The 570,300-nt window shown below is 36.9% G+C and overlaps 57 protein-coding genes, 7 long non-coding RNA genes and 7 other non-coding genes across 103 annotated transcripts in view; 34 read left to right on the top strand and 37 right to left on the bottom strand.

Moving 5' to 3' along the window:
- Positions 1-377, top strand: part of LOC149727384 (mRNA-capping enzyme-like) — a 5,682-nt gene extending 5,305 nt beyond the window's left edge. For both annotated transcript variants that reach the window (XM_089890327.1, XM_089890326.1), the window contains one exon: positions 143-377. In XM_089890327.1, the coding sequence (XP_089746453.1) occupies positions 143-240 (98 nt within the window). In that variant the 3' untranslated portion in view covers positions 241-377. The remainder of the gene's footprint in view (positions 1-142) is intronic.
- Positions 378-511: 134 nt separating this feature from the next.
- Positions 512-19,799, bottom strand: LOC149727383 (uncharacterized). 6 transcript variants are annotated; one of them, XM_089890313.1, is made up of 39 exons: positions 18,900-19,799; positions 18,348-18,461; positions 17,994-18,008; positions 17,117-17,171; positions 15,145-15,285; positions 14,750-14,903; positions 14,319-14,451; positions 13,760-13,935; positions 13,480-13,554; positions 13,274-13,400; positions 12,850-13,014; positions 12,458-12,536; positions 12,048-12,217; positions 11,816-11,889; positions 11,538-11,754; positions 11,122-11,249; positions 10,625-10,842; positions 10,187-10,371; positions 9,826-9,914; positions 9,551-9,662; positions 7,631-7,702; positions 7,176-7,248; positions 6,727-6,819; positions 6,352-6,483; positions 5,874-6,001; positions 5,668-5,764; positions 5,362-5,449; positions 4,985-5,099; positions 4,307-4,879; positions 3,906-4,021; positions 3,543-3,628; positions 3,228-3,339; positions 2,880-2,960; positions 2,465-2,631; positions 2,109-2,222; positions 1,656-1,843; positions 1,328-1,466; positions 895-1,031; positions 512-640 (listed from the first exon to the last, which is right to left on the bottom strand). In XM_089890313.1, the coding sequence occupies exons 2-39, from the start codon at positions 18,441-18,443 to the stop codon at positions 617-619; spliced, it is 4,944 nt and encodes a 1,647-aa protein (XP_089746439.1). In that variant the 5' UTR covers positions 18,444-18,461; positions 18,900-19,799; the 3' UTR covers positions 512-616. The 6 variants fall into 6 exon arrangements, with proteins under 6 accessions (XP_089746439.1, XP_089746440.1, XP_089746441.1 ...); XM_089890314.1 differs by having other exon boundaries at positions 4,307-4,876; XM_089890315.1 differs by having other exon boundaries at positions 5,362-5,443.
- Positions 19,800-19,942: 143 nt separating this feature from the next.
- LOC149727382 (T-complex protein 1 subunit zeta-like) lies at positions 19,943-25,819 on the bottom strand. The gene is made up of 14 exons (XM_089890328.1): positions 25,612-25,819; positions 25,179-25,278; positions 23,993-24,091; positions 23,529-23,806; positions 23,159-23,269; positions 22,798-22,912; positions 22,466-22,519; positions 22,057-22,236; positions 21,783-21,930; positions 21,444-21,544; positions 21,109-21,244; positions 20,713-20,785; positions 20,411-20,478; positions 19,943-20,094 (listed from the first exon to the last, which is right to left on the bottom strand). Exons 1-14 carry the CDS (start codon positions 25,746-25,748, stop codon positions 20,090-20,092), a joined length of 1,605 nt encoding a protein of 534 aa, XP_089746454.1. The 5' UTR covers positions 25,749-25,819; the 3' UTR covers positions 19,943-20,089.
- LOC149727381 (uncharacterized) lies at positions 25,787-28,454 on the bottom strand. Its single transcript, XR_016386252.1, has 5 exons — positions 28,450-28,454; positions 28,200-28,298; positions 28,072-28,130; positions 27,970-28,007; positions 25,787-27,757 (listed from the first exon to the last, which is right to left on the bottom strand). It is a non-coding gene; the product is annotated as an uncharacterized LOC149727381 (long non-coding RNA).
- An 885-nt stretch (positions 28,455-29,339) lies between these two features.
- On the bottom strand, positions 29,340-29,412 carry Trnaf-gaa (transfer RNA phenylalanine (anticodon GAA)). The gene has a single exon. It is a non-coding gene; the product is annotated as a tRNA-Phe (tRNA).
- A 5-nt stretch (positions 29,413-29,417) lies between these two features.
- On the bottom strand, positions 29,418-29,491 carry Trnai-aau (transfer RNA isoleucine (anticodon AAU)). The gene has a single exon. It is a non-coding gene; the product is annotated as a tRNA-Ile (tRNA).
- Positions 29,492-29,961: 470 nt separating this feature from the next.
- LOC149727378 (uncharacterized) lies at positions 29,962-31,624 on the top strand. Its single transcript, XM_089890329.1, has 2 exons — positions 29,962-30,406; positions 30,591-31,624. The coding sequence occupies exons 1-2, from the start codon at positions 29,998-30,000 to the stop codon at positions 31,205-31,207; spliced, it is 1,026 nt and encodes a 341-aa protein (XP_089746455.1). The 5' UTR covers positions 29,962-29,997; the 3' UTR covers positions 31,208-31,624.
- Positions 31,615-35,009, bottom strand: LOC149727377 (lipid transport auxiliary protein 1-like). Of its 2 annotated transcripts, none has more exons than XM_089890332.1 (6): positions 34,758-35,009; positions 34,370-34,468; positions 33,900-34,065; positions 33,104-33,273; positions 32,731-32,807; positions 31,615-32,485 (listed from the first exon to the last, which is right to left on the bottom strand). In XM_089890332.1, the coding sequence occupies exons 1-6, from the start codon at positions 34,860-34,862 to the stop codon at positions 32,287-32,289; spliced, it is 816 nt and encodes a 271-aa protein (XP_089746458.1). In that variant the 5' UTR covers positions 34,863-35,009; the 3' UTR covers positions 31,615-32,286. The 2 variants fall into 2 exon arrangements, with proteins under 2 accessions (XP_089746458.1, XP_089746459.1); XM_089890333.1 differs by having other exon boundaries at positions 32,731-32,789; positions 34,758-35,006.
- Positions 35,010-35,648: 639 nt separating this feature from the next.
- LOC149727376 (uncharacterized) lies at positions 35,649-56,458 on the bottom strand. Of its 4 annotated transcripts, XM_089890312.1 has the most exons (41): positions 56,184-56,458; positions 55,825-55,938; positions 55,010-55,185; positions 54,461-54,636; positions 53,688-53,870; positions 53,205-53,390; positions 52,684-52,939; positions 52,432-52,551; positions 52,049-52,128; positions 51,914-51,954; positions 51,371-51,493; positions 50,915-51,072; positions 50,375-50,679; positions 50,049-50,244; positions 49,582-49,780; positions 48,843-48,981; positions 48,139-48,638; positions 46,691-47,894; positions 46,164-46,422; positions 45,638-45,860; positions 45,374-45,469; positions 45,266-45,319; positions 43,922-44,973; positions 43,477-43,651; positions 42,901-43,061; positions 42,324-42,478; positions 41,804-41,903; positions 41,394-41,507; positions 41,031-41,144; positions 40,474-40,544; positions 40,190-40,264; positions 39,610-39,778; positions 39,501-39,579; positions 39,134-39,295; positions 38,759-38,840; positions 38,184-38,366; positions 37,891-37,989; positions 37,492-37,547; positions 37,131-37,186; positions 36,714-36,777; positions 35,649-36,314 (listed from the first exon to the last, which is right to left on the bottom strand). In XM_089890312.1, the coding sequence occupies exons 1-41, from the start codon at positions 56,398-56,400 to the stop codon at positions 36,007-36,009; spliced, it is 8,280 nt and encodes a 2,759-aa protein (XP_089746438.1). In that variant the 5' UTR covers positions 56,401-56,458; the 3' UTR covers positions 35,649-36,006. The 4 variants fall into 4 exon arrangements, with proteins under 4 accessions (XP_089746438.1, XP_089746435.1, XP_089746436.1 ...); XM_089890309.1 differs by having other exon boundaries at positions 39,501-39,778; XM_089890310.1 differs by having other exon boundaries at positions 39,501-39,778; positions 42,901-43,058.
- A 637-nt stretch (positions 56,459-57,095) lies between these two features.
- Positions 57,096-57,167, top strand: Trnat-agu (transfer RNA threonine (anticodon AGU)). The gene has a single exon. It is a non-coding gene; the product is annotated as a tRNA-Thr (tRNA).
- A 2,582-nt stretch (positions 57,168-59,749) lies between these two features.
- Positions 59,750-69,386, top strand: LOC149727374 (E3 ubiquitin-protein ligase XIAP-like). 2 transcript variants are annotated; one of them, XM_089890324.1, is made up of 19 exons: positions 59,750-59,902; positions 60,362-60,407; positions 61,823-62,353; positions 62,643-62,770; positions 62,981-63,033; positions 63,251-63,427; positions 63,704-63,819; positions 64,301-64,344; positions 64,421-64,466; positions 64,863-64,933; positions 65,399-65,481; positions 65,935-66,120; positions 66,419-66,527; positions 66,749-66,902; positions 67,073-67,172; positions 67,429-67,591; positions 67,864-67,976; positions 68,218-68,357; positions 68,774-69,386. In XM_089890324.1, exons 1-19 carry the CDS (start codon positions 59,825-59,827, stop codon positions 68,971-68,973), a joined length of 2,538 nt encoding a protein of 845 aa, XP_089746450.1. In that variant the 5' UTR covers positions 59,750-59,824; the 3' UTR covers positions 68,974-69,386. The 2 variants fall into 2 exon arrangements, with proteins under 2 accessions (XP_089746450.1, XP_089746451.1); XM_089890325.1 differs by having other exon boundaries at positions 59,827-59,902; positions 60,923-62,353.
- A 751-nt stretch (positions 69,387-70,137) lies between these two features.
- LOC149727373 (uncharacterized) lies at positions 70,138-72,156 on the top strand. The gene is made up of 4 exons (XM_089890334.1): positions 70,138-70,389; positions 70,789-70,933; positions 71,324-71,439; positions 71,661-72,156. Exons 1-4 carry the CDS (start codon positions 70,138-70,140, stop codon positions 71,940-71,942), a joined length of 795 nt encoding a protein of 264 aa, XP_089746460.1. The 3' UTR covers positions 71,943-72,156.
- On the bottom strand, positions 70,778-72,512 carry LOC149727372 (uncharacterized). Its single transcript, XR_016386248.1, has 4 exons — positions 72,381-72,512; positions 72,150-72,235; positions 71,321-71,426; positions 70,778-70,916 (listed from the first exon to the last, which is right to left on the bottom strand). It is a non-coding gene; the product is annotated as an uncharacterized LOC149727372 (long non-coding RNA).
- A 217-nt stretch (positions 72,513-72,729) lies between these two features.
- Trnas-uga (transfer RNA serine (anticodon UGA)) lies at positions 72,730-72,811 on the top strand. The gene has a single exon. It is a non-coding gene; the product is annotated as a tRNA-Ser (tRNA).
- A 108-nt stretch (positions 72,812-72,919) lies between these two features.
- On the bottom strand, positions 72,920-74,177 carry LOC149727370 (uncharacterized). Its single transcript, XM_089890378.1, has 2 exons — positions 74,123-74,177; positions 72,920-73,756 (listed from the first exon to the last, which is right to left on the bottom strand). The coding sequence occupies exons 1-2, from the start codon at positions 74,175-74,177 to the stop codon at positions 73,266-73,268; spliced, it is 546 nt and encodes a 181-aa protein (XP_089746504.1). The 3' UTR covers positions 72,920-73,265.
- Trnas-cga (transfer RNA serine (anticodon CGA)) lies at positions 74,102-74,183 on the bottom strand. The gene has a single exon. It is a non-coding gene; the product is annotated as a tRNA-Ser (tRNA).
- A 4,596-nt stretch (positions 74,184-78,779) lies between these two features.
- LOC149727368 (c-Myc-binding protein-like) lies at positions 78,780-83,446 on the bottom strand. Its single transcript, XM_089890270.1, has 5 exons — positions 83,240-83,446; positions 83,107-83,179; positions 82,634-82,682; positions 82,150-82,279; positions 78,780-79,265 (listed from the first exon to the last, which is right to left on the bottom strand). Exons 1-5 carry the CDS (start codon positions 83,252-83,254, stop codon positions 79,218-79,220), a joined length of 315 nt encoding a protein of 104 aa, XP_089746396.1. The 5' UTR covers positions 83,255-83,446; the 3' UTR covers positions 78,780-79,217.
- A 190-nt stretch (positions 83,447-83,636) lies between these two features.
- LOC149727367 (protein Hikeshi-like) lies at positions 83,637-86,331 on the bottom strand. Its single transcript, XM_089890268.1, has 5 exons — positions 86,126-86,331; positions 85,522-85,636; positions 85,142-85,264; positions 84,697-84,767; positions 83,637-84,332 (listed from the first exon to the last, which is right to left on the bottom strand). The coding sequence occupies exons 1-5, from the start codon at positions 86,153-86,155 to the stop codon at positions 84,033-84,035; spliced, it is 639 nt and encodes a 212-aa protein (XP_089746394.1). The 5' UTR covers positions 86,156-86,331; the 3' UTR covers positions 83,637-84,032.
- Positions 86,332-87,342: 1,011 nt separating this feature from the next.
- On the bottom strand, positions 87,343-88,924 carry LOC149727366 (mitochondrial transcription rescue factor 1-like). The gene is made up of 3 exons (XM_089890269.1): positions 88,730-88,924; positions 88,202-88,441; positions 87,343-87,774 (listed from the first exon to the last, which is right to left on the bottom strand). Exons 1-3 carry the CDS (start codon positions 88,919-88,921, stop codon positions 87,616-87,618), a joined length of 591 nt encoding a protein of 196 aa, XP_089746395.1. The 5' UTR covers positions 88,922-88,924; the 3' UTR covers positions 87,343-87,615.
- Positions 88,925-88,955: 31 nt separating this feature from the next.
- LOC149727365 (ribonuclease H1-like) lies at positions 88,956-91,619 on the bottom strand. Of its 2 annotated transcripts, none has more exons than XM_089890267.1 (4): positions 91,183-91,619; positions 90,815-90,893; positions 90,158-90,299; positions 88,956-89,754 (listed from the first exon to the last, which is right to left on the bottom strand). In XM_089890267.1, exons 1-4 carry the CDS (start codon positions 91,550-91,552, stop codon positions 89,515-89,517), a joined length of 831 nt encoding a protein of 276 aa, XP_089746393.1. In that variant the 5' UTR covers positions 91,553-91,619; the 3' UTR covers positions 88,956-89,514. The 2 variants fall into 2 exon arrangements, with proteins under 2 accessions (XP_089746393.1, XP_089746392.1); XM_089890266.1 differs by having other exon boundaries at positions 90,815-90,896; positions 91,183-91,618.
- A 49-nt stretch (positions 91,620-91,668) lies between these two features.
- On the bottom strand, positions 91,669-95,212 carry LOC149727364 (SH3 and PX domain-containing protein 2A-like). Its single transcript, XM_089890265.1, has 5 exons — positions 93,933-95,212; positions 93,561-93,672; positions 93,145-93,242; positions 92,725-92,827; positions 91,669-92,356 (listed from the first exon to the last, which is right to left on the bottom strand). Exons 1-5 carry the CDS (start codon positions 94,086-94,088, stop codon positions 91,965-91,967), a joined length of 861 nt encoding a protein of 286 aa, XP_089746391.1. The 5' UTR covers positions 94,089-95,212; the 3' UTR covers positions 91,669-91,964.
- Positions 95,213-97,537: 2,325 nt separating this feature from the next.
- LOC149727363 (uncharacterized) lies at positions 97,538-112,228 on the bottom strand. Its single transcript, XM_089890263.1, has 14 exons — positions 112,071-112,228; positions 110,615-111,676; positions 109,232-109,415; positions 108,073-108,221; positions 107,554-107,729; positions 107,013-107,262; positions 106,224-106,370; positions 103,563-103,649; positions 101,925-102,078; positions 101,364-101,580; positions 100,834-101,027; positions 100,360-100,499; positions 99,635-99,898; positions 97,538-98,920 (listed from the first exon to the last, which is right to left on the bottom strand). Exons 2-14 carry the CDS (start codon positions 111,606-111,608, stop codon positions 98,169-98,171), a joined length of 3,708 nt encoding a protein of 1,235 aa, XP_089746389.1. The 5' UTR covers positions 111,609-111,676; positions 112,071-112,228; the 3' UTR covers positions 97,538-98,168.
- A 445-nt stretch (positions 112,229-112,673) lies between these two features.
- Positions 112,674-116,973, bottom strand: LOC149727362 (uncharacterized). The gene is made up of 6 exons (XM_089890264.1): positions 115,548-116,973; positions 115,011-115,091; positions 114,613-114,672; positions 114,105-114,416; positions 113,978-114,031; positions 112,674-113,772 (listed from the first exon to the last, which is right to left on the bottom strand). The coding sequence occupies exons 1-6, from the start codon at positions 115,594-115,596 to the stop codon at positions 112,970-112,972; spliced, it is 1,359 nt and encodes a 452-aa protein (XP_089746390.1). The 5' UTR covers positions 115,597-116,973; the 3' UTR covers positions 112,674-112,969.
- A 688-nt stretch (positions 116,974-117,661) lies between these two features.
- Positions 117,662-160,198, top strand: LOC149727360 (dynein axonemal heavy chain 8-like). The gene is made up of 90 exons (XM_089890261.1): positions 117,662-117,802; positions 117,975-118,037; positions 118,383-118,521; positions 118,641-118,744; positions 119,093-119,269; positions 119,718-119,904; positions 120,174-120,241; positions 120,587-120,778; positions 121,179-121,290; positions 121,497-121,665; positions 121,812-121,952; positions 122,370-122,460; positions 122,677-122,862; positions 123,242-123,322; positions 123,656-123,748; positions 123,885-124,040; positions 124,296-124,528; positions 124,749-124,900; positions 125,211-125,364; positions 125,647-125,788; positions 125,921-126,047; positions 126,363-126,550; positions 126,816-126,953; positions 127,469-127,684; positions 128,120-128,278; positions 128,812-128,978; positions 129,475-129,672; positions 129,972-130,179; positions 130,321-130,440; positions 130,959-131,042; positions 131,391-131,519; positions 131,976-132,175; positions 132,472-132,625; positions 133,108-133,270; positions 133,588-133,691; positions 134,047-134,175; positions 134,395-134,514; positions 134,734-134,829; positions 135,141-135,287; positions 135,406-135,578; positions 135,868-136,046; positions 136,268-136,455; positions 136,701-136,895; positions 137,198-137,440; positions 137,863-138,026; positions 138,558-138,693; positions 138,820-139,012; positions 139,400-139,519; positions 139,822-139,966; positions 140,182-140,312; positions 140,655-140,833; positions 141,108-141,251; positions 141,608-141,780; positions 142,100-142,292; positions 142,564-142,716; positions 143,040-143,180; positions 143,399-143,492; positions 143,907-144,055; positions 144,352-144,506; positions 145,118-145,271; positions 145,576-145,740; positions 146,018-146,206; positions 146,483-146,639; positions 147,115-147,272; positions 147,665-147,883; positions 148,474-148,593; positions 149,005-149,172; positions 149,521-149,658; positions 149,864-149,980; positions 150,331-150,471; positions 150,758-150,817; positions 151,066-151,200; positions 151,372-151,527; positions 151,853-152,035; positions 152,280-152,426; positions 152,803-153,014; positions 153,407-153,597; positions 153,953-154,091; positions 154,562-154,730; positions 155,059-155,194; positions 155,480-155,619; positions 155,907-156,080; positions 156,320-156,508; positions 156,755-156,908; positions 157,200-157,339; positions 157,484-157,678; positions 157,974-158,123; positions 158,342-158,470; positions 158,731-158,937; positions 159,288-160,198. Exons 1-90 carry the CDS (start codon positions 117,752-117,754, stop codon positions 159,516-159,518), a joined length of 13,749 nt encoding a protein of 4,582 aa, XP_089746387.1. The 5' UTR covers positions 117,662-117,751; the 3' UTR covers positions 159,519-160,198.
- Positions 121,951-159,980, bottom strand: LOC149727361 (uncharacterized). 2 transcript variants are annotated; one of them, XR_016386230.1, is made up of 15 exons: positions 159,826-159,980; positions 154,545-154,718; positions 147,842-147,890; positions 147,102-147,249; positions 146,466-146,586; positions 145,993-146,269; positions 145,533-145,663; positions 140,681-140,875; positions 139,395-139,558; positions 138,565-138,663; positions 129,962-130,119; positions 128,799-128,907; positions 123,209-123,301; positions 122,746-122,860; positions 121,951-122,659 (listed from the first exon to the last, which is right to left on the bottom strand). It is a non-coding gene; the product is annotated as an uncharacterized LOC149727361 (long non-coding RNA). The 2 variants fall into 2 exon arrangements; XR_016386231.1 differs by having other exon boundaries at positions 145,993-146,162.
- A 136-nt stretch (positions 160,199-160,334) lies between the features above and the next one.
- On the bottom strand, positions 160,335-162,174 carry LOC149727359 (ADP-ribosylation factor-like protein 6). The gene is made up of 4 exons (XM_089890262.1): positions 162,029-162,174; positions 161,480-161,662; positions 161,069-161,200; positions 160,335-160,895 (listed from the first exon to the last, which is right to left on the bottom strand). Exons 1-4 carry the CDS (start codon positions 162,062-162,064, stop codon positions 160,629-160,631), a joined length of 618 nt encoding a protein of 205 aa, XP_089746388.1. The 5' UTR covers positions 162,065-162,174; the 3' UTR covers positions 160,335-160,628.
- Positions 162,175-168,358: 6,184 nt separating this feature from the next.
- LOC149727358 (uncharacterized) lies at positions 168,359-181,467 on the top strand. The gene is made up of 3 exons (XR_016386229.1): positions 168,359-176,916; positions 177,135-177,264; positions 177,911-181,467. It is a non-coding gene; the product is annotated as an uncharacterized LOC149727358 (long non-coding RNA).
- Positions 181,468-182,945: 1,478 nt separating this feature from the next.
- Positions 182,946-191,981, top strand: LOC149727357 (netrin-3-like). Of its 2 annotated transcripts, XM_089890259.1 has the most exons (7): positions 182,947-184,262; positions 187,039-187,230; positions 189,127-189,276; positions 189,633-189,671; positions 190,044-190,115; positions 190,646-190,805; positions 191,147-191,981. In XM_089890259.1, the coding sequence occupies exons 1-7, from the start codon at positions 183,038-183,040 to the stop codon at positions 191,310-191,312; spliced, it is 2,004 nt and encodes a 667-aa protein (XP_089746385.1). In that variant the 5' UTR covers positions 182,947-183,037; the 3' UTR covers positions 191,313-191,981. The 2 variants fall into 2 exon arrangements, with proteins under 2 accessions (XP_089746386.1, XP_089746385.1); XM_089890260.1 differs by lacking the exon at positions 189,127-189,276 and having other exon boundaries at positions 182,946-184,262.
- A 2,641-nt stretch (positions 191,982-194,622) lies between these two features.
- Positions 194,623-199,330, bottom strand: LOC149727356 (syntaxin-8-like). The gene is made up of 8 exons (XM_089890430.1): positions 199,214-199,330; positions 198,747-198,846; positions 198,323-198,417; positions 197,936-198,049; positions 197,315-197,445; positions 196,802-196,894; positions 196,227-196,328; positions 194,623-195,864 (listed from the first exon to the last, which is right to left on the bottom strand). The coding sequence occupies exons 1-8, from the start codon at positions 199,216-199,218 to the stop codon at positions 195,791-195,793; spliced, it is 714 nt and encodes a 237-aa protein (XP_089746556.1). The 5' UTR covers positions 199,219-199,330; the 3' UTR covers positions 194,623-195,790.
- Positions 199,279-201,509, bottom strand: LOC149727355 (tRNA ligase complex-associated NAD(P)H dehydrogenase PYROXD1-like). Its single transcript, XM_089890426.1, has one exon. The coding sequence runs from the start codon at positions 201,045-201,047 to the stop codon at positions 199,581-199,583; it is 1,467 nt and encodes a 488-aa protein (XP_089746552.1). The 5' UTR covers positions 201,048-201,509; the 3' UTR covers positions 199,279-199,580.
- A 308-nt stretch (positions 201,510-201,817) lies between these two features.
- Positions 201,818-209,500, bottom strand: LOC149727354 (AT-rich interactive domain-containing protein 1A-like). Of its 2 annotated transcripts, none has more exons than XM_089890418.1 (13): positions 209,055-209,500; positions 208,776-208,917; positions 208,342-208,443; positions 207,785-208,065; positions 207,303-207,412; positions 206,732-206,903; positions 206,117-206,277; positions 205,689-205,801; positions 204,036-205,507; positions 203,635-203,761; positions 203,203-203,349; positions 202,832-202,968; positions 201,818-202,555 (listed from the first exon to the last, which is right to left on the bottom strand). In XM_089890418.1, exons 1-13 carry the CDS (start codon positions 209,498-209,500, stop codon positions 202,435-202,437), a joined length of 3,531 nt encoding a protein of 1,176 aa, XP_089746544.1. In that variant the 3' UTR covers positions 201,818-202,434. The 2 variants fall into 2 exon arrangements, with proteins under 2 accessions (XP_089746544.1, XP_089746543.1); XM_089890417.1 differs by having other exon boundaries at positions 208,342-208,440; positions 209,055-209,499.
- Positions 209,391-222,825, bottom strand: LOC149727353 (uncharacterized). 5 transcript variants are annotated; one of them, XM_089890419.1, is made up of 14 exons: positions 221,906-222,825; positions 216,903-217,058; positions 216,445-216,588; positions 215,460-215,519; positions 214,724-214,850; positions 214,139-214,357; positions 213,765-213,929; positions 213,258-213,338; positions 212,523-212,564; positions 212,048-212,204; positions 211,188-211,587; positions 210,537-210,740; positions 210,033-210,193; positions 209,391-209,793 (listed from the first exon to the last, which is right to left on the bottom strand). In XM_089890419.1, exons 1-14 carry the CDS (start codon positions 222,467-222,469, stop codon positions 209,595-209,597), a joined length of 2,679 nt encoding a protein of 892 aa, XP_089746545.1. In that variant the 5' UTR covers positions 222,470-222,825; the 3' UTR covers positions 209,391-209,594. The 5 variants fall into 5 exon arrangements, with proteins under 5 accessions (XP_089746545.1, XP_089746546.1, XP_089746548.1 ...); XM_089890420.1 differs by having other exon boundaries at positions 212,048-212,201; XM_089890422.1 differs by lacking the exon at positions 212,523-212,564 and having other exon boundaries at positions 212,048-212,201.
- A 2,986-nt stretch (positions 222,826-225,811) lies between these two features.
- Positions 225,812-237,755, bottom strand: LOC149727352 (chloride intracellular channel protein 5-like). Of its 2 annotated transcripts, none has more exons than XM_089890428.1 (7): positions 237,645-237,755; positions 234,693-234,923; positions 234,252-234,323; positions 227,992-228,101; positions 227,456-227,697; positions 226,913-227,097; positions 225,812-226,599 (listed from the first exon to the last, which is right to left on the bottom strand). In XM_089890428.1, exons 1-7 carry the CDS (start codon positions 237,666-237,668, stop codon positions 226,426-226,428), a joined length of 1,038 nt encoding a protein of 345 aa, XP_089746554.1. In that variant the 5' UTR covers positions 237,669-237,755; the 3' UTR covers positions 225,812-226,425. The 2 variants fall into 2 exon arrangements, with proteins under 2 accessions (XP_089746554.1, XP_089746553.1); XM_089890427.1 differs by lacking the exon at positions 234,252-234,323 and adding an exon at positions 233,555-233,650.
- Positions 237,756-237,903: 148 nt separating this feature from the next.
- On the top strand, positions 237,904-242,325 carry LOC149727351 (methyltransferase-like protein 27). The gene is made up of 4 exons (XM_089890431.1): positions 237,904-240,334; positions 240,725-240,836; positions 241,120-241,240; positions 241,730-242,325. Exons 1-4 carry the CDS (start codon positions 240,127-240,129, stop codon positions 241,961-241,963), a joined length of 675 nt encoding a protein of 224 aa, XP_089746557.1. The 5' UTR covers positions 237,904-240,126; the 3' UTR covers positions 241,964-242,325.
- Positions 242,326-242,933: 608 nt separating this feature from the next.
- Positions 242,934-250,335, top strand: LOC149727350 (fibronectin-like). The gene is made up of 14 exons (XM_089890424.1): positions 242,934-243,090; positions 243,550-243,668; positions 244,178-244,334; positions 244,724-244,864; positions 245,389-245,505; positions 245,849-245,938; positions 246,202-246,295; positions 246,592-246,773; positions 247,447-247,574; positions 248,075-248,237; positions 248,455-248,615; positions 249,004-249,253; positions 249,621-249,737; positions 250,041-250,335. The coding sequence occupies exons 1-14, from the start codon at positions 243,045-243,047 to the stop codon at positions 250,139-250,141; spliced, it is 1,866 nt and encodes a 621-aa protein (XP_089746550.1). The 5' UTR covers positions 242,934-243,044; the 3' UTR covers positions 250,142-250,335.
- Positions 250,336-252,925: 2,590 nt separating this feature from the next.
- On the top strand, positions 252,926-263,126 carry LOC149727349 (fibronectin-like). The gene is made up of 14 exons (XM_089890425.1): positions 252,926-253,090; positions 253,570-253,685; positions 254,777-254,933; positions 256,278-256,418; positions 256,758-256,874; positions 257,411-257,500; positions 257,759-257,858; positions 258,260-258,441; positions 258,787-258,917; positions 259,348-259,516; positions 259,883-260,043; positions 261,437-261,602; positions 261,843-261,956; positions 262,904-263,126. The coding sequence occupies exons 1-14, from the start codon at positions 253,042-253,044 to the stop codon at positions 262,999-263,001; spliced, it is 1,791 nt and encodes a 596-aa protein (XP_089746551.1). The 5' UTR covers positions 252,926-253,041; the 3' UTR covers positions 263,002-263,126.
- A 6,276-nt stretch (positions 263,127-269,402) lies between these two features.
- LOC149727348 (uncharacterized) lies at positions 269,403-272,400 on the bottom strand. The gene is made up of 6 exons (XM_089889414.1): positions 271,272-272,400; positions 271,065-271,203; positions 270,522-270,672; positions 270,139-270,329; positions 269,809-270,059; positions 269,403-269,511 (listed from the first exon to the last, which is right to left on the bottom strand). The coding sequence occupies exons 1-5, from the start codon at positions 272,248-272,250 to the stop codon at positions 269,945-269,947; spliced, it is 1,575 nt and encodes a 524-aa protein (XP_089745540.1). The 5' UTR covers positions 272,251-272,400; the 3' UTR covers positions 269,403-269,511; positions 269,809-269,944.
- A 17,504-nt stretch (positions 272,401-289,904) lies between these two features.
- Positions 289,905-293,416, top strand: LOC149727347 (uncharacterized). The gene is made up of 5 exons (XM_089889403.1): positions 289,905-291,296; positions 291,707-291,914; positions 292,212-292,362; positions 292,550-292,740; positions 292,820-293,416. Exons 1-5 carry the CDS (start codon positions 290,159-290,161, stop codon positions 292,932-292,934), a joined length of 1,803 nt encoding a protein of 600 aa, XP_089745529.1. The 5' UTR covers positions 289,905-290,158; the 3' UTR covers positions 292,935-293,416.
- A 5,531-nt stretch (positions 293,417-298,947) lies between these two features.
- Positions 298,948-301,489, top strand: LOC149727346 (uncharacterized). The gene is made up of 5 exons (XM_089889404.1): positions 298,948-299,489; positions 299,772-299,877; positions 300,208-300,337; positions 300,575-300,765; positions 301,017-301,489. Exons 1-5 carry the CDS (start codon positions 299,063-299,065, stop codon positions 301,420-301,422), a joined length of 1,260 nt encoding a protein of 419 aa, XP_089745530.1. The 5' UTR covers positions 298,948-299,062; the 3' UTR covers positions 301,423-301,489.
- A 3,033-nt stretch (positions 301,490-304,522) lies between these two features.
- On the bottom strand, positions 304,523-317,450 carry LOC149727345 (transcription factor RFX4-like). The gene is made up of 22 exons (XM_089889411.1): positions 317,272-317,450; positions 316,166-316,346; positions 315,649-315,772; positions 315,154-315,215; positions 313,395-313,472; positions 313,054-313,084; positions 312,690-312,800; positions 312,321-312,398; positions 311,855-311,968; positions 311,592-311,641; positions 311,258-311,417; positions 310,759-310,903; positions 310,375-310,460; positions 309,945-310,071; positions 309,531-309,644; positions 309,126-309,269; positions 308,712-308,803; positions 308,296-308,372; positions 307,151-307,257; positions 306,126-306,456; positions 305,618-305,784; positions 304,523-305,112 (listed from the first exon to the last, which is right to left on the bottom strand). The coding sequence occupies exons 1-22, from the start codon at positions 317,429-317,431 to the stop codon at positions 304,967-304,969; spliced, it is 2,685 nt and encodes an 894-aa protein (XP_089745537.1). The 5' UTR covers positions 317,432-317,450; the 3' UTR covers positions 304,523-304,966.
- Positions 317,451-320,295: 2,845 nt separating this feature from the next.
- On the bottom strand, positions 320,296-327,416 carry LOC149727344 (proline-serine-threonine phosphatase-interacting protein 2-like). 2 transcript variants are annotated; one of them, XM_089890054.1, is made up of 5 exons: positions 327,078-327,416; positions 324,786-324,935; positions 323,881-323,970; positions 323,123-323,315; positions 320,296-321,783 (listed from the first exon to the last, which is right to left on the bottom strand). In XM_089890054.1, exons 1-5 carry the CDS (start codon positions 327,263-327,265, stop codon positions 321,247-321,249), a joined length of 1,158 nt encoding a protein of 385 aa, XP_089746180.1. In that variant the 5' UTR covers positions 327,266-327,416; the 3' UTR covers positions 320,296-321,246. The 2 variants fall into 2 exon arrangements, with proteins under 2 accessions (XP_089746180.1, XP_089746181.1); XM_089890055.1 differs by lacking the exon at positions 327,078-327,416 and adding an exon at positions 324,993-325,569.
- A 3,337-nt stretch (positions 327,417-330,753) lies between these two features.
- On the top strand, positions 330,754-339,764 carry LOC149727343 (cholinesterase-like). The gene is made up of 10 exons (XM_089890049.1): positions 330,754-330,927; positions 331,162-331,376; positions 331,584-331,803; positions 332,453-332,662; positions 332,876-333,134; positions 335,018-335,142; positions 335,828-336,007; positions 338,055-338,285; positions 338,606-338,790; positions 339,156-339,764. The coding sequence occupies exons 1-10, from the start codon at positions 330,824-330,826 to the stop codon at positions 339,281-339,283; spliced, it is 1,857 nt and encodes a 618-aa protein (XP_089746175.1). The 5' UTR covers positions 330,754-330,823; the 3' UTR covers positions 339,284-339,764.
- Positions 339,765-340,294: 530 nt separating this feature from the next.
- On the bottom strand, positions 340,295-350,814 carry LOC149727342 (uncharacterized). The gene is made up of 3 exons (XM_089890064.1): positions 350,504-350,814; positions 341,531-341,677; positions 340,295-341,243 (listed from the first exon to the last, which is right to left on the bottom strand). Exons 1-3 carry the CDS (start codon positions 350,638-350,640, stop codon positions 340,931-340,933), a joined length of 597 nt encoding a protein of 198 aa, XP_089746190.1. The 5' UTR covers positions 350,641-350,814; the 3' UTR covers positions 340,295-340,930.
- Positions 350,815-352,347: 1,533 nt separating this feature from the next.
- On the bottom strand, positions 352,348-363,732 carry LOC149727340 (phosphate-regulating neutral endopeptidase PHEX-like). Of its 3 annotated transcripts, none has more exons than XR_016386208.1 (21): positions 363,556-363,732; positions 361,874-362,207; positions 361,449-361,584; positions 360,437-360,543; positions 359,998-360,051; positions 359,328-359,489; positions 358,892-358,975; positions 358,511-358,707; positions 358,266-358,325; positions 357,834-358,019; positions 357,244-357,371; positions 356,525-356,747; positions 355,990-356,172; positions 355,591-355,759; positions 355,133-355,187; positions 354,691-354,889; positions 354,372-354,437; positions 353,953-354,054; positions 353,781-353,899; positions 353,250-353,328; positions 352,348-352,761 (listed from the first exon to the last, which is right to left on the bottom strand). XR_016386208.1 is itself a non-coding variant. In XM_089890046.1 (21 exons), the coding sequence occupies exons 1-20, from the start codon at positions 363,697-363,699 to the stop codon at positions 353,284-353,286; spliced, it is 2,727 nt and encodes a 908-aa protein (XP_089746172.1). In that variant the 5' UTR covers positions 363,700-363,732; the 3' UTR covers positions 352,348-352,761; positions 353,250-353,283. The 3 variants fall into 3 exon arrangements, 2 of the variants coding, with proteins under 2 accessions (XP_089746172.1, XP_089746171.1); XM_089890046.1 differs by having other exon boundaries at positions 353,781-353,873; XM_089890045.1 differs by lacking the exon at positions 353,781-353,899 and having other exon boundaries at positions 353,250-353,326.
- Positions 359,366-363,335, top strand: LOC149727341 (uncharacterized). Its single transcript, XR_016386211.1, has 3 exons — positions 359,366-359,500; positions 361,459-361,576; positions 362,448-363,335. It is a non-coding gene; the product is annotated as an uncharacterized LOC149727341 (long non-coding RNA).
- Positions 363,733-363,872: 140 nt separating the features above from the next.
- Positions 363,873-365,745, top strand: LOC149727339 (uncharacterized). Its single transcript, XR_016386212.1, has 2 exons — positions 363,873-363,973; positions 364,375-365,745. It is a non-coding gene; the product is annotated as an uncharacterized LOC149727339 (long non-coding RNA).
- Positions 365,746-365,948: 203 nt separating this feature from the next.
- Positions 365,949-374,649, bottom strand: LOC149727338 (phosphate-regulating neutral endopeptidase PHEX-like). The gene is made up of 20 exons (XM_089890047.1): positions 374,488-374,649; positions 374,012-374,186; positions 373,572-373,695; positions 373,278-373,384; positions 372,946-372,999; positions 372,313-372,474; positions 371,876-371,959; positions 371,351-371,547; positions 370,941-371,000; positions 370,430-370,618; positions 369,897-370,024; positions 369,454-369,676; positions 368,943-369,125; positions 368,495-368,663; positions 368,106-368,160; positions 367,670-367,868; positions 367,426-367,491; positions 367,022-367,123; positions 366,445-366,521; positions 365,949-366,195 (listed from the first exon to the last, which is right to left on the bottom strand). Exons 1-20 carry the CDS (start codon positions 374,626-374,628, stop codon positions 366,096-366,098), a joined length of 2,595 nt encoding a protein of 864 aa, XP_089746173.1. The 5' UTR covers positions 374,629-374,649; the 3' UTR covers positions 365,949-366,095.
- Positions 374,650-381,782: 7,133 nt separating this feature from the next.
- On the top strand, positions 381,783-386,025 carry LOC149727337 (uncharacterized). The gene is made up of 2 exons (XR_016386210.1): positions 381,783-381,998; positions 385,428-386,025. It is a non-coding gene; the product is annotated as an uncharacterized LOC149727337 (long non-coding RNA).
- Positions 386,026-386,695: 670 nt separating this feature from the next.
- Positions 386,696-388,552, bottom strand: LOC149727336 (uncharacterized). The gene has a single exon (XM_089890059.1). The coding sequence runs from the start codon at positions 388,251-388,253 to the stop codon at positions 387,186-387,188; it is 1,068 nt and encodes a 355-aa protein (XP_089746185.1). The 5' UTR covers positions 388,254-388,552; the 3' UTR covers positions 386,696-387,185.
- A 235-nt stretch (positions 388,553-388,787) lies between these two features.
- Positions 388,788-394,665, top strand: LOC149727335 (tryptophan 2,3-dioxygenase-like). 3 transcript variants are annotated; one of them, XM_089890057.1, is made up of 11 exons: positions 388,788-390,178; positions 390,354-390,402; positions 390,919-391,012; positions 391,289-391,422; positions 391,683-391,744; positions 392,010-392,085; positions 392,447-392,659; positions 392,899-393,006; positions 393,400-393,505; positions 393,807-393,897; positions 393,954-394,665. In XM_089890057.1, the coding sequence occupies exons 1-11, from the start codon at positions 390,138-390,140 to the stop codon at positions 394,036-394,038; spliced, it is 1,059 nt and encodes a 352-aa protein (XP_089746183.1). In that variant the 5' UTR covers positions 388,788-390,137; the 3' UTR covers positions 394,039-394,665. The 3 variants fall into 3 exon arrangements, with proteins under 3 accessions (XP_089746183.1, XP_089746184.1, XP_089746182.1); XM_089890056.1 differs by having other exon boundaries at positions 389,626-390,178; positions 392,863-393,006; XM_089890058.1 differs by lacking the exon at positions 393,807-393,897 and having other exon boundaries at positions 388,789-390,178; positions 392,863-393,006.
- On the bottom strand, positions 394,481-395,834 carry LOC149727334 (V-type proton ATPase subunit F-like). The gene is made up of 3 exons (XM_089890065.1): positions 395,581-395,834; positions 395,193-395,340; positions 394,481-394,729 (listed from the first exon to the last, which is right to left on the bottom strand). Exons 1-3 carry the CDS (start codon positions 395,742-395,744, stop codon positions 394,676-394,678), a joined length of 366 nt encoding a protein of 121 aa, XP_089746191.1. The 5' UTR covers positions 395,745-395,834; the 3' UTR covers positions 394,481-394,675.
- Positions 395,835-395,938: 104 nt separating this feature from the next.
- Positions 395,939-399,398, top strand: LOC149727331 (large ribosomal subunit protein uL16-like). Its single transcript, XM_089890061.1, has 6 exons — positions 395,939-396,068; positions 396,190-396,217; positions 396,625-396,822; positions 397,912-398,019; positions 398,645-398,807; positions 399,213-399,398. Exons 2-6 carry the CDS (start codon positions 396,195-396,197, stop codon positions 399,360-399,362), a joined length of 642 nt encoding a protein of 213 aa, XP_089746187.1. The 5' UTR covers positions 395,939-396,068; positions 396,190-396,194; the 3' UTR covers positions 399,363-399,398.
- Positions 397,484-397,548, top strand: LOC149727333 (small nucleolar RNA SNORD36). Its single transcript, XR_016386315.1, has one exon. It is a non-coding gene; the product is annotated as a small nucleolar RNA SNORD36 (small nucleolar RNA).
- LOC149727332 (small nucleolar RNA SNORD36) lies at positions 398,298-398,364 on the top strand. The gene has a single exon (XR_016386310.1). It is a non-coding gene; the product is annotated as a small nucleolar RNA SNORD36 (small nucleolar RNA).
- A 150-nt stretch (positions 399,399-399,548) lies between the features above and the next one.
- Positions 399,549-401,867, top strand: LOC149727330 (uncharacterized). The gene has a single exon (XM_089890062.1). It carries the CDS (start codon positions 401,116-401,118, stop codon positions 401,749-401,751), a length of 636 nt encoding a protein of 211 aa, XP_089746188.1. The 5' UTR covers positions 399,549-401,115; the 3' UTR covers positions 401,752-401,867.
- Positions 401,868-407,769: 5,902 nt separating this feature from the next.
- On the bottom strand, positions 407,770-413,277 carry LOC149727329 (uncharacterized). The gene is made up of 7 exons (XM_089890051.1): positions 412,966-413,277; positions 412,614-412,686; positions 411,022-412,036; positions 410,168-410,315; positions 409,422-409,475; positions 409,267-409,365; positions 407,770-408,606 (listed from the first exon to the last, which is right to left on the bottom strand). The coding sequence occupies exons 1-7, from the start codon at positions 413,053-413,055 to the stop codon at positions 408,388-408,390; spliced, it is 1,698 nt and encodes a 565-aa protein (XP_089746177.1). The 5' UTR covers positions 413,056-413,277; the 3' UTR covers positions 407,770-408,387.
- Positions 413,278-416,281: 3,004 nt separating this feature from the next.
- On the top strand, positions 416,282-428,339 carry LOC149727328 (uncharacterized). Its single transcript, XM_089890048.1, has 21 exons — positions 416,282-416,451; positions 417,189-417,382; positions 417,816-417,963; positions 418,296-418,441; positions 419,024-419,110; positions 419,543-419,656; positions 420,210-420,365; positions 420,789-420,871; positions 422,129-422,262; positions 422,592-422,737; positions 423,079-423,177; positions 423,495-423,626; positions 423,974-424,143; positions 424,558-424,726; positions 424,992-425,081; positions 425,393-425,494; positions 425,849-425,983; positions 426,170-426,303; positions 426,703-426,829; positions 427,065-427,158; positions 427,835-428,339. Exons 1-21 carry the CDS (start codon positions 416,445-416,447, stop codon positions 428,047-428,049), a joined length of 2,682 nt encoding a protein of 893 aa, XP_089746174.1. The 5' UTR covers positions 416,282-416,444; the 3' UTR covers positions 428,050-428,339.
- A 3,105-nt stretch (positions 428,340-431,444) lies between these two features.
- Positions 431,445-438,468, bottom strand: LOC149727327 (solute carrier family 41 member 1-like). Its single transcript, XM_089890050.1, has 8 exons — positions 437,751-438,468; positions 437,236-437,343; positions 436,592-436,808; positions 436,080-436,207; positions 435,006-435,178; positions 434,268-434,479; positions 433,684-433,835; positions 431,445-433,050 (listed from the first exon to the last, which is right to left on the bottom strand). Exons 1-8 carry the CDS (start codon positions 438,324-438,326, stop codon positions 432,862-432,864), a joined length of 1,755 nt encoding a protein of 584 aa, XP_089746176.1. The 5' UTR covers positions 438,327-438,468; the 3' UTR covers positions 431,445-432,861.
- Positions 438,469-438,787: 319 nt separating this feature from the next.
- Positions 438,788-440,901, top strand: LOC149727326 (putative RNA-binding protein 18). Its single transcript, XM_089890063.1, has 4 exons — positions 438,788-439,014; positions 439,257-439,383; positions 439,494-439,669; positions 440,074-440,901. The coding sequence occupies exons 1-4, from the start codon at positions 438,893-438,895 to the stop codon at positions 440,261-440,263; spliced, it is 615 nt and encodes a 204-aa protein (XP_089746189.1). The 5' UTR covers positions 438,788-438,892; the 3' UTR covers positions 440,264-440,901.
- Positions 440,902-440,945: 44 nt separating this feature from the next.
- On the top strand, positions 440,946-446,397 carry LOC149727325 (uncharacterized). 2 transcript variants are annotated; one of them, XM_089890053.1, is made up of 11 exons: positions 440,946-441,082; positions 441,336-441,439; positions 441,742-441,981; positions 442,276-442,324; positions 442,620-442,736; positions 442,998-443,116; positions 443,318-443,428; positions 444,157-444,413; positions 444,768-444,947; positions 445,235-445,409; positions 445,945-446,397. In XM_089890053.1, the coding sequence occupies exons 1-11, from the start codon at positions 440,950-440,952 to the stop codon at positions 446,083-446,085; spliced, it is 1,626 nt and encodes a 541-aa protein (XP_089746179.1). In that variant the 5' UTR covers positions 440,946-440,949; the 3' UTR covers positions 446,086-446,397. The 2 variants fall into 2 exon arrangements, with proteins under 2 accessions (XP_089746179.1, XP_089746178.1); XM_089890052.1 differs by having other exon boundaries at positions 442,581-442,736.
- Positions 446,398-446,562: 165 nt separating this feature from the next.
- Positions 446,563-453,836, top strand: LOC149727324 (solute carrier family 2, facilitated glucose transporter member 5-like). Of its 2 annotated transcripts, XM_089890040.1 has the most exons (12): positions 446,563-446,768; positions 447,242-447,373; positions 447,948-448,076; positions 448,737-448,872; positions 449,320-449,441; positions 449,810-449,910; positions 450,298-450,445; positions 450,789-450,983; positions 451,319-451,466; positions 451,905-452,062; positions 453,260-453,324; positions 453,388-453,836. In XM_089890040.1, exons 1-12 carry the CDS (start codon positions 446,637-446,639, stop codon positions 453,395-453,397), a joined length of 1,476 nt encoding a protein of 491 aa, XP_089746166.1. In that variant the 5' UTR covers positions 446,563-446,636; the 3' UTR covers positions 453,398-453,836. The 2 variants fall into 2 exon arrangements, with proteins under 2 accessions (XP_089746166.1, XP_089746165.1); XM_089890039.1 differs by lacking the exons at positions 453,260-453,324; positions 453,388-453,836 and adding an exon at positions 452,479-453,030.
- Positions 453,230-471,970, bottom strand: LOC149727323 (complement C3-like). Of its 2 annotated transcripts, none has more exons than XM_089890036.1 (39): positions 471,549-471,970; positions 469,971-470,121; positions 469,169-469,421; positions 468,762-468,832; positions 468,203-468,345; positions 467,788-467,931; positions 467,368-467,512; positions 466,905-467,102; positions 466,405-466,518; positions 465,473-465,613; positions 464,787-464,897; positions 464,404-464,560; positions 464,111-464,229; positions 463,585-463,795; positions 463,211-463,339; positions 462,687-462,894; positions 462,155-462,292; positions 461,874-461,976; positions 461,389-461,538; positions 460,855-461,013; positions 460,340-460,561; positions 459,937-460,058; positions 459,491-459,615; positions 459,068-459,192; positions 458,716-458,861; positions 458,504-458,578; positions 458,210-458,303; positions 458,016-458,119; positions 457,626-457,713; positions 457,227-457,373; positions 456,777-456,897; positions 456,399-456,553; positions 455,989-456,126; positions 455,640-455,781; positions 455,179-455,342; positions 454,892-455,057; positions 454,334-454,543; positions 453,863-454,082; positions 453,230-453,480 (listed from the first exon to the last, which is right to left on the bottom strand). In XM_089890036.1, exons 1-39 carry the CDS (start codon positions 471,611-471,613, stop codon positions 453,333-453,335), a joined length of 5,622 nt encoding a protein of 1,873 aa, XP_089746162.1. In that variant the 5' UTR covers positions 471,614-471,970; the 3' UTR covers positions 453,230-453,332. The 2 variants fall into 2 exon arrangements, with proteins under 2 accessions (XP_089746162.1, XP_089746164.1); XM_089890038.1 differs by having other exon boundaries at positions 456,777-456,882; positions 471,549-471,969.
- Positions 471,971-474,275: 2,305 nt separating this feature from the next.
- LOC149727322 (SET domain-containing protein 4-like) lies at positions 474,276-477,934 on the top strand. Of its 2 annotated transcripts, XM_089890041.1 has the most exons (8): positions 474,276-474,416; positions 474,702-474,839; positions 475,300-475,410; positions 475,643-475,967; positions 476,349-476,544; positions 476,724-476,848; positions 477,083-477,320; positions 477,529-477,934. In XM_089890041.1, exons 1-8 carry the CDS (start codon positions 474,350-474,352, stop codon positions 477,742-477,744), a joined length of 1,416 nt encoding a protein of 471 aa, XP_089746167.1. In that variant the 5' UTR covers positions 474,276-474,349; the 3' UTR covers positions 477,745-477,934. The 2 variants fall into 2 exon arrangements, with proteins under 2 accessions (XP_089746167.1, XP_089746169.1); XM_089890043.1 differs by lacking the exon at positions 477,083-477,320 and having other exon boundaries at positions 477,529-477,662.
- On the bottom strand, positions 477,621-479,079 carry LOC149727321 (KICSTOR complex protein kaptin-like). The gene has a single exon (XM_089890044.1). The coding sequence runs from the start codon at positions 479,077-479,079 to the stop codon at positions 477,871-477,873; it is 1,209 nt and encodes a 402-aa protein (XP_089746170.1). The 3' UTR covers positions 477,621-477,870.
- A 1,683-nt stretch (positions 479,080-480,762) lies between these two features.
- Positions 480,763-483,557, top strand: LOC149727320 (uncharacterized). Its single transcript, XM_089890631.1, has 7 exons — positions 480,763-481,118; positions 481,202-481,249; positions 481,469-481,611; positions 481,850-481,918; positions 482,239-482,305; positions 482,560-482,731; positions 483,241-483,557. Exons 1-7 carry the CDS (start codon positions 480,810-480,812, stop codon positions 483,498-483,500), a joined length of 1,068 nt encoding a protein of 355 aa, XP_089746757.1. The 5' UTR covers positions 480,763-480,809; the 3' UTR covers positions 483,501-483,557.
- A 380-nt stretch (positions 483,558-483,937) lies between these two features.
- Positions 483,938-490,477, top strand: LOC149727319 (kelch-like protein 20). Its single transcript, XM_089890630.1, has 11 exons — positions 483,938-484,300; positions 484,562-484,742; positions 485,070-485,203; positions 485,536-485,694; positions 486,488-486,701; positions 487,094-487,271; positions 487,439-487,582; positions 487,982-488,204; positions 488,525-488,644; positions 489,054-489,184; positions 489,524-490,477. The coding sequence occupies exons 1-11, from the start codon at positions 484,040-484,042 to the stop codon at positions 489,567-489,569; spliced, it is 1,791 nt and encodes a 596-aa protein (XP_089746756.1). The 5' UTR covers positions 483,938-484,039; the 3' UTR covers positions 489,570-490,477.
- A 2,771-nt stretch (positions 490,478-493,248) lies between these two features.
- LOC149727318 (moesin-like) lies at positions 493,249-511,815 on the top strand. 2 transcript variants are annotated; one of them, XM_089890629.1, is made up of 15 exons: positions 493,249-493,391; positions 502,618-502,701; positions 503,787-503,882; positions 504,419-504,523; positions 505,345-505,514; positions 505,852-505,972; positions 506,285-506,394; positions 506,915-507,011; positions 507,521-507,684; positions 508,109-508,239; positions 508,598-508,722; positions 509,342-509,470; positions 509,672-509,800; positions 510,098-510,214; positions 510,991-511,815. In XM_089890629.1, exons 1-15 carry the CDS (start codon positions 493,380-493,382, stop codon positions 511,156-511,158), a joined length of 1,758 nt encoding a protein of 585 aa, XP_089746755.1. In that variant the 5' UTR covers positions 493,249-493,379; the 3' UTR covers positions 511,159-511,815. The 2 variants fall into 2 exon arrangements, with proteins under 2 accessions (XP_089746755.1, XP_089746754.1); XM_089890628.1 differs by lacking the exon at positions 493,249-493,391 and adding an exon at positions 497,333-498,898.
- Positions 511,816-520,195: 8,380 nt separating this feature from the next.
- On the top strand, positions 520,196-531,105 carry LOC149727317 (uncharacterized). Its single transcript, XM_089890627.1, has 15 exons — positions 520,196-520,364; positions 522,627-522,779; positions 523,157-523,293; positions 523,537-523,628; positions 524,071-524,149; positions 524,220-524,320; positions 524,951-525,116; positions 525,316-525,410; positions 525,768-525,929; positions 526,308-526,437; positions 526,867-527,017; positions 527,278-527,437; positions 527,761-527,958; positions 528,591-528,696; positions 530,322-531,105. The coding sequence occupies exons 1-15, from the start codon at positions 520,296-520,298 to the stop codon at positions 530,479-530,481; spliced, it is 1,959 nt and encodes a 652-aa protein (XP_089746753.1). The 5' UTR covers positions 520,196-520,295; the 3' UTR covers positions 530,482-531,105.
- A 405-nt stretch (positions 531,106-531,510) lies between these two features.
- On the top strand, positions 531,511-534,445 carry LOC149727316 (cornifelin homolog B-like). 3 transcript variants are annotated; one of them, XM_089890908.1, is made up of 5 exons: positions 531,511-531,757; positions 532,952-533,039; positions 533,316-533,507; positions 533,875-534,014; positions 534,277-534,445. In XM_089890908.1, the coding sequence occupies exons 2-5, from the start codon at positions 532,952-532,954 to the stop codon at positions 534,370-534,372; spliced, it is 516 nt and encodes a 171-aa protein (XP_089747034.1). In that variant the 5' UTR covers positions 531,511-531,757; the 3' UTR covers positions 534,373-534,445. The 3 variants fall into 3 exon arrangements, with proteins under 3 accessions (XP_089747034.1, XP_089747035.1, XP_089747036.1); XM_089890909.1 differs by having other exon boundaries at positions 531,511-531,761; XM_089890910.1 differs by lacking the exon at positions 531,511-531,757 and adding an exon at positions 531,794-532,003.
- Positions 534,446-541,692: 7,247 nt separating this feature from the next.
- LOC149727315 (uncharacterized) lies at positions 541,693-559,184 on the top strand. Its single transcript, XM_089890911.1, has 26 exons — positions 541,693-541,792; positions 543,618-543,727; positions 544,091-544,234; positions 544,340-544,487; positions 544,771-544,877; positions 545,047-545,176; positions 545,561-545,666; positions 546,105-546,368; positions 546,575-547,940; positions 548,898-550,012; positions 550,296-550,490; positions 550,837-550,947; positions 551,533-551,658; positions 552,176-552,388; positions 552,620-552,823; positions 553,433-553,599; positions 554,140-554,222; positions 554,703-554,841; positions 555,446-555,599; positions 555,966-556,096; positions 556,484-556,562; positions 556,873-557,007; positions 557,284-557,404; positions 557,895-557,948; positions 558,347-558,454; positions 559,059-559,184. Exons 2-26 carry the CDS (start codon positions 543,640-543,642, stop codon positions 559,127-559,129), a joined length of 5,559 nt encoding a protein of 1,852 aa, XP_089747037.1. The 5' UTR covers positions 541,693-541,792; positions 543,618-543,639; the 3' UTR covers positions 559,130-559,184.
- Positions 559,185-559,397: 213 nt separating this feature from the next.
- On the bottom strand, positions 559,398-566,663 carry LOC149727314 (formimidoyltransferase-cyclodeaminase-like). The gene is made up of 12 exons (XM_089890907.1): positions 565,725-566,663; positions 565,140-565,323; positions 564,683-564,811; positions 564,195-564,289; positions 563,837-564,010; positions 563,369-563,506; positions 562,693-562,886; positions 562,212-562,341; positions 561,638-561,843; positions 561,206-561,344; positions 560,903-560,998; positions 559,398-560,443 (listed from the first exon to the last, which is right to left on the bottom strand). The coding sequence occupies exons 1-12, from the start codon at positions 565,773-565,775 to the stop codon at positions 560,342-560,344; spliced, it is 1,638 nt and encodes a 545-aa protein (XP_089747033.1). The 5' UTR covers positions 565,776-566,663; the 3' UTR covers positions 559,398-560,341.
- Positions 566,664-570,300: the final 3,637 nt, after the last annotated feature.

Genomic DNA, 570,300 nt, shown 5'->3' with positions numbered 1-570,300 from the left:
TGCAGCTCAGCATATTATAAATCTAAAGTTCACTTCTATCAGAGTGACCTAAGACAACTTGAATAACATTTAAATGCCTGTTGAAAGGCCATATGCAACACATTAATAAATTGGCTTTCTTAATCTACATCTTCTCCCCCAGGATCATCGAACCACCATCCACCCCCCGCATCCAGGAAGAGGACGAGGACCGGGGAACCGGTGATGCCTCCTCCAGCGGGATTCCCTCCGAGGAAATAACATCAAAAAATTGCAAATTAAAAAAATATTCAAAATTTTTTATCCTCGAAACTCAAATCCTTTTTTGTGCGAAGTTCGAAATCTTATTTGCGCGTCAATTTTTTTTCTTTGTTTTAATAAAAAGAAACTTCTTTTGAGATTCTGTTTCTATTTGGCTTGCATAGGTAAAATGGGAAAGTCACTGAAACTGGAATCCTCCAACCTGTAACCTAATGACTACAGAATTACTATAACTAGTCACTGCACAGATAGTGCTGGGTTGAACAATAACTTGTCATATGTAAAAATAAATTTACTTTTCGAAATATAAATGCAACACAGTGATGATGATGTCATAACACGGTAGGTATGATGTCATAACTCATTATGTATGATGTCATGACTTCTTCTTATTCTGACCCTGGGAAAGATATGTTTAAGTTGGTGTTGTAGATGATATGTTTTAGTTAATTTAGCACCAACTTAACAGATGAAAACATTATTTATACCAGCATCAAGCCTTGTACCCTGTATGCTCTGGTTGCGATGCAAGGAACTAACCTAATCCTATATTCTCCTGTGTTATGTTACAACATGGTATCCTAGATCTTAAAATCTGTTTAGCTAGGAGTTAAACACCTGTAAAAAAATATTAGTCTGTCCTTATATACCGACCTGTTTAGCGCTGAGGTATCGTAGCATTGTTGGCACAGGTCGTCGTGCAAGGGCGGGCGTCGTTACGCATGATCGCTCATCCTTATCGCCCTCCATGTTCAACGAAACCGAAGTCACGACTTGTTTCTCGGATTTCCCTGGAATATAAACAACAACGTGAATGGAAATTATTTATTTCAGTGGGGTAGGCAGTAGCCCAATCAAATTACTTAAACAACAGAGAGAAGGGAATTAGCAACAAAACGACAGTCGTTAAAACATGCTACAGGTAAAAACTACTTGAGGAAAAGTGTAAAAGCGCGCCCACTACAAGTTTCCACAAATATCACTTAAATACACATATTCTCGCATTGGTAGCAGCATCAAACCCCCAATATAATATATAAATACAAATTCACCCCAGGGCTAGATTTGAACCCCAACACCCCCTAACCTGAGTTTGCGTTATCCCTCTTGTGGTAAACATCAACCCATGACTTCTCGCTGAAACGTAACGAGAACTCGTTGGTGCGCGACCCAATCCGAATATTTGTCATTGAGGTGTCCGTTACTCTCTCGATTGTTGCGTTGCCCTGAAACAATTAGAGTATGATGTCATACAATAGCTTTACATAGTTGGTTCTTTATCCTTACAAGAAACATTAGACAATGTGACATTACCACATACCCTATCAATTTCAATCTTATAATGTTTTCAACATTGTAAATTTACCTCACAACATCGAGCCTTGAACCCGCTACCCCCAGTTCCCACAACCCACCTTAGAATAACTCCTCATCTCTCCATCTTGATCCTTGCCATCGATTGGATGTTGATTTAGCTCCGGGGACTCGTTTAAATGATCATGTGTCCTCCTTCTACCTCCTGGATGTTGGTGTCCTCTCCTCCTGCTCACCATGTTGGCAACCGTGCTTAGATTATCAACATCCTCGTCAGGATCAAGCTCATCTGAAGAAGGCAATTATAAAGAACAAACAAAGAACTTATCCAAAAGGGTATAATAAAGAACAACCAGACTGCCACCATTGTGGACGTATGTGTCCTTGGGCAAGACACTAATGGCAATTGCTTCAACCCAGTGGTCACTAATAGATTTTCTAAACTATCTGTCATACAGACATGACAACTATAACCCACAAAGTTATAAACCTTAACCCAAGGCGCACCATGTATAGCATTAAGTTTATTCACGAATATATAATCAGCCACCAACCTTCATTGAATAGTTTACGGAATCGACTTTTCGTGTCTTCCTTCAATTTCTCTTCGATATTTAATGGGGATTCCCCTCTTTGGTTACTGAGGGGCTTCGAGGAAAGAAGATAATCTGAACATAGAAAGAATATAAACTTAAAAATATATTAAAATATATAAAATCATTAACTACTTATGTTTTTCATTTATTTCAAAAAAAAATTTTAAACTTAAAATACCACAAACAATATGTTACTCTATCATCTCCGAAATTACGATGTCATACATTACCATTATGATGTCATACATTACCATTACGATGTCATACATTACCATTATGATGTCATAGATTACAATTATGATGTCATACATTACCATTATGATGTCGTTTTCTCGGTTCACTTCTTGAAGTTTCAACTTCATCAAAATGTTTTGGACTTCCAAAACTTTCCCGATAGTTGTTGTCGTTGTGATGTAATGCGTCGTCACGGGAACGAAGTCTTCCCCCTAGTGGCTGTTTGCGTTTTGGACGCTGGCTGAAACTGAAACATCAATCAAAACATTGGAACAACCATGAATTTGAGATTAAAATAAGCTAAATGGTGATTCCGTGCTCGCTTACAAGTTACTACGTATGTAACTTGTATATTTTCTCATGGCGGGGCAATGACAGCTGTTATAACACGGCTGTTCTGTTGCATACACCTCGTGCCTGCTTACAAGTTACCCTGTATGTAATTTTATTGGTGAATATAAATCTATGGTTACGAAAATAAAAGTTATAACTCACGGGATTCCGTTATCGAGACGCGATTCTTCACTTGGTTGATTGGTGGAGTTGGTTGGGACTCTGCGTGGTGGAACATCTGATCTGTAGGATATTCATATTTATAGGGGGTTTGTGCTATATATATATGTATGTGTGGGTCTTCAGGTGACTCAATAGGGGGCACAAAGTGTATGAAACAAAACAGCCACTTTATAAGTTAAAGTTACATTCATTCATTCATTACTTAAATAAATTTGATTTTTAAGTTGGCCACCTGTTAAGTTGCGCAACCACCAAACTTTTTTTGTTTTATAAATAAAACCAAGATCCTTATCTGATATAAAAGAAATAAATCCAAACTCTACCCACCCCTCCCTTCCCTGCCCCATCAACGACCTTCGTAACTCTGCAATGTTTGCCACCACTGGAGGGACATTCCCACCTCTAGGGGGCAGACTTGGCCCAACTCTGTCCGACATTCCTACATAGAAATAATATTTTGAAACTTTATGTCTATTACATTTTTTTACCTTTTAAAATATGTTAAACTTTTTCTCTAAGGGTGATCTCTACAGTGAGGCACACCTGAGACCTGGGATGTAGGTCTATTACCCCAACACCCAAAGTGCTACCATCTAGACCCCACTGAGGTAGTTTATAGACACTCAATAATATAGAACCCACCAAAGAATGAATCTTCCCCACTTTGATAATTCTTTGCTCTATAATGTGAACTATGGATGTCAGATATTGAACCAGGCCGTAAGTATCTGTAAAGTATGAGATGAAATAAAAAACTGAAGAACTGTTAAAGCAGCTTTTTTGGATCCTAACCTTACAGAATTGCAGATTAAGAATGTTGGCCCAATGCCCCAACACCCAGGGTGCTACAACACATTAATGAACACTGGGTTGGAGCAATGTCTGCTAAGGTCTTGCTCAAGGACACATATATGCCACGATGGTATCAGTATCGAGCATTGAACCCAGTACCTACCTAACCACTGGCACTGACCAACAACACACACTTCCAAACCACAACCTGACCTGTTGCTTTGTACGGACAGTTTATCCGGTTCCGATTCCATGATTACTGACGTTGTTTTCTTGATTCCACTTGGAATGTTGGATGTTTCAGGAGATTTTGTTAAAGCCATTTCACCCTGTGTTGTAAATGGTGATTGTATGATTGAATGTAACTTATCTATTCTTTGGAAGACAGGGCATCGATAGTCCTTATAACACAGGTGGTCTGTTTCATACACCTTGTGCTTTCCACCTATGTAACTTTGTGTATGATTGTTATTTTTTCGGACATTCCATAATTGAATTGAGTAATTACCATTAAGTGTCTTGCTCATTCTGAAAGTTAGATCTTACAAAGAGGTTAGATCTTACACCGTTAAGTTGAGACTGATCTCCACCATACCCTGCACACTGGTACTCACTTTAACCAATCCATGCATTGAAGCTCGGTTAATAGTTGGAACCTTCTTATGACCCAACCCATCTCCCCTACGTAGGTGTGTGGATGTTTTTCCATCCTTTCCAGTTTCAGGAACATTTCCAGAAACTTTTTCGTCTTTTCCAGCGAAAATTGGCTCAGAGCTAAACAGAAAGCTGTTTTCATTTTGTTCTGGCTGGGTTGCAGGTTTCGATTTTGCTTTTTCTGTTGTAGATTTTTCATTTTTCTCCCAGGGTAACTTCTGTGGTTTTTGTTTCGTTTGGAAACTATTTGCAGACTCATTCTTGACTTGTTGTGAGTCATGTTTCACACTGATTGAAGTTTCATTCACATTGGTTGATGTTTCATCTTGTTTTAGGGGAGTTTTGTCATGAATAGGTTTCCCATCACTCAGGGTTTTAGAAGTTTTTATATTTTCGCTTTGATTTGTGAAATAATGAGTTTTTTGTTTTGTTGAAATAGTTGTTAGTTTATCATCTTGTTGTTTTGTAACAATCAGGTTGTTTGGGTCGGTGGTTACTGTAGTTTCGGTAGACAGAGGGGTGGTCCCCGACTTCTGGAGAAAATAAATTCAATAACTGGTGTTTTAATAATGAATTTAATAATGTTATTAATAACAGTGATATCTCAAACATATATTTCTATGACATCACAAACTTACTTTGAAACCTTTTTGATCTCCAGTGACCGTCCCTCTAGTGGCGGAAGTTTCTCGGACATTCGAGTTTCGGCTTTTCCCGAATGTGGCTGACCTGCTCCCTCCTGTGGCCATTTCTCTAAAATATTTGAGAACCGGATTATTTAATTTTAATTTATTTTGTTGAGTTCTTCGCTAAAGAATTTCGGACTTAAGACAGATTTGGTGCATCACCCTAACCCGCAGACTTTTCATGCTGACAATTTAGACAAGAGCGACCACTACATTGGAGTTACTGGTGTTAAGCTGTTTGCATATGCCAATCTATATATTAGGAAAATACTTAAAATTTCATGATTATGGTGTGATGTCATAATTAGTATCATGATGTCACAATGTACCTTTCTTGCGAAGCAATTGTTGCCGAAGCACTACGAGAGTTAGGGGCGTTCATTTGTGATGTCATAAAGAAAGTGTCCGAAGCTGAAACTATGATTATGATGTCATATATTGCATTGTGATAAAAATGAGTGAATTGTTAATGAATAATGAAAATTATAAACACAAACATGACAACCCAGATAAATGATACTATATTCATCTCAATTCAGCTTAAAAAAACTAAAACTATCTTCAGTGGTGTAGAAAGTTATAATAAAGAAAAAGCTGTGAAAGCGAACCACTATATATTAGTAACATAGACACACCATTGGTATCTTTTTGCTTTCCCTCCTCAAATGGGTTTGGGTGTTGTCGAATTAGGGAATTCCCTGTTGCTCTGTCACTTGTGGCAGAAGAGATTCTCTAAAACAAAGAATTTAATGAAACTTTTTCATGTGGCCGGACGTTACAATGTTGTAACTCAAAAAATGTTTAGAAAGCCTAATCAGATTTATAATATTTCCATGTTCACCTTTCCGTCTTTCCTCTGTTGCATCGCAGCTACGGCCACTAGATGTTTTTGAGCGAGCATTCGTTGTTGCCCGGCACTTAACTGACGACGCAACGCAGCTTGACGAAGAAGTTCATATTGTTCCTCAGCTGCGTGGGGTGGTAGGTGAATAAATGTAAGTTGTTTAATCTGGTATGGCTCGCTTACAAGTTACCACGTATGAAAAACCCATTCGTAAACACTTGGTTAGGGCAATTACTGTTAAACGCTTTACACAAGGACACACACCAACAAAAGCAGAAGAGCCAACCCTCAAACCAGTTTTCTCTTGGTTAGAATGAGATGCACTTACCACTGCACCAGACAAAGTTCTGCTTGGTTAGTATGTTAATACAAACCCTCACACATGGTGTATTCATACACCTCATGCTCACTGTAAAGTTACACACCACACACAGTGTAAGCCACACTCCTGTTAAACCACTGCACCCAATTAAACCTATAATAGCTTCCTTGTCTATTTCTTCAGTACTTCCACTATCTGAACCTTGTGTATCAGGTTGGGGCGACCACTGACAGGAGGCATTCCTCATTAAAGGGGAACTCGATTTTGAATCGTTAGAACCATCCGCTAATTAATTTATTAATTATGATAAACAAGCAGAGAGTTCCAAAATATAAAATAAGGGAGATTAGAGTAAATATATCAAGAATATAATTCTTTACTTTACAAGAAATAACATACTGCTTTAATTCTTATTAAAACTACATTTTTAATCTTAATGAACATGTAATCTCTCTGCAATGGACAAATATTATTACACAAACAACAACTAAGTATTTTTGAGGATTATATCTCATTATTTCAACTTACGAGACAAACTCCCCAAATGGTTGGCCAAATATTTGACAGCAAAGTTCCCATCATTGGGGTTTCCCCCATTGTTTGTGTAACGCAATGGATAATCTGAAAGTTTAAGTTAAGTTTTAGTGAAGTTTGTTTGTGTTTAAATGACTGTCTTTTGTTGTTGTGCCCTGTCTTGGACAACACTCCACCAAACACATCAATCTTTCACAAAGAAAAAATACCAAAAAATGATATTAAGTACCTAATGAACAACTTTTTTCATTTGCCCATATTATAGACTATACCTATAGGCACCAAACCTGGGGTGGTAGGGTGGGGAGGCCGCTTAAGAATTTTTTGCATTGCATTAATCAGTAAACATTACAACTAATAAGTTAGATTTGTTTCAAATGATGTCTCACTATCCCTCCACTTTAAAAAGTACATACAAGAGTAAATTTTAATTAGTTCTTCACCTTTTGCTGGATCAGGAATCATTAGAACACCACTTCGTAAATATGCTGACGTCAGCACTTCTAAGTAATCCGTCTGTATGTAATTATCTTATGAATGTTATGTTGGATTTGTAGTTTCTCACGTATATGCAGGAGAAAAGGGAAAGAGGGAAAAGAAAAAGGTTAAAAGAAAGGATTTAAAAATAATTTTTAATGTATTTAGTTATAAACTATGTTATGTTTATACATTTATTAAACGGAAGAAGAAATTATTTAGTTTGTTAGATATTTCATGCAAGGTTTTTGTTAAGACATTTTTCTAGACCCCACTGAGGCAGTTTAGACACTTAATAATACATATTATGTTCTATAAGGGTGAGGTTAGGCACACACGCATATATTGTTTAACAATCCACCATAACTATTACACCACACATACTAGTGTTACATAACATGCAATTAATAATTCACTCAACTCTTTTCCTTTTTAACCCGGAGATAAAAATCCCCAACATTGGATCTCCGTACTTGAGAGAAACAGTTGCTAGCTGGCAATGAATGAAGTGATGTAACTTATTTATCCTCATGGCGGGACAACAGTAGTCGTCATAACACGGGTGTTCTGTTTCATACACCTCATGCCTGCTTACGAGTTACCACGTATGTAACTTTGTGGTTGATTTTTTAGGATTTTGTCATTTTATCCGGTATGGCTGACCACAGTTCCATGTTACTGACTGGTAATGTATTTCTATGTTAGAGCTAACAGGTTTAAACTTGTAAAAACTAAATGAAACTTTGTTAATATTTTACGCAACAAAATATGTTTGTAAGTAAACACAAACAAAATAAACGGTTTTGTTAAATATAAAGTAGAGCATAACAACAAATGAAATCACATACCTCAGTTACTTATTCTATTAGAGCTCATATAAACAGAAATACTGTGACTATGCTGCATATAGGCGAAGTCTTGAGGTGAGTTTACCCCAAACCTATTCTATCTCGGCAAGGTCCTACAACCAAGCTTGTCTTTGATTTAGACCAGAGTTGGCCCATTACCCTAAACACTGCATAAATGTCTGGTTTATTTAACACAACTTTTCACTGAAGCTCGGAAACTTTTCGTTGATTTTTGTTTTTGTTGAAGCTTTGATGGTGAGATATCTTGCGAACTTCGGAGTGGAAGCCACTTGTGTTTGCGGGTGTCAAACACGTGGCTTGGAATCGATGTCTTGTGGAATAACTTCTTCGTAGAATCGCCGTTGCTTTGTTGGTTGTCGGGCAACGGTGGCCTCGTGTGGAGAACAAGGCTAGATGTGTAACGGAACCCACTGACAGAAAACTTCTTCTCTTTACTTCCCCCCACTGGGCTGCTTTTCGTGAGACGAGGAGGAATGAATTTGTCTTGAATTTTTGTTCCGGATGTTGGAGATTTGAACAAGGAGGATGTGGGTGGAGCAGAGGAGCGTGGATCCTTCTTCCTTGTCATCTTATGGGAGGATGGGAGTAAAGATCCTGTTGCTAGGATGGAGGGAAGATTCTGGTAAGCTCCTGTGATGTTCTGTGCAGTGATGATGGACTTTGTCTCCTGGGGATCAGTCTTCCCAATGTATTCAAGTATCTCCTTTGTAACTACGGGTGATGAAGCCACTGTAGCCGCTGCTAGAGATGTCCCAATATCACCTGGGTAGTTTGTATTGTAAAACAACATTTCCCATATATTGACAGGTGTTGATGGGGCTTGCTGAGTTTTAGTGACGGGTGTTGGCCGTGGGGCCGTTTTCTGTTGTGACAACTTCTTCTCACCAAGAGTGGCGTTGGTAAGTGGTATGGTTAAAGATGTCTGAGGTTTCTGTTCTGCTTTATGCACCAACAGCGCGACGGGCTGGTCTTCATTACTTTGCTTTGTGACCGCTTTGACGTAATTCTCGATCTTAAAGTTTGAGCAATCACCGGACCTCATCCTTATACAAGTTGGAGTCGGGCCTAATGACGCGCAACTGCTGAAACTTCTCTGTGTCACGATACACGACTCTTTACGCGATGGCACAGATGAGGGGGTGATAACTTTATGTGGTGGGGTGAATTGAACGAAAGTTGCTTTGTTCGTACGAAGAGGAACGACAGTTCTGCATTCCTGGGTTCAAAGTTTAAACTTCTAATTATCTTAATATAAACTTAATACTCCTGGCTTCTATGCTTATACTGTTAACTAAACTTGTATTTTTATCATACCTTCTGTATTTATAGTGTTTTATAACACCATGCACTAACTTTAGTTTTTTCTAAACTTTATAATATCTGTTGTCCCTTTCTTTTCTAATTTGTCAGAAAACTGGATTTATGATAATAACTGTTGATATAATCTCAATCTTTTACAACTTTATTCAAACCTTTTTCGTTGACCTGTCACCACTTCGGTCATCGTTTGACGCTTGATGCTGATTGGCTGGTGTAGTCACATGATGTTCTGACCTCCTGCGAGCGCTCGAATTTTGAGAATATCTGAAAATATTGAAAAAATTAATAAGGTTAAGTTAAAACATTTGCTAAAAATATACCATGAGTAGTAAGCGTAAAAGTAGTCTATCTTTTCTAATACGATAACGAAGATCATATTAATTAAACAACAAGAGAAGGGAATGGGAAACAATATTTATCAAATTACCTCAGAGTTTTAGTTTTATCTGATGTAGTTTTTGCGCTGTGTGTCGTAACAACTTGTTTACTGCTGTCTGCAGCTGAAGGTATCACTGTCTGTAAGTGAAATAATAACTGTTATAATAGAAACATTATAAAGATCACAATAAAAAAGATCTATGTGATGCGGTTAGAACACCTGCCTTCAGTTGCTCTGTTAATGTTAAAAATATAAAATTTTGTGTTGTTTCTATATATAACTTGTTTAACTTTGCATGACAGAGCAACTGAAGGCAGGTGTGCTAACCGTTTTTTATGTTTAAACCAACTTTAATAGCAGAGACAAATAAGCTATATTAATCCCTATAAAGAAAAAAACATGAACTGACCTTCGTTGCCGGAACTTTCGATCTTTCCCGTCGGGATCTCATCTTCTTCTTCCTCTGCAACTTGGGGGCGATAGCAAGCAGATGCACGGGGAGTCCGTCGTCGCACGAGGAATCGGACCCTGATGTATCGGACTCCATCTCGCTCATGTAGTCGTCGATGTTGAAGTCGTCGGATAACGGGAGACCTGGGGCGGTGGGTTTACTTGGTTGCTTATATCATGCCTGTAGTCATTATGCTTAGTGGGCAACGGCAGTCGTTATAACACGAGTGTTCTGTTTCATACAACTTGTGTCCGCTTACGAGTTACCATGTATGTATTTGTGGTTATTTACCCAAATGACTGACAATTTATACAACCTATTAGTGACCACTGGGTTGAAACATATACTAAGTTATCAAAAACCGCACTCTGTGGATTGTTTGTATTTTCCACAAACCTGCGTTCTGCATTTGAAGTCTTCTCATTATCTGCTTCCTCATTCTATCTTGCAACTCCTTGAGGCAAGCATTGACTTTTGAAGGATCAGGATCACAATAATCCAGCAAGGTATCACAGAAGTAATATCCCATCATCTCCAAATCCCTTGTACTAAGGTGAGTGTCTTTACGTTTACCGGGGAGTGAAGCTCCGCCAAATGTGGCTTCCATTGTATAACTGTGGGGGGGCGGGGTTTATATGGGTAGGTATAGGCAGCAACAATATGTAGTTACATGTTTATGTTTTACACACAGTAAAAGACCTTTGAAAGCCCTAACATTGACTCTACCCAAAATAACATCTTCACATTACTTTATAGCTAATAAAAATCTGAAAGAGATCTTTTGGATTTTTTTCAATTATCACTTTAAAACAAGTGTTGGTCCTCCAAAATACAATTGAAGCAATTGCTAAACAATCTCGGTTTAACTTATGCCGATACTGTTATGTTGTCACCTGTTAGGAATCCCCATATACCACATAACAATCCTTCCTGTTCCCTCCTTGCTCTTCTGGACTTTATATTTGCAGCTGTTGAAGCAGAAGAAGGAGGAAGCGTTCTTGTTGAGCATAAGTGGGAAGATCTGTGGAAATAGATTATGAGTTGATAATTATGTTGTTAAATTGTAGATTATGTTTATCTTGCATGACGGGGCAACGACAGTTGTTATTACATGGGTTTCATACATCTCATGTCCAGTTACCAGCTATGTAATATTTTGAGTGTTTTTGACCATACGAGACCTCTGGGTTGCAGTAATTGCAGTTAAATGTCTTGCCCAAGCCAAATACACCCACAAGGGTAGCAGCATCGAGCATTGAACCTATATCTTCTAGCTAACGCATGATAAACCTATAATAAACCAACTTACCCTTTCATGCAACCGCTTCTGTGGGTTATGTTTATTTTCACAACCGTAGATGAAAATATTATTCTTTCTTGAATGTCCATGAAGATCACAATACAAGACAATCTCCCTCTCACTGTTCAACCTTTTGATCATCATCTTGGTATGCCAGATGGAAGGAAACGAATCCTTCAACACAGATTTGTAATTCCGGTTCAAATCGCGACCAGCGAGGGAACATCTGGGATAGAAATGTTAGGTTTTAATATATGTTTTCCATAGACATCCATGTTATATTTCACCTGTAGTTTCCCACAATAACACCATCAGGGTTTAGCATCGGAACAATCTTAAAGATGAAGGTGTCTCTCAAAAGCTGGAAATACAAACTAGTTAATAATATGACTAACAAAGTTTTCCAAAAAATTAGAAAAATGTTTTGTACAAAATTGGTATGGAGTTATAGAGTTCGACATCGTCATACAAGACTGGATTATGAATCGTACAACCCCAGTTTAGAAACCAAATACCAACCTTAGCATCTGCTGAGTTCCCCGTCAAATAATCCAAGAACCCTTTCATCATCCAAGATGCGTTTGTCTCCCCTGGGTGTACACGCGCAGTGAGCACAACGGCACGTTTGGCCCGAGATATCTCGGGGTTTCGCGAAGGTGAAGTGATGGTGAGAATGTAAACAAGGTTGCCTGTGAGTGTAAAGGTGTGAGACCTGGGTTGTAAGCCAATTACCCCAACACCCAGGGTGCTACCATCTAGACCCTACTGAGGCAGTTTAGACACTCAATAATAGAGATTTTTTCTATAAAGGTAAGGTTTTCCAGTGAGACCTGGGATGAAGGTCTATTACCTCCAGTAAAAAAAATGACCGCAGTAATATTGCATCTATCACCCAGCCCGGGACTTGATGTGCGAACCGTCTGACTTACCTGCAAGTGTTCGACACAAAACCCGTTGTTTACAAATCCTTGATCGAACTGGATCATTGGCAACCTCCAATAAATATTCCTGGAAATTAATCCACAGTTTAAGAAGTGTGAGTTATTGTAATTTATTGATATGAGTGAGGTCCTTTATTGATGCAGCCCAGGGGCCCAAATTCACAAGAGTTGGCCCATTACCCCAACATTGTACATGTAGATCGTACTTTATAAAGATACGTCCTAGAACGAAGCACGTCATCTAAGCCAGGGAGTTTCCCTACATTTGTCTATACAACAGCAATATTACTATACATGACGAGGCAGGTCATCTAAGATTTAGGCCAAAGTTGCCGTACACCCGTCTGTACATCAACATTATCTATAACATCCCAACCTACCTGTAGATCTGTGTAAGTATACGGGAAACAATGCGCAAAGTAACAACAATCGTCTTTAAAAGGGAACTCGCACGTCCATGTTAACCCGTAGTAAGTGCGACCATCTCTACCACCTAAGTTATTTCGATAATATCGGATGTTACTTCCTCCTCGTACCCAACCAATCTGTGAGGAATAAACTGTGAATACTAAAGTATTAGAAGATGGAAACATAAATTGTCAGCGGTGTAGAAAAACATTTCTTCACAAAGTTGCATATTTTCATAGAAACATGCATATGCATACTTCATAAACTGGAACAGATGAGTATGAAACAGAACATTCATATTATATTGACTGTAGTTGCTGCCATGCAAGGATAAATAAGTTACGTTCTATTACCATCTCTTTTTTAACGATGCAAAACCTAAACCACAACCATCACCTTATTTTTCTTTGCGTTCATCTCTGAGTAAAACACAGGTCTCATCCCGTGATTGTAGAGACTCGATGGTTTCATGAGATTCACGATCGTGAAGCGGTACGTTTGCTCTGGTCTCATGTTTCGAACCCTGTGTGATGTAATAAGCGTGATTATGATGTAATAATAGACAAACACTATCCACCAAGTTACTGAGACATTCAAGTTACCTGAAGAAGAACCACTGTGTGTGTTTGTTGGTGTAGAGATCGGTCCTTAGTGTGAGTTCATACTCGAAATCTGACCTGTAATGATTGCATATTAAATATTATACACCGGGGCCATAGCATAGATGAGTGAGGCTAGGACTGGCACCATTGTGGATGAAAAAACAATCACTAACAAATCACTAACAAAGTCACATGCTTGGTAAATTGTAAGCGAGCACGAGGTGTTATAACATCATGAGGATAAATAAGTGACAAAAAATTTCATTCCAATGCAACTTACAGCTTATCCACTTTAAGCAAGTTTCCGCTCTCAAATCTCGATTCAAACTCCAGGGTTAAGTTGTCTTCAGGATATTCCCTAGGTGTCAGTGTTGTGCTCACCATCGCTAAACGACAACCAGCCACACGAGAGCGCATGAAGTAAAGGTCACGACCCGGGTCGTTATAGTATATCATCTGTGTAGGAATAGGGGTGCATGTTAGGTGAAGTCTGGGTAACGAACCAACACTGTATGATGGAGGCTTACTGCACTATATGGTCATATTGGTTATTCTAGTAAAGGGGTTTGTTTTGTGAAGTTTGGGTAAAAAGGATTGGTTTCAGATATTGACTTTCTCAGACTCACAGCAAATTAGGATAATAGTGTCGGAAATTGGGGCTTAAAAACTTAATTACCAAGCTCCTGCCATTGCAGTGGGGTTGCCAGAATCCAGTCTGATTATAATATGTTTACTACAAGTTGTGCATGCATGTAAACAATAAGCATGATTGTTATTGTTATACACAAAGTTACAATGTTAATACGTGTACAATGGCCATTGTTTGCAAGATAACTCACTTCACCCAACTGCGGCCCCCTCACAGCAGGGGTTGGTTCTTTCCCTGTATGTTTGTACAAAGGATCGGGGAAAGGAGGATTGTATTCAAGGAATCGAATAGCTGGGCAGACTACTTGCATATGGGAAGGCCACCTGTTGGAAGCATATGGGGCTTCATAGTTACATATATATTTGTTTCTCCTTCCTTTTAAATACAGTAATGAAGTTAAGTTTATTAAAAACTAGCAGCAAAAAACAGTTGTTAAAACATGCTAAGGGATAAACTATGGATGCTAAACCAACAATATTAAATGAAGTGGTTACTTGGTGTATTTTAAAGTTTTCATAGTTAAAACCATGTCTGCTTATCCACACACTGTAATGGCTTCAGCAACTCGACTGTGGGCATGGGAGTGGCAACCATGGATAAGTCACTCAAGTAGCCACATACCTTGTAGCTTGTTGAGGGCCAGCTTCTTTAGTTAATGCATAGAGGTTCCTTGGTTCTCTTAACTTTGGTATCTTCCTACCAGCTTGGTAGTGAAACACAAGCTGGGTGGTTCGATGTAAAAGGTCATCGGGTAATTGGCCCTCACTTGAAAACACTGGGAAAAGGTGAAATTATACAAAGCATGGGCCAAGTCTGAGTTTCAGATATATCGAAATAGTCTGGGTGATGAGGTGGAAATAATAGTTGATATACCATGATAATATAAACAAAGCATTGGTAAAAAGGGTGGCTGTTAAACCCTATAGAAAACAACATGCAAAATGTTGCAAATATTTGAAAAAATAATATACTTTAAACACAAAGATATCATTAAATATTATCAATGTATCGCTCACAAGGTCCTTCAATAATTTGTCCATTCTTTCCAAACTGTTCATCGGGAACAGACAGATCATGATAACCACTCAAGCGTGCGTCGTAGTTTCGTCGCCATTCTTGCAAACTACGGAAGTTATCTCGAAACGATGCATTACGACCTAATAATGAAAGACAATGGTTTAAGTTTCACAACAATGGTATATACTGAATTGGAATAAAACTGCACTTATGTTACCTAATAATACTGTATGCCTGTTGATCATAGTTAAAACAATTATTATTATAAATCTAAGATCTGAAGTTTAAAAATCTACTGACAATTGTTTATTTTATGATACCACATATAAAGTATACAACATGGTTAAAAGCTGCCAAATCAAACAGACAGAAATTAAGTTGCATGTAACTAATTAAACAGACAGACATTACAAGTTATATACAAGCACAACTTAATCTAAGTAAGGAATACCTGCAACATAATCATTAATCAATAATCATTTATGTAATGTTCAAACAAATATAAATTAGAACAATAAACCGTACAATTAATTACTAAATACTTAAGTGGCAAACACCATGTTGGAACAAATAATAACCAACAAACACACAAAAGAGTTAACTCGACAGCTATTTCTAAAACAACTCAGAATACATTGCCAATAAAGTGTACACTTATTGCCAAAGTAGTTTCACCATAAAAACAAACATTCTTTACCTTTAGCAGCGTCGGTGGGGGACATTATACACCGCAGTCTAACTAAACATTACTGTTGTGACTCTAATTAACTTCCCTTCAATTTAATTTAAAACAACCACAGTAGCTTGAGGGGTAAGTCTCCTCCAGTGAGAAATATTAACTGAACAATTGAAAGAAGAGATGTGACCGGCACCCAACAAAAGCCACTCCACGCACACCATTGTTCTCATAAGTGCTCAGTAAACATTGAATGAAAGTGGTTCAAATGGACTCAGATATCAGGAATTAAACGCAAGTGTCTGACTAATGTAATGCTGAAATAACAAACAGAAATTTCGCTGTAACAGATTTTAAACTTTCCTGATGTTTTAGCATATTCCTAGTAAGCTTTTGTTGGTATTTTGTTGGAAACCGCTGATATAATAAAGATATCAACCAAATGTATATTTGTCCAATTCTGGCCTATACCCTAGGTCACATGACAGCCTACAGGACTTAACCCATATAGCATAAAACAAAGGGTAAGCAATCGATGTAAAAACCTGACAATAACTTATAACAAAGCGTTAAGACAGAGTATAGTTAGGAAAGTTTGAGTACGTTTCTTCAACAACTTGTGTTTCACTTTATAGTGGTTTTACAAAATTAAAGTTAAGTAAATATTTTAAACGCATATCATTATGTAGGACAGTTGGAATTGTTAGGTACTTTATTTAAACAATGCACTTGTTTTAAAAGGGAATTTCCAGTGACGGATTTATAACCGTCGAGTGGCAATCATTTTCCACAAGTGACAAGTCCCACTTATGGTTACAACTTCAAGTGAGACCTTAATCATTAATCCTCAATGTCAATTAACGGGGCGACTCGACACTTTGTTGCGTTAATGACCTCTTGTGACTCAAAACAAGCAGCATGACTCGTTATTTAAGTGATGACTCGTAACTTCTCCCTTTCTCGGAACTCAATACTGCCACCGTTATGGGCGTATTTCTCTATACAAAACACCTAATGGTAAACCCTGAAGATGTTTCACCGTGTGGCAGACGAAACAACGGCCTTTAAAATCACACAACCAATAATTGCCAGAAGATCTATTTAACACTTATAATACACCTTAACAACAACATACAACAGAAACAACTATTAAAGAGCTTTTACTTGTTCCTTGGCATTCAGACAAATATAGAGGTAACCACAATATGTAAATATGCAAGCATGCTTTAAACTTCAACATACAAACATACAGTTACCGAGGTGGGTATTGAACCCTGTACCTTCAACACACATACCTGTGTAATATCCATAATGCTGAAGATGTCTTTTCATGAAGTTATCATATGGATCCTGGGGTGAATAATATCAACATGTAACAGGATTTTATTAGGTTTTTGTTGTCAACTTTTACCTAACTAATTTTACATTTATCAACTAAGCATTATATCTGACTGCATAATGAATGAATGAAACTGTTTATCCTCGCATAACAGGGCAATGACAGTCATTATAGCATGTGTGTTCTGTTTCATACACCTTGTGCCTGCTTAGGAGTTACCGCGTATGTAACTTATTTATCCTTGTATGGCGGGGCAATGTCAGCCGTTATAACACAAGTGTTCTGCCATGTATGTAATTTTGTAGGTCATTTCTTTTTTCAGGAGTTTAAAATATAACTGACACTTGACTATTACTTAATCATCATAACCTACTACAGTCCTGTCTATGCTCGATTTCTTCTTCTTAATTTTCTTTCTTGACTTTGGAGACTTTGAGGTTGGATACCAACTAAACTTTGGCCCAAATATCCAAAGAGGTTTCTGGTTAAATACTTTATACAAATGTTGAGTAACTGAATGTAGCATGGGTATTGTAAACTCTATTATAACTGCCAACCTAATCTGTATGTCTTGTTTACTTGTTATACATGATATAACTAAATCTAAAAAAATGAGATCTAAAGACAATTGTTTGTTTTGTAATCTTAAAAGACCAAACTCTCTTCTGCCATAAAATATATGTGTGCCTCAACAAGACAGACACCCTGTTAATGTCTCACTGAATGGCAGAGTATTTGGTTCTTTAAGATCACAAAACAAAAATGTGCTATCTTTTCCATACTTATACACCTGATGATATATAACACATATAACAATACAACAAACCACTTACCGGCACAGCTGCTGCCTGTAAAACAAGAAAAAGTTTTAAAAAGCGACATTACCAAATTTTAGTCAAACAGTAAATCATATTTAATTTAGACAAATTAAATCTTCTTGTTATATTGCCCGTACCTGTAAACACTTGTGTTATAACGACTGTCGTTGCCCCTCTATGCGAGGATAAATAAGTTACATACGTGGTAACTCCTAAGCAGGCACGAGGTGTATGAAGCAGAACACCTGTGTTATAACAACTGTCATTGCCCCGTCATGCCAGAATAAATTAGTTACATTTCTTCCATTATTTTAAGTTTAAACTATTCCTTTTATTGAAAACAATTATTCACAAAAATAAACAACTCACCAAATCTTCGTTTGACTTTTCTTCAAATATTTCTCCCTCATTTAAATCTGTAACATCCCCTGTACTATCAAACTCTGTGTGGAGGATATTGTCCATTGCTCTCTTGTTGTTGTGCTGTAATAAATACAAGTTGACATAACATGGGGGTGAAATGCTACAATTAAAATATTATTGAGGTACAGTATAATATGTCATAAAACATGAAGGTATTAGTTTATAAGAAAATTTATATTAAACATGGGTATACAGGTTTTTGATACGTATGTACGGACGCCTGTTTTGGTATTTTTACACCATAATCTCACTATTAAGTTAATACTTTATTAATATTAATTATTGCAAAGGTAACATTATAGGTCAGAAGACTGGGTAATTATCAACAGTTTAAATAATTTAGAATAAAACTAATTGAACATTTGATTAAATAGATATTTGTTAGAAAAATTAAACGAAAATTACAGATTTTGTTACAGAATTACGATTTAAAAATAGACAAGTAAAAATCAATGAAAACAATTTTTTCGTGAACAATAGTGCTTGGAAATCACTTACGCACGAGTGCTGTCACGTCTTTATTTGTTTCAAACCCTCGACATACAAGCAAACAACCGTGGTCAATGGAAAACCGCCCGCCCACCGTGTTTACATACCAAACATATATCGAACCCTTGTCCAAAACATTTTGGAATTCCAAGGCTGCTTTGAGTCTCAAGTGAAGCTAAAGTTTCTTAGCAACAACAATCACTTAGCGCCAACTGACGGATGGAAAATTTCGAGTAATCAGAAAACTAGAAGTCTGCAGTTAATCAAAAAATATGGCGAATTTTAGTAACAATTATAGTTCTTGGTACGATAACTGGTATGGCAGAAAGTTGGAGCGCAGTCAGTTGCAACCGAATGTTTTGAAATGCACGAATTCGAACTCTGAAAATTCCCCCGAAGTTGTATGGGTGTCAAAATCCCATGACCCTCTCGATCTACGAAGTACTGCGCCAGTTCCACGCAGAAAATTTGTCGAAAGCAAGAATTTAAACGCGGCGGGCAAATCATTTCACGAGCCTTCGATCACCTTACAGAAGTGGGGGAAGAAATGGGCGGGAAAATCTGTCCCGTCAATGCAAAGCACAAGATGCGAAGAATGGTCGACTTTACGCCGTATGTTGCCATCAGAAGGCCACCCAATTAATAAATCGCCGCCTAACTGGGGTAGCGGGGTGTCCCCCGCCCCCACGATGACTACGAACCGAGTTACCAGGTTCCCGTATATTAACAGCCCCATGACCCGATACGTGGACGACATGCATAAAACTAACGGACTCTTCAGATTACATTAAACAAGACTTGGGTGCAAGGAAAGATTACCTAATGTTTAACAATATGCAAACCGTATTATAATAAATTCTCATACATAACCGCGTATACACCATGCGTAGTTTAACCGTTAAGACTGGAGTTCACAAAAAAACCATAAAGTATTGAGAAAAAATTGCAAATATGTAAGTAAGACACCCATGGTATACCTCAACGACGAGCATGAGGTACCTATTATACCTCAACAGTGAGCATGGGGTATATGTTATAGCGAGCATGAGGAGTCTTCTACATTCACTTTATTTGAGTAATAATTTTAATACAAAACAAACACGAGACGCCAAACTTAAAGGAACATGCGGTCATGCTTGTTACATCATAATAAGGTTCGTTACGAGACAATAGCTGCAACCGATGGTTAATCTCAATTCTCAACCTGGAGGTAAAATATATAAGATGTTTATGTTATTGCTGTCGGGTATTAATTAAATTAGAAACCATGTTTTTGCAATTATGTGACCATAAAGATCAATGTTTTGTCTGCTATACAACGAGACATGACCAGGGTTTGCAGTTAAGTCTTTTCCATATGGCACAAAGACATTGGCCATTTCACATCATGAACAAACAATACAAAATTACTTTCTGGCTCTAAATATTGAAAGTTGATTGTTTATGTCAACAATAAAAGCAAACAGTGTACCAAAGTTGCGACCCCAGACATAAATTTAAAAAAAATTGAAATAATTTACCTTTCAGTGTTGCCATACCAGCTCTCATCATTTCATCGACCAACAATAAGTTGGAAGCAATAACAGTGCTGCCAGATAGAAACATTATTAGTTTGCGAGTACATTTTTACATGGGTTACAGTGGACCTTACGAGTAACCTAGGATTAAGCTAGAATTGGATCATTATAAGAAACTTATATATTCTGTTGTAAAAGGGTGAGGTCCTACAGCAAGGCATGCTATAGGACCTGAGATTTAGACCAGTGTTGGCCCATTACCCCATAACACATATACCCGATGTACTTGCATATAAACTGCTTACCATGAGTTAAGTAATTGTTTAGTAACGCAATGATTATCCAACACACCGGCATCTACGGGATTCATGGGTTCACCTGCAAGTTAGAACAATTTACATTATTTCCATCAAGACTTAAGATACAAACTGTCTAGGTTTAAAAAAAATGGTAATACAACATTGTCAGTATACTAATGTGGAGAATGCAATATACTTTGGCTCAGCTTGTTTGCTGTAAAATCTGGTTTGGGTTTAAAAGTGGGGAGCTAAAACATATGGTGTCAATGTCATATCTATTTTAAAAGTTAGCATTGCATGTCACCCAGGCATTGCATGTCCGAACACCATATCTTCGACTGTGTAGCGTATGTAGATATGAATTCTCACAAATCAATGCAATGGTTGGTTTGTATAAATTACCTGATTGCAGATCAATCCCAACCGGCAAGTTACTCCCAGCGTATTCTTGTTGTAACTTAACGATTGTTTCTTGTGGATCGAGACCCGCATTCTGGGCAAGAACTTTGGGAATAACTAGCAACGCATCGGCAAACGCCTGCGTAAGATTGAGAATTAAATTTCAGTGTTCTGAGAGTTGCTTAATCTTGAATGTAAAAGTATATTTTCGACACTAACATAGAAACAACATTATTACCCCCACATAGAAACAACATTATTACCCCCACATAGACACAACATTATTACCCCCACATAGAAACAACATTATTACCACCACATAGAAACAACCCCATTACCTGCACCCCCAATTGTGCGCGACCTTTAACCTCTGGTTTGAAACGCATGAGCGCATCGTAAGCAGCGATCTGAAAACCACCGGCACCAGGTACCACACAATCTGTAATATAAGTTGACTAAGTTCAATTGAGGTTGGTAGTGTGTTAACATAGACTGCTGATGTGTGTTTGAAAGAAATGTTGGTAAGTTGTATTTTACTGACACTTCAATATTTTTGAAGCTAGTTTTACAAAGTGTCAACAAAACAAAAACATTCAATTGGTCATACATTCGGATGCAGATACTGAAATACATACATCCAACACATATATTTATTGACACCCATACAATACACCCACCATCTTCAATAGCATTTTTCACGGCACGCAAACCATCCCTCACAGCATCCTTGATCTGTGTAATGGTGTGTTTGTTTGGCCCCTTGATAAGGATGGTCACACTATGGGGGTTGTTGCATTTCTCTACAAACGTGAACTTTGCTTCACCCTGGTTATAATGAAAAAGTTATAATGGGGAATACGAGGTGTTTAATTATAAAGGTAAGGTCTTCAGTGAGGCACAACTGATATCTGGAATGTAGGTCTATTAATAACCAAATAAACCCCCACCCACCAACACATGTTCATACACAAGGCCAGCTTTGCCGAGACAATCCACGGACAATTCATCAACGGAGTTCATGGCTGTACCCCCGCAGGCGAGGACGAGACGTTCCATGTTACGACGCTTAGCTCGACGCAGAGCAACGATGCCGTTCTTAGCGAGCATGTCAAGTGATAATGGATCGATGCCCTGTGGAGTAAAAGGTGGTATAGTTTGGTACAATCAGGTGTGAAACTTTCACTAATTAATGCTAACTCTAATTCAATAGGTTTGGCATGTTTTGTCATCTAAAAGTAATTAGGTGCACTCTGCACTGCAAACAGATTTAGATAAGAGAGCTCCCAATAACAATACAGTGCTAACAAATGTTTGCCTATTTTAAGCACTACTAGCTACAGTAGTTAATATAAGTTGTTACCTTTTGGTTGATGAGCACGAACCCCATCTCATTGTCACCACTTGCGTCGCATACCTGGGTTTATATATATGTTAATGATAATGATAAACACAACTTAATAAACACAACCAAGATACAGATACTACAGGACTTTTATTATGACTACTATATGCAGGCACCAAGCCACATAGACATAAACTAATGGGTAGCCTGGGGTGGGCAGGCCAACCTTAGACTTTCTTCACTGCATTAATCAGTAAACATTACAACAATTTAAGTCTCGTCAGTGTATCCATGTATGTAAATCTAATCCTCACTGCATTCATTTAATATCCATATATAAACAGAATTACCTCTTTCTTAAGTTGAATAACTTTATTAACTTTATCGTTGGTAAAACGACGTTCAGCCTCAACAAGTTTTTCTCGTTCGCTCGCAGACTTGTAGAAGAAACCCGCGTTCACCTCACTGGGGGGTAGGGGTGGGGGTTAGTTGGTGGGGTAAATAAGCTACATGTTCAGACTTTATTAGCCACAATTTTACACTGTTCCTCAGGTTTTGTTTTTAGAGTGTTTCAACAACTGTAGTTTTGATGCTATTTCCTTTATTTAATTTTGATTAAATTGATTTCTGCCACCATATTTATAAAAAAATGTTATATAATGGGCAAATAAAAAAACATAAACTTAGTTATAAACCACCATACTACTTCACCTCTTCTCATATTCCATTGAAACATTACACGTTAATATATAAGCATTCTCAACCCGCTTCTTCATGTCAGGATGTCGTGCACCATGGTCCATCACTATACCTTGGATTAAACTGGGGAATAATTACATATGTGTTAAATGTGATGTGACTTCAATAGTTGAGCAGTGTAACTGTAATCACTGGGCTACAGTACGCACACCAGGGGTGACTGCAGTCCTTTTGATACACACCATCACAAGTAGTAATGGAAAGTTATCTTGGCAACATTGTGGCCACTAGGAAACATTAAGGACCAAAAGCTGACAAACGTAAGCAGTAATATTCAAATTCCAAATTACTGCTGGAAAATTAATTACACCGTAACAATCACCTTGTATCACAGTCAAGTTTATGTTGCATCTCCATGATCTCGACCATGTGGAGGTTGATTGGTTCATCTTCCCTCTTCACTGAGAGGACCGCATCCACCACAATCTCTGTGAGTTGATCCGCGAGTTTACGATGGACCTTTGTTACCAACGATGTCTTCGCGACGTCAATCAATCGATCGCGTGTAATCTTGACGTCACATTTGATCGATTCTAAAACCTCAAGCGCTTTGTCCTTCGCGAGTTCGAACCCCTCGGTTATAATACGTGGATGCACGCCCTGTTTGAACAATAATGTTATGTTTTTGGCTTATTATTTTACAGTTATGTTTTTTAACCCCATATTACATAAGCAGATATACCTATTATTACTACTTTTTAAACTATGAGACTCTAGCATATCTATAATTAATATAAGGTTCCAAATTTGCACAGCATGAGAAACAGCCATTGTAGACACTCGTACCTCTTGTACATAGTTGTCTGCTTGTTTTAACAATTCTCCGATAATTAAAACATTTGATGTCGTTCCATCTCCAGTGATGTCATCTTGTGCTGTTGCCACCTATTAGTATGTGGGGTTATTTCTAGAGACCGACCGATATCACTTTTTTCCACCGATACCGATATTTTTAGCTTTTACCGATACCGATACCGATATTTTACCGATATTTGTCACTATAGCGAAACATATGAAATGATCAGTTTTAATCAAAAGTAATGCCTGTATTCAAGATATTGCAAGTTATAGAGAAAAATTGGTTGGTCTACATGTTCTTAGTGGGAAACATGCATGTTCTTAGGAAGGTGTTGCTTTTGTACGAAACTAGGACGCACATGAACGCTAAACTACAACGCACGTGGACGTTAAACTACGACGCACGTAAAGGTCAAACTACGACGCACGTAAAGGTCAAACTACGACGCACGTAAAGGTCAAACTACGACGCACGTAAAGGTCAAACTACGACGCACGTAAAGGTCAAACTACGACGCACGTAAAGGTCAAACTACGACGCACGTAAAGGTCAAACTCCGACGCACGTAAAGGTCAAACTCCGACGCACGTAAAGGTCAAACTACCACGCATAAATACGACGCACGTAAAGGTCAAACTATGACGCACGTGGACGTTAAACTAGCACGCACGTGAAGGCTAAAGTACGAGGCACGTGGACGTTAAACTACGAACACACGTAAAGGTCAAGTAGGACGCACGTCGCTTCGCACGAACTATTAATATATCGGTGAAATATCGGCGCTTTTTTACCGATACCGATTATCGGTGGAACGTAAATATCGGCCGATAATATCGGTGAACCGATATATCGGTCGACCTCTAGTTATTTCTGGTAGTTGAGGTAACTATATCTGTACACCAGGTATGTTTAACACAAGAACCCATATTGCGCATGTGTGTTGTGGCTTTATACCTCGTGGCCACTTAAATGAATAAGTGGATGTATGCAACTTATTTATCCTTACATGGCAGGGCAATGACAGTTGGTATTATGTACCTTTGTGGGTAACTTTTTTTGTGTATGGCTGACAACCCATTATTGACCCCTAGGTTAGAGCAATTGCCGTTAGTGTCCCCAAAGACACATACGCCCACAATGGCAGCAGCATCAGATATATAAAACCAAACCAACCTTAGCGATCAAACTTGCTGTTGGATGTTGGATTTGCATTTCATGAAGAAGAACATTTCCATCTTTGGTTAATTTGATATCACCAGCACCAGATACTAACCTGTGACATTACAACATGGATTAAATTAGATCTCATAATGAATCCAACTATCAATTCATTTTACAATTTAAAGAATTTTCGTAGACAGTAATTGGAACTAACATGGGCATCAGTTAATGTAAAATAACCACCAGAGCGTGATAAACTGTTACAGTAATGTTTGGGGGTTTGGGACAGTAATGTTTGGGGGTTTGGGACATTCTAATAAGAGTTTTTTACAAACTTTAACAATATATGGGCGCGCCAATATATCTAAATACGATTTTAAAGGATACTTTTAGCAAAATATTAATAATTTTCGTTGTTAATCGTTTAATAAACACAAACACTCACATTTTCATGGTTCCTTTCGGCCCAAGATTAGTTCTGAGCACATCTTGAAGACCTCTAGCAGCGCTTATGTTAATAGCTAATGCTTGTGTAGATCTTGCAACTTCTGCTTTAGCGTTTAACGATTTGATTGCGGCCATTTTTAATCGACAGATAAATTAACAAAACCTAAATCAACCTAAATTAAACAAGAATAAAGTTTGAAACCATTCAATTGAATTTGGAATCAACCGTTTCTTTAAATTTCCGTCCATACAATGTCCCGTATTTTAACAACGGTTGGGAACACGCACATTACAAATGCGATTTTAATAAAATAAACCAACATGAAAATTTTGTAAGTGTCAAAAACCTGATACAACAGAATTTATTGCAAATATGGGTAAAAATTGTGACCAAATTTTCATTAATTATGGTTGTAAAAATGTTTATATACACCAATACGTGTGAGCCGTATACATTCGAGAAGCATCGAGAAAATAGCAACGCACGTGCTTCAATTGCGTTTTTTCTCTTCTCTCGTTCGCTGTTCTTCTGAAATTGCTTAAACGGGAGAATCCTCTCCGTTGTCAAGGTAACCGTGAAGTCATCGCAAAATAGTGACGTCACGGTTTTTTACGGCGTCAAAGCAAGAGTTGTGCTACCGGTATCCATATTACTCCACACAGTACTATCCAATTATGCCGTGTGACGTCGACGCCAGAGTTATTGACGTCACAACAACGTTTACATGCGTTTTTGAGTGTTAGGATCAAAACGAATAGGTAAGTTTCCAATATAGTTTATTGCTAAAACAAATTTTTCCAATACAGTTTATTGCTAAAACAAATTAATGAAAATCACACATTAAAATATTAGAAAAAAAATATTTCTTTTGTTGGTTGCTCTGAAAAATAAAAACAGGATTAAAATACCTTCATAGTTTATATGGCTGGCGTTGGTGGAAAGCCACTACGGCACGACAAGCCCCCAGCCAATGGTAGTGGGTTTCTACTCTGGTGAGAAACCCTTGCGGGATGTTACTGTCCACGCAGGTTAAAGAAACCCCATAGACAAATTGACAAAAATAGTACTGCGCAACAATGAACACAATAACAAAACCTGCAATGATTGGTTATAAGACCCAACCAGACAGAGAACACACCTAACAAAACTAACAGGCAGTAACAGATACACCGTCCTCCCTCCCCACCCTTGAAACAGACATTACATGATCATTGAAACACCGGCAACGAAATGGTGCAAAAATCTTACAGAAAGGTTTTTGGTGTGCACGTCACCAAGCGCCCACCTGCAAGGAGTCAAAGCCAACAACGGCCCTGCATCACCCAACCGCTTATTGAGAAAACATCTTGGTACCGCGATACTCTCGTCGTATTTTCACACAATATAATATCGTCCGGCTGTTACGCACCGCATCGACCGTTACGACATACTGTGGCTGTTACGAACCGCGAAGCGGCGACGTCCACGTAACAAACCGCAGCTGTAACGTAACTAAGCCGACCGTGACGTAACCGCACCGAACGCAGGGTCATGACGTTGCTGACCCACCGCATCGACGTAAAGCGTAATTGTGACGTGGCCATCGTCCAAATTACGCCATACGCGATGTTGTGTTAATTAACTGTGGGGACATTAGTTAAATTTATCAAGTGTTAGGTGGAATTCGGTGTTTCATGTTATATTGCGCGTTGATATTACTCGAGTATGTGTGTACCAAGACAAGAGTTCTCGCAAAGCAAACCGAGACAATACAAAACCGCTGTAAGATTCAAGTCCCGACAGATAAACCAGTTGATAGGAATGAACACTACAGTATATGCTATAATCATTATCAAGTAAGATTAATGCAACAATTTCTTTGAATTTATTTCAAAGACATGTAGAAGCACCGAGAAGTGGCAGGGGACATAGCTGGCAAACTTAGGTCCAGCCAAAATAGCTGGCAACACTGTAAGAGTGCACAAGCCAAACCAGACCAGATTGCCCAATAATGCAGCTGGCAACACTGTAAGACTACACACCAGCCAAACCAGACCAGACTGCCCAACATTGTAGCTGGCAGCAACCAAGATAGACATGCAACAATGTAGCTCAAACCTCAAACCATTTATCCTTTATCGGCGTCTTCGTCTTTGTTCTTCTTCTGCAAAACAAATAAGTTATTTTGTCCTTATATATATTGTTAAAACTTACAAAGGTTGTATCAAAAGTCGAAATTAAATGAAAGTATCCTTAAATTTCAGTTAGAATAAATATTTTGACGTTATATATCTTGTTAAGACTTACAAAGGTTGTATCAAAAGTCAAAGTATCCTTAAATTTCAGTTAGAATAAATGTTTTTATGGTAATAATACCTTGCGCTTTTCTTCGGCAGCTTTATTCGCTGACTTTTCTGCATCAATATATTCGTTTAACGAAGCTATATAAACGCTTACATATTGTTACGTCATAATTACCTTCATTCTTGCTTTGTGCCACGGTCCGCTTGATCCTCTGTGACGTCACATACCATGTTCTGGAATAAAAGTATAATTAAATAAGCCAGGTGTGTGCAACAGAAATTGTGACCAAACAATGAACTTACGAAGTGGGTTCTTCTGTTGCGTCATCACCACTTCGTGACGTCACATTGATGTTTCTAGAAAAGAGCTTATGTACGTAATAATGCCAATTGTGATTTATACTTTACCAGTTCTTTGATATTCTTGCTTCGCGCTCGTGGTGCCCAATAATTAGATTAAATTTAAAATATACAAGTAATGTGCCTTGTGTCGACGCAAAACGCGCATGGGGCCCCATGGAAACAAATCGCGAAACGAAAGCGTAGAACAAACCGCATTGTGACGTCACATGCGTGTGTGGTCGAGCGATGACCGAACTATGACGTAACTATTCGAGCAAAAGCGATTATGACGCGATGTCAATTAAACTTATGACGTAACAAGTTAAAGAAGCGGTTGTGACGTAACGAACACAGCGAATGTGCGTATAGTGACGTAATAAAGAACGCAATTCCTGAAAACTAGTAAGATAAGATTAAATTATTGTTAAAAGAAGATATTTTCTACGCACGGCACAAAACTTGGCTAGAATATAATATAATTAACATATTAAGAATATTAAAAGATCTAGTTTATATCAACTAAGTTATAGTAGGCTTATTCTATAATAAGCAATACAACACTGAGTTACTGAAAGAAATACTTAACTTCTAATCTTGTGTTCTTCCAGTCTGGTACAGAACCGTCTTCGTATAAAACGCTGGTGATGCAAATAGAACGAGCGCTGCAAGGTTTGTGTTATAAAGGCGAGAAAAGCGCGGCCAATCAACGAAAAGCGGGGATAATCAACGAAAAGCGGGGATAATCAACGAAAAGCGGGGCCAATCAACGTAGTTGCTGATATTCGGTATTCGGATTCTGGTCTAACATAGGCTACCTTTTTACACAAATCCTGAAACGATGCCATGGCTGAGTGGGTAGAGTGCCTGACACCAGAACTGATGAAAAGCTGGGTTCGAGGTTCGCCGGTGCCACTTGTGAGGATTTATTTGTCGTATGCAAGACGTTAAACGCAATTGCTATGTCTTAGTAATCCACTTTTTGGCTATAGAACACTTTTTTTATGTCATTGTCTCACAGTTAATAATATTAATTAAAAACTTCAATCACCCGTATAAAAGAAAACATTTCAAAAATACTTGAAAAAATATTTAGGGAAAAACTGCCCCGACCCGGGATTGAACCAGGGACCTTTAGATCTTCAGTCTAACGCTCTCCCAACTGAGCTATCGAGGCAGAAGTGGCCAGTACGGGGATCGAACCCGCGACATTCGCGTTATTAGCACGACGCTCTAACCAACTGAGCTAACCGGCCGACGAGAACAAGCGACTGAATATAGCATAACGACACTCTGGTCTCCATGTATTACATGCAGTCTGTGTGTGTGTGCTTATGAGTTTTGTTTACCAATAGAACGCTATAAGCAGCCAAGTAGCGATTAGATTACGTATTAATATATGACGGTAGTTTTCTAGTGATCACACAAACGTAAATTTCAGTATTTAAACAGTCTGTATGAATGTAAACATGAATGAATGTAACAAATATGTTTTTATAATAAGTTATAAACAGACAGCTATAGACTTTATTTAAATAAAGTTAAATGTTAGAACATATTACAGTTTAACTAGGTGTTTAATTTTTAGATTATAACGTAAATTTATGTCATATAACCTAAATACATTAAAACTAATTTAAAACTGTGTGTTAACCTATATCTTAAAGTACTTTTCTAAAGTTAAATAAAATAACAAACTGTTAAATTACAATAGTGCATATTATATTTCTCATTTTTAATTTGTTTTCAGACATTAAAGAGAATGTTTAATTTTAAACATATTGTCATTATTTGGACAAATTGTTTAATTTTTTTTACCCAAGCAAAAATTATTGAGTTGCCATCGTATAATGTCGATAGAAATGCTATTTCTATGAGTGGGTTCTCCTCTGGTGGTTTTATGACATCACAATTCCATTTCTCCATGTCAAAGATAATTATGGGATCAGGGATCATAGCGGGTGGTCCTTACCACTGTGCATCCAGTATAACTTTGGATCCACCCAACAGATATATACACTACATGAACCAGCCTGATACAATGGATGTGAACTTGTTGATAAACATAACAAAGGAAAATGAAAAACAAGGACTCATTGACCCTTTATCATATCTTGCCGACGATAAAGTTTATATAATAGCGGGCTCACAAGACACACTAATAGCACCAGGTAAAAGCAATCACCCACAAAGTTGCATACTCATATACAACTGTCGTTGCCCCGCCATGCGAGGAGAATTAAGTTACATTCCTTTATCTTAACTTCTAGGTTGGCCTTATCACTCGCCTGGTCAATGATAAACAAGATAACATTTCCTCCGTATTAAAAGTAACCTTCACATTCATTCACTCAGGTACTGTGGAAAAGACTTTACAAGTTTACCAAAACTTCACCAAAGCTGGGAACATTAAGTTTGAATATGTTGGGAGCGAACATGGCTTCCCTACAGTTAACTATGGTGGGGAATGTGCCCAAGTCAACGATGTTCTAATGAACAGTTGTAACTTTTCCACAGCGCATAAAATACTTAACCATATTTATGGAGACTTACAATCCAGTGGAAATTCAGATGGTACTCTGTTTAAATTTAATGCCACAAAATTTTCAAACGGCACCGAAAAATCTATGCATGATTTAGGTTTAGATGATACAGCATATGTGTATGTGCCTAGTGAATGCGAGAACGAGTATATTGTATGTCGCTTGCATGTAGTTTTACATGGGTGCACGCAAGATGCTAGTACTATAGATGATGTATTTGTATCTAATGCTGGTTATAATGAAATAGGGGCGGCCAATAACATTATAATGCTTTACCCACAAGCTAAAATAATGGAAGATATAAACCCAAATGGTTGTTGGGATTGGATCGGAGACACTGGGCCTTATTACGCAACAAACAAAGGGCCTCATATCGTAACAATATATAATATGATGAAACAATTAACGGGAGATGACTTGGTTTTTTAACTTTTTAAAGCAGAATATTGGGGCATGCGTTTGTAGTGCTATGGTTGTGTTTTCCTATCATGTGTGTTATGTCACTGTAATTGTTGTATAGTATGTTATTACTGTACCATGTGTTTACTGTTATAAACCCAGGGGTTATGCCTAATGGGCCAACTCTGGCCTAAATCTCTGGTTAAATTGCATGTCTCACTGTAAGACCGCAACCATATGAAATAGAATGTGTTGTAACATTCTATAGCGCTGTATGTTATACTATTGTAGTGTGTATGTGATAATATGATGATATGTGTTGCTATATTATGGGTTCTTCTATGTGCTGTAGATCAAATATGTTTTGTTAAACCTTAAAATTGCAATGTTTCCCAATGTGTTTGAAATTAACCTGCAATAAATTGAATACACATTGATCTAAGTGGACATGTTTGTTTATTGCATAGATAATGATATGTAGTAACAATGGAAGGGATGATAAACAATTATATGCAATATATGGTGAAATATATGAATAAGATGATTACAATATACACCACATACATAGATAGGCATACGACTTATACATGGATATAGTTTGATTATATAAACTATTGCTGGTATACTTAGAATTGAAATAAATCCCCCAAAGTTTGTGGAAGTTACAGTTATGCTGGTTTGATGAGGTGTAATGTGCTTTTGGGTAAAGTGGGGACAGAAATGGAGTAGATTTGACTTTTGGTAACTTTGTACAAATTCTGCTGTGGTTGCAGATATATATTAAGATGGTTAGCTTTTAAAACATTGAACTATGTATATATATATATATAATTACAAATTATAAGAGGTTGTTCCATTACCATACCTTAAAACACCTTTAAAAATGCTGAAGTGTATATATACGCATGTTAGTTTTAAAGGTTGTTTCAGTACTTAAGGACACCTTAAACATTGAACTGTATACTCGTATGTATTGCTTGGCGGTGAGCAGTGTATAAATATCATATAGTAGTGACAATCTACAAATTAAACGACAACCCACACTTGCCACATAAATGTGACAACCCATACAAGCCACAAACGGTGCCAACCTAAACTTGCCACATAAATCACACAACCTCGGACGACGCTCCCTCCTCCAACAAAGGTTGATCATCGTTGCCCTCTAGTGGAAGTATTTCATCTTCATCGGGTTTTAATGTTATTTCTATGTCTTCATTAGACGAAGGGTCACTAACAGAAGCGTTTTGTCTATGTAAGTCTCGCCTTTTTTCCTTCGTTCGTTTACGATGTGTTCGTTGTCGTAATCTAAAAAATAAAGACAACATATTGTATATCGTTGTTGCTGCCAGATGTATCAAAGTGTGAAACATTTTTTGACAGTGAATTCTACAGCAATGAAGAATTCACCATCAAGTTTTTACCTTACCTGGGGTCCTATTATCTATACCCCACTGAGGCAGTTTATAAACACTTAATAACAATAATACATTGACCTATTTTATAAGTTAGTTTCTAACAGAATACACAAGTAACACAACACATAAACTTACGTAGCGATTATCTCAGCTTCTGTGTCAAGAAACTTTTGGTGATCTTCAGGGTGATATGACTGGGAAGGAAAGGCCACCTTATTATAAATAACCATATATACAACTTTAACAAACAGATAAAAAACATTAATTTTACGACCGATGTTTTGTCCAGCATCTGGTTAGACCTGTTAATTTTACAACCGATATTGTTAATTTTACGACCGATATTTTGTCCAGCATCTGGCTAGACCTGGTCAGGGTATAAAAGTGCACAACACTTTATTGTTTAACCATATGTGAAAATAAAACCTGTTTACCAAATTACTTCCCCATCTTTATACGGTAGAACTTACAAAAAAACAATTTCATCAAAATGTTTTCGGTCACTTACCTCGGCCCCATATCTCGCTTGAACATAAAAATCTGCTAAAGTTTGCAGTTGATTGGTTCGTATTGATCGCAGACACCCACTACTGTGAGACTTGGCGTCGAATAAATGTTGGCGAATATTTTTCCCCTTTGGTCGACGAAGGTCGTCGTTTAAATCACCAAGGACCTGGTCTGGGGGTATTATGGTAATATTAGATATAAACTATTGATTTAACGCATGTTTCAAGGGGTTTATTTATGCATAGAGTGCAATGGATGATTAATATGAGAAAAAACTTATGATAATAAGTCAGATTGTTCCAGATAAGTTCCTTAAATGAATTTTGGTTGGCAGGGAAATAGTAAACAAAGCAGGTCAAAAGATTTTGAACTTTTACATTTACTGGTTTCAAATTTACAAGCTTTGTGCACTTTTAATACAGTTCTATTATTTTCCAATGTGAAAGATATTTCACATTGGTGAGGTCCTACAGTAAGGCATGCCATGGGACCTGGGATTTAGACCAGAGTTGTCCCATTACCCCAACATTGTATATGCACATTCTACTCTATATGGGTGGGGTCCTATACAGTGAAGTATGGGTCCTAGGGTTTAGGTTAGAGTTGGCCCATTACCCCAACATTGTATATGCACATTCTATTCTATATGGGTGAGGTCCTACAGTGAGGTACGACATGGGACCTTGGATTTAGGCCAGAGTTGGCCCAGATTGGATTGTATACGCCCAACAAAACAAGCTCTGTAATGTTCATACAACCGGTATAACAAGGTTTAGATACCAACAACAATCTCCAACCTATATTCCTAAACCCATCTACTGTCTTCATCCTTGTTATGTAAGAATATTTCACTTTCTGTTTAAACTCAGCGTGAAGTCTTTCATCACCAGGTTGTAATAACGTGGGTTCGTAGCTAAAGTTGACGGCAACTTCCATTAGGTTGTGGATCTCATGTTTCAATGACTGGAAAAGAAACATTATGACATTATGGTGTGTTTATCCCCGCGTGGCGGAACTACGACATTTGTTTTTATAACCCCAGTGCCAATTAGTGACTACTGGGTTGGAGAATTTGTTTTTAAGTGTCTTGTCTAAGAACGTATATGTTTTTAAGTGTCTTGTCTAAGAACGTATACGCCCACAATGGCAGCATCTAGGCCAGTATATCCTCTAATCACATGGAAACCAATAAACCCACTGTGCCAAGAATATTATAATGATATTAAATTGATGTTGGGCAGCAAAGCTTAATGTTAGGAATCCGAACCTTTTCAGCTCCAGCTCCCTCTGGCTCCGCCCGGTGTGAGAACTTCAAACTTACTCGGTGGATTGTTCGTTTGGCGAAGATTGCAACCAATAAAACTGTCTGTAAGTTAATTGGTTAGTTAGAATTAGAAGTTATATCCTCTTAAGTGACTTATCCACTCCATGCCCAAAGTCGAGTTGCTGAAGCTATTACAGTGTGTGGATAAGCAGACATGACTTTTAACTGGTTTGGTCATTTATATCCTCGTCGGTTGGAACTTGAGTGGCTTATCCATGGTTGCCACTCCCATGCCCACGGTCAAGTTGCTGAAGCTATTGCAGTGTGTGGATAAGCAGACGACTTTTAGTTGGCTACAGCAGTACTGTGCAGTACATCACACACTACTTACGATAAATCCATAAATTAAAACCAGCAGAAGATTAATTCCCGTCCATTTCCAACTAAAAATCGTTGTCGTTGAGTTTACCGTGATATTTGAATCTACTCCTGACATTACACCCAATATTTTGCGACTCCCCGCTAAATCAAGTAATTACACGGGTGTTTGTGTAGTTTATTTATATAAACAACTTACATGGTTTATATAAACATTTATTAAAAATCACTAAAATCCTGTCAAAATTCTGCTGGTCCTTTAAACCGTAGTTTTGTCAATAAAACAAATTGTAAACAAAATGTGTTGCCAAATTTACAAGGGTCTAAAACGAGCAAAAAAATACATGCAAGAATATAAAGTTTAAATAATGATAAAACTTTAAATTAATCAAAATCAAGCCAAAAAAACGTATAGCAACATTTTCTTTTGGTTTTGTATTGTTAAAATTCTTTTAGCTTTTGTATTGTTAAACTTTGTTTATTTTATTTTGGTAACACTGCTTAGATGACGTCATTTTATGATTAGCGTATATTTTGTCAGAATTTAGTAATTATCTAGAGAAAGTGTTGCACAACAGAAAAGTAAAATGTTATTTTATAAAATTTCTGTGCAACACTACAATAACAAGAGAGCTACGCAATTTTGACTGATCATGAATTCTAGAAGCTTAAAAATCCAGTATTTATCAATAGGTTATCCAAATTTATATTTTTCAGTTATAAAGTTATAGTTATATACGTGGTAAAGTATGGCGTTGAAACGAGTCATCTACGTCCTTGCTTCCGTCTCACAGATAACAAGGCTGGGTGTTGCAACTATTGTGAGCATATGTGTACACCCTTAAGCACTGAACAAACTGTCTGTGTTACACTTGCATGTAATAACTGGTTTAGTACTACTAACCAGAGCTACGAACATGTTTTATTAAACAAAACGTATACAAGGTGAAATCGTATATAATTTGCATGTAACAACGCCACTAAAACAAATTCTCAGTAAAACACAATTTAACTTATTTGTATTCTAAGTAAACATTAATAGGTTTGCAAGCAGACGCCTACCATAGGTTAGGAACCGTTGTAAGAAATCAACAATAATGTATAGGTTGTGTGGGCCAGGTGTATTATAGTTTCAAAAAAGTGTTTTGTCCAAGGACACATACACCCACAATGATAAGCTTCTTGTTTTCGAATACATATACCAGTTACAACATATACGTTATTATTGACTTAATCAAATTGCCAGAAAAAAGTCAAACTTATTAATGATAACTTTGCACAAGCTCGTCGATCTCATTCCAATCGAAATCTGCCAACAAACTTCCAGTATCACGTGATGATGCGTCATCTGCTGTCATGAGTAGGTCTTGTGATCTCATGTTTACGTTTTGTGATGTCATATTTTCATCTTGTGATGTCATAAAAGAGTTCCCCCCCACATTACTGGTCATATCAAATGTGACATGAGGTTTCACTTTCTTACGACTCGTTGCTCCTCCGTACAAAATACGCTTCACATCTTCACTAACTTTCCACGTGCTCATGATGCTCAAATTATCGCTGGTGTCGTCTAAACAAACCAACTTTAAGTCTTGATTCTTAATTTTATATATATTCATTAATTTTTGTAACTTTATATATTAAAAAAAAGATAATATGATCCAAAGTCTACAAACAGTAAATGGACAAAAAACAAAATTGATTCCAACAAATGACATCTTCAGTTTCTTATTCACACACGGTCTATTTTTATCCTAGCAACAATATCCTGCCCCTAGCAACAATATCCTGCCCCCTAGCAACAATATTCCGCCCCCTAGCAACAATATCTCGCCCCCTTGCAACAATATTCCGCCCCCTAGCAACAATATTCTGCCCCTAGCAACAATATTCTGCCCCCAGCAACAATATTCCGCCCCCTAGCAACAACATTTTGTTCCCAAAATAACCTCAATCAGACCCAAACTACCTTCGCTAGGCGGAGATTGTGATGTCTTTCTTGATGATGTCATCGATGATGTCATAGCCTTCCTCTGTAAGTCAAATAAATGTAAAAAATGAAGAAAACCAATAAGATTTAAAAACTAAAACTCTAAAACTTAAAAAAATGGTTGTAAAAATCTAAAAATCTGTTTGAAAACAAGGTTTCATAGAAAACAAAAACTTGAAGAGTTCATTAATTCTAGGAATTCTAACTTTAAAAATTATAACTAATGAATATTTACAATGGTGTACTATAATATGGTTGATTTCATACAGCGAGGCACACTAAAAGATCGGGCAAATAAAACAGAGTTGGCCTATTAGCTATTACTTCAAGGTAAAACGGTATAAATGTTAACGATGTGTTTTTATAACAGGATTCAAAACATAGAAAACAAAATACCTTATAAGGGGTTGTACGTGGTGTGACTCGATATGTTGAATTCAATCGACCGTTTGCTAAAACAAGTGATTATGATGAAATATTTGTTTTATTACATCATACAGTTTACAATGACATCATAATATTTATTAGAAATTAAAAAAAATATTATTTTTATATCCCTAAACACAGTGGCAAAGATCAAATAACTAAAACAACAATAAGAAGGGAGTTAGCAGCAATGGAACACTCGTCAAAATCATGCTATGTGTAAAAAAATACTTCAGTTAAATAGACAAAGAGCTGCTGCTGTTTCGATGAAAAAACATAATTTATTTATCATTTTCTTTGAAAAATAGGGTTGATTATGACATCATAATACCTTCTTTCAAAGGTGAACGACGGGATTTGTTGTCCAGTTTGATCGGAGATCGTTTTCTATGTTTAACATAATTATGAAAAGTAAAAGCAAAATTTTAAAACTGAGCATATGCTTAAAAATAAGATTCTGAATTCTATTCTTTGGTCTTATTAAAAGGTATGCCAGGGGACCTGGGGGTTTAGGTCAGAGTTAGCCCATCCCCCCCCCATCTCAAAAAGCATGCAATTTAGACTAAGTTTTTAAGTTGGCTAATTATTCCATAGGTTAAATCATTTTTGTCAAACATCGACAAATCATAAAAGTATATTTTGTTTGACACAGATGAAACTCTTGGTTTAATAAGATTGAAGTGAACTTTAATCCCATCAGTTGTTGTTTCAAACAAAATGAATTTCTTACTTTTTCAAATCTTTGACCTTGCTGTCATCTGATTTAATTTCCTCGATTAATTTCTGACTTTCTTTCATTCGAAGTTGATTGTGATGTAACAACATCTCCCTGTGATGTCATAAGGATATAAATTTAACAATCGAATGGAAGTAACTTATTTATCTTTCGGGTCAATGATGGTAGTAAATAACACGGGTGTTCTGTTTCATACACCTCATGCCCGCTTAAGTTACCACACATGTAACTTTGTGGGTGATTGTAACAATTCATGACATCATACACTTTACTATTACATCACAAACCTTTTCCTTTCTTCCATTTTCTTCATCTTAATTTTAATCTCTTTGTTCCCGACACTTGAGCTTCGAACAAATGGTTTCTTCTCGTTCCCTCGCAACATCCGGACTTTTTCATTATACTCCGATGATCGTAACTTTCTCTTTTTCAACATCCAACGACGGACGTCATCTCGCTCTTCTTCTGACCTGGAGGAACAAATTTAATCATCTATTGCGTAAGGGGTAGGAACAAATTTAAACATCTACTGTGTAAGGGGTAGGAACAAAATTAAACATCTACTGTGTAAGGGGTAGGAACAAAATTAAACATCTATTGCGTAAGGGGTAGGAACAAAATTAAACATCTACTGTGTAAGGGGTAGGAACAAATTTAAACATCTACTGTGTAAGGGGTAGGAACAAAATTAAACATCTACTGTGTAAGGGGTAGGAACAAATTTAAACATCTACTGTGTAAGGGTAAGCTGTGGAGAATTCCGTTAACATTGATCTTTTTAGTGTTTCATTTGTTTGTGTTCAATGTTGGTATATAGCAGATACCACAACAATAGGATTATAAAGCAAGAACAGATATTTACCTTTTCACCCAAGGTTTAACTGGTAGGTTGGAATTTTCATCATCCATGTTAATTAGATCTTCAATTTGAATGCTTTCCTCAACTGGAGAAGGAATTAAAATGAAAAAACTTAATTATCCCCATGTAGCCGGAAAACGGATCGTTATAACACGGGTGTTCTGTTTCATACACCTTGTGCTCGCTTACGAGTTGCCACGTATGTAACTTTGTCGGTTAATTTTGAACAACCCATTAGTGACCATTGGGTTAGAGCAATTGTCATTAAGTACCTTGACCAAGAACACATACGCGCACAATGGTGGCAGCAACAAAAGGCAGATAAACTAACTACTTTTTCAGAAATAATAGCAAATATTAGCAACGAATTCAAGTTACCTTCATATTGCTCTTTACCAGCACCATGTGGTCGTTCTGTTGGAGTTTCGAAATCATCCACAATCGAGTCACATGACAAGTCACTTATGACATCATCATTGCTTCTCTGTGATGTCATAACCGGCTCTGTTGATGAATGACTTGACCTCGTTCCAAACGATTCTGTATCAAGAAGAATAAAAACAAAAACAATTAAAACAAGCTTACTAAGGACTAGGAAGAAAACAAAACTTAACATAAGTAAAAACAAATACAATTGCTTAAAAAAAACTAAATAAAGTTTCCAAAAATAGAAAGAGTTTTAAACTCAACTCTTATGCTGTGCTAGAATAAAACGAGTAAACCCAAAATATTAAATAAAACTGACCTGGTTTGCCAGATAGTTGGTAAGCTTCGTTAAGCCTTGATTTGTAAATATCATTCAGTCTAGGGTGGCCTGGAGTAACCTCATTGTATGCTGTGTGACCTGGAGTAACCCCAGTGTATGTTGTGTGACCTGGAGTAACCGATGTATATGAAAGTTGACCTAAAGTAACCCCTTGATATGCTGGTTGACTTGGTATAACATCTCGGTACATAGAGTGACCTTGAGTAACCTCGGTATATGGGGTCACTGTGGGTTGAGCATATGAAGTGGGGTGAGGTCTGTAGAATATATTTGGTGGGTTATGGGTTTATTATCCTGTGCTTGATGTCAAATATAGAATCACAAGGTGTTTATTTATTGTAAGATTGAGATCTCTACTATATTGTATATGGGTGAGGTTCCATATATATTTTATATGGGTGAGGTTCTACATATATTTTATATGGGTGAGGTTCTATATATATTTTATATGGGTGAGGTTCTTGCCAAGGATCTTGGATTTAGACCATTACCCCAACACCCAAGAACCTCTGCTTTGGTTTGTTTAGATGTTGATTGCTACAAAGAGGTGAGTAAAGTAATTTTAAACAAATGTAGGTTATTTAATTGATGGAGCAGGGGGCCTGAGTGTTTGGAGCAGGGGGCCTGACACAAGGATAACTACATTAGATTACAACAAACCAACTAACCTGCTGGTGATGACAGGTTTATATGAAGGGAAGGGAAGTAATGAATTCTCACTTTCTTCCACTATACGAGGCTCACTATGTGGTAATGGTGGAACATATTACTTAATGTTTATTTTGGGAATCTCAACCTTTTTTGTTAACTTGCAAAACACTGGTTAATTTCAGTAAAGAGAAAATATGCAGCACACTAATTCCAAAAACGGTTACTTTAAATGTATTTGGCAAGTTTTAATTTCTCTGGCACACAGACAAAGTTTAGAACAGTTTATACAAATTCAGCTTACCTTATTCCCACACTGGTTGGTGCAATCATTTCACCCATGTTATCAATTGCCTGCACCAGTCTGTGTGAACTCTGCAAGATATATAAACTGTGAGATAAGATGGATGCTGTTCACACGCAATATCTTACATTTCTTAACCCTGCTTTTAACAATTAATAACGCTCATTTAGAGTGCTGAGGATATGGTTATATAATTGTGTAAACATTCTTTACTTGCTACCAAGTTGGACGATAATTATCTACCCAACCAACCAATGTAATCCTACTTTAGTACACTCTGATTAAACCATTGCATAAAAAAGTTTTAAATCGCAAGCACTAAATCTATAGCTACTATGTATGACCACATATATAGTAGGGTGGAAAAGATGGGGCACCTTTCGCACGTAATATCTAAATATCCTGATCGTTTTTAAACATTTAACAGCGGTCTATGGGAGTCATGAGGATATACGGTTTTATAAATCTTTGAATGTTCTTTGTTTATTACCAAATGAGAAGGGAAATTTAAATGAAAAGGTGTCCCATCCTCCCCCACCCTACTATATCATATAAACCTTAAAATCATCGTTCATCCTCCGAGCCATTTGATCTATAGCATGCAGTTGAGCGTCCATATGGTGCATGGATGATCGCCATCTGGTGTGAGTTATCTCACGTACATTGTTTATCTGGGACATGAAATAACAATTGTTTAAAAATTAAACCCATCTTTGCGTATGTATAGGAGTTTACTATATTTACACCATTATGTTATTAGCACAAATGACTGCTTGGAGGAAAAGCGCCAACAAAGGGGGCAAAAAATGAAGACCTTTAGGAATGTTGTAAATATAATAAACTCGCAATGACTTGTCAAATATTAGTTTTTAAAATTGCCGCTACAATGTAATGAACCAACCACATCCAACCCTACTCACCTTTGTAACAGAAGCGATGTGTTGTGATAATAAATCATGCGTATCAAGGTCATTGAACCCGGGGTTATTAGGGGTCAAATCATGAGTGGCCTTGTAATGTAATTCAGCTATGCTCTGAAAATAATAAACATATTAAATGCCAATGGGGATATGTTATTATGAAGTAACGGGCTAATAGACCTACATCCCAGGTCTTAGGTGTGTCTCACTGAAGACCTTACCCTTATAGAATAGAATCCCTATTATTGAGTGTATATAAACTGCCTCAATAGGGTCTAGATGGTAGCACCCTTGGTTTTTGGATAATGTGGTTATAAGTCTACATCCCAGGTCTCAGGTGTGTGTGTATTGAGGTAATGGAGCAATACACTTCCATTCCACGCAACATATCAACCAACGCAACAACCCACCGGTCTTTCAATTCCTTTCTTCACACTTTCCGCACTCACTTCACCAATATGAAGAAAACCTGTTCTCTCTACTGCTTCTTGTGGCTTCTTATATTCAAGTCTGATAACATAAAGTGCCTTATGATGCAATAATCGAACAAAAATATTACATACATAAAAAAACGCAATTAAAAAGAGCAACACAATGTCAGAAATTTTGAAATGAAACCGGTGTCAAGGCCATGAACAGCTATTATTGCATTTAAAATATATATGAAATTGTGAAATTTATAGTAAAAATATACTTCAATCAACTGCATATATGGTAACACTAAAGGGCCCAAGCTGTATAAAACAGAACATTCATGTTATACTGCTTCTGTTTCTCTGGTCCACGCTGTGAGGATATATAAGTCACATACGTGGTAACTTGTAAGTTAACACGAGGTGTATGAAACAGAACATGCGTGTTATAATGCTGTCGTTTCTCTGGTCCACCCCGCAAGGATAAACTCACATTCAATTCCATCATACCACTCACCTTAGTTTAAGGAAGATATCAGGTGGAGGTTGAAGTGGTTTGGTCGTCATTTGGTCTCGGTAATCCACAAGTTCATCATCATCATCATGTTGGTGTGGTTGTTCCTCAACCTCCATCTGTGTGTCCGCATCTTTCATACGAGGTTTATGGGGTTTCTATGGAGAGTGATATGTTATATGTGAGAGTGTATAATCATATTGTTTTTATTTTTATTATTTGGAGATATATTTACAACTAAATGTTTGCTAAAGGACACACGCGACCACAATGGTGAAAGTGTTGAACACCAATGTGCTAAAGCGTCAGGCAATGATGACATCACAATCTATGACATCACAATCTATGACGTCACAATCTATGACGTCCCAATCTATGACGTCACAATATATGACATCCCCAATCTATGACGTCACAATCTATGACATCACAATCTATGACGTCCAATCTATGAAATCACAATATATGACATCACAATCTATGACGTGCCAATCTATGACATCGCAATATATGACGTCGCAATCTATGACATCCCAATCTATGACGTCACAATCTATGACTTCACAACCTATGACATCACCTCATGCTTGCCCACTGTAGCCACATAATGAGCATCAGCTCCCGTCATCTTTTCATCCGATCCCAACATCTTCATCTCAACTTCTCTCCTCACTTCATCTTGATCAATGAAGCCATGGAACTCTTCATGGGGTTGGGTAACTTTGTGGAGGGGAGGGGCGGCTGGGTGGAAATATATATATATAGTCATATAATATAATCATATAAATGTATTAGAAACATATATTCTGTTACTTCTCGTCGTTTTTATACCAGATGAGCCACTAATATATTAAGTGTTAGATTACAATTTTATAAAGGGCATTTATTTAGGAAAGATAGTTTAATTTTTCCAATTTCTAGTGACAGATTTTCCATTCCTAGTAATACAGATAACTACATAATATATGGTGCTAAGTTAACATTAAGTTGGATTTATAAGACTAGAGCTTCCATAAGTACAAGCTAATTTAGGTAAGAAAACGATGTTGGTCCAAATAAAATCGATTTTCACTAGAAGTTTAGTACGTAAAGTGTATCAAAACTAGCTACAGCAGAATAATTTCATTATCATCAAAAATCGATATATTTAACTTACGTTGTGTTGGTTTAGTTTGTGGGGTGACTTGGGTGGGGTTAACGTTCTCCTTGTTGATCATGGGAGGGGTAACTTGGGGAGGTTCCTGGGGTTTATGATAACCCCCTGTATGTTCAAAGGGTGGGGCCGATACTTTCATAAGGGGTACACGGGGCTGGGTGGGTCCCGAGGATTTCTATAAATAAAATATTGAGTTAGAATGTATACTGCAATGTAGCAGTTATAGAAAACACAGACTCGTTCACTCGATATCTGGCCTTCTGCTTTATTTATTCAATAATTTCCAAGTATTGTTCATAGTGTGAAACAATTGTTCAACAATAACCAAGCTGACAACTTATTTTACTTTGATTATTTACTTACAAACATAGACAGACTAATTTACTGATGGTTAAGTAGCATTGTGTGTTTGTATGAAGTATTATAGCAAAGATAATTAGTTCACCTTAATATTGGTGAATCCATGTTTGCGACTTTCGTACTCTAGCACCTCTTGTGGATTTATTAACCTTGGTATAAGATCTCTATGCGTCTGTTGTCGTGGATACTGTTGTGATTGACAGTTGATGAAGATCGGTTTGGGGGCTTTCCCTTCAACCCATGCTTCTCTGGGTGGGTTAAGAACAGGGGGTTGGGTGTATGGGTGAGGTGGGGCATGATGGGACTCTTGTCTTGGGACTGGTTGTGGGGCTGAGTTAAAAGATGGGGCTTTAGGGTGTTGGGGGTTTATTTGTAAAATCGGGTATTGAGTTTTGTAAGTTTGTTTTGCAGCCGGGCCGGGTTGTTGAGTTGTATATGATGATGGTATGTGCTGTGGAGTGGGTGGCTTCATTAATACAGGTTGTGTAGGGTTAGGGGGGTCAATAGGGGTTTCATACGGGAGGTTGGTGGGTAAGGTATGGCGAATTGGGTGTTGTAAGTTCGTGTCTTGAATGACAAGGGGTTTCTTTCTGTCTTTGAGGTTTATCAGTTTAGGTGGTTTTTTGGGGGAATTCTCGGCATCGTAAGTTTTTTTTGCTGCCAGTGAAGCACGCCAACTAGTGGCTGAGTTTGGGGTGGAAATTAACTTAGCTGACTTCGGGTCATGGGATTTAGTGATCCCAGGCACATGGAAGAGAGGGATGCCAAAGTCTTTCTTGGGTTGTGGAGGTTTCATGTGATAAACATGATCATGAACTTTTTTATGTGATTCCTCATGGACTTCCTGTTTTTCGACCTTTGGTTCGTTCGCAACACTAGGTGGAGCTGTAGGGAGCAACGATTGGAGGATGTTCCCTACTAAGGGGTTTCCCCCACGTTGGGAACCACCGGTTAAAGTTTGTCCGAGAAGGATCTGGCTCAACAGCGACACCTGCTGGGCGAGGAGAACGTTATTGATCTCCGAACGAACAACGTCGGCCACGTTTTCATCTTTGTTTGGCTTCTTGTTCTTATTGTTGACTCTGTAAGTTCCCCCACCATCAGCTAACTCACTGGAGAAATCTTCAACTGATGATCCTTGAAAACCAAAAGTAATAAAAAATTGCCAAAGAAATGCCAAATATATTGAATGAACGTAACTTAATATATAGTAGAGTGGGGGAAGATGAGACACATAATATCCAAATATCCTGCTCATGTTTTAAACAATTAACAACGGTTTATGGGAGTCGTGAGGATAAGATTTTATAATTCTTTGTATGTTCTTTGTTTAAATGGGGCGAGAAAATAGGGTCAAAGGTGTCCCATTTTACCCACCCTACTGTATAACCTCTTAGGCAGAACAGAGACAATCAATATAAACATTTACCTTCAATGTTTTCAACTTTCTCATCTTTCAAATCATCAAGGACTAATGTTGTATCTGGAGAATAATTATTGTTATAAATTAAACATCATTATGATGTCATAATATTACCTTTCTTTCCCCCCTTCTCCTCCTCTTCCTCTTGCTCCTCCTTCTTATTCTCTTCTTTATCTTTCACTTCAATTACAGTAACTTCTTCAGAGGTTTCTGTAAAATATAAACATTAAAGCCGGATATTTCCAATTCTAAGTTTTTATTTACAATTATTTCAGAAACATGCTGTTTCCATTTTTATACAAATAATAAAATCTAACAAACACATAAAAATATAACAATTAAAGTCATTTTTAAAGAAGATTATGTAAAAATTGTAACCTGTTTCCATTGGCCCTTGACTTTGTATTGGTTGGCCAACCTGAGGTTCTGATTGGTCGGTTGAGATCAGCTGATCAACTACTGTTTGTGATATTGCAGCATCACTTTGATTGACAGATTCAGTTTGATTGACAGGTTCGGTTTCATTGACAGGTTCAACTTGATTGACAGTTTGATCTTCATTTTGATTGACAGTTTGATCTTCATTTTGATTGACATCCACCTGACGAAGCATTAAGTGTTGATAACGAAGGAAGCAATGTAATACACTGTTAACATGGGGATTTACTGTTGTAAATACATGTGATTTTGGCAAAAGTTGTCACATTATATTTACATAATTGGCAAGATTAGATAACCCCAAATAATGTTGTTACAATACAAGTATCCGTATATTCATTCGCCATGTTTATTTGGGTAGGTGCTTTTAAGTAACAAAATGTGAACCGTATACAAGTATATGTTCATATATTGCAACTACTTCTACCACAAAGTTCCATTCAAAGTTAATTATGACATCACTCACGCTTGCTATGGAGCTCACAGTTGTGACATCATCATCCGTTAACACGGTTACGCAACTTTCGATTTTCAACGGTGGAAGAAATATTTGCTTCTTCGTCGATATCGGTTTAGGGAAATCCCCGAACCTCAGCTCAGCCACAGTAAGTCCTTGTAGCATCTGGTGTTTGGTGAGGTTGATCCTTATAGAGGGTTGGTGGGTATGGGAGGTAGGAACTTGGCTGTTTATCCAGAGTTCAAGCCAACCAAGGTAAGGGGATAACCTGGTGTGGTGGGGAGGTTATGTGGGGTTATATATATAGGTTTATTAAAGTAAAAAAATGAAAACAGTATTGAAATATATCTGTTCGGGCGCTTTTAAAATTGACGTATTTCTATTCTATTCTATGTCGGTGAGGTCCCGTAGCGTGGCACGTCATGGGGCCTGAGGTTTAGGCCAGGATTGGCTTATTATCAAGAAATTCTATACACACCCAGCTATTAAATTAGAATAAACCACAGCACTTGGCAAAGATAAAAGTAACAAATAACCTGAGAAGACGTTTTTTCATCCATTGTGGGATCTTTGATTTATCGAAAGTTGGAATTTGAAGAGATTTGTCGAAAGTTTCATCAAGAATTGAACCATTAAGATCTGGTTCGCTGAAGTATCGGTGAAGGTTGTTGTGGTTGGGAAGTTGAAAGGTAATATTGCGCCTTTTAGTGGTGGGTTTCTCATTGAAACTTGTCGATTTTCGTATCTTCGGGGTTGATGTTGCATCTGGTGTGTTGTGGCTTAAGTTTTCGATCTTTGTGAACTGTTTCTGACGAGAACGGACTTTAAATGCGGCGTCGAGCTCGTTGGTTGCAACTTGGTGACGATTACAAAGCAACAGAATGTTTCGATTGTTCTTTTCCGACTTTTTCATTTTACCGGAACGTTGTATAGTACTTGCTTTGTTTAGAACTACATCGAATAGCTGTGAAATAAATTCATGGAAACACTGGTCTTTTTCGAATGGAAACACTGCACATAAAGAAGCCTTGTAAGACTCTGTGAACTTTGGCACATACCATTCTCCATCAGGGTGGGATGATTCATGCTTATCCATAAACATATGCTGTACTTGTGTATTATGATGCTTCTGTGTATCTAGCTCACTACATAGGCGTTGGTACAACACAGTCATAGGTTGTAAGGTACCATCTACATTATAAAAAGTCTGTCGCATTCTTTGCATTAAAATTTTCATCTTGGGATCAACTTTGGCAGATATGATGCTAGGATCATGGAAATGCTCAGCGATGATATGAATGAGGTCCTCATCCACAGGGAGCTCTGATGCAAGGCAGAGGACCAGATCTTGTATTTCCTCGTCCCAATCATAAAACTTTGCGAACACTTTAGCCCTACTCAACCAAGCGTAACAGTCATGCACCACCGCTTCTAACACTTCCTCATTTTCCCGCGCTCTCTGGTACGCCCTAGTGGCCTCTGTGAGCTTCTCACGAACATGTAGCGACCACAGCATGCCACAAATCTCCCGCAACGAGGCTACCACCATCCTCCCTTCTTCCGAGGAAAAAAGATTTTCCGATTTATCTTCAGATAGCGAGGACATGGGTGATTCCCCTGACCTGAGAAGTTTGACATACCACGAAGCAGCGAGGTGTGTTATCCCCATCGAGTGGAAGGTAACGAACAAAAGGCGAATCAACGAGGATAATTGGTGACGAATCAAAACAAGATTTTCATCTGAAATTTAGTAAAGTATATTAGTTCTACAAAGTTAAATACGTGGTAACTCGTAAGCGGACACGAGGTGTATGAAACAAAACATCTGTGTTATAACGACTGTTGTTGACCCGCCATAAAAGGATAAACAAGTTACATACGTAATAACATTAAACCAAAACAACAACCTTAGGCCCTACATTCACTTATATAGGTATACAAATGTCGTTCATTCATACAAACAAAATATTCACATATTAATTACCTTCATCCTCACCCATATTTAGTTGTGGTAGATGCATGGGAGGGGTTGGGATATGAACATCATCATTAAGCAACAAATCCAACTTTCTAAGTTTTGTCTTCAACTTATTCATCAGGAGGTCAATGACCCACGACGAAAGGTCACTACCGGTCATGACCCCTACCGTGAAAAAGTCAACGACCTCTGGGTAAAGTAACTCTGGGTCAAAGTCAAAAAGTTCCTCAGTATTTTTTACAACTTCGCTTTTAATTGATTCCGGCAAAAACATCATGAATTTATCTTTTAAGATATCTATGACAGCAACAGCGCAACCGGAGCCGTGAAACTGTCGATAATCGTTCGTAAACGCCCGGACTTTTGTTGCTACAGCGGAGAGTGCCACGCCCACCCGCCACGCCCCCACAGCAACAGCAAATTCGCTCGCTTCATGTAACCGCCCAGCACAAAGTAGAATCGACACCACGTGTTCAGCTGACCAGTGTGCGGATAATCTTTGTGAACTGTGAATATTTAAACAAAAACTAATGTAATGTTATTGTTATCATAAAATATATATTCTTCAATTATTTCCACAAAACAATTGAATTTTTAAATGCATTTTCTATACAATGACCAGTATAATGATATTTTAAATACAAACTGGCACTTTATGCAACATAATGGAACATGAATATAAAATATGTTAACATTTTCATGGCACCCACCTGACAGCAGAAGTTAGAACCCCTCTATCCAGAACAATCATACGACCTCCATACTCGTTTGTTTGGAAAACAATTGGTTTGTCTTTGTAATAATCGATCATTACTTTGCATAATAATTCCACCGATGCCCAGTTGGTATCTGAGTGCAAGTAATGTTTATTATTTGTGATGGTACTGGTAGTATCTGTGTTAAACAAAGGTTATATTTTTACATGTGATGAGCAGACACTGCCATTGTCTTGCCATGAAAGATAAATAAGTTACATTCACACTTAAATGTTTAAGCAGTGTGGGTGTTGGGGTGATGGGCCGACTGTGGCCTACGTCCCAGGTCTTCTGACAAAGACCAATATAGAAAGATTTAACTATTACCCGATCCGTGCCAATGAACTTATATTATTGCATCTCTTAGGACATGAAAGGGCCTTTGGTTATCAGTTAGAAACTGCAGTGTAAAATATAATAACCTGTAAATAATACACCTTTCATACACCCTGTTATTTTTTGAACACTCCCTCCCACAAATACAATGGGGTGGGGGAAGATGGGACACCTTTTCATTCTATTTTCTTGTCTTATTTAGTAGTAAACAAAGAACATTCAAAGAATTATGAAACCTTATCTTCACAACTTCCATAAACCATTGTTATTGTTTAAAACACGATCAGGATATTTGGATATTATGTGCTAAAGGTGTTCCAGCTTCCCCCACAGTACTATATAATAACACCCCACATACCGCTCCATTTACTCCCGGTAACAAGATGGTCGTCCAATATTCTCGCTACGAGTCGTAACGCTTGGTTGAGTTTATATTCACACAGGTTCAACCTCATGCTACTCAAGGTCGTTGACCTCTCGATGATGTCACGGTCACATGACCTCGGTAGAACGATCTTCTGCACGGTTGAGTAAACACGGGAGAGAGACGGAAGAATCTGTGTTGGCGTGGGAAAATAAATAGGCGGCAACTTTTATAAAAAGCAGGGAAGGCACGGATAGTTAGACACACAGTCAATTTGCACAGAAGCTGATTATTGAGGGGTAATAGTGTGATATATTTTTGTTTATTTTACATAAGTATGGATGATATATACACTCTTCCAAAATACCAAGTCCCACACCCCACTATAGGACTTCAAACTATACCCATATATAAACAATACAATGTAGATAGTAGTTATACATAGAAGGTGAAGTTTCAACCTGTTTGCATTGTTCTAGGTTCCACATTTTCGTCAAAAAAAAATAAAATTTCCTCCAAGCTTGCCACAACATCAATCTTTGTGAAGATAATACTTCACTGTGATTGGTCGGTTTAAAATCTTCAACATCCAATGAATGGAAGAAGCAGTCGGTCATGTGACGATTATTAACCAATCGTAATGGAGAGAGATGGAAGCTGGAATGAAAGAGGTTTGGAATCATATAGTTTAACAACCCCGATATTTTTAAGGTTTTACTGAAATAATATTTACCTATAAAGCTTGTATTTGACTTCCATACACATTAGTCGCATACATACAACTCACCTGTACACCAAGTTAAGATGCTTCTCACATTGTTTCAACGAATAAAAAGCAACGAAAATATTCCTTGATAAATCCTTGATGGACAAACAACCTTCAGTTGACGATCGACTCGATGTTAATATTGTTTCTATGGCTGTGGTGATGCTTTTCACCACTACAGGGTGATAGTGAGCATCCCATGAAGCAATGATACACAACCTTTTTGGAATCGTGTCTAACAGTTCACTGAGTGTTCTCTGGACAGGGGAAGTCCCATGTTCATCTGATCCAATCCTCCAAACCAAACACGAAGCAATTTGTTGAGCCTGAAGTGTGCAGTATTTTGTGTTTAACATTGTGTAAAACATGTTAAGTTGTTCCATTACCCTAACAGCTACCATCTATACCCCACTGTTTAAAGACAGTTAAACATAAGGGTTTCGTTCTATAAACTTCAGTGAGGATTATGGAAGGATTAGGAAAAAATATCACAAACTCTCGCCCATTTACACATTCACCAACTAAACTACCACACCCACAGCAGCTAATTAATCCACCCACCTGCAGCACAGTAGAACAGATACAACGTAGTGTTTGTAGGAAGAACTGATGTAATTCATCATTGGCATGGTTGGTATTATGATGCGATTCTGATGTCATAATACCCCATGTTGATAATAACTTAAGCAAACATTGGGAGATGAGTTTGTGCAAGGATTCTGTGGGGAAGAGTGGAAAGATTGAGTGAATGAATGTAACTTGTTTATCCTCGCGTGGCGGGGCAATGATAGCCATTAACACGGGTGTTCTGTTTCATGCACCTTGTGCCTGCTTACCACTAAATAAGCGTGTAACTTTTTATCTTCAAGTGGTGGGGCAATGGCGGTCATTTTAACACGGGTGGTCCGTTTCATGCACCTCGTGCCCGGATATGAGTTACCACACATGTAAAACTGTAACATAGCGCCAAAAATGAAATATTTACTTATCATAGAAACAATATTAACTACTCTATACCTCCATCTGATGGTAAATTTTCATCCAAAGTTTGCTCGGTTTCGTCCAAATCAACGAAACTTAACTTTCCTGAATCTGCGTCAAGTATGACACCGGGTGGAGCTCTAGAGTCATCATCGTTGTCTATGAATAATGGGTGTTATTGGTTGATGTTGTAGATATATAGTAGGGTGGGGTAAGATGGGACACCTTTAACACATAATATCCGAATACCCTGATGCAGTTTTAAACAATTTTTTCAATGGAAGTTGTAAGGATACGGTTTTATATTTCTTTGAATGTTCTTTGGTTACTATCAATTGGGACAGGAAAATAGAAAGAAAAGGTGTCTCATCTTTCCCCTACCCTGCTATATATTATGTATGACAGCAACAGTATATATTAGTTTGGTTCTATTGTAAAAGTGAGATCTTGTCACAGGAATTTATGTTCAACCACCCCCAACACTCTAGACTAAGGATGTATAAGTTTGTCGATTTTTAAAATATAAATTCTTTCCAAGAATAATTTTCACGCAACAATAGTTTTAAATAATATACCAACCAGTCTCATCTTGTGTTGCTTCATTCTCATCTTCTTCAAATCTGGAACATAAATATTGGTTATTATGTAACAATTCATTATAGTCTATATTATGACATCATAATGCATTATAATCTATATTATGACATCACCAACCTGTAAGCAAGCATTTCGACTTCTTCGTTTTTGCTAAAACTTTGTTCGTGCAAATTCTCTTCAGATTTGTTGCGCTTGTTCTGAAAGTTTAGGGTATTGGGTTCAAAACAGGCTTGAGGTGTTTATCTTTTATAAAGATATAAGTCACCAAACCAACCAGAAATCATATCTGCTTTTCCACACACTGCAATAGCTTCAGCAACTCGACTGTGGGCATGGGAGTGGCAACCATGGATAAGTCACTCAAGTTCCCACCCACGAGGATATAAATGACCAAACCAACCAAAAATCATGCCTGCTTATCCACACACTACAATAGCCTCAGCAATTCGACTGTGGGCATGGGAGTGGCAACCATGGATAAGTCATTATATGAAACCCACCTTGCGTGAAACCCTCTTAACAAAACTCTCGTACAGCAGGGTAAACTTGTTTTCCTTAAACTTTGCAGTCTCGGTGATGAGGGGTGGGGGTTCAAACCTTGGCGTGGTGTGTCGTGTTACCTTTAGATTGACCACTGTATTATAATCATAAAAATATATTCTATAATCATATTTGGATGTAATCCTACAGTGGGCTTAAGAGTTGCCAATTAATTAAGCTTGTTTATCTAAACAATAAACCCACCCTCTCACCTCCAAGTTAAACTTCTTGCTGATAGACTTCAGGTCCCTGTTGATTTCCACCAATGATATCGTAGCTAGGTCACGTGACCTCACCCACTCGGACATCTGTAGCGCCGTCACTGAATACCCGTCGCTGCAAAGGATTATTGGTAACCTGGGGTGGGTGGAAACCGAGAATTTTTGCCGAGTCGATTTTTCGGAGATAACGGTAGAAGCAAGTGACTCGTCGTCTTTATTGTGACTCAGCGGATTGTCGTGTTTGTTCCTGGGAAAATATGGGAAATATTTTATAGTGGTAAATTAATTTATAGACAACTAAATCTAAATTTTTGTGTTTAATTTTAATTATAATATATGCTTCTGTAAAATAAGAGGTAAAAAAGTTATTAAAGTTCCAACACAGGTGTTCTGTTTCATACACATATCTAACTTTGTGGGGATACAATTTTACAGGCACAATTATTAAGTCCTACACAGCATTAAATTGTTAATGTAAGTGTTAGGTACACAGCAACAAACACAAGCCACACCTCCCGTGTTCGACCAATGGGTGAAGAGGTAGAAAGTGGGCGGGGCCGAAGTCGACCCTTGACCCCTCACAAGCGATCATGATTGGTTGGCCAAGTTTTGAAAGTAGAAGCAGCGAACCACGACGAGTTATACAAGCGAGATATACGTCGTCGGATGTCCATGACATTTGCGCGATCCAGTATGTTCTGTTGGAATGATGTTGTTGTTGATAAATTTAAATGGACTAATTGTTGTGAGATTAAAGATAAAATATATATAGTAGTGGTTTTATAAATGATTTGACCCAGGTATTAAGTTATTCGAAATAAAATATGAAAAATAACAGAAAGCTACTTAAGTGTTTGGGAAAAAAATTGTTGCATTTACTCCAGTTATGGTTGCACTTCTTTTTTACATTTATTTAAGACAAATACCAATATTTTTATAAACATTACATGGTAGGCCTGCATACCCTGTATAACCTATCACCCAAGCATTCTTACTTTGCGAATTGCTTGAGTACGTTGTCGCTTTTCGATCCTAGATGTTTAAGATCCACAACCACAGTAGCTGCTGTATATGGATGGATGAACATCAACTTTGATTGATGAGGTTGACGTTGATTGACAGCTGTCGCTACCGTTTGTCCATCATGGGAAATACACGTGATGTATGACCCTCGTAATCTAATGATGGTGTGTTGGTTAGGCAATAGGGCAATAATTGGGAAAATAAGCCAACCCTGGCCCAAATTCCAGGTTTGGTTCCACAACGTGCCTCGCTGTACAACTTCATCAATATAGAACAAAACCCATGTTTTTTAATAGTAATTTCGCCAATATTTAATCGTAATAATACAATATAGATTGCAATTTTACCAATGTAGAACAAAACCCTTGTAAACTATGGTTGGTGTGTTGGTTATATAATGGCCATCCTGCAAGGCATCTGGGGTTAGATTCAAAAACTTATACCTGATGATGTCTTGTTTGATGGCAGGTGGTACATTGGTGTAATATAATAAATATCTTTTACCAGAAAAGTTAACTATAGTCCATGCACATTCTATTCTATGAAAGTGAGGTCCTACAGTGTGGTAAGCCATGATACCAGAGGTTAACGTCAGATATGGCATATCAACAAAACACACAGGGTGCTACTACATGCCCCAAAGTAGGTGTCAACGGTTTTAATTATAATGAATAGGAGATGTATCACTGACAGCTCAGCCAAGGTTGGATGCTACCTTGGAACATTTAATGTAAACACAACTTACCTTATAGGTTTACATTGTGGGTGAATATGTTGCAGTGGGAACGTATGAGTGGATACAGTAGATACGAAACCAACATCATTACATGCGTGATCCAACCAACGTAGAAATAAACAAAACATTGACATTTTGTTGCCAGTGTTGAATACGAATGTACATAAGCAGCATTCACCTTGGTCCTGTTGTAATAATGGGCTTTATGAATAAACAATGCAATAAAACAAACCTGCATAGCCTATGATGCAATAGTCAATAAACAGATTATTAGATTGTCCAGTAGTTTTATATATCGCCTTCTTTAAATGCCAACAATACCATAAGTGCTCAGTCAGAATACTACTGTGATAGAATACTAATAGTATGTCTAAGAACATCATCATATATAACATACCATGCTGATGCGTGGTTGGCTGTGTTTAATTGCCAGAAAAGCTCTATTAGGGTTATAACATGCATAAGAACAAGTTATATACATAGCATACCATGTTACTGAAAACTACTTGAGGAAAAGTGTTAAAAAAGCCCCAAATGCAAACCCTATTCACAACATACCATGTTATTGAAGAACATTGCGTCAATAGAAACTTCTTTAGTAAGAGGGGAACTCCCAAACTGCCCCAACCCCACCCCCACCCATCGACCCCTGTCCCATACATTTACTTTGTTCCCGATAACCAACAAAACCTTGTCACCCTTGTTGTTGATGTATATGTGGATTTTAGAAGAATCTAAAAAAGGAGACAATATATATATGTGATGTAATTTTTTCAAGATAGTGATGCATATTTGATAAAGTTGACGTATATGTGGATTTTAAATGAATCTGGAAATAATATTGTTGGTGATTTAATAATGTTACTATGAATGCATCACCTAGTGTTGAATATAGACACAGCATAATAATATTTATTATGAGATAGCTCATACAAGTTTAGGAAATAATGACATCATATTTGATGATTGTAAACTGACAATATTTAACACGACTCACTTCAACAATATTTTTGTGATTAAAACGATATTACTTGTGATGTAACACAACACACATGTGTGGACAATATTTAAAATCTATATAAGTCAGTTCATGTGAGTAATAGTAATTCACATGATCCCCATGTCACTGTACATACATGTATTTCACCAACACACATTGACACAGAGTGATTCACTTAAAGTTTAAAAGGGGATTTTAAGGCTTACTGCCCCACCAAACATACCTATACATTTATCACCGTTCATCTAAACAATGAATCACACACATATCTTGCCTTTTTCAGTTTGTATTTCACCAACACCATTACACAGAGCGATTCCCATAAAGTATCTTTATCACAGTTTCAACAAACAATGATTCACACAACGCATACCTTTGCCAGTTTGTACAATAACACCCGGTGATGATTCGATTCTCAAAACATGGCTGCTATCTTTCTCCCAACGTATGATCCCACCATTGGTTAATACAGCAACAATATATTCACCTGTTCGTAAAGGTTATTATTGAATTGACTTGTTTGTTAATTGATTACATACTTAAAGATACTTCAACAATAAAATCCAAAACTATATAGTAATTCAGATAAAAAGGCAAATAAATGGATAGCAAAAAGCTTTCGCATATGGTATAATAACAAATTGCACCAAAAATTATTATTTTTCATAGTATTGAGCTTTCTTCAAATTTGTTTTATATAAATTTTCTATATAAATAAGTTGCATTTCTCACCAGATGATGAAGTATTGAAACAAACGATCTCTTTCTTAAACGGCTGAAGACACGAAATTGATTTCTTGGTCTTCCCCGAAGGAAGATACAATATCGAAACCCGACTTTTATCAAACAAACAAACACTTTCCTTTAAGTTTCCAATCCAAGCAACTTTACTCCATGGTTTCTTGCGTTTGATGTTGCTCGAAACCAGGGTTTTAAAATGAATAATCATCTTAACACTTTAAATCTGTCTAACACATTCTAATTGCACTACAAAAAATTAGTTTTAAAAAGTAAATTCTGTTAATTTGAATATACAAATAAACAAGCGACAAAATAGAGAGACCTTGAAGCCTATATTGGTCTAAAACATTCCAATTAAGGTAAAACAGTTAGATCTTAAAGGTAAATTATGTTAGTTTTGAATATATAAATGAGAGACAAATTGGTCTTTTTGGTCAGAGTAAGAAAGTTTTAAGTTTATAAGAATAAAAATACAAATCGTTAAAATATGCTTATGAAAAAACAGAAGTACAAAAAGTTTAAATTACTAAATTACCAAAAATTTATTACTGCTTAATCCCACACTGTAATAGCTTTAGAAACTCGACTGTAAACATATATTTAACTTCTGTAAATAATGTAAACAAACAAAATTCTTAATACAAACATTAAAGTTGTAACTCCCGCTTACGTTTTAAATCCAGCTGTTCAAAAATTCCAAAGTATTTTGTCCCCGAAACATCGCGAAATTATTTTTTTGTTTGATTTTAAACTAATGCATAACTATTTTAAAAATATGATAAATTACTGTTTTTGTTATAACTTTACTTACTGAAATGTAATTTCGCCTATTACTCTACTTTGTCATATAAACGTATACGTCGCATACGAACAAGACACTACATTCAGAAGCAAATGTTCGTCGGCGCTATGGCTTAGTGGTAAAGCGCCTGTCTAGTAAACAGGAGATCCTGGGTTCGATCCCCAGTAGTGCCTCTTTTGCATTTTTAATCACATGTAAAATATTATTTTTTAACTGTAAACGTTTTTATCAAATAGTTATCCGGTATTTATAACATAGACTTATAAATGAATATAAATGGGGGTTAAACTAAACCTCTTTAAAAATCAACCATATTTTTATTCATTAAATTCTATACCTATATACTTTTAAATGTCAAATGTTATTACGTAGTTGTCAGAAATATTCGCTTATTTCAACACAACAAACGTTTTAGAACATCCTGGTTGCGTAATAAGGGTTTCCCGTGTTTTCCAAGCGGGGAAGGTGAAGTATAACTATATGTCCTTGTTGCTATGAAAGTATCACTGGATTAATCGTATCAAAACTTGAATGGAACTTTTCTATCCACACAAAAGGCATGACAATGCTATAGTTGTTGTAACACAAACGAAAGGTATTTCATACAACACAATAGATTCTGAGAAGTGTTTTATAAACCAAAGTGTTTTAAAACCGAGAAGTGTTTTATTAAAAGCAAATAACCCCCATTTTAAGAAGAAGAAGAAGAAGTAAAACACAAATTACATTCTTATTTTGCCATAGGTAATCTCCCCAATTTATTTGGTAGCGAAAGTGATTGAATAAGTCTCGAATACCAAACGATTACGCCATTGTTAACAATAAAGGAACTATTACGTAATTTCGTATTCATGTTGCACCAGAATAAAGAACAAAAACTTAGGTAACCTTATTTTTCTCAAGTTACAGCATCTAAGGTTAGCAGGAAAAGTCAGAAAATAAATAGTAGGATGGGGGAACATGGGACACCTTTTTATGCTATTTTTTCGTCCCGTTTGGTAGTAAACAATGAACTTTCAATTAATTATAAAACCGCACCCTCACGAGTCTCATAAACCGTTATTAATTGTTTAAAATACGATCAAGATATTTAGATATTATGTGCAAAAAGTGTCCCGTCTTCCCCCACCCTACTATACAAAAAACGAAGAATGAAAGCAACGACATTATTATAGAGAATCATTATTATAGAGTAATACAATGTATTAATGTATTGAATGGGCCATGATAGAATTAATGGTCAAACGACAAGGCAGTTTAAATATGTAATGTAACTTATATTGTATCCTCGCGTGGCCGGAAAACGACAGTCGAAATACCACGAGTGTTCATACACCTCGTGCCAGCCTACGAGTTACCATGTGATGCATGTTACTGCTTTAATTTTTGGATGTAACGATCACCCATATGTCCGGCGCTGTGGCAAAGTGGTTATAAATACCATAGTACATTTCAATTTAGAGTTCCATCTTCCCCCACATTGTAGTTTTGTATGTTTTTAACATCCTGTGTGTTTTTCGAAATATATTTTAATTTAGAGTTCCATCTTCCCCCACATATTGCCAAATATTTCCAAAATCAAAATAGATGACGATTTTTGGGTAATACCACGAAATAGCACTATCATTTCTTTATAATTGACAATAATTTAATAAAATGTAATAAAACACACGAGGAGTTATTTAGCGATCCTCCACACAACAGGTAAAATTTTACAAATTCGAAAACACACAGGATAAGATGGGACATTAAAAGCAAATCTTTTAAAGTTTGGCAATGAAAACATACAAAACTACAATGTGGGGGAAGATGGAACTCTAAATTGAAATATATTTACATTAGCAGTATTCCGCAACTTGTAGTTAACCTACCGAGTTTTACAGGCTGTGCTAGTTTCTTTGCCATGTAAACTTCACATATATAACGTTAAAGCAATATTTTTTCGTTATTTTTATCTTAAATTAAAGTCATATTGACCCCTGCCTATTTTCTTCATGCTTATATCTTATAGTGTTTTTTTTTACAAAACGAAAACTAGTTTTATGTGACAAAACCAAACTGTACGAAATATTCAAGGTTGTTTTATGAGTCTATGAAACTAGATTAATCGTTCGCACACGCAATCTAAAAAAATTCTTCGGCTTTACTATGGTTTAGCGAGCATTAAAAAATAGCACCTTATACTGTTTCTTATAAAGTATACTGTTCCTATTTTACATACTTTTTTTTGAATATTTAAAAACAGTAATCAGCTTTGACGTGCGTTTTATAAAGTCGTAATAATACTGTCGAAAAGTTCTGTAACCTTATTTTCCTGATTATCATTAAATGGGGGTCCGTAAAAGGAAAATTAAAAAAAAAGTCCTGTCTGACAAAGTGTCCCATTTTCCCCTACCCTATATATTTTATATTATACAATGCGTGAAGAATATGTAATATACTATAAAGCGCGACATTACTGTTTCAGTTAGTTTAAAAAATATGCTAGGTGTTTAGCGTAGGTTGCAACAACGTCTATATTAACTTTGGGTTGCAACGGTTCAAGACAAGGGAAATACCCCGGTTTTTAACCAAAAAAAGTACTTACTCGGTACCCTATATATATTGCCACTGGCAACTAAAGCTTAACTTAGTTAAAGAAATTTCAATCAGTTACAGCAAGTAGTTTCAGTAGAAAAGAGTTAAGTAAATGGTTTTATTAAAAGTAAAACTTTTTTTTACGAAAAAAATGACTAAAAGTTCATCTTTTAGATTGTATTGAGAAATCTTTTTAGTTAAAAGCTGTGTGTGGTTGGGTGTGATTGTGTGTGGCTGTCTGCGAAAAGCACAAATGACAAAATGGAAGAACCAGCAGCTGGTTGAGTTCAACAACACTCCGCTGCATGATGTAACAATAAAGTGTTTCCTGGTAAGTTAGAACTGCAATTGATTATAAGATTAATGCAACTTATGCATACCCTAGTGGCTGTGCAGTGTCAGTAGTTATAACTCGGGTGTTCTGTTTTAAACACCTTATGCCCGCTTACGAGTTACTACGAATATATTTTTCTGGGTGGTTGTTTTTTTGTTTCTTTTTAGATTTTTTTTATGTTTTTTTGCCTACAAATTGTAAAATTCAGTCAACCCAAAGGAATCATTGGGTTGAAGCAATTGGAGATAAGTGTCGTTTCCAAAAACACTTAGGCCCACAATGGTAACAGCAACTAGCCTTGAACCCACAACCTCTGGGTGCTATAACCACTGGGCCACAGCACCTGTGACATCATTCCACAATAATAGCAACATCAAGCCTCGAACCTGTATCCTCTGGTGTTGCTGGTTATTAACAATTCGTTAATATATTTAAGACATGAAGATTATTTTCCAGATTAACTGTTTAAAAGGGAAAGTCAATATTGAACAGATCACAGAAGGTAATTATGCATGTATTTGTAAACTGATAATGTCTGATATACTTGTATTTAAGCTTGGCTGTAGCTATATCCAAAATTCATTAGTTACCACTGGGTTGGAGAAATTAACACTGACAATGCTTTCCCCACCAAGTGTGGCTAAAAGTTAAACAGAATAAACCAATCTGAACAAACGTGGTCCTATTTACACCAGAGCCATACAAATAACGAGTTTTCCAATCCATTGTTACGTAAAAGACAAATTGAACACCAATTTGTGCCCAAAATAACACAACACACGTAGGGAAAATGCATGTTTTTCTGTAATTTGAAGGGAAATTTGGGCTTATTAAAATTTAAAGGTTGGGAAGTCTAAAAAATGCATAATTTGTTTTCTGTATCAAAAAAGGTCAAAAACAGGATTTAGAAGCGGTGAATTTGTTACATTTTAGTCATAATATGGCTTAATTTATATATTTTTTGCAAAGAATGTTTGATAAGGTAAAAATAAGCTATTTTACCCCTTCCCACAAAAGGAATTCGCAAACAAGATCTACTCGGTGTTTCACAGTTGGCCACTTGGTGTTTCACTGAGCCTGATTGACACAAGGGGTCATCTATGTTAACATAACCTTTTTGTTTGTTTGATCTGTTATATTGGCAAATAAAATGTGGTGCAATGTTTGGGTATAAACTTTGATCATGGGTGAAACACCTATGAATAACTGTGTGGGTGGATGAAATAGAACAAAGTATTTCATGAGTCATTGGGTGTAAGCACTTTATAAGTCAAGCATGACATGTGACTAACAATAGGTTTTGTTATAATAATTGAAGTGATATAGAGTTATAAACAACCATATGAACTATTATTTTGGAACCAAATTTGGACAAGCTCATATAATTACAATGTTTGCCGCATATTTGCTGTATAAGTAATAAATGTGTTGCAACACTATACATAGTTAAACTATTTTATAAGTAATTGCAACACTGTTTAACCAAGCATGTGACTACTGACTAACACTAAAAATATGTTAATGCGATTACACGAGCTGGTGAAATACATTCCTCGAAACCCGACCATATCGGGTTCAATGCTCGTCACTGCCATGTCTGTAGATATTACCGGCGCCGTAGCACAGTTGGTTAGCGCGCCTGCTTGTAACCCAGAGGTAATGGGTTCAAGGCTCCAAATTGGCAAAACATAAAGGAATAGCCACTTAGTTGAATAAACGGATTTTATTGTTAATTTCAATACACTGGCAACAGTCCTTATTTATGCCATACAAACTCGTTTTACAATGTATCATATATATAAAAATGTATCATATTTAATAAATGTATCATATACATAGACTGTCATGTTTATGTTGTAATAACACCACATTAAAACAATCACACCTTATTTAACAATAATGGATCCTTTGTTGCAGATGATGACACAACAAACACTTGTTCAAGTAACAATCCAAAAGTTAAAAGTTTTAAACAAATTCAAAACCAAATCAAAGTTTTTTTGAGTGAATGTAGTGTGCATGGTGATTGTGACGTCATAATGCATGTTGTTACATCATATTACACTGTGTTGCAAACCGCCTGTGAAAGATGGGGAAATGTTAATTATGACATCATAAGGGAACTTGTTAGCAAAGAAATGTCAACTGTATGCAAAGAAGCATTCATTGAAATTATGACGACAGAATTACCTTTATCTCCAATCAAGTCAGCTTTGGTCGCTTTCTCTGCGATAACAAACCTAACAACCGAAGGGTTTACCAAGTTTCTGCAATATTGCTCTATAAGAACCGAGTTCAACTTGCCTTATAAGTTTTGTTGTTTCCTACTTAACCCTGACAACTTTACTTTATTGACTTCAATGCAACAAGAAGTCAATGGAAGCCGTAAAGATAAGGTGGAGAACAATAGAAGGAAATTGCTACGGACTCTCAGGAATATGCTAAAGAGTAAGAGTGTTCTCCTCAATATGCAGTCCCATGGCAAGTTACGCCACGAAACCTAAGATTTAGCATTTTAGCCCCAAGTTGCCCATTACCCGAACACACACAACTTACAAGGCCACCTAAAATTTAAGTCGGAGTTGCCCCATTTTCCCAATAGTATAGCATAAGCAATTATTGGTTTATTTTTTAACTATAGGGAACTTGTTAAGAAACTTAGTTTTCTGTTGGGGCACCAATAAGTCAATTGTTAAAAATCTCTGTCAGCGTTAACTTCAAATGTTTTTTTATACAGATCAAAATGGTTCAAAAAGTCAACAATTTTTGGCTGAATGTGTTGAACTCAGTGGTAACGCTGTGTTAAAAACTAAAACAAATGATGAATTAAAAGGAAAACGTCCGAAATGTCGGGCTTTTACACCAGTAAGTTTGAAATAGTTTACTCACTTCACTGTTGGAGGTATATTACTGTGTACTTTGTGTACCCTTGAACCAATGTTTCAATGTCCCACCTAGATGTTCTGGTTGCAACCCTAATAAAATACATTAAATCTTTTTGATCGAAAGACTTCATCACACTTTTATAACTTGCATGTCAGCAACAGCCAATAACAGCAGGGTGATGTTTTACAGATGAAAGTAAACGTTGTACCAGATATTGAAGCAGACGGACAAGTGTATGACAGGTGAGTCAACACCGAGCATGTTCGGGGTGCCTAGGGGTTCCCTCAATAGCTTTTACCCTGCTGTTAGGCGTTTATACAAACAAGCAGGGCCAAAGTATATTGCATTCACCACATTAATCAATGAGGTTCACTATGTTTGCGACAACACATTTTAACTTTGCATATATGTAAGTATTTTGTCTATATGATGTTTATGTTAATTATGACATCACAACAGACCCCGGGACCCCCCCGGACAACGCAGCTTCTACATTCCACCGGGTGATGCTGCGATGGAATCTTACAGACTGAGCACGTTCATGAAATATCCACAAGATACTCCAGTAAACCCACGACATCTGGCAGCTGCTGGCTTCCATTATACTGGCTACAAGGACAGGGTCAAGTGCTTCTGGTAAATTAAAAATCAGCGAAGTTTTCAACCATTTTTAGACTTTATTTCTTATAACGCTATACGAACCAGATAACTATTAAAACAAGGCTGTTTAACCTGCAACCTGTTGGCCCGAAAAACCCTTCAAAATTGCCGGCAATAAAAACCATTAATGGTTTTTGTTCCTGCAGTATTGTAGCAAAGAAATTGGTTGAATAAAAGGCAGGGGTATCTATTAGAACTATACAAGTGATTATAGCGAAAGTATTGATGACATTTGGCTCGCCTTATCAACAGTTGCGGACTTTGTGTTGAGAACTGGGTTTCGGGGGATGAAATAAAATCCAAGAATTGGCATCGTAACAACTGCGAGTTGGTGAATGGAAATGGGGGTGGGAATCAACCAATAGCAGGTGAGTTGTGTGAGGGTTATGTGGGGTTGCTCTTGGTTAGAAAAAAAAATTATTTTCTATATGGAAGAGATTTAAGCCCAATAGAGTTAGCTCATCACCCCAACATTATATATTCACATTCCATTGAATATGGGCCAGGTCTTACAGTGTGAGAAGCAGGTGAGCGGTGTGGGGGTTATGTTGGGTTACTTGTATAAAAGGGGGTTCCATTCTACTTGGGTGAAGTTCTACAGCTTGGCATGCCACGGAATTTTCTTGCAAAAAAGATCAATTTGTAAGATACCTTGGCTTATATGAAAGGATATGTACTGGTAGTGCTGGAGCAATAAGCTAACTCTAACTGTAACCTAAATCTTCCAAAATAGCCTAAAAGCTGTGACTTGCTGTATGACCCAACCCATCTGTAATAGAAATAGAAAGGACTAATACCAATTGGTTTAATAGTGAACCACAAACATATATTCAACACAACTTTTTTCAGGCATTTTTTTCCCATTCCAAAATGGAACTAAAAGATACATGGAGGTAAGGTTCAATTATACTTTATCATTCAATAGTTAATACATGTACCATACATTACTAGCAATACTTTATTCCACAGCATGCAGCAGACCCCACACATGCAAACCAAACAAGTACCAGCATTGGTGAGTTACTGGGTTTGTAGTATGCAGTTTGAAACTTTGAAATACAATAATCGTAAGGGGAAACATTGAATCAGTGAAACGACAACGAATGAATGAATGTAACTTACTTTATCCTTGCGTTGCCGTAAAGTGACAACTTTTATAACTCGGGTGTTCATACACCTAGGGATGCACATTACAGAATTTTAGAATCCTTTTGTATTCGAATCTAATTACGGGATTCGGAATTCTGTTTAATGACGTCATCTCATCATTGATATTAACACTGTTTGGAAAACCAATGCATTGATATTAATACTGTTTGGAAAACCAATGCATTGATATTAATACTGTTTGGAAAACCAATGCATTGATATTAATACTGTTTGGAATATAAACACCAATGTATTAATACAGGCAGTGGCAACAATGTACCAATGCAAACTGCTAAATATGTGGAGCCTGTTAAAAGTGCAACATCATATCAGGTAAGATTAACTGTCAGAAAATGTGTCAGTCAAATACAACTTGATGCATGTTAGCACCTGTAAGTGATTCGATTAACCCAAGATTGTTGGTTTGGAAACCCTTTGTAAAACTAGCTGTCAAAAGTAATAAAGTGTTGGTCAAAAGCAATTTAATATGTACAGCACTAAAGAGTGGTGCAACCAACGAGGTTGTGTCGGCCAAACACAACTTGACTTGTATGAGCATCTTTAAAAAGTGGTGCAACCAATTCAAGGGTATTGATTTTTATCTTTAATACAACAAAGTCAGCTAATATAAAAACACTTCTTATTCAAGTGAATTTAAAAGTACCATCTCACCCCTCTGTGAATGTAAAGCATTGTCAATGGTTTTAAAAACACCCAAGATCCAAGGATGTAGGAAGTTTTCAATGCCTCTTTCATTCTTTGTTGTAGTAACAGTAACAAAACTTTATTACAACACAGAGAATAGAGCTGGCAACAATAGCTTCACCCCATCATGAACAACTCGTAAGATCACTTGATTTGAGGAAAGAAAGTGACAGAAGGTAAGGTGGTAATAATATAGCGGGGTGGGGTAAAATGGGACATTTTTTGCTCCTATTTGGTGGCAAACAAAGAGGAATATTTACAAAGTTATTGATATTTAATTTCAAGTAAAAATGAGTAAACGCAAACATTTCACATTCTGTTGAAATCCTTTCTTAAGAGTGAAAGTGAAAGAACTTATGGAAACACTTAAACATAAGTATTGAGCTTTACAAAACATAAAATGAAGCAGAGGTTTTGGTCCAATGCCAATGAAAAAGTAGTCATATTTAATATTGGCTTATGGCCAAGTCAGCAAACTATTTCGAAATACATTAACCTTTGTGCTTAAATAGAATGACACACATTGCACCAGCGACATTGAACTAATATAAATCTGGTTGTAGGAGGAAATTAATTAATATTAACTTACATTTTTGCTTTGAAAAAATAACTTTCATTCTTTTTTTCAGTAAAACGTATGAGAACTGGCCTGCGCAGAATCGAACAGTATACGCAAGTGATTTGGCTCGTTCCGGCTTTTTTTACCTCGGTAATTTGGATCGAGTCCAGTGTTTCTCATGTGGAGGAGTGTTGCGCAACTGGAATTATGGGGATAATATTACAGCTGAACACAGGAGACACTTCCCTCATTGCAGGTGAAAAATAAATCACTATCTCAACATAAATTGTATTATGGTTGGGCCTAACAGCGATGCTTTTAACTTTGAAATTCTTTGAACATCATCGTATAACCAATAACTAGTGTCAGAAGTATGTTGGTTAGGTCAGGACATTTGTTCAATAATTTCCAACCCTTTATAACTAAAAGCAGTTAGTAATTGCCACCAAATTATAATTGTTCCCTTATATTGCTACTATTTAAACTTTATAATAAAAAACAAAATAGATAATAAAGGCACGTTTCGAACTAAACCTATAAATTAAACCCAACAGAATGGTGCAAGGCACAGAAACAAGGAACGTAGCTTCACCTGCACAACCCAACCCACAAACAACGAGAACATCAACCCAGGAACCTCCCGATCCAACTGAAAGCGAGAAGGTGAGGAAAAAATAACAAGACACCTCATTTGAATAAAATGCATATTCGAACGAATAAGTGTAACTTGCTTTATCCTTGAGTGGCCGGACAAAAATTTTCGTTATAACATGTTTGTTCTGTTTTAAACACCTTGTATCAGCTTACGAGTTACCATGTCTGTTACTTTTAAATTGTGGGTAGCTTTTTTAACCATTTTCACCTAAAGTTTATTCTACGCACAGTTGGAACTGAGTGAAATGTTCCCATGCCAGTACCCGGTGAATCCCCATATGCGAAACCAAGATATGAGACTTGCAACTTTTGACCAGCGGTGGCAGCAAAGAGCATTACAAGCAAAACCAGCTCAAATATCAAAAGCGGGATTTTTCTTCTTGGGTAAGTACTATGATGTCATAACACTTCCATTTTGCTGGGTTTACATTCTGATCATAGACAATGCTCAGAAAGTATTTGAAAGAAAAATGTTTAAGAACCACTGATATAACAAACCAACAAATACTGTTTAAGTTGTTGCATTGTGTCTTATATATGTGTCAATCATCCAGGTGACCGAGATCGTGTAAAGTGCTGGTATTGTAACGGAGGTTTACAGAACTGGGATCCAAATGATGAACCATGGACTGAACACGCAAAGTGGTTTCCAACGTGAGTTAATGAAAGTAAAAGACAACAGCTTTTTTGAAGCCCTACTTAGATATATTTATGATCCCTCATTGTAGTATGTTGTGGGGTATGTATGGGCTTGAATGTTGCCTTGTGCCTTTGCTTTAGTTGTCTAGGGCAATCTCAGGAAAATTGTGAGACCCATAATACTGGGACTGACATTATAGACATATACCACAATAAAACAGAAATTTTAGAATTAATTTTCCACAAAATTAAAGACAACTTTTTCCCACAGATGTGAATTCCTAATTCGTAGCAAAGGACCAGACTTTGTTCACGCTATGGTTTCAAAATATCCCAACCTCCCACGACCGATATTACGTGGTCCATTTGATGTTCCACCAAGCATAAGAAGAAACAGTGAAACTACGGCACCACCACCAATAATGGACCATAAGGTAAGAAACAAATCTGGCATAAATCCCAGCTAGGTTTGGGGTAGTTAGGAAAATTAGAGCTCATCGACAAGGACATTATCCATAAAGTAACACTAGAGATTCCAGTTTAAGGCAAATTTAACACTGGTTTTAAGTGCAAAAAAGGCACCCAAAACGGTGGGTTTGGGGTAGTAAGGAAATCTGGAAGCTCCCAGGTTGAAGGCTCACTATGATGGCCTGTAAACAGGACGACCTTAAACACAACAAGTTTAAATCAATAATAATCCCGGCAGAAAGAGATGGCTGAAATGAAAACCAAGGTCAAGAAACACATGGAAAGTGAAGAAGCTAAGTCAGTGTTGGAGATGGGGTTTGGAAGGAAGGAACTCGAAAAAGTTATCAAGAAGTAAATTGCTTGCAACTTATTGTTGCTATGTTTTACTGCTGTTGTTTGAATGTGAATATTAGACAAACATGTATTTTTTTTATTTTTTTAACTGTTTAAATTTGATTGCATTTTACATAAACAAACATTCTCTTGAACAAATTCATATACAAACATAAGTATCTTGAATTGCTCAAAGTAATGTGAACTGTTTGGATCCATTAAACAAACACTAATTATTGTATTCAACTTTAAATTTCAGAAAACTAAAAAAAGATGGTAAAATGTTCACATCAGTTGTTAGCGTTATTGATGCAATGAATGACGGCACAGATTCATCTGATGATGAAATGGAAGCGGATGAACCACAAACACAAACTCCAATGTCTATAAGTGACTTAGGTAGGAAAGGATTATTGTATATTTCTTTACAGATGGGATTCAGGGTGATGTCCCAGTTCTGGCTTAAATCCCAGGTCCCATGGCGTGCCTCACTGTAGGACCTCACCAATATAGAATAGAATGTGCATATACAATGTTGGGGTAATGAGTCAACTTTGGTCTAAATCCCAGGTCCCATGGCATGCCTCACTGTAGGACCTCACCGGTCACCCATATAGAATAGAATGTGCATTTTAAATGTTGGGGTAATGGGTGAACTCCGGGCGTAATCCCAAGTCCTATATACAATATATTAGTCCTTGCATTGGCTGTATATTAAAAATAGTTATAAGGTTTAAAAATCTCACATAAACACAAAGTATAAAACTACCACAAAGTCCACACCCCACAAATAAAAATCAAATATTACCCAACAGATTTATCGCCTTCTATGCTGGCAAGGGTGGCTGAGTTGGAAGAAGAAAGAAAATGTAAAGTTTGTTTAGACAAGATGGCCGACATTGTATTTATACCGTGTGGTCACCTATGCACGTGTATTGAATGTGCATCAGCATTGAATAAATGCCCAATTTGTAGGAAGAGGATTGAAAAATCAATCAGAACGTATTTAAATTAACAAATATAAAGTTATTTTTTTAGAAATTTAGGCAATTTATATATGGGTAGGTTAGTAGCTTACACGGTTACACCTATGCTATGAATATAGCATTGAGCATATGATCAAGTCCGACTTTTAAATCTAATACTAATTTCTATGATTGGTTCTTTTATTTATATATTTATCATTAACTTTTCTGGACATGATTTTGTTTTTTTATTTATTTACTATTAACGTGGACGAACAAACGCCGATACAACCTTTTATTAAGATTACCATTACTTTTTTATTGTTATTGTGTTATTTTTATAATGTATCATTAGATAATATATGCATCACTTGTATCGCTTCTCTATTACATTACAATGATAATTGATAATGCACTTAAGAACGTAACTTTAGCTCTAATACATTTCTTTAAATATTAACAAGTATTCCTGTTGTTGCTATTTAAAAGTATCATCAGCATAGATGCCCGATTAAAAAGCAAAGGAGGCAGGGATAGTTAGATACAATTGTATGAAACAAATCCAACTCATTGGTTGTAAGCGTTTACTGATTAATCTTATATGCCACCCCAGACTTGGCGCATATATTGACCCTAGTTCAGGTCCATAGTCCATCGGCATAAGTTAATGTTTCACCAGAAAATACATCAATGTGATAAGCAAACACAATACTCAGGCTCACTGCCTAAGGCAAAGTGGTTAGAAGCTTAAACCTAACCAACAAACCACACAAATAACTTGAGGGGAGATTTGTTGCTGGTAAGTTAAGCTAGTATAGAAAAACTTGTGAGATATTGCAAATAATAAGCCTAATATATTAGAGCAGTAGTTACAATGTAATGAATAAACAGAAATTAAACCACAGATTTTGCTTAGCAATAATAAGCCTTGATATAATAAAGCAGTACAAAGAAGTGCATCATAGGAATTAAACTAGGTTTAACATTTATTTAAACAATACAGATAAATAGATAATATGTTGTAATTATCCAGGACAGGGGGATAATAGGCCAACTCTGGCCCCTACTTCATGACCTCACGCCCTCATCAATATAGAATAGGGAAGCCGTATATAGATAGTTTAACAGGTGCTTGTAAAACTGCTGCAGAACTTTACAGCCTGTCATTTAGAAATACTTAACTCGTACTCATTCAACAGAACACTATAGCAAATATGAAAGTAATTTTAGTAGGGTTGCCTAAAACAGGCACAAAGACAATGCATGCCGCATTTGATATGCTTGGATATGGTGTGTATGACATCATGGAACATTTCTGGTATCATGGGAACTATTGGATGAAGTTTTGGAATGGGAAAGGTACAATAGATGATTTGAAAGAGATGTACAAGGATGTAGATGCATGCGTAGATGGGCCTATCTTTTATTATTGGGAGGAAATACTACAAGCTTATCCAGATGTAAAGGTGAATCCATATGTAGATATTAATGCGGTGAATGCAACATGCATATGGCTCAGTTTGTTTGTATAGACACCTTAACAGCAGGGTAAAAGCTGGGGTGACATTGTTAAAATACAGTTACACTCATAGTTGTCAAACATAGGAACTTCATGGATTAATCTGACGAATGCAATATATTTTGGCTCTGCTTGTTTGTATAGACACATAGCAGCAGGGTAGACTGTAAACCCTATTTTAAGGTTAAAACTGGGGTGCTTAGCCTAAAACACATAAAATTCCCCGTTTTTCTCCAAGATTACACCTATGCTTATTCTATTAGTTCAACTATATTCACAACACAAAAACCTTAAAGTTACGACAACCAAACCAAAATTTCTTGAGTTAATTACAATGCTAAAACAGATTGTTCTCACATTGCGAGATGAAGACAAATGGTGGAAAAGTTTAAAACAACAAGTGGATAATATTAAAGGTAGCAAAATGTACAGAGCAATGATGATATTCTCACCAACCGGTCGAAAGTTCGATGCCTTTGTACAACGTTTAAGTAAGTAACCATTTGTGCATGATTATATATTGACATATGTTTAAGATTTTTACCACTAAACTTGGTATCCAAGCATAGCAAAGTATGCTCGGATTTATATTTTATTCGATGTGAATAAAGCCCTGCACAGTGGCATGGGATGAGATTTAGGCCAGTTAACCAATTATTCCTACACCAACGGTGGTATAACCTATTAGTGACCACTTGGTTTAGAGTTAAAGCAATGTCTGGTTAGTTTTTTGCAAAAGACATAAATGCTATAAATGAGAGCAATATCTCATATCAAATCTGATATTCTTACAATAGTTGGTTGGATAACTATGTTAACTATTTTCTAATTAATACAAAACATACAGTATATGATATCAAACAAACAGTATTACTTACCAGCAATGGTGGAGTTTGGATCGATGTTCGATTATTCCAGATGTTTTAATACCAATGTTGATTTAAATGAGATGATATGTAGAAGAACATTCAGACAAAGCAACTCCTATATAATGCAGGTTGGTAAACATATATTGCAACAAAGGCTTAATGTACAGACTAATAGAAAGAGCTGGTAATCAAAATCATTATATGAAAAAATAGGTCTTCTTAATACACATGGTATGTATTCATACACCTCATGCTCATTGTTGATTTATAACACAGGTGTCTTCTTATACACTAGACACATATCCACACATGGTGTATTCATACACCATATTTATACATTTTTTTACAGAAAGCACCCAAAGAGAACTTATTAGTGTATAAAGTAAGTGAGGGTTGGGAACCACTTTGTAAATTCCTTGGTGTGCCAATCCCTGATACTCCATTCCCCCATAAGAATGCTAGGGGAGGTTTATTGCAAACTTTGGAAGTTCACCCAGTATTTGTGAGAATGCAACGTGAAACTATGGTGTCTTTGGGACTTATTTTTACCCTTGGTGCTTTTGGGTTGTACAAAGCATGTACAAAGGTGTCATTGGATAAGATAACACAGTTTATTGGGAAAATATATTAATAGATGTTCTATTAAAAATACAGCTAAAAAAATTATTTTAAAAGTTCTAGAGCATGTAACATTCTTTTCTCTCTTTGTAGCAACATCAATAGAATGTAGCATATTAGCAGGGTAATAATGGCTTATGCATGTTGTATGGATAACAGCTTTTGCTCTTGTAATTATTATAGTAAATTAGTACATAATAAATAAATTAAATATACTCACCGAAAAATGACTTTTCCTATTTCATGATTTAGACAGTTCAAAAAAATGAGTTTATTCTACACAGTCCCAGTTGCACACATGCTGTTCTGAGAAAAATAGAACATTATTTGAACAGGAGACTAATGATGCCAATATATGTTATTATAATTTATATATATCTTATTTTACACTATTTGTTGCAAGTTAACATTTCATATACTGCTAAATATTCATTATTACAAAAAAACTCACCGATAAAAACACAAGGTCGTTTCCATACCTTCATCTTGTTTTAAATTGCAAAAAATGTTTAATATGTTTATTATAAACAAAAAATATTAAAAAATACAAAATATTGCGCAATTTTAGTTTAAATTTTCCCGCCATTTTTTCAGTAAAACAGATGTTCGGAAAAACGTAAAATTTGCGCAATAAAATATAAAATCATTTAAAATAAATAGAACGTAACAATAAAATCAAGTATATGGCTTATAAAATTATGATAAACTAAAGAAATAAATTTAAATCACACTAGTTTTAAATTTTCCGGTAAACGCTCATACCAGAACATAATGCGCTTTTCGACACTGGGTTTTCGTCAGCTGCGATGGCCGAGTGGTTAAGGCGTTAGACTTGAAATCTAATGGGATCTTCCCGCGTAGGTTCGAACCCTACTCGCAGCGTTTAAATTTTTCATTTTTTTAATCTTTCATTATAAAGTTTATAACCTTATAACCTTTTGATCTGGTGCTACGAAAACGTAACCAACAAAAATCAAGTCCAACCACTAGTAGTAAAAGAGAAATATATTTCGCCTAAAGGGCATCGTCAGTCTCTGCAAAAGAAGCGTATAAAAATATAGCAAAGTAATGGAATGGAGAAAACCAAGGAACACAAACACCTGCATCTACGAACAATAAAAACAACAGAACGGGAGAGGCACGCTGGACAAACAGAGGAAAGCAGAAAGGTGTAAGCTGGGTGTAAAAGGCGACAAGGAAGCGAGATAACTAAGGAGCGTGCGTTGGATAAAGTAATAAGGCGAACGGCAAGTAAAATAGACAAGATGGAAAGTAAAACGCGACCAAAAGCAAAAAGCAACCAAAAGCGAAAAACAAAAGGCAAAATAGTGGAAAACTATTTGATACGAGGTAGTATCATCTTCTTGATATTAATGTTGGCCAAAATTTTGTGGTACCACTTGTCCTCGCAAACATCTAGCAGATTCGCCGGTGGCTGTTCCACGAAGGTGACATTATAGCATTTTGCTATAGGCGGTTTTCTAACGAATATGTTAGGGTGCTTTAACACATAATGATGAAGGAGTGCCGTCCCGTCATTGACCTCTGTAGCTTCAAACGATCTCCACACGCTCCTGTGCGCCGTCCAACGGGTAGAGAATTTGTTCTTGGTTTGGCCTACATATTGACTGTCGCAAAGTTTGCAAGTGGCCACGTATATGCCGTAGCATTTGCAGTTGAGGGTTTGTGTGAGGCGTACCATACCTCGTGGCGTAGAAAGTTGCGTGTTGGGGGTGACCATGCTCGTTTTGTGCTGGCCGTGCATGCCACAAAGGGCACAGTGGCCACATGGAAACGAACCGGGAGATTTAAAGTTATCCTTATAACCTTTTAGTTTAAATTTTATAAATAACTTTTAAGCAGACACTTTAATCGTTTTGTTTGTTTTAAACGTGCTCTTTTTAAAGTTTAAATTGTAAAATAAAGCTGCAAATAAAAATTAAACAGAACCTAAGCATTTGACTATTATTAATACGTTTAAATTTAAATTATAGTTTTCTAAGCGAAAGCTTCGTAGATTTTCTCAGATTTTAAAAGTTCTTTATTTGAAGTTTGAATTGTAAACGTAATAAATATGTTTTTCACTGAAGTTTTATCATTAGTAATGCAGCTATAACACGATCAACTAAACTAATAAATAATAAAAAGCAAAAACAAAATTTAAAAAATAACCGCTGCGAGCAGGATTCGAACCTGCGCGGGAATATCCCATTGGATTTCGAGTCCAACGCCTTAACCACTCGGCCATCGCAGCGCGCCGTTAACAGAACGCGAAAACGCGGTTACAAACAACGCGGTACAGCTATTATGTTGTGTTGGCCAATAGAATGAGTTTCATAAAACCGCAATAGAATATAAGCTGTAAACAACATAAATGCCCTCATTATAACCACACAATAACGAGTTATACACTGCTACCATTGTGGGCGTATGTGTCCTTGGGCAAGACACTTAAGAGCAATTGTTTTAACCCAGTGGTCACTAATAGGTTGTCCCAACGTCTCACTAACTTTGGGTTGTCAAAGTTGTCAGCCATACGAACACAATCACCCACAATTTATCTTTGTTATCGCATTAAAAAAATATAAACAAAATTTACGTAAGGTTAAAAACATATTAATTGTAAAACGGAACACAATTTAATTTATTTTAAAACGCGGCGCATCTGTCTTGTTAAAATACCTGCATAATAAATGTTAAGCCCAAATTAATCTCTTCAGGATCCCTATTGATTGTACTAAGCTAAGCGAATCTTTGAAGCGGTGCTTGGGACATTCTATGCAACGTAAAACCAAGAATTAGATTCAAATACATTGAACTGGAGACTTACATATAAGGTTATGTTTCTAACTTACGAAATGTGGATAGCAATATGAGGTTACTAGGTATAACATACAGGCATTTTAAGGCATGGCGCAACGTTTTAGTAGTACAGTCATGTACGACGAAAAATACTACAGAATAGGTCTCAACTTCAGTAATACTGTGATGGGGGAAAGATTCGTTAGCACATAATATTCCGTTTCCTACTCTATAGGCCTGTGTTTTAGTCGTGACGACGAGTCTGACGACGCGGTTATATATAGTTCTGTAAATATTTCGTTTACTACCAAACGGGATAATAAAATAGAATGATAGTCCATAGACCCTACTGGAACGGCGTTACGGTGGTTCTGAAACACTTTAAACCCAGATTGCAAAAAATTGAATTGTTTTGTTTGCCTAAATTTTACTTATAGTTTCAAAAGCTCTGGGCTAACGCGTCCAGGCGTTCCCAAAGCATATACCACATAACGCGTCGCTAATACATTTCCACTAATTTCTCCTAAACGTTAAGTATTTATTAACCTAGATAACTTGTGAGTCGTATTTTGTGGCACAGGTTGTATCTTATGCTTTGCGTGTTTATTTGTCTTTGCTTTCAAGTGATATCGGGGCATGTTTGCTGAGTAAATGCTTTCTTGGATCCGCAAATATAGGAAAGCGGGTTGTAACACAGGAGTAACGGTTTTATGGCATCTGGTCGACAGTAGAATTTTACCGTTGGAGGTATATACTGTTCGTACAGCTACGTATAGTAGGTTGAAGTATGTTTTCGTTGTTATTTATCTTCATATTTGGTAGCAAACAAATAATATTTACAGGATTATAATATACCCGTAGCGCCCGCTATACTTTATAATAGCGTTGATAATTGTTAAAAACACGACCAGAAAATATGGGTTGTAGTACTATGGGGTAAGATGGATACCGTAAGCACATAATATCCATGCTTCCCAATCTTGTTCTAAAAATTTAACAAAGCTCTTTTAGAGTTGTGAGGACGCGGTTATACAATTCTATAAATATTCTTTGTTAACCAAATGGGAAAATAAAAGAGAATGAAAACATGGGCCATTTTACCCCAACCTAGTAAACATAGACAGCATATGACGTAACTTTGCCTAAATTTTAGTTATTTATAACACTATATATTGTAGACGTGTGTGTCGTATTGATTTTGAGGTGTTTGGTATCGAAATGTGGTTTGTATTGTAGCTGTTGTGTGAGAGGCGAATGCACACGGACGAATAGTTCTTTGTAAAACGTAAGGTCCATGTGTATTTAACCGTATGTATATTAAACATAAAGGTGGACTATATAGGTACGTTTATAAAATGTGCAGTACTTCGAGTTGGATGCTTTTAAAGACGCACTTAGCAGTAAAACTAGTCAGCTTTTCTAGTTAACTTTAGAACCAGACATTCTTACATAAAAAAAAACATTTAAGAATTTCCACATATATAGGGGCTGGTGGAAACGAAATACAGGAACTTATCACATGTTGGCGCGGTTTAAATCATGTATAGTGGGGGGGGGGGGCTTGATAAGACACCAAGTTAATTCCTAAAATGGCGATATAACAGGTTATACGTTTTGGCGTAAACACGAAAATTATTTAATTATAAACAAAGAAGTTTGAACTACAACACAAGTGCACAAATATCACAATGTAACAGCGGGGGTTCTTTATGTTTAGGAGCAAAAACGTTGAGACCAAAATTGGCCGTGAAGCAAAAACAGCTGGGATTTTACGAGTGGGAGTGTTGTTGTTCTGTTAACAGCTTTGTCTACGTGCTAAGTTTAATTTATTATAGTAAAGGAAGAATGCATTCTATACATAACTGAGTGCAGACAGTTCAACCAAACATAGGGTTTTAAATGCAGAGAAGTTACTTTTACCGTAGAGGTTAGGACATTAAGAATCAAAAATCTTTATTGCGATGTAGTAGGGTGGGGGACGATGGGACATCTTTTTAATCTATTTTCTCTTTCTTTTTGGTAGTAAACAGAGAACATTCAAATAAATATAAAACCGTATCCTCAAGACTCCTATAGACCGCTGTTAATTGTTTAAACCACGATCAGGATATTTGATTATACGTTCCCATCTTCCTCCACCCTACTATATAATTATGAATTTATAATGCTGCTGCTATAGTTGTAGTGGTTCTAGGACATGAGAACTTCGAAGTATGAGCGTGACCAAAATCGCTTTTGAATACTTTACAACATTGTGACGTCATAAGTTACAACAATGTGATGATGCGACTGAACTATGACAACTTTTTGCTTTACGTTGCAGATTTATTTTCTTACTAAGTGACGTCATGGTAGCGGAATATACCGACGTACCTGTTACGTCACGAGCGAATAGCGTCTTAAAAGCGTTGATCGCGCGTATTTACAAACCGGATATTACGATTGAGGATGACGTGGAACGACTGAGCAACGAGAGATTCGAGACACCTCCGCTAAGAAGGAAGAATGACAAGAAACCGGCGGAAAAAAGGCTCCACGTTATATTGCAGAAGAAGACAGTGTCCTGGAACGAAAAACAAGTTTTCCGGGGAACCCCCGCTATCATTGTGACGGATACAAGCCGTGTCGATGACGTCATAATCGAGGAAGAATGCGACGCGAAAAAGTCGAATTTTTACGACGATATCGACGAAGAGGAAGATAGCGAGAACGAATGCTCCGACTTCGCCTACAAATGTGTCGTCCTTGGTACCGCAGTTGCAGTTATGCTACTCGTGGTATTCTACTTTCTAATTCTCGCCTTTAATCCTGAGCTTGTGACGTCACAAGGGAATTCCACGAGTGACGTCACGACTCAGATCAGCAAGACCCAATCGGAACTGAACACGCAGTTTTACGCGGTTTAAAACTTGTAAAAATTGAACATTTTTTAAATATTGTAGCTTGGGGTAAGATGGGACATGTTTTTATTCTGTATTATCGTCCCACTTGGTAGTAAACAAAAAATATGTACAGAATTACAGATCCGTATCTTTACAACTATATTAGAGCGTTAATAGATAACACACGATTAGGAAATCTGGGATAATACGTGCCAAAGGTATATCCATCTTACCCCACACTACGATATCAATTATTTTTCTATTGTAATAATATTGTTGCTTTTATATTCGCTACTTGTAAAATATTCTTGTAAAACCAGAACTTTTAAGAGTGAGATATTATGGGACAGATTTCGATAGGGATTTGAAAAGTGCCTACGCTGCTTACAACGTGTGTTAAGTTTTATACGGTTAAGGGGTCCACATAAAGAGTAGAGTGGATTGAGGGAAAATGGGACACCTTTAGTTATAATTCTTTGAATGTTCTATGTTTACTACCAAACGGGACGATGAAATAGAAAGAAAAGTTGTCCCATCTTCCCCCACCCTACTATACCAGAGTTGGCTAACATAGAATCGTATGTACGTCACGTATTGACCTATAACTCTCTGGTACCACCTAGCGGCTTTACCACACAAGAAGTTAAGTTCTTTAGCGAGAGAGCTGGGATTCAACCGAAAGTTCGCCCGTTACAGCCAGATCCGAACCTGTTCTATAATATTTGTCAGCCATATAGATTCATTTACCTTATGCTCGCTGTCGGGTTATAGCACTTATAACATAGGCGCATTAGACACATTACCACACGCGTTTCCAAACCAAGAAAACACCAACGAAGTCATGATTTGCACAAATTCGTATCTAATAAAATAGTTTACGCGCAGGTGTTTAATTAGTTTTCGTGTTTTAAATTAAGAAAACTAGAAACGATTTAATTCAATCGATGAAAGCGCTTTCCACGAAGTCAACGAATCGATAAGACAGCGAAAGCAATTCGGATGAAGAACGTAAATTAAAATATCTGGCTTCGAAACCGCCGCACCAGCACTCAAAGATTTAACTGCAAGAGTTGTAATTTAGGAATCAGCGGCCTCACGACGCAGCTAAAATTAAATCTGGATTGAATTGATCCGACCATCATTGAAACTCTGCCTCAGGCTGGAGGTTAAACTTTACCAGTTTATTTAAAAAATGACGATAACGTAAGAACACCACACACGAAACAATAAACCAATTCCCATTTATATAAACTATAGAAACTTTGCGTATCTTCAAATTTTGGAAGCCAATTTACAAACGCAATAAAATTGTCCATTAAAATTGACAGCAGTAAAACGGCCGTCGAAATATAAAATTCATTTTTAACATGGGCCTCTTAAAATTTAAATCAAAGCAATTTTTAACATTGGTTTGAAACAAAAGGTAGAAAAACAATAAGTGTATGTACAATCACTTATACAGTAATGCATTTACCTTTCCTATCAGAATTGTAAAAGATATTCGAATTTTAAGTTTCATAAAACCGCAATAGAATATAAGTAGTGACGTAAAAATTGACTTCATTTGAAAGACTTTACATAAACATAAAACTCGCAGAAACATTTTACTCCGCTGTGTCATCCTGTGCAACTGAAGGCTCGTATTTCTCAAGCTGAAAATATAAAACAAAAGATTAAAATTAACAAAACAATATGTTATATAAAGTGAAGTCTAAATCTAAAGCTGCACTTCTTATTTATATTCATCCAGGTAATTGCTGTAAAGAATAAACAACACTTATAAATAGATATCTGAATGAATGTAACCTATTTATCCTTGCATAGCAGGGCAAAGACATCTTAACACGGATGGTTTATTAATTTAAACACAACTTTGGGTATTTGACAAACAGCAAACACTACAAAACAAAGTAAATGCATTCAAACAAGAAACACAAGTTACTACCAACACTTTGAAACATTTGCAACAATAAGAACGAAACATCTATTGACAATTACACAAGCTTTAAGTTAATTACTCCTTCATTGGTCCATAAGACCAGAGGATAAGTGGTTCAAGACTTGACGCTGCCACCACTGGGGGCATGTGTCTTTGGCCAGGACACTTAACAGCAATTGCTCCAACCAAGTGGTCAAATAAAGGTTTGACCAAATTGTTGGCAATGCAGAAAAACAACCAATGTAGCAAACAGCCAAGCCAAAACAAATAGCGAACAACTTAAATGTTAAAAAGCACGTTTAAAAGATAAGAAGTTTAAACCTTCAATATTTACGACAATTTACTGAAAAACAATTCCACCAAGCACGCAACTATATTGGTTTCCAGTAAGTCTATGATTTATGAAGCGAATAAACGTTAAGTATTAATAAGACTTTGAGCCAGACAGCTCAAACCACTTGACCACAAGTTAGTCAGTATATGTTGTAACCTTATTTACCCAACACACCATAGCTGATTATCTCACTTTAATCGCTTGTACCTATGTATGCATAACATGGTTGCCATGTGTTAGTATATTAGCGATTGTTGTATGTATTGTTACACCAACATTGACCTTGCTGTGACACCAGTAATCATATTAACCAAAACTCGTAAAATTTACAATCGGGGACTTTTTCAAGCCAATATTAAACAACAACAATTAATCATACATTGGTAAAAAACTACTCTAACAAAAGGAAGCATTTATTATATATAATATAAGTTATTTAACTTTTTTTTAAACCAATATTAAACGCAACAATTAATTGTACGTTGGTACCAAAAATAGTAACAGCTAATTTTTACAAATATCTTGGAAAACAAACACGATTGAAATCTTAATGTTTAGCCAGGAGTTTTAATCAAAAAGATAAAATGAGATTTAAATTACTATATTGTAGTCGACAAACTAATAGTTTAAACACCCAAGGTGGCAATCACACAGAAGTAAGGGATATTGATTTAAATAAACATTCTAATTCTGCTTTACGCTCTTGACTATTTACATACACAAGTATTTAAATACAAAATGTGGGCGGACACAAATATATAAGCCACTAATTTAAAGATAACAATTATAATACTTTTATCACGCTTCAAAATCATGTAATTTGAAGAGTCAAGTGTTTATGTCTTATTTATTCTGATCAAAGAAAAAGATGTCAGAAACAAAATATGACAATTTTTACACCTATTTTTAGTTTACTTGAAAATAGCTGTATATATAAATATAAAATATAATAAAAACTATTTATATAAAATAGTTTTTATTATATTTTCCATATTTATTTATCCTGATAAAAGCAGCCTTAATCAGAGGCCGAAAGATAGGTTTAAAATAAAGTTGTAACAGCTTTGTTTTGTTAGGACTTTGGTTTAACAAAACTAGATTAAGATAACGAAAAGCTGCTATCAATATTTACAAAGATAGAGTGAAGTAAATAAGTTAGATAGGTGAGTAAAAGACCAGACTACAATTTCAATAGTTACGAACATTAAGCGAAAGACTAAGTGAAACCTACGACAGACTTTCATTGGGAAATAATATTTACGACGTCAATATTTATTCATCTGCTGTTGTTTGCTCTACATAAACAAGCCTTGTTTTTATGACTGCATCACTATTTTTGTATTTATGGGAATTTGGTGTTATAAGAATAGAAAGATCAAAGCTATTCATCATATATAGGCCCTTTGTCATATATATTTGTCACAACTTGTAGGAGTATTTTATATTCAGGAAATCACGTCATTTGTTTGTTCAACACCCATATAGTAAAGCATAGGTTACAGTTTAACTTAACATTTCTGTTTTTACACATTCTACAATATTTTACAAAATACTAATCTTACAAAACCCTGCATTCCTAATTGTTATTTTTCTGTGATTATTTTTTATCAAAGCGTATTTTAAAGAAAAGTTATTGTTTATTTTTTAGTTTTGGATAATGGGCCAACTCTGGTCTAAAACCCAGGTCCCATGGAGCGTCCTAGAATCCCACCCACACGGATAAAAATTAATTAATCTAGACTTTTCTAACAAGGGTGACATCATACGTTTTACCACCCCAGTTATAAAGCTAAAACAGATTTTACCCTGCTGTTAGGTGTCTATACAAACAAGCAGAGCAAAGGAAATTGCATTTACCACATTAATCAATGAGGTTCCCTATGTTTGACAACTATGAGTGTAACTGTATATTAACAATGTCACCCCAGATTTTACCCTGCTGTTAGGTGTCTATACAAACAAGCAGAGCCAAAGTATATTGCATACACCACATTAATCAATGAGGTTCCCTATGTTTGACAACTATGAGTGTAACTGTATTTTAATAATGTCACCCTAGATTTTACCCTGCTGTTAGGTATCTATACAAAGAAGCAGAGGCTGCAGAGCCAAAGCATATTGCATACACCACATTAATCAATGAGGTTCCCTATGTTTGACAACTATGAGTGTAACTGTATTTTAACAATGTCACCTCCTATTTTAATTTTTAAAACCTGACGCCTACTCCATTATAAAACAACATAACCTCCCACCCACTCACCCTGGTCTTCAGTTCAATATTTTCATCTGTGAGTTGCGACACCTTTGCCTTCAGTTCAATCACATCTACTTTCAAAGCTTCAACATCCGGTGTTTCAGGTCCGTCTCCACTCAGATGGTGGTTTAGGAACCTTTAATATTCAAGCTAAGGAACTTTAACAGGGGGGGGGTGTACAAAAAATTATTAGGAAAGCTGCGGTGTCTTTTTTTCTATGTATGTTGTGCGCTTTGCACATTTAAAATCTTAATTTTTATCTTACAAAGAAAAATAAACTTATTGCAAGTTTGGTTTACATTGTCAAACAAAATTTAGAATATTTATTACAATTGGTGAAAAAAACTGAGTGATTTTAGCATAATATAAACCTATTATTTATATTGAGTAATTTGTGTATTAAATAAAAAAACATTTCTTATGAGTGAAAGAAAACCACTATTGTAATGTTAACATTACAGATTACATTGATTAATATTAGAAAGGATACTCCAAAGCATTATTTGGTTTTTCTGGTTCTTCATACAGATTCACCAACACTGTAATGCAATAAATATTGTTTATAACATAATTAGCAAAGGTATAAAACAGTAAACCTACTATATACAATGGTTTAAAACCAAATGTATTCTGGTAAGTGAGCAAAACATAGCGAAAAGTTCTCGGCAAAATGTTATTTATTAAAGTCTCCAAAACAAAAATCATTCACAACCAATATACTCGTGCATATTATATGGGTTGTCATGCCGTGTGGTAATTAGGTCAGTGGTCACATAATATACCATTTTAGACTCAGTTAATCACTAATTACAACTTTTAGAAGAGGTTGAACTATTTCTAATTTAGCATCAAACACACACGTTAAAGGTATAATTATTTATTCAAAGGCAAAATACTTTAACTACACATTTAAACATAACTAATAACATTATTGAGGCATTACTAAATGTTCACATTCTTTACCTTTAGTCAATGCATCAATCACGCCGGCTTTTTCCAAATATTTTCGGAACTCCTCACGTTTTGAATCAGCGGCCTAAAATTATAATTACAAACATTAATTATCATTTAATTAGTAATTAACATAATTACTTACTCTATATGAAGTCATTCTATATTAATCGACTTTAATTCTTCTAAAAATTAAATTAAAAAACAATTTCTTTAGCAGCTGCACTGCCCAGAACAGGAACTAAAACTAAATATCTGCAAGAAAAATCGAGCCTTAAGTCGTGCCGCGCGTAACGCGATTTAATTATCAAAGAACGCTGGAATTTTGAGCGAACTTTACGTTCGTAACCCCGGGAACAGAATTTGCGTAGCGGCGCTTCAATGATTACTTTTGAACTCACTCACGCGTGGATAAAGCGTCGGGGAGCGTTTTTAAAACGATATCAACGTTTGATTTTAAAAACTTGGGAAAAATTCTTAACTTTTCGTGTTACAGCACTATTTAAATTAAAACGACATTAAAAATGAATAAAAATAACATGCTAACTGCATAAAATGTACTGTGTTTACAATATGGTATGAAATTTGATAATGGTATAAACGCATGAAAATATATTTGCTTGCTTAAAATATAAAACTGCAATAACTGTACAATAACACACAATTTAGCATGAAAAAACTTTTTGTTCACTTTTTGGCTTCGAATTTGGTTTACAGAAAATGCAATTTTAAACAAATAACTAATGAACTCTCTATGGTTCCATACACTAGTGCTTAGTAATGCATCATGGAACTTCTCTTAAGCATGATTAATAGTTCTTTATTCTACAAGGTTGAGGCCCTACAGCAGGACACGCCTGATATTTAGGCCAGAGTTGGCACATTACCCCAATGGTTACAGGTTACACTAATCAAAAATGTAAACAAGCAGAAATAATTCACTTTTTCCAAAAGTTAACATCTCTTGAAAGTTTGTTCTGAAATTGTTTCAACCAGTTTTCAAGCACTGATACCGGGATAAAGTTCTGTTCCGTTACGGTGCTTCTAGCATTCACTCCTGTGACCACAGCTTCTGCAATCTCTTGTTTTGAGGTCGAGAATGAAGAAGCAAAGTTGTAAAAACTGAGAATCATTTTGTTGGCAAAGTCATTAAAGGTGTGGCCCTCTTCAACAGAGGATCCAGAGGTGGCTGGTACTTGTTGGGCTAGCTGAGTGATAGGCTCAAGGGAGATTCCAAGCTGATGGGAATGTTGTTAGCATTAGTGGAATGTAATGTTGTGTTTCAATGACCCAACTTTGGTCTATTGCTCTGTAGCTTAAAGTCCCTAAACACCATGATGGCAGGATAGGCAGGTTTACACTAGAGATTCTACACTGCATTAATCAGTAAATATTACAACCAATAAGTTTGATTTGATTTACACGAATGTGTGTCTAACTATTTCTGAAATTTAAAAAAGTTTGGTTCTTATTGTAACTAAGTAATGTACAAATAGTCTGTGTACTGTCTTATAAACTTATTATTGCCTAATGATGTTTAAAATTCATCAAACGCCACATAGTACCACCATATTAATACTCTTACAATGATATATTATTCACCTGTGCATGATGTGGTTGCTCAGGAGAAGGGAACGACGACATGTCAGAAAATATATTTTCATTTGAAGCGCCTGTAAAAACAAGAAAGCTAAAATAAAGTGTAAAAAAATTGGCTGTTTTACTTTATGTAGGCTATATGACTATTGATGTGTTATCCAACATAAGTGAACAAATAAACAGAGAGGGATGTCTTAGAGCTGGAACTATCAGTTAATTTGGACAACAAATCGAACAAACTGATGTCGCAAAACTTTTTTATAATTTTTTCAAAATGACTTTAGCGGCAAAATAAACCATCTTAATCTGCCCACTACCTTAACAGTATTGTAGATTAAAAACTAAAATTCTATGAAAAATAATCAATATTGTCTGAAAAAAATACTTTTACACAACAGATTAAATAAACTAAATCATTACTTAAGTAAACCTATTTGTTATCGAGGACCTTTCTGGAATCCAGATATTTTGAATATGGACGATGGTTTCTGGTTTGTGATGTGCCCAATAAGTTGCCACCCCGATTCCCCATTCTTTGATGGCCAGTTCATGTACACAGCTCCTCCAACACCTGTGTTATGTTTGATCATATTATGTTAAATGGGTGTCAACTAAGCTTTAAGGTAATATAAACTGCATTTCCCTCAGGTTAGCTTTAATATAAATGAACAGAATAAAAATATAGCTGGGACTATGACTAGTAATGCAGCAAGGAAATGGAACCCAAGAAATTTTACTCTGTCTCTGTTTTTATTTTCTCAATTTCTTACCATGAAAAGAAGATACTTAACTCGTACCAATTATTCCCCACAAATAATAAGTTTTTACCTTCTGGAAAAGCTTGTTGTCCCGTCATGAACACCACAATATGATTAACATTGTCGAGATCCATCAACGTGAACATAAACTTTGTTTCGTCAATTACGTTTAAATCAGTTTGAACCTGCAAATAGTATAATTATATATAAACCATAAATCCGAAAGAGCTTTTGGCAATTTATTTCTAAGTGGGCAAGGTATTTTTCGAGGACCTGGGATTCAAGCCAGATTTGCCAATAAAGGTCTTTTGGAAATTGTTTGTTTTGTAATCTTAAAGAACTGAAGTTTCATCTGCCATTTGAGAGAAATCATCAACACTGAGTTAAGTATCTTGTCCGAAAGACAAATAACGTTTACAATAAAAGCAACGCTGCACCAGAAGCTTGATAAATAGTTTAAGTTTACTGGAACAGTGTTATGGTTTTTAATAGCTTTGTTATCTGAATTCACTTATAGTTACTTCAGTTCAGCTCTCAGAACCCAGACGTGCATTAAACATAGAACTAAAACATCTAGCATACACATTGAACAGTTTAATTAAAACAGGGTATATTCTGTTACATACAACTCAAAAGTTATTAAAACGAAAAACAAACATCGTTAAGCAACTTACCAAACGACCGGCAATTATAACAGCAAACATCGTGGCCCTCTGATAAAAACGTTCTCTGCAGTACTTAAGTAATACACGCTCTTTTTGCTGGTTAACTGCCAATCAGACCCGTTATTTTAAAGACTTTTTACACACTTTGCAGCAAGCTAGAAACACATGTGCACTTGTTGTTCTATTTCAACCAAGGGGTATTTAAACTACAGTACAAAACTTGTAGCACCACGCGCTTTGTTACGATCTATAACTTACTCCATGGTCCCGCGAAACAATATCAAAGTTAATTTATTTGGTTTTGTGAATTTTTATTGTGAATTGATTATACGTCAAGTTTAAGCATTTTAAAATCTTTCCGAATAAGATCAAATATATCAGCGTACACGTTGTCCAGGTCGTCGTTCTTCATGTTGTAACTTCTTTGACTGGTTTAAAGTTAATGCAAGAATTAAAACACAGAACAGGTAACTAAACAGATCAAATAGTTTATCAAGTATTGAACATATTTTTTTGAATAAATTAATTGTAAACTGTGGAGGAGGTGGTTTTTGAACCGTGGTAACTTGTAAGCAGACATGATAAGAATGAAACGGAACACCCGCGTTATAACGACTGATGTCTCCCCGCAACGAGATGACATTTAAGTTACAATAGGGCTATGTAGTTGTAGTAGGATGGGACGTGTTCTCATTCTCTTTACACGTCTGATTTGGTAGTAAACAAAGAATATTTACAGAATATATAACCGTATCCTCACGACTATAAAATAACGTTGTTAATTGTTAAAAACACCACTAGGAAATGTAGATTTTAAGAGACATAGGTATCCCATCTTACCCCACACTATTATAGATTCATCAATTGGATGCGTGGCATCAACAGCATACACACATAACAATAACACACCTTGCTGTATTCCGTGTTCGTGCAATCGAACAACCTTCACGTACGACGAAAAACAGAACAAGAACGAAGACTGTTAACTTTGCAAACATTGTAGGCGTTTAACGAACAAAACGAACCGCTGCGATGACAATCGTTTATAAAGAGCTAGAACTACGTAGCTACTTTTCCAATAAATGCACTTGTTTTGCTTATTTGTCTTGATAATTCTGGATAATCAACTGTTATTTCCAATAATTAGTTCTGTTTCCCATGCAATGATGTGTTGCCAAAACATTCTTGTTGAAATTATTGTCTCAAAATCGATAATGTAATTATAATTATAATAACAATAACAACAACTTTTATTTGTCTCTTCGATTACGGTAGCGAAGGTTTTAGAATATTAAAATAGCAGAAAAAACAATTACGACAAAACGACATTGGTTAAAACATGCCTTAACAGTTAAAAACACATGGTGGGTGGGGAAATATGGGACACCTTTAGCACATAATACACAAGCATCCTTAGAAGGTGTCCCATCCTTCCCCACCCTAATGTACCTACATTTTATTAAAAGTAAGAATGCAACAACCTATTTAGAAACCATTATTCACTTTTTTCTTTCAAGTTTTAAAAACCTCCATTTTCGAACCCAAATGTCAAACCTGGCATCGTCAGTTTTCTCAACGTCCATGATTTCAATTCTTTTAACTTTTACTTCACCTTCAGTGACTTCTAGCACAATATCAACCAAGTCTCCTGTTTTCACCTGGTGGGAATATGGTTGTTTAGAATAGGAATGTGTATAGTAGGGCGGGGGTAATATGGGACATCTTTAGCGGATAATATTTAAATATGTTTTAAACAATTAACAACGGTCTATTAGGGTCGGGACGAAACGGTTTTATAATTCTGTGAATGTTCTTTGTTTGCTGAGAAATTGGACAAGCAAATAATATGAAAAGGTGTCCCCCCACCCTATTATATAACACTTGGTTACAAATCAAAAGGGTAGATTTAGTTATAATGATTCTGTGCATTGATTTTAAATAAAAACATGAATAAATAAAATCCTCATTTTTATCTGTATGGTTGTCGGTTGATAATTTTAACAATCCATAATGAACCATTTGGTTGAAACGATTACGGTTTGTTGTCCAAAGTCACATATTGGTAGCAACTTTGTCACATCATACCTTGGTAGACCTCTTTATCACCCTTTCATGATTCAACCTCAAACTTGTCGAGAAAAACAAATTTTTCGCTTCCTGTGCGCTCAGCTGGAACGCTTGTCGTAAAACTTTCAATAAACGCGCTGAGTCGACCATGATGCGGTGATCCTTGTAACCACGGTGATGAAGATTCGGGGGAAAGGTGGGTTGTTTGTTGATTATGACATCATCATTGTCATTGTCATCTGTGTTCCAGAAGCTTGCCTGGAATATATGATGTCATAGTTTGTTGTTAATGAAGATTATTTGAATGCATGATGGTTTGATTTATTCAAGTACCACTGGAGTAAAATATATAATTGTAAGTGCATTAGCTGAATGAATATAACTTACATTCTCACATGGCGTGACATTCGTTATAACACAGCCTATACAGGTATTCTGTTTCATACACCTAGTATTCCCCAATAAATATAAAACATTTGTTTTGGCCTTTAAAACCCCACCATGCCATTCATTAAAACTTAATAACAAGATAACAGCAGAAATTACCTTTCGCAAGCTTTGTACGCGCTGTGCATCAAACCAGCTAATACATTGTGTTGTAGTTTTGGATAAGGAATAAAAGCTTCTTGTTTTTATTCTTTGCAGATGCAGTAATGTTGTTGTTGTTGTTGTTGTTGTTGGGATAAATGTAACAGAATGAATTACAAATTTACTTTTACAAAGAAACCTAACCAACATAGCATGTAACCTACTATATATTACTGTGGTAACCCTGTAAGAATTTAGTTAAATAAAGCAGTGACATGTCATAGTATTTCAACAAAATATGAGAACACGATGTAACATTATATCAGTGCTTATAAACCCCTGGGTCATCATTTGATTGCGTAATACAGTGGTTCACAAACTATTTTGATTATTTTTGTAACAATCATTTTAGGTAAAGAAAAGTGTTTGAAATGTAGTTTTTTGAAATGAAAAAGCCAAAACTTGGTTATTCATTTATGCTTTCCAAAAAAAATTAATTTAATTTCAAATGTTTAAAGTTAAGAAGCACTGAATAGGAATTGTGTGATTGCAGCATCAACATTAGCAGCAAAATACGGCACAGTAGAAATACGATAACAGAGTTGTGAAAAATTCACCAAACAGCAAAACATTTCACTTAACAAAGCAAATTGAAAAATTGAAAATAAGTATTGTAGAAAAAAGTAAAAAATAAATCGCCAGAAGCTTAATCACACTTACTTTTAACATTGTAAGAACAAAACAATATTTCAACAGAAAAGACAATTTCTAAAGTATCAAACATACCAAAGTTTACCCAATGTTCAGTACGGCATTGTCGCTCCCTGCACGGCCAACTTATCCGCCATTTCGTTTCCATAGTTACCACGATGGCCAAAAACATGCTCAAATTTAACGTTTATTTTTTTCATGTTTTTTAACATTTCTTGAAACTCAACCTTATGAATTACAGGTTTCCCGTCAGCCTTAACCCAACCTTTCCTAATCCAACCTTGCACCCACTTCGTTATACAATCGATCACAAATTTGGAATCCGTTCGAATCTGTGGTTAAATGGGGGTTAACACACATGGTTATAAAGTGTAATAACATATTCTATAAGGGTGCGGGCTGTAGCATGTCCGGAGACCTGTAGGCTGGGATGTAGGTTTATTTTCCCAACACCCAAGGAGCTAGCAGAACATAGATTCATTCTATAGTTTTAGTGTCTTGTTATCCCTGGGCTATAGGTCTATTACCAATTGATTGCTATACCATTACTCCAACAGCCAGGGTGATACTATCTAGACCGAGGGACAGGGGTTAATAATATTAGGCTAATTTCACAGCCTAATAAATGTTTTTGTTTAGTTAAACCAAAGAATGTTTACTTTATTGGTCCAATTATTATGTCATCAATTTACCGGACACCTAACATTACATTATGCATAGCAACAGCAAAATTACCAATAGTTGTTTATGCCCAACATCAATGGCTTGTTTTATAGCTTTGTTCACGGCTGCTATTTCAGCTCTTTGGTTCGTAGGGATACCAGGGAGTCTGGCTGAGAAGTTCAGTTTATGGTTATCACCCCACCACACACCATATCTATGGAACATGGGTGTTTGAAGGTTAGTGCAAAATATTTGTATTTTGAAAAGAGGGGTAATAATTTATAAAATTAAACCAAGAAGTTTTGAGGCTTCTCCATGTACTTTGTTTGAAATTCAAGTATTTCACATTTATGATATAAAGCTAAGACTGCATTTTAAACCAGTCAACTGGTGGCTTTAGTTTACCTTACACATGCAAATATAGTCTACTAATAAGCTTGACCACTAATTTCTAATATACTTATGTAGAGTATTTGAGTCACACTAACCAAGGGTATTATAGTAGGGTGTGGCCGTGTGGGAAGATGAGACACCTTTAGCACATAATATCCAAATATCCTGAACTTGGTTTAAACAATTAACAACGGTCTATGGAAGTTGTGAGGATATGGTTTTATATTTCATTTAATGTTCTTTGTTTACTACAAAATGGTACAAGAAAATAGAGTAAAAAGTTGTCCCATTTCTCCCACCCTGCTACACATAGTTATTATCAAAGCTCCCTCTTACCCAGCTCTGCTTCCTTTCCTTCCATTTTTAGAGCAAGCACCATCAGTGTAAACAACAGGGCAACTACCATCAGATGAATCTGCTACAAGATACAACAAGGTTTACAACATGAGTGGGTGATAAAATTGTATAAATACTGAGTGGGGGAGGGGGAAGCAATAGTGTGATACACAAACCCCGAAAACAAATTTATCTTGGTAGGCTATAAAATATTTACAAACTGCAAAGTGTAAATTTATACAAGGAAAGTATTTTTCTGCTGTATTCAATATTAATGCTACTTGGGTTCATAAACTAGATGAATTGGTCGAGTATATACTTTCCATATAGATTTTACAAATATTTGTTTATTTATAACTTAAACTTACCATTAGTTCGCTGATCGTTCGTTTTTTGAACTTTCCCAAAACGAGCGTTTGAATCGGGTTTTACTTTTCGTTTGCGCGATACAATTGAGCTTTGTGGAATATTATTTGGCTTTGATACCTTTGCAGAAGTGTCGGCCAATTCATCTTTAAAAATGTCCAAAATATCGGATTTGTCTTTGCTTAGTTCGGTTCCTGTATGCGCGAAGTAAGACGCTTCGTCTTTGCTGGAAAACTTTTTATATTTTGCGCCTTTAAACTTAGAAACTTGCGCCAGGCATTCAGGCCACGTATCGTAAACACCTGGCGATTTCCCGATGTGTACAGCATAAAATGATTTCATGATTGCAGTTCTTATACAGCAGCGTAGCATAACACTGTATACGCATGTGGTGAAACACCCACGGTGAATAATGCAGAATGAAGGCAAAAATTGCGAGCCTAAGTTTATATACCCGACATAGAAACCTTATAAATAAAGGGGACGAATAGTTTAAATGTACTCACGTTTGTATTCATAGCGCAATTTTTAATCCACTAAACAAAGAAATGGATAAAAAAGCAAAAGGAAAAGTAAATTTTCTAATATTCACAGTGAAAATAAATATATTGCTTCAAATTTTCCGAAGAATTTTTAAATTTCTAGATTTTGGTCAGCAGCATAATATTGCACTATGTGACGTCACAAAATAATATCGCGGTAATGGAACATAGAGTTAAAGAGTTGAACATATGACGTCACAATCTTATATAAGACGTGAATATGCAATAGATGACGTAACATTCTAAAATATGACGTCACAATCTTGGTTTTCTAGAGCGTGCACCAATCGGAAATAAGCTTTGTTCGGAGAATAAGGAGAAATAATTTCCTCACACTCCCTCCTCCATCGCTCCTCCTCCGTTTGTTTTTTTATTATATTCTCGGAGGCAAAAATATCTTCACAAAAGTAGTCGGACATCGGCGTGACGTAGAAACCACGTTTTTCGTAATTCTCGTAAAGTTCGAACGGTGTGACGTCTTCTAACATTATCTGGTACCCGCTTGATGGTATGACGTCATCAGGTTCGAAGCAAGATTTAACTGGAAGGAAAGTGGGCGGGGCAACTCTGCGAAGATTCTGATTGGATGGCTCTTCAAAACACGAATCAACAGCGACCTCTCGCGGCGGAGTTTCTGAAAATACAAGAATAAAATTATGTATGTGAATGAATGTAACTTATTTATCCTCGCGTGGCCGGAAAACGACAGTCGTTATAACACGGGTGTTCTGTTTCAAACATCTCATGCCACTTACGAGTTACTATGTACGTTACTTTGTTAGTGAACAATAACAAAAAACGTGGCTGCTAAAAATCCGATTTTCTTTTATATTGGCTATAACTTTGTCGTAACAGTGACCGAAGAGACAAAATAAAAAAAAACAAATATCGAACGGTTGTGATTTTTTAAATTACGTCCTGACATTTAAGTCACTTGTTTTTGTCTAAACAAATGAATTTAAATTAAAGTAATAATAAGTAATTATAACGTAATAATCTCACCAGGAACCGTCTTCGATTTATAATTGTTCAGTTTTGTGACGTCATTTAAGGCGTCGGAATCGTGGAGCTCGAAAAAGTCAAGGACGCTCTGATGACGTGATACCTGGGGTTGACGAATCAATGCAACTTATCCTCGCATGACGGGGTAACGACAGTCGTTATACCACGGGTGTTACGTTTCATAAACCTCGTGCCTGTTTACTAGTTACCACGTATGGAAGTTGTGATAGTTAGTCTGGGTTGGGGCAATTGTTGTGTCTTACCCACGGATACAGTTTCTCACAATGGTAGCAGCGTACTAAATATACGCATGCGCTACTGTTTTATGTTCTGGGTATAACGTAAACGTATTTATTTAAACCTAAAGTAAAGGCTTGACTTAACACCTAAGGTTACATAACGTTTGCAATCTAACCAAACCTGTGCAGGCAGTTTGATGAGAACTCGTAGAAAGGAATCAACGGTTGCTTGGTTTCGAACCATTAGTTTGAATGAACTCCAATCAAAGAAACCACGCGCTGTAAAAGGTTTTGATTGAAAAACGTCTCTTAGAGAAATGGGCACAACTTTTAAAGTTAAATACATAATAGTCTTCTTCTGATGTTGCTATCAGACGTGGTATAACTTTGAAACTACTATTGTGGCTAAATCTCAGGTCCCAGCATGGTGTGTCTTGCTGTAAGACCTCACCCTTATAGAATAGAAATGTTATATATTATAAAAGAGACAGAGAAATTGCTGGTTTTAATTTTATGCCAAAGGAGAAGTTTTCTCAATTATATCATGCCTGGCCCCAACAGCATCAGGATAATATGTATTTAAAAGTCACAACCAACCTGGGACTTTCGGCAAATCTTTCAGAAACCTTAGCTTTGCGTTTTTATCGCTGGCAATCAAACGGTAGATCAAGTTGTATAACTGAGTTATTTCGTTGTAGTTTCGTTGAATCTGTAAAACACGGGTGAAAGTTAGGTGTTTATATTCAAGTTGTTGTATTTATTTCATTGTTGACTGGGCAATGAAGTTGGGCGCATGTTCAATACATTTCTATATTGGCGAGGTCTTAGAGCGAGGTACGTCATGAAACCTGAAATTTAGGTCAGAGTTGGCCTGTTATACCCTAGCATTTCCCTAACAAAGGAGACTTCTAAAACGTCCCGGAACCCCCGACAAAAAGCACTAAACATTCAGCAAAACTTTTAACGAACCTTGTGCTCTCTTGTATCTGACCACGTGACCCCGATGACGTATGTCCATGTATTGTGACGTGTCTCTGACGTAATAACCTCCGTAATATCGAGAACCGTCACTCGTTGAACGAACACGTTTGTCAGTGACGTACTCATGCATAACGATGACGCCATGACGTCACTGTTACGTCAGTATGACGTCACTTCTTCGTCAGTATGACGTCATTAGCCCATTATATCTCAAATATAAGTCACGTACTGCAGAAACTAGCAAGAAATGCTCAACGAAGCTTATATCTAATACGACACCTATATGTATGTTATGCTTATCAATAGAGCTGAGTTAACATAAAGGCGTCTTATTTATTCTGTGAAAGTGAGGTTCTATACAGCTCGGCAATGAATCTGAATATATATATACTAGTCCAAAAGGTGTCTAAGTAAAACAATATATTACAATACACCAGCAGCCTATATTTAATGCAATGTGTAGTTACTGTATATACTTAAATACAGCTTCAGCATATATAGCACCCAAGTTTTACTACTATTAGAAAACCCTATCTTCACGATTCCCATAGACCGTTGTTAATTGTTTAAAACGCGATCAAAATATTTAGATAATATGTGCTAAAAGTGTCCCGTTTTCTCCCACCCCACTATATCTAAGTACACGTCTATAATAACAGCATATACAGCACCGTCCACACCAGCCTTATCTAACCAATACAAAGTTACTCCGGCACCCGACTGCAGGTTCAATATTGATCCGAATCCCTGGAGCCCAGACCACGTGACAACTAACATGGCCGGTGATCGAAATTCGCCCAATACGTCACAATTATCAATTATTACGAAGTGCTGTGACGTAGTTGATCAAAATGAATTTGTTGAATGTGAAAAACGCGACGTAAAGTTTAATTAAACAATTCGCATCGACTGCTTGTACAAGAATGTTAAGTCTAACTAATATTCTGTCTGTATGTTACTGTGGGGCAAGATGGATAGCGTTGGCATATATGTCCCAAACTTCCAAATCATGTTTTTAACAATTGACAACGCTACCTTAGAGTCGTGAGGATATGGTTATACAATTCTATTAATAGTTTTTGCTTGCTACCAAATCAGACAAGAAAATATAATAAATACATGGACCACCTTACCTCATCCTACCTGTGCCATCTTACCCCAACCATAAAATAAGAGCGATAAATGGTAAACTGCATTAAACTAATTCTGGCTTGAAAGTTTCTTATATGTCTTGTCTTTGCTGCAAACGCATTATTATGCAATAGTGACGTAACAATACAAGATTGTTTGTTACGTTTACAGACAATGGGCCAACACATGTGTCTGTGACGTGTCAATGGATCAATAAAGTGAATGTTTCAAAGCGAAACTCGCCCGAAACGTGGTGGTTGAATTAGAATCGTAAGAAATGCTGAGATTTAAGTAAAATGTTAAGCTGTTGTGTTTTAGTGCGTGATATTACTGTGGGACAAGATGATTAAGGTTAACACAGAATATCCTATATTTCCTAATCGCGTTTTGAACAATTAACAACGCTCTTTTACAGTCGTGAGGATGCGGTTATATAATTCTATAAATATTCTTTACTTGCGACCAAATGGGACGATACAAGAGAACATATCCCATCTTACCCCACCTCACTGTTTGAATGAATGTAACTTTTTTAAATAGCGGTTAAAGTTATTTGTCCTTCTCAAAGACATACGCAGTAACTGTATCATATATTTACCAAATTCCACTTGAAAACAAAACCCTTGCCACATTTAAACCTTCACATAACTATTGCATTTATGGATGTCAAACGAATGCACAATGCTTTGGTTAATAAAGTGTTATTGATGTATATTTAATGTCACTTTATATTTAAAATGATTGAAGTTTAATTATATTCGACGGCCACGTTACCTCAACGTAGTTAGCCATCCACGAATAAATCCATACGGGATCGATGAAGCTTTAAAACGCGATCAATAGTTTAACTAATGAGATTCCAACTAGGGGGACTTAGAAGGGAATGAACTTTGTCTGATCTAAAGCTAAGGTTTCCTTATGGGGCAGTTTAAGCCAAAAGGTACCAAAGCTTATACAGTAGGGTGGGGGAACATGATACACCTTTTAACTCTATTTTCTCGTCCCATTTGGTAGTAAACACAGAACATTCGAAGAATTATAAAACTTTATTCTCACGACTAACGATTTTAATTATTTAAAACACGATTAGGATATCTAGGTATTATGTGCTAAAGGTGCCCCATTCCTCATCCTTCTATATGAGTAAATGTAACTTGTTTATCCTCGCGTGTTTTGAATTCACAAATCAATAAAGTAACGTCTGGCACAAGTCGCTATTTTCATTCAACTTTCACTAAGCAGCTAAATATATGTGAGTTTGGATTCGTAACCTTTGTAATGAAGAGATTTATGACAAAGTCGAACCTCCAGCTTCGGGTTAATAATTGTCGAACTATTTGCGCAACACTCAATTCGTGTCTCGATAATAATTAATATGTAAACATTCAGACCTAAACTACGTAATCACTGCGTGGGGACTTATGCGTATTACACTGGGCAAGACACTTTTTTACGGCAATTGCTCCAACCCAGTGGTCACTACTGAGTTGCCCAAATTGTCAGCCGTACATAAATAACAATCACCCATAAAGTTATATACATAGTAACTCGTTAGCGGGCACAAGGTGTATGAAACAGAACACCTGTGTTATAACGACTGTCGTTGTCCCGCCACACAAGAATAAATCAATGTCATGAATTCATTCAATTAGGTTCATATTTTGTCCTCTCTAAATCTCGCATTCAAGTTTAAACTTCTTCTGTTGATATAATTTTGGTTCAAAAAGTTAGAAAACTAATGATAAACAACAGTTTTAAATAATTTACGACTAAACACAGAGAACTTATGTTACATACAACCTGCCAATCAACTTGGTTGTTAAAAAAAAGAATTACAAAACCGTAAATGGGACTTATTTTCATTCAATTTTATCGTCCCATCTGAAAGTAAACAAAAAACTTTCAAAGAATTGTAAAACCATATCCTTACGACTCTCATAGACCGTTGTTAATTGTTTAAAACACGATAAGGATGTTTGGATATTATGTGTCCCATCTTCCCCCAACCCTACTATAAATCAAGGCCCTGAAACATTTCATTGGTTACCTAACTATGATACATCTATTTGAAAGCAACAAAACGCCAGTCTTTGGGCTACTGGTTTATAAGCTACAGATAAATTTAGGCGCAAAAATGATTAAAAAACCTATGACTAATATAACACCTAAGTCCACATAAATATAAGACACGGCATTCTAGCCCTAATATTCTAAAACTTTGATTGAATTAAAAATTAACAAAATCTTGAATCGAACCCTGCAACACAACAGACACCTGTGTTCAAACAATCACCATTATGAATGAACAATCGGTTTCTTTCTCCAAACATTACGTCATAATCGCGCCACACGTGACTATCGCGATGCTGTATGACGTCTTCAATTAGTGTGACGTCATAAATTTACATGTCATCATGTTGTGTGACGTCATAAAAAGTGAGATTCTATATAGTAATGTCAAATTTTATAATTAACAGTAAATTTTATTTCGCAAACATCGCAAATATGTTTTATAACCATTCTATGTTTGGTGAAAAAAAAAATGGAATACTCGAGTAAGTATGAGCCAATCAGAAAGGTGTATTATATCTCTAGCAGCTTAAATGGGCCAATCAAAAGCGTTTAAAAATTGCTAACATAAACATCATATATAATTGAAAATTTGAGCAATTGAATGTGAAACGTCACAAACACTTTTGTTCCGTCATAAAATCACGTGATCACGACACAAATACATTCACTTGAAGTATTATGACAGAATAGTTTGCACCATAGAACGAACAAAATTTGACATAAAATTGCCGGAAATATTATCAGATTTCTATGACATTGCACATAAAGAAGCAGCCAACTGCGTGACCAACATAGATATCCTATTTTATATAAAACAGGAAATAGAAATGTTATATTTTCTTAAAGTTGAATTGTAATTGTACTGTTGTGGTAGAAATGTACTAATTATTAAAACAAGAGAAAAATAAACTTTCGGCAGATAAGTAGATTACAGTGTTGCAAGATGCAAAGTTTTGAACCTTGCATTAAAGTAATTCCCTATTCCCCATGGCTTTGTATGAAACATTGGTCAACACTTTGTCATTGCAGGAATTCACGTTCTAATTCGTTGTAATCGAATATTTTGGTGCCTGTTGTTTGGTCCGTGGCTCTAACAGGGGGTGTTTCAGTTTTAGGAGTGTATTGAACCAGGGGGTGGTGTATATCTTGCTCCTCACCCATGTTCTCGTCTAATAAACTGCGTTGGGAAAGCAGCGAAGGGGTGAAACGAACTGTTTTCTTGGGTAAGGGTGGGGCCTCCTGGGGTTCATGGTGTGTGGAAGGTTTTGGAGGGAATTTAACGTCAAATAATCCCGGAGACCCTGGGGGTTCATTTAAGGGGTTAGGAGAGGGTTGGAGGGGGTTATTCTGGGGTAAAGCGAGACTCGAAATCGGGGTCTGGTAATGACCATTAGTGGGTGGGGTGTAGGTTGGGTAGTTTTGGTTATAACGACCAACGTAACCGACGGTTCCCATAAGAGCAGGTGAGGATGATGACTTCACAGTGGGCTGTATTGTGATGGCTGTGAAATTAGTTGGGGTGGGAGCAGAGTCGGGCCCGATGTCTGTGAACCTTCTCGTCCCACTAGGTGAGTCCGAACCACTAGAGGGAGATGAGAACGAACGCAGGTCGACGCCTCGGCCACCTAGTGGTCTCGGACGTGGTAAAATAGCGAGTGTGCTCGGTCGTTCCACACCAGCGGGGTCGATTCCTTGGTCACTTTTACGACGGTTGGTTGGAACATTGGGAGCGGGGAGACGACATAATTCGGGGTTCTTGCCCGCTTCAATTGCTGTGGATGGGTGGTGTTAATATATGGGTGTTTAACAAGCTTGATATAAGAAGTTACATGCATGTTATAAGTCTGATTGAGCTCTTCTTGTAACTTGTGGGTTTTAGCAGCCACCATTTTATCTGACTCATTTTCCTGTCTTAGTTTTTACCCGTAACGTGTTTTGTGGCTTTCTTGCTAATTCCTTTTTCTTTGTTGTTTTAATTAATTTGATTTTCACTACTGTATTCTAAGTGATAATCTATAAATATAAATACCATACAATATTCACAAATATAAACTGTTGCTGATACGCTTAAGTTGGACTAAGCTCTTTAGGCAACTTATTCTTTCGTTTCGAGTAACAACATTTTAACGTCATCATCAGAGTAATACCCAAAACGCATGCGTGTTTTGATTGTTATTACAGTGACACCAGGGAACATTGGATTTAGAGCCAATTGACCCTTGTATAGTTTTAAACTTATGGTAATGAGTCAAGTCGGCCCAAGCCCCGCATTTCTAAAGTTACACTGCAAGGTTATAGCATTTTAGTTTTTAACTATACTTTGTTTTATATAATTTTGTCGTCAAAAAAGTTATTTTTGGTTTTGTTTATTTAAAATAGTCGGCTAAGTTCCTACACTTGCTATAGAACTGTAGTATACCCCTATACATACTGCCCTGGTATATATACACATATAAATATAATAAAGCACATAATAGCAGTCTTACCTTTCTCTGCAGGTGTTTTATGATGTTGCAGAACCATCACCGCGTTATCCAATGAAGGCATCGGTAACCTGCCATCGGAGGGGGTACGCTTATGACCCCTGTTCCGATTTACCCCGCTTGTTTGGCCCCCTGGCTCCGTTACCTCCATTGGCCCCCATGAGGATCGCTTCTTTGGTAACTGGGGTGGGTGGGTCGGGGCACGATGGGTGACGGTAGGGGGGTTGGTAGAAGAGGATGATTCAGGGGAGGGGGAAGGTATGGCAGCTGTGGTGGAAGGTGGGGGTTAAGTTGTCATTGTTTTAGTTCCTCTGCTATCTAAGTGGTCCCCAAACATGCATTCATGTTCTGCCTAAGTCCTTCTCCCTTTTTCTATCTGGCCTCCCTGTCCGACCTTGTTGGTCATTCATTCATGTGCTTGTGATGTGAGGTTAATAAACCCCACTACAAACTTTACAGTGGGGTTTAGGTGTGTTGATGTATATGGGTGAGATATTATGGTGGGCCATGCCAGGAGTGGGGGGTTTACGCCAGATTTGCCTAATTACCCCAACATTGTATATGCACATTCTAATCTACTTTCTACAGCAAAACCCCAATGTCTAAGAATCTGGGATTTAGCCCAAAACTTGAAGGCAAACAACTTGGCAACCTAACCGCTTCATATTTTACTTTATAACCATTTAAATTTTGGCCAAGTTTAACTTTATAACACAAAGCCTTTTTACCTGGGTTTGACTCAAGCGATATCTGCGCCCCGTAATTTACTCGTCCGTAAACATTTCCATCGTCGCCATGGAAACCCTGGTTGGTGGATGCTGATTGGTCCATTTTGGTCGGGAGGGTTTCAAGGGAAAAGAAAGGATTTCTGTGAATGAGGGTTATTATGTAAGAATAGACAACAAGTTGTATTGTTATGTAATAAGTAACTGTTTGTTGCGCCTCAGTGAAGATTTCATCTTTATGGAATCTTTATTATTGAGTGTCAATATGCTGCCTCAGTGAGGTCTAGTTGGTGGCACCCTGGGTGTTGGGGTAATAAACCAACTCTGGCCTAAATCCCAGTTCCCTTGGCATGCCTCACTGTAGGACCTCACCCACATAGAATATAATGTGCATATACAATGTTGGGGTAATGGGCCAACTCCCGCCCCCTAATCCCAGCTCCTCCAACAAAGACTTCACCCACACACATTACTCACGATGCAGGAGGAGCAGGAACGAGATCTCCCGTCTTCCTATACACGGCAACAGCAGATGTTGCGTTGTCGGCGGCAACGATGGAGTCCATTGAGGAGACAGATAGGAGAGTCGCTGACGTCGACGGATCGCTTTCGATCGAAGCTCCTGACATCCTGTTCGTGGGATCGATGCTGCTTCTCATCTTATGGGAGGACTTTAGAGAAGAGAAGATGTATTAAGGTGAGTAAAACACACATTTTCCGGCCAGTTTTATTCTAAACATCGTTTAATTAAAAAAATTAATTACTTTAACTTCTGACAACACTGAAGATAAATATATATTAAGTAAAGTTCTCTATGTTTTAGACCATGGGGAGATCTAAAAAGGGACACATGGGTAATGCTTTATTTAGATAGATGTTGCATAACAGTACAAGTTATACAGTAACATATGTGTTGCATAAGAATACACATGTGTCTCAAAAAATATAAAACAAAAAAAACACTATAATAGAACACTACTGCATTCATTCATATATTGTGGACTTACTTGTACTTTAGGCGAGCCATCCCTGCTGGATGAAGAGGTAGCTCTTATCCTCACATCCCCTGATCCCGTGCTCCCGGAGTCATCGGAGACGGGAGGCAGGGGAAGATGGGACACGAGTTGCGCGGACGAACGAACATCACGACCAATAGCGACAGCGGTGAGAATCACAGCGGCTTCAAGCAACGCGCGGTTCATGCTACGTTGGACTCGCTTTAAACTGAAATGAATGTTGTATATTAGTTGGTTATTTAGGTCATGTTAGGCATAGGTGTATTGATCTCTAGAAGTGGCACTATGGGTGTTAGGGTGATGGGCCAGTTCTGACCTAAATCCATGGCATCACACCATGAATTATATGTTGGTCAGGGTAAAGTGTTAGGCATACGTGTAATGATTGTTGAGTCCCATCACCCCAATCATAGCTTTGTTAAAGATGAGATATAAGATGGCATGTCACACCTGTTTTTGAAACAGAAATGATATAAACCTCAGTTTTAAGCTCGACAAAGTATTGCTATTACACAAGTAATGCTGCTATACAAGTACCACCCCATAACCCACCTATTTTCCCTGCTACTCTGTGGTGTGGGTCTGGGTGTTGCATATTCATCACTATCGCAGCTTCCTTTGTTGGTGCTTTCCCCCGTGTTATTAACAGATAAATCCGTTGGTCTTTTTATTTCATCAGATTCTTGTTTATCTGTGCTTTCAGGATCTGTCAATCAAAAAAAGCTGTCAATCAAAGAACTTAAAATATTGCTAAGAATATTATGTGTATGCTTTATAATATTGAGTGACATGGGTTTATTATTGTAATTCCCACGCATATAAACCAGTAATTTGCAATGAGACACATTATAAAGATTAATTTGCATAAATACTATTTGACTGTTACCAAGCCTTTTGTATAAAATCTCATGCATTTAAACCAATAATTTGCATAGAGAATAAAAGCTAAAATTATTACAAAGATTGATATAAGTTCGTTGCAACAATAATAATTTGCACTTCACAAGCATATTATCGTAAACTGTCAATTAACCCAAGCAAATATAAAACAGCAGTTAGGACATGAAACACCAAGTATTAACTATCAGTTATACCACAAGGTAAATATTAAGTAAAGCAATAATTGAACGTTTTATTATTTATCCTCGCATGGCAATGACAGTCAGTAGAACCTGGGTGTTCTGTTTCATACACCTCGTGCCTGCTTACAAGTTACCACGCATGTAACTTATTTATCCTCGCATGGCAATGACAGTCAGTATAACCTGGGTGTTTTGTTTCATACACCTCGTGCCTGCTTACAAGTTACCATGTATGTAGCTTATTTATCCTCGTATGACGGGGCAACAACAGTCGTTATAACACGGGTGTTCTGTTTCATACACCTCGTGCCCGCTTACAAGTTACCACGTATGTAACTTATTTATCCTCGCATGGCGGGGCAACAACAGTCGCTATAACACGGGTGTTCTGTTTCATACACCTCGTGCCCGCTTACCAGTTACCACGTATGTAACTTAATTATCCTCGCATGACAGGGCAACGACAGTCGTTATAACACGGGTGTTCTGTTTCATACACCTCCTGCTCGCTTACAAGATACCACGTATGTAACTTAATTATCCTCGCATGGCGGGGCAACAACAGTCATTATAACATGGGTGTTCTGTTTCATACACTTTGTGCCTGCTTACAAGTTACCACGTATGTAACTTATTTATTCTCGCATGGTGGGGCAACGGCAACGACAGTCGTTATAACACGGGTGTTCTGTTTCATACACCTCCTGCTTGCTTACAAGTTACTACATATGTAACTTATTTATCCCTGCATGGTGGAGCAGTGACAGTCGTTATAACACGGGTGTTCTGTTTCATACACCTGCTCGCTTACAAGTTACAGCATATGTAACTTATTTATCCTCGCATGGTGGGGCAACAACAGTCATTATAATACGGGTGTTCCGTTCCATACACCTCGTGCCCAATTAGTTTTGGCACGACTTTAAGTTTCGCAGCGACGCTTTTTAATGAATGTTAATTTAAAGTATTTTTACACATAGCAGGTTATTAATGTATGTTGCTACTTTCAATCTATTTATTGTTTCAATCAATTTGATCTTTGCTATTATATTTGAGATATATGAAGAATATTTAATATTTATGCTACCACAACTAAAATGAGACTCACCATTTCCCTTAAGAGCCACAGCTTGTTTAGCGTCAAGTAATTGTCGTGCCGCGGCAAGTGTCATGGCTTCGTTCTGGTTGTCAGGATCTGCAAATAATTTTGGGATAAATATGGTTGATTACTGCAAGGGTCAATTAGCATTGTAATATAGCTTATAGTTTCCATGTTTGTATAAATGTATGACCACTTATGTATTCACCCACAATCAACTAATTTACTCTGAAGTAAAAGAATTTGTAAAATCACGCAATCAACCACTAAATGACACCTCGCAAAACACATGAATGCTACAATGCGAAAGACAAGGAATGTGCCAATGGCTATTAACACACGCTGTGTAACTTAACATAGAATAAAACACGCTTTGAATAAAAAGTATGAATTGTAACTGAACAGTTCATTAGTATATTGCATTCACCACATTAATCAATGAGGTTCCCTATGTTTGACAACTATGAGTGTAACTGTATTTTAACAATGTCACCCCAGATTTTACCCTGCTGTTAGGTGTCTATACAAACACGCAGAGCCAAAGTATATTGCATTCACCACATTAATCAATGAAGTTCCCTATGTTTGACAACTATGAGTGTAACTGTATTTTAACAATGTCACCCCAGATTTTACCCTGTTGTTAGGTGTCTATACAAACAAGCAGGGCCAAAGTATATTGCAATCACCACATTCATCAATGAGGTTCCCTATGTTTGACAACTATGAGTGTAACTGTATTTTAACAATGTCACCCCAGATTTTACCCTGTTGTTAGGTGTCTATACAAACAAGCAGGGCCAAAGTATATTGCATTCACCTCATTAATCAATGAGGTTCCCTATGTTTGACAACTATGAGTGTAACTGTATTTTACCCATGACAAACGTTACCTCAGGTTTTATTAAAAATTCAAAAATCATGACGGCCATTTTATGTGAGATATTGAAATAATATCAGAATGTTTATTGAAATGTGAAATTAAAGAGAATAAAAAGGAGCGTTTGGTTTACATTGGGTGGCTGATATAAATATAATGAGTCACACCACCAAACAAGTTCATTAAAACTCAAATTTATTACTTTTGGTTTAAAAAGAAACATAGCTTTGTGAATGAGCGTTATGAGTCATGAAACAAGTTCATTGTTTAATAATGATGTCATAATGGTAACTTTGTACAGCTGATAATAGAAATAACAATAATGAATGAAAGAAACTACAGACATCTTATAGAACCTCGACACGAAACAAATATGTTTGCTAATATTTACTTTGCTGATAGCGAAAGACAAATAACTATATAATGGGGGAAAAAAACAATTCATAATTCTACTTCAAGTTTTAATAATTTCCGTTTTTTAAATTAATATTTTTTTAAGTGATACATACATATGCACACTGTATGCATACGTAGCACAAAACACATAAACATATACTACACATTCGAACAGACATAGCCAGACACATACACGTGATAAATCCCAATATATACAAGCAAAGTTATAAATAGCATCATTCATCACCAGTTCTACTCGATCTACCACAAGCGTGGGCGTATAGGTCAACCATGTTTATTACAAACGAAACGCAGACCTCGCTTAAATGTCATGATTTTAATTGATTATGTGTGATTACAAATTTGATGACACTTAGGTATATTTGAAGGTAGTTTTACAGAAAAAAAACAATAACCTTGAATCGGTTGCACCACTTTTCACAGGTTTTTATAAGTTAAGTTGTATTTGACCAACACTTCAGTATTTTTGACAGCTAGTTTTACAAATTGTCAACAAAACAATAACCTTAAATTGGTTGCACCACTTTTTTTTGAAGTTGAATTAATATTTTTTTAAAACCATTTTCACACAGTAACAGTTACTGGTTGCCCACTTTCAATACCTAACTCTTTAAACACAAACCAATCACCCATGGAAGCAAAGTTACAATTCTACATGTTGTTAGTGCATTAAGAATCCAATACATCATGTTACAGTTGACAAACTAAGTTTGTGAAATCAGCTGCTTTGTAAAGGTTAAGTATCTCATACACCACAGGAACACATGGTAAATGGCAGGGTATGATAGCAGGTTACATCTCAACATAGTTTAACTCTTATATCATTGGGTTTGGCATTTGAAAGTTCAAACCCACACACTGGTATTCGGTTGGCAGACAACATACAAATAGCAGTTTAGACGAAAACAAATTGGTAATTTATTATTATTAAGTCACAATGCAGGTTATTATGATGTCATCAAGCAAATTGTTAATGTAATTCAATAACAACCCTTCCAGAAAAGAAACTTTTTACTCTGATGTCCACATTGGAACATCGAAACATTGTGAGTTGTTACACAAAATAATCAACAGAACAACCTTATTAGCATATATCATGCTCACATTGCCGCATTGCACACATAGTTGGGTTGTTCTGCTGTACTTAGATATTACTAAATGACTCTGTTCCTACAGTAAGACATGCTATGGAAACTAGGATTTAGTTTAGTTGGCCCATTACCCCAACATTGTATATGCACATTCTATTCTATATGGGTGAGGTTCTATAGTGAGGCGTGCCATGGGACCTGGGATGTAGACCAGGTTTGGCCCATTACCCGAGGACGAAGCTAAATACCTAACAAATCCACATGTAGTAAACCTCCACTTACTATGTATAGTTTGTAGTTGTGGAATAGCTGGTGCAGGACTTGGAGGGATGAATGGGTTAGCTGAATCGTGTTCAATCATGCTTTGTAGAGCACTCGTGTGCGTTTCATTCACCATGGAGGCTTTCACTGATAATTTGTGCTGAAAGTCTAGTATTAAAAGTACTGTGGTTAAAACTTGGTATTAAAAGTACTGTGGTTACAACTTGGTATTAGATTTAAATTGGTTACAGCTTAGTACAAACACAATACCTCGTTGATATGCAAGGATACACCCCTAATATATTCTTACATATTACAAAGCATTCCTACAAACAGCCATTACATACACATAATACATTACAAGACATCATATTAAACAATGCTCCCACGCTTCACGTTACAACACATACATTATATAACAAGACATTGCATAGTAACATGTGACTGTATATACACAAGTATACATACACACCCACATTATATTACATAACACTACTCCCACGCTTTCTATACTACAATACATTATAACAAGCAATATGCTGCAAGACATAGCACCACGTATGTACGTATAGACCCCAATATAGATTCCACACCAACAAACACCAAGAAATTACACTAAATTCCACCCCTATATTCTATTCTATTCTTTGAGGGTGAGGGCCTTGTCAAGGACCCGGGATTTAGGCCAGATTTGGCCCATTACCCAAACACCCAGAAAGTCCATTTAAGTTATCATGCGATGGTTGCGGCTACATCTCGAACTCCATCGACAACATAGTCCCTACATTACTTTACAAAGCCTTAACTTACGCGTAGGTTCGCTTATCCCACCATGCTTGGCAACTCTGCTTCGTTTAAATTTTCCCTTCCGTTTAGCGGGGTTCGGCTTTCCCTGTACTGGGGAATCCCCGGGTTTCTTGGAAAGATAGATATTCAGTTCACGTTCAACCACGATAAGTTCCCGCTCGTGTAATTCACGCTCTCTTTCTTTTAAATATTCCTCATGTAGTTTATGCTGCAGTGTGGCACGCGTTAATGCTTCTTCCCTGCTACACAACTCCTGCGGAAGTTACAATGGTTAGGATAGGGAATATACATACTTTTCCTTCAGTGAAAAGTTATATAGTACTGTGAGAGAAGACGTGGCACGTTTAGCACATAATATTCTAATATCCTGGATTCCTGATCATGTTTTAAACAATTAATAACGGTTTATTGGAGTGGTGAAGATACAGTTTTATAATTCTTTGAATGCTCTTTGTTTACTACTAAATGTGACGAGAAAATAGAATAAAAAGGTGTCCCATCTTTTCCCACCCTACTATATAATTATATATCTTACAAACCCTACCTTTTCTTTTGCCCTTAAATCATCGAACATTGCTTGGATCTCCATCCTCCAGTCATCTTGCATGCTTTGGAATGAATCATCAGGAACCGAGGTAAAGTTGGACTCGGCTATGGTTTGTAGATCGGTGAGGATCATTTTAAACGAAGGTCGCATCTGTGAGTTGGACGACCAACATCCTGTGTGAGTGGTTTGGTCAGTTGGTTTGTTATATATAATGTTAGGCTAAGGCTTACTAAACCTTTTGCCCATGACCCCTTTTAATCTTTAAAAATAATTTTTATTTAACAGCACCCAACACTTTTGACTTTTTTATTAACAGCCTCCAACTCTTTTGTATTTTTGAAAGGTAGTTTTTACAAAGTATATGTATATATATATATCTTTCAAACATATATTCGCAACCATTGTTTAAAAGGCAAGAAGAAGAAACTATTTATCATATTTATATTCACAAATATTCAGCCAATTAGTATTTGAACTGTGGTCACAAAATATAATTCCAAAAAATAAATAACTCACGTTCTAACAAATCTTTAAATTCCTTGGGACAAGTAGAAGGTATAGGAAGTGTTAGTTTATTCACTGCAACCCCATATGCAACAGCAAGTCCATCTATTCCTCTGTATGGTTGCTCACCAGTCAACAACTCCCATAGCAAGATACCATAACTGTGGAAACAGGTGGCATGCGCGCCTTCATTACACATGCATGTGATAAAGTATTCTATGTGGTTTGTTTGCAGAATACAAGATTAGGGGAATGAATGAACGGAGTCTCTCATGTCACACATGGATACATTTAAAGACACTCAATCAATGGTGAAGTTATATTAAGCAAAATAATGTTTCATACAAAAAGGTCCAAATACTATTGTGGTAAAGTTATATAAAGAAGCCAAAAGACTTGAAACCTTTAATATTTTGCTGTATATATTGTGTGTGATATTAATAGACCACACTATAACAGGAATACCAATCAAGTCTCATCTCAAGACAACATGTTTATACAAAGCTTTTATACATTGTTTACCCAAAACATCTGCATAATATGAATAATAACAACATAGACATAGCAATAATTTTGCATAAATCAATAAGCAATGTCCTAACTTGGATGTGTGTCAGCTAGGTTGTAATGACCACTTCTTTTCAACCATTAAAGCTGTTTATACATTTTTAAATTTAAGTGTGTTTTAACAACTTATCTATTATGTTGAACTATTTTTTATCTCTGTGACTGTAATCAAAATAATAAAAAAGACATTGTGTGAATAATATTACAAAATCAGTTTAGATAACTTGTTAATTAAATTAATCAACTATAGCTATCTTTAATCCTTCCAAATGTGTAGCAGTTGTTTAATTATTTTGATTTATACTTAGTCCTAATTTTAGTGTGAATCCAAATCAATATTCCTTTTAATTAAAAAGAACAAGCACCATGTGTTTTGTAACAGATGAAATATCCCACGGGCATTATGATGTCACAAAGATTATTTACAACAATTCCTGGATCATTGAAATCTAAATTTGTTGGCCCTTAACAAGAGACAAAGCTTAAGAAACCACAATTTAAACAAGTAGCAAGGCTTCCATAAAACATACAAGCCATAAACTAAGCAAGTGAAATGCAAGAGCCATCTTACCCCTGTAGTTAAAATACAAGGGAGTCATCTTACCTCCAAACATCACTTGACTTGGAATAAGTAGAAGACTTGATGACTTCCGGAGCCATCCATGCGTAAGTACCAGCAGCACTCATCTTGGTCGTCTTATACATTTCTCGTGCGAGACCAAAGTCTGATATCTTCATAGTTTTGTTCAAGATGTCCTCAGCATCACCAATTGGTTCTTTTATAAGAACTAACAACAAACATAGGTGTTAAAGTATTGAACCAACTATGGTCTACATCTCAAGTCCAATTTTATTGGGACAAACAACAAAAGATTGTTAAAGTAATGGGTCAACTCTAGTTTATATTATATAAGACATAACATAAACCATTATATCTTAAAACATACAAAACATCCTAAACCAATATCTCTTAACCTTTTCATGATTTGTGGCCCCTTTAGAAACACTTAACACCTGTGGTCGACTGCTACATCAATAAAATAACCTACATTTGTTTTAACATATTTATGCCTGTTATGTTGTTCACCACAAAGGTGTCAAAACGAAACAAGGCAATGGCCATAGGTTTTCCTTGGCCACTAAAAAAACAGTGGCCTTATTATGATCACACACTGTGTTAATAAACTAAGGAACAGAGAAAATACACCAAGCCGCGATGAGCATGTATAGTAAGTTACAATGCATTCCCCAGCCATAATATACAGGCAATAATCAATCATTTGTTTACACTTAAAATGTTTATGGTTTAACAACAAGACAATAACCATGAACTGTAGGCACAACTGTTAAGTTGTAATTCACTTACACTTAAAATAGCAACAACAAGCTTAATCATGGCTACAATTTTGACCCATTACAATCTGACTCACAGCCTCAATCTATTGAAATGCAATTTCTAGTGTTATACATTAAAAATTAATGGATAAAATTTCCCAACACAGGTTATTCCAAAAAGTGTGTGAGTCAACGCCCATGATAATATTTGTATATTGCGTCAGTGTTTCCATAATTAACATGTTTGCACTAAGTCGATTCAGAAAGTTTGGTAATAGGAAACACTGTAAATATCAATCATATATATATATGGGCTGTTGCGTTGAGGAAACTTTTGACAAAAGTTGACAAATGCACTTTGTACTAAGTTGTACTAAGTTGTTATACTGAAACAAGACACGACAAACAGGGATCAGAATATGATCCTTGCATGGCGTCACATTTTTAAAAATACAGGGGAGGCAGGGATAGTTAGACACACAATCCTGTGAAACAAATTTAACTTATTAGTTTTAATATTGACAGATTAATGCAGAAAATTAAAAGGTAGGCCTGCCTACCCTGGTTTGGTTTCATTGAACTCTGCTGTTTTGTTTTCAAGGTATAGGGCGTATACCATATAATAATAAAACAAACACAATCTTTCACTTACCATTACTTGATTTTAGATCTCTATGAATAAGTGGTACAGGTGCATCATAGTGGAGATATTGCATTCCTTCAGCTATTTGTAAAGCCCAATCCACTAACACATGAGGTGGAAGCTTCCTACCCACCAGACACCTGTTCAAGGCCCCACCTTGAGCGTATTCCAACACAATACATAGATTTGGTTGCTGCAAACAAACCCCAACTAATGCGAGAATATTTTTATGGGATAGCAATGAGAAAAGTCTTGCTTCTGATCTGACGTTTTCGAGCGTGATACTTGCGTCTTCATCTGGATCGACTTTAGCAGCTTTGATCGCGACTTCTCTATCCGACCAGAAACCATGGTAAACCTTCCCGAACCCCCCGACTCCGATGATTTCTTGTAGAGCGAGTTCCGAAAAATCAATCTCGGGAACGGTGATCGTTATTTTTTGCTCCACCACGCCATCGTGTGCCGCAACATCCGCAGGATCAAGCGGGGAGTCCTCGTCACTTAGTTTATGATAAACACGATTCCTTTGTTGGGCAAGATGGGACGTCATGTTATGTTTAGGCTGGACATAATTACTCGGGAAAATACCGAGTTTGTTTGCGATCTTCCCCGTCCACCACCCCTCATCCCCTGATACTCCAACATCCTTAGATATCACCTCAATAGGTTGCCCTGACCTGATTGTAAGCTCATCATCAGCTCTTGCATCGTAGTCGAACATAGCAACCCAGCATGCAGGGTTCGAATAATTCCCATGACCAAGTTTCCAGGGGATTGAGTTCTGATTAGCGTGCCCTCCTTGTTGGGCCCACTGCATTTCTTCATTACCAAGTTTTTCTTCCATTTCTTCGTGCGAAACCTCTGCATGATGAACCAGGGACCTATGGACACTGACTGGGCCAGGGTATACCGTTCCTTGGTGTTGATTCTGGTGTACTCCAGTTGCATTGTTGCTTTGATTTTGATATAATGGCCGACTCCCTACCTGTTGCGGCTGTATCATCTTACATCAATAGAACATATTATGCAATATTTTTACACCAAGCATTCATTATCTAAAAACCATATAAACTGAAAAAAAAGGAAAATAAATAAATATAACATTGTATATTATGCTACTAAATAATTCCTAATGTCATAACAAAAAAAAAACACGGAAAAGGCAATATGTTTAAGGTTAATGGTTGGCAAACGACATATTAAGAGAAATCTTTATTAACTTTATAAAATGATTTTGTTTTTTACTTACATAACATTATTTCAATTAAAGTTATAAGTACACTTTATAATCTTAGAATTTTACCATATTTTTATCAGTACATACTGGTAACAAATGCGGGTTCAGTATCAAACACAGACCGTAGTTATTAACTTTAAAATAAAAGTTTAAAATACAACTGTAAAACAAGTTTTACAATTTACATTTAAATTACAACTAATTTTCTACTGTTTTAACAAAACTTACCCCAAAAGGTATTTAATCCTGTTCTAATAACTACACAAACACAAAAATTTAAATATATAAAGTCCAGTTCTGTATAAAAAAACTAAGTTTTCGACGTCATTGTAATATTTCGATATCATTTTAGCTCCGCAATTCAGCTGATACGCCTGCGAGCTTAATCTAACACTGATTCAGAATAAATATAAAAGCCGTTAAGCTGATATTCGGTGAAACGAATCCGGTACGAGTGAATTTAGACAACAAACAAGCACAGGTCTTAACGCTTGATTGAGTAACTAGCCAAGCATATCGATTTTTAAACATTTTCAAAGTTGTTTGGGGAGGTAACGCATATCTGTTTAAAGTGGTGTTTTTGGAAATATACAATAATCAAATTATTTATTTTTTGTTCAAATCGCTTACTACATTAACGTAAGAACGTAAATCACTTTTAAGTGGGCATATTTTATTATATAACAAGAGAGCACAGTTTTAATGGACGGGCACGTTCAAATACGCATTATGTAACCCCGGGGTCGTGTATATTGTAAACCTTAACTGGTCTACCTCGTCTTTGCTCTTTTGTTCGTTTTCTTGAATTTCTATAAACCCCAAGCCCCACGCTTGTAAGATGAGATTTAATAATGACTAATGTTGATAAAAGTATAAATTACACGATTTTATGCTTATAATAATTATTGTTGCGTAATTACGATTCAACAAATACCTGCTAATATTGCTGCTACATTCTATATACAACTACATTATGTAGAAAGGTAACGCTTACGTGTGCTTATGTCACAAAATAATTGGTGTTATACGTCACAAATTGGAAACAGTGTAATTAACAATGATAACATTAAATACACACAACGATCATATTATCCAATGTTACGAGAGAACGGACAGTTGTGACAAAGTTATTTTATTTTTGACAAGTTGCGTTTGCTTATGGCAATAAATTCAGCTCCTTCATCATCGTGCATATCCTCAGCTTTTCTAAAAGCTGCAATAGCTTTGCGATAACATTTGCAGGCATCGTTGGGTCGGGAAGTGTTGTAATACGTGACACCGAGATTGTTCAAACAACCTCCATACACTCTATAGTTTCCAGCTCTCTCCTTAAAAACCATTTCCATTATAGCGATCGCTTCTTTCAATGTATTTTGACGGACATTCAATTCTCCAACTAAGTTCTCACTGACTTCTATATAATGCATACACCAAACTTCCTGCAAACACCGATCTTCCTCACTGACGTCACTAGATCGTCGAATCATTTCTCGCATTTCACGCATCAGTGGAATCACGTGGGTTCGAACGAACAGTTTCAATTCTTCGTCACGTGATAACATTGCCTGGACAGATCGTTGGACCCCCGATGCGCAATTCCTTATCCCGTCCAAACCTGCTTTCGATTGATTTCCATAAAACTCGGAAGCGATTTGATAAAACAAAATCGCTTCCATGTCTCTCCCTTCACCCCTGATAGTGTCAGCAAAAGTTTTAATTTCATTCGGGGTGGTTTGGAATTTCTTTTTTATTAATTTCTTTAGTTGTTGTTTGATTCGAATCGCTTCTTCCGTCTCTCCAACCAACATACAACATTGGTAATGGTCGACCAGACCGTTAGATCCAATGACAGCTGGGTCGAACTTCATACGACGACAGGATATGACGTAAGCTTCGTGATATTTTCTTTCTTGCAGCAATCGACCGATATCTTTATTAAACACTTGATTTATTACAAAGGTTTACCAACGTATTGTATGGGAAAATAATAATTCAAGAAGTTAGCATTGAAAGCTTATATGATTTAAGAAGAGCCGTAACTCGAACAAGACATGAAATGATTTTTGGACAATAAACTTATTTTACGCAACAAACACCGATTGTGCAAACGATAACGTGTATCTAGCCTACTTTACCTGGTGGAGCAAAAATATCTTCAATCGTTGGTTTTCGTGACGTCACCCCACATTCTGGAAAAATTATTTAAATTGAGTTTGTTTATGTTCTGAAATATTTAATCAACAAACCTTATTCCGAACAAACCTGCTTTCGATTGATTTCCATAAAACTCGGAAGCTATTTGATCAAACAAAATCGCTTCTAAGTCTCTCCCTTCACCCCTGATAGTGTCAGCAAACGTTTTGATTTCAATCGGCGTGGTTTGGAATTTCTCTTTTATTAATGTCTTCAGTTGTTCTTTGATTCGAATCATTTCTTCCGCCTCTTCAATCAACTTACAACATCGGTAATGGTCGACCAGACCGTTAGGTCCAATGACAGCTGGGTTAAATATACGACGACAGGATATGACGTAAGCTTCGTAATACTTTTTTCCTTGCAGCAATCGACCGATATCTTTATTAAACATTTGAAGATTTCAAAAGACAACCAATGTAATACATGCATGGAAAGATACTAATATTATAATAAGAAACGAGTAATTTCTAGCACCAGCTTGTAATACAACGGATACTAAAGACCTTGTTGCATCGTGTGGAATAGCTGATTAACAACATACAGACACCGGCTGTTTAAAAGTAACAAATATTACCTGGTGGACCAAAAGCTTCTATAATGGTTGGTTTACGTGCCCTCACTCCACCACGTGAATCTGGGAAAATTGTTTAAGTTGAATTTGTTTATATTGTTGAATATTTTTATCAACAAACCTTGTGGGTTAAATATTAAAAAAACAATCACCCACGAAATTACGTGCGTGGTAACTTGTAAGCTGTCACGTGGTGTATGAAACAAAACAACCGCAACGATTGCCTTCACCCCGCTACACGAGGATAAATAATTTACATTTACATGGTAACTTCTACGTGGGCACAAGGTGTATGAAATGGAGCATCCAAGTTATCACTACTGTCATTGCCCTGCCATGCTAGAATAAATAAGTTACATGTATCACTTTGGTGGTTGCAACAGAGTTTAATTTACACAAACCTTGAGAGTTACTACTATCAGCATGTAACGATGACGTAGCCTGTGATACGCTTCGTTGCCCAACCGTGTGGGTCACGTGACCTAAAATAAATAAAAGGAATAGAAAAACTATCTGCTTTTAGTTTAATTTAGGTTAAAACAATTTACACAAACCTTGACTGCTGGCATGTTGTGGCCTTGGTTATAGCCAAGGTCACTGTTAATATTCAATTTGCTTGTAGCATATTAAAAGGGTAAACAAGTTACCAACTCGTAACCATCAAACGTATAGCAGGGTGGGGTAAGATGGGAACACATTTACCACATTATATCCTGATCGTGTTTCGAACAATTAACAATATGGGAGTCGGCAGGACACGTTTTTTTTTTATAAATCTTTGATTTTTTTTTATTTATTTACCAACAAATGGGACAAGAAAATATAACGAAAGGCTGTCTTATTTTCTCCACCCCCCTGTAAATTGCGAAATAGAAAACCTGTGCCATGCCTTACCTAAGATTTGTTACAAGGATAAATAAATAATAATAATTACAAACCTGCGGTGTCTATGTTTAGTGCAATTTCTCTGAAAATAACAAGTAACATTTAGCATCATTTTTATCTACAACAATACCTGGCAATGTTTAAGTTAATAAACAACAAAGTCAGCCTTAGTAATCTATTTAAACAATTAAACTACAACATGTAATGTACCTGTTATCATGTCTGTTTACGACAATCTTTGGTGTTATAGCGAAATTCAAATTAATTGAATCTTGCTGGTTTTCATTCGCCATTTTTACAAGTCTCATTCACAAAAACATACATGCGGTAACTCGTAGACTAACGCGACGTGTTAAACCCGTGTGATAACGAATGTCGTTTTCCGGCCATGCGAGGATAAAGTAAGTTACCTTCATTCATTTATTCATCACTGCACAACTGTCGGAACTTTTATAAATAAATGTTTGGTCCCCTGTAGACTAAAAGTCAGAATAAGTTGTTTGTTCATTGAACAGAGTAAACACTTCAAATTGTTGCCTGAGTGTATCTGGCCTGGTACGTGGCTGTTAATTATTGCCATGTTTAATTAATTTAAAGCTATTATGTCAGGGACCTGTCGTTAACTTGAACCTTGCTTTAACATGTTTAGTATTCGACCATTCATTTGTGATTGTAACTTATTTATCTTCGCATGCCGGGGCAACGACAGTCATTATAACACGGGTGTTCTGTTTCATACACACATCGTATCTGCTTATGAGTTACCACCTATGCAATTTTGTAGGCGATTGTTTAATAGATGGCTGACAATTTAGACAAGCCATTAGTGACCACTATAGAATGAAGCAATTCCCGTTCAGTGTGTTGCGCAGGAACACATACGCCCACAACAGTAGCATCAGCATCCAACCCGTAAACTCTTAAGTTAATAGGTCCGCTAACCACTTTGCCACAGCGTTGATGTTGTATCCTATAGTTTAGCACATACTATCCTGCTCGTGTTATAAATAATTAATAACAGCCTATGTGGGAGTCGTGAGCGTATGCTTTGTTTACTACCAAAAGGGACGAGAAAATAGGATGAAAAGGTGTCGCCCATCGTCTCCCACCCTACTATATATTTTACCGTTGTACTTCATGCGCTTCGAACCCGATACATTTTGGTAAGAGCAGGTTCACTACTGAGCTAAAGCGCTGGTTTACGAAACCGTATACTGTACAACCATAAACTGCCCCACCCCACGAAGAGAAACATTGGAAGCATACATTATTTTAAATTTGCCTGATGTAAAGTTTCGTTTACTAGTGTAGCGCGTACATTTAAAATTTCTATTTACAACTACAGGTGTAGTCAAATGCAAGTTGATCGTGTCTTGCTGGTTTTCATTCGCCATTCTTACACGTCTATTTCACTAACATTGCACAACTCTAATGAACATAATAACTCACCTTGCTTGTTGTGTTCTGAAACAATAGAGAGTTTTGTTTTAATTTCTTTGTTTATAATCACGTAAAGGTAGTTTTTATTTTATATTTATAAAGTTTTTTTATTTATATTTATAAAGTAAGCGGATTTCTTGTTTGGTCTAATGCTATCAAACTAATATGTTAATTTCCACCATCTGTTCCATACAAGAACACCAAAGAGCATTCATTTAAACCTTTGCTATTGTATGCAGTCACGAGGTATATGAAATAGAACGCCCGTGTGTGATTGTTTGTAGCTACTTTGCAGCAAAAAAGACACACACAAGTTAGAAGTGACATATAACCAGTGTTTCCTATCCATTGTCGTTTCAAAATTCATTGCTTCGCCACATAAAGAGAAATAATAAGTTACATTCGTTCATTACATTAATTTATATTCCTACAAAAAGTCCTATGGATGTGAAAGTACTCGAAAACAAGAGAGGTTCACAATGTAGTTAAGTGTTGGTAACAAGGTTTCAAGTGTCAGACACTTTTAGTGGCACAAGAGGCGCAAGGAAAGCAATCGTGCAAACTTAAATTTCAACGAATAAGGATTCGTATGTTTGGTTCCCCGTTGGTGTACACACATGCTTTTATTTCTTTGGTCTAAATATATTAGTTTAATTACTTCAGGCCAGAATATAGATTTGCTATAATACCAGTATAACATTACAACTACACAATAAGGTTACGTCACAGGATTTATTTTAAATTTTAAAAACAAAAGTTAGTAAATTCGAGTTTACGTCATCGCTATTGAAGCTGACATCATTAACAGTGACGTAATATGGCGACGGCAAGCAAGTTCGATGAGCGTCATCACTATATATGTGGACAGGTAAACTAGTATATATAAGTCAAGCATGTAAATGCTTATTCTATTTTATATGTGTGTGTTGTCATAAACATCGTGTTATGTCATGATACCTGACAATTACGCCCGAGTTGCCCAATTACTCTGAAACCGACGTGTATATAACCAACGTGTTTGACAATTTAATTTGTTTCAGATCGGCAGCGTACTTGACATGCAACATTACGAAGTAGAAGCTATACTTGGTAAAGACCCGAAGGTAACTTCCGAAAGTTTTTTTTTTTTCAAAGTCAAGGCGAAACATACGACCCATGAATACACCTAACATAATATTACCGTAAAATAACTGAATTCATTTATTGTTCGTGTTTTTAACAATTAACAAGTTCTTTTTACAACGTGAGTCCCGAGAACACGGTTTTATAATTCTGTAAATATTCTTTGTTTGCTACCAAATTGAACGAGATAAAAAATATTCCGAGTACTTTATCTAATATGTGCTAAAGGTGTCCCATCTTCTCCCAACCTACTATATACCTGACACCGATGTTCTTTGTTTTTTTAAATGACCGCAAGTATGAGAAACAAAAACCTATTTTTTCAGTTTCATTACTTCGAGGATTTCTTTCGCATCGGTGGTAATCGAACCCTGGTAATGTTCTACCAAACCCAGCCCCCTAATTGGTTGAAACAAGCCAAGAAACCAACCCTTACTCAAGCAGGGAGGTTACGGCAACCACAGGGTAAGTCAGGGAGTGAAATATTGTCTCGGAATAGCAGTGGACTGGCATTGGACGTAACCAATCCATTTCAAGACTTAAGTATTATTAAATTAAAGCATAAACATTATTACGTCACACAGATCTAGGTTCGAGTATGTCAATGCATCTTGTGACGTCAACACAAAGCTCTGTGATGGCAGAGAAGCAGGGGAAGTACCTGTTTATAACCAACGCACAAGAAGAGGTATAGGACGTATACTATCTAATCTTGCCTGGTTTCGAACCTACGATGTTCTAGTTTAAATTCATATCTCTTGACGAAAAGTGGTTATACAGTGCTTGTCTTGTAACTAGAGGTTACTAAGTTCGAGGCTCGATGATGTTACCATTGTGTGCGTCTGTTCTTGTGCAAGATAGAAACTGGCCCAACCCAGTATTTCCTTATGGGTTGTCCAAATTGTCAGCCGTACAGAAAAACAATCACCCACAAAGTTACATACATGCCGTTGGCCCGCCACGCGAGACTAAATAGACGATAAAAGACCGAGAGGTGTAACATCTGTAAGAATTCAGTTACACTGTTTAATTGCAGCCCCTGGTCGGCCATTGCTTCTTCTTCGTTCGCCATTCCAATGAGAAAGCGATCAAACCTGACAACGTGCATAAGGACGCCTACTTTGGGTGTTTCGAGGTGGAGGATGGTGACGTGTTAGGGGCTGTGCAGTTCTATATGTCGAAGATAATGCTGCCAGCTCTAAAGGCGACAAGCGTGAGTTTAACGAATGTTGGTTTGGCCAATTCATTTCGCTTCAATGTTTCAATTAATTAAATAAGCTGTATCGAAGAACTTTTTTTAATCGAAATTCATTTAACTTATCGATGTGGCTCAGTGTTCATAGTGCTCGTCTTAGAACCAGAGGATAGGATTTGATGCTCCAGGCTGCTACCGTTGTGGGCAGTTGTCAATACGTGAAGACTAAAACGTAGCTTCCATTAAATAAGATGTTGTATCTGAACGTGAGGTGTTTGTCTAGCGCGCACTCTTCATAACAGGAAGTCAATTATATCTTCTGCATGTAAATAACAATGGGCGACAGCTGTTAAAACTCCCCACAGATAAAATACACAACGGCAACATAGTGGATACAGAGCTTTTGACCTCTAACTTGCAACGCATTACGAAGTAATTAGGTTACAGAAACTTCTTACTTCTACAGAACTGGGGCCAACTAACCGGACAACGTTTGGAGCAGTACAGAGGACGGTTCTTGGAAGAAGTGGAGACGTTTATCGAGTGTTTGGGGAACGCACGAACCAGTGTGAAAGAGCAGCAGATTAAACTCACACATATTGATGTAAACGTTGACATAACTTCAATGTCACCGGGTCAATACGCGAGTTTAGGTGACGAAACACTTGCTTTATGTTAAACCAGCAAACTACTAACTACTGGTGGGGGAAGGACAAAGGACGGTAAAGTGAATGCAAACATGGACCACCTGTCCCCAACTACACAGCCTTTTGATAGATTTGGTGCTCGTGAATTTGGACGATTCTCGTAACGAAATAACAGTCTATTTCGCAACGGAATAACCGAATCAAATTTATATTTAAATTACATCGCAATTAATCATTAGCAGTTAATCTTTAGTTAACCCTTCCCATCACTACAGGTTCTGACCCAACTGTTATTGAGAACTTAGAAAAACAACTCGAGGTTTGGATGAAGGAGATTGACCAGGTTACAACATGTTTAATAATGTAGGGTGGGGGAAGATGGGACACATCTTCATTATATTTCCTCGTCCCATTTGGTAGTAATAAACAGAGAACATTCAAAAAATTATAAAACCGCATCCTCACGACTCCAGAAGGCCGTTGTATAAATGTGCATGAACACATGCTTAAAATCGCGATACCAGTATTTAATAAAACCCTACAATCAAGAGGTTTTAGCGCTTGCGCGGTGTAGCTACAAGTGGATAAAGCCCCACAAATAAAAGATTCTATCATAGATTCGCAAAAGTAAGAGTACAAGCACACATTTAAAAATTAATCGTCATGCTCTCAAAGTTATCAATCACAGATATTGGTCGTAAGCGAACAAATTCAATGTGAAGCAGATGACATTGGACCATCAGCCGAACTTGACCATTGGAAGAGAAGAACTGCAAGATTTGATTGCCTTCTATCTGAGATTAGAAAACCAAGGATTCGGGCAATTACCGCAGCTCTGCACGCACTCAAGTCAAAATCAATCAAGAAATGGAGAGAAATTGTAAATATCTGTTTGCTTCATGAAATGTTAGTATTTACTACACAACAAACATAAGATGTGAAATGAGGTAAAAAGACCAACTCTGAATTAAATAGTAGGCATGCCTCACTGTATGATTTCACTCACATAGAACCATGCCAAGTCCTAGACGTGTCTCGCCATATGACTTCACCCATATATACAAACTGTATGTGTCTAATCTATACAGAGTTTTTACATATATATACCACACAACGGTGGAGATGTAGGTGTAAAGGACTTTGACCCAAATCCCAGGTGTACCCAATCACATCATCCTTATAGAATCATAAAACATATATGTCCGTATAACATGTGTTAGATACATACCCCACATAACATGTGGTAGATATACACCCCACATAACACACATGTTGTTTAGGATTCCATGATCACTGATGCCACGAACGAAGCAAAAGACAACGTTCGTTATCTTTATACACTCGACAAGTTCTTTGGTCCTCTGGTTAAATGCTCACCTTGCAGTTTGATTGGTTTGTATTGTTGAGATCTATAGACCAGTGGTAGTATATCTAATGAAGTGTATGAATACATCATGTGCGTGTGGTGTATAAGAAGACACCCATGTTATAACTCAACAGTGAGCATGAGGTGTATGAATACACCATGTGTGTCTGGTATATAAGAAGACAACCATGTTATAACTCGACAGTGTGCATGAGGTATATTTTTTCTACAGACCACATCCCCAACCTACTAAACACAGTGAGAATGATCTACAGCATATCTCAGTTCTACAACACATCAGAAAGAATGACATCACTCTTTGTGAAGATAACAAACCAAATGGTGTCTTCATCCAAAGTATATATGTACCAAGGAGTGACAAAAATATGGGACCATCCAAGGTAATTAGAGAAATAGTGTGGGACAAAAATGTTGGTTTGATTTCCAATTAGATATGTCTGCTTATCCACACACTGCAATAGCTTCTGCAACTCGACTGTGGGCATTGATGTGGCCACCAAACTTTAATATAAGATTTCTATTACAGAGAGGAACTGGTATCTCGAATAAACGATTGCTTGAAACTCAATGAAGCATATCAAAATAGATTCCAAGCCACGAAACAAAAACTTCGAGAAAATCCGAAAGAACCCCAGTTTGAATTTAGTGAAAACTATATATTTGGAAGGTATGTGGTTGGTCCCAAATAAGAGATAATAATGTTTTATTTAAAACCAAAACTGTTTTTTTCAACAAAGTAAGAATTCGGTTATATTATATATATATATATATATATATGTTATAGGTTTGATTTAAAACATATATTCTTATATAAATCTATGTAAAGGAACAAACAAGATAATGTAGATTTTCAAAATCAATGCTTCGTCTCCCATGCAGCAAGAATTCTTCAAAGTTATAAACTGTAGTTTTTTTGCATTATGTAGCAAAAGATATTTAAACCAAAACATCATCTAAAGTTATGTGTGGATAACAGTAGATTATTATGGATGGCAATCATAGCATAGTTATTATTGTTTTGCATTACCTTCAATTTTAAAAGTGTTTTAACATTTCATTAAATAAAAAGTTTATAATTTTTCAGGTTTGACACATTTTGTGCGCGACTGCTCCAAATAAGGGAGATGGCCACGACCTTAGAAGCTTTGTCGTGTCTGCCTCATATTAGATTACAGGTATTTGGTAGTGTGTATGTTGATAGTGTAAGACTACATACCTTTACCTGTCAATCAAGTACACCTGTTAATCAAATTCATTTGTCAACCAAATTCATCTGTCAACCAAGTCATCTGTCAATCAAATTCATCTGCCAACCTAAGTCATCTGTCAATCAAATTCATCTTTCAATCAAAGTCACTTGTCAATCAAAGTTACCTGTCAATCAAACGTAGGGAATGGAAAGTTACGTTGCCAAATACAAAGCAATCATTGCAACCGTGAAAAAGAAATCATATGATCACCTAAATCATCGTTGTCGTGAGTTCCGTGAAGATTATGATGATTTCATGAACCAGGTATCGAGCATTCGTGAAGGGATCCAGGGTTTAGTGGAGTTGTGTTTCTCAAGAACATTACCTGTAAGTACTCAGTGTTAAGCAATGTTTTACTGATGTGTGGGATTCAAATAATACAATGGCACAATGGTTAAAATGCCCGCATCTATATTTGGGGGCTCTTACATGTTAGGAATGCAAGGCTTAAGCTGTTATTGTGGGCACATATGTTTTTGGGCAAGACCAACAAAAGCAGGAATGAGGTGTATAAAACAGAACACTCATATTATAACGACTGTCTTTGCCCCGCCATGCGAGGATAAATAAATTACATACATGGTTACTCGTAAGCTGGCGCGAGATGTATGAAACAGAACACCCGTATTATACTGAATGTTGACGCCCTGCCATAGAAAGATAAGTAACTTACATTCTTCTATTTATTAAATGTTCATACACACAGGCAGCACAGGCGGTGTCAACGCTTGAAAAGTTTGCGGAGATTAAAGGAATAGAGTTGGATCTGTGGGATAAATACATGAGGGTGGGTGGGTGTATATGATTGTATGAATCGTAACATATTATCAACCAGCGGTTAAAGGAAGGGTAGGAGACAATATGTTGTTGGTATAAGCTCATTATTTCCAATAAGAGTGTGTGAAGCCACTATGTGTGATGTGGGGTAAGACACCGGTGTTTTAGCTGCAATCTTCTGTAACCCACAAAGCTACATATATGGTAACTCAAAATTGAGGTGTATGAAATGGAACACCTGTGTTATAACAACTGTTGTTGCCCTGCTATGAAAAGATAAATAAGTTATTTTGTATTAGCTTATAACTAGACTAAACCATTTTCTACCATCTTTAATATAAAGGTTTTGCTTCTGTTTGGCAAAGAGGTTGAAGTGATGAAGAAAACTTATCAGAAACAAAAGGAAGATCCTCCCATAGCAAGAAATATGCCACCGGTATTTTGTGTATTAAGTGCATTGTATATCAATTAATGTTTATCTTGCAAAACTTGTCCATTTTGTGTATTTATATTGAAAATTGGAATCCTAAATGTTTATAACACAATGATAAGTAAAACGCACATTCCCCCAGATATCCGGACGTATATTATGGTCTCGTCAGCTTTACACACATCTTGAGATTTCTATGTTGGCTCTGGCTCGTAACAAAGACCTAATGAGAACACCCGAAGCTCGGAAAGTTGTCAAGAATTATAATAAAGTGGCTGCAGCTTTGACTGAGTATGAGGTGCTTGATGTTTGTGTACATAGCTATTTTATATGGGTGGTGTCCTGCAATGAGGCATGCTAGAGAAATGAGATTTATGCCAGAGTTGGCCCATTACCTCAACATTCATAGGCCAGAGTTGTCTGTTGCCTCAATTGGTGGAGCAAGGCTTGCTGTGTTTGCTTGGACCAAAACATCCATGTTACTTCTATAGATAGATCTTGTATCATGTTACTTTCATAGATTAATCCGTAACTTATGGATGTTTTACCCCAGATATTATTTCACCGTGCATGGGCACGAGGAGTGGAAGGAATTATGAGCGGGCTCAAAGCTTCAATCCTGGTTCGTCACCCAGAAACCCGTGAACTTTTCGTGAACTTTGACCCGAGAGTTTATGAACTCTTGTGCGAGACTCGTCACATGGTGGGGCTAAAGCTCGAAGTTCCCGACTTGGCGTTTAAACTTCTTGCAATAGATTCGGAGAAATTAAAGTTTTACGCAGCAACGTAAGTGGATGTAACTTAACTTTGTGTTTCAACTTTATAAGTAATACCATATTTTCCATGTACTTACACCAGTGTTATAACTTCTGAAAATAATCACCCAAAAAGTTACACATGTCGTAACTCATAAGCGGGCACAATGTGTATGAAACAGAACACACATGTTATAGCGACTGTCGTTGCTCGCCATGCGAGGATAAAAAGTTACATTCATTCATCTTAGGTTAACAGACATGCTCAAGGAACACAAGTCACTAATTGAGGAAATCCCACCAATATTAACTCACGCATCATCCAATCATGTGACGCAACTTGATGAGATTTTCATCCCGGGATTAACAAGAATCAACTGGTGTTCATTAAACATAGAAAAATGTGAGGGAAATAAGATTTAGAACAAATCTAATTTGGACAACCCATTAGTGACCACTGGGTTGGAGCAATTGTCGTTAGGTGTCTTGCCCAAAGACACATACGCCCAAAATGGTAGCAACGTCAAGCCTTGAACCCATTACCTCTGGGTTATAGACAGGCGCGCTAACCACTATGCCACGGCGCCAGACGAAATGTAACGCTCTTAACTATTGTGCAATGCATCATACAATTTAATGGCCTATACTTTACTGATGAAAACACTTCTACATGTAATATTTACCAATAGAAAATTACAGAAATATTTCCGCAGTTATATCAGGAGTAGAGGACCGAGTTGGGGAGTTTAAATTATTCGTTAAACAGCTCTCTGACACCATTGAGTGTCGGATAAACACAATTCTCGACGAAATAATCTCAATCCCCCTAGTGGTCATTCCTGATGGAGAACCGCTGCATATTAACGAGTAAATATAACGTTTCTATGTTGCATTGATTGATCATTTTTAGGATAAGTGTTATAACATGGGTGCAACACATATAATGCTACTGTTTGAAAAGTTAAGATGACATCCAATTCACTATAATGTTACATATATGTCACCAGCCATGTATATTGAAGATATGGAAAAGTACAATAATAATTACTTGACAGTGAGCATTGTGTTCATGAATACACCCTGGTTTATAAGAAGACACTTATGTTAAACAAAATAGGAATACTTCAACGCAAACCATGTTTGTCAAAGGTTCGTTGAAATGACGGAGATTGCGTGTTCGAAAGGAATCGAGAATTTGTCCCGTCTTACCTCGGTGATGGAACAGTGCGTGGATGAGCTCATAGAGATCTTAAAAAGTAAATTGAAACCATCGGACATCGGAGTTTTGGTGGTGAGTATGATGAGGTGTAGGAATGCACCATGTGTGTCTGATATATAAGAAGACACCCATGTTATAACTCGACAGTGAGCATAAGTTGTATGAAACACCGTGTATATCAGTAAGCATGAGTTACATTAACAGGAACCATACTACTGCACCCACCATGAAGCGAAGTTGAAAGGCCAGAGATGCCAGGAATGCTTGAGTTGTATTTACTTCAACACCCTCCATCTGTTTGCACAGAAAAACACGGATGCTCTAACCAGATGTAAGTACAAGCTGGTGAAGCTACTGTGGATGTTGTATGTAACAATACAGGCACTGAATGGTCTGCTAAAACCGAAAGTACAAGGGAAATGGGTCTTACTGTAATGTATTATGACACATCACCCCTAAATAAAGCATTGAACAAAGTCCACAAAGATGTTGTAAAAATAAATAGAGAGATATCTTACTATCATCTAAGATCATATCTTCAAGATAATGTTCATAGAAAAGATGACATTAAATAACATTGAACTTCATAATTATTTCTTCAATAGATGGCAATAACTAAACAATAAGATCAAACTCTCTTTTCCAGGTTTGCGAGACTCTTTGGATCGGATCAAGAAGAGACTTCGAGTGAAGAGCTCATCCTCGGACTACGGATCAACATCCAGTACTCCTACAACTCCTAATCCTCCAATCCTGAAGACGGATATCATCCTGGCTCTTCCTAACATAGTGATCAAACCATCACTTGATGAGATACAACATTCACTTAATAAGGTGGGGATGTGTTGTTTGTATGCGATGTTGCTACAACCCAGTGGTCACTAATTTATTGTGTAATCAAGAGGTTATGAATTCAAGGCTCGGCGCTGCTACCATTGTGGGCGTATGTGTCCTTGAGTAAAACACCTAAACATCAATTGTTCCAACACAGTGGTCACTAATGGTATATCAAGTTGTCAGAAATACAGATAAATAATTACTCACAAAGTTACATACGTGGTACCTGTAACTTAAAACATTATTTCCATTTTTTTCATAGATATCTCAAAGTATTGTCCAGTCATGCAAGGCCATACCACAATGGCGACACAGCATATTTGCCCAGCATGAATTAGAACAACAAGTACAAGGAGATGGAGAAGTTACTTCACCTGGACCTCATAAACATACTAATAAGGTGAGGGGGTATGTTGATGTTTAAGTGTATTCTATATGGGTGATCCTACAGTAAGGCATGTCATGGGGACCTGGGATTTGGGCCAGATTTGCCCCATTTACGATAACATGTCACCCCAACTTTTGAACAGGGGCGAACAAATGACATAATTTGTTTAACACTCCTACCTTGTTGTTAGGTGTCTATATGAACAAGCAGAGCCAAAGTATATTGCATTCACCACATTAATCAATGAGGTTTCCTATGTTTGACAACTTTGAGTGTAAATGCATTTTAACAATGTCACCCCAGATTTCACCCTGCTATTAGGTGTCTATATGAACAAGCAGAGCCAAAGTATATTGCATTCACCACATTAATCAATGAAGTTCCCTATGTTTGATAACTATGAGTGTAACTGTATTTTAACAATGTCATCCCATATTACCCCTGATTTTGTACAACATTCACAACACGTTACACGTATGTCCCGACCCCTAATGTTACTCACATGACATCATAACCCCCATTATTAGGCACTGTGTGATAACAAAGAGATCGTGAAGATATTGAGCCAACTAAATACATTGATCGGATCTTTGAAATCTGAATGCGGGAAAGTTCTTCAACGAGTTACAAGCGGTGTCGATTATTCGGAGATTTGGGAGAAGGACGCGGATGGGAAACTACAAGTGTTTAAGGAACATGGGCCTAGTCTTGCTGAATATCAAGACCAGATCAGATACTATCATGTATGTATTGTGCAAAGGTGGTATTTGTGTGTGTGTTGGGTGTGGATTCCACCCCATGTTTAAAGTACAGGGTGTTGGGTGTAAATTCTACCCCATGTTTAAAGTACAGGGTGTTGGGTGTAAATTCCACTCCATGTTCAAAGTACAGGGTGTTGGGTGTAAATTCTACCCCATGTTTAAAGTACAGGGTGTTGGGTGTAAATTTCACCCCATATTCAAAGTACAGGGTGTTTGGTGTAAATTCCACCCCATGTTTAAACTACAGGGTGTTTGGTGTAAATTCCACCCCATGTTTAAACTACAGGGTGTTGGGTGTAAATTTCACCCCATGTTTAAAGTACAGGGTGTTGGGTGTAAATTTCACCCCATGTTCAAAGTACAGGGTGTTGGGTGTAAATTTCACCCCCATGTTTTACACTTTTAATCTTCACACAGAAACTAGAAGAGCGAATCGAATGCATCCCTAGTTCTCTGGTTGAAGGTCCAATATTATTCTCTACTGAGCAATTCAAGTACGCTCTTAAGATGGAATGCAGAGCAGCTAAAGTTGCATTTGGAAGGGAATTAAACCATACTGCTGGGGATCTGATGGAGGTATGTGCTTTATAATGGTGTGTTGGTGGTCTTAGGTGTACTGAGTTCAAGGCTTACTGCGGTAACTTAAGGTACGTTGGCTTATCCACACAATGCAATAGCTTCAGCAGCTCGACTGTGAGCATGGAAGTGGCAACCATGGATAAGTCACTCAAGTTCCCACCCACAAGGATATAAATGACCAAACCAACCAAAAGTTATGCCTGCTTATCCACACACTACAACAGCTTCAGCAGCTCGACTGTGGGCATGGGAGTAGCAACCATGGATAAGTCACTCAAGTTCCCACCCACAAGGATATAAATGACCAAACCAACCAAAAGTCATGTTTGCTTATCCACACACTGCAATAGCTTTAGCAACTTGACTGTGGGCATGGGAGTGGCAACCATGGAGAAGTCACTCAAGTTCCTCCCCACGAAGTTTGAATATAAATACAAACACACTTACATATGGCAACTATGCGGACATATATACAGTTCCCACACACAAGGATATAAATATAAAGACACTCACTTACCTATATCTTGCAGGACATCTTCACATTTGTGGAGAACGTAGGGAAAGGTTTCAACCGACCTTTGAACGACTTGGATGATGTGAGGACATCAATGACATGCTTAGAAGAACTGAGGAATAATGAGATAAGACTGGATGGATGTATTGGTCCTCTGGAAGAAGCATATGCTCTTCTTAATAAGTATGCAATATATTTGGATGGGCATTTTTTTTGTCCAACTTAGTAGTAAGCAAAGAACGTTAAAAGAATTATAAAACCATATCCTCACAACTTTCATAGACCGTTGTTAATTGTTTAAACACGATCAAGATAATTGGATATCATGTGCGAAAGGTGTCCTACCTTTCCTCACAATATTATACATACGCAATAACTTTAAAAGTAAGCTAAAAATAATTTTAAAACTGATCTTCTGGTACAAAAGTTGTAAGGTTCATATATTGTAACTGAAAAATGCCAGGTTCAATGCTCGGGACTGACCCCCCTATTTGCTAAAACATTTTCAAGGGAACGACTGCTTACAATAAAACTTATGTTATGTTGCATGCCAGAACAAAAGGTTTTCAGCCTAAACCCCATTAAAACTGAATAGTAAATCCCATTAGATGGGAACACAATAACTTAGGGCTTGTTAACTATGGTAGCGAAGTAAAAATTAAAATTCGAATTCTTTTAGAATGGAATTAACATTTGACGATGGCAATGCTGAAAGAGTTGACACGCTTGGTTATTCATGGAAGACTGTGATGCAACAATCACGGGAAGCACAAGAGAATCTACTGATCGTTCAACCACAATTCAGATCTGATCTACTATCAGGGGTGGAACAATACATTGAAGATGTTTTAATATTCGAGACGGACTATTTGGAAAGGTGGGGTGGGGTGTGTTAGAGCTTGTGTGGTATGATGTCATTGTAGTGGCGTCATACACCTCATGCTCAGTGTCAAGTAACATTATTTATTTTATCCTTAGTCGTTATAACAAGCTAATTCCAATCTTTGCTATGTTAATTAATACGACCTTCGTTATTTTTATCAAGGGGAAAAATATTTATAATATTGATAAAACATTAGCAAACAATTGATTGGATCAGTAACCACAGCGAGCCATGAACCCGGAACCCCGTGTTTTAGCTCCATACACAACTAAACAGCATTCACCTTCCAACAGAGGTCCCAACATACAAGGAGTCCCACCCCAGGAAGCAAGTGAAAGATTAACAATTTTCCAAATTCGTTTTGATGATCTTTGGCGTAAATACAACACGTATTCGGCTGGGGAGGAATTGTTTGGCCTCTCCAAGACAGACTACCCAGCTCTGTATAAAATAAAGAAAGAACTAAATCTACTTTCCAAGCTCTACACACTTTATAATGCGGTGAGTAATTTATATTTAAGAGGGTAAATGTAAAGAGACAAATTTTAAACTAAAAAAACAATTTTTACAAAAAAAACAGGGGCGTGCGACACCCTGAAACCCCCTTAGCTGTGCCACTAATCCCCCCATATTCAATTCCAGGTAAACGATAGTGTGGATGGGTATTATGACATCATGTGGCAGGAACTTGACATTGAAGCTGTCAACTCTGAGTTGGTTGAGTTTCAGAATAAATGCCGAAAGTTACCGCGGGGATTGAAGGTGAATATATTGTTGGTTTGGATCAATAGGTATAATAGTAAAAATAACTTTATTTGTCTCTTCGATCACGGTGGAGAAGATTTAGACATATTTTAAATGAAAGGACAGGATATAGCGACAAAACAACAGTTGTTAAAACGCGTTTACCGATAAAAATATTTACATTTAGTTGGAAGAAAATAAGCGTGGTCGCTATACTTTGAACTGGTTAAGGGGCACAGGCACAAGGTTTTTAGGCGATGTTTAATGAAATAAATATTTGTGGCTGATCATAAAGTGTTGCAAAATAGTGCAGTTCAATTTACACAAGCGTTATGGTTAAGTTACCACCATTTTTATAAAAACTATCAGTTTTACAACATATACAATGTTTGTGGGTTAAAAACAGAAAGAGATAAGATTGAAGGTGTTGCGGTAATGGCCAAACGTGACCTTAACCTCAAGTCCTATAACATGCCTTGGCGTAGGACCCCACCCATATATAATTGGAGATAAATTAAACTTATGTTTTTGTTAAGGAATGGAAAGCATTTCTGGATTTGAAGAGAAAAATTGATGATTTCAATGAATGCTGCCCCTTGTTGGAGATGATGGCCAACAAGGTATGTTTGATAAACAAGAATAATTAAACACACTTACATTATCACATGAATGCCCAATCTAAGCTACACAAAGATTGTGTTTTGATATTAAAACCTACCTGAAGTAATAACAACATTTTACCAATACATTATACTGTGATACTCCAACATATCAAAGCTACTCCACCATCAAAGCTCAACCGAAAGATTGAATGTTTCATCACCAACACACTATGATGTGATAACACATGGATATTCAACAACCCAACACATGAACCCAATGAACAACACATGATGACATGAATATAACTATCACCAATACATTATGCTATGATATCACATATCAATATCCAATAATTCAACCAACAGGCAATGAAGTCTCGACACTGGGATCGAATAACAGCTATCACCAACCATAAGTTTGATGTGGAATCCGACAACTTCTTACTACGACATATAATGGAGGCTCCTATACTTCCTAACAAGAATGACATTGAGGTAATGAATGTTTCAATGAGGTACCTAAGTTTAAGGATCAACGCCAACATTGGAAACATATTGAATAGTGTCCTTGGGAAAGACAATGAACAGTTATTGCTCCAAACCACTGGTCAATAATGGGTTGTTCAAATTGTCAGCCATGCAGAAAAATTATTACTTACAAAGTTGCGTAAGTGACAGCTCATAATTGACAGAAACTAGCATGCACTTTGGCCTAAATGCCAGGTTCATGAATTTCCTGACTTGCCGTAAAAACTCAATCACATAAATTAGAAAATCATGATAACATAAAAGTTTTGGCAAAAACTGTATGGTTAATCCTTGGCCGATAAAGTTGGCAACTACTAATAGTATACACCACATGTTATAAACGTCAATACATCTAATACATCTGCTATCGGGGATAATATTTTCGTTGGCTTTTTACAATATTTTAACATTACATCCTACCAGGACATTTGTATCTCGGCCACCAAGGAGAAAGACATTGAAGCAAAACTGAAAGTGATAATTGCTGAGTGGGAGGGCCAGAACTTCACGTTTTCAACTTTTAAGTCAAGGGGAGAACTTCTATTGAAAGGACAAGATGTACAGGAACTTGTGGCTTTGTTAGAAGACAGTTTGATGGTGTTGGCTTCTTTGTTAAGTAACAGGTATGTGTGTGATGTCATAATGGCTACTGATGACAGATAGTCAAGTTTAACTTGATAATATTTTAGCTACAGTACACATTTAGCTAGAGAGTGAATGAATGAATTTTAATATTTGTCCTTACATAGTGGGACAAACTTTGTGGGTGATTTTTTTTCTGGATGGCCGATTTTTACAACCCATTAGTGACCACTTGGTTGACACAATTGGCATGTCTTGCCTACTGACACATATGCCAACAATGAAAACCCCAAACCCAGCAATTGCTAATGACCCTCATACCAGTGTTACACATTAGGTACAATGTTCCATTCAAACCAAAGATCCAACTATGGGTGAACAAACTATCTGGAACCACTGAAATAATAGAGCAATGGATGACGGTTCAGAACCTTTGGATTTATCTTGAAGCAGTGTTTGTTGGGGGGGATATTGCTAAACAATTACCGCAGGTTTGAGATGATTATAATATAATGTATCCCATGTATGAAATGTTAGTGGGCATGGGATTGGCAACAATGAATCACTCAAGTCTTTATATTTTTAATGCTGTCAAGGCAAGGTTTGCTAGAAAAACATACTGATTGTTGTAAACTGTTTATCGTGTCGGCTCACTGTAAAGTGTAGACTTGTCGCAATAGTATGCGAAGGCTGATGTGTTGATTACGTTTTATATATTGTGCACTTTGTGTGTTTAATGTTGTCAATTCTTGCGGATAGACGTGACCAGTTTTGAATCTGTTATCCTCTAGAAATAGAGGATAAGACAACGCAATGGCAAGTTTGTATTCTATATGGGTGAGGTGATATGGCAGAGCAGATTAATAGTCCATTTTAATATGGGTGAAGTTATAAAGGTGAAGTTATACAGGAGGGCAGATTAATGAACCTTTGGGTCATGCCCAAACCAATATTTAAACCACACCACTCACAGGAAGCGAAAAGGTTTTCCAACATCGACAAATCGTGGCAGAAGATCATGCAGCGAGCTCATGAGACAACTAATGTTGTTCAGTGTTGTGTGGGGGATGATACGTTGGATCAACTGTTGCCACATTTACTTGAGCAATTAGAAATCTGCCAGAAGTCATTGACAGGTGAGATGGTTACACAGTGTCACATTGTATGTTTTTTTTAAAAATCCTAATAGAGGCAATGAAACTATAATATATAAGTTCGCTTCTGACAGTTTTATTTTATTAAACCACATTTCTTCACCCATTGTAACAGAACTTCATCAGTGCCATTGTAACAAAACTATATATACCCTAATGATGTGTTGCTGGAAGAAACGTCGGTGTCAAAAAACAACTATTTTAGCAGAGAAGCATTTTTAATTATTACATTATGCCTGGTAGCAACAGCAGCAAAATGTACATAAACCACACATCAATAACAATATACACAATCGCAGGCTACCTTGAAAAGAAGCGATTGGTTTTCCCGAGATTCTTCTTCGTTTCTGACCCAGCGTTGCTTGAAATACTGGGACAAGCAAGTAACTCCCACAGTATCCAGGTAATATATTTAACATGCTGCCTGTAGTAGGTACATCGTAACACATTCCCAACAATACTTATTCCAAACAATATTGTGTGTGTCTTTGGGCAAGGCACTTAACAGCAATTGTTCCAAACCCAGTGGTCACTTGGGTTGTCTAAATTGCCAGCTATACATTGTATTTGAAACAATTAGCAACCAGACAGTTCTGCATATTCTTTGAATGCATTTAAGATAAATGTACCAGAAAAAAAAACAAATAAATATCTTAAATTTTGCACAATAATCTACTATTACATTAATATTTTAATATGTTACATATTAATACTTAGTTTTCATCGCAATATAACTCCAACACCAATGTAATCAACAGGCACATCTGGTTGGGGTGTTTGACAACGTATGTACAGCAACGTTCCATGAAAAAGATTACGACAAAATTATTGGAGTAAATTCAAGGGAAAAGGAACATATTGATCTAGAGAAGTTTGTTATGGCACAGGTAGTGTTGCCGGATTTATTTATTTAGTGTTGCCAAACATATAATAGTTTCAGTAATGACTGTAGGCATGGGGGTGGCATTCAAGGGAATATAAATGACCAAACCAATCAAAAGTCATGCCTGTTTACCCACACACTGTAATAGTTTCAGCAACTCGACTGTGGGCATGGGAGTGGCAACTATGGATAAGTCACTCAAGTTAACCATGTTATATTACAGGGCAATGTTGAAGTATGGTTGGGAAATTTATTGAAAGCTGTACAAAACAGCATCCACTGCATTATAAGACAAGCTTTCTATGGAATTGAAGATTCTGCTTTTAAGATGCTCGAGTTTCAGGTTTGTGTGATTAATAAGTTATGGCGATATTTGGCAGTGAGCATGAATACACTATGTATGTCTGGTGTATAAGAAGACACCCATGTTATAACTCAACAGTGAGCATGAGGTATATGAATACACCATGTGTGTCTGGTGTATAAGAAGACACCCATTACAACTAATTAGCAACAAGGGTATATATTATACAAGTAATACACCTTCCATTACCTTCTACAGAGCATGTTTCCAGCACAAGTTGGCTTGCTTGGAATTCAAATGATTTGGACGAGAGATAGTGAAGTGGCTTTGAAGAATGCAAAGACTGATAGAAAGGTTGGCAATGGCGCTTAAAGATTTGGTGTGTTATATAATTGTGTGTTTAATTGTGGACATATTATGCTAAGATGCTTTGGATCAAGTAAACACAGACTGATGTGTAAGAAAAATAGAAGCATGTCACTTTATAGCTAACATATGAAATATACGCCTCCATCCTATGTTTTGATGCCCTATACATGACCTTTGTCAGACTATTAATACTCAAGGTTTTTAAGGATGATTGCAGCATGCATGAGGTGTAGGAAGCCACAATGTATTACACAGTTATGTTTATCTACCATTAAGCAGCTATATTAACCACCCAGATAATGCAAGTGACCAACCAAAGGTTCCTTGATATGTTGAATGAGTTGATTGGAGTGACAACGAGGGATCTTACGAAGATGGATCGCGTCAAATACGAAACACTCGTCACAATTCATGTTCACCAAAGGGATATATTTGATGACTTGGTGAGTATGGTGTGTGGGAGTAAATATATAAAAGTAAATGTCCTTGCATGGTGAGCAAGATAACTATGTCTTACAATGTCTGTAGATATTCTAACAACAACCAAACCCTCCCACCCAGGTTCACATGCACATCAAGTCTGTATCGGACTTTGAGTGGTTGAAGCAGTCAAGGTTTTACTTCCAAGAAGACACCGATCTATGTATCGTCTCAATCACCGATGTCAACTTTGAATATCAGAACGAATATCTTGGTTGTACTGATAGACTGGTTATCACACCATTGACTGACAGGTAGGTTATTATGAGATGCATTGCAATACTTTTATTACTTTATGGAATGCATTATTGCATTGTAATACCATTGTAACATATTTGAACATGATGTACAAACAAAAAGCAGACAGTTCAAAGCCAATGGGACTGAAGTATAAGAGCTTACATATTAATAAGGTTCAAAAGGGTATTGGTTTAAATTGATGGTCATTTAACACAAAGGTGTGCAATTTGCAACTTACAGCCAATTTATGATTACTCCAAAATGAAACATCATCATTATAATATTATTTCATCACAATCACAGGTGTTACATCACACTCGCACAAGCTCTTGGTATGAGTTTAGGGGCTTCCCCTGCAGGTCCAGCAGGAACAGGGAAGACAGAGACAACCAAGGATATGGGGAAGTGTCTGGGAAAGTACGTGGTTGTGTTTAACTGCTCTGATCAGATGGATTATAGAGGGTTGGGAAGAATCTATAAAGGTAAGGGGGACTGGGTTTAAGGCTGGCTGTTGCAAGCAAATATGGTTCTATTTCATAGCTTCAACAATCTCCTCTTTCTGTTGGCTTTTTTTGTTAAAACACAGTAAAAAATATAAAATGTTGCACCAGTAAATACTTTGTAACTCGACAGTGAGCACGAGGTGTATGAAACCAACATGTACAATGTGCAACACCCATAAATAATCCCATCCACCACACAGGTCTAGCACAGTCAGGATCCTGGGGTTGTTTTGATGAATTTAATCGAATCGAGCTTCCCGTTCTCTCAGTAGCCGCGCAACAAATCGCGATTGTCCTTGGAGCGAAGAAAGACCGGAAAAAAGCTTTTATCTTCACCGACGGTGACAATGTGACACTCAATCCAGAGTTTGGACTTTTCCTTACAATGGTGAGTGTGGGGTATTGGTCAAGTGTACCAGACCGTGCTTATTGAGATTTACTCACAAAGTTACATGCATGAAAACTTGTAAGCGGGGTGTATGAAACAGAACACCAAGGTGTATGAAACAGAACACCTGTGTTATAATAACTGTCGTTGCGTTACAAGGCTAAAAAAGACGATTTTTTCAGATAAATCGATAGTGAGTAGAAGCAGCTACAATATTCACAACCAACAAAACTTCCTCCACACAGAACCCTGGCTATGCAGGAAGACAAGAACTTCCAGAAAACTTGAAAATAAACTTCCGTTTGGTAGCGATGATGGTGCCTGACCGTCAGATTATCATGAGAGTGAAACTCGCTTCGTGTGGGTTTGTGGAGAACGTTCAACTTTCAAGGAAATTCTACACATTGTACAAGTTGTGTGAGGAACAACTGACGAAACAGGTAAAATGTTGTGAATGCCCAGAAGATCTCTTTCAGACTTATAATAAACATGGCGGAAGCAAGATTCTGTTACACTTGCCATTCACTAAAGATTCCTGTAGCATTTGAATAACTTCTGACAAGATTTACGTTTAAACTTTTTGCTTTATACACCGTACAATAAACTCCTCAGCAACAACCCTTTTTATACCAGAATGAAATACATAACAGACAAAGAAATAAACAAATAATTTAATACAACAGATATTAAAAAGATATATGGGTCATCAGACTCTTATTTTAATGAAATCTTGTTGCTCCAGGTCCATTACGACTTCGGACTACGAAACATCCTCTCTGTCCTCCGGACTTTGGGAGCAACGAAGAGATCAAGTCCTGGGGACTCAGAGATGAAGATTGTGATGCGGATCCTCCGTGATATGAACCTCTCCAAGCTCGTGGATGAGGATGAACCTCTCTTCTTGTCGCTCATCAATGATCTTTTCCCAGGGATCCAACTTGAGAAGGCTGGTTACCCCAAAATAGAGGCTGCTATTGAGCATCAGGTATGTGGTAGATGGAAGGAGTTCAAACCTCACTTAAGTGACTTATATGTGGTATTGACATAATGGGGGAAATTTGGCTTATATTTTGATGTTTTGCTGTAGGCAGGCAAAAGTCAGGTGTGCTTATCCACACATTGCAATGGCTGTAACATGTCAAATGTTAGAAGCTTATTTTGAGCATCAGGAGTTGGCTTAATGGGTGAATAAGCACAAGACTTTCATTCTGGGATAAATAACAAACCTCACTGTGGGACTTCATATGAAATGAGTTGAATATTAAGAGTATATCCGCACACAATGGCTTTAGAAACTCTGACAGTAACTAAAGGAATATTTTAAAAAACAAACTGTAAAGAATGATTGAATCTCATAGTTTTCCCTTGGATCCAACATTAAACATCTAACTAAGCTATAACTTTCAGGCATTAGAGATGGGATTAGTGTACCACCCACCATGGGTGTTAAAGTTGATCCAGTTATACGAAACACAACGTGTACGCCATGGTATGATGACATTGGGACCAAGTGGAGCGGGGAAAACAGCTTGCATTCATGTTCTTATGAAGGCAATGGCACAGTGTGGAAGGTTAGGATAATAGAACTCAATGTATTATTATCCATAGTATGTTTCAAAAATATTTCTTTTTTCTTTCTATTTCTCGGCCCATTAGGAAGTGAACAAGGAAAATTTGATGAATTATAAAACCAGATCCTTTTGACTCCCATAGACCGTTGTTAATTAATTAAAACACAATCAGGACATTTCAAAATAAAGGTGTCCCATCTTCCCCACCCTACTAAAACCAATATTTTTCCATTGTTTGTTGATTTTATAGCGATCAATTGCTACAATTTTAAACTAAAACTGTTTTATTTATTTTATCTTTAACGTATTATTACGACTGTCGTTTTACTGTTACTTCCATTATCTTTGCTATGTTAATTAAATAGAATCTTTGTTACTACTATCCAAGAGATAAATAAAACACTATATATTGTTTAAAATCATATGTTTTTTATGTGGTATGTAACCGATAAAGGGACAAATAAAACATGTACTCGGATATATTATAAGTTTATATTGTTTCTATGGAATATTAATATGATATCTATGTAGTCCTCACCGTGAGATGCGAATGAACCCAAAAGCGATCACAGCGTCCCAGATGTTTGGATCGTTGGATGTCGCAACCAATGATTGGACAGATGGGATATTCTCAACTCTGTGGAGAAGAACACATAAAGCTAAGAAGGTTTGTAGGTTGTGGGGTGTACCGTCTGTACTGCATGATTTAGTAGTTTGGCAATGTAGCTATGGCGTACTTGGTATTCACACTAAGCAATATATATATAATATCCTACATTATAACAACACACAGGGTGAAAATGTATGGTTGGTCCTTGATGGGCCAGTTGATGCGATTTGGATCGAGAACCTTAACTCAGTGTTGGATGATAACAAGACCCTCACCCTCGCTAACGGGGATCGGATACCGATGGCTCCAAATTGTAAAATCATATTCGAACCTCACAATATTGATAATGCATCACCTGCTACAGTGTCTAGGAATGGTGGGTTAATGTTTTTTGTTATGCAAGGTATTTAGTGGAGTGACGGGCCATTTGTGACCGGCATGTCAGGCTCCCTCACTTATCGCACCATTATATAATAGGGGACTTAAGGAACACATGAAACGTGGGATGCAGATATATTACCATAACACAGGATTCCACCATCTAGACCCCATCTTGGGTCCTCCGACAAGGACCCCAGCCATGTATAATAGAATCTTTATTATTAAATGTCTATAAACTGTCTCAGTGGGGTCTAGATGGTAGCACCCTAGGTGTTAGGGTAATAGACCTACATCCCAGGTCCCAGGTGTGCCCTCACTTGTATGTTGGTTTCCACATGATTTACACCAACAAATACTTAAATAATCCAACCACTTACCACAGGTATGGTGTATATGAGTTCCTCCATATTGAATTGGAATCCAATATTAACAGCTTGGTTGAAAGGCAAACCAACTGTTATGTTCGAGGTTTTAATGCCGGCATTTGAAGGACCTTTTGTTGGTAAGTCTTGTGTGTTGGTGGTACTTGGTTCAAACCCCACTGTGGGAATATAATGCTTAAAAATATGGTTTTTATTGGGAAAATATAAGTGTATAAATAATAAAGTTAATATCTCGGTTTAGGCAAGACATAAACGTTACTAACCTATTAAAATTATAGAACAATTTTAATTGCACCAGTATCTTGACTATGGGCATGAGAATAACTTTTAGATTTTAGACATCACTATACCCATATAGACAAAGATATTAAACACCTATATTTGCCCTACACAAAATAACACATACATTACATTCCCACAGCATTATACAGATATGTGGAGAATAGCTTAGTGGCCAAGATGAGTGTATTGGAATGTATGTACGTTCAACAGATGCTACTTATAATGCAAGGGTTACTACCAGATACAGATGAAGGGAAAACTATGGAAAAAACTCATCTAGAAAGGTGAAACTTGGTATAGGCTGTATTTGACTGTTGCCGCACATTGTATTGGATTTATACATTGGTGAAATAGTCAAATCAGTTTCTAAATAATGTGCGATCATGTATGAAATATTTCTGGCAAATTATTAGCATACAGATATTTCTGTACGCTAATACAGATTATTAGCTCTGTAGTAGTGTACATACACTAATCCTCAATCATATTTATTTTATAGGTTGTTTGTGTTCTGCATGATGTGGTCACTAGGGGCGCTGTTAGAACTTCCCGATCGCGAAAAAATGGAAGAATTTCTTTATAAATATAAAAAGGATAACGGAGTTCTCAACCTGCCCAACCTTAAACCAGGTATTTGTCCTTTATATACTAACTTAAGTGGCGCCTGTATCTCACAGAAAGGTTACAGGTTCGAGGTTTATTGGTACTACTATTGTAATGCCAGTATTTGTCCTTTGGGACACGGTTAATAACGGACACGTTATTTTAATAACGGTAATTACTCCAACCCAGTGGTCCCTTGGTTATCCAAATTATCGGCCATACAGATAAACACAGGCACAAGATGTAGGAAACAGAACATGGTGTTATAATGAGCATGGTAAATTTGTTACATTCATCCATTATTTCACATTTGTGCAATGTCCACTGTAGAAATGACATTTTAAACTACCAGTGATGCCCAAATTACAGGTGCTGGTGAAAATATGTTTGAATACCTTGTGTCTGAGTCTGGTGAATGGCAGCACTGGTCAGATCATGTCACAACTTATGATTATCCGAGTGATTCAACACCTGAGTACCTTTCAATACTTGTTCCTAATGTTGATAATGTGAGGATGGATTACCTCATGCATACTGTCATGAAACAGGTTTGTGATGTCATCAAGCACATTGTGACGTCAATAAAGTGTCTGTGGATATACAGAATGGTTACTTACAAATCACTTGAACAACACTTATTAAAGCTGCACAAAAAGGGTTAAGTGGTAGCACCCAGGTTGTTGGGTTAAGGGACCTAGACCTCACTGCATATCTTACCTTTATAGATTCTATATTATTGAGTGTCTAAAAACTGCCTCAGTGGGGTCTAGACGGGGGTACCTCACTGAAGACCTCACTTTTATACAATATTTATTGTTCCAGGAAAAAGCCGTCTTATTGATTGGTGAACAAGGCACAGCTAAGACAGTGATAGTGAAGGGTTATATGAATACGAGATACAACATAGAGGTCCATGCCACCAAGGCTGTCAACTTCTCATCAGCTACAACTCCTCTTATGTTTCAAGTAAGTTAAACCCAATTCAAGTACCACCGGAGTAACACATGTTTTCAATTGTTTTGTGAGAACTGTGAACATTTTGTGAGAACTGTTTGTGAGAACTTGCATTAATGTCTTCAAGTGTTTAAACTTCATTTTTAATCATGTCTGCTTATCCACACACTGCAATAACTTCAGCAACTTGACTGTGGGCATGGGAGTGGCAACCATGGATAAATCTTTTTTATGTGAGTGAACCAGAGTTGGCCTCTTAATTACCCTGACATTTTATTAATGGGTGAGGTCCTACAGTGAGAGATGCCAATGGGAACTGAGATTTAAGCCATGCATAAGTCACTCAAGTTCCCCCTTATATTCAACAGCGAACCATTGAGAGTTATGTTGACAAGCGTGTTGGTACAACATATGGACCTCCTGCTGGCAAGAAAATGACAATGTTTATTGATGACATAAACATGCCTGTTATTAATGAATGGGGGGATCAAATAACAAACGAGATTGTTCGACAATTGATGGGAAACAAGGGATATTATAAGTAAGATGTTTGTACACATATGTAGTGGCAATGTGGCATAGAATATTATTAATAAATGTTTGTATATATATTAAGAGGCACCTTACCGTATTTGGTATGGTGGGCAGGCCAACCCTGTTTTTTTTGTAGAAATAATAAAAAGCAATCAGCCAATATGCATTTTCGTTGGTTGTTTCTAGTTGCATTGTATTAATTTTAGTTTAAAAAGAACATGACGGCATGTTTCTGAAACATTTTGATCAGTTTGAAGTATGTTTGTGAAACCATACAACAGAGTTGGCTAAGCTCTTTCAATTAAGTTTATTTTTTTCACTTCCAGTTTAGAGAAACCAGGCGACTTCACAAACATAGTAGACATCCAGTTTGTGGCAGCCATGATACAACCTGGGGGTGGAAGGAATGATATTCCACAACGATTGAAGCGACAATTCACAATATTCAACAGTTGTTTGCCTTCAAACTCATCCATTGATAAAATATTTAAGACCATTGGGTGCGGCCATTTCTGTGAGGTGGGTTGTATGGGGGTTGGAGGTAAGGGTAAAAGATAGAAGCGTTCCGGTTCACTGCTGACTTTCCAATCAACTTAATAGTGTTACTACTGTTGCAATTGAGTAATGGGGTAATAGACCTACATCCCAGGTGCCTCACTGAAGACCTCACCCTTATAGAATAGAATCTCTATTATTGAGTGTCTATAAACTGCCTCAGTAGGGTCTAGATGGTAGCATCCTGGGTGTTGGGGTAGACCTTTATATGACAATAACCCAACCATCCTAACAGCCCCGCGGGTTCAACCAGGAAGTATGTTCGTTGATTCCCATGCTCGTTACTGCCACCCGGAGGTTATGGCAAGCAGTGAAGGGGAAGATGCTTCCAACCCCGGCAAAGTTTCATTACGTCTTCAACTTAAGAGATCTCAGCAGGATATGGCAGGTTGGGGTTTCTTATGATAAGTATTAAGGTGATACCCATACCCAGTGCTCCTACAAACAGACCAACACTCTGTAAGTGACAGGATATATATTTTATTTCTCCCAACACACACACAGTTAACCCTCATAGAATAGACTATAATTACATAAAGGAGACAATGACCTCACAACACAAAGATAAAGAAGTTACATTAATTCCACCAGCTCTGCATCACATATAGTAAGGTGGGGAGAAGACGGGACACCTTTCGCACATAATGATGTGAAAAAATAGAATGAGTAAGGTGTCCCATCTTCCCCTACTTTACTATACTTTCTCCACAGGGCATGCTGACAATTGAAAGTGAAGTTACAACTTCTATACAAGTAGTCATGCTGCTATGGAAGCACGAGTGCACGCGTGTCATTGCTGATAGATTTGTTGGACCACAGGATGAAGCTTGGTTTCATAAAGCAATGAAACAGGTACCAATGTGATGTCATAATATATCTTGGTCAGTATAGTATCATTATTATTGTAATTATTTTGTCCCCCCAAAGACCTCCATTATTCCTCTTATTTCATGAGTTATTTCATAGTCTATTATAAAACAATCATCATGTATTGGCATGCAAGGAAGATAGCATTTCCCACTCCAATTCCAAATATTCTCTCTATGTTGAATATATTTTTTCTATGGTAGGTTGTAATAGAAGAAGTAGGGCAAGACATGGCAGCTCATGTAGCAGAGGAACCTTTCTTTGTCAACTTCCTACGCGATGCTCCTGAAGCTACAGGTGAGTGGTAGCGGTGGTGGGTTCAAGGCTCACCCATGGTAGTACTCTCTGCTTGGTTGAAAGGTTTGTTTTCTTTGACAAAGCGGTCAATTATCATTGTTTGTTTTGATGTAACTAAAAACCATTAGTGAACTCGTGTATTAAGCCCCTTTTGGTTTACCAACCTGAGGATAAACACGAAAGTATCATAAGTTGACAGTAAGCGTGAGATATATGAAAACACCGAAATATTTCACAACACTCATGTAATAAACCCTCCAATTTAATAGTAAAAGCCACCATGTATGAAATGCAGCACTCATGTATTAAACAGTGGGGTGTATAAATGTATGAATACCCCATGTATGTTTTACAACACCTGTGTATAAAACATGGCTTCCTGATGAAGCAAAAATCACCCTTATGACATCACAGGAGAGGAAGATGATGATGCGGGGTTCGAGGCTCCTAAGATTTACGAACCAATCGAATCATTGGAACAACTTGGTGGAAGATTGGAAGTGTTTCAAGCTTCATATAATGAGTTGATACGAGGAGCTTCCATGGACCTTGTGTTCTTTAGGGTGGGTTGGGTGTATAGGCGTAACTGGTGGGGTGGCTGGGTGGGCAGGTTTACCCTGGGACGTTTGCCACTAAATAAATACCACTCCATTTTATATGGGTGAGGTCCTACGCTAAGGCACGCTTTGGAACCTGGATTTATGACAGAGTTGGCTCATTACCTTTTAATTCACACCGTTTAACATATATCTGTGTCAATGCAAAATATAGTTACACTGTTGGTTAAGGGTTGCTGGCAATAATTTGACACACAACCACGGCATCATGACATACCACAGTAATTTCCATATATCAACAGGACGCTATGATCCACTTATTGAAGATATCTCGCATACTGAACACCTCACGTGGAAATGCACTCCTTGTAGGTGTGGGGGGGTCAGGAAAGCAATCTCTTACAAGGCTGGCTTCATTTATTGCCGGGTTTAAGACTTTTCAAATCACATTAACCAGGTAATTGTCCTCGGGCTGGGACTTGAATAGCTTTTCATTGTGGATAGTGTGCCTAGGCAAGAGGTTACCGGTTCAAGGCTCGAAGCCGCCACTATTGTAAAACTGTATGGGTAAAAGACACTTGGTAATTCCTCCAACCCGGTGACTAATCCATGGTTGCCACTCCCATGCCCACAGTCGAGCTGCTGAAGCTATTGCAGTGTGTGGATAAGCAGACATGACTTTTGGTTGGTTTGGTCATTTATATCCTCGTGGGTGGGAACTTGAGTGACTTATCCATGGTTGCCACTCCCATGCCCACAGTCGAGTTGCTGAAGCTATTGCAGTGTGTGGATAAGCAGACATGACTCTTGGTTGGTTTGGTCATTTATATCCTCGTGGGTGGGAACTTGAGTGACTTATCCATGGTTGCCACTCCCAAGCCCACAGTCAAGTTGCTGAAGCTATTGCAGTGTGTGGATAAGCAGACATGACTTTTGGTTGGTTTGGTCATTTATATCCTCGTGGGTGGGAACTTGAGTGACTTATCCATGGTTGCCACTCCTATGCCCACAGTCGAGTTGCTATTACAGTATGTGGAGAAGCAGTTACTTAACTATATTACAACACAGATCATATGGAGTCAGTAACTTGATGGATGATTTAAAAGTTTTGTACCGAACGGCGGGGCAGGAGGGACATGGGATAACTTTCATTTTCACCGACAACGAAATAAAAGATGAAGCGTTTCTAGAATATCTTAACAATGTGTTGGCTTCTGGTGAGGTATGATGTCACAATGTGGTTTGTAAACAAGAATGAATGAATGATATCATTTATTCCCGCGTAGAGAGAGACAGCAGTCGTTATAACACAATTGTGCCATTTCCTAAATTTAGTGCCACTAATGTAACTTCGTGTGGCCACCTATGGGTTTTATTACCCCTTGTGTTGGAGTAATAGGCCAACTTCCAGGTTCCATTATGAATCCAACATGCTGTAGAACCTCACCCTCATAGAATAGACACGTATAATCACACTACTAACCTTGTAAGCTCCTATTTATCATGCGAGATATTTCCACCCCCAGGTATCCAACTTATTTGCACGAGACGAGATAGATGAGATAACCCAGGAACTTGTGCCAGTGATGAAGAAAGAATATCCAAGGCGGCCCCCTACCAATGAAAATCTTTACGACTACTTTTTATCAAGAGTTAAAAGCAACTTACATGTGGTCTTGTGTTTTTCACCAGTGAGTAAAACGAAAAGATATCCTCTAGAATAAAAGTTTCACTATGTTTCTACTATTGTGGGTATATGTGGCCTTGGGAAAGACCCTTAATTAGAGTTGCTCCAGTTAGTAGGACAATTGTAACTAAGTTACTTTACATTTATTAGTCATGTATACCTTACTCAATAATATATAAAAGCAAAGTCACAACATCAAAGTAGGCTACTAGTCGTTGTCTGCATTTACATGAAGCAATAAATTTACAATATTTACATTTCATCGTTCATCGCATCCTTAGGTTGGTGAGAAGTTTCGATCGCGTTCCATGAAGTTCCCGGGTTTGATCTCTGGTTGCACGATCGATTGGTTCGCACGGTGGCCACGCGACGCACTGGTGGCTGTGGCCAGGCATTTTATTTCTAGCTTTGATATCACGTGCACCCCTGAAGTGAAGCAGAGTTTGTATGGAGTAATGGGGGCCTTTCAGGTGGGTGTGCTTGACAGTGAGCATGAGGTGTATGGGTCTGTGGGCATCAGGTGCTTTTTCTGGCTGTAAAATCTTAACAACTAAAACTGCTTTTAAACCTTTAAATTAAGCATGAAGTGTATGAAGCCATCATGTATGGTGTGTAACACTCATATACTAAACCCCTTGGTTTCCCGCACCGCATACTGGTGTATAATACAACACCAAAAACCTTAACACAAGCATGAGTATATATAATGACACACAATATACAACATACATATGAATCTCCCACAGGACTTGGTAGCTGAGGCTTGCACCGATTACTTTGAAAGATTCCGACGACAAACTTATGTTACACCCAAGTCGTATCTTTCATTTCTCAACAGCTACAAGTCAATCTACAAAGAAAAGTTGGATTTGATTGGAAACCTCGCTCATAGAATGAATACAGGTGTGGTAATGTGGGTGGGGAGGGTATAGTGTTGGTTTGGTCATTTATATCCTCGTGGATGGGAAGTTGAGTGACGTATCCATGGTAGCCACTCCCATGCCCACAGTCGAGTTGCTAAAGCTATTGCAGTGTGTGGATAAGCAGACATGACTTTTGGTTGGTTTGGTCATTTATATCCTCGTGGGTGGGAACTTGAGTGACTTATCCATGGTTGCCACTCCCATGCCCACAGTCGAGTTGCTAAAGCTATTGCAGTGTGTGGATAGACAGATATAACCTTAATTTTACTTAGTACAACGTAAATAACAAAGGGGGCATACCAACGAAAGATCACAAACTTCTTTTTTAGTTTCAGAGGCTACTTATTTTCATAAAACTTTGGTGTTACCTTTAGATTACAATTAAGCATCTCTGCCTATATATGCAAAAAGTGATTTTTTGTTGGTACGCAATAAAAATAACCTTGTTGTTCCAGGTCTCAACAAACTGATTGAAGCCACACAGTCGGTGAATGAATTATCAAAGGAACTTGTTGAGAAGGAGAAGGAGCTGGTGGTGGCTTCAAAGAAAGCCGATGATGTGTTAGCTGAGGTCACAGTATCTGCTCAAGCTGCAGAGAAAGTTAAAAGTAAAGTAAGTAGCCGTGTTGACTTATTGTTGGTTCTCACAGTCACAGAGAAATAATAAGTTATAGTTAAGATAATTACACCATCTAATAGGAAGTATTGTACTTATTGGGGTAATAGGCCAATCTTGGCCTAAATCCTAGGACTCATGGGGTGCCATGCTGCGGGACCTCACCCTCATAAAGTTGAATTGTACTTTCAATCAGTTACTTCTAGTACCAGGCATGTAAATTAGTTTTTGTTTATACTACCGTATTGAAAGGGTAATTTTATTCCAACGTTTAGTTTGCCATACTAAAAAACATGTTTACATACTGAAGAAGTCACAACAGACTATTGTACCTTTAATTAAATTGACCTAATCTAAATGTAAAACAAGTTACATTAATATGACTACAGGTCCAGACAGTAAAGGACAAAGCGCAAGGTGTGGCTGATATGATAAATGCCGATAAATCGGTAGCAGAAGAGAAACTGATAGCAGCCAAACCAGCACTTGCGATGGCAGAAGCCGCGTTACAAACCATCAAACCAGCAGATATTGCTACCGTAAGAAAGCTAGGGAAACCCCCTCACCTGATAATGAGGATCATGGATTGCGTGTTACTTCTTATGAGGGTAAGTGCTGGAATAAAATTGTAATATTATGTTATATAAAAATATTTTTTTATTTTGGTGGAATATAAATATGTTATTCAGGCATACTGTAAATACAGACTTTTTGCTCTTCTGGTAAAAAAAAAATATTTGCCATTTGACAAGACTCAATCAAAATATGTAACAACAAAATAATTTGTTAAATTTTTATAAAATCTTACTGCACGCCATGCATGTCAAGCCACTTGTGTGAAAAAGTATTGAATGAACATTAGATTTCAATCAAACTTTGATTGTCCGGCGCCGTGGTTAGCGTGCCTGCCTCTAACCCAGAGGTAATGGGTTCAAGGCTCGTCGCTGCTACCATTGTGGGCGTATGTGTCCTTGGGCAAGACACTTATCGGGAATTGCTCCAACCCAGTGGTCACTAATGGGTTGTCCAAATTATCAGCCATACATAAAAATGAAAAAAAAATCCAAAAAAATAAATACCCACAAAGTAACAAACATGGTAACTCGTAAGCTGGCGCGAGGTGCACACCCGTGTTATAACGACTGTCGTTTTCCGGCCACGCGAGGATAAAGTAAGTTACATTCATTCATTATTTCAGAGAAAAATCAACAAAATTGAGCAAGACCCAGAAAGACCTTGTGTGAAGCCATCATGGGCTGAAGCTTTGAAACTTATGAATGATTCAAAGTTTCTTACAATGTTACTTGAGTTTCCTAAGGTCGGTGTAGTAACAGATGTTGAAACCTATGTCTTAGTACAGTAGATGGTAAATGCAACTGCTGTGAGAAATAGGCTTAACACCCCTTGTCCAACTGTAAATAATTCTGTGAATCTGGTTCTGAATTTAAACGATTCTTGTTACGAAATAACAGTCAGGATCAAGGGCTACGAAATAGTTAACAGACAAAAATCTTTGCTTCTTAGCAGTCTGTATTGCTTCTTTTGCAAAGACTAATGATTCCACCTTAGATATAATGTATTCTAACATATACATGATGAACTTATTATACATTATAATATATACATATTCCACTTTGGATGAAGTGTATTATAGACTATATATGTTTGATGTAGATGAAATGTATATCTAAATCTTATAATACATCTCTAATCTTTGGTGTAACCCCAGGACTCGATAACTGGTGAGATGGTTGATCTATTGGAACCGTATCTCAACCAGGAAGATTATACGTTTGAATCCGCCAAGAAAGTTTGTGGCAACGTAGCTGGGTTGTTATCATGGACGGAAGCTATGGCTACTTTCTATGCTATTAATAGAGAAGTGTTGCCGCTCAAGGTTTGTGTAAAAGGTGTAAGCTTGAGGTGTATGGGTGGTGGTTTTGGCATGGAAACACTGGATTATTGTAGTGTATGGTTAGGCTTGGCAGTTTTGCTTGAAATAACACCAACATTTGAAGGCATGTTATGTTTTAGCATCCCAGTATACAGTTTCAATAGCTTTAACCCTTGTATTATGTGTTTATACAAGAAGCAGAGCCACAGTATATTGCATTCACCACAATAATCAATGAGGTTCCTTATGTTTAACAACTATAAATGTAACTTCATTTTTACAATGCTTGTTAGTGGTTGGAACTCAGTGTCTACCAACTCAAACCTCTGTAATCCTCGATTGTTGTTGCAGGCCAACCTTGTGGTACAAGAGCGCCGACTAGCGGTTGCCATGGGTGACCTGGCGGAAGCACAAGCAATATTGGACGAGAAGCAATCAGAGTTAGATGCCGTGCAAGCTGTGTATGATAATGCAATGAAGTCTAAGCAGGTAAGCATGAGTGGTTAGTTTTCATTTATATCCTCGTGGGTGGGAGCTTGAGTGACTTATCCATAGTTACCACTCCCACAAACTAAATAAAAAATACAATAAAAGTAAAAAACAAGATTGAAATCCCAATGTACAACCATGAGTGTTTTACACTCTTATATCCACAGTCTAGTTGTTAAATCTCCTTTTTATTATGACATCACAGGACCTGATTGATGATGCAGAGGCATGTAAACAAAAGATGAATAATGCTAAGGCTCTGATTGGTGGGTTGGGTGGGGAGAAAATAAGATGGACAGAAGCAAGCAGGAGATTCCAACAGGTTACCATTTATTTTCCTTGTTTATTGTGATCAATACTGGCATCGTGAATTAGTGGTTGGAGCTCTAATGTTGTAAGCAGATGATGTTGTAGGAAGGTTTCTATTTTGTTTGTTTAGTTTTCCGATAAATATTAAATAAACTGGGGCCATGGCTCAGTGGATAACGTGCTTGCACAGTAATAAAAGGATACTGGGTTTGAAACCTAAGGCTGCCACCACTGTAGACATATGGAAGTCTAGGTTGTTCAAATTGTTGGCCATTCATTAACTGCAATGAAGTTACACATGTGGTAACTTGTATGGTCCCTGAGATGCATACAGATGATTAACTCACAACACCCCACAAATAGGAGATCAACAGATTAGTTGGTGATGTACTTCTCTGCTGCGGATTCCTCTCTTACTCTGGACCTTTCAAACAAGAGTTTCGTCTTCTTCTCATTGGAAGTTGGAAGAAAGAAATGAGGAAAAATAAAATCCCTTTTAATGAGGTTAGTTGTAAAAGTTGTTGCTTAAATGCATGAAACCTTGGGTGGCAGGATATGCAGCCAGACCCTAGAATTTATGCAGTACATTAATCAGTAAATTACGGCCAATATGATGGGATTTATTTCACAAATTGTGCGTATCACTAGTATTTATAAAAGTTTGATGACCATTGCACGAACGTGTATAGGGTTCGGCATTAGGTTTGATTGTTGGCATAATTAAATTTATCACGATAGCAAACTCACACTTAAGCTTCGAGCTTCTACCTAAAACGAACATCTTTTGCAGAGTTTAGACGTCACATCAATGCTGGTAGATTCAAATACAATAAATGAATGGAATCTACAGGTAAGTTTCAACATATGTATTATACAATGTTGCGTCATAAATACTTTGAATGGTCATTATATTTTACATGCATGAAGTCCTACAACATGCTAAGATATCTGGAAAACACTTTAAAATACGGCAATCTTTTATACTTTGATATAGGCCACGCAAAGTGCGTTGCAAAGTGTTGTGTGACTTGTGTCAAAGCAGTTTATATCTAAAGTAGAGCAACACGATATTAATAACACAGTGGTTCTACCACAAAGGGATTACCAAGTGATGGATTGTCAGTTCAAAATGGGATCATCGTCACCAAGGCAGGAAGATATCCTCTGCTTATTGATCCTCAAACACAGGGGAAGAATTGGATCAAAAGAAGAGAAAAAGAAAACAATCTTCAGGTGGTGATACCTCATGCTTATTATCTAATTTGGTTGGTTTGGTCATTTATATTCTTGTAGGTGGGAACTTGAGTGACTTATCCATGGTTGCCACTCCCATACCCACAGTCGAGTTGCTGAAGCTATTGTAGCGAATGTAAAACAGTCAATGACTTAATCTTACCATCCTAGATCACTAGTTTAAACCACAAATACTTCCGAACACATTTGGAAGACTCCCTGTCTCTTGGTCGCCCCCTGCTGGTGGAAGATATTGGGGAGGAAATAGATCCCGTCCTTGACAATGTGCTCGAGAAAAACTTCATCAAATCGGGATCAACATTCAAGGTGGGAGTCGTTTTGGTGTTGAAATTGGTTGTCCTTGTAATTTGGAAGGCACACCTAAGACCTGGGATGTAGGTATATTGCCCCAACACCCAGGGTGCTACCTTTTAGACCCACTGAGGTAGTTTATAGACACTCAATAATAGAGATTCTATTCTATAAAGGTGAGGTCTTCAGTGAGACACACCTAAGACCTGGGATGTAGGTCTATTACCCAAACACCCAGGCAACATCTATAGATACATTACCCCAACATGTTGCCAACATCTATACCCACTGAGTCTGCACAAGGTATAACACATGAAATATAACACACCATTCTTCCCAGGTTAAACTTGGTGACAAGGAGGTTGATGTGATGGATGGCTTTGGAATGTTCCTGAGCACCAAGCTAGCCAACCCTGCATACACACCAGAGGTTAGCGCTCGAACGTCAATCGTGGATTTCACCGTCACTATGAAGGGGTTGGAGGATCAACTACTTGCGAGGGTCATTGTTACTGAGAAACAGGTAAGTTCGAGTAGAAGCTGAAGGGTACGAGGTTCAAGGTGCATTGTGGTGGTTGCTTGACCCTTTTAATATGGTACCCGATGGTAACTAACAGATATTAAATTAACCTATTTTAGTAAGAAACAGGGACTTTGGGTTATGGCTGAAGGGTACACGGTTCAAGACCCACTGTGGTAGTTAGCCTGGCTAAAGATGATGACTAATGACAAAGAGTTAAATTAACATTATCATATTTTACTCACAGGAACTTGAAGCTGAAAGGATTGAACTATTGGAGGATGTTACAAAGAATAAACGAAAGATGCAGGAACTTGAAGATAATCTTCTATTTAGATTAACATCAACTGAAGGGTCACTGGTGGAGGATCACAGTCTTATACAAGTTCTACAGGTTTGAAAATGGGTGAACAAAGAGTGTCGTTGTATGCATAGCCGCCTAGATTTCAAAATAAACGAAGAGGCGGTATTTTATAACGTAGACTCTGTAGCGCAAAGAGGAGTAACATGAAATACACCGTACTACGACTTGTTTAGCTTTGATTGTGCACAACTTATATGACAATGGTGGTTGTTGATGTAGGTTAAGATATGATTGTTGTGGTGAGAAGGATGTCCAGGTGCTCGCTTTGGTAGGGGAATATTTCTTTAGGAAAGACCCGGCGATTGCTCCAACCCAGTTCACTACTGGGTTGTTCAAATTATCAGCCATACAGAAAAACAATCACTTAAAAAAGTTATCCCATTAACTTTACACCTATGCACAACAGGTCACAAAAACTACAGCAGAGGAAGTCAGTGAGAAGTTGACGGTGGCTGAAGAGACAGAACAGAAGATAAGCACGGCAAGGGAGGAGTATCGACCAGTTGCAAGTAGAGGTTCAATCCTTTACTTTCTAATTACTGAGATGTCATTGGTGAATGTGATGTATCAAACGTCACTGGCTCAGTTCTTACAAGTGTTTGACCACAGCATTCAAAGGTTGGTGCGTGTAGTAAGCTTAAAAGTTGGTGCTGTCTAAATGACAAAGTGACTGAGTATGTTAGTTATAGAATGTATCAAACACCTGGGCCCTTACGCTTTAGTTCTTAAGAATTACCACCAATGTTATGTGGAGGCAACAGAAAACGTTCTTGGCAAAATTCTGTAGAAAAATTGTACCACACAAACTTGATCACTTTTTCTTAAGTACAAATGTACAAGCACAAAACGTTCAACTTAAAATTAAAACAACATAACATATTAATAGTTTTTTTGGTGACACTTACACTGTGTCAAACTGAAAATGAGTTTTTAACTTGTGTTTTCTAAACTTTTACTGTAGAACAGAACCCAGCATGTGTTTGATTCCATTTCCACATTATAATACACAGGTCCTCCAAGTCTCCAATTCCAGCCAAGAGGATTTCCAACATCATTGATTATCTTACCTTTGCTGTGTTCTGCTACACAGCAAGAGGTTTATATGAAGAACACAAGTTCCTTTTCACCCTTCTACTCGCCCTCAAGATTGATATACAAGCAGGGAGGGTTTCAAACACAGAGTTTGATGTTTTGATTAAAGGTGGCATTGTTTTCCTTTTTTACTAAACTATTATAATGTTATATATACATATATGGTGGGGTGAGGGAAGATGGGACACCTCTTCATTCGATTTTCTTGTCCTATTGGGTAGCAAACAAAGAACATTCAAAGAGTTATAAACCGAATCCTCACGACTCCCATAGACCGTTGTTAATAGTTTACAACGCCATCAGGATATTGAGATATATTTGCTAAAGGTGTCCCATCTTTTCCCGACCTACTATACTAAGGTTTTGTTTAAACTTTGGCCACTTTACTTGGGCCACATAATTGCTGTGTTTAACCCACCCAAAGTATTTTTCATGGCATAGTGGTGACATAAATATGGTCCCAGGTGGAGCAGCTTTGGACATGAATTCAGTTGAACCAAAACCCAAGAAATGGATTCTTGATGTGACTTGGTTAAACCTGGTGAGACTTGCACAACTACCACAGTTCAAACAAATAACTTCACAGATATCTTCAAATGACAAGTAATTATCCATCTGTTGTTACAGTAATAGTATATGCAGTGGCAGACAATATAAAGTAAGGGTAGTCCATTCAAGCCAATTTGGTTTCGCTAACCAGTTATTGTATAATTTGCCAGCAATACAAAACAACAGAAACAAACCATCAAAATACTTACCAATGAAGTTACATACATGGTAACTCAGAAAGGGACCACAAAGAGTATAAAACAGAACACTGGTATAATAACGACTGTCTGTCATTGCCCACTCGTGCAATTACAACTGTCATTGTCCCACCACATAAGGATAAATAGTTACATCCAATATTCACTAACCCCAATCACCAACAAAGTTACATACATGGTAACTCATAAGCTGGCATGAGGTGTATAAACTCTCATGTTATATTGACTGTTTTTTTTTCCGTCCACGCGAGGGTAAAGTAAGTTACATTCATTTACTCTCCCCCATTACCTGAAATCATTCTCCAGATCTTGGAAGTCCTGGTTTGATGAGGAAGCACCAGAGGAATGTGACATCCCTGAAGGTTACACCAAATCCCTTGATGTATTCCGGAAGTTTCTTCTCATCCGTAGCTGGTGTCCTGACCGCACGATGGCAATGGCGAGGTACTTCATCCTCGATTCACTGGGGAAGAGGGTGAGGATTGTGATGTCATAATTAAAACTGTTTATGTCACAAATTGTGATAATAAGTCTGTGTGACATCACTATTATTTTTATTCACACAATTTCGCAAAAAAAAATTAACATTTTTATTAATTTACAAATTAACACAATCAGGTATTGCCGGGTTCAATGCTCAATACTAAATATATGTGTTGATAGGCAAGAAAGCAGGACATTTAGCTCACATTGCCCTAACTTAGTAGACAGTGGTTACTATAATGAGGTGTGTCACAGTGTAGGACCCCACCCCCCAAAATACACATGGGTTAAAACCCCTAACCCCATGTTTCAACTCCCAGTATGCTGATGGTGTTACTTTAAACTTGGAGTTAATGTACGAGGAGAGTGACAACCACACCCCAATGATATGCCTGCTATCCATGGGGTCAGATCCAACCGATCAGATTGAGAGACTCGCTAAGAAGTTGGCGATTCGTGAGTTTTTGTAGTAGTTTGAAATATCCAGGTTTTTCTTAGTTTCAATATTTTTAAACCTCAAGTTTAGGATATTTTCAATTGGTTTATCTTTGCGTGTTTTAGTGGCTGACATTTTGTTTTAATTAATATGATCTTCACTATTATACTAACACTTGGCATGTTTTGTGTTTGTCATTTATATTTCTTTGTTCAATAAATATAATCTTTTTTATTGTATTTAAAGAGATGAATAAATTGTCAAAAATGTCATTCTTCCTATTAGCAGAACATTGTTTCCCCCAGGTTGCCAAGCCATTTCCATGGGACAAGGACAAGAAGTACATGCACGAAGGTTGTTACAACAAGCCACAACAGAGGGAGGATGGGTTCTGTTTCAAAACTGTCATCTTGGCCTTATGTTTATGGAGGAACTTCTAGAATCGGTGAGTTTATGATTGAATGCAACTTGGGTTTATGGGTGAAACAAATTGGCTGACTATTTGGACAACCCATTACTGATCACTTAGTCAAGTGGAAGCAATTGTTGTTGGCAGTGTCGAGTCTTGAACCTATTACTTCTAGCTTAGTACTATCCACAAATTGAAAGCAAATATATCCAATTTTATGTCTGATAATATGTTTGTGGGCGTTAGACCTGTCACAGGTTTGTCAATAAAGCAACTGCGCATTTAAATCCTAACATTATCTAACGCTGTACCAACCACAATAGATCCAGACGCTTCCACCAGAGACCCACCCAACCATGAGGGTTTACATCACCACTGAAGTAAACGATAAATTCCCCATAACTTTGCTACAAATGTCAACCAAGTTCACCAACGAGCCTCCACAAGGAATGAAGGCGGGTTTGAAGCGAACGTATGCTGGAGTTACTCAAGAACAGGTTAGTAATAGACCTTGAAATTCACAGTGGCTTGTGGCAAATAACATGAATTTGCCACGAAAAGTATGTAATATAAATGCCATCTGAAACCCACAACTGAACTGACTGTGCTAGGTATGTGTATACGCATTAATTAACAAGAAGGGAAATTGCTCAACTTAGTCCTTAGTTATGGCAAACCAAAATAACTTGCACCTCACAACTAAAGAATAAATCAATTCTCACAACTTTGTCCCCAGCTTGAAGTGACCAACATGCCTCAATGGCGCCCTCTCCTGTACACCACAGCCTTCCTCCACTCGGTGGTACAAGAGAGGCGAAAGTTTGGGCCACTAGGGTGGAATATTCCGTACGAGTTCAACCAATCAGACTTCACGGCTAGTGTACAGTTTATACAAAACCACCTTGATGATATTGACCCTAAAAAGGTTTCAAATATTTCGTTATAAATTATAAAGCAATGCTTGCATATATGTGTTGTTGCTGCCAGACACTTTCGGTATCTATATCAGTGAAGCCCTATTGTGAGGCAAGCAATGGAACAGAGATTTGGAACAGAGTTTGTCATTACCACAACTGAGGGTTCAAAAACTTCTGTATCTCCATTCCTGTGCATTCATTAAAACCTCAGCCTCATGTTGCAACAACTAGGTTAACACAATGTTACATTGCAGGGCGTCTCCTTCAAGACCATCAACTACATGATCGGTGAAGTTAACTACGGCGGTCGCGTCACCGATGATTACGACAAAAGATTGCTTAACACTTTCTGTAAAGTTTGGTTCGGGGAACAAATGTTTGACGCCAAGTTTTCATTCTTTGCTAAAGGTAAGTTGTAAGATGAGTGTCCTTCCTGTTGGCTTACTAAACTGAGATCATAAAACATAGTTCAGAAGCAGGCCTGTTTTACACCAAGTGTAGATGGTTCATATACCTCAGGCAGGCTACATTAAAACCTACAAATATATTTATACATGGTTAAGTTCCTGTACATGCGGCATGCCTCGAACAGATTTAAAACAATTTGACAACCTGTGAAAGCAATGGCACTTGTCAGAATTAAGTAATTAATGCTTATAATTTACCACCAGTATAAATATATGTTGTTCCACCATGCAGGAGGTTATGTTATACCTCGATGTTCCAATGTGGCAGACTACAGACTTGCCATTGAAAATCTACCTGACGTTGATTCTCCAGAAGTGTTTGGTCTTCATCCAAATGCAGACATCACTTATCAGACTAACACAGCTAACCAGGTGATAATAATTTCATTTTTGGTGTCCTCACAGTAAGGTCAACTTGGCTAAGGTTGGGGTCCTCACAGTAAGGTCAACTTGGCTACCATTGTAGGCCTATGTTACATACAATACCCACTTCCTCAAACAAGCCATACATTCCAGGTGTTCACCACCACACAAAGCATCCAACCCAAAGATTCAGGAGGAGGATCGGGTGAAACGAGGGAGTCGGTTGTGGAGAGATTGGCCACCGAGATGTTGGAGAAACTTCCTTCTGATTATCGAGCTCATGAAGTGAAGGATAGGATAGTTAAGATGGGGATCAGTGATCCTCTTAATATCTTCCTTAGACAAGAGGTAACAGCTGTCTTTGCCAGGCCACTGAATATGTACAATCCTGTTTGGGTACCAGTCTGTATGACTAAAACAGAGATCGCTTCGGTTAAGGGTTAATGTGACTTGACTGGCATATTGCTTGGATGAGCGTCTTATAGAAATCCGTTGTCAGACTAACACTCGATTCTGTTATCATTAAATGCATGTGTGGCATTGGCATGAAACAAAAAAATCCATGTTAGAACAACTGTTGTTGCAGCCCCCCCCCCACCCTAGAAAGATAAATAAGTTACATTCATTCTTTCATCTTCTACAGGTTGACCGAATGCAGAAAGTAATAGCTTGTGTCCGAACAACACTCACTGACCTACAGCTTGCAATAGAAGGCACCATTATAATGAATGAAGCATTACGCTGCGCATTGGACAGCATATTTGATGCACAAGTGCCTGCAGCATGGACCAAGGTTCGTTACTTCTAAGCAAGAAATCAACAAATATTTCTGAAATTTTTTAAGACACAATCTTTCCATTGGGTTAAAAATGGTAGCTTTATACACCTTGTGCTCACTGTTTTGCATGTTACACAGTTACAGACCACATGTGAAAGGCTAGATTCAATTTGTACATTCACAAAAGACGACTGACATTCCTGACAATGCCTAACATTTGTGTTTTATCTTAGATTTCCTGGGATTCGGCCACCATTGGTTTCTGGTTCACAGGATTGTTGGATAGAAATGCTCAGTTCCATACTTGGCTGTTTGATGGAAAACCAAACCAGTTTTGGATGACTGGGTTTTTCAACCCACAGGTTTGTGTGGAATATAAACAGCTCATGCTCATTGTCAAGTTGGAATTAGTTAAATGTCAGTTTATTGTAAAACAAGCTTCTACCTTGACATGAAGAGTGTGCACTTTGTATAAAACAAATGTGGTTTTTCAAAACATTAGAAAGACCCTAAAACTTGACAGAGTACATTTGTCAAAAAGATGCCATATTTTAGTTAGCAGCAGGTCAAGCTTCCTAATCATTAAACAAGAATACAACTACAACAATAACTCAAATTCCAGGGATTCCTGACAGCCATGAGACAAGAGATAACTCGCCATCACCAAGGATGGGCATTAGATGGCGTGGTCTTGCATAATGAGATCACCAAGATGTTAAAAGAGGATGTGACATGCCCTCCCAATGAAGGGGTTTATGTTTATGGATTGTTTCTAGATGGGGCTGGATGGGATAAAAGGAACACGAGACTTATAGAGCCGGCTAATAAGGTGAACGGTTTGTTTACGAGATGGTTAAATGAGTTGACGTGTTGTGCCCAAGGACACATGTGCCCACAGTGGTGGGAGAGGTGACAAGCATTAAACTGTATGTCACTTTGTATGATAAAAGGTGCAGGGAAAATTAAGTTATGAAAAGGGGTAGTTTTGCATGTGGTCGAACTTGGAGTAATTATGGTTAAGTATCTTGACTGTCTTGCCCAAAGATATATTAACATATACTTCAACAATGGTGGCATTGAAGTTTGAACTCTGTATACTGTAGTTAGGATTGAGAAATATAGAGAATACTAAGTTTAAGTTTATATGGGGCAATCTATTAATTATGATAATTTCAACAGGTTCTGTTTGCAAATCTACCAGTTGCTCACGTGTTTGCTATAAACGCATCGAGCAAAGACTCGTCAACCAAATGTAAATCGGGCTACGTGTTCTACGACTGCCCTGTGTATAAAAAACCACGACGTACTGACCTTACCTATATATTCCCGCTTAAACTTAACACAACAGTCGCGCATGGTTCAGATAGATGGACACTGAGGGGGGTGGCACTTTTATGTGACACCAAGTAATAAACAAACTTGTCACAACAGTTACACACCCTCAAACGACAACAATTGGGCACATAACAAGTTCTTTGAAAAAGTTACCCAACATAATTTTGTTGAACTATTTTAAACAGAAGGGAAAAAGTATAAATTTACCATTCTACTCTACATTAACAAAACTAATAGCCTATGTATTATTTCTTAAGCAATGTATATCAATCACAAAACCTTTTTCTACAAGTTTGACACACAATCATAATGACTTAAATATAATCATAATGACATGTAATACTTTAACATACAATCATATTTTATTTCATTTTAGGCTTACCTTTTTATATTTCTCTACTTGTTTAATCCATTTTGTGCATTCATCATCTGCTACTTAACACAAGCTGTTGTAGTGTAAAGATAGACTGCTTTGTGCTTTCGGTAGCAAAATAATGTTAAATTCACCGGATTGAAAACAAAAGCCAGATCTGCACTCCCAAAAGCACGCTATTTTCTATTTGTAAAATTAAGTTTTAACGCATTAAGATTAAGCCATAAAAAATATGGGTAAAAGTACTAGCCTATCTAACTCTTTGTAAAACATTCCAGGACGCTTTCTTAATTGCTAGTTTACCTGCTAATGCTATTACATCATTTAAAATACGTGAATTAGCTGGTATAGTATGCAAAATAAAATTTTAGATTAGACAAAAGTTAACTGTTTGCAAATATTGTGTCTCGTGTAAACTTTTAAACCAAAAATTTAGGCGCGAAAATATAGTCGCTAGACGGCGGGAATTTATATTTTTTCTGATATGACCGTAAATAGGGGGCATTTCTTGGGACAAACCTAATTAAGTTTTGTATTTATTTTGCGCTTGAACAAAGGGTGGATAAAATATTATAAGTGAAAAATAAGTTAAAAGTATAAGTCTATGCTGTAAAAATTGTTCACACTAGATCTAAAATTCTCTGTTAAACTGAAATATGCAATTACTTGGGCAGATAACATTTAAAAGGTGAGTTATAAAACAAATTTTATCCTGTGAAAACTTTCACGTCGTGATGCAAAGTCAACCGCCATTTTGTCCATCTCACGAAGAGCAAACCGTGATAATTTGTGAATACACACGACAAATAGCTTCATTTTGATTTTAAGGTGATGATTTGGTCGCTTAGCCATCCCAGACCTTCATTTAACCCTTCGCCTGTTAGAGCATTGCTTGGACAAATATGCCACGGTCTCCCTGTAGGGGATTTACCCATGTTCCTACGTATGGGGCTTCCCCCACGTACCCATTCACCCGCATCAAGCCCCATTAGTTGCGCGCATTTAACAGCTGATACTGATTGACGTAAATCACTCTTGTTGGAAAAGAAAAGAAAGGGAAGACTTCGTTTTTGGACGATCTGGAAAAATACAATCTTAAATTCAAGTATACGTGGTAACTTGCAAACAGCACGAGGTGCATGAAAAAGAACACCGGTGTTATAACAACTCTCATTGACCAGCCATGTGTGGATAAACAAGTTTTATTAAAAATAATTATTTTAAGTTTTACTATAGAACCGCCACGTTTTACCTGTTTGTGACGTAACAGTTGGTTTAATTCTTCTTTCGCGACCGTCATTCGAATTCTATCTGTGCTGTCGACAACGAAAATTATTGCGTCACAAGAGTTATAGTAATGCTCCCATAAGCTTCTGTAGCGTCCCTGTGTGATATTAATGATATCAGTTAACCCATAGAAACAATAATAAATACTAAACTATACATGACTTGACCAATACAATGCCAACGAATATGGCCGGTAATTGATCCAAACCAGTGATCAAATGTTCAACCATTAGAAAAAAAACAAAGTTAGTAGAGAAAAACATCACCTACAAAGTTGCGTACGTTTTAGCTCGTAAGCACGAGGTATATGAAACAGAACACCGGTGTTATATATTACTGTCATTAAGTTACATTCATCCAGAACATAAGCCCTCACCTGGCCTGACATATCAAACACGGTGAACGACAATGCCCCCGCATTGAACTGCTCCACACAAAATCCAACTGTTGGAACGACTTCAACGTTTCTGGATCGAACCGGTTTTAACTGGTTGATGATGGTTGACTTGCCACTGTTATCAAGTCCCACGCATAAAATGCGAGCTTCTTTCTTCTTTAACTGACGGTAAGCACATTTATACTTGATGCAAAAACTAAGAACGTTACGATAAGTATTGATGTTCTTCAGAATTTTCCCAATGGACCTTTCCTATGCAGGACACGACATCTTTAGATGAATGAATGTAACTTATACTTTATCCTCCCGTAGCTGAAAAACGACAGTCGCCATAACACGGTTGTTCATACACCTCGTGCCAGCTTTCGAGATACCATGTATGTTACTTTGTGGGTGATTTTTTTGAGAGGGAGGATTTTTTATTTTTTTAGGCATGGCTGATAATTTGGACAACCCATTAGTGACCACTAGGTTAGAGCAGGCCTAATTTTCTCCGCAAACCCTTAACCATACACACAATACACTCACGTTTAACCAGCTTGCAAGTTTATCCAAAATACCCATCAGCTTTGTATGTCATGGTAGCTTCATTAAGTCGACCTAAACAATATAAACCACCTGCACGAAAAAACACAGTTACAGGTTAACCATTAGCGGAATGCAGACTTTTGTACAGCCACTAACCAGACTACACATATATAGATAAATAAACACTATAATATGATGGCATAGCAAAAACTGGATTAATTAAAACAACAATGAGAAAGAAACAAGTAGAAAAAACGACATTCATTAAAAACAGCAGATTAAAAACTATTACAGAATAACAGCGCCCAATATGAAATAAAGCTGCTAATCTCAACGTACGATATAAATCTACAACACACAATGTGACTCCGTCCATACGCATGCTATCTTTATGTATTTAACTTTGTACAGCTAATATACAAACGTATACAAAACCCTTATTCAACAAAGCTATACAAAACTTAACACACAGCCCAACACCAAAGTACAAACGTTCGTACATGCTACTGTATACATTTGATTCAACCACCTGACAAAAACGTATACGATGCCCCTATTCAACATACCTATACACAAACCTAAAGCACGCGGACTCTGCTTTTCTAAACCTTTTCTAACTTTACTACACACGCTTTTATAATACCTCGGCCTACTTTAATTTCAAGCACTTGAAACCGATTGCTTTCAAATTAATATTTCTGCAACAGACCTAAAGCTACGAAGTGTGGACGCCTGTTGAGGTAAAGTGAGTGGAAACTTGGGTTTTATTGACAGAAGCAGTGAATTGAACAAAGGTCTTTCATTGTACGCTGTTATTTTAGCTGAGGTATAAGTTTCAGTCTCAACGCTTCTGGAATTTCCAACCACAACAACGGGAAGTTAGGAGTTTGTAAAAATGTGTGAAAAGTATAACGTTTTACGGCTATGCACACCGAAGGACTTGACGTTTTTAAATATTGCAAGAAAGTTGTCATGTATAGTAGGATGGGGGAAGATGGGAAACCTTTTTATTTTATTTTCTCGACCTATTTGGTAATCAACAAAAAACATTCAAAGAATTATAAAACCATATCCTCACGACTCACATAGCCCGTTGTTAATTGTTTAAAACACGATTAGGGTATTTAAACATTATTTGCCAAAAGTGTCCTGTCTTCCCCATCCTTACAATATGATGGTTTTTGTAGTAACTACAATAAAAAAACTGCCGGGGCAATGACAGTCATTACAACACGGGTGTTCTGTTTTCGTACACCTAGTGTCAGTATCATATTCGAGACTTTACTGAATGATTTGAAGCAAAAACTTATACATGCTAGCAATGGCAGCGCTGGTCCTCGAACCCTTATTCTCTGATATAAAGGCGGACGCATTGATTTCTAATATCCTTTGGAGAGCCAAGCAAAATACTACACAAGCAAGACACTTTTGTCAAGAATCATAAATGGCAATCCTGGTCAAAAGGAACGACTAACAAACAGAACAACGCCTGATGTAATAACGTGCATAACCAATTTACGTTCGACAAATAAAGAGTTATAGAATTAGCGAACAAATACTAGTTATGACGTAACAAACAAGCCATTGTTGGTCATAGAAGATTTCCAACAAACCTCTGTGGAAGGCAAACAATCTGACCGAACGTCCACAATGATGTCTTTACGTGGGTGATGTTTAACCGCCAGCCACACATCCTGAAACCTGGGAATTATGCCAGAGTTGAAAACAGTAGGTTGGGGTAAGATGGTCAAATATATTACGTGGATATAACATTAAGGGACAACTTATACACATTACGTAATAATGTCAACTGTTTACACGACAATGTACTTGAGTGACGTCATAATATCTTATATCAACACGATTGTATTTAAACAATCGTTTTTATGACGACAATGCAGCTGTATTGTGAACAAACAAACTAAAGAACACGAACTTCGAGAACACTCGATCGGAGTTTATTATCGAATAGTTCAGACTTGTATGCGCGCTTAGTGTAATACACAAGGATTATATTTAATGCCCAGCGAAAAAATGACTCAAATTAATAGTGTATGACAGATATAATGCTACATTTCCCATATTTTTAACCGTGTTTTTATTTAACAATAAGCAACGCTCTTTTAGAGTTGTACGGATACGGTTATATATAGTTTTGTAAACATTCTTTGTTTACTACCAAATAGGACGAGAAAGTAGAAAGAACATGTGTCCCATCTTCCCCCAACCTACTATATATATTCTGCAAATAACTACCATCAGCAGTCGCTCAATTAAACATGGAGTTACGCCATTAAAATAAGCTATAACTGGGAGTTTTAGTATCTTATTATACCATTAACGCTAAGCATGTGACTTCCACGGTAAACAACGCAACCATGTTTGTCATTAGATAAGCAATGTTGAAGTATTTGTAGGTAAGCCAATGGATAGAATAGATTATGTGTATGCTTAATATTTATGTGTAAGCAACTAAGTATGTAACAGGGTTGACAAAGTGATGTTCGTGTATACTGTATACGTAAGTGTGGAACTTAGGTTAACATGCAAGACTAAACTGTCCTTGTCACTTATGTTAAAAAATCTTGCGTACAGGTAACGTTTCATAGCCATTCATAAGTAATTAGTTTGTAACATAGGTTAATATGGGTATAGATGTAGCAATGTACCGATATTAGTGACAAGTCATCATACCTTGGGTGTAGGCTATGTAAGTTTAATAGTTTATGCGAGTCAGTAAGTATATAACACAGGATTGAAAGAAATTAACGCCATGTCTTGGTCTGTAGCTTTAGAAAGATTTAACGTAAAGCTGACAAGATGACTCGTCGACTATGTAGCGTAAGAAGGACATGGAATAAAGGTGGTTATCATTTATTTATAAGGGAAGGGAGGCGGTTGTAATGTTGTTGCGAGTTTATAAGAGTTAGCCTGTAGAAATATTACGCACCTATAGTTATAGGCGTAAACGGTATATAGGTGTAGTTTGAAAACAAAACTCAGATTTAAATGGAAGGTTCTAGGTTTGTATTGTAGCTTAGGGAAACATATATCTTGGCATGGTACTTATTTGGAAGTTACTTATATGGTAACTTGTCAGCGGGCGCAAGGTGTATGAAACATAACACCAGTTATAACGACTGTGGTTGCAATAACAAAATTTAAAAAAATGTATTTATTTTCAATATTTTGAAATCCACAGAAATGATATTTTTGTAAGACAGGGATTTATGTAATATAGATCGTGTTGTTGCGTCATAATATGCTACTATGGCGTCATTATTGAAGATGTGTTCTTGTTGCGTCATAAAAGAAGAAAAAACGAAAGTAGAAATTTATCGTCCTGACGTCATAGATGACCCAAACAAAGGAATTAATCTGAAACCGATTTATGTTGCGCCTATGAAGTCACTACCACAAGATAATAAACAATCAAGGAAGACAAATGTGTTTGTTACGTAACAAACAATACAATAAACGTTGTTTATAAATTCTAGAATGTATTGTCACACTATGGTAGATTGTTGCCCTTTGTTTGTTTATTTTAGAATCTGAAATGTTTATAAATATCAGAAATGTTTTTATTTGTTGCTCCGAAAACGATAGCGAAGATGATTTAATTAAAACAACGAAGAGAAATGAACAACAAACGGTAGTCGTTAAAATACGCTATGGGTAAAAAGTGCGGGAATGTAGTAAAGTACAGCTACTGAACCTTACGACTATGTTTTGCAAATTTGAAAGCTTGTGTATTATACAGTCAGTTTAGCTTTAGTAAGCCTTAACAAATCAAAATCGACAACAGTCTTAACGATTACTGAGCAAAACTACGACACCTAGCGGCGATTGAACATTTGTACATATAACACCATGTGGCGTAAAAGAGCAAAGATTAAATTTCTGTGAAACACAAACCCGAATTTAAACACCACTGGGTAGTTTATTTATTAACACGCGTGTTCTTCAATGCTTTTTAGAGTCGTAAATATACGGTTATGCAACTCTGTTAATATTTTTGTTTACTACCAAAATAGCACGATAGAAAAGTATGAAAGCATAGACCATCTTACCCCAACTTACTTGACATTTCATCCCATTTCTCGGCCCATTCGGTAGTAAACAAAGAACATCCAAAGATTTACTATATGTACATTAGTACATATATATATTCATGCATATATAAATAAAATGACCAACGTTCCTTCATATGCTGTTAATTCTATACAAACTATATAGAATAATAAGTTAGGACGCGAACAAATATTTGTGGTCCCACCGATTAGTGCAAAGTTTGTGTTTAACATTGCGATAAGACGAGTCATTAACATTGCTGTATTGCCTCAATGCGCAAACATGGTGGGCAAACATGTAATCAGGTGTCGAGCCTTTGGAGATGGCAATAAATTCATTAGAGCCACTAACATAAGGCACTTATACGACTGTTGGAAATTGAATGATGATATTTTAAAGCTAACTGTGGTTGAACTTATACTGTTTTATGGTTTAAGTTATAGCCTATGTTACATGTTCAAATGCAAGCCATTGATAAAGAATATAAACTGTGGAAAGGTGGATTAAAGACACACGTTAGTTGACAAGTTATTGGTTTAGCAGCCAAGCTATTTTTTGACACTTTTCCCACAAGTTTTTACTCGTTTATGCAAAATACATTTTATCAAATATAGTTTGTACTTCTATTTAACCCTGAGAGTGTTATAGATTACGTTTTAATGTCTTTGACTTTTCCATGCATTATTTACACTTTTGTTGGTGTAACTCGTAAGTGGGCACGAGCTGTATCAAACACTCGTGTTATAACGACTGTCGTTGACCCGCCCCCACGAGGATAAATAAGTTAGATTCATCCATGGGTGGCCCTTTGTCGGTAAAGGTCGCACACGCCTACATTGGTTATGCTTATCAACATCTGGTGATAGGAAACTTAATTGGTGAAATGTTTACACGCATTCGTGATCTTAAAGTTCGTTTTTAGCTTTGAATTCGTTAATTTAGGTTCGTTGGCCGCTGTGGGGTGGAATAACTTCAAGTTTCGTGGAAAGGGAGAGAAAAGTTGGCCTAAAACATATGATTACGCGACGCATTGCTGAGTGTGAAGATTTGTATAGAGATTGACCGAAACCACCGCCATGTAAGATGCAGTTACATGAGGAGTTATATCGGTTGTGAAATCAAAGGAATTGAGTAACCTACCAGTACAGATGTTGATATCTACGCAGCATCTTGCTCGCCGGCGACGCTGCCCCGAATTAGCGACGATTTGGGGTTCGAGCAGTAACTTTATAACCTGCAATGAAATATGAAATTGTAGACAAGCCTAAGGTGGCTGGGGATGGTGGCATATACGTGCTGGAATTCGATGAAAATTTAACATTTTGCTGAGAAAGCAGATATGACGAAAAGTGTTTTAAATAAACCAATTTTATATTCCGGGGGGTGGGTACCGTTAGCCCATATAGACCCATATTAACGTTTTTATACAACGCGCTGGTGTTGTAACGACTATCGTCTCGTCACATTCATTTTCATTGATTCAACTCTTTAGTATTATAATTTAACCTTAAGATTTAGGTCCAAAAAGTATGAGAAACTCCGTTGTAATATACTAAGGTAGGGAAGATGGGACACCTTATCATTCTATTTTCCCATCCCATTTGGTAGCAAACAAAGAAAGTTGAAATATTTATAAAACCATATCCTCACGACTCTCATAGACTGTTGTTAATTGTTTAAAACACGATCAAAATATTTGGATATTTTGCTAAAGATGTCCCATCTTCCCCCGCCCTACTATAAAAAGGGCTGGTACTAGTTGGTCCGCCATGTTAAACTTGCTCGTTACATCAAGTACATGAAACCTGGAACCGAATATCGTGTTTAACATTCATGTTCAATGTTATAAGGTTAAGGTTACTATGACTTTAATGTAAACAGGTTGTGTATTCCCAGACAAAGGTTATGTGTTAACAGTTTGACGGCTCGCAACCATGTTATAACTTGAGAATTACGCCGCCACGCGAGGATAAGTAAGTTACATTTATTCATTAATTTATAGAAACTGTTTTGTATACATGCATGTTAAGGTATTCACAGTTAAGCGTTAGCTTTGGCTTTAAAGTGAAATTGTAAATAATTATGGTATGGGCCAACTTTGCCCTAAATCCCAGGCCAACATGCCTTGCTGTGGACGTAATTATTCATATAGAATAATATAGTAATATTGAGTATAATAGCTACGGACTGGTAAAGGTGATATAACTTAAAATTGCCAGCATGCGAGGATAAGTAAGTTACATTCATTCATTCATTTATAGAAACCGCATTTACACAAAATTTCCGAAATATTTCTAAAACAAGTTCTCGCCCAGGTGTTCATATAAGCGTGACGATGTTGTCAGAACGGGTGACAAAATTATTGGCTGTAAGATCCGTATTGGTTGGAATATAACAGTTGTTTCGACAAAATATCAGCGTTGGTGCTTTCGGCAATTGGCGCTTACTGCGCAAATAACTGGCCTCACACTTGACTGACGGGGAGAAATGATAATTTGGTATTAATGAAAGTACGGCATGGGTTGGGCTGCAAAATTACGCGCCGCATAAGCAGAAGTAGCACAGGTGAAAATCTCACCCAAAATAACAGGTGCGACGTGTTTTTATTTTTGTTTGTCCCGAACTTTAACCCTTTCACGCAATATCAAGCATTCCACATGCACGAATGGTGCTGTGAACTCAATACCTATATTTAGTATGACGTAAATGTGACGTCACGCAAGGAATGACGTCACGGAATCCACCGATCGTAAAAAATACAAAATTCCGGCCAAGAAGTTACGCCACAGGTGTATAGGAGGATACGGCTTTCCCACGGATGTGGTCGGCAAATATATGCAACAGTTAATGCATGTAATCGGGGTATTAAACATTAATCGAACTCGAGAGCCGTCTCTGTTTGTGGAGGTAAAGGAGCTTCTAACACCTAGGTGTACACAGCTGGTTTGCTATTTTAACCTTGCCTATGCAGCGTATGTTATAGTGAGCCATACAGGCAAACATATCACTTATTGACAATTCGGTTATTATATCTCGTAGCGAGCTTTTAACGAGTTTGCTTTACCTTGTAATTACTGTGGCGCTGAGTCTCGGTGAAAAGCCGCTGTAAGTCACAGGTGTTCTAACTCTGTGCGCTGCTACGTTAGGAAGGTGCGTGAAATCAAGTACAGCATGATGAATTAAGTTTTAAGCGCAAGAATCTGTTATTTATTGATGTAGGACGCGAATAATGAAGTTGTGTTATGGGAAGGAGGTTTTCTTAATCGCGAGGTCGAACTTTAGTTTAAGTTTTAGTTAAAACTACGTTTAATGTGTGAAAAGTTGAAAGTGTTTGAAACATCACAGTTTGTAGACGAGGCATGCTAGGGCGAGATTTCTCACTTTGACAAATCTGTCTTGTCAATTTCAACGACAAGTTAAAATAAACCACGACATTGGTTTATCTTAACCAAATATCCGAAGCTAGTTTGAAATATTTGGATTTGTTTTTAAACGTCGCGAAGCTCGTGTATCATGTTAAGAATGATTCGATTGTTTATCGATTACTACGTCACAATCATTAATGATTGTTCTAGTATATGATTATGACGCTACAACGTTGGAATTTAGTAAGATGAACACCGTTAGCACAAAATATGTTTTCCCAATCATGTTTTGAACAACTAACAACCCACTTTTAGAGGTGTGAAGAGACGGTTTTATAATTTTGTAAATATTATTAACCATCTTACCCCGGTCTAATATGTATTATGTCGTAATATTGCTGTTTGTGAAAACAAACGAGATAAATAACTCAATTAGGACTCAACCAAATAACTATTGGATACTGTGACGTCATTATAAACTACCAACCAATCAGAATTAGGTAAAATTTTTAAACAAAACGAAGAGAAATTATCCAAATTCCCTTTTTCGTTTCGGTTTCCGTTAAAACTGGGAGTCGACGTTTCAATACTCGGGGAAAGGCTCGTAAAAGCAAAGTTACAACCTAACGTCGGTTTATTGCTTTGTTTTGAAAGGTGTTGGCGGTTGGAGGCCGCTACCCAGCTGGTTGTTTGGTATAAATAGAATAACAATGCTGTATAACATCCAACCGCGCGATTTGGGGTCGATAATGAAAAGTTTGGGCAAAAAATATCTTGTGTTCGTTTCGCGGGTTTTCGCGTTTATTATGACGGAATAAAGAAGACGATTCAATTCGTTCGAATTCGGAAAGTAAGAATTTCGATTATCCTCTAATAATGGGTTCACGGCGAAAAGCGTTCATTACGCGACACCTATTCCAGTATATTATCACGCGAAGCCTGTCTTCTGTTTCCGATTGTGACGTCACAAACCGCTAGTTAAGTACACTAGAATGTCGCTTAATTAGCTGGAGACAAAGCGATCGCGTTTTAGCGCGAAAGTGTGAGAGTGCTTCGAGGAGACAACGATTTATGGAAATTCTAGAAACCAAGAAGATTGATGAGAATATATAAGATATCTATGTCGCTATGGCGCCGCTATAAAACATAATTCAAGGCCAAATTATGGAACTAAATATCAGCGTCTTGTGGGTGGGGGGTTAGAGTACGTTATTCGAGTTTTCTCACCTTTTATGAGTGTTGGGAAGATTTTGACTTGCTTGTGACGTTGCTTTAATGTTTGTGACGTCATATTGGTTGAATCAGATGTTTGACGACGTAATAATTTTGGATCTACAAATATAAAAGGTAAGTCTAACTAATGTATAGTAGGGTGGGGGGAGATGGGACACCTTTTCATTGTATTTTCTTTTTAGTAGTAAACAAAGAACATTTAAAGAATCATAAAACTGTATCCACAATGTATGACATGTATTTATAAAAACTGTTGTTGCCCCGCATATTATAAATTGAACAAAGCTGTTCGTACTTGTATTCGTACCATTAAGGTTTTATTTGAATGTTATGGAGCAACTCTGGCGTAAATCCCAGGCCCCAGCCTGGAAAAGAACGCGTGTTATCCTTGCGTGTTATAACGAATGTCGTCCCAAGATTTAAAATTTCCATCTTTGTCAAAAACGTTACTCCAACTGGTTATGAACGTGTTCTTTAGTAGTATTTTTGTTGTAAAGGTATTGAGTAGTTTTAGTAGAAAAGCGTGTTTAATATTCAACGTTTTCTATCGAGAAAATAACCTGTTTGTCTGTAAATACTGGAAACTCAGTTGTTGTGTCGTAACAACGAAGTGTCGTGACGTAACTGTTGACTCTTATCTGATGCTTGTTACCGAATACGACATTTTGTTACGTCATTATCATATTAAAGTCAAAGTAAATTAAACAAACAGTTGTGACGAATCACACAGGGTGGTCCCGGCTACCGGTAATTTGGGAACACGTAGCAATTTCAGGGCTTTACGGATTTAAGGATAATATAATTTCGCATAGAGCGAAAATGTATTAAAAGGTCGCGAATTCGGAAATTTCTATTTCGATGGCGCATCGTATTGAAGTAAGTATCGTCGTCTGCGTCGTGTTTAGATCTAAAACGCGATAAAAGTTGGCTAGCGAAAGTTAAGCTATCAAAACATCCGAAGGTTATAAGCGTCCCAGGTGCAAAGTGAGATAAGATCGAACTTTATGACATTCAATATATTGTCTGCAGCACCAACGACTTTTCCGAAAGGCTTAACCTAAAATATTTAGTTGCCGTCCCGTAAATTGAGTTCTAGAAGAAACCTCTGAGGCTTTTTTAATCGAAATTATAAAGTTTTCGCAAGGTAAGAGAAAGTGTTTCGGTTTTGGAAATTTTTATCTGATATTTTAATTTAATGAATTTGACACTTTTGTGTTTGTCTGTGCGGCATCTAAAGTGCTAGGTTTTTATTTACAAACGTGGGTATATATAGCTAAGAACATCAAGGTTACAATTATCGAGAAAGTTTTTCTCAGGTGTTTATCCAATCAGGGGAACATGTCAGTTTAGATTTTTTGAATGGAATAAATTATTTTGTTGCGTGTTTTAATATTAAGCCAGGTAAACAGATATGTATGGCTTTCGTAATTTTCTTTGTTGGTAATCGGGCAACTCTGGCCTAAGTCCCAAGTCCCATAGCGTGCTCTGTTGTATAGGACCTCTCACCCATATATAGAAGAGAGTACGGAACTACTTAGTGTAAAAATAGTAATTTGGGCAAAACTAAATACCAGTACCTAACCGATTCCAGACTTGCGTTTAGGAATAAAGAAAAGAAAGTTAGGAAGAATTTTTTGGGGAAAAGCGAAAAACAACTTCAGTTCAGTTACAAGCGCTTATGTTGAAATTTCGACCATATTTGAAAAGTTCTCGCCATTTTACCGCCCGTGGATTTCCCTTACTTCAATCAAACTCATTGCTTATAAGACGGCTTTCAGTTCTGGTTTAAAACGTCATTAAAATGTTCCCTGCTATGCGTGTAAACGGATGAGGGCAATGTTGGCGGTAACTAATGATATTTTCACGCCTTACAAAGTCACAGCGGCGTGAAGTAACTCACTGAGGCGGGATTCGAACCCACTTAGCTATTAGTGAAGGTTAATATTACCACATTGCGCTATAATAGCACTTGTTAATTTGGCTTATATTGGTATGATATTTGCGTTGTTTTTTTTGTTAAGTAATTTGTTGGGAAACTAAAGGGTTTATTAAACGGGTGTTCCAGACTAGCATGGTGGCTTCATACACCTCATGCTCGCTGTCATGTTGCCAAATTTCGACCTGACCAATTTGAAGTATACACCCGTATTATAACTCATATTACTGCCCCGCCATGCGAGGATAAATTAATTAGATTGATACGCTCGTTTTCCCTAACAAAATGCACAATACTATGGCTCGTCGTCACATTTTCCGTCACAAAAAAAGCTCCAGCAAAATGATCAAAGCGTTTTTGAATTCCCTTCAAATGAATGGAGTTTCGAAATCCAATTAGGAATCCAGACAAATATGTGTATAATGGAAGCCAGAGGTTTGAGGGGTTCGGGATTAAGCTACAGGGGATGACTTGATCGTTTTATGGGGGAGACACCGGAACCGTTACTTGTGAGAAAAATGAATCTCGCATTGTGTGTGTCGGGATAAAAATGTTATAATTGGATTTAGTGTTTCTCTGGGGCGCAATATACATGATGTAGGATTAATATGATTTTAATGTCAAATGACTCTACACCAGCATATATACGCAACATGTTATGCTTTGCAATATCTTTGCGACTGTTCAGCATAAACATACCGACAATAATGGACGTTATGACACGCTATGGATAAATAGGCAACAACATTATAAGCCTATATCATATATGTTGTTTTGAATACGATAACTACCAACGTATAAAACACAACTAAAAAACGGGAATGTGACAGTGGGTGGCTATAAATGCAATGTATAGTATACAGCGGGGTATAAGATGGATAACGTTAGCACATATCATTCCGTATTTCCTAATCGTGTTTTTAACATTTAACAAGGCTCTTTTCGAATTGCGGGCTGCGGTTACATAGCTCCGTAAAATTCTTTGTCCACTATCAAAAGAGACCATAAAAAAGAATAAAGTTTTAGACCATCTTACCCTAAACTACTATATCTTTGTGACAACAGTCGTTAAACACTCTATTCTACTGACATGAATTACATTCCGTGGGTCGGAATCGAACCCATTACCCCTGAAACCGATACATCCGAATTTACACAAGTTACCCAAATGTTGCGAAGTTCAAATTGAGGTCAGGTTGTGACGTAATTTGATGTTATTGGGGCAACGGTAGCCGCATGTTTCTGTTGTGTGAGAATAGATGACACCTGGGTTTAATGAGGGGTTGGATTTCGCTAACCAACAATTCCCAAACAAGAGAGCACAGCTTTAATAGATGGGCACGTATAAGAGAATGGGACACTCATGTCATTGCATAGTTAACCTTTGCAAAAGACAGGTGTCTTATTGACACGTAATGGGACACTGTCATTGTCCTGCCACGCGAGGATAAATAAGTTACTTCACATTTATGCATATACATATACATAAGTAGTCTGGGTGTTAGTGTTATGACCAACTCTGACCTAAATTGTGCCTCACTGTACGACCTCACCCATATATAATAGAATGTGAGTATAGAATGTTAGGTTTCTGGCCAACTCTGGCTTGAACCCACATCACTTTAACAAAGACCTCACCCATTTAAGTAGAATATAAATGCGTGCCCAACTACCACACGTCATACGAGATCCGTTTTAACGAACTATGGCAATTGTTACGTGACAGTAAACTACACCTGTGGCACGTGACCTAGCTGGCCCACCCACGTGATTGACAGCTACGTTATGTGACGTCACACCAGCTGATAGATCTAGATTTGCAAACCTTTTACGATGCGAACTTGAGGCCGTGGGAAAACGACACAAGTTCGAATTTGAGGCAATTGTCGAACTATATAATATCTCGAATAAACATCATTATTTTGAACAATAAGCGACGTTCTACAACTACAGGTGTTCAAACAAAGACTTATGACGTAACAAGCGCGTTTAAATAGCCAAGCTAAATGACGAAACAATTAACTTTTCAAGAATAAATTGACATTCGCGTCGTACTTCCGTTTTGAGCGTTACCTTGGTGACGTAGTTAAACAATGATCTATTTTTACGTCACAGTCAAAGTTAAATATTTTAGAATTCAATTTGAACTTTTGCATTTTTATTGTTTGAAAATTTCTCAAATAAATTACAATTGTTACGTCACAGTTTTACATACATAGTCATTGAAGCGTGACGTCTCGGTTCAAACTTCTACTTGTTGTGACGTAATAATGACAGACAATAATGATTGTGATAAATATATTTAACAATGGCACGCGTCGATGCATTGAATATACGTTTATGACGTCATAATACGGACCACACATATTCTGAAACATCTTGATTGTTTAAAAATCTTTAACAATGCTTAAATCAATCATCGTCTGTTACGTCATAATAAAACGCGACATTGTCGTTCAAACGCTTTTTGAGCGTCTTCGCTAAAATAAGAAGTTCAAGAATAGCCATTGTTACGTACAGGTCACGTAATGTGGTCGATTGTTATGAAATAAACTTGATTGTTACATCACAGACTACATGTCTCTACGTTAATAATTATTATAACGTCACAATAAAAATATCGTCACGAATTCGCGCACGCCGATCGCGAATGAAGTTCTCGAATCTTCGATTATTCGACCGGATATCGTTTGTTGTAGAACAGAGGATTTATAATCCGGTCACGGTTAACTACACCCAACGGGATTCGAACCCGGCAGCTTAAAAGTCCCGGATGTAACGATTCGATCGCGGGATCCGGGTCACCCAGCATTGTCACGCAATATAACGTCATAATCATCATTATGACGTAACATATGGATGGAATTATTACAAATAAACATCACTATGACGTCATGGTAGCATATGTTGATCTGGTTCTCGATGTCATGTGTTGTTACGTCATACTACAGTCCATTGTTTGCGACCTAATTAGCGATATATCGCGAAACGATTGTGACATCACAGATACAAGTGTCACGCACCGACCATACGCGATATCGACGATTTGAGTTTTTTATCTTTTCACAAAATAGGTCGTCCGTCTTTCTCGAATCCGGGGTTTTCCCAATTTATTGTTTTACAGATCAAGAATTCTAGAATTCTTTTTTGTTATTTTCTGATTTAGTTCTAGAATTCGGAAACGTCGCTGGTGCATCGCGGTTCTCGATCACATGTCTTGTCGTCACAATGGCGAACAATAAAAACTCGATTGTTGAATCGATTAATCGCGGTTGTGGTGAGATAAAACGACGCCGACGCGGTTGGAGCGACACGTCATAAAGAAATAGCTTCCACCGCTTAGCAGCGATGTTGGTAGCATTGCTTATGACGTCACAGTAGAATATCGCGGACGCTTGTGTGACGTCGCTAATTCGTCAATAAATCGTTCATTGTTACGTCATCAGGCATCCATTGTCCGAGGCCTCTTTTCACTTCGATGCAAAATCTCGGCGGACACTTTTGTTTGTCAGGATCGCGTAGTCGCGTACGCCGCGAAAAAAGCGAAAAAGGCGATCTCACTTCTTATGCTGAAACCAGCTATCGCGGCGAAACATTCGAGTCAGACATCGAGAATTAAAGGATTGTCAGGTGGTTGTACAACAGCGATGCGCCGCGAATGTCGCGTTAGCATCGAAACAACTTTTATTTTATGCAGCGAAGAATTTAAAAAAAAATATTTCATTATGATGTTATGGGGAGGTACCGTAGTTAAGAGCCGCCATGTAAATTTTCAATATTTACAACAAATATACGTTTAATGTGAAAGTTCAGTTAATGCAATAGTACAATGTTGGTAGTTTTTGGGCGCAAAATGATTAGATTTTTATAAAACTCGACAGTGAGCATAAGGTGTAATAGCCACCACGTATGGTGTGCAACACCCGTGTATTAAACCTTTCGGTTTCAACACAAATAACATAACCGTATACAGCGTAGCATAAAGTGCTCGTATTTACCGTTAGTTGCAACTTTCCAAGTAATTAGTGATTGTTTTACTGCTGTTGCTACTATAACTCAACACGTAAAAATGCTTTTCTTAAAAAAAAGTTAGTTTTTGTACCAAAGTTTGGTCTGACATATGGAGACACTGTTCGTCCAATGTTTCAAGCGTTATTTCAACATTACAAATATATGAGCAATTTTAAATGAATTTCTTGTTTGTTGTCGCTTAACGGGCGGTCTAAAACAAGAGAGCAAGTGATTAATGAAGTCGCATCAAGCAAGCCAGGTGTATGTAAAAGGTAAATCCGATTTTCTCGGTCGAAATAAACATTAGAACTTCGATTCCAGCCAGAGATCTTATCCAAGTATTCTCGATGGATAACAATCATATGTTTACATTGTATGCGCTTCCCTATTATGACGTATGTCTGCCGCAAAAAGGGATTCTAGAAAATATAAGAAACCTTATTGTGACGTCATGGTAAATATTTTAGAATAATTTTTTTTTAAATTGCAGGAAGTTTAGGTTTTGTTGATTCTGTTACATTTCGCGCACGCCGCGCTGCAGGGATTACTTTCTGCCTCAAGTTATCCGGTCATAATCCTACTTGTTACGTCACAGTTCAACTATCAGTTATACTAGAACAGTAAGTATGAGGAGAATCTAGAATCCTATTGTTATGTTTCTACTTTCGACAATGCTAGTTTGTAAATGCATTGAATCGCGATTTATAGATGCGTGTTTGTTCTAACGACTGTTGTTATAAAAATATTTCCAGTATTTTCTTTTAGTATAAAGGTCAAAATAAGATGAGACATTTTTCATTCTCTTATCGTTCTATTTGGCAATACAAAGAATATTTACAGATTTATATAACCGTATCCTCACGACTCTAAAACAGCGTTGGTAATTGTTTAAAACACGATTAGGTAATATGGGATTTTATGAGTAAACTTGTAGAGGCGTATGAATATTATCAAATGGGATCTAAATGCATTTGGTTTGGTGAACGGTAGGCCGTCTGTGACGTGATAGATGAGATTATTCGCGCATGGTAACCTCCTAATAGAGGGGGCGAGGTAACACCTGCGATTGTGGCGTAACATCAAAAGCTAGGACACCTGCGCCATTATGTGATGGGGTGGTCACTTGTGTGAAATCGGTAACTACTCGAGGCATCTGATGCTGGTATGTTGCTGCATATATGATGATGCTTTAGTTGGCACCCGGTGTGGTAATGGTGGATATATCATGTATGATGTTGTTTTGGGTTAAAATTGTCGATTTTTTAGGTAAAGCTTCGTCTTATACAGGCATACTTCACATGAGTTATAATGTGAGTGTTATTTCTCGCGCCGGAGGCTAATTAGTGGCGTATCGGATGTTATTGGATTTAGCTGATGTATAAGGTCGTATCAGAAGCAACGGCTGTGTATTGTAAGACGTGTTTAATCATCCAAGCAAGGAGCAGCAAACACGACGAAGCTGCTCAAACAATAAGTAATTCCTGCTTTGTGAAGCTCGCGGCACGTTCGGTATACAAAAGCTCTGCCCAGGAAATGATAATTAATAAACCAACCAATAGTAGTGACCAATGGTTTGTTTGCGGACAGTCAGTAGTGGTTTATGTGGGTGACTGCTACTGTTTACCGAAAGTGGGTTTTCTGTTGATTTTAAGCAAAAAGCGTGTATTAGTAAGTGTAGAGCGGCAGGACCGAGTTATTCGACTTTAAGGTTAAATAGTAAGCGGTTAGAGTAAGACTATGATGTTAGCGAACGCCGGAAATTGGTAAAATGAACGAAAATGTGCGATGTAGTATATAAGTACCATTAATATTAGATAAGACGTATTATTCTTATCAAAGCGTGTTCTAGATTAGGTTTGTATAGATATGTTTCTTATGCGGGGTGTTGGGTGTTTTGTAAACCAGGTTACAAGTGATAAGCGTAATCTTAAATCGATATGAGCCTCTGGCCATGCCGCTCTCATACTAGCTGGACGTGTTATAATTATAGAGAACACGAGCACCATCAAGCCACGGATGCTTAAAATTCTCTCCATTAAAGTTTTTATAGAACGGCGCAAATTAAAAGGGAAACCGCCTGTGTCAATATAGGTACCAGGGATTCTTAAGATTGAAGTTTGCGTTTCCTTTGCCCTGCGGTTTGTGTTCAATTCAATGACTTGGATTCGCAAACTTTTGTGTGTGCGAGTTTTTGCTTTGAGATAATTTTGGTAAAATAAAGGTATATAAGCAATTGTGCTAGTGTTTTTAGGAACATCATACTTTTATTCGAAACATCCGTTTAACATAAGTTTTAAGTTAATATAACGCTCAATTTTACAGAACATGTCGTATAACCTCATCTATAATCTAGTCTTCTTCAGCATTGATAATCAACATAGTTTGAAACATCTGCTCAACATGAGTTTAGCATCCAATATCTCGGCTCTAACTTCCAAAACATTTTTCCAAGTTACTAAAACGTGGTTTTGTCCGAGATCCTGGCTTTAGTTTCCAGCCATATTAACTTATAGACCCCATATACACCAGATGTAGCCAGTTTGTTTAATTCGGTCGTAAAATGGAAACTGCTTGCTCGTAAACCAACACAAGGCCGAACATAACTCGTGCCATGGGCTGGCCGACTTCCTGAGACTTGTAACATCCATTCACCCCAACAAGCCATGTAATAACAACACCCCCTACTGGAAGCGAACACTTACACGCCCCGCTTGCGTTCAAACGAGCGGTCAATGTTATTGTTGCGTAGTTTCAAATTACTAGAATGCAAACACACAATTGAACAATTTAATATCGAAGTTTAAACAATGGATGTTCTGCTATTGGCAGGAAACGAGTTGTCTATCCCAAAAATTATCGTAAACTCGAATTTAAAACAATTTTATGTTAAAATAATTATAACGCAGAATGAGAAAAAGTGTTGCTCCGCCACGTAGGAATAAAATGTTGCATTTATCTTTTAAACGCCCATCTATGTTTTATAGCATTATCCCATAATTTCGGGTCCACTCAGTATTGTGGGCATCGCTATTTCGAAACACGTCAAATGAGGGGTGTATTCTATATTTGGGTGGGTCCTGCATGGATACACACCGTGGGACGTAAGATTTAGGCCACAGTTGATCAAATACTCTGACGAATCCACTAACGCTTATATTTTAAGATTAAATACCAGTTATATATAGATTACAATTACATTCCTAAAGTAAAGAATGGAAAAATATCAAGTCAGATAAACGATATTATGACGTAATAGGTAAGTTTATTACGTAATGCGAAATCATCAAACACATTTTAATAACCTTACATCATAATAGAACAATTTCCATCAGAATGAAGCTATTTAAATGGTCCGTGGCGATGACGTTTCGCATGACGTCACATCAATCGACGCGAATTGTCGATGAAATAGCGAAAAAATTTGAAAATTTTTATTCAACTTTCTTTCGTGTAAGTTTCCGAATGTTGGGTACTGTGACGTCACAGAGGCTTCAATCGGCACGCGCGGGGGGCGGTGGGCCAGATATTCTGGGTTCTTTTATCTCGCGGCATAGCGTGTCTAGATATCCGCTTTGCTTCGAGTAGCAAACCAAATAAACACAACCCCAGCGCACGCTGTGCTTACATACTTGGTAAACCGAAACGACCCCGGGAAAGAAAAATATTCTGCGGGACCTCGCGACTTCTATCCCGGCCAAGACCAATTAAAATTCCCGATCCCCGAAATCTTCTCCTAAGCTATAAATACGACTCTAATTGTTGCATCAGGATCAAGTTACGTTTAGCACGACAAGCTTTGGCGGATTTCCAGCGAGATCTTTAAAGTCTTTGATTTCTTTAGCGCTTGGTAATTAAATCCATTTATTTTGTCCTAATATAAACCTGTAACCACAAAAATGTGGGTTTGAGTAATTGATATTCACACCTGGTGTATTGTGTCGCAATATCCGTTTAACCCTGTGTGCTGCTGGATATACGGTATATATGAAGCTGCGTTAAAACTTCAAACTTCATGTTTTAGTTTTGTTTTTGTGCAGATTTAATTTTAGCAGTTACTACGTTTTGTAATTGATAATTTTTAAAAACTAGTTTTTACTCATAGCATGTTTAACCACTGTCGTTTTGTTGTTGTTACATCAACTTTTTAGAACATAGTTTTCACGAAAGGTTTAATCAAAAACAAATAGTATAAAAATTATCTTAAGCGAATATTCGTCCTTGGAAAACTCAAAAGAATTCGCATACTCCACAAACCTCTATTTCTCAACTTTGGAATTCGCTTCCCTTTATTTTGAAGCAGCTCATTAAACGTCTAAAATAAAACAACCCCCACTTTGAACGTGGCGGCCAGTACCAACACCATCTCATTACCCGAGCACCAACACGAGGTAATTCAAACTTTTGTTTGGATTGTTCTCCGCATTAACAACCACGACCGTAAGGACTTAAAGGACAAGAATTTTTAAAGTTACATACGTGGTAATTCGTAAGCGATCACGAATGGTCCGGAACCAGAACACCCGTGTTATAACGATTGTCGTTGCCCCGCCATGCGAGGATAAATAAGTTACATTTGTTCAAGCTTTAATATATATGCTACCGCTAAGATAACACAATTATGTTTTAAAGGGCAGACACATAGACAGGATGCTAAAATATTGATCTTATAAATATATGCAATGCCATAGTACACACGCGTTTAAATGTTCATGTACCACAACAGCAGATTCAGCTTGCGCAAAAACAAATAAGCGTGGAGTAATCAGGAAGGGAAAGTTACAACAAACTTCGGCTGTTTTCGGATAACTTCGGAAACGGAAACACACTTTCGGAAGTCTGGTCTCATTTCGGATTTCACCATGTGTGGTATTGGGATATAGAAGAACTTTGTTGAAACGAACACAATTACACCTTGCCGTAACACAAAGTAAAATCATTAATTCGCGGTTTCGCGCGACCGCGTTCAAATACACGTCATAACCGCTTCTGTTACGTCACAACAGCTTAAATATCACGAGTTTAATTTTTAATTTATTTTTTAATTAACCTTCGACTTTTTAGGGATTCAGAATTCGGAAAATAATTGACCGGTAATTGTGACGTAATAACGGATGTAAATTCTTGCGCCAGGTGTCGCGATAAAAGCGCTTTAGAAATCGCGGCGAGTTTTAGAATTTGTAAAAGTGGAAACGTCTATTGTGTTGTCTGTGTATGTATTGTGACGTCACACCTGGGTTGAGTAATCTTAGTTTAAGCAAAGATAAAACTATGAACGACTAAATAGCATTAGCTTTACTTATCTGAGTAATATCAATAATCTAAACAAGTAACTTAAATATTATTTATCTTTTCAAACACGATAGCCAAGATCAAATGAAATAAGCGATGAGAAAGAAACTAACAACAAAACGACAGTCGTTAAAATACATTATTAAAGGGTAAAAACTACTGGACGGAAAGTGTCATGCAAGTAAAAGTGTGGTTGGTAGTACAACACAACACAACTAATGTAATACCGAATAATAATTACTGTCGTTGCCCCGGCATGCGAGGACGTTTTCCAAGACATAAGACGTCCGATGGGCAGACAAAAATTAAGAACCCCCGCGCTGGGACACGGCATAAAATATGGGACAAAAAAGGCTATGTATAGTAGGGTAGGGTGGGGGAAGACGGGACAACTTTAGCACATAATATCCAAATATCCTGATCGTGTTTTAAACAATTAACAACGGTGTATGGAAGTCGTGGAGATACAGTTTTTATAATTCTCTGGTTTTGTTTTGTTTACTACCAAATGGGACGAGAAAATAGGATGAAACAGTGTCCCATCTCCCCCCACCTATATCGTATACAGTATTTTATTCACGCCACTGTACCGATGGAAGTTAGCCCAGCACTACGATACGACACAGCAAGTAATAATATAATTGCTTCCATTGTATAACACATAGAGGATTAAGCTTGGACGGGAACACCTGGGGTGTGTCTGATATCCATGTAGTCGTGGTATGGGCACGTAATGTAGTGTTGGGCAATATTTTGCCTATAGTTACGGGGTGTATATATAGGTTGTGTGTTGTATATAGATTTTATATGTGGGAGCCTGTGTGTGTGTGTAGCATACGGCTGTCAATACGTTTATATCGTGGACCAAGTGTGTTGTATAAAAGCATTGAAAGTATAAAGTACTGTTGGGTAAGTTGAAATACCTTTAAGATGGAGAACCTTTTTTACAGACAAATTTATTATATTGTGGCTTGGTTATTTGTATAGTTGTTAAAAAAGGGCTTTTTAAAATTCTAACCTCTTTACGTTTACAGAAGTAACTGCCATAGTGTATTGTCCTGTTAGAAATGTACCTTTGAGACTGTAGTGTTATATGCTCTTACTATGATGGAACATGTAAAGAAAGTTGGTGCGGGCATTAACCAAAGGAAATTCATGCTTTTGGTTGTCATCTTAACTTTGCTGCCTGGTACGATGCAGATACGACCGAAACAATTAAGCAAGTGTTATGCTAAAAGCAAGAACCCGATAGAATGCAACCCTGAGTTTGAAAATATTGCCCTCAAGAAAAGAGTCGAAGTTTCAGAGACGTGTGGTCTTGAAGGAAGGGAGCCTTTCTGTCGGTTGGTGGAAGAAGAGAACACGGTGTCACGTGTGTGTGACGTATGTGAGGCCACCGGACGGCGATCCCACCCTGCTAGTTACTTGACTGATATCAACAATAAACATAACTTGACATATTGGCAATCGAAGACCTTTCAAAGTGGGGAAGATCAGAATAGAGAAGTCGAGTTGACGATATCTTTTGAAAAAGAATATGAGATATCTTATATTTACATGCAGTTCTATTCACCCAGGCCCGCCGCTATGATCATTTATAAGTCAATGAACCACGGTAGAACGTGGGTACCATACCAATACTATGCTGAAAACTGCCTGAGAAGGTTTCATAAGCCTTATAAAAGAGAAGCGAATGAGACAAATGAACAAGAGGTACTGTGTTCAGAAGATTTCAACAATTTGTATCCCTTCAGTCTCGGTGCTCTGGTGTTTAACCCGAAAGATGGGCGGCCTTCTGAGGACGATTTCGAACATAGTTTTATTCTACAAAATTGGGTCACAGCTACGGATATAAAGATTGTATTGGCTGGGTTGCATGACATACCACGGAACCCGACGACTCTTTCAAGGATTTCAAGAGAAAGTCGGTCTGCTATTGAAGCAAGGCAGGGCAGAAGGCGCCTAACTCCAATTCCTAGGGGGGGAGTTACTCGCGGGGGGAGGGCAGTTGCTACCCGGGCAAGCAAGACTGAGTTGCGACATACAGGTGTTCGCGTGTCTGGTGGGACAGATATTTTAGTCAGCAACCCTGGCGCTACTTCCACTCCGTATAGTTTTGGTTCTAGCTCTTATTATGCGATCAATGATATCAGTATTGGAGGTGTTTGCAAGTGCAATGGTCACGCTGATCGATGTATAAAGAAGAAAGGGAAGATGGTTTGTGATTGTAAACACAAGACAACGGGACCGAACTGCGAGACATGCAAAGCTTTCCATAAGGACCGACCGCCTAAGCGAGCTACGAAAACAAACGCGAACGAGTGCATTGGTAAGTGAACTGTAATAGTGAAAGTTCTACATTCTATTTGGGTGATGCCGTATAGTGAGGCACGCCATGGAACCTGAGATTTGTGCCATTGTTGGCAGATTACCCTAACACTCGAGATGTTATAACTGATTTAGTGACCACTAGGTTGAGAAATGTCCGGTAAATATCATGTCCAAAGTCACATACGTCAATCAGTATTGAGCCAAGCAATAGCGTGAAGTTTCTTAACAGAACAAACAAAGAAATATCTGCGCTAAACAACGCTGGGTGTAAATATTTCTTTGTTTGTCCTTTTTGCACCGAGGTTGTGTAAAAGTAACGCCTTTCGAAAGAACAAACAAAGGAAACATCTAGGCTGCCCTTTGCCGAACAAAACTGGGTGTGGATATTTCTTTAATAAATCTTTAAATCTAAATTCACGCTGTTGTGCTGTAAACTCGACTTATCTGAAACAACTTCAAAACATATCGCGCGAGGTTATGAGATGTTGCATTTCAGCTTAAACGTTGCTGAATCTGTCCGGTTTAAAACTTATGGCTTTGATGTTAAACCTTTAAATCTGTTGTTTCACCAACTTCAGCTTAAGCGAGGATTAAAGTTTCCTGTTGTGTTAAGCGCCACCTGCAACCATGTACAGCAAGATGCGCAGGTGATTCGTCAAAGTTTAGAACACGTTGACGTCTTTTAAGCGACATAAAAAATTTCATTTTTTTATGTTTAATTAATATTACTGACGTAATACATCATTTGACCAATTGGGCAGAAGCGTGAATTCAAACCGACCAATCAGGGGCGTTTCCGTTCCCTTGTTAACCAACTGACCAGTTGTTCCGCTTGACTGCGCACAGCAGGTGTGTCCACTTTGTCCGAACAAGAATGACCATTATTACGTAATGAAAGGAAACTAAGTAGCCACTGTTACGTAGATAAAAGCAAAAGATAAATGACCGACGCTTATCGCTCGCGGATTCTTTAGTCAACAACTTTTTCACAAAATTTAATGAAATATTTTATTATCAATTGTTTACCGAAATTTAATAAAAAATGATAAAAAAATATTTTTATGAAAAAAATAGTAAGGAATCTTTATTTAAAAACTTCTTCGCTAAAATTTATTAAATATTTTTATCATTTGTTTACCGCTCCAATTAAACACACACGGTGGTACGGAGTTGTAGCATTACGTGCAAAACTTGACGACATCGGTTGACAGTGGCACGCACAATTAATCATGGCATTTCAACATTCGGTTCGAAGATTCGCTGCACGATATACTTATTACGTCACAATGGTATAAATATCTTGTGAAAAACTGCGATTGTGACGTAACAGGGGAATCCCGGTTGTTTGTGGAACAAATTCAATTGTGACGGTGCGTGACGTCATATAGAGTGTCTATCATTCGATTGTGATCTAATAAACGATCCTTTGTCAATGGAAGACGACATATAAGCACCTGTGTCGCTTCTTGCGCATTTATGTCACGGATCGTCAAAACATAAATACATCGGGGGTTGATTTGTTGATTTTGCGGGAATCTTGTCATCGTAGTGCCGCCATGAGATATACTGAGACTCGATCCTAATTATAAAGGTTCAAAGCGTTGAAGTTTGATGTTGTATACCATCGTAGCATGAAACAACATACAAGGCTTGTTGTTGTTTGTATTACCTCCCAGATCGTATCGGATTTAAGAAGGTCAAACTATTACTATGGTTCGGCGTTGTTCAGTAGCTTATATAGAACTAGAGTATGCGGGTTCGACGCTCATTGCTGCTACAATTGCAGGCTTCCGTGTTCCTAATAAGAACTATAAGAAAAATCACCCACAAAGTTACATATCTGGTAACTCGTAAGCAGACACCAGGTGTATGAAACAAAACAACCCTATTATAATCCACGCCACGCGAAGATAAATCATGTTCTCTGTTCATTTGGATCAAGAATGAACAAAATCAAATTCGACAAAACTTTATAATATCTCGCGAATTCTTTAAACAAAGTTTATTGTTCGGTAACCTTCCTTCTCTGTGACGTCACAGAGGAAGTTTAAACATTTGATTAAATATTTGGAAACACCGCGGGAAGTGAGACTATAGTCGGTTCTAGAATTTCGAACAAAGGATTCGAAAAGTTTTGCACTTGGCTGTAACCGCAAGAGCAATCGGAAAGATTGTGACGTCACAATGTGAACAATGGGTTGTTGAAGCAGACAATGAAATGTCGCGGAAGACAATGAAACGCGGTTGGCTTCGAAACGAAACTTAGCGAAATATACGCGGTGAAGATTCTGCAAACTTCGCTAAATAAATAAAACATCAAAATCTTATAAAATAAGTATCAATAACATGGAAATGTTATAACATATAACGAACGCGGAAATTGCAATAAAATATTAAGTCTTTTTCAACAACACAGGAATATTTCAACAAAATGAACCGAGAGATAAACAATGTGTGTTCGAGACAGACTTTGACAAAGTTGCGCCATTTTAATTTCCATTTTGTATTCGTTACCAAAACGGGAAAGGCTGAAACAGTGTCGAACCAGATGCAATACATTTTCCACCAAAATACGAATAGCATTGCGGTCATTTTATAATTCAGTCAATAGTAGGTTGGGGTAAGATGGTTCACGCTTTCATTCTCTTTTATTGTTCCATTTGGTAGTAAACAAATAATATTTACAGAATTATATGATCGTATCAGAACGACTCTAAAAGAGCGTTGTTGGTTGTTCAAAACTTATATGTTTTTAACTTTGTGTATTTTTTCAGCTTGCAATTGCAATATGCACGCCAAGAGATGCCGATTCAGCGCCGACTTATTTGAAAAGTCGGGTGGTACAAGCGGGGGAGTTTGTGTTAAGTGTAGACACAACACACATGGCCGATATTGCCATAAATGTAAGCCTGGATTTTACAGGAACAACAAAACCAAGTCGATGTCGAACAGGAGAGCTTGTAGGCGTAAGTACAAGTGTGCCAACGAACATAATTTGCTAATCCACGTGGAGTGCATAGTGTGTATTATAGACAGGTTTCCTATAGGAGTATGTAAGGCGTTATGATATCATAATCGTATTAGGGGTTCGCCATTTTCCATAGCGGGTGAGCGCTATTCTCCTGTGACGTCATAATGATTCAACAATCAAACGCGTGACTTTCACACCTCGTAACAATCGAATTGTTTCCACCAACGAAAATCGCGGTGGCATCTAAAAGACAATCTACACTCATGGGAACACGGGGGTGGTTAAAACGTCGGCCATGGGAACGTCTCCGATCGTTTGCGCGACAATATAAAACAAAGTAGTACAAAGTAGTGAGGAGCTGAATCCCGTGTATTCGTATGTTAAATCCCACGCTTCGGTAACACTACACCGCAGTGTTGCGCAACGAAAATTAGGGGATATTGTTTGAAAAGTAACAAAAGCGTTTTGTTTTTTTCGAAAGAATTAAACCGATCTTTATAAAATTATCGGCCCTGAAACTGTACGTGCTTTAACATATTAAAGAAACTCATTTTACTACTTTCAATGGTGGTAAGTATATTTACTTTACTTGAAAATTATGAATTTAAAATGTAAGTTAAATCGCAATGGCCATAAAGTGTTTACAATTAAAAAGGTTACCTTCGGAAAAATGCTACGTTTGCGGTATTTTGTAGTAGTGTTCACGGTTTATTATATTCGCGAAAATATATGTGGCAACACTTTAGAACCCCAGGGGAAGTAGCGACAGGTCAAATCATTGTGTTTTCACACATTTAACAATAGTGATTGTTGTTGGTCACGTGATAACACTTTCGAGGGACGAAGTCAGTTGTGGTTCATAAGAAAGTAATTATTTCTAATCAGGCGTTGTAATATGCACTTTAATTGCACTTTTTTTTTCTCACCACAAAATTTATAAACAAACTTCAAATACAAAATCAAAGCATATTTTAAACCTCAAGTATTTTTTTCGAGAAAAACACGGAATTTTCAATTAAATTCTGGCATGCGATGTTTGTTCTACAAATACAAGGCAGTGACATCACTTGTAATTAAATTTTTCAACGAGGTTGGGTTTTAATTAAGTTCTCATATCGAGCAGCTGTGCGGAAATACGGGGAGTAATTTCGAAGCAATATTTTCATTCCCGCCTTATATTTATTACGCCATTAAATATCGGTTGTAAATAATCACATCAGTAATACCGAGGTGTCGAGTATTTGATGTATATTCCTGGTAATCCCATGGGTGGTAGCAACAGAGAGGCCAAATTCGTATCTTATTCATTAATGCTGTGACCTTGCGCGTATCCGAATTAATTAAAAGTCATTCAAGCGGAGAGAATAGTGACGTCACAGTAGTATAGAACACATTCATTATTACAAAACAAACAAATTGTTTGAAAACAATACTCATTATACTAACTGTTTGCTGATTGGATGATATTATCCAATCATAGTTCACCGCTTCCAGATTAATTATTACGTCATTATGACGTCACGATTGAATGCCTGCGCACACGTCACATCGCGCATGAGCACTTTTATATTTTGTTATTTTATAAAGTTATTATTTGAAGACTTGATTCTTTCAGGAGTTGTTAGATTTGCAAAAAGCGAGAAATTGTTTTTTTTTGTTTTTAAACTAATATTGGCAACGAACTAACTAAGCATGCGCCGATAGTTATAAAGGCATGGTGGTACTAACGTGTAGCATGGTGGATTGAAACTAACAGTACGGTTGCTCTGAAAACGGGCGCATATATTAGTGCATTGAATATTTTGTTATAACGCTGTTTTTGAAGTCGAAAGCAGCGCATTGTGCATGTTGTGTTTAACACGCAGACTCCTAACATTACGTTGTATATTAGCGTGTAACTGCAATCCGGTGGGCTCGCTGGGGAGGCATTGCGACCAGGTTACCGGTCAATGTATATGCAAGCAACACGTTACGAGAAGGAGGTGCAACTATTGTGTAAAAGGCTACAAGCAGACTGATTCCCCCGACGCACCCTGCGCCAGTATGTATCTCTAATACGTGGCTGTAGGACTTGATTCTGTTAGGCTATCGCTCGTCTGCTGTTATGGCACGAAGCTTAAAGATATTCAGCGATATATAGGCCTATATTAGCTTGCATGATTGCATGGTACGCTAAAATTGCATCTGTTTTGCGGGGATTTAACTTGCGCCAGTCATATATATGGCTGCATAGCCGGCCCAGCGGCCTGGACATTCGATAACCCTGAAAGAATCAAGTCTTAACAGACCACGCTTATATTTTGATTTGCAATGTTAAGCGTGGTGGTAACTTATAACTCGATAAACACAACTCAGCGGCGACATCGTGCGGTTAACAATTCTAACTTGTTTTTCCAGGAATTCCTGTTGTAACTGGCGCTACCACAGCTAAACCAGGTAAAGTATAAATAAACCTACCATAACAAATACAGTGGTTCACAAGTTAGCTTTACCAACGATACATTACCAAACTTAAAATAAACAACACAAACACCCCAATAACATAAACCTTAAAATATATTTCAGTTCTTTGATTAAATTGTTTTTTTTGTTTTGCCGTTAGATTTAAGCCTGAATCGGTTCAATATCTTTTTAAAGCCCTGATCTAGGCATTTTTTACTTATAAATATTGACAGTTACAGATAATAAACGTATATGGGCCTGCTTTACTGTCCTGACTTAAACGTACTTCGCCTGTCATTATTACGTTATTTCATACAAAGCTAACGTTAATCCCTATTCGTCTAACCCATGTATTAAATATTCCAGCTTGCCCACGAACATGTAGCAGCTCAAAAGCTGTAAGAATACCTCCAGCTAAATATTGTAAGATGGAATACGGTAAGTCTACTTGTAACAATGTTATGAAGTAATTTCCATGATATATATAGTAGGGTGGGGAAGATGGGACACATTTTTATTCTATTTACTCGTCCCATTTGGTAGTAAACAAAGAACATTTAAAGAACTAGTAAACCGAATCTTCACGACTTTCATAGACCGCTGTTAATTGTTTAAAACAGGATCATATTATATGTGCTAAAGGTGTACATTCTTCCCCAAATCCATATATACCAAAGCGGTTTTACGTTTATACGTTTATACTTTCACGTCACCAGCTATTTCGTCATTTAAATTGTGACGTCACATTACTGACGTCATACGAACTACTTATAACAGTTCTTACGTCTCTAAACCTTCGTTTAATAAATGACGCCACATAAGAGTTTTGCCTCTGACGTATATATGACGTCATGCAGGTTTTTACAATATGACATATAATATCATGACGTCACATATGCTATGATGACGTCACGCTAGGTTCATCTTATGACGTCGCACAAATACCTAACCACTCTAATGTTATACAGCCGTGATGGTAAGAGTAACCGGGAAGATCAGGATAGGAAGAAGGACCAGCATCACTTACCAAGTACTCCGGGTGTTTAAGAGGGGAGGCATGAGGTTGAAGAAGAAGGAGATGATTGACATCCAGGTCAGGGATCGAGTCCTACAGTGTCTATGTCCCAGGTAAGATGGGGCTGTTGGGTGGGAAGGGTTAGTTAAGGGGTTGGGGTGTATGTAATTTGTCTACCCTTCCATGGCGGGGCAACGACAGTCATTATAACACGGATATTCTGTTCCATACACTTTGTATCAGCTTACAAATTACCGCGTATGTGGGTTAAGAAACCATGCATTTTGTTCAACACTTTTTCTTATGCACTTTTTACCCGTAGCATGTTTTAACGACTACCGTTTTTCCACTAATTCCTTTCTTTTCATTGTGGTAATTAATTTGAGCTTTGCAAAGGTACTCAAAGATAAATAAAAATTAAATTATTTAAAAATAAATAAAATTTAAATTTCAGGTTGCGAGTGAACCGAACATATTTGTTGCTTGGTAAATACGCGAGGTCAGATGGAAATCTAAGAATGACGATTGATAAAAACTCTGTCATTATCAGCTGGTTAAACAAATATAAGAAAATGTTACGAAGGGTGGCGAAGCGAGCACGAAAACGAAGTAAATGTTGAACCTTAGCCACCCCGGCTTTGTGTAAGAAGTGGCGCCCAAGATTCGGTTCCGAAAAAATCCGATTTCGACCGAAGTTTGCCGATGTGAGATTAAGGTTAAAATGGTCGTGAGGCGTTTTAACGAACTTTATTGTTCTTTGTCAATACGCATTATGACGACAGAGACGATGACGTAAGCTGGTCGATCATTCAAGTGCTTTTATATTCATTGTCCCGTTTTACTTTTATATTTATTTTGTTTTTGACACTGTAACGCCATGTTATCTAATGTAAAACTGGGCACGTGAATACGTAACAATGCAGGGGTATTTATATATCACATGACGTATCCGCTATTGAGAAATTCTACACAATAAATTTACCTTTATCCCAAAGCAAATTTCAATTATAAGCACCTTCAATTGGCGATAAATTTAACTTCAAAACATCATACAAAGTAATTAGACGCATGACCATATATACAAAGACAAAGTTTTCAAAGTGGATACGTTTTATGATATACATCTCACCAAATTTCAAGTATTACGTCATAAATTAATGTTGTTTCTATGTCCGATTCTATTTCGAACCCGAACGCTGCATATTTGGGTCCTTGCTCGCTTGTTTTTCAACTTTTCGCCTTTTCATCGCGAATTAGATATTTCTTCAAGTAAAAGATCATCGTAGATATTTGTGTGGTTGTTAAGTTAAGCTAGTGTAGATACGAGTCGCGGTGCCGGGGTACAGGGTGTTTAACGAACTTGCCCGCCGTGGAAAAGTGGTAAGGGCGCCTTACAGAAACCCAGAGGAGATCGGTTCAAGGCTCGATGCTGCTATCAATATTGTTGTATGTGTCCTTGTGCAAGACAACCCATTGCTTCAACCCACCCAATACTGGGTGGCCAAATTATCAGCCATACATAAAAAATCCCCTAAAAATAATCACCCACAAAGTAACATACATGGTAACTCGTAAGTTGGCACGAGGTGTATCAACACCCGTGTGATAACGACTGTCGTTTTTCGGTCACGCGAGGATAAAGTAAGTTACATTCATTCGTTCACATTCAATAAAATAGTTTCGATTCTTAAGACATTGGGCAATATGTGCATAGGTGACTCATCCTACTATATCTAAATACTAAACAAATGCTTACCTGTTGGGTTCTTGAACGCGAAAGATATCCATATTAAGTCAAATTGTTTATTTTGTGACATCATAATTAAATTACACTTTCTATCGCTTACTAACCCAGGCCTGTACAACAGTAATATAATACACGTCTATAAAGTTCATTCAAATAAACTAATGTTAAAAACCATGGAAACAAACTGGTTATAAACATTAGGCTTAAAACCATAGACTCAGCCACAACAACGTAACAGTAGGTGAACCAAAAGCGGATAAAGGACTCAAAAAGCAAAGCAGGCGTCTAGGCATGCACCTCGCGTAGTAATGATTGTTTTTCAAGGCCTCGGAGAAATTCGTAACGCGTGGATTTGGTTGATGAGAGCGCTCGCATCATAATCAGAGGTTAATTGGTTCAACTCGATGCTGCGACACGAGGTGTGTGAAACAGAACACCCATGTTGTTGCCCCGCCATGCGAGGATATGTAAGTTACATACATGGTAACTCGTAAGCAGGCATGAGGTGTATGAAACAGAACACCCATGTTGTAACGACTGTTGTTGCCCCGCCATGCGAGGATAAATAAGTTACATACATGGTAACTCGTAAGCAGGCATGAGGTGTATAAAACAGAACACCCGTGTTGTAACGACTGTTGTTGCCCCGCCATGCGAGGATATGTAAGTTACATTTGCTTAATCAATCATTACTTTACGGCCTCCGTCTCAACAGATTCGTAACCGGCTATTTCCCGCCGGCTAATTCCCCCCGGCTATTTCCCCACCGGCTAATTCCCCCCAATGACTATTTCCCCCCGGCTAATTCCCCCCAATGACTATTTCCCCCCGGCTATTTCCCCCCCGTGACTATTCCCCTCCGGCTATTTCCCCCCCAAGACTATTTCCCCCCGGCTATTTCCCCCCCGTGACTATTCCCCTCCGGCTATTTCCCCCCCAAGACTATTCCCCTCCGGCTATTTCCCCCCGGCTAGTTCCCCCCGTGACCTTTCCCCCCCGGCTATTTCCCCCCGATGACTATTCCCCCGGCTATTTCCCCCTTGGCTAGTTCCCCCCGTAACCATTCCCCCCGTGACTATTCCCCCCCGGCTCTTTCCCCCCGGCTATTTCCCCCCGGCTATTTCCCCCCCCGGCTATTCCCCCCGGCTATTTCCCCCGGCTATTTCCCCCCGGCTATTTCCCCCGGCTATTTCCCCCCCGGCTATTTCCCCCCCGTCTATTTCCCCCCGGGTATTTCCCCCCGGCTATTTCCCCCCGGCTATTTCCCTTCCGACTGTTCCTCCACCGGCTGTTTCCCCCCATGACTATTCCCCCCTGTGACCATCGTGTTAGGGTGTTAGGGGTTAGGGGTTAGGGGTTAGGGGTTAGGGGTTAGGGGTTAGGGGTTAGGGGTTAGGGGTTAGGGGTTAGGGGTTAGGGGTTAGGGGTTAGGGGTTAGGGGTTAGGGGTTAGGGGTTAGGGGTTAGGGGTTAGCCGTGGATAATAGTCTCGGGGGGAAATAGCCGGGGGGAAATAGTCCCGGGGGGGGGGGAATAGTCCCGGGGGGAATAGCCTGGGGGAATAGTTACGGGGGGAAATAGCCGGGGGGGAATTAGCCGGGGGGAATAGTCACGGGGGGAAAATAGCCTGGGGGAATAGTTACGGGGGGAAATAGCCGGGGGGGAATAATCACGGGGGGGAATTAGCCGGGGGGAATAGTCACAGGGGGGAAATATCCGGGGGAATAGTCACGGGGGGGAAAATAGCCGGGGGGAAATAGCCGGGGGGAAATAGCCGGTGGGAAATAGCCGGGGGGGAAATAGCCGGGGGGAATGGTCACGGGGGGGAAATATCCGGGGGGGAATAGTCACGGGGGGGAAATAGCCGGGGGGGAATGGTCACGGGGGGGGATTTAGCCGGGGGGAAATAGTCAGGGGGGGGAGTAGCCGGGGGGGAATGGTCACGGGGGGGAATTAGCCGGGGGGAATAGTCAGGGGGGGAATAGTCACGGGGGGGATGTAGCCGGGGGGGAATAGTCACGGCGGGGAAGTAGCCGGGGGGGAAATAGCCGGGGGGGAAATAGCCGGGGGGGAAATCGCCGGTGGGAAAACGCCTGGGGGGATATAGCCTAGAACCCAACAGATTAGGTGGGAAACCTTCCTAGCTAACTCTCTTTAGTGTTAATCTCTGCTACCACCTAGCGGTTGTATAAATATGAATTTATTTTCAAGAATTGCACAGTCGAAGCAATAAAGCATGAAACAATACAACGAAGTAATAATACATAAATTATAACGCAGCAATACCGTAAATATTTAAACACAACACTAATCACAGTAAATATGGTTTTGTTACAATGCACAACATATAGAAAGTAAATCAAAACAAATATACAATGTTTTGCTATTGTTGCTACCAGAAATAACGTAATACTAATTTTCTTTTGTTACGTTATTTTTTGCACCAACGTTTTGTCTGCCACCTGGCAAGACGTCATCATATTATGACAACTATTGGTTCAACAAAGTTAATGTTTATACTTTAAAGTAATTTGTATTATAGTAGGTGGGGGAAGATGGAACACCTGTCCATTTTATTTTCCCGTCCCATTTTGTAGTAAACAATGAACATTCAAAGAATTATAAAACCGTATCCTCACGACTCCCATAGACCGTTGTTAATTGTTTAAAACACGACCAGGATATTTGTATGTTATGTGCTAAAGGTGTCCCATCTCCCCCCTACTATATTACAATATATCATGAATGATTATCAAATGAACTTTTGTTGACTGTAAACATGAATAATCAGATCAACATCAATATACCGTTGGTAATAATTTGCATAGTTCATAAAGTTAAGTTCTATTAAAGCAGCATTGGAAACAACAATTAACCAAAACTTTTTGGGGTATTAGCCAACTGTGGCTTAAATCTTAATCCCAGCTTTGCCATAGGGCCTCAAACATATATATTAGAATATATAGTAGGGTGGGGGAAGACGGGACACCTTTAGCACATAATATGCAAATATCCTGATTGTGTTTTAAACAATTAACAACGTTCTATAGAGGTCGTGGGGAAGCGATTTTATAATTTTTGGAATGGTTTTTGCTTACTATCAAATGAGACAAGAAAATAGAATAAAAAGGTGTCCCATATTTCCCCACAGTACTGTACAATGAAAGCTTAAGACTGTAAATAATGGTAAGCATAAACGTAGCGTACGGCAATTAGTAATAATGTTCGTACCCTCAAGACTCACATAGACCGTTGATAATTGTTTAAAACTTGATCAACTTATTGGAATATTATGCGCTGAAAGTGTCCCATCTTACCCCACCCTACAATCTGAATGTAAGGAATGTTGAAACTAATGCTTCTGTGGTCCAACAGCAATCAATGCAATAATAGCAATGGCAAGGAGAATTATTATCATCCATAAAACTGAAATAAATAAGCAGTTTAAATATGGAAATATATAATAGGACTTTACAGCTTATGGTGGCTCTACAGAGATGCAGTGGTTAGAACACTGGTAGCTAAGAAGGTACAAGATTCAAAGCTTAATGCTGCCACCACTGTGGGCATATGTGTCCTTGGGCAAGACACTAAACAAAATTGCTGCAAACCAGTGGTCATTAATGGGTTGTTTAAGTTGTCAGTCATACAGAAAATAATCACCCAAAGTTACATACGTGGTAGCTTGTGAGTAAGCACGAGATGTATGAAACAGAACACCTGTGTTATAACGACTGTCGTTGCCCCACCATGCGAGGATCAACAAATTACATTTATTCACAACTTACTACAAGAAGATGACTTTCTTGATATTTTCAAAACGCTCGTTGTTTGTTGTTTAATCCTGGAATCAGTTTCTTCGATTCTACCATGGATGTCATCAATTAACTCTGTCGGTGGAAAATAAAGTCATAAATATATATATGGTGTATTGTTGCAATACATTACATTGCACCACATTACACAAAGCAATTTATTCAAATGTTAAACTTTATCTCAACTATTATTAAACGTCTATTAGTCTATTGTCACATAGGAGGATATCTGTGTCAAGTACCATTCACATTGTTACTTAATGGAAGAAGGGGAAAGGTTCTATTTGAGGCTGACGATGCCAATTAAGCGAAATATATATCTCCAATACAACAACTGGTTGGACATAATTTTTGTCTGTTACGTTTTCATGGCACCTTATCCTTAATGGAAGAAAGATTCTTTTTCAATAAACTGGATATTCCTGCTTGCATTGAACTTGTGAGATTGGGCTAAGCTAGAAAATTGATGTCAATATGTCGTAATAACATAACAGTTACCAAAAACAGCCACTACAACACAATAGAACAATGCCCATCACACAACCCACCATTCTGATAGTCAGCTTCCTTTCCTATGTTGATACCAATGTTTTTTTGCCGACTCAGCGTTTCTGATAAAACGTCCAATCCAGCATCTTGGTCTGTTGATAAAGAGGAATGCATTAATAAATGGAACTTGTTTGCTCTTAAGGGGCTGGGTAACAACAGTCGTTATAACAGGCGTATTATAAAACCACTGGCATTAATGACATACACCAAAAGTTTGGGTGTTGGGGAATGGTCCAAACCTGGTCTAAATTCCTGGTCCTTAGACCTCATCCACAAACAAAACAAAGTAGAGCCATGGTGGCAGCATTGAACCTTGAACCCGGTATAATAGACTTACGAATTATGCTCTTTAAATACTGATCCATGGACTATTGTTCAAAACATAACCAGCCACATTTAAATTTAAATGCAATTTATATCGTTGCATAGTATCACTGTGAGCCTTGAACCCAATATACTCTGGTTACAATATTAGCCTTGTAAGTAAAACACACCACCATTAAACACGACACCTCGTATAACTTGTGCTTGTTGCTTTCTATATTCTTCTAATGAAAGATTAGAATTCCTTTCCGCCGTATCCAACCATGGGTTGCCGTATGAAGATTGACTTTGGTCGTGATTAGACGATAATAACGCAACTCTGCAACATAGAGATCGTGTATATATTATAGACATCACATATTTATAGTTACTTTCAATATTAACATTACAGCCCGTGTAAGATTGTCTTCATTTTAAACACTTGGTTTAAAAAGAAAACCAAATACACATTAATTATAGATTGATATCACTTTTGTTTATAGTTTTGTAAAGAATATTTCATGGGGTTTAAGTGTTTTTAAATCTGGGAATAAATTGTTAAAGCAGTTGGCACACATCGTCAACATAGAGGAGTTAATAGTAGGGTGGGGGAAGATGGGACACCTTTAGCACATAAAATCCAAATATCTTGATTGTGTTTTAAACAATTAACAACGGTCTATGGAAGTCCTGAAGATACGGTTTTATAAATCTTTGAATGTTTGAAAATAGAAGTAAAAGATGTCCCATCTTCCCCAACCCTACTATTAACTCCTCTATGTTGACGATGTGTGCCAACTGCTTTAACAAATTTAAAACAAACAACCCACCTCTCAGCAGCAGAACTAGTGGATAATGATCGTTCAGCAGCTTTATCCAGGATTCGAACTTTTGTGCTCAAAGTATCGAGAAGGTTTTGTCGTCTCTCTACCTCCCCGTGTGTCCTGTGGATGAAAAGAATATTTATTTTGGCATTAAACAAATAATTGTATGTTACTGTGAGGTAAGATGGATATTGTTAGCACAAAATAGCCCATTTTTTCTGATCTTGTTTTAAACTAACAAAGCTTCCTTAAAGTGACACACACTGACACACAGTTATAAAACTCTGTGTTTACTACTAGATGAGCGAGAAAAAGAGAAGGAAAAAATGTCCCACCCTATCTACTATAATACTCTATTTCAAAACACCATAGAAATAAAATCAATGTTCTTACGTAGTATGGGATTTAGCAGATCGAATTAAATCCAGTCTTAACTTCTCTGTCATTGATTTTAAGTTCAATAAATCTTTCTTGATCAAACAGTTAACCTGGGGTGGAAGGATTTGGTATAAATATTGTAGTGGTTGGAGCGCTTGCTTCATAACCAGAGGGTACAAGATTCAAAGATCAATGCTGCTAGTAATAAGTATTGAAGGGGTTATGGGCCAACTCTGTCCAAATCCCAGGTATCGTGGCATGCCTCGCTGTAGGACCTCACCCATATAGTATAGAGTGTGGGGTAAAGGGCCAACGCTGCTCTAAATCCCAGGTTTTTATCCTTGGTCCATACATACCCCTTACAGAATATATATGTGTGTCCTTGGATAACACACACCACACATAGTATATTCATACACCTCCTGTAAAAGAAACAAACCTTTGAAACACTTCCTCCAAGCCTTATTTCCTTATTCCTGTCGTTTATAGATTCAGCAACATCTTGACAAAGTTGTTGGCAACTTGAGTAATCTGCTTGCCTGTGTTAAACATATTGTGGGTGGTGGTCATATATATGAATGGTGGGTGGGGGATATACCAAGGTAATTTCTAAGTTACAATTCTTGGTTTTAAGTCCTAATGAAAAAGCATAATGCATAACAAATATGAATATCGATACTTTGGTGCAATCATAGAATTAAAGCCATCGGAACCATACTTTTAAAACGCAAGGAAGGCAGAGATACACACAATCCTGTAAAACAAATCCAACTTGTTGATTGACAGACACAACATTATAACACAGCAAGCACACAGGTGTTCCGTTTCGTACACCTTGTGCTTGTTTACGAGTTACTACGTATGTAACTTAAACTTAGTGGGTGATTATTTTGTTATCTTACTTACCACATGAAACAAAGTTTTCTCACAAACCAATCAACTAAGCAACCATAATTATGAAACTATATCGCTCTGAAAAATAATAGAAAACATAAAAATGGGAACCTAAAAAACAATAATAAGTACGCATTATTATTATAAAAAGTATGTGAAAATCAATTAGGAACACGATTGTAGAAATAAAACTTAACTCCCTGGCGTAATAACAAGTCCCCATGTCTTGCCATAGGCCCTCATCCATATGAATTAAAAGTGATAGATTTCAAATCACAGAAGTTTGAACTTTTTTCTTAAAGCAAAATGTAAAAACAATAACAGTGCATCTAACACACAGTGACTCGAAATATTTCACTTTTATTTTATATTCAAACATCTAATCAAAGTAATCAGCTATATCCATATTCGGGTCCAACAAGTTTTCACCTAATGCAGAAACATCAGTTTGATTTAAAATTAAATTTTCAAACGTTTCTTCTAAGTCGGTCTCCCCAATTAAAACACAACCAATAACTCGGCCGTTAAATAAAACAACCTTAACATACTCCTCGTTCATTTCAACACGTAGCAGGAATTCTAAGCTGTTTTTATTGTCATTATTTTTCTGAGCGTTATAATTTCCGAGTAAAACAACCTTTTTGCCGAAAAAACTCGTTACGTGCGCGAACAGTTCAAAACAAATATCAAGAGGAATATCTTCTTTCAATGTTGAATGTCCTGCCATGCATTGTGCCGCAAACAATCCCATTTGTCTTGCTTGTGTCCAAAGCCGCATCTGATGCCAATGCGGCGATTCTGGCCACTTGGTTGTGCTACATACATCTCCGGCAGCATAGACATCATATAACCCGACCACCCTCATGTTCTCGTCAATCTCAATACCGCTGTCGAGCCCAAAAGTGCACGAAAGATCGGTAAACAGCTGAACATTGGGGACGACACCTGTAGCGCTTATCACAAAATCACAAGCATGTGAGACAGCATTAGTTAACTTAACATGCAGAGGCCAATATTCACCACTTGGCTTCTTAGTTTCATGTAAGTTGCAACAATTATCACATCTTACATGCAAGTCCTGCACCTCGCACTCATATTCAACATTAACACCACAAATGTCGTCATTCGTTCCAGTTAAACTTAAACTCTGGTGCCAATCTGGCCCAAGAGCGCCTCCTAGAGTCTTGCTTTCCGTGGTATTAAAGTCCGAGACTTTATAAATCATTCGCTTAGATGGAATTTCAGTTTCAAAATTTTTTAACAAATCTTGTTTTCGTTGTAAAAATGGCAGAAAAAATTGTCCTGCCCCGCCATCAAAGAAAACATTGCTGATGGATTTGTCCTTGATTGCCCAAATCACTTCACAGTTCTTGATCTGAAACACAAGTTCTGTTGCGATCCCTCCATTCCCAACAACAACAACACGTTCCGATGATTTTAACATCTTGTCCAACTCCATAGCAGTTGCCGTGTCTCTTATCCCAACCACACGATTATTTTCGGGGAAAATCACATTTTGTCTTGCACCAGTACAAACACATACTTTATCATATGATATGGTTTCTCCACTACTTATAAATATCAACTTATCTTCAGTATCAATCCGCACGGCTGAGCATTTATGAACTTTTACATTCGGATGTTTTGACTCATATTCTGTAACTGGTATTTCAGTGACATCAAATGTGACTAAATTTCTCGTCAGTTCGTTGATGTTTCTTGCAGCTTTGATTATTGGTGTTGGTGACACAAGACAAACATTTGCATCAGGTGAATGGGCAAGCAGGGCTTCAGCACACGACACCCCAGCTATTCCACCGCCTATCACTACAAACCTAAACCCCATCACTGCTGTTATAGGAATAAGATATTTTACAAGTGATGAATAGTTGTTGTTAAACTATAAATGCAGGGTAACACAATGCGAAGGTCTGGGGTAATGGGACCTTTTTTGTCTAAACCTTAGGTACCAAGATGTACCACGTTGTAGGACCTCACAATCCTAGAATAAATCTGCATAAACTACTTAGACTTAGATCAAAAACTGTTAGGTGTCTTGCTAAAGGACACACCCCCAATGGTAGCAGCATCGAGCCTCGAACTCTGTATCCCTTGCTGGTTACAAGCGCTCTAACGTGTGCCAGGCCGCCGTTTTGAACTAAACTGATTTTGGATTAATTAATTTGTCTATTTATTATACCAACAGCAACAAAACTACACATAAACTACTAAAGCAGTCCTGGACATGCTCACATGCCTTTTCCAAACAATAACACTACCATAGCTGAGTTATGAGTATGCAACATCAGGGCAACAAAACTGACGCAACTTACGTCCAAAATGAAAACAAGAGAGCAGAGCTCTAATGAATGGGCACATATTTATACATTCTTTATTTGACTAACAAAATTTGCGTATATATTATTCGTCCACTAGATATATTATTCGTATATTAGATAGAAATAAATGAAGGATATATATTTCGTTTATCTCAAACAAAATATATAAAATTGACTCTGATAGACGATTAAAGAATTTAAATTATCCTTCGCATTTTCCACTCAAGTGCACCAGATAATGCAGCCTGTCGCTTCTTAAACATAAACACAACATATATTGACCGTCCTTCACATTTTATTAATGCAACAATGAGGTACAATGACGTCACAAACAGTCGGGTGACATGGCACAGGGTATTCCCCTCATATGAGAGAAACTGTGAACTGAACGCAAAAATAGAAACAATATAAACCAGTAATAGCGAAATGATTTTCCAATTTTTTGATTTGTAATTCATTGAAAAAATCCTCCCCATTTATTGCACAACCGGTGTCATATTGGGGGTTTTCCCCACCCTTGTGATTATCTCTTATGGCAGCGGACAATGGTAGACATAGGCACCAAACTTTCCAAAATGCAGGGGAGGCAGGGGTAGTTAGATGCACCATCATGTGAAACATATTTCACCTCATTGGTTGAAATGCTGACTGATTAATGCAGTGCGAAGATCCTGGGGGTGGACCTGCACACCCTGCCACCCCACGTCTGGCGCCTATGGTTGGAGAGATCACAGTAATAATTCCCATGGTGATGAAAGAATCGACAAGCAGCAGGCTGCGATGCATAAAGTTGAAAATTTGACGAAAAGGCAACGATTGACCCTGAAATATGCTCGCTCTGCTTTGTCACCGTGTGGATAAGTTGGCATTAGCGTGGTGACCTCATGGTGGCAGTCACGAGCTATCATGACTGAGTTCGTATAAAACAGAGGACATTATCCGAACAACCTTGGGGTCGAGTATTTGTGACATCGATAATGATAACAATCGTAGTTGATACTTCACAAACGATGATCTGTGATGTAATAATAGGAGGTGTTAGAATATTAAGGTTAAACACACGAAAAATTAAGAAAAATCCATTGTCATGCTTCAGTGGTCAGTATAACCGAGAAATTACAGGTTCAAAGTTTGACAAGATATGCCTATTACCCCAACACCCAGGGTGCTACAATCTGTTAGTGGCCATTTGGTTTAAGCAAGAGCAATGTTCCCAAAGGGCATTTACTTAGGAAACCTATCAGTATCGAGCATCAAACTTGCTACCCTAATACACACAAAACCAACCAACCTGTTCTCATCTAGTTTAGCCAAACACAGGATAGTTGTCGAACACTTGATCATCATAAACTCTATTGTGCCACAGTTAATAGTTTGTTGGACGGCAGAAAACATTCTTCGATTTGACATTCCAGTCTCTTCGCATTCCTGTGGGAAAGGGGGTTGATTTTTGTTAAATATGTTATGTTGGACTCGTTCATTTTTGATGCCTGTTGTTGCTAATTGGTAAACACAATTACAGGTTTGGATGTTAAAACAATTTTAAGGTATTTTATAGGGGTCTTATAAGACCACCATCTTTGACTCCACTTATAAAACTGGCACCCTACTTTTTAATTCAAGAAAGCATGTAGTTGAACGTATAACGTTCAACTCCCTTACCTCAAGAAATGAAATAAGGCCAGATATTGCTCCTTTCTGTAAAGCTATAGCACGAGCTGCCACTGTATCACCACCTGCCAGGTTTGCTATTAAGACGATTGCAAACTCACGAAGGGTTTGGTCTTTACGATCGCATATTAAGTTTACCTGTGGGGGGTGAATTGGTTATGTCAATTTTGTAGCTAAGTTATTGTACCATATATATATATATATATACAAGTTATGTTACAGTAGTGGTTAGGCGGACAAACGTCTCTAAAAAACTTAAAACACCTATGAGACTTCTTTACTCCAATTCCAATCGTTCAAAGTTACATACGCGGTAACTCGTAAGCAGGCACGAGGTGTATAAAACAGCACACAGGTGTTATAACGACTGTCGTTGCCCCACCAGGAGACATTCATATAACAACCCCATACAAAGCAACCCACCAAGTATCCAAACAATTTTTCTATCCGACTAAAAGGTCGTGTAGCAAGTATGAGGTCAACATTCTGATCCTTGATGCTGAGTTTTGTGAGGATCTCCAACGCCAACCTTTGTGGGGATAACATGCGCCTGGAGATGTATCAAGTTAAGTTATTGGTTTTGAGATTTAAATCTTCAGCCAACGTCTGTGTTATAACGACTGTTGCTCCACTATATCACGATAAAGAAATTCCATTTAATTCAATTCGTTAGTTTATGTTGGCTTTATACATATATCAGTCACAACAAAAACTTACGTATAAAAGGCACACTTGTGTTATACATGAGATTCCACAAGTTACATTTATTTATTTCTATTAAATTTGATATCCATTTACTAACATGGTCGTTATTCAACTCTCACCTCGACCTTGACGATGAAAAGGAATCTGAAGCATCGGACGACGGACAAACAGACCAATGAAGGCACGCCTCCAACATCGCCATGGCAACATGGTCGTCAGGAAGCTCCGAGAGGTCCACCGAGTGCGCAATGTTTGAGAAGATGACAAGCGAGTCTTCCCTAACCCTTTGAAGCGTATCCCACCACCAGGGGGCAGTATACACTTCCGTGTTTTCATCAGAATCGAGCACGGTGGCGCTAAAGAGTCTACGCTGTCGCCGACCCTCAGTTTTGTCTTCCGGAGCAAAAAGATCTGACTTTTTACTCTTCTTCCCAGATAAACCGACCGAGTTTAAATAATACGAGCGATTGTCCGATTTCCCCTCATTTTCGTCGCAACTTTCGCTGTGCGGTGATGCGTGTCTGGGTCTCGTCCTGTGTTTATGACGCAACAATAATGTGCCGGACAGCGCCCTCATGAGTTCACGCTGTCGACAAAGTTCGTTTGCGTTCCCTGGAACAAACGACAATCCACGGATGATGTTGGACAAGCACTCCAACCTCCGTGAAACCTCCGCTTGCCTCTTGCAAACATCCTGATGTATCACAGGACCAAGGAGCAGATCAACTTGACTCCCATCGCTCCCTGCTGCTTCATCTTCAAGCAAGATGACATTCCTTTCCTCCAGGACTTTCTCCACCCTCGAAGTCAAACTCAACCTCGGAGAATCGTTCAATCTATTCGAATCCGTTGTAACTTGTTCAACTTTTACCTCAGCTTGGTTCAAAATTAGGTTGGTTTGCAACCCATTGCATAAAACGGGCTTTTCTTTCAAAACAACTTCAACTTTTTCTTCTTTTATTAACTTTTCTGATTCTTTTGTTATTACTTCTGCCATTATGACATCACTTTGTTCGTTGGTGACATCATTCAACTTGTTTATGACATCAGGAACTTTCTTTATGATATCATCAGTTTTCTTTATGATGTCATCAGTAGTGTTTGTGATGTCAGCAGTGTGATTTGTGATGTCATCCGTTTTCATTATGACATCCTTAGTTTTTATTGTGACATCATCACATTTCTTTGTTAGGTCATCATTCTTTGTGACATCAGGATTAGTTATGAGATCATCAGTTTTCTTTATGACATCACAAACATCCATTTTCTCATTTTCATCTGTTCCATTTGCAACAATTTTTTCATTGTTTGTTTTAGTTTCCGGAATGTCTACAGATTTTTCTGCAACCTCCTTTTTGATATCTTTGATGATATTATCAGTCATGACATCATGGGTAGTGACATCATCGATGACATCATCATCCTCAGGAGCAAGCACGGAGCAAGGGATAGAAAGAACATCCTCGAGTGTCGCTTCCACGACCCGGATCGGTTGTTCCGGCTCAGTGATCTCGTCATGTTCCACTTGAGTGGCTTCCGTTGATTGTTGAAAACTTACGATGATGTGCGACAAGTCATCAGATAAGTCAATCTGTGATGTCATAGTTGCATGATGATGCAATGCCATTGAATTATAAAACCGTTTCCGGTTTGCCCATGACTACCATAAACCGTTGTTGAGTGTTTATAACACGATCAGGATATTTGAAATTTAGTGCTAAAAGTGTCCCGTTTTCCCCCACCCTACTATAATTTATATTGTTGGAAATTACCTCGTTTGCGAAATCCCATTGGTCCGTTCGATCAACCACGAAGGGGTCGGTTCGAGGTTCAACTTTGATCGGGAGTTCGGAGAAAACCCCGTAAAGTTTCGCGTTTGCTTGGCCTGGGAAAGGGCGGTTGGTCAATTATATCTAGGTGGCTTTTAACATATTTTTTGGGCGTTTATATGGTTCATTAGGGTATTGAGGTAATGGGGAAACTATGGTGTAAATTCTAGCTCCTCAACAAAGACCCCACTCATATAGAATAGAAGATATGGTTAGTAGAGGTTAGTAGTGCAGGGTGGGTTCAGCTTAACCGCCATAATAAGTAATAATTGTTACAACCTAGTGTCTTGAAGAAAAACCTACCAGTGTTAAACATTGGACCCGATACCCACTCCTAAACATGAACAAAACAACTACTACAAAATCCTCACCTTTCTTCTTCTTCCCTTTATTTGTCTTCATCTTAGTTGGAACATCTGCTGTTTCATCTTCCAAAGCATCTTTTACCTCAGGGTGAGGGGTGGGGTCAAAGTTCGCGACCCCTAACGCTTGTTGCTCGCTTGATAAAGTAAAGATGGCCGACAAACACCGTCTGTGAATGGGGTATTGTGATGTCATGAACTCAACAAATTTGTGAGGATTTTCATGATGTATTCAACACATGTAGACTTTTGGATATACTTTTATACCAAAACTGCCATGTATTATGTAAATACAAATATACAAAAAAGTGAAACAACTACAAAGCAGTATACAGTGATCACTAATGGGTTGTAGCAACCTCAGTTTCGAGGTAAAGACTGAACTCTGGCTCAAATCTGAGGTTTCATTACATGCTTTACCTTTCCCACTTAGAAGAGATGGAACACATACAAGTTAATGAAGTTTTACCTAACCTCATATTACACCACAACCACCTATAATGCTATAAGTATATTCCATAATCAAACGCCACCAACAAAACCTCACCTTGTCTGAGTATTACACTTTACTGTCTTTACCTCAACACATACAAGTTATAGCAAACAGTATTACATCACACTCACCTATAATGTTCCACTAAAGCATCGAGCAACCCAGGTAGTTGAACCAACTTAAATTGAGCTATAGTTTGTTGATCGTATAACAATACTGTTAACACATTAAGTGCCCATGTACTTTCAACTAGCAGACCACTCTTCAATGCCATGATCACTTTCCAACCTTCTAGTACACCAACTGTGGATGGTATGTTGTTAATGCAGCTCTTATTATAGTACGATGGGGTATGATTCTTTAAATATTCTTTGTTTACTGAAGAAAGGTGTCCCAACTTTCCCCATTTTATTGTATCTTATATATATATAAGTTGCTTTTAGTAAAATAGCAAAGATTAGAACAAAGGGTTAAAAAAGACGAAGACTAAACCATAGTCATTAAAAAGCATGTTTGCTGCATACCATGTAGTAAAAACAAAACTAAATATGTGAAAATAAGTTGTAACACCTTATATGAAATATTCAATATAAAGTGACATGTTACTGCATTTTAATATTGTCACCACATAATTTTAATAAATTTTAAATAATTTGTTTCATATTTGGTACGAAACACTTTATACAAGCCGACTTCACTTACCATCTCTGCAGGATTTCCTCTGGAACCTGAGGTTCTTAGGTTGGGTGGCTTCCACTGAGTCAGGGGGGAACAAGTTGTCTGATCTTAACATAGAGGATCTGTACACTTGTCTGTTGGGAGTTGGATGGGTTGGTGGTGTGGCGGTATACAAACTTATAATACACAGTATGTTGTACTATATGGCGCTAATTACTTAGCATAGATGACTTGTACACTTATCTGTTTGGAGTATGCTAGGGGTATGTTACAACAATATACTAGTTTTCTATTAAATCTTCAATATAACAACATCATAGCACCCTTATGTGATGTACTAATGTCTTATTCCTGGTGTATGACTCAGAAACTCATTTATATCCCTTTTTTACCAATTATTTCATAAAGATACGTGCACATTTATTAAAGCTATGCTCTCTTGTATACATCTCAATATATTAAGACATGTTATATCAATAACAGCGAGAATATTAAATATGTTTCACCTTTTCCTTTGTTCCATTGAATATTTATGAATATGCTGAAACTGTACGGGACTTTGTGCTTGCTGGGTGACTCCAGGGTGGGACCATCTTGCTCCATCGTGTTTGGGAAAGCCTCCTGATGGGTGAGACCCCCTGTCACGCCTTAGTGGTCCTCTGTACATGGGGTGAGACCCATGTGGGGTCGAAGGCCCACTTGAGGGGTAACGAGGGCGGGTACGGTCGTAAGCAGGGTGGTTTTGAGGGTAATTCCCTGGGGTGGGGTAATGGGAAAGGTGGCTTTCCTGTGATGTCATAATGGTTAATGTTAGTGACAAAGGTGATAATTATGAAATAGAAGTATAACAAGTTTTGCAATTGCTAACTTTGCAATTAATATGAAAGTACATCTTAGCAGGATTGAAGTGACATGTGTGTATTATAAGCAACATTACTTAAATCTAAAGTGTGATGGCGTGCTTTGTCGTGTCACTCACATACAATGGAATGGTTTTTCTATGAACTTATTCCATAAACTGAATACCTACACATGTTAACGTATTAACACAATGCATACTTACAGGTCTGATATATTTGCTTGGGGGACCATACTGGTCAGTAGCTGGACGTTTCATACCAAGGTATTGGTTGGGGGGGGTGTAGGGGTGGCCAGGGTAGCCCTGCTAATAGTGGGGGTTATAATAGGGGTAATGCCGGAGTTAAAATCAAATATTTTTGTTCATTTCTGACTAAAACAGTGTTTATTGTATGTCTGTATAAATAAGCATAGCCAGAGTATATTGCATTCACAACAGGTAACATGCATGGCTCATTGTAGTTCTTCACCCATGTAGAATAAAGTAGGCTCATATACTCCATAAACAGTAATTTTCCTTACAGTAAACTTTAGGGAGTAACATCCCTTGTCCTCTTGTACGAGGGTCTTACCCACTAGATTAGAATACGGTGCCATTATAGTTTCTGGGTGAAAATAGCATTTTCTTTAACAGCCTACCTGGTTGGGGTAAGTTGGTCTCGCACTCGGTGGTTGCCCCATAGTGTTGGGGTAAGGTGAGTTCCTGGGTGATGGGGCTTGGGGGTGGTATGGGGAAGCCCCGGGTTGGGTGGGTACAGACCCAGGTCGGTGAAGTGAAGGGCTGGGTGGGTAAAGGGGGTTAGATGTAGGGATTTTGTAAAAAGTTTTCAAAAAATGTTGGGAAAAATTGTTAAGTTGTTTATTAAAAGTTGACAACATTTCTAAATAAACAATATTCGTAAAAATTGTGTTTCATACCTATTTGAGTAGGGGTAGTTGGATGGTGGGATCCCAGGTCTTGGTCCTGGTCTGTAATGTTCCTGTTGTGGCATATGGGGTCTTGGGGGGTGGTGGGGGTACTGTTGGTGGGGCCCAGTGGGGTAGGTGGGGCGGTATTGCTGTTGGGGCATCGAATTTGGGGGTTGGGGGGTTTTAGGGGCTTCGTTGTAAGGTGGGGCTGAGTTGGGTTCAATTGGGGGCCTTGTGAGGACTGATTGCACCGGTTTGGGGGCTTCAGGAGTTTGGGTGGGGGTTGTAGTGGGGGGAGTTGGGGGTTCGACATCGGGTTTAGTTTGTGGGGGTTTATCCTTAGTTGGGGGTTGTGGGGGTTGGGGTGGGGTTGATATTGGGGCTGTAGGAGGGTAAGATGAAGCTGGAGGGTAACTGCTAACAGGGGGCTGCATGGGTGGGTAACTTTGCATCATAGGGGTATTTGTGGGTGGGGGCATTTGGTGAGGGGGGTATTGGTAAGGGGGGCTGATGGGTGTTGCTGCATGTACCCCTGGGGTGGGGGGTAACCTATCTGGTTGGGGTATTGTCCAGGGGGGTACTGCTGCGAGGGGTACCTTGGTTGGGGTGGGGGAGGGTGGTGTTGGGGGCAGGGGGGCCTGGGGCAGCAGGGGGATTAACTTGGGGGCCAGGGGTGCTTTTAGCAGCTTCTTCTTTTGCGTTTTGTTGGTCGACCTGAACTTTGCGCTTCCGGTTCGCCTCTAGTATTCTGTGTGTAATGATGAATGTGAAACGTGATTACAAATAGTTACGCATACTATTCAGGTATTAAACAAAAACAAAACAAATCAGTACTTTTAAGAAAGTAAATTCAAAAACCATAATTTTGGGAAAGTAAATTTAAAAACCATCGAATTGGTTGCACCACTTTTTACTAGGGGGCTGTAAGATAAGTTAAGTTGTATTTGACCGACACTTTAGTATTCCACCACCCAACACAAAATGTACCTTGCCATAGCTTCATGAGGTTCTTCCTGACCCCGCTCAACTCTGCATTCGTAGCCGTATAAGTATTTACAATATTGCTTCTTAAGTGTGAACCCTGATGTGGAGGAAGTGCCCAACCCCATCTCCGTGCTTATCTCAGCCCACTTCTTGCCACTTGTCACCTGGGTAATTAAAGTTACGACATTAGTTATTAAACTGTGCCTCAAAAAGAGTTACTTTAGTTTAACAAATTTCCTACCGATTAATTTTATTTATCGCTTCGCATACACTAACGGATATCCAGTCAATCATCAATCAAAACAACGAAAAGACTGAATTAGCAACAAAACGACAGTCATTAAAACACAGTACAGATAAAAACTTGCTTTGAACCAAGTTTTAATTCGATTTTGTCTGAAATGTGTTATAATAACTGTTGTTTTGTTTTTAATTTATTCTCTTGTAAATTATATCTATCACGTTAACTACATTACATATGATATAACCAATCCACAACCCCATTACCTCTTGCATTCCTCCCCGATCCTTTACTTTATGATAAAGATGGAAGAGATCCAACGTCTTCCTCCCCATAAGAGGAGCATTCTTCAGTGGAAGATCTTTTTCCTCCCAGTAACGGAGGACACTGTCAATAAAGTCCCGTCTTCCTGGTTCATCCGAGGGCTCGAACAACGCAGCTAGCTTCTGGGAAGCTGATCGCGCTGATGACTGTGGAGTTTGATTGACAGGTAATGCAAAATATCAGGCGTGACATTAGGGGTATCCAGGGTTCCATGTTACCCCAACTTTAAAGTAGCAATGTGTGTCACGCTGAAGCTACTTTAAAAGCATGGTATTTGGGGGGAGTTTGCTATGAACATAATTGGTCAATATCTACTACTCGGTTAATAAATGTTTATCCTACAAGGGTGAGGTCCTGGAGACATTTTAAGGGACTTGCGATTTAACCCAGAGTTGCCCATCACAGGGTTTTATAACCCATTAATGACCACCAAGTTAAACCAATAGCCATTTAGTATCTTCTATCTTGTCCAGGGACGCAAAGGCCCACCCTGGCAGCAGAGAGCAAATCTAGTGTCCTTCGGTAACTCTATACTAGCAACTAACCACTAAGTCACAGGCCTGGAATATTATGGGAGATAAAAATGTTCTCACCTTAGGTTTTGGTGTTTCCTCTACTGGTGGTGGGGGTGGGGTTTCGTAGTTGCTTTGTGGTGGGTTATACCCATGGGGGGCGGGGTGGGATTCCCCACTATTAGGGGGGTAATATCCGGGGTATTGTGGGTGAGAGGGCTGGAGGGGATAACCGTAGGGGGTTGAAGAAGCTGGCATTCGTTGGGTAGCTTGTGGTGGGCCAGGAGGTCCCATCATACCTTGGGCGGGACTTGATCCTTGCACCCCTGGGTGAGGCATGCGCGGGAAACCCATGTTTTGTTGGTACATTTCACCCCCTTGCTGTAAGTTGTAATGGGGGCGTGGGGCTTGTTGTGGTTGAGAAGTAGGGGGACCAGGGGGGTAGTAGGTAGGGGTGGGGTTACGCGGGGCAGGCTGGCTCCTGGAATGTTAAGTTACTGTTTAATTGATCAGATTTTAATATTGTGATGAAACCGTTTTGGAAATATATGGCCATTGCTAATCAGCATAGTTATAAGCACTGAGCATTGAGCCAGTATCCAGTTACCAATCTTTTAATGCAAGCGGCTAACACTGCAGCGCACAATACAACAGCAGAAAAGCTTTTCTATATATATAGTGGGGTGTGGTAAGATGGGACACCTTTCCATTCTATTTTCCTAGTAAACAAAGAACGGTCTAAGAATTATAAAAATCTCTCACTAAAAAACTATAATTCACACGACTCCCATATACCATTGTTAACTGTTTATAACACGATCAGGATATTTGGATATTCCGTGCTAAAAGTGTCCTGTCTTCCCCCACCCTACTATATATAAAGCCACAATAGGGTACTTTGTAGTAAGATGCAAGTAATGTAACAACCCTAGAAAACTTACATAGGTTGCGCTGAATGTGCAGCTGCTACCATCGCTGCTGCCGCGGCTGCTGCTGCTCCCTGTCGCCCTCCCTGGTCAGTTTGTTGAGCAGAGGGGTGACTACCTTGTCGTGACGGTCGTCGCTCTGAAGGTGCCGGAGAACTTGTGTTGTACCCTGCTAATATGATATCTATGTTGATATTATGCGTTTGCAATGTATCAAAGTAGGGTTTTGTTTGAAAAAAAATGTTTTAAAAACTTTAAAAGACATACAGTTAACATTGTAGGACAGGTTTTTTATTTTAATTTCTTTCAACTTACAATAATGCATTTGAATAAATTACCACGTTGCACATTCGCAATATGCCAAATGTAGTCATTTACATGAAGTTAATATGTTTGTCAGAAATGAAGTTTTCTGATTTGTATTTTAAATAAAAAAACACACAAATATAATTAATACATGAATAGCAATACACGCATCATGCAGATATACCTTGTACTGTATGTTGGTGTGAGCCTTCATAGTAAGGTACACCTGTGTTCATGCAATTAGTTAATTACACAGCAACTTAATGAACATGTGTTGGTGGATGGGTAAAACTATGGGTGAGGTATCATACACGTCGGGTGCTTTTTTGTGGCTTTTTTGGGCTTGAATGAATGAATGGAAAACATTGTTATAGCATGGGTGTTCTGTTTCGTACACCTCGTGCCATCTTACAAGTTAGTGGAGTTACCATGTATGTTACTTTGTGGGTAACTATTTTTTAGAGAACTTTTATAATTTTTGACTAACATTTTTCAATCACAGCACAGAGGCCCTGAGCAAAACATGGCCATGATTTGTTTTGAACAAGAAGACATTGTTTGAAAGTGCAAGATGTTCTTTTAAACAGCATTTTAAACAGATTTAGTGAAACACTTGGCACTGGTTGAGGAATGGACGGTTGAATTAAATATAACTTCCCCTTCCACCAACACCATACACACAACACTCGTGCAAATAAAACAAAAAAAAACAAAGTTTGCCAAAAAACAACAACACAAACAATTATTTGCATAACCCCAAGATTAACTTTGAATTTAACTTAAAAAAGAAATTTCTAAATTTATGCTGATAACTAAAATAAAGGGAGTTACATTTTTTTGGGGGGCACTTTGTGATTTCATGCAGAAATATTGTAAGTGCACACAACACACACAAACAACATGCTTGTTATATTAGTACCTTGGTATACGGGTGATTGCTGAGCTTGCGTATACCCGTGTGGTGACATCATTTGACCAGGTTTCCCACCACTTGGGGGACCTAGAGAATAAATTATTCAGCACAAGCTTACGGTTTGTATGAAAAAAAGAAAATTGATGCTATGATTCATTAATTTGGCATTTGCATTGTAACTATTACATGTTGCACTCATTACATGAGAAAGACAGATTTGATATAGTAGTGGGGGAAGATGGGACACCTGTTTATTATATTTTCTCGTCACATTTGGTAATAAACAAAGAACGTTTAAAGAATTATAAAACCGTATCCTCACGACTCCTACGGACCGTTGTAAATTGCTTGAAACATGATCAGAATATTCGGATATTTTTTTGCTAAAGGAGTCCCGTCTTTCCCCACCCTACTATATGTTACAAGCAAGTACTTAAATATAAGTATATGATTCAAAAAGCAAAAATATATAAAAAAAATTAAAAAACATTCAATATTATAGCAGTAGCGTACCTGCCGGGCGCATTTGTGGAGCATGAGGGTGCTGGGGTGTGGTTGGGTATTGTTGCCCTCCTGGGTATTGTTGGGGTGATACCATATGTTGGGGGTAATTTGGGGGTACTGGGTTAGGGGGTCCATATGATGACTGGGATGTTTGGGGTCGGTAGTGACCGTAACCTATAATGGATAATAATGAATGTATTGTTGATATTTGTTAATACTAATGTACCTACTGAGTAGAAACACAGATATTTTTATAAGCTGGGTTTAAATTATAAAATCGATGCTGCTTCATTGGCGGAGTGTTTTTAACCATCATGTTTCTATTAGAAGCAGGTCACAGCCCTATACCAACCAAGCTGCATTAAACAATAGATATTGTTTACCTGGCATTGGTGAATGGCTCGGTATATTCTGGTCCGGATGTTCGGAACTTGGACGGTTTTGCTGGGGGGTGCCGGGTTTCATTGGGGGTGACATGGGGTTAGAACGGGGGTTCCCCACTGAAGCAGGGGATCCTGGGGCTGATGGGCCCCGAAGTTGCGCAACTGAGGGGTGGGGTGGGTGAACTTGGGGTGAAGGGACTGTCCCTCCTGATGCTGGGTCTAAATACACAGAAATATTATGAATAAATAAGTAAACTGTTAGGGCCGACTTTCCATTAAATTCTATATTGGTGATGCCCTTGTTGATGGCCTGAAATTAGAAAGATTTGGTCCATTACCACAACATCCACATTACTTGTATGTAAGTATGTCTTAATGATTATATATATATTTTTTATCCTATAGTTTACCGCTCGCAATACAACATAATGCAAACACTACAGGTGCATGGCAGGACAACGAAAGCGACTGATGATGCCATTTTAGGTACAATATATATCTATTATAATATATAAACTATACATTGGAATCCGTTTATTCTGTCTTATTTTCATAAATTCTAACTTGACAACAACATTATCTCACCATGAGGATGATGCGTGGGTTGGGGTGTGTTGCGATTCGGTGACATCATATGCTGTTCGGTGATGCGTGAATGGGTGCTGGATATTGAATCAGGGGTGCGGGTGGGGGCGGGGACTTGCTGGGTGTCCTGGAGTTGGGGTTAGTTAGGGGATGTGTTTCTTATGGTCATTGTATAGTAATAATATGGGTGTCTTTTTACACACCAGACACACATGGTGTATTCATACACCTCATGCTCACTGTCAAGTTATAACATGGGTGTCATCTCATACACCAGACACACATGGTGTATTTATACACCCCATACATGGTGTGTTCATACGCCTCGTGCTCACTGTCGAGTTATAACATAGGTGTCTTCTTATACACCAGACACACATGGTGTATTCATACATCTCATGCTCACTGTCGTGTTATAACATGGTTGTCTTCTTATACACCAGACACACATGGTGTATTTATACACCCCATACATGGTGTGTTCATAAGCCTCGTGCTCACTGTCGAGTTATAACATGGGTGTCTTCTTATACACCAGACACACATGGTGTATTCATACATCTCATGCTCACTGTCGTGTTATAACAAGGGTGTCTTCTTATACACCAGACACACATGGTGTATTCATACGCCTCATGCTCACTGTCGTGTTATAACATGGGTGTCTTCTTATACACCAGACACACATGGTGTATTCAACCAATTTAAATACATATACCATATAAAATGAACTTACCAATAAAGTTTTATCCTCCGTATTAGATGGGTTAGGTGTGTGGTATGGAGTATTCTGCCCCTGTGTAATACATTGTGTGAATAACTTGTATACCAAACATGACATCCATGTTATTAGTTATGAAGCAACATCCATTCATGCATATAGGGGGCATGTTAATGGTGTGTCTATGTGGAAAATAAGGGTGTCTGAAACATTTGTTTGAGCAAAGAACAAGAATGTATACATGGGATCATAAACAGGTGTTTTCTGGTGAGTTTTAATACAAATGTAACGGCCCATATTCATATAAATGACAGAGTTGTCTTCATTTTCAACTGTTTTGGTTTAAAAACTTAAACCATTTTCAGCAATGTCGAAAGTTATAATAAATATACTTATGTCACAGTATGTATAATATGTATAATACTGTGGGCCATACTATGTGGCATGCAGTGTTTGTATTGAAACCTGCATACATACATATACTGATATAGGAATTGATGGGTCGTTGGTGTATTATTATTATGTATATTGTGGTACACGGCAATGTTGTGATAAATAAAGTATGTTAACACATGTGTTGTGTTAGTTGTAAGCATGCAATTAACAACATCAAGCAACATTTGCATTCAAAGCTTTGCAATGAAGATAGTTAGTTTGATGTGTATGAGAAGATAATGAGATAACTTAGTAATCATGTATATTAATGTAACTTCTTATTACACGTGTGTTCTGTTCCATACACCTCGTGCTCACTTGCGAGTTACCATGTATGTAACTTTGTGGGTGATTGTTTTTTTGTGGGACTTTAAACAAACGTAACTTTGTAAGCTGCGCCACAGTGCCGGTGTAAAATGGAACTATTGCATAAAAGGAACATTTTAAGCAGAAATAAGGTTTTGGGCAAAGAGAGAGTTTAAGGATGGGAAACTTGATTAGTTTGATGATTTGTAAGCAAAGAATGTTAGGTGGATGGTGGCCACGATTATGACGACAGTTATACCATGTAGCTCTGTCTTTGTGGGAAATAATTTGAATGTGGGACGTGGTTGGGGTAACTTGGGTGTCGGCTTGGGGAAGTACCCGGGGCAAACTGGGTTGTGTTGGGGTGATATCCCGATGGTGTAGCGGGGTGCATCGGTGGGGGCTAACAAAGTTATTCAGGGTAAAAATGCTCTAGTGTTTAAATGACAACTACGTGATTACTAATAAGCTAATAACCTATTAAGTAAAATCTACCACAGCAAAAAACACTACATATTTAATATTAATAAACTTTAAAACATTACACAGCAAAACAACACATTATATTTTTAGTGAGCTAGAAAACGACAAAGCTAATTGATTTCTGTTTTATAAAAACTTGCATTGCAAAAAAAAGTTAAAAAACTAAAACAAAAGTAAAAACAAAATAAATTAGGAAAAGTAAAAATGCACTTAACAATTATAAATAGTAAGTACCTGCTGTTGGTGGGGTGACTGGGCCCCAGGTGGGGCTATGTGAGGGTACCTGGGCTGGCCCCCATACCCCGGTTGTTGGTCATGGATATATTGGTGGGGTTGTGGGTAACCTGCCATGTCAGGGGTCTTCGTGGAAGGGTCCATGGGGCGAGGGTACTGGAATAAAACGACAACCGGTAAAAATACGGTAAGAACATTTAATTGAAAGAAAGAAGCATGGTCGATACACCTAGCGGACAAACAACAAGTCATTTATGTTTGATTATTTCCATGTTAGACTTAAGTGTAGATATATAATGTTGTGTAGATTTAAATGCTTTGAAATACATGGTGTATAACAATGTAAGTATTCATGCTAACAAGAGGGCAATCAAATATAGAATTCTACATGGGCAGGACAAAGGCCTACAGCGGGTTTAGTTCTTATAAGCACAATTGTTTTAAACCTTTTTGCAGTACCCTTAATAATAAACATAAATTAATAGCAAAGCTTTGTCAACCCAACTTTCAATATTTCATTCATAAAACAAAATATAATAATTAATAAGATCTTATGCAGTAAAACAGAATTGTCAAAAAGTGGTTGGGCTGTAGTAGAAGATACAACATGTCACCCATGTGTTATGTCAACAGTCACCATTATTACGTCATAGGTCAAATATGTTACACGTGTGTTTCGACGCTGGTGCTTTTAGGTTGTGACGTAATAAAGATTATTGTGACAGCGTGCGGGGACAATGGTAAGGGTTACTAGAGGTCACTCAACACGTGCTTGGATCACGTGGTGTAATATGACGCGTGGCTTGATCAATATTACGTCACAATAGGAATGAATTATTTTATTACGTAATAAAATAAGTACTTGCGTTCTGACCGCTTATGTTGAATGAATACGTCAGTGATGAAGAGAGATACAATAATAGTTAGAAATGTTTAAATAATAAAATATTAACAAGAACGTATAAGAAAACAGGAAGTTATACAAGAAGCTGTTTACTGTGTAGTAGTACTTGGTGTATTATGTTATGATGCAAGGACAATCGTTCAACAATGTAAGTGCTAGATCAGAGCCGGATCCACATATTAATTTCTAGTAGTGTTTATAATAAAGCAAGTCAACTGCAAGAGTGGAAAAGCCAGCTCCGCTACCCCAGTCACATGCTAGCAAACCAAACAGACAAGTCAGCTAAATTTGGTCCTTGCTGTATAACAAAGAAACTAAACACGCCTCTCTTTGTTAAAACGAGAGCCCGTTATCGCATGGCGCGTCGCCACCGCGGAAAGAGAGTAAAAGAGAGAGGGAGGAGCATGGAGTGAGAGAGTAAAGGAAATGATACGGCTGGTGGTACGTTAATCATATTCAACTCTCAACCAACATAAACAACAGCCTTCTATTTTACAACCAACTAATAATTTTCGTATCCATGGTAACGAACAGCGTCATACTTTATTTAAAACGGGAAATTTTTAAAACAAAATTAAGATTTTTGATATTTTTTTGTCCACCACGGTAAATACAAGAGCCCACTATGCGCTGTGAATAGGTATTGTGACGTAAAATTAGGTTCTACAGCCACGCTTTTTGACTCGGTCTTTTACATACATTTTACCCTTATCGTGTTTTAACGACTGACGGTTTGCTGCTAATTCCTTTCTCTTCTCATTGTTTTAATTATACGTTTTTCACTATCGTTTTCAAAGAGATAAGTATAACGTTAATCATATATTAACACGAGAAAAGCTCTAGAAGCGGGGCTTTCCGAGTTATCGTCAACTTTATTTACATTGTGTGTTGTTTCTTTAGAATGTGTGGGTAGTTGATGGATGTTATCTTGTTACATTGGAGTATTGGTAGCGGGTATAGGATGCTCTTAATGGCGTCATAATGACATTGAATCGGTGATTGTGTTACGTCATACTGTTCGATTATGATGTCAAACTTGAAACGGGTGTGGATGATGAATGTAACGTATTTATCCTCGCGCAGTTGGGGCAATAGTCGTTATAACACGGGTTTAACACCTCGTACCTGCTTACGAGTTCCACGTATGTAACTTTGTGGGTGACTATTTTTCTGTATGGTTGACAACTTGGACAACCCGTTAGAAACCACTGGGTTTTTCAGCAATTGCTGTCGTGTCTTGCCCAGGGACACATACGTCCACAATGGTTAACATGTGAGGTAATTTTGGAAACCACCACGCGGTTATAGACAATCTCGATTGTTCTGGGTGTGGTGAAACATACGCGTACCTCATGGATGCCTGCGGTTATTTCGACCAATCGCCATCGTATCCACTTATCAACGAGTTGGTGACATCATCAAAAAACTACGCCATAATGACTTCAGCACAAAAACCACTAAAGCAAAATACTTTTTTTTCTGTTTGCGAAATAAAAAAATCGTCTTGAAATTAACGTCAGAGGAGCGAATGTGACGTCATAATAAAACCGCGACTCGCAGATAATGGGGGTCGGATCCATAAATTGTTTTAAATCGCCTTTTATTGGTGTAATAAGGTTTGAAAATGGTGGAAATTCGCGTGAAGTGAGCAATTTGAGGCGTTAGTAGTACAAGCAATAGCGCGTGTCGCGTAACAACATGTACTGTGACGTCACAAATGTATCTGTCGGCGGCAGCGATCGACTTTCATACACGGGGAATGGCGTGGGAGAGATTTGTTTTCTTTGACCTCAGCCCAACCCAACTCCCACCGTTATAACTAATGCGCCGCACACACAAAACACACATGCGACCACGAGCGCGCACACACAAGCAATCAGCTGATAGCGTCCTATTGGTGATCTATATGTGGCACCAATTTTCAAAATACTTGGCAAAATAACACAGGGTCATGTAAGATTTATGTTGACAATAAAGGTGTTACTACTTTTCATCTTATGCCATTAAAAACCCAAATAACTAAATTGTATCAAATTTAAAACATAAAAACATACATTTTTTACAAAGTAACAATATATTCAAGAATTTAAAAGTTACTGTTTAAAAAATACAAATACCATCATATATATATATCTAAAATACAGAGCCTGGAAAAGTTGTACAATATAAATATTCATTATTACATGCTACTAGCTATATCCTACAATCCACCGCTACCATATATCATAGATACTTGCTTTGGTAAAAGATAAACCTAAATATGAACAAGTTACAAAATACATATCAATTTTTCACAGGGGTAACTTAGTTGTACATAGATTATAGGTGTTGGGGAAACAAGCCAAATGTGGCATAAGACTTGGGCCACAAAGCGTGCCACATTGTAGGATCTCACAGATTTGGAATAAAATAGAAGTGTGTTGCAAGACAACACATCTGTGGTGAAACTAGGTTTATAAAATATATAGAAATATCAGAAAATGATAAATTATTTACACCCCACTGGGGAAGTTTATCGACACTTAATAATAGAGGTCCTATAAGGGTAAGGTCTTTAGTAAGGCACCCAACACCCAGGGTGCTATTATCTAAACACCACTATGACAATTTTACAGAATAAATAGCTTAAAACGGGTAACATTCTTGCAAGAGAAGAACCAAAAAGAGCAGAGAAGTAAAACAATTGAGCACACAATCAATAAAAGCTAGTATCAATCACTTTGAACCATGAACAACAAAATTTTATTTCTAATGAAACAACAACATTATTACTGCTAGGTGTTACTGTTGGGGTAATAGGTTCAAATCCCTGGGTCCCATGGCATGTCTTGCCCGCCTCACCAATATAGAATAGAAGGTTACTGCTATTCTACCATTTGTTGCATAAGCTTATTCTATACTGCAAAGTAACTAATGTTCTTGTAACTTACAATGTAAAGTCACAAAATATGTGATAAGACGTACTGTACTCAGTAGTCTATATTTGTTCCAGTGTAGAATACTTATATAGATGGTAATTATAACATAGTATGGGTAAGATTTGGTGGATTAAATGTTACAGACTACAGACCAAGTACATGAATGTTAACTATTTTGATCAGGTAAGATTTATATATGTTAATGTTGATTGTCATCTATGTAAAACGAGTACCCTCCAATCTTGCAAACAAATATATTCATGTTATGTAAATTAATTTGGTTGGTTGGACTTGATTTTTGCCTGTTACGTATTTTGTAGCACCAGATCCTTACTGTATTGCTTTACACAAGAATCGTTCAACTTTATGAGCACCAGATCAGGGTCAGATTCGCGGAATTTATTCCAGTTAAATTCGATGCGCAAGATATTTTTGTTATCATATAAATTAATTAAAGTTATCATTAAGAAAAATTTGTTTTGTGGTTGTTTTAATAAACTGGCTGTTGGTAAAATGGTGTGAAAATAACCAGCTATATATATTGCAGAAGATAAAGTTACAATATAAAAGATAAGATAATAAACGTTATATAACTCTAACATATATAATTCTAAAATTAGGCAATACGATCCTTTTGTCACAGTTTCAGGTATACATATTCTTTCTCTAGAAATATTTTCTTTATGGTAATCATCAATTAAATGTTACAACTCCAATGTAATTTCCTGGTGAAAAACCTTTATTCTATCATATGGCAATCACTGATGTGTTGCCTACTTTTATGGTCTCTCATTTTTTTGTATGTCGTAAACATATCATGTCACTATGTTTCCAAAGTGTTCTGCATATAATTCATGAGGCAATGGGCCAACTGTGGCCTTAACCCCCAGGCCCCATGACCTATAAATGCACACATACAATGTTGGGGTAATGAGCCAACTCGGGTCTAAACCCCAGGTCACATGGTGTGCCACACTGTAGGACCTCATCCATATAGAATAGAACATGCATATACTACAATGTTGGGGTAATGAGCCAACTCTAGTCTAAATCCCAATTATTTCGACAAGGATCTCACCCATAAAACAGCAAATATCGAAAGTAATTAAAATATGCTGAATACCATACGACATGACTATGATTCATAACATACAATATTAAAATATATAGTGGATACTCACATGTGTTGGTCGACCCTGCCAAGCCTGGGGTTGGTGCGGATAATCTGACTGTTGGGTAGATGGGTGATAACCTGGGTATTGAGCGGGGTACTTTGATGGGGTGGTTAGAAGCTGGTTAAGGGTTGGCGTACCCCCTGTATTCTGCGTGGGGTACCTTTGCATGTGGTTGGGGTACCCAGGGGTATTATGCATTGGCCGCATGCCTGGTTTACCTGGGTATCCTGTGTGGTTGTATGCTCCATATGTTGGGTAACCTGGGGCAGCAGTAGAGGGGCCTTGGGGACCATTACCCATATGTGTAGGGGGTACTCCATTGCTTGTGTATGGCCTGCCTTGGTATGCTGAGCTTGGCATTCCGTTAGTTCCTGGTGTTTGGCTAAACTTTGGCCGATCGGTTTCACTTTGTTGTTGATTATCATCATCGGGTTTGTCACTAGGTTTTGTGACGTCATTTGAATTTCGTTTCAGATTTGAATATTCGTCTTTTGCTTGCCCATCTTTGCCGCTGTCTCCATTTTCCTTCACGTTACTTTGGCCGGTTGTCGCTCCAGTGTTTGTGACCATTTCTAATGCTTCAACTCATTACTGGTCTACTTTACCACATTTGTCGTGAACTTACACTATTACGTTAACTTCTCGTGGCTGCTTTAAAAACATAACATATTGAATTACAACGGCAAGCTAAAATTACTCTACAACTCATGCTCTATGCTGTATACTGCTAGGCCGAGTAAGCCGCCATACTGTCCTACCACGAAAAGCGCTGCGAGATCCGATTAATAGTACGAGCGTGCGACTGAATGACCGACATTGGCTTTCTCCCCTTATTTTGATAACCACCGTCTTCGCTAATTGTTTCAGAATACTAGAGTCGTAGGCACGTGCTGTAAGTACAGTGTATAGGAAGAGCTGGAAGGAAAGCTGCACAATGCACAACTGCACCGAACATTAGATCTTCGTCAACCTACGATTTATTACATATATACACCCGCGTCGATAGGGGAACATTTTATACCCATACGCGTACGTTATTACCTAAATTTTAAAGGTCTACATCTGACTTAGATGTATGATATTCCATTTTTAAAAAGGTTTGGGTTATTTTGTGACGATTAGAAGCGGTTTGTAGCGTAAAGAGTTCCGTGTTGAAAAGATACGGCGGAGTAACACGCGCAAAAAGCGGATTTTCGGGTGCGCAGCGTCTGAGGCGGAGAAGTGTGTAATAAGCACTGGCTGTTCTATTTCACTCCCTGCTCATTGTCCGTGTGTTTTTGTAATTACGTTGGAGCTAGCGAAAGATAATCCTTACACGGCTTGGCTGTCGTCGACAGAGTTCGTTCTAACCATAAAGCTTGTGTGTAAGGGGACGCTACCAACTGACGGTGACATACAGCGAAACATTCACATTAGTGCCCAGTGACTTCGACATTTGGTTGGAGGTAATTATGCAACGATGGGGATAACATGGGTCCCAACCATTGTGAGATACAATAGAATGGTTCAGTTTAATTGACATTTCACATTTGGATGATGAATTTATTTAAAGAATTAATTACTACGTGTTGGTGTGAATTCAATGATCTACTGGTTAGCATGGATGAGGGAGATGATAGCGACTTGCGTTGCTTGATTTATTACAAAGAGCCCGAAGCGCATAAAGCCTCATTGGATAGGCAAGGAAAACAGCACAAAATAAACAAAGACGATCGCCTCCCGGGTCGGTCGACCTTTTCAGTAGAGGGAAACGCTGGCTTTATTACAGGCATCCTGCCTTCGACGCCGCGGCTGTTCTAAGCGGCTGTTCCGCGACCAAGGCAACTCACGGCACCACACTCATCAACAAAGCTATATATCTCACGTTGGTGGAGTCACCATTTCGCCCTAGAGTTGATCATTTGGTTGTAAATTTTAAGGCGTTTTCGCTGGTGTGGGAAAAACGGGGCGGGATATTTATTTAAAGGGGTAAATTAACGTAAATACAGCACAATATCGGGGAGTAAAACCAAGCATTTCTACTGTTAAAACAGCCGGGAGTAAAAGCGAACAGCCAGACTAGGACGTTGGTTGCTTAGTTTTACTGGCTCTGCCCGCTCTCTTAGTGGGTCTGACAGTTTGGCCATAACAAAAAACACGTAGTTCTGGTTTGAAAGCGAAGTTAGCGAAGCGAACACGCCATCGACTATTACGGAATTGTGAAGCGAATGAATTATAAGGTGTGCGTACACGGGCTGCCGACTGCGGTGTATAATACCTGGCCATGTTTTGCACAAAAAAGAAATTTGCGCCGAATTATTGGAGTAATAGGATTTTAAAGACATGGGGAAAATGGACTAAATTTAAGATTCCATAAAAAAGAGTTTTAATTCGCTCGATTCTCGAAAACAAGTGGCTTATTTTTAGAAGTCGGCAGAAATAAATAAGCGATTAATAATAATTTATAGATAACATCGTAAACTAATTGGCTACAAATTAACCACCAATGAGTTAAACCGACTTCCCTATGTATCGTAATACAACACCTAATATGTAAATACGCGGTAAATATGAAAATTATCAGCAATTATAATTAAGGGGCGTATTAAACATGCCTTATTTGATTATTAGGTAAGAATTGTTTCAACCGATTAACGCAACTCAGAAAGTATGTGCTAATGGTGTCCGCGGTGGATTAAAAACTGTTAATCAAACTAATTAAAATGATGACCACACTCCAAATCAATAAGTAAGGGGAAGATTTTACTGTTTGCTCTGTAGCGCTAGCTGCCGGTAGTAAAATCGCCAATTAAAATAAAAATAGGCAATAACCTGTTTCGTTTTTTTGCGTTTAGTAAAATGAAGGAATATTACTAATGTCGTTAAGTGTCTTGCACAAAAAACAAACGCGCCTATAATAGTAGCAGCATCAAGCCACGAACCCATAATCCCCGGGTCAGAAGCAGGCGCTAACCAACTGCGCCATAGCGCCAAGTTTTTCACATAACGTAGATTAAAAACGGTAAAAGCTTACAGCATAACTTTACCCGTATGACATATTAAGCATAATACACAAAGGCTACAAACTCAACAACAAACAAACCAATAAGTTCGTTTACTTATCTAAACACAAAGTTTTTACCACGCGTACTTAAAAATAAATATATTCCAACGTAAAAAAAATTCTTAGATTCATTTGGTATGTTATCTAATCTGTTTCAAATATCTGGCAAACTAAATTTAGTAAATTCACAAATGGATATATAAACTAATGTTATACAGTTTTTTTTAAAGCTAAAATGTTAACATGCGCTCGAAAATCACATTAAAGTTAAACGTTCAACCTGCCTCGGACTCGTAGCTACGATTAAATACACGTTTTACGCTATTTAGCTTTTATAATACAGCTACTTTACTTTTAAACGCATATAAGCTAAGAAAATTTAAAAAAATTCCACAAAAACTTTTAAACTTGAAACAAATTGAATCGTAATAATATAAACAACAAACGTAACAACATCTATTCTTGGATAATTTATTTTTATTTAAGCGGGGTCGATTTTGAAACAAATACTCGCGTTTTGGCTGAAAAAAACTGTTTAATTGTATTTAAAGAAATTTTACGAAGTAAAATATATAAGGAATTTGATTAATTTAATTTTATTGATTGGACTGTGAGCTTAGTTTATGGCGTACTGCGATTTTTTGTTTATTTCTGATAATACACCACTTGAATGAACATAACTACCGCATTTTAGGTACCAGCATTATTCAAACACCAGTTAATTTACAGATACGATAGCTCTGGTCTTACAAATCCATCTAAAAGCACCCAATAGAAAGTAACTACGGATCTTAAAGAACGAACCACAACGCAGACACCTCATTAGTGACCACCAGATCCCGTATTATAAACATTTAGATTCAAATCAATTAAACGTACCTGTTGCAATTTATTACCATGCGATAAATTAAACAGGGGGTGTGAAATAAAATCAAGACAGATCAAAAACAACTCGGTTTCAGTCAATACAGCTCAAGTATTTCAAATAAAAATAGAGGGAATTGAAAAATTGAAAGTTTTACATTTAAAACTTTAGCTTTGTTGATAAACTAATAACCAAAATTGTTATATACAAAAATAACAGAAATGAATCCTTGTTTATACAAATGAGCAATTTTTAATTTCGAATTTAGTGTAACTGAAAAATGCTGATGTCAGCATATTTAAGCAGCGGGTAAAATAGCCAAATTTTACCAATCGTCTTCAAAACTGTTTACATTCGTATATCGTAGCAAAGTGGAAGTATATACATATTCTACACGAAAATAACATGGATATAATATATGCATTGAAACTTAAGAGCATTATGTACACACCTGTAAAGCTGTAACACTTACAACTGATCTTAGTTTACAGAGTTTTGTTATAACTTCAACGAAATGACAGCAATTTAAATGGGAGTATTTTCTCGTAATTGGCGAAATTACTGTACAGTCAAGTTTAGGATTAAAATACAAAGAATAATTAGCGGAGGGTCCAAATCTTAGTGTTTCGAGCTTCTTGCTTTTGGTTTGCGACCGCCATAAAAATAAACAATTTCATCGTCGTGCGGGCAAGTTTCTCTGAATTCTGGCATCCCAAAAGAAGTTTCCAAGTATCGGTAAATCGCATCGAAGCTATGCGGGATTTCATAATTAAGGAGGGCACGTCCGGTAACCTGGAGCAATAAAAATGAATCAAGAATTTGAATAAAACTTGTCTATAGTGCCCCGGCGAGTGGGTGTGGATAATAGTGAATTTTTTCTTCGCATGGCGGGGAAACAATAGTCGTAATAACACGGGTGTTCTGTTTCATACACCTCCTGTCTGCTTGCGAGTTACCACACATGTAACTTGGTGGGTGAATACTACTATATTTGCACCGTTTTATTCCGGGCTGCTAACCAGTAAGTGTCTAAATGTTTAATATAAGATATACATTTAAAAAATGGCCCTTTTATCCAACAATAACCTTTTCATACAATGTTTACCTGTATCATGTTAAGTTTTGGAAGCATATTGCAATCGGCTATGGTCATGGTATTGCCATCAATAAACTTGCGTGAGGATCGTTGTGGTTCATTGTCGTCAGCTCCTTCGTCAATCTCGTCATCAAGGGGCTCAAGCAAGTAATCGTTTAGTTTCGACAAAGCTTGGTCTAATTTCTTTCTCATGCCTGTGTGAGGGTCGTATATGTTATCTTAATACATGTGTAATAGGAAACGTAGGCAGCAGACTCGCATCACAAATGGAGGATACCAGTTTTGATGCTTAATACTGATAGATGTATGTGTCCATGGAAAAACAGTTAAAAGGCATTGCTTCAATTGATTGTAGCCTTCTAGGTTTTATGGTAATGGGCAAACTCTGGCCTAAAACTCAGATCATGCTATATGATCTCACCCATATAGAATAAAATCGAATGTGCACATGCAATGTTGTGGTAATGTGCCAGCTCTGGCCTAAACCCCAGGTCCCATGGCCTCACCCACATAGAATGGAATATATTTTAAATTCCCACAATTAAAACCAACCTTCTCTTTTTGGGTCGTTAGGATTTCCACGAAACTTGGCAAAGGCGGAAAACTTTGCAAATATATCATTCCCGACGGTGTTGCTGTTTGAATGTTTGCATGCCAACCTTGGGTAACGTGGAGGGTACAACTCAGCTTCGATGTAATCCTCACACTTCTGGTTGTCAGTGAGCATTTCACCATTGAATATGAGAACGGGAGGATTCACTGAACCAAGCGCGTCGTTTATTTGCGGCACTTTCCTATGGAGATCGATAAGTTATTGATTATTAGAATGTGAGATCCTGGTTTGAAAGGAGACTTGGATAAAATTTTCAGACATTTGGACACGTTGAGAATTCATATATATATGTACTTGTTCGAAGGCTAATTTGGCACTCAATGGAGATTTGTGAATAGATTTTAAAACAACGATTGTGAACCCTGTTGTAGGGCTTCTTGGTTAAGGTTATGTAATGACTTTGACCATATATACAACACATATAGATATAAGTCCTATATAAGACCCATACAGGTCTCGATGTCTTCATACTTACTTTGTCTTATCCACCGTTGTGACATTGAACACAACACCTTTCAACCATAGGATCATGAAGAGACGTTGGGAGAAAGGGCAACAACCGATACATTCAGAGTCTGAGCCCGCCTGGGAATTTAAACAACTTTAAAATCTTTTACAAATTGAACTTAAGCATTGACAACTTAGTAATGTATTGAGTAGGCACTGGATGAATTAACACATTTCACGGAGTGGATTAAACTTAAATAAACTTACACGAGGAACTTATTTAACAAAGTGTGGTAAATAAAAAGATTAAGCCGAAGTAACTAATGGCAAATCAAAGCCTTAGTAAGTATGTATTACATGCAAAATAAGATTATAAAGTGTTGCTAAAAGGCATAATACAAGTCAGAAAGATCTTCTGGCATTTCACAACATGCCAGGTTACGACTCCGTACAAGTTACCGCCTATGTGACTTGTACTAGATAGAGGCACGCTAACCAATATGAAATGGTACCGGACTAAATGGAAATCAAATTCGTATTAATATGCAAGCGACGGTTTTCACTATACCGCGTTCAGGACACCGGTTGAATAATAACACGGGACGAACTAATGGACGAAACGAGCAATTATTTTCCGATCGGGCGGCTTTTCAATAACAATCACAGCACCCATGAGACCCGGGGTTTCAATAATTGATGTTTTAGATGCCTGCTTCCTATAACCAGGGGAATTATATTGGCTTTATATAATGCCGCTGGAATGCAGGCGAAAACACCGGGAGTTACGGGTCTGGTGAATCTCACAATTTGACGTTGGCGGAAATACTGAACGATAACGTCATGGGTTGGTTATATTTAAGTAGGGTGAGTAAAAATGGGCCACTTTTCATTCTTTTTTCTCTATGCATTCGACATTCGAAGAACTATAAAACCGTTTCCTCACGACTTCCATAAACCGTTGTTAATTGTTTAAAACACGATTAAGATATTTGGATATTATGTGCTGAAAGTGTTCCATCTTTCCCCACACTACTATATATCATAGAACGTATCCACAATGGAAATAATCCTATTTTTTAACGTCCAACTGCAAAGGTTTGCAAATTTCAATGATATACACCTAAAATTGTCGTTTAAATATCCCACGAAGTAACTTTCTCATGCCCACGTCATAACACATGGCCATATATGGCAAAACAAAGGTTTTCTCAATAAGGTTTTATGAATTACATTTTCTTCGGCGTCTGAAACTTCGTTGCCGAATATGGAACTTAGGCGTTGAAAACAATTATGTCGTTGAAGTAGAATTTACTTAAAGGGCAAAGCAGGGCGTGACGGATGAGGAATCTTACTTTATAAAGCGCTATCTAAGGTGTGATGTTGTATGGAACAGACATTCCATCCTCACATTGTAAATAAGTGGAGAGACGAGAGAAAAAGGTTCCAGCCTTTATAACTTGATGGCTATGTTTAGCGCACAGTTTCATGGATTTCAACGCCAACGTAAAGACGTAAAACAAACAACTTGAACGCTGTATGATCCTATCGACTGCGCGCTTTTATTCCTAAAGCAAACTTTCCTAAAGCAAGCTTAGTATTCGACTGGACAAAACGAAAATTCTCACGATTCGAGAAATAAATGGTTAATTGGGGGAGTGTAATACGTTGTAATCCCCGCCAGACTAACGACTTACCAAAAACGGGTCTAAAACCAAGGGTTTTAAAAAACCACCATATTAAAAACTACAAAGTTTCAAGAAAATTAATTATCTACAAATTGGGTTTTAAAATTTAACTGAATGTTGGATTAATTGCAAAACGGTAAAACTTCTTGTTTTGAAGTTAAACGCGAATGCACATGACTTTGCGCATCAATGAACACTGACTGTGGTTGACCTCGTTAGAAACTATTATTGCTGACGATGCGTTTCGGGCACAGAGGTTGCATCAGTGCATTGGAAACACATTGGTTTGAAAGATGTAAAAACGTAATGAGAAAGTAGGAAATGTTATTTAACATCATATAGTAGAGTGGGAGAAGATGGGACACCTTTAAGACATAATATCCAAATAGCCTGGTCGTGTTTTAAGCAATTAACAACGGTCTGTGGAAGTCGTGAAGATTCGGTTTTATAATTCATTGAATGTTCTTTGTTTACTACCAAATGAAAAGAGAAAACTAAACGAAAAGGTGTCCCATCTTCCCCCACCCTACTATATAACTAGAAACGTGTTTTTAACTTCCATTAAATAAAACCCAATGTAGAAAATATGATTTATATGGCCCATATAACTGAAAAACCCAGTTGTTATTGAGAAATCCTGGATCCAGGGAGAAAATCCAATATAAACACATTATGCCAAACGTTTGAAGCTGAAATTTTGACGATTTATTAGACGTACGCACTTGGTAAACAAATGTGACGAAATCATATTAACAGGTTATGCCTACGCCCTAATAGAGGCGGTTAAACACGGATGAATTACACTGATGGCGGGTGATGGTATGTAAGTTAATGTTTAATCCCTTGTAAGCGATCGATATCTGTGTAAAGCATGTCTGCCGCAACGTTGTAGATAATGTTGGGTATTGGGTACGCGGATAAATCGTTCGTTTAATGGTTTCCAATTAAAATATTTAGGTTTTGTTTCCACAAAGCCGCCGTCTTAAGTAGAATGGTTAATAATGAAAAGCAAAACGTCCAAGAAAATCAAACAATGAAATCGTATTACGTCGTTTGAATTGTTATAAAGGTTCCTGGTAAATTAATCACGGAACGATAATACCTGAAAGGCAATCGGTGTATTTACCGTCCTTTCAACATTCTTAGTCAAGTTGGGTTAAAATCGTGAAGATATTCGAATAGAAAGACGCGGGAAAGACACAATGGCTCTCGACTACAAGCCATGTCTAACCATGCTACGCTTCAGTGATCACTTATTGAGAGAAGAACCCGCAGACAAAACGTGTGCAGTTGTTATACAAATGTTGTTTTGCAACGAAGAGCTAAGACGTATTCAACCGAAACGGTATAACACTATACATATATATTAAACACTGTGGGGTAAGATGGGATACTGATGGCATCTAAATCCTATATTTCCTGGGCTTGTTTTTAACAGTTATCAACGCTATGATAAAGTCGTCACGATGAGGTTATTTATTCGTGTAAATATATTAAGGTTTACTACCAAATAAGCCGATAAAACAAAATGAAAACATGTCCCATATTACCCCACCCTACTATACAGTTATTTGCCATATATTTTAGTGCGATTTTATAAACGCAGAGGAAAACGTATTACGACATATACGACGCGCAGTGCTATTTTATGCCTTTGTGAAAATCTTTGCATTTGAATCTTTATAACCGGATTACCACAGCACGCCGTCTTTAAACTAAACGATTCCTTTCAAGTTTGTTTACACACACAAACGTAGCGACAAGTTTCGACAACGTTCTTGTCTAAGCTTGCTTTTATTGTCAGATTGTGCCATAGTTCGTGGCCGTTAAATTTAATCTAACTAGCAAAACAACTGTTTGAATAGGAGGCATATAGAACACGTTATTGACGAAATATGGGAAGTATCTCTATAACACCATTAATTGGACTTAATTTTCGTTTCCTGGGTATTTAGTAAAAAATGGCAAAAAACGCAGTTACAAAGTGTTATACGGTTTCAGACATCTATTTTAGACTGCATAGGTAATCCTTAGGACGTTGTATTAGTTACGTAAAGGGGGGTATGTCAGCTATATATAACAATGTTTTCGCAGAACAAGAGGGAAGGTTATTTGTTATAAAGCACTATATACACGGACACTGTTTAATCTTACATGAATTGCAACACATTCGAACTTTATATTTGCTCTATTCTATAAGGGCTGGGTCCTGTGCCAATAACAATTCCCTATCATTCAATCCTGGTATTTAGACTGTCTGCAGGTGCTATACACAAACTTTCTAACTTTAGAAAGTGTTACAAACCTTTACAAACAGGTTGATGACGTGTTTACGATCCGTAAGCTCTTCGTTTGCATCCTGGCAACTTGATGTCATGGCTTCATGTATTTCAGTGGACATTTTATAATTGACCACCTTTATTTTCAACTATTCTAACCAGCCTAACAAAAAAAAATCGCAATTAAACTGCAGTGATATGAACTGTAATACGTGACTCACGCTATGAACGCTCTCTCTTCTGTACGGCTGTTTTACTCTTCTGTGTTTCTAACAGCAGCCCCAGGTATTTCATTCCAAGGTCCCTAGAGATCTAAATGTTGTCTTTGCTGCTTAGCTACATTCTCTGACGGTAAATACAACTTTGATGTTACATGACTGAGTTAGACTGTCTGGACGACACTGATAACACTTCCAACTTCGTGCAGCTCAATTCGTGACATAGCCTAATGGTAGCTTTTTAACTGTCGAAACTCAAACTAGTTCTTTGGTGGTTCTGTGCATAACTTAGTGCGGCTCACTTGGTATCAAAGTAAACAAAAAGTTCTGAACAAGCCACTTATCCTACGCTTGCCTTGCCAATTTATCTTTATCTCTGTATTGTCGCAAGGCTTAGAGCTCAGCAAGAGTTTTTAATATAACTCTCACAGAGGAAAAGTAAACTCCGCATACTCGGTCGGAAGGCGCGACGAACTGTGACACGAATACCGCAATATCGCTTCAGGCGTGTAAAGAAAAAAAAAGCCAACTAAAATTACACCTTGCTTCAGTTAACTCATAGCTGGCAGTTTATAGGCAACGGACTGACTATATAACTGCCGGACTTCGGAGCTAGGTTTGATTTGACGGTCGATGTGATTTAACGGTAATTGCTTCCTGCGGGTAGATCGCACTAGTTTGTTAGTTGAGATGTAAACTCATGCTTATATTTGCACAGCAATAACTACAGTTAGCTACTCTGGGAGACTTAGCACGGTTTGAGTTGCTTTTAACATTGACATGCAGATACAACATTACAGAAGCTTTGCGAGCAAACTAAACTGTAACTGTTTACAATTACCTACAACGAGTAAAAGTTCTGGGAAATCTCGCGCACAAAGCTAGAGTATAAAAGTAGAACTGTGACATCATTAATCAAAATCTTGCACCGAGCATACGCTGTTTACTTCGTGACGTTTGTAAGTTATTACCTTCGTTTGTTTTGTACAAGTAGACGTTTAAGAGCTTATAAACTAACGCGAGTACCTATTACTTTATCCTAAGCTGCGAAGTCTTGCATACAAGGTCAACTACAAGTGCCTTGTATTGAACAACTGGTGGTTAAGACACGTTGTATTGACGGTAAAGCCGCTGGGGAATTATCCTGCCTCAGTTTAACGTCCGTCAATACTGACGTGACCTGTTGCGAGCTTTGTAACGCGCTGGGTATTAGCATGCTCAGGAAATACAGGCACGCGGAAAGTTAAACCACGGACAGCAGCAATACATTCGCCTGTATTAAATGGGAAAGTTGTAGAATCTAGTGCAGACGTCACACGAATGTGTACGTCATACCATACGTCACATGGATGTGTACGTCATACCATACGTCACATGGGTGTGCAGGTCATATCATACACTTACTTTACCTTGACAAAGAGAGCTATTTTGTTGTCGCGGGGTTGCGAAGGTGTTTCTGACGGTTGATCGCCATTAACGACCACAGGGGAAGAGTTGGTCGATTTCTTAAATAAAAGGCATGCATAAAATAAATAAAAGAAAACGAACAAAACAAGTAAAATAAAGCAAATCATAAGTTTCACCTCCATGGTATTTTCACCTTAGTTAGTGTTGTTATGTCTTCATGGAAATAACATAAACAATATTGTTAATTGGTTCTTAGTTTTAGAATATGAGATAACACATGAATTAAAAACACTACAGCCGAAATTCAAATTGTACAAAAATAAAAACGTTTAATTTGGGCTGTATTGTTGCTAGTTCGTGTGCTTTTGTCCCACCATGCTTTTGCACCAAAGTATGTAAAACATATTTCATTATTATAGGCGCCAAACCTAGGGTGGCAGGGTGGTTATGTTGAACTTGGAATTTTCTGGAGCACATTTATCATTAAAAATAACAAATAATCAATAAGTTAGATTTGTTTGATACAAAACTGTCCCTGCCCACTCTGCATTTAAAAAAGTTTGGCGCCATGACTATATTAGTACCATAATTTAAACCCCAAATAAAATCAGTTGAAAATAAATTGATGTTTTTTGTTAAACTTCATGAATGGAACTTAATGTTGGCACCTAACCAGGCATGGTGACATGCTATCTAAACCTTTATAAATAGAAATATTGGTTTCTCCAATTCAATCCCACTCTCATTCACAGTAAATGGTTCAGGTTCATCCTATATTGGTTCATATGGGATATATATATTAGTAAAAAAACTTTGTGATTTAAATGTCTAATATTGTTAATTTTTTTGGACTAATTTAACACATGTATTTTTACATTTTCTAGTCATTCATTACAATGTACCAAATAACTTCCAAATACATACACAGGTGAAGTTATATCACAACTCACAAGGCACCAGTTTAAATAACAGTGACAGAGAGTGTATATTTCCAAGGCATTATAATGTAAACTTAAACTTTTGCAATCTAATTCAGCATATTTATAATTTTTTCATTTCAGTCAAATTTCTAATTCAGATTTATTATTCAGGTTTTAAATTACCGACACCCAGCGTTAACTTTGCTATAATCAAACTTACATCTGAAGTTTTCAAATCTGCAACACCTTGCACGATACTTTCAGCCATGCTTCCCAATGATATTGGTTCTTGAGGTTCGTTGCTTGCAGATGATGTCGTAGATTGCTCGTCGAAATCGTATTTATGCTCGGGGGGTGGCGGGGGTGGCAGGTCCTCTTCTTCAGTTTGGTAATGATGTAAATAATCCCGATTATTTGTCTCAGGTTCTTGGTTAGGCTCAAACTCGTTGACCTGTAAAAGTAAATGGATGTAAAACATGAAAATGCTGGCAAAATGTTTTCACTCTTACTTTACTTATTGGGAAAAACTAGGGTGCTAATGAAGAGTCTTACCCCCACTTTATTTGCTAACCACTAACCCCTATAACTGCTAACCCCCTAACCACTAACACTTTATACCAGCCTATTCTGCTATGTACCGGAAGATTCTTCACTAGTGCGTAATGCCAAAACTAAAGTTCATAAAAGGCAGTACATTGTATGTTAGGGTATAATAACGAAAAAGTCATACAGTTTGCAAAATGTTTCTAAACCTATTTCTCACTTAATGTTATAATAAATACTTCTGGTTTTCCAAAACGCAACTAAATATACAAAACACTTTACTAGGCTGCACTAAACTCGACTGGAATTCATTCAATAGACAATATAGTCGGATCTGACCTAGTTTTATTGATTCAATTCAAAAGCACTAACGCGTAACAGGCGCGGTTTATTATTGTTCAGTTATTGAAGTAAAGAAACACACATACTATTTCACACTTAGCTAGTCCTATACGTATTTAACCAGTGTTAATACATATATAAACAAACGAACAAGTAATCACACCGAAAAAGGAAAATCCCAGCATTAGCCTACTTAAACCATAGACACACTATATTTGGTCATTCATTTCATGTCTGGTAGTTAATGCTAACTTTATGAGCGGATTTGAACTCAAATGATCTTTTGTTGTTTAGTTTAATGAGCTGTGAATGCGGTAATTATACGTGACTATATTTAACATGAATGCTGCAAAACAATTTAAACTTAAACTAACCTGCACATATTGTGTTATAAGGGTTACAACGAATTTCTATTAGTGTTTTTCTAGCTAATAGACTAACTCTGGTCTAAGTCTCAGGTCCCTTAGCGTGCCTCGCCGTAGGACCTTACCCATATAGAACGAAACGTATTTTGCAAAATGTTCTGGTTAACTTCAAGAAGACAGTGTAATTATAACTTACGAAGCCAAATTTGTTAAAAATTTATAACCCTAACCCTATACCAATCGCAGTGTATACCATACATCCGTCTCTATAGCGGGCTCAACCGTTACTATAATGACTTCTATGCTATAACCAAAGCTGCTTTTTCATACTGCAGTACACCTACAAGCTTACTGCGATATATACGTCGACCGATTTAAGTCGATGACGTCATACGATGACGTCAGGTCCCTATACCGTGCTTGGTATGTTACGAAACTAAAACCATTCCAAAAATAAGCCGATCGCTTATATAGGGAAATGCCGTTTTTCTTGCAAAGTAACCATTTCTGCTTGTTATTACAGTCAACGACGGCATTCCAGCGTTTAGTGCGCTTTTCTACTTTCAATATGCGTCTGGATTCACTCAGCCTAAAACTTCTCTGTCTAGTCCCACTATATAGGAGTACTGCAGGAAAGAACACGTCACTTCCGCCTAGGTGTGAGTTATCTATTTACTCTGGTGATTAGTCATCAATTAAATAATATAAGGTGTTTATGACGTAAACAAACAACGCCTGTTGCAGCAGTGGTCGCTAATGGGTTGTTTAAACTGTCACCAATACATGAAACAATCACCCATAAAGATACATGCTAACTTGTAAGGTGGCGCGAGGTGTTTGAAACAGAAGATCCGTTATAACGACTATCTTTTTCCCGGCACGCGAGGGTAAAGCAAGTTACATTCAGCGCAATGAATTCTACAATTGAGAGTGGTAAATGTCAATTGGGGTCAGACGGGCTCATTACCTACGACTTACTGTACCACATTCTATAGAACAGAAGCCGTACATGTACCCGTGCATATAAGATGGATCTAATAACGCATCAATCATTCATTTATTACTCATATGCAAATCTATAGTAGATTTAATTATGTAGATTCAAAAGTTCAAGCTTTGGATATAAAGTAAGGTGGGGGAAGATGAGTCATCTTTTTTGATTTATTTTTTCGTCCCATTTGAAAGTAAAGAAAGAACATTGAAATAATTATAAAACTGTAACCTCATGGCTCCCATAGACCGTTGTTAATTATTCTAAATATTTAGGTATTATGTGATAAAGGTGTCCCGTGCCCCCCACCCTGCTATAATGTAAATCATATTCCACCAGCTCGTTTGGTATGAAAAAAAAACGTAGAAAATTCCGTGATGAAGTCTTGCCAGACAGCATACGAAACGTCGGAAATACTATACGTTTTTTATACTAGATGAACCGGTAAAGATTATTTACATTATGCCTGGTAGCAGAAGTAACACAATATTACAATATACAGAACGCTAATACATATATGCAGAGACTTATTTACGTATACGGCTTAATTACACCACTGCCTATCTAACATAAACAACATATAATCTACTTGCTTGCGCCACTTAGCGACTGACACAGTACAAAGCTACACATTTCAATTGCTCGCTTTATTAAGGGATGAACTTTCATACAGAACAATTATAACTCATAAATCAGGATTAAGCATGAGCTTCACATTTATTATATCCTGTTCTATTCTATATAGGTGGAATTTTATGAGAAGGCACACCAGGTGACCTGCTGAAGTATAGGTCCGAATTGGCCTTTTTTACACCAAACGCCCATATCATATAGGGATAATCTTAAAAGTTTGATCTTTTAAGCCAAAGTTATAATATAAATCAAACGTATAGTTTATGTCAATACCAAACATCGTAAATCGTTCACTTACGTTCTGGTATGTTTGTTCCTCCATTTTTGCGACCTTTCTGTCTTTCAATATTAAATTACAAAACCCTCTACTAAATCAAGGTACACAGCTCCTGAAATAAATTTATTCAAATTAAATTTTACTACCAGGTTGGGAAGAGTAAGAGACAATAGAAAAAGCAAGCACACAATGCCCTGCCCGAAGGAGAGTTCTATTTACACGTTAGGTTAAGAGCTAATACTACGAGCACTTAGAACCAACCGAGCCTATTCTCAATGGTTTAATTCAACGTTCAAAGAAAGACAGGGCCTTTTGAGATCAACTAACTGAGGCCCAAACTAACACCTAAATCGCAAGTATGGTAAAACACTTTCATATCCACCAACCGAAAGTAACGACCTAACTAAACATTTATTGTTTTGGTTGTTTCCAAATCACTATTCATAAGCTTGTGGTATAACGGCTTGATAAGAATTCAATGCTAGAATCTCACGGTGGTTTGATATGAATAGGCAAGACAGCTGCCGGACCATTACCTATACTCTACAAGCTTTTCTCCATCTAAAAGAAAGTGCTTGTACTGAAACCTATATAGATGTATTACATTACATCACCTACCCTGAAACACAGACACCTCCTTCTGCTAACAGCGTTGCTCGTCCACGTATGGCTACTATATTGCTCAGCAAATATATATACCTGCCACAAACCGCAGTAAAGATATAAAACGCGTTTGAGCAGCGCCTGGCTCGGTTAACACCGATTATCGTCAAGCTAATGATTAGTGAGAACCCCTTCTTACTAGAACGGGGTCTCAGTCTGAAATACAACGTAATCGTTCATATCTCAATATATAGTATGGTATATATATAAGTGTAATAAATAATTCAAAGCAACGTTACACAAGCGTTCTCTGCCTGGTTCAAATCTATAGCGGCCTATATATGCGGCTTCCAATTTACCACAAGGTAATAATAATGTCCTTTGATACTATACCATCACTTAGCTATTGTCACACAAATCTCCCTTATGGTCAGATACAACCACTACACTATACGCACTTGAAGCTGTAATATTGTCCATAACATAGCTCTACCGCCTAGCAACTCGAATTAAAACAGATTAGAACTGAGCTCTTCACATTGCGGATCTATTTCATAAATGCTATGAGATGATAAAGTAGAAAGTTACCACTTGTTTTACAACCACAGAACTGAAGGACCATTAGAGATCATTGGCCGTTAAGTCAAGCAGACTACAGACTAGAATATGCGAGAAGCTTTAAGGGTCCAGCAGGCCTCGTTGTAACGATGTGTTTACTCTTGTCGTTTAATAATTAACAAGATACACGAAGACTCGGTAACCCTATCATTGTATGACCGCCTTGCCAACTTATTGAAATAAATTAGATTATCAGTATGTGTTGTATGTGATTACATCACTCGATTTTTAATATACTAAGGTAGGGGAAGACGGGACACCTTTAGCACATAATATCCAAATATCCTGATTGTGTTTTAAACAGTTAACAATGGCCTGTGGGAGGCGTGAAGATACAGTTTTCTAATTCTTTGAATGTTATTTGTTTATTGCCAAATGAGACGAGAAAACAGAATGAAAACGTGTCTCACCTTCCCCCACCCTACTGTATAATAGCAAGTTAAACACATTACACATAAGATTATAACACGCAGCAACGAAAAGCGATAGTCGTTAAAACACGCCCATTATTATTATTATATTGGCCAAAACATATTTAACATAAAAATCATTCTTGAGAATTTAAAATCACATCGGTTCCCAAATCCTTGGCCAACGCCATATAAGCATTATCAGGGAATTATTAAATAAAAGGAAACAATTTAAAGGATAGAAGGAACGCCAGCCATCATATCCTGTACCAACAATTCAAAGTTTACAGAATCACATTACTTGGTGTATAGCGTGGTTGGTATACACGCATTTGCTTTGGAGACATATTTTTTATTAGCTTTATCGCTATGTATTTAACAAGCGTTAATGATATATAAGGCCATGATAAGGAAGACCTGAATAGAAGGTTAGAAATGAACTTGAACAGCTTTATATAATGCATGGCAGCAACGGTTGAATATTTGTTATCTTAATTTTAGATTTCGTTTTGTTCCAACCTCTTAAACTATCTTATACTTCTCCCAGTCATTGCAATGAAAGAAACAATGTATAGTAGGGTGGGGAAGATGGAACACCTTTACATTTATTTTTCTCGTCTTATTTGGTAGTAAACAAAGAATATTCAAAAATTTTAAAATCTTATCCTCCTAATTTCCATTGAGAATTGTTAATTGTTTAAAACAGAATCAGGATATTTGAATATTATGTGTTAAAGGTGTCCCGTCCCACCCTACTATATATTATTATTTCCTCTGCAACTAACTTTTCACTGTCCAGAAAAGCTTACAAATGTATAAGTTACCGGTTACTTTTTGTTAACCTCCTTTTAGGCTTAGATAATACATTCAAGATGTCTGCTAAACAAGTCGCGTGGAATCGTATGTTTTCCTCAATAGGAATGAAAAATACTTCAGATCATTATAACGAGTACGCGAATCACTATGAAGAAGATTGTATGAAATTAGGTTATACTGAACCAAAGGTTGCGACGGATATGTTAAAGCAAGTGATGTCGAACTTTGAGGATGAGAATCTGCAAGTTCTTGATGTTGCCGCAGGTAAAGGGTGTTTTATTCTAAAATAGTTCAATCTTATACAGCGGTGACGAGGTGTACGAAACAAAACATCCATATTTTATTGTGTTTTATCGCCTGTCGCCGCCGGTACGGAGGTTTTAAGTTTACAGTATTTGCAACTTCGAATATATAGTAGGGTGGGGTAAGATGGGACACCTTCAGCACACAATATCTAAATACCCTAATTAAGTTTTAAACAATTAAAAACGATCAATGGGAGTCGTGAGGATACCGTTTTATAATTCTTTAAACGTTCTTTGTTTACTACCAAATAGGACGATAAAATTGAATGAAAATAAGTCTTTCCCCACCCTATACTACATGCAAGTTTAATTCGATACAACATATAGCCAGTGTTGTTTAAACACGCAGGCACCGGGCTTGTTGCCGACAATCTGCGAGCCTTAAACTTTCAAGGAAAGATCGATGGAATAGACGGCTCAGCGAAGATGCTCGAAAAGGCCAAAGAAAAGGGAAATTACAGGTAAACGAAACGAAACCTAATGCCCGCTTAGGAGCTACCACATATATATAACTCCGTAGGTGATTTCTGCACGGCTGGCAGTTTTGGCAACACAAAAGGTACCATTGGGTTGTAGCGAATGCGTAAATTGTCTTGCGGCAAGGACACACATCTACAACCGGTAACAGCGACAAGGGCAGAAGCCGTAACTTCTGGTCGATGCCGGACTAAATATAATTTACATAGATTGTAAACATATATTACATCCAGCTATCCCAACCTATACCGTATATTTATTCCACAGAAATCTGGTTGAAGAATTTATTCTCCCAGACAAACCACTACCATATGACGACAACAGTTATGACGTAGTGATATGTCTTGGTTCATTATCTGTACCCCATGTTCAGCCTGAAGCTATTAAGGTAAATATTGCTTGTAATATATATGTGAGGTCCTACAGCGTCGCAAGATATGGGACCGAGGATTTACGCTCGAATAGGCCGGTTATCCCGCACAGGTTTTGCTAAGTGTGGAAAACGATTAAATAAATAAATAAAACTTGGATGTCCCCGCATGGTGGCGCAAATAAAGTTGTTATAACACAGATGTTCTGTTTCATACACCTCAGCCTCGCTCAGAAGTTATAACCACGTATGTTACTTGGAGTGTATATAATGTTGCTGCCAGGAATATTATAAATCAATGTAACTTTGTTGCCCTCGCATGGCGGGGCAACGACAGCGGTTAACACGAGTGTTCTAATTAATACACCCGGCACTCGCTTACGAGTTACTACGTGTGTAACTTGATGCTCTTGCATGGCGGAGCAACGACAGTCGTTATCACACGGGTGTTCTGATTCATACACAGAGTTGGCCCACGTCGTATACTATATGTAAATCTTTTTGTAGGAATTCATGCGAGTTACAAAATGCGGTGGTTTGATTATTTTCTCGGTGGCAACCACGCCTAGATCGGCTGCGTATGAGAAGAAACTTGCAGAGATTGCCAAGTCGATGGAGGGTTCGTTGCAATGGGAGAATGCAAGGACGGTGAAAGGGGCGATCTTTGAAGTTAACTACGAGACAAAGGATCCTGAAAACACTAAGACTGGGACGAGCTTCTACCTTTATAAAAAGTTGTAGCTTGTCGTAATAAATTCCGCGAATCTAACCCTGGTCTGATGCTTATAGTTAAACGACTCTTGTTTGGTGAAACATAATACGGATTTATTTTTGTCTGTTACATTTTCGTGGCGCCAGATTCTTGCATGTGTAAACGTGTTTTTTTTGCGATGGGAAATGTTATTTTGCATTATAACATTGTTAGTGGCAAATAATTCCTATTTTGTTGGGTTGGTTGAAGCCAAACAAGTATATGATTGGTAACATGTAAAGTGTTAACGTGAAAATCTCACGTGAAGTATTTTGTGGATATGCCATTCTAAACCATTGCACGACCCAACATAAATACGTGGCATGTTTATGCTTTATTGTATGCACGCTGTTTATTACGATAAGTCTTACAGTAGGCAAGACGGTTTTTAATTAAAAACGGATTTAAGTTATACATGGTGATTTAACCCAACTGGTAATACCAAAACGATAATGTATTACCAGCAATATCGTTCTCACATGACATATAACGTTTGGTGGGAACCCTCATTCTGCGGCCTAACATGCGGCAAGCATACGCCGTTGGCTATTTATTCGGCAAACCACAGATTTTTATCAAAATGTCTGAGATTTTGCGTTGATTAGTTTTAAGCCTAAGGGTATTGGACAACAAAGCGTTTCTGTGTGTATTGCTGGTTCAACATTTGGAAAGAGGTTTTGCTGCATTTAGTTGCCCAGGAGGTGTGAGCGATTAAAGATGAATTTGTGGATTTTAAATCAGGATAAAATAATTTGCTGTAATTACGGTATACCTTAATGAATGTCTCGCCTTATTGCAAATGAAACGCTGCCGTATATAGTTTGGTTTATGTTTTTATTAAAAAGGAGCTATTTTATTATATATTAGGGTAAAAAATGATAAACTTGTTTAAGGTAAAGAACTGGTGATACAACGTATTAAGCTAATGAGCCAACCCTGGCTTAAATCCTTGGTTTTTGTAAGCGAGTGGTTAAAATATCTCTTGGTGTTTTATGTTACAGATTGGAATAATTAGCCGGTCGAGTCGGTGAACTGTAATAATTAATCTGGTGTTTATTTGAGCCAGTTGCCATGTTTACGCTGAGGATAACTTTCCTTGGGTTGCTGGTCGCATTAGGTTAGTACATATGAATATAGTATTGGGTTTTTGATTGTATATATTGATATGATTGGAAGCTTTGATTGTATATATCGATAGATTGAAGCTTTGATTGTATATATTTTGATTGTATATATTGATATGATTGTAGGCATTTTAAGTTGGCGATGAAACCGATTAATGAATAAATAAGTGTTACTTACTTATCCTCGCGTGGCGCAGCAATGACAGTCGTTATAACACGGGTGTTCTGTTACATACGGAGCACCTCATGCTTGCTTATACAAGTTACCACATATGTAGCTTATTTATCCTCGCATGGTGGGGCAACAACAGTTGTTAACACGGGTGTTCTGTTTCATATACCTCGTACTCGCTTACAAGTTAGCACGTATGTAACTTTGCAAGCTAACTACTTTATGCGACTTATAACATACGGTTCGTATAAGCCATAACGAAATCTCATGCTTTTGTCAGTTGCTGGGAAACAGTTACCTCGACCGATTCGCCCAAGAGTTACCATACGAACAACTGACACATTGAAGGTCGAATGGACCAAACCACCGCTTGTAGCTTACGCAAGATACACGGTTACGGTAAGAGTTACCCTTTTAATACAATATATTTTACATTATTTAAAAAAAGTTCTTTATTTTGGGGGCTTTTAATTAAAGAAAGTTCTTTATTTTTTAGGCTTTTAATTAAAAAAAAGTTGTTTAATTTTTTGCTGGTGTGAGTTTTGGCGGCTTATGCAGACACCGGGTTTACGTTGCCGTACCGGTTCAACCACTGTCGTCACCTTGGTATTATGCCGCTGAGAAATATATAATAATCCGATTTATAAACTCAAAACAGACATTAAAGAAGTAATCCGTTAACCTCGTAAAAGCTATCAAAACATTGATACGAAACATAATGTTAAGAAAAATAAATTTGCCAGAAATTATAGAGGGTGGGATATGGATACTGTTAGCACATAACTTCCCCTTTCCTAATCGTATTTTTAACAATAAGTAACGCGCTTTTTTGCATCTTACCTCAATACACCTATACTATACTATTATGTGTTTAGCAGCAATGGCTTATTTAAGTGATCTATTTCTAGATTTCTCCCAACGGTATAATCCACCAACCGCAATCGCCGATGGTAACGAACCGAGTAATAACTGGGTTGTTACCCGGAGTCGAGTACTCGGTTGAGGTTCGGGGACAATCTGAAAACGGAGCTTTATCACCTCCGATGACGTTTAAAGCGTGGACTGGTAAGCATATTGTGATATGGATATAGAGTATAGAATATATAAGGCCATGATGTTTATTGATAATCGAAGAAGTTTAATTATAAATGTAACTTGGCCGTGAATAATACAGCCTATAATACTGAGTGGTGCTGCAGCGTGGCAAGCATAAGGAGTTGGTTCAATAAGCCCGACACCTAGAGTGCCAGAACCCATTGGTGACTAGCACTGGGTTTAAGCAATGTCCGTTAAGTGTTTTGGCCAAGCAGGTTACAATCGTATAACTATACAGAGCCGCTAAAGCACCGAACGCACTGTACTGTCCGTTAAGCATTTGCCCAAGACACATACGCCTGACCACTCAGCCACACTGCCAGAGCCCAAATCCTTAACACTGTGCTTTAAATCTCTAGCGCCACTAGCGCCCGTCCAGTTGAAGCTACGACCGATCACTGAGATCAAGATCGAGATTCAACTTGGAGAGTTTGAGGAGACGTATTCAGTAGCTACGGTGGGAATTCACGTAGATTGGGAGCAACCAGATGGATTTACAGGTTTGTGCTTGAATTTTAACACGTATTTTTTTTCCATAGGCTGCATTATTTGTAAAAGAGCAGAAGCCAAATTTTGGTGGTTAAAATAGATATTCGGTCTCGGATAAAAAAGCCACGGAAGTATAAAACTGGTGATAAGTATGCACACGAAGATAACGATGTTGGGTGGGTCATATACTTAGAGTAGTGGGTGGATTACTTATCTTTGTGATAAAGTGGGGAGGGGGAAGACGGGACACATAATATTCAAACATCCTGATCGTGTTTTAAACAACCAACAACGGTTTATGGGCGTCGTGAGGTTACAGTTTTATAATTCTTTGAATATTCTTTATTTACTATTAAACGAGACAAAAAAATAGAACAAAAAGGTGTGTCATCTTCCCCCACCCTACTATAAGTCAAGATGCTTGACAAAGACCTACTCAATTGCCCTCTATAACATAGTTTACGCGCCACACATTTAGGGCGATTTTACCTCGGTAATTGTAACGCGTTTCTAACCCCCATGTTTTGTGTTTTAGATATTACCGGCTACGATATTCAGATCAACCCTCAAGAAGGAGTTTTAGTTTTCCCACAGTCTAACATAATTGGGGAAAGTGGATCCACTAGCGCTGTATACACTGGTCTAACACCCGGTGAGTATTAAAGGAGGGATAAAACTTATTCATTCTCGTGTGGTGGCGGTCGTTATAACACGAGTGTTCTGTTTCACACACTTTGTGGCCGCTTACAAGTTATCATATGTAACTTTGTGGGTGTCCTTTTTTACTGACGCCGGACGTAACGCGTGACGTCATCATGTGACGTCATATATCCTTTATGGCTTTATCATACATGTTGTAACGTATTTATTTTAAGGGGGAACGTTTTAATTAAGGCCCCCGGCACAAATGATGTCGGGTGTTACTATCTAGTGGATGGAACGTGGGCGAACACTTAAGTTGGTTGAAAGTTGATTAAAGTGCTTTGTTTGTGCAGGTAAACAATACACCGTGACCGTCCGCGCGAAAACCGGTTCAGAGAGAGAAGAAATATTCAGTGAACTCGTTACAGCGACAGCAAAAATACGTAAGTTGTTCAGCGTTTCTTCATATGAGCTATACGTGTATTCTATATTGCATGAATAAACTCCTGTACAACATGGCATGCCAAGAGACATGAGATGTAGAGTAACTCATTAAGCCACGTGCGACACCTTCAATTTTAAATACTGTTCTTTTTTAAAAATATTATTCAATTTTAAATACTGTTTCAGTAAAAGCAATTTTAAAATTCACGATTTTCATACAGGTTAAAGTTTATAATTGATTGAACAACTACTTTTTATACAGCACCGAATCGACCCTTCAGCGTCGAAGCAAAAGACGTGGAAGCGACCGATTTCTCCCTACATGTAATGAGGCCGGCAGGAGCGAATGAAACAATGTAAGATGAGATTTATGAAACACATTGTTAAAACTACACTAAACGCCACAAAATACGTGGAAAAATAAAAAGACTCGAATTTTATTTGCTGCGTATTCAATTTATTACTCATAACGAAGTCCCACACCATGTTGTGTTAGGACCGAAAAAACATGAGTTTTTATTCATCTCTTCGAAAACGATAGCAAAGACCAAATGACTGAAATACCGAATATCAAACTCAACAGCAAAACAACATTTGTAGCCATACTTATAAAGCAAGTTAAACATATTTATTTAAATTAAACCATGTGCAGTTCCATACACACGACACCTAACGACGTAACCATCAGCGCGCCAACTCCAGACCCTTTACTACCAAAGTTTGACGTTTATCATATATCGGGCCTTCAACCTTCTACCACATACAGAATAGACGTGAACACAATATCACATGGCGTTTCTAGCATTGAGCCCTACATTGTTACACTTACAACTAGTGAGTATGTATACATTGTACAGCAATTGTCATGTTAATTGTGGTATAATTATATTATATTATTTCTATATCGCTGCGCCTTCTACCTATACGTCAGCCGTCTTTCTTTCGTCTCGTCTGACCTTTCATTCTAAGCAGCGCATGGTCGGAGTATGTTTTGTTTTGTATATCGTAAACTATGTTGCATTATCTGTGAATTATGTTATATTAATTATTACTTAGATGTGTTACAGCTTACCTAGGTTAATTGGAATAAACCAGAGACCTACTAAATAGTCTTCTAAATGGTTTAGGACATTAATGCAATTTTGCTTTACTATAAATGCTCCCATGATCTTTCCCAAATAGGATGAACTATACCAATTTTAAGTACATACACGCACGTTTTCCTGTTTACAACTATACACACAATATTAGATAGTTCTAAAACGTTTTCAGTTTTCCAAAACTATAAACGCAATGATTCCATTATGTGGTCCACATTATGTGCAAGAAATTTGACGTTTTGTATAAAAGAACAAACTCTTCCCTTTAAAAACTATAGTCTAAAAATATCACCAAAGCGCAAAAATCGCAAAACATCAATCAATTATACAGCCACCACAGTGTATATAACATCGGAAAATATCAACAAATTATCTACGGCGTAACATTACTTTAAAAACTTTCACAGAATCCTTACCACCAACTGAGCTACACGTTACAACTTTCGATTCGAACTCCGTAACATTACAATGGAAGCAACCACGTCAACAACTAACAGGGAATCAAGAAATACAATATCTCATCGAATATGCCGATGTAAGATAAATAATGACTTAACTTGCTTTGATATAGGGGTGATATAATTATCCCTTTAAACAATTCGTTGGATTTGATTATGTATGTTTTACAATTGGTCCTAGCATAAGGAAAGTTAACTGTTATAAATTCTGCGAACCTGACCCGGTACTCCGGTGCTATATAAACGTAACAAAAGTCTAGTCTAACAAGATGTATCTTGAAATTGGTTTCGTAACACCAGATCCCACCTTGCTTTGTTCTATAGGCGAAATATATACCTCGTACGCCTTACATCATACAATTTATTGGACTTAATTTTATCTGTTAGTGTTTCGTAGCAATTTTATATGGGTTACACGAAATCGCCCTGCTATATATGAGCACCAGATCAGGGTTACATTCATGGGATTTATAACAGCTCGGCTTAGTTTATATAGGTGTTAATTTCATTACTGATTTATAGTTGCGACACTCGCATACCTACACATCTAATACGTTTCTAAATATATATATTTCAGCACACAGACGAATACTTGTCACAAACGATAAACGCAGAACATTCATCTTCATTCATCAACGCTCGTATTCAAGAGTTAGAATCTGGGAAGGTCTATAAGTTCAACGTTACAACAATAGTAAACGGAATAGAGAGCAACCCTGTACAGGTTATACAAGCAACAGGTAACGTTGGTTTGAATTATTACATATACATAAGAAGGAAAAAAATAAATAAAATAACCACCCACGAAGTAACATACATGGTAACTCTTAAGCTGGCACGAGGTGTTAAACCCGTGTTATAACGACTGTCGTTTTCCGGCCACGCGAGGATAAAGTAAGTTACATTCAATTCAATTGCTCAATGGAAAGTTAAACTTTAAACCAAGTATGTCTTTAGTTCCCCCCACTCCCGTTGTGGCGTCCATTGCTCAAATTGATGATGGAATTTCTTTAACGTTTATTGAACCCGAAGACGGGGAATGTCCTGTAGTTAAAGTAATGTACAGCCCAGGACTGAACGGCAACAATCCGAAGCCAGTTTACGTCAATATATCAAGTGTAAGTTCATGTTTCTTAGTATTGTATTTTAAAGGTAGAATATATGGTAGGTTGGGATAAAATGGTTCGAGATTTCAGCTTTTTTATTGGCCTGTTTGGTGGCAAACAAAGAGATTAAAACCAATCTTTTTGGATATAACAGTATATTCACAACTGTTTGGTTAACTGTTGAAAACATAATTAGGAAATATGGGATATTATGTGCTAACAGTAGCTATGTTACCGTATAGTACGAAAAAAGAAACAACTTTACAACTTCTGCTTGCAGCAGAATAACGTCATTGGTAATTTGCGTGTTATAATAAAAATCGGAAACCGCATATACATATTTAAACGTAAAACAAAAACGTGCAGACTTATTTATTAAAGATAACGTCTTGTATTGTAGACTGCATTCTTGGAAGGCGTGCCAAGAAGCTCAGGTTATTCAATCCACACAAGATGTGTGGCAGGGGCCATAGAAGGTCCCGAACTAACATTCCCAGCTAGCACTGTGGTGTATGAAGATACAGCAGAGGGCCTTGAAGGGACAGCTAGAGATGAACCCCCAGCTCCTCCTCCTCCGGGTGAAGGCGCAAATGCAAGAGATGAACAAGGCGGATCAACCGCCGTGGCGCGATTGGAATGTTTAGCATTAGGTGGGTTATATGTGGGTGAGATCTTGCAGTGTGATACGTTATGGGACCTGGGATTTATGCCAAAGTTAGCCAATTGCCTCAACATTGTATATGTACATTCTGTTCTATATGAATAAGGTCTTGTAGCGTGACAAGCTATGGAATTTAAAACTTAAAACGTACTCATCACCATCCATACATATAGTCTAGTTCCAAACATGTTGTACAAGTTGGAAGTGTGACACGCCACGGACTCTAGATTTGGGGCAAAGTCACCCAAAGGGTAACGTGGGTCATCAGTAGCATTTAAAACTTATCTTAGATGTTCTCTTAAGAATCCAGCAGCAATGCCATGTGTGTATTAATATAACTGTATTATGTATCACAGGTCTCGGTACTGGAGGGCCAAGACCAGCGGAATCCATCGCACCAGACGCTTGTTGCGGCAATCGACCTTACCACACCATTAGCCATACTTGCTGTGGAAGGTTCCTTCTTGGGAAAGGTTTGATGTTTTATATGTTTCCATTTTACTTGGGTATTGAGTGGAGGGCAAGAGTGGTATGATACGGTGATTTTAATGGTGACATTATAGGATAACACACGGTCTACTAGAGATATATCTAATACGCCGCAGAGGATAGTAAACCCATGTTATAACTCGACAGTAAGCATGAGGTGTATTAATACTTGATATGTGTGTCTGGTGTATAAAAATAAACCGTATTTTATCACAAATAAAGAACAACTTTTTGAAGAAAGGGGACCTTTATGGTTACGTGCCCAATTAACCATTACTTTTTAACAGTCGACGACCGAAGATTGTGCTGTGGCCAAACACCATACGTTACTGGATCCCAGAAATGCTGTTCTCCTGATGTTGTCGTTCGTAGTGACGTGGACTGCTAACCAGCCAACTCTTAATCATTTACTGCTACATTACATTCTTGATGCATTATTCCAAAACATGCAAATTTCTCGCGAAAATTCCGTAAATTATGTTCTAGTGTATAAAGCTTCTATTAATTCGGACCTTTAGTGAAATGCCTTGTAAATCGCATGCAGCGTAATTGGATGGATAATTACATCAGCTTTGCAACATACTGATGTGTTTTATGTTGGATAATCCCAGATGTTTTGCATATACTAGGTCGGGCAAGATGACATTGTTTTATTCTTGTTTATCGTCTCATTTTGGTGGTAAACAAAGAAGATTTACAGAAATATACAACTGTGTCTTCACGACTCTTAAAGAGCTTTGTTAATTGTTTAAAACACGATTAGAATATATATATGAAATATTTTGTGCTAACGGTATTCGTTTTACCCCACTATATATTTTAAGTAAACAGTATGCAAAAAGTTCTAATTCAAAACAGTCGTAAAGTAGTTTAGAGTATACATGTTGCAGTAGTTGAATAGTTATGAACACTAAGCTATGATAATGGTATAACGTCCAAGCGACATTACCATTAAACTTATTGCATTATCGTTTATATGTCTCATTGTAGCCGGGTATAAGTGCGCCATTTAGATAGAAAGAGTGTATTTTAGTATGCGTCATGTCTGTAACGTCAAGTAGGCCTCGTATAATCTGCCGTTTAGAATTTACGCGTTTGTTTTATAGAACCTAAGCCTCTCAAACGATCCATTTATTGTTGAAAGAAGTTACAATGCGCAACAAACCTTGTGGTTTTAAAGCGTTGTAAATCTATAACCTAACACCATGTGTGACGTCCATCACGGCGCCTGTCTGTACGGTAGCTTAACTAAAGTAGCTTACGATCACATATTTCGCGGCTTTTATTAATTGCAAGCTCTGCATGAAATTATAAGCTTTCAAATACCATATGGTTGACTAAGTGCGTGGTAGTGGTTATGCTAATCTCATAGAAATTTTAATTCCTACTTTTGTGAGCACGTTACCGCAGATAATTGCTGGTTCCTAATGTAATAGGATGTATTGATACGAACGGAACTTATAAAAGCAATTAGTTTAAAGTTGCAATTCAACAAGAGCATGTTTATATATGTATGTTAATGAATTCATACAATATGTACTGTGTAGTACTATGGAGTAAGATGGATATCGTTAGAACCTAATATCCCATATATTTCTTAGCTGTGTTTTAACAATAAACAACGTTCTTTTAGATTTGTGGGAACACGATTATATAGTTTATTGAATATTCCTTGTTTTACTACCGAATACACAACCGACACCATAAACTTATATTGGTTGATGCGTATACCAAAGCCGTACAAACACAATATATGTGTATATTCTGTATGAGGGTAAAGACTTCTTTTGCGTATAGAGAACGCCTTGAACCCTACGATTTGAGCCAGTGTTAGTTCATTAGTCAAATTCGGAGCACATTATTAGAATTTCATGTAATGTTATAAGGTATATTATAAGGGTACATAGTGTAGCACACAACGACATCATCCATTACTTTATAATCGTTAATTTATAATACCAATATTTCGTCTCCCAAATGGCAAGACTCCAAAATAAAGCTTCGAACATTTGATCATTGTCCGATTGAGAAAGTATTTACTAAGATTTTGCCACTGAAGATTAAAAGGCGAAAGGTCTCGGCATATCTGCAGCTCCCGCACACTACGTGTATACAGTTAACATTAAACCAAGCAAACTGTACATAGCGTTGATAGAAAACATAGCAAGAACCAACGACGTTGATGTCGTTTAGAGGTTAACGGATCATGGCTTTTGCGTCAAGAACTTTTTAATCCAACATACCATGAAGTTTAGATACAAATTTGAGGTAAGCCTCATAAGAAACTATAAATTATAAATCAAAGGAAGGAACCAACGCCCTGCGGCTGGCTATCAAATGTATAAAGGAGAATCACTTTGGTGTCTAATTTTCAATGGGTAGTTAAATGTAATTGCAGAGGTATCTCTAGTATACAGAACCCCGAGGCTATTTGTACAAAACCTCTGGACAACGTGACAGACAGCGAGTAGGCAGAATTTAAGCGGTGACGGAACCGTAAGCGTTATTTTAAAAAGAGGTTTCCTACAGGTAGGAGGTTCTACCTAAAAGTTCTTTGTTAAAGTATGAAGGTTCTTATATTTAATATTCTTAGTGTAAAGTAAACTGCGACGAATTATAAGTTAAACATACAATTTTTTCGTGTTTGGTGTTTAATGAAAAATTCATAAAAACGTAATTTTTATTATATCAACTTTTGTTTAGCAAGTTTCACCGTATGGCAGACGAAACTTTGGTAACATTAAATAAGCGTTTACAACAGAAGTGCTAAATTTATTATGCGATAAGTTTTATGTGTTTAATGTGAAAAGCGCATTTGTTCAGTATAGCAATGTTATAACTATGATTATGAAACTGTAATTAATATGCGAGAGTAGGTGAATTTTGTGATGGCCTGTATTAAAGCGCGCATCGACTTAACTTTGTGTTAGGCTAACTGTAATAAATTAAGTGAAGCTAACCCTGATCTATAGTGCTCATATGCCAGGACGATTCTTGTGTGAAGACTCTATTTGACTAAATATACTTGATTTTTGTCTCTAACATTCTCGCAGCACCAGATCCTTATGTTATTTAGATGAAACGTATCTATAATTCATACAATTTGCTTTTCTTGATTTTTTTCTGTTACGTTTTTCGTAGCACCAGACTTTGTGTTATGCCTTTGCTTGATAAACTAATGCTGTCATTTCTGCAGAGATCCCTGGACAAGGGAGTTTAGTAACCGTCACTTGAAATATTAGTGTGTGATATTGAAAATAAGTTCCAAATAGGGTGAAAGAAACCAAAATGAGACCGACAGCGATTTTCACAGTGGTTGCGCTTGTGTTTGGAATGGGTAAGTCAAGTCATATCTATCGTTACAAAGCTCGAACATTATGACTCTATACAGAATACGTTTACCATTGCAATCATATATGCCTATATATCCATCTAGTAAAAAATGACATTCGATTCTCTGCCCAACATACTTTTATACAAGTAGTTTTAAAACTACACGAAGAGACAATACTGGAGATATATATGGTCGAACCAAATGCTAAAATACAAAAAACTAAAACATAAAGGGTAAAAACTGCTTAAGGAAAAGTAAAACATGAAAGCGTGGCCATTTATCTCAACCTTTTTAACGACAGCGTTTTATGTCAGGCCTTTTCCTACTTATTTTAGTAAATATTTCATAACGTTACAGAATATAACATATATATCCTAACCAACAAAACTTTGGTATATTTCCTACCTAAATAACGTTACAGAATATACCATATAAACGTTACTATACATTCCAACCTAAATAACACCCCAACCACCCCACAGCCAGCGCACAACTACCAACCCCCGTCAACCTACAAGTTCCTTTACGAACAAACACGATGGTCAGAGTAGATTGGAGTCAACCTGCCTCAGTATCTTATGCGAGATTCGACGTAAAGGTTCGAGAACATCACTTGTTTATTGAATTATTGCTTATCCTAAATACAGTGGGGTTGGGAAAGATGTTTATTTTTAATATGGGAAGGATAACCTTTTTTCCATCCTGTCTATGTTTTAACGTTCTGTGTAGTCGAGGTCCTTGTCAAGGACATAGGATTTATGCCAGAGTTGGCCCATTACTCCGATATAGAATTGTCTAAGATATAGTAGGGCGGGGGAAGACGGGACACCTTTAGTTTCCAAAAACCGTTCGAATAACAGTTGTTTTGCGTCTGGCGCCGTTTACATGCGCAAATCGTTTTTGTCATGTTTTATTTATAACGTGTTAAAGAGACTAGCAATTAAATGGGGATTTATAACATAATGAGTTTGCCCGGTTCATACATGTCACATTTAACAATGTATAGCATTTAGTTTGCCAACATTTTCAAGCTATAATCTTACAACACTTAATAACTTGAGAATACCTACGTCACAAACGTAATTAAACGTAATTGTGACGAAATTATCCGTGACGTGGCATATTAGGTTCGGTAACAAGAGAGCAAGTCCACTTACAGTTTAACTACGAAACAGGAATGCGCATATTAGGGCGACCTTTCAAACCCTGAGGCGTAAGATTAAATATAATGTTGCGCTATGCGAGCCACTATGTCATTGTCACGAGTATCCCGTGGTAAAACATAAACTCTACGTTGTCCAACCAGTTTGCAAAATTGAAGCAATTACCCAAATTGCATCAATCATAACCCGTACACTGCTGTGTAATAAGTATGGTCTGTACCTACACTGTATTACACCAGTGGTATGCTCCGTGTACCTGCCCTAAAGCAATCGTATTGTTGGACGAGATAGCTAATTACATAACGAACCAATAATGTTAGATATTGGCAAAATAAGTACCTTTGGTATATCATTAGTTGGACTTAATTTTTGTTTGCTGCGTATTTTATAGCGCTTTCGTATTTACTTTGTATAGAACATGCGTATTTATATATAGTTGCCCTTTTTCAAACTGTGTAATGCAATACTCCGTTCCACAATTTCCCACATTACGTCATTTACAAATACGTCACGTTTTTGTATCCAGATCACACCGTTAGCTGTAATCAACAATCCTGAGACACCAAGCCAAACCAGCCGTACATTTAGCGAACTAAGACCTGGGGTTCGATACTCAGTGGAGCTAGTTGGTGTCACAGACGATGGAAGGCGATCAGCGCCCCTAAGGTTTCATGTTTGGAGCGGTAAGTTTAGAAACGGGTAACATTTTTCTTGGGTAAAAATTATATCAATTAAATAAGTGCGGTATATCAATAGCTTTTACTCCAAAAGATTTTTTTGTTTAAGAAATCAAAGTATTTTAACGGATGGCAAAGTTGAATGTGTCTAACTAAAATAAATGATTGCGTTAGCAATTGGTTATACAGAACTACATCTTACTTGGGCAAAAATATGTAAAAGGCTTTCTGTTAACGTAACCCGGCGACGTTCTGACAGGTGGCACACGAAACGTGATGCAATAAAATATTTTTTACTAGAAAAATAATTCCAGGTATTACATTATGCCGGTAGCAACAGTAGCATAAGATTGTTTATACGTTTGGCTCTCTATGACGCAAGAGATTGATTTTCTTGAGTTTTCTGAGTAATGTAGATTATGCGTAGAAGTTATGGACGAGGTAATTACTATATGTCTGGGAATTTCGCAATGCGTCATTGCTCTGGTCGTATGAAAGAATTTATCCAAACATATGACAGGACAGCGGCACAAAAACGTTTGCTACATATTTCTACGGAACAAATGAGTTTTTATAAATCATAAATTTTAGTTCATTTGATACATTTAAGCGTGTATTGTATAGGATAGAATAGAAAAAAGAATGAAATTTTCTTTCTTTATTACCGTTTCATTGGGTCGCAAACAAAGAATATTCAAAGAATTAGATAACCGTATCCTTACGACTCTAAAAGAGGGCTGTTAGTTGTTAAAACACCATTACGAAATATAAGATATTATATGCGAACGGTATCCCATCTTACCCCACAATAATATCTGTACTACTTTGATGCACGTTTAAAAGCGTGACAATGAGGATGCGGACACCTAGAACTACGGATACGCGCTGCCAAACGTTAACGTTAATATAAATATTTATAAACAACTTAAATTAAAATTTACCGTAAAAGAGAAAGGTCTTCACGCATATAAGAATATTTCAATTCGTATTTTAACAAACCATTTGCTTCCAATAAAACTGAACAACTTAAGGCTACGTACAATCACACATACATAATACTATATATTTCGAAATCCTGTCTTTCGTTGGAATTCTGATCAACACATAGGTTCAAAACGAGCACAATCAATAGTCACTATACATGTACGATGGGTTGGTTTACAAACGACCCTTTTCTACCGGTTTTTGTTAAGTTTTTTTTTAACCGTACGAGGTTCAACAACTACATTCTAACAATACGCAATAGAGGAGAAATAGACTTACATCTCAGATCTCATGCTTACAACGCTATAAGACTTTACAATTTATACCCCTCTATCAGAATTTATATCAAATCAACTTTTGTTTCAGTCCCTGAGCAACCAAGTGATCTTACAATTCAACCAATCAGTGAAATCAACATAGCGATCCAACTCGCCGACTTTGAAGGAACTTATTCGGTTGCCGTGGTTGGGATGCAAGTCGATTGGGAACCAGCTGCTGGAGACTCAGGTGGGAACAAAAATGGCGGATTGTATGATTTCTTAGACAGTGTGTTATTGGACTAAATAGAGATCGTAATACAAATTACTTATGCTTGCTTTGCGGGGCAACGACAGTCGTTACAACACGGGTGTTTTGTTTTATACACCTTGTGCTCGCTTTACGAGTTACCGCATATGTAACTTTGTGGACGCGAATACTCTGTTTCATAAAATACCACTACCCGAGGAAAGGATAGAAAACATGACATCAAAGATTAAAGTAATTAAACCAACAAAGAGGAATATATATTATGTAGAATGTATCGGTTAAGATTATACTAATTTCTATATATAACACCAAATACAGCTTTATCCGGATACGATGTACAAATCCGACCAAACGACGGAGTCATGTTATTCCCGCAATCAAGTCTAACCGGTGAAGCTGACGATACAAGCAGAATATTTACAGGACTAACTCCTGGTAAGATTCCCTGTAATAATCATGTTGTCATGGCCTGCCTTCGGGGTGTTTGTTTAAGGAATCGCGATGCCTAAACTACAGCACATTCCTGATGTGAACTGTATACATATACTTAGGGTGGGTAAAGTACTTGCAACACTAGGGTTTATGTGATAATGAATAACCTTATGTTCTGCCTAAGTTATTAACCTGTAGCGGACATATAATTTAATAAATTCAACTTATAAAATGCAAAGCCTTCGCATGCTATGTTAAATTCACAATGCAAGATATATAGGCCTAGATATAAGATACTAGGATAAAAACTTTACAAGATAACTGGGATAATTAAATCAGAGACTGATTTTGTCATTTCAGGCCAAATTTATACCCAACCAAATACAATGCTGTGAACTTGATTTTTGTCGGTTACGTATTTCGTAGGACTAAATGACGTTAGCTACAGTTGTGTTTCATATAGCTACGTTTCCTAATGAATAAGGTGGTCGCACTTATTCTACAAAACAGTTCATTTTAAATAAATTAACTTTTACCAGGTGAGGAATACACGGTATCTGTACGAACGAAGACAGGCCCACCATACGACGCCATTTACAGTCAACCTATTACAAGAACTACTCGCATACGTAAGTCTAGTAATGAGGATTTACTTTTTATGCAGCAGATTAAATATTAGGCGTACCCAATAGTGAATCTTTGGAGACATAACTCCAGAAACCACATTTTCATAACTGTTAATAAGAATAGAATAGAACCACAGAAATATAAGAGCGCTTAACAAACTGATGTATTTAATGACTTCAAGGCAACCAATATTTCATTTTAACAAAATCTAAATATTTTTAATTTTTAATTAAAAATTACTGATATAATTTCTATTACAGCACCAAAGGAGCCGTTCAGTGTTGAAGTAAAGGACGTTGGTACAACGCACGCTAGCTTGCATACGTTGCCCCCATTAGTTGGAGTCTACGACCCAGAGCTGTAAGTTAGTTTTGTTGTAACTCGTAAGCGTGCGCGAAATGTCGACGTCTTAAAATGTCAAATCCATTATAAAAACCTCAAAAACAATTTCATTGCCAACGAAAGGCCATTTCGACTTTCCTAAAAGCTTAAAAATGAAGATATTTTTATACGACTCAAGAGAGACAGATCAAGATAATAACCTCTCAGTTCTCGCTACTTTCAAACAAAAGATAGAATATATACAAATAAAAAAACAGATATTTGTTTAGATTTTTGCCGGCATATCCTTTGAGCTATAACTGTGCCGTGCCTAGGGTATTTAACTATAACGGATATATAATTTGCAAGTGATACTTAAACAAATCAAAGCAAAACCAGACAATTTATTATCCGATATATGTTAAGACTTTTGCTTGTAGGTCTTTCGAGCTGACACCAAACCATGGAACAGTCGGTTCTCCAAGCCCCGACCCTATCTATAGAAAGTTTGACGTTTACACAATCACCGACCTTCGACCTGGTACTACATACACGGCAGATGTATACACAATGTCCGGTGGTGTTCCAAGTATTATACCGTACACGGTTACCTTCACAACAGGTAAGAATCGTATGCACATGAAAAAATGCCATATAGGCTAAAACATGGACTGGTATGCAGCCATTTTATAACAATCAAATACACTTCGGTTTGGACAAATATAAATTGTGTTAGTTTAAAAGAAATCTTCAACGCGGCGTTCGAAACTCGACGTTGCTAGGAGTGTGAGCGTATATGTTCATAGACACTTAACGGCATACTCTACTCATGTCTAACCGTATTGCAGACGAAACGTTGAATTTTAATTAAAATCACATATTCCCACAAGATGGTGTATTTTAGACCTATATCATGCCGGGAAGCAACGAAATATATATAAAATTTTACTTTATATATTTCTAATAGCTCCGGCGGCCCCTCTCGCGCTCCAAGTTATCAACTTTACCTCCAACTCTGTGGAACTCAGATGGGACCAACCGCATAAGTTTGCTGAAGGCCAAGAAATTCAATACAGGATCGAATACTCGGACGTGTTGGTAAGTAAACCAACAACGTATTACAAGATTGAATAATATGTAGTAGTGTGGGGTAAGATGGTGTCTAGATTTAACATCGTCCTATTGGAAGTAAACCAAAAGCAAACTGAAAACTTAAACTGATATAGGGGAAGGTATTTGTATTTTTGCAGCTAAATTTCCTGACTGGTTTGTATGGTATTATAAGATGGATACTGTTATATAGCACATAATTTCCTTCATTCATTCATTCATTCCTGATCGTGTTTTTGACCCTTTTTAACAGTCACGTGACTATGGGTATATAACTCTGCAAATATTCTTTTTTTCCAACCAAATGGGGCGATAAAATGGAATGAAAACGTTGCTATAATAAAATATATGTTTTTACCAGAAGAGCCATTTATACTAATTTGCGTTTTAGTAAAAGTCATTTGTTTCTTTTCAACAGTCAACAAGCGGCGAACGTTTGACCGAAACAGTCGGGGTTCAATCCCCGGACTCGCTAGTTAACGTACGGATCCAACGCTTAGAATCAGGAGTGACTTACAAGTTCAACATAACTACAATCTTAAACGGGGTACCGGGCGTTCTACAATCTCAAACAGTACAGGCTACAAGTAAGTAAATAGTATGCGTGATTTTATCAAACAGTTCCTCTAGAATTTATTTGCTTACCGTTTTGACGTTCTATAATGTACGTTTTAACATCAGGGTGAATAAAAAAGTTACTTTGCAGAAGGCGACCAAATATAACTGCGAAACCTATCAGCATGACAATGTTTATAAGTCTACATTTTACCGAAAACAAAAACGCGACCAAATTTTAAGCCAGAGTTGGTCCGTTTAAAGGTTTACATTTAATAAGCATAACCTGCCACCATTTTGTTGCAATAAAGCAAGGAGAAAGTTACAGAAAATGGCGCATGGACTTGAAAGTTGTTCATATCATAACAGTTTTGTATTAATGCGACTTATAATTACAGTTCCACCAACCCCGGTCATCAGCACTCTAACAAACGGTGATGGGGGATTATATTTAACGTTCGCTGCACCACCAACTGGTAGATGCCCAAGAGTTAAAGTTTTCTTCAGCCCTGGATTGAACGGATCCTTAGTGACTCCAGTGTATGGGAGGGTTACAGACGTAAGTGTATAAGATATATTTATCCTTTCATTAGATAATGATGTCTTATATAACACTAAATAGTTACAAACGTAAGTATATATGATGGTGTATATATTCATTCATATATTGACCCGTTCATATTGATTCATCATTTACTTATATTTATTTATTCATTACATTCATACAGCACTAGCGTTATCGTATAAGTCCATACGGGAAAGCTACAGACGTAAGCAGGAATGAAAGATTGGTTTTAGTTTGTCTCCTAGATCGCGGTAACGAAATCGGAGTAGTTACAAAATAGAAAACAATAAACATACCTATATTACGGTATAGTCGTTGTAACACGCTTATGGATAAAACAGAAGTACAAAACTTGTTCGATTAAAAGCGTGACCGTTACATCCTTAGTATATTCATTCATTCATTCATTCATTCATTCTCATTACATTGAATATTGGCGGCATTAGCTTAATCGTATACGTGCGTGTTACATACATGAGTGCATAAGATATATTGACAGCATTAGTATAATCTGATAATCTGAAAGATTAAGACACGATTTAGAAAACATTGCCAACGGCTACACTTGTTCTTAGATGGACCCGGATTCCCGAGTATATTCAACCATTGTATAACCTCGGGTTTTTAATTAACTTGATATTTATTAACATGAAGGTTTAACTTAATCAAATCTAACCCCAAGTCCATTGGTGCGGCTCGCTTTCGAACGCCACCCATATAAAATAAAATAACAACATCAATCAATATGAGTTATCCAACAGTATGTTTGGTCAATATCAATCAAAATCGCATTTGTTACAAAAAGCACAATCTGATAAAATAGCGACAGCCCTCTACTCGATCAGAAACTTCTGCAAATAAACAACAACCTAGAAAATGCATTAACTTGACATACAACAGTTCAAAGAAGTGTGTACTAAGTATAGGCAGTTATTTTGAAGAAAATGTGATCGTTTATTTAGAGTTGGTTTTCGTGGGGGGTAGAAGACATGGTGTATACTGCCGCGTTGTTATCTATGAGCTGGTACGAATAACAGATTGCCACAACTGGATTTTCTACTTTCTGATGAGGTGGCAGGAATTTTATCGTTTTGGAACTTTAAAGGTTGTTTTTGGTTCAAAACAACTTGATTCGACCGTTGTGAGCGTGTTTTGTCAATAAGACACTTAACTACGATTTCTTCAACCCGGTGGTCACTAATGGGTTGTCCAAATTGTCAGTTATACCAAAAAAAACGTCTACAAAGTTACACATGTGCTAACTCGTAAACGGGCACGAGGTGTATAAAACGGAATACCAGTGTTAAAATAGCTATAATTGGCGCCACCGCGAGGATAAATAAGTTACATTTAACCATCTTTCATGCACACTCCATATATTCCACAGACCATATTCCTTCCCGGTGCTCCATGGAACCCCGCCTATTCAATCCACGCACGATGTGTGACAAATAACTTAGAAGGGCCTGAAAGTACGATCTTATCAAGCCAGAACCCAGCTACTGGACCAAGGGATACTGAGGAAGCCGTCCCTCTTGCTTGCTTAAGACGAGGTAAGAAACAAGCATGGTGTATAAGATCACGCATAAAACCGTCTCATTCTATTATTAATTTGGAAATAAAAGTAGTTTTTTATATTCACAACTAAATGACCACATAAAACGATTTTACCTCATGTTTATAATATGAAAGCATTACCTAGCTGAAATGTTGAGTAATAAAGAACAGAAGATTATCTGTAGTTTAGATTGTATATAGTCTCAACTACTTGTTTAACTCATGCTTTGCATCAGATGGTTCTGGCCGAGCTTCGGGCAGAGAGAAAGTCATACCAGATGCCTGCTGTGCTGGACGACCATACAGATCACGAACCCACTCATGTTGTGGATCCTACCTTCTCAGGATCGGTAAGTTTCGGAGGTTTTTGGATCAGTTTCGGAATTTTTAGCAATTTTTTCGGGATTTTTTGGATTAACGTTTGTTTAAGTAACATTAAGCACAAGATGTCACTTATAACTATTTATAAAGTTCCTCGTGTTTGGCGAACACAACTTTACACAACATGCAGTCAGTAGTTTATAAAACGTTTTATAGTGGAGTCGACCACTGTAAAAGTTGTCTTACTATGCATATTTGTACCGAACAACGCATCAGTTGTCCTGTTTACATCGGATTGCATTTGGATTTAATCCGACTCCATAAACGTCACGCCTGTATTTCAAATCCGATCCGCTGAAACGTTGTATTTACAAAGATCGCAGCATTTCAATCGGATTTAAACTTAAACGTGGACGGAAGCGCGTTAGGTTTCGGAAAATTTTACCGTAATAAATTATCGGTATAGCTGGTCTCCTGGACAAACCAGTAGCTTTAAAATGCATATTAGGTGCTATTTGGTTCAACCGTTTATAAAGAAGGTTTTGGTAACATCAAACTGTACAAAGTGTCTTGTTTACTGAATTATACCGACCAACCAAGTTTAAGCAACAGTCGTTTTTTTTTATAACTCCACAGAAAGCATAAGAAACATATACGTAACCTACTTTTAGCAAACTAAAACATTTACCAAATAAACGCTATTTTTACGCAGGTGACAGACGTATATGTATATTACTAATTACTTTTCTCTGAAATTGTAGTGCAAAAATATATACGCTTTATAAATACAAATAATAAGCTACCAGCTGACCGACACTCTATAGTATATAGAGTCTATACATACAGGTATATATACAAACTTTACGTAACAGTCTATCGGTGATTAATTTCCAGAGTAAAACCTACGCGCTTTATACGAGGACTTGCTGTGTCATATATACTTAAACTAAACACTTACCGACCTCAATACACACAGGTGGAAGGCGTATGTGTTGTGGTGTCACTCCATATGTTCCGCCAACGAGGACTTGCTGTGACGGTGCAGTCGTCGCTACGTCATGCCCAACATCATAATGACGTCATCAACTACGTCATGAAGTCTGTAATATAAATAGCTAATATACAAACCGGTGTAAAAAGCTGATAATGTGAACAAATTTTAATAAGTAGAAGATTCGCTAATAAATTCAGTCGCTATAGTTGTCATTGAGTATTGGTAAAGTTCTAATGCCAGGCAGGTTATGGAAGCTGAGGCTTAAGCCAAAGTTGGCCCATTGACCCATTAAAGTTGTTATACTCTATTCTATATGGGTGCAGTCTTACGGTAACGCAGGGCTGCACCTATATATATATATATATATATTAATTCACTAAGTTACTTAAACAAAAAATCGTCCGGATATTAGATCAGAGTTTGTTTATTACCACACATGGATAAATTTGGTTTTTGCTGTATATTACGAATTATTCAAGATATTTAAACAGTCCATTCAATTAAATGTTAACAATTTAACAAGATAGATAAGGAATACACACATTTTATAATAGAGCAGATTACTCCAGCCGGTAGTTAGCGCTACAGAGCAGCAATTTTAAACTGAAATCGAAAAAATGACCACCGTTACCAAATCGTAAAAAGAAGTGCCAAATGTGTCAAATAAAAGCGTTTCTGTTAAAGTGTCAAAACGTTCATTCTAACGTGCATGACAGCAACAGCCTATTTGTATAAAGATTGCAGAATGTTTAAATAGAAATAACAAACAAAACCATAGCAAATGAAGCAGGTAAAAATCTCGCAAAATCGCGCCTGCGAAATCCAGCATAACATACAGCTAGACACGTCACACAATATGAGGTGATATCACTTTGTATGTCTGCAACGTTGACAAGCGAAACGTTCCAAAACGGAAACGATCTTCACCGCAAAATTTCCGCCCGCCGAATTACTTTCCATGTGTGGGAGCGTTAATAAAGACAAGGTGAAATAAGATGGCAAATATCCGCTGTAGTGAAGGCACACACGTGCAAATGCTTTCAAGCTTATGACACAAAATAAACTAAGGCCGTTGTTGCTTCTGTAGGCAATGAATGGTGAAACCGTATCACAATATGCCGTCATCTCGCCCTGCGAATTTCACGCCGTTTAGATTTTTGAAGTTTTTGAACAACACGCCGGATTTTGTGGATGTTACGATATAACCCAAGCGTGGGTTTGACGGAAATGCGATTTATAATCTCGCTTGACGTTTATATAAGAGCTTCTGCGTACTTGAAGGAAGTTTGATTATTACAAATGACATAAATGCACCATAATTATCAAAATTAACACCCGATCAACTAATTAATGCTTAAACTGGCAAATTTTTTAACGAGTTCATACATACGTACGTGTTAAGTTAAACAACGGTACTTTTGGCGTATACGAAGATAGTCATATTGTAAGGCGGTTGAATGGAATAAACACATAAACACTCGAGTAAAAACACAAAATATTTATGTTTTTACTTTTTGTTTGCTCAAAATTTACCAGTAACGGTAAATTAAAATAAGTTCTGAAGAAAGGGGAGAACAAAATAATTCTAAAAAATGAATGCGGCTCTTTTTTCTTCGCGTGCCTGATGTTATAACACAGCGGTTTTGTTTAATGCACATCGTGCTCGCTTACGACTTACCACCACATATGTAACTTATTGAGTATTTGTTTTACTTTTTTAGCGTATGGTCGACAATTTAGACAGCTTATTATAGTTACCACTGTGCTAGGAGAATTTCGCGTTCAGATTTTGGCAGTGGACACATATACGCCCACAAATGGTAGCAACGTCGAGCCTCGAACCCGATGGCAGAGGCGCCGCGCATTCTTGTCTGTCAAAGTAAGAGAAGTTTAAGAAGTGTGGTTCAAATATAATGAGTGAATATCATACTTCGGTCACAACACATCAACCAATCAAGATAGAATGAATATCATACACCACCGTGAGAACATCTCTTAAACCTAAGCCGATCATATGTTGATGGGCAAACAAGGGAAGCGGAATTCAATGAGGCGTGAGCGGCCTCAAGCAGGAGGGTTGTAACCAAACACAAATCTTTTCCTCTTGCCTTGCCACTCTCGATTCGCCAATAAACAATTATAACTCCATTGCGCATCAATTAGCTTTAACTGCTGCCTGTTTCGACATGCAAAAAAAGCAGTTAAATATGTATCCTTGAGCAAGCCGCCTCGACAGTTGCTCCAACTCAGTGGTCACTAATCAACAGCAAAACTAGTGTTAAAACAGGCTATATGGATATAATGTGTTAGGAAGATCGTCGGTTAAAAAGCGCATAGCTGTTGCACCCATAACATATTTACCACCAGGTGTAACTCCTCGCTTTACGTATTTGACAGCCATATATGTTAACACCTCGGTATAAATGGGCACGTATTAAGAATCGGGCGTGGTAACTTTTTATGCGGGACGTGCGAATAAAAACAACTTTCAGCTTCGACACGCTTTACCGCACATGGCAATGACGTATGTTAAAGGGCCTAAACACACCCCAAATGTACTTCGCTTTAATCGATAGAGTGTGTTTTTCTAATTCCAACGACACCTTACTTGTTTTAATCGGTTCTGTATAACCAAAGATATTCCAGCTCAAACACCGTGAAATTCAAAAAACTGATTTGAAAGTTGCGTGGCGAAAAAAATTGAGAAGTGTACTACCCACGTGACAAAATTGTTGAAGCGTGGCCGCTCTCATTCAGAAAGGCGAGAGGCAGTGTTTTCAGCGAAAAACGAGAGAACAAAAAAAACGCAAAAAAGCACAAAAAAAACGCAGGTTTCGCTTTTACGAATGAATCAGTCACGTGACTAGTACGTTCCTATGTCACAATCACGGAACTCGTAGTAAAAAAAAGATAGCGCTAGAGATCACTGTTTGAGGACGAATATCTCCGCCTATACTGGACCAATTTTAATAAGCAAAGTATTTTTGGAATCAATAAAACGGTCGCTTTATGAATTTACCATAAAAAATAAAAGTGACGTGGGGTGTGTTTAGGCCCTTTAACCGCTCAAATAATCTGTGACGTAATTTCACACAATAAAAGTCGTATAAAGATATTTGAACGGTTGGCGCATATGAATACGATGGTTGCCTTTGTCAGGTGTGAATTAATTTGATCAATATATTTATGTACCGGTTGTACTTAAAAATACAGAATGGTATAACAAGACAACCCTCTTATAACTAATTAAAGCGCTTTGTTACGCCTTGATGACAAAGTATTTCAATAAGACGCACATTCAACACTTTAACAATTAATCCATGAAAAATTACCTCCCTAACCAAACCGTAACAAAGAGATATAATTGGTAAAAATGGGTACGGCTGCTTCCAGTCTCTACTTTTGAAAATGTCGTCCCGTTGAAGTGGGAATACTTTGGCTCTGCTGGTTTGTATAGAGTAAATAGACACATAACTGCATGATAAAATACTTTACTAAAAACAAGATTTCTAAATCATTTGATGCCACGTATTACTTAGGCCATGCATAGGTAACCGGAGTAATAACATTCAGTACAACTTGCTTGACAGCTGGTTGTCACCAAAAACTTATATCGGCTGTAACAGCTGGAAAATAAATCAATTTTTAAATAATAAGTTATTCTTCAGTATTTATCACGATATGGACTTGTTGTTTCGAAAAAAAATATTAGGATGAAAGTAACGTTTGTTCACGACAGTTTTTGCATGTTTTTATTTTCTTTTATCGTCCCATTTGGTATAGTAAACAAAGAATATTTACAGAAATATATAACTGTACCCCCACGACTCGCGTTTGTTATTTGTTAAAACACGTTGACAAAAATATGAAATATTGAGTGCGGGTAGTTATTTCGTGCCAAGGGCATCCCCTGCGTTTAATTATTTTCAAACTTTCTGCGTTTAATTATTTTTAAACTTTAAAATTAAATCATTTATGCCCCGCGAATTTCCGTGCGGTTTAAAAATTAACGATTCCATCTTGCACCTGCGAATAAAGCAGGCATGGCAATACATAACACACCGCCGCATGACTCTGTTTTTCACCGTCACGGTTTCACTGGATTTTCTACGCCTATGTGGAAACTAGGCGAACCAAATGCGTCGTGTTTTGCTGGGATTTTCTAAGACCGTGAAGCCCAGACCCAAACAAAGTGAGCGCCTACGCACAGATTTCGAACACGGGGTTCGGAAATTGAAGGAAAGTTATTCAGTGGTCGATTTTTATGGGAGAGTTACGATGCTAGCGTGCGTAGGGACACCTGTGTTCTTACGGCAAGCGCCCGCTATTTACGGCTAAACTAATTATGTTAACTTCACTAGCCCGATTGCTAAGGTTTGTCGTTAAACAAACGATGTGATTTAAACATGTACGATTCCAATGTATGTGTTAAAAATAAACTACGACTTTTTCCGTTTAATTGAAATAAGATGGCGGAAAGAGATACGTAGAACTATATATGGCGTAAAATGGAAACTTATTGTACACAATATTATATATTTGTTAATCTAGTGTTCAACAACGCTGTTTTAAGCGTGGGGTACGGTTATATAATGCTCGTTGAATAGTATATTTCCTTGTCTACTACTACTACTAAAAAGGTCGCTAAATGTGAATGAAAACACGCCTCATATTACCCCAACCTACTATAGTAACTATACAATACACACAAAAACTTCATCCGCACCAACTATACGTATATTAGCGAAAGCGCAGTTTAAGTGGCAGAGTGCGATGTAACTGTTGACAGCATTAATCACACCCGTCGTAATTAAACGCAATATTGGTTCATTACTGCTGTGCGGGGTGTGTTAATATTTGGTTTAGATTTGATTTGCGGTAAAGCAGCGACCTTGTAACAATAACGATAATGAAATATAGTACTTCTGGATAAGATGGAAACTGCTGCCACATAATCTTCAATATTTCCTAATCGTGTTTTAAACAATAAAGAGTCGTGGGATACGGCTATACAATTCTGTAAACATTCTATATTTACCAACAAATAGGGCGATAATAGAGAATAAAAACATGTACCATCTTATCCTAACCTATTATATGAAACGTTTACAAATATATTTAACTCTTGTGCTATTGCATTATGTAAATATATCTTTTTTAACATCAATTGAGACGAAAAATAGATATAGTTATCTATTACCCCAAACTGCAATACGAAACACTAGTAAATTGCACACATTCAGAACACAACGAAACGTTTACAAATATGCTTTATAACTATACAGTTGCGGTATTTTGAATTATAAGCCAAATAAAGCGCCTTGCCCCATGCGCACGCAAGTGAAGCGGTTCTTAATCTATCGTTTGATTTGGTAGAGTGAATGTCGGAAGCATCTGCGAGAATTTCAACCTAAATTATCAAACCAGCACCTGCGTTTTCATAAACCAGAAAATGTTTAAAAATCTTGCCCCGTACCGGACTTCCTACGCCCAACAACCGTGGATAATTCACTTCCCTTCAATGGATACAGTGCCATATATAGATAACTGTATATACAGTCGATTATGTTTACCAACAACATTATTTTCAATGAAATCTACTCAGAAAACACACACAACCGAACACAAGAGTCCCCGCAAACCTTTAAAAAACACTGACATATAAATGGTCGAAGCTGTATTGCTCTTGCTTTGACGCTGGAAAAAAACACAGCAATATTTTTCGTTAGTTACAAACCTCTACATTTTACAATACAATATTTAAACAATAACTTTAACCTATTTCATAAAGATTAATACGCATAAACAAGTCGGCAACTTCCATGTAGCGTAGACACAAATGGAAGACCGTATACCTCCACACTAAACAAGTACAGGGCACCACAACGCCTTAACTATTGCAATACAATCTTCGATTCTCATTAAGACTTTTCCCCCGAAGACGTATTTAATAAATACGAAAAATGTTTATTTCCAAAGAGCGTACAGACGAACCCACACATATATTTGAACGCACTCCTATAGTCTATATAAGTATAATAATACCAGCTAAAATGAAACAAAAACTAAGAAACAAATTGAAATAGAAGTACAGATAGCTTGTCTTAGGACCTACTGTGTATCAGGTGTAAACATTTACAATCGCTGTAATTTATTAGTATGTAAGCAATGTTTGAAATATATTTATTGTGTATTCAAAGGCATGATTTGGTTTCGTTTCCTAAAATACAACGAATTCGACGTCAGCATTGCGACATAAATTGAAAAAAAACCTAAATGACGCGAAAAGGTCTATAGGTTTCGAGTTCGAGACTCGAAAGTGCTAGTATTTGTTTGATTTATTAAAATTCGACACGTATAATATGAAATAGGTAACTCATATAAAACGAGTCATTATCGTGACTATCATGGGTTGCGGGTTCGAAACCCACTGCTGCCATTGTTTGGTAGGTGATACCAAGGAAGAAACGACACATACAAGTTTGTTTAGAAGTTTTATTTTTATTATTCAAAAAAAAAGCAACAAAAACTTTTCGGACCAATTTCTCCACTAATTCAAATCAGGCGGTTGTGACCAATTCATTATATACCTGAAACAATAAAACTATATTTAAAACGTTGAATAAAAGCATGCGTTACTGGTAAGATAAAAAATACTATAATACAGAGCATGTAAAGCAGCGTATTTTTTGAGTGGTGGGGTTATAACATGGGTGTTCTGTTTCATATACACCTCATGCCCGCTTACGAGTTACCATGTATGTAGCTTATTTATCTTCGCATGGCGGGGCAACGACAATCGTTATAACACAATTGTTCTGTTTTATACACCTCGGGCCCGCTTACGCCGGGTGAAAATATATGACACATATAGAATGAGCGCTTACCGGTTTGAACAGATGCTTTGAAGATGCGCATAAAACATATTTGAAACAAACGGAACAAGGACAATAGGTGTAGTTGTTTTGTTTTCATGTCCAATTCTTCCCAAAATTGAATTTTTAATTAACCAAGTTTGATTGGCTAATACCATCTCCTCAGCGACGGTGATTGGCCCGTATGAAAGTGTAGTGCAGACTGAAGTGACGATGGGACATTACCGAGCATTGAGTTTAACCCAGCACATGTGTATTCGTTACTGTGGATGTAATGTTATCGTTTATAAAGTGTCGCTTAATTACATCAATACATGCAGCATGTCATGAACGCTTTCCTACCTGTTGTGGAGTCTCATGTGAGTTTTGAGATTACTCGTCGAGCTGAAGCGTTTGTTACAGACATTACATTCGTGTGGTTTTTCACCAGTGTGTACGAGGTTGTGTTTCTGTAGATGAGCCAACTGTGTGAAGCCTTTTGAACAAGTAGCGCATTTGAACGGACGCTCGCCGGTGTGAACTCGTAGATGAACCTAAAATATCCATAATTAAAATACGATAACAAGGTTTGGATAAATAATAAAAGCAAAATGAATAAATGTAACTCATTTTTCCTCGCATGGCGGGGCAACGACAGTCTTATTACACTGCTGTTCTGTTCCATACACCTTGTGCCGCTTACAAGTTACCACATCATCACATGTAACTTTGTTGGTGAAACTTACTTTTAAATTGGACAGCTGTCCGAACCTCTTATAGCAAACGTTGCATTCGTACACAATCTTTCCGTTTTCTTTGCGGAGGGGATAAGGCAGGGACTTGTAGCCAGAATTCGGACCTCGTTTGCAGCGCAATACATTCGTTGACTGGTGGTCGCTATTGAAGAAAAATATATAAGTTAAATTGATGAATATCTGTGACGTTAACGGTAAAAGGTAGTTAATACATTTACATGCAACAGATGTACGTGTGCAGGTGGTAGGATACTTTACTTTTATCCATATACGATACAAACCCGTTTAAAATACTTTGAAGCCCGCCCTTTACTTATTACGTGACTTTGTTTTCTAATTTCACTTAATGTTGAAACGGGAACAGATGAGTTATAAGTGTTTTTTTCAACGTACAGTTTATCTTTATAACTACAATATATATTATGTTGATTATTAGACTAGGCTTAGTTAATGGTAAAGCGTTGCATCATCAACGATAGTGGACCTTTGTTCATATCCTAAGCGTAGGAAAAAGTTATGATATAGGTTGTATACCTGTATGTTGAATGCGGTGAAACGCTTGGAATACTCGAAGGCGACAAAGATTCATTTTTTATTTCAACAAAAGCTTTCCCGGTTAATGTATCCGCATGGTGTCGCTGTGGAGACACGGAACGTCGAGAGGGAGGGATGTCTATTAACAAATACGGTTAGAAATAGAAATTTAGCGGCTTTAATATAAGTTTGGTTGTTAATATTTACCATTTAAATGAGGGCTTAGATTTTCTGTATAACGATGGGTTTTGGGTTCTTCTGTTCTTTGACAAGGAGAACTTTGCATTGGAAACATGGCCGGGTTGATTAGATCTGGCCTTCCACTTGCAACCGCGCACATATATTTCTGTAATCTTTCCGCGTAAGTTGAATTGAAGTTACTTTGGTTGGCTGAAGGAGCGATCGCCGCTTTCCGCACCGCGTTCTCCCATAATAACTTCCCCATCTGCATCATGTAGAAGTCGGGTCGAAATGTTGGTGCCGGCATACCTGGTATGGGGTTGGGAATGTTGTATGGTATTACAGGGGGTTGGGTGCTGTGTGTCTTCGACGGTAAGCTTGTGTTGGATGGAGATTTTAAAGGAGCAAAGTTTATTCTATGCGAATGCTCGTGATGTGGGTGGTTTCTCTTTTGTTCTTGTCGTCTCTCATCGGTAGAAGGTATTCTGGTCGGTCGCTGCGGCGAGTGAGCTTTCGGTTTGGGCGTGTAAAGATAATGCGGCGGGAAACCAGAGCTTGCAAACCCCGCAGGTACCTCAGGTGCGGCCCGATGTTGGTGTAAGAAATGCGAGTTCATTGCAAATAGAACATTCTGGTAATATTTATGCACATCAGGCACTGCAGCAGATTCTTCACAAAACCCAACATCTTTGCTATCCGACTCTCTAGCACCACTAGCGGTTTTATGAAGCACCGGTGACGTCATCGAGTTTGAGATCATATTCTGGTCTGGACTTGGACTCCCACTGCCGTAACCGCTGTCGGTTGGTGAAGTAACATTCTGATCAAGCAGATATTTAACCGAGAAGTCACTGATTCGTTTTTTTACTCTTGGCTTTGGTTGATCCCGCCAAACCTTTGGGAATTTTCCCGGCTCGTTCACGCCACTTCTCTCATAGAAATCAGACGCCATATTGTTGCCGTTCTCATCGGCCTCGGATTCGTAACTTTCGCGGTGATTCCTCATTTTTTTACCGGCAGAAGATCGTAATTACCTCGATGTTGTTTCAAAGGTTAAACAACTCGAGATCATATATTGGTAACAGAAGCTTTGAACTGTTGAGTTTATTAATTACAGCAAAGCACTTATAGAGTGTTTCGCAACTTTAGCTAATAATAAATCGAGCAGGTAAAGCTAATGGGCTGCAAAGAAAACATCAAATATTTACTCTGCAACTTCGGTGGAAAGTAATATGCTTGCTGAAGGTTTAACCAGTATGTTACAACTTTCGTTTCTGCATCAGAACTACTTGCATTAACTGTATAATAAAATGAAACTACATTTTAACTAACGTGCGATTCTTTACTAAAGCTTCTAATTTGCCCGCTGCAAAACTGATGCGATTCAAACTTTCGCCTCGGTTTATATTTCTGCTCATAAAAATAATTAAGTCTGTAAAAGTGTTGACGATCGAGGTTCCCTGTTGCTCGCATAGGGAGTGATGATGACGAGACAACGGGTGTCCTGCAAATATATACCTGCCGCATAATTATCTCGAATCGACGACTGCCTCTTTTTTCGTGTTGCCACTTATCGCCTACCCTACTGTTTCCGCTCACTGTAGATTACGCACAGCCTTCTCCTTTTTCTGTTTTCTCTCTCTCTCTTTTAGCGAGAGACAGCGACGTCTTCCCCTCGCCTCCGGAGTTCTAAATATTCCACATCGACGCTGAACAGAAACTACACCAAAACAACATCAGCCTACAAGAAATTATTTATTTCTGTATCTTAGCGTGGGCACTTGCTTATGTAAAAGACGAAAATATAATTCAATTACCGGTTGTCATTCTGCGCAACATTAGTTTCCTTATATGCTTAATTCTCACAACGGTTGAGTAACATAACGCTCATAAGGTAACTGTAATAAATTTCGAAAACCCTGTTCTGGTGCCCATACAGCAGGATGATTCTTATATAAAGAAATACATGAAAGTTATTTTAGAAAAATAGACTGACGTTCCAAGTTACGCCAAATGTATTTCTCAGATCATAAAATTTGCTGGACTTTTTGCCATTATATTTTTCGTATAAACTCAGATAGTGTAACGTTCATTGTGTATGTTAGCCAATGGCACTCAAATATCTCGTGCTACTGATCTGTTTGCCATTTCCTGATATTGGCTAACCAAAGGTCATATTGTGGCAAGCTAGTCACCATAGGACATATTAATGAAGAGATAAATGCTCCGCATATGAAAGTGTTATTCCATGAGTGAATGATTAATACCCAATCGAATCATGCGTGCCACGGTGCGAGGTTATCGCTGTTTGCGGTCCTGAAACCAGGGCTTAGTTTATTCTTTATGTTGGAATTGATTATGATGAGCTTAGCGAAATAACTGTCAACGGATTGGCGAGAAAGTTAAACATCGACGTCCCGTTATCAACCACCACTGTTTGTCCATTTACCGTGCTAACGAGCAAGATACAATGCATCAACACGCACTAAAAACAGGCCAAGATTTCAAGCAAGTACCACTTGTGTTTAATAGTTTCTTATCCGGGATTTTCTTGTGAGATTCTTAAGAAAACTTTGCGGAATAATTGAACGCAAGTGTTGGGACGACTGCTAGTGCAAATAACGCGACGTTTGCCGCTTATCTCAACATTGTAAGTTGTTGTTGGTTAATTGTATCGCTCGCTTGGTTCCTGCAATGAGGAAACGTCTTATCTCCGCTTTGTTTGCATTATCACCGTAACCTCCAATGTTACATTTAAGTTCTATGTGCGTACTTCTTATACAAACCTAGACACACGGAGAGAATATACAGGAAACATATCACCGGTACTTATATTCAACCTGTTAGACCTGGCTTTGTTTAAAAACTAATGGATGAAATTTGTAATCAAAGGCATAAAAACAAACATAAAAGTTGTCTTAAAATAATAAGACAAATTGTATCCGTAAGATTTCACGTAAGCCGGAATGAAGACTGAATTAAAGTAACTTTTATGCCAAATGTAAGTTACGCATTTTCCAGCAATGGTGGTATGTGTCTACTAAACATGGCTTGACCTTTTGCCTCCACATTTCAGTAGCAAAAGCGTTGGCGTGAATGATTGTACACATTCACTATGTGGTAAGACGAACACCGGTCATAATATTCAATACCTTTTAATCGTGTTTTTAAGAAATAATAACGATCTTTCAGGTCGTGAAGATACGGTTGTAAAAATCTGTAAATATTATATTTATGTTTTATTACCAAATAGGACAATAGAATGAAACATGGATCATCCTGCCCCCATTATAATGTATACACTATATTGCACAATATAACCAAGTCAGGTAGCAAAAAGCCTATATGTAAATACACCATATGCGTTTGCAAAGGGAAAGGGTGCCGTCTTCCTCCATCTATTTAAAGCGAAGGTTGGCGTGGTATCTAAATATTAATCTAAATCCAGGTCTCACCGATTCGAAACCGACAGACAATATAAACAAACTTTCAGAACCCCATATTTGGGCATAGCGTCATAGCAATTGTTGCCATACCGAAGGTAAATCTAGGTAGGAGTATCCCGTGGACTCTATTCAACTGGTCTAGAAAAACAGTTTCAAATTACTCAAATAACAAAATCGCTAAAAATATCCACCAGCTTCCAAGTAAATATTAAGGTATTCGATGCCAGGTGACTTTCAGGGACGCATGGCCTTCTAACCGCCGAACTCACGCAGTAAACAAATGTTTGTGACTACTGTTAGCACGGGGTAATGCTAAATAAAGTTAATCTAACGAAAGATAAGATTAACCGTCATCTGTTTTCTAAACTGTTTGCACAGGTTATCGTGTCTTGGTCTCGTCCAAGGCCATAGAAGTGCTTGACCTAAGCAGACAATACACGAAACTTGATTAAGATTTTATTCTAACAATAATAAATGCAACTGATTTCGTGTCTCGCAGTGAAACCCCGAATATCTTTTAAGTAAATATGACTTGAACAGTGTTGCGTTCTAACCGTGTGGTGTCTTGCAGCATATGCACATGCTATTATTCACGCAAATTGAAGCTCAAAGATGAACATATTTAATGTAACTTGTTTATTCTGGCATGAAGGACAACGGCAGTCGTTATAACTTTGGTGTTAGATTTTATATTATACTTATATGTGTTCGCTTACAAGTTACCACGTATGCAACATAGTTATCCTGCGTGGCGGGACAACGGCAGTCGTAATAACACGGTTTTCTGTTCCAAACGCCTTGTGCCCGGTTATAAATTACCACGTACGTAACTTATTTTGGTCCAAAACACTCATCAGCAACAACAGTATAGCTGGCCAATTAACCCAGGATCAAATTTTAACTCGCTGTAGACCCATAAGCGTTGACAGAACTATCAGCCGTATAAGAGTTCATTTATTCTCTGTATTGTTAAGATTCCCAGAACATGTTGCAGCTTAAATGCTCCGAATAAGATTTGCCAACATGGCGACGTTAGTTCGCGGAAAGCAGAGTCTGACTCATTTCTCGTTGTATTATCTTGTCCATCAAACGTAGAAAATGATCGTATTTTCCTGCAAAGAAACGGCGAGATCGTATTATTCGACTGCTGCACATTCGAAACAATAAGAGCAACGTGTCACTGGATTCCGGCGATTGAACGACGTTTCCTTACCGCAAGACACGCGAAGAATGCGAATTCTTTTGTTACAACTAACTGACATAATGCTGAAATGGCATCCGTTGCAATGGAGACGTTGAATCTGATACCAATCCCTTTGTTTGGGCGATGAACTGACGTCATACGTCATAGATAGGAAAGGGGATGTCATAATGAAACGCAAACGACGCGGAAGATTCTAGAAATCACAGATTCCAACAATTGGAGCTAAACAGCATCACGCAGCTAACATACATTAACACAGAGAGAACTCAAACAACCCCAGAGCTAGTGGTGTTATCTTATATGACACTAACATTTAACCGTGGTTTTGTTTTGGGGTAATGGGCCTATCCTGGCCTACATCCCAGGTCCCCATGGCGTGCTTCACTGTAGAAACTCACCCATATAGAATAGAACTATGGTTTTGTCGCAGCCCATCTATCCCAAACTGCTCTAACGGTGCAGTGTAACTTATATTGAGTTACAACATAAGCAGTTCCTATTTCCAGCTACGTAATGCAATTTTTCGATCTTGAGAATACAAGGTTGATTTGTATTGAACTTCGTGCATCTATTACCCCGAAATCGGTTTCACAAACCGGCAACCATCGAAGCTACAAGTGGTTACTATCAGGTGACGCATCTGACGCACGCGGATTACGCGCCAGTGATCCCGAAGACGACACATCACGACCCTTCACACGCGATGACAGATTCTCGCCAACTTCCGATTAAAATTGATTTTGGTTAGCGGAATTGTAGTTAAAATGGCTTTAAAAATTAAGAAAACTTGAATTTAAATGAAACTGTAATGTTCGTTTATGTTGTTCACCTTCACACGCAATCTCAACCGAATCAGATGAGCCGGTCAGCCCCCATTCAATTCGGTGAAGTCCCATCAAACCTATGTTGTGTTTCGGCAACAGCACTGCTGAAAACTGCGTCACGACCGTGAGAAGATGGCGAGAAATAGCCCGAGTTTTAACGAGTAAACAAGGGAAGCGGAATTCAATGAGGCGTGAGCGGCCTCAAGCAGGAGGGTTGTAACCAAACACAAATCTCTTCCTCTTGCCTTGCCACTCTCGATTCGACGAGATTTTTATTCCGGGAATAAATTGGTGAAATTCCGGAAATGTCGCCACGCTTCTACAATATGGTGGCTGCATTTAATCTGAGGGTGCTGGGACGATTAATGCAATTGGAATGGGAGATTTTAATCGCGTGCCGCCCCCCGCTGTGCTGTGTACAATACAAGAACCGTGGTTGTCAGATTGAGCGTGATTGCATTTCCTGAGTGACCAACAATGGGCATGCAACACACGCAAATCAACAACTAAGGGTCGTCTCTGTAATGCAGGTTTTGGCTGCAAACCGTGATAAGTATACGTCTGCAGGCTTTTTGCAAGGGGAAAATATATAAAGCCGAATGGGGACGTGGGTTCAAATCCCACTTCTTACACTATATATGTTCAACAGGAAAAAAATTACAGATTATATAAAAGCATCCTTATACGACTCTAAAAGAGCGCTGTTAACGTGTGTTTTAGGTGCTAACATATTACCCACAGTAGTATATTAACAATATTGCACTGTCCTATTTGTTTTTATAAACCACAAGTAAAAAGATATCGCTCCACGCCCGACTAACAGCTTAGCAACCGCGTTTTTAACCCATAAACAAAACAAACCATTTGCTCAGATATAAGCAATAACATTGGCAGCATAACCCCTTTCAACGGCGTTGACAGTAATCCTTACTTGGTTCAAAATGTTTGCATAGTGCGAAGAGCAAAGTAAAGGTACCAAGTTTCACAAGCGGCTAAAGGAGCATCCGCTGCCTGCAAAGCTTGAAATATGTGGTTGAATATCGAATTACTCCGAGTCGAAAGTTGCCTCATATTTCTCGGGTCGGTACTTAAAGTTTGACGGGGCGTGAAGGCCTGAAACGCCGTGGAAAGTTGTTTCGTTCCCATGTCGCCACATCCGACGCACAGCATCAGATGTCGTTACATTATATGTGGCTGGTTTGCTCATCAACAATGTTTCAATTGCTCACAAGAAACAAAACAATTTACAAGATAAAGTGAAAAACTTTCGCAAGGGAAATAAATAGGCAAGGATCCAAATATGACCACATTTAACAGAAGGATTCGGGAATTTTCGTCCCTTTAAAAAGCAGCAAACATGTACGCACACAATAACACGGAAATTTGAATATTTTCGTTCTTTATACTGAAGTTCATTTCTTATAAATGCTGAATACATTGGTGAAATGATATATGCAACGGTATCATGAATTAAAGACACATGTGAGATATCTTGGGCCAACTCTGGGGAAATACCAGGCCCCTACAGCTGGCGTAACTCGACGTATGACCTCACCGTGTTAGAATGTGTATTTGGTATTTTAAAGTTTTTAATCTAAAAATACCGCTATGGCTTAAATATGCGCAGAATCTAAACAATGACAAAATGTGTATAAAGTTTCTCATATGTCCGACGCCACAAAGTTACATAGATATGGTGACTGGTAAGCAAGCACGAGAAGTATTAATAGAACACCCGTATTGTAGGGACTGTTATTTCCCCGCCACCCGAGAATAAATAAGTTGCATTCTCGGATTCAGTTTTATGGTCAAACACCAATCATATTGAGATGGGATGTATTTTATTCCTTACATAAGCCCAACAACTATATATATGCATTAGAGTGCACCCGCCCATTCATAAAAATCAACTGCAACCAGCAACCGTGACCTCGTAAAGATTCTTGCTTCAACAAAAGGTTCCGAATCTTTTGAGCCGTCTCATCTTTCCCCCCAACTTCCAGAGTTAGGGTTTACATGACGCGCAAGCACAGATTTTCGAGATCAAACTTTAAACTTAAAAATTCCGAGACTTTCAACACCCGGGCTGCACTTCCGTAATTCGCCCCGGGTTTGGTTACAATCTGGCACGAGGGGGAAGGGTAAGGGAACCTTAGACCTGATGATTGGTTTGTGTTCGTCGGGAGCTGCGGTTGTAAACAATCAAAGCGAAAATAATGCTTGCCTGGCAAAACCGCCAACACAAAAGCTGGTGCGGTCATTTTACGATTCGTGTGTTACCACAATAGATTCAGCATCGAACTGGGGGCGGACAAAGCTTGAAAAATGCAAGTTAAAGTGTTCAACAAAGACGTCATCTGGGTAGTGACTCTCAGTTACTCGTGCCGGGTCCCTGAATAACTTATCATGATTGAGTTACTTGCCTTTGCACGCAAAAGCGAACGTGACGATCATTGTGGTGAAGATATACGATAGCTAACGTAACCTAATTAAAAAAAACTGAAAACGATGACATCATTTTGTTGTGACAAGTACAAGTCATTGCTATTTTTAATTAAACCTATAGTATGTCAATGGGCCAACTCCGGCCGAAATCCCAGTTTAAAATGGCGTACCTGGCTGTATAGGATCTCTTCCGCGTAAGAATACACTAATATCAGGAAATTTGACTACCGTTGTTAACATGACAACTTAGAATAGAATTATGGAAAAGATTATTTTTATTGAAAGTGAACGCAGTATGAATTTGCAGTAATATGCCAACCCTAGCTTAAATCACGCCCCGCCGTGGAGCTTACCCACGTAAAATACACCGACAATGTATTGCAACAGACAATTTTTCAAAAGATGTCAGAGATTAGACTATGTGGTGCTTGCTTGAAATCTTGGCCTGTTTTTAGTGCGTGTTGATGCATTGTATCTTGCTCGTTAGCACGGTAAATGGACAAACAGTGGTGGCTGATAACGGGACGTCGATGTTTAACTTTCTCGCCAATCCGTTGACAGTTATTTCGCTAAGCTCATCATAATCAATTCCAACATAAAGAATAAACTAACCAGAACAAACAAGGTACGATAACTACGCGGTTCGCCGCAGCGTACGGACCCACCGTAAGTAGTTTTAGGCATTAATCACACAAACAAACAGTTCGTGTCGTTGTTGTGGTCAAAGTCCCATATGAAACAGAAACTGAGTTCATCCAGAAGCAATGTCGCTGTTGCAATACTTGTTTCGTACCTTCGGCAAACCTCTCTGTGGTAATTATGTCAACCCATGGTGAAAACAACAGTCTCGATATTTATCGTGTTGTAGTTATAATTGTTTTTATAAACGTAACGTTTGTCTTATTTACTGCTTTTAAAATGGTTAAGCTAATACTTGTTCCGTTGAAGTTTATATTTGTACAATACCACGCTATAAGACAACGCAATGTGACACGGATGGTAACAAATCTAATACTGATCAAAAACACCGAACACATGTAGTGTTGTTTATGTGTATAAGGGTTTGGTTTGAATGACTAATGAAGTAGTGCTAGGGGTATCAAAGGTGGAATCTTAATATCTCTCATATAATAGCATTAGTATATCAACTGTGCTATAAATAGACGAATACGTAATGTAGCTTATATGAGTAATAATAACAAACAGTTAAGTGTATGAAGTAAGTATTGGATCTGACGATACGAGTTTATTATATATTCCTCCAAGACCAAACTACAGTCGGCGTATTGTATAATTGGTAAACTGTATATATATGGTTGTCGTTAGCACATACCCGCATAATATCCCATATTTCCCAATCATGTTTCTAAAAATCAACAACGCTCTTTTAAAGTCGTGAGGATACGGTTATATTATTCTGTAAATATTCTTTGTTTATCACCAAATATGCCGATAAAAGAGAACGAAAACATGAAAAGTCTTACCCTAACCTACTAAACATATCAAAATATTAATTTATTTTCTCATATCATGCCAAATTAACTTATAATCAAAATCTAACACAGCGAACTTTATAGATTCAAATAAACAGCTCCACTCCGCCCTCGTGTGACGATGCACATAAATCAAAACTACGTCATGCTCCACTGGAGACCAAATTACTTCTCAAAGAAATATAAACAAGACACAAAACTTGAGAATTTTAAAACAGCAAAGTAACAGCTGGGTCTTGGTGTTTCCACAATATTTTGATTCAAAGCATGATTACCAAGTTTTAACATATTATAAGTCACCCGTGTTTCCAATTGTGTAAACAGAGAGGGATTTTTAAGGGGTCGATTTGGTGCGGAATAAATTAACGGAAGCACTGTTTGGTGTGGCGGATTATATTTTGCTATGATGAATTTTAAAATGATCATTTAAACTACTTTTAAATATAAGGTCTCATACGAAATTAGTATTTAATTTTACAAATGTGAGAATTTAAACACAAGTGGTGCTTGCTTGGAATCTTGGCCTGTTTTTAGTGCGTGTTGATGCATTGTATCTTGCTCGTTAGCACGGTAAATGTACAAACAGTGGTGGTTGAAACAATTGTAACGCGAAGAATCGCGGACAGCTTTAACTATTTCGTTTAACGCGTCGTCGTGTTTTTGGAAACCAAGGAGTGGCCACATTGCAAAGCATGTGAGTTAAAAAAACTCACTTACTGCTAATAGTATTAAATCTGAACAAGCACTTAAGTCAAATTACATGATTGAATCACAGTCAAGATATGTAAGAACTAGTTTGCGCGGAAATAACTTGCCACTAAAAAAACATGAAAAATAAAAACTTTTCGTCAAAAAGATTTGACAGTAATGCCACATTCGTGCCCAACTACTGTTTGACCAAAAACTATTCACAGTGGTCAATTACGTGCCTAATAATTCACTTTGCGTTGAATTCTAGATAGACAGGTGCGAAATGAACAACAAACTCGACACCTGTTCGCATGTTTTCATGGCTTAGCAAGTAGCGTGATAAATACAATGATTCATGTCCACCTGTCTAAAATCCAGACTCCCCAAATACGACTCGCAACATTTTTAAATCGTGTGAATATAAATGACGTAACATCTATTTATAGTTACGTCATAAGAGCATGAATATTTTTAAATTTAAAACCGCCAAAATTTCGGCTTGTTACCCGCTTTAAAAATATTGCTTCGCAAAGCAAGATGGGTTTTAAACTTTTAATTTATTATTTTAGTTTAGTAAAGACTATTGTTGTTTTTGCCTTATGCCAGACGAAACGTCGGTAAAATAGAATATATGTTTTTACTAGAAAAGCTATACGTCATTTTGAGGAACAAACATTTTAAGTCATATATATTTTTCAATGTCGCACTTTTTTGGTTTTATATTAATTCTAGGATTTTCTTATCGTGAGCAAAAACTATTATTGCCAAAATAAGACAAATTTCCCAACCTGCAAAATCCGTCTGTGCGGAATCGTGTTCGTGACGTCGATGTGTTATCATGGGCTATTCATAAAACAAATGTAAAGAAGATGCCGAGAACTGAAAACTAGTCTTGCTTCGGCAGCCGAATCTTTTTGAATCTGGATATATTTTAAGGAGCTGTTTACTTTAAACATCACATTACGCCTGGTAGCAACAACACTAGTTGAATTTTACATATTAGCTAATTTTTAACTGGATGTATTTTTAAATATCAGTATTGTTTAACATGATATATTTTTAAATTTCAAAATGTCATTTATTAGCTTTTATTGGTTCAAATTTATTAAGAACCTTCTAAAACTTTTTTTTTATTTTATCCAAGATCCATTTTTAACGTAAAGCCTGCATTTCTTCTCACCTGCAAAGTCCTTTAGTTTCCTCTGCGTTCGTTGGAATTGTGTTCGTGACCTCGTAAAGATTCTTGCTTCAACAAAAGGTTCCGAATCTTTTGAGCCGTCTCATCTTTCCCCCAAACTTCCCGAGTTAGGGTTTACACGACGCGCAAGCACAGATTTTCGAGATCAAACTTTAAACTTAAAAATTCCGAGACTTTCAACACCCGGGCTGCACTTCCGTAATTCGAACCTGGATAACGGAAAATGCGGATTTTTATTACACAACACAAAACAACTCCTATTAATATCTTCGGTTACAATAACAATGGTTATATTCAGTTAAATAGCCAAGAATTATAATTACATAGGTAATGTTTAATTAACAAAGTAAAGAGATGGGAATTAACAACAAATCGACTGTCGTTATAATACGTTAAAAATAGAATAACTGAAAGAGCACCATTTTAAAAGCGGGACAAGGATTTTGCAAAGAAGAGGCGTGTTCCACGGGTATTTAATCTACAATTATAAAGTTGCATATTCAAATTTAATGTAAAATAAACCGACCCTTTTAATTAGGAAACACGTCGTAAATTACCCGTGTGATTGTGCGTTTAAGTAAGGAAAGTACGCGAGCAGTTTCGTCGAAATTCCCAACTTGCGATTTGGGCTTTTACCAGGAAACGAGGGAAATGTAAAATCAAATTTACCGAGGTTTGGGTTTTCGGATCGTGCAAATCAACTGTGTAGCATAGATTACGTTCCCCCCTTAGCACTTGAGTTGTATCGGGGTGGTGCTCGGGAAATAATAGAAAGAATGCAGAGGATAAGCCGGCAGGCATCTGTGTGCCTACTCTCAGTTACTCAAGCGACTACCTGGCAGCAACTTGTCAGGATTAAGTTTCGGGGCTTTGCACGCAAAAACGACGCAATTAAGCGCAGGTACAATAAGTCGGAAGTGAAATTGAAACTCCGTCCACAAATACGAGCAACTATGGCTAACTACTCTTGCCTGACGGGTCGGATCGAAATAAACCGGATGCGGGCAAGTGTTGGTGATTTAGAGCAAGTGGGCGCGTGTAGGCGGGCTGTATGGGAGCCACGACCCTTGGCGGTGACAAGAAATACAAGAAGGGCACCTTTCCAAATAAAATTTCAATTAAAAAGTCCAATTTTTAAATGCGTTGGTATAATAATTTTTAAGGCAGTAACAATAGATGTTCCAGAAAGTCGTCTTGTTAACTGACAAATAAACCATATAAGAAGTTGGGGTAAATGGTGCTTGTTAACATTCGCTTTTATCGTCCAATTTTGAAGCAAACAAACAATATTTACAGAATTTTATAACCGTATCCCCACAAATCTAAAAGAGCGTAAAATATATTATGAAATATATTATGCTAACGGCAGTCATCTTACCCCACAGTATTATATGGACTCTGTTAACGTGTTTGTATCGCGTGATTCGCTAAGCCAGGTTAGAACAATTCATTTAATCTCAAAACATGGTGCTGAGCCTCTCGCAACAGGAAGATCTACGAGTTTGGTTACGAGAGGTCGACAAGTTTCTACAGCTTTGATATAAGTTTGCAACGCTGGTGTCGGGGGGTCGTGCCGTGTAAGCCGAGCCGGGTAAAAATAACCACGACTTCTGTATCCTTCACTTGACCTCTTAAGCAAAGCATGCCGGTTTAGTGCAGGTAACCTGAATAAATCGGCGCCGTGGCACAGTAGTTAGCGTGCCTGCCGAACCCAGGAGTTATAACTTCTATAAATGTACTACCGTTTAAATTTTTACTGTAGTGAAAAAAATGTTATACAACAACGAACAAAGTTCTCGAATGATTAAAAAAAAATTATAATTAACTTAACGCAAAATTTAGTTCTCCATTCGATTATCACCAACGACGAAATGGATTTTAGGAGCAAACGAATGGGTGAGGTTAAAAAGTGGATAAAAACACTGGTCAAAAGCGTGGCTTACTCTACTGAATAATTGGGAGAAAGGTGTTCATTTAGAGCTTAACCTGGACAAAGTGTTTTCTGCAACTAGTGCAGTATATCAACCCAGAGGGGTGGCTGAGAATATGGTGCGCATTTCTGGCACGTATAAATGGGTTAAACAGCTCGGTTTATCTACTACTTAAGCCTCGGATGTAACCAGAGCTTAGGGAGCGGAAACCCTCCCCAAAAATTGCTGTTGGACCCAACTAGAGGAGGCTGGTTGCATGTGTTACGAATCGAGAGCGGCAAGGCAAGAGGAAGAGATTTGTGTTTGGTTACAACCCTCCTGCTTGAGGCCGCTCACGCCTCATTGAATTCCGCTTCCCTTGTTTGCCCATCAACATATGATCGGCTTAGGTTTAAGAGATGTTCTCACGGTGGTGTATGATATTCATTCTATCCTGATTGATTGATGCGTTGTGACTGATCCAAATATAACCACTTTTCACAAATAAATTCTAACCGTTATTATACACGAAATACTTCAGTAAATGCAGTGAAACAGGTAATAAATTATTGTTACTTTAACATCTTTAAAAAAAAACGATATTTTCGGAATAATTTGTCATCGTTCTACACTGTTTAAACTTCGAATGGTGTGTGTTCCCAACGAATATTCGAGCCATGTCACGCATGTAACTGAATTTAATTGCCCCCGTGCAAGGACAGCTTGTTTTAAGTATTTGTTATTTTAACACTTTTAAATTGAAATTAACGAGAATCTGTCATCGCGTGTGAAGGGTCGTGATGTGTCGTCTTCGGGATCACTGGCGCGTAATCCGCGTGCGTCAGATGCGTCACCTGATAGTAACCACTTGTAGCTTCGATGGTTGCCGGTTTGTGAAACCGATTTCGGGGTAATAGATGCACGAAGTTCAATACAAATCAACCTTGTATTCTCAACAAGAGCGAGTATAGCGTTACATTTGCACGTGCAAGTTAATGGGAAGGACGACAAGAGCGAGAACTGGGTGAAGCGACTTAAAGGAAGTGGGTAGTGTGCGAAAGGTGGCCTTTACTTGTTGCTTATTTTTCCTCGCATGGCGGGGCAACGACAGTCGTTATAACACGGGTATTCTGTTCCATACACCTCATGCCCGCTTACGAGTAATAAAACTATAAAACTTTGTGGGTGATTGTTTTTCTCGGTAGCTGACAAAATAACCCGTTAGTAACCAAGGAGTAAAGGAATTTTTGCCGAAATCCCAGGTCCTGGAAAAGGACCTCACCCATTTAAAAAAGACAAAGAAAAAACTATATTACGACCACGACATAATAGTTTCTAAAACCAAAATGGCGGCTGCCCTTACAGTCACGACTTTGGGGTAATATAGGCAAAACATTGCGTAGTCTTAATGTAGCCTAAAACCTATGTTCCCCGATGTACCTCGCCGTATAGGACCCCACCCATATTTATGTATATATATAATAGAATAAAACAGCCGCGACTTACGTTATTATGAATAGGGCGAAGCGAAATTAATTACCATTAACATTCAAGGTTCCTATCTGGACTAATAAAAAAACGCAAATGCATAAGCGGCTTGAAAGAAGAGCAACTTATATATATATATATATATTGTATGTGTGTTGTGTATTATAGTCCAAACTTGCTTCAGGTAAAAACAACTTATTTCTGTAATTCATTTGCTGCTGTAAACTTACGCGACTTACGAATATTTGGTTGATATTTTAATTTGAAATATTGCAACGAAATACCAACCATTTTTAAAAGTGTGGCAGAATTTCCAGCGAAAGAAAAGGAACGTTTAATGATGATTGGACCTCTGATGGCCGCTACTCCGTGTAAACTTTGATTAAGTGACGGATATAGTGACTGGCCTTCCTTTACAAGTAGCAGGCCGCTTTAAGGTATCAACTTACCACTTAGCGTTACATGCAAGTCACATAGCTTGTTCGTGGACTTTGGAGTTAGTCGTTTGGATTGGTAAGGTGGGGAAAAGGCAACTAGCAGCCCATTTAATTTGTAGCAGTAACTCTATATGCAACACATTTTATAACATAGGTAACTATAATTAGAACTACGAAGCGAAGAGAGTTAAAAGAAAAACGACAATCGTTAAAAACGACAAGTAATATCTCTCAAGTAAAACCTTAACGGAAATGTTTCAAACCAAGTGGTCACTTGTGAGTCGGTCAAATTGTCAGCAATCCATATTCAGTAAAATATCTTTCCAAAATATTCATTGCCAAGTAACATACGTGGTAACTCGTAAGCGCGCATGTTATAACGAGAGTTAAATATCCACCCGACTATAAATAAGCAACACTCGCTCGTTCATACTTTCTGTCGCATGGTGGCGTGACAATGCCGCATAAGACTGCGGCGGGCTACTTTTTACCCCGGTATTGGTAAAAACGTTTTCAGTTATAGCCATAGCAAGTCATTTATTTATGAAGGATTTATATTCATATGTTAAATAAAAGCGATATTAGACTTAAAAGTTATAAACAATGTATATATTATACACTAAAATCCAAAAGAAAGGACGTTGACCACACTTATGTAATTACAACTAATGAACTACCATTCTAACATTCATAGTTGAAACTCAGCATATTTACACGCATGTGTATATAGCTCGTAGCCAATACAGTGAACCGCCGCATGCTCTGCAATGTAGGCCGCAACGTGCAAGTTACAAGCGATCAAGTAAGGTGCTTGTTCATACCGGATGTTGTTCAACAAAATAAACGTGAAACCTTATTTTACAACATGTGTATTACACAAATATTAGTCACTGCATGACGTGATGAACACAACAATGCAATATACAGCAAAGAATAAATAACTTTTTAGGTTACAACGAACAACGATTATTTGGCAACGCGTCGCCTTGTATATACAAACGTAGATAGATATTTGAATGTTCTTTGTTTACTACCAAATGGGCCAAGAAAATAGAATAAAAAAGTGTCCCATTTCCCCCCACACTACTATATATATATATGTGTGTGTGTGTGTCCTATCTTCCCCCACACTACTATATATGTATAAACGGAGATAGATATACTTAAGCTATGGTAATGTGCCAACTCTGGCCTGAATTTCAAGGTTTTCTGGCGCTAGGATCTTACCCATATAGAATACATGGACATAGATACGCTATATAATTTTACATTAACACACCTATACAGTACACTATGAATAGAAAATTGGCCATGCCATTTAGGCGAAATATATATTTTTTCATGATACAATTGGTTGGACGTAATTTTTGTCTGTTACGTTTTCGTAGCACCAGATCCCTACAGTGTTAGGTTTTCTGTATGTATAAACAACCGCGTTTGTATCTTGATTAGGGCATGTATCAGAAATTTACAAACACTCAAATAAACCCAATGACAATAGGTATATATCTGTCGTATTAATCTCAGTTGTCTGGATTTGCAGTCAGCGTCCGTTTAAACGCAGGTCGCATTGTCTGAGCGGATATCTGTAAACTAACTATAGCAGGTGATGGAAGATTTAAATCAATTGTAACCGCGCTATAACAAATGTACGTATGATTGCATTGTGCTTATACTGGTACGCAAACACTGCATTAAGAAACAAAGGTCGAACCATGGGTTGGGATCGTATTAACAAACTGGATCTGATCGTCAGCGGAATCCAGTGACACGTTGCTCTTATTGTTTCGAATGTGCAGCAGTCGAATGAGACGATCTCGCCGTTTCTTTGCAGGAAAATACGATCATTTTCTACGTTTGATGGACAAGATAATACAACGAGAAATGAGTCAGACTCCGCTTTCCGCGAACTAGCGTCGCCATGTTGGCAAATCTTATTCGGAACATTTAAGCTGCAACATGTTCTGGGAATCTTAACAATACAACGGATGTAAATTCTATTTCGAATCGTTGCAAATACTCGCGAGTTGCGTTTAGCTGTCATCCGCTTTACGGGTTGGCGTGAGAGAGGATACGGCTTCGCTTATACACGTATTCTTTTACATTGACAAAGAATATCCTTTTGCGTTCATGTCTCACCGAACACGAGAAATAATTTCACTTCATCTTGGTGGAAATTACTGGCAGCGTTATTTTGCCCGACACAATAGAGAAGGCAGGAAATATCCATCTGCAATGTCACATACGGCTCCGTAAACGCGGTGTTTATAGTGAGAAGCATAAGCGGCTTATGCGAAAACATTTGCATAGTCTTCTCATTGTTTTACAAAACAAGTGTAGTATGCCTGATAGCAACAATATATATACAACTTCAATATTTGCATGATGGCCTCTACATAACATATTATGACTTCTGCGATCTTAAATCATTGAATAAGTCTCAGAAACATTGGTTGGCAAAATGATAAATTACCAGATCTATGTTGTACTTAATATATATTGTGCAGAAACATATTTTAATAATTAACTTGTTCAAATTGTGCCTTGAATATTTTTACTTTGTACAGTAAAAAGAGTTATAGTTTGTCCAGTACGCAAAGACATTTTGTTTGTGGTGATACGACTACGGCGTAAAAGAAAACATTTGTGTACAGTGTATAACATAAAATGATAGCGAAGTGTGAAAGCGGAGATAAGACGTTTCCTCATTGCAGGAACCAAGCGAGCGATACAATTAACCAACAACAACTTACAATGTTCAGATAAGCGGCAAACGTCGCGTTATTTGCACTAGCAGTCGTCCCAACACTTGCGTTCAATTATTCCGCAAAGTTTTCTTAAGAATCTCACAAGAAAATCCCGGATAAGAAACTATTAAACACAAGTGGTGCTTGCTTGAAATCTTGGCCTGTTTTTAGTGCGTGTTGATGCATTGTATCTTGCTCGTTAGCACGGTAAATGGACAAACAGTGGTGGCTGATAACGGGACGTCGATGTTTAACTTTCTCGCCAATCCGTTGACAGTTATTTCGCTAAGCTCATCATAATCAATTCCAACATAAAGAATAAACTAGGCCCTGGTTTCAGGACCGCAAATAACAAGATGTTGCAACACTGCAACTCGTGAACAACCTCACGAAAATAGATAGCAAGCGACTTCAACCGTTGTGAGAATTAAGCATATAAGGAAACTAATGTTGCGCAGAATGACAACCGGTAATTGAATTATATTTTCGTCTTCTACATAAGCAAGTGCCCACGCTAAGATACAGAAATAAATAATTTCTTGTAGGCTGATGTTGTTTTGGTGTAGTTTCTGTTTAGCGTCGATGTGGAATATTTAGAACTCCGGAGGCGAAGGGAAGACGTCGCTGTCTCTCGCTAAAAGAGAGAGAGAGAAAACAGAAAAAGGAGAAGGCTGTGCGTAATCTACAGTGAGCGGAAACAGTAGGGTAGGCGATAAGTGGCAACACGAAAAAAGAGGCAGTCGTCGATTCGAGATAATTATGCGGCAGGTATATATTTGCAGGACACCCGTTGTCTCGTCATCATCACTGCCTATGCGAGCAACAGGGAGCCTCGATCGTCAACACTTTTACAGACTTGATTATTTCATTATACCAGTTGAAATATAAGCGAGAACAAGTTAGCTGCTTCAGTCAGTTGACAGATTGCAAGGAACCGAGACGAGAATTTTGCAAGTTTAAACCAAACTTTTTATATTACAGTGAAAGTGTAAAAAAATATTTATAACTAAACATATTGATTGAAATATAAATATGTCGGAATCATGTGTGTTCAGACGAAGACCGTCGACGGAAAACTTAAAATCCGACGTTAATGGAAACAATATGGCGTCCATAGGGGAAGTAAAAGGAGGCGGGGTCTCCCCCGAAAGATGGGTGGAGAGACCTACCATGTTTCATTCTCCGCAAGAAAAGAACAAGTCAAGAAAAAGCGACTTCTCTGTGAAGTCCTTGCTAGATCATAACGTTACTTCTCCCTCCGACAGCGGCTACGGTAGTGGGAGTCCAAGTCCAGACCAGAATATGATCTTGTCACCAAGCTGGAACATTGATGGTAAGCATGCGAAAACAACGTTCTTACCGACAGCACCATCAAGCACCAATTGTCCACCGAAAGATATGTGTTTATCTGCTGACTTAACCCCAACTGCTATGTTTCCACTTTATTACCAAAGATTGCTGTACGCAATGAACACGCATTTTCTCGCGCGGCAATCGGCAGGGCAAATATCCACATCGCCGGCGGGGACGCAGAGCATGAAACTCCCGCCAACAGCCCTTCTTTCTTCCGATGTCCAAGCGAAGGCGAAACGAAGCGAAACATACCGACCGACTGTGCCGCAGAAACTTGAAATTAAATCTGAGCGCTCAGAAAAAAAAGAATCAAAAGCAGATTACCAAAACGAAGCTTTAAACCTATCGCTTGAAAACGTTCACCTTGAAAACAAACGCGAAACAAGCCCGAAAAGCGATGAACCCGACACTTTGAAAAACAATTACAGCCAAAGGTATTTTTCAAAGTTTAGCGCAGCTTATGAAGATATGAAACACACCAAATCAGAAAACCAACACCAACTTCCATACAACACGTCACAAACCGCTACGTCAGGTATGCCGGCACCAACATTTCGACCCGACTACTACATGATGCAGATGGGGAAGTTATTATGGGAGAACGCGGTGCGGAAAGCGGCGATCGCTCCTTCAGCCAACCAAAGTAACTTCAATTCAACTTACGCGGAAAGATTACAGAAATATATGTGCGCGGTTGCAAGTGGGAGGCCAGATCTAATCAACCCGGCCATGTTTCCAATGCAAGGGCTTTTCCCAATGGGCACGCCAACACCAATGCTTGGGAATAACGCTTCAAAAAATATGAAGTTATTTGCAGGTAAATACATAGGAATATATTTATACTGCAGCCTGCACATATATGCTTGCTTACACTACAACATATGCTGTAAAATATGCGCCGTCATAAAATACGCGCCATCTTACCGTATTTTATACTAAAGTAACTTATGCGCAAAACGTGATTATCATATATCATCGTTTATACCAACTTATGGCAGTTTAAACTACAACACATGCGCTAAAACACGCATTATCATATATATATACAACCTATGTATGCTATTTTTTAACACATGGTACGTACATATAGGATACACAAACATATGTTTATCCGTTTTAGTACATATTATACTGGTTTACAACTTCTGCGAGAGAATACGTTTATAGTACTATCATATACACTACAACAAATACATTCGTATTTTAACACAATGTACTTTATTAAAGGTTACGAAAACAGCCGCTTGTCCGACCACCTGAAAGAGAAACAGCGAACCACTGAGGTTCGTGCGCCCGTGGTGAATCGCTCCCCTTTGTTCCCCCAACATTCAACCGGTGTGAAAATACCAAATACGTCATTCCATAATTTTACTACAAATATGACCCCACCCAAAACCACCTCACCCACGAGTAGCGTAGCTTCGTCCAGCAACGGGTAAGTTAGAACACTTATATTACTGTTGTGTGTACCAGTATAGTACGGTATTATAAGACGTATATACTGTCAAATCTTATCGTAACAAGATGGAAAGCGTTAGCGCATAATATCCCGTATTTTTAAATCGTGGTTTAGCAATTAACACTCTAAAATATTCGCGAGGATTTGGTTTTATAATTCGGTAAAGTTTTCTACATAATGGAGCGAAAATAGATTAACACATAGACCATCTTACCCCCACTTACTATTGCTATACCAACACTGTATTTATTTTTCTCTTTCCCTTTGAAACAGTGACTCTAGTGGCAACATGAACTCGCGCTGCAAACGAGGTCCGAATTCTGGCTACAAGTCCCTGCCTTATCCCCTCCGCAAAGAAAACGGAAAGATTGTGTACGAATGCAACGTTTGCTATAAGAGGTTCGGACAGCTGTCCAATTTAAAAGTAAGTTTCACCAACAAAGTTACATATGTGGTAACTTGTAAGCGGCACAAGGTGTAGGGAACAGAACAGCAGTGTAATAACGACTGTCGTTGCCCCGCCATGCAAGGATAAATAAGTGACGTTTAATCATTTTGCTTTTATTATTTATCCAAACCTTGTTATCGTATTTTAATTGTGGATATTTTAGGTTCATCTACGAGTTCACACCGGCGAGCGTCCGTTCAAATGCGCTACTTGTTCAAAAGGCTTCACACAGTTGGCTCATCTACAGAAACACAACCTCGTACACACTGGTGAAAAACCACACGAATGTAATGTCTGTAACAAACGCTTCAGCTCGACGAGTAATCTCAAAACTCACATGAGACTCCACAACAGGTAGGAAAGCGTTCATGACATGCTGCATGTATTGATATAATTAAGCGACACTTTATAAACGATAACATTACATCCACAGTAACGAATACACATGTGCTGGGTTAAACTCAATGCTCGGTAATGTCCCATCGTCACTTCAATCTGCGCTACACTTTCATACGGGCCAATCACCGTCGCTGAGGAGATGGTATTAAGTTACAAACGCGAACTCGGCGTTGTAGCTTCTGCTGGAGTAACTTAAATTGGGAAACAACGCCCTTTGATATTACGTATGGCTGCCAAGGCAAAGACAACAGAAAATTGGCAATAAAAAAAAAATAAAAACACGTCAGAAGTAGCTCTCTAAAAGTTCCTGTGTTATTCTTGTTAATTTCGTTATATTTCCGCCATTATTTTAGCGCACCGAGGAAAACTATCACTGTTAACTTTCAAGTGCCTGGGCGCTGATATTATTGCCAATATATGAACGAATCGACAAAAACACTTTCTTACGATTCATAGTTTACTTATATATTGAGAAGTGCGCCTTCTGTTTAATATTTCGATTGATATCTATTATGTTTTAACCGTATCTAAACAGACGCTTCTATTGTTATTTAGTCTTATATTTTATGTATTCACTGTTGTATGCTGGTAATCTTTGCTAGAAGTGCAAATTAAAGCAGGAAAACAACAACTGTGTAAACGTATCGCTTGGTTACCAGACAGCGCTATAAGCAATATATAGTAGGGGAGGGGGGAACGGGACACCTTTTGCCTATAATATCCAAATATCCTGACCGTGTTTAAAACATTTAACAACGGCCTATGCGAGTCGTGAGGGTACGGTTTTACAACTCTGTGAATGTTTTTGTTTACTACTAAGTGGGACGAGAAAATAGAATAAAAATGTGTCCCATCTTTCCCCACTCATACCAATACCTAATTAAATAATTTACAAAACGTGAAGCTTTTGACAGTAATGAAATCTTAATATTAGTATGTGTTGTTGGCATATGGAGTAATGTTATTGCGTTTATGGTGACTAGCGACTATTAGAATGAATGTTCTTCCTTGCGAGTTTATTCAAACCGCTTGCACGTTTGAAAACATATATTCATATGGGTTCCAACTAGCGAGAGTGCCCCGCTGCTCCTAACGCCTCCTACAGCTATGTTGTTGGGCGTTTTAAGTTAAGCCTTATGGAGATCACTCCTGTCGCTAAGAAAGTGAGAGGAAAGTAGTTTTACACAGGAAAGCAAGCCCGCGTTAAATCCGAATGCAGTTGTTAGGGCGCTGTGGACGAATCAATTCTCGTGTTATACTCAATGAAAACAACGCCTTATAGAACTACCTTTGATGTTCAACACGTTACAAGTACCCGGACGTTTCTAATAATGGTGAAAGCGGTTGCTACAATTAAAACTATCCAGTGTTTCCGTTTATAAAAACGGCTACAAAATACATTCCGAAACATAGGCAAAAAGCGCCTAAATTTACTGATTTGCAAAACTGAGTCAAACTTAAACTTTAGATTTTGTCGCGCGCAATTTTTCATCATATATATAAACATTGGAACTGTAATTTTGTTAATTGATGCCTTATTTTAAAGCGGCATCACTCGTATGAGTTTTATGTAATGTAGTGTCAGACAAGTGTTGTCTTTGTGCACACTTATCGCTTGGTGAGAATCTGTATTATTAACAACTTAATCGTAGCAACGGCAGCAGGTGTTTCGTCTGGGCTGGAACAACGGAAGGATTAATAAACCTCATATTGTATTAAGTGATGAAAAATAAACAAAGTAGCAAACTTATACAACAAGCCTCAAATGAAAAAGCAGGGTTTGGCTGCAAAAGGAATCGAGTTTCAAACTAAAATTAAACCGTTTTCACGCTGCGCCACTTCTTCGAAAATTCAGGGACGCCAAGTCTCGGGCTGGAGAACGCTTTCTTGCGAGGCGTCAACGCTTTCCGTCGTCCTGCCACCAATCTTAGGTCGTATAACTTTATTGCGAAAAACTGTCACTTGGCAGCAACTTTATTTACCGTGGACGAATGTACTTCGGAAAACCCGCGTTTGAACTAAAGCAAAATCGCTGAAACAATCAGCAATAGCCTATTAGTGACGTGTGCGGCATCGGGTTGTATAATAGGGGAGTTTGATTGACAAGCGTGATGTCTAACACGTTTGCGTAAACGGGCATTATTGAGATTCTCCTTAACCAGTCGAGTTAAACAAGAAAACTCGGTACCGTGCCCCGGCCTTTCCAATCGGGTTGACAGTTTTGATAAACGGCTTGAAGTAGTTGTTCTAAAATCGGCTTGTTTCTGTTGCAACACCCGTAGATGGTTGTTCGCTGTCAATTATACCGAAAACCTACAAGCAGCTGGCAATACGGGTGAGATAGAACACACACACGAGGCTTATTGAACCTAAGGGCAGAGTTTATTACAATACAGGAGTTATTGAATCGTAACGGAAAGTGCAAACAATATAAAACCTACGCGAAAACCAACTTCCTTACACAGCACGTGCCATCTTTACCACGTGGCCGACACTCGTGTGAGGATACTGTAGGTTCCAGGTAAAACACACAAGGTGTACGGGCGCACGCTCTTACTAAGACAACGCGAACAGCAAACCCGTTAGTTTATGCGTTGCGTCTACGTTTAAAGTTAAAACGTCCACTTGAACTAAACATTGCATTTTTATTTATATTATCCAAATGTTTTATAACACTTTCTGTTAAGTCCCATCTCTTCGCTCTAGTATTACACTTGGTATTGTAACACGGGATGCAAGTACAGTATCTTATTTGACGTTGCGCTATTAAGTTTCAATGGAAAAACCTGACGCAAAAGTGTTTGTTTTAATTAAATAAACCTCAATAGAAATCTACGCTCTATTGTGAGTTTCGCAGTCACGGTTTTATTTTACACTTTTACTCAAGTCTTTTAACGACTGTCGTTTTGCTGTCAACTCCCTTTCGCCGTTGTTTTATTAATTTAACTTTGCTACTGTATTTAAATGGCTAAATAAAATTTAAGATACGGTATTTACACCCACAAACTTATATTACATAAAGGTACACAACCTTAAGCTACGTGTACGTGCACATAGTACAGTTCTGGCGTTGTATACCACAATCATTCGTCAAATGTATTACATATATACTTGGTATATATACTACATATAACAACATGTGATTATAATACGTAATGTGGCAACACACCTCTTATGGGTAAAATGAATTAAACGTAAACCACCAAAACCGAAAGTCTCTCGTATTATGGAAAATATTTCAAGAGTCGTCTTACGCTTATCATTATCAAACAATTTCCGCAAAACGCCCCCTTTCCCTAAATTGTTCATTGCAATATGCGAGAAGCAGCAATTAACTTATTGACGTGATTAATGGGAGCGAGACAAACCGAAACTTAATTGGACGGCGAGGTTAAACGATGTGTACGCTCCCCCTTTTCTAACTTATATTGGCGTAGTTTAATACATTTTATAGTAATTTGATTGGCCCCTGAAACAATTCGTAAACCACAAATATGTGTACAGCACACGGCATGGTCAAATGTATAGTTTAAAATAAAATCCGTGTTTTTAGCACCGATGTCGATTGGTACGACAACAACTTCGTGTTTTTTTGCACCGAGGTTACACTTGGCTATAACTACAGCGTGGCACAAAGTAGAATGCTCATATCCAGCAACGTGGAAGTGTCGAAGAGCGAAAGAGCGTCCCGGTCCACCGTGGGAGCACTATTTCCTATTTCGAGGAGCGTTGCCTGCAAAGCTTGCAATAGCGTTGAGTTTCAAGGAATATTGGAAACCAAACGAACCATGGCTTGTGTTGGTTGTTCCTTCATTTCTATTTACAACTACAACAGAAAGTAAACAAGAGGGTAGGCTAATGTGGTTGCCCACCGCTGTTGTGTTAAAACAGCACTCTGTAACCCATGCTATAATGTTCATGAATTAATGAATGAATGTAACTTATTTATCCTTGAGTGGCGCGGCAATGATGGTTGTAATAACACGATTAAAGCCAAAGCGGATACAACATTGTTAAGTTTTAAAACAACGCTTTATAACTGGAGCTACAATGTTTATGAATGAATGAATGAATGCAACTTATTTATTCTACAGTGGCGGGGCAACGATAGTCATTATAACACGAGCGTTCTGTTTCATACACTTCGTTCTCACAATTTAGGCGACCCATTAGGGAACACTGGGTTTGAGCAATTGCCTTTTAGTTCCCGATACTGTTTTGTATATAAGTCATATAATATCGTGGTTGGAAATGCTTTTTAAAATATAGAACAAGTAAACAACATACATAGCCCTATTTCTGATACCGAAACTGCCACAGCGTTTCTAAGATAAATTTAGACCACTCTGACACCCACAATATTGTGTTTTATGTCGCTGTCGACATACTTAGGCGTGTGTTATAAAACGAAAATAACTTGAGCGGAAAGCAGCATGCCGCCCAAGCATCTATTTTTACATGAAATAAACAACCGACTTCGTCTTAAACAACAAGGCACACATTTATCATAAGCTGTATTAGTTCCGTATGGAAGTGGTGACGAAACGCACCTGGTAGATGTATCCATTTATATTTAAGTTGCAAACAACGCTGTAACCAAATGTTCTTTCATTTATTTTTCTTAGCGGGGTATAACCACTGTCGTTTTCCGAAATTAGGGAGTTTTGTAGGAAACATGACATTACTTTCACGAGTCTCTTTATATATTTTATAAGAAATAAAAAGCAAAATGGAAGTCGTTAAAACACGTGATGGAAAAATGCCACTAAAAAAACTTTAAATTACGGAATAAGATAATTGAATTATTTTCACAACGGTTCAATCCGCAAATGAAGAAAGTTTAAACGTCGTCATCGGAACTGCGTTACAAGTGCATCTCAATTCAAATTATTTTATATAAATTCAAGTATTGAAATTCGTAACGTCTTTGATATTTGCCCATTATTGCAGCCTTGTAACTATATCATGAACTGTAACGTGTTTAAAACTTTGCAGCTAACACAGAAAGATCATACGACGCACTATTAGCGGCATCCTGCAACAAATATAACTACATAGCATCGTCTGGTGGGAAAAAAAGCAACTTCGCGCATGCATAGGTCATGTGAAAGTGCAACACGTTGAGCACTTGAATATACTTCATATAACTATAAAAGTAAACCAGTAGTGCAAAGGATAATTGTGCAAAAACGCTTTGGTTTAGTATCCACGCTTTTCGATTAGGAACTTAATAGTCTTTAACGTAGCGTCGTTTTGTAGCTAATTCCCTTCTCCTAATATTAAATGTATTATGGGGTGCGGAAAGATAGTGCATGCTTTCACGCGCTTTTATCGTGCCGTTTGATAGTAAAGAAAGAACATTTACAGAATTATAGATCCGTGTCCTCATGACTCCAAAAGCGCGTTGTTATTTGCTATAAACACGATTGTGAAGTATTGGGATATTATGTGCTTACGGTATCCCTTACCATACAGTACTATATACGTATATGGTATACATTATTGTATATGTTATCAATGCTTTGTGGTCGAAGTTCAACGTTTCAAAGTCACTGTTCACCTATAACACAGCGTATGATTTCTCTGCGGCAACCGACAGTGGCGGGTACAGAGTTCATTGCTTGATTAATTGTTGAAAACGCAGTCGCATAGAATGACAGGAAGAGGTTTTAATCATTGGCCTTCAATGACACGTCATCAAAACTTAGACAAAATAACTACAACGATGAAAACGCTAATAAACGGTGGGTTGTGACAAATAGTTTTCATAGCTTTGAAAATGACTCACTATAGCATCATTAACACAAATGTAAACGATTCGATTAAACTAAAGCTTTGTTACGGCCGAGAGCGAGCGCTAAAGTCCGAAAGTGTAAGGGAAGCAATTTGCGCTTAGAGCAATCAACGAAACGCGCAAAATTTCTTAACCATCAAGCGCCTGGAAAAGTAAAAACGCTTTTTCTAAGCCATACTACACTGCTTAGGCGATGGAAGAGTGATTTTCAAAACTGATTTGCGTTTATATATTTTATATTGAACTACTGAAAGTAAAGAGGTATATATCATATATGCGTATGAGATAGAATAGTATATGAGGTATGGAAGGTTGCTTTTACTTTTGTTGGTAACTTACTGTACAACTTCATACAAGCAATTATAAAGCGCGTATACTGCAGTACAAGTTAGAAATACTCCTTTAGGCAACCTAATAATGAATTTGAGGGTTTCTCATTGAAAATACTGGGTTTAAGTTGGCGGTATAGATGTACTAAGGTGTATGGATCATCGTACCGACAACATTGGCGCGCTGGATCTAAGCGTTCCTAAGCAGAGAAGCGGTCAGAATCAAGGGATGAAAAATAATGTGCTCGATTTATCCAATAGAGCTAATGGAAGCACTACAAGCAAAATAGAGCATCGAACCCACGATGCGGGTATAGTAAGACATCAAGGATCTTCACTGGCGGGTAGGCCGGTTCCAAGCATGTCCCATAGCATGGATTATTACACGGCTGCACCGAACTCACTTTATCCGTACCTTCTGCGGTCTTGGTATTACGGATGCATGCAGCGGTGGAACAAGCAGAAGAGTCAGCCGTGTCTTACTGGCCCTGATATTGCGGGACGCAGCAATCAAAACAACACCGAAAGAAGCCAAAGTTTACATGAACGGTTGAAACTAAGCACGGCTAGAACAGACGCAGGTGACTTGACTATTCTAAGATATAAGTTACGTAAAGGGGTTTAATATAGATTATGTATGGTGTAGTTCATGTTTTGCATCGTGTTTAACATCCATAATTTTTAATCGATGTTTTTTACATGCTTTTTATAAATAGCGTGTATTTAGCAAGTAACTACTGTCAGTTATAAGCTTTGTAATATCCTGTTGCTGCCAGGCATAACGTACAAGTAAATAGCTGCTCTGGTTAAAATACGCTTTGTTGTAATAATACGACTTAAAAAATATGTATAAATTCCCGTAGCTGTAAAAGGTAAGGACCTAAAACGGGGAGGCCATTGTAACAACGAGTTCGATCTTCGAGATGGTTTTGAAACTAATAAAAACAACGCAGAAGACCCGCATTGCAGGTGAAGATGTAACAAACCTTTTGGTCTGACAATAAATATTATAAAATATATACTAGGTTGGGGGAAAATGGTCCAAGTTGGGGTAAGATGGTACAGGTTGGGGTAAGATGGTGCTTGTTTTATTCTGTTTGTCCCATTAGTATAAAGTAACAAAGAATATTTACAGAGTATATATTTATTCATTGTCACGATTTTAAAAAACGTTGTTAATTGTTAAAAACAGATTAGAAAACATGGGATCTATTTCATAACGTTATATTCATCTTACCCCAGAGTTCATTACTTGTACTTCAGTATGCGACATCCAACCGTGTTATTTTATCAAAACAGTTCACAACTTAGCAAAAACGAGCAATCGGGCTACAGGTCATTGCCCTACCCTCTTAGGAAAGAAAACGGGAAGATTGTGTACGAGTGTAATGTTTGTTTTAAACGATTCGGACAGCTGTCCAATCTAAAGGTAAGAACATAATAATATATAGTAGTGCCGGGTTAGATAGACATCGTTACTACATATTTCCCATTTGTGTTTTTAACAATTAAAAACGCCTTTTTAGAGTCGTGCGGATACGGTTATATAGCCCAGTAAATATTTTTAGTTTACTACCGAATTGGATGATAAAATGGAATATAAACATGGGCCGTCTTACCTTAACCTAATATACATTAACGTTATTTTAGTGCAACATATATTTAGGTTCATCTACGAGTTCACACCGGCGAGCGTCCGTTCAAATGCGCTACTTGTTCAAAAGGCTTCACACAGTTGGCTCATCTACAGAAACACAACCTCGTACACACTGGTGAAAAACCACACGAATGTAATGTCTGTAACAAACGCTTCAGCTCGACGAGTAATCTCAAAACTCACATGAGACTCCACAACAGGTAAATCTATCACAGCAAAATTAAAACAGTCCGGTCAAAATCCGGGGTCCCATGGCGTGTCTCACCGTAGGGCATCGCCCTTTGGGTTAGAATCTTTAAGTGTCCATCAATTGCTTTAGTGAGGTGTTGGGGAATTACACCCAATTGCCAGATTCCGTTGTAGTCTACCTCGCCGTATAGGGCATCACCCATATAGATTATTGAATTACCCCACGTCTAATTAAAAGATCACAACTGTATTTCAATTATAGTGCTATAAAAGAACCGAGACACCGAGGAGACTATCCTGTCACTTGCAAGGTCGAAAACATAGATTCAAACCAACCCGATCTCCCCAAAAGTCCGTTTCAAACTGGGTATGACACCCACCGGCATCTGATGACGTATGATCCCAAAAACCATATAACATACCAACGCCAGTTTAACCGCAAACCGTATTCACAACACATATACCCTGGTATGCAAGAGAAGCCGCGTCCAACCAGTGTTAATCTACACGACCAAGAACAACATAGCAGCGCTTATAATGCAAATAACGTCGCTTGTTCAAGTCAAGACATTAATGATAACACTCTCACTGACGATAGCGAAATATCCCTAAAACGGTGTCCGCCGGTGCCCATTTTTATTCGTAACAACATTTCAAAAGCTAATTGACAGTAAGTAAACGTTGTTGTATTTGCGTCTTGTTCCATATTTCGTATCAATAAAGCAAAATATATTATGATGTGTATACAATAAATTAGTTCTATATGTTAAAATACAGCTAGCTATAATGCAACTTATTCATCCCGGCGGGGCAACGACAGTCGTTATACCACACTGTTCCATACACATTGTACCAGCTTACCAGTTACCACGTATGTAACTGATTTATCCTCATACGGTTGGGCAACAACAGTTGTTATAACACTGGTGTTCTGTTTCATACACACTGTGCCAGCTTACAAGTTACCACGTATGTAACTTGTTAATCTTTGCAGAGCGGATACGTTGGGCGGGGCAACAAAGTCGTTATAACACGAGTTTTTTGTTTCATACGTACCCGTTTAACAGTTACCACGTGACTTTGTGGGCTATTGTTTTTCTGTAAATACAGTATAACGATTTCTACAACCTATTGCTCAATAACGCGTACGCCTACAGCGATGGCTTATAGCCTTGGCCTATTACAGTCATAATAATTTTTAATAAACCTAAAGTATATTGCATATTTGTAGAACCAACAGACAGTTTAGTACTCATTATACACAAGACAGAACAGATCACCACGCAGCTTAAAAAGGGCCAAATAAAAAAACGAATATATAGCATGACATGACACTATCGAATTAGATTACTGTATATGTCTAGCGTGTATCGCCGTTCTATATAGAATAATATACATGGCAACGAAATATAAATAGTAATTATGCCTTTGTGGATTACTCTCTATATACGTCATAATGATGCTATGTCATTTCTACAATCCAAATTTCATCATGACACTCAAATTCGAACGGTTACAAGTGAATAACATTTCGAGAACACTTAATTAATAAGTGAGTGCACATTTGACCTGAGGACCGCACCAGTATAACAACGGTTATACCACATATACGTTAATGTTAATTAACTGATAACATTGCCACTTGGAAATTTAAAATTTAGGAGACAGTTTTAAATAACGCGCGCATAAAACGCATTGTGATGCAACAACTAAGCTCACTTACCGGTATTTGGTCTTCTCTTGTTTTTCCCTTCTCTGTACAAAATATAACTCATTTTTCGCCATCAATGTTCTATCATCGTATACTTCGGCTCTATAACGATTAATAAAACTACCAGTTACCAGTTTCTAACCTTAAAATAAAAGAAAATTGTTTAATTTGTCTAAAGTTACATTTAAACTGGTTGAAAAACTACAGGAATAACTTGACTTGTGTTCTGCAACTGACATTGTTTCCAAACAAGTTTTCCGACGACGGTAACAAAACCTGCATTATACGTCACAATACCCAAAGCAAAACGTCACAATCACTTTTCACTGATTGCTCCAAAATTTACGCAATGCGGGTAAATGACGTCATAAATGGAACGCTTTTTGGAAAAACTAGTTTTGCTTTGTTTATTGTGAATGTACGTTTCAATATTTAGCTTACAGCTGCATATTTAAGCAATATACATTCAATGTACAGTGATTAGGCATCTGTGTTAACATATGTACGCTAAACATCGTATATTAATGCATTGTAAGTAGCATGTGTTGCGTTTTAAGTAGATTTAGTTAGGTTAAAAGGTCTACAAGACGAGAAACAGCTTTCAAGACGGAGATACGTTTCGGTGAGTGCTAAATAAACGAACAAGTAAAATATTGTGTATTAATTTAGCAAAATGGGCTGTTTTGTGTATTATGCTAGTATAATGAATGTACCTGTACAGTAATAATTTATAGTACACTACATGCATATATTATTATTTACTCGTTACAGTGAAAGTAATTGTACAGTGCGGATATAACTTGTGTATATTTGTAATGTCGGCATATGAGATAAGCCTATTAGACAGTTTGCGTGCTTTTACATTTTAAAAATATCGTTGTCAGTGTCACTTAATAAAAACAAGATTATGAAAACGAGGGACAATATGCGCTGCTGACGGTAGCCATTTTACCACATAGTGTATTAGTCTATTCTTGTGATGTGGCATATAAGGTAAGTCTAAATAATAAACGTTTTGTGTATTTTTTGCTTGAAACTATTTTTGAGTTTAATGCTGTCTTGGATGTTGGCATAACATAAGGTTTAGTTAAAAATATTGATGCCTGATTTTGGTGTTTGAAATCGTTTACCGCGCGTGCATAGATAACGATAGTCGTTCTTCCTACTTAAAGTGCGTGTTTCAAATGAAATTTGTTATTCTATTCAAGTAGCACTCGAGCACAAGTTACTTAATGCGCAGATTTTAACATTAATTTCGTTTAACGAATCCGGTCCGTAATGACATCGGCAGGCCAGGAGTGTTTGAAGTGGCTCTTACCAGTTCTACCGTATGTGGAACATTCATTCATTTGATTCGTTTTATTTCCTGCTAAAAATTGGCGCGGGAGTGTCTTGTATCATAACAAGCAGACGGAACCAATTGACATTAGTTCCAAGCGATCGGGGCGGCGCATCTTAAACTGATACTCTTTCATTGCTGCCCGAAAAGTAATCGTCAGATAGTATAAGTCCACTTGTATGTTAGAACACGGTGTATCTGTAGAACAGGTGTGACTTGTTACGCCCCCACCATACAACAAGGACCCTTTAGTATGTAAGAAATAAATTGCCAAATTAGGTTTTTATTTATACACACGTCAATGTGACATGTTCTAATGTACGTAATGTTTCTTGTGCTTTAGCGCCTTCATGCGGCTGCTTAAATATTTTTTATCTCTTCGCCCTCGAATATAGAAATCATTGCATTTTCTTATACTGGAAACACGCGTCTGTGTATTAATATTTAGGAAGTTTCTTGTGCTTTAGTGCCGTCATGCGGCTGCCAAATATCCTGTATGAATGACTTTATTTTGTCCCTTGATCACGGTAACGAAGATTGAAATAGCAAAGAATACCGTGAAAAAACGGGACAGTCGTTTTAACACGCTTATGGACGACACAGAAGTAAGAAGCGTGACTGTTACTTCCGAAAAAACAGTATAATGTAACTTTACTTTTCAGTTCAACAAAAACAACAACAGAATTGCGTTTAAAACGGTTGGTTTATTGTAAAACTGCACGCAAACAAACACACGTCACTCGAAAATAAATATAAAAGCAGAGGTTACACTTCAAATGTAGGTTTAAAAGTTGATTGGCACATAACAAAAAATTGTTACTTATGCCAGGTATGCTACATAATCCCTAGTTTAATGCATTATACTCTAATTGTAACAGGTCTGTGTATATTAAAATGAGTTTCTGTGTAAGCTGATTCTCCTGTCCTGTTTGCTACCAGGCACAATGTAAAATAATATTTTATCAGCTCATCTGGTATAAAAATCGCTAATTTTACTATTAAATTCTGATGGAGTCTTGCCGAGTTGCAGACGAAACGTTAAGGTTATGTGAAAGTTTTTTACCACAAAATATTAAAGTTTTTACACCAAAAAAATAAAAAAAATGTGTTGTTATACCGAAACATAAAAGTTTTATACCAGATGAACCGAAAAATATTTAGATTAATCCACATTTAGCACTGAAGTGATGGATGGCAAGTTATCCTGTTGTGTATTGGAGCTTGGTATACTCATTGTAGTTGAAGAGGTTTCACCAGATTTTGTGCAATTCCTTGTGGTTAGGTACCCATCATCCCAAGCTTGCTCTTCTGTTAAAAAAGTAATTGAATTAATAGACGAGTAAATGCAATTGATTTTTAAACTAGTAAGATTTCTATTCGAGATTGTAATAACTGAATGGTCTTTTGTCTTTGTCTGATCTGTAAGACTGTAACTTGGGATTTTTCACTACGTAGTTTAAACGAATGATTCCCAAGATTGAATGAATGCAACTTGTTTATCCACTCGTGTTGGGGCATTGACAGTCCTTATAACAAGGGTGTTCTATTTCATACACTTTGTTAAACTTGGTTGGTGATTGTTTATATGGATGGTTGACATTTTAGACTATCAATTAGTGACCACTGGGTTGCAGTAATTACTGTTAAGTGTCTTGCCCAAAGATACACAACGCCCACAATGGTGGTAGCGACGAGTCTTGAACCTACTACCTCTGTATTGCAGGCAGACAGGCTAAAAGTCTGGTATACTTTGGTTACAACGAGAGAGGACAAAACTGTGCCACTGGAATAACTGATAATTTGAATACATTACCTTGAAAATCTTTACTTTTAAGCTGGCAATCGAAATTTGTTTGTGTAAGATTGTTTTCATTTGTAGTTGGTTGGAAAAATAAAGATTCCTGTGGTTGTAGTTCGTTTGTTGGTGGGGGAACTTCAGTGTAACTTGTGTATTCCTTCCCCCAATCTTTAGCTTGGCCACTAAAGAGTTATTCAAGTTAGATTATGTAAAAAAGTATGGCAGGCAAAGTGCTGATTTAACACAATTATGTTTTTATACCATAGGAGTTCTATAATAAACTCTGTCTTGTATCAAAACCAGCAGAATGGGAAAATTATGCTCTTATTTATGTTGATGTGTGATGAAGTAAGTCATACCAAGTTTAAACATTTAGTAAAGTGGTATCACTTCATTTTTTTGGCACATATGCATATACGATAGAGTTGTTTCCTATGTGAAGGTGAAGCCTATGTTATAGAACTTTTATGTTATAATGCCTTTGCTACACCATATAATAAATTACACTAATTTATGTATCTACCTTTTCATGAAGCCATCATATCTGTTTTCATTCACCATCTGTGGACTAGTGTAACACATTGCAGTAAGATAATCAGCTTCAGATGATAAAGTGCTTTTCTGTGCTGGTGTTAACACATGGAGATCAAGGGAAGAAGTGGAAACAGCGCTTGGATTGCTTATTTGTAGTTGGAACCCCTTGCTTCCCGATGGTTCTGTTGGGCTTCCTGGTTTTGCTTTACGATCATATTCGCTGGAACTTGGAAATAACTCCGGCAGTCGTGATGTCTCCATGTATGTGGGATTGATTAGTTTTGCTTGAGGTTGCGCTGGTAGGTAAGAGCTGTAGAAACCTGTGAAGAAGTTTGGTATTTGTAATATATTCTATGAATCTGGCCCTGACACTTGTAATGTTGAACAAATGTTGTTGTATAATTGCTATAGCAGTATACAACAAGTGCTAAAATTGCAACTTAATAACACATTTATGATGGCAGTTATTAATGAAACAGATATTCTCTTTGGTACACCATTATTCGGATTTGATTTTTGTTTGCTGCGTCTTTAGCAGCACTTGGATTAAACTTTATTTAGGCAGAAGTTTGTTTTACAATAAGGGAATACATAGTAATTTGAATAACCAGTTGCTATTTCAGTGCATAAGGTAGACACTTATTTCCATATCACTATAATGAATGAATGAATGAATGTAACTTATTTATCCTCGTGTGGCCGGAAAACGACAGTCGTTATAACACAGGTGTGCACGTATGTTACTTTGTGGGTGATTATTTTTTTGGGATTTTTTTTTTTTCATTTTTATGTATGGCTGATAATTTGGACAACCCATTAGTGACCACTGGGTTGGAGCAATTGCCGTTAATTTGCCGTTAAGTGTCTTGCTCAAGGACACATACGCCCACAATGGTAGCAGCGACGAGCCTTGAACCCATTACCTCTGGGTTAGAGGCAGGCGCGCTAACCACTACACCACGGCGCCGGACTAAATAATGCTACAACAACACTCATATGTCAATCATTTTTTACCTGATTGTTGTGGTGATGTCACAGAGGCATCAGTTTCATAAACAAGGGGGAATTGTGATCTCGCACCACTGTATGGACTACTTGCACTGTCATAAAAACTTGGACCCCTGTGATTTAAAGAAATATTAAGGCATACGCATAGGTACCATAAGTTTATGCAAAATCTGGGGGGCCATTGTTAAATATCTTTACATTCATAGTCGTCAAACATAGGGAACCTCATTGATTAATGTGGTGAATGCAATATACTTTGGCTCTGCTTGTTTGTATAGACACTTAACAGCAGGGTAAAATCTGGGGTCACATTGTTAAAATACAGTTACACTCATAGTTGTCAAACATAGGGAACCTCATTGATTAATGTGGTGAATGCAATATATTTTGGCTCTGCTTGTTTGTATAGACACCTAACAGCAGGGTAAAATCTGGGGTGACATTGTTAAAATACAGTTACATTCATAGTTGTCAAACATAGGGAACCTCATTGATTAACGTGGTGAATGCAATATACTTTGGTTCTGCTTGTTTGTATAGACACCTAACAACAGGGTAAAATCTGGGGTGACATTGTTAAAATACAGTTACATTCATAGTTGTCAAACATAGGGAACCTCATTGATTAAAGTGGTGAATGCAATATACTTTGGCTCTGCTTGTTTGTATAGACACCTAACAGCAGGGTAAAATCTGGGGTGACATTGTTAAAATACAGTTACATTCATAGTTGTCAAACATAGGGAACCTCATTGATTAAAGTGGTGAATGCAATATACTTTGGCTCTGCTTGTTTGTATAGACACCTAACAACAGGGTAAAATCTGGGGTGACATTGTTAAAATACAGTTACATTCATAGTTGTCAAACATAGGGAACCTCATTGATTAATGTGGTGAATGCAATATACTTTGGCTCTGCTTGTTTGTATAGACACCTAACAGCGGGGAAAGAGCTGTTTTAGGTGTAACACTAGGTGCTAAAATGTAGTATGTTACACCATTTAGGCATTTACACATATACCAATGTTATGCCTATCCTATACCCCTTTGTTATACAGTATTAAATAAACATAATAACATCAAGTAGTTAAACTGGAAAAGGTTAACATATGTTACATTAGGTAGGTATATTAAAAGAGGTTTACATACGGTCGTGGTTGCATGTTGTAGGAATACATCCCATATTCAGAAGCGTACGGCATTACGCTGTAGTCTGCTGCATAGTCCTGTGGAATATGATATTATTTAAGGGTTGATATACCACAATTGATGAAACTTATTAATCTTTCCATGGTGACAGTAATTATAACACGGGTGTTCTGTTTTATACACCTCGTGTTCGCTTACGTTTGCATATATATAACTTTGTGGGTGATTATTTGTTGGGATGTTCTGTAGTCTATGGCTGACAATTTGGACAACTCATAAGGGACTACTGGGTTGAAGCAATCGCATTAAATGTTTGCCCAAGGACACATTTGCCCACAATAGTAGCAGCTATGACTCCTATGAGCCTTGAACCCATAACCTCTATTATACTAACTTTATGTAAATCATATACAAACCTGGCCTTGTGTATCTGTAGTGTAATAAGAATCATTTTCTTTGATAGTAGTAGGTAGTGAACTTTTAGTAGTAACATCAACTGAAGTATAACCTGTATGCATATAAGATGATATTGGTTTGGTTTAAAGTAAATAACTTTAACCTTTTGTTTTATTAAAACCATATTACGAACTGAAATATGGTCTCCCTTCTTAAATAGGCATACCCAAATATACATAATATGACACAAAACCCTAAATTGTAACCATTCTACTATTATATAAGTTTTCATTTGTACTAAAAGACTTCTACTACACAGAACATGGCACTTTTCTTGTTTATTATAAAAAATATGTATAATTAGATCCACTATCAAATTTAGACCACAGTTGACTAACTTTCCATGTTTTATATGATTGCATGAAATAGCTTACCGAGTGGCATATTAGAAGAATAAGCTTCCGATGGCCATGGTTGCTCCCAAGCCTTTCTTCCACGTAATCCTTCATCTGGGTAAATAGGACTTGTAGTTGGGTAGGTTAGAACTGCATTGCTGGTTGATGGCGACTTTGTGTGTTCTGTAAGATTGGAAATTTTATATAATCTATATATATATTTATTTATATATAAACCCAATACAAAAAAAACTGCAAAATGTAATTGAATCTCATGTACAGTTATGAGCGTTTTAACTAAATGATGAAATGTGTTACAGGTATATATTTATACATATGCATTGGAGTATATGTAAAGTCAGTCAGTGGTGGTATAGCTCTTTTATTTGGATGTTGTTGACATGCTACTATGGTTTAGAATTATAGTTTTAAACTCTATCTTACTGATGTGTTTTGCAACTAAATTTCTGAACTCTTGCCGCTTTTCGTTGTTGAATTGCGTCTCTACAGCAAAGAGAATGTATTCATCCATTAGCATACGGAGATAATGAAACGAATCTGTGGAATAATGTGTTTTTACATTGGTTTAATTAAAAGGGAACTTTACTTAAATGTTGCTGTGGCTTATTAGAACTTGCTTTGCATTTTACAACCAAGGTATACCTTCTTGGGCAAGACACTTAACGGCAATTGTTCCAACCCAGTGGTTACTAATGGGTTGTCCAAGTTGTCAGGCTTACATAAAAACAATCACACACAAAGTTACATATTTACATGTGAAATAAAATATAATAGAATGACTGTCATTGCCCCGTCATACGCGAAAGACAATCATTCACACATGACGATATAACTTACTGAAACTGACAGCATTGTTAATGGTTAATGTATGCATCACTCTTGCCCCAAAGAAAGACCATTTCAGAAGAAAGTCTTGAGCTCGTTTTTTCATGGACCTGCCATTTTGTTTGCTTGGTTTGATCACCTGTATTAGGTGTATTATTTCATGAAAACTACCATTTGACTTAAAGCTGTTACTTTTTGTATATAAAGTGATCATTACTACTTCTTTATATTCCTCTATGAACTTTTTACTTTTGTCTATGCACAAGTGTTCTCAACTCATGTATATCCCACAGTCCAATTGGAATAACCACATTTTACTGTAACACTGTGTATTCATAGTTGTAGTACAATGACAAATAAATTAAACTTCGATATATATATATATATAATATATATAAATAAATAAGGTTTAAAAAAGTTTTTATCAAGGTTATTAATTTACCTTTTGATCCACAACATTATCCAACCACTCCACAAACATATCAACGTTTGCTCTCTTGTTTAACAAGTCCTTTAACTCTTTGATCACTAAAACATTGGTAACATTATAAAATACAATGTGGTGACCCACAAAGTTATATATGTAGTAACTCATAAGGGGGCACAAGGTGTATAAAACGGAACAACCATGCCATTTAATGACTATCGTTGCCACGTAAGGACAAATAAGTTACATTCATTTATATATTGTGACTCAGGAACTGGTAAACAAGCACGAGGTGTATGAAACAAAACACCCATGTTATAAAAACTATCATTGCCCCGCCATGCAAGTATAGACAACTTACATTTACATTCATAAACAAAGCCTTTTGTTTCCACTTACATTCTGAATTAAGGTCTGTATCTTGATCTTCACTTTCAGTATTTGCATAGAAAGCCTGGGATCCCATGCTTTTGAGGTCAATGTTCTCAATGTCTCTTAGCATTGGCGTCACTGTTGCTCTGTCTTCCATTATAGCCCGAACAGTCTGAAAAATAAGTACATTGTAAATAAAACTCACACAAAAATGCAGTGATTAAAAAAGGTACAAATTTTGTTGTGAAATTTTCTATAAGCATGAAAGGTTCGGCCTATACCCCAGGTCTCTTGCCTCACTGTAGGACTTACACATGTAGAATAAAAAGTATGCAACTCATGCAGTCAAATTAGGTCTAAAATAAATTGGTAAAGTAACTTAATACAGAAAACGCCATGGTCTAAAAAGGTAGCAACAAACTTTGGTTAATAATTTACCAAGTCATATTTCTGTATCAAAACGCCAGCTCAATGTACAAAGATTTCCCTTTTTTAAGAATACAATATAAGCAGTAAAGCCACTAACCCTGGAAAGATTCACAAATGAAGTTTGTCGAACCAGAGATTGCCCAAACTGTTGAGCTATGAGTGACCTTTTCACCGAAAGTTGCTCAGGACATCCCACTAATGAAGCTTTCACCCAGCCTTCCCATTGCTTTCCTACATTGCGTACTTCCAGTAGTTCTCTATAGAATTATTGGTTAAAGGTCTTGCTAATAAGTGATCAAAATTAAAAATCCTATAAAACGTTGGGTATATAGTTCAAGTCACAACGTATGTATCTTAGAGATTGTTTTTTGGTGGGTGGGGTTGAACTTTAAGTACTAGTTATCTATACTATGATGTATAATTCCACTTACATTTCTGTCATGTTGTTGCATGCTGCTGGTAGAAGTAGATCAGTCAAGCTCTGAAAGTTAGCATTTTAAACAAGGTTGTTCAGCTCTGGTTTACATATTCATTAGTTATAGCAGGTTTCTTGAACTGGCAGCCGACTCATAAGCATGCACGAGGTATGTGAAGCAGAACACCCGTGTTATAACGCCACAAGATAAATATGCTACATATATTCATATAAACCACACACATTGTTACCACCATAAGTTAACATGCTCAATATTACCTCATGCAATAAGATATCACACAGTGCAATAAGGTCAATGATGACAACATTGTTTAAGATTCCCAAATACTGAGATGCAAAGCCCTCCCAACAACCCAGATGAATAGAGGGGATCTAAAAAAGATGATTTCGTTCAAATTTGGAGGTTTTTAGTGGTTGAGCGCATAGTAACTGAAGTAAACTGGATTCAATGCTCGATACTGAAAGGTGTATCGTGTATGTGTCTTTGTGTAAAATGCTTAAACTGAAGGGATACTTTCGTAAAGTTAGATGGAGTAACATTTCTATTATACTTGTTAAATATAGCGCCGCAAAAGAGGTTTGGGTGTACCATGGAACCTTTTCTAATAAACATTGATTTGTAACAAGTTTATCGGTGGTAAACAGTTAGGGGTAAGTGGTTACCGGCGAGGATTCACCACTCACACCAAAGCATATAAACAACTGAAACGCATTGTATACTCACAAGGTCAAAAGATCGCGTTCCAGCCGCGTTTATAATTCGCTCACAGTATCCTTTGTAGTAAGAAAGGAAATCCTGTACCTATAGAGTAAAATGTTGTGTTAAAACACCTTGATAAAATAGTTTAGTCCCATTAGGTTGCTACAAACGACATGCTTGAAACAGAACACAAGTGTTTTTAACTTTACTGCGGCTTTCCCGCTATCACTACTGGGGTTTTCCCGCCGGGGATGATAAAAAAGTTTCATTCTCGTTATAACACGGATGTTCTGTTTCACACACCCTGTCCCCGCGTCCCAGCTAAATGGGTATACAACAAACTTGACATTGCAAAACATATAATAATATTTCCAATCAAATTTGACTTCTTACTGTTTCTCTTGGAATTTCCCCTGTCTCACTAAATTGCGACGCATCAGGAAATTCGTCCAGAAACCTTCGCATGCAATTACGTGGATATTGCCCAACACCGTCGGCCGATGACTGCAAGTTAAATGAATTAAGTAAAAAATACGTTAAATATAAAACGAAAATTCCCACCAATTACTTCAACCGTTATCGCTTATATAAAAATGAAGCCGTGTTTAAATATGAATTGCCAGCCATACAGACAAAACGAAAAACCATCCTTCCTAAAAAAAAATTCACATACAAAGCTACATTTGTGACAAAAAAACATAACATCTCGTAATAATGACTGAAAGTATCCGCCACAAAACATTCATACCCCACTTACCTCTGTTTCGTGCTTGAGAGCCGGAGAAAACCTAATAAATGTAAAGGTAATATTGCCCACTTGTGTAATTGTATGTGATTATAACAAGATTTTAACCACAATCTACTAGAACACTGTTGCGAAAGCTTGTTATTTATTTATAATTTTGCGGAAAAGCGTTCCGGTAGTTTCGAGGCACTTCAACCCAGATGGCAATATACATTTAATTGCTTTGTTTATAGTAGTCGTGAGAATACGGTTTTATGATTTTTTAAATGTACTTTATTCACTAACAAATGGAGTGAGAAAATGGAATGAAAAGGTGTTCTATCTTCCCCCACCCTACTATATATAGTGCTTACCGTGTCAACCCTTTACCAGCGAATACAGAGTTGTAGTAAATGCTTGTTTCCCGGATTCCTATGCCGTAGTAATGGTATCTAAGTATAGAAAAAGTTCATTGTTAAGGCTATAGTTTGGTATATCCTTCTATTTTTTATATTTTTATTAAAGTTAATGTATATATATATACAAATGTTTATAGTTTTTATCCTTTCCTATCGTATTATGGGTGGGGTCCTACGTTAAGGTACGCATAAGAGGCCCCTATATAGATATTGGCCAGAGTTAACCGTTTAAACCTCAACACACATTGAATAAAAGTAGCGCGCATAAATTAATTAAATATCTTTGAGTGTTGTAAACGTACTTCATTTGCACGCAAGTCAATAAAACACGGAGTAAATAATTCGTATAATTAAAATTTCCCCGAATAGGTGTTGGGTTCAATTACGGGACGTCGAAAAAGTGAACTTTGTTCCTCTGTAATTAAAATTCCGTTAACCGAATGTTCAAATACATTATGTCTGTTGACCGTAGCATAGTTGACCCTATGTCCCTATTACTTAGTGGACGTTGCAGTCTTATATTAGATTGTTGTTTATTTAGATTAATTGAACATAGAAGCAGATACGGCTCGTGAGTTGGTTGTAATTTACGAGTGTGTAAATATGAAAGTCTAATCGACTAAGATCAAAGCATGCTGATGTGTTGTTCGACATTACGTTTCTCGGACTAGTGTACCACGTTGTTACGTGACGTAACTTGCCAAAACATCTACGTTGCTATTACCTTCCTCAAACACTGATGCAATAATGCCAGACCTTTGATTTATTTTTAATAAACTGCCTGGCGCCATTCGCTGCTGAAAGATTACGACCATTAAATAGGATCTTCTTGTATCTATTGACGCTAAGACTTTATTTGCTAATACTTCATACACTCTCTGCAGCTTTACGAACGCAATGGTTCTGCAAATATACGATCTCCGCTTAATTGTTGACTGAGACCTAATTTAATTAAATCACGTCTATTGCTTAATAATCAAAAATCTTCTACATGCGGTATTAGCTATCAAAAATCAACAAGGATGATCAGGAAGTATCAGAAACTGGGTCAACGACTGAACTTCATAACTTAGCGGGTAATTACGTCCGTTATTGACTTACTGAGATATTTCAATACTATGTAAATACATAACTCGCAAGCGTATATAATGTCAATGGTTATTAAGATTCAAATCTTTACCACTAACAAATTAAAGTGTTAGTTTCTGCCTGGCTTACATGGTGCTTTCAATACATATTGCACACGCGTCGGTTTAGATTTAACAGAAAAGGACAAAACCAACTGCGGAACTATTTTCATATTAACAGCAATGTCTTGTCTTTTTATCTAAGGTTTCATATTTGTACACCTAAGCGATTGTTGGTTTATATATTTGTTGTGATTTAGTTTTAGCAGTTTTGATTATACCGCTTATTTTAACCGATACGTTTTCGTGGGATGTTCTGATTAGGGTTCTGCTTTATATAGACCGTTAAGCGATTGTCTTGATGTGCAGATAGTTCGTATTTAGATGAGTTTAGCGATTCTGATTTTTTGATGTAAACTCGTTCCGTTTTTTTAGCTATATTTATAATTTAATATATCAGCGTGATTAGGCATACTAATCTATGCTATGTTTTCAAAGGGCTTCAAATATAGTAACACGAGTCATGGCATTTTAACTCGTATTATTAAGTCTTATTGGTCGCCAAGCAAGAATATGCTCTCACTTACTTTGAGTGGCCACGTGTCCCCAATCTCCTGGTGGTTAGTAACGGAAACTTGTGACGGATCGTCTGGCAAAGAAATTAAACTGTTTAACTCGGCACGTGCGCCAATTAATTGAATATTAATCTAAATTGAATCTGTCGCTACTTTAAACTACGTGTGTGCCTATTAGACCACAATTGGCAATAAATAGATCGATTTGAAGGCATCTTGGGTCCGTTTATCATGGTTTACACGCGTGTTAAAACCACTATCGTTGCCACGCCACGCGAGGATTAATATAACTTCAATTTATTTATTACCCCGTGAAAACCGTTTGTAAGTTTCACATATTTGACCCCAATAATTATAAAATGCAGAAAATACTATATAAAGGTTGTAACAGCATTCGGTTCAAAAAGTCAGTAATAAACGCCACAACAAAACATGCAACGTTTAAAAACCTAAATATACTAGTAGGGCCTTCTTGTTTGTTGTTATTTGTTAAAAACAAAAATCTACCTTGCCAAAAGTAGCAGCACAAGCTGGTTCAATGTTGCTTTTATTGCAGAAGTCAAGGTAATGGCTGTATAGAATACATCGGGCAAGACACACGCCATCGCATATCACGTAGTTTTTCTCTAGCCTAAAAGATTAAAAATACTTTGAATTAAAAAATAGGTAAAACTACTTCGTACATATGTCGACTTTTATAGATTCTGATCAAGTCTTTTTGGTAATATATATACGTACTGACGGTTTAACGTCCTACGGACCGACACCATGTACAAACTATATATAGAATGGTGCTGTGTAAATGGCGGCACTCTATATGGGTCTACGGCGATGAGCCGCGGGAGCCCGAGCACGTCTAAAGAGCTGGAATTTATTTTTACAGTTTGCCCATTCTGCCCAAGCCTGTATTCTATATCGGTATTCTATATGGATGGGGCCTCGGATTGATGCAACAAGAGTTTGCCTATCATACCCCCTGATGTATATAGTGCGCTAAATCTAAAGCGTAAAGTTAAGATCTCACCAATCCAGAGTCATGTCAATCTTCTTCTTTTTGGTTTGTGCCTGCCGTTTTACAGTTTTGACGTCATAATTACGTGCTTTGTTCGTTTGTGGTGAACGTTGTCCGGTCATAGAGAATGATTTTCTGTTATCTAGAATGTCATTTCTTGTCGATGATATCTTAGATCGCGGCTCGTTGCAATCTATAACGTAACAATGCATAAATAAAGAACTCACATAGTAACAAACTTTAAAACTATAATGGTATTAAAAGGTTATAGTCAAGTTAACGGTTACGTAACGTATTTGCTAATTTATATACCATGGTAAATTTAACGTAAAGTAAGTTTTATCCATTTTTTGGAAATGGTAGGAAAGGACAAATTAATTAAAACAACGAAACATTAGCAGCAAGACGACATTCGTTAAAACATGAAGGGATTAAAAACACGTTTAAAAATAAAATGCGTCAAAAAGCGGACTGCCAAAACAATATTTTAAAGTGATTGGAATTAAATTACGGTGAAAACAGTAGACAAAGTAAGAAAGGTGCGAGGTTATATTAATTGTTAGGTCATTATAAGGGCATGGCTATGCAGGTTCGGGTGGTGTTTGCTTGGGGTTTAGGAGTGTCGACTTTGTATTTGCAACTTTCAGTTGAAAACAAGCTATTTTATATTACTGCCCGTGTGGTGGATTCAATAATACATGCCATTTTTAATAAGTTGTGTTGCTTGCTTAGTTGTTTGATGCTCGAATGTATTTTTCAATTAATGAGCGTTTTTTCAAAATGGCGTCCTCTTGTTAGCTAAAGTTGCATTAATTCTACAGTATGGTGGGGGAAGACGGGACACCGAGTTATACGCGTGCAAGTTAAAAATTTGTTATAGAAAGTAAGTTTACAAACAAATAGGTGCAAGGTAGTTCCGTGTTGGTAATTATAATGAGCCAACTGTGACTTAAGTGCCAGGTCTCCTGGGGTGCTTAACTGTAGGGTCTCACCATAATATATATAAAAAAAATGAGCATGTATAGTGTTTGGGTAATGGGCCAACTTTGGTCCCACGGCGTATCTCCCCGTAAGGCCTCATCCATGTAAAATCCTTAGTGTTATTTTTGTATACTTACCCGTGTCTGAAAGCTTTCGTTTATTGGAACAACCTAACATAGTTGCTGTCAAGGTTTCGTACTGATTCTCCACGGTACTTGGAGAGTAGGTTAATTGCGCACAACATTCCATGTCCGTTCTATGAAGGTTTAAAGGGTAATCAAAACACCCCAGAACCATGTTATTCAACGATCTATCAAAGACCTAGAAAAGTTTAAAGTTTTTGTTAGCAATACTGAAAACATGCGGCGCTGTAGAAAAGTAGTTAACGCGGCTGATCGTTTAAAATACGGGTTCAAAGCTTGACGCTGCTACTATTGTCGGCGACTAATATTGGTACTGTAACCTTGCAACTGGGCTAACACATCATTTTGCAATGTAGTTGTATATCTGTAAAATACATACTAATTTCTTCGCCCAGTTCTCCACATTCGTATATTACCTACAACGCCTCGAAACATTAAATAACATAAAATAAATCTCTTTAGTTATTATATCCTCAGAAAAATAAATGACGTGACGTATTTCTTTGTATTTTTAATTGTTTGTCTTACCCGGTATATCATAATAATAAAGCTTTTTTATTCCTTCCTAGTCAGTCTATTACTTTAATTCGTTTCGGTTTGAACCAGTTTACCGACTGGTGATTGGGCGCCATGTACTTAAATATGTATAGCACAGTATATTGACTTAGTTGTCAATTATATAAGTATCACACCGCCGTGCCCCGTCTTCTATACTGCCTACATTGTTTACCAATGTGTCGGTACACCGTGGGCTTAAATCACTTGCTCTTTGTTTGAAGCGCCGATGAGTTTAGTTTGTTAATTACCTCATACCGAATCCCGAGGCCGGTATCTGCTTTAGATCAGCGTATGACGCTTGATATATACATCGCCAAATATTGCTGTTTTATTTACTTGTCCCACTCTGAGACAATAGAACAAATGATATCTTTAACTCGAAACTGAAAATTTACAACTTACGCTCTTTGATCGTTACGTAAAAGCTTCTATTACATCACAAATACAACGTATTTGCATCAACCATAAATATGACTAGCAGTTCGTGTGTTTTTAGAAATTCCTTTGTTTGATCTTCAGAAACATCGTATTTATAGAAATTGCATCTTCCAAATTAATACTAGATACAGTTATACATGGGAATATGTAGTTATGATGGGGGAAAGATGGGACACCTTTAGCACATAATTTCCAAATATTCTAATTGTGTTTTAAAAAATTAACAACGGGCTATGGGAGTCGTAAAGATACGGTTTTTATAAATATTTGAATGTTATTTGGTTAATAAATATGGTAAGAAAATAGAAGGACGAGGTGTCCCATCTTCCCGCACTCTACTATACATATATGTTACCGTATTTTTCTACAAGTACCAAAGCTTTATAAGAGCCATGAGGATACGGTTATATTTAACTCTGTAAATATACAGTCTGTTTACTACCAAATAGGACGATAAAATATAAGAAAAACATGCACCGTCTTACCCTTGTATAATAATACACGTTTAAGTTCATTTATGCCTATTTCTATTTATATATGTGTCTCGATTGGTTGTATTCTCATATACCTATTGACTTGATGTCGATTTCTGTAATTATATATATATATATATATTTGTCACAGTTCTCGTGGAAATTGCAAGCAATCGTTATGGTGTATGTAGTAGGTAAGTTTAGCGAACTGTATTGATTTAATATACTACAAACGTTTATTACTCGGTTACAGTAGAAAGTAAATATTAACATTAAGGTTTTGAAGTTTGACTCAGAGTAGCTAACATTGTCATATATTCTATTTGAATGAGAGACTGATGGTGGCATTGTCGGCGTTATATATATATGATGGGGAACATTTTTATTCTATTTTCTCTTTCTAAAGATATTCAATGAACTATAAAACCGTATCCTCACGACTCCCATATAGACCGTTGGTAATTATTTAAACCATCTGATTTACTACTAAATGGGACGAGAAGATAAATGGAAAATATGTCCCATCTTTCCCCACCCTACTATGGTATTTTATATTAATATGTAAATACATTTATAAATATATATTAAAACAGCTTTAATACACCCTACAACGACATGGCCTCATCACAATATTTAACCTCAATCTAGTGACCCGAAGCTTTAAATCAAAGTTTAATCATTTCGTGCTGATTTTGACAATTAATATTTTCTTTACGCCCAACCAAACTATATGTTATGTATAGTGTGGGAGAATACGGACAAAGATAAACATTCTCAATGTAAATGGGTTGCCGCAACGTACGTCATATATCACGGCTATAGCTAAGGTGTTAATATACTTCAACTTGAATATATGATGATTAAATGAAGCTTTATTATTCTTGTGTGCGTGACAACAGTCGTTATAACACGGGTGTTACGTTTCATACACTTCGTGTCCGCTTATCAGTTATCACATATGTGTCAAATTTTGGGTGATTGTTTTTTTATACTTTTTTTCTACGGTTAGCAATTTAGCCAAACCATAAGAGACCCATGTGTTTGAACAATTAATTTCTGTCCTACCGATCGCGGCGTCATAACTTAGAAATTGGCGGCCGCTTGGTGGCACACATGAGCTTATATTTCTGTATTTGCGAACATTTTAATCAAGCATGCTAATATCGATGTTTTAAGCAAATATATCAATTTGTCTGTAAGATTGTTGGCTTAATATGATAGATATACGAGCCTGTATCGTCTTGTATAAGGAGAGGCGCTAACTGCTGTACCAAGACGCCGGACTTTAAAACGTCTGCGTTGCGTCTGGTTTCGAATCTGATACAAAACGTGTTCTGATATTTCAAGCGTCATGTCGGCCTTTTCGGTCCATGTTTATACTTCATGACTTCGTGTATATTTAATTTAAAATCTTGCATTCTCGATTTTGAGTACTATATATAGGCATTAAAGTGAAACGCTAATTTAAGCGCTTGTAAATTTCCAAACAAAATTCGTTCTGAACCCTTTTGTAAACAACAGCATAATCACATTCTTAAAATAATCGCAATGCAGTGAATGTTATTTATTCACAATTACGTGTATGAAAATATAAGGAGAAACATTCTCGTTTGTTTACGCTAGTTTATGGCTTGTATCAATTCAAGCCACGATTTAGCTGACAATGCATTTAGGTTGCTTAATTAAAGTCAGAGTTGGTAGGCCATGCATATACGCAACTGTGACAATTTTCATTCTGTACTGTTGTGTTTTCATGCAAATAAAGTTTTGTATGTAAATATTATTCAAATACAATTACTTTGTTATTGCTTAGGATAAAGTAAGAACTGTATATTGGCTATAATGGCTATGGCATGGTGTCTCAACCAATGCCAAATGTTTCATTTTCAGAGTGTTTAGCCACAAGCGGACCTTAGTATTTTATTGTTATTTCATTGATGATCGGTTATTTTATTGATGTAGCAGGGGGCCACGGGTGTTGAGTGTCTCTGAAAGGTGGCACGGACCATGAAAAGTTGAAAAACATGGTACTGGAACATGTTTGCCAAAATTAGAACTATCAACATAAAATAGCTTTATAATTCTGTAAGAAAAACAACACATGGTGAACATTACCCATAGTACGAGTACATTTTAATTACAAGTAATATTATAATAAGAAGAAAAATACTGGAGTATTGCAAGTAGAACGTCATCTTTGCGTTATTGGAGCCAATAAAACAAATGCTAAAATACTATATATAAATATCAAATGAAGAATACTGCTTCAAACTGGGGATGGTATAACCCATTCAATTTTTCCCTGTGCAAGTTCAAACTGGTAACAAGTATTGCAAAAGATTGGTTGGGGAATGGCAATGTACAAATTAACCCCACACATTAACAGTGGCGCTTCTGACAAGTTTTTGCAGAAACATGGGGCTGAGCAGATACACAACATAAGTGACTACATTGGGCAATTTGAAGTGCAGGGAGCATGCAAAACATGATCTTTAAATAGCTAAAAGTTGACATAATTTTGTGGAAATAAACCTTCACATTTTGTTCTATGATTGTATCCATTCATCCAGCCATCATCTGCCGTTGTTGAGCTTCTTAAAGATATTTGATCGCCTTTTTGAAGCGCTAACTCATCCTCAGAGTTAGGATTGTAGTCATAAATTGCTCTGCATACAGTTTGTGAAGTAACCGACCCAGCGTTTGAGCTTGTTGGTGAATAATCATCTTCACTTTCATAAATATGTCCGTTCACTTTACTTCCAAAACCTGGATCACTATTCGCGTTGTTCTGTGCAGAACCATACTCTATTTGCTGTAACGGGGCGATGCATGTCGATTTCTGGGCAATGAATTCTTTAATATCTGAAGAAGGGTCACAGTTTTCAGTTATTTGTCGAATTCTTTCTCGACTGTTGTCTAATTTGCAGCAAACGTCCGACACAAAGTTGCAGCACACCCATACTGTGTTTCGCATACACTTAATCCTGTCTTCCTCCATTCGTTGGAAAACATCACACGCAGTAGAATGCTCAGTTATCTGGAATATAAAATAACCTTCAATTACATTCTGGTATTTATTTTTTTTTTGTAAATGTGTCTGTGTGCGCATTGAGTTGCATCTAGCGGGGGTTCTGCACAGTCTGGAATCTGAATAACCTTAGTTTTTCTCGTTCATTATATTTTGGGACACGCTAGCGGGCGGTACGTGATAAACCACAGCCTAGAATACCAATCGAATAAAGCTTTAACTGTGACAAAGTTGTTACAATACTATATTGTAAATAGTGTAACAGAATGTACCAGGCATATTGTAAAAAAATCCTTATTGTTTATCCTTTTTTGAAAAAAATTAATTTTATTCTGATGTTTCATCAGCCAATTTTGTTGGGGAAACTTAATATCTAAAATATAGACTGGTTAACAGCCATTTTCGTTTTTAACCATTTGAAAAAAGCTTATTTTAATAAAGCAACAAAGAGAAGGGCATCAACAACAAAATGTTATTAATAAGCTCTTTACCACAAATATAGGTCTAAAATAACGACCTTTAAAGCCCTATGTATTGTTTATAACCGAATATGTTTACAGTCCTGTGTTGGATCTGATGTTTCAGTTGTTTTTGTAAAATTCCAAAACTTTTTGAACCAGGAAATCTGTTTTGTTTTTCAGTTACATATAGAAACCAAGTATTACTCATACAACTGCATCATGCATAGGTCCTATGATGTCACAACAGGAAACTTTCGCATAACAATGCTCAATTGTTCAGGACTATGAGTCACAAAACACTTGCAAGGTCAAAACATTTGTAGTTTTTGTTCAGACTTCTCCATTAAGTTGTTGTTTTCCCCATACAGTATTTATATTTTTAAAAGTTCCAAATTAGTGATCAGTCTATAATTAGTGTTGTTTTGTAATGAGTGGTACAGTACTGACTTTACAGTTTAAATTGAGTCAATACTCTGTTCGTGCGCCTATTTATAGACTGTTGGGAAGTGTTTATCAAAACAGGTCTGTATCGAACAATATATCATTAATCAATCTAAATTCTAAATAGAACATCCTAAACCACTATATGTCAACCTTTAATAGTTCATATCCCCTTTTTAAAGATACTTAACACCTGTACCCCCCTGCTACACCAATATGAGTTTTGAGTGTCTTTAAAAGGGGCCACAAAATATAAAAAGGTTGATAAATAGTGGTTTAGAATGCCCTGTACAAGATTGAGTAGGAGTATATTGCTCAGCTTTATACCTATTTGTATTTAGATGTTTACATTTTAAAGTTTGCCGTAATTGGGTAAAAAAATGATAAATTTACCCCTGCGTTTTAAAAAGTTTGGCGCCTATTGATACAGTGTTGAAACGGCTTACCCATAACTGCCTTGCACTTTCCACACACCCAATGGATGATTTATAATCTTCATCAGCTTTCAGTGCACTGCTGCGGCATTGTGCTGCATTCTTCTTTGCTTTTTCCGCTTCCTTTGGTTTATTACCAAACTTTAGCTTTTCTGCATCAGAATCAGCCTTTTCAGATGACTTGCATTTGCTTTCATACGAGGATCTATAAATACAATTGGGTAATATTACAATAGCAGTAAACACATTCCATTCTATGTGGGTGAGGTCATTGAGGACCATGGTTTTATGCCACGTTTGACCCTTTACCCCAATGCCCTTGTACTTCCAAAAGTGACTACTCGCGATAGGACACATACACCACAATAATAGCAGCGTCCAGCATTGAACACCGTTTTTTCAGTTATAATGCAAACATCTAAACCGCTGAGCCATGGTGCAGGACAACAGTAGTCACAAAGGGGAAACTGCTACTGTACATTATTTTCTCTATACTTAAAAAAACATGGATATTTTTTTTACAATCAGAGGTCCACAAATTAAAAATCTGTTTGGAGTAAATTTTATATCACTTTTTCTTACAACTTGGGTCTTTGCACAAAATGCTACTATTTGTTATGTTAACAATACTGAACAAAATATTCTGGGTCTGAATATAAAACTGAAAAATATATGATATGCGTATATGAAACAGTGTATAACTTTGACATTTCTATGACATTTAAAAAAAATATTTTAGTATTTCTGATATTGACGCATTTATTTCTTACTTGCATTGCATCATCTTTCGATATAACTCTGCTTTGTTTTTATGCGTTCTGTGCACAATATCCTCATGCTTCTTTCTCTCTTCTTTTTGCCTGAAAAGAATTTCAAAATCATAAATCAAACAACAACAAAAATTCAATATAAATCACCCAACCCAAAATTATTTTATAATGACATTGTATATTTGTTAACCAACATCTAATAATGGACAAGTACATAATAAAATCCTGAAGGCAGATGTTTAAAATTTTAACATAAATACAACGGTACCACTCTGTGCGTGCTATTCAATATTTACACACACAAGTCTTATCTTTCCAGTGACTAAGAGTTTCGTTTTATTGTTGACTAACAAACTTCCGCTTGACATGACCGACTGTACTTTCCGGAATATTTAATACGATGTACCTTAATTTATCTGCGTTGTCAATTTGATGGGGATTTTGTTTGGCCTGTAGTTTTGTATAATGATGTTCTATATCATGAAACTATTAACTTAGCAAATGCCAAAGTATGAACCAATAATTCTACCAGGTTAGGTAAAAATATAACTATTTTTTGCTTGATTTTTTCCGTTTTACCAGCTCAAACAAACGTTTTGTATTAAAAAAAGCACTGACTCATTTTTCTGCTACTTTCGTTCTCTTTGAGATTATAGTTTAACTGATTCTCATTATTCTATTCAAAGAGATATATCAAAGTTATATAGTAGGGTGGGGAAAGATAGGACACTGTTTCATTCCGTTCCTCGTCCCATTTGGTAGTAAACAAAGAATATTCAAGGAATTATAAAACCGTATCCTCACAACTCCTATAGTCCGTTGTTAATTGTTGAAAACACAATCAAAATGTGAACTATTATGTACTAAAAGTGTCTCATCTTTCCCCATCCTACTATAATACTTACTTTCCGTGAAATTCATTCAACTTTGATGCTTCTTCTGAAAACCTTTGGGCAAGATTAGAATGAAAGTTTGCTTCTTCTTCCGCCTCAGTTCTGTACGTGTCTAGAGATGATTTAAGAGTCCCACTGTATTCCATAGTTGGCAATTCTAGTCTGTAAGTGCAGTATATGTTATGTATTGTGGAATACCATGGCAAAACAACAACATACATCAGCCTGGGGTAAGATGGTTCCAGTTTGCTGGGGTAAGGTGGCCCATATTAAAGAGTTACAGCATTAGCGTTTGTTAGACATTCGTTTTACCGTTACTTGGCGCTTTTGTATGGGCCATTACTCAGAACTTCGTTACCGTGACCGAGCAGACAAGATAAAGCCATTCATTCTATATTAGGTTTATACTGGTAGTGATTGCTTTAAATATATACGCAGTAGGCGAGGTATGGAGGCATTCTACGTCATACCATAGCGCGCAGATGTATCGCTAATGAAAGTATTTGTTCAAGCCTGATAAAAATTCATAAGAGAGTTTTACCCTCCCTTCACTTTGCTTATCAGGGGAAATATGCCTGGCGCCAAACTAATACTTAAGCCATAAAATAACAGTCTTAAAATTTGCAGTTGTTTTTTTGCCTATCTACAAACTAATGAAGTTAAGTTTTTATATAAAAGTAAGTACTTGTTGAAATTAGTTTTAGTTGCTTGCCAAGTTACATGTGTGGTAGCTCGTAAGCGGGCACCAGGTGTATGAAACAGAACACCCGTGTTATAACGACTGTCTTGTATCTCAGCCACGCTAGGGTAAACAAATTACATTTATTATCATTTGATCGTATAAATGTTCTGGAAGGCATTGGTAACATAATAAGTGCTATGATATCTACACCATCTGTGGTATCAATAAAGTATTGTCCGGTCAATTATGTCAATATTAGACTACATGTTATATTTTAAACAAGGTACTCATTTATACCAGTTTCGTAAAATCTGTCTTCTGTCTAAATTACACGAATTTAAAGTTTGTATACCTCCCAAGAATTGCCGGAACGTTCGGTAAACAGTTTCTACGAAAGCTGGTTACATCACTTTACAAATTATCTCGAATTTGCCTATACAAGGCAACCACCTCGCAAAGCGGTGTTTGATGTATAGTATTATTAATTGGGATTTCAGTTAAATGCGTCTCCTACTTAAAAGGCAATGTGTATGCCCTGTGTGTGTGATGTAATGCCGTGATTTCCGGAGTTGCGAAAGTGCCAGCAAGTAATTGATATGCATTGTTTAAAGGAATGATTGAATGTATCTTATTTATCCTCACATGGCGGGGCAACCAGAGGCGTTATTACACCGGTGATCTATTTCATAGAGCTCGCGCCCACTTACGTGTTACCACATATATGCAACTTGTGGGTGTTTTTTTTTAGTTTTATGGCTGAAAGTTAAGACAATTCATAAGCGACCACTGGGTTGTAGCAATTACCGTTAAGTGTCTTGCACAAGAACACACACGCACACAACGGTGACAGCAGCGAGTTACGAACCTGTAACCGCCGGGCCACAGTCGCAGGTGCACTAACCACTGTGCCATAATACACTAACGCTCGTCTCGTACTTAATTCCATATACTTCCGCATACGTAGAGTTATAAAACCCATATTACATCAGTTATGATTGCGGCTTAAAGCTACATCTGCGTTGATGAAAATAAACTATCCGTGTTATTGTATTGTAGGTGTAACTTGGGCATATATGCCCACATAAATAATAGTGTATAAATATTAGGCTGCTGGAACTGACAGGGGTAAGTTTGGGTGTGTTTCCGTGTCTGCTTACAACGTTTGGTAGGTGGGGTAAGATGATACATGCTTCATTCTCATTTGCTTTCCACATTTAATAGTAAACAAATGGTTTGTACAGAATTGTATGCTCACAACTCTAATAGGGTTGTTTACAGTTACAAATACAATTAGGAAATGTAGGCTACCATGAGTTGACAGTATTCAACGGTACCATAGTAGTACATATGGTCTCTTTGAGTGTCAAAATACCAAAATTAAACCACGCGAGATCGACTTTGAGTTGAGATTGTATTACAGTTCGCTGCTAGTTTAATGTATTGTGTATTTAGCTGCCACGCTTTACATTTGGTACTTTTCTTCTAATAGTTATTACCCGCAAGCGTGTATTTAACGACTATTGTCTGTTGCTACTTCCCTTCTCTTTATGTCTCTTTTTTGTTTTATGTTTAAATGCGCTTGTTTTAAGTAATAACATCAGGGTCATTATTCATATCCTTACTTAGATGCTTTGAGCAACGCCTTCGCAAACTCGTCTTCTGCTTTCGATCTCAGTTTCAGGTAATCTTCCAACCATTTACAGGCACGTTGTCCCTCCTTGACGTGCGTCACCACTGTTTCAAAACCAGTCTGTGTGACAAAATCCCGCTCCCAGAATGAACCGCGGAAAGTACCAGGTGGATAGCTCATTATTGTCTTTTGTTTTTATCCGGAAATTAACATTAAGTTAGGGCAGGAAACAGAACCGACAAAAACCGCCAGTGTAGTTAATAAAAGTCCAACTAAAGTGTGACCGACCTAGAGATACAAGCTAAAAAGTTAATTTTGGTAAAAAAAGTTAAAACAGGACCTATCAGATAAAACAAAGATGAAAGATTATTCATGCTCATACATGTGTTCTATTAGGCCATATGTAACTTCATCGTGACGCTCCTACAACGCTTTGTTAATTACAGGATATTACTTAGCTTAATTGCTTAACGTAATTAGACTTGGCTTTGCCCTTTGCTTACTTCTTACTTCTGCGTATTCCTTCTGCTATTACTTGTTAGCATACGACCGTGTAAATTATTAAGCGCCACACCAGCAACCTTGGCTGAACTAAGTTCGTTTCACTTCCCAACGAATACGTCCTTATCTACCCCACGAAAGTGACATTTCATTTCTTGTGCCCACGAGACGCTTTCCAGACCCAACTGCCCTATAGACCCCTCTAGACCACAATCCATCTTGTCGTTAATATATATATATAGCTTCCAACCAGTCCCGAAGAATACGAAAATACCAGCGTGTTGTGAGGCACGGCAAACTTCTAATTGCGCCTGATTGCGAATGGCATCTTATTACACGCGCTCTGCTTTATCAGAATAAGGATCGTGACGAAACAACGGCGCTTATGCACGTCACACCACGCCGCTCGCGCTTACAAACACACACACCGACGCTTCCTCATTCTCCCTTCTCATAACACTGGCAACAATACAGTCCCGAGTCGATACAGCTTTTATGGCAAATGCCTCTGAAAGCAAATACATCATAAACCGTAACTGCATAATGTTTCCTGCATATCTTTGTCTTGCACCGCAACAGTTTGTCACCACCCATATAGCGCTGTGGTAACGATTGACTAGGTATTAAATATAAAGCAAGGCTAACTCTGCCACTTAAGTAAATATAAGATCACTGCTGTAGCCAGTTTGTGTTTGGTCAATGTCAGAGGTATGTTAGCTAAGTGTTTTCAAAGGCAAAGATAAGCTCAGTGCAAAGCTATAACCGTAGGCGAACATAGCTAATGTCTTTACGCAATACGTCACACGCACTAACGAATGCTCCGCCCTAACTCGCTGTCAATGCCTATGTTTCGTTTTATCTTTTGTCTTGTGAAATTCACTTCGAACTTAAGTAACATAGCTGATAATGTGTCTTATTTATCCTCGCATTGCAGGGCAACCAGATCGTTACAACATATTTTTCCATTCCATACAGCTCGTACGACTCGCTTAAATGCTAAAGCTGCACTCACATAACAATCGATTTAAGCTTTTTAAGTTATCTTACACAAACAAATGTGTGGCGAATCAGATTAAGATATATCATATGCTGTTTATTTGCCACGACTCCGCAGCGTCATCTAACGGACTGTTTTGCGCCGCAGTGGGAATATAATAGTATTTGCGTCATGTAATTAACATTGGCTGAAACCGCATTTATCGCAAATAACTAATGGTAGCCTTAGGTATAATTGGCTCTGCATAAAACCAGTGTAATTCACCTAAATACATGGTGGTGACCATAATCGGCAAAGACTATGTCATTTTAAACGGCAGATGTTTTCATAACCGTCTCGCTTCATTATCAAATGGTTTGCGGTGGGCGTCTCTGTAAATAAATCACATAATACGGCGATCGTTTGAACCATAAATTATATTTAGCTCGACGCCCGGCGTGAAAAGTTCAAAGTCTTAATAAGTTAATACGTCCTGATGTCAAAAGTTGGTCGTGGTGTCATTCCTTCAGCTGTGCGCGTCGTCACCTTGTGTCGCGAGTGCCTTTCTCCTTTTTCTTTCGTGGATAAAGTTGTAGCGATGAGAAAGCAGCGTAAGTTCGCCTCTACTACGAGAGCGTTGCGGACGCTTGATTCCCAAGACACAGTCTTGTTGTGATAGTTCGCAATCTATAAGGTAGATAGTGGCAATGTCGCCCGCTGTATAGTGTAAAGGGTTGAGCAGAGAACAGAAGCATTGCAGGAAACGCAGGTTATATTACGGTAGCAGCGTGGAGTGTTGATTAATGTAGGGACGGAGTTGCTGTGTAGTTATATATATCTTTCCATGGTAGCAGGTCAGCTATACGTGTGGTGATGTAATCTAAGTAATTGTAGCACTCAGAGATATAGGTTTTGAATCAATGTTGTCGAATCAATAGTTTGAGAGTACCAGGTATAGCCTTGATTGGTTTAATCCAACTACAACTTTACCTTCACGAGGCTTGTCATTAGGCGTGCTGCTTCAATAATTCATCCTCGTGTGTTCAAATTCGTTTTCGTTCCACTTTGTAAAAATTTCAGTATCCCAGCTGGGCAGATAGAAACGACGGATGCTTTTACTGATTATCGATCCCCTGCATGGCCGCGTCAATTCAATTTTCAGTTTAGGCCAATTAGCCCCGTCTCCCGTTCCACAAGCACTGATATATAAACCACGCTCTTGCAGAAATTGGCAGCTTTAGGTCGGTCACGGGTTTGCAGACTAATATAAGAAATTTGTTGTTATCAAACAAAATCGCAAATTTAGGCCGACAGGCAGTTCAAAAACTAAAAGTGAATTACAGAGTTTGGTTGGAATGGATCGGTTGTTTCGCGGTTGAGTTAAAGTGGCGAGGCGTTTGGTGTACGAAGTAAAGTATAAACTTGACAGCATAGCAATGTGTGGCGTTTGTCATAAAACTGTTGATAAAAGAATTTAAGAAATTTAAAATAGAAACTTAACGGTACGCTACAATGACTGTATTTGAAAATTTGTATATACTCTGAAATTGTATATATTAGATATTAGAATATAGGAATATATTTTAGATATTAGAATATAGGAAATGTGAGATAAAAACTTAAACTGCGATGGAATGTCTGGTATTTGCCATAAAATTTTCGTTGTTAAATATAAAATTACGTAATTAAAATGGTTTTTAAAGGAGGAAGTAAATTACAATCAATTTGTTCATTTCGGTGTTAAGTTTCAACAATAACAAGGTATCGCTATTTACCCCTATTGTGCAAGGTCGTGTATTTTACCGGTGTGGATGATTTAAACAATAGACACGACTCTCTGTAAACCTGTTAGGCTAATTATCCTTGTCGGTCATTTTAACCCGACCTTCGAAAAAGGAATAGTCAATTTTTGAACTTTTTCTATTGGTATAGTAGGGTGGGGGAAGATGGGACACCTTTAGCTCGTAATATCCTGATCGTGTTTTAAACAACTAACAACAGTCTATCGGAGTCGTGATGATACGGTTTTATAACTCTTTGCATTTTCTTTGTTTACTACCAAGTGGGACGAAAAAAACAGATTGAATGAGTGTCTCATTTCCTACCACTCTACCATGTATTGAACCCTATACACTGCATGTAGATTAATATTTAATTTTTAGAGAAATATGTAAATTAATAACACTTTATTCTATTTTCTTGAACAGAATGTGTGTAGTTGAGTAATGCTTAATTAGCCTTGTAACTGGTTTGATATAAACATGCTCGACTTATCACCATGTATTCCTTCCCTGCTATGCTGCATATTCGTATGTGTAATATACGAGGTCCAAGCTTCCAGTAACGGGCTCGTCGTTCAGACAATGTAATTGCAATCTAAGTATCAGAGATCAATATTTTCCTTCTCCATGTTTGTTTACATAACAGTTGGATGAAGTATTTTTCATCAACTTCTCTTGAATAATTCAGTTGTGTATAAAGGGGTAGGCGAGTGCGCGTTGCTCAGCAGTCGATAACTCAACTAAATCCGATTTTTTTCTCCTGCACTATAAATCATAACGCCTCAGTTCCCATGTAAATCAATTCCCTGCCTTCCCAGGTACGGCTCGGTGCGAGGCAAGCACGTGGAGTCGCCCCCACGCCACCAGAGGATCGCTGCCTTTCTAGGAATCCCCTTCGCTTCTCCCCCTGTGGGTGAGTTACGCTTCGCTGCTCCTCAGCCCCCGCTGTCATGGGAACCTGACGTAAGACAAACGACCGAGTTCGGGAATAGCTGCGTACAAATCGACGACGAAGTGTTCGGGAATTTCAGAGGTGGGAGTAATGGTTACGACCAGTTAATAAATGTGGTAAATTGTCAGCTGGCGCGAGATGTGTGAAAAGGCACACCAGTGTTGTTGCGACTACGTGGCAACTCGTAATAAACGGGCACTGTGTATGTAACAAAACGCTATAGAGACTGAATATTCGTGCGATAAATACCTTAGTAACTTACTTACATCTGAACCAATCACTTAATAGGTTCTCAGATGTGGAATGCCCCCAATCTTAAGAGCGAGGATTGCCTTTACCTTAACGTATGGACTCCCAGAATACCAACCTCCACACGTTCCCAACCACTAGCTGTGATGGTGTGGATATACGGGGGATCCTTCTACAGCGGGACTACAGCCTTAGCCTTATATGATGGCCGTTACCTCGCTGCTCAAGGGGGGGTAGTTGTAGTCTCAATCAATTATCGGTGAGATACGAAAGCTTAATTAAGTCGAACGTCTAGAACGAGCGCTTTCTCCATATTTAGAAATACTATTTAATTTATTTCATAAAAAAATGCTGAAATCTGTTAAAGTTGTCAAATGAAAAAGCCTTATGTTGAAGCGAAATTAACTTCATTATATCGTAATGATTTCTTAAGCAGCCGTAAGCAATTTCTCCACAACGTAGACTTTAATAGTATCGACTAACCGTTATGCAAAGAAGTAAAGAACAATTTTAAATTTATATTTTGTACATAAGGTGGGTACCGTTAGCCCAAAATATCCTATATTTTCTAATGGTGTAACTAGCAATTAACTATGCTTTTTCAAACTCGTGAGAATACGGTTATATTTATTCTGTAAATATTCTTTCCATACCAGCATCGATTGGTTAAAGGCGAAAAACGCGTATCACCATTTTACCCCAACACTATACATACTCGATTAAAAAATACCGTCTTAAACATTGAATGATATACAATTTTGAGAGTTGTACAACCTACTATTTTTTTAAACAAAAAATGCTCCCTTGAAATTGATTTCCACTAAAGTATTGAATTCTTTAAAATTTTAAATTTACCCGTATACAATACTGTAGGCCAGATTTTATTGCTATTCAATCTGTCATTACAGTCTTGGCCCGCTCGGATTCCTCGCTCCTATGGCTGGAACACCCGGCAACGCTGGCTTGCTGGATCAACAACTTGCATTAAAATGGGTGCGAGATAATATAAGGGCCTTTGGTGGGAACCCAGACAACGTTACCTTGATGGGAGAAAGTGCAGGAGCGGCGTCTATTGGTTTGCATACGGTGGCCCCTTCCAGTCGTGGCCTGTTCAACAGGTTTCTATATAAACTTTTCTAGTTTAAAGTATGTCAAGTTTTTACCTTGGTTTTTAAACTCTAGTTTTGCTTCTATTATACGGTTTTATCCAATCCTTATAATAAAAGAATGATTGACTCTATACCATATTTTTTTTATGTGGCCACAGCGATACAATTGTGACAGTTTTGAATGTAATTGACTTTCTGCTTTCTAAACCCAATGTATTCCAGAGTAATCTTCCAAAGTGGTAACCAGATGACACCATGGTCCACCATCAGCCTCCCTACCTCTCTCAATAGAACTAGAATCCTTGCTGCAAACCTACGCTGCCCCAACCCGCGTACTTCATCCGAACTTGACGTTTTAACTTGTCTCAGATCCCATTCAGCTGTCGACGTTTTCTCAAATTCTTGGATTACGCAAGAGATCTTCGACTTTCCCTTTGTTCCCGTACATGGAACTTCATTTCTCCCCGAACATCCACACGAGGTGAGATTAATAAATTTTTAAGAAAGATCAGAATATAAGTTTTTAAATGACCGTGATAATGCGTAACATGGGGTAGTTTACATACCACTATTAATGAATAACTTTTTTGTATCTTTTCTGTCACGATAACGAGGGCCAGAGTAATACATAGAATGAATAAAGGCTTAGAATAACGAATATAACAAATTTGTATAACAAATTAGAAGTACAGGATATAGGAGCAGCTCAACTGCATAGCATAGAGTGCTTAAACTGCGTTGATATAGCGTTGGAACATCATAAATTTACCAAACCAGCTACAAAATTGAAGCAACCCTACCACATTATTCGAACAATACATTAAAGCTACACACACGTCATCTGTTATTTTTCCTTCGGCAAACCTGGCCATTTCCGAAGTCTAATACAAGGACTGTCTCGCATGTTATATACGTAACAAACTATACGATATGTTATTGAGTTAGCAACGACATTTAAAACAGGAAGCTGAGTAGACGCGGTTTAGACCATGGGTGCTGGTTATATTAAGCCCATACTGGTAACCGAAGTGTATATAATCTATTCATTCCGCTGCAGCCTGCAATTTGATAAAGTTTCCGCTTTCGCGCCTTTTTTATCCACCATGTAATTTGAAATTTGCGTCCCTTGTTACGTATATAACAATAGCTTATTACGTGGGTGTGGTGCATTATTACGTAAAGTAAAACATGAGGTTTGAATCGCAACAAATTGAAAAACACGTGGCTGTGAATCCGAACGAATATTTTTAGTTTTTTTCAAACTGAAAATAGAATTAAAACTCAAGGCATGGTTGCCCTTACAATGAACTTACAGACTGTAATTTATTTCTCATAAAGATTATCACCGTAACTAATCTGGAATGAGTTGGGGCAGTCAATTTTGGTTTTACTGTCCATTTTATAACGAATTATTCTGTGTGGCTTGCATTATGCGTGCTTACGCACCCAACCAATAAAATGGTTAATTTAACTTTAAAGGGAAAATAAACGTCAAGTAAACGTACGCGTCTTTTGTAACTTAGCGTAGATTAAGATGTATATACCGTATACTGCGTTTATTGGACTATTTGTAACTGTAAATGCTAAGTGCCCAAACCATTTCATCTTTCAACATCTAAAGACGAATATGTCAGTTATTTCTGTTTGTACTGTAACCTTTCGTTTGTACTGAAACGTTTAAAAATCTTTGTCCTTTCTTTGTATCAAGGCGAACTTCCCCTGTGCTCGGTTTGCAACAACAGGGCACATTATCGTATTATTTATAATCGCCAAGTGCGTTTTTATATTTCCCTGAACGATTGAATTTCATAAATTGCTTGGACTGTTTACAAAAACAATTCGAACTTCACACGGAAGTTAAACTATATAACACCCCTATACGTCGTTGGTGGCATTGCTATATTACGCCGTATAACAGGCCTTGAGGCGAATAACTGCAAACGTCAAGTTAAACAATATTTGTATATTAATCAAAACTGTCAAATTACCACTGTATGTTTATATTCTTTGTTTATCTAATTTACCAAGTTAAGTATTTGCCCCGACAGTGTTAGGTATAGATTTATCATAAAAATATCGTAACACGAATGACCACATACGTAAAATTACTTTATTCACTGTTTATAAAATTTACCATGTATTCACTCCCACGAAGTTAGCTGGAACAACTTATCATAAGACCATCTTAAACCGCGTAACCAACAACCTAAAAAAGTTTGCCATAAGACCCGTTTTACTGTTTATCTGAAATATTAAACTAAGATATCTGCGTTATCAAACGCCCACAAAGTTGAACCAACTTATAATAGAATTATCTTAACTCGCGTAACCACCGACGTTAATTTGACTTATTAATCTTGGCAGGTAACTCGTAAAGGTGAGCAAGCCGACGTCGATGTAATGGCCGGACATAACACGAATGAAGGTTCATATTTCACCTTATACACTGTTCCCGGGTTTAATATTTCATCGCAAAGTATTTTGTCCAAGTAAGGGGCTTGGATGTTTTTGTATTGTCGGTTGTGTGTGTTGTTTCAGTTTAATTAGCCTAGTTTCCCAGCCAGATATATTACATTCGTTTTAATACTTTGCAATATGAACTCAATATAAACCATTTACCTCGTTTAGAAACCTTGCTTTGCTTAATTGGCAATTGATTCTACCATTTCGGTTCGTTATGTATGTGTCAAAATCAAAATGCGTAAAATATATAAATAGTTTTCAGATAGAGGTTGTATTTAGATATCATTGCCACCATCTGCACTATGTCATGCATCTACAAATCACTTATGTTATCAATACCAGACCTATTTACACTGATAGCTGTGTGACCTTGGAGCAATGACCGAACACATAAGTGTGCAATGATATCGAAATATCCTGGAAAATACGATTAGAATCGTTTTTAACATAAAAAAAAAAAAAACATTTTGTCAGTAAAAATGAATGAATGATATTATTGACGGGAAATAACGATTAAACGAGTAGTTATAACACGCCTATACTTAAAACATAACTAAACTTAATGTAATTAACCAGAGATCGTTGTTAGACCTTTTCTTTAAAAAACAACCTGTTATCCTGTTTTTTTCTCTGTAATCTAGGCTTACACCTTGTTATTAATGGCTTTCGTACAAGATACAATGTATAGTAAGCTTTATATCATGTCTTTAGGAAAGAATACATTGATGGCATCGCATTAAGTGGGATTAAAACCAACGAGCTTGGTAGATCAGGAGCGGCTTTCATGTATGCTGACTGGGAGAACCCGGATAATGTATTGCAATACCGAGACGGAGTGAACGAAATAGTTGGAGATTTTCATGTAGTTTGCCCAACGGTTCTGTTAACCAAGTAAGTAAGAGTCAAGTATGCTGTGTTATATTTTGTAAATTAAAAATAATCATCCACAAAGTTACATACGTGGTAACTCGTAAAATCGGGCACGAGGTGATATATCAGAGTTAGGTATATTAATGTAAATAAAACACACAATAAGCATTTAATGAAATGTGGTAAACACAAACGAGGATCGTAAAGTTTTACAACCGAAGCTGGAGATTAAATGTTTAGAATTTTGTTTTTTAATGAAACTCGATTTCAGACCTCGCGTCTTTAACATAATACACAAAAATGTCTCCTAAACTTACTTTACATCTCAACTTATATATGGTTTTAGTTTTATTTGACAGTGATTTTTTAAAGCATAACTTTTAGTGTTTTAAAACGACATAAACACGCATTTGGAACAGTACTATAACTATGTGGTATGGTTGATGAATCTGGCCCTGATCTAGCAATCATATTATTGAGTTCTTGTTGCATTACAACCGAATACACCGAGTGCTACTAAATATGCAGCAAACCGAAACGATTGCAACCGTTTATTTCACACATTTTCATCATCGCATATAGTCGTATAACAAATTAATACTTTGTTTTGTCCCCAAATGTGCAATATGGTCCCGTACGTCAGTGGTATTGTAATAATGATATTTAAAAATTCTATACAGTCTACCATGTTTTTTCTATGAAGAAATGATTTCATATTAAATATTCCTCCCTATCCAAAAGTGAATTGAGTTACGTTTACTGTACAAGGCACACGCACAGCGTAGCTTGGCTCTCGACTCCCATGTGTAAACCGCATATAGACCCTTGTAATAATAACTTGGCGCCTTTACGTTGTGGGCATGCCAGTATGACATTTACCGCTACCTTTTAACAGCTAACGTTATTACTCTCTATATAAATATCCCCAAAATCACTTAATCTAAACGGGATTTGAATTTAATAACATCTATTCTATAAGATTTAGAAACTTTAGATCCTACAGCGTGGTAGCTATGGGACCAGGGATTTAGGCAAGGGTTGGACTAAACGGCCAGTTAATTAAAACGTATTTCTCCAAACTATACATTTAGATTGACGCTTCTCTAATGCGTCTCCGTTGAATGCATAACACAGCGCGGTATGAAATCACCATTAGTTGCATGCGTAGATGATATTACTATGGGGTTATATGGATACCGTTAGCATATAATATTTCCTGATCTTGTTTTTAAAATTTAACATTTTTTAGAATTGTAAGAAAACGGTTATATATTTGTTTAAATACTCCTTTTTTAATCAAATGAGACAATAATAGATGAAATTATGAACCATTTTACCTCAACCCCCTGTAGGCCTACTATAAATAGAAAAAATGTTTTGTTTGAATTTGTTGTTTTTTTGGTTTATTTAAACGCATTTACGCAAATAATTAAATCGGGTTTCCAACTAAAATAAAATAACAACTTGTCCAACTAAGGATCTATTTTTATCAATTCTTTTTGCCGCAAGATATTCTAAGTTCAGATCTTAAATATTTAATGAACCGATACATCTTAACATTGGTATTTATCTAACGGTAAGCTACTTGGTCTAAAATTAGCAAAATTGATTGCCCGTCTCGCCTGTCGAGTTAAAACGTTGCGTCAAGCCACTGGGTCGTGGAATTCTATTATTACATACATTCGACCTTCGCGTTTGTAGTTGCATTTAGTTGATTTGTATTAAAATTAATTTTTAGTCTACATTAAACATTATACGTTACTTTACACAGATCTCCGCTGTATGTTTAATATGTTTAGCAAAGTACATGTTAATTTCTCATGTGCTTTGGTGAGCGTATGTCTCCTTATGATATTTAACAGCCATTGCTCTAACCTTAGTGGTCACTAACTGATTGTCTAAATTGTAAGCCATAACAAATAACAATTACCCACAAAGTTACATGCGTGGTAACTCGTATAAGCGTGCACCAGGTGTATAAAACAGAACACCCGTGGTATACCAACTGTCATTGCCCTGTCATGTGCGTGAAATAATTTATTTCTTTAACACCAAACTACTTTCGCAGACGCCACTCTCGTACCTTTTCCAACAATAATGTCTACCTCTACCATCTATCGTACCGACTTTCCAATAACCCATGGCCTGCATGGATGGGCGTGATGCATGGGTATGAGATTGAACTGATGTTTGGAACACCCTGGTTTGGAACATCACAGTTCACATCAGGTTATAATGACGTCGATCGCTCCGTGAGTCGACGTATGGTGCATTACTGGACCAACTTCGCTAAATTTGGGTGAGTATAATTGGAATAAAAATACAATGCATTGTTTAACTAGGATTTATGCTAGATAATGGTCATTGACTGGGTATGTGTTCTTGGGCATGACATTTAAAGGGCATACCTCCAACCCAGTGGTAACTAATGATTTGTAGCACCTTGGTTGTCGGGGTAGTATAGGGTATTTTTACCTAAGTCCCAGGTTCCCATTGCACACGACGCTGTATAGAACCGCATTCACTTAGGATAGAAAATTTTAAATGGGTGCTGATAGGGTCCTATTGCGAGATATATATACCTTCTATAAGTTAAATATGTTCAAACTTGTTTTTCAGGAACCCGAACGGTTTACGAAGTGCAAACGAACTAGACTTACGTAGCACTGATTGGCCAAGATTCGATGACGTCAGACAGCGGTATCTTGAAATTGGTATCGACGATGACGTCATGGGGCCTTTCCCTAATTCGTTTCGTTGCGCTTTTTGGGAAAGATATTTACCATCGTTGAAACTCGCTTCGTGTAAGTTGTGTACACACAAGTGTTAGGTTAGGGTAAGATGGTCCATGTTTTTATTCCTTCATCGTTCCATTGGGTAGTAAACAAACAATATTTACTGAAGTATATATCCGGTAAATATCCTCAAAGTAACATACGTATACTCACAAAGTAACATACATGGTAACTCGTAAGGGTAAGCGGTACGAGGTATATAAAACATAACACCCGTGGTATAACGACTGTCGTTTCCCCGCCATGCCAGGATGAATAAGTTACATACGTGGTAACTCGTAAACAGACATGAGGTGTATGACACAAAACACCCGGGTTATAACGACTGTCGGAATAACTTCCATTCATTCATTCCCACATGTATTCACACACAGCCGACATGGACGAAGTCGAAACGAAATGGAAGATCGAGTTTAACAGGTGGACCGAATCCATGGATTTGTGGGATCGGTCTTTTAAAGCTTATTCTAAAGATGGGAAACAGAGTTCTTGTCCCAACTGATGTTGCCTCAGTTTTATCGCCATTATTTTATTCTGTATGTTGATTATGTAGAGGAAGACACAGCACACCAGGTACTCGCTGCACTCCATCTTTCCACATTGCCGCGGTTGAAAGTTATTTCGTTTTAAACCCCATACGTTACTATAGTACTACAGTAAAGACACCCCACACAATGCTATAGTACAATGGCGTACAGAATCGTTGCATTTTTACATTACTTAGGTCTTAGGTGGTGCTTTGGAAAATGAATTTATCCAATTTATTACTAAGTTACTGCAATACGAAATTCCAGTACTTGGTCGCTACACCTTTTTGTACAATTCCACCGATATTATCAACCAAATATTTTGGTCAACTGTTTAGCCCCGGGCATCACCCACTACTGAAGGATCGTGTCACCCCGCCATTGCACTGTAGGTTTAAGGGGTTATGCGTACAAGGGGAATGCTGTGTAGTTAATAAACTATCGTTATACACTTTCTTTACCTGCGTTACGTTAAGATACTTAGTATTTAGTTCAGGGAAATAGGTAAAGTTCATAACAGCCGAAAGGTTTCTATCTTTTACAGCTTTCGTTTTGCAGTGGCCTTTCTGTTCTATATATGGGTGAGCCCCAACAGCACGAAAAAACTTACAGTTGTATTTCATCAACCCAACAGTTTATTTTCAAAACACGTAAACTTCGATAGCTCAAATAATTGCCCACGCTTATAAGCAAGTTGAATGAATGAATGAATGAATGAATGAATGAATGAATGAATGAATGAATGAATGAATGAATGAATGAATGAATGAATGAATGAATGAATGAATGAATGTAACTTACTTTATCCATGGCCGGAAAACGACAGTCTTCATAACACGGGTGTTTCACACACCTCGTGCCACCTTACGAGTTACCAAGTACGTTACTTTGTGGGTGACATTCAATGTGCGACTGGTTTTGACACAGTAGTATATAGATCTAAGTCGCATTATCTAGCCTTTTCTCAGATAGCAATACAAACAGGGTTGTTTATTTGCTTTTAATTAGTAAGCAACCATGCTAACAACTATACTACGTATAATAACTATTAACAATAAAACTCGCAATAGGTTTCAGTAAACTGTACACATTTAGTTCGTACAAAATATAAGTTCCGATAATAAGCAGTTTAGGAATAACACGAGCATTTAGTAATATACACGATTTGAAGTCAGCAAATAGAGAGTCATTAATTCGCGTTAATAAACGCAGTATGAGAAAATCATTTGATGCTTCTATTTTGGAGGTTGGGGTAAGATGGTACATGTTTTCATTCTCTATTTTCCTCCAATTTGATAGTAAACAAATAACATTAACAGAACCATATACCGCAGCGTCACGACTCTAAAAGAGCGTTGTTAATACATAAAAACCCCCATTATGAAATTGGAGATACTATTTGGTATCAATGTCCATCTTCCGCTATAATACTATATATGAGCATTGGAATATATATCTTAAATGTAATGTCATGGTAACATTTTGTCTTCTATATACGAGGCCCACTACATCGTGACGTCACATACTAAACGGTGACGTCATAACAACAAATAACACCGCCCCTTGAGGGTCAAAAATAAATATTAACAAGAATAAAAATACAACGGCGAATGGTTAAAATATTAGAACGAAAATAATTGTTTTCCGTCAAACGCGCTACGGGGATGATGACGTAACTTCCGCCGACGTCTTATCAGTTGGCGAATGATTCTCCCACGCCTGGTGCGCTCTACCTCCACCTCGCGGAGCAGTCGCTGAAATTCATTAATCGCTAGGTGAAGCACCGCTCTTTTCATATTTGGCTTCATACGGGCGAGCAGTCGATCCAACTCAGTGGCATCAGATCCATGGCCAAGTTTCATTTTGGGATCTGTAATCTTCCGTATCATGCGAAGATATAGAATTGGTTCGTTGCATTCGCAGCCTTGCTTTACTCTGTTAAAATAAAACGGTTTAATAATGATTGCACGGGTCGTAACAGTGACGTTACGTATCAATGACGTAGAGTTAAATCTTTCCCCGTTCGATAATTTACACTAAATATAAAAAAAACGCTGTTTCAGACTAATGGTTTTTTTGTGTTAATACAGATTTTTCAATAAGCGTTGGTAGTTTTTAAAACACGGTTAGGAAATATGAAGTAATATTTGCTAGCACCATATTTAAACACTAGACATTAATATGGGTTATAAAATTACTTGGTCTTTCTAAACGTTACTTACGCTTTTTGTTGCAGAATGCATTGACAGTGACCTCCAGTAGAAGCATCAGTTAGTTGTAGGATTCGACTCAACAGAAGATTTTTATTATGTCCCCGCTTCACCCTGGATACCTTCTCAGTGATGAGCATGTCAGCAACATGGCGTTTGCTGCAAGAGAAGCAACGGTGAGTCGGGTGGTTACGTCATAGTTTTAATTTTATCGTCCTATCTTAACTATAAAGTCTGCCACCGTTTTACAAAACATCGTGGCAAAGTTGCATAGAAAAACGGATTTTCTCGTCAGTTTCAATACAAGATAACAGTCCATTTATATATGAAACGATTGCCTATTTCAAACATTTCGGTTCAAAACAAAAATGTACGAAAACGAAAAGTGTGTCATGTTTTATGTGTTTTTTTTTGACATGTTAGCCCGAATAGAAAACCTTGAACTGTAATTTAAAGCCACAATACTCTAAGTAAGATACGATCGAGCCCTGAGGGAAAGTGACACCGCATTCAACGTAGTAAGAAATAGCGATGGTGTTGATAAACACAAGATACACGATCGTGTTGTCACGTTTTGTAGCAAGCGGTAGCGAGCTTTGGTGAAGCTCGTAACGTTAGATTAATCCTTGCATGGGTAAACTGGTACCAAGTGACTTTTGTATATCGGTCGTTGGGTTTTGGCTTACGGTGACACTGGTGTTTTTTACACGCAGCATAGAATGAAGTATGGGTTATATTTTGCTTTCACTGCATTTGTGGTTACACTATACATTAGTACACTATAATATACTTTATCGACTATAACCATTGCGCTGGTGCAAGACTGTCACATATTTTATGTTCAGGAACAACCCGATGGTCGGAATTTACCAGTAAAAGAACTCAGGTTAAACACTGAGCAATTAGTTGGCTCTATACTAATCTATCGGAATACCTATAAAATACTGTTGCTGTCAGGCAGTTGGGTCCAATAAAGCCAGAAAGACTTCTGGTCGTCTTTCGCTGAAACCGCTACCGTAATTTCCCGTCGCTAAAACCGCGTCGCTTTAGGTAGACCGCTAATCTGGCCACCAAGTTTATAATAGGTTGAATACACGGGCACAACATTGCCGATGTACGGGAATAATTGAACGGCGCCTGTAATACTCGCCGCGATGCTGTCTTGACGTCACGATGACGTAACCAACTTAAATATTGACGGTAAGGGCAAAGTTTTTCGTGTTCTACAACTGTGCGGCAGTTGATATGGAAACTACGAAGGGGGCGAACTAGCTTTGGCAATTTTGCGGGAGTGTAATACGGAAATATGGAAGGGGAACATACTTTGCTGAGATCTTATCGCATTTATAGCAACAACTAATGGAGTGCATTAATGTCGATAAGCATGATTGTATTTTATCAAACCAACCACATTGTACAAGCTGACCCGTTCAGTTTCCGCCATTGAACTAAAAAATCTTTTTTCCATTGAACTTTGAAAAAATCTTTAAAATGATGAGATTTGAAGTCTGATAAGAAAGTTCCATCAAGTTGTGTATTTTAGTGAAAAGGTTAGCTTTACACGGGAGCCCACATCAATAAGAAATTCGAAGAAACTTGATCCCTGTCTAAAACAAACTCTTTCAGATGAAAAATGCATTTGGTTTGGTAACTATGATGCAACGCCGATTAACTACCTCATGATTGATGGCTCGTATATGTTTACTGAGCCAAGTATGCACAACATATTGATAGGTGCTGTGTTGTGTGCAAGTTTGCTGAACAAACTACTCAACTCATATACACCACAAACAAACCAAGCTCATTAAGTTCGATACCTTGAGGTTATTAATCCCAAGTTGAGGTGGTAAAGATTCCGCCACCCTGATAACACGTCACCGCACTCGCATTTAAGGGTTGGCTTTGACCATAATATTTGCGGTTCCCAAATCTGTTTGGATTCCTTCAAAGCCGCATTTACCGCTGGGCAAACTCAAGTTGAAACTCATTACAATATGGCCCACTTTGGTCGACGAAGACAAACACATATCCGGGCAATGTCAACTTTACTCAGAGCTGAGTGGAGCTCAAAGTATGCCATGTTGTCACTGACCCTAAGCGACCGCCAGCACTGAAGGCTTGTTTTTCACTAGCTCGACACGCATCAGTGGTCACGAGGTCACGTGAATCAGATACTTTGCTGACGTTGGTGATTTTGACATAAGGTGGACAACACCAAAACTCCAATAAGTTCACAATTCTGCTTCTATATCATTGCAACTTGCAAACGTCCACATGTTAACTATATTTGGATCGTTTTTAAATCAAGAACGATCTGCATATAGACAAGGTCATATATTTCAATGTCTGCCTGTCTGCCACAACAGGAATAATTGACAGTCGGACATGAACAAGTGACAGCAAGATATACAATGTTTGAAGCATTGAGATATACGGCCTAATTGCATCATAATAATTGGCATTGGCTGAGCGGGTTGTTCCCTTTAATAATTCAAAGGAAAATTCCGGGCTTAATTAATCCGTTCAATGGTGCTTTTCTTGAACAAACACTCCTAAACTGACAAGAGCTTTTGTTGGAGACGAATCGCCGGATAATTGTGAAGCGCGTAACACGCGATCTCTATCGACAGCTGTTCAACTATCACAGGCTTCAACTAATCGGAATCGACTTTAAAATCACGACTGCTGACAGAAAGACAAATCCTTTATGCCAAGAAACTAATTACTTCAATCGCCATCCGGAATCGGAAGAGAAAATTTGCTTTCAGTCACGTAGCTTTGGTTATCATGGCAAACGGAATGCCCGCACACGCCCAACAAACTAAACGGAGATATTGAAACACAACATCCACATCTTGAAGCGGCAATATGGTCTGATTATTAAAAATGGCCGAATATTTGATTCAAATCTGGCCATTCGGTTCTCAGTATGTATGCTAAAGGTACAAGTATGAATAACCACACCTGCCCACATTGTAACTGTGATGAATTACATGAATCTGTTGACCCTGATCCAGTGCTCATGAAGTTGGACTATTATACTAACGAAAACATCTCACTAACTAATTGTCCAACTAATTGTGTATAGAAAATATACATTTTGCCTAAAAAGGCAACATCAATAACCTCTGCGAAAGAAGCAAAGAAATTATAAAACTGTTTTATACGGCGTGTTATACGAGACCTTGAGCAAAGGATTTCCCTACAACAGATATGTTAAGTTTGGTATGCAGTAAACCAAGTTTAAGTTGAAGGTAATACTTTCTTAGTTGTGCTAAAGCTCATTAAGAGCTTGTGGCGTGTCACGATGACGTAGATCCTCGCCCTTGTGCTCGGGAGGTTCAGTTTGAAGCGTTGGGTATAGAGTTAATTACTCATAACGTGGAATGTCTCTGAGACCTAACCCTTTATTGGGTAAGTTAAGCTACCATCACATATAAAGGCGACATTATGTTTATTTATTCAATGCACATGCGATGATGCGCATCAGATAGGATAACGACGCGCATGCTGTATTCATGTTATGTTGAAAAACGCGTCTGCATTTGTATGTAGACATCCAGGTGTTCTAAGCTTCTAGTGGTTTTGAAAGGTGTGATAAAGTGAAGGGAAATAAATCTAACGTTAAGAACTAAGGCTTGATGGATTGGTCCACTTTACTTTAAATTGGCGTTTACAGCTGCATGTACAATACAAGCGTATAGATAACTGATACATCTATACAGGCTGGGTGTGTGTTGACTTCATACTAAGATGTATACCGATTGTGCTAGACGAAATGGGGTGCAACATTTCGAGTACAAAATTTGATAATTTTTTTTAAACCTTGTAAAGATTTTTTTTTGGTTAAAAGTACAAATATGGGCAACGGGTATGATGTAAAATGTTGCAACTGTAGTCTAATGTGCCGGCTACGTTTTGTTTGTATACGTGCTGTGACTTGATTTGGCTTACTGCAGTGGTGGGTTTTGCGTGGCAGGAATTTATGAGTTTGCACCTCAGTTTTTTTGCCACAACATTGCGACCTTTGTGCCAAAGTAGCTTTTACTGTTGGTACCTTGGTATACAATATACCTAATTAACCCCAACTCCGTAATTAGACTTTGCCACACGTTATAGATCATTAGAAAAGTAAAGTTTGTGTTAGAAACACTGCAACCTACGCATAGGTTAGGCCCGAAGTAGCCCAAGATATATCTCAATGTTCGTCGGGTGTTCTGCAGCGTAGGCACGCTTTACCATATAGCAGCGGACCGTAAACCTGCAACGCTTCTATACCAGTACATAACATAAATCGCATTTTATACGAACTTGTACGCTTTAATACATGACCACGAATTGTAAAGTTAAAAGTTCCAGAACACTCTATTGTAGTGGTTAGGTTTTATACACGGGCGTCGGCACGGTTATGTGTCAAATAACAACGGTGTCACGTTGTATTATAATGTCCCCGCCAAATTTCTCGTCACGCTCGATTGAATTCTATTTACCTCCATGGGTAATAGGTTTTCAAAATATTTGTCATTTTATAAGTTGTAGCAAACTGAATGATTTTCTCGTAAAAGGTAAAGAAATAGTTACGTGGGAGCTGCCAAGATACCTACGCAGATCAGTAGCTTGGCTAATTGCGTGTTTGCTTTACGGATCACGTCATTATGGCGCTTTGAAGCCCTCAGATCTACCGCGATTAGGCTAGCTAGCCCAACAAAAGCAAAAACTAAGTTGGGAACAAACCAAACCTGGTTAAACAATTATACTAAGCGGTGATGGGATTGGCGAAACGTGTGGTAGATTCTGTGTTACCACAAACCCCTAGCCTTCTAAATATAACTCAAGTTAAAGTTCTAAATACATAGCTGTATTCCCAAAGTGGTGATCAAATTTTCCATTGAATGATGCAACGTTATACAAGGCATAGTGGCGTAACAGAGGCGTGTCTTAACAGACCAATAAACACTCAGATGTGAACGTGACGTAATTTAAACCACGTAATAGGAAATTCGTAGTAATTTCAAACGGTTCAATTACACAACACGAAAATACCGTAATTATAGGTAGGGTGACTAATGTACAAAAATTGGCGAAAATTACGTTTTGTTATATGTGCCGCTTCACATAAACAATATTTATCTCTTTAAATACGATAGCGAAAATCAAATTAATTAAAACAACGAAGAAGAATTATTACCAAAACGACAGTTGTTAAAACACGCTATGGATAAAAACTTATAAAAAACATAATTTTTTTCAAAAATTGGCACAGAAACCAGCTTTAAACCTGCATTAAAATCCGCAGCGAGCAAAACAACCACTCATTCTGATTGACGTGTGTTACGGAGCGATATGAACATTTCAAATTAACCAGAAGTTTGCTTTCTGCTGAGTTTTGAACAACGACCTTTGTTTCCCAGCTACTCCCTTTGAGACTACTCGTGCCAAGCTTTTACTTTGGCTCAAGCAGAAAAGCGAGTTCTGATTATTCGATACCGCTGTGTAAAGTTTAAAAGCCGCAGCGTGAGGGTTGGAGCTTAGGATGTACTCACCGCAGAATGATATCCCAACATCCTATATATCATTAGTTTAAGACGGCACCAAACAACAGTCGCCAAAACCTTTAAGACGGCACCAAACAACAGTCGCCAAAAAAGTTATACTGATTAAACAATTACCCAATCGAAGATAATTAGCAACGGGAATTGTAAGCATTAGATGGTATTAGGTACGACTGATGTTTTTAACTTTGTCGGTTTCCCTTTCCAGGCATTCCTAGACAATAATTACAAACCTACATCCCTTTAAAGTAATCTATACCAAGTTGTGCGTGTGATTAACTATCCTTGTTTATGTTTTGCTTAAACATTACCGCGTTTCGGAGGGTCGGGTTAGGTTCCTATTCTGTCACCTAACCCGTGAATAAATACGAGAAATATTCCATATTTGCTTTGCTCGTTAGTCAAAGCTCGGGAACAAAAACCCGCAAAAACGTTGCCAAATTTGCCTCTCTGGAAATCGACCTTGGTACAAACGAAAGGGTTGGTCGTATTGCAAAGCACGCTATGTATGTGGGGGGTTTGCACTTTTACTTCGTTCCCTCACGCCGTGTATGAAATAAGACACCCGTGTTGTAACGACTGTCGTTACCTTGCCACGCGAGGATAACTAGATTCAGACCATTCATTTATCCAAATCGCGCCTGTGCCACCTTTGAGACTTTATATTACATTTAAACCCACATAAAAGTCGTTTATCGTTTTATTTTTTAAGGTTTGTGTTTTATTATCTACGAGTAGCTTTTATCACACTTTAATTTCGCGTTTTGTGAGATTCTACCTGTTTTTATTTCATCATTATAACCACGGGTATGCCCATATATAAACCCACCCCACAGATGTGGTGGACTGACTTTTATAGACATGGGTAGTAAAGATGGTAGACATAAATTCCTAAGCAACAGACTTCACGTTAAAGAGACAACTTTCGCCACATTAAAGGATATTTTCACATCGAAAAATTTAATGCAGAAACGAAATCGGAACTACTGGGTTGTATCAATTTCGATCACAAGCCTGTTGATGAAACAATATTGGCGGTCCCATACCCGAGCGTCGATCAAATGGCTTTATTATGTATGGGGTAGCCTTGCCGCTTTTTTTTATAATCAGTATTTCGCCTGCGATATTAGCGAAGTCTTTGTGTAAAAGGTCTGTTGCTGTTTATAAGAGTGTGTAGTAGGCATTACTAGAATTGATAAAACATAAGCCAGAACAATATTCTTGGAAAAAACGATAACAACTTTTCCGGTATGTATTAATAGATCGCTTCTGGTGTTCGTTACCTCGATTATTCGATAGTGACGTCACTGACAAATGATTATTTTAAAGTGACGTCACAGATAAATCGGACGTTTGAATAATCCATACATTGTGACCTCATTAATTCGAAATCCGTCTTCACACCGCGCGACGCTGTTCATTCTCACTTTTCTTGATTAGATCTTCGAGAATGGATCGCTTCGTTTCACCAACTATTGCTCAAATGATAAAGTAGCTATATACGTGTTTCGCATGGAATTCGTTTGTTTAAAAAGGATTAGAACATGGTCGCTCTGCAACTTGCATTTTACGCGGCGATAATACCCGAGTTATTTCGCTAAGCCCATTGGGCTTATGCATTTGTTTATACGTCTCCAATATCCATGGATATCCGTTACAGATTTAACGAAAAATATACATTTTATGTCGGAACACGGGAGCCGTTTGAGCTAAAGCTTCTAAATCCCTTTTTAAACGTTAATCCGTGCGTTTATTTGTTTACGGCCATAAACTGAGAAGGTATCAAAGCTGTTAACGTTTTACAATTCTTTAGAATTAATGGTTAAAACAAAGGGGTTCAATTATGGCTGTCAGGCTAAGCTTTACTCAGTTATCGGCCAGCTTAGTTTCGCTAAAACAACAACACAACTTCGTTAATACGACTTGTCTTGAGAGTAATACTGCAAGTAACGTATAATTACACCATCAAGCGTTTCAAGGGAATCCTAGACAAAACATCGCACTTATAGGTGCAAGCTTTGTGCTTTGTTCGCGCCTTAAGCTATTCATTTATTTTGTGCATTTTGTTTAACTAGATTTAGGAGCCGCCACCGGGACCACCCATTAGGCTCCATTTTGCAGCCAAGTTTTCGATTTATTACGGCTTCGCCATTTAGAGCTCACCACAACGCTGAGTGAAATAAAATGCGACGTATAGTTTGTTTCATAACTTTGCATTCAAGCAGTCTCGGTGATAGGGTAATGGGCCAAATTTTCCAGGTCCTCAAATAAGGGACCTCACCAATACGGAATTTACTATTTTGTATAGCTGAACGTAAAATCTGTTCTTACATTTCATGGCCATTAGCTTGAGACGACATTGTAATTTTTCCGCCCCACCCACTTAACTCGTTTTGTATGTAGTGCCTAAATTAACTTGCCACAATATGGCATACAACTCACCGCAAGCCGTATACCTACATATTTAGTTCACATAGGTGCATTTATATATTCGCCATAACTCTGTAACCGAAATCACGCGCTTGCTTCGATTTATTATGCCTGGTTTCGTTACGGAAGCCAACACATATTTTATCAAATTAGTTATCTATGTTGTTTTAACGTAATCCAAGTTCGGTTACGGCAAATAAATTTGTTGGAAAATTTTACAAAATTTCCGTGACGTATATTAAGATAAGATAACAATATCTAACTAACACACTTTGACGTCAAACCTACTTAATATTGCGACAGTCCGGAGATTTAGTATATTAGTACAGGAAAATATAAAAATTTAAAATTTAACTTTGAGTAAATACCCTTATCTGTAATGATATCCGGCAAAAAGGTCATAGATTTTCGGATACCAGTCGTCGAGTTTTTTGGATTAATTACAATAAACAAACACACTTTATCATTACACCGATCACTTCTGAACGCCCATATACAAACGCCCATATATATTTTTATCAATGGTTATATTAATCTGAGAAGTTGTGGGTTATAGAGGACATATAATCTTTCGCGTACATTTACCAGAGCTATAGTTAGGTATACGCGTTAAAAATACACGGAGATATACACACTTATGCAGGGATGAATTTCTTGTTTGTGAATAAACTGTAGTGCATTTCAATTACACAGTATTTGCCATATGATTCAAGTGGAGCTGTTAGTATATTGCGGTCGTATTTTCTACCGTATTTAGCATCAGCTTCGACCTCATTAATGTTTAGAATTCAATATTTGAATTGCCTAATCTATTGCGGTGCATGTCTACGTGACATAGGACATGACGTCCACGATTACTTAATAAAGAAACCGAATTAACGACCAGATTTCGCCCGTTTTCGAACCAGTAACGCCGGGAAAGTTGACGAATTAGATGAGTGGCGCGACGTCAGTATACACACGGGATAGTGAGTCACTGGTACCACAATAACTTTTATCTCACCTTCGTACTTTTGCCTCCCGATTTAGCTCCACAGTAGCGCCATCAGCTTTGCTCGTATAGAACACCTGACACCAGAATAGCAATACTAGAACGGAGACAACCACCGATGTTCTGGTTGTACTTCTTTGTGACGTCATTAACGCAACATAGAATAGAGCGCTTTGAATAAAGCTTCCAGGAACGCGGAAAGAGTTTGCTTTTACTTTGAAATTCGATGAAACAGGCCCGGATAACTTTTACCACTACCCTGTTATCAATGCACGGAATTCAGTATGTTCTACAACCGTATATCTGCAAAGGAAGATCAGCTTTTTATAAATCAAAATAATAAATCAGGTAAATCAGTTGTTTCATTGCTCTTCACGCGAAGCGACTAAACCCCTGTATGGTGCGAACGATCAGCCCGCCTTATGTCTTGACATAGGCGACCGCAGGCAGAAGAAAAAGGCATTTCTCTACCAAGCCCGAGACTGACAGGTCTTACAAAACCAACTGTGTTCTTAAACAGTCTAAGGGAGTACCTCAGCCGCGGTTCAAACTGGTTTACGGACATTCTCTCACACGTTTAGCTCTACAACGCTAGCTGTACCGGAAACTCGATAAAATTTCCCGTTTTCACAGAGCGCAAAAACAGTTCATGAACTCGAAAAAGACATTAGGATATTTTAGGTTCAACGAAAGACAGCTCCATAAATCACCCCACACCCGACTCTAGAGCTTGCTGGTGGTTTAGACGAAACTAAATTGAATCAACACAAGCGAAATGTGTGGGGGCAAAAGCAAATACCAAATGCTCGCCTGCTAATAGACCGTTGAATTTTTCGCTGCTTTTGTCTGCGACAGACCTCAGCGTGTAGGTTGGTTAATATTTGACAGGGCTTTGCACCATAACATGTTGTCACCGCAGATTCAATCCTACTTAAACCAGTTTCATGGTGTAATGTTTGGTTTATACTATCTCTATATTTTACGTATTGACGTCGTATTTGGTGGCAATTTTATCATAATGTTAAATCTTATGCAGCGGCTTGACCGTGAAATCGTTCGTTTTACAGCAGATTCTACTTCTGTTTGATGCTCTACCAAATTTCAAGATACTGTCTGTTTGAGGGCACGTTTATCCCTTGAGAATATTACCGACTTGGTAATGGAGTACACGTGGTATAACTAATTAAGCCTAATTCACTAGATACAATATAGTCTTACCAACGAACACGAGGCTGCTGTATTCAACTTACTCATATGATATACCTATGTTTTATAAATACACTCAAGCTTCATGGGCTTACTACGGATGTATAATTCTTGATAAGAAACCACTGAAACAGCCTCCCGACGCCATGTACAATGATAAAACTACTACCTGCCCTCTCAGTGTTTCTAAGTGTTTCACCTAACCATGCGTTAAGGTTAAGCGATGATCAAAGAATGTGATTGTTTACACACGGCTGTACCTGAGATGGACTGACGCAATAAAAGCCCTTTAGCCTAAAATGTCGTCAGCTATTTGCTACTGATATGTTATCAAGTGATTTATTTAGTCACTTGTGGCTACAATTTGAATAAAAAAGTTACACACCTCATATGTCTAGACAGATTAAACATAAGTACATGATGTCCTTTTATTCAATTATTTTATAAAACTTTAAAAAGGATTTTGAAGTTGATATTGATTTTGTATGGACTAGAAGCACTTGGCTAATAATCACAAAATGCTCTTGAAACCCTAATGGGTATCATCCCTACCCCTTGAACTTGAGTTTATAAAGCAAAGTGGTTCAATTTGAATTATTCTTCATTGAATATAACACTTAAGTAGTTCGCACTGAAAGGCTAAGTTCACATAATAATCATATTGAATGCTTTATTTAAACTTTGGACAAAAAACACAACAACACATTCCTAAAATTTGAACATTTACAGATAAACACATATGAATCAATTCAACACAAAATCTGAGCAATATTCTATGGGTGTACAAATAAATAGTTCCAAAAAATGTTCTATGTTGAGTATTGCACAAAGATATTAATAAAAATGCTACAAAACACTTTTTATAATATTGCAACATTAGGAAATCACTTAATACTACAGTAATTAAAATAATTAGTTGTCAGTTTTATATTGATGGTAGTTCAATCGGTTACGTGTAAACTTTTTACCAAATAATACATTTGTGTTTGGGATTCATTTTAGAACCAACAGGACAGTTAAAAGCTTTGGAAAACTTGTCAAAGTTTTGTAAAGATCCAATCACCCTGGAGAATGAAGGAATATAAATAAAGATGTTATAGTCATTATTGGCAAATTAAATATATACACTAAATAAATATATATAGGGATTCACTTTATTCAATTACTGTTACTGGTTTAGATATACATAAGAGTGTTTACTTTAGGTATTTTGATTTGTTATGTCATTCCATGAGAATATATACACTGTCTTGTATATTCTATAACAAAAAGTATTTAATATGTCATACAAAATATGATAAGCATTCATTGAAAAAGAAATGTGTTTATTACTGGGTTATGCCATTTAATTTTAACATGTCATACAAAAAAATATTATGGTAATCACTAATCATTTAAATGTACTTGACAAAGTGTTATTTCATATTCATTTCATTATGTCATACAAAACAAAATATTTTTGCTAATCATTGGAATTTTCTTTATTGCAGTGGTTATTAGGAATAAATAACATAAACATAGGAATTGTTGATAATATTAACATGTGAATTACCTGAACCTTCCTGGACTGTGAACATCAACTGCATTTATATTTGCTGCTCCAGCATGTGTGTATTTACCACAACGAACCTAGGATATAAAGGTATGTATTTTATTTAGTATATAAATGAAGTACTTTAATAATATTTGTGGTCCATTCTGTATCTGTGTGGTCCTACAATGAGGTACGCCATTAGACCTGGGACTTAGGCCAGAGTTGCCCCAAAATTTGTGTAGTGTTAAAGGTATTAAACGGCCATACTTATTAATGAATAATGAATTCTATATAATATGGTATAAATAAATATACGGTTATGTACGGTATGTGAATGTGGGTATAGTTAAGTTTTAAATGGTGTATACCATGATATGTTAGGTGTGATTGCTTAGATTGGTATATTTGTTAACACAGTTTGGTATTTGCTAACACTTGATGTATTTTATATGGGTGAGGTCCTGTGGCAAGGCATGTTAGAGGAACTGACATTTAGGGCCATTCTGGACACTTATTCTAGCTGTATTTATATGATATAACATTATAACTTCTGTGCGTTTTGTATAGCATGGAACGCAATCTAACCGTAACCATAATACATCTGTGTGTTGAGATAATGCCCAACTCTGGTCTAAATCCCAACTTAACATAGAAACAGTGTACTGTGACTATAAAGCTTTTTTTGCATGATTATCTAATACAAGATTGTAAAGTAACTAACATTGGCAAATCCAATAAAGAAGAGTTGATCGTTTGTGAGACCAGTTGAAGGTTCTAAGCTTTCTCCAGTTAAGTTTTGAGATTTCAACCAAATGTGGTAACCCTGGGAAATTTTATAGTCATAGATTTATTAGGGTGTAATGGTGACATCTTACAGGATTGTAAGTGTGACCTACAGAATAGCTATAGGAATGTAGATATTAAACAGAAGTAGACGACCAAGATTTAAAAATGACAAAAAACAAAAATTACTAGCTAGTTGTAGTTAGAAATAGAAAGATACATATACTGATATACACTTTGGATATGCTATTTTATGCCTAAAAATCGGGTGCTAAAACATATGACAAAGTTTTAAAGGTTAGGGAGACATGTGAGCCCAGGCACCCAAAGGTTATGGTATATCCCAACACAACTCACTGTATAAGATTCACGAATCCCTCCATTATCTGCAATATTCTCTCCCAATGTTTTATGGCCGTTTAACTGAAATAAACACAATTACAATTAACATCACCATGAAACCAAACCACACATACAGTGGGTGGGGAAGATGAGATTTTTTCGCATCACTTTGCAGTAAACAAAAACATTCAAGGAATTATAAAACCATATCATCACGGCTCCCATAGACCATTGTTAATTGCTTAAAACACAATCAGGATATTTGGATATTATGATCTAAAGGTGTCCCATCTCACCCCACACTACTATAATTATATTCATACACTATACTTACATAAGAGCCTGCAGTCCTCCAGTAGAACTTATTATATTGATTTTCCATGCATTTAGTTCTCTTGTTAAACTCTTCAAGTGACTTTTGAGTCCACCAGTTATACATATGCCCATGGATGCCATGTTTCCTACCATTGTTGTCAAACCCGTGGGTAAGCTCATGCCCAAGAATGGTCCCAACACCACCATACTGAAACATCCTGTAAATTAATACAAACAAAACAAAATAAGTATTATTTCCTTACCAATTTACAACACTATATTAAAACAATGTATACATTTACAAAGAAAATCTTCCAGCAAATATGAATGTGCTGTTTAGCTTTATATTACCAAATGAAACTGTTAGTTTACTACACTTGACAAACAGTGTGTGCAACTAATAAAATAACATAGTTATAAAAGCTTTTCAAATTTTGCAAAATGAGATTAGTTATACATACTGTGGGAATTGGTCTCCCCAGTAGAAAGGGTATTGTAGTTCCCCAGCTGGCATGACTGTAACAACATAATGTATATATTAAATTACAAAATAAACAACCAGGGCTAAAGCAAGCATGCAAACTATTTGTGCCTGTCATACGTTACTATCATACTATAAAATTTAGGCTGCTAAATGTTTTATGTTTTAGACAGTTTAAAAACTGACATAGTAAAATGCTATAATTACTTGTTTTAAAAACAAAGGACAAAATAAATGAAAGAGCATTGGTTAAAAAAAAAACAATAAGAAAAACTGTTGTTTTATTGCTAATTTTCTTCTCTTTTGCATTTTAATTAATCTGATATCCGTTACAGTATTTCAAAAGATAAATAAAGAATTGTGTTATGTTTAATATAAACCAAAATAGGTTGATTTTCTATTATCCCAGCTTTGTCAGTAAAAACAGGTTTAACTTACCGACTTCATTGTATGACGGGTTGTAAAACGCATTAACTTCTGTGGGTCTTGTGTGGAAATAATAAGTACCCCTCTGGTATTCTTTACCAAGTAAATGGAACGAGTTTTGTGAAATTTGTGTCAGAATTCGAACAGTGTTTCCAAAGTAATCATTTTCATAAACCACAAGCTGAAAATTGGGCAACACTATTTTTAAAATGGCTGAAAAATTTGGCCTTGAGCAAAACACTAATGGGTTGCTCAAATTGTTAGCCATATAAAAAAACAATCACCCCCAAAGTTACATACTTGGTGACTTGTAAGCTGGTAGGAGGTGTATGAAACAAAACACCCGTGTTATTACAACTGTTGTTGCTCGTCATTCAAGTAATAGTAAGCTTCGTTCATCCATTTACTTACATGTTTCATATGCTCATCAATGTATGTTATATTTCTATAAATATGAGCATTGTATCCAAACACTGCTTTGATAGCCTCGGCCTTTCTTTTGGCGTAATTCTTAGTTTTATCATCCATCCAATCAACCTCTGTGCCCAAAAGCTGGAGGAAACCTTTTCTTATGTTTTCGAACATTAAGTGGGCCTGGTGGAATAAATATGCGTATTTAGATCTTTTCAATAATGATTACAAAAAATAAAATCAATTTAATCCACCAAGAGATTAGCAACAAAACAACAGTATTTACAACATGCTGTGCAGTAAAAAAAATTAGTCAATAAAATATAAAAATCGGGTAAATTTAACAGTAAGTTATATTTTTTCAATTATGATGCGAAGATAAAATTAATTAAACCAACAAAGATTGGCGAAATTGGGGGTAAAACGACAAAAAAAGAAGTTATGAAAAAAAACTTAATTAAAAGCGTCAAGTTAAACTTGTGGCTAAAAAACTAGTCTTCCCAAACAAGTAGGCCTAATATTAATAAACACTTACAGCTCTTTTCTTTGCTGGTGAGAAATACTTGTTGATGAATAGATTGCCTGTTGCCCCTTTCATAGTAAACATTAGTTGTTGGGCGCATTTATGTTCTCGTGTTGGCAAAACTTTCGTGCCATACAGAATCTTTTTGTACTGACTATAGCGAACCAAGAACTTGTGGCTCAAATTAAGGATTCGGTGTTTTACAATTCTCCATATCAAGTAGTTTTGAACAACTCTGTGATAAAAGCAGAATAGGTGTGATAAATAATAGTTGGTAATTATTGATTTAGTATAAATGAAGTACTTTAGCGATATTTGTGGTTTAAGTTTGGGTATTCTTCTATTCTATATGGGTGTTGTGACCAAGATCCTACAGTAAGGTACGCAATCGGGACTCGGGCCAGAGTCAGCTTATTACCCCCAAACTTGTGTAGTGTTAAAGTACCTTTTACATTTAGACAACTATATTGCTAAGTTTGAGTTTTTGTATAACTAGTTACTATTTATAACTTAGATGAACTTTGCACGCTATTAAGATTGACCATGATGTATCTGCCTTAACAACTGATTATTATATTATTATAAGTAGTATAACCTTGGAAGGTTAGGTGTAAGCATTATACTGCCAATGGTAACGAAACATGACTTTTTTTTAATGTCAACTGCCAATAGTTACAAGAATATTAGTTATATAAATATTTAGCGTTATGAAATCTCAAGTTGATTTTTACCGTTTATCCGTTCTGTCTATCAGTGCAATAATATTATTTAGAAACTGTTGGTTCCAGACTTCAATTTGAGTGTTCCCATTTATAGGATGAGATATAATCATTAATGAGAACAATCTAAGCCAATCAATCTGTTGGGAAAAGATAATGTTTAAAAGGTCACCATTTACCACAACTAATTTTTGTTCCTATGATTTATGGAAATTTGTTTAACACATACTGTGAGATACTTTATATGGAAACATTTTGTTCATTGGTTTATGTGTAATGTTTTGTATGGTATTAAAGTTAAATACTGTTTCTGTGAGGATGGTTTAAAAAATGTACCATGTAGACCTTGTAGAAGTCTTAGAAACAGGTCCCAACCATAAAAGACCTTTGTCATTCTTTGTATTACTATTACACAACATCTTTTATACTCGTGTACTTACGAGTTACCACATTTTGTATACTGAGCCAATCCTGGTCTAAACCCCAGGACCCATGGCGTGCCATGTTGTGGGTACCCCACCCACAAAAAGTAAAAATCCAACTTCAACTTTGTGAATGATTCTTGGTATGGGTTACATTTTAAACCTTTTTCCAAACCTTACCCCTGGTATTTCCTCCATCATCTGGTCAATTGTTTTAATGCTGAAGTAATCGAGATCATGTATCTTATGGAATGCAAGCTCCTTTTCAAATCTTTTCACATCCGCCACATCTCTATTTGCTGTTGCACGATCTGCTCCAAGCATCACTGCTGTGTCTCTCATCAATGCATAATAAGCATCCAATTTCTGCAGTGGATGTTTAAGATCCATATACTTATTTAGTCCATGTGTTAATACATATATAATAATTGTTATTTTACTTTTCGATTTGATAATAAGATTAAATTAAATAAAACTAAAAAGATAGGTATTAGCAGCAAAAATGGCAGGTGTTTTGTTAATGATCCTAAATTTCAAAAAAGTACAAACACCTAATATCTTAAAAACCATCAGTTTATAATCATATTGTATTTTGTATGAAATATATTGTACCGGCTTTTTTTCTTCCATCTCATAGTAACTGAATGGTAGGGCCATCTTTCCTTTCCATAACTGTTAAGAAAAATAGTGCATTAGGATTCAATTTGAATAAAAGACTGCCGATGCCATTTGGGCGAATTAAAAAATATATATCTCTTTTATTATCAATTGGTTGGACTTAATTTTTATCAGTTACATTTTTGTCTGTTACTTAATTTGACAGTTGTAAGTTTGTAGTTTAAAGTCCCAACTCTCACCTCTAATATATGGTTTCCACTTGTCCTTCTTGCAACTATCTTCGTAAGTATTTGGTTATTATATCTTCCCCTTAATGTTGCTAATGTTGACTCCAAGTCAAATGAGGATGGTGACCAAGTTTCGTCAATTATTGGCCATGCTAAGTCCCCTTTTAGAAAGTCAAGCAATGGTTTCCCTCCCTTTCGATTGATAGTAGCTGAAAATGTAGATTTGGTAAAAAATAAATGAATGAATGGTAACATACTAATCATTGCGGGCAACAACAATGCTTATAACACACATGCCGCGACATGCGTTCTGTTTCATAAATTTCGTGCCTGCTTTATAAAAGGGTCTACTCAAGTACACTATATAAATCAAGGATATTTTCTTGTACTTACCAGTATCCATACATGCCTTGTAAGCTGTTTTAACTTTGGCCACTGCCGTTCCTTCTGAAGCTTTGATTGGTTTTGCAAGTTCCCCTGTAATTAAAATACTGTATAGTTATTCTACTGTTGTCATACTAGGCATAAACCTTAATGAATCCTTAATTTTATAAAATATTTTGACCAGACTTAACCCATTTCAAATCTGCAATTGAGAGTATACTTATATTGTTAAATACATTTATTACAACTAACCTATATTTTGAGTACTTGCAATATATATTTTTAGTGTTATATGCATAATGCATACCTTCAGTCACAGAAATACAACTTTGAGACGCGCTATTTTAATTTATAAATACTCTTTAAACATTACATTATTTGCTTTTTCATTTTTTTATAAACATATTGATAATTTATTTACAGAAACATCAACCAATATACAGACCCGCCACATCTTTATTCACTCTGTCCCGCAACACAGTATATGTGAGGTAATGGCCCTTAGATTCGGGAATTTTCGTCTCCTTGAACCACCGACCGCAAGAATAATCATAAAAGTCATCACAAGGATCAACATTGAAGTCAATCTTGTTCATGTAGTACGCAGCTGTAGATAAGGTAAGTTGTTTTAAATGTAGTATAAGGTTGATTTGTTTTAAATAAATTCAAGTAAATATGAGTATACTTATATTGAATCGTAGGTTTAGTAGCCATGGTTTTATTCGACACTTTTATTTAAGCAGATTTTATCTGTAGCTGGTTCCTATGGCTGTTGATCATTTAATGGTTGATACTGTTGTCAGGGAGATCAGTTACAAAAGGCTTGGGCTTGGGCTATAGGCATGAGAATATGAGATAGTCTATAATCAGGAAGGAAAAGATAATAATAGCTTGGTTGGAAAATTGTTAACCAGCAATATACTGTATAAAAATTTACTGGGTATGGCAGTGGTTCCCAAGCTTTTCTTAAAATGTTGCCTGGTGAAGCCTTTGCAATTGGTTTGATATTTTGTGGCCCCATAAAAATGAAAGTATGCTACAAAAAAACTGCAAAAACCCCACCAATGCGTACAGCTGTAATGTTGAAAACATGGGGTTTCAAAGTTAATATTTACCCGTAGATACGCATTCTGGTGTCATGCATACACTTGCATTGAAGTTGTTTGCCCCTAAAAATATTTCAAGTTACCCTGTTACATATATTGTAAGTCTTACTTTAAATCACACATTGTATAGAAATATATATTATGTATTAAATGTTAACTGTGTAATGTTTAGTTTAGCATATATATGAACCATGTTATAAAATATATGTGCTCTGTACAAAAATAAGTCACACAATCTACATTGTAAAATATGTTACATGTTTTATTAAGTACTTGGCACATGTGGAATTGTTTGACATAATTTCCAGATAAATCCCAGAGTGATATCAGCCATATGTGTATATGTTAAACATATTTAACATATATAAGATGTAAATTATTGGCAAACATATGTTTATATTTGGATAACCCTTGCCTATTTATCTTCAAAGTATAAGATGTATCTTACCCAATACGCATTTCTCAGATGCTTGGTGCAATCCTTTTAATTGGTATGTCCATCTGTACTTGGTTGCTTTACCACACAACTCGTATTCAGGTGTAGACTTCACTAACCTGAGTATAATAAATGTGTCTTATAAAACAAATAAGAAAAAATTGTGTCTCAAAGTTGTATCGAATTTTAATTGTTTCATGAGGCTCGCAATGTTAAACTGCTTAAACTTGGTATGTGCAACTAATTGCTACGTAAACTGCCACTACACGATTAGGTTTAAATGCCCGCCATTTCTATAACACATATGACAACATGTATGTTGAAGCGTTACAGCAACTCCAAGCGGTGAAACTACCTCGCAACTTAACTCGTTACATCATTAAATGATCATCAACCGTTTCTTATAAACCAAACCGCTATCCCAATCTTACGCCACGGTTGCGCGGTTTCGTTTGTCTACTTTGTGTTTTATACGGTCTTTAAGATTGTTGCTTGAACGTATTTACATTCCCGTATTTAATTTAATGTTCCTTCCGCGAAACTATAAACGATTGACATGAAGCTGGTGACCTTATGGCCTGAACAATGCTCGCGTGCAAGTGGGACTTGGGTTAAATAAGTTATTACGTATATAAAACGTTTTCTTCCTGAAAAACCATCCGGTTGTACTAATAGTATAGTAGATTGGGGAAATATGGGATACCTTTTCACTCTAGTTTATCGTCCCATTTTGTTGTAAACAAAAAACATTTAAGGAATTATAAAACCATATCCTCACGACTTCCACAGACCGTTTTTAATTGTTTAAAACACGATCAGGATATTTGGATATCATGGGCTAGAGGTGTCCCGTCTTCCCCCACACCACTATATAACCAATCTCGTGATATTTTTCTGCTGGACAATAAGACGTGTCATTTTATCTAAACCTGTACCTGTACCCACGCTGTTGACACCTTTTGATTTAACATAGTTTTGCTAAAATAAATCTAAAGGTAAACTTTACATTAACCAATGAACCTACTTGTATCCAGCCCCACACGATAATTTGCACCACTGAACCACTCCAAGAAACGTTTTGGTTGATCCACATTGTTTAATGGAATGTGACGTTGGACCTCGGAACGCTGAACAGCTTTCACGTGGACTCACGTAAGTACCTTTAAAACAGGTTATTTCTCAAGTACTTTACCTGCTACATATACAATCGTAATATATTCATCGTGTTACAGCAACTGTCGTTTTACTTTTAATTAAATGAACGTAGCTTATTTATCCTTGGGCGATGGGCAATGAAAGTCGTTATAACACGGGTGTGCTTTTTCAAACACCTCGTGTCCGCTTATGAGTTACTATAACACATGTGGTTTCCTTTATAGCACCGTTTTTTCCGAGCTATATAACGAACAAATAACACACAATACACAACTATAGCTAAATATACCACACCTGTTGATGCCGCCCCATGTCTTCCAATTAAGTCATCTTCCATCACCCTTCTCATTTCTTCCAATAACTCATCTGCGAAACTTCTCTTTGAGATATCATGTGTATAGTCCTCTTCATCAGCTCTATGCATATAGATGTCGTCCTCATCCTTAAACGGGAGGTCCGACATCCGAACTTCCTCCTGGTCCTCTTCGTCCTCCACCTCTCCTGTCTCCTCAGCTTCACTACGAAGTAAAAATCCATCCTGACGGCGTCCGATCGCTCTTAAAAGTTCTTCGTCTCTAACTTCATCCCTGGGAAGACCCGAGTCCGGTATTTGAGCCATTTCTTCGTACTGTTAATGAAGGAATAATTTAATAAAACCTATTTATTCTAGCATGGTGGGGCAACGACAGTCGTTATAACACAAGTGTTCTATTTTATACACCTCGCGCCCGCTTATATACAAGTTACCGCATGTATGTAACTTTGTGGGCAATATAAGCTCAATGGTGACTACACAGATGGATTTAATCAATTGTCGTATGTGTGTATTAAAACGTATGTGTTTTAAAACGCTCCGTTTTTTTTTCAGGTTCTTTGCTCTAAACAACAGCGTTGGAATATCATTGCTACTTTGAAACAAGTAAAAAGTTATGAATGTCATTTTACGCATGGGTAAAAGGTTAGATTTGAACGATTGTTTTGATATAAGATTGACTATATAGACAGATATGGACTAAGCCTAAGCCAATAAAAGCTGCAATATGGAAAACTTTCAGCACGTATAGGTTAATATAACAAAGTTTGTGATTAGGGTAACTAGTATTAAAATAGAAAAAAAAAACTATTTGGTAATTAATACAGGTTAAGGTGACAAAATTGATATATGTTGCGGCCGTTTCTTTAGGCGAGCTCTTACGCAAACTCGAAATCACCCGTTCTTGTTTATAATATAAGTTGTTCGGAAAGTAGGCTTCTATAAAAACGTTTAGCCGAAAATTTAGGCTTTAGGAAAAAAGTTTAATTCTGGTATATTATCGTTTATTTACGTGGAGAACTGTCGCGAACTCGCAAAGACCTGAGCTTGCTGTCGAATCCGGTGAATACAGCAGGTTCAACTGTAGGCCAAGCAATTAAAGTATGAATTAGTTAAGAGTCTATAAGATTCCCGTCTATTGCCAGTCACTATTTCAGTGAAGTTTGCATATATAACTAATGGATCTAATAAAGATTGTGGCCTACGCCCACCAGGGTATTAAAGTAGGAACTAGTTAAGAGTTTGAGATTGTGTTCTACTGTCAGTGCATACACTATTGCATACGAGCTAGACAATTATATTAGGAATGAATGAATGAATGAATGAATGAATGTAACTTACTTTATCCTCGCGTGGCCGGAAAACGACAGTCGTTATAACACGGGTTTAACACCTCGTGCCAGCTTACGAGTTGCCATTTGATTACTTTGTGGGTGATTCTTTTTTTTTGGGATTTTTTCTTTTTTTTTTATGTATGGCTGATAATTTGGACAACCCATTAGTGACCACTGGGTTGAAGCAATTGTCGTTAAGTGTCTTGCCCAAGGACACATACGCGCACAATGGTAGCAGCGACGAGCCTTGAACCCATTACCTAATGGTTACAGGCAGGCGCGCTAACCACTACGCCACGGCGCCGGACAAGTAAGTTAGAGTTACTTACGATATCGCTCTGTTCTGCTGAGAAATCTGGCACCTCTACGTCATGTTCTTCATGGGAAAGAACATCAAGGGCTTGACAATGATTGTGCAAAGTGGCAAATATAAAACAGAGGATAAAGCCATGCAACCTACTGAATGGCTTCATGTTTCTATACACCTGGAACCGGATAAAACATGAGGATATTGTTTGTACGTTGTAATGAGTGACGTTTATGATATCAGTTGACGATGTAATAGTTTCCATAAAGGTATGTATGAATTATTAAACTCGCTTAACATTTTTTAAGTATATATTACGCTGCACATTTTTAATCATGTATAAACAGATGAGATCTTGGCTACGTACATCAAAGATATATACAAGCTGTTCCTATATACACGTCGGCGATTTCGAGTTATCCCAATTCTAGCTCCTTAACGTAAGTACCATACTTCCTTTAGTTGTGCTTTGTTTAAACTGCTTAGCTGAGGGAATCTATTTAGATATACCAACCATCGCAACGGCATCAGCCGTTATATAATAATTTTAGCGTTGCCACTACTTTAAGATTACGCTAAACATCCGGCGAGCTACGCAAACCACAAACAAGTAAACATTCTCAAAGAAACAAGCCTCTGACGATAAACGCTTCAATAAAATATGACCATATGGCTTAAAACGCGGCTTGCAAACTTGCTTCATTTCCCTGCATCTTTCTTTCGCTTGTGTTCTAACACTACAAAACAGCACACACAAAAATGTTGGAGATAGCACAACTACGCAAATAAGCAAACACACTTCCTTTTTGTATGAACATTAAACCAACTATCTTCTCTGAAGAGTTCTGCCTGAAATACGGGCATGGTTGCCATCCGAGACCTCAAGGAAACTACATTGAAGCAGCAGGCGTACAGCCAATACAGGAAGCGGGATATAACTCGCCCTAACCAACTCATATTCCCATCCCTGTGTATCGGATAATCAGTTCTTCAAAGTTTAACAACACTAGCTTATTCAGTTAAATATTGCATAATTTTTTCGCGGACTTTAGTGTTTTACCATTGTTAACGCTGTGCTACTGAACGGTAGGACAATGGTGCAACCGAAAATGGGAAACGGACATCAACCCGCATTGTATATGACATCTAACGACAATACATACTGAGCTTATAGCTATTTTATTTCTTAACCAACTGTTTGCTAAGTAGATTAGTATTTTTGGTGGTAATTATAAGACCATATGCCCAGTTACATGGCCGAGCAACATTACATTTAACTTTTAAACAGGCAGTTAGAATCCATCTATGAATATCACACAAAACTGGATAAGACTGTAATGTATAAAAACACTTCGCAGCCTTCAACCACTTCGTCCATACGAGCTCCATAATTTCCAACAGCCGATTAACATACTGCCTGTCGTTAGCTACGCGCATTCCGCCACTAAACATCCACATATGGTAAATATACTGTTTAAATAACTTCTCGCGACTTAGGATTCATATGCTTAGTTTCTCGCTGAGACCCAGCTTATTAACTGCTAACAGCTGCTACTAATAACACTTAAATTTGACAAAGATATTAGTATCTAGTTTTATCCACTATCCATAACACTTATAGTCTAAAAATAATGCAATTTACACTTAACGTTTCATAACCTCAATGTAATATTTCCTAACACTAATGTAATACAATACAACACTTCTTCCAAGCATTACATTATAATACAATACATTATATTGACGCTAGTTTGAAATACTGCATCATAATTCCCACACCTGGACATGCATCCTGTCTATTGATTTAACTGACTCGTAATATTTTTCGTTTGTTGTTCCCTTGTGTAAAAATCCTGTCTTGTTACATCATCATCATTGTTATTTATCATTGCTCTAGAATTATTTTTATTATGACGTCGTAATGGCTCAGTTCTGGAAACCGTAATCGTTATTCTAGTATGTAGTTATTGTTGAGACATGAAGAACATGTTAAGTCGGATTTGTGTTTGCACAAAACTTGTAAAAGTGATAAAATGACGTAGTCGCATTGAAATTAGTTTTTTATGTAAGTATAACTTCTTATCCCATAAAACTTACGTGGATAACTCGCTTCTCTTGTATATAGTCGGGCTTATAACATAACATATCTTTGTATTTATCTCATTAAAAACGAGAGAAAAAAATGTTTAATAAACGAAGAGATCAAACCACATACGACAACTAATAAAACTTATGGAAACTACAAAGGTGACTTGTAGTTCATACCAGGTGTAGGGTATCTTGTAAATGTGAGCTTAACACGGGTTTATGTTTCATACACATTGTGTCTACTTACCAGTTACCACGTATGTAACCTTGTGGATTATGGCAAGAAAAGTTTAATAATTTTAACCATGTATGTATTCTTGCAACGAGTCAAAAACGCAATAACTCTTTTATTTGCTTATAACGAAATTTAGATAGGTAATTTAAAATACATACACTTATCTAACGTATTGCACAGTTTGCAAAACATCCATGAAACAATAGGTTCAAGAAATTCAAAATATCCTAAAAATCTCGTCACCAGATGACGCACTTGTGTCGCGGGTTCATAAAAGAACCAGATGGACAAGAAAATGCTTCGGAAAATTTATCAAAGTTCTGAAGAGCAGTTGTTATCCTGTGTATTGAAAGGTAGAATAAATTATACGGCGCATGTAAATATAATGTTTCAGCAGCTTTTTATTGCTGTGACATTCGTTATCGGTGTATATCTAGCGCTGGTTTGCGCTTTGTGTCTTAATGTATATTGCCATTTTTAAACAACTCGTTTTTACTGAACGTAATTTTAAAGAACTGATTTTCGGCAAAGGATCAAACATCCTCGGCCGCACAAAACAACGAGGAAATTCTAGTGTAATTGTCTCACCTGTATTTCCCTGGACCGTGGTTATCAGTTGCAAGTTGTGTTATGGCGCCCGCTCGTGTGAATTTACCACAACGAACCTGTCGAAAAATAATCATGTTTGTACAACTAGTTTAAATATTGTTGGAATTTAGTAGTCCTAATCCCAAGGTCGCGCCTCACCGTAGGACGTCAACCATATGCCCATATAATATGAGTAATAACGTTGGGAAAACCTCGTTGTCGCATATTATTATATAGTAAGGTGGGGGAGATGGGCGACCTTTAGCACACAATATTTAAATATCCTGATCAAGTTTTAAGCGATTAACAACGGTCTATTGGGAGTAGTAAGAATGCGGTTTTATAATTTTTTGAATGTTCTTTGTTTACTACCAAATGCGAAAAGAAAATTGAACAAAAGGGTGTCCCATCTTTCCCCACCCCTCTGTATACAATTTTAAATGCAAAAATCTAGACCTCTTAGCTTCGTTGCAATATTCCTGGCTATTTTCGTGTACATTACAACAACTGACCGTTTTCGTAAACTTTGAACTTTATGAGGTCAATAACAACAAACCCTGCCAAGTACCAGACTTACGTTTGCGTAGCCAATGAAGAACATTTGGTTGTTTGTGAGCCCTGTGGAAGGTTCTAATGCTTCTCCCTTTAAACCATTGTCTTTCAACCAGATCTGGTAACCCTGATTTAAAAGAATTACATGAATGAATGAAACTTGTATATTCTATCTTTCATACGTTTATGGGGCAACAACAGTCGTTATGGCACAGATGATCTATTTCATACATTTTATGCCTGCAAAATTAAACAACACATCAGTGAACACTGGGTTCAAGCAACTGCCATTAAGAATCATGCCCAGATACACACACATAATGGTAGCAGCACCCAGCCTTGAACCTTATACCCTCTGGTTATAAGGGTACCACCCCAACAACTGTTTCTCAACACAAATGTTTAAAATAGTTACATTTATTCACTTACTGCATATGCTTCTCTTACACCTCCGTTATCAGCAATGTTTTCTCCAAGCAATTTCACTCCATCCAACTGAAAAAAAAAGTAGTTTATATAAGAACTAAATACAGAAATGAAACACTGCCAGCAAGACTCTAGTCTTTAAACATCCTTTTTTTGCATGTCATTCAACATAACTAACTTTATTCATTACTTTAAATGCAATAGCAAATTATTAAGGGACTAACAAAGTCTGTGTTGTGTAACTTACATGTTTACCAGCCAAAGGCCAGTATATTGAACTGTACTGCTTCTCCATGCATTTTTCTCTCTTCTTGAACTCTGCAAGTGAAGCAGGAGACCACCAGTTTCTCATCCTTCCTTGAATGTCATACATCCGCCCATTATCATCAAACCCATGGGTCAACTCGTGGCCAAGAATCGAACCAATGGCACCATATTGATAGGCCCTGTGAGTAAGAGTCTTTGTAGATATTGTACAATTCCATGCAGTGTTGCAAAATATTATAAATTATAAGTTTAATTTGTGTTTTTTAATCTGTTGTGACTTACAGCTCCTTTCAGAAGCAGTAAAAAATCTTGAATAAATATGTGAAATATTTGCATCTATTGTTTGTTATTATTTGGTTATATCCCAATACCGAGGGACCTACCATAAAGACCTTACCAATTTCAAAGCTACATACCTTAGGTACTTGTTTCCCCAGTAGAATGGATACTGTAATTCACCCCCTGGCAGAGCTGAAAAAATATAAAGCTATAAGAAGTTCAACTTCTTGTGGGCTGTCGCTTTGTTGATCTTGTGTCATAGTATTTATTATTACATTTATTTGATTTGGAGATTCAGCCTTTTACCATTAACATATTGTATGTGTATGTCTGAACAATTCAAGTAGCTATTGTGAACTTTGTGAACTAATCAACAGCTTTCTTATATTAAAATTGCTCTTACTAGTTGTAACATTTTAAACTACTCCAAACGAACATAATATACAAGTATAATATATTTGTACACACTTATTTCAAATGTTACATATCATTATATATATATTAGTCTCTGTTTGGTTATACTTACACACTGTGTTGTATGTTGGGTCATATCTTGCGTTTACCATTGTAGGTCTTGCAGTAAAAGGATCTGTATTTGCCTTCACTGGTTTTCCCAATAATTTAAACTTGTTTTGTGCAATTTCGGTGAGAACTTTAATTACATTGCCAAAGTAATCACTGACCTTTGGATGTAACTGCACAAGAATGTATATAGTTTATGGGCGGCGTTGGCATTGAAGATATATGCAGTCTTTTTATTAATGCATTATTTGCATACAGGGCACTTTGAGTTTTGATAAATGTCTTATAAGTCGTAAATACAATAATAATGTTGCATTAAGGTTTATTAGCAGCTTGTAACTGGGCACGAGGTGTATAAAACAACACCTTTATAAAGTTATAACGATTGTCGTTTCCCCACCACACTAAATGCGTAAAATTCATTCATTAATTGATATGTTAACTAGAATCACCTCTTGAAGACTTGCATCAATCTTAGTCACATTGTTGTACATCTGTTCATTATATCCAATATGGAACTTAACCGCCAGAGCTTTCTTCTTGGCGTATTCCCTTGTCTTGTTGTCCATCCAATTTACTTCTGTGTTCAAAAGGTGAACAAACCCTTTCTTAACATGTTCAAACAAAACCTTTGCCTAAAAAGGGAGAAAATCGATAATTAGTTGGTGCTGAAGTTGTTTGTCAGTAATAATAGGTTTGAGGACACCATGTGTTTCTGGTGTATAAGAAGACACCCATGTTATAACTCGGCAGTGAGCATGAGGTGTCTGAATACACCATGTTTGTCTGGTGTAAAAAAACACCCTTGTTATAACTGTACAGTAAGCATGAGGTGTATGAATACACCATGTGTGTCTGGTGTATAAAACATCTTGTTATAACTTGGACAGTTGTATGAAAAGATACCATAATTATAAATGTGGAAATATTTAGATGTAAAAATTATCGAAATAATACACTTACTGCATCTTTCTTTGCCTTTGAGAAATATTTCTTAATGAAGAGATAACCAGTTGGTCGTTTCAGAGAAAACATCAGAAAGTGTGAGCATTTATATTTCCTTGTAGGTAAACTACTCCTGTGGTAAACCTCTCTCACATATTCTCTGTACAAATTCTCAAACCGATTGCTTAGATTCCGCACCCTGTGTTTCACCAATCTCCATACCATATAGTTTTGTACAACTCTGAAAATACAGAAGGGTTTGAGTTAAGCATCATTAAAGAAGGGCTGTTGGTTATATCCATTTTGTAAAAATATCTAATTCATTTTTTAAAATTTTTAGTGTTGTATTTAAATTTTGTTTGTAACTACCTACTGCAAGTTAACAGCTTTTCAGATTATTAGTTATGGGCTATAGCCCTGTCTTTAAGTTGAATTAAACTGAAGCACAGTTGTACCTTTACCTTTTATCTGTCTTTTGTATGAGGCTTATGAGTTTCTTGAGGTAGTTTTCATTATAGACCCAGATTTTAGTTTGTGGTGTTACTGGGTAAGTCCAGATCATTTCAGTGAACAGTTCAACCCAATTAATCTGGAAACAAAGTTTGGTTTAACAAACAATTAGCACTGATTAACTATTAGGCAGTTTATTTTACTGCCTAACAAACTTTGCCGAATAAACATGTTGTTTCTAATAGAGTTTTCCCACCCTGTAAGGATAAATAAGCATTGCTATTCTCCATAATACATAATAATTGGTAAACCATCAATGTCCTGTTTAACAGGAAACTTGCAGTCAACCTCCATCCCTAATGCCATTAACAGGCCAAATATCACCATGCGCATAAGAAAGTTTCTGCAATTTAAGTACATACAATATACATTTATTTTTCATATTGCACCCAGAGGATTTCCACATTAAACAAATGAAGACACAAACACATATAATGGTTAAATAAAACCATATATGACAGCTTTAACCAAATGTTAAACTAACCCCTGGTATTCTTTGGTTCATTTCAGCCAAGGTGCTTGTGTATCCATACTCTTCACTACTATGTTCCTTTAAGTTCAACAACTTTAACTCAAACTTGCGAACGTTTTCCACATCTTGTACAGCAGTTCTCACATCTGCTCCAAGGTTGATAGCAGTTTCATAGAAAAGCTTGTAGTAAGCATCCAGTTTCTAATAATGTTGTATGTGTTAATAGTTACAGATTTTTCTTTTACACTCTATGAACAGTCTATGCCATTTACCATTATATGTGGTAATACTGGCAGATTATTCTCTTTTACTCTACGATACAGACAGTCTATACTATTTACTATTATCCAATTCTATATAGTATATACCATTTGCCATTTACTTTTATATTCCATATACTTGAGATGTTGCATGAAAGCAAAAGTTTAGGCCACAGTTGGCTTATTACCCACCAAGTATTTAATTTACTTTAACAAGGTACAATACAGGTGATTAATGTTATATATACATACACAAGTCTTACATATGCAAGATGTGGATTGGTGTATCTCTTGAAAGGAATTGCCATTTTTCCAGTAGAAATCTGAGTAAAATAAATAGTTTAAAACAATGACATTTTAACTATAACATTGAATAGTTGCATAAACTACACCTATTCATGACCATTTTCAATGCAAGAAAAACCGCTAAAGCAGTATATGATGGAATTGTCCTTCTTTTCATACATTTTTCACATGTGTGTTACATAACAACAGCTGTGTTATAATACTGTGAATGTTGCCCCGCAGCGTTAGGATAAACAAGCTGTATACATGGTCACTTATAAGCGGCACATAGAAATATAAAACAAAACATCTGAGTAATACTAACTGTTGTTGCCCGCCCATGCGAGGGTACCAGTTACATTCATATATTCATTCATTAAACTCTTACTTGCAAATCATGTGTCTTTGTCTCCCTTCCAACTTTAACTTTAAACAAGACATTGTTATGGAACTTTCCTCTCAGTGTTGATAAAGTTTTGACAAGTTCAAATTTTGATTCATCCCAGTTAGAACTAATGATGGGCCATGCCAGCTCACCATGAAGTAGGTTCAGTAGAGGCCGATCACCCAGTTTGTTGATCAATGCTTTGAATGGAAAGTTATATAATAATCATTAATCAATGGTAGTATATAACATATAACAAACGTTCATTTTGTATAACAAAATGAACGTTTAAATAACACAACAATGAGATAAGAACCAAGAGAAACAATTGGGAAATGAAAACATTAATTAGTTGCAGACAAATCTCAAATTATTAGGAGGATGCAAACCAGTTCTCATATCAGCATGTTAATATTCTTCTCTGATAACACTACTACAATGTTTTAGTTAGTATAAAATAAACTAAAGAGCATTTGTTTTACAACCTGAGCGTAGAAGGTTGATATGTTATATGTTACTACTCCTTACCTGTATTCATGCAGGACCTGTAAATAATCTTTGCCTTTGCTGCTCCAGTTCCTTCACTTGGTTTGATCGGCTTCAACAATAAATCTAATACAAAATTATCATACATGACAAAAGTTCTTGGTAAAACAACAACTATAGGACCTTGCCCACATAGAGTATACTAGCAGCACAATTTTTCTCCAACTTATTACTTCTATACAGTCAAGCCCTTCTGTAATTCTAGGAATATATATATATATATAAAGTATAGTGAGGTTGGAGAAGATGGGACACCATTTTAATCTATTTAGTAGTAAACAAATAACCTTTAAAAAGTTACCATATCCACACGACTTCCAAAGACTGTTGTTAATTGTTTAAAACGCAATGAGGATATTTGAATATTGTATACTAAAGGTGTCCTATCTTATCCCACAGTCTTATATGTTATACCCCACCTCCAAGTTCAGAATTTACTCTATCTCTCAGCACAGTGTAGATGAGGTATTTTCCTTTCGACTTTGGTATCTTAGTTTCATGAATCCAACGTCCACATGCATGCTCAAAGAAGTTGTCGCACGGTTTTACTCTGAAGTTCATGTTGTTCATGTAGTATGAAGCTGTAGCAAAGTTATATGGTTTAAAGTTAACAACCTCAAGCCCAGAGAAGGCTATACACTGCTATCATTGTGGCTGTGACATTGGAAGACACTAATACAGCGTTTCTTAAACTGGGGTAAATTTACTGCAGAAGGTAAACTCTTTGTATTTAAAGATAAATGAGCTACCGATCAGTATACAGGTTCAAGACTTGACGCTGCTACCATTGTGAGCATATGTGCCATTGGACAAGACACTAAATGGCAGACCCTGTTAAAGGCTTCCTGAATAGGAGGGGGTAACATTGGATCACAATTACAAATATTTCAGGCTTAAAAGTATTCAATATGAATTCACATTATGCGTACAAGTCTTTAATATCTAAGTGGATTGTTAAAATCTAATACTAGAAGATATCTCATTGCTACTAATCAGGAAATGGCATACTAATTCCAACAATGCATATATATGTGCCAGATAATGTTTCTCACCTGTTGAAAAGCATTCTGGTGTTGTACAAATTGTTTCATTGAATGTAGAAACACCTAAATTAAATAACATAGATTGTATTTATATATTAGATTACATTAGTGAAGATCAAGTTAACTAATAAAATACAAAGAAATTAGTAGCAAAACGGCAGTTGTTTAAAACACGCTAAGCGATCAAAAAGATCAAAAAATGAACTAACTTTCTTAAATAAAAGATTAAAGTAAAACTATTAAAGTAAAAAATGAACTTTTATAGGTGAATACTATTAAAGTGGGAAAATAGTGAAATTTGTGTAACCCTCCAATAACTTGAATTCACTACCACTTCTTACCTACAACACATCTTTCTTGTGGTATTGTCAACCCACGTAATTGATATGTCCATCTGTACTTGGTTGGTTTTCCACATAACTCATATTGAGGGGTGGCTTCTTTTAATCTGTGAATGACACTCTATTACCTTTAAAGCAGCAATGTTGTATACACTGGTATAAAAGTGGTTTTATACTAACATATGTAACCATGTTTAAAGTTCGGTTGTTCTCAATTTCAAAATAGACCCTCTTAGATTTTAGTCCAAGATTTTTTTGTATTCTTACATATATTAGTTATTGTTATTTACTTACTTATACCCAGGGTTACAAGTTATTTTGCACCACACAACTGGACCGAGGCTTGTAGAAACAGTTCCACAGTTAGTGGTAGAGTGTGCTAGATTTGTTATAGCTGAACAAGACGTCTTCGGTTCGACTGTAAAAATTCACATAATTATGATGATAACTTATCATATCACGTTTTCTATTTCTGATACTTATTACTGTTTATATTTCCGTATTACTAACTGCCCGACTTACCAATAAACAAAACCCGTAACTTTGTTCAAACAACGATTTTCTAAAACATATTGCAGAAGACACGTGACTCACATCGGCGCCATTGCCTTACGCAAATTACGACTTTCAAAGTTGGGAAATTCCCTACAGTATCAACTTACCTCGGAATATTCAAACTTAACCCAAACACAACCATATGTGCCTAACTTTATAGTTAAACCTAAATAACTTACCTAACGCCAAGTTTGAGCTTGCTTGATCCTGTAACAACTGCCGCAAATTGACCAATACTTCTTCACTAAACTTAAGATCAGAAGCGCTGTCTTCTGCTGTTTCCTGATCTAAGCCGTCTTCTGTATTTTCATATTGTCGCGTCATTAAATCGTCGAAAAGCGGTTCGTCCTTGTTCTAAAATATAGAAATCATCCATAATGTGCAACAATATAATTTACTTTGAGTGCAACAGTCAAGCTTATTCACTGACGGTGTTTGAACCAACCGTTCTTCTGTCAATTCACTTCTTATGTCCAAATTGTCAGCCAGACTTACAAAAATGAAAATATTTCAACAAAAATAATCGTAAGCGGACACGAGGTGTATGAAACAGAACATCCAAACAGAACAACGGCTGTCTTTTCCCTACTGCGCGAGGATAAATAAGTTAAATTCATTTATTCACATTCAACTACAAACCAATTACGTTACTCACCATATTAGGCCTATACTCGTCAATTTCTTCGTCTTCATATTCACTGTCGTATTCGTTTTCGCCCTCCTGGTCTAAAGACACCACACACGAACACATAGCACAAATAAACAGCAACCCTAACGTTACTTTACTAAGTAACATCTTTAAAAAAAACGGATTAAACCGTATAGCAGTGTAAAGGTATTTTATACATACCCATATACAGTTTGTATCAAAACATATTGCGCTAATACAGCAGTCCTTTACTTTGGAAATAATCTCACACAAAAGTTTTGCATATGTACTAACTCGTAAGCTGGCACGCGGTGTCTTAAACAGAACACCGGTGTTATAACCACTGTTGTGTTCCAACCACGAGAGGACAAGCCAGTCACATTCATTCATTCAAATACAAAAAAGTACCCACTGAATTAACAGTCTAAACGTACTGGCAATTAGTTGTGCAGTAGTTGAACGTTTTGTGCATTGCTCGATTACATGCCGCTATATATGTTTCTATGTACATTTACTCTCCTACACGTTAATATATCTGTCTATCCAACTATACGGTACTGCCATATGCCTACAACCACTTGTGCGCAATCTTACTACCAACCGCTTGAACGCTTATAGTAAACCGGATATTCCCAATGCCCTTTAATTGCTTCTCTTCCGGAATATCGTTTGCATTTGTCAAATAGAACAACTCTGCAGAGGGTTAGACCATAAACGATACACCATCGTTTAACTTAACATATTTACAAAAACATATACGTTTTAGAATATGCAAACGATCTATACGCACAGCTGGAACTAATTTCACTTTTTAAGCACTCTTGTAAAGTATAACCACTTATTAGCATACTCCTGTTTTATTGTATGTGAGATAAAGAATTTTTCAATGACTTTGGTTTAGTAGTTAATGTCCTTCTCTAAGTTACTCCATGACGTCACTAAGTTGTTCATGATGTCACTGCCGCTTAATTGGAATTGTTCCGTCATAGCATCGATGACAGGCGGTTCGTCTTTATTCTGGAATATAGACAATCAATCATAAATGCGACATCGAATGTAACTTATTTATCCTCGCGTAATGGCGCAACGGCAATGGTTATAACACGAGTGTTCAGATCCATACACCACATATATCCACTTCCGAGTATTACCACATATGTAACCTCATCGATTATATAGCAGGAGCACTATACCACTCCGCCAGGGCTACGGAGAACCTTATACTTACCATTATAGGCCTGTATTCTCCCATTTCTTTGTCAACATATTTGTCAAGACACTTTTAGTGGAAATTAGTCCAACCATGGCATACTAAAGATATCTTTAGTAGGCCTTGGCCCAACCTAGTGGATTGTTAAAGATATGTTAAACAGAATACCCGTGTTTTAACTCTTGAATTTACCCCGCCATGCGAGGATAAAGATCTATGCTTAACAAAGCCGTGGTGTTGTCTTTTTTACATCCTTGACCGCATTGGATTAGACTAGACTATGAAGAATGTCCAACTAAACTTCCTGGTCTGGATAAAACGGTTAATGAATATGAATTTGAGCCGCAAATATCCGCGTAAAGACCATGCAATTACGCACCTCGGTTCCGAAAATGGAAGCATCCATTTTCTCAATGTCGCATCACAGTTTAAGGTGCCCGCTAAATATACAAACGGTGTTAAAAGTTGCCGAATATGTCGACGTGTAATCCTGACGTATTAGGACCAAACCCGTTTATGAAGTTCTACTGTAATTGCACAGCACACAAGACCCCCCACTTTGATCACATCCACCACTGGTACAAGGCATTAGCCGGTAGCTTTCAAATGAATCATAATATTTCTACTCTAAGCCCATTTGATAAATTATCCTGCTTCGTGGGTTAGGGTTATTTAAGGTGTCGTTCTAAATTAAACGAGAGAAGTTATAAATTGCTCTGTTTATTTCCTGTCAATCAAAAATGCCTCATCTGCTCAATTAGCTGCAATTTATAATCTTATCTTAGACTTCGTATAAAAACACTGACTTATGAAACTTTAAATGCGAGTTTCAAAAGGCTACTGTTCCTTGTTGGATTATCTTAGGAGGAATTTCTTTTTGGTGGTTTTGTTTTATAAGTTAAGTTCAACAGCCACGCTTTAAAACTAATGCTCTTTCCATACTTTTCATCTCGTTTTGCATTAATTTTCTTCTCTTTGATCTTCGCTATCGTTTTCGAAAATATTGCAAATTATATTACTGTATCCAACGTTTTCATCGACTTTAAGATTCTTACTTAAGGAACAGCAATTTGTTTTTGCGCAAGCGTTTCTTTGTTTGTTCAATGTTTAAATAATCCAAAACTGCCAATGTAATAAAACAAATCGTTACGTTTGAACATATATATTTTATTGTGTTTATGCAAGTTTTCTTATTGGTTGCTTTTTCTGTCGGAAGCGAGCTGAAATTTGTACCAATTTGTTTAGATCAATTATGGCTTTCTAAAATGGTCCTTGTCAAACCTATATCTGATGGAAAGTTTTTGGACAAGTCTTGGTTATGGATATTAGGCTTTAACTACTTGAGCACGTTTGGATAATATGCGTGACCAATCGTCTGCGTACTTGCGGTCCAACTGTCGAAGATTAAACTGTTATCTTTTGACTTTAGGATATTTCCTCACCCTTACTTTGCAGAGTTTTAAACTTAACATTAGATGCCCTTTCTCAAATAATATACGGATATATTGGTTTTAGTTGTATTAGGTTTAATACAATATAATTCGTAAAAAATAATAACAAAAATGTGGGAAAAATCGTTTGCTATTTCCCAAATGTCTTGTGGATATGTTGGTTATAGTTTTATTAGGTCCAATACAACCTATTGCGTTAAAAACTAATAAAAGAAATGCGAAAGAAATCTTCTGACAATTGCCAAAAGTTCTATTTCAGCCATATAATACACCTGGCGGGAACAACATATACCAAAGAAATATCAAAAAGAACCACTTGACTCATGACACACAGCGGTGATATGTTTACTCGAGTTAATCATATAGATAAGGAAAATACAACAGTGTTAAAAGGACAAAAAATACAACATTTGTGTCAAACTTTATAAATAGAATATCAAAATATACTTTTAGGGTACAAAAAAAACGTCGCTATCTTTCGCAACTTGATTAAATTTTGATCGATTACGAAATATTGTTTGCTTTGCTTATCGTAATATTTAGCTAGTGACGCAATGTTTGTTATTTTCAGCAAACAATAACGTTACATCTCAACACTAGAACCGGTGTGCCCATTTTTTGCAAAACCAAAGAAATAATTGAAAAATAATCCCACCTGAAATATTATATTTACAATACATTTGTATTAAATTTATTACAGAAAAGCGATTACTACAATTAAAAAAAATAATTAAAGTGAAAACAAAATGTATCAAAATTGGTGACGTTTTAGAATATTTTTAAACTTTCCCCATAAAAAAATTCTCTTGTCCGCTTGCTTTTCGAATTTCTGAAAGCTAAACGAGCGTGCGGTATTTGATTAAGGCTATGAAAGTAAACAGGTTTGCAAACCGCACGCCAGGCTCCACGAAAAAAAGCCAAGTTTATCTCAGGTTCTTTATCTAGCCTGTATCTGATAGCTAACCGTCAGTCAGCGCAACCCGCAAGCTCATAGTTGTGCATCGTATCGGCGTAGATATCAGCACTTAGAATTAAACGACTTTAACGTGCCGGTTCGAAATCAAGATCAGGAAAGTAGATTTTAACAGCTCATAAATTTCGTTGTAGTATAGTAGCAGAAATATCCAACAAAATTTAGATTTTGTGCATTTATTTGGATAGATTGATTCGTCAAGTCCTGTGTATGGTGCTGGAAGATTCTTTAGCCTTTTCTGCTATTTTTTGTGTAGATAATAAGGCCCTGCAGCAAAACGCTTAAGGACCCTTGATGTGTATAAGCCGGAATTGACCCGACCGACGTGTATGCATGCAATCCTATTATATTAATGTTGGGCACAGTTGACTTGCTTTCGCAAGGATTGAATTTTTGTAGCAGACTCACCAGTCAAAGTTTTTTGTTATATATCTGTCTATTGGTTTGCCGCGCTGAAAAGTTAAAACTAAGCCCCTTTTAAAAGTGACGTGTACTTCGTTTAAATGTTAAGTCTACATTCCGTTTGGTTATTTTAAGCTGGATTAACATTTATACCAACCTTTCCTAATGGCCTCGTCTCTACTTTGAATAAGCTTAGCTCTTTTCACTTCACTCATTTTACATCGTTGGGCAAACTAGGTGGGTGTGTTTCAGTTATACTTGCAACAAGGTTGGAGCCGTAATGATGCTTTTAGATCTTACTTTCAACAGCCGACAAGATTATACGCCAAAGTTCGTTCAATATAGATGGCAGTTTTTCACCACGGAGCAAATAGAGACGCTAATAAAGGTTGTACCGTATCAAGTCGTGTGTCTGCGTCTTCGTTATTAATAACCTGCGGATTTGCCTGTGGCGTGTTTTATACAAACGGGATTTTCCGGTGACAATGTCGCTATATCCGCCGCATCTATGACGTAATAAAAGAGTGAAGTACGTATAGACCATTTTGAATGGGATTAATTATACTCGCATAGTAGAGCAATGAAAGTCGTTATAACCCGGCTGTTCTGTTTTATACACCTCGTGCTCGCCTACAAGTATGTATTTTTTCGGCAGTGTTTTCCAAAAACTTATTTACAAATTTGTGTGTTTTTGTTACATATTTAACCAATATTAAAATTTTAACTCGTCTTCTGCTGTTAATTTTACCGACTTTAAGTTAATACCACGAGTTTAACACGCATTCGACGCATGATAATTGCTTGTGATATTGTTGTTGCGGGTTTTGTGGCTACAACACTCCGTATAATTACAATGGCGACCGGTTAAGGCAGCATGGCTTGTTAGGACAGAAACTTAATTAGATATTTGTGCTTGTGTACAAAGCACTATGTTTGCTTTCTGATAACACGTGGTGTTTGGGCCAACGGCACCAAGGCGCGTCATATGGCACTAAAGGTTTTGGGCAGAGTTGGTCCATTACCACCAAAACAATTCTTTTCTATATATGGGTAAAGTTTTATGACGAAGAACGAAACTGGAATTGGGGTTCAGGCCATAGTAGCCCATTACTGCCAAGACAAAAACGTAATCAGTCTTCTACGAAATTACCCTGTAAGCGTGCAGGAGGTGAATAAACAGAACACCCGTAGTGTAAAGATGTTCGCATTTATTTAAATATAAGACTTCATTTAAACACACGACGAAATGGAATGTTTTGGTTTTTATAGAAAGTCTTTTCATTTTGTGTTCCCTCAAACTTGGTTAATGAGGCGTTTGCGTGCTGTGTGGTAACATTGTAGTGGAATTGTAACTGTAACATGATATCCCTTTTGTTGGTGCTTGTGTCGTTGAAAGTGCATTAGAATAGCACCTGTGACTCGTAACCCCCACCTAGTATGGTGAAGTATGCAACCTTATACTTGTCAATACATATGATGGATTGGGTTCAAGGTAACTTTGTATTTGGCGTCCACTTCGCCGCGGGTAGGACGGTATTTACAGTTATGTAGGTCAAGTTATATTTGGCCTGTTTTATTTCATGTTTTCCTATTAGTACGGGTTAGTTTAGCTTGCCTCAGCGTTCATGATTTTCAATCCTTTGGTCGCTATTTAATACCAGCGCGTGTTCGATTGAATATATAACAGCGCTACGTTTTTTACCGATGCTCTTTTACAGCAGTTTATTCGTAGCGTATTTTACGTCGAACAGCAAGTTTCAATCAGACTCATAGGTTATAAAAGCAAAGAATTCAAGACAAATTGCGCGATTTAAAAAACAATTTGTCTTTTTCATTGAACCTTCAAAAATAAGCCAAAGTACGTAACTTGTACGCCCATTTAAATCACGGCTATTTTCTTTTAAACCCACAAAAAGCGGTTTATATTGTTATACGAATATTGCGTCTGTTTGTCGTCAACGGGGTACAGACAGTTATTCAATGTTGGTGGCATTGAATTCCTTGCGTATTAAACCCTTTGTTCATATACTAACTTCATGCTAGCATTGCGGTTGGAGAAGCGCCGTTGTGTCTAACGGGAGGCCTTGTACCGACAACTTGTGTTGTTACTCCTCCGCAGTAAAAGTGTTCTAGTTAACTCCTGTGTAGATGCAGCCACTGCCGCAACTTGGCAAGCAATGGTCGCTTCGTGGCCCAAGAATGCCGCAAGATTTACAGACCGTGAATAAGAAAATGTTATCACAAAGTAAATACAGTAGGATGGGGCAAGATGGTGCATGTTTTCGTGCTCCTGTATCGTCCCAATTGGTAGTAAACAAAGATTATTTACATAAATATATAAACCGTATCCTCACGACTGGGAAAGAATGTTGTTAATTGTTAAAACGCGATTAGGAAATATGCTTGAATATTATGCGCTAACAGTATCCATCTTACCTCGCAGTACTTTTAAAGGTATCCCATCTTACCCCACAGTACTCTTTAGCCAAAAATGTCTTCGCATTAGAACTGATTATAGATAGGGGATAATTGAAATTCTTTTGTATCTGGGAAACCAAGGATAAATCGTCGCTAATAATCACTGCCTTTGCTTTATTGACTGTCTTTAAGGTTCAGGTTGCTTTGTGGCACAGCTATGTTCGTTCTAGCTTTACGGTCCAATAATAAAGTTAATTTCCACTAATAATATGTTTGCCTTCACTTTATTCTGATGTGGTTGGGGGAATTATCATTACAATGCTCCATGACTAGGGGTGTGGTTTAGGCTATGTGTTAAAATGTGGTCGGTTCGGTTGCCAGTTGTTTTAAAGCTGTGTCGGCTTTCGGTTTATTTTATGAATGTGACCGCATTAGTACAAAGAAGCTAACGTGTAAAGCATGTGCAGGTTATCACGTACGCGGCTGTTTTACCAAAGTCCGTTTGATTGGGTAATCTTATCAAGAAGTATGTGTTCAGTGTTGGTTTGGTTAATAAGAACAAACTGGTAAGATTTAAAATGCTTGAATTTACCTTGAAATGAGCTATTTTGCTCTACGAAACGTACTAAATTGTTAAAAATGTCGCTGAACAGAAATTAGCATTAAGACAAAGTAAGATTTGTACAGAGACGTAAGTATCGTTCCAGATTTCAAAATGGCGCCCGACGCGGTACCTGCAGGGGTGTCACTGCTGTCGTTTCAGCTTTTGGATAATTAATATCGATTGCGTAAGAACGCGACGCTAGGATGCGAGGTACAAACAATAGGTCTTACATTTTCTATTTATATTTCACTTTTCAGGGATAGCGAGAAAAAGTAAAGTTGTAAAATATTTAAAAAGTTAAAAACTACGTCATAATGAACTACAAACAGTGGTATTGCGTCATGATCGTTCTGCTTGTGACGTCACAGATGTTCATTGATACAGCGGAAGCTGGAAGGCGAAGGAAATGCAAACAATCGGTTTGCCACAGCTGTAAAAAGATCCTTAAAAACAAAGAGAGTAAGTTATCTGCGACCATGACGTCATTAAAGTGACGTCACTCGAGTTTTATTTATTTTTAAATGAATACATGATGTTCTGTTTATACACCTCAAGCCCGCTTACGAGTTACCATGTATATAACTTTGTGGGATATGGCTAACAGTTTACCAACATACGGAACAACTGGTCTTAAGTAATTGCCACGCCTTGCGCTGTAAAAGTAAAATATGCGTAAGATATTAAAAACGGCTTATTAAAACAGTCGGGTTGCTTAAGATGTACCATGTTTACCGCATGCTTCTGCGTGGTGTATTCTAAACTACGTCTTAAATGTTACGAGGTTGAATATTTAATGTGATATAGGATGCTCGTTAAATGTTGGAAGTCTAATAAACTCGTGTTTGCTCTATGGCGTGTCTGCGCAACTTCGTGTGTATTTTGTCACCTAGTTTGGTTGGTTGTTTAAACTCGTATCTTGCTACTGCTTGAACGGAATGTTTAAACGAGAAACAATTAGTTTGAACGAGCAATGAAAATTGGGCTGGTGTTAAAGCACTCCGTTCAAAATATCTCGGCTGGCTTTAAAAGGGAAAATCTAGAAGCTTTTATAAAATAAAGAAATTATTAATTAAACCCGTTTCGTACAAAAGTATGTTCGCTGTGTCTAAGCATCTTAATTATTCTATCTGCTAATAAATTATTAAAATAAAAAATGTTTAATTTTGTTTGGAACTTTGTCGGGCTGTTACTTATACAGATGTTTATTAACCACGGGTATCAGGCTCATAAGAAAATATATTTAAACTATTGTATGAGCTATTTAACTATAAGCATTATTAATTCCTTTTGCTAAGGGTTGGTAAAAGTTTTGCAAGTAGCGCCAAATAACTCCAGCAATACAACAAAACTCTCACAGTTTGCAAAACAGTCAAATACTTAGTAAATTGCTTTTGGCGTTCAAACTCCTGAAATAAGTTGTCGTCTTTGTGTATTAGTAATTATTTGTAAACAGATTCTTCGTTGGCGCTTCATTTTGTCCAACGCAGCCATTTTTGGAATTCCGCTATTATGCTGTTTATAAACGCTGACAATAGTTTTAATTGATGTCTTTAACTAAAAACCATCACGATTGGTTAAAATGGCTGTGTCAGTTATTGTGTCTAACCATAGTATATACTGAAGTGAGTAAGATCATTTCAGTATACTATGGTCTAACTCAGCCATTTTTGGAATATCTTTGTCATGTGCAAACGCTGGCGATAGTTTTAATTTGTGCCTTAAAACAAATGGCTGGTTAAAACAGCCTTGTCAGTTATTTTTATTATAGAACCAAAACGAAATAAATTGATAAGATATTCTAAATTAAAATTAAAAAAAACATGTATAACCTAAACCCCAAGGTCAGGGTTTTATAACAGTTTAAATGTTTACAGCGTCATATACTTAAAATAATCCGGTAAAATTAATACAAAATTTATACGTGCTAAAGGGCTAACCTTGGTCTCAATCCCAGATCCCATGGCGTGCCACGGTATAGACCATCACCCATTTTGAATAGAAAACAAAACTTTAAAAATCCAGCAAAACAAATTATCTCATTATTGTGTGTTTTCCTAATGAACAGAAATCGTATTTTCTTTGTACCGGGTCACTAGTTTCAACGATAAGATCCGAATGCTTTTTACAAATTCTTGCTAAAGAAAACTTTGTCCAAGGTTATACAAACAATACGCAGTTGTACTTGATGTTGTGTAATAACTAATACAAGTGTGGACTTAACTAATGAATGAATAATTGTCTTCCACGAACAACACTCGTAAAGATTAAATTCCGTAACCACAATCTTATGTAAAACCCGTGATTAAAACTAAACCACCAATTTACTTATTTTCTCCTATTCCAATACGAGTAATCTGCTCAGTTTTAAAAAATACGAACAAAACAGTCCATATATACATGACAGAATTGTCTTCATTTTAAACTTTTAGGCCTAACTTATTGTCATATTAATAAAAACAGCGAAGAGATGGGAATTAACAGCAAAACACAGTCAATACAGCACGCTAAGTGTCAAATAAGTGAACTAGCATTGCTTAAACGTCGGGAATGATGAACCCTGTATAAGAAGCAATAAACATTAAGCGCTGTAACATTATGACTGATGCGAAATAGAAGCAGAATTTCTAGTTTGAAATGTTTCGCCCGACTGCCAACGTTTGCGGTAAACCAAGAATGTCGAATTTAAGCTTCAAACCGCAAAGATTAAGCTGTTTTCCGAGTACTTGTAACATCTGCGTCTAGAACCTGCTTTGAAAATTTTACGAAATAACGAAAACGCATTCGTCTTATTTCAATGAGCAACTAAAAACAAATCAATTAGCACAATATTGTGGCGTTTGGGTGTGTTTAGTTTATTGCAAGGTGTGAGAATTAATGTCTTGATTAACTTATCGGTTTTTAGATTGATTTGTTGATCTGCAAAGATCCTATAACTTGGTATGGTAATTTAACGTTGGCTAGCTTAATGCTGCCGCTAAGTAAATATTTTTAGGGCATATTTGAGTTCTAGGGGTTTAACAAAGAGTTTATTGGTTGGCGTGGCGAAAATATTGACAAAGAATTGAAACAACAAGAGAGCACAGCGGTGATAAATGGGCACGTAAACTATGATGATTTAGTTGTTTTCAATATACACGAAATGATGTATAATTTTAGAATAACCAAATGCAAAAAACAACAAAAATCAATGTTCAATAAAAAGAACCAATGCCCTTAACGTGCCTAATAGATAACACGGTTATTCGCGTGGGACGGTATATCTACGCTTATAATGTTGTTTTGATAATGGGCTGCAAAGCAATAGTTGTGTTATTGACCGTGTATGCTCTAGTGAGCTGTAGATTTACTGCATTTCCTCAGGTAAGCTAGTGGGGTTATATACCTCATTAGCACTGTCAAGCTTTTAAAGTGCGGTAATATGAATACGAAGCTATGCTTGTAATAACAATGGGTTCAAGGCCGCTAGAGGTCTTAAGGTTCATTTTAAAGTCGTTTTATGTAAACGAGGCTAACCACAGAGCAACGATCGCCATGGGCGTTTGGTTTAACAGAACAAACAACGATAAACCCAGCATGTTATATGAAACGCTTTGTTTATTCTTCTTGACGAAAAACTAAAAAAATATTTTGGGGAGAATGAGAGTAAAAGTCTTTGGTTAAGTGTATGGCACAATAAAACCCAACGGTAGCAACAACAAGCCTTAAACCTGTAACGACTATAGGCTAAAGGCACCGCGCAGGTCACTGTGCCGGACAGATACAGCCTGTTGTGCCGCTAATATAGGGTTTATAAAAGTTAAAGGATGTGCTTTTACATGTAGAATATACAGGTGCATAATTATTAGTATGTCTACTTTAATCTCTTAACTATATTTGATATCTTTACAGTGGTACCATTGAAGTTTCTCTTCATATGTCGAATGTGTTCCAAATCATGCAGACGTCAGCTGTCGTCATTCTTCCTCTCATAGAGATCATATATACCGACGTGTACAGGGGACAAGCTTTAACTTATTCACTGAGTTAATATTCAAACAAACGTTTAACATCAGGAAATATAAACGAAATATACATCATTATATAGTAGGGTGGGGAAAGATGGGACACCTTTACATTCTATTTTATCATCTCATTTGGTAATAAACAAAGAATATTGATAGAATTATATAACCGTATCCTCACGACTTCCATTGATCGTTGTTAATTGTTTAAAAAGCAATCAGAATATTTGAATATTAAGTGCTTGAGGTTTCCCATCTTATCCCATGGTGCTATATCTCGAGAATTGTAAACTATCGTATTAACTTCCACGATGCAGTTATTCTGTAAATAAATCAATGTTGCCACCGTATTAATGTATTGTATTTTAAAGTTCATGCGTTGCTTCCAGCATTCCTACGTAAAGTTCTTTGTTGTTTTTGTTTGTTATATTTGTATTTGTGCATTATACACTTTACTAATACAGAAAACTTCACACAAACTTTCATTGAAAGGAATGAATGTAACTTGTGTTTTGTTTCATACACCTTGTGTCGGCTTATGAGTTATCACACGGGAATCTTTGTGGGTGAATGAATGAATGTTACTTGCTATAAACTCGCGTGCGCTGAAAACGACAGTCGTTACTCGTTATACCACGTCTGTTAAATATTAAACACGATTCTTTCCTGCACTTATAAAATCCTTTCGTATTTAGGACTCGGATTTGCAAACGTAACCAGTTTTTAATTTTGTACTGCAGTTGTGGATTTAACATGAGAATCGTTATGGCAATCCATTCGAAGACGTCTTGACTTGTTCATGTTGTATTGTCAAAGCCATTGCGGTGTATATTTATATGTGTTTATAGAGTTGGCTATTTATAAAATAAATTCACCTACGGGACCACTTTTACAATAATGTTGACGATGTTCTGTTGAAATTTTACGCTTCAACAGCTCCACCTAGCGGTTCGTTTTTATTTGTTCAATAACTTGTAATAATGTTACCATCCATTGTACGGGCCATGTGTACTTAACAAAGTGCGCACGCCTATTGATCCGATATAATACGGTCCATATGCGAATAAAGGACCACCACCCTTAAGCCAACATACATATCTTGCTTTTAATCTATTTACATTCTTTACCTTGAAGTGAAAACAACACAAGAACACGTTTTATATTTTGGGCTTTCTATATTATGCTGTTACAACAACAATACATACGTCGCATAGCTATTCAAACGGACACGAATCAAAGCAGCTTGGTAACTTATTACGTCATACAACTTTGCTGCAATGCTTATATGTTATGGTAGAAATTTAGGACTAAAACACACAGTGACAAAACGAAAGTGAAAATATGAAGGTAAATAGCGTACCCTGCAATGTGGTGGACTTATCAAGACGGTAAACATGTAAATACTGCGTTGCTATTTCACTTGACTTGAGATGTATGTACGAAATAGCGCCTAATAAAGGTGTTATAGTAGCGGATAGAAAATTACGATTGATGCCAATACAACACGCATTCAGTATAATGAACATGGACAACACATAATATAAACTAAGTGAATGCAATTTTACAATTGGTACAACAACATTGAACAAGAGATAAACTATGTAAAGTTATTTGTACAATAAGTCACTACAGAATGTGATTGCGTTTAATTAAGAGCGCATAACTGTAAGTTTCCTCCTATTCCACCAACTGCCATTATCTTGCTAGACTTACAAACATCAAGTGTAAGGATTGGTTTTGGGCTTTCAATTATTCTGTGCATCTTGTTACTTGTCATGTTGATTGCACACGCTGTGTTAGTGCCACTTCCACCAGCAAGAACCAAATCTCCAACCCCAAACTTTGCGCAATACAAGAACTCACCCTCTGCTTTTTCGTCATGTGGATAAGTTATGTTTCGGTCCAGCAACCCTGACCTTAGATCCCATAACTGTAATGCGTTCTTGGCAGACCAAGACCCACTTAGTACCATGTTGTTGCTCATATCTAGACCAGCACCACAAACATGGGGACCTGGGATTGACATTTTCGCGCTTCGAAGAATCCTTCTATCCCATAACTTAATGCAGTTATCCCATCCAGCTGTTACAAATAGATTTGGGTCATTAGGGTGACATTTTAATGCAAACACACGCTTTGTGTGCCCACTGAATATGCTGATATCATCCATTGTAATGTAATCTGGTGCTTCCATTAAACAGCAAAGCTGGAAAGTATTTGTGTCATAGATCCTTATGTGTCTATCCTTCCCCGCAGTTGCAAAGAATTTCCCATCACACGAAATATCCAACGCGCTTATTTCATTCCCTTCTTCCTCCAAACTTGCAGCAGCCTCAGATTTCTGACTTCTTGATAAATCCCACAAATAAATTTTCCCATTGGCCCCAGCGGAAAGCAACTTTTTGTCGTTTTCTTTAAGATATATAAGACTCATAACAGCGAGACCTTTTCTATGGCCTGAAGTGACATCATTGACAACTGTGCATTTATTTGAGCCAACCACACAAATACCGCCGTTCCCAAAACCAACTGCCAGGTCTTTACCATCATTATCATACTGTAAGCTGTATATTCCCCATCTATCTAGAGAAAGCGGAATCTTACTTAACAAAGATGCATTCTTGTGTTTTGAAAAGCTGTTTGTGATGTCATAGTCACCAATTCCGATATCTTGACCGGCCAAAATAGCTTCTTGCAGTCTTCGTTTTGCCATCTTCGAAATTTTACTACCATTAACTTTACATAACTTTAATGTTTATATTAATTTCTGTAACTTTTTTTGCTTAAATTTTAAGTCTGAAATGTGTGTTAAACAATGTTTAAATGTTTATGTAATATTATCAGATATATTTGTTTAGTTAGTACTCAATATTAAAAGAAACTTTTAAAAACAAATAACAATGAAAAGGGGCGCTTTATAAACATGACTTTATAATATATACACGTGGTAAAACATATATATTAATACATATTAAAATACACAAGTATAAGTAACCTATCTCTAAAACAAAGTTTATGCGTATAGCAGTTACATTTTCTCTTATAAATACACACTATACGCGCAATACTAGAACATAACAACGCGTTTTGTTACTAAGTGTTTTAAATGGGGATTCCCCAAGTCTCTTTATACTATCTTTATGATTCCGATTCTGTTAGGGGAGTAAAGTTAATAATATAAAGTGCGTTTTATTTGTCGTATAAAATATATATCTTTTTGGCAAAAATTTAGAAAAAAGATATATTTTGACGTCGCGTCTATTTGCTGCTGCGTATTTGAGAATCTGGATGCCGACTCTGGCAATCATTTATAAATAACCGCATTTTTATTGTATATGGGTAAGGCCTAACGGCGAGGCACAATAAGGTACCTGAAATTTATACCAGAGTTGTACTCAGATAACTGTAAGGTCCTACAGAGCATCGCCCTTCGTGGAATTGAAGCATAATATAGGTGAAATTCATTTGCGGTTCGGTGAGAGAACGTGTTTTTTTTTGTTTTTCTAGCCTACGTCATCGCATTTTGAAGAGCTGTTGTACCGACCGTGCGGAACCTCTTACATATAACCTATAATTTTCCTAGAACTAAAACATGTTATTGTATATTTAATAAGCTAGTCATAGCGTGCTATCTTCCACTATAAATAGATGCACGAAATGCCATAGCACTGTAGGCAGTCGGTGTGGTATCGGCAAATAACAAGACTAAGAAGTAAGTGAACCGTAGAAGTTTTTGCCTTGCATTGCAATTTTCAAAATCTAAAAGCGCTACTCTCGCATTGTTCCGTAGTTAGAAGATACGATCGCTAGATAAAAGTTTTTCTGAACCAAATTTTTGCTCAGTTTAGTTACAACGCAGTTGTATTTTACGTTGGCACTCATAGCAAGAGGAAAGGATTATTTGTTGCATATAACGCCCAAAAAGTCTTTTTTATCGCTATATATGTTACCTCGTGTATAGTGATAACGTATTATTTGCTATAAATTGTCACTTTATATCGTATAAGTGACAAAAAACGGTATGTGGTGTTTTCTTATTATGTTAAAATTTTAAATTGTTACTTTAAAGACAGTATACTTAAAGGCGAGCGTCTGGTCAGTGTAATATGGTCTGGTTATTGGTATACTGCATGCAGTTCCGCTTCATTGCTAGCGAGGCTTGCTGCCCATTCGTCCGTCTTTCACTAACAAATAGCTGGTGGCTGAAACATAGTTATATTGACGTCATATATTCGAGTGGGTGACAGAAGCATCATGTTTTGTTGCAACAGGAAGTGACGTACATATAACGATGACGTCGTAAGCGTCGTTATAAGCAATCAATGCATTGCTGCTACGGATGAAAGGAAGTTAATACAACGACATACATATAATGTATATATGTTGTTAGTTGATAAGCAAACGAATATGTTAGATTTATATTGCACCTAATCATATTAAAGAAAGATTAGACAGTCCATACTCAGACGTGCAGGTTTATATAGCGCTGCAAGTGTATATGCACGTAAGCTATTCGTAACAGCAGGCGTAATTACTAAGTTGTAAACCACATGTTGTGTGCAGGGGAATAGTAAAAATAGTTTCAAATCTGTTTATAATGTCGTGTCCTTTTTTGTCAAGTGCACAACAGGAAAAGACGTAAGTATAACTTTGCCGCTGCAGTTACAATAACGAAGCTAAGTTAAATATAAAGAAACGACGGTGTTTTTTTATAATGATACTCAATAGTTTTTATGTGTGTAATATGGTTATACTTATACATCAAGAGTATTTGCTCCAACATAGTTTTAACATCGCTTATATTTAACATCAGAGCGATAGGAGAAGCGCATGCAAAAGTGACGTATCCAGGTCAATTACAGGTAAGTTATGCGCATAGTGATGTATCGTACTGTAGAGTAAGATTGGATAATATTAGCACATAATATTCCATATTTTCTAATCGTGTTTTAACAATTAACGACGCTCATTTAGAGTCGCGGGGATACGGTTAAATAATTTCCTAAATATGGGACGATAATAAAAATAAAAGCGTGTCCCATCATACTTCAACGTTATGGGTGTTGAGTAACAGTTAGAATGTTAGATGTTTAAACTTACCCTGTTTCTACAATTTGTATTCACTCTATATATGAGCTTAGTTATTCAATGAGTCGCATATGCTACGAATGTATTATGTTGGTTTATTTAACCAGCTCTTATTACGCGCTAAAACAATAGCAAATGAAAACTGTTGGCCTGTATACGTGAGCTATTAAAATAGCGCTTTAATAAATCAATGTACCTTACTTTATCTTTGCGTGACAGGGTAACGACAGTCGTTAAACACGTGGTTCTGTAACGTACCTTATAGATTCTAATCTACTTTAATATTCCAGCTCGCTTCATTACTCAATTCCCAGAACCTTCTGACGTATCAACCGGGGAATACCCCAGTCCACGACGAACATTTGTTTATCGTAACCCACCAAGGTAAAAGCAAAGCACACAGACACGTATATATGTATTAATACTGGTAAAACGTCTTGTGTTGTATATATTATTTCCTGTAAAGTGGGCCGTTTTTTATCGTGTGTAAGCATTAATATCTATTAACTTATGTATCTACAATCCGTAACGTTTTAATCTGTTAGTGCCCTGTTATACATAAACGTAAGTTGATTAAATCTAACTTTTCACTATATACGTTATAAACTATTGTCTAAACTAAACAGTAAGGTCATAAAACACCCAGTGTTACATTTACAGCGTTCGAATTATGGTTCAAGCAAATTATATTCGAACTCAATTCCATTCGTGAAATATTCGACAAGAAACTTGTGGAAGATTCAGCTTTGCCTGTTGCTTGTGAAAGATTGGATAGGATCACTAAAATATTCAATGTAAGGTGTATGGTGGTGCGGCGGGTTGAGGTATTGGGCCAATTTTGTCAGCTTTGTTTATATCATGGGTCCCATAGCAGGTTTTGCCACTGATTTCCTTCTTTTTTATTGTTTCAATTAATTTGATCATTGCTACTGTATTCAAATAGATAAGGAAAAATATTTTGTGTTATATTTTGCTATAATACCTCACCCATATAGAACAGAAGAACCTGTGCGTCAACAATACCTATTGTAATAGAGGTTATGCTTGTATTCAGGTCTTGATTGCTCAGTTTGAAGTCATATCAACAATGGCTCCACAAGAGTTTGGAGAATTAAGGTGATTAAAATATTTCAAATACATTCATGATTATGTATACAAGTGTTAAACAAATTGGGCTTTTAAATGGGTCCCTTTAAAATGTCAGTGTGCAGCAAACAGTATACTACAACCGCACACACTGACAAATTAGAAGAACTGATTTTAAACTGGAAGAATTCAATTAATAGGTTAAATCTAAAGGCTATATTTTGATATAATCTAACGTATGGTTTCATATATTATATATTTATATATAATCTGTATCATATGTTTGTCTTTCCAGGCCAAGCCTTGGTGATTCTTCAGGTTACCAGAGTTGTCAGTATCGTCTACTTGAAGTGAAACTGGGTGTTAGGGATGTAAGTTTAATAATTAAGTTATATTTGAAATAATAGATTGCTCAAATTGATATGAAAAGAGTCACGAACTTAATTTAAACTCTTTACTGTAGGCATGTGGTGTATGAAGGCACCATGTTATGCACTGTGGTACTGTGCTCTGGGGTTGGAGTGCTTGTATTGTAAACATTTGATACTGAGCTCGATGCTCATACCATTGTGAATGTGTTAGCCTCACAGAAAAACAATCGCCCACAAAGTTACATGCCTGGCCACTCTTAAGCTGACACAAGGTGTATGAAGCAGAATAACAGTGTTATAACAACTGTCCTTGCGCTGCCACCTGTGAATAAATATGTGATAACATATTTCAACATCTCAGGATCTTAGAATCAAATATGCCGATCAATCGTACCAAGACACCTTTGAGGGAACGGAATTGGAATCTTTAAAAACATCTCAGAAAGAATCGAGTTTATTTGATGCAATTGACCAATGGTTGGCCAGAACACCAGGTTTGGAGGTCGAGGGTTTCAACTTCATTGGGAAGTTTAAAGATGCTTTGGAAAGGATGATTGAAGATGGTGCAGATAAAGTAAGAGATATTAGATTGATTTATTTAAAGCACTTTTACAAAGTCTTAGCACAGTGGTCAGTGCGCCATTCTCTAACTTATGGAGGTTATGAGTTCAAAGCTCGCCACTGCTACACAAAGTTACATACCTAGTAACTTGTAAACTGGCATGAAGTTTAAGAAAAAGTATCTGTAATGCAAACTTTTTTTTGGTAAATTTGTAGAAAACTGAAGAGTTAAATACGGGATACACAACACAGGAAACACCATCACCCCTACGTGAACGTTTTGATTCAGTATTCAATGAAACCAAACATAAGGAATTAGTTCACAAGGGAAGCAGGAGGTTCTCGTACAAAGCTTTCCAGGTGAATATGAAGCTGGTTGAAAACTAGAGTGAAACTCATTATCTTATTTATCCAAGTTTAAGTTTTAAAAACAGATTTTTACTATTATAGTGGTTCGAAATTATACTGTTGTAATGTTTCATAATGTTGTAATGAAATTAACTTATAGTTTTATAAATAAGGTAGAAGCAAACACAAAAACACCAACCCAAACAATGCCTTATTTTGCCTGAAATAAACAAAAGATAAGATACATACATAAGCTGCTACAAGCTTAATCTATAATTATTAAAGTCAGTTTTACTAATTTTTTGTGTGAACTGGTTTAAAAGCAGCATTTTCCTAATATAGATTTTCTGGTCAGTACACCCTCCTAAGTTGTGTCATTTTGAATAACTTTGCTCATATACCTAGGGAGCTCTAATGATTTTCCATTACCGACATGAACCACAGTTTCATTACCCACATCTTCTGCTGACTTCTCTCATTGATATTGACCAGAAAATGGCTCAATGGAGGCGTAAGTTTATCATTAGTCATAAAAATGTATTTTAAGTTAAACATAAATCATACAATAAATGTGTTTTATCTTTTTAATACCATAGCAAAGATCAAATTAACTAAAACAACATAGAGAATGGAATTAGCAACGAAACAACAATTTTAAAATCACGCTATGGGCAAAAACAAATACTTGAGGAAAAGTTTTATTAAAAATTGTGGCTGCTAAACCTACAATACAATTTAAACATAATGGGTCATTTCTAGTTAACTTAGATAATGAGTAATGTGAATGCAGTATTTGTCATGTTAATATTTAGATAACCATGCAAACATGGTGCAAAAAATGATTGGAAATTTAGCTGGGACAGGTGGATCATCTGGTTACATGTATTTACGTTCTCTATGCAGGTAACTATATTGTGTGGTTAATACTATGATATATTTAACCTGTTCCTTTATTACAGTGACCGATACAAAGTGTTCTTGGATCTAGCGAACTTGTCTTCTTATTATATTCCAATGAAATACATGCCACAGCTGCAAACATAGATGCAACACATACATAAAGAACCTACTATTTACTTCTCATTTTATTATTACTGCGGCTTTTAAAGGTTTAGTTAGTATATGTTGGTTCATATTTTGATCCAAACTGAAGGCCATTTATTTCATTTAAACCTAACATTAGTATTCATTATTATTTATTCATTAAGTAGGACACCCGACGTATAACATGATCATTGTGGAAATACACTAAATGTACTTAATACCGATTTCATGAATTTTCATGCCATTTTTATTTATATAAATTATTTCTTACATGTTCCCAATATAATTCCGTTTCACCTATTTTTAAATATATATTGTTTGTTTTCTTTTTATTTAATACATTTGACAATTTTAATTGCATTTGATCAACTGTTTAAAGCTTATTACCTATCTTGTATTCCTTATATTTTGTACATGTTATTTATTACGAACAATCACCATATAGTTTGTTGCGATAATTTATTGCACATATACCCAATGTATATTTATATTCATCACATACATGACATGTTGAACTTCATTCCTCCCATTTTAAACTTTATCAGCATGTATATTTAATCACTGAACATGATATAACAATGTGACATTTTCCAATAATTTATAACAAAAATAAAACAATCATATATATTGAGTTTGTTCATCTGAAATCTTCAGCACTAAACATTCCTTTTGCTCTTCTTAAAATGGAGTCCTGGACAATAAAACAAGATTGTTAACATTTTGAACTTGACTTAATAAAAAGTATGTTCAGGAAAATAGTCAAAATACTCTCCAGTTATTCAGGGTTGTTTATCCACAGATTTAAGACCATTTTTGGGTGTTGTTCTCTATCTTACATTTCTCCTAAAGTCTTTATAATATACTTCAGGGTTAAAGTGCTCTAGACAAGCACATATGGGATGCTTGCCACTATTGTGGAAATGTGTGCTTTAAAAAGGACGCCTCGGGCATTTTTCAAACCCACTGGTCATTAGACTAGCCATACCAAGACCAGTCTCAGTATTCAACTATGTGGATTATAATCCTACAGAACTCATATGGGGCGTGTGGTCACTAATAGGTTGGTTTGTTAGATATACTGAGGCAGCTATGTCAGATATAGGGACAAACCTACATCAGAGCATTCAAGCAAGTGAAATATATTTCATACGAACCTTGGAAGGGTCATATGGGGCGTCCTTTGATGGGATTTCTAACACGCTTGGTATTGGGTCTGTGTGTGCGTCAATCACATATCGAACAACATCAGCGATTGATTGGCTGATCAAAACAATTGCAATGTCTTTGCGTGAAAGAAACAACCTGAAATACGAGCATTATTGTGAGCTTTGAAAGTGGGCAAACCCTAGTTTTTAGTTCTTATTTTGTCTTACAATTGAACTTTAAGGTTAAATATACAAAGCAACAGAGCATAGATAACATATTGGCTACCCAGCGCAAAAATCATACACATTAAAAAGAATAATAATGCTGTACATTAATTGCAGCCTTTAAATTTTAAACTGGTACAGTGTTAAGGTATATTATGCGATAACTTCTTACCTTAATTGTTCTTCAATATCGCCCGTTGGTGTATCTTTCTCAACGACCATGAAATTCGGTTGTCTGTGCTTATTTAATTCACCAATTCCGCCCAAAAGAAATCCAGTACAAGTATCTTCGTCGCCAATAACTGCCAACAACTTCCCTGCTCTTGATGCGGCCATTTTATTGTTTTATTAAAGAAAATATCAACAAAGTTTGTCTTCAAGGATTTTCAATACAATTTTTGCTGACTGTCATATGATAATGAGTCAGCATTATTCGTTTGGAATAGAAATACAATTAATAAAATTATTTAATAAAATTGTTACAAATTTTTTACTATTTATATAAATAAATTTCAAAAATGTAAAAATGATGGTGCAATACGTGAAAATATGTACAAAGTATGGTGAAATCCAAGTATGACGCACTAAAAATATGCGGTGTCACGATCATCCGGGTTTGTTTAACGAAAACCGCTTAGTCATTCTCTTTCAACCGACGAGGTACGTGGTGTGTTGCGTTAATTCTTTGCAATATTATCCGCTTTAATCTGTAAAGTTAGGACATATATTCGCCAGATATTGCTAAATTATATTCAGTAAACAGGATTTGTATTTATTTCAGGCAAAATGGGGCGTCGTCCGGCTCGGTGGTGAGTTAATATCTGTTATTTTACCTTGCATTTAATATTGACCAAATATACCCTTTGTATACCCCTGTAACTAGTTGTACTTGTAATTTTTAACTGAAATGTAACTTAAGTTAGGTATATATGATTTATTAGTGTTCCGTTAAATGTTTACTTGATCACGATGATGAAACATTTCATGTCTCTTCTCTGATAAAGAATGAAAGATATTTTTATTATTCTGAGTGATCTAGTTAGAGTTAGGTTAATTGGTATACTAATGTAAAGTTCATTTATAACAGCATTTAAAAATTTGTAAAACCTTAAAATTTAAAAGAAATGTAGGAGAGTAGGACCTGATGATTGGCATATAATGTATCGGGGGCATTTTAACGAATAAAACATAAATTGATTAAATATTTTCTCTCCAGTTATCGGTATTGTAAAAACAAGCCGTACCCAAAATCTCGTTTCTGTCGTGGTGTTCCCGATCCAAAAATCCGTATCTTTGATCTTGGAAGAAAAAGGGCGGATGTCCGGGACTTCCCACTATGCATGCATATGGTGTCCGATGAACTTGAACAACTGAGTTCCGAAGCTTTGGAGGCCGCGCGTATCTGTGCCAACAAGTAAGTTCGGGGTTGGAATAATTGTGTTTTTTTCTTTGTATAGTAGGTTGGTGGTGTAATACTGCCGCTGGTGACCAGTGAAAATTTTGGTCTCAAAATGTTCCTTACGTCTCCCTGTTACCTGCTGTATTTTTTAAAAAAAACTTGGGCGTTCGTGTTGAAAATTAACTTTGAAAACGTGCGTTACACAATCTGCAACATAGAAATCCATCAGAGTAATTCGCATTCTATGACGTAATAATCTAACCTTTCAGGCTCTTGTGGAAAATACGGTGATGCAGCACGATTTCGCGCATTTTTAAAGTTAATTTTCGACAGGAACGCCCATATACAGCGGGTATCAGGGAGACTTAAGGAACATTTTGAGACCAAAATTTTCACTGGTCACCAGCAGCAGTATTACCACAACTCCTATAGACCAATGTTAATTGTTTGAAACACAATTATAATGTTAATATATTATGTGCTAAAGGTGTTCCATCTTACCCCACGGTACTATATACTAACCCCTTTGTATATGCACTAACCCATAAAGTTAATACTTTTGACATGGTCATCTTAGAGTGTTATTGCAGACAAATTGGCCACTAACGTAAAAGCAGAAACATCTCGGGATTTTTCTCGTTATATTCTTAGTACCAATTGCCTTCACAAAAGAATGTTACAATGATGATATTTTTTTCTTCTGATTATTTGTGAAGAGAAAACTCTCTCTTTCTGAGTAACATTTATATAATACATGTTGGTTATAGTATGTCGGGGGTTTACACAGTTCTGGGTTTTTTCTCATACTTAAATTTCACACTCAAGCTCTTTATAATATGTGAAAATCATACGAAACACGACTTAATGTCAGTTTTAGTGTATTTGCTTTAGCATTCGCCATTCATGGTACATTATCTTTTAGCTGTGATTTTGTCAAAGTATGGGTGCTGAATCCCTATTTGGTACTGATTGTCCCAAATTTCAAATGACATGGTCTGTAATCTATTCCCCTTTAACCCTACTCTTCCCATTTATTGTACAACATTATAGGACATGTGTTTGAAATGAGTAAATGACATTTATTGTATATTCCTACTTCCCTAGGTACATGGTTAAATACTGTGGTAAAGATTCTTTCCATCTTCGTGTGCGAGTCCATCCTTTCCATGTAGTTCGTATCAACAAGATGTTGTCATGTGCCGGTGCTGATAGGTTTGTTGCAAACATTTCTATTCTATAATATGTATAAATATATTATTTTTACTGTGAAACTAATTTGCACCAATTATTAACCAAGCATATATTGCCCTTTTTGTTCTTCCTTTTTTTTTTTGCTCATGCATTATAAAAGAGTTGCACACTATTACCTCAATTTTTATTGAAAGTAGTTTATTTGATGTTACTTATTTGGAGGTACGCGTTTTCAAATTTTATCAAAGTTAAAATGTCAAATAAAAATTGTTGTGATAGTTGTTGTTACAAAATGAATGTTACAATGATGATATATATTATTCTTCTGATTATTTATGAAGATAAAACTCTCTCTTTCTGAGTAACATTCTTAATAAACAAGAAGTGCTGGACCACGCTCGTACCATAGATTTTGAATTTAACTTCTGTGGCCAAAAAACGGAATTGTTAGGATATAAAATGATACTTAACACAAAAAAATATGAAAGTGTTGTGTAAAAGCTGGTGTTAATTGCAAGAGTACGCTCAACAAACTTACACATTTTTGTTAGTCTTAGTTAGCTGTATCTACAATTGGACTAAGTAGTTTTTTAGCTTTTTTGTCCCCCACTTCATATGTATTTGGTAACTTTACTTAAATCCTCAGATTGCAGACCGGAATGAGAGGAGCTTACGGTAAACCACAAGGGTTGGTTGCTCGTGTTAAGATTGGTCAACCAATCATGTCTATGCGATGCAAGGACAGTGCACGTGCTCATGCTATTGAAGCGCTACGTAGAGCTAAGTTTAAGTTTCCTGGGCGTCAGAAGGTTGGTTGATGTTATGTACTATTATCCACATGGTTGATGGCATTGTGTATTGAGGTCTACATTGGCCAAACCTCCGGTTGTTTCTGAGATTTGTAGACTCAAATCTCTGTGCCTCCCTTGCTATTCTGTATTAGCCAAACATTCACTAGTTTATTAGCCTATATATATATAAGATTTCTTAGTTGTCTTATTTCATTTGTTTTCGATCACGATGATGAAACATTTCATGTCTCTTCTCTGATTAAGAATGAAAGATATTTTTATTATTCTGAGTGATCAATTGTTAGTCTACCTAAACATTAAGAATGAGGTATATACACTTCTGCTTTGTGTTTAAAGTATGAAGATTATCTTTCCATTTTGTAGAATGATTTTCGCTAACTGCCACCTATTGTTTCCACCCAGATCTATGATTCACCAAAGTGGGGATTCACCAAATGGAACCGGGAAGATTACGAGCGTATGTTAGCTGAAGGCCTTCTCATCCCTGATGGTGTCTCATGTCAATACAAACCTAACAAGGGAAAACTTGATCTGTGGAAAAAACGACAGTAACCGTTCTTCGCTGTTAATAAAATATCACAGATTTCATTTTTAGCCTTTCATTCTATATGGTTGAGAGCCTAAAGCGAGGCACGCAAGGGAAGCTTGAATACAAGGTCGCTGCACATTTTGAGCAGTCAATTTGCGATTGATGATACCTTTTTGTCTCATGACGAGTGTTTTATGGCCTTTTTAAAGGTTGTTGTTCACCACTTTTTTTGGCTGTATTTTTTAGCCGAAATTGTGGGCTTGGTTTTTGTCCTTTGATATAAGTTGAGGTTGACATTGCAGAAGTATTTTGTCAGCTTTCATTGCAGTTCTGATCTGCTTTGTTGGCTGTTGCACCTTCCAAGTTTTGGGTGGAATTCTGAGTGATCATTTCAATTTCGTTCACTCAGAATAAACAAGTTTTTCAGTTTTGTTTTCAGAATTTGATCTTAAAACACTGTTTTTTAAGTGAAGAGGGTTCAACATAAAACAGTGGATTCATTTTTCACTGTTTTGGAGAATATTACTCAATGTCGTACTAATGTAACTATTGGTACAACATGTTATACTCCATCGTTTGTGTATGGTCTCAAACTCGCGTGTGGACAAAACGCAGTTGAACTGGTTGTACCATAGTTTAATTAAGCCGGTTTATTAAACTATGGTGGTTAGTAGTGTGGAGGAAGATGGGACACCTTTAACACATAATACCCAAATATCCTGAACGTGTTTTAAGCAATTAACAACGGTCTATGGAAGTCGTGAGGTTGCGGTTTCATTTTTATTTAAATGTTCTTTGTTTACTTCCAAATGGAGCCAGAAATCTTCTCCCATCCTACTAAACATGTATGGCTGGTAAACGACGTACTTCGTGGCATGGCAGCGTGCGGTATCGTATAAGTTGTACTAGAAATCAATGTTCGGGACAAAACGATTGTAAACGTAAATCGGATTATACGCGTGTGTTGCGATCGTGTTCGTGCGAACTATGGTCTCCACAAGTACGTTTGGGGGCAAGGCTATGATTTGTGTGCAAAATACATGATTTTAACAACATATAATTTAATGTCGGAAAAAATCAAAGCAGTATATGGGGAATTTATAGCAAATCTGTTCCTAGCGTTACTGAACCATCATATTAGTTTAAAAGTGACTTGGTTAAATATTGTTTTTTTTACACAGTTTTCCAAATGAATTAAATCTGTGTTCTGTCAATTTCGTTATTATTAGTTTTTTATGTCGAAGTGTTTTCTTAAGATGTTGCATTCTAATTAGTTGTGTCGGTAGATATGGTTTGTTGATTCTTTATAATCGAGCACTTATAAAACTTTGCGTTGGTTTTCTAATCTTAATTACCTGTTAGTTGATTCCGTTACACTCGGTACTTTAAGTAGCGAGTAATGTTCGTATTAATCAAACTAACTTGCGATAAACTCATGTGCCAAATATTTACAAAGTGCTAACAGCATGTAGAAAACATACACACATCAAAACAGCTTCTCACCAATGCGTAAGTTCAAATTGATAAATTGCTCGTCGCTGATAATGCTTTTAAATACGACAAACAAGCGAGGCTTGATGTATTTGTTTGAGGCGGTAAATTATATTTGACGAGTGATGTTTTAAACATTATGCGACAAACCCACTCACTAAAAGATAACGCTATATTGATTCTTCAACACCGAGTTCGTAATTAGTTTCTGCAGTGTCAAAGCCCGTTATCACAAGCCTAAACAGCGTTTTAAGGTACAGCGGTCTCTGTTACAGTAGATTGAATATGACTGAGTTGGAGAACCAGATCTGTATGGAGGAAACTAGAAAACCAGAGCGTCCCTACGTTGGATTAATTGCGGAAGCTATTTTAGATTCTGAAGCCAAGCGGTTGAGTCTGGGGCAGATTTATCAATATCTGGAAGCGAAATATCTTTATTTCAAACTGCGTAGAGGCGGTTGGAAAAATAGCATCAGACACAACCTATCACTCAATCATTGCTTCATAAAAGTTGGGAGATGCGAGGACGGCAAAGGGAATTACTGGACCATACACCCGAGTTATGAACCTGCTTTTCAGCGTGGTGATTTTAAATGGAGGCGTCTTTCAAGGCGAAGGCCATCACGGCAAAAGCAAAAGCGTGAAGAACAAGAAACCAACACAAAATTGAACCCGACATATTCTTATTACGAAAGCTTTTATTACCAACAACACAACAATACATTCTCTACAACACAAATTGATTGCCATTTACCAGACGTCGGTACAATTACACCGAACCCATGGTTCCCAACCCCGCTGTACCAGCCTGCATATTACAACCATCAAAAACTATACACGCAGTTATTACAAGACCAGTTTAATTGGACAAACCGAATGATATCGCTAGAAAAAAGCTGCGTTGAAAACTGCGCTTTGTGAAAACTAAGCGTATTTTAAAGGCATTCTTTTGTTGCTAATTTCCCTTTCTTCGTTGATTTAATTCATTCGACCTGTCTGTTTTATAAACCGTCGGTTAAATAAACAAAATTTATGAATTTGTGTTCTCAAAACCAAAGCATTTTATATAGGGTTTCTATCTAATATTTAATGTTGTTGCTGCGTTTATACTATTGGTGTAAAATTTCCCAGCAAAGAAAAGTTAATTTTAATCGGTCGCTAGATGGGGTTAAAGCTCTTTTCCCACAAATATTTTTAAAGATCTGTAGCCTATATTTAACATAAACCGCACGGAATATAATATAAATTAACAACCGACACATATATTACACACATAATGATAACTAGTTATACTCAGCACCCTTTTTTGCACATCGGAATTTATAAGTGAGTGAACATTGTACTTCAGATATTCTGTAACAAATTATAAGTGGCCCACGTTGTATGATCGCCACTCAATTGTCCACATAATTCATAATCGTATCCGGCAGATGCTCGTTAATAATGATTCGCTTTGATCGTCCAGATACAACATACTTGAAACATTATATTAACATGTCAATACGATTATTAGTGGGTGTTTAAATCAACCAGCTCGATCAAATGAATTGAACTTTTAACGTAGCCGAATTTTTATATTATTGGTTCTGTTTAACCTATATAGTTGGGTTAAACTTTTAACTGGCGTTTTAACATCACTTATTATCACTTTCAATTGCATAGCTTAATGCTATATGTATGTCATAATCTGTTTGAATAAAATAATACGTTAATTTTTAACTGGAAAACAAAGCGAAAGACGCCGGTTTGTTTTACAAGGTGTAACACGACCTAATTCTCTTTGTTGTAAGGTATAGAGTTTTATAATAACACGCAAAGCATGAGCCGTTTGAATTTTAGTACAAAATGTAAACCTAGGTTTTAAGTCACCCTTGATGCTTGTTCTCCAGCATTTTTGTGACCTATCAAGGGCTCTTGTGACGTCATAAGAACTTAACCATTGTTTCTTGATCACGTGCAAAATAAGGCGGCAAAACTCTAGCCACGTTTTTGTGCTTATTGGGATTTTAAATACCATGCAAACTTTGTATAGCGAAAATAGTTTAAAATCGCCAACAATTATGTCGCTATAATGCACATACTCGTTCAAAGCATTACATTGTCGTGTAGTTTGTCAATCTTGTCCGATCAGACATTGAAAATATGTAAGGATCACAAATTACATTAATAATTAATACCTTGCATGGATTTTTGGGTCTTTCTGCATTATAAAACACACAGAACAGGATTGGTTTTACTGCGCAACGTTGCGTTACGCTCAGCTGCTTAGCAATCCTGCAACGCATAATTTCCTGAATCGCTGAGATCATATTATCGATGCTTCACCGTTCTCACGCAATTAGTGCATTTTGTAAACATAGTTTTATCCAAAGTAATATTGTTGAATTAACAGTTTGTGGAGTTAGCCTGACTGGAACAATTTATGGCGGCTTTATATAAAGATTGGCCTTTGTTTACGGCGTTCATTGTTGGTTCTCGTCGTTGTAGTATCCCCCTATTTACTTGATAAACACAGAGAAAGTCAGTCGACACCTCTTATTAGCGGAGAATGGTCTCTGTGATGTCACTATACCTTTTCATACACATGAGAATGGCCATTGTGACTTCCCACTGCGTTGGAATTTAAAAAAAAATAACAAAAGATATTTCGCGCCCACAATAGTTTTGGAAAATACTGAAATCACGGCCCTCCATATATTCTATTGTCTTGAGCAGTGGGTATTGTTTTGTCATAGGAAAAACGGAACGCATCGTTCGAAAACAGCGCAGACTATAGATAGGTGCTTACACTATTGTGAAATGACAAACCCGGTTTAACCGGGTGCATTATTGACAACAATAAGACACCATCTACAGTTTGTTCGTTTTATGAATCATAACAATGGGTTCTCCATATACAAAACACACGGTGATTTTAAATGCGTTTGTAAAGAACAACCTGACTCTTATTTTCCCAACTAGTTCTTAAAATAGAACTTGGTCGTATTATTACGAATCCATAATATGTAACCTACCATCGGATACACATCAATTGTACAAACACTATTTTTGGATAAAATTATATTTGAAAGTAAAGACATTGTAATTCATACAATCGCTTTGTTCGTGTACTGATTGTTGTATATTTAGTTAAAAGAAATGTGATTTTAGTCGACGATCTTATCAAAACATCTTCTTTATTCGTTGCTTCTCTTCTATTGAAATCTTACGAATACATGAATCGTTAGCAAAATAACTCAAATAAACAATTAGTTGAGATATAGGTGAATTTATGTTGAGCTTATGACGTCATTTAAAGTGACGTAAAAAATCAGTTTTGAACATCAAATCAGTATGTGTTACACTTTTATATTGTGTAGTAAACCTTTGACGTAAGACTTGATGACGTCACAGTATCGACGCGTTACACAAGCGACACTTTATCTGTGACAACTCGTCGTAATTGAAGCAGGCACTTAAAACTGGACAAACAGCGTAGCGAAGTAAGGACACTTGATTCGTAATCCAAATCCAACGAAATTCAATATTCGCTCACACTTTGTAAAGGCTTCCGATCACTGGTGTATGATTCGGTTATTTACTTTACACACACCGACTACTTTACTACTTAAAGCGCAATCTCTTTCTCTTTCGAGTTGCCTAAACTTATGGTAGAGGGTAGAAGTTCTAGACCTTTTCTGCTCCCGCACCATTTTACACCGACTTTCAAACCGTGTGTTTAAAGCTCGTACCGTTGAAAAAATTATATCGATTTAAAAAAAACGTTACTTTCAAACACAGTTTTGGTGCTAGTTTTTTAAAAAACGTAACGCAGGAAAAAAATACATGATCTTAATTTCTACTGGTAATTTATTTGAACTCCAGTAAGTTTATTAGTTACTTGTTCACGTACCACGTGGACCTTCATGTACAACATAATAGAGAACCATTGGTTTATAAGTGATGATAAACGACTTGTTGCATGTATATGGTTTTGCAAGCTCTCTGCATTTACACGAAGCGACAGGGTGCAACTATGCATATCAATATGCATTCCATACAATGTTACAATTCTGTATTGCATTCTATGTTATTGAATACGATTCCAATGCATTATTGAAGGTATGCGGCAATTGTAAGACGGTGTTGACCTTTTGGCTTAAACGTTGCGATGGATTTGCGTCGCGTTTGAAATTCATGAAACTCGCTGTATGCTTGCCCCATACTCGGATCGAGCGATCGCTGGACAAGTGGTTCTTATTGAAGGCTTATTATGACATCACAATCTCCGGGGACGACCACGCTACAGCAAACACGCGGTAACCGCGATTCATTGTTGCGTAGATTTGGAAGAAAATTGGAACATCATGTCACAGAAAGGCGTTTCTCGCGTTGTTTCTCGTAACGCGAATCTAATTCTACAACTTGTTTTCCGTGGGTGTGTTACGTTAAGGCGTAACCGTTGTGACTATTCTTGAATATCATGACCGCTATAGTTTGAACGTCAAGCGTAAATTATACGATAGAGTAAACAAATCCCACGCAACCTACGCAAGCAAATAGTTATGCGCTGAAGTTCAATGTCTTACGTCAGCAACGTTAATACTATACGCATCTGCCACCACTTATGTGATGACGTAAGTAACCTGACGTTTGCTTCTTTGACACCGGAGAAAATCGCTGTTTCAGCCTTGCTTACAAAGCAACTTTAATGTTTAGGAATGTAAACAGCTTGCAATTTGTGTCTAGTTTACACTTAATCGTCGCATAAAACTTTTACAATCTGCTGTAACTTTTTTACCGTTCAAAGCCGTTACGTTTTAAAACACCGATAAAATTTAATGGCGCGTCAACATAAACTTTATTTAATGCTTGAAATGTCAGTGACTTCTATTAATTTTCCACCCACTTTAGACAAGGGTTCACAAACCACTAAAAAATGTTTCACTCGATTCCCGTAAATTTGTAAAATGTAAAACGGTTCGTGGCAATGCAGATAAGCGCGTGTAGCTTATTGATTCGATTGCAGGAATAGTAAACACTTCGTTAATGGGATAAGAGTAAAACACAAACTCCATATCGCTAAGCCCTGAACGTCAAGTGAGTTGGTAGTTCAACCAAAATTGGCTTATTACGCCAAACCACAGCGTTTGCTATTCTATAAAGGTGAGGTCCTATATACCGAGACGCACGTCGTGGGTTTTAGGGTGTATATGCCATAATTGGCTCATTACCCAAAAATATTATTGCCTTTTAAATAAACTGGTTGAACTATGATGTGTACAGAGCTGTCGGTTTACTTGTTTTTCGCGTATTCATTCCAACGTATTCGTACGTGGAAACTTTGCTTGTCTTTTTCGAACCCGTTTCACGCTGAAGAAATGCCAATAGTAAACAAGTTACGACAAAACACTTGGGATTTGTTCGACTTAAATTCGAGTGAGCAAATTGCGAATTAGATTTCTTCATTTGCTTAGTAGGAATGTGTTTTAATTCAAACTGACGCTTAATTAGATGAACGGTGGCAGATACGTACAAGTATATTAGTAATACTTCCACATCAAATGCGGTATCTTTTTAAACTGATATATAAGTTCTATACATCATAAGCCGATTCAGAAACTCCAGCTTATGAAAACTAAATAAACATCGGAGTATTTTCAGATTACAACCGTATTTATAACATTTGTAGTTAAGTTTGTCCCTTTACGCATTTGTCGTGGTATGCGTTTAGTGGGACGGGGTAAGATGGGACATGTTTTCATTCTATTTTATCGTTCAATTTGGTAGTAAACAAGGAAAATTCAAGGAACTACAAAACCGCATCCTCGCGACTTCCATAGACCGTTGTTAATTGTTTAAAACACGATCAGGTTAATTTGATATTTTGTGCTAACAGTATCCCGCTTTTCCCCACAATACGATATTTAAATAGCACCTCAGTTTTAAAACCAATGATGCATTTCCCCGTGGATATTGTTTGACCTTTACGGACTTTATATCCATCACGAACTTTTGTTCGTCACGGCCATGTAACTAACCAGCCGTAGGGTTAAATAACTTAAAGTGAAACTATGTTCGACCAGGAATGTATAGAATGTCTACACAGTGGACAAAAATGAAAATATATCGCTCCGACTATCCGGCCAAACAATAGTTCAGTGGAACTGTCGAGTTGTTCTGTATTAAGGACGAAGAATAACACGCCGTGTTAAGCTTAGCCAAGCCGCTTGAAAACAACTTATACGACGGTTGGATGGTTATAAGAAGGGCGGCTGGCCGGCTACAAATCCGATAGTAATTTGTGACTGCGTGCTAGTGCAATGTGACACGCCTGTGTTACGAATACATTATTTATCATCTGCATTATTCATGTCTTGTCCCGCGAAGTCGTTTACGAACAATACAAGGCACTGGCTTTTGATTTAACCGCCACAGAAATTGACAAAGCGCCGGATAATGGACTGAAAGCGTCCTTTCGTCGTCCCGATGCTTACGCCTTATGCCCAATATTTTCCAGGCCTCAGCGTGACATTCTCAATTTCACGGCCCCTTTGTTTACGAACAGAAGCTCTTTCTGCAGTGCCAGCCGTCCAAAAACATGAAAAATTTATCGTTTTCAGTCCTTACCAAATGAGCCGCGAAGCATTGTTTTGTTTAACGTTAAACACGCTGTAGGAATATTACTAATGTAAACAAATGATACAGCTTGTGGTATATAACTGAACGAAGGTTTTTGGAGCCTATGTTCTGCCCGACACGTAGCGAAGCCGTTTCTTTTATAACGTTAAAGTTACATAGGACTTCGGATCTTTAGAAATCGCTTTAATTGACTCCGTAGTAAAATGACCTGCCGCGAGTTTACGCTGAACTTGAGTTCTTTGATGAACTGAGGCGTAACACACACAGTTTCCGATCCTAAGTAAATACACTCTGTTGTTTTATAGTAGAACCACATAATACTTGTATCGGGTTTGTATTAAATAAAAACAAATTTCAAATACGTGTCCAATAGTTTGAACAACTTTGTATTGAAATGCATTGTTAAGCAAATAGTTGAGGAAAAACAAGTCAGGTAGAACCAGCAATATAAACCGAATAATGCTCATTGTTACGTCACTAAGTGGAAAACACCCACGGTCCCAAATGTGCAAAATATAAATTTGTGTAAAAATTTCCCTAATTTACATCCGTTTGTGTAGACGGTTATTGTCAAGTTGTTACGAAACAAAGGCACTACTATCTAAGCACAATAATGACGTGACACCTTCAACGATTGTTGAGCGTTCGAACTAATTATGACGTCATAACATATTTACACGTAACGCAAAAAAACATAACAAGGAAATAAAATTTCAAGCACTTAAAGATTTTGGAACACAACGCTACTACCTGATTATGCGGCTCGAATGCGACACGTGACTAATGACGTCACTGAACTAGTGACGTCATCTAATCTCTAGATTGGGACTCCTTGCGTAAAACCCTTGATACTGTATGAGGTCACATGACGTCATTAAGCTTATTTTTATGACGTCATCAGCTCGTTGAGAGGTAAAATGGAAAGTTCAGTAACCATCAATCCGAAAATTCCTCGTTTTCTATCGCGTCAACATTCAAATCGGCGCAATCGCGTTCGAATGACGCCACTCTCGTCTCCATAATGACGTCATCTTGTTCCGCGACTACTTCATCAATATATGACGTATCTTCTTTGGTGGGGTTCGAATTCGGTACCCTTGTACATCCAATAGAAAACATGATAGGGGGAGAGTACCGAGACATAACAGGTTCCACCTGTGACGTAATAATTGATATTATGCGCATTGAGATAGATTATGTGACAAAGTAAACATTGAATATTTTTAAACTTTAATTCCCGCGCAAAGTAAAAGATTTTAACACATTTTTGATGCTAGTTATTGGTGAATATATATATCTATATGTCCTAAAAACATTTTTAGTTTGGCTCGATTTTGCAGCGTATTTATCAGCACACGGTGATATTGGAACGATGAAAGTTGGTAAATACATGGGAGTTATGTAAAACCATTATAGGTTATGTTTACGACTGGTTCTTCAAGATACTGCCCATGTTGCTACAACACTATTGCGCTATCGTACCTTAAGTTGTTTACCGTTAACCTCAAAACGTCGTTTTAATATAAGAGGCGATAACGGATTGTACACACTCGGCAAACTTGAGTGGAATTACAACACGTAGTTTTACATTGGTCGAAGTGAGCTAAAAACGCTTCAAGGCAAACATATATATTTCAATTACTGAATAAAACATTGATTTAATGGGCAGCGGTATGAGCCAAGGAATATTTAATCCCAATAAAAATAAACTATCCACGAATCATACAAGACCTGCTGCTGTACAAGCATATGGTACACTACGCTATACACAACCAAGCGCTTAGTGGTGGAACATAATGAGATTGTATTACTAACCAGTTTGCCTTTCCTGGGAGCATCGTGTACTACTAAACTGGAAGGAAAAACGGGTTCAATCGGAGACACATCTTTGTTCTGTATTAACTTGTTGCCGTCCTAAGAAATATTGACTAGATAATACACTGCTGATGTTGCATTAATAACCGATATACCTTTGTATTGGCACAGCACCTCGTTTCCCTGCTCTTCCTTCTGTTTATAGATGTCTGTAAAAAATGAAGAGTTAATATTGAATTTAAAAAACTTTTATGGATAATTTGTGCTAAGGTCTGAATGTTGACAACTAATGTGACACAGAAGCTCATGGCCATTGCTTATATAAATCAGACAAAATGAAGTTATGTTATTTAAAGTTGTTTTTCGTAAAAATATAAGTCATTAGTAACATAATTCTAAAACATTTTTTTTTGTTAAATGATTACAGTTCTTGTATAAAGGTATAATTGTAAACAAAGTTAATGTTAAAGAGCATAATAGGTTTACATTTTCGTTACTATAAACATGAGACAAAATAAAGTTATGTTATGCTAACGGACTTCAACAAAAAATGTTATATTTCAAAACGGCATTTATTAAAATATTCACTATTCAGCCTGATAAAGACGACCCATTTGTGATATCGAAACGCCAGTATCGTAATAAACTGCCTAGAGAGCCATCTTAGTATTACGTTATGCCTAGCAGCATCAGTTTGCTGTGAAGTAACATATGGATAACTGAATGTTACTTATTTATCCTAGCGTGACAGGGCAACGACGGTCGTTATAAAACAAGTGTTCTGTTTTATACACTGCATACCTGCTTCAAGTATGTAAAAACATAACCACATAACAGTGGGTAAAGGGGGGTTGGCCAATAGTTTATATTCCAAGTAAAAGTAACAAACAACTTGATGTACCTGCTTCATTTTTGCAAAGTCAAGTGTCGGTCGGTGTGACAACCTGCTCGTTAATCTTCTTCTTCCTTTTTTCTTCATGTTGAGATCGGATGGATGAGATTGACATCGAAGTAATCCTCCTTTCCTTGATGAATTGAAACCATCAAACCTGGGGTGGATATTATATGTTTGATTTTGAGAAAAAAAATTGACACAAAATGGGTTTTGGTTTTGCCATAAAAATAAACTACACAGTAAATATTCGAAAAGGTCAGAACTTGAACTCCAGAAGGTCATTTCGACACTTCTATTACATACATCTAAGGATATTGCTGCGATATGAAACCACATTATATAAGGTTTTATAAAAATGCAGGGGACCTGTATTTCATGCGAGAGTTGGCCCATTGCCCCCACATTTTAAACCACAATACCACACAGAGCGGCAATCAAAAGAGCTTATGTATTTGAAGACCCGTTTTTAGCTAAAGAATATATTGATTCAATAACATGGCAGAACCGCATAATATAATTTCAATTCATTCTCATCGTTATTTGGTTACCATGCTTCACATTTAGGACAATTGTTTTATATTTCATGGAAATTATAACATGCGCTATTACAGTTAACAAGACAACTAACTTGATTCACAGCATGCAGTATATTTTTAAAACCCTTCCAATCTGGCCATATTCGTGCGTATTTGTATGAATTACATGTGAAACTTTAAGGGTTGTAAAATGGTTGAATGTAACTTATTTATCCTCATGAGCAAAGCAACCAAAGTAATTATAAACAGGAGTGTTCTGTTTAATACAAATTATCGCATAGAAAAAATACTTTAACGCAAAGATTTCAATTAAGTTAGGACTACCTGCGTTCTAACTCAGGGGTTGAGGTTGGAGTATACTGGATGCTCGCTCTGTATTCAAAGTCCTCTGAAAACGAGAGGCTTCGTTTTGTCGCTGATAAACTTGAACTAGTGATGCCATGAGCTGATCTTGAGGAGAGAGGGGAAGAGATGTTGCAGCTCGGAGATGAGAGAGGACTGAAGCTCGAATGCTCCGAGAGGGAGTGCTGGGATGAGAGAAAAGTCCAAGCTCCTCCTCTCTTGATCACAGTGACGGATGCGGGTCGAGGAACAGGGGATGAGGGGGGAGTGAGCAACGAGTCTTGGGTGGTGGAGCTTTCAGAACATAAACTTGCGCAGTCGAGGGACCTTGAGCAATCTCCAAGGGAACGAGAATTATTTGCGGAGTAAGCTCTTCTGTTCCCCAACTTCCGGATCGGAACCCAAACTCTTGAGGATTGGGATGATGGGTTCCAGGAAGAAAATATGGGGGAAGAGTTGGGGCTGAATTTGTCCAACATTTCATCTGGTTCGGACACAGAGCGACAATGACGCTTGTTGGGTGGGTTGTCCGCTAATACTTGCGAGGATTTAACTGGAGAATGTAATATACAACTCTTGCCCACTATACTTGGAAATTTGTCAAGTTGGTTTGCTGAAGTGTTAGGTTTACTGCAATCTGTATTGTCTGCTACAGTTTCATTTAATGTGGGTTGGGGGGGTTTAGGTACAGACCATTTTTCCAATCTATTATATTGAGCTGCTGAAAAAGATTTCCTTGTTTCCCTGTAGCTGGTAGATCGCAAATCATGTATCGTGGTTTCTTCATGGTTGCTTAACTGTGTTTTAACCAAAGCTACTGGTTTGATGCTGCGCGTGGAAAATACAATCGACCTTTGAGGTTTATGTCTCGGCAAAGCTACCCCAACCACGGACGTTCCACTTCCCTGGAAATATTTCTCAGCATTGTTAGATGAGGTAGACGTGCCATCATGAGAAGGAGAAACATTCGATACCGGCGGACTCCATTGTCCATGTTCTGTTGAGTTTCAAAATATTGCATGTTAGGTTGAATATAATGGTAAGGCGATCCAGGTCTGATCTCTAGCTTTTGAGTAAGCGGGAACACAAAACCGGTGAATGAATGAAATCAAATTACGCAAGCTGCTACAACAACAAGCGTATGATAGAGATGAAAAGCAGAAGCTTAAAATCTCAATGTGGCCATGGGAGTCTTGCCCAAGCAATGTGCGAGCACGCCCAGTATAAGCCATTCAGATCAACTGTGGTATTGATTACTTTAAGATGTTAAAGCAAACAATGCCCTGAGCACACATCTACGAGAGAATAAATAAGCCATGTTAAATGGGGACTTGCCCTGTGTGTGTGCCCTCTTACTATCAATTACACATTCTTCATGTTTGAGAATTACAAGAAAACTATTTCAATATTTATAACATCATAAAAGTTAAAAAAATATGATTTTTTGGTGCAACTAAATAAGAATAAGCTTCTAAATAAAAGAAGCAATAATGAATATAACCGCATTCAAGTTCCATGAACCATGTTTACAGTTTTGACATACGAGACACATTCCAATTGACATAAAATTTAACCTTTTTGAGCAAATTTCAAGTTTTTTGAGGTAGATGGTTTTGCTGTGGGAACTGATGATTCTGGTCTATGATGCTGTGGACAAAGAGACTTTTAAATATTTACTTTATACAAGTTGTAATAAAGATTTAATACCAGTTGATGTAAAACTAGACCACAACTATGAGTTTGAAGAGAAAATAAAACCAAATGATTCACTGTCTTGTCATTTTATTTATAACAAGTGAAAATATATATAATATATGTAATATTTATACAGCATGTTGGAAAACAAGTTTACATGGCCAAAAAAACTTTTACACAGTTTGTATTATGGATTAAAAATGTTGATATTAAAGTTGTATAAAGTGAGACCTGCTGTTGTGGTATAGATGGGAAAGTAGAATCATCTAAATGTAACTTCTCATTGATGCTGTAAGAAAGTTGTGTGACCATTGCTGACATTGTTTAAGGAGGCTTCTAATAAATTGCTTCAACGCTTGCTCGAGTGTTTGCGTTACAGGACCACTTGTTCATAGCATTCCTTCCACACCCAGCACCCTGGGTGCTCCTTCAGTGCAGGGCACGAGGCCAATCACACACTAATTTAAAACCTACTTTCCAGCATAGTCAACAACCATTATAAACTAACAGAACTGTAAAGAGAAAGATATTCACACAATTAGATTGGTTTACCGCAAAAGTGTCTTACATACCCAGGAGAATACACGAGTGTGTTTAAACTAAATAAAGTAATACCTTAACTGTAACCTTTCAAATATGCTTGAGTATATATTAACAAAATCATTTAGAAGTCAACAGAACATAAACTTTATTTTAATCTTATTCAAATAAAGTAAAGAGGACTGGATTAATTAAAACAATGAAGGGAAATTAGCAAACCATTGGATTTCCATTAAATACAACCAGCTATCTACTATCCATATGGTTGCTCAATCTACCATAGAATATACAAAGCTACGGCAATGAACACAAATGCTTGGTTTATTTTATTAAAATTCCAACCAAACCTTAATAATCACGCTGAGTCAGGCATCTGACATTTCAATTATATGCTTAACATTTATGCCTACCAAGGCAGAACACTTACTTCTTTACAATAAAATTCTTTTAATAGATTTTTATCGAGGTTCAGGTCAATTTCTAGTCCTAAAGTTAACAAGCACTCATACATATCATACAAGTTCACTTTTAATACAAACCCAGCAATTAAAGAAATTTTTGTACTTGAATAGCAAGTGTCATAACCACACATAGAACTACAGCTAAAACATTCATACAAAATTCTAATATTATTTAATTCAAATATCATGATATCAACACACAGTGTACTGTTATCTATTGTTTTTATTTCCATACAATTCAACCATATGTTTAGTGGGTAAGCAGTGGCAGTATTTGTAGTTTACTGTTCCTAATTTTCTCAGAAATTCAACAAATTGCAGCATGTATGTGGTTAATAGTGTACTAGCACTGGCTGGCCAATGATAATTGGTTTGCGGTGTTTTTACCCAAACATTAGTACTTTGCCCATAAGTATGAAGGAAAACCTGTTTTAATACCAATATGTGGGGTGAGGCTATTTATTTTAAAGCATCCTTTCTCTTATAATAAAACTACTTCACATTTATAAATTGAGCTTAATATTAACATTTTAATATAAAAAACTTTTAAAATAAGAGGTCATTTTTAATATAGAAGCATACCCTCAAAGAAAGTGTCAAATAAAACATTGTTTTATAAAACAACATTTTTTTGTGAACACTGCATGTGACAGATATCTAAGGCTAAATTGTTGGTAAAATTTAAATAAACAAAGTGCTCGGGTTATTGAATAGAAAATAAATTACCCATCCTTTGGCATTGCATCCTTCCTAGAATGACAATTGATGGGAAAAGAGCATATGAGAATATGAATCCACATTATATTGCTATAACACTGTTACTAGTGAGACCTTTAATGCTTATAACAGATATATATATTGGGCCAATATAAAAGCAGTAGTAAACCACATAGTTACATCACACAAAGGGTGAAGTTTTTATAATAAAAAGCAAATAAATATAAAATTAAATTGGAAATCAAATGCGGGAAATGTTAGTCCATTTTACCCACAATATGTTACCACTGTTACAATTTACTCACAGTGAAAATAAAATGCCAACAAAAGAATTTGATTTTGAGTGTTTACTTGGAAAATACTAAGGTTTTATTTAACATGGAATGTTTAAGTTAGGGTGTAACATATTAACCAACTGTTAAGTCACAATCACAACTGTAACTAAACAATGATGCTGTTATGTAACAATGGACTGATTATGTGATAACAGATGTATGTCATTGTAATGAAAGAAAATTACTTTTTAAAACTAAATACTAAGAAAAAATGAATCAAATTAGATTGTGGCAAAGTATAGTTTACTGGCAGCTGTTTAAACTTGCCTTAAATTTAATTCACATTGATTTAATTAAAAGAACATAGTTTAATATACATAAAACATTATAGATAATCATACAGAAGTAATTATATTTAAATTAAGTAAAATCCTATAATTACATAACATTAAACAGCAATAATTCAATTAAGACACCAATATTTAAAATTTCTTCTTCAAATACAACAGATTTGATAATACTATTGTTTACATTTAAAGCAGGTAAATGAATCCAAAACATTGTATACATTATGGCTTATTATTCACTGTATGTCACACAGCTGCATATATTGTATTACAACATGGTTTCTGTATACATTTATATAACATTTTATAACTCTTACGCATAATCTACGTTATTCATATAAAAAGTTTAATAATCATAGAAGCTAAGCCCAACTATTGTTATCATTTTTACGTCACAAACCATACACACACGTAATAAACAGTTTATGTAATACAGAACGTTTACATTATCGTTCCGCTGCGTCCGTTATACTAAAAGCTCAAAGTAAAACACACGCAAATACAAACCGTTATTGGTGCAGAGACGGTATCTACTATCACCTACGCTTCGGTTGTAAAAAGACCTGAGTGCCAGAAATTCCAGCAGACGGCGTGACGTAATAAAAAAATCATTGTTTTGGTAAGGGTAAACGGGATCATAGAAATACGATTGTTGAAAATGGTTTACATTTTTTTGCGATTTTACTTTGTTATTTTACACGTAAACAGGTTTTGTTGTAAAAGAGGATACTATACTCTTGTAATGTTTTATAACTGCGCCCAAAAGCTTGTTTATTTAACGTAAAATCAAGTCTTCATTTGTTAGTTTGTTGTAGGTAAAATATCGCCTGGGTTTGCGTTGTGCAGCACGTTGCGATGTTAATACTCGTATAGATTTGTACGTTACACTATCACCGCATGGAGTACCATTATCGGAATGTTTAAAAAGTAATTTGGAACGGAAATGTTTGTCAGAAACCGGAAAATATGCCCATTAATTACGTTTCGTGTTATACTCTCTAGCGCTACCACTGTAAACAAAATCAAATAGCCATAGCAATGCGCCCCAAGTGGTCACAATTTTTACAATTTGCGGTTTTGTTCGTATTGGCAAAGCGCGCGTTACATTTTGGTGTATTTTTAATATATTTAGACATAAAAGATTAAATAATTGCAATATAATAGCAAGATATTGTATATTTCTAACACATTAAATGTTTTTCACTCGTGTACTAATCACATTTACTCCATTAACAGCATAAGTATATGCACCATGTTTAACGACAACAACAAAAAAAGCTATGTTTTCATTAAAAAAGTTGTGTGAACTGTTTTATATTTGCAACTCCAACTTTGAATTGCAAGATATCTAATCACCAAAGCAAATAATCATGACAGGTAGGCTATGTTCAGCCATACTGGAATATAAACAAACAAGTTTGATGATAGCTTCATGATATTGCTCAAATTGCAATGAATCATCTTAGCATATTATCTTATCATAAATCAGATGATACAGTCATATACATCATCTGTTTGTTTTCTTTTAATAGTAATTTTATCAGCAACAAAAATAAATAGGCTGTTCAATATACCGTGATTGTACAAAAACAGTAAGGTTATTCTTAAGTTTGCATTGGAACAGAAAAAACATTTTGTCTTATTATTGCTTGCACATCCAGCTTGCGGAATATAGCAGTTTCTGGCAAGAATACACATGTGTAAAACACCATTTTGTTCCCCAGGAATAGTGAATCGTTAAATAGCAAACTATTTATGCAAAGGGCAAACATTTTGCTTTTGCTTCGTTGCGTGATAATTAGCTCACAAGAAATTATGGCACACGCAACTAAATCCTAGTAAACAAATCATAAGTTTGCTTGACTCACTGTATGACCAATACCCTACTGTACTTGTGAAATAATATAAGCTATTCAATGCTTTTTTTTAAACAATGTTCTAAACATAAACCAATATAAACTAAATGACAACCAAAAATAATGTGCAAAATATTAACAATAAACTGTAAATCACGATAAGTTTCATATGCCTATATTAAAAATCAATGGCAAAATTTTTATAGGCATTATTTTTTGCAACATATTAATAAATAATGAAATTTTCATTTCCACCAGATTGTACCGTCATTAATATTGAAACAAACAGCCTCAAACTTCCCCCACTAGTGGCTGGAATTGGTGGCGCCATCGCTGGAATATTTGGTTTGATCGTCGGCTTCCTCTTTATCAAGTGTTTCTGTATGGATGTTTTGAAAAGAAAGTTTAAAATCAATAAAAGTAACTTTGAACTTACGCAACTGGATAATGAGGTGGGTGTTGTATCATGTAGAGTATTTGTTACTATGATTTTAAAGGAGGCACGAGTTTTGACTTTTGGTCATTTATATTTTCGAGTGACTTATCCATGGTTGCCACTCCCATGTCAACAGTCAGGTTGTTGTGCAAAAACTAAACGTTAAAATATGACACCTATTCAATGGCCATCCAATGATTGGCAATTTGTCTCACCTACAAAACTTGGTGACAAGTTTAACAACCTCAATCATGCAGCTGTCATATAATAACATTATCTTTTTCTTTAACGCAATGACATAAATATTTAATTAAAGCAGATTACTACGTAATTGGAAAAAATGTGTGTAAAGACATGGCTGGGGGTATCAAACTAATTTGTACCTTGAAATATTAAAAAAAAAAAAAAAAAATACTTAAAATAAAAATATTAATATTATGATGTTCCAGACAAATGGTGGCCACAATAATATGTTATATGATGACAACAATGATGGTTATGATGTCACAGATGCACCTGTTGTAGATAAAGATGAATTACAAACTCGTTTGTTCATATCTGACCAACGTGAATTGGAACATAATCAGAATACAACAAGTAACATATTTTGTAGATAGTATAAGTACCTTATAAATTTTACTTTAACATAACATTTCAATTTTTAACAATGGCTTAAACATGAATAAAGGACAATTGTGGGATTTTATTAGATATGTATAAAACTATTCCTTTATGTCTGGTGCTTGGATCATAGCCACCAAACCTGAGGTGGCAGAGTGGGCAGGATTATTATGCACTGCAATCATCAGTAAACCTTGACCAAATTGATTCAATAGCATTATAAGTCTAACTATGGCCTCCCCTGAATTTTAAAAAGTTTTGTCGTTATACCTGGATGTTTAGAATAATTCCCATTTTCCTTTTTTTAGGTAAATTTATGTCGAAAAGTTTGGTTGATGTTTTATGTTGTTCCACGAGTGACGAGATGGTTTTGAAATTGTTTGAACGAAAGTTAATCGAGTTGCGAATGCTAGCAACAGATATGTGGGTGATGAAACATACTTGCTTGATGAAGGTTGGTATATGCTGACTAGATGGTTCTATTATGTTAGTATCAAGTATATGTCATAGTTGTAACGTTATGGATGTCTTGCGTGAAATGTCGCACCACCTTTTCCATTATTTCAGTGTTAACTATAGTTTGTTTAAATGTATATCAACATAGTGAACAAACCTTGGGTGGCAGGGCGGGCAAGTCTAATGTAGAGTTATTTACACTGCATTAATCAGTAAACATTACAACCAAAAAGTTGATTTGTTACACAGGAATACGTGTCTAACTAATCCTACCTACCCTGCTTTTAAAGTTTGGTTCCTATGTTTATGTAGGTATATTAATAGAAAGTGTGCATTATTTTGTGTCTGTATAGATAAGTAACCTACAAACAATTGGCAATGTATAAGTCCATAGTTACACTGCCAAGATATATTTTATGTAAACCATAGTTATCATGTATGCGTGTTAAGCAGCATGACCTAATTTGTAGTCAAGTATCATAATACTCATAAAATATAGTGGAAAGACTGGTATATTGCTATGCTGTATATGCTTACATATAGTCAACACGTATAATATGATTATTAATACAAATCCCAGGTATTTCAAGTTGTATTGGATCAATATTTAGTTGCTGGTAGTTTGAATGTTAAACAACATGCTCACATTCTTACAACAGTGCAGCAGGTGAACCTTAGTTTTCAATGAAATAACAATAGATAAATAATGTACCTACAAAAATCATATAAAACATTTTTATATTTCTTTTATTGTTTTAATTTTATATTATTTTGTGATCAAAGAGATCAATTTAAAAGGTGTTGTTATGTTGTTAAAAATCTGTTTCCTAATTTTAAAATGTACATGGAAAATAGTGGCCAACGTAGTACCTGTTAAAACACAAACAAGTTGTTGCTGCCAGGCAGGTTAGAAATCTGATAAAACACTTTGGGCAAGTTATTTGCATACCAGAGTTTTAACGAACTTTGCATCACTGTGAGTAACATTAAAGGAATGCATCTGCGATATCTGTGCAACTAACCCAAAACTTCTTATGTACGATACTTACTGGTGCTGTGTTTTTATTTTACGAATAAATTCCTGCTTTTTTATTTTTAGAAATTTTCCTCTTCTTTAGTCAAGTTTCGAAACAAAGTAAATGAAAATGAAATTGAACTCGATGAAGTTGATTTCATGTTAAATGATGTTTCAAATCAACATGTTGAAACTATGGTAGGTAATAGGTATAACTGTGGTAACTTAGAACTTAAATAATCTGGCAACTTATATACTATAAAATATTTTCTTGATCTGCACTCCCATGCCCACAGTCGTGTTGCTAAAGCTATTGCAGTGTGTGGATCATCAGACATAACCCTTTTATTTAAATACTATTTACTTAACTGGTTGTCTTTTAAACCCAGGCACTTGTTCAGGGGTGGCAGACACACCATGGAATTTTTTCTGCATTGAGTTTATCAGTAAACATAACAATTACAACCAAAGTTAGACTTCTTTTCCAAGATTGTGTGTCCAACTATCCCTGCCTTTCCTGCATTTATAAAACTTTAACACTAAAGGTGGCTGTACACAGTATCCGGAATTCCTCCGTTTTGTCTGTTTTGTCCAGATTTCGCTGTCGCATGCGGAACTCGGTAATTGGTTTGCATACGACTTCGCAAGCGAATTCGCATGCTGAATACTGTGTACAGCTGCCTTTATGCTTCTCTTCTAGGTATCTGAGTTTCTCTTCTTAGATATATTTACCCTCGCATATTAAACATAGGTTAGCGAATACAGATCATCTTATGTTTCATTCATTGAACAACTGGTTGAATATATCCATGATGATGGTGAATGTAAAGATGTCACACATGGTTTGGACAAGTCACTTCTTATGGTGGAGCTGCATGTTAACCGATGGTTGGAGCATAAACTTAAGGTGATTTATTTTTGCATAAAGAAATTGTTTTTGAATTTTGCACACAATATTGAGTGAAAATGTTAATTACAGTTTCACCCATAGCTAACTTAAGGTGATATGTTTTTGTGTGATGTGTTTTGCAAAATGTGAAATACCAACAAACCAGTTTATAATGCAGACATTAGTTTAACTTATATATAATGCTTTAAAATTACTTCAAATTCTAATTACACTTGGCCCATTAAAATAGCTTAACAATCATAAATACATTATGGCACATAATATTCTGATCATGTTTTAAACAAATAACAACGATCTATGGGAGTCGTGAGGATACGGTTTTATATTTCTTTGAATGTTCTTTGTTTACTACCAAATGGGATGATAAAATTGAATGTTAAACAATTAGAAGAAACGTTTAAACAAATACCTAACGTGCAGGAATGGACGGACAGAAGTCGACATGATTTACTTCTTATGTTCACTTACTTTAACTCAAAGCAAACTACAAGTGATTTGTTCAGGTTTGAATATTTTGTTGGTATCTTTTAAAGTAACTTATTTGTTCTTGGGAAGGCCAGGCAATGACAGACCAGTCGTTATAACACAGGTGTTCTATTTGATAAACCTCGTGTCAGCTTACACGTTATCACGTATGTTACTTTGTGGGTGATTGTTATTCTGTATGACTGAGAAACACATATTTATAGGAAATAGCAATATGCATGTTATTTAGCCAGTATCCCATTCCATTATGGTATCTGAATTCTGAATTGTAAATCTAGGAAAAAATGCAAAAATAGGCGTTAATATTCTTAATATATAAATAGCTCTAATGACCTACTCAACCAAGAAAAATATTTTAGTTGCGCTGAAATTTAACCTCAAGTAAACAAGGTCTAATATGCAAATAAGTATCCGCAAGTGTTGGTTCATTTCCGTTTCATATGGAAACTCCACGCCATGTGTTCAATGGTATTCATTGAATTGTTAAATATCTATGGAAAACGTCGCACATGTTATAAGTTACAAAGCATCAGCATGTGTTGTGTGTATTTTTGGATAGGCCAATGTTTAACAAACAACTGATTCTGTTCTATATGGCTGGGGTCATATGACATAGCACGCCGTTGGACTTGGTATTTGGCCAAAGTTTCCTTTATTACCCTAACAAATACCAAACGGTTTATGTTGTGTCTGGTGGATTAGTTGATACAAGTTATTTTAATAGCAAGCAAAAATCACTAAGACCAAAAACATTGTTAAAATTCCCACAAACCACATAAATAAACACTAAACTTCCTACAAAGTTTATCAAAACACTGGTGTATCAAACTGTTGTGTTAAAGAAACATAACTTTTATAGTGCGGTTAGAAGGTCAAATAACTGTGCGTGGATACAATTTCTCTGCATGCGGCAATATTTTCTCTGCAAACAATATTTCAATGTTTGAACAGTTAAGTTATAGTACTGTGGGGTAAGATAGAACACCTTTAGCACATAATATCCAAATATCCTGATCAGGTTTTAAACAATTAACAACGGTCTATGGGAGTAGTGAGGATACGGTTTTATCATTATTTAAATGTTCTTAATTTACTACCAAATGGTTTGAAAACATAGACTGAAATAGTGTCCCATCTTCCCCCACCCTACTATATTATTAATTCCAGGGTTAACCGTGCCGCCCCAAGTTTAGCAAATCCAAGCATTGCCCTTTTGAGCATCAGAAATTAAAATCAACTCAATTTAAACTAAAAAAAGAAAAACTTTTTTTCAGAGTTCGATGCGATTATTACAAATCGCTGATTCAGCGTTTATCGGAAATCAGCAGAATATCGGAGCATGACACGGGGATATTATGGGTGAAAACACGAGACAACATGGAGACTATGGCTGACGAGGTGGAACAAGGTGGGGGGTGGTTTACTGGATTCTGTTTTGAATTCTATTTTATATGGGTAAGGTGCTTATCAGAGAATTTGGCCAGATTCGGCTCATGGCGAAATATATAACCCACAAAGTAACATACATGGTAACTTGTAAGCTGGCACGAGGTGTATGAATACCCGTGTTATAACGACTGTCGTTTTCCAGCCACCAAGGATAAAGTAAGATACATTCATTCATTCATTCTAATACAATATTGGTTAAACTTGGTTTTTGTATGATACATTTTCGTAGCACCAAAGCTACAATAATAAGCCACCATTGCAACCTAACCAATCCATTTACCTCCACAGGCTTCCAAACAGCAAGAGAAAGATTAGAAATAAGTTCCAGAGATCACTGGGACCAGATTGTTTTAAAGTTCAACATAAGGAAAAATAAACTTTTACGAAACTACCTTGTTAAAAGTGAAAAGAAAAATATTTCATCTTTTATTGAGGTGAGAATTTGTGTTGTTGTTATTTTAGTTTGTTGCTGTCTATTTTGCGTTATTTTCAGGTCCCATTGTGGGACCTTACCCATATAGAATAGAACACTCTGTGGATAGGAAATTGAGCCAACTCTGATATATATCCCAGGTCCCCTGGCGTGCCTCACTGTAGGACCTCACCCATATAGAATAGAATGTGCATATACAATGTTGGGGTAATGGCCCAACTCAGATATAAACCCCAAGTCCCATGGCAGGACCTCACCCATATAGTACATGATAGAATTATGCTTTGTGACTGTTTTCACTTGTAGCTTCATGTTTTAGATTATCTATGTTTCCACACCCAGGGTTACTTTGATATTTGCTTCCAACTTCTTGATGAGGAAACGAAAATAATCGAGGAATCGAATCAACAGGAAGTTGTGGAACTTGCTGAATTACAAAAGGTTGGCTTAAAATGTACAGAGTTATTTGTGTGTGTGTATGAGTGTATGGATCATAGATAAATGAAACAAGATCCTGTTGAAATAAGTAACATTCATGAAATTATTTTTACGAAATATGAAAAAACAGTCACCGACAAAGTTACATACGTGGTAACTCAAGTAGGTAGGGGTGTATGAAACAGAACATCCGTGTTATAACAAATGTCGTATCATGTTACATGATATAGTAAGGCTGTCATTGCCGCCTTGCCACGAGGATAAATAACATAAATTCATCCACAATTATTCAAACCCTCACAACCAGCTTATTTTTCCAGAGACGAGGATTATTATTTGAGTCCCGGTGCAAGGAAGAGGAGACAAAGATGTGGAGGATGATTGAAACATCGGGAGGATTGAATGAAGAAGAGGTTCATCTCGCTTCCAAGGAAATGGATGGAAAGATGAAGGTTTGAATGTGATATGATGTATATTAGAACTCTCTTGTGGGTTTAGTAATTAGGAATTGATGTTTGACATTGAAACAGTATATTAGGATACCTCACATACATATAGTACAATTATATAGCTTATATAGTGACACATATGGCAACATGTGAAACTTAAGGTTTAATGTGATGTTAAGTCTAGCGGCAATATCCAATTACTGCTCAACTTCTAATTCAGTTATAATAAGTTATAATATGTCTTAAAGTCATAATATGTTATATATCCGCCGTCATGCAAATATTAAAGACTATATAGTGTTGCTACAGTCACTGGCGTGTTACATTTGTTTAACCATTGTGACACACAGAAAGCTGAGTATGACATCACACAGAAGAACAAACGCCAAACAAAGGTGTTCGACGATCAACTTTCAATGTTGGGGAGTTTATCAACGGTCGATGCAGCTCATAGAAATCTTAAGGAAGATAGAAATCATATTTCAAAGTTCTTCACGATGCAAATCTACCTTACACCTGAGTATGTGGGCTGCGGTTTAAAGTTTTGTTTTATAGTTCAAGTATTAAATATGTCCGCTTAGTGCTTATTCAAACACACTGCAATAGCTTCAGCAACTCGACTGTGGGCATGGAAGTGGCAACCATAGTTAAGTCACTGAGTTATTTGACATTTTTACTCAGTTAGTTTCCATGTAGCATGTTTTTAACCACTTTTTTGTTTTATCGCTACTTTTTTCCTAACATTCTATTTACTTGTATTTGAAGTGATAACACGAGCATTCCTTTAAACTGTAGTACCTGTAGCTCCGCCCAACACTAGCCCAACACTAGCATGACACAGATGTATCACTCAGATCACTGCTATGCTTGATACAGAATCTGTCAGACAAAGTAATGTACATCGAAAAAATAAGAGTAAGTTTCTTTTTTCCAGAGATGAGAAGCTCATCATGAAAGATCACGAACTCATGATAAAGATGATGGGATCATCATGTGATGTTTATCATAGATGCATCATGACGATCATGGATGCGAGGTTGATCCGAACACAAGTGATACATCTGTGTCATGGGAGGCAGGAGGAGATCAATGAAGAGCAGAGGGTGAGATAAGGATCAACACTAACTTATATGTTGTTGCAGACAGATTTGAATTCTGTTCTATATTGGGAGGTCCTTATTTAAGACCTAAGATTTTAACAGAGTTTGGCCCATTACCCCAATATTGTATATGTATGTTATATTCTATATGGGTGAGGTTCTACAGTGAGCCGAGTGAGGCACGTCATGGGACCTAGGATTTAAATAATGCCATGCTGCAGGACCTCCCTTAAATGTAGAAAATGATCAACTTTTTTTAAATAAACAGGTGAAATCACTGGCTGCCATTGGAAATGAACATTTAGACAAGTTTAGACATTTGTACGACACAGAACACGCTACTGCATCTCATTTACTGGTATGTTGTTTGTTGTTTATCTGGATATGTTTGTGTTTTAGTGAAGAATGCTACTATCTGTTAACGCTAGTCTAATGAAGGATTCTTTACTTGTATCAAAAATTCTAACATCTGCCCAAACCTTGCATTCATGAAATATATTTGTATTACGTTTTTAGTTTATTTAATTGTTGTATGCTCATTATTTAGATACTTTTGCTGCTAGTCATAATATACTTGTATTTTTGCTCTTGGCCGATGTTTTGACGAAAAAGCCAAAATACAAGTATAGTCATTTTTAATCACCGTGTTTTAACTAACTTGCTCCACAGCATATCCTAGTGATGGAAAAAGTGTCGGAAAAGCTTGTATTGAATTTAAAACATGAAATATCAGCGATGTTGAAACTGGAAGAACAGAACAATTATTTACAAGTATGGTCGCTGGTTGGGTTGTTTACATTGTGATGTAATAAATATATCTATTTATATTCTGTTGCTGCTAGGCTTATTATTAGGTCGAATAATGATCATTTGGCATTTTATTTACCTTATGTCCAATGTTATGCCATCTTATTAGGGGTATACAGGTCGTCTGTATCATACTGTTTACACTAAAATGACTTTACGTTTATGCCTGAATAAAACATTCAAACATTGGCCAACAAACAAAGAAATTTGCACCATCACTGAAACACATAGCTCAGTAAAAATTCAAGCAATAGAGGAGGTGTATCAGACTCATAGAAGCTATTATTGTATTATTTCTATTTTCATTGTCTTTATCAGATTTCCATTGTTCAAAAAGTTGTAGAACTCGGACAATTAGATTCCGATGTTATCCGCAATCTGCTCGAACGACACCAGATCGAAGTCATTGATGTGGAACAACAATTACGACAAGAACATGAGATTTCTATGCAGGTTTGTGGCTCGACAGTAAGCATGAGGTGTATGAATACACCATGTGTGGCTGGTGTATAAGAAGACAGCCATGTTATAACTTGACAGTGAGCATGAGGTGTATGAATACACCATGTGTGTCGGATGTATAAGAAGATGTATAACTTGACAGTGAGCATGAGGTGTAACACATTATTATGCATCCAGTTATTACAAGAACGAATAGAAGCACAACACGAAATAGAAACCAAGAAATTTGATCAAGTGTCTAAGAACACGAGAAACCCAGCTCTCTTGCGACACCGAGGGGATGATTTATCTGTGGGGAACATACTTGATAAGTTAGTGACATTAAAATAATTAAAACATATTCGTTTATTTATATATAAATAAACAATTTAAACATAATAAATATATTATTGTATGTAAAGTGTTGCTGAAAAATTAGTTTAAAATAACTAATACAAACATATTTTTGTATTATAACAACTTTTTCGTGTTATAACAACTGTCATTGCCCCGCCATGCAAGGATAAATAAGTTACATACGTGGTAACTTGTAAGCAGGCACGAGGTGTATGGAACAGAATACCCGTGTAATAACGACTGTGGTTGCCCCGCCATGCAAGGATAAATAAGTGACATTTAATTATTCAACCCAATATATACGTGAACGAATATACCCCCTTTTTAACTCTTGTCAATCATTCTTACACACTGACTTAATTATGTTTGTTCAGGTTGTTGGAGCAAACTCGTGTCGAGAGAATAAAAGAAACAAAGCAGGAGGAATGGGAGAAAAAGAAGTTCGTGGAAATATTTCTCCAGAAAATTAAATTTGTTGAAAAACTCGGATTTCAACTTTGGGTAAATTGAAATATGATAAAAAATATATTTTCTTGTTTTATGTTAATTGTTTTTACATTTTCTTTTTTTTTTCCTTTTTTGATGGGTACAGTAATATAATTCTTTAAATATTGTTTACTACCATATGTGACAAGAGTAAAAACACCATCTTACCCCAACCTACTTTACTCCTTGTTTTGTATTGTTTAATTTTAACGCTTTAACAATTTATATATTTGATTCTGTAAATCTACAGAACCTGAACAAATTATTCCTGTGTAAAATGGCGCAAATGTCAAAGATGAAACAGAAAACTTTTCTACTTTGTGTGAAGGATGCTCTTGCTTGCTGTAAGTGGATTGTTTGTGCAAACATATTTCTTCTATGTGTGAATACAACATGTGTGTCTGGTGTATAAGATGACACCTATGTTAAGTCTGTTGCCCTGATGAATGAATGAATGAATGAATGAATGTAACTTACTTTATCCTCGCGTGGCCGGAAAACGACAGTCGTTATCACACGAGTTTAACACCTCGTGCCAGCTTAAGAGTTACCATGTATGTTACTTTGTGAGTGATTATTTATTTATTTTTTTTGGATTTTTTTTTTTATGGCTGATAATTTGGACAACCCATTAGTGACCACTGGGTTGGAGCAATTGCCGTTAAGTGTCTTGCCCAAGGAAACATACGCCCACAATGATAACAGCGACGAGCCTTGAACCCATTACCTCTGGGTTACAGGCAGGCGCGCTAACCACTATGCCGCGGCGCCGGACTGATGACACCTATGTTGTCACAATACTTACAGCATGCCTTTGGCCAAGAGGTTACAGGTTTAAAGCTGCACGCTGCCACTCTGTGAGTATCAATCACCCACAAAGTTACATACATGGTAACTCGTAAACAGGTATGAGGTGTATAAACAGAACACCCATGTTATAACAACAACTGTTTCCTAGATAAATCAGTTTCATTATAATAACTAGACATTGAACATGAGGTAACCACACCGTCCACCCAGGTTCAACCTCTGAATTTGAAACCAGGAAGTTGGTTTCCGATTTTTCCCGCCACTGGGAGACCTCTGGTGGTAAGAATACAAAGAGACATAATAAAGCCGCGCGATTGGCCGGTTTAACTCCACACCCACAAAAGCTTCGTCCAATCAAAAAGCGGAAGAAAGCTTTCCTGAACCGAGTATCAGCTCGTGAACATCCGCATGACATAGATATATAATAAACATACGGAAGTAAGTGGTTGGTTCGTCAATTTTTTTGTTTTGTTATTTTCAACACAAACATTGTGGCCCATATATATATATATAAGACACAACTGCTTTCAATTAAAATGTTTTTGTTAGTTAAATAAAACCATTTTTAGTAATGTCAGATGTCAAATATATATGAACTGTTATGTTTGTATTAAAACTGACCATGTTTTTGCACCTTTGTTCTTTCACACAAATTATTTCCTTGCACTTATTCTTTTGTTACGTTTGCACATTATTTTAGTAAATATGAGAAAAATGTTTTTTTATTTCTATTAACCAGGTTTTAAGTACAAGAACAGAATATTTTAGTAAGCCATTTACACTAAATTCCAAAAACAAATTTTCCGGCATAAAATTATCAAAGATTTTATTGAATTAATGTTTTTCATATTCCAAAATACAGGACTTTTCAAACAGACCTTTTTTGTATAATTTTTGTTAATTTTTATGCCAAAAGTGAGTGAATTATTTGAATAACATTATGCCTAGTAGCAACATGAGCATAACATGTACATCACACCTCATAATATGTCGATAATATTCAACAAACTTTTTAATATCTGACTTAATTATCACTCAAGTGGTTCCACTCATATGGATCGATACTCTGAGTGGAAATTAATCAAAATATCTTCAATGCACTTCAGCTGATGCTGTTTATCCACCAGAAGTTATGGATTTATAACTTCTTAATATTTAAGTTCAAGGCTGTGGAAAAGTTTGTTTAACGCGAACTTGAACTGAAAATAAGATTTATTGATTATTTTACTTTGGTTTAATGTTTGGATAATTCATTATTAAGGTTATTAATTCAAGATTTATTATTTGTTAAAGATTAATAAGAGTATGATATCAGTATGTAGTTTACAAATGCTTAGCGAATGTTATGCAGAATAATATACAAGAAAAATGGAATGTATACGATGTTATAACGTCGGTACTAAAATCATTAAGCATAAAAGCTGTTTTAGAATAAAATACTCCTGGCAGTGACAGTTAATATATGCAAGAAAAGGTTCAGCAAGATTTTTAGAAAGGAATTGGTTTCATAAACCCACTTACATGCATAATAACTCGTAAGCTTGCACGAGGTGTTAAACCTATGTGATAACGACTGTCATTTCCCAGCCACGCGAGGATAAACTGAATATTCGACATAGTTTAGTTTGATTTACAAACCCACATTGTCAGTTGGCAAAACATTAAGTGTTTTATTCATTGTTTAAAGTCAACTTACAATATGTGGAAAACTACATACCCAGGTTTGAAATATATGTTTGGATTGATACAGCAGCTGGCCAGCCTTTCCATGTTGTATAATACGTCAACACTATACCGTGTATCAAAGTATTCACAATACACGGTAGTTGTAATGCTTTGTTCATGGTACATGATATTTGAATTGGGAACAAAGCAAAGCTACACTTCCTGACTACTTAATAATGAAACCTCCCATACTCACTCACACATCATATGGGTTGTTGTGTTACTTATTTATAAACTCATTTTTGATGTTAGATCCAATTACTTTGTATTTGACAACCAGACTTGTTTATCGGCAAGTAGACATCAATGTTTATATTGAATGGATAAAGGCTTAAGATAAAACATGTTTTAAAAACATTATGTAGGAGATTGGCAGCAGTGCTAGGGGTTAGAGAACTTTATGTGCACTCTCGAGGTATAATAATAATAACTTTATTTGTCTCTTGGATTTCGGTAATGAAGATTTAGAATTATTTTAAAGTTTAACGACGAAAAGACAGGATATAGCGACAGAACAACAGTTGCTAAAACATATTTACATTTAGTTGGAAGTAAATGAGTGCGGTCGCTCAACCTAAATAAATGTCTTTTAAAGTTATTAGAAGTAATTGGGCCACCTGAATCCCTGGTTCCTAGACATGGCTTATGTAGCACCTCAACTATATACAAGTTTTAATAGATATCTAATCTGTATTGTGTTTAATTTTGTTATAGATTTGTTTAATATGTTGTTAGCAAGACAAAACAAGACACATCTAGACCCTCTCGCTCCTCATGGATCTTATTTTAAGAGGAGGAAAGAGAAATCCGAGGACTTTTTGCAACGGAGGAAAATTTTAATCCCAAAGAAACCTCTTGATCCAATCCTACCGTTTCGAACCGGAGTCGGTGGTGCCTCCCAGAAGATCCTTTACCTGGAGGAGAGAAGTCCGGATGTAAGAGATGCGAGGACATCATGGGAGGATCTGATCAGTGCAGTCCGGAGTTCAGTATCAGCGATCCGAAGATCTGAAAGGCAGGATCAAGTGAAGAAAAAAGATAGCAGACCAAGGAATGTTTCTTTTCTTCTTCCGGACTTAAATCCATCAGAAAATAACAAAGTCATCCTGCCTACAATTAAACCTTTAACAAAGAAAAAGCGAATTTCTTCCACAGGTGTTGATGTTACAAGAAGTGATCATTACCACAATTCAAGACTTGAACCTTTAAACCAAGTTCTGAAACCATGTTTTAAAACATTGCCCGAACCAGACACCAAGCGTGCTGTGAACTGCCTTACTACTAATAGACCTGTGCTAAAATCTCACAGTTTAACATCGAAAATAAGAAATAGAAACTTACAGAGAAAGACTGGAGTTAATGTGTTGCCTGTGAGACGCAGGAACACTCAACAACAACAAACAGCTGTGGAGAGAGCAAGGCTTGTACTTCTCGAAAAAATGCGATTTTCCCAACTTGCGCAGTATGGTAGAACTACCAGACCACGACCGGTGTACTTACCTTCACTTGCCGCAGCTTGTAGCGAAGAGTTTGCGATAACAATGCGAAGATTACAACCTGGTAGGAGATTCGTGTCAACACCTGATGTTTTCAACCATGTTTTACAAAGTAATGAACCAACAGCTGGAACAACTGCTTTGTTGGAATCTGTGCTAAGACCTCCAACAGCTACAATGCTTAATTAGAGTTGATGGCAGGTTGTGTACTTGCCATAATATGCCAGCTTTATATATTATACAACAAATATCCAACTAAAATTGTAATGACTTATTAGTGTATTCTACATGGATAAACTACAGCAAAGCATACCATGGGCATCAGATTTAGTACAGAGTTGTTCTATTACCTTGATACCACCATGGACATAATGGTGTGATGTATAATGACTTGTAAGTAAGAGGGGTTAGGTTCAAGGCTCACTGTGGTGACAGAAATTTTTTTCTGGGAAAGGCATAGGAATTAAACAAAGTTGCAATATATAATTGTTACAAGGTGTATATACAACATGTGTGTTACTAACTATACTGTGTTATTGCCTTTATATTTTAACATTGTTGAAGATGTAAATAAATTTTCTTAAAAATAAAACTTTAAATTTATATTTTGAAATCTTTATTGAAACTGTGCAAACAATGTTTAAGGTCATAAGAATTCCGCAAAAAAAATATCTTTCAAAAACGTAATAAACTTAGTGCAGATAAACAAAAAGGCACAACAATTTTAATAATTTCTAAATTGTCATAATTAGCAAAATTTTTAAAAAAATATTTTTAATAATTTCTAAATTGTTATAATTGGCAAATTTTTTGGAAAAGTTTTTTTGCATCAAAACGAGACATGCCACCGATAATATTGCACTTTACCAAGAAAAAAAATATACAAAGTTTACTTGTTTTTTATAGTAGACCGGTAAAATGGAAGGTGTTAATCTTCATTGTTGGTTTCTATACAAAAAATTTTAGCGAAAGTTTAGAAGAAATGTAAATATATAAGTGAACAGCTCTTCTGAAAAAACAAAAGCATATGTGTTTTACTTTTTAACCAGAAGATCTATTTACTTATTTATTGCATTATGTTATACCTGGAAACAACAACAGCAAAATAATTGTCATGTTGGCAAAATAATGAAATGAAGGATTGTATGAGAATATTGTACAAATACTTTTTGTCAAAGTTGTATATTGTTTATATAACATAGATATGTATTTTAATTTATATGAAGCTTATATACCAGTGGGTAATATAGGAAGGCAAAACTGTTAAAGTTCTTACAGAATAAGTTCCAGTGGTTTAAACAAACTAATTAAACAATAGATTTAAAAGTATTCTGAAAAAAATAGTTAATTTAGATTGAAAAATATTTCTGAAAAAAAAGGTTAAAAAAACAGTAATTCAAATTGAAAATTTTTTTCATGCAAGTTATAACTTGGTTGTCAATATATTATAATTGATAGGCTTGAAAGCATAGGCACGCCAATACAAATAAAGCATGAGATAAATGGCTTTGAAATTAAGTTTAATATTTATTCACAGGGCGCTACACTAAACATATAATTTCTAAAGCATTTTATCTCATTATTCATTCTTTGGTGGCGTATAAATAACTAATAGGTCGAATAACTTTAAGCAACCTTATCTTTTTATGTTTCTACTGCTAACTGTAGTTTAGGAAAGTTGATAAAATAAATATAGCATTTTCATATATAACTGCTTTATCAAACATGTATTAACACATGGTTTTGGAAACAACTAAATTCATGATGTCATATTTACTACGAGTATTTAACTTTGACCACAATGTATATTGATGTTTGCATTCCAAAGTTCAAAGTCTAAAACAAACGAGACTCTTACAGAATGATAAAGACTAAAGATTTAAATAAAAAATCTTTAGTTAAATTGATAGATCCAACGTTGTTTAAACTCATATGCTGAAGATTTTAAGCAAGCTTGCAGATACATCTTCTTAATTCAATACAAAGTTCCACAGCTTCATAACCCCAACACCCTTCCTACTTATCCCCCACGTCTGCATCCCTGTCACCAACCAACCATAGAAATAGAAAACCCCCAGCGAGCAACCCAGTCCCAAGAAGGTCCCCGAGCGCGGTAAGATAAGGGATCGCGGAGTTATCAGGATCATCTTCCTTCCTCCATAACCTGATCACCAACCACTGGCATACATGGAGCAGAATCGCAACCTGAAGGACAATATTTGAGGTTAGTGACGAAATATTGGTATTTTGGCTGGATTATTTATAGAGAATATATATTTTAATATTTTGTACATGTGGCAAACATGGAGCAGAATCGCAAACTGACGGACTATTTAAAGTGAGTGTTGGAATATTGACTTTTGGTGTTATGGCTGTTTATGTGGATTTATGGGCAATTTATATTATAATGTTAGTAACACCAAGGGTTCTGCATCCATTTATAATATACACAATACATATTATACAGTCAGTATACATTGTAGAATCGCAACCTAAGGACAATCGCGTATTCTGTTACTTCTGCTACCGGCCATCATAATGTAAATAATCTTTAAACCAAGATTTAGTGACCACGGCATTGCAGGAATGTTTATTTGGTCTTGACGAAGGACACATTTGCCTACCTATCGAACTCGGTATCCTTTGCTTACAATGCGAGTGCCCAACCACTAATTTACCAACACAACAAACTATAACTTAGTTGGGAGAGAGCCTGGTCCATTGCTGTGTGACAGTTTAATGTGATGGTTCATCATTGGGTAAAGGTCAACTTTTGTTCTGTCATACTGTCATATTAAACTGTCATACAACAATGACTTTTTAAAGATTTATAAACACCTGTATGAGCGATATTAGAAGATACACAGCCACAAACTGTGGAGTGATTGAAGTATGGCCAGCTTGTAGTTGTTCTATAGTTAGTAGAAATATAAGTTGACCAGGAATGACCATCAACCACATGACCCTTGCACCTCCAGCATGAGGGTTATCTGTTAAAGGGGTCAATGTGAAAACTAAGCTTCTTATATACTTGCTATAACACCTATGCCAGACTTGTGTATTACACTACAAAGTTTTAACCGAAACTGTATAGACTTATTAGTGTGGTGGATAAGGGTAAAGCAACACAGGGTTATCTGTTAAAGGGTTCAATGTGAAAAAAATTCAAAAAGAAAGTGAAAATATTGAAATAGAAGAGAGTTTGTCTGGTGCATCTGTACTGTAGCAATAGTTAAACTATATAATTAAAAACGGCAAAAAATGCTTGTTTTAAGGAAATATTCATAAAGAAAAATGTGGCTCATAGTACCTGAACTGACAAAGCTTTGTGGTAGAAGTTCAACATAATTAAAAATCGCAAAAGGGAAATTATTGTGACATTCCCAGTTTTATGCAGCTATGGTTGTTAGAATGATACTCACTTGAGCCAAAGAATGAATAGCAGGGCGTGACGCAGCCAGGGGCTTCTGAAGGTGGCAAGGTTCCTAATGGAAGACCTGAACTATGTAGATGTGTTGATATTCTGCTTGCTTGTACAGCTACCAAGTTCCCACCCACACCATTAATCACTGGGGCAAACACAGCAACACCGGGGTTTTGTAGCAAAGCAAAGTCAAGAATGAATCCACCAGTGCTGTGTGATGTCATAAAGATATGTATGATGTCATGGAATATATATGTTATAAGAATATAGGCGCCAAACCTGGGGTGGCAGGGTGGGCATGCTTACCCTATGATTTTCTACACTGCATTAGTCAGTAAACATTACAACCAATAAATTAGATTTGTTTTACAGAATAATGTGTGTCTAACTATCCCTGCCTCCCCTGGGTCTTGAAAGTTTGGCGGCCACACATAACAATATATATGTACATATGTAACAGCTGCATTATTATGGTTTATTGCGAGCGGTAAACTAAGAGGGCAAACGAACACGATACGTCGGATAAACGTAGGAAAAAAGGACTTCGGTACACTTCACACACGTGAAGGGCTGTAACAATATCCCAGTTTATGAAATTGCTATAAAAAAGTATATATATACATATTAGATATTAACATGAATAATATTATCAGAATATAATGTCAATATGTTAATAAAAGTTTATCATGATATCCTGTTACACTTCAAGTTTAAACACCACAAACCCTCCACCAACCTGCTTATAACCATAGCCATAATAACGGGTTCCCAACCATATTTCACCACTTCCCTTGTGTATTCATTACGATGAGCCAACCACAGTAAGATTGGGGTGAGAAATAGGAATAAGATGATTATGGCAGGTCCTATCCATGATGTAGATGGGTTGTTTAATACAAAGAACAAACCCTGAGGAATTATAAGCATGGTTATCTTGTATAGTAACCAAGATAATTCTAAAGCAGGTTACATCTAAATGGTGATGGGTTTAAGTAAAGTATATATTGGGATATAGACCAACTGGCTCTAAATTTAAGCTCAGTTTGTAAAGAAATTAAACAATATTTATAAAACAGGTGTTATTAAACCTAGTTCTTAATGTAACATGATGTTAGGGTAATGGGCCAACTCTAGCCTAAAGCCATGCCTTGTTACAGGACTTCACTTATATAGAATATAGAATACAAGTGTTCCAAGTGTAATTTAGAATCGCTTTTGTGAATTAATTATCAAAGCTTAAAGTATTCAAGGGGTATAATTACATTCAAGCCAACATTACAACACACTCGCTTTATGATTGTTCAATTTATCACTCACACAACTTTTGAAGTTATTATTACATCACAAACACAGGTGTGATGTTTGAATTAACTTATTCGTTAAAAGTGAGAACATATTTATGTCATATAAATTAACACACATATATATATATATATATACAGAACGGCAGAAACATATACAGAGTAAACTTATTAACATATTTTATTTGTTTATAAATTGTTACTGCCAGACTACTCTACACTGATTATCTAAAACAGCTTTTCTAACATTTACTTGCTTGGTGATGTATCATTGTCTTATACAGGTCGTCTTTATCAGAATGTGCAAATAAATGATTAAAGAGCTGTTTTAGAAAACAAACTTTTTATGTGTGTACAAACTCTTACTATCATTACGTATACTAAAGTTGTTTTGAAAAAAACGTACTTAAACTTCCCCAAAATATATGTTTTCAATTATACAGGTTCTAGTTGTATAGAAACAAATATGTTATTTATGACCATTACAAGCGATCACATACGGAACTTACTTTAACAATAGCTGACAGCAGTGATAACGTGATGAGATCACCGAGTGAGGCAGCAATAGGCGTCGCTACATTGTCCGGATTAATTCCAAGTTTTCGCGAGCCAATTATGACGGCAATCATTACTAATCCTGAAGTGGAAATATTGATTTTATTAATCAAGCAACAAAACACTTGAAATTAGCCATGGGAGCGAAACCTGGAGTGGCAGGGTGGGCCTGATTTCCAATTTTGTGCACTATATTGATCAGATACAACACACCAATCAGTTTTTACAGACATGTGTCACTATCCTTGCATCTATTGTTTATCGGTTCCATTACCCTAACACTCAGACTACTTTATACAATATTCTATCTATGTATAATATAGTTTATCTATCCTCGCTTGGCAGGATAACAACAGTGTACGTGTACAAGTTACCAAGGGGGGACCTGCCTGCCTTGCATTTTTAGTTGGGTATAAAGTTCTTAATTCATGTATATCATTACACCAAGCAAATTATGTTCGCTTACCAAGTAAGCATGATGCAATGGCACCAGTTAAGAGGCTTCCAGCGCACAATATAATGGCGTGGTTCATCTCCCATTTGCCATCAGGTATCCAACCAAACACTATAGCTACAAGTGAAGCAAGGAAAGCAACCACCATGGCTTGTGCTTCCACCAATACCATGTTACCCCATACTATGCTCATCATCTTTCTTCTATCATCAAGCATTCCTTTGTTGGCCTGGTAAGTGGAATATATATGTATATAATATATGTGTCATAATAACAGTATAGCATATAGTATGATATGCCTGGCAGCCACAGCACAAGTATGTGTCATTAATAACCTAATGCCAACCATTTATAGGTTGTTGCTGCCAGGCCATTAAACTTGTGTTTTAAAACAGCCATTCCGGACACAAAACCTGCAATTATTTTTCGAACTTGGTTCATAACATTTTTTAAAAGTAGAAACAATAAAGAATAAATGTTGGGCCAAATGCTTATAAAAACATAACATATTTTTGCCTCTTTACAGTAAAGAACATAATTATACATCATACATGAATAAAAAGACAACAAAAAATGATAGTTATTTAAAAACCCTGGTGAATGGCAAGTAAAAATATGATTATATGTACATATAGTTGTATTAGTATATAACTCACATAGGTAGAAACACGGGACGCCAACGTCATTTCAAGGTTTCCCTTCAATCCAAGCAAAGCTGGAACGAGGATAAATATTTCTGGAACTTTCTCAAAGACTTTCCAATGCTGGAGAACACGGGATGTTATTAATTTTACTTCATATATAGATACAAGCGAATTTAGAGTGGACAGGTCACCAGAACTTTTAAAACAAACGTGACATTAAACATTCAGCACCTAAGTTTTATAAACAAATAAGCTTTACCCTGCTATTAGGTGTCTATACAAACAAGCAGAGCCAAAGTATATTGCATTCACCACATTAATCAATGAGGTTCCCTATGTTTGACAACTATGAGTGTAACTGTATTTTAACAATGTCACCCCAGATTTTACCCTGCTATTAGGTGTCTATACAAACAAGCAGAGCCAAAGTATATTGCATACACCACATTAATCAAGAAGCCTGTTGCAAGAAGCTAAAAAATAACCTGTAACTGTGAATAAAAAAGGCAGAAAATCAAGTCACTTACCTGTACTTTATCAAGTACTACACCAGCTGCTACCATTCCCATACCAGCCATTAAAAACGGGAACATAATTTGCATAGCAACCGTCCAAATACTTTCTTTTTTCGTAGTCGAAGTATTTACATTAAGGTTATCGAAGTCAACCATTCTGTGGTCACTGGATTTCGCTTTCAACCTTGTAGGTGAAATTAAAGCAGTTCTATCATTAGAGAAATCTTCACTGGCATCAGAGTCGGAGTTATTCGTCCCACCATGATGAATATGCCTTGTATTATTCACAGAGTTATTCTCATTATAATGGTGTATATGATTACTTGAAGAAGTTTCTTCACTAAAATTTGTGGTCTTATAGTTTATTTCTGAAGTATGTCCATCTTTTAATGAAGCTTTTGCTTCTAAATCGTAATTTTTACTTTGTTTGTTCATTTTGCTTGAGCTTCCATCTGAGTAAATCTCACTTTCACACAAAACATCAACGTGTGCTTTCGGCACCATCTCACTCGTTTCTTCCGCTTTAGTTTTTCTCTTTCGAAGTCCGCTTTGGTCTGAATGCGCTGTTATAACAGAATTATCGTTCATTTGTGTTCTATACACCTAATGTTGACATAAATATACGGTTGAGTAATTCACAACTTTCTAGTGACGAATACTACATTTTCACGTTTAAATTTAACACAACAATGATTTATAATAAAACCGATTAGAACTACAGCCATTGGACAACAATCCAGATTTTACTACGATTTATTCTGTTTACCAACAACCTTGGAAAACACGTAATCAGCTGATCATGACGTCACCAAATACGCAAGATACAAAGTTACTCGGTGTACGGTATAGCGGACCAACAACGGTCTCAAAAATAATTTTAGATTGTTATAAATTTTAGGTTTTGTGACTTACCTGATTACAAATTATTTGATAAAATTAAAAGTAGCTATATGGTAAAATATAAGCGTTTAAACAATACTTTTACCGAATATTCGATATCACAAATGGCGGTAATTTGTACCCAGTTGTAACTACTGTACTAGTCAAAAAAACACTTTGTACAGTGTAGGCAGGCGGGTTTTCAACGTGCGTTGCATTTTGTTGTTGGTAAATATTCAATTTTAACCATTTCTCTTCATTATTTTCATCTTGACATGGCAACTGAATTTACTCCTGCTAAAAAAGAAATAGTATCTGAACCAGTACCGCTGGAAAGCGAAAAAACAAGCGATGAAAATCGTATTTGGATCGGGAATATGGATACGGGGTTGAACGAGTAAGTTTAGTGCCTATATACACTCTACATTACACACACTATCACAGCCTAGTGAAAAAAAACTATTTGATAACCACTAACCCCTATAACCATTAAACACTAACCACCAACCTCTAACACTTTCCACCAGCCTAATCTGCTGTATGTACCGGAGGATTCTTCACTAGTGCTAAAAAGTGAATTTAATTGTATGTTTTACAATATTTATTGATTTAGTCCATAATATCCCCCCGTATATCCAGATACAACCTACTGCAAGTCCTCAAGTCAGTTGGGAAGTTTAAAGACCTTGATTATATTTACCATAAAGCAGGACCTATGGTTGGGTTGTCTCGAGGTTTTAGTTTTGTCACTTTTGAAACTAAGAAGGTAAAGTATCTAAACACGGAAATGTGTGAACTGGATAAGGTTTTATATAAATTTGTAAATATAAGCTGACACCACTTGTCATCATTTAATATTTTCTGTTTACAATTCAGGATGCAGAGAAAGCGATTAAAATTTTAAATGGTAAACAAGTTTTATCGAAGAAGTTAATCGCGCGATGGGCGCACGAACAGCCCATTATACCGACCAAACCTTCACCAGCAACTAATATTAGTTTAAACACTGACTTAGCTGTCCCATCAATGCAACCTACTACTTCTAACGCAAGGTGTGTTGTTACTACATTCGTGATGATACAGATATTGTTTAAACAATTTGCATAGCATTTGTTCCTAATTTTGGATGTTAGGTAATCATGTATTCAGTTTAAATATGGGAGAATAATTACCAAATAAGTTAATGAACACTACATTCTTGTTCCATTTTGTACTGTAGCAAAACCTGTTGTTTATTTCATTTCATTTTATCTATTTGTGCTAATATTTATATTACAGTTTTCTGCAAACAGCATAAAATGGCATTTGTTTGTTTTCACTTTCAATATTCTGCTTCTTAGATTCTGCTTGTTATTAGAACAGAACAGATGATGTATACGATTATCCATTTCAGTTACTATATGCTATTGAGGAAATCTCTGTTTCTCTGCAATATCATTTTTTATTATCTTTATAGACTTTCAATGATTGAATCCATCGAGAAGAAATTATCAACCATGCAAAACACTGAGTCGACGTCCCAACCAACATTAGCACTTCACCCTGAGTTACAACGAGCCAAGAAAAATATTTCGGCAGCTGAAGAACAGCGTGCCAGGAGAAGAAACTTTCCCTATAATAAATCTAATGCTAGGAGAAGAAGATAGCATCCCATTAAGTATATTGGTCAATGGGTATCATTGTTCCAGACAAATTCCTGTATATAGCTGAATAGGGGGCATATACAGGCTATGAAATACCTTCTGATGCCCTATGTGAAAAAAGTTGAATTTAATCACCAACAGTCAATCAATCACGTGCATATTCTACATGCTTGACTATCAATTATATGGGTGTAGCATCTGACATGGAACCTGGGATTTAGACCAGGTTGCTACAACCCAACCCACAAAGAGGGAACCAGAAAATATGATGGTTTAAGATAAAAGTTGAACGCGTTATATTAGGATATCATATTAACCTGTTCTTAACTTTCACCTCACATTTTTTTTTATTTGTTTCTTGTTTAGTTTTACACAAACTGTATACTCTGTTTGTGCATTTATTGGATAAATATCTGTAACTTATTGTCAATCAAATCATCATTTGGGTGTAGATGTTCAAAACATGTTAGGGAAACATGGGATATATTATGTACTAACGCTATCCATCTTACCCCACGCTGTACTATACAAGTGTTTCTGTATTGCACCAACTCAAAACTCACAATGTCTCATATTAACCGCTGTATAAAACCTCTTACTTTCAATCACTGCAGCAAACTGATGAAAATATTTTCTTCCAGCTTTAATAAATTTTTAGCGAAACTTTTTATATTTTAACTAAACCCACAATGGATGACAAGACTTCTCGATACAAACGTAAATCAAAGGAAAATAAATCTGTTCGTAAAGAATCGAGAAAGCGGAGTTCTGTTTCTTCAACATCAAGAAGGAAATCCCGCAGAAGCCCAAGCCCCTACAAAGGTACATTGTTTAATTCAAATTCTTAATTCATTTTAAACTTTATATAAACACAACTTATGCATTCAAACTATACAGACTATTTCATGCAATAATACTTTGTTAAAAATTTGCTTCGATACATATATTTTTAACAGATTGTTTTTAGCTTAACAACTGTTGTTTTGTCGCTATATACTGTCTTTTTGGTTTTATATATTTTTCATCTTCGCTACCGTATTCAAAGAAATAAATAAAGTTATTACATAATTTGTAGAAAAGTCTCAATCAATGGTTATTAAGAACATCAAACATAAAGTTTTCTCTTACCTCGGCCATGATGATCGTTCTACATCAAAACAAAGTAAAAGGAAACAGTGGGTAAGATGGATAATTCACTCTGTGTATAAATACGAAATAATATCTAAAGTACTCGTAGTTTATAAAGTTTAAAAACCATGGTGGAGCAATGCCAGTCGATATACCATAAGTTTTCTGTTTCATACACAGTACACCACATGCCTGCTTATGGGTTACCTCGTATGTCAGGAATATAGTATTGTTTTTGGAGTTTTTTTATATAAGATTTGGACAACCCATAAGGTACCGCATCACTGCATCAGATGTTGTAAATTCATCCCTAAGCCCTCCAATGCTTATCTTCAGGCAATTCATTGTTCCAGACAAATTCCTCAAGTGAAGAATCATCTGGAAGCACTGATGATTCGGAAAAATCACCTGGCAACACTAGAAGAAGAATCGAGATCCGTAAGCGCTCCCCATCACCTCCTAGTGAGAGAATCGGATGTTGCCATAGCGGTGATTCATCTGAAGAGGAATGGGATCGGTTGCCGCGGAGACAAAGGGAGGACGGAAATAAATCGATGATTGAATCTTTGGCGAGGAAGAGGAGGAAAGAAAAGGTTGGTCCATCATACACAGGGTATTCTACTTTTGTAGTATTAGATGGTTGATGTATAAAAAGTATTCTGCTGGTGTTGCTACCCAGCGTAAAAATATAGATATAATATAAGTTTTACTGTGTCTGTTTTTCTGAAGATTGTGGGTTGAGTCCAGTATTCTTACCACTATTGCTACTGTGATAAATTACCAGAAAAACCGTTTTAATTTGTGATAAAAAATCTATATAATATATATATGTTAAGTTACTAATATAAATATGTTAAGTTGGACACTAATGTTGTTTATCCCACCAGGTAGATAGAAGTTTTGATGAATCACCTGTTCGGATAAGAAGGATAATTGGTGAGTATGGATATGCTGCAAGATGCATGGAATAGTGGAATATATATGTTTGGAATGTGTGTAAATTTAACTGCTACCACTTGTGTAACTTTTGTGGTTATTTTCCTTTCTGTACGACTGGCAATGGACAACCTTTAATGAAATTTAATGCAAATATAAACCAACTTCAGTGCATTTATTCAATGCACTAATCAGGTTTGAACATCTGCGTGAAATTTAATGAAAATCTATGTAAATACAACTTTGATACAAACAGGCGACACACGAAGGTTTGACGATTGTAATCGTTCGTTAGACGAAAATAAATTATCCCGTCATCAAAACACAAGATCACGGGTTCAAGGATCATATTTAAGTAGAAGCAGACCGGATGGAACGCATTCAGCGGTTAAACCAAGATATTCAGTGCATGGTAGGTGGTGGCGCAGAGGATGGGTTGGTTTATGGGGTTGGTAGTAGGTTGCACAATGCACAATATTAGTATTAATACTAGAGTTTTTTATATATATATGGAAAGACCTTCAGTGTGACATGCCATGGGGCCTGAAATTTTGGACTAAGTTGGCTTATTACTCCAAATGTTAGAGTAAGTCATTGAATGGCTCTTGGTAATTGAGTTTGTTTTACCAAACTATATAGAATTTAACTAAAAACATTGATCATTTTTCTTCAGATTCTAAACGAAGATCGTTTTCAAGTTCATACGAAATTTCCAACGAGTTAAAATTTAATTTGAGAAATAAATTTGATGAAGATGAATTGAACTCAGTGAGGAATGTTCTTTGTGAGGAGGTTAATCAACCAATGTAACTTGTTTATCCTCGGGGCGGGGCAACAATAGTCGTTATAACATAAGGGTTCTGTTTCATACACCGCTGTCTGATTAGGAGTTACCACGTATGTAACTTTGTGGGTGGTTGTTTCTGCTGGTAAAAATTTAACTGTATTTTTATTCTTAAAATTATTACCATTTATTGTTATGTTTTAAAACAGATGACATCTAGGTTCCCATTCATAGACACACACTGCCACATTGACTTTTTATTCAAAAGACTCAACTATAGAAATAAATTCAGTGATTATAGAAAAGATACGTTTATGAAGGTAAGGTTTGGTTATGGATTGTATTGGCTGTCTTATTAGTGCCTAACTATATTACCCAGTAGTATAACACCTTGGGTGTTGGGGTGATAGACCTATATCCCAGGTCTCAGGTGTGCCTCACTGAAGACCTCACCCTTATAGAATAGAATCTCTATTATTGAGAGTCTATAAACAGCCTCAGTGGGGTCTAGATAGTAGCACCCTGGGTGTTGGGGGTAATAAACATCCCAGGTCTCAGGTGTGCTTCACTGAAGACCTCACTCTTATAGAATAGAATCTCTATTATTGAGAGTCTATAAACAGCCTCAGTGGGGTCTAGATAGTAGCACCCTGGGTGTTGGGGGTAATAAACATCCCAGGTCTCAGGTGTGCTTCACTGAAGACCTCACTCTTATAGAATAGAATCTCTATTATTAAGAGTCTATAAACAGCCTCAGTGGGGTCTAGATAGTAGCACCCTGGGTGTTGGGGGTAATAAACATCCCAGGTCTCAGGTGTGCTTCACTGAAGACCTCACCCTTATAGAATAGAATCTCTATTATTAAGAGTCTATAAACAGCCTCAGTGGGGTCTAGATAGTAGCACCCTGGGTGTTGGGGGTAATAAACATCCCAGGTCTCAGGTGTGCTTCACTGAAGACCTCACCATAATAAAAAGTCAAATATCAAGTGTCTAAAAACTTGATTTAATTATATTTTAATCTCACACAATGTGTTTTTAATCTACAGTTTCCCTCCAACTACGAAGGTTGCATTGCAGATTGGTGTCAGCCATCTTTGTACCCAACTGCTGCTGATATATTGGGCAACTCATCTTTTAAAGATGCTTGGGGCAAAACTTCTCCTAAGATTTGGGGTGCATTTGGTTGCCATCCACATTTCGTTGCAGATTATGATGACTTCGTTGAGAAACAAATTGAACATCATTTTAAAGAATATGACAATGTTATCGCATTTGGGGAGATGGGGTTGGATTATTCTGACAGGTTTGCATATACATGAAAATTTACGCCACTTAACGCCAGCAACAGTTGGCGTTATCTCATTTTTTCCAACCAAGAGTTGGTTCATCTTGATATTTCTTTCGGATAATGGGCCAATTCTAGTCTACACCCCAGGTCCAATGACGTGCCTAACACAAACCTTATCACAAACACATATTACCCATATAGTATGGAGAAGCTGACTTTACAGGCATCGAACTTGGGGTGGCGGGGTGGGCAGAACAACCCTGCACTACATTATCCATTATAAAATTCTGTGTCTAACTATCCCTGCCTCTGCTTTTACAAAACTTTGGCCTATAGCTGACAGTAATTCTCTTTATTATTTCATCCTAGATTTGGACCAACCGACCACGAACTACAGAAGAAAGTTTTTATTCGTCAATTGAAGTTTTGTGAAAAATTCCAAGTTCCCCTTGTTATTCATTGTAGAGACGCAGATAAAGATTTATTTGAAATAATGAGAAAGCATGTTCATCATACAACTGCTATTCATAGGCATTGTTTAACTACAGAGTAAGATCTATATTCATGTTTGATGGAACATTTTTAAAGTTTAAATTGACAAGCACTTTACTTTAAAAATCCATGTTATAGGAACTCACCCTTACATAATAGAATAAAAAGCATTAACAAAATAAATGGTGCATGAAACTAATATGCATTTTGGCTGCAAGTAGCAGCCAGCAGGCCTAACAAGTTTCCACTGGCTAACACATAATTTATAAATTCAATATCCGTATTTATTTTTACAAAACCATTTTTTATAAACAAAACCATTTTTTATAAAAATTTTTTTTCAGGATATCCGACGTCCAACCCTTACTAGACCACTTCCCCAACCTTTATGTTGGATTCACAAACCTTATCACAAACAGAAGTGCTGACAAAGCTAGGGGTTCAGCGGGGGTAATCCCTCTTGAGAGAATAGTATTGGAAACAGACGCCCCGTATTTTATCCCAGGTTGTGTTTCCCAGGTTAGTAGTAAAAGTGCAAGTCATTATAATTTGTTTATATGACTCATACTCGCTGTCGGGTTATTGCTTAGGTGCCTTGCACACATATTGTATTGAATGAATGAATGTAACTAACAGTAACTTATTCTCGCGTGGCCAGACAAGGACGGTCCTTATAACACAGGTGTCCATACACCTCGTGCCAGCTTACGAGTTACTATGTATGTTACTTGTGCCACGGCGCCGGACAAATATATTATATTAGTTAACTCATAGTGTCTGTTCAACATTGGTGTGCCTAATACACCACACACACACAGTAGCATATCTTCTAACATGGCAGATACTTTCTTAATCTAACACAACTAAGGCACTAGAACGATATGATGTTTCGAACACTTTATGCTCACTGTTTATTCATAACATGGGTAACCTTACCAAGCACTATACCTTTACCTTACCCCCAGGTGTCTTGTACACTAGGCCTATACGATGTTTTATACATCTTATTATTACTGTTAACCAAGCTTGTAGCACCATTATAACTTCACTCCAGGCTACTAAAGGAGCCGTAAAGTTCTCCCATCCTGGCATGGCGTCCAGTGTAGCTTGCGAACTTGCAAGGATCAAGGGTGTTGATATTGATGATGTGTTGACGCAAGTTCGTGCTAATGTCAAACATCTTTATAACATATGAGATATGTTTATGATGTCATAGTATCATTGGTTAATTGCACCATAGCAACAAAGGATTTAGGTTATGGATATTGAAGAATGTTGCTTCTGTGATGTCATACATATGATTTATGATGACATGAATTACTGCTTTTAACACTTCGTTTTTGTGTGTTGAATTTTACTAATGACACTATATTTTATTGCAAGACACTTTGTGTCACAACCTACAACTCTAAGTACCAACTACGCTCATTTTTGCACCTTTCGTTTATCGTATTTCCGCAATAAACCTACAGAAGTTGTAATATGCATTCTAATACATTTAAAATCCTATCCTTGTGGTAGAAATGAGAGTTCAAAAAACAATATTGATTTGTGTATGTTCTAACAAAGAAATCATATGTTAAAACATATATACCTCATTGAGTTGATTGAAATCAATGGGGACATTTTTGATATAATTTTGGTTGCCGTAAGGTTGCGCTAGAGATCTACGGCGGAATTCTGCAGGGCATTTAAATATGTAAGTGTGTCTGTGACTGTTATTTATATGAACTGGTGGTTCTTTAAATGGAAGTACATGCAGTAGATAGTTCGTCAAAGTTAGTAGATCAACCAATTACTTACGAACACGACACGCTTACTGAAACTACAGAATTAGAACCGATTGGACAAGATGCAACAACTACAAAGCCGAAACAGGTCAGTGTTTATAAATTCTTATATTTCGTTCTTTAACACGTGATTATTACGTAGTGAACCCTTTGAATGAATAAATATAACTTACTTTATTCTCGCGTTGCCGGAAAACGACAGTCGTTATCACCTGGGTTTAACACCTCGTGCCAACTTAAGAGTTACCATGTATGTTACTTCGTGGGTAATTATTTTTTGGGAGGGATTTTTTCATTTTTTTTTATGTATGGCTGATAATTTGGACAACCCATTAGTGACCACCGGGTTGGAGCAATTGCCCTTAAGTGTTTTGTCCAAGCACACATACACCCACAATGGTAGCAACGTCGAGCCTTGAACCTATAACCTCTTGGTTATAGGCAGGCGTGCTAACCACTATGCCACGGCACCTACGTCATAACTTATCCCTTGTGTTTGTTGCATTTTAAACTTGTCATAGTAGTGTGCTAGTGTAGAAACAAAACATTGTTAAATTACAGAAGTTAACCTGGTGGGTGGTATGGTCATTATTCATCACTGTGATGGCCGGTACTTACCAATATGGTTATTCGATTGGGTCAGTGAATGCTGCAGCCATTCCTATAAGAAGATCAATACAACAGTATCACATGGTATTTGTACATCTTTGTAGGCCCATAAAAAGTTGTGCTTAATTAATAAGTTGTGTATTGTCATTGTGTTTAGTTATATATAGTGACTCGCCTCGGGCTCCTGTAATAGTCCGAAATGTCATAGGTTTTTTATTTTATCAAATTTTTGTTATAAGTAGCTTGCATTCAGAATTAGCTTCAAGCCTTTCTTAATCCAAGCTTGTATATGGAGATTAATTTACCAGGAAGCAAGGTATTTCCTCCGTTCATTGTATTAGTCAACAAATAGTCCATCCTATTATTACTTATTTTGTTGTACAGGATGGATTAATTATTATTACCTATGTTTAGATCACTGTATTTACAAATTACTTCAATATTAATTCATATATAAACACTTTGCATTCTGTTTGGAGTAAGTTTAGAATTCCGTTTAGAAGAATTGGGCACAACCACTAATTTCTGTTGCAAATAACCTTATAATTTCAGTTTAACATAAACTGTGCATTCTGCATCTAGTGCTACGAAAATGTAACAGACAAAAATCAAGTAGAATCTATTTAAATAATTACAAGTTAATTTACATTCTGTTTAGAATAAGTACAATTCAACTTTAAGTGAAGGGAAATTACAAATCATTTCCGTAACCATCGTTGCTGCTTTTCCTGTTGGAGGTTTCCTTGGTTCTTGTTTAATTACAAACCTGAGACAATATGGATACGTGGTAAGCTTGCTTGGCTGGTTGGGTAGTTTCTAATGGGTGGTATGACTGTTATGCTGGGTGCAGAGTATTGGTTGGCTTTGTTCGTTGGGTAGTTTCACTAGTTTGTAATATGTTGTTTCTTGGTGGGTGGCTTGCAGGGAGAGGCTTGCATTTTTCCTTTAATTGCGTAGAGTCATTTTCATAGTTAAAAATGAAAACAGATTCTACAGTTGGGCATGGTAACAAGGGATTTAGGCCAGAACAGGGTGGCTGGGTGGTTTGTGTGTAAGTTTGTTTGTCTTGGTTTCCCCTAATAGGCCCCAAGCTCTTACTTGTTCCTGTAATGGCTTATAACCACTTATGCAGACGAAAGCTTATAAACGATCAATGGGCAATGTTTCACACAAATTAGTCTAATGTCTTTGGGTAAGGTCCTACGGCAAGGCATACCAAGGGTTCTAGGGAGACCAGATTTGGCACAATTCTCCATAACATTATTAATAGACATGAATCTTTGTCAAATAATTGATCATGTTTTGATACATAATTGAAAATGTACATATATATTAATATATATAATCCATTCTCATTTTTACATGTAATTAATTAAATTTCCCATATGTTAATTGGGAAGCTAGCTCCTTCAAAGTAATTGCTCATATACATAATATCCTATGTCAGAAATCCATGGCTGCCTTGCACGCTATCACTGTATTTGGTTCCATTTTGCTTGGAATCAGTAAATTGGCGCAATCGTTTGAAGTTTTAATTATCGGACGAATTCTAATTGGGATTGTCAGCTCTACAGCAGGAACAGGTTAATGTATATTTTGTAATATGACTTTTTTGACTCCTTTGGTATAAAAACCTAATTTTGTTGCAGCTTTGCGTTTTTATTTAACAGCTTTGCTTGGTCTTTTTGCTGGTGGAAAATTTGTAATAAAATTAGCGTTTATACCAGAGGAGCGAAAAGGTGTATATTATATAGTAATATGGTATAAAAGTGTAATTTATTCCAACGTTTTGACTGCATTATCGCATGCTTGGTGATGGTATGCTGCCAAGTCTATTTGTATAGCGGGTGACCGCAACAAACTGGCAAATGGTGACCCACTTTTTGTAAGGTCATGTGTTTAGTACTCGCCATGAAGTTAACCTTTAATATTTAGTAATCAGTATATTGTATGTAACAATAATTTATTCCAGGCATAATATTGTATGTAACAATAAATTATTCCAGGCATAATATTGTATGTATTTGCAGGCATAGCACCGATGTACATTGTTGAAGTTAGTCCTAAACAATACAGAGGAATGTTTGGTAGTTTGATTTCTTTGTTTATTGCTCTTGGTATCTTCATCGCAAACATACTTGGATTACAAGAAGTAAGATATTTTGAAACTAACTTATATAGCAGTTTGTTGGTAATATATTTACTGTAGATCATGTGATTTACTTTGTTGTTCGATAAGACCTTTTGTTCCAACCCAATGGTCCCTTATCGGTTGCGCTATAATTGTTAGTGAACATTATATAGAAAAAGGTCCATACTAAGTAACTCGTCAGCGAGCACGGGATGTATGAAACAGAAAGCCTGTGTTATAACGACTGCAGTTGCCCCACCATGCAAGAATAAATAAATTACATACATGGTAGCTTGTAAACAAGCACGAGGTGTATGAACCAGAAACCCTGTGTTTTTATGACTATCATTGCCCCGCTATGCGAGGATAAACAATTTGCATTTATTCAGATTCTTGGTACAGACGATCTATGGCCTGTATTTCTGTCATTAACTTGTCTTCCATCAGTGTTGTTCATATCTCTGTGTTATTTCATGCCCCCAAGTCCAAGGTGAATGAATGAAATTTACCAATTATGTTTAATATATACAGTAAGGTGGGGGAAGATGGGACACTTTTTCATTCTATTTTCTCGTAACATTTGGTAATAATCAAAGAACATTCAAAGAAATATAAAACAATAGCTTCACGATTCCTATAGACCATTGTAAAGGTTTCCCCTCTTCCTACACCCTACTATTACAATGTGGTGATCATACTAATAATAGAATACGACTGTCATTTTGGTAAATAGCAATATACTAAAAGCAAGTGTTAAAATGTGCTGTGTAAATTTTAAAATTGTTAAATTTGAGTCTCAAAACAAACAGATGCAGAGGTTCGCGTTAAATGACTTGTAAAAAGCCTTTAACAGTGGTTTCAACGTGTTTTATTGCAGGCGTTTATATTTAAACGATGGAGATAAAACTGGGGCTGAAAATCTTCTTAAACGTCTCCGTGACAACGATGATGTCACAGATGAATTGGATGGTTTGGATCAAGAGTTAAAGGAACGGAAAAAGACAAAACAAATGTCGCTTTGGGAGGTTAGTGGTTGAATGTTTATCTGGAATCATGTATGTGTGTTTTCAAAATTATTATAATGTTGAATTTCAATAAATAGCATTTTAAATGGCACCTCATGCCATGTTACTTTATAATTAGATAGAACTGAACAAACATGATTTCCCGAAACAAATCATGCCTTCGTTGTTAATAAACATAATGAATATACATAATTTTCTTAACTTTTGAACTAATGCTATTTCATTTAGTGTGTTGAATGTTATAACAATTAACAGCAGTCTTTTATCAATATTTCCATCTTTTCACAATGTTGATTATCACCTTTGAAGTTGTAATTGAACGAAAAAATTTTTTTTTATATAGATTGTAACTTCTTCTCATCTACGTCGACAAGTTATTGCGGCAGTTGTAATCTCATCGTGCCAACAACTAACTGGCATGAATGGCGTACAATTCTATATGAATGAGCTGTATAGGTTATCTGGTATTCCCAACGCTATCATCCCATACTGTGCAATCGCCACTGCTGGTGTGCTGGTCGTCGCAACTGTGATTGTGGTATAACTTTGGTTTACAATTATGCTGTTTCGAAAGTTATAGAACAAAACCTTGTTTGAAATCATTCCGTGTGATGCCATAGCTCTGTTGTTTGGTAATTGCATCATAACTAAATATTACCAGGTTTAGTGCTTGATACTGGTGGACCTGTGTCTTAAACAAAACACTTAACAGACATTCCTCAAATCCAGTGGTCAGCAATAGGTTGTAGGACCCTGGGTGTTGGGGTAATAAACTTTTGCATAAATTATAGGTCCCATGTCTTCCATTATAGGCCCTAACCTATAGAATAGAACCATCAACAATCTTAACTACTAACACAAGTATCCCAACAGTCACTTGCTGCTGAGAAAAGTGGACGAAGAAATTTCCTTGTTGCTGGTTTCGGAATTGAATCAGTTTCCCTTCTTTGTCTTTCTGTTGCCTCGGTAACGCAAAGTCTCGCTCCATGGGTTCCCTATATCGCCATCTTGTGTGCATTGTGTGAGTATGGTGTTTTCATGAGAATCTTCGAACTTTTACTGTTAGATTGAGTAACAAGTATATGCTTTAGTTTTCAATTGGGTAGTTTAATGTGTTTGTAAATTGTAAGGTTAAGTCTTAACTAGTCATACATTTATGCAATAATACAATGAATCAACACAGTGGAGGTTTTTATTTATTTAAATACAAACATAACAGCCTAAATTTTATTTTCTCTTTTCAATCTAAAATCCTCTTATTCTTAATGTGTCTATGGGTAGAAAACTGTATTTCCTAGTTTTCTATTTATAAGTCAGACATTACCCCTTCATTAAACACCAGCAAATTTTTGAAATGTTTATGCATAGAAACAGTTAACAGTTTCTCCTCATGAGTCAGACATTTCTCTTTATCAAACACAAGCAGTATTATAATGAACCCAACCAAATTCCATCCCAGGTTTTATCATTGGCTTTTCCATTGGTCCCGGTCCAATGACACTAACTTGTGTTGCTGAAAGTTTTTCACAAAGTTCCAGATCTGCTGCTCTGACATTAAGCTGCCTTGTATTATGGTTCTCGTTTACACTTCTTGTGGTAGCATGGCCTTATATTCAGGTAATGGTTTGGGTATTATAAACATAATATACAACTTCTGGTAAGTCCATTTTAGGTAACAATATTTCATTGACCTATTCTGGTTGTCCTTGTTGGTCTAAAAATAATCCATGTTATTCAATTAGCATGAAATTCTACTAGAAACTTTAATTTTAATTAATGTTGGCCCATTCCTCCAAATATAGGAATTAAGAAATGAAATTGCAATAAGAGCTTCATTAGATTTACTTATAACCTGGTGTTGATTATGGTAGCATTAGTTGATTATATTTAACCAGGGAACAGTAGAACGTAACACTCATACCTATAGTTTAACATATGGGTTCACTTACAATTTACCTTATAATTCTATACCGCCAATATTATGTTGCAGGCCAGCGTTATTATATAATTGTATATTACTAATATTGTTGCAGGCAGCACTTGGAGGGTATGCTTACCTTGTGTTCAGCGTTATTGCTGCTTTATGTTGCGTCTATGTTTACTTTAGTATTCCTGAAACTAAGAACCGTTCGTTTATTGAGATAGAGCATTCATACAAGCAGTTGAAACTACCTTCATGTCTTTCTACTTCTAATACTGTGGTTACTGATACAAATAATCATGATAACACAACAACTGTGTAATATTACCTTTAATACTTCCATTAGTTCCACTTCTGCACATTACATTTGTACACAAAGTTCAACTTCTACCTTTATAAACGCTAACCTGTAAACGTAGTAAGTCTAATCCATTCCAAACACATATATACTTTAAACTACTTGATTCTTGCACATTATTCTTAATCTGCATACATCTAAAGACAATATATTTATTTCATTGTAACAATACCTATTTAAAAGTGAAACTATTACTTAGTTCATCCACCTTATACCCATTCCTTTTTGAGTGACTCTGTGCAGTATAGTTGCGCCCTTTATAACCTAATAATGAAACATTAGTTTGCAATAAAGTAAATACCTCTATCATTATCTCCTCAAAATGCACTTGCCATTGCTGAGTGCTGTACATGATCCAAGGTTACTTGGTTCAAAGCCCAATGCTGCTACCACTGCGGGTATATTTGTTCTTGGACAAGACACATAAGAGTAGTTAATTTGATTTGATTTAACCCAGTGATCACTAAAGAATTGTCATGATTCAGCTGTTACATAATACTGAATAATCAATGTTGTAATTTTATTACAAATATAGTGCTTTGGCAATATACACGTGGCAGTTAATCGCTCAAGAAATAAAATCAAAGTGAAGATTATGAGGTGAGACATCATGTGCAACCCGTGGCGCTCATGGTGTAGCTATAAAGTGTCATTTTATCGCAGATTTCTCTGATTGATGGCTTTCTGATCCTCTCGCATTGCTTCTGTGGCCACCAGTCAACGTGGGTACTTGATTCAAGGAGATATTTGTAAACTCTGCAAAGGAATAGCTTGCGTGAGATGGTATTCAGTATTACTGGACGCTATTGTTGATGTGTATTGTTGGGCAAAATATTAACAGCAATTGTTCCAACCCAGTGGTTATTTAACTTCCCATGTATAGTAAAGTCATTTATATATACATTGTAGTTCAGAAGCAGACGTTAGGTATATGAAATAGAACACCACTGTTTTATAATTGCCCCACTGCTTGAAGACAAACAAGTTAGGATAACCCATAAGCGGGAAATAAAACATGTAAAAAGGCTTTCATTTGAGAACTACAAACAACAAACTCCATTGCATTTTAATCTCTGCAAATGCGGTTTCCAAGCGAAAATAAATAAGTTAAATTTATTCATTTTTCTTCTCATCTTACCCATCATTCCCTTGAACAACAGTTGCTCCAGTGATCAAATATTCTTTATTAACTTGGATGTTCGCAATATTGCAAGTTATCTTTGCCCAGAAAGTGTGGACTTGATTATTCTGAATGCTGGATAACTCCGGACTTGTTCTAAACATCCTGATAATTCTCCCACGAAGCAAATTCCAATCTTCACCAACTCGTGTCTTGGAGAGTATCTTGACTCTATGAGCTAGATGGAATGTATAAGATTATTTAGCATGTTACCAAAGACGTTACTTTAACATGAATGGGATATACAACACTACGTCAGATTTCGGACCTTGCTAACAAATATGATTAGAATTTGAACAATCAAGTCATTTGGTGATATTAAGAAACTACAAAGGTATCGAGCTTGTCAAAAACTCGTTTTTTTAATTAATTTTTTTATGTTTAAGTTGTAAAAAAGACAATATAGTCTACATGGAAAGTTCAAATTACCATATTTGTTTGTTTCTTTGCAAGATCTTTGTATTTTGGTCTCCACTGGTTCAGTTCTTGAGGTTCGCCTGCTTATTATAGCAGGGCAAGTCTGAGCTGAAGCACAAACACAAATATCTGATGACGTCAATGAACTTCCATTATCAGCAGAGCATAAAGTGGTCAAGTTACTTGGCCCACGCTGGTTGTAGTATGTTGTACATTTTCTTTCTGTGGAAAAGTTGGGATGTTATGTTCACTGTCAAGTTATAACATGGGTGTCTTCTTATACACCAGACACTCATGGTGTATTCATACACCTCATGCTCACTGTCGAGTTATAACATGGGTGTCTTCTTATACACCAGACACACATGGTGTATTCATACACCTCATGCTCACTGTCAAGTTATAACATGGGTGTCTTCTTATACACCAGACACACATGATGTATTCATACACCTCATGCTCACTGTCGAGTTATAACATGGGTGTCTTCTTATACACCAGACACACATGTTGTATCCATACACCTCATGCTTACTGTCAAGTTACAAGATGACCTTGACTTAAGCTAACCTGGAAATGCACTTGGATAGATTGTCACAGGGATTGGTTTGTCAGCAAATGAAGAAGTTGTGTCAGATATTCTGAAGGAAATATTTTTGGGACCAGTCATGTAAAATATCACTGCGCGCTTGGTGACTTTGTAATGGTCCAATGTTCTCTCAACTGGGTTGTACAACTGTCCAAGAAAAGTATTTGGTTGAAAGGAAATAATGTTAACAACATGCTACTGTAGAAATGTGGTCAGTCTATTATATTGATTAACCACAAAGTAAAGTTGCATTCATTCATACATTTACCATTTCAAGATCTTCAATATAAGGATAATAATCTCCATGAAGACCAAACTCCATGATATAACTCTGATCATTTGATTCACTCAGATCTTCACCAGTCTTATTAGTTACAACCAACGATACTCTCCAAGCTGTGGAACTTCTCCTGGCTTGCCTCAACGTGTAATCTGTGACACATAATGGCTATTATTTGGTGGCATTGGCACAGGTTTTACAGCCTTGTCTATACACCAGAAGACAGTGTATGGCGCTTGATGCTGTCGTTATTGACATATAGAAAATAAAACACGGAAAAGACCCACAAAGATACGTCTGTGGTATCTTGTGAGCGGGCATGTGGTGTATACGGAACATGTGTTATATTAACTGTGGTTTTTACCCCCATAACGTGTAAATCACAAGTTGTAACTCTGTGAGTGATTGTTTTTCTCAATATATCATGTTAACATATTTAGTTAACTTACAAGATGATGAAACTTGAGCGACATCTATCCTCACTTCAATGTTGTATGGACAATATTGTATTTCCTCCCTCTCTGTGGTTGCCATGGCAGAAGGAGAGGAGAAGAGTGGGAAAGTGCGAGGCACGCTGTATTCAACATTTAGCTGGAAGGAAAGTTGCATTTTATAAATGTGGATACAACTTCTTTATTCTTATGACAGTTATTGTAACACTTATTAAACTTGAACAATCCATTAGTGATTCATACAAAGTGTCTTTTCCAAGAAGACATACACCCACAGTGGTGGCAGCGGTGAATTCATGTGCTTTGTTGTAGGGATGGGCCACTACTTACACTCCCACATACCCACCTCAAGCCAGCCTATACCATCCCCCACAGAAGTAACTGACACTTCATTATTAGTGACAGCTATCTCTGCTTTGCTTGCTTCACTTGGTTGGTGAATGTTTGTTGCGCTGATCACTTGGCCTCCAGTGTGCGTGTTTACCTGTAGATGTTTATATTTAAACACATATTAATACGGTGTTTATTCATGAAAAGAAGGCTCTTGAACCCTAGATATGAATACACTCCATGCTAGCTGTCGAGTTATAACATGGATGTCTTCTATCTATATGTGGAAGGTTCTTGTCGAGTACCTTGGTTTCATGCCAGAGTTGGTCCATCTTACAGCTTTCACCAGAACTTAACGTTAAGTTGTTGTTTTTGCATCATCATGTGCAACTATTACGTACATTACAAAGTGTTAACCACAATTACCTCAAGACTTATAGGAGGGTGAGCATCAGTTCGTTGTCTCATCGCATATTCGTTCAATGCTTGAGAAGCTGCCAGGCTATCTCTCAGTGAAACCCATCGACCGTTTTCATTACGATTCTGAATCAACCAGTTTGCATAAGGTGCTGGTGAACGATCTGTTTGGATGACATTGTTACATCTGATGTGCCATATAACATATGTTCACTGCCGAACTTTAAAATGAGTGTATTCTTGCACACCAGACACACAGTGTGTTCGCACATTTTATGTTAAAAAAGTTGATCAAAAAAAGTATGTTTACACCACAGTTATACACTTTATGTATGGGAAATACTACTTACTGTTTCCATCATATATTCATATTATACAAGCCCCCACCTCTCAAAGTTAGTAGATGTAGCTGGTATGCAGTGGCTTCTACTCTTGTTGAATCTGTTCTTAGATCTTCCATGTTCAACCTCCTTTGCTCAAGGCTTGGGTTTGACTGTGGGTTTGAAATCTGTTGGTTATTATTGTTGGTGTTATGAATGAATGAAACTTTTTAAAACGCACATGGCAGGGTAATGGCGGTCGTTATAACACTGATTTTCTGTTTCATACACCTAGTGTGAACTTATAAACTACCACACTTGTGGGTGATTGTTTATTATAAATGGTTGAAACAAACACACAAATCCTGGTGTAGAGACTAGCACTCTTTATTGTGGCGTAGTGCCAGATGTAGTTCAACTATAAATGTAACTTGCTTTATTCTTATGGTGGGCTGATAATTGAACAACCTATTATTGGATTTAAAAATGATCACAGGTATTTGGGGTGTAAACTTACCCGAATATGAGCTGTTGTTTCATCTGCTGATGTAATAATATAGTTTGTGACAGCGGAGTCCACAATATCAAATACTTTACGAGCCGACATGTACAACATTTTCCCCGCTGAAACCATGGTGATGGGACTTGTTATAGAAGAAGGGGCCTGGAATGAATAACAAACTTTAAAGCTTGATATATTGAACCGTTACAAGTTTTGGTCCATGTTCGTTTTTGTAAGGGTTCATGTTATGAACTAACTGTGATATGAATCTGTGATATGAAAAACTAACTGTGATATGAATCTGACCCTGATCTAGCACATGCTGTTTTTACGTCAAGTGTTACTAAACATGCAGCAAATACAAATATAACCCTACTGGTGTACCAAAGATATATAAATTACACCCAAACATACCCGTCTTATTTGTCTCTTGATGTAATTTGTTGCCTTTCGAACAGAACTTCTAATTGGTGAAGTGTTGAAACCAATTAATGGGTTGCCACTGCAACGTAAGGTTTTTAATGGAGGGAAGGACTTGCAAAAAAGTCCAGGACAGTATTGACAAATGGGGTTTGATTGCTCATTCAGAAGAGTAAAGAAATTCATGGCTAATTTCAAGATTGTTCCATAGGAATGAGGCCCTATGTCAAGACATACCGTGGGACTTGGGATTTAGACCAGCATTGGCCCACTACTACGCCAAAATCTTAAAGATACCAACATCTAAGTATTTAGAGTCTTGATAAATGTACAAAAAGTTGTAGTAACTCATTAAAGTAGATGTTTAGTTCAGTTGTAACTTACTTTCTGGTGGCTTCTTCTTGATCACTTCGCTCTCTTGTTTCCCATGCTTCAATGGTTGTGTAAATAACATGAAGTTCAATCCCTATCACAGATGTTCTGTAGATCTAAAATAAAAAACATTTGCTTTATCTTGAATATTTTAGTATATTTTAAATGAGTTTGCCAGATATAAATATTAGGTGGGCAAATAATACCTTTCTATCAAGGCTGCTGGCAAACTGTGGGAGTTTCAACAGAGCTTCTGTGTTTCTTTTTCTTCTTCTGCATTTACGTAATCGCTTACGACATCTATGATGTATTAAATGGTTAACATTCTTAACAAAGAGTTGAATGTTGCAACTGCGAAATGAACGCAAAATTAAGTGAACTTAACTTATCCATTAATCCTCGCGCGTCGGGGCAACACAGTGATTCTAAAATAAGTGTTCTGTTTCACACAGCTCGTGCCCGCTTACCAGTTCTATAACACATGAAACATTATATCTTACTTTTTCTGCCACTTCTTGTATTTTCTATTAGAGTCGTAAGCATTTCTTCGTTTCTTGCATCGTGTCCTTGATTTACTGCAACAAAAAACAATATTAATGGACTGTGTGTTGGGTATAACACTTTTAAAAGATATTTTAAATTTGTAATCTTTGTAAAAGAGACAAGTTAAATTTTTGTTTAAAAATAATTTATATTATGAAAAGGTTCCTACCTCAATTTTGAGCATGAAGATGATCTTTTTCTTCTTTTCCTCTTTGATCCTCGGGATGCAGGGATCGGTTTCCCAGCGAAGTAACCTCGACCCGGACTCTTTTGTTGATGTGAGAGAATCCAACGGACCAAACCGTTTAAAATATTCTGAAACAAAATGCAAAGAATTTTACATATACTTATGTTAAATAGTCTTGTACCAGTATTACATAAAGGTATATATTTTGTGTTATGACACTTGTGTTATAACTTAAATAAATAAGCTATATCCATTTCTCCTTCTTGCCATTTTGACTTCTCTGCAAGTCATTTGTTATTGCAAGTTGATTTTGCATTAAACTGTTCTGTCTTACCTCGTCAATCGATATTAATTCTGCCGATTGAACCAACAACCTCAAAGAGGCGCTAGAGAGCCATAGATCTGGTTTCGAACTTCGAGCAGGAGAAAAGGAGAAACCGAACTTCGCTTCAGTAGAATCTGATGATAAACATTTTAATCATGCAACCATTGTTACGAAACAAAAGATAAAGTTCTAGAAACTGTGTAGTTATGATATGAAATGCAACTTCATGGGTGAATATTTTTCTGTATGAATGACAACTTGGTCAAACTATTAGTGACCACTGGGTTGACTTTAAGCAGTTTCCATGTCTTGCACAAAGACGCATATACCAACAATAGTAACAGCATTCAGCCTTGAACCCTGTATCCTTTAACTATGATGCGATACTTAAACCACTGTCATGTGTTCAATAAACACAAACTTGTAACTAACCTGAAGCTGCTGGGCTTGTGTTCCTTACATAAGTAAGCAACCCTACGTATGCTGATTGAGCTTCACTTGATAATTCTTCTCTCCTACCTTCAGTGAGCAACCCATTTCGTTGAAGGTACTTCAACCTAATGAAAACATGTTGATCAGTAATCTAAAAGATTTCTGGAAGTTATTTGTTTTGTGATCCAATGTTGCAACTGCTATAAGTTTATTAGGATGATTTTTTCCATAGGTTTTATAGTGCGCCTATGTAATAAGCAATGCAAGGCAGTTTCGTACATCTTTGGCCAATTGTTGTGGAGTTGGCTATATTCTATTTTCCATGTTGTATACAACACATCTATTTCGGCAGTACCCGGTCAACTCTGGCCCAAATACCAGGTTTCTTAGTGTTTCCTTCCAGGAAACCTCACTTATATAGAAAAGGAATAGAGTTTTTTAATAACCTTGAAACGATAGATTGAAGTTGGTACAAAGGTTGAGCAATCGTGTTCGTTGTTCCATCATCGCCAGGAAAACTTGGTTTGGTTAGAATTGCTGAAGTTGTGCTATGTAGTTGTAATGTTGCCTGGGAGGATGTGGATTGTTAGTTATATGAAGTTGTGCATTTGGTTGCTGGGTGTTTCTGCACCATGTTTGAAAGTGGTTTTACATTCCTTATACAGTGCTGATTTTCAAAATGTATATTCACTTGAATGTATAAATGAATACTTATTTTATCTTAACGTGGGTGTTCTGTTTCATACACTCAGTGCCCTCTTGCGAGTTACCATGTATGTAACTTTCGAAGTGATTGGTTAATCACAACATTATGCGTGAAATTACCATCAATATAAAGTCATATCTTACTCTTTCTGTTCCTGGGATTGCAGATGATGGAAGAGAAAGATTAATTGACTTGTTCCTCCTGTTTCCCCTCACTCCTCTCCTCTGGATGCGAGTCGTTCTCGTGTCAATCATCTCCCAATGTACTTTCTTCATCAGTATGCCTTCTGGGACCACATTCAATACCTTCACAACTTTATCAATCTGCGGACGTTGGTTGTCTTCGTGGTAAGCGTATAACGCCACCTGAAAAAATGGAAACAGTTTTTATTTATCAAAGAAGTTTGTACATTAATTCCCCAAGGTTTAAGAAGGTGGAACATAATGTTTTTTTAACATACATTGTACTATGGGTATATTCTATTTCATAAAGAGGGAGTTCAACAAGGAGGCAAGACCTGCGACGAAAGATTTGCCTAAACACCTAGGTTGCTAACACTGTTAAAGCCTGTCGCTTTCTTGAAAGTAGGCAACAAGCAAAATGTTTTTATTTATTAAATTTAAGAAATTTATATCCATTCTTGCTGTTTTAAATTTACCTTGATCTTATAATCTCCCTGTCTGGTTGGCAAGACGATGAACCTTGTTACCATGGTACCAGCAACCCCATTTACAGCAGCAGCGATTGTTCCATCTCTTTCTACTTGGTTGAGTGAGGACGTACACAAGTTATCTGTTGGCTCCAGTATAATAGTGGCCTGTGTAATGTGGTGACATTAGTTGGTTGAGTTAAAGGTTGGTTGGTAAGCAAGGAAGATATGTTTGAACAATTGACGAAGATTTTTGCCAGACTTATAATGGTGGGTATGGTAAAGTGTTGGGTGATGGGTGATGGTCAAGAAATGACAGTTAACACAGAAATTGTAACAGATTTGTAAATATAAAACAGATAAAAACAATAGTCCTAACATATTTTGTTAGAGATGTAACCTTAAAGGGCATCAGTCTCTTATTTAAATAGAAACTTGAAATGGGCTAGCAGTTTAATACAAAACACCAAGTTGTTGATCTGCAAGTCACATTTTATTCATACATCATTCTTACAAATTGTAAACCATTCATTCATACATTACCCTGATTGAGGAAGTTGAGTAACTGTAAGCTGTCACTTCCACAGATACTTGTGTCCCTCTTACAACTTTGGTGTGCGATAAAGTTACTTCAATGTGGACTGAATGTTCAACTGGAAGTATCACATCACGGGCAACACACATGCCTTTGTCCTGCAAAAATGGCAAATATGATCAAACAACGTAATCTAATTGAATATGATAAACTTTGATTCTTCGTGGTTAGGTCTTATAACAGGTCATGCCATGGGGTCGGAGATTTAGGGCAAAGTTGTCCCATTACCCCATTATGACCAAACAAAAACATGATTTCTTGTTTTAACCGGACATCTGAAAATTTGGACAACCCATTAGTGACCACTTGGGTTTGATCAATTGCCGCTAAGTGTCTTGCCCAAGGGTACATATGACCACAATGGTCACAGGTTTAAGCATTAAGCCCAGTATCAAATTAAAGGGCAGACACAGTGCAAGACCGTATCACTTACCGGTGACAAGCTGAATGTATTGATCGACCAAGATGTAATGGAGTCTGGGAGCCGAGGAACTCTTGGGTTTGATGCATTGTTTAATCTGATACGACCTGAAGAACTGTTGGAACAAGTGTTTAGAAAAAATATAGAAAGAAATATAGAAGTAAAACTACAAGTCAGAAGGTTGAAATATTGGAAAAACAGCAAAATGTTTTACTGAACATGGCACGCAAACAACTAAAGTAGAAAAACACAGAATATATTAAACAAAATTATGGAAAGTTTGGGTGTCTCACCCAAGCTGAAAATCTGTGTTAAACCAAGTCAGCGCAAAATTCCTTCTCAGTAATTCAAATGAACGTTCAACTAATGGAACGCCAGCCATGGCAATTGTTGTGGTGACTGGGAAGATGGTTCTGGTTGTAACTCCACCTCTGTGGGACGGGAAGTTTGTTACAAATAGTTCATTTTGAATAAAAAAACAGCATGAAATGCCATGGGATTTCAGGTTAAGGCAAGAGTTGCCCATTATTCCAACACCCAGGGTGCTACAATCCCATTAGTGATCCCTGGTTAGAGCAATTGCCGCAAAGTGTCTTGCCCAATGATGAATACACCGGTTAGTATCAGTATTAAGCATTGAACACCATATCCTTCAGTAACAAGGTAACTGCTTACAAACCACAAGTTATAAGTTAGGATATAACGCAAACTTTTCAACGAACCCCCAGAAACCCAGTATCTTCAGGTTACAATGCACGCATACTCACAAACAACTGTGCAATAAGTTATGGATATAAATGGTGCAAACGTTTCAACAAACCCCACCTGCAAGGCCTCGCAGATTTCCACGGTTTCAACCGAACACATTCTGCTTCCAAACAGCAATCCATGAAAGCAGTTCTACAAGCAGCACTCACTGTCAATGAATTGGCTCTCTCGCTGCAACTATTTTCTCCACTAATATGGATGACATCTGAAACATCCCTAGCACCAACAGAACAGCAGTCGTAAACATCTCCGCTGTAATAACGAGCTGTGGAATAATTGATCCATTAGAAAATGAAATGGTTATATTCAATTAAACCAATAATAATTATGGAATGTTCAAGGAAAAGGAAAACAGCTGGTGTCCGAAATAACTTTATTAAAATGTTTCTTTTTCATCCTTCTGGGGAGGGGCAACGACAGTCGTTATAACACCGGTGTTCTTTTCATACAACCCTTTTTCATATGCCTGCTTATAAGTATCCACATATGTAACTTTTGGGTGATTTTTATTATAATGCACCGCTGAGAATTTAGACAAAATATTGTGCGCATCACAATGTGTATTGCCCGGTTTAACTTACATCTCTCTAGCACAATAGTTGGATCAGCAAAAAAACTTCTTTTCTTTCGGGAACTTTGATTCTCATTTTCACATTGAACGGTTGTGGCTTCGAGGAAGTTGTGACTTGCACTTGTCACTAACACACGACCTGTGATAATAATTGTCATTTAAACTTTACAACTTCAAAAGGTGGCAACGAAATGTAGTTTCTTGTTTTTGGCTACAGTTATTGCAAAGAAAACGAACATGAATGAATGTAACTTATTTAAACTTGCATGGCAGGGCAATGACGCTCGTTATAACAAAGGTGTTCAGTTTCATACAATTTGTGCCTGCATATGAGTTACCACGTATGGAACTTTGCCCACTGTGCCAACAAAACAAGCATCTTACCAATACTTGGGAAAGCAGCTTCGGGTGTTGGTATAGTAGGGACCTTACACCCTGGTTGAAAAGATCGCAAGATATCGAACGTATTCTTCCTAGTGTATGATGTCATCATTGTTGTGTCACTGGGGTATTCATGATGTAATGAAAGAGCTGCCATGTCAACTCCCGATAAGCTCATGTAGGATGAAGGCTGCCCTCTGATGTCCAGATCCACCTAAATTTAAAAAGGTTGAATAAATAATTACATAAATAAGTGAAAGGATTTAAAAGGATTTTATTACAGTGAGGTTCTATGAGTTTAAATTGTTGAAGCTGAATGAATGTAATTTCGTATCCTTGCATGGCGGAGCAATTAGGATCTTTATAACACGGGTGTTGTGTATCATAGCCTACACCTCGTACCAGCTTACGGGTTACCACATATGTAACCTTATGATTGATTGTTTTTTTGTACGGTTGACAATTTAGAAAACCCATTCGTAAACACTGAGGGTTGAAGCAATCTCAAGCAGATGTTTGGTATTTTTACCTGTTGCCCCGGCAACGGTATTTGTTCCCCTGGCAACAAGACATTGGTTTCAGGTTCAATTCCTTTACACACTTCCTCCACATGGAGTACTATTGAGTCAGCAACAATATAGGAGACATCTGGAAAGTGGGAAGTGATAGTTAGTGATGTTTTAAGGATATTACATAGAAAGAATACATCACAACTTGCACAAGGAAAAAATTATTAAACTATTTACAAACTACTGTGTTAGCAATCTGTTACACACACACCAATTAAACTATTATCAAGTGATGTATATTATGATGTCATACCTAGAGCAGTGTTTCCCACATAATATGCAGTCATGTGTGACAATGGTGACATATCAGCAGATACAGTGAATGGTACAGTTAGCATCCCATTGTTGGCTGGTATCTCTCCAGAACTTTGAAAGAGCATTTTGTTGCCACCAGTTACTGTGTAGATTACCTGTAGCAGATGTAAGAGTAGAAATGCCATTTAAAAATTAAAAAACAGTCGTTAAAGCGAAAGTGTTTTATTTCATAGACATTGTATTTGGATTAACCGAGTAAATAACTCCATGTGTGACTCAGTTTGGATGTTTGCGTTTATTCTATTGTCTTTATGCATGGCTAACGATTTGGTCAACCCATTGGGTGAAGTTGTTATAAGCTTTGAAAAATTCGAAACAAACCGTTTTTGCTTGGCTTGTTGGTGTAACATAGATTTCCAAAGCTGACATTGATCCAACTACAAGGTCACCATTTGGTTGAACTATCTGAATGTATTCACCATGTGTGGAAACCTGTTAGAAGTTTCAAGTTTATTACATATTTAATTATTATGTGAAGAAAGATGGCTGACAATTCTGTCAACCTATTTGTGCTCACTGGGTTAAGGAATCTATAATTAAGTATCCTTGATCTTGGTATCTTTAGCTTTTCTTGGGTCTGCCCATTTCAATACAATGATACCGGCGCCGTGGCGTAGTGGTTAGCGCGCCTGCCTGTAACCATTAGATAATGGGTTCAATGCTCATCGCTGCTACCATTGTGGGCGTATGTGTCCTTGGGCAAGACACTTAACGGCAATTGCTCCAACCCAGTGGCCACTAATGGGTTGTCCAAATTATCAGCCATACATAAAAAAATCCAAAAAAATAATCACCCACAAAGTAACATACATGGTAACTCGTAAGCTGGCACGAGGTGTTAAACCGGTGTGATAACGACTGTCGTTTTCCAGCCACGCGAGGATAAAGTAAGTTACATTGATTCATTCATTCATGATGATAACCATTAAGATATACTACACATAAAGAAAGGCTTGCACAAGACAGTGGTTTTTTAGTTTTAATACTGAATATGGTAAAGTTTTAACCTGTGGTCTGACAGTCTTTTGAGCTTGACTTTCATATCTTTGATTGCTGTTTGGAATATAATGAGTTGTAGCGGTGATGGTTAAGTCCTCAGTGTTGAGCGGTGGGATCATAGATGCGTATACATGACCACTGCTGCAGCTCTGTAGTGAAAAAGTGTATTTGTGTGTCAGTAATAATAATAGATGGTTGCGCTAAGCAATGGTTAGGCGACTTGTATGTTGTAAAGTGTTTATACAGAAAGTGTTAATGTGTTGTTTCAACAAGGAAAGTCCGTTATGTTGTACTATGGTGGGGATTAAGGCCTGAGTTTCCTATTATTACATATGTGTTGATATAACTAAGTTAGAATTGAGTTACAGTTATACCCTTATGTGGTTATATCAATATTGTAATGTTGAAATATTAATATGGGGCGAAATTGTGAGGAATGAAAGATTAATGAATTATATGATGTATGACCTTTCTGTGATGAATTTAAATAGTTTACTCAATTGAAGAATTTGTTTAAATAATTTAGAAGTTGAACAATTGTCGTAAAAAGGTGGATCAGTAAAACACAGGAAATATTTATAAGTATGGTGTTTCTGTTTTGGGTACCAATGTGTTGATTTCGTTTCTTTTTAAATGGGTAGATTTTGACTTACCCATTTAAGTCAAAATAAATGGGTATTTTTTTTTGACTCTCGGAAGTGAGGCCGACAAAATATAGTAGGGTGGGAGAAAATGGGACACCTGTTTAAGCTATCTTTCCTACCATTTGGTAGTAAACAAAGAATATTCAAAATGTATAAAACCATATCCTCACGACCTTCACAGACCGTTGTTAATTGTTTAAAACAGGAGTCCGGATATTTGGATATTATGTGCTAAAGGTGTCCCGTCTTCCCCAGCCTACTATAAAATTATGTATTTGAAAAATGTTATTATTTACCGTCACATATTGCTCAAATATATTAAGAACCCTCCCGTCTCTACGTAGCACTGTAGCTCGTACGTTGACTCGAACGCCAGCAGCAAAACTTCCGTTTACCATCTTCACCCCAATCTGTAATAGAAAATCTCGGTGTAGTATTTTGTGACGCTATAACTACTTAATTACGTCGGCAATTCAGCAGCAAACGCGTCAATGCAAGAAGTAGCCTTGTTAAAACGATCGTCGTCGTTTTTATCGCTAAAGAAACATGTCGCAGATTTTCATACGTTTTATTCACGTCGTGTTTTAACAATTGCCATTTCGTTGCTAATTTGTTTTTTTAGTTAATTTAATCTTTGCTATTGTATTAGATGGAATACATATAGTTTATGTTTTGTTTATCAGCTCATAGGTGCGATTTCCAGACACATTGTATTCGTACGACACCGGCTCACTGTGAAGTAATAAATAACATGGACGCCGTAACACCTTTAGTCCGCATAATATAGGATACATACCTTCACAGAGAATGGCAGCCCAGGTTTATAGTAACTGGGTGTTCTTTCAAACATCAATACGAAGGGTCTTGTCGTAAAAGTGATGTCATCGTTTCGAATCGACCGCATCTTCCCACCATTGGCTTCGGTAATTGTCGCCTCGATGAAGAGTTTAACATTGGACGCCGCTATGTGCCCGATGTTGTACGAGGGCGGGATCTAATGAAAAATAATGTTTGTGTATAGGTTGTTGCTACATATTTTAGTGGAAGAGATCTTGTGAAAATTTGTTTGTTTATAATCTTGAACGAATTAACGATTCGCCATATAAGGATATAGACATTATCAGGATTTGCCGTTAAGTTTAAATGAATGAGTTTGTGAAATGTGAATAGAATTTCGAATCTCTGTCCTTTAGGTCGTGAGTCAGCCTATCCCAACCAACTATAACGCAAATCAATATATCATAAGCCGATATACTTACCAAGTATGGGACTTGCTGAGTAATTTCAACAACTCCTGAACTTAAGTCTCTGTGAGTTATAATATGTGACGTGATGTCATTGCCGTTCAAAACCAAACCAAATCGAATGTGAGCTAGACCGTCGACGTTTTCCCCGTGAATGTGTCTGTGAAGTAAAAACATTAATGATTACATAACCTGCTTTCCAACTCGATGTTGTTTCGTAGAGTACTAGACGATTTAATGAATGAATGTGACTTATTTATCTTCGCGTGGCCGGAAAACGACAGTCGTTTTAACACGGGTGTTCTCTTTCATACGCCTTGTGCCCGCACATACAAATTACTATGTATTTAACTATATGTGTGCTTATAGTTTAGTTACGATATAGCTGACAACTTAGACAAACCATAAAGCATCGTATATAAAAAACATCGGTACCTTGCTCTTACGCAGAAAGAGAATTGCTCATCATCAGGTAGAATAAAATGTTCCGCATTCGGTGATATTATGACGTCAAACGTCGGTATGGTAAACTCTTGAACGTAGAAAGTGGATTGGAACGTCGTATCGACCACGTGGTCGCTGTAATGTTTAGTTTGTTAGGGTTAAATTCTCATAATAGCGCCATAACATTTTATTCATTCGCTGAAGTAGAATCGGTTTTGAAAGCGCTAGTTTCGTTGGTCGCCATATTACACAGTACATGATTATATAACCGTATCCTTACTAGTTTTCTAATGTTTTAATACATTAAAGCGTCATTTTACAATATAATATTGACGTCCACTGGGTTTTTCGTTGCGCAGACATTATAGAAGTTGTGACGTAATACGACATCATCGTTACGTCATACCTTCGAAACTTCCCTGATACAACCCACTTTCCCAGCGGGGGTGTTTCTGGCAACATGAATGCTCGTGTAAAAATCCCACGGCTTGCGGCTTTGGTTTTGCTCCATGACGTAAGAGGGGAACCACCCGGTGTTGGATTAGGAGCCTGTATGTTTGAATAAATGAATGTAACTTGTTTATTTTTGCGTGGCGGGAATTAAGAGTCGTTGTAAAACATGTTCTTTATTATATACCTCGTACCCGCCTACAAGTTGCCACGTGTGTAGCTTTGTTGGTCAACACTGTGTTGGAACAACTGCGGTTGAGTATTTTTTGCAGCGACAAGCCTTTACCCGTGTTATCTGGGTAAAGACAGGCGCGCTAACCACTTTGCACGATATCGCATATTTACAAATACAGCAAAGGTTTTAACCTATGACCAAACAATCCTGTTTGTGACGTACATCCGGTCACTCGGAGCAACACTGATCGCCATTTACGGAGAGCACAATTCTAAAGGTGTAACTAGGTATTGCGCATATATAGAATGTGTATATAGGTATATACGATATAACGCATTACCTTGATTGACATGACCATTGGGATACCAAGTGGTCGAAGGAGTTCGTCAACGGGTGCAAACCGGACGTAAACTGAAAGGTTCAAAAGTTTAGTATATGTTTATTACCTAATATATACACCAACCATATAAAAGCGTATTAATGGTAATATCTTGCACATGCATTGCATTGACTAAAGGCGTTAACTTATATTGATTTGTGAGGGTACGGTGATATAATTCTGTGGATATTCTTTGTTTACTACAAAATGTGACAAAAAAAGAGAATGGAACGGGTGTTTCATCTTCCCCCAACCTATTATGTTAGCTTTGAGTTTCAGCATATGGGCAAATTTAGCGGTTACGCCAATTTCTGTTCAATTGCTTAAGACAAAATCAAATTCAAACGCTTGGTGTAATAAATTGTTACCTTTCTCCCCGGGCAAATACACCGGTCTGTCAGTTTGTATGAAGATATGCGCCTTAGTTTTAAGGATCATAACGCTCTGACTTCGCGACCAACTCTGTCCGCTAGATGTCGTAACAGAGACCACAAATGTAGCTTCACATAACACGTTGCTGGTAGTTGCACCGTTTGACTGAGGGCTGCACCCGGTTAGTGAATGTGTCAGTCTAATGGGAAGGCTGTATGTCTCTGTAGGTCGCTGGGCCACCAGTAATGTCTGTTATAATAAATCGGTTTAGTCAGGAAAGCATTTAAAATATTGTTCAAATTGCCAACGACGCATGACGGCACAGTCACCCACAAAGTTACATACGTGGTAATTCGTAAGCTGGCATGAGGTTTATGAAACAGAACACCCCGTATCATGACGACGACAGCCGTTGCCCCGCCACAGGAGGAGAGGGCCGTTATTCCCCATTTCGATTGCGGAGAAAATCCAGTGGAATGCAAGGACAGTTAATAATACAAAACTTTGAAAAGTATGAAATAATAAACCAACAGGCTGGTAATTTTATTCATCAAATCGATTTCTGTATATTTCTATACCGCATAAATGCTATTTATTTCGTCTTCAAATACGACAGCTAAGATCAAAGTCATCAAAACAGCGAAGGAAAAGAATAAATTAACAAAACGACAGTCGTTAACGTTTATTATTTTAAATCAAAAACTTTATTATTTTCGAAATTAATCCCAGGTCTCATCCGAGATAAATGACAGAAATCGACAATTCTGTCTCCGATTTATAAATAAGATTGAAACTTGCCTGGTTTGAATACAGGGTCTCCCTGCTTCCTGTTTGTGCTTGTATAGTGACAGTGAGACGCTCGCCTACCGTGGCTTGTACGTTTGTTAACATTATCTCATGCTGGGTGTTGTAGAAAAGTTTCCCAGGCAGATTAAACACGAAATCCAATCTGCAAAGCGAAATTAATTGGCTGTAGCAATTAAAAGGGACTATTTAATAGTTATTCCTACTTTTAAGTCGAGTGGCAAATGCAATTGTGAATTGTCTGCATACTTTTAAAAAATTGTGTACATGATTTAATAAAATAACAATCACTCAAAACGTTACATATATGTGGTTTGGGCCCCGCCATGCCGGGATAAATTAGTTAAATACATTTATTTTATTTTGGGGGTTATTTTCTTGTAACATTTGTTACTCTTAGTATGACAAACGTAAGCATAAACTTGTTGGTTCTGGTTTGGGAGAATCTTAACCTGACAAGCGGAAACAACACCGGCGGCAAACTTATGTTTGTAACCAAAAACCGCTGACGTAGGCATGTGACGTCATTATAGCGAAACCACGCGTCTCTGTTAGATATAGATTAGTGGGGAATCAATGCATAGGTTGTAGTCCCTGGGGTTGCTTTTGAACGACACTCTTCGATTGATATTGTGGATATTAATTAAGCCCATCCAGCTATTGATACGAAGCATTACGGTTCAATGGGTTTCTTATATGTCTGGGTTTGGGTATATGGTATCATGTGCGTTAGTAGCTCAAATTCAGTGCAACATTTATCAAATTTTATAGTTGGTTATGTTAAGATGGTTTTATTCTCTTTATCGGCATATGTAGCAAACTAAATTCGCATCTTTACGACTTTAATTAAAACATCATTTTTTTATTGTTTAAAGCAAATATGGGATATTATGTGCTAACGAAATTCATCTTGCCCCACAGTACTTTATAATAAATAATTGATTACAAATTACGGTAAATTTCACGTTAATTAAGCAATGCTATGGCATATTTTACGCTTCGTCTTTTATCTTACATCATTTTGGTCTGAACATTTAGTGTGCTACAAGCCTAAGCGGGCGTATATAGAGGGTTAATGCATTAAAGCTTAGATCCGGTTAAATTAATTGAATTCTCCTTGGATTCTACTTTCCCATCAAGCGCATATATATCATGGTTTCAAATTTAATTAAATCGATAATTTCAATGGAATGTATGAAATAATATATAAGACGTTCTCGCACTATATGGTATTCTAATAACTAAGTAAATCCATGCCGCCTATACGCATTGCCATTGTATATTGTAGCAACTTATAAATCATATAGCAATACACATGCGTCTGTGTATCTGTATATTGTTAATTTGTCAGCGTGCGTGTATGAAACAGAACACACATGTTATAATGACTGCTGTTGCAAGAATAAAACATGTTACACGTATTCATGTTGTAAAATGTGAACGATTAACCTATACAGCCAACAGAACATGTTTTATTAAACATAGGTAACTTAATCCTTTGTATTGAATTGAACGCAACCATTTAAACCGCAGACCGACTGCTTACAGTTATCAGTATAAATAGTAACTTACCCATTAGCACTCCGGTGTAATGATGCGATCACTACAGCGGTAAAGAACGCGCGTACTTGCAACATAATTGTCAAATACTACACGGGCAATATTATATTTGCTACTTCATCTGAGGAAAGTAACATTTTGCTCCGAGATAAAACAAGTGCACTTCTGATATAAAATGTATTCGTGTACAAAAACTCACAAACCAATATTAAACTTCTCTTCACATTGAGAAGTAGCTACTATATGCGGTCATTTCTTATACACCATTAAAGTTTACATTAATATACTTCGGCGTTATATCTCGTGTCGCATAGTACGGCTTTCCAACTATTACTGCTTGCGACTCAAACTAAACTGTTCATCTATATATTAAATGGACCAACGCCGTTTTGCCGCAAACTATTTTGCAACTCCCGACTGCAGCAAGCTTGAACCACCGCGCGCCTTCTTTTATATATCCTTCGTCCTTTTTCTTTCGCGTCCAGGTAAAAATACCTCGTGCACAAGTGCTGGTGTCGTGGCTGAAAAATAGTGAAACGTTTTGATTCAATATCGAATACACGTTACGTTGCGTAGATTAGAACTTCAATTGAACTATAAGTTCTGAAAATGGAAATGGAATTTCCTTAGACGCGTGTTTGAATGGTGTTGTATACATATTACGTAAGGACTGTTTCTTAGGACGCATTCAATCTACAGGACGTGTAGTTAACGTCAGTCTGGTGCTGGTTGCAATAGGTTATGTCTTACGTAAATTAGCTTGTCATTGCAACTTCGATGTATGTATAGCTATTAATAAAATCATTCAAAATCTTGCTTTTAATTTGGAAAGTCTAAATTTTCCCTTCATCCGCTTTTCTCAAATCTTATAAGAAATAATAGTTTCGAAACAAGATTTCGCCCACGCATTCCTATTCCTCACACCTCAAAGTGGTATCAAAGTAGTTTTAAACGTTTCCTGCAGGCCGTAATCTTGATCAAGCATGCCGCAAATTGACGGTATCTCGCCGAAATCTGTCGTACGGCGAAAACAACCGTCGGCATATATGTTTGGCAAGATACTTGTTCTCACGGTCGGGTAATGGAAGCCGAAAACTTGAATAATATTTTGCGTAGGCGTTGGTTCAACTTCCGGTCTCGTCTGGCCCGTGATATAAATAATACATGGGGGGTTTATGTGTGGTCCTTCATGTTCCGACGTATTTATTCCCTAGAAGAAAATCCCCTTTGATTAATGTATACGATATGACATAGCAAACATGATATAGAGCGACTCAATTTGCGTGTACTTGGACGAATGTCACGGTCAATTCTGGTAGCCTTATGTAGCCGTAGATTTGTACAGGTCAAAGTCCGTATATAAACTCTGGTAGAGGTCAAATCATAAGACTCACTTAGAAATAGTGTCATACAAATGTGTAGTGTTCCCAAGTTTGGGGTTTTAGAAGTATAATCGGTTTATTATTATATAAAAATGGTTTTATGTTAATGTTATACGCATTACGAATGTCGTTTGCCAAGAAGCTGATGCGGTTAGACGTAGATCGAATTATTGCGGTATTTGTATACTTTGTCTATGTTTGTGCAAAAAGTGAAGTCGACATTATTTCTGCCAGACGTTTCGGCAATTAATTAACAATGTAAATAAAGTAAATGCAGTAAGTCAATGTTAAAACGTTTTGTATTACGAAACAGAGGCTGTTTACGCAAAGAATAAATGTAATTAATAAAGAATCATTACTAATGGTGTAAAATCCAACGTGATGATTTAGATCAGTCAATTAATGAGTTTTTTTTAAGGGTTAACACTCTCAATTAATTTTTTTCGTATTTTTAGTAATTTGATATTCTCTATGTTTTTTCAAAGAGATAAATACATTGTACACATTGTGTTTTATTGTTATTCTTATGTAGCACCAGACATTTACATTTTAGTTATATATAAATTGTTTTAGACTCTGCTACTCTAAAATGTCAATAATCACAAGAGTTGCTTTGCGCAAATCGTTCGGGGTTTGCAACCTAATGAACCCTGCATGTTCCCAAGTCTATAATTCTGCATTAAAGTCAACTGGTTCAGCACAGCAGCAGATGGACGAGTTCTGGGCGAAAAACAAGGAAACAAACCGACCCATGTCGCCCCATCTTACAATCTACAAACCACAGTTGACGTCCATGCTGTCAATCACCCACAGAGCTACAGGAATGATGTTAGCAGGTGCAACTTGTGCTTTTGCTGCGGCTACAGTCATTCCAGGGGCAGCAGAATGTGCGTTGCAAACGGCAAACTACCTTCATGGATCCATGCTTGGCTCTCTTGTTTTATTTGACATTAAAATGTGCCTTGCATGGCCCCTGACATTCCACATATGTAATGGAGTTCGACATTTAATGTGGGACAACGCATCAGGCTTGTCATTGAACAGTGTATATACAACTGGCTGGGCTGTTCTATTGAGTAGCCTTGTCCTTTCTGCGTTATTTACATTGTTAATGCAATGATCTAACTTTCAATCTATTAAAAGTTCCATTCGTCTTTTCAAGGCTTTCAATGTTAAATTATTGAAACTGTACGAATAATAATATCATCAGTTTCATTTACTTAATGTGGAAAATACTGTGTTTGCCAAATTATCACTAGAGTTTTGTTTGTACAGAAATAATTCAAACGTTAAATAAACATATTTAAACAAACTTTTGTATTGTGTGAAATAAAGGGTCTGATTAAGAAATCACCCACAATAACATAAAGTATGGTACATGGTTAGGTACGAGTGTGTGATACTACATTAAACATATTGAACACAACACATATGCCTACCAATGGTAAAGGAAGAACAGCAAGACAACGGACGCGTAAAAAGACACAAAACCCTAAAAGTAAGTTAGAAAGATTTACTTTGCTGTTATTGCAATACATTAGTTATACAATATACAAATTCTGGTGGAGATCATTGAAAATTGCGTTTTAAGGTTAAAACTTTGTTCCAACATTATGTCTGCCACCTGCAAGACATTATCCCGGTTTCAGACATTACTTCATGTATGGTAGCTCTGCAGCAGAATTTTTTCAAAAGTATCTTATCGATTTTGTTGTAAATGTTGGTTTTATTTTTGACCACTACTACACTGAATGATGTCACAATAACACTTGTTACATCACAGATTTTGTTGCTCAAGAAATATATTATGATTTGTTGAAATCAATGAAAAAGGAATTCGGATTCAAAAATAAATCGTTGGCTCCATTTGTGTTTAAAGATACTGGTAGAGGGATGATGGCTAAAACAACAATTTGTGAAGGTGAGTAAATTAATGTAACTCGTTTATTGTTTTATGGTGGGCAATTTCAGTTGTTTACAAACAGGTGTTCGAACTTTTTTAGGATTGCTAAATCCTACAATGTTGAAATACCATCTGGGATATACTTGCTTCTATATGTATAAACAAGTTTTTAACTTAACTGACATAACTCTCCTTGCTTGTAATGGTGATATAGGTCAAGTGAGGTTGTTTACCTGGATAAAAATACCCAGAGTGTTATGTGGCCAACACTTTAAACTGTACTTTGTGTATTGAATAAATTAAATGTCTAACCAAGTAATTCAGATTTAAAAGAAAAATTAAGTACAAAATGACTATTCAAGTAAATATATTTGTTTGGGATATTGTGCCAATCTTGGGCTAAATCCTAGGACCCATGGTATTTTGTGCTGCGGGATCCACCCACATAGAATGAAAATATATTTGTTATCTGTCGTAGGTGATGTCATTTTATCCATACCACAAGCTGCAATGGTTGGTGTTAATTCTGCATTCAATCATTCAAAGTTTGCACAAAGTATTTCATCTGTTTATCATTCAATACAAGATGGTAAGTTTATATAATTTATAATGAATAGTAATCTTTAAAACGCTCCACTATATTTTTATACAACTGTTGTTTTTTGCAATTTATCTGCTCCGTTGTTTTAATTAATTTGATCCTCGCTATCGTATTTAAACAGATAAATTTAATGTTGTAATAATACCCATTGTAATGGCCTGTATATTATTCAGTAATTCCTACTTTAATTAATAATATTTAATTATTCTCTCTATTTCAGGTTTAAAGTTATCAGGTATCCAAATTCTCTGTATTTTTCTAATCGAAGAAAAACGTAAATTGGACAAGAATAAACCAAGCTCAACTTGGGGCTACTATGTTAAGGTTTTACCACAAACTTTTACACACCCCCTTTACTGGGAGATGGAAGAAATACACACCCTGCCCAAACAGCTGCAGATTTGTGTGAACAAAACAATAGATTGTGTAAAACAACAGTTTCAAGAATTGAATGAAATGATAAAAAAGTTGGGAAGTGATTTAAATTATCATGAAGAAATATCCTGGATTGAATACAGATGGGCGTGGTGTTGTGTGAATACTAGGTGAGGGTTTGTATTGTAAGATAAATGAATGTAACTTATTTATGTGGCGGGGCAAAGACAGTTGTTATAACACAGGTGTTTTGTTTCATACACTTTCTGCATGTTTAGGAGTAACCACATACGTAACTGTGTGGGTGTGGGACAATGACAGTCGTTATGGGTGTTCTGTTTCATACACCTCGTGTCCGCTTACGAGTTACCATGTATATGTTACTTGTGGGTGATTATTTTTGTGTATGACTGACAATTTGGACAACCTATAAGGGACTGCTGGGTTGAAAAAATCTTCCTAAGGCCCACACTCCCCCATAATAGTTTCAGTTATGTTGTTGGCATAAATGGCATCATCCCTTAAATAATTTTATCATTATTACATCACAGGTGCGTTTATTCCACCCATGATGATCCAACAGTGATGAAATGTTGCTACCAATCTTCAGCAGCAGATAAATATTTCTTGGTTCCATATTTAGACTTACTTAACCACTCTAACGAAGTGAACACAAAAGCTGAGTTCAACAACACAAACAAATGCTTTGAGTTAAGAACACATTGCAAATTTAAGCGATTTACACAAGTGAGTTAAAATAAGTTATTTTATTGCTTGATTTAATGTAACTTGGTTATCACTACTATGCAGGGCAATGACATTCGTTATAACATGGGTGTTTTGTTTCATACACCCCGTGCTTGCTCACAAGTTACCCCATATTTAACTTAATGGTAATGAAAAGATAACTTTTAAATCTTTTACAGGTGTTTATAAGTTACGGGGCTCTCAGTAATTCAACTTTGTTATTCGAATATGGGTTCGTGTGTAAGACACCAAACAAACATGATGTTGTAGCACTTGATGTGCGCCATGTTCTGTCTTTTATAAAGTATGTAAAACTAATACATTTAGAAGTTACATTATGTCTTTATCTATATCAAGTTTTCTCCTTTTTTTGTTTCTATTACACAATTAGAATGTGTAATATTTTGTGTAATATAAGGACCACAAGATGTTCATTTTTACAGAAACCATTGTTTTCATATTAATGCAGTGTATACCCATTCTTGTTTGTTTCATCACAACAATCTTATGTAATGCCTCATAAACAAATCTTCTTTAGATATTCAGTAAAGACAGCTATTTGTCCCAGCAATTCCTTATTAAATCAATTGAAGAAATATGATTTAGACAAAGGCCTTGCATTCACAATACATGGACCGTCATGGACATTGATACAATGTGTTGTATTGGCCGTTATGACTTGTAATATGAACAACAACCAAATATCAAAGATATGTCTGCAGTTAATGCAGAAAAGTATTTCAATGAATGAGTTTCCAAATGCAGTGAATTCATTGGTAAGCATTTAAGATGCCAAACTTAAACTACATAAATGTAACTGATGCTTATGTGGGGCAACAACAGTTGGTATAACATGGATGTTCTGTTTCGTACAATTCGTGCCAGCTTTCAATTATTTTGTTACAATTTTTTAAATGTTTTGCTTTTTATGCATTGGACTTCATTTCTATTTATTCTTAGTGTTCAAACATATTTTTTTCACAGACCACAGCGACTCAAATTCTCCAAAACCTTTGCGCTGAGCTCACTAAAGCAACCCAAGAAAGAATGAAACAATGTAGAAGCATGAACAACACTTCACACATTGAACTTGTATTAAAATTATGGCAGATACATTTGGAAATATTAGAAACATCGCTTCAAGAAATATTAACAAAGAAAATAATAAATGTTTGTTTTAATGATTGCGATGAAAAATAAGGTTTGATCGTTTAATCTTGAATTTTATGTTATAGCACCCTGGGTGTTGGGCTAATGGTAGAACTCCGGTCTAAATCCCAGGTCCCATGCTATGAGGACCTCACCCTTACTGAAATTTATGCTATTTTAGTCTTTTTTAGCATCAATTATCTCGTTTTTTAAAACATTTTTATAAACATTCAACACATTATGCAAGTTTCTTTGAAGAATATGAATTCCTTTTGTTGTGAAAACAATGAGTTCTGTGATGTAATCGCCTGTGATGTCACAAAGCTCAGTCTTCAACACTGGGTGAGCAAAATGTTTTACCCATGATGGTTCAACAATTGGGGTGGAAAAGTTTTTATAAAGAAGGATTCTTTGATCATAAGTTCCAATAACAATCTCTATTGTTCCGTCACAATTGTCACGCCCAACTGCACAACAAGTGACGCAATCTCCATCACCACTAGAGCGCAGTATAACAGGTTTTTCAAACCCCAGGTTTAATACATCAGAATACACGACTGCTTCTTCCCTTGTGCTTGCAACCACCAACATAAAGTTGGCATATTCATTTTTTTGATTTCTATTATCAGGATACAACACTAACTGTGAGATAATACTTGAATGTTGGATTTTCAATGACTTTATAATAGTATTGGTGGTACAATCAACCAAAAACAAACAAATTTTCCCGTTAGCGTAACCAACAGCAGTGACTCTTGTAGTTTGATCAACAGCATAAATCTCCAAATACGTTGGTACGCTCTCACAAACTACAAGCTCGACAAAATAGTCTTTTATTTCGTCCTCTATGAATTCGACATCATCGCTTATTTGCGAATAAACATGAAATTTATCGTCACCAAGTAAAATAAATACCGATCGTGACGAAACATCATTACAACGTTTCACTTTCCGGTGTGTCAGTTGAAACGGGGTAAAAGTTAACGCAAAGCTCTTAAAAGTGTAAGCCAAGTTTTCCAAATCTCTTTCATGAAATTCTGGTACGTTGTCGCCATAGTTGCAATAAATGTTGAGGAAATTTTCGCCTGATTCTTCAGCGAATGTCACCCCAATGATTAAACCCCTTGCACCGCAGTTAAAGCTGTCAATAGATATAACATGACACTTTGGTGGTATGTAAGTGAACGGAACCTCTTTGCTACCTTTTTGGATATTACTCGAGTGTTCTTGATGATCACACATATATATCTTTCCGTTCGCCAAAGCTACAAGCAATTTACTAGATGGGTTTGTAGCGGTTGGAGCAATTTTTGTAACGCCATATATGTTTGTCTGACAGGGCAGTCTGTCGAAATCAATCTCCAAAAAACAGTTTTTATTTTCCATGCCCGGTGCGGGGCCCGGTGGGGCCCGGTGGGACCCGGTGAGGACCCGGTGTTTACGAGTCATACTAAAACACGCCCGGTGGGGGGCCCGGTGAGTATTTCTTGAAAAGGGAGCTTTCCCTATTCAAGATCCACCAAAATGTGATGCGTGTATTCAGATTTTTAGCCTAATGAGACCCCCGAGTTGAGTTTTTTGAAAATTAACTTTGATTATGGATGTACGAAGTTTGTTTCGTTGTACACTTACATAATGAACTGTATTTTTGGCAAAAGTTTATTCGTTGAATTTTGTTAATAGGGGGTGGGGTAAGATGGGACACCTTTTCATTCTATTTCTCGTCCCATTTGGTAGTAAGCAAAGAACATTCAAAGAATTTATAAAACTATGTCCTCACGACTCCCATAGACTGTTGTTAATTGTTTAAAACACGATCAGGATATTTAAATATTACAGTAGGACGGGGGGAGACAGGACACCTTTAGCACATAAGATCCAAATTTTCTGTTCGTGTTTTAAACAATTAACAACGTTCTATGGGAGTCGTAAGAATATAGTTTTATAATTCTTTGAATGTTCTTTGCTTACTACCAAATGGGACGAAAAACAGAATGAAAAGGCGTCCCATCTTACCCCACCCTACTATATGTGCTACTATACATACACTTACTTGATCGAAGTTTTATTATTAAAAACTTTAAAAGACGAACAATGTAACTTTTAAAACGAAAAATGTAAATATTAGACATGATGTGTCTTTTAGTTAGCGTGTTAGGCTTTTACGTATTCGGACAAGCCCTTAGTAGCGCGATCCCACGTTTGTTTCCATTTTGGCAGAGCGATAATTAAAGAACTTGCGAATTACGTGTCCATTTTCATCATCATGTTTTATTTTCTATGCACATTTTGTTTCAGCGATGACGTGCGGAGTGCGGAGCAAGAATGTAATTTCTATCACCGAAAATTGCCATCTTTATGCCTTGAAGACAGACAATATCTTCCAATTTTTTCAGAAGTTCTGTTTCACACACGCATTTTGGTGGCTCTTGCATAGGGAAAGCTCCCCTTTCAAGAAATACTCACCGGGCCCCCCACCGGGCGTGTTTTAGTATGACTCGTAACACCGGGTCCTCACCGGGTCCCACCGGGCCCCACCGGGCCCCGCACCGGGCGTGTTTTAGTATATTTTTCTCCACCGGGCCCCACCGGGCCCCGCCGGGCGTGTTTTAGTAGGACCCCTTTTAGATTGGCACACAAGTTTTACGTCTCGGGAATCCCCGTAATAGTGTAACACGTAACGTAATGGAGATTGGTTATAACAATTGAAAATTGCTGAATTTGGATAAAAAGCTTAAAATTTCAACGAAATTCAATGTGGTTTTGCAAAAATATACAATTTTCGAGGGAAATTTGCTTTGAAAAACGATTGTACAGCTATGCAGTCTACCTCGAGCGTTGCGGATTTAATTTGAGTTTTTTCTTGTCGCTAGCTGGTGAAGCGTGTTTTAAACTCTTTGGCGACACACGTGGTTGCAGTTACAAAATATATTTTGTCACTAAGCGGCAGCAGGGAGTAAGTTGGGGATCCCCCTTATAGTAAAAAAAGCGTGCTAAGAATTAGAATAGACAATGAAGGATAATATGGGTATTATAATATGGGTATTTAACTGATTGTGACCTAAATTTTAACATTTTTTATGTTTCTTTTGTAGGCTAGGTGTAGATATTTCATAATGTTTACTTTACGAGTTGCAAATCGTGGTATATTAACGTGTAGACATCTAAACAAAGTCATATCCAGAACTGATAAATGTTTCGGGTCAGAAACAGCACCCATGGTGTGTATTTCCCATTACAAAGGATTCCATCAAAGTAGAAGTCTATGGTATGGTGATAATCAAGATAAATCAACAGAACAACCGGAACAAAAAGTCAAAAAACAGAAACGAAAGAAGAAAAAAGCTGCACAACCTACGGAGGATAAAAAAGAATCGGATACAACAGACAAACAACCAAAGCTGACTGTTGCAACTAAAAAGAAGGTAAAAGAATGAATATTTGTTAGGTGTTATATATATAATACCAATGATTTAAAACTTTACTAATCATGAGCTTTGTGTTACAGAAGGTTCTAGGGAAAAAGTCGAAATCCAAGATAGAAACAATTGTGAAGGTAATTCAATAAACCTAACGTTTTATACTAAGATAATAAACAATTTATTACCTGCAGATATTGCGTCATTTACCGATATCCGTTCAAATTATATCCCTGGTAAGATAGGCTAACTTATTGACGCCCCCCTTAAATGACAACCACTGTCCATGATAACCATTACTTTTAAAGAAAGATGAATTTGTAGGTAATGTACTCAATTAAACATCCATCTTCCAGGAAGTTGCATCAGAGTTACATCCTGGAGAAGATGCTGAAGTAGAAAGAGCAACCTCAGAGTTGGAACTTCTAAACCGGATGTTACAGATCGAACAACCTTCAACGAATGACAATGATGATGGTGGTGGAGCACAGAATGTTAGGTGAAGTAATATTGTAACCAGAGGCACCAAACCCAGGCAGGCTGGGTGGGCAGGCTTACCCCTCAATTTTCTTCACTGCAATAATCAGTGAACATCACAACCAGTAAGTTGGTTGGTTCTACATGATTCTTTGTCTAACTAGCTGTGCCTACCCCCTCTGCATTTGTACAAGTTTTGTACCTATGATGCACAAACATTTTATGTTTATAATTTGATCAACTTATACTTTGTTTCACAGTTCGTACTTGGATAATTTAAAAGAGGAAAAACAAATTGAAGAAATGATGCATGTGAAGCAAGTAGCCAAGTAAGATTCACTTTGTTGCTAATTTGCTATAGCTTAGTACTCATTTTAGTTTTATTATCTATGTATTTCTACTTGAGTCTGTGGGTAATTCGCACTAAAGGCACTGCTTTAGAAATGGCATTCCAGGTTTGGGCTGGTTGCCCATATTTCCATATGGAGAATCAATGTTTTTTTGCTTGAAGCCCAGAACATTTATTACACTGTCTCTGTACTACATGCAAAGGACCTGTGATTTTTGCCACAGTTGGCACATTTACCCACAATTTTATAATGTTTAGTAATTTATATAATCATAAAGTTTAAATATTATATGGATGCAGAACTTTGCACTCAACCGAAACATTGAACATCTTCAAGAATGGTTCTTCAACTGTAAAGACAGCAGAGGTAACCTGGACCTAAATTGTTTATGCTTATGTATTGTAGTTCGTATTATAACAAGGTGTTGTGGAATTTAATATGAATTTATATTTATGTAGGTATATATATGTTTGTTGTGAAAGATGAGGGATTTTTATAGGTGTCTTTCTTTCCTTACAAAACATGTGATTCAGCTATATATATCTGGACTGTGTACAAGTATACACTACAATTATATTAACAATGCCCCCACATATATTGTCTATGTTTTGCATATCCAGGATCTTAACCCTGATTCAAGCAAATGGTCAGCAATAGATTGGCACGACAAATATTTCTTTGATGAAGTGGAAAAGTTTAAAGACATGGCACCACCCAGCACGCAGTTTGATGAGGTTTATAGATTAATGGATCAGGGCAAGATGTGGAAGTTTCCTATAAATAATGAAGAAGGTGAATGAATGTATTTACTTATCTCCGCATGTTCGGATCATGGCAGTTATTTTAGTGCCTATGTACAAGTTATCATAAATATAATGTTTTTATCTTCATGGGATGAAGAAATTTCTTGAGTAATCAAAGGGTGTTTATATAAATGTACGAACGTATCTTATTTATCCTTGCATAGTTAGCAATACCAGTTATAACACAAGTGTTTTGTTTCGTACCTCCAGGCCGAGAGTTATAACATAAGTGCCTATGTTTTATTTAATTGTTGGTTTTCATAGGTTTAGACCCGGCTTTTGATAAAACAGAAGTGTTGAGTGTGAAATCCTCATCAGAGAGCAATGTTATCATACAACTAACCTAGGCACCAGTGTATAAATGAGTAGCACCTTGCCCAGCGGCACACATTCCCTTGATAGTACAGCTTCGAATCGTAACCTCTGGAGGGCTAAAGGCATGCGTGCTAACCGCTTTGTCATTGCGCCAATCTTTAATAAACCAACCCCTATTCACAGGAATGGAGGAAGAACAGAATGTTCCGTTCCATCAACATGTTTTCCTTGATGACAAACTTAATGAGGGTGATTGGTGTCCACGGAGTGGTCCCATACGTCTCTTCATGGTGTCCGTCATAACAGCATTATCAGCCAACCCACACCTTACTGTTAAAGAGAAACATTTGCACATTGAGTGGTTCAGGGATTATTTCAATGAGAAAAAGGCGATTTTGGAAACATTGGGATTGTTTAATACGAAAAAGCAAAAACAATTGTAACTGTCAATAAAAAGTAACTGTTTTTCAAAGAAATTTCAATAAAAGTCGTAACCAATATTTGTGTGTTTAGTATTGTCTTTTGTATTAAGTATTGTATTACAATAGCTCTTATTCACAAAAAAATTTACGCTTTTGTGAACTTCTCTCAAACTCGTGTATAACTATAAATATTCTGTTATTTCGTACCCATTGTTGGTTTTCATCCAAGCGGAACATGTTCACCGGACTATATATAGAAGAAGTGAAATGACCGAATTTTCACTTCTGCTTTTATTGTTTGCACAGAAAAGCATACATTTTAAATCAATATACGAAAAATGGAAAGTTTAAAATACAGTATATGCAAATCTAAATGTTATTCAATGTCATAGTACTGGTTAAATACAGTTGTTATCTGTTTTTTTACGCTTTAAACTTACTTTAAAATTTCGCCTAATTTACGTACTTTTCTTATCAGATTTTGTTGCAAGAGGGTTTTAATATTACTTGACTGATGTCTTAGTTAAACGCAAAACAATTTTGGTGGAGAGTCGTACATAATGTACGCAGAACGTGGCGTTCCAATGTCCATGGACATAACGTCGGTGTGTGGTAACCGGTTACAACCAGTTACAGGCATAACGGTTGTAAATAAATCGTCATCTCTACGTCATACATCGGACAAGCACCCGCACCAGATACTGGATGTGTTGAATATATTAAGAAAGAGACAAGAGCTATGGGACGTAGCTATCGTTGTTGGAAGTTTGAAACTTCATGCACATCGTGTTGTACTTGCAGCTGCTTCACCTTACTTTCATGTAAGATGCATTATTATTTATTAAATGTACCTTAATTGCATGATGGGACAATGACAGGTATTATAGCACAGTTGTTTTGTTTCATACACCTGGTGCTTTCTCATGAGTTACCATGCTAGTGACCACAGGTTTGACCAATTGTCATTAAGTTTCTTGCCAAAGGACACATATGCTGACAATAGTAGAAGTGCCGAGCCCTGAACCCGCATCCTTTGGCAGCAGCATTAATATATAACAGTAACAACTAAATTTTATTTCCAGGCCATGTTCACTGTGGAGTTGGCGGAAAGCCACCAAACCGAGATTGTTATCCGTGACATTGAAGAGAAAGCCATGGAACTACTGATAGATTTCGCATACACTGCACAAATAACGGTAGAGGAAAGTAACGTCCAGTGTTTGTTGCCTGCTGCCTGTTTGCTGCAGATGGTGGAAATACAAGGTAGGGTTTAATATGGGGGTTTGTGGGAGATGGGAATCTAGTATATGGATGAACTATGGTTATTGGTTAAATATACTATCTTGGCAGAAGGTTGGGTGTAGGTTTTATATGTATAAGAGTTGACCTATGGCAAAGCACGTTAGTATCTATCAGTGTATTGTCGTGTAACAAAACATTGAAACCCATCTTTAGATGTCATTGATACATAACATGCCCGAAATCATTCAAAAATTAGTGGTGTTTAGAAATAGACAATATTTAAATATTCTAAAATATTGATTAACACTAGTTTGTTGTTTTAGTATTTATAAATCAATGTGTTTTTAGAAATCTGCAGTGAGTTTCTAAAACGACAACTTGACCCGACAAATTGTTTGGGTATTCGTGCGTTCGCCGATACACATGCTTGTCGTGAGTTACTGAGGGTGGCCGATAAGTTTACACAAGCAAACTTCCAAGAGGTATGACTATTATAATGTGAAGTTAGGCTATAAAAGCTACAATGCTTATCCTTGTGGGCGGGTCAATGATGGTAGTTATACCATGGGGGTTATGTTTCATACACCTCATACCTGCTAACATGTTACCACGTATTCAACTTTGTGGGTGATTTTGTTTTCTGTATGGCTGATAATTTAGGGTTTAGCCAACCCATTAGACTGGAATGAAGCAATTGTTGCCAAATGTCTTTAGCCTTTATGTTTAAGATTGGATATAAAACCCAGAAAATATATTCCACACACAATGTGCATCTTACTGCCTTTGATTTAATATTTATTATATGTTTGCAAAGGTGAAAGAAAGCGAGGAGTTTCGTCTTCTACCGGTTGACCAATTGATCCAAATCATAAGTTCCGACGACCTGAACGTTCGATCAGAAGAACATGTTTATAAAGCTGTTACTACATGGATTAAACATGACCTTAAAGACAGAAGAAATTTACTGCCTAAGGTGTGTTAGTTTAAAGTGGATGAATATTGTAATAACCATGTTATGTTACTATTGTTGAATTGGTTACGATCTAAGTCACAATTGTCACCACACCACAGATCATTGTTACCATTCAATGCCACATTGTATTGCGCAACATTGTTGTAATCATGTTTAGTCCAATGTAAAGACGTGGTGTAACAATTCCCTTCACCCACAATTCCTATGGTACTAACTCTAGTCATCCATTAGTTTGGTTTTACATTGAACTTTGTAGGACGCCTTACCCTCTATGACGCTGTGTGTATAGCTCTTGTGTCTTGTGTGTTTTGTGATGCACTTGGTTTAATACAAATAGGAATTCTTATTTAATCATTAATATGAAGGTATTTCAAGTGTTTTGTAGCATCTATACTTTCTGTATTGTCAGATATTAATCTTTTATCCAATAATCTGCTGGTAATTCATATTTAATTGTTTTGTTCGGATGGTAGCACCCTGCGTGTAGATGGAATATTAAATACATCTCCTGTCTTATCCCAGGTGTGCCTCACTGGATACCTCACCTTTATACCATAGAAAAGAATCTCTTTTTATAAGTGTATATACACTCAGAGAGGTCTAGATGGTAGCACCCTGGGTTTTGGAGTAATATACCTACGGCTGCATCCCAGGCCAGGTTTTAGGTGTGTCTTATTATAGACCTCACCCTTATCGTATAAAACCCATATTATTTAATGTAGCAGCTAAATGTAATGAAACCTAAAGATCCTTGGTCTTAAATCTCCATATATTGTAACTCCCATCTCCCCAGGTTCTACAACATGTCCGCCTTCCCCTTCTGACTCCCAAGTTCCTCGTTGGAGTAGTGAGTGTAGATCCCTTTATACATGGAGATGAGCAATGCAGGGACTTAGTTGATGAAGCTAAGAACTACATGTTGTTACCACAAGAGCGGCCACTCATGCAAGGGCCAAGAACAAGGCCACGGCGCCCGATAACCAGAGAAGTTCTATTTGCTGTTGGAGGTAGTTGGTAATGTTGTATTCACTAGAATTCTTCTATTCTATGTGGGTGAGGTATTTAAACAGGACCCGGGATTTAGGCCAGATTTTGCCTTTTACCCCAAAGAGTCTTCCATTATATAAAGTTAAAGCTGAGGTCCTACAACCACCATAGGACGTGGAGTTTAGGCCATTGCCCCAGCAACCTTTAATTCAAAAATGTATTTATTGATTTGGATTTGTTACCATCCAATTTTACCTTTCTGTTAGAATGAAGCCATATGGCACGAACGATGATCCAGGTTTTTGCCAGAGTTTACTTTTGGCTTCTACTTCCTAGCAATTTTTAATTACAAACTATTTTATTGGCCTACTCTTAAAAATGTAATATATATTACAATGTTCAATACATCCAGGTTGGTGCAGCGGGGATGCCATCAACTCAGTTGAAAGATATTGCCCTGAATCTCGTGAATGGCGCTTGGTGGCGCCAATGAGCAAGAGAAGGTGTGGCGTGGGTGTGTCAGTATTGGATGATCTACTGTACGCTGTGGGCGGGCATGATGGCACATCATATCTCAACAGTGTTGAAAGGTATGCCAATGCCCCTATATAATTAGTTATATAGCCCAAAGTGTATAATAACCATCATTTTGTTTCTAATTCTTTTCTCTTTGTTTTATTAATTAACCTAATCTTCGCTATCGTATTTTAAGAGATAAATAAATTATGTTGTATAATGTCACATTCAATGTAAACAGATATGACCCTCAAACCAACCAGTGGTCATCTGATGTCCAACCCACAAGTACGTGTCGTACCAGTGTGGGTGTTGCTGTGTTGGATGGTTACTTATATGCAGTGGGGGGGCAAGATGGAATGTCTTGCTTGGATATCGTGGAAAGGTATGGATTGTATTTGTATAATTGTTGGGGTGATGGGACAGCTTTGGCTAGAATCCTACTGTACAACCTCACCCAAATATAAAATCTGATCTACATCACAGGTCCCATGGTGTAGCACCTCACCTATATAGAATAGAATGTGCATATGCAATGTTGGTGTAATGGGCTAAATATGCTCTAAATCTCTCGAGTATCCTGACATTTCTATTCATTACTCATATAGAATTATGAAGTATTTGTGTTGTGGCATAATTAAAAACATCATACATGGCTTATAAAAACCCAACATAATATTGTGGATCATCTTAGTCATAATTAATTGTTGCTTTAACTAGTAATGACATGTTAAACATATATGTAAAATCCTGGGCATGATAATACATTGTATATGGTACACAGGTACAGCCCCAAGCAGAACAGGTGGAACAAAGTTTCTTCCATGAACATAAAGAGACTTGGTGTAGCTGTGGCAGTGCTTGGTGGGTACTTGTATGCTGTCGGGGGCTCCGATGGCCAAACACCTTGGAACTTGGTGGAGCGATACGACCCTCGTGAGAACCGCTGGACAGAGATGGCGCCAATGAGCACACGAAGGAAGCACCTTGGATGCGCTGTTTACCGGGTAGAGTAGAATGATTTTTGTGTTATATGAAGGCATATTATAAACGGTTCTCTAGGTCTATGCAACACATTTAATGCTGTGCGAACTCTGGTCTATATCCCAGGTTCTCCTGCCATGCCTACATAGAATGTAGAATAGGTTATTAAGGTTGTAATGTCTAAAAACATTGTTAGATCTTACATAGGTACTATACTTGTATTATTTTCCTGACTAATGCACATTACTTGAATACGCACATAAATTTCCAGCTATATAGAAATAAGCAGTTGGTAACTTGGTAAAGTAATGGTAACCCAATCTTTACAATCCCTGCATTGCAGGACATGCTATACGCAGTTGGTGGCAGGGACGACACCACCGAACTCAACAGTGTGGAGCGCTACAACCCTCTTACTGACACTTGGTCAACTGTGGTGGCCATGAACTCAAGGAGGAGTGGGGTGGGTTATGCTGGAATAAGTGTTGTTATTGTGGTAGAAGTCAAATAGCATGAATGGCAGCAACAACTTATGTTTTATTTTAAATCTATCATGAAAAATGTGTCTAATTTAAGCTGCAGTTAAGTTAAAAGTACTGTCTTCCTAACAGGGAAGCAGCAATTTTTACCCTAGAGCGGCGGGGAAACAACAGTCATCCTTGCGCAGTTATTCTGTTTTATACACTTTATGCCCGCTTGACACTTACGAGTTACTATCTATTTAAGTTTCAAGAACACGCCCACAATAGTAATAGCAAAGCCCAGAAACGTATAGCCTAGAACTTAAACCCTTTTTGCTAGAGGCCCGATACTAACCACTGCACTATGGACCAAAAAGTTAGTACTTTATTTAACTTCATTTTCCCCTTCAGGTTGGCCTTGCTGTGGTGAACGGCCAGCTCATGGCAGTTGGTGGCTTTGATGGAGCAAGCTACCTCAAGACCATTGAGATCTACACTCCTGAAGCCAACACATGGAGGATGTATGATGGCATGCATTACAGGTATAACTGTACATATGTGTGCATAACTTGGTTAATTATATGAAGATGGTATAATGGTAGAAGCAACAGCAGTATTGTACTGTATAAAGTGGATACTTTTAGCACATTATATTTCCTATTTCCAAATCTGTTTCATAAATTAACAATCTTGTTTTAGAGTTGTGAGGATACGATTATATAACATTGTAAATTTACTATTTTTACTACTTCGCAATCGCCTTCCTCACAACGTGTGCGACTTGTTCATAACATTTCTGCTGAGCGTTATTGAAGTATATGTTTCTAAACAATATATGATATTTTCTATCCCTGTTTACATAACTTACATTATGCATATAGGAGGTTGGGTGGAGGTGTTGGTGTTATAAGACTCCCACAAGCGTGAGGAGGCTGATGGTAAACACAAGCCAGCAGGAGATGCGTTGCTTCACTGTAACTGGTCACAGCTATATTTTCATACACTACCATCTACCAATACTACTATACTTCCAGTTCTAGGCCATTTCCTGCAGATTCAAACTAAAGTAAAAAGGATATTTGGATAATAATATTAAAACATACAATTTCTATAAACTATTTAAATATTGATAAAACATTTAAATCAAGTAAAAAGGATGTTTAGATAAAAATATTAAAATTTACATATTCTATAAACTGTTTGAATACTGATCACTTGGTACTTGGTATTTAAGCCTGTATTTCAAGCTGTTCTTATTAGATTCACAACTTTATGTCTTTGCTCTCCAACACAAAGATTTAGTAAAAGTTTCAACAGTTATTTACAGAGGGTTAAATTCATGATCATTTATTATGACACATAAATGCACTGTATGAGTCACAGTTTTCTATTCCTAGCTCTATAATAGATATTCTCCTGTGACTAAGCAACTCCAACTCAATCTAAGTGTTTGTATTTCCACTCCTCTGTAGTAGACAATACCCCACAGCACAAAATATCACTCTATTTCTCAATACACTTGCTTTTTTATAATTAATGCTTCTCATCCCTAAGAGTTGTGAACAAAAGTGGGTTCATTTATTTTGTTTAGGTTACCAATTACAGTGGTTTACAAAGTCTTTGAACTATTACTGATAAAGTTGTAGAAACAATAATTTAAATAGTTAAATTGTTTTAAGAACTAGGTCATCAATGCTTTGTCATATTTCCTATTATTATTTGGGTCACCACGAAATGGGTTGAGTGGCACTGTTGTAAGGAGTAAGATGTTTTTATTTCGTGATGTTTCTGTTTTATTGATCTATTTAAAAATACAAAATCTGCTTTATGTGAAATTAAGTTGAATGGTTATATGTGTAGGTAAGACTTCACTATATAGAAGACAGACCTGTGTGAGCAGTTTAAAGTATGAAATAGTTTACATTAGTCTGCTGTTTAATGGTAAACTTTGTCTGGAATTTTAAGGGGCTTCCCATATTGGCCTTGTTTATAAGCAAAAGTTTCCGAAAACAGACACACATCATCTTGGATTTATAAAGTGTTGGGTATTTTGCATACAAGTTGTATAATCTTATGTATTAAACGCACATCAATAGCTAAGATTAGGGTAGATTAATCATGTGTTCAGATTACAATAGGAAGGCTTAAGATTAGCTTGGTAATTAAGTAATTAACATCGGATAGAATACCAGTTCGTAATATTAACCGCTAAAGCGCAAGTTGAAAAATTGACGTCTAAGTTTTAATAGGAAAGTAATAGCAATTTAGTTAGTTGACATTTGATATTTGTGAAAAAGTGGGGATGTTTGTATACATTGTATCAATGCTTTACCAAGTAAAATAGCGACGCCGATGCAGGTAGATTTTACTTGGTAGTTTTAAACATGCAGACCTTATACTACAGCCTCAGTATGTAGAAGAACTATATTTATTTAAACTTGTTAGAAATTTTCTTTTTATTGCATGAAATTTAATGGAAATTGTATGACATTTGGGTAAAAATTTTTTTTTAATATTCTTGTTTGAAATGTCACGTATGAAATTGTAAGTCAATTTACTAGCATCGCGATATACTGTACTATGAATGTAGATTGTATATACGTATGTTTATATACAGACTCTGTTATGACAGCCATGCTTCTATCCGTTGGTATAAAATTTTAACGGGTGCTTTATTTTGTGTCTTCTAAAGCTCAAAGGGTTAATTTATAGTTCTTAATGGCAGAGCGTCATCTTTATTGTGGCAAAATTCAATGGCACCGTTCTAATTTATACCAGTGTCTATATTTAGTTCAGGGCATTTCTATTTGATCTACTAGGGCGAAATAAATGACGTAATCTTTACGCGCCGTAGCGTGTGTGCAAAGGCGGGACCCTGTTCATAAATTCTCGGAGATTTTAGGTTTGGGTGTTTAGCGTAGGACTTAAATTGGATCAGCGCGTTTAGTAAGGTATTCTGATATATTTAGTGACCGTGAGCTGATTTTATAAAATATGTAAAATTTGAGGCTTAAATATGTTATGTTGTAGCTCAAAATTACCGAACGCGTACAATTTGCAGCGATTAAAATTTAAAAACTAACTTTACCGTTTAAAAGTTGAGCAGACCTGTTTAGTATATTGTGGTATTTTGGCGTTTTAAATTTGAGAAAATTTGTTCAGTATATGAATTGATATATTATGTGTTATTTATTCGATAGAAGTTATAATTACATAAAACGTATATTATATATGTCATAGGTTTACTTTTTTTGTTTTTTTCTTGTCCTAATTGTAACTAAAACTAATTGTGACATAATTACACTGGTAGTAAGGAATATAAACATAAAATATATTTGTTTAATAGCAATTGGTGTTAACGTTGTATGTTTTATTGATTTTTGGGTATTTGAATTGAACAATTTTCGTGTTTTTTATAAATCATTGCTAAACTGTTACTTTAGATTTACCATGTTCTCTATATTTATGTGTAATTGTGTATGTCTATTATTTTTACATTGCACGATTAAAATTAAAACTAAGTTAAGCTGCGTTAAAAGTTTAGGACTTTTAACGCAGAATCTTTTTATTTTTGTTTATTATAATTTAAATAATAAATTTAAAATGAGACAATACCTATGGGGATTGGTATAATTGATAATAGTGCTTAAATAAACCTTGGTGGAATTTAAATGGTGATTGATTTAAAATCAATATTTCTGTCACATTAAAGGTCCGTCTTCTTCAAATGTGTTTAAAGACAGCTATGATGGGGTTGTAATAAGTCTGTGACAATTGGTAGTAACTGTCAATCAAACGGCAGTTACTATATAAGAGTGAAGTTTTTATTAGTGTGTGAAGATTTTTAACTTATTTTTCCGTTTATATGTAATAATAAATTGCATGGCATAGGTTTTCGAATTTCTAGGTATAATAATAATCATAATTATAAAATAATGAGGTTATTATTTAAATATTTACTAAAATGTAGTAAATGTGCATTTGTGCCAACTGTTGCCCTATATTGAAAGTTAACTTGTAATATATATATATATATATAATATATATAAAGAAGTGAGCTTGGTTTCATAACTCATAAAATAGCCATCAAGATATGTCAGTCCATATTATTTCAGTTTAATGTCCATTTATGAAGAGATAACAAGAGTGAGTGTGATTTCATCTTAGTGAAACATTATGAAACAAAAGATTGTATTGTAAAGATGATTCATTATGTGTAGGTGTTTTCCTTTGCAATACTTCCGTGTAGAGTGGTATGTACATCTTCAACATCTGCATAACTATGATTGGGTTGCTTAGACGTATAATGACACACCTGTGTTTATGGTGTTTAGTTTGGTACAGGTAGATTCTTGGCATATTGTATAGAGTAGCATATACGTTTGGTACTTATTTTAGGTTCGTAAATCTTGTTATCACTGAAGAGGGTTTAAGTTATAAACCAACACCTTAAAAAATGAATGCAAATGTGTCGTATATATGGGCTGTTATGTTTGTATTGAGACCAGCTATTATTTTACAGTGCTTAAAGCAGGTTTAAACAGGTGTTGATTCACAGAGTGTTAGTACTCTGCAAAGCAGACTATTTACCAGCTGTTAACATTAACATTATGCAGCCCCCCTTACCAATAATAACCAAGTTATTTCCCCCAGAATCGAAACTTGTTTTGTATATTTGCTGGTGTGTGTCATAAAGTTATTGTTTCATTAATATTTAAGAAGCCAACCACAGTCGAGATGCCAAAACAAGTAAGTAGTTACTTTTAAATATCAAGCATTCTTTTATTAACTCTATGTTGTTGGACAATCTTACTTAATATGTATATTATATTCTGTAGTTTAGTATAAAAGGGTAGGTGACATTGGTACACTTTAAATGGTGATATTACAAAGTAATATCATAAAATTAAATAAGGTAGTGAGTCTAGTGACTGCTACACAAATAAACCTTGCAAAAATTAATTGTGATTCTTGCATGCCATTACTTTGTTTTTAGGAAATCTAAATGTAAACTAAATATTACAAAAAGGTTCATGTGTTAGATTTCATAAGTTTATTGACATAAGGGTAAAAAACATTTATAAATATGTTATAATAAATAGACATTTTTCAAGCAGTGATCTTCTGGTAAAAATTGCAAGTATTTTATTAAAAAAAGATGGTTTTAATGTCAAATATGTGTTTAGTTAAGCTGTTACCTTACTAAAATAATGTTGTTTGGTATTTTTTATTCTATAAAACCAATTACAATTCGTATTTATTTCGTAATATAGTTTTCTGTTTTTTTTACTTTGGCAAAAATTTATACTATATGCCTCAATGCCTGGTAGCAACAGTTGAACAGTATGTATATTGTTTCCTCCATCACAAATAAATATCGGATTAAAACATCGAGAACGCTTGAATTGAGATGTTAACATGTAACCACATAAATACCAGGAGCTCGAGACTTGTTGTCAAAGTTACAAGGAATTCTTTACCTTCTTAAGCTTTGATTGAACTGCATGCTAGTTGCTTTTAAATGGGGTTTCCTTTCCAAATCCCCACGCCCTGCTCTTATGTTTGATGTTTTCAAAGTACATGGTTAGCAACTGGATAATGAATGTTAAACTCACAGTTAAATGGGCAATTATCAAATGACCAGGAAGATAGATTTGTTCATTTGGTGATAATGTTGCTTGTATAATACAGTTTAAAATAATTAAACATTAAACATATTTTGTTTAAAATAACGATCAATATATTTGTGTTAAACTGAAAGAGGTCGCAATATTTGTCTTTTCAACATTAGTTTTACATTAAATTCATATTCAAAGTATTTGTAAACAAGTTCAGGATCCAATGTTACAAAATACAATAAAAAAACTTACAGTAATATGAATTAATACGAATATGTAGCCTATAAACCACAGTTGTTATTCATTTGTTTATAATTGGGCCAAGGTTGCCCTGGTTACAACTAAATGGGGGATACCTTCATAAATATTTAATTAACTCAGATTGTGGTTTCATTTAAATTATATATCTATAAGTCAATTTATTCAGAGATTAAAACATTCATAGACGGCTATAGTTGGAAAAAGTATAACCTTAACATTCAAATAAGGAATATATATATAGGCCTGTACAATATTATATACAACATTGTAGAAAATGTAAAACTACATAAAACAATATAAGAAAATATATAGCCTATAATAGGGCATTCATTTTTTGCTGCTTAATGGATTTGTATTCCTTTTCTGTATAGCCTATGTAATGTTTCGGAAGAATAAGCTGTGATCGTTTTTTCTACATAAGAAATTATTAAATTATGTTGAGAGCTTTAAACTTGGTGGTACATTGGCGTAAGTGGCATTAAAATTCCTCCTACTCTTGTGTGGTTCATATCTATCAGTCATTGCAGCTACTTGAAATCCATTCTCTCATGGGATTGACTGGTGGCATTTTGCTCTGTGATTATCAGCGTTTTAAATAGAAGCCATAACGCCTCATAACCCGTGTGAATTGAACGCGCTTTCCTGTCTCATTTGCGCAATGTTTCATCGGCGTTCACAAGTCCACGGGAATGTAGTAACACTCACTTTCACTCGTATCAACCGTGTCAATTGTTTCCGTCTTTTTCAACAACTTTATCCCAACAAAGCCAACATATAGTAGGCCGGGGTAAGATGGTACACACTTTTATGCTCCTTAATCATTCCAATTGATGGTACACATAAAATAATTACAGAATTCTAAAACCGTGTCCGCACGTTTCTAAAAGCGGTTGTCCGTTGTTAAAAACACGATTATAAAATATGGGACATTATGTGCTAAAGGTGTTCATCTTACCCCCACAGTACTATAAAACACGATTAGGAAATAGTGGATATCATGTAAATATGTGTTATAGGTGTCTATCATACACCTACAATACCATACAATTAGAAATATGGGATATTATTATTATGTGCTAACAGTATCCATCTTACTGAATACAACACCCAGCCACATTCCCAACAACCTTGGGACACAACCTTCGCCAAACAATTCGTTCCCTGCAGAGATTCAATATCCCTCATATTGTGACGTAGCGAACACAGCGACGCCAGTATACGTGCCCTGGTTAACGTGTCTCGCCACACGTTTAAAAATACATTACTTCCCTTTGGAAATATTCTTATACATAACTATAACTTATGTTAAAATACGAATACTTTTTCTAACGAAAGGATTTAATGTTCGGTGTTAACATTTTACCAATACGAGGTAAATAAAAGTTCACGTTATGTTCATAAACTACAAGAAACATAAAATACAAAGTCGTAGTTCAGCAATACTCCGTAATTGGACATTTTCTTTCACATTCTGTATTGGTATGTAACATGGTAACACCTACCGTAAAATACAGTCTTCGTATAACATTTCTTATGATTAATTTCCCCTGTTAAAAAAAATTGTAATTAACTTATTTTTCAACTTGTCTTTACATCAAAGTCTACTAAACTAATTTCCTTATTTGCCAAACCAACATTGTTTCGTAATTAACACGTCATCACATCGACGTCGATTATTTGATTGTTACGTCACACTACGTCGCGAGATTAATGACGTCACAGTTGGGAATTCTCGAATCGATAACGGACGTCGTGCTGCTTGTATAGAACGCACAGCAGGGGTGAATAATGTATGAGCATCGCATCATGAGGCTTGGTAGAAGCCAATGCATTGTAGCATTAGTTGGTTTAAGTTCAATGTGAACGTAATATAACGGTTACGTTGTAAATGTGTATTTTCGTAAGGTTATAGTTAGGTTGTTTAGAGATGCTTCCCGCTAAGACAAATATGTTTTACTAAAATTCCAGAAAATGTTGTTTTTAAAGTATAGTGTACAGTTGGTGCTAGTGAAGAATTATAGCCCTAACGCATAAACTAAAATAATTTGTAAATTAACGAAGGATTTTTCAACGTATAGTTTGTTAAAAACTAAAAACTATTTCTCCCTGTGACGTAGCCGAGTGGTCGTCATAACTTGTAAGAATTTCTTGCAGCATTGCAGTATGCTTACGTGTCGTATGCTCGCACACCGTTAAAATGTCAACGCACGAATGCAGTTTTTCATGGTCTGCAGATTTTGGGTTCAACAGCCACGATTTTTAACTGACTCTTTCTATACCTTTTACCCATAGCGTGTTTTGCTGTTGATTTCGTTCTCTACCTCGTTTAATAATACGATTTTCGTAACCGCTTTTGAAGGGATAAAAAAATGTATTTTATATTAAAACCCGCTTTCATGCGTTGCGCCAACAAAATGACGTCACCCCTACTTATCTATACGCGTGGTGTACGAAAGTTAATTACACATGTTTGATGTACAAGCACTAGTTACGGAGGCGTATTACATGGTCGCTAATACACGATATAGAATTAAGTCTAATACCCATAATACATCCGACTTACATACGTTTAGTTGGGCCGTTATCCGTAACGTTAAACGTGTGTTTTGTTATTTAAGAACTACTTTACCCACGCTGAAACTAACATAGCTTTAGCATATGCGTATTATTACATTAGTAACACCAAACTACTACAATACACGCACCGCATACCCATATTATAACTATCAAATACAAAGCTTTACATATACAGCACAACCCTTTTCAAATCAATTGATTCTTATGCGCAACCAAAATATAATACATAACAATGCCACAACGAAAATTTTATCTCCGAAAAACAAAAGCGATTTATAAGCGTGGCTACTGATGCCAAATTAAAGTTTTACGCTGGTAGTTATATGAGAAACGCCTTAACAGATAACCGCATATTTCACCACAAACTGACACGCAAGGAATCCAGATAACAGCGATGAAAAGTTGAAAGTAACCAGGTCTATGCTACGGATGTGAATGCGGTTTAAACACGGGTTGGTTTCGTTTGCAACTTACGCAAGTTTTGAATACTTATAATACCGGTAATCGTCTACAGGCATGCGTGGTGCTTGGGGAATTTGGAAATATTTTAACTCTGTAATCTTTCATCACTGTAACTGTAGGCTGTAGGCTGTAGGCATCTAAATTACTAAATTTCCTATACTTTATAATATGTAATGTGACTTCTTATTAGATTAATTCACACCTTTTATATAAGACTTAAAACACAGTGGTTAACTTTACCTATATCAATGCAACTTTTTCCTATCTCAAAAAAATATAAATTCATGAATGTAACTTATTTATCTTTGAATGGTGGGCAATAATAGTCATTATACCATTGGTGTTCTGTTTCATACACCTCATTCCCACTTACAATTTACCACATATGTAACCATGAAGTAACCCATAGTAAATAAAAGCCACCGAAGTATTAAACTGGTATAGCAATATAACAGTAAACTCCCATTAAATATGATTCCTGCATTCAATACTATTGCTTTAGATAATCAAGCAAATGCTCCTCATACACGCTTGACGCATAGATCCATACAAGTGTAGCTAAGCTCTGTTAGCTTCTATCTATGTTCAATGCTTGTCATCGGGTAACAGCTTTAACTCCTAACTTGTGGGGAATGTATCTGGAATGAGATTATTTGGGTTTCCCCGTTGTCACTTCTGTTTAAAAGCCCAAGCTCCTTAATATAGGCCACCACTGTTGCCTTAGATTTCCCGCTAAACATGGTTCAACCTATATAGTTGTACTGGGATTTCTGGGAATATAAAAGGTTGTATCCACACTGATGTATAGCAGAGCAATTGGTGCTCTAGGAATGCAGTGTTATACACCTAGTTAGATGTGCTGTAGGGTAGGCTAGTAGCGTCAAATTGCGTTACCTGCTAAATGCGTTTTAGATTATTTTTCTCAATGTAATATAAGTTTTAGGTATTTTTCTCGATATAAAATGAGTTTCAGGTACTTTTCTTGATACAAAATGGGTTTTTAAATAATTTGCTATAAGCTTAGACCAATCTAAGTTTGGTCTCATTGAAAATGTAAAAGGAGATTGGTTTTAAAAGTTAAGTTGAAGTAGATAAAGATAAGCATATAAGGTTGCAGGCAACAATGTTCTGCGTACTTATACACAAGTATTGCCATATAAGGGGATGTGTTTAAGTTGATTTGCGTAGCACTCGACAGGTAATTGTTTGTGATTGTGATATCATAGATAATATTGTCCTTACTGTGATGTAATAATGTTTGGAAACAAAGGAACAATGAAATATCGTGTAGACCCGCGAAAATATCAACGAAAAGTGATCAAGAACACACAAAAACAGGTAGAAATTATCGACACCAAACTTAATTCTTACTGTCTTAATGTACACAGAGTCTGATGCTATTTCTCCTCTGTTTAGAACTAGAAAACACTGTTTTTTGGTAGCATTGTTACTACTGTTGAGCAAGTTAAAAGTCATTAAAATATTACAATATTCCATTACCTCTGTTTGGTAGTGATCAATAATCATTACAATTCATTCACTTACATGAAATTGAATGACAGTTGTTACAACACGGGTGTTTCCTTTCTTACACCTCGTGTCCACTTTTAAATTAAAGCAACTTATCTTTTTTGGCTAAAACAACACCAGGTTACAATGAGTTCATTGCAATTAAACATACTTCTACTTGTGTTACATCTGTGACTTATATAAACAAAGTCTTTCAAGTGCAATGGTTGCTTATTCAGCATTTCGTTAAAATTTCAATGTTGGTTTATCACTGTTAATGTCTCGCATATGTTACTTTGTCTATATGCAAGTTGTAAAGTATTATTTAAGAACTTATTTTTAAAACCTGAATTAATAACGATTTATTGAAAAATAGGACCCAGTCAGTATAACATGCAGAAATACTTCTAAAGGTTAACTCTTCCTTTTGGCAGACAATATCTCAATTTTTAACTTTCAAAATGTATATAAGGTGGCATACAATTAACATAGATTTTATTAAAATCAACATTTCATCTGCCATGCAGCAATTATTTTGTAAGGGTCAGATTGGTTTAAATATCTTTTATTTTATTTAATAGCTTGAAAATATATTATTCCAATTCCAACTGGTTGTATCTTAATAATAGCAGTAAGGTATGTATAACCAATGATCCATCCATCCATGAAAAGTTTGTTTCCCTCATAGTATTGAATGTATCACGATCTGAATATTTTGATTTGGTCACCTTAGCTTGCTTATTCTATTGTCAGTTGGTGGGTAAACATAATAGAGTTAGTTGAATAGGTTGGGAATGTCATTCAAATTTCTAACCGGTAAAATTCAAAATCGTAAATACAGTAGGGCGGGGTAAGATGGGACATGTTTTCATTCTAGTTTAATGTCCCATTTGGTGGTAAACAAAGAATATTTACAAATTTCTATTACTGATTCTCACGACTGTAAAAGATTGTTGTTAATTGTATAAACACCATTAGGAAATATGGAGTTTAGGTGCTAACGGTATCTATCTTACTCCACTGTGCTATGTTTAAATTTAAGAAACTGAAGTTATTCTTGGCTGCACGATTGTAATTTTATTGTGATATAAAGTGTTGAATGTATTACGTCATTTCTCAGCTATTTAATCTGATTATTTTCAGATGAGCTTAACTTGGTCAATCCTACATATAATAACGTAACACATATTATGCAGATTTACTGAATATGAACAATTAGTATAGACTAAATGTTGCTATCAGATTCTATTTAAAAAAAGACCAATGTTGCTACTTGCCGGAAAATGGCAAATATTTGAAACACCATTAATTAGACTAGAGTCTAGATGTTTGTTTTCCGCCTTTTTAGTTGGATATTGTGTATTCTGTTATAATGCATTAATAATCCTCCTAGAGGATTTCTAGCCAGAACGCTTGAACATATCACAATTCTTAGTATACCATTGAACTTGAAATTACTGATGACGCTGTGTGTGGAAATTCAAATAAAACATTATATCCCGGTAACGCTAAACCAACCAGAGTTACCTTGTTGGATTATATTACCGTGTGCATAGACCTTGAATAAATTGGTTGTAGGTTTTACGAGGACACATCTAAAACTTCAAACTGTTTCCCTTCAATTCTTCAAAGCTGGCAAACAAACTAGGGGTTGTTGCACCTAGTGTATGTGGTTGCTTGTTGGTTTCTTTTCAAGTTAACAATCTAACTCTTTGTATAACAAAGCCCATACTTTGATCTACATTCTACTATGTAACATATTTGATAAATGTGAGCAAAAATAAAAAAGAATTAAATTACCCCACAGTAAAATTAAATTTGTTGAAAAAATCTTGATTTAAACTGAACTTGCTTTAATGTGTAGAGAATTCATAAATTTGTAATTTAGTAAATTACTTGTTTGATTTTTCCGCCCCAATTGTAATTACTCCCATTTCTATTGATATACGGCTATGACATCACAAATACATATTTGTTTATGTCATAGTTGGTAATTTACTGCAACATCATCCTATGCTGGTACATTGCACTTGTGGTAGGCACGTAACAATGCTATACCTGACGTAACAATGTGTGTTTAGTTACGCACCTTTCGTATACAAAAGATTCCAACCACGTTTGCTAAGGGCGTCATTGCGTCAGTTGGACAATTAAAGCGATTATGATGTCATAGTGGGCTTGATCAGTGTAAAACTTCTTTATTTCATCATAATGAGAAATGCTTGGCCACTCAAGTGTGGAATTGGAATGACTCTTAATGTTTCGCGCCTGACTGGATTTACCGCTTCACCGGTTAAATGACAATTCTAGGTCAAACAATAGACAAAGTTAAACATGGCTGACTTCATTAATTATTATCAAGATAAAAGATTACATCACGCATACCAACGCACATTGGGTTCTAACCCTTTGTAGCTTGTTTTATTATATTTATATTAAGTTAAGTTTAACAACGTTGTAAACTTAAACTAATATTTGTAAAAGGATGTCCATTGGGTTAGAGACACACCAAAGTAAAATATGACTTTTCCACCTAAGCCATTTCTCCCACCTACTTTTCTCCTATATGTACTTGATGTAGAAAGACCTTGTCTCGTTTCCTCTGCATACTTAAGGTCAATTGGCCATTTGTGAAGCTGTACAAGAACTCTTTTGTTCATATTTATACAAGCCTTAATGTCTAGACCTGAACTACATTGAAAGTAACTCACACATTTGTTTAATGATAAAAACTATGTTGTAACTACTTCACACATTTTTCTAATAAATTAAACACATAGTTAAGTTGGTGTAGGTAAATTCCTTCACAAAGCTTATGAAAAATGTACCAGCCACCAGCTATAGTCTGGATCTGCTATGAAAACGTAACATAAAAGACAAAACTCAAGTCCAGCAAATTGCATATTAAAAGATATATATTTCAACTAAATGGGACCATCATTCTCTTGATCAAGTAGCCTATGAATATTTTAAGCACACAAGGTGCAGCAATTGTAGCTGAAATGTTGAAAATTAAGTAAAGCATGTTGATCGTGTTAAGAGGAAATGTTTTTCACGTCTTGCATTGTTTTCAAACAATCACGGTTGTGACATCGACATGTCTTGTTGTGATTTCACAGGAAATGAATTGAAACAAGCGTAACTGCATCTATAATGCTAGAACTTGTTTGTAAGTTACATAAAAGAACAAAGTTGCAAACACTTTTTTAAACTTACAAGTTATGATACATTAACCAAACTTTCACGGCATTAAACAAACAGGATTTATAGTCATAACTCAAAATTAATATATGCATGGAAATTTTTAGAGCTTTTTCCAACTTAAATAGGTTATGGTCTAACTCGGGCCTAAATCACAGGTCCCATGGCGTGCCTCAATGTAGGACCTCACCCATATAGAATAGAATGTGCATATAAAATGTTGGGGTAATGGGCCAACTCTTACATAAATCTCAGGTCTCAATAACGTAGCTCGTTTCTGGACTTCACCAACATTAAACAAAACAGTAAAACTGTAACAGGTTTTAATAATTCTTATTTTATTTCAGCTAAATGTTCGAGTTACGACGATGGACGCGGAGCTTGAGTTTGCCATCCAACCAAGCACCTCAGGCAAGCAACTGTTCGACCAGGTAATATATTTCAACATTGGGAATATTTATACAACTTGTGTGAACTTTGTTTTGCGTATATGGTTGTTTGGTTTCATTATTCAGTATATTTCCTATACAGTTCATATGGAATACATATTACAACATATATAGCCAACAGCAGGCAATATGGTGCTTTTGGTGGCAGTTTCACACCTTTATAGCTTTTACACTGCTGTTATGTGTCTTAAACAAGCAGGGTAAATTATACAGTATTCGACACATTAAGCAATGAGGTTCCCTATGTATCACGCTATCAATGCAACTTACCCGAGAGTTAGTTAATAATTAAAAAAAGCGTGACGCTTATATTGCTCACATTAAATATACAGTGCATGCAAACGCAGCAAAACATAAACGTTTAATATTGTTTAAAAGTAAACTCCTCAAATTGGCGATCGAAATGTTTCAATATTGTAAGTTCCATGTAAAACAACCTTGTCTGTATAAAGAGATCGCGTCGAATAGTATCTCCAACAACCATGGTGAATAGCACTTGTGAATAGAAGCCACTTGAAATCATGTGTGCTTGTTCTTGTTTATTAGCTTATATACTTAGAAGACAAAGCTCAAGTCTCTTCAATGAGTTACTAAGCCAGCGCCGTTTATATCCCATCTCCCATTTGGATTTCTACTAACGCTTGAAATCTTTAATTACTATGGTGTGGAAATGAATATTTAATGTTTAACCTCTGCTTGGTGCTTACTGTGGCATAATTACCAATACCAGTCAACTGTTTTAGGATAATTGCTCTTCAATGAATAATTCATAAAACACTCATATAAGTTTAATTAATACAACATAATAGAAGTCAGGATCAAGGGCTATGAAATATGTAACACAACAAAAATCAAGTCCAAAGAATAGTTTGCTATAAATATAAAATATATATTTCACCTAAATTGGCATCGTCAGTCTCTTATTCAAAGAGAAGAGTTTTTTTATTTTATAACAATCATCTTTGTTGAAAACAATGCCCATTATCATGTAATGAGTTGTTGTCATAATATGTTTTCTTATTACATCACAATGCTTGTATAACATATTGAATATGATGTCATAACAGGTTGTGAAAACAATTGGATTGAGGGAAATCTGGTTCTTTGGATTGCAGTATAGTGATGCAAAGGGATACGTCACTTGGCTCAAACTGAATAAGAAGGTAGCTGTTGCTTCTGTTGTTTTTATTAAACCTTCTAAACGAGGATGAACAAGTCATTTATTTAAACGCTCCGGGTTGTACATTTTGAGATTCAATTATGTTTTTCAGTTTATTTGTAAAATATTGTTTGTTTTTTTTTGTAAAATTATGTATTTGTTTTTATATTTATTTTGTTTTTTTTTGTCATTGCAAATATAAAACGGTTAAATTCACCCTAAAGCCGCACTAACAAAGCTGAAGCAGCACTAACAAAGTGTATCTTGCACAATGCGGTTGCTGTTATGAAGTATTGCTATTCAAATTTAGTGCTGTATCTTAGTTTTGCCATTTGCAACCAAAGGGTACAGAGTTCAATGCTCGACCAGATAGGTGTAAACATGTTTGGTCAAGACACTTTATGGCAGTTGCTCCAACCCAGTGGTCACTGATGGGTTGCCTATATCAGCCATACAGAATAAACAATCACCCACAAAGTTACATACTTGTACATGAAAAAAGTTTACTTTTGTTTAAAACTCGCATGATGTTTTACACAGGTGACCCAACAAGACCTAAAGAAGGAAAACCCAGTTTTGTTCAAATTTCGTGCAAAGTTTAATCCAGAGGACGTGGCAGAAGAATTGATCCAAGAGATTACCCAAGTAAGTTTTGTATAATACAAAATTATAATATTATATTGCTTATATCAATTAGTTATACCGTTTAGAATTAAAACATAATACTAAGTCGGTTAAAAAAATTAAAAAACATTGCTTTTAGCAATTGCGAACTCTTTTTTTTATTAATTTACGAAGCAGTGATTTTGCTAAGTATTTTGAATAGCATTCCTGCAAAGTGAATGCCTCACAAAACTTTCTTTCGTCAAATATTAACTCATGATACCATGGTAGTCATAAGGGTAGGTCCCTATTACTCATAAAGACTTCATTGGCATATTAAGCCTTAAACCAACAGTTTAGCTGCAATGGAGCGATATGTGCCGGTGTGGTTACTTATTAACTCCATGTTGAATCTTCTTTAATGGAATCTCGGTTTGAAACGAAACAAAATCTCAAGGGGAAAACTAACAGAGATAGTTCCACGAATTTTGTGTTTTTCTTTATAATAATCATTAACTTTTTGTCCTTGAACTTTACTTATAAACAAACTTATAAACAAACTTGTTCATTATCTATTCAGACTATTCTATGTGGGTGAGGGGCATGGCCATTGGGGGACCTGGAATTTAGGCAAGAGTTGTTTTTTTACCCAAATTAATTGACCCATCGGCCAGAGTTACTTATGGAGATGTAATAAAACAAATTTGGGTCAGGTTTTAAATAAAGCAGAGGGCACAGGTGTTGAGTGTCTATGAAAAGGGCTAGAACAATAAAAGGTGGAAACTTGAAAATCACTACTATAATTTGCTATGCTAGTTTACACGAATTTAGCGACGAATATTAATATGAACATTACTCCACAGAGGCTCTTCTTCATCCAAGTGAAGGACAGCATATTGTCTGATGAGGTTTACTGCCCACCCGAGACCTCTGTGTTACTTGCATCGTACGCTGTACAAGCTAAGTACGGAATGTACAATGAAGAACGCCATAAACCGGGATATCTTTCGGGGGATAGACTCCTCCCACAAAGGTTAGTTTACAAACTTTACTGTTTTGATAATCCTAAGATGTCTAGTGGTGTCACGATGGTTAGTGCTTGGGTGCTTGCATTATAAATATATTATATAGGGTTAACAAGCGAATATGTCCTTGGGCAAGATACGTTACAGGCAGTTGCTCCAACCCTGTGGTCACTAAACGAGTTGGAATAATGGGTCCAACTCTGGCCTAAATTCCAACTAATAAAAATTGAAATGCTATTAAGCTTATTTTCGCAGATGTACCATGGAACATATTTCACCTAAGTTTTGATAGCTTAACTTAATTAACAATAAATTTCCACCTTAAGACACCTATGTTAATTCCAGAGTTTACGAGCAACACAAGATGACAAAGGAACAATGGGAGGAAAGGATTCAAACGTGGCATTGTGAACATGGGAGCATGACAAGGGAAGATGCTATGATTGAATATCTTAAGATTGCACAGGTTTGTTTTATACATGAGTTTATGTTACTTTCTGTTCCGGTAAGGTCGTTTAACATTGCACGCATGGGACCAGTAATTACTTTCTCATGGGACCTGCGTTTATTCCTCGGTTATTAACGTAAGTTTTGCAGGATAACTTGTAAACAAACGTGGCTAAATTTATTATTGGCTTCTCGTTTTGTTGTTAATTAGAACATAGTTTAACATAATGTTCGAATACGAAGTCTCAGTTTGTTTGCAACCTTGCAAAATGTGATGCCAACCAAGCAATGCATACTTCGACCAAATGAACAACCCTCCTTGTTCCCACAGGACCTTGAGATGTACGGAGTAAATTACTTTAACATTCAAAACAAGAAACGAACTCAACTATTGCTTGGTGTGGATGCTTTGGGTTTAAACATATACGAGAAGACAGATAAGTAAGTGACAAATATATACATAATATATTCATATATAACTTTATTACTGCATATACAAGTTAAATACAACATTGTGAATGCCTATATAATATTTGGTTGCATATATAACAGTAATGTAATGATATTTTGTATGAGTTATGATATATAACGACGGGAGTCCTGCCAGTGTGCAAATAAATGTCAGAAGAGTTTTTTTAAAAACATTTGAAAAATTTCCTGAAATGCTGATTAATATTGTAAACTGTTCATGAATAATACTAAATTATCAAGTTATTAAAATTTTTATTTAATATAGTTGTGTTACTTGTAGCAGGGTAAAACTGAGTTAGGTGTAAAACTGCAGTCTGCAGTGTTACAACATGTTATGTCTCACCCCTGTTTAAAAAAAATGTTAAAATGTTACTCCTGGCACGTTACTAGTATCGCTACATCGCATATTTCCCACCTTTTTTGGGATTCTTTGGTTTAAAACTTTGGTTTACATAACACTAATACAACCCCTAACACCCCCCACCCCCAGGTTGACGCCCAAGATTGGATTCCCTTGGAGTGAGATTCGAAATATTTCTTTCAACGACAAGAAGTTTGTCATCAAACCTATTGATAAGAAAGCTCCTGTAAGTTTATATGTTATATTATGTTGTGGTGTAACAATGTTAATTGATCAAAGTGAGTGTCGATCTATATGGGTGAGGTTTGGGTCAGAGTTGGCTCATTACCCCAACACCCAGGGTGCTACAACCAATTAGTGACCACTGGGTTGTAGAGCTATGTGAAATGTCCATTAAATGTCTTGCCCAAGGACACATACATATTGGCCATCAAACCTGCTATCCACTGGGCCACAACACTAGAGTTTCACTCCAACAAACACAATAACCTGCTTACACCACCAGCTTTTGCATTTACCCTCTTCTTACAAGTTTTTTCACAACCGTCTGTTTTTCTAACATAGAAATCATATTATAAAATAGATATCATTTTAAAACATAGATACCATATTTTAACATGAATATCATAATATAATATACATATCATATTATAATAAAAATTACGAAATATACCGTAACATAGATACCATAATATAACATAGATATCATATTAAAACATAGACATCATATTACAGGACTTTGTATTCTACGTCGAGCGTCTCCGTATCAACAAGCGTATCCTCGCGTTATGCATGGGTAACCATGAACTTTACATGAGAAGAAGGAAACCCGACACAATCGAAGTCCAACAGATGAAAGCACAAGCCAGAGAGGAAAAACATAAGAAGGAACTGGAAAGGTGAGGTTTTAGTCGAGCCTTTAACTTGTTGTTTATTTAAAGTCAAAACACAAGTTTGAAAAATGATTTGTTGCAAATTTAACAATGATTAGTGATCATATATTTACATTCACAAACAAGTTTAAACAAATTTGTGGCAACTTTTAAAGCGATCCGTATATTCAACTCATCAATACTGAATATGTATGGTTTATAATAAGTTTATTACTTGCCCAATACTATTTAAAAATAATTTTTTGTGATTTTATGCAGTTAATACAAACGTTGTTTCGAACATTTTGGTTTAAAAATCTGAACCTATCTTCGGTGATGTCAGAGCTCATTAATTTCCAGAAAATGTTTAAGTTTAAAAACTGGAATGATAAAAGGAAGACAATTGTGGCATATATATTTATTATGGTAATTATATGATATCTATGTATAGACAAGCATTGGAGCGGGAGCGTGGGATTCGGGTAAAGATCGAGAAAGATAAAGAAGCTGCTGAGAGGCGAACACAGGAGTTGCAGGAACAGATGGAAAAGTTCCAAGCTGAGAATCAACGTTATCAAGCGGGTATGAGATATTTAAAAATTTACTAACAATTAAATGCCAACAATATTAGGGTTTGTGGTAAGGAAAAATCGGGTTAAAATACTGACATGTTATGGGTATTGTGGTCGGGGTTTTGGCCCAACTTTGGCATCCCTACAATGTCCCTTGGCTCAGCTGTAGGGCTCGGCCAATATAGAATATAACAAGCTATGGTTTGGTGTGGCTTATTGGCTTAGTGGTTTTGCAATTCGTATAAAAGGATGCTTGGTTCAATTCTTGGTACTAGTGTCTTGCCACGCTCAAGACCTCAGCCATAGAATATGCTCCCTTTTAAAACATACATGGTTACCATTCATGTATTACCACCAACACCATACAGAGATCCTGTTGAAGCAACAAGCTGCGCAGAAGTTGGAGGAAGAGAAGTTACGAGCGGATCAAGAGAGAAAGGAGATTGAGGAGCTGAGGAAGCAAGCTGAGGAGGAAGCTAGGGCATTGCAAGAGGTGGGCCTATTATATATGTATATATATGTATAATGTCAATATGTGCATGTCATATATACCTTAGGACATGGGCAAAGCCAAAGCATTGCAGGGTTGGTGTATTATATAATGTCAATATATACACATGTAGAACATGGGAGGGGAGCATTGCAGGGTTGATGTATTATATATGTTATGTCAATATGTGTAACCTGTGTGGGGGGTCATTGCTGTAAACCAGTGTTTTGTTGGTTTTGCAGCCACATAAGGGCAATACAGGAGGTGTGTAGTTACGCAATGTAATGCCATTATATGTACCTTGGTGGGGCAAGGGCATTGCAGGCGGTGCCTATATATATAATGTCGATATATGCATATGTTACTTATTAGAGAGGACTAGAGGTTAATGCAAAATAAAGCTTGGCACACGAATGAGTTTTTATATGGCAATTGTATTCACTTACACATGTAAACTTATTATTGTTTCTCAACCTTTCATGGTTCTTGGGCCTATCAGAAACACTCAACACCCGGCCCCCTGCTCCATCAATAAGATATATTTCTTTTAGCATATTTACATTTGTCCACCAAAAACCACCTGCAACCCCCATATTATAACACACCTGTTTCTTTTAAACAGAAACAAGCAGTAACTGAACTTGAAAAAGAGGAAATGGAGAAAGATATTCAACGCAAACTCAAAGAAATTGAAGATTTGAAAAATGTAGAAGAAGAAAAAGAGAGAGAGAATGCAGAATGGAGGAAAAAGGTAAATTTCTCTTCTATTGCCGCCCTTTTTCTAATATTTTCCTAACGTTATGTGATCCTTAAATAGGAAACTTTATTTTTAGCCCTTGTGTTAAACTTTATGTTAGAAGAAATATGTAATAATTTTGTTGTTTTTTGGGGGACAATATGAATTATTTGATGTTAGTATCCATATATTGTGTTCATTGTGTTTGATTGACAGGCACAAGAAGCAGAAGAAGCGATCCGAGCGAAAGAAAGTGAGCTGGCTACTCTCATGTTGAGCCAGAAAGTTGAACCGATTGTCATCGCTGAGAATGTAGAGCAGGAGAACGCTTCGTTGTCTGCTGAGGTGACAAATATTTTTAAGAAATGTGGAACTCTGGTCTAAATTATGGTTTCTTGTATCCATTTAATTCACTTTCTCAATTCCACCTGGTTCAATGACTTTCACATAAATAGATGACATTCATTTAGTTTAATGTTATGAACCCCAGCATTACTTTGTATGAAACTGAACACGACTGTGGTCATGTAATGTTAGTGACATTCATTCATTCAGTTTAATGTTATAACCCCCAGGGTTTGATAGTCATTGACTTGACATATAAAGTTAATCATTCATTGTGTTTAATGTTATAAACCCCAGGGTTACGACGACAACGAGGCATCGGAACTCAACCACGAGGAAGTCGAACGCGATCGTGATGAGGAGAACCGCGTCACTGAATCAGAGAAGAACAAAGCTCTTCAACAACAACTACAAGTATGTTGGATATATTATGGAGATATAACTAATGTTATCTTATGGAGAAATCATGGATAATTTGTTTAATGGTTTAATTAGGTTTATAACACGTCTGGCAGAAATAGTTAATTTGTTCAATGTTTTATTTGAAGTTGAATGCGGTCAGTTAGTGATACTACGAGAATGCTATCAATATTATGCCCAACATTTGTTTTGTATACTAAAGCTTAATGTTATATTTCAGCCGCATTTGTTAGTATTTATAATGCTGGTAGGGTGTATTGCACAGGCTTGCATAAGACATTGGTATGGGAACAAATTTATTAGAATAGCTTTGTTATGTTCAAAATATGCTTGTCACGCTGTCAGCAACAGGTCATTTATTCAGTGTCTTTTATATCTGTGGTTTTGTTAGAACAGTGTGGGTTAAAGTATTACTAGTTACTACAAGTGGTTTGTGTGGTTGGAAGTGTTTAGTTTGCCTGTGGAAAACGGGACACTTCAGCACATATTCTAAAATATACCGATTGTGTTTTTAACAATTAACAACGGTCTATGGGAGTCGTGAGGACACGTTTCATATTTCTTTGAATGTTCTTTGTTTGGGACGAGAAAATAGAATGAACAGGTCTCCTATCTTCTCCAACCTACTATATTAAAGTTTAACATTGGTTAAACCAAAGGTTATTTATTCTTTGGAAAAAACATAAAGGTTGTTTTATTCATTGTCACAACTCCTAGAATTTAAAAACTATGGTGTCACTAGTTAAATACAAAGATTACTTTTTCCGCAGAACCTTCAAGAGCAATTGTCGCAACTTCGTGACAACAACGTCACTTCAACGCAGATGGATATCCTGCATAACGAGAACGTGAAGGCTGGTCGAGATAAATACAAGACCTTGAAGCAAATTCGTTCAGGCAACACAAAGCATAGGATCGATGAATTCGAGTGTTTGTAATCACGTGCAATTAACCAACGACCATATTTATTGCATTACTAACCGACACTCATCACAATCAACAAGGACCTGGCTAAACAGATTTCTCAATAATTTTTATTTTCTTGCGCGTTTTTTTTGTAATTGCCTTCGTTTTTATTGAATCACTATTTGTTCTTTAATCAGTAATTTTGTTGAGTAAGGAATCGTGAGTGTAGACCGTTTTTAAAGTGAACCCGCATGAAACTGCTACCAGCCACACACAAATCATAATTCCCTTTAACACCATGTGTTGTTGTTTAATTCTCTTCGATCCCCCCCACCCTGGGACTTGAACCTTGTAACCTGTTGCTTAATTGTTTTTCTCAAATCGCTATTTCAGCGCGCATGTGGTCAGATGAGGACGTTCTACGTCATCTATGACGTCCTAAATTATGACGTAATACGAACGCGACGTCATTGTATGACGTCATGCGATCGTGACGTAATTGCCGCTTGCATATTTTCGAACACTTTTCTCCGGTTACGTCATTGTTCTTCGGACTATGACGTCACAGCGCCAAATAAGGAATGGTGACGTCATGCACCAAGTGTTAGTTATTATATAGAGCGTAGTAGTTTTCACTGTAGTCGAATGTACATTGGATTTCTGGAATAAAATTATATCCGATCCCCATGCTTCCTGTCAATCAAAATACGTCATAAGGTGGCTGTACACAGTATCCGGAATTCGTCCGTTTTGTCTGTTTGTCCGGATTTCGCTGCCGCGTGCGGAACTCGGTAATGGGTTTGCATACGACTTCGCATGCCGGATACTGTTGTACAGCCACCTATAGGGATGAATAAACATTTTTCTCGCGTTGTGGGAAAGTTGTTTGGACACGGGTTTGTCACACATCTGACAGCCTACGAATGTGGTGTCTGTTGATTGAAATAGAAAACGCCAACCAATTGAATGTGTGATTTCAATCACGTTTGCTTCGCCCTTGATTAAGATCAACAGGATGTTTGCGCCTTCATATATTGGTTACATGTTTGTTTCAAATTTCTGTGGCTGCTTATGACGCTAAAGATGTTGTTTCACTTTTCGTTGATGGAATTGCAGCACCCAGTGCGAATAACAAGGGTGGGCATGTCGTCTTCTGTATAAATAACAACACGGACCGCTTAATTCGCTTATAAGTTCCGCGTGCTAAGGCTTAACGTGGCAATTGCATTTCATTGTATTTTATGTTCTGATTATGTATGGTTGAGGTCCCACGACAAGACACGATGTATAGAGTCTCGTATTTGGGCCAAAAATGGCCAATTTTTGCACATTGAGGCTTTATATACTGATACGTAGCTTTTATAGCATAGCTTAACATTCAAACATTCTGCGTATTCTGTATATGACGTGTTATCATACGTCATCGTGACGTCATGAGCTTTCTAGCTTCTTCACCCTGTTTATAATGTTGGGTTTTTCCTGGAACAAGACTTAAGTTGATGCGGCAACAAATATATTTGAGTGAGGTTTCCATAAACCGAATCCTGAACCACGCAAACCATCTACCTTAATGCGAAGATTAGAAGATCAAATGAATAATGAGCGTTCTAATTACCTCGGCCAACTTTCCAATGAATCACGTTTCACAATAATGTCACCACTGGCAACTTAATATTCGTGCAACGTTGTTGTGTGCTGGGGAAACATAACTTGGTTCATTTGTTTGAACTCGGTAAATTATTTATCTTTGCGTGGCGGGCATGCAATGACAGTCGTAATAACACAGGTGTTATGTTTCATACGGCCTGTGCCCTCTTACAGGTTACCACGTATGTAACTTATTCATCCTTTTTTCCGGGGCAACGACAACTGTTATAACACGGGTGTTCAGTTTTATAAAACTCGTGCCTGCTGCTGATAAATTACCACGTATTTAATTTTGTGGGTTATTGAATGAATTCAACTTATTTATCCTCGCGTGAACATATTACGTGTGTCCTGTTTCATACACCTCGTGCACGCTTATAAGTTTCAATACGATTACATTAGATAATGCTATGCCAAATATTTACCAGTCACACCTGCTATGAAGGTTAAATACATTGTTTGGGTTTAATTTGGTTCGTTTGTGAAGATAGGTCTTTACATGAGTGTTTACGTAAACTAGAAATAATAAAGTAATGCACATGGTAACTCGTAAGCACGAAGTGTATGAGACAGAACACACGTGTTATAACGACTGTTGTTTACCACCGCGCGAGGATAAATCAAGTTACCTAAATTCATTCACACATAACCATTAAGTATGTATTTATTAAGATATTGTGACGATTTAACTTCACAGTCGTATTCGTTATACCGTGTTCTGCTGTTCTTTCAATTAATTGTTGCTGCCCCTGCTTCTGGTATTACATTCTTCGTTCCTCAGCGCTTTTCTAATTATTGGTTACGTTTTCAGCGCCGCAAGATCACGCATTCCCTGCCTTTACTTCCTAAATTGTAAACAGTTAGTTCTTTAATAAAGCGCTACAAGAAATGTAAAGGATACGAATCGCGTCTAACGAATAGTTTAGTAACAGACATGCTTAGGACCAAAGCAGTATCACCAGTCTATTGTTTAAATACAGTCAATTGCCCATCCTTTAATGGCATATAGATCAGGCCAGATTGACGGAATGCATTATAGTCAGTTGGTTAGTTGTAGTTTAACCTTACTGTTTCTGTCCTTCACCATATACGTGTACGGTGGGTAAGTTGGTTTTATTTTGTGTTAAATATGTTAATGTTATATACGATGTTCCTGCCGGACATATAGAGTGGGAGAAGACGGAACACCTTTAGCTCATAATATCCAAATATCCTGATCGTGTTTTAAACATTTAACGACGGTCTATGAGAGTCGCGGGAATACAGTTTTCTAATTCTTTAAATGTTATTTGTTTACTACTAAATGAGATGAGAAAATAGAATGAAAATGTGGCCCATCTTACCCCACCCTACTATATCATTAATTTAAAGGAGTTTATGGCCCAATAAAATATCCTAATTAATTTGAAAACGGTTGAAAACGAGAAGTAAAACTCATCCGCCGTGCCAATGTATTTGGCGCTCTTGCCTCTAACCTATGAGAGGATACGAGTTTTACGCGAGATGTTGCTTATCATTGTGTTTTTGTGTGTGGGCATGATAATTACGTGAATGTTCTAACTAATGGGTTGTGAAAATTGTTAGAAATAGCGTACAGTTAATGTACGATACGTTGTACCTCTGGCACGAGGTGTATAAAACAAAGCACCCGTGTTACAAGGACTGTTGTTGCCCAACCATGCGAGGATATATAGGTTACATATGTGGTATGCAGGCACGAGATGTATGAAACAGAACATCCGTGTTATAACAACTGTGGTTGCTCCGCCATGCGAGGATAAACAAGTTACATACGGAGTAATTTGTAAGCAGGCATAAGGTGTATGAAACAGAACACCCGTGTTATAACGACTGTCGTTTTCCCTTCATGTGAGGATATATAAGTTACATTCGCTCATTTATTCAAATATGTTGCAATAGCTCATTCGAATTGATCACATGCTACAAAGCATTTATGTCACGTACCCAAAACGCTATACTAATAGGAGCACCTATGGAAAATGCGAGACGTGTCTTGAATACGTTCCCCGCCAAAGGTCAAGCCATGAATTAGTTTGAATTATTACTGATAGAGAATTTTAACCCAAATCGAAAATCGTGGGCGTAGTTCTGCTGCACGATTTGCTGAACGTTGCTCGGTTAGTGGAAGCATTAAGTTGGGCCAGTTCTGCAGAACCGTGATTGTATTTCTTTGTATGTTTTAAGTAATTCACTAATTGCACTCGTGCGATTTTCTGTATATTGAGTTTAACAGCCACGCTTTTCAAAATGCAAATTATCCACAAATTCTAATTGCGTTTTACAGCCATTAATGCAAATTCTCGTATCTTTCTCGTTTTGAACGAATGAATGAATGAATCAAATGAATAATTATATCCTCTTGGCGGGCAACGGCAGTTACTATAAGGCTGGTGTTCAGTTTTATATTCTTTGGCCTGCTTACCAGTTGGGATACATTCAACTCTGTGGGTAATTGTTCTACATCGCTAACAATTAAGTGACCCATTAAGTGACCACTGGGTTGGAAAAATTTCCTATAACTATCTTAGCCCAAAGACACATGTTCCTACAATAGTAGCAGCATCGAGCCTCGAAGGCCGTGTTCATTAAACAAAGTGAGCATGCAAAATCACTTTGCCGCGTCGCCAGACAAATAAAAGACAAGTTCACATTACAACCACATCGGCAAAAACCACAGAATTAATGCGAACCTTCAACCGCAAAGTCTTGTTGCAACATCTATGCTGAAGTGTCGTGCCCAAAGTAGTCACATACGTGCACGTCTGATAGATTAAAAACAAGATTAAAATATTATGTATTAAACTATTGCGGTTATACTCGGTGAGGTAAACGTCTCACGACTTTGTTAAAGTATTTGTTTTAAATCGAGGTTAAAAATACCGTCATAATCTTCAGGTCGTAACAATTTTAACGTTTCCGAAACAAGGACGGCAATTATGTGTTTGAAATGTTATGTAAAAGTGCTTGGACTTCCCGATGTTGTAAATACATGTTGTTTCAAATTGCGGCGGCTTAAATTCAAAATAAAACTAAATTTCCAGACTTATAGGTCGTTGGTATATTTCACAATACATAGCATTTACAATATGACGTTATTTACCCAGCTTTTCTCAATATTATTTCTCTGAATTACAAATTAAGTTTAAATTAAATCCAAAACAAAACAACATTTAACGTAGCAATAGGGGCATTATGAAATAGCAGAAATAAAGTTAAAATAGACGACCTTTATACATTAACTGTCGTCTCACGGTGAAACTGCTTTATAAACCGCCAGCTGGTTTTTGCACTGAACCAGATATACGTGAAATACTTTGTCTGGTAAGATCACGTACTTTCTAATATTTTCTAGAAATATTGATGCTTTGAAATTTCAAGAAACTTTTAGTTTATGAGAAAACACGTTAAAAGGTTTCTAATAACCAACCTCGTAAATGCGTAAAGAGCTCCATAATATACGCAAGTGGGGATTTCCGCGTATGGTTAAGCGGATTTGGTGTTGGTCCAACTGTTTAGCTTATTTCTAATGGCGTCGTTTAGCGCGGATTTTGGGTTAGATTTTGCGTTGTGTTGAATCACGGTATAATCAATCTCGCCCACCTAATATACGCACTGAGTGCCACGACAAGGCGTGATATATAGAGCATCGTAAAGGGAATAAATATTTTACAGAAAAACTGCAAAACATGAATGAATTTCAAAATGTACAGATTGAATAAAATAATGAAACTTTTCATGGCGGGGCAAAAACAGTTTTTATAATACAGGTATACTATTTCTATGACCAATTTAATTTTACGCACACTTATTCCTTCGAATAGATTAATTAAACCTTTGCAACCTATACTGCTGTGGTTCGCCTTTGGTTCTTAGCATGTTATAACGACTGTTGTTTTGCTGACAATTTCTTTCTCATTACTGTTAACTTTAAATGAACTTTGTTATTGTATTTGAAGATACAAAAATACGTAATGTTAGATATAGCCTATTGTAAAAACAGACACAATTTCCTGTTAAGGCAATATTACTCATTTTTCAATAGGATTACCTTTTAAGCACTTTGTATTTCGTGGGTAGAATCACATTTATAACTGTTATTCAAGTTATTATTTCTTCGCATTTGTATAATTTTGATACAATACCTCACGAAAGGAAATTCTCATAACCTATACATCGTACATCTTATATGTTTTTTACACAATAATATAAAAAAAAACAGCTAATCCAGTGCAGCACTTAATTTTTAATGGGATTTTGTAAACCACAAATTTTACAACCACACACTTTCACTTTTTGGCTAATTGGCGGGTCGCTAAAAATAGATTTGATTTTCTCTTTCATATTCTGGCCGAGATAAATAACCGAGATTAAAATTCCGCAAAATTTGTTTTTGTTTTCAGTTTACTTGAGAAGAAAATCCTTTCAATTAACCGTCGCATGTTTTGTGGTTTATAGCATTATGTAACTTGCAAACGCGTGTTTATTGCACGAATTCATAACTTTGCAGTCAAAAAGTCTGTATAATACTGTGGGGTAAGATGAAAACCGTTAGCCCCTAATTTCCCATATTTCCTAATCGTGTTTTAAACAAATAACAATGCGCTTTTAGCTTCGTGAGGATACGAGTATATGACTCTGTAAATATTTTTTGTTTACCACCAAATATGAAGATGAAAGTGAATAAAACATTGACTGTTTTATTGCACCCTGCTATATCACGTATTTAAATATCAAACACTGAAGTAAAACTGCGGTTTCCTCGCATAAAGTTCTTCCAAGCTTTTACGGAAGTCGCGATTTTAGCCGTGACTTTAATCACAGCTCAGAACCTCTTTAGAAACCCTACCGCAATGGGAAACCCAAGCCTAAAACACAAGTTTGCTTGTGTGGCATTGGCGTGGTGGTGTATGGCCTAACCCTTGCAGAATATAATATAATCATGTTCCTGTTGCGGTATATAGAGGCGTGTATGTATAAACCCTTTAATTTGACCGTTCCATGTAATTGTAAGTAATTAAGAGGTAATTTGCACTGTATGGGCAAACCGAATTGGACAACTCTGCCCTAAATCCCAAATCTCCTGGTGACACCTCACCCATATAGAATACAATGCATTATGCGGAGCTGTGGTTTTTATGAACTTGTAACCGCGAAAATCATTTCTATCTCGATAATATTATATTATTCTACGCTGACAGCCCCAGGCGTATCTTAACGTAATAATTCGATATGAAACACCAATGTGACGTCATACACAAGGAGTATTACCACCGACACGGATGCGGCGTTTTCTATTGTTCTCGAACAAAAGCGGTATTATGATTTGCAAGTGATGTCATGGTGTCAACGATTTATCGCGATCTCGAAAGGTCTTCAATGGCTGACGTCATTTTTATATGATATCATGTGAAGTGATGAATAGCGATCGTAAGAATTATGGCCTTATGTTTCAGAAATAGCTTATTAATGTACTTAACCTTTTGCAGGCTCTCTATTATTGGAAACATTTGCAGCACTATGTGTCAACCATTCGACAGTTTTGATTGAAAAGCTTAAACATTCGTCTTTCCCAGACACCATGGTGGCAACGTGAAATGCCACCACTAGGCATAGATATGTAGTAAATACCTATTTCACGACTTTGTGGATATAGTAGGTTGGGGTAAGATGGTTTTTATTCCATTTTCATCATAACATTTGGTAGCAAACAAAAAATATTTATATAGTTATTTAACCGCATCCTCACGACTCTAAAAGAGAGCTTCATATTGGTTAAAAACACGATAAAACAATATGAGATATTATGTTCTTATAACTACATTACCCTACACTTACAGTATTTTGAAACAGCTAGGTTAAAAACGATCTGAAAAACTTATATATATTTATTTAAGTAAACGGCTAATTCAAACGTAAAACCACCTTGGCGTATATACCTCGCCGTAAGACCGTTATAGAAAATACGCCTAAAATTAACTGTTCTGCATATAATACACGTAAGTTGTATATAATACGCAAAATTTACTTAATAACACACATAAGTTGCTATCATGTATTACATAGAATGCACAGTTGTCAGCAAACACAGATTAGGCTTTAGATTATAATCTTGTTAAATTTCCTAACGACGTGAATTTGAATATTATATGAGCAAATGTTTAAAAATAAACTGACATTTATAGAAGTAGAAACATTAATTATGCGATAAATGAATAGCTCACAATGACTTTGTATTTTCTTTGCAAATATTTGCAGATTAGATTACATTATATCTTGATTATTTTGCATTAATAACCAGAGTGGATTTATCCCGATGGAAGTCTATATACGTCGAAACGTGGGCGTATGACGTCATTTTTATACCCAGTGGTCACTAATAGGTTGTCCAAATTATCAGCCCTATATAAAAAAGCCATATAGTAGGTTGGGGGAAGATGGGACACCTTTTCACTCGATTTTCTCCTCAATTTTGCAGTAAACAAACATTCAACGATTTTTTTTATAAAACTGTATCCTCACGGCTCTCATAGACCGTTGTTAACTGTTTAAAACACGATCAGAATATTTGGTTATTATGTGTTAAAGGTGTCCCATCTTCCCCCACCCTACTATACATAAAAAATCCCTCCTCCCCCCAAAAAGTTTATGGTACCTCGTAAGCTGGCACGGGGTGTATGAACACCCGTGTTATAACGACTGTCGTTTTCCGGCCACGCGAGTATAAAGTTAGTTACATTCATTCATTTAACAGCCACGTTTTGTTACCAATTCTCTTTCCTATATTCTATCCTAAGCGTGTTAAAACGACTGTCGTTTTGTTGTTAATTCCCATTTATTTATTGTTTCAATTATTATGACTCTTTATCTAAAAGGTTAAAAAAATATGTTATTTTATTTAAAAGTGCAACCTGTTTTCATATTGAAGTTTTATCAGGAAATTAATCTCCACCGTAAATTTGCATTGGGTGTGAAACCACCTCGCCGGATTGACACTTACGGAAGATTAGATTAATTCGTCGTAACCAAACTTGTACCGCAAGATGGTTAGTGATGATTGGGAAGTGAAATTCAAATGAAATCGACGCCACATGTGTCTACGTCACGAAACTCGGGGCGAGAAGAAGGTTCTACACTGCCATAAATACGAGGACGAGTTAGTAGGTTGTTAGATTGATTTGAAGCAACGAGTAGTCAGTACTTTACTGTGGGGATTGCTGGAAGCTTGCTATCTGCAAAAGAAGAGCTTTGGTTCTTCACTGAGTCGTTTTTTCTATGTTTAACGGCGTGTATCTCTGAAAAGGGTTTGATTTCAATAGTTCTGAATACTTTGTAGTTTAATATGTGATTGTAATACTGCAAGAAGATGTATAGCTTTTGTTCTTAGTAGAGTTTAAAGTTACAAGGTACAAGAAACACGAATGTTCCCTTTGTCGTTAAACGATTTAATTTTGCACTGGTATAACGTGACTGCTTCATTTTTGCAGATATTTAAACGTTAAACATGATTGTTAGGTGTAGATTAATCGCCGCTGTTCTATGCATCGTTGTACAAGTGTCGCAAGCCATGGACGTAAGTATTGTGATGTGTTTTATTTACTGCGAGTTCAATGCTTTACGATTCGGGTTCTTTTACCTGTAGAATTGAGTCAGCATTAACAAAAAAGTTAATATTAGCTTAATCTAAAGTGACGCCTGTTGCTGTTTTATAGACATGGTGGGTCGGATAATAATTCTGCACTTTTTCGCACAAAATTTGATTATAACGACTCGTGCGCGAGTTGCAATATGTCGTGCGCAAACAGTGTAGTACGTTATGCAAATAATAACCCATATTTCCTAATCGTATTTTTACCAATTAACAGCAATCTTTTAGAGTTTTATAGAATGTTGTTAATGGTAATATGGCATGTTATAAGCCGCTTAATGAAAGGTTCAAACACACCAATTTAACTGTAAATGATGCGCTGTAACATTAAAGCTAGGGTTTACTCAAGTAGACTCGGGCTTTCCAGATTGAGAGAAAACAAACTTTAGGGGTGACCGAGAGTTCACCAATTTTACAAATGGTACTGCATATATTATAGTTAGACTAATAATCGTAAAAAAGGTCGCAGAAAAATTGATAAGATTAAAAGGGGTTGCGAGAGAAAAGGTTTGGGAAATGTGCTATAAACCGTTTAATAAAACATTTCCGGACGAAGCCCAATTTTAGCCTTGATTTGCACCACAGAAAATCCCATACGTTGTTTTTAATTAGTGAAATTCTCGCGGCACACCATCGTAAAAAACACAAATGTTATTAATCACAATTTTGCGGCACACCACCGTACATAACACACAGTTTGGGAAATACGAGTTTCCGGCTCCAAAGCCGTTAAAGTTCATTGATAAAACTGTGGAAATGTCGTGACGGTGAAATATCACGAGAAGTTATTAAAGTTAGGCGTCAATTAAGTGAGACGTAATTATGGATTGAACACATGCCAGTTACCGGTCACTCCCAAGTTATATATCATAAACTTAATGTCAATCACGTTATTATATAGAACATACATTTTATTTACATGTTAGGTCGCGGTAAAGAACAAAGTATTAATTTAATCTCATTTTGATATATGCCTGGCCTATTAGAATCCTGGGAAACGGCATAACATTAATTGGTTTATAGTAGCATGGGGTAAGATGGGCACCGTTAGCACATAATACAACGGTTGATAATCCCCGATTCAAAGTATCAAACTACGGAAACAGCGAAACAGTGGCCATTACAATATATTGTTATATTTTCACAACTTTATTGCTTTAACAAAACTTGCGGTTGTTATAATAATATTTGTATCTGTTTATTGCATTAACCATCATATTAATCACTTTCAAACCGTCTGATATTACCCGCCAGTGTTTAAAGCTGCAGACGTGGAAGAAATGCGCAGCTTACTTACGTTTACATATAAGCATATCTGCGACCTTAATCGGTTTATATTTAAGTTCAATTTGCAGTCCGTGCAAAGAATCAATTTGTTGCAAACTGCGGGTGTAATGGTTAGGGTTAAAAAGCCAAAGATTCGGTTTTGATAAAAAATCTCGCATCACCACGCCTTAAACAAGGAGATGAAATTGTAGCCAAGATTACTCAAAACATCAACGCTTATCATTCACACGCCCTATAAACGTATAATTCCTACATGTTAAATCTTAGGTTATCTTATGTTTTGACACGGGAGAGATAATACAAAACCTCAGTGGTAAATGTCGTCATTAAGTTCAAGTCACGTTTTCTAGGAATAGAAATTCTCGCTCGTAGTTTGTGTTTTAAACGCGCAACGAAAGTAAAATGTCAAGACAGCCACAGTATTTACACCTCAGCACAATAACAATAAACAGATGGTAAAAGATTAGACTATTCGGAATAACACACCGGATTTAAGCGATTTTAAGCAGAACGATAGATCCAATTTGTGCGTCTCTGATATACAAATCACAACAACGACAACCATCCCCTTCGTGCGCTTCTTATTAACGGGATTAGATGCCACGCCGGTGGTTTAGGTTTAAACAACTCATGACATAAGCTGCCGATCCTATAGTTACGTCATTTTTACATAGTTTCATATACGTATACAAAATATACATCTCAAGACCAAACCTTGTATATTTTGTATATATACGTGTATGTAATGTGAAAAATAATCACCCACAAAGCTACATACGTGGTAACTTGTAAGCTTACATGAGTTGTGTGAAACAGAACCACCATGTTATAACGGCAGTTATAACGGCAGTTGCCCAAGTTACATTTATTCAAATATTAACTTCAACTTTATTTCTTCAGTTGGCAACCATGGTTGAGATATTGCGTCAACGAACTTTAAACAACAACGTCAATAACCAAACACAAGGTCCAACGATTCAACCGAGTGACGTAAACCAGTTATCTGAATACTTGTTACCTGGAAGTGACTTGGAAGATATGATCGACCCAGAGGTGACTCACAACTCCCATAATTTCATGTGTAGATTATTACTATGGCTCGGTTTGCAAGTATAATAGGGTATTTTGATACTTTAAGTGGGACGCAATGTATGAATGCATCACTTGTGTAAAAGTGGTAATATAACGGATTTTGTAAACTTAGCATGCAGTTTGTATGAACTATATCTTTATTTTTCACAACTTAAATCGCGAGACATCCTGTTGTGTGGCTCATGTTTCGGGTATAATTCGCTACACATTACGAAATTAACGGCTGACAAAATCATTGCCCCGATATTTATATTTACATTAACAACAAAATAATTTATGGAAAATTTCGAAAGATTTTAGAAATGTTTTCCGTTAACTTAATGACATCTGACTCACAGGACGTACCTGTACAAGTGAGACTCGTCATTCCGCCTGGAGATCTTGGTTTCTCATCTAACGAGCTGAGGTTTGGCTTATCAGTGAGAAAGTCCGCCTCATCAAGGTCGAGCGAGTGGGGAGAGTTCAGCTGTTGCAGGTAATTCGGATTTGGTGATTTATTCACTACTGTAATATGATACCGGGTACGCGCCGGTACTGTAGAAACGTATACTCGCGCGTGGTGGGGTAACGACAGTCCTTCTAACACGAATGTTCTGTTTCATACACCGCGTGCCGCTTATAAGTTACCACGTTTGTAACTTTGAAAAATTGATAAAAATATTGTCTTCTTGGTCCGAAGTTATAGATTATGCTGTAAATAACAATATTGTTTTCCCAGGCAAGGGTTAAACCTCCAGAGTCGTGAACGAATGGTTTCTGATCGTGTTATGGAGTTAGATAAACGACAGTGTTCGGATAATTACTGTGAATGTAAGTATATCTAAAACAGATTTGTTAAGGCCTTGATATTATGATTTATATACGGGTCGTTACAATTAGATATTAGATACGGTTAGTTGTATTGTAATTGAATTATGTCAGTAGTTCTAATGTTGTCGTCTACCGGCTTAACAAAGTTATATACGGTATAGGACTTGCAAACTTTTTACCAAGCGCTGCTTTTACCCCTGATATAAAGTGTTAAATTATGATCGTTCGTCGTAGCAGTATTTTTTAGAAAAACAAAAAGACACACACGGCCACAATGGTGGCTGCAGCGAGCCTCGAATCTGTAATCTATGGGTCATAGAGATGCCGCACTAACTAGTGTGTCACAACGGTGCCTGGCAATCTTGCACAAAAACCTGTCCAAAAGTTTTCATAAACTATTGTTTTAGTAAAATGTATGGCTAAAACGATGTTGTTGTTACAGCATGTTTTGACGATCGTCCAACATGCAGACTGTTCAAGACGCAGATACGAGCTTGCCACCCTAGTTCAAGTTACAGACCGTAAGTTTACGAGAATATAAAAAATAATGCGGTTTATGACGTCATAATTAATCAATGTTACGTAACACAGGTTCATGAGCAGACATTGCCCTGAGACTTGCGATATGTGCTCTGCAACAACAACAACAGCAGAGACAACAACTGTTAACACAGAAGAAACCACAACTGAAGGTATAATGGACGGGCTTAGGTTGCAAAATTCAATAATTTACAAAATGACCAAATTACGGTTGCTGTATGTAATGGAACCGTTTAAATACCACAAAATAAGTAGTTTAGAGTAGAATGTCTATGTTTTCATTTTCTTTTTCACATTGGTAGTAAACAAACAATATTTGTATATAATAACCGTATTCTCACGACTCCGAAATACAGTTTTTGATTGTTAAAAAACAACAGTGGGTATTGTGGGCTAACGGTATCCATCTTACACCACAATACTATATATATACCAATACCATGGATTTATACAAAACGTTTAGACTTAGTTTTAATTGATGAAAATCCCTCGAATTTACTTTTTAAAGAGGAGAAAAATAAAACACAATATGCCTAAAACTAAGTAACGCCCAAGAATAACCTGCAAAATCTACAAAGTTGCAAAACTTGCCCTATAACCTGAAGGTTAAATAAACATGGTTTCCGTAAGCCGCCCTTCGTTGCAAAACCCCTACACAAGATCACCTGATAAGAACGACGCTTGTTTTGCAACAAATGTAGCGAATAACTCGAGAAAAACAGAATATTTACTAGATCATCTGATATACAGTCCAGTAAACTGTTGTTTCTCTGTCCTAACAGCAACTGCAGACCCAAACCTTGTGCGAGTAAATATCCATTATAATGACGTCACAGCACCCCATTTATACATGTACAGTGCGTCACAATCACGACCAAGATCACCATGGAAACCAGTTTCTAGAAGCTCTTACGTAGGCGAAGTGACGTCATTTCAAATATATTCAAGGTGATTATGACGTTCCAGTATTTTTGTGACACAAATTACTTCGATTGGTATGTAATAATGTAAGGGACAAATACCGCGAAAAATATCTGCAAGCTGTTTGCAATTTATTCGCGGTTTTCCAAGCTTTAACAACCCATTAATTTTGCTCTATTTGACAGTAAACACAACGTTTAAATATTTATAAGGTTATATTAAACAGGCGAACCGGGGCATATAACACACCGTTTTACTTCTGCAAGGCGAGACATGGTTCAACTTATAAATGGATGATACGGAAAGCTCCTTGTGCTAGCGGTAGGTTATATATACACGTGATATTTAAAAGATTTGCTGTAATATATATAATAGGGGTGGGGGAAGATGGGACCTCTTTCATTTTTTTTTCTTGTCCCATTTGGCAGCAAACAAAAACATTCGAGGAAATATTTTCTCACGACTCCCATAGACCGTTGTTAATTGTTTAAAACACGATCAGGATATTTGGATATTATGTGTTAAAGGTGTCCCATCTTCCCCCCTATATAGTATGCTATGATTCCAAATAATATTTTATTAATTGCATTAAAAAACATTGTATTTTGTGGTAAGAAATCTAGGACTTTGCCCCTGTAAAATAAAATTCACATATTTTTAAATACCATAATTTTTAAGGATGGAGCCTTGATTTGAAGTTATATGCATCTTCAACTCGTCAACCAAACTCACAACGGTTGTTCATCGCTAACCGTGGTCGTGGGCCTTGGACTTCACGTATCTCACAGCTGACCCCTTGCTGTGGTTATACAAGCGCTGTATGGACGATATATGTGCCGAGTAAGTTGGCTTAGTGGTTGGCGATTGCATTGTAAGATACTTTGGATTTCGGCCCAGACTTGGCCCGTTACCATAGCACGTTCAACAATTGGTACTAATATATTCTTGGACAGGAAACGTATGACATATATTGCTCCAACTAATTAGTTACTAATAGGTCGTATATAGCACCCTGGGTTTTATAGCAAACTCTGTAACGAGGAAAAGTTTGGCATCAATCTCGGGTAATTTATTGTACCCTCCAACAGAACGCTATTAACTGTTAAAAGCAGGAAATGTGGGATATTATGTGCCTAACTGTATAAATGTAGGATATTATGTGCCTAACATCATAGCCCAAACAATTATATCTCAATAACGATGTATATTTGACCACAGGATCCTCAAGCGAACCTTCCACTTCAGCTCCAACCACCACCACCACAGCTGAACCAACAGCGACATCACGTGCCGATCAACCAAGGACAGCTTACGAGAGGGAATGTCTTACTTATCATAACTTCTATAGGTGAGAATGCGACGTTTAATGGCTTGTGTGACAATACTTCACTTTTGAATCCTTTGGAGGGATAGTAAGACACACTTTCTCTGTGGTTCACATTTTCAGCTATACAGAAAAAACACCCACAAAGTTACATTCGTGGTAACTGTGTATGAAACATAACACCCATGTTACAACGAATGTCGTTTTACCGTTACTTCCCATCTCTCTACGTTGTTGTATATTGCTCCAACCTTCGTTACCTTGACCCTAGAGACAAAATAAAGTAATTCAATATTCCATTCAACTTGATTAACCCTGACTCTGTAATTACTGATGATCCTGGTACGCCTTAAACTTTTTCCAAAAACATTTTTAAATCTTGATTGAACGAACAGATAAAATAAGGGCATCCAGTCATTCAAATTGTCTAACCATGACTCTGTTACTACACAGAGCAATCCACAACTTGCCTAGTTTTACTTGGGACACAAGTTTAGCAGTTACAGCGCAACGTTGGGCGGACCATCTTGTTGAATCGGCTCCTAACCATCCGTTCATGACCAAACGTAACGTTCAGCGGACCCCACATTGGCCGCACTCGGTGGTAAGTTGGTATTGATATTATTAAATTACCTATTTAAAAACGGTAACACTTTCATAAAAATACCACACACGTAAAAAAACGGTAATAAATGAAAATTAAACACTTGCTATCACTTGTTGTAACCTCCACAACTTTAACTTATTACACAAAAAAAATCACACAAGCAACCAATCGTTTAGCAAGAATTTATTTGGTGCAATTTTCTATGAGTGGTGTTGGGTCTACAACACGTTTTAAACACTTTTCCTTCCTTGCAACAGAGTGGAACAAGAAATAGAGATCGAGGCGTTGGTGAGAACATTGCATGGGATTTCTCAGTGGATGGGAGCCCTGCCAAGGAATCTGTGTTAAGGTGGTATGCTGAGGTGTTTGATTACAACAGGGAGAACCCAACACTAACTACTCAAGGCGTGCCAGTTGGTGAGTATTTGGGATGCTATGTTTAAATGCTGTTATATTAGTAGTTAGTATAGGCTTATTGATCCTTTGTGTTAAGGTGTGGCAAATACCACGCACACACGATGCATTCATACACACACTAAATTTCGAGTTATAATATGGGTGTAGCCTGCTCCTGTATATTCACAGCCGAGTTAATCAAGTTTTATATGGTTATTATTCAAGGGTTTGTGGTTTCTTCCATTTCTATACGGAAATAACTTACACCATTTCATTACATTACATAATGTACCATAAAATAACAAAGAAAACCAAAAACAGCACCATAACATTGTTTACTTTAGGTCATTACACACAAATGCTTTGGAGAAGTACACGAAGTGTCGGTTGTGCGGTCGCTGTTCGTTTGGTAAGAAGAGGGGGTCGTACTTACAAGACAACATACGCCGTATCTCACTACAATCCGGGTGGTAACTTCAAGTATACGACAAATGCAAGAACTATAAGAAGTTACCTTGAAAATGTACCGAATCCAAGAGAAAGTAAGAGTTTTGTATACGTTTGTTATCTCTTCACTTATTTTACTAAGACCGTGTTAACTAGTTCAACAAAGTAACGGAATTACCAGCAAAACGGTCGTCGTTATAATAAGTAATGATATAACGTCGCTGTAAACGAGTTTACAGAGATAAAACACATTCGGTGTAATTTATGACGAACCTTTAGTAAATGGCAATTATAATGCATTGAACAAACGTAACTTATTTATCCTCCCTAAACGTGGCAATGGCAGTCGTTATTACTCGACTACTCAATATATTGTATACCCGGGGGCTTGATGTATAATAAAGTGGGTAAATTTTAATGTTTGAGATCGTGATTCAGTAGCTATTCAAAGGTTTTTAATATTACTTCAAGCACGCTTTTATAAAAAACGATCACCACTATGTCTAACAACTTGTTGTAGGAACAAATGTTTGGCCTAAAATTAGAAATAAGGTTCGTCAAGTTACGTTCATGGTATGAGTTAGGGGTTAAACTGTTCCGGTCGTATATTGGTTTACATTACCTTTGGCCGTGACCTCTTTATTTGTATTCAACACAGTTGTCAGGGCAGGTTATATTTTTTCTAAATATTTATATCTTCATGTTATCTAACGATCTTTATCACAAGGTACATGCATGAGCCCTGCAGCTTGTTCGGGCGGTGATCGTTGCATGGGATTCGACTCTGAGGTGACGTGTGGATGTCAACCATACAGATTTCGTGGAAACACCAGGTAAACATAAATGTTTTGCATGCCAGATATATTGGTATACACAAGGTATGTCTAAAGTACACGTCAACACAACATAGACTCGTTACTTTCCGTCGTTTTGCTAATTAAGAATTTCGTAATTATGTTCTAACGCCTTCCGAAAATTTACATTACACGTTAAGTGTCGATCCTTTTGCACATGTACTCGTTTGGTATACCGTTCAAAATAACTGTGATATTATCTGTGAATCCTGATAATCTCCCCCTCTCGTGGCATAATACTAGGATACACCAACTTCTATTAAATATCCACAAGCAAAAATCGGGTCCGATTAATGGTTTATCAAAGAAATATATATTCCGACTCGGTTTTTGTTAGTTGTATATTCAGTAGCATTCGGTGTATTCTAGTATTACGCATCGAGAATCGTTCAGGAGAATGGGTGCAAGATCAAGACCAGATTCACGAAAAGAACCGCAGTTATTTTGACGTGTATGCAAATTGAATACTCGTGTGATTACATCAAGAAATACTTGTAGTGTAAATGTCTTTTTGTATCTAAACACAACAACAAAATCCTGAATCCCAAAAAACGTAAAGACGGGAAGTAACACCAGTCGTCAAAACACGCCATGGATAAAATCACACAACACAGCTAATAAGTAATTCGTGCTATGAATGAATGTAACTTACTTTATCCTCGCGTGGCCGGAAAACGACAGTCGTTATCACACGGGTTTAACACCTCGTGCCAGCTTACGAGTTACCATGTATGTTACTTTGTGGGTGATTATTTTTTTGGGATTTTTTCATTTTCTCTATGTATGGCTGATAATTTGGACAACCCATTAGCGACCACTGGGTTGGAGCAATTGTCGTTAAGTGTCTTGCCCAAGGACACATACGCCCACAATGGTAGCAGCGACGAGCCTTGAACCCATTACCTAATGGTTACAGGCAGGCGCGCTAACCACTACGCCACGGCGCCGGACTAAGAATCCACACCGCGGGTAAAGTTAATGTGTATAAAGTTATTGGTTTACATATGGTGGTTTTACCAAGTAATTTGTAGTTTATATCCAGTGGGTTGGGAAATTCGCTGTGGGTTGACTATATGCGTCATGTATACACGACTGTTTCTGCAAAGCTTCCGTATCTAATATGTATCTATATACGGATGCGGTGTCCTGAATGCGGTGTAATTTAGAAACTAGGTTTGGCTTAGATAGCGGTTTGTAAACCAGAGATTTAGAAACACTGTATTTGCGTTCTTTTCAATGAATGCGGATACACGTTAATATTTCGTGAGTTAAATGGAACAGCTTATGAGACCAAAGTGTTTGCTAATTGTGCGTGTGTCTCGCTAAAGACCTCACCCTTTTTATATAATCTGTATAAATAAGTGTCTGTAAACTGCCACAGTGGGATCTAAGTGGCAGCACTCTGGGTGTTTGGGTATAATAAATCTACATCCCAGGTCCCAGGTGTGCCTCACTGAGGACCTCACCCTTAGAATACAAACTCTATTATTAAGTGTCTATATATGAGCTGTCCCAGTGACGTCTAAACGGTAGCATTTTCGTGTTACACACAAAACAAAAATGTGTTAAAAATGCCACTTTATTTAATGTCGTTTATATTACAGACGGCAACCAGTATGCCAAGGTTCGGGTGGCTGCATGGTTCGTTGTAAGAAACAAACAGGAAGGTTCCCTGGCATATGGAGAGGGGAGTGCCAGGGTGAAAGCTCGTGTAAATGTTCCTTGATCCCCGTGAACAACGTCATTGGTGCAATATGTGTCTGATACCTCATTATATCAAATGCCACGATGGCCTTTACATTTATTTACTTGCGATGCTTTTAACGCATGAGGGGCTGGGTCGATGTCACAGCAAGGACGTTGTCTTTGTTTTAATTTTATTTGATTCTCATAATTTTAAACTCTATACACATTTACCGGTTTAAAAATTCCGGGCTTAAAACTCCCATATTTGGTATTTCCGATCGTTTATTTTACTATGTTGTTACAACTCTACTATTTTAAAATTTTCGTTTTACTTTGAGATTTTACATTAGTAATATAGTAGGTTGGGGTAAAGCGGTCCATGTTTTCATTCTCTTATAGCATTCTATTTGGCAGTAAACAAAGAATATTCACGGAAATATAAAAACCGTATCCTGACACCTCTAAAGAAGCTTTGTTAATTGTTAAAAACCGTATTAAAAATATGGAACAATATGTGCTAATGGTCTTTCCCCGGCCTACTTTATGCTAAACTCCCTATTTTATCCAAAGGCACATCTACACCAACAATATTTATCCTCGCGTGTGTTTGATTCTTATTGAGTTCTTATTTCTTTATTGTGTTCACTTTTTTCACCTTGTATTTATATTTACTCCAGAATACAATGTATACGGATTATTCGACATGCTTTTACTTTGCTTCATATACCCTCACGGATTGCAAAACAGATAATTTTGCGTAAAACGATACTGGTTTATTGTTAAAGTTAGGAGATGTTGTGTACAGCGAGAACCCCAGAGCACTGGCGTCGTAACCATAAGATACCGGGTTCGGTTCTCGATAGTACCACATTTGCAGTCGTGTATGTCAATGATGGGTTACTCAAAACCATCTATATGCAGAAAATACAGAAAACGCTGGCAAAGTTTCATACGTGGCATCTTGTAGGCCGGGCAGGAGGTGTATGAAACAAAATACCCGTAATAAAACGATTGTCTTAGCCACGCTATGATAAACAAGTTATATCTTCAAAAGCAAACATATAAGGTTGTGTAGCACTAATGTTAAAACTTTTTAGATTGTCCCGCCACGCGAGGATGAATAATTTGCATTCAACCAATGGCGCAATCAAAAGATAAAGTTTGCAGAAAGGCAAGCCTAGAACCCTACAGGCAATTGTTGTTGCAATCAATTAAACCTGCGGCTGTGGAAAAGCGTTGATTGCTAAGACGAGGATGCGTCCAAGTCTCGCTGTGCTTGTGAAACAACAGTTTGTACCAGTAGTGTTGAGAAGCGGTTATAGTGGTTGGTATATAACGTTGTAACTGAGAGAAGGTAGGTAACTGTTCGCAAGTTTATAACATAATATTAAGGTTACATAATGCGCGCTATGGCATTTTAACATATTTAAACCTTGTAAATGTAAAATGTTAAGATTATTTTACTCAATGCACTTTGCATAGCAATGTCAACTACATATTTAGATATGCAACGCTGATATAGGCAACACGACTATTATAAGGGGTCGAAACGTCGGCATGCAAAGAACTTTGCAACAGCTTCGAATTTTGCAGCGCACTGGTATAATAACTGCTTTAGGCTCAGTATAAATAACGTTTTATAATTTCCTGGTATAATTAGGCGTTCATATAACTGGAATCTATTATTAACAGCAAAGTCGATAGCCGATTTCCCATCACGTTGTTAATTCCGTTATCATTTATTCTTAGTAGCGAGAATTTATTTTATGAATGAAATTGCAGAAACACGTGATAGTCTAGCATGCGCTCGTGTCATTCATGCACGATTGTGACGTCATAAACGTGACAATCGAGGTTTATTGGGGTAATAATGAACACGGTGTTTCTTAGTGGCGGAATAAACGTGCACGTCTTTTATTACCCGCGTAGTCTATCACGTTCACGTTTCTTGTTTAAAAAAAGCGGCCCGCTGGTTCGCCTGCTCTCCGTTTCCGACAGATACTTTAATAAATGCAGGGTAAACGTTCAAACGTTTATAACCCGGATGTTCCGTTTCATACACCCCGTGCCAGCTTATACGAGTTACCATGTGCGTAACTTTGTGGGTGGTTGTCCATTGGGTTGGAGCAATTCCTGTGTTTTGCTCAGAACGCTTACACCATCAGTGGTGGTAGCATTGAGTTTTGAACCTCATATCATGAATCAACGTCGCTTTTTATGTATCAAAGCATTCTAACAATATAGTATATTCCAGTATGTTAATTAGGTTTGTTTGCGCCACTATGATAACAATGTTTAATAAGGTCTACACATATTCGTAAAAATGCATCCATTAAATCAGATATACACGTCTTGTGCTCGGAAGATAGATTGAAGTATAATAGATATAGATAACCATAATATGCGAACCAAGTGTCGTACTCCCTATCCACCATTGGACTCGAACCCGGGACCCTCGACGTCGTGTTTTCAACACTTTTAATGACCATATATCCCTATGATAGTTTAAAGGATAGTGGCTATATAACTATCCGGTTTCATTCCCCAGATGTCGTACCCCCCGCCGAACTATAGTCCTTACCCCCTACCCCCCATGACGTCTCAACCACAAGTTATCTACCAACCACAAGCAACAGGTAACTTGGATTATCGATAATATTTCATTTACTGTGAAAGAAAAAATAGTTAGTTGTGACAGAAAAATAGTTGGACGCGGTAACTCAGTGGGTAGCGTTAGGCGGTTGTAGGTTGTGGTACCCTAGCCAGAGTTGGCTCATTACTTTTGACACCGAATATCAAATTTTTTTAACACTGAAGAGAAGGGAATTCGTTTAAAATCAACAAGCGTAAAATCATCTTCAGAAACCATCATCCAAATTCTAAAACAAATTCATCTTATTTTCACTCCACAGCTCCTGCCCCTGTCATTGTAACCCAACCAACACCCCAGAATACGTTCATAGTAAACAATAACAATAACAACAACAATAACAACGCCACAAAACCGGATCAAACCGGTCCTAACTTGCCCGGGAACCGGTTTAAGCTGCCAGCTAATATGTGGTCTTCGTCTTTGGTCGATTGCTTTCTTGATATACCAAGTTGTAAGTATTTTATCAATGCTGCCACAATTGTTGGCGTATGTGTCTTTGGCCAAGCACTTAACTGCAATTGCTTCAACCTAGTGGTCACTAATCATTTGTTAATAATATTGGCGGTAAAGAAAAAATCTTCGCACAGAAAGTAACATACGTGGTAACTTGTAAACCGGTCATAAGGTGTATGGAACAGAACACCGTGTTATAACGACTGTCGTTGCCCCGCCACGCCAGAATGTAAGTAAGCTACTTACGTGGTAACTTCCCATCACGTTGTTAGCATGGGGTGTATAAACAATTTGAAAGGGCTGTCGTTGGCACACCATGCGAGAATAACAAAGTAACATTCAATGTTTCATTCATTTTGTTGCAGGCTGTCTTGGTTTATTCTGCACACGATGTCTTGCGTGTTGGGTTGCTTCACGTTACAACGAAACCTGTTGTTTAGGTTGGTGTGGAGCTCCTACTCTGGTGGCGTTGCGTACGAAGATAAGGGCAGACCATGATATACAGGTGGCTCTACCATACATGTGTAATGTTGTGGGTTTAGCATTTAGTTTATTGACACGCGCACTGTTGTCCCGGACCAAACCACCGTTATCAAACGTAACACATGTATGCATAACACTGGAATGGTTTCCAACTTTTATAGGGATATCTTAGAGTTCTGATCGCGCTGACTTTAGTTGTATTTGAATGTGAACGGTTTAGTCATGCATGTGATAGTTATAGCCGTCAAGGCTTTTCTGTTATTAGATCATGTGATTCCTTGCAGGGTTCCATTTGCCATGACTGCACATGTATGGTGTGTTGCGAACCTTTAGTCTTATGCCAAATGCACCGAGAACTCAACAGACAGGGATACATGTAAACCAAGTACTTTTCATTTTCTTGAAAAAGATTTTCTATATTTTTTCTCGGTTAATAAATTTATTCTCCTAAAACTTGCGGTCTTTTCGTAACTTTCGCGGGCTCTGGTTTTGTGTAAATTGCTCCCACAAACGTTGTTCGGGCGACAGGTACGCCGAGATAGTGTCATGATCAACTGTTATCATATAAACACCTAATAACGTCGCCACGTTAACTGCAACGTTCCGGGTATTGCCGAAATTTTGCCATATAGCCTGGGGAACCCTTTTAACGGTTTTACTGAGAATAAACTGTGAATCATAGCTATGAGGTGGAGCAAAGATATAACACGTCTTGTTATAGAGTGTATTACGTTGTTGTTTAGGTGTCAAGGTATTAGTGGAAAGATTGTATTTTTTAATGTCAAAACAGCGTAAGCGGTTAAGTACTGCTTCATATAAGTTCGTGACAGGTGGTTTACGATAACGATATTTGTAGCAAAACTAGATAATGGATTTGCGTCATATTGTGGCTGTGGTGTTACTAGGTATGAACGTGATGCTACAAGGGAACGCAATTTGGCAGGTAAACATGTACATTTAAATGCATTGGTCTATCAGAACAAGTAGTAGAGTGGAAGAAGACGGGACACCTTTATATAGCACATACTATCCAAAAATCTTGATATTGTTTTAAACAGTTAACAACAGTCTATGGAAGTCGTGGGGATGCGGTTTTATAATTATTTGAATGTTCTTTCTTTACTACCAAATGGAAGGAGAAAATAGAATAAATATGTGTTCCATCTTTCCCCACCCCACTATATGTTGCAATAAGCCACGATATGGTTTGTACAAGTAAAGTCTTGTATTTATTTCTGTATTACAACGATTACAATGGGTTTTAAGTTTGGCACACTATGATTTGTGAACATTTTTACCTTCGACGGGCACGCCGACGTGGCTTAGTGTAGCGCTTGCCTCTAAACTATAGGATACCGGTTCGAGGCTCGTCACTGCCACTATTGTCGGCGTGATTACTAATAGGTTGTCTACTTTGACAGTTAAACAAAAAAAAAATCACAATGTTACATACGAGGTAACTCGTTAGTGGACACACCCGTGTTATAACGACAGTCCTTGCATCGCCACGCGGAAATAACCAAGTTACATTTATTCCAATTTATGTAATTTCACTTCACATGCACAACCGGTGATTGCAGAGCGACGAAAACAGTCTTTTCGCTTTTGAGATGATAGAGAACATCGTTGACATAGAAGAGCAAACCGAACGATTGCATCCGGACTCGAAGGACCAGGTAAGAACGGTGTTGGGTTATGGGATTGGGCGCTTGCATCAATACTGGTAGGCGTATGTGTCTTTGGGCAGTCACCGAGCGGACATTGGTACAATCCAGTTGCCATAAATAAGTTGTAGCACCCCCCATACATGTTGGGTTACGCAGGTATTTAGTGGACTTAAAAGTAATGTAGTGCCGTATTACGCAGTACTGGCTGTATTGGTATGTCGTATATAGTGGGGTGGGGGAAGGCGGGACACCTTTAGCAAATAATATCCAAATATCCTAATGCGTTTTGAACAATTAATAACGGTCTATGGAAATCGTAAGGATAAGGTTTTTACACAACTATCATATAATGGTCGAGCAGACAGAGCGAAATATTTAAAATTTAATTGCCGACAAAGTAATGATTTTTACTGCCAGCAAAAGAGGGAAACCCCCAGTTACGTATCTTTTTTTCAAAACAGGGTCCAACAAATTCGAGTGTATCAGTGAGGAAACAAGCGCTCCCTAATTCGTCATGGAGCAGATATTCTTGCTGCAGGTATGCTTATGTATTGTTTTATATATAGTATAATAATTATAATATTTGCTGTAAACATAGCATGAACACGTTTTACATATTAGCTAACTTGGTGGTTGTCTTGTTGATTTTTTTTTCATACCAACGTTTGTGGTGCTATTCCTTATTAAGCTTGCACAGAACTGCTTAATAAATTAATATTGTTTTTTCACAATGGAAGCAAGTATTTCCTATATGCATACAAATACAGCTTTCTGCCCAGCAGAGGATAAACAAGTTACATCCATTCATTCGACTTAATAACTATTTTTAACTTAAGTTGGTGTTGACTGTTAACTTGTGTTTATTTAACAGACGAGAAGTTAATTTCCAAATCAAAGAACGTCGTATTTCAAGAAGGTCAAGGGAAATTAAGACTGGATCCTGTAACTGGAATTATTGTCCAAGTAAATATAAGTTTGATGTTTGTAGTATGCCCTGTACAAACAGAGGTTCATTTGTTGCCCAAGACCTGATCATTAGCGCAAAAACACCAACAACCTCTAGTTGATTCCCCACAAAGTAAAATACTTTGTAACTTGTAAGCTGGCACGAGGTGTGTGAAACACCTGTGTTATAACGACTGTGGTTTTCCTGCCATGGGAGGATAAAATAAGTTACATTCATTCAATTAGGCCCAATAATCAAGCTGTAAGAAACACGGTTGTTATAACGACTGTCGTTTTCCGGCCACGCAAGGATAAACAATTACATTCATTTATTCATTCACTTTTATTTTGTTGGTTTTGTGTTTTAGCCCTTACAACTATAAATCCAAGTCATTAAACCAGCAACCAACCCCATTAATATTTGCAGCTTGTGTTGACAGTTCAAGTGAATGCCAAACACACAGTTTGGATAAATGCTCTCAAACTTCTCCATGGTTTACGTAAGTGATTCATTACTTGATAAAGTTTATATATCTTGATTGAGTAGTAAGTATGGAGAATATGGTACGGTACAGCTAATAACTATGAAGTGATTAGCGTATGCCTCTAGTCGAGAGTTACAGGCCTATTATTACATTACATAAAAGTCACCAAAAAACAATCACCAACAGTTACATACGTGTAAGTGGTCACGAGGTTTATAAAACAAAACACCATGTTACAACTAACAGTACCCTGCCATATATCGCATTGTGATTATTTCCTTGACAGGTTCATGGCAGTAAGATGTCCACGAAGATGTTCAATTTGTCGCAGACCGCAAGTTTGTAAGTACCCTATGTTCTTATACATATCTTTCTAAATTAATGAACTAAAGATTTTAAATATTAACGAATAACCCAAAGAGGTAATGCATTAGAAGTTAGTGTATGGTAAACTCTGTTAATTCTTTGCCAGACCACAGTTGCTGAACATATTTGATAAAAATTTTGATATTATATAGAAACCAAAAAGGCACTGGTTACTGGTTAATGACAAACCTCAAGCACAATATTTCTTTGAAATTTTCCACTAGAACCATATTACATTACAGCATCCACAAGTACCACAGTGAACACCAACCTGGTTTGGATACGAAAATATTACCGAAGCTCCAACCCACGCTTGTACATGTTCGCTGACACCAGCCTATCTATAAGAAACACTGATTGGAGACTTTTAACTTCGGAACAAAGAATATATTTGTATCGCAGGTCAGTGAAAACTTTATTTATAGTTGTTGAATATGGATCATGGTTTATAAGCCTATATATAAAGGTACAGGTATTAAAATCTTTTATAAATACCGATTCTTACGTTCAAAGCACTTTTAAGTTTAAATACTGCCCACTTTTGATATATGAATAGATTTTAGAAAGAAAAATCACCCAAAAAATCTAATAAAGTTATAGTTTTTGTGTTTACCTAACACTTTGTTGGATGAAATGAAAAACAATATTATGTTTCAGGCCTAATGGTCAATATAGAACAGGAATCTACTTTTGCAAAACTCGGCATACCGGTCGATATTACAAGTGGATGGTTAGAAGACAACCATGTAGACCAGGTAACTTATGTTTCTACTAACTAGGGTTTTTGGAATACTAGATCTTCTCTTGCGGTCTTGCCTAAGTCCCAGGACTCCTGAGCCTTCTTGCTGCAGAACCTACCCCAAAATAATAAAAGTTATACTTTCTAAGTTCTATTTACTAATCTACAGCAACAAATAATAAAACCTTTTTACAAGGGACCTTTTTTACTACTTTTTATATTTCTTTTATATATTTTTTATTTTAAGGTTGGACATTGGACTTCAAGTATTACGCTGCATCAAGAACCCAACAAAATTCGCAAACAATATACGTTGGTACATTAGGAAGGCCACCATGGTCCTCTAATATATCACCATCTGATGTGAGACGGACACTATATTCTCGTGCTTTCTTTAGAGCATATGCACCAACCAATAATTTAATTCAAGGTGAAATCTATGGCTGGTTTATTAATTTAATTCCTAATATTTCAAATGGAAAACATATTATAAATATTGTAATAATTTCTGTATAGTTTCAACTTTCAATATATATTTGTGATAATGCGGAAAAATGTTAACTTAAGTTTTAAACAGTACTATACTGTTGTAACTTTTTTCATCTATTTTTTACCATCTTTTCTTGCATTAATAATTTGCAAAGCAGTCATAAGTTATGTTTAGTGCAAATAGTACAATGTTGATAGTGTGTTTAATTTCATGTTAACTCCAGAACAACCAGCCCCACAAAGAGACGCACCACGCACTCAGTTCCAAAGGGAATGTCTTGCAAGTCATAATTATTTTAGGTAAGATATTATTATTAAATATTTCTATATAGGTGAGGTCATACAGTGAGGCAGAGGATCTGCTAGAATGTCGACCAAACTTGTCTTATTCCATGTAAATAATGTGTTCATTTTTTTAACTTGGTGTAACACAAACCCTGTTAAAACTTGAATGTTATAAATAAAGAAAGAATGTAACTGATTTATTTTTGCATGGCGGGCAGTGGCGGTCTTTATGACACAGATATTCTGTTTCATACATTTATATTATAAACCTTTACCTTTATGTGACTTCATCTATGGAGAAAATGACACTAGAACTTCTTACTTATTGAGCATGTTATAGTTAAGCCATGACTCTATGTTAGTAAAAAAAATTAAGCCTTAACTTCCAGATCAATCCATGGCTCCCCACCATTAGAATGGGATTGGCAACTACAGAGAACAGCACAAACGTGGGCAAATGTTTTGATGAGTATTTCACCCAGGGGACCAAGGAAACCAAACCGACATCATCACATTTATAAAACAGCAGTGCAGTGGCCACATTCTAATGTAAGTTGGCGGGGCAGAGCACTAGAGGATTCTATTCTATATGGGTGAGATCCTTAAGGACCTGGGATTTAGGCCAGATTTGGCCCATTACCCCAACACCTTTGTGTGTCCAAAGTAATGTGCTTGTGAACGTGAAGTTCATTAGCATAGACTAGAGCACACAAGACAATTTAACCCGCATATTTGATAGAGCACTTGTCACCTAACTGGAGGATACAAGACTACCATTATTGGTGTGTATGGTGTGGATGACCTTTTTTTTCTTATTACACTAAAATAAATGATAAAACCCAGTGGTCCCTAATTAATTGTTCAAATAGTCAGTCGTGGAAAAACAATCACCCACAAAGCAACACAAGTGGTAACTTGTAAGCGGACACGAAGTGTATGAAACAGATCACCTGTGTTATAACGACTGTCTTTGGCCCTCTATTCCAATATGAATAAGTTACATACGTTCAATCGCGTTTGCTCAATAGTTATATTTATTTATCTTCTTTTAAAAGACAAATTTTACAGCAAGGATCAAGGTATCGGCACAGAAGGGTTGGAGAAAATATTATTTCTATGGTTGACCGAGCCCCACTATCCGGTAACGTTTCATCCCTGCATTTCTACATGGAGCAGTTTGATTATAACAAGTCTCATCCACGAACCAGCGTGTCGGGACGACCTGTTGGTATATATATGATAGTAGGGGAAGATGGGACACAAGTATAGGGGAAATATGAGACACCTTTTCATTCTCTTTTCTCATCCCATTTAGTAGTATAATAATAATAATAATAATAATAACTTTTATTTGTCTTTTCGATTACGGTAGGGAAGATTTAGAAATATTTTAATCGAAAAGACAGGTTATAGCGACCAAACCACAGTTGTTAAAACACGCTTACAGTTAAAAACATATTTACATTTAATTGGAAGAAAAAAGACATTTATTTTAATTAAGTTAAACTTCTAATAGAAACAAAAGTGTGCATAAAGATTAGTAGTAAACTTAGAACATTCAAAAAATTCTAATACCGTATTCTCAGGACTCCCATAGACCGTTGTTAATTATTTAAAACATTATCAAGATACTTAAATATTATGTGTTAAAGGTGTCCCATCTTTCTTTCTTTATTCTTTACCCACCCTACTGTATAACTTATTTCATTGATATAAGTATCAGAGAGAATTTCTAGCAATTGTTTGTTTTGTGATCTTAAAGGAACAATGTTTATTCTGTTAATCAGTGAGACATCTTCAGGGTTTTGCCTACTTTACAGTTTGATCTTAAGATTAAGGTTTAATATTACCACCATTATTGATATCTCTCTAATGCTGGTTGTTTAAATCACCCACAAAGTTACGTTCATGGTAAGGCATAAGCGAGCACAAAATTTATGAAACAGAACACCTATGTTTTAACCATCTTTACGTTAAAAATTTAAATTTTCTCATTTGCTTCACAGGCCATTACACAATGATGATTTGGAAAGACATAACTCATATAGGGTGTTCGTATGCGTTACGTACATTACATTCCCCTGGGTTCGGCAACTATGTTGTCATGTATGTTGTAATACATTATGGACCCGGTGGGAATGTAGCATCGAGTGAAGAGGAAGTATTAAGCACATACAATGAACAAGTACCCGATCCGCATACAGGTATCAGATGAGCCTTTAGTGTCAATTTGTTAAAAGTGACTTAAATAGGACGTCGAAACATCGGTCAGCAAAATTCTTGCCGAAAGAGCCAAACTACGTATAATATGCCTGACAGAAATATATGTATGTGTATGTATTGTAACATCTTGATGTTCAAACTTTCACACTGCTCTGTGTCTAGCTGCCTCTAATCTGGGTAACTTGTAGTTGATTATACTTTTTAAACTCATGAAAATACGCTACATTTTGGCACCAGATGAGCAGCTAAAAGAATATTTACATTATGCCTGTTGCCTGGTAGCAGAAGTAACAAAACACCAATATAAAGTTCTTGATATACTCAAGCAAATGTGAAAGCCTTTAATCCTCATCTATAAAACACATGGTTAACTATTTCCAAGCAGTTGTGTCTTATTGGAAATTGTCTTCATTTCACAATTAATTGGTTTCAAATGGACATTTTTCGAAGACCTATTTTGCTACCATATGGCATACACCAATTTAACATGTATTAAATACTCAGGCACTTGTAGAAGTCCTTCCACGTGTGATGTATACGACACTTGCATGGGATTCAATGAACGTATGACGTGTTCATGTCAACGCAACGCAACAAACTCGTAAGTGGATTTAAAATTAACTTTGGTTTATATTGTGGGGGAAGATAGAATGCATTTTCATAACTGCATCCTCACGACTCCCATAGACCGATGTTCATTGTTTAAAACATGTTTTATGGTTATGATTATCGGTATTTAAGTTTGAAAGAAATTTTCTAACAGTTTTTTTTTTATTTGTAAATGTAAAGGAACCAATGTTTTGTTTGCAATAAGAGAAGTTTTTGACAGTATATGCTGTTAAATACCTTGTAAGGACAGATACACCAACAATGGTAGCAGTGTCGAGGCTTGAACTTGTATTTGGCAACTATGTTTCTGTTTTACATTTAAATTTGGCTACCATTATGGCGCATGTATTCTTAGGACAAGACGATTAACTTTCAATACTAAAACCCGCTCACAAATGGGTTCTCCAGATAGTCAGCCATACAGAATAAGTAAACTAGAGATTAATGTTCTGTTATTTAGGTACAAGTGTAGTTAGGCTACAGACAAATCAAAATATAGGAGATAGTTCTATTTCTATATGGGTGACTTTTATGGCGCGCCCTGGGAACTGAGATGTATGAAAAACCCCACACCCAGGGTGTTACCTCAACAGGGGGTAAAGGCTGTCAAGTTAGACAAATACCAGTCAGTTACTGAAGTTATGTTTATTATTTATAGATATGGTCGGCCAATATGTAGGGGCAGAGGTGGCTGCATGGTCAGGTGTAAGAAGCCAACAAATTGGTTGCATGAAAACTGGAGGTTTTTATGCAGAGGGGAACAACAGTGTGAATGTAACATGAACATTAGGAATGGAAAAGCTGGAGCATTCTGTCAATGATATATCACTAATTCATTATATAGTAGGGTGGGGGAAGATACGCCACCTTTCACTCTATTTTCTCGTCCCTTTTAATAGTAAACATAGAACATTCAAGGAATTATAAAACTGTATCTTCACGACTTCCACAAACCATTGTTAATTGTTTAAAATACTATCAGGATATTTGGATATTATGTGATAAAGGTGTCCCATCTTCCCCCATCCTACTAAACATTAAAGAGTATTGTCATTGAAAAATTATCTTAATTTCATTTTATTGCTTCTGCTAACTCTAGTCCTTTCTTTAATGTTGGGTAAAATGTGATGATATACGGTTTTATAAATAAACAAATGTTTGCGATTTATAAGAAAACATATTATAAGTTAACCCATGCCTTAATACTGTGGGTGTTTCTCTTTAACCATAACAAGATGTTTAAAGAAGTTTTTAAAGTCAATAAAACAGCTTGGGCTCCTAATAATGTGGTGATTTATTCTTGCCCATATGTAATATATGGATGAGTGACAATCAATACAAGGTAACCAGGGATTCCTAATTAGATAATTAGACTTCACTTTGTGGTGGGTTTCGTCAGGGGTTAGTAAGGTTAGTCATAGCAACTAATTGTATCCATTGTGAGCGAATGTATTGTTAATATTCCTCACTTCCAAGCACTCTATAGTTAGTATTGGTTGTACCAAGTGCTACTAAGATCCCAGCGAACAAAAATTGTCAGGTAGAGATGCGAAACTATATTTAAGTAAGAAATTAATGATTTTAGTTGTAAAATGCTATATCTCTTTGATACACCATTAGTGGGACTCTATTTTTTGTTTGCTTTATGTAGTAGCTTTAGGTTTTTTATGTCATGATGCAGAAAGAATCAACCAACAAATGTTGGCAAATCATTTTTTTTTAAGGTTTTACTTTTTAAGACTACTTTTGCTTGAATTGAGTGTTTTTTCTGCGATTACCTTTATAATAGTTATACAAGCCATGGTGGGATACTGTAGCAGGTAGAGGCATAAGAACAAAATGGAGCATTTCACATTATACCTGTGTGTGGTAGCTCTGTCTTTTTCACTGTCATGCGGATATGAAATGAAAACACTTCTTCGTTTTGGTAAGTACAAAACCATTATTTGTCAAATAGTAAAGTAGAATTAAATATAGCCCTGAAGTTTGTAAGGTCACGTTTTACTTCTGAAAAGCTAAATAGAACTTTTTACATTAAATATATGCCTAAAGAGGCGGATTTATCTACAGGAGTTAGTATTACTATATCTACAATAGTTTATATTATAACATAACTTTTTACTTGCAAAAAGAGAAAATTTATAAATATAAATTTTTTATACAAGAAAATGAAATTAGCAACAAAACAAATGTCTTTGAAAAACTTGAACAAAATGTGTGGCTTTTAAAGCAACATATATCACTTAATGCATTGAAGAAAATATTTAAAACTTGAATTTATTGTTTCCAGCTATTTACTTTGATAATGACAATGAAGGTGCTTCAACTCATATTAAAGACACTCTGACCAAATATGTTCATGATTATGGCCTTGGTGAATCACATGTATTTGAAGTGGAAAAATACAAACAAGAAAATACCCCAAGCTTTGCAGGTAGGCTACTGTATGCGTTTAACTTCAGACAGCCCGTTCTTATATTTCAATTAATCTGTGATATCTAATATTAGCTACACACTTTTCATTTTAAACGCATTACAGATATCCTGGAAAGCCAGTCATTTTCAGCTGTTATATTAGCCAGCAGAAGAATAGACTGTAATGCGTTATCGCCATATTTTCATCTTATTCCATTCTTTCAAGTTACCGGGTCAAGTAGAAGTTGTGACCAGGACTTGACCTATAACAGGTAAGTTGCATTTTGTCAGTTTTTATGTTGCTCCAATTTAGTGGTCACTTGGGTTGTTCAAATTGTTAGCCATACAGAAAAACAATCACCCACAAAGTTACATACGTGGTAACTCATATTCGGGCACAAGGTGTATGAAATAAACACCAGTGTTATAACGACTGTCGTTAACCTGCCACAAAATGATAAAGCTACATTTTTTTAACTGCAGTTATCTGTTCGTGATCCTAATATTGGTATATCTTACTTGATATAACATTTAAATGTTTGATTTAAATTCCAGGATATATTACTTGATGCCGTCAGACTCTGGACTAATGGCAACTTTCTTCAAAGCAGTGAAACAATACGAATGGGAATCTGCTGCTGTGTTATACGACAAAAACGATGGTAAGACATCAAAAACAATATGATTTTGTACTTGTGTTTTTCTGCTGTTAAATGTAAATGTGTTTTCTTCTATGAAATTTAAATACATAAAAATCCTAAATATTTATGGTATTATTTAGGAAAAATGGGAAAATATACAGTTTCACCCGTAATATGTTGTTTATTACAGAGGTTCAGTTTACGTTCCAAGACATACAAGAGGCACGAACTCACGGTTTAGATGTCGTCGCTTTCGAGGAAGAAAGGACGGAGGAAAGCACCAAGAACAAGCTTATACAAGCCAGGAGGAAAGGAATACGGTAGGAAGAACGAAATAAAAACCTCGCAATTGCATATGTGGTAACCCGTTAATGAAAACGAGGTGTATGAAACAGAACACTTGTATAATAACTGTTGTTGCCCTGTTATAGGAGGATAAATAAGCTAAATTCATTCATTCACCCACAACTTTATTCATTCATTCACCCACAACTTTGTGGTAGCTTTTAAATGGAAATAGAGTGTGTAGAACAGAACAGTTTTTGTATAATGACTGTCATTGCCCTGCACATAAAAATAAGTCACAATCATCTACAAAGTTACATACGTGGTAACTCCTAAAGAGGCACTTTTAAAATAAAACACAATACAATAGCCCTGCCATATAAGGATAAATAATTTACATCCATTCAATTTACTTTCAGGACATACGTATTGGTGAGTTCATATACACGGCTGATACAAATCATGTCGGTTGCGAGAAGGATCCGACTTTCTACTGAAAACTATCATTGGTTCATTCCTAACGTTGTGAGTTTGTATTAGACATAATGGTTGTATAAATGTGCGTTATAGATGTGGGAGTTCTTGCTACTTTGTGTATACTTGATCTTAAAACACTTGACAGTGTTGTAAGTTTGTGTTTAATGTTTAAGTGTTATAGCTGTTTTAAATATGGACAATGACATGACAACTGACTATATGCTGATTAATACCCATTGACCTTAGCCTGATAATGGCTGCCTAATTAAAAAGTTGAAATGTTGGTTTATAAAAAAAATTCACTGCAGAAGGATAGATATCATTATAATAGGCCTGGCAGCAAAATTTGATTTTTTTATTTATTAGTTGTTGTTTTACAAGCACACATAATTATTGACTGCACAATATCCTGTATTCTAAAACTAACAAATGATAACCACTTTCTTTATATTCAAACAATTTAACTTCAGCATAAATTCCTTTCAGCTTCTTAATCCTCAAGTTCTGCACGATTTTCTCAACGATGGGGTGCGAATCACCTTCCTTCACAGCCCTCTAGTTACGCCTCTCACTTTGGCAGTTATACAGGACAATCCAGAGTTGCAGAACGATGGAGACAAGTTGTTTTTAAGGATCATAGAGTTGCTGGTGCGCACTGCTGCTGGTTCAGTGCTGGAAATGTGTAAGAAGTTTAAAACTTTAAATCCAACATCACCATTGGAGCAAGTAACTGACCACCATGGAAATCAGGTGATTAGAAGTCAATATGTCATGCTGGCAAGGTCATACGTAGAAAAGGTCTTATGAGTTGTGTTCCACCAGGAACCTAGGTTTATAATGCAAAGTAGCCAGTTGTTATACTCTGTAGTAAGTGGATTAAAATAATGAATAAGAATTGTTATGGGTATGTATGTTCATATTACTATGTTTATATAACACATATGCTTATGTTTTAGATGGAATTCTGTGGCTTTAACATAAGTCAAAGTTTGTATTATTCGTTGAACAACGTTTCATACGCTGCGTTGCTTGAATTGCTTACAATTCCTAACGCTGATCAAGTAATTCAAGTTTATACAACACAAGCTTCACATGGTGGTCACATGACGACTACACCCCCATCAGGCCACGGTCACATGACGACTACAACCCCATCAGGCCACGGTCATATGGCGACTACAACCCCATCAGGCCACGGTCACATGACGACTACAACCCCATCAGGCCACGGTCACATGACGACTACAACCCCATCAGGCCACGGTCACATGACGACTACAACCCCATCAGGCCACGGTCACATGACGACTACAACCCCATCAGGCCACGGTCACATGACGACTACAACCCCATCAGGCCACGGTCACATGACGACTACAACCCCATCAGGCCACGGTCACATGACGACTACAACCCCATCAGGCCACGGTCACATGACGACTACAACCCCATCAGGCCACGGTCACATGACGACTACGACCCCATCAGGCCACGGTCACATGACGACTACGACCCCATCAGGCCACGGTCACATGACGACTACGACCCCATCAGGCCACGGTCACATGACGACTACAACCCCATCAGGCCACGGTCACATGACGACTACAACCCCATCAGGCCACGGTCACATGACGACTACGACCCCATCAGGCCACGGTCACATGACGACTACGACCCCATCAGGCCACGGTCACATGACGACTACGACCCCATCAGGCCACGGTCACATGACGACTACAACCCCATCAGGCCACGGTCACATGACGACTACAACCCCATCAGGCCACGGTCACATGACGACTACAACCCCATCAGGCCACGGTCATATGGCAACTACAACACCACCCCCTCATGCTGGTATGACAACTACAACACCGCCCCCTCATGCTGGTATGACAACTACAACACCGCCCCCTCATGCAGGTATGACAACTACAACACCGTCCCCTCACGCAGGTATGGCAACTACAACACCGCCCCCTCATGCTGGTATGACAACTACAACACCGCCCCCTCACGCAGGTATGGCAACTACAACACCGCCCCCTCATGCTGGTATGACAACTACAACACCGCCCCCTCATGCAGGTATGGCAACTACAACACCGCCCCCTCATGCAGGTATGACAACTACAACACCGCCCCCTCATGCAGGTATGACAACTACAACACCACCCCCTCATGCTGGTATGACAACTACAACACCACCCCCTCACGCAGGTATGGCAACTACAACACCGCCCCCTCATGCTGGTATGACAACTACAACACCACCCCCTCATGCTGGTATGACAACTACAACACCGCCCCCTCATGCTGGTATGGCAACTATAACACCACCCCCTCATGCAGGTATGACAACTACAACACCGCCCCCTCATGCTGGTATGGCAACTATAACACCACCCCCTCATGCAGGTATGACAACTACAACACCGCCCCCTCATGCTGGTATGGCAACTACAACACCACCCCCTCATGCAGGTATGGCAACTACAACACCGCCCCCTCATGCTGGTATGGCAACTATAACACCACCCCCTCATGCAGGTATGGCAACTACAACACCGCCCCCTCACGCAGGTATGGCAACTACAACACCACCCCCTCATGCTGGTATGGCAACTACAACACCGCCCCCTCATGCTGGTATGACAACTACAACACCACCCCCTCATGCTGGTATGACAACTACAACACCGTCCCCTCACGCTGGTATGGCAACTACAACACCGCCCCCTCATGCTGGTATGGCAACTACAACACCACCCCCTCATGCAGGTATGGCAACTACAACACCGCCCCCTCACGCAGGTATGGCAACTACAACACCGCCCCCTCATGCTGGTATGACAACTACAACACCACCCCCTTATGCAGGTATGGCAACTACAACACCGCCCCCTCACGCAGGTATGGCAACTACAACACCGCCCCCTCATGCTGGTATGGCAACTACAACACCGCCCCCTCATGCTGGTATGGCAACTACAACACCACCCCCTCATGCAGGTATGACAACTACAACACCACCCCCTCACGCAGGTATGGCAACTACAACACCGCCCCCTCATGCTGGTATGACAACTACAACACCGCCCCCTCATGCTGGTATGACAACTACAACACCGCCCCCTCATGCTGGTATGGCAACTACAACACCGCCCCCTCATGCTGGTATGGCAACTATAACACCACCCCCTCATGCAGGTATGACAACTACAACACCGCCCCCTCATGCTGGTATGGCAACTATAACACCACCCCCTCATGCAGGTATGACAACTACAACACCGCCCCCTCATGCTGGTATGACAACTACAACACCGCCCCCTCACGCAGGTATGGCAACTACAACACCGCCCCCTCATGCTGGTATGGCAACTACAACACCGCCCCCTCATGCTGGTATGACAACTACAACACCACCCCCTCATGCAGGTATGACAACTACAACACCGCCCCCTCATGCTGGTATGACAACTACAACACCGTCCCCTCATGCTGGTATGACAACTACAACACCGCCCCCTCACGCAGGTATGACAACTACAACACCGCCCCCTCATGCTGGTATGGCAACTACAACACCGCCCCCTCATGCTGGTATGACAACTACAACACCACCCCCTCATGCAGCTATGACAACTACAACACCGCCCCCTCATGCAGGTATGGCAACTACAACACCGCCCCCTCATGCTGGTATGGCAACTACAACACCACCCCCTCACGCAGGTATGACAACTACAACACCGACCCCTCATGCTGGTATGACAACTACAACACCGACCCCTCATGCAGGTATGACAACTACAACAATCATGGCTCATGCCCGCATGGCAACAAGTGCAACCCCATCAAGCCACGGTCACATGACGACTACAACCCCATCAAGCCACGGTCACATGACGACTACAACTCCATCAGGCCACGGTCATATGACGACTACAACCCCATCAGGCCATGGTCATATGACGACTACAACCCCATCAGGTCACGGTCATATGACGACTAAAACCCCATCAGGCCACGGTCATATGACGACTACAACCCCATCAGGCCACGGTCATATGACGACTACAACCCCATCAGGCCACGGTCACATGACGACTACAACCCCATCAGGCCACGGTCACATGACGACTACAACCCCATCAGGCCACGGTCATATGACGACTACAACCCCATCAGGCCACGGTCACATGACGACTACAACCCCATCAGGTCACGGTCACATGACGACTACAACCCCATCAGGCCACGGTCACATGACGACTACAACCCCATCAGGCCACGGTCACATGACGACTACAACTCCATCAAGCCACGGTCACATGACAGCAGCCACACCAGCCAGTGGCCATGGATCTCATGAAACTACGGACCAGGTAATGGAAAAAGTAAATGCAATTCATCCCTAATTATACATGACATCCTTCACACACCATTGTGGGTTTTGTGTTCTTGAGCTAGACACTTAAAACAGTTGCTTCAACATAGTTTTACCTTATTTTCTAAGCACTAGGACCTAGTGACTAGTTGTATGAAACAGAACACCCGTGTTATAACAACTTTTATTTCCCTTTCCTGCGAGAATAAATAAGTCACATTTATTCAAGTAACAGATCAACATAAACTTTCACTTACATATCTTAATCTTAAACCATTCAGACTTCCAAAGATGCTGCCTGTTTAATCTCCACCATTCCCCCCAACACAGTCAACCCACCATTTGAGGCCAAGCCAACAACAACACCCGCAGCATCCCAAGACACCCACAGTGGGGGACACTCTGCCCATCATTCCTCAGATTTTGAAATCGTCACAAGTTTTGATCCTTGTCCATTTTTGTCCCGGTTTGTGTGGGTAAGTTATTTTGTAAATATGTGAGATAATGTTATGTTTTCCAATGTCTTGAAAGATAATCTTAGAGCATTAAATGAACTAACTGTGATATAAATATATCTCTTTTACTATACGATTAATTTGACTTAATTCTTGTCTGTTCAGTTTTCAAAGCACCAGATCCTTACTGTACTTTTTTACACAAGAATCGTTCAACTGTATAAGCACCAGATCAGGGTCAGATTCTGGAAGTTATTACATTTCTATCTGTGATATGTTAAACCAATCACTTGGTGTATTTATTTTCCTTTTTGTAGATCTTCTTTAGCATTATTATCAAATGCAAACTTGACTTGTCTTCATACAGGGTTACAATCATTCTATTAATGATAATCTGGTTAAGAACTTCGACATAGCAGATTCAAACTCAATATACACAATCGAGCACGTGCATGGAGCCAGCCATGGAGCAGGGCCAGTAAGTTATTGAATGAAATTTAAACTTAAACAAATGTAATTGATCTGGTAGCATAGTATGATATTACTGATTCAAGGATTAAGTAAACTGGTCACTATCTAATCGCTTGAAAGCAGAGTGCTTATTTGGAAAGCATCACTTTCCAAATATATTTCTTATTAGCAATGTCTATATGTGCTTTTTAGGGTAAAAAGAAGGTGTGCTTTTTAGGGTAAAAAGAAGGTTTTTGTAGGTATCTTTTAAAAACACAGTTATAATGATATAGGGTTTTATCATAAACCGCAGAAACTAAAGTAACGTCTACGTATTTTATTCAGCATATAGCTTATAAAGTTCTTTTAAAATGCAAACCAGATGAAAAAAAAAGCTCTTTTAGCTTTATTTCCTATATGTAATTCCTACATTATAATGAAGAAGTTTTTAGAAACGCTTTTAGCAATATAAATGTAATCATATCAATTCTCTTTATTCTCCATATGTGTTTTCTACATGACAATGACCAACTTTTCGAAATATTTAATCAATATAGATGTAGTCATTATATATATATTCTTACCTTTCTTCACATGTGTTTTCTCCATTCAGGTTCATCAGTTACTTGCAGTTGGTGGTTGGAATGGAGCCAGGAGTTACATTGGTGTCACTTACCCAAAGTTTGCAGTGGAAGCTGTGAATTTGCCAAAGAGAGATTTAGTTCTTGGGGTAGTTTGGGTAAGACAAATGTTAGACAAACTAAAATATATATTAGATGTATTTCACAAGATTGCTTAGTTTCTACTACTACCATTGACATACATTTTGATCCTTTAAAACAACACTACTTATTGGTTATCATCTTTTCCCTTACCAATTGTGTTCTCATCTATACTTTCCATGCAGGCTACCCTAATTCATAATTTTACAATACATATAAAATACCCAATGTATTGGTAGTATTTAGGTGGCTGTACACAGTATCCGGAATTCGTCCATTTTGTCTGTTTTGTTCGGATTTCGCTGCCGCATGCGGAACTCGGTAATAGATTTCCATATGACTTCGCATGCGAATTCACATGCTGGATACTGTGTACAGCCACCTTTGTAATATACACAATGTATTCAATCAAGTTTCACTGTTTACTAAATGTATGAACACTCTATGCAGGATACTAAAGCTTTTCCATGGCAGGCATATCTACCTTGCCCACCCACTTTGGATGCCCACATCTCAACTCTTATTTTACCCCAGAATCCACCCTGGCTGTCCTGGGAAGTTGAAGATGGTTTACCAGTGCCTGGATCTTACAAAGGCTACCTCTATGATGTCATAACCAAGCTTTCTGACCTCATGGGTTTCACCTTTGTGATTCATAATGACACAGCTGTCAAGTTTGGAAAAGGCTTCAATGGCACAGATGAAGTCTTGGAAAATGAGATGAATATACTGTTTGAAGATGATGTAGTAAGTCAGTGTTCTGTGTACCATTTATTGTAAAGCCAAATACAATAAATACAGTTTGCATGCTTATAAGATATACATGTATGTTGCTCTTCTGGCAATTAATGTTTTTCAAACCAACGTTATAGAAAGTTTCAAAAATATAGTATTTTCAACCAAATTCATCTGTGCAGTAATACATCATACTACTTTGCATTGTTTCATCATACTAAGTTGCATTGTTACATCATACAGTGTGATATCTTCCTCTATGACATGTCAATCCACGGTGGGCGACTTCTTCGATCCGACACCGTATCTATTACATCATCATTCATGACATCACGGCTTTACTTTCTCACACAAAGGGTTGAGAAGAACCATGCAGTTAGTATCTGGCAATTTCTTGCTCCATTTCAAGATATTAGTTGGGTTGTGCTGTGGACGTCACTTGTTGCTGTAAGTTATTTATGATTATCATTTAGTGAGTTCAGTTGAAGCTTTTTTGTTCGATTTATTTTATACAATGTTTTTACCATGATAAAGATGAGCTGGTCAGGACGTCGAAACGTTGGTACAGAAACTGTGTCAGAAGTCATTATTTTATAAGTAACTTTTAGGTTGTTTATTACGCAAAATAATGTGCTAGAGAAACTACATTAATGAACCGCAGGTGCATTAGATAAGAAGTAGCACAAATAATAACCAAGGGTTCCTTGCATTTACCTACTTTCAGCTTATTACAATCTATATTACCCATAGGTAACCAGTCCTACAGTCTTAAATATCTTTCTCTCTCCGTATCAGTGAACTATATACAACCAAAAAAATCATAACTGTAATAACATATTAACATCTAGAAGCTACCACCATTAGGAACCTGTGCTCTAACCCCTAACCGCGAACTTCTTAACTTTTATTTGTTAGTATTTTTCTGCATGACATTGAACTACATTTAAACTTACATGTAGCTCATAAACGGGCGCGAAGTGTTTAAAACAAAACACCCGTGTTAAAATGACTGCCACTGCCCTGCCACGCTAGGATAAACAACTTGCTTACTTTCAGGTATGCCTTCTGATGACTTACATCAACAAAAGGAATCCGTATGAGTTTAAACGAGCTGCACGAGATCTTCCTGTTGGTTCAAAACATTCTGATCACCTTGGATTCCTCCACAGTATGTGGTTCAACTTTGCATCACTAGTGGAACAATCATCACAACTTCTGCCCAAGTAAGATAATCACCCACAAAGTTACATTGGGTTCTTTTGCATAAACCTCACCAGATAAAGCCAGAAATTGTTAAAAGCCAGAATTTGTTGGTAAAGCCAGAATTTGTTAAAACTCTTCTGTAGATCTACAATGTTTACTTTTCTCTTTGGTTTTTATCTTTAATTAAAACAAAGGATAACGTTTATGCAATATCTACCAAAGTAAGATGTTTACCCACAAAGTTATATACGTGGTAACTAGTAAGGGGGAATGAAGTGTATGAACCAGAACACCCATAACGTCTGTTGTTGCCTGCCTAAGATAGGACTGTAAACAGTTCTATATGAGTACCAATTTTCTTAGTGTCCTGGCCGTTATCAGTTTGTTCAATAATTTTCATCCCTCTTTTGTAAAATTACAATGTTTGTTCTTTTACTGTGGTTTCTACTTAAAATACAAAACTGAGTAGCAATTTCTCTATGAATACATTAGTTGTCGTATGAACCAACCTGTTAAATGATTAATTACTTCTTTTTGATATAAAATTTTATTACTTTCAGGTCTGCTTCACTGAAGTTGCTTGCTGGAACTTGGTGGTTTTATGTCATGCTGGTTGTAGCTGCTTACACTGCAAACATGATATGTAAGTTCATCTCATTAACCTTGGTCGGGCAATTAATAACAATTGCTCCAACTAAGTGCTCATGAATGGGTTGGCCAAAAATTGTTACTCCCAGAAAAGGAAATAATCTCTCACAAAGCAACATACGTGGTTACTCATAGCGGCACAAGGTGTATGAAACAGAAAATCTGTGTTATAACGACTGTCTTTGCCTCATCACACGAGGATAAATAAGTGTCATTCATTCACAAAACTTCTATTTTAACCATGCCACGTAATTACATATGTATATATAAAGTGAGAACGAGATGTATGAAACATAACACCCCTGTTTTTATCAACTATTATGCCCCCCCCCCTGTAAGGATAAATCAGTTGCATTCATTTATACACTTCTGTCCTAACCATTAGCAACCTTGCCAAGTAATGACATAGTTTTCATTCAACATCTGTACATTGGTAAACTATAATCAATTAAACATATTTATTTCAAACTTCCAGCCTTTATGACTCAAGTAAACTCTGGTGGGATCACCACACTCACTCAGCTTGCCAGTCAGTCTGAAGTCAAATATGGATTCGTAGACGGGAATCCAATGCTCACCAAGTTTCTACCAAGAGCAAAAGAAAGTCCATACAGGTGAATGTGAATGGGCTTAATTTTGGGTGTGGCTAAAATTCACAAAGTGGAATACTGACAGTGTAGAAGAATTCTTGAATGAAAAATTAATCAGAGTTTAAATAAAAGAATGTGACCGTATCACATTTCATCATTTAGTTAAAACGCTTCAGACTGTACATTTTGAGATTTAATTATGTTTTGCAGTTTTTTTTGTAAAATATTTAATTAGTTATAAATCACCGGATATGGTATGGTGTAGCACCCTAATTTTAATAAAACAGTTGTGATATCATGTGTTTAACCTACTTATGTCTATTTGGGTGTTCTGTTTTATATACTTGGTGACTGCTTAACCAGTTACGACGTATATAACTTATTTACCCTCGCATGGTGGGGCAAATGCAGTCGTTATAACAAGGGTGTTCTGTTTTATATACTGGTGACTACTTACGAGTTACCACGTATGTAACTTTGTGGACTGTTTTTTTTTCAGTATAGCTTACAATTTGCATAAACTATTAGTGATCACTGGGTTGCAGAAATTGCGGTTAAGTGAATACTACTTCATGGCATTAACGTAAAACTATTCCCGTAAAACTACTGCCTGCACTTTTCTTCCCAGCTTAATGTGGGATTACGTTAAGAAGAACCCAGACACAAGTGTGTTGGATAATCTGGAGACCGGACTCAGTAAAGTAAGAATGGGAGATTACATTCTGATCGCTTCGTACAAGGATGTCGTCAATTCTATTGCTGAGAGTTGTGTGTTTGATAAAGTAAGTGAAACATCATGTGCATGTTGAACAAATCCTTCATTTTTATATGTTTTGATTTAAAGTTGAATATATATTGGCTGGTCCGTTTTTTGAGCAAAAATTATACATTGTTTAAGAATTGTGATTCTTGAAAAATAACTTGAATAGATTTAATAAAAAAACATTGCTTTTTCCATCTGATGAGACTTCTGCCTAGTAGTAATAGCAGCAAAAAACTTTGTTTATATTTGATTGTTTTTAATAACTTTTTAAGTAATGGTGATTTCAATAAAAAGCTCGGTTATATACAAATGTTATATACAATGTGATAACTTTATATTGTAATAAACAAATGCAAGTTTAACCAGATAAAACCGGTTTAAACAGGTTGGAACTGGTTTTTACCCGATACAGAGTGGATTACCAGTTAGACGTGGAATGATATTTCTACCAGCATTCAATGATCATATCGCAAAACTGAGGGACACAGGGATTCTGCATGATTTGGAACTAAAATGGTGGGATGTCATTTAACATGCATATTTAATCTATATAACATATGAATGAATAAGTTATAAAGGAATGTGAATTATTTATCTTTGTGTAGTGTGGCAACAACAGTTGTTATAACATGGGTGTTCTGTTTTATTCCCAACCGATACAAATTCGTCACTCTTCTGATTAATGACACTAGGTTATAGAATGCGCGATTATTCGGTATCTTGCTTAAGTATAACACCCTTACTTCAGCGAGTCTTAAATCTATATAGATAAAGTCTTACCGAAAAGCAGACAAAACGTTTTATAAGTAATTTGGCATTCTTAGAATCCTTGAAAACTATACTCTCAGAGTAACAACTGTTTATTTTGCAAATCACACTTAGGATATTTAACCCTTTTATCAGGTTTGCCAACATAGAATCTCATTGTGAACTTGCAAGTCAACAAACAACAATTGGTGATGGTGGACAGCTTGATTTAAAAGTTAGTGACATACTTAATGTTATTTCTATTATCTCAGGTTTTCAAAATTCTTATATTTCGGCCCAAGATATAATAACGATTTTTTAAACCAATCTTTTCTGCTGCGCAGTGAAATTTAGCAAAACCTTTTTCTACCGCAATACAGTTTTTCCAGTATATAGAGTCAACTTTTAAACTAAGAGTTACAATCATATGTTTTAGTATAATTATATTTTAACAACATCACCGCAGATTTGTCGCATTTGTCATGTGAATCATAGGGTTTTCATTTTAACTCACGCTTCGATAAGAATACAAAAATTGATTCCAGGCCTTTATTGGTATGTATGTGTTCCTTGCTCTTGGTCTCACTGGTGGAGTCGTTATTTGTTTGTTCGAAACATTATCAGTGAAATACGGGGGGTTGCGTGGGATTTTCGGAAAAGCTAAGTTTTATGAGTTTAGGGTAAGTTTGTACCTTAGTTTTTTTTTAAATTTACAATTTTTGAGGTTTTTAAGTCTGTTTAGGAAGTTTTTCCACAACTTAATAAAAAATTTGCATTACACGTGAGAGAAAGCAGTACATTTTTTTTAATCCACAAAAAAAGGCATCCTCACATAGGTGGTAACTCATTAGCGGCCAAGAGGTGTATGAAACAGAACACCCCATTCACTCGAAAATAAATAAGCCCAACTTACTTAAAACTGCCAGAATAACAACCCCAACCTCTTACTCCAATAGAAAGACCACCATGGGTTCCAGAAACCTGGTCGGATTATGGACGATGAATTCGTTGCTTGGCCTGGTGGGTGGGATGTATTGAAACATAAACCTTTCATATCTCAACAACAACTTGGAAGTGGTACGTCATATATATGCTCACAATGAACAGTCTATATGTAACATATAATATATTGGCCACTATTGTTTCCATGGTATGTCTTATATATATTGTGTTACTTCAGCTACTGTGCGTAATGTAAATAATATTTTATTGGCTAAAGTGGTATAAAAATATGGTGCATTTTATCGACATTTTGTCTGCAATTCAGCAAAACTTCATAATCATATCTATTCTTCAATGTGAATATAATCCATTTATAACTATACATGTAACCTATGTAACTTATGTACGCAACGCATAGGTGCTATTGTTTCATTGTAAGTCATATACATGCTTCAATATGAACAGTCTATATGCAACATATGTATGTAATACATTAGACACTATTGTTTTAATAATAAGTCATAACAAAGTGAGCTTTCTAAGTTGCTAACCACTGCACTAGCATGAAGGTGAAAGAGAATTAATATATAACAAAAACGTAGACCATTTAAAATTATACTTTCAGGTGAAATTCCAGTTAATACTTCAAACTACAATAATTTGAGCAAGATTACTAAAGGTTTGTATTTAGAACTAATATACGAAAACTAAGTTCATTTACATTATAGAATCATAGGCATCTACTTATGTAATACTAAATTTAACTGCAATTGAAGCTACTACATATCCTGTGTTATTTTTATGAAGTAAAACCTAAAGTTATATAAAAACTGAGTTCACATTACAAGCATATATATATATCAGTGTAAGTGATTATACCTTATTCACATTTAAAATTTCAATACCAAATTTTGTTGTTTTTGAAAAAAAAAACTTGCTGAATAAAAATAAATCTTTATTATTATTATAGGCCCTTATACCATTATTCACACTATAAGCATTTAATATTCAGTTTAGTTACAACTACTACAGCCATATACCTTTAGATTATTTTACAAAATCAATATTTGAATGTAGCTGCCACCACGTGTTGCCCTGAGTGCGGCCAGGAAGAGGAAAATCTTCACCAAATCATCAAGAAACGGAAGCAAAGTTCAGTTGAAACTACAAAGAAAACAATCTTTGGTGAGTGAATGTGTTGGGTATTAATAATATGGTGGATATAATGGGCTGTGTTAATATATGCTTGTAATGGTTGGTATAAGAAAATGATTCTGAAGATGTCTTTGAAACCTACAGTATATTGCCCGCGGCGTAAGCATATAATCCTTATGTAGTTAAATGGGTGTGTGGCATATAATTATAAAGTGAATGTCTGTTTCAATCTTGTAATACATAGCCTGATAGTATTGGCATATACAGTCCTTATATTGGTAAATGGTGGGTAAAACATTTGTAAAAAGTGCTGCCCACAGTAGCTAATTGGTATTAAAAATAGACACTCCCGTGATCTAATTTGATGCAATTTAAACTGTGGTACAGATACAAGTGCTGTACTGCGGTTATTATGACATATTACTAAGTTGTCAATTAAAATATTTCAGATAGCGATTTTTTTTCACATTTTCATTTAACATAGATCAATAAGTATGGCAGTTGGCAGAAGTGCATTGTCTCTCTACCTGTATAAATATATACACTGAGTTTAGATGCACTTTACTAGATTGTTTGCCCTATATATGATGCACTAATCATACCTTATAACAACACAATGTTTTATTTCTTCCAGTAAACACAGTTGATGACACAATATCATTGGAGACGGGATATCGGTCTAACTCAGCTCTTTCGCATGCATGAACATCGTATCCTTATGTAACTTCAATACTGTTATAATACATTACATATATATCTACATTGTTTTATGACTATGTAGTATCCTTTTGTATTACAACTAAAATGATTAATTTGGGAAATGGGCCCACTGTAGCCTACATCACAAGCCCCAAAACCTACTTCACTGTAGAACCACAAACTTAACAGAATAGCTGATACAAAATTATTTGTTAACCACAATTAGTAATACTACAATGAACCTATATTTTTCAACATGGTAAAAACAAGTTAATCTGGCCACCTGATTTTATTTAGTTCTGCAAATATAGAGTTTAAAACAAGGCACACAACCATTACAATACGGGTCCCTTTAATTAGTGTATGTTCGCTTTGTTCGCTATGACATAGTGAATATGGTGAATATTGTGGACATAGCGGACTTGGTGAATATGGTGGATAGTGACATGCATAGCGGACATATTGGGCATGCACTAATTAAAGGGGCCGTTACAATACTGCATAAAAGCTGTGAATAATCTGTACCAAGCAACACCATATGCATATATTACATTTAACGCATGTTAGAACTTATTGCACAAGCTTTAAACTCTTCAATTGGATTAGTAACAAAAAAACACAGTCAGTTCACAGCATATATACAATAGCAATTACACCGTTAGTAAAGAAATACAACTACTCGAAATGTACTGCGGGTAAAATATGTTGTTTTAATTTATTGTGTCTAAATCTGCATTTGAAATTTGGCATCAATGACCAAAAACTTTGATTACATAATCCGTATATGCCTAACTATGTAGCCCCATATATATATCCCCCATATAAACCCAACTATGTAGAAAACCATTTATATATACCCCTATACAGTAGCGCAGCCAGAAAAAAAAGGGGGGAGGAGGTAATCAAAAATTTTTAAAAATATATGTTTTTAAATTAATTTTATTTTGGTTTAAAAGGGGGGGGGGAGGTCGCAACACCCTAAACCCCCCTGGCTGCGCCACTGCCCCTATATATCACTACGTGGTTGTCACGAATTGATGGGGACAAACTTAACAACATATTTTTGCTGTTGGTCTGGATTCACCCAATACTAACACAAGTATTTAATTTGCAACAAAGATGCAATTCATACGTAAACATTATTAGTTACTTAAGTTATTACAAAGGCAGTAATGGTGTTTATGAATGCATAGCTGTATGGGTGCAGTGCAGCAATTATTATTGTGGGCTATTTTCATTCTTTCTTCCTTCAGTGATCGACAAAACTTCCTGGCAACACTGTTTGGCTTTATCCATTTCCAGTTGCGCATCACTGCGAATCTGTATATATCATAAACAATAATATTTTAAAATATCCAAGTTATTTCAAATGTTAAACTTTGGTGCTAAAACATATGATGTCAACCCTTTTTTCAGGATGACATTCTACCATATATGTATACTGTTGCATGAAATGTTTTGACACATGCAAGATTACTGCAAACTAGGTATGGCTCTTCTATAAAACAAAGACAACAATTTAAAGCGGACAACTCCTAACTCTTAACCAACAACAGCAAATCACCATAACATCTACACAGTAATCCTTTGCCGAAAAAAACTCTCAGGACCAATGACATGCCTCGCTGTAGAACCTCACCCATACAGAATAGAATGTTCAAATACAACGTTGGGGTAATGGCCAACTCTGGCCTAAATCCAAGGTCCCACAGCATGCCTCACTGTACAACCCCACAAATATAGAATAGAACCTCATTCAACAACAAACATGACACCCACCTTCTCCCTTATATTTTCATCATCAACTTGAGGAAGATTAATCAACACGTTCTGGTAAGCTCCCCATATTCCTGTTTCTAAACATTTAGATCCAACCTGTGTTTTTAATAATGGGATAAATGTCACTTTTTATCCTGGCAGGGGCAGGGCAGGTTTGAAAGTCATAACAAGGGTATCCTTATACACCTCATTCCTGCATATGATAAAAATGAAGATGCAGTTGCAAGCTAGATTTTTTCCAGACAGAACAGCCATATAGAAACACGTTACTTTATTCAGTGGACTGGTGGTTTTCTTACTTACTTGAACATCCGACAAACAATTGATGTTCCCCGACTTTGCAATTTCAACCACAGCTACCCACGATGCATTGCAGGTTGTAATCACTTTTAATGGGATTTCTATGGCTTCTAGAATACCAGCTTGCATGGCTTTCTTTCTACTGCAAATAAAAGATGATTTTAAAGGATGGCAGAGGTTATTCTACTTTTTCACCCAAGTATAAAAACATGGAAGAAATCTAACTTGACAATTTTCTGAGCAATTTTGGTAAAAAGTTGAACAGTAAGCATGAGGTGTATGAAGGCATTATGTATGGTGTACATACCCTCATTAAACCCCTTGGTTTCCCACCACGGAAACAAACATAAACACATCCTAACTTGACAGCGAAAATGGGTGTGTATTAAAGTATTAAACCCCATTATTATATAGGTATCTACATCTCCTCCCAACCTTTCAATTTCTTCTTCATTTCCCTTGGGCATCTTCATTGCGGCCATGAACGAATCAAATGCTTTCGAATCTTTATCGACCAATGGGATTAACTCAGTCATGCATTGGTGCACAATCGGAATATTGATGCGCATCACTGCTTCCAGTGTTTCCCATTGTTTTTTCCCGTACGTCAACAAACCTGTCATCGTGCAAAGGGCGGCTCCCTGAGATAAATGACTTGTGATAAAAACATAGAGCATTCTATCATCAACTCAAAGAGAATTGTACACGGGTGTTCTGTTTGAAACACCTGGTGCCCAATTACAAATGACCAAGTATGTATGGCTGACAATTTGGTCAACCAAATAGAGAATGATTGGTCCAGAGCAATTGCTGTTAAGTGTTTTGTGCAAAGACGCATGCACCGATAACTGTGGCAGTGTTAAGTCTCCAACCTTTATCGGCTGGGCGAAAGTCGTGCCAACATTGTGTCTGTGCAATCTTACACAACATAAGATAAAAATCATTCAAGCAGAAAATCTAATCATTTTAAAAGAGAAATGTAAATGTTGTAAATATTTCATCTCGTTACCATGGCAGCCACTGCGGCAGACACAGACCCACCACCAGGTGATGCTGTTCTACTTCCGACCGATGAAATAAACTTCGTCAACGATTGTGATGTCAGAGGGGAATCCCGGGCTTCATCTCTGATGACGTACCTATGATGGGGAATACAGTTTTGTTATTTAATTGGAGCTTGATGCTCCATTGTGGGCGTATGTGTCTTTGTATAAACACTTAACGGCAATTGCTCCAACCCAGTGGTCACTAATGGGTTGTCCAAATTTTCAGCTATAATGAAAAAACAGTCTCACACAAGTTACAAACATGGTAACTTGTACCTGTAGGTTTAAGGTGTATGAAACAGAAGACACGTGGTTATAACAACTAACATTTTGCTGCTATGCAATATTAAATAAATTTATTTATTTAGGTTAAATAGCTTTGACCAGAGCAAATACCTTATCAAGTATCATATTCTATGCACTACACATAGTTTTTCAACTCACTCAATAATCCTTTGGTGTGGATTGAATGTAGACAACGATGATAATCCCATTCTGTTCACTGCCAATCTTATCTTTGAATCTTCTTCCAAGATGAACAAGTTATCTTTCTTCATGTAATATTCTGCAGCATCCAGCAGAACTTTGAGAGGAACCAACCCAACGATCTGGGAGCCAACCACAGGAAGATTCAGCTCCTGTACATTGGTAAAATATCAAGTACGTAGGAAGTAAAATGAATGAATGTAACTTACTTTATCCTCGCGTGGCCGGAAAACGACAGTCGTTATCACATAGGTTTAACATCTCGTGCCAGCTTACAAGTTACCATGTATGTTACTTTGTGGGTAATTATTTTAGGGGGATTTTTTCAATTTTTTTATGTATGGCTGATAAAGGACGAGTTAATGGTGATATAATGATTCAATGTAACTTATTTATCCTTGCAAAACAACAACAGTTGATAAAACACCGATGTTCTGATATAACACCTTTGGTCTCGAAAAAAAGAGTTTTTAGTTTCAAGGCTAAAAAATATTTTTTAACTTTCGAAACAAATTTATTTTGCGTTGATATTAAAAAAAAATAAACCATGAGGCATTATAGGCAGAGTAAGCATTAACCTGTGGTTTGTGAAAAAAATGGTTTATTTAAAATAATAGATGTTAGTGGTAATAACCTTTGCATCAGAACAAACTTCTTCGTAAACTTGATGAACTTTCGTGACATCAATGTCTGTCACATTAGTTGAGACTTGTGCAATGTTTTCTTTGTCTAGATACCAACCTATGCCTTGAACGCATCTCAGTCTGCCTCTCTGGTAGTAAATAGTAGTAATATCAGAAATATTTCAGCTATGTTGCAGGCAGTTATGTATTTCTGTTCTCTTCGGGTTAGGCCCTACAGCATGTCAGGCTATGGAACCTGGGATTTAGCACTTAAGATTTTTGAGATTTTCTGTTTTATTGATTTGGTTTATAATTATACAAGTGTGAGGTCCTACAGCATGACACGGCGTGGGACTTTGGATATAGGCAAAAATTGGCTCATTGCCCTGACACCCAGGTTGCTACAACAAGTTGTTATAAACCTGATCAATTAACATCATTTCATATGTAAGATTTTTGGTTCAATATATTACACTTACTCTGCTTGGACCCCGCCCAGTCTCTCGAATATTCAAAGCAATTTTATGAGCTTGTTCTTTTGTTGATATCAGATTTATATTGTATGCAATAAGAAATTTACGAGCACCAACTGCAGTTGCTCCCCAACTTGACACAAACTTGTTCGTTCCATAATCAGGGTACCATTCCTTATTCTGTAGAAATTAAATGATAAATACCACACTTATGTAGGGTTCGAAAAACACTGTGGCAAATGTGTAGGAAAAAGAACTGAAAATTCACATTGTATATACCTATGTTCGCATTTTGCCGTACAATGTTAAAAAAAAACAGCCAAAACCTATACAGTGTCTAATGTATAAGTTTGTGTAAACTCACTTTTAGTTTTTCTTCTAATTTTTCATATTCACCAGAACGAGTATTTGAAAGAATTTTTCTCTGTTCATTCTTGGCAGCAAATCCGTACAAATAAACTGCAAGGAAGTTTTGTAGTAGAATATTCATGAAATTAATGCCAAAGGTTTCTCAGGAAGTTTTTTTGAGGATGGATTTTGGTGATTTTTTAATAATATTTAATAATATAAATAATAATAGTATTATAAGATTTGAATAATTTTGTACGGCAGCTGCACAAGTATATTGTCTCTATACTCTTGAAGCTATTTAAACTTTAGGTAATAAATAGGAACATTACAAGAGCTAAAACTACCTGGTATTTGTAATCCTTAATTACCATGAAATATTCTTCCTTTGATTAAATTTGTGCCGTATTTCCACAAGTATTGTAAAGTATATTTTAGTGTGCTGTTTAAGCTTTTGCTCATTTATGCAATAAGTAAAAATAGCAGAGGGGGTTTAGTAACTACCTGGTACTTGTAATTCTTCAGCCAACATCTTTGCAAACTTATTTGCACAATCAATGCAATCATCCATAGTGGTGTTGCTTACAGGGATAAATGGACAAACATCCAGAGCTCCAAACCTTGGATGTTCACCTTTGTAGAGATACATTATTATGGGAAAGTTATAGTAAATAATTTGGAAACTTTGGTTTATTGACTTTTTGTGCGAATATAAAAAACAGAATTATATCAGCAAATTAACAAGTTTTTATGAGTAAATGAAGAAATATAATTATGCAACAAAAAGCTTGCTTTCTGAAAATTTTCATTCACAAAGTAAGTGGTATTCTATTCTATAGAAAAGAAGATATATACACGGTACCTGGTAAGCAGGCACAAAGTGCATGAAATAGAAATATCGTTTTACAAAGTTTTTCTGTGCATGCGAGGATAACTAAGTTACACCGTTTATCATACCAACCTTTGTGTTTTGCCATGTCTATCAATTTGAACGCAGCCTTAGCAGCATTGAGTGCTCCTTGTACCACTGCATCTGGTTCACCAACAAACGTATAAACCGTTCTATTGGTTGATCCTTCAGCATCTACATCAACCAAGGAACAACCGGCAGTTTCTCGAATTGAAGTTGAAATGGCATCGATAACCTACCAACGTAAATGTTTGGACTAAACAGAAAATGAAATGTAATAAACTGGTTAGTCTTTGTTGGTTTTGGTGCATGTTATAATTGAATAAAATCTGTGTTTTCGTAGTTTAAACCTTAAAATATTTTCTAATAATTCCATTTTTTTACTATTTTTATTATTCTATTTTTTTGTTACTGTATTCGAAGAGATAAATAATTGTTTTGTTATATTTTAATCAGTGTTTTTGTTGTTTAAACATTATTATAATTTATATTTTATGTTTTTAATTTAAAAGTAAAATGCATACAAAGCATAATGTTATTTGTTAATATGGCATGGCCAGTTTTGTTTGGGATGAAAGTGGTACCAAACATAACTTTGTTTAGCTAACATTTGCATACCTAACTTAGTAAAATTACCTTCTGATTTTTCCCTTCAGAAAAATTCGGTACACATTCTATTAGCTTCATTATGTTCCTTTATAGCTAGCTTTGTTCGTGGACGAGCCAATGAGCGTATATGCAAATTAGCCATTAATAAAGCTGCGCAAATCAATGTGACATAAGACTGGATAATATATACGTTTGGATAAAAGTTGTTGTTTAAAACAACATTTAAATGCAACATCTTGTGCTTTTGTACTTTAAAAATCACATTAACCAATGTATATATAACTAATGTAGTTATATACATTGCATTAACTTATGTGTAAACTCGTGTGTTTTATTTCATTATCTTCCTTCTCGGAATAATGTTTTTGTTTTGATTTGGTTCAGTGCATCACCCACACAAATCGTCACCACGCCCATAGAGATACTAATATATAAAGTTACATGGCGGTGGGCCCTGAAACGCCGTCACTTCTCATTGTTATCTGTATCGTGACGTGGCCGTGACGTTTCGTCGAATAAACAGAGTTATCCTGGACACGCCCTTCTCGAGTCAACGGTGAGTAACTTTGATTTATGTAAGCCTACCGACGACATGATGGGATTACGTGAGCCGTATTAACTGTTACGTATTATAATACTGTGGGGGGAGATGGGACACTTTCAGCTCGTAATATTCAAATATCCTGATCGCGTTTTAAACAGTTAACAACGGCCTATGGAAGTCGTGAGGTTACGGTTTTGGAATTCTTTGAGTGTTGTTTGTCTACTACCAAATGGGACGAGAAAATGCAATAACAAGGTGTACCATCTTCCCCCACCCTGCTATATGTTATGTAGTTAATGGCGAGGGCGATTTATGTTGCGTAAACATACGGGATATTTTCTAGTCTATTTGATTGAGGTCCCGCAGCGTGGCACGTCACGAGTCCTAGGATTTAGGCCAGGATTGCCCCATTGCTTCTCCTAAACTCTTTAGTGTGCCTGCAGCCGTCATGTTTTGATCAATCTTCCTGGTGTTTGGCTAGAATCCAAAGAGCCAGGTCCGATTTACATTGGCTAGTGGCTCTGCTAAAGCGAGCTAACAAGCAAAGACGCTATCGTCATTAGATGAGAATCGCATTTACTACAAATACGACATTGCATCGAGCAACCATCGCCCTTGAAGATTCTTCACCGAGGGAGTACCGTTTCAGCAACAACAGTTGTATTTTCCAGGGGTCATAGTTTACATTACCATTCAATTATTTCATTTATAATTCTTTCGTAAATATTTTTACCTTTGATTATCGTGGGTTAGCTATAGAACTAGGTGTGGCCCAGGTAGCATCTCTTACACCTTAACGTTTTTTAGCTACTGATGCAATTACAAGAACTTATTTCCTACAAACCCATTTCTACCACTTATTGACAACACTGCACCAATCCTCCAAGAACGGGCGACTCCGAACACACCCCAACTCAACCACCGCCACCAGGATTTAAAAAGGTTAGTGCCGTTTCGCTTGTTTTGCACAATTTTCGCGAGCCCACCATTCGATTACCTAATTCAGTGCTCTTCCACTTTTTTTTGGGTTGGTGAACCCCTAAAGTTGTTGTGACGAATTCATGTTTCCCTGATCGCTTTAACATAAAACGAATTGCTAAAAATATTTGAAGTTGGTGATGCACCCTTGTAGATACTTTTGTACTGGTTCACCCCTGGCATATTTTACTGCACACCGATTGAAAAGCGCTGATCTAATTTGCCTGGTTGAGCTAATCTACCCACAAGTCAGCGCACTCGAAACCATGAATCTATTGTGCGTAACAAAAACAGGCGCGCAAATCCTAGTCACTTATTTGTTTACGATGCGCGCAACAATTTGTGTCCATTTTTTGGTGGACACGAGCTCGGCGGTCTCTGATTCCTTCGTTAAACAACAAAATGTTTCTTTTTCCATGCCCACACTACCCAACATTAAGGATCATGGGTGTCAGCACTTAGTTTCCCTTGTTGGTTGTGGAACTTTTCATTGAAAGTTATATATCGCAAATGAACACCATCCCATCCTTGGTCTAAATTTCCTATAGATAATTTTAGTGTATATTGCCAATCTACGAATTTATTGCGTCTCGCGCTTTTCACGTCGCGTTTATCGAGCATAATCAACCCGAGTTCATAAACATTCACCTTCCTGCTAGTAATCTCATCAACATGGCCAAAACACAAGTAAACGATACCTGGTTTAATTTACACGAGAATCACGTGAAAGCATTTCGCCTGTACATATGTGCTAAATGACGTGAATTGTAGTATAATTAAACAACACGACTGATCCTCTCGAATCATACCAACCAAAGGTTAGCGAAATGACTCCATTGAATGGCGAGCCGTAATGGTTCACAAACCTTCTTCTAAAATATAGACAACTTTTGGCAAACAGTTCGCCGCTCAAATTATCATCGTTTTTATGAAATGCCCACGATTATTTTTCGGGTGAACGGGAAGCTCCAACGCTGCCAAATACATGTTGTTGTTTTATATGTGAGTTCCAGTTTTATTATTGCTAGTATCCATGGCGCAAGACCACAGGAAGCTCATGCCATGTTTCTGAGTGATGAGAGCGACATAAGACCGATCACCGTCGATTCCGACAGCGACGACGATCAACTGCAACCTCCGGTTTTCGCAGAGGATCGTACCGAATGATGAAGCAATCAATCAAGTTCGAAGCTGTTTGTTAAGAGCAACTCTCCCGTGGCGACACAACCCCCGGGGATAGGGGTTTGGGGGCTAGGGGACTAGGGGCTAGGGGTTGTTTATAGAGTGCTTTCACCAAATTTTCGTGTGTTCAGTGCAATTTATCGTTTGCTTGCAATGATTGAATTCACATTTACAATAAAGTCCAATTGAGCTAATATTAGGGGGTTTTAGGGGTTAGTGGTTATAGGTTATGGGTTAGGAGTTGTAAATGGTTAGGAGTTAGTGGTTTTGGGGGGTTAGGGGTTGGAATTTTTTTATCGAGTGCTTTTGTCAAATTTTCGCGTGTTCAAGGCAATTTAACGTTTGCTTGCAATGATTACCTTGACATTTACTATAAAGTCCAATTAAGCTAATGTTAGGGGGTTTTAGGGGTTAGTGGTTATAGGTTATGGGTTAGGAGTTGTAAATAGTTAGGAGTTAGTGGTTTTGGGGGGTTAGGGGTTGGGATTTTTTTATCGAGTGCTTTCATCATATTTTCGCGTGTTCAAAGCAATTTATCGTTTGCTTGCAATGATTGCCTTCACATTTACTATAAAGACCAATTGAGGTAATATTAGGAGGTTTTAGGGGTTATTGGTTATAGGTTAGGGGTGAGGAGTTGTAAATGGTTAGGAGTTAGTGGTTTTTGGGGGTTAGGGGTTGGGATTTTTTTATCGAGTGCTTTTATCAAATTTTCGCGTGTTCAAGGCATTTTATCGTTTGCTTGCAATGATTGCCTTGACATTTACTATAAAGTCCAATTGAGCTAATATTAGGGGGTTTTGGGGGTTAGTGGTGATGGGTTAGGGGTTAGGAATTGTAAATGGTTAGGAGTTAGTGGTTTTTGAGGGTTAGGGGTTGGGATTTTTTTATCTAGTGCTTTTAACAAATTTTCGCGTGTTCAAGGCATTTTATCGCTTGCTTGCAATGATTGCCTTGACATTTACTATAAAGTCCAATTGAGCTAATATTAGGGGGTTTTAGGGGTTAGTGGTTATAGGTTAGGGGTTAGGAATTGTAAATGGTTAGGAGTTAGTGGTTTTTGGGGGTTAGGGGTTGGTATTTTTTTATCGAGTGCTTTTAACAAATTTTCGCGTGTTCAAGGCATTTTATCGTTTGCTTGCAATGATTGCCTTGACATTTACTATAAAGTCCAATTGAGCTAATATTAGGTGGTTTTAGGGGTTAGTGGTTATAGGTTAGGGGTGAGGAATTGTAAATGGTTAGGAGTTAGTGGTTTTTGGGGGTTAGGGGTTGGGATTTTTTTATCGAGTGCTTTTAACAAATTTTCGCGTGTTCAAAGCATTTTATCGTTTGCTTGCAATGATTGCCTTGACATTTACTATAAAGTCCAATTGAGCTAATATTAGGGGGTTTTGGGGGTTAGTGGTGATGGGTTAGGGGTTAGGAATTGTAAATGGTTAGGAGTTAGTGGTTTTTGGGGGTTAGGGGTTGGGATTTTTTTATCGAGTGCTTTTAACAAATTTTCGCGTGTTCAAGGCATTTTATCGTTTGCTTGCAACGATTGCCTTGACATTTACTATAAAGTCCAATTGAGCTAATATTAGGGGGTTTTGGGGGTTAGTGGTGATGGGTTAGGGGTTAGGAATTGTAAATGGTTAGGAGTTAGTGGTTTTTGGGGGTTAGGGGTTGGGATTTTTTTATCGAGTGCTTTTATTAAATTTTCGCGTGTTCAAGGCAATTTATCGTTTGCTTGCAATGATTGCCTTGACATTTACTATAAAGTCCAATTGAGCTAATATTAGGGGGTTTTAGGGGTTAGTGGTTATAGATTAGGGGTTAGGAGTCGTAAATGGTTAGGAGTTAGTGGTTTTGGGGGGTTAGGGGTTGGGATTTTTTATCGAGTGCTTTTATCAAATT

Source organism: Ciona robusta, chromosome 12 (assembly GCF_009617815.1).
Source record: "Ciona robusta chromosome 12, ASM961781v2".
In the NCBI taxonomy this organism is placed as follows: domain Eukaryota; kingdom Metazoa; phylum Chordata; class Ascidiacea; order Phlebobranchia; family Cionidae; genus Ciona; species Ciona robusta.
Note: the sequence above shows the minus strand (reverse complement) of the source record. Positions and strands in the feature narration are given on the sequence as shown.

Coding starts and splice junctions, on each gene's coding strand:
- LOC149727363 (XM_089890263.1), bottom strand. CDS start 111,608: ATGATACAGCCGCAACAGGTAGGGAGTCGGCCATTATATCAAAATCAA. Junction 107,730..108,072: donor ATTTAAAGATTTGTTAGAAC/GTGAGTTATTTA, acceptor CCACTCACACAG/GATGTTGGTCGTCCAACTCA. Junction 101,028..101,363: donor ATGGCTCGCCTAAAGTACAA/GTAAGTCCACAA, acceptor TCTTCTCTAAAG/TCCTCCCATAAGATGAGAAG.
- LOC149727367 (XM_089890268.1), bottom strand. CDS start 86,155: ATGTTTGCTGTTATAATTGCCGGTCGTTTG. Junction 85,637..86,125: donor TTATAATTGCCGGTCGTTTG/GTAAGTTGCTTA, acceptor TACTATTTGCAG/GTTCAAACTGATTTAAACGT. Junction 84,768..85,141: donor AATATCTGGATTCCAGAAAG/GTCCTCGATAAC, acceptor TTGTTTTTACAG/GCGCTTCAAATGAAAATATA.
- LOC149727343 (XM_089890049.1), top strand. CDS start 330,824: ATGCTCGACTTATCACCATGTATTCCTTCCCTGCTATGCTGCATATTC. Junction 331,804..332,452: donor GTAGTCTCAATCAATTATCG/GTGAGATACGAA, acceptor CTGTCATTACAG/TCTTGGCCCGCTCGGATTCC. Junction 335,143..335,827: donor TCGCAAAGTATTTTGTCCAA/GTAAGGGGCTTG, acceptor TCATGTCTTTAG/GAAAGAATACATTGATGGCA.
- LOC149727359 (XM_089890262.1), bottom strand. CDS start 162,064: ATGGGTATTTTGGATAAACTTGCAAGCTGGTTAAAC. Junction 161,201..161,479: donor TGTTTGATATGTCAGGCCAG/GTGAGGGCTTAT, acceptor AATATCACACAG/GGACGCTACAGAAGCTTATG. Junction 160,896..161,068: donor AACTGTTACGTCACAAACAG/GTAAAACGTGGC, acceptor GTATTTTTCCAG/ATCGTCCAAAAACGAAGTCT.
- LOC149727350 (XM_089890424.1), top strand. CDS start 243,045: ATGTTTACGCTGAGGATAACTTTCCTTGGGTTGCTGGTCGCATTAG. Junction 243,669..244,177: donor ACGCAAGATACACGGTTACG/GTAAGAGTTACC, acceptor ATCTATTTCTAG/ATTTCTCCCAACGGTATAAT. Junction 249,254..249,620: donor ATTGGAATGTTTAGCATTAG/GTGGGTTATATG, acceptor TATGTATCACAG/GTCTCGGTACTGGAGGGCCA.
- LOC149727315 (XM_089890911.1), top strand. CDS start 543,640: ATGGAGCATTTCACATTATACCTGTGTGTGGTAGCTCTGTCTTTTTCA. Junction 544,878..545,046: donor GTTATACGACAAAAACGATG/GTAAGACATCAA, acceptor TGTTTATTACAG/AGGTTCAGTTTACGTTCCAA. Junction 555,600..555,965: donor AGAGTTGTGTGTTTGATAAA/GTAAGTGAAACA, acceptor CGGTTTAAACAG/GTTGGAACTGGTTTTTACCC.
- LOC149727342 (XM_089890064.1), bottom strand. CDS start 350,640: ATGACGTCACAAAGAAGTACAACCAGAACATCGGTGGTTGTCTCCGTT. Junction 341,678..350,503: donor CGGGAGGCAAAAGTACGAAG/GTGAGATAAAAG, acceptor CTTCTCTTGCAG/CAAACGCCATGTTGCTGACA. Junction 341,244..341,530: donor TGCATTCTGCAACAAAAAGC/GTAAGTAACGTT, acceptor TTATTTTAACAG/AGTAAAGCAAGGCTGCGAAT.
- LOC149727323 (XM_089890036.1), bottom strand. CDS start 471,613: ATGTTGCAAGTACGCGCGTTCTTTACCGCTGTAGTGATCGCATCATTA. Junction 464,561..464,786: donor CAACAAGCCAAGCAAAAACG/GTTTGTTTCGAA, acceptor CATCTGCTACAG/GTAATCTACACAGTAACTGG. Junction 457,714..458,015: donor CAAGAAGAAGCCACCAGAAA/GTAAGTTACAAC, acceptor CTTACGTTGCAG/TGGCAACCCATTAATTGGTT.
- LOC149727335 (XM_089890056.1), top strand. CDS start 390,138: ATGTCGTGTCCTTTTTTGTCAAGTGCACAACAGGAAAAGAC. Junction 390,179..390,353: donor AGTGCACAACAGGAAAAGAC/GTAAGTATAACT, acceptor ATTTAACATCAG/AGCGATAGGAGAAGCGCATG. Junction 391,013..391,288: donor GTTTATCGTAACCCACCAAG/GTAAAAGCAAAG, acceptor TTACATTTACAG/CGTTCGAATTATGGTTCAAG.
- LOC149727349 (XM_089890425.1), top strand. CDS start 253,042: ATGAGACCGACAGCGATTTTCACAGTGGTTGCGCTTGTGTTTGGAATG. Junction 253,686..254,776: donor ATGCGAGATTCGACGTAAAG/GTTCGAGAACAT, acceptor TTTTGTATCCAG/ATCACACCGTTAGCTGTAAT. Junction 256,419..256,757: donor ACCAGCTGCTGGAGACTCAG/GTGGGAACAAAA, acceptor CACCAAATACAG/CTTTATCCGGATACGATGTA.
- LOC149727364 (XM_089890265.1), bottom strand. CDS start 94,088: ATGGCGTCATCGTTATGCATGAGTACGTCACTGACAAACGTGTTCGTT. Junction 93,243..93,560: donor AGATTTGCCGAAAGTCCCAG/GTTGGTTGTGAC, acceptor AACCTTTTACAG/CGCGTGGTTTCTTTGATTGG. Junction 92,828..93,144: donor TCATCAAACTGCCTGCACAG/GTTTGGTTAGAT, acceptor CGTCAACCCCAG/GTATCACGTCATCAGAGCGT.
- LOC149727370 (XM_089890378.1), bottom strand. CDS start 74,177: ATGGCCGAGTGGTTAAGGCGTTGGACTCGAAATCCAATGGGATATTCC. Junction 73,757..74,122: donor AATGGGATATTCCCGCGCAG/GTTCGAATCCTG, acceptor TTAAACTAAAAG/GTTATAAGGATAACTTTAAA.
- LOC149727346 (XM_089889404.1), top strand. CDS start 299,063: ATGGATCATCGTACCGACAACATTGGCGCGCTGGATCTAAGCGTTCCT. Junction 299,878..300,207: donor GCAGAAGACCCGCATTGCAG/GTGAAGATGTAA, acceptor TTATCAAAACAG/TTCACAACTTAGCAAAAACG. Junction 300,766..301,016: donor CACATGAGACTCCACAACAG/GTAAATCTATCA, acceptor TTTCAATTATAG/TGCTATAAAAGAACCGAGAC.
- LOC149727362 (XM_089890264.1), bottom strand. CDS start 115,596: ATGTTACTTGTTATTTTCAGAGAAATTGCACTAAACATAGACACCGCA. Junction 114,417..114,612: donor AGAAGCTTTTGGTCCACCAG/GTAATATTTGTT, acceptor TGTTTAATAAAG/ATATCGGTCGATTGCTGCAA. Junction 114,032..114,104: donor TGGAAATCAATCGAAAGCAG/GTTTGTTCGGAA, acceptor TAATTTTTCCAG/AATGTGGGGTGACGTCACGA.
- LOC149727322 (XM_089890041.1), top strand. CDS start 474,350: ATGCCTACCAATGGTAAAGGAAGAACAGCAAGACAACGGACGCGTAAA. Junction 475,411..475,642: donor TTATCATTCAATACAAGATG/GTAAGTTTATAT, acceptor TCTCTATTTCAG/GTTTAAAGTTATCAGGTATC. Junction 476,849..477,082: donor CATGTTCTGTCTTTTATAAA/GTATGTAAAACT, acceptor AATCTTCTTTAG/ATATTCAGTAAAGACAGCTA.
- LOC149727319 (XM_089890630.1), top strand. CDS start 484,040: ATGTACGCAGAACGTGGCGTTCCAATGTCCATGGACATAACGTCGGTG. Junction 488,645..489,053: donor TGAACTCAAGGAGGAGTGGG/GTGGGTTATGCT, acceptor TTTCCCCTTCAG/GTTGGCCTTGCTGTGGTGAA. Junction 489,185..489,523: donor TATGATGGCATGCATTACAG/GTATAACTGTAC, acceptor TTATGCATATAG/GAGGTTGGGTGGAGGTGTTG.
- LOC149727344 (XM_089890054.1), bottom strand. CDS start 327,265: ATGAGCTATCCACCTGGTACTTTCCGCGGTTCATTCTGGGAGCGGGAT. Junction 324,936..327,077: donor GCGTTGCTCAAAGCATCTAA/GTAAGGATATGA, acceptor CTGCACTTACAG/ACTAGAATTGCCAACTATGG. Junction 323,971..324,785: donor TTGAATGAATTTCACGGAAA/GTAAGTATTATA, acceptor AATTCTTTTCAG/GCAAAAAGAAGAGAGAAAGA.
- LOC149727373 (XM_089890334.1), top strand. CDS start 70,138: ATGAAAGTAATTTTAGTAGGGTTGCCTAAAACAGGCACAAAGACAATG. Junction 70,390..70,788: donor AAGCTTATCCAGATGTAAAG/GTGAATCCATAT, acceptor ATGCTAAAACAG/ATTGTTCTCACATTGCGAGA. Junction 70,934..71,323: donor TGCCTTTGTACAACGTTTAA/GTAAGTAACCAT, acceptor ATTACTTACCAG/CAATGGTGGAGTTTGGATCG.
- LOC149727329 (XM_089890051.1), bottom strand. CDS start 413,055: ATGTCAGCAATGGTCACACAACTTTCTTACAGCATCAATGAGAAGTTA. Junction 410,316..411,021: donor ACCCCTGAGTTAGAACGCAG/GTAGTCCTAACT, acceptor TATCCACCCCAG/GTTTGATGGTTTCAATTCAT. Junction 409,366..409,421: donor GGTGCTGTGCCAATACAAAG/GTATATCGGTTA, acceptor AATATTTCTTAG/GACGGCAACAAGTTAATACA.
- LOC149727382 (XM_089890328.1), bottom strand. CDS start 25,748: ATGGCCGCAATCAAATCGTTAAACGCTAAAGCAGAAGTTGCAAGATCT. Junction 22,520..22,797: donor TTATTCAACTTAAGAAAGAG/GTAATTCTGTTT, acceptor ATATAAACCCAG/GTATGCGACGCAAGTGGTGA. Junction 21,545..21,782: donor GAAAAATGCTATTGAAGATG/GTGGGTGTATTG, acceptor CTTATATTACAG/ATTGTGTGGTACCTGGTGCC.
- LOC149727325 (XM_089890052.1), top strand. CDS start 440,950: ATGGATGACAAGACTTCTCGATACAAACGTAAATCAAAGGAAAATAAA. Junction 441,440..441,741: donor AAAGTAAAAGGAAACAGTGG/GTAAGATGGATA, acceptor TCATTGTTCCAG/ACAAATTCCTCAAGTGAAGA. Junction 443,429..444,156: donor GAAAAGATACGTTTATGAAG/GTAAGGTTTGGT, acceptor TTTAATCTACAG/TTTCCCTCCAACTACGAAGG.
- LOC149727316 (XM_089890908.1), top strand. CDS start 532,952: ATGTCGTACCCCCCGCCGAACTATAGTCCTTACCCCCTACCCCCCATG. Junction 533,508..533,874: donor CTTTCTTGATATACCAAGTT/GTAAGTATTTTA, acceptor ATTTTGTTGCAG/GCTGTCTTGGTTTATTCTGC. Junction 534,015..534,276: donor GGGCAGACCATGATATACAG/GTGGCTCTACCA, acceptor GATTCCTTGCAG/GGTTCCATTTGCCATGACTG.
- LOC149727348 (XM_089889414.1), bottom strand. CDS start 272,250: ATGAGGAATCACCGCGAAAGTTACGAATCCGAGGCCGATGAGAACGGC. Junction 270,330..270,521: donor GACAGCTGTCCAATTTAAAA/GTAAGTTTCACC, acceptor TGGATATTTTAG/GTTCATCTACGAGTTCACAC. Junction 270,060..270,138: donor CACATGAGACTCCACAACAG/GTAGGAAAGCGT, acceptor TTACATCCACAG/TAACGAATACACATGTGCTG.
- LOC149727347 (XM_089889403.1), top strand. CDS start 290,159: ATGTCGGAATCATGTGTGTTCAGACGAAGACCGTCGACGGAAAACTTA. Junction 292,363..292,549: donor GACAGCTGTCCAATTTAAAA/GTAAGTTTCACC, acceptor TGGATATTTTAG/GTTCATCTACGAGTTCACAC. Junction 292,741..292,819: donor CACATGAGACTCCACAACAG/GTAGGAAAGCGT, acceptor TTACATCCACAG/TAACGAATACACATGTGCTG.
- LOC149727352 (XM_089890427.1), bottom strand. CDS start 237,668: ATGGAGGAACAAACATACCAGAAC. Junction 233,651..234,692: donor CAGATTTGAAAACTTCAGAT/GTAAGTTTGATT, acceptor CTTTTATTTAAG/AAATCGACCAACTCTTCCCC. Junction 228,102..233,554: donor AAATAGCTCTCTTTGTCAAG/GTAAAGTAAGTG, acceptor TTAAATTCCCAG/GCGGGCTCAGACTCTGAATG.
- LOC149727338 (XM_089890047.1), bottom strand. CDS start 374,628: ATGTTACTTAGTAAAGTAACGTTAGGGTTGCTGTTTATTTGTGCTATG. Junction 370,025..370,429: donor TGAACCAAAGAATACCAGGG/GTTAGTTTAACA, acceptor CTTTGTTTCCAG/ATTAATTGGGTTGAACTGTT. Junction 367,869..368,105: donor TGGGGAAACAAGTACCTAAG/GTATGTAGCTTT, acceptor TCTTACTCACAG/GGCCTATCAATATGGTGCCA.
- LOC149727353 (XM_089890419.1), bottom strand. CDS start 222,469: ATGGTCACAAACACTGGAGCGACAACCGGCCAAAGTAACGTGAAGGAA. Junction 214,851..215,459: donor CGGAGGATAAAACTTTATTG/GTAAGTTCATTT, acceptor CCCCAACTCCAG/GACACCCAGCAAGTCCCCGC. Junction 209,794..210,032: donor CCTCATGAAGCTATGGCAAG/GTACATTTTGTG, acceptor CATTACACACAG/AATACTAGAGGCGAACCGGA.
- LOC149727340 (XM_089890045.1), bottom strand. CDS start 363,699: ATGAAGCCATTCAGTAGGTTGCATGGCTTTATCCTCTGTTTTATATTT. Junction 361,585..361,873: donor ACATGGGGCGGCATCAACAG/GTGTGGTATATT, acceptor CCTGTTTTAAAG/GTACTTACGTGAGTCCACGT. Junction 355,760..355,989: donor TTGATGAGCATATGAAACAT/GTAAGTAAATGG, acceptor CCCAATTTTCAG/CTTGTGGTTTATGAAAATGA.
- LOC149727331 (XM_089890061.1), top strand. CDS start 396,195: ATGGGGCGTCGTCCGGCTCGGTG. Junction 396,218..396,624: donor GGGCGTCGTCCGGCTCGGTG/GTGAGTTAATAT, acceptor TTTTCTCTCCAG/TTATCGGTATTGTAAAAACA. Junction 396,823..397,911: donor GCGCGTATCTGTGCCAACAA/GTAAGTTCGGGG, acceptor CTACTTCCCTAG/GTACATGGTTAAATACTGTG.
- LOC149727345 (XM_089889411.1), bottom strand. CDS start 317,431: ATGGTTCTGGGGTGTTTTGATTACCCTTTAAACCTTCATAGAACGGAC. Junction 315,216..315,648: donor GTGCTGCTACTTTTGGCAAG/GTAGATTTTTGT, acceptor TTTCTTTGCCAG/ACGATCCGTCACAAGTTTCC. Junction 308,804..309,125: donor TTCTTCTAATATGCCACTCG/GTAAGCTATTTC, acceptor ATATGCATACAG/GTTATACTTCAGTTGATGTT.
- LOC149727356 (XM_089890430.1), bottom strand. Junction 198,418..198,746: donor TTGGAGGAAGTGTTTCAAAG/GTTTGTTTCTTT, acceptor CTTCCACCCCAG/GTTAACTGTTTGATCAAGAA. Junction 195,865..196,226: donor AAGAAAGTCATCTTCTTGTA/GTAAGTTGTGAA, acceptor TATTTATTTCAG/TTTTATGGATGATAATAATT.
- LOC149727321 (XM_089890044.1), bottom strand. CDS start 479,079: ATGGAAAATAAAAACTGTTTTTTGGAGATTGATTTCGACAGACTGCCC.
- LOC149727317 (XM_089890627.1), top strand. CDS start 520,296: ATGATTGTTAGGTGTAGATTAATCGCCGCTGTTCTATGCATCGTTGTA. Junction 526,438..526,866: donor ACTTATCATAACTTCTATAG/GTGAGAATGCGA, acceptor GTTACTACACAG/AGCAATCCACAACTTGCCTA. Junction 528,697..530,321: donor AGATTTCGTGGAAACACCAG/GTAAACATAAAT, acceptor TTTATATTACAG/ACGGCAACCAGTATGCCAAG.
- LOC149727328 (XM_089890048.1), top strand. Junction 423,178..423,494: donor AACTTGCTGAATTACAAAAG/GTTGGCTTAAAA, acceptor TTATTTTTCCAG/AGACGAGGATTATTATTTGA. Junction 424,144..424,557: donor CAAATCTACCTTACACCTGA/GTATGTGGGCTG, acceptor TCTTTTTTCCAG/AGATGAGAAGCTCATCATGA.
- LOC149727354 (XM_089890418.1), bottom strand. CDS start 209,500: ATGATGCAAAGTTACCCACCCATGCAGCCCCCTGTTAGCAGTTACCCT. Junction 205,802..206,116: donor TAAAGGGAAGAAGAAGAAAG/GTGAGGATTTTG, acceptor GCCCTTTCCCAG/GCCAAGCAAACGCGAAACTT. Junction 202,969..203,202: donor GCCTTATTTCATTTCTTGAG/GTAAGGGAGTTG, acceptor CCTTTCCCACAG/GAATGCGAAGAGACTGGAAT.
- LOC149727351 (XM_089890431.1), top strand. CDS start 240,127: ATGTCTGCTAAACAAGTCGCGTGGAATCGTATGTTTTCCTCAATAGGA. Junction 240,335..240,724: donor AGTTCTTGATGTTGCCGCAG/GTAAAGGGTGTT, acceptor TTAAACACGCAG/GCACCGGGCTTGTTGCCGAC. Junction 240,837..241,119: donor AAAGAAAAGGGAAATTACAG/GTAAACGAAACG, acceptor TTTATTCCACAG/AAATCTGGTTGAAGAATTTA.
- LOC149727320 (XM_089890631.1), top strand. CDS start 480,810: ATGTTTACTTTACGAGTTGCAAATCGTGGTATATTAACGTGTAGACAT. Junction 482,306..482,559: donor CAACTGTAAAGACAGCAGAG/GTAACCTGGACC, acceptor TTGCATATCCAG/GATCTTAACCCTGATTCAAG. Junction 482,732..483,240: donor TCCTATAAATAATGAAGAAG/GTGAATGAATGT, acceptor CCCTATTCACAG/GAATGGAGGAAGAACAGAAT.
- LOC149727330 (XM_089890062.1), top strand. CDS start 401,116: ATGACTGAGTTGGAGAACCAGATCTGTATGGAGGAAACTAGAAAACCA.
- LOC149727334 (XM_089890065.1), bottom strand. CDS start 395,744: ATGGCCGCATCAAGAGCAGGGAAGTTGTTGGCAGTTATTGGCGACGAA. Junction 395,341..395,580: donor GATATTGAAGAACAATTAAG/GTAAGAAGTTAT, acceptor CTCGTATTTCAG/GTTGTTTCTTTCACGCAAAG. Junction 394,730..395,192: donor CCCCATATGACCCTTCCAAG/GTTCGTATGAAA, acceptor TTTATTGTCCAG/GACTCCATTTTAAGAAGAGC.
- LOC149727360 (XM_089890261.1), top strand. CDS start 117,752: ATGGCGACGGCAAGCAAGTTCGATGAGCGTCATCACTATATATGTGGA. Junction 125,789..125,920: donor CGGACATCGGAGTTTTGGTG/GTGAGTATGATG, acceptor TTACATTAACAG/GAACCATACTACTGCACCCA. Junction 146,640..147,114: donor CGCTCATAGAATGAATACAG/GTGTGGTAATGT, acceptor TTGTTGTTCCAG/GTCTCAACAAACTGATTGAA.
- LOC149727378 (XM_089890329.1), top strand. CDS start 29,998: ATGTTTAATTTTAAACATATTGTCATTATTTGGACAAATTGTTTAATT. Junction 30,407..30,590: donor AGACACACTAATAGCACCAG/GTAAAAGCAATC, acceptor TCATTCACTCAG/GTACTGTGGAAAAGACTTTA.
- LOC149727324 (XM_089890039.1), top strand. CDS start 446,637: ATGGAAGTACATGCAGTAGATAGTTCGTCAAAGTTAGTAGATCAACCA. Junction 448,873..449,319: donor CAGCTCTACAGCAGGAACAG/GTTAATGTATAT, acceptor ATGTATTTGCAG/GCATAGCACCGATGTACATT. Junction 451,467..451,904: donor CGCCATCTTGTGTGCATTGT/GTGAGTATGGTG, acceptor ATTCCATCCCAG/GTTTTATCATTGGCTTTTCC.
- LOC149727383 (XM_089890313.1), bottom strand. CDS start 18,443: ATGGACAATATCCTCCACACAGAGTTTGATAGTACAGGGGATGTTACA. Junction 10,843..11,121: donor TATATGGGGATTCCTAACAG/GTGACAACATAA, acceptor GCCCCCCCACAG/TTATACAATGGAAGCCACAT. Junction 5,450..5,667: donor AAAGCAAAAAGATACCAATG/GTGTGTCTATGT, acceptor TCATAATCATAG/TTTCAGCTTCGGACACTTTC.
- LOC149727318 (XM_089890628.1), top strand. CDS start 498,815: ATGTTTGGAAACAAAGGAACAATGAAATATCGTGTAGACCCGCGAAAA. Junction 502,702..503,786: donor GCAAGCAACTGTTCGACCAG/GTAATATATTTC, acceptor ATGTCATAACAG/GTTGTGAAAACAATTGGATT. Junction 508,723..509,341: donor AAGCTAGGGCATTGCAAGAG/GTGGGCCTATTA, acceptor TCTTTTAAACAG/AAACAAGCAGTAACTGAACT.
- LOC149727368 (XM_089890270.1), bottom strand. Junction 82,280..82,633: donor AAACCAAATAATGCTTTGGA/GTATCCTTTCTA, acceptor TGAATATTAAAG/GTTCCTAAACCACCATCTGA. Junction 79,266..82,149: donor ATATTGAACTGAAGACCAGG/GTGAGTGGGTGG, acceptor TTATATTTTCAG/CTTGAGAAATACGAGCCTTC.
- LOC149727357 (XM_089890259.1), top strand. CDS start 183,038: ATGATGGAACATGTAAAGAAAGTTGGTGCGGGCATTAACCAAAGGAAA. Junction 187,231..189,126: donor GAACAGGAGAGCTTGTAGGC/GTAAGTACAAGT, acceptor GTTGTATATTAG/CGTGTAACTGCAATCCGGTG. Junction 189,277..189,632: donor CCCCGACGCACCCTGCGCCA/GTATGTATCTCT, acceptor TTGTTTTTCCAG/GAATTCCTGTTGTAACTGGC.
- LOC149727336 (XM_089890059.1), bottom strand. CDS start 388,253: ATGGCAAAACGAAGACTGCAAGAAGCTATTTTGGCCGGTCAAGATATC.
- LOC149727376 (XM_089890309.1), bottom strand. CDS start 56,400: ATGATTATTCATTTTAAAACCCTGGTTTCGAGCAACATCAAACGCAAG. Junction 53,391..53,687: donor GTACTCAAGCAATTCGCAAA/GTAAGAATGCTT, acceptor TCATTCCAACAG/AACATACTGGATCGCGCAAA. Junction 36,315..36,713: donor ACAATCTCCGCCTAGCGAAG/GTAGTTTGGGTC, acceptor TGGTTTGTTTAG/ACGACACCAGCGATAATTTG.
- LOC149727377 (XM_089890332.1), bottom strand. CDS start 34,862: ATGTCAGGAGTAGATTCAAATATCACGGTAAACTCAACGACAACGATT. Junction 33,274..33,899: donor AGATGGGTTTAGGAATATAG/GTTGGAGATTGT, acceptor TAATACCCCCAG/ACCAGGTCCTTGGTGATTTA. Junction 32,808..33,103: donor AAGCGAGATATGGGGCCGAG/GTAAGTGACCGA, acceptor ATTTATAATAAG/GTGGCCTTTCCTTCCCAGTC.
- LOC149727355 (XM_089890426.1), bottom strand. CDS start 201,047: ATGGGGTTTAGGTTTGTAGTGATAGGCGGTGGAATAGCTGGGGTGTCG.
- LOC149727326 (XM_089890063.1), top strand. CDS start 438,893: ATGGCAACTGAATTTACTCCTGCTAAAAAAGAAATAGTATCTGAACCA. Junction 439,015..439,256: donor ATGGATACGGGGTTGAACGA/GTAAGTTTAGTG, acceptor CCGTATATCCAG/ATACAACCTACTGCAAGTCC. Junction 439,384..439,493: donor TCACTTTTGAAACTAAGAAG/GTAAAGTATCTA, acceptor TTTACAATTCAG/GATGCAGAGAAAGCGATTAA.
- LOC149727365 (XM_089890266.1), bottom strand. CDS start 91,552: ATGCTACGCTGCTGTATAAGAACTGCAATCATGAAATCATTTTATGCT. Junction 90,897..91,182: donor GAACGATCAGCGAACTAATG/GTAAGTTTAAGT, acceptor TGTATCTTGTAG/CAGATTCATCTGATGGTAGT. Junction 90,300..90,814: donor AGGAAAGGAAGCAGAGCTGG/GTAAGAGGGAGC, acceptor CATGTTCCATAG/ATATGGTGTGTGGTGGGGTG.
- LOC149727366 (XM_089890269.1), bottom strand. CDS start 88,921: ATGTTGGTTAGGTTTCTTTGTAAAAGTAAATTTGTAATTCATTCTGTT. Junction 88,442..88,729: donor GCGTACAAAGCTTGCGAAAG/GTAATTTCTGCT, acceptor CATATATTCCAG/GCAAGCTTCTGGAACACAGA. Junction 87,775..88,201: donor TGATAAAGAGGTCTACCAAG/GTATGATGTGAC, acceptor TATTCCCACCAG/GTGAAAACAGGAGACTTGGT.
- LOC149727314 (XM_089890907.1), bottom strand. CDS start 565,775: ATGAAGCTAATAGAATGTGTACCGAATTTTTCTGAAGGGAAAAATCAG. Junction 563,507..563,836: donor CTGGGCGGGGTCCAAGCAGA/GTAAGTGTAATA, acceptor ATTTACTACCAG/AGAGGCAGACTGAGATGCGT. Junction 562,342..562,692: donor CCACACCAAAGGATTATTGA/GTGAGTTGAAAA, acceptor TCCCCATCATAG/GTACGTCATCAGAGATGAAG.
- LOC149727327 (XM_089890050.1), bottom strand. CDS start 438,326: ATGAACGATAATTCTGTTATAACAGCGCATTCAGACCAAAGCGGACTT. Junction 433,836..434,267: donor CTATTCATTCTTTGGCTCAA/GTGAGTATCATT, acceptor CCCCTTTAACAG/ATAACCCTCATGCTGGAGGT. Junction 433,051..433,683: donor TTCTAATATCGCTCATACAG/GTGTTTATAAAT, acceptor ATTGTCCTTCAG/GTTGCGATTCTGCTCCATGT.
- LOC149727374 (XM_089890324.1), top strand. CDS start 59,825: ATGACAAAATGGAAGAACCAGCAGCTGGTTGAGTTCAACAACACTCCG. Junction 66,903..67,072: donor AGCGGGATTTTTCTTCTTGG/GTAAGTACTATG, acceptor TCAATCATCCAG/GTGACCGAGATCGTGTAAAG. Junction 67,592..67,863: donor CACCAATAATGGACCATAAG/GTAAGAAACAAA, acceptor TAATCCCGGCAG/AAAGAGATGGCTGAAATGAA.